Below are 495602 nucleotides of genomic sequence, written 5' to 3'. Positions count from 1 at the left end.
TCTGCAGGGCCCTTCCACTGCATTTGCCCAAACCTGCTGTGTCAGTCACAAGTCTGAAGCACCAGATGTACCAGCCAACAAAACAGCAGGGAGCCCCCAGGGGTCCAGGGCATCTCCCCAAGCCAGGGACTTGGCTCCTATCCTTGACCTCTCCAGGCTCAGGCTTCAGCTGCTACCAGTGGGGGCCAAACCGGGGCTCTCTTTGGCGTAGGCAAGGCCAAGTGTAAACACTCCTCCCCACACAGTGTGGATGGGCAGCTCCTCTATGACCTCTGGCCTTGAAGAGTCACCTGGGGACACATGCTGAGAGGCTACAGGTCTTGTTCGTGGCCACCAGGTGGTAAGTGTTGGAGGTGGGACTGGAAATATGGCCAGCGGCCAACAAGTACCGATAAAAGACTTACTATGTGTCAGGCTCTGTGCTAGGTGCTGAGGTTACAAAGGAAGGTGAATGCGCACTTCCTTCCCTCCAGGAGCTGACAATCGAATGGTGCAGATGATGCCAAAGCCGTACAACACGAGTAGAATGAAGGCGATGTGAGGCAGGAAGGTGCTAGGAGCTGGGGGGAGGGACTGAGAAAGACCTCCTGCGGGGGGGTGGGGAGGGGAAGCCAGGGGCTGGCCGTGGAGAGAACATCCCAGCCGTGTCTTGTGTGAAGAAGAGCAGGCGGCTCCCTCTGACTTGATCAGAGAGCTTGTGGAGGACAGCGAAGGGTAGGGAGGCGGGATAGGAAGGAAAGCTAGCCAGACAGAGGAGTTTCTGTTTGAGCCTGGAGGCGATAGGGAGCCACAGAAGGTTAGGGACTTTGTGTGTGAGGTCAGATCTTCCAAAGGAGGAGGATGGTCTCAGTGGCCTCTGAGACCCCTCCCAGCGGCTCTAACCTGCTTAATTTGGTATGTCCGCCTTACAAAGCTTAAAGTACTACAGTGGTTCCTGAGGGCATCTCAATAAATGACTCAGTGGATGGAGCACCAGCCCTGCAGTCAGCGGGTAGGGGGCGGGGGAACCTGAGTTCCAATTTGGCCTCAGACACTTGACACTTACTAGCTCTGTGACCCTGGGCAAGTCACTTAACTGAATACCTCACGAAAAAACAAACCAAAAAAAAATTATTCCTAACAGCTTTGAGCATTTAGAACACCAGAGCTGGAAGGGGTCTCAGAAGGGATCAAGCCCAACCCTTATTTTACAGAGGGGGAAATTGAGGTCCCCAAATGGGAAGGGACTGGCCAAAGCTTGGGTGACTTGGGTCCTCTGACTCCAAGCCCAGTGGTCTGCCCATCTTAGAAGTCTGTCCCTGGTATTGGAGTGTGAACTGCTTACATGACCACCTTGGCCCGATCAATGAACCGCCCCCACAAGGGCAGCTTCCTTCTCTATAAAATCAGAGTCAGACTACATGATCTCTCAGGTCTTCCCGGCTTGTCTGGTCTGCAATACTCATTAAAAGACTCTTAGGAGTGTGGATTGGGGGGAGGAGGGAAGAGGAGAGATTTCCCAGCCTTTCCCACTCAGCTGGAGGCAGTAGATTAATACTGACTCACGCCTGCCCAGGTTTGAGCCCTGTGCTGAGTGTCCAAAGACGGCCCCTAGTCCTCTCTTCCCTTCCTCCCACAAGGTTTCGCCCTGATGTCCACCTTCCTCCAAACCATCAGCCCCCTCTCTTGGCCAGTTGGATTGCTTCAGAATCAAGCCAGAGCTGAGAGGGACATTTGTGGTTATCCAGGGCAGCCCCCCTTCATTTTATAGGTGAGGAAACTGAGTATAGGGGCTATCAAGCGCCTTAGGATCATAGAATTAAATCTGGAAGGGGCCTTTGGGTTATTTATTTAGCTCCTCCCATTTTACAGGTGGAGAAACTGAGGCATGGGACCCTCTTGTTAGCATCTCATGAGCTAAATGAGATGAATGACCTGGCATCATGGAACTTACCAGGATCCCAGCTACTGATGAGCAGCAAGAACAACAAACAGCAAAGCTCATTTCAAAAGAGTGAACTGGGTTTCCGTCCCACAGAAGACAAGCACATTCCAGGTACCTTTTGCTGGATAACCAAAGCTCAGAGTACAAAGGGACCTGCCTCCAAGTCCTCAGAGGCCCCTTCAGGAGTCCATCCCATACCTGAACAGGCATCCCCTTTATGCCATCCCCAAGAAGTCCTCCAATGATGAAGAGCTCACTACCTTAGGTAGCAATATGGGTAGAGTGGAAAAGGCTGTAGATTCGGAGTCAGAGGAGCTGGGTTCAAATCCTGTCTTCTGCCCCTGTTACTAGCTGTGTGACCCTGGGAATCCCGTAACTTCTCTACCTATCTTCTCACTCTCTTTATCTATAAGCCGGCCTCCATGACCTCTTCCTGCACTCAGTCAGCTTTCGCCTTTAATACAGCTCTCGCTCTCATTGTTAGGTAGGGTCTCCTGGACAGGATCTGCCCAGTCCTGCCCTCTGGGGCAAAGCAGAAGGAGGCTAAGCCCCCCTCCCCATGCTGGCCCTAGCTGTACTGAGCTGAATCCTTCTCTGCTGACAGGGGCCCCTTCTGAAAGCCTCTTGGGGTGTTCAGGTCAGGAATATCTTCCGGGCAATAATCTGAGAAGTCCAGGGAGCCACTAGTGCTTCCTGGCAGTGACGCTCAATGAGTAGCCAGGAGAGGCCGAGCTCTGAGCTCTCTAGAAGCACAACCCACTTCTGGGGCAGCTCACAAGTGTCTGTTGCCAGTCCTGGGTCTAGCCCAGAGATTTTTTACCCAGAGTTTTTTCACCAAGGGAGATCTCTTGGTCTGCTACTTAGAATGGGCAGACCTACCTCGTCTCCTGGGGACTGGACATAACATCAGTGCTGGGTGACCAGGGGTGATGGGCTGGGCTGGCAGAGGACTGAGCTCCCTGATGAGGCACGGTCTTGTCTTGGGCCTGTCCCTTTATAGACCCGAGAATCGCCAGTCGTCCTGATGTCTATCTTGACACTAGACTGAGATGGCTCCAGAAGACAGAGCGAGGCTGGTGACTGCACAGCCCGCCCTCCCGCCCCCTCTTAAATCCAATTGGCTCTTTGGGAACAAAGGACAAACAACAACAACATAAACATGAGACAAGGCCCCCCACCCCCCTTCAGGAATGGTATCTACTGGGGCACCCGGCCCTGCCACCCCTTTTATCTCCTAGGGCCAGGAGAAACAGGCCTAACCCCCTGGATGTAACCTGAGTCATGTGTGGGCCTGAGGGTGTGGTGAAGCAAGTGCATCCTTCCCAGGCTACAAGCAGGAGAGAGATGCTTATGCAACTGGGAAGTCTCATGGGCTCCAGGAAAGCCCCAAATACAGCCTGGCCTCTTATTTCCCGTGTGACCCTGGGCAAGTGACCCCCTCTCAGAACCCCCTTTGCTCCTGCATAAAAGGAGGGGATGTGGCTACTGTCACTATTAAAGCCTGTGGTGTGCCCTAACTTCTGGAAACATAAATGGAGGGGTCAGACAGTTCCTGATCTTGAGCTCCCATTCTAATTAGGAGAGATACCAGGTACAGGAGGTAGCAGCTTCAGGACAGATGGAAAGTCCCGAAGGGAAAGTGGTGACTTCCATCAGCTCCTGGGGAAAATCACTTAACACAATTTTAAAAACTGAGTCAAGTTGAACTGAATTGAACTGAACTAAACTGACTTGAACTGAATTGAGTTGAATTGATCTGAACGGAATTGAACTGAACTGAACTAAATGGAATTGAATTGATCTGAACTGAACTGAATTAAACTGAATGGAATTGAACTGAACTGAATAGAATAGAATGGAATCCCAGTAATCTTTCATTGAGACCTTGACTCAGGAACCTCTAGCCTGCAGGGACTCCTACCCCAAAGCTTATTCCCATGGTCCCAAGCCCCACATCCCCCTCCCATAGCTACCCCCAGGAATAGAAGGTGAGGCCCCAGACAGCCAGGACTTCCACAGGTAGAGAGATACAAGTGGCCTCCCCTGGAGACGACTCACCTAGGTGAGGGAAACATGAGTCAGGGGAAGAAGTCTCATTATGATGAAGGTTTTCTTTCGGTGTCTTTCCTGGTGTGTGGGGGAGGGGGGGGTTGCATGGGTCAGACTCTGACCCACAGGAGATGATCACCCTCGTTCAAAGACAAAATGACCTGGGTTCGAATCTTAGCTCTTCTACTTCTTACTTGGGTGACCTTGGTCAAGTCACTTGAAGCCCTACAAGCCCAGTTTACTCATAGGTACAACTGGGAATGGCCTTGATGCCCTCTAAGCTTCCTCCAGATATAACCTCTGCCCCGATGTCCTCAGGGGGTGTCACGAGAAAGTAGGGAAATGATATGGGTCTGGGGTAACTCTCCTTGAGAAGCTAAAGGACAGACACCCCTAAGAAGTAAGGGAGATAAGGCCAGGGCACAGAGATAACTCCAGAAGTCAGGACCACCACCCCTCACTCAAGCTTTCCCCACCCTCAAAGGGAACTTTCCATAATAAGGTGGTTACCCCATCTGCTCCCCCCCACCATCTGTCCTCTATTAAGGCTTGGGCCTCCCTGCTGGTCGAGGAGAAATGTGTTGTCTCTAAGCCATTTTCTCCCCTTGAGGAGGTGCCAGAAATATGTCACAGGGAAAGAGGCGGTAGGAGTCCTTAGGTATTCCTCTTTCAAGAATTACACCCTCCAAAAATTTTTTTAATTAATTAATTTTAAAAATAATTGCATCCTCTCAGGTAGCTGGGTGGCACAGTGGATAAATCACCCACTCTGGATTCAGGAGGACCTGAGTTCAAATCGGGCCTCACACACTTGACCCTTACTAGCTGTGTGACCCTGGGCAAGTCACTTAACCCTCATTGCCCCCCCAAAAGGAATCACACCCTCTCCCACACAATCCAATTAGAATAAACTAGTCTTTTATTGGGGCACTTAGAGAAAGTGACCAAGAGAGAAGTGAAAGACTCCCCTTGAGGGGAAGAGATGGCTTGGGGACAAAATGGTTCTCTGAAGCACATTTCTCCCCTGCCAGAAGGGAGGCCCAAGCCTTTAGAGAGGACGGATAGTGGGGGGATGGATGGGGTGACCACCTGACCATGGGAAGTTCCCTTTTGGGGTGGAGAAAGGCTTGAATGAGGGGTGCCGGTCCTAACTTCCAGAATTCTCTGTCTCCTGGTGTTGACCAAGCAGCAGCCGCCCCCAATGTCCTTATCTTCCCCTACTTCTCAGGGGTGTCTGTTCTTTAGTTGAGCTTCTCAAGGAGAGTGACCCCAGACCCATATCGAGGGTGGCATGAGAAGGTCCTTTTCCAGGTTAAATCTATGACCAGAGGATCTTTGGGCCTCAGTTTCCTCATCTGTAGAGTGAGGGGGCTGGGTGAGACGACCTCTAAATCAATGACTCTATGGGTCAGGCATGTCTTGGGTCTGACATTTCTAGGTGCTCGGTGTCCTTGGACAAGTCACTTAACTAACTGCTCTGAGCTTCAGTTTCTTTACCTGCATGGCTGATGCCTAGGAGGGAGGAAGCCAGGACTTCAACTCTCCAGGGCTGCATCCCAGCTCCTCTCCTCCTGCAGGGAAGGGATTGCTTTTGCCTTTCTTTGTATATGCCCAGAGCTTAGCACCATGCCTGGCATACAGCAGGCGTTTACTAAATACTTGTTGCCTAGCTGTGTGACTTTGGGCAAGTCACTCACCTTTTCTGGGCCTCAATATTCCCATCTGCAAAAGAAGCGGGTTGAGTGAGGTGATGTCCCAGTGGCAGGACTGGCCATGGCTGCCCCCCATCCCTGAAGAGTACGGCGGTTCTCCCCTTAGACTGTGAGCAAAAGGCTGGCTGGCACCTTTCTGTGTATCCTAGCATAGCCTGAGCACGTAGTAGGTGCTTAATAATTGCTTGTCATTTAAATCGATCGATGACAGTGTTGAAATGGAATCCGGATGCCTGGTCTTTGAGGAGGAAGATGTCCTGCGGCTCTTGGGAAGAGGGATGAACTTGCAGTGAGAACAGACCTGTTTCTAACCCTCCTCCACTGTTCTCTGGCTTGAGCTCTCTGAGAGCCTCTATTTTCTTATCTGCAAAAGGGGCTAATGCTGCCCAGGGTGCCTACTTCCCAGGCTGGCCACGAGGGTCAGAGGGAATGAGCTGTGGGCCCAGCCTGGTGAACTATGGAGCGCTGGGTGGATGTCAAAATGCTTGGGATTTGGGGGCAGCTAGGTGGCACAGTAGATAAAGCACCTGTCCTGGATTCAGGAGGACCTGAGTTCAAATCCAGTCTCAGACACTTGACACTTACTAGCTGTGTGACCCTGGGCAAGTCACTTAACCCTCATTGCCCTGCCCCTCTCCCAAATGCTTAGTATTTTCCTTGGATGAGTCAGGAGAAAAGAAGCTTTCCAGTGCACCAACTGTGCTCAGCAGGGACCCCCCTGCCCTTTCCCACCTCCCGGCCTCTGCTCACAATCCCCTACACTCGGAATGCCTTCCTGGCACCCTACTTTTGCCTTCCTCTGAGACTACTTCAAACAGATGCCACCAGCCAGAAATGATCTCTCCTCTCTCTAACCTTACAGGTTTTCAGGCTCCTTCGGAAACAGGAATGGATTGTTGGGGTTGGGAATCCAGGATTGGAGTCCTGGGCAGTTGGGGGGAACAGCAGGTAATAGTGTTCGATATGGAGTCAGAAAAACCTGAGTTCAAGTCCTGACTCAAACACTTACAAGCAGAGTGACTCTGGGCAAGTCACTTAACCTTTTGGGACTCAGTTTCCTCATTTGTAAAATGGGGAAGATAATAATAAAGTACCTACCTCCCAAGGTTGTTGTGAGGATCAGATGAGATGATATCTGTAAAGTGCTTCACAAATACATGTCGGGGGTGGGGGTTGCAAGACAATCAGGGTTAAGTGACTTGCCCAGGGTCACACAACTAATAAATGTTTGAAACTGGATTTGAACTTGGATCCTCCTGACTCCAGGGCCAGCGCTCTATCTACTGCCCTACCTAGCTGCACCCACTTTGCAAATCTTACAGAGTTAGAGAAATACTATTGTTGTGATGATGTCAACCACTCACCTGGCAGATTCACCTGCATCCTCCAGCGTAGTGCGCTCCTGGACCCTGGGAGGCAGTGCATGAAGGGCTAGCCCACTCTTTCAGGTGAGGACACTAAGGCTCAGAAAGGTAAGTTAATTTGCCCAGAGCCACACAGCAGGCAAGTGGAGTGAGGATTCTTTGTCTGGCATCATAACTCTGGGCTGTCTTGGAGGAACTTGAAGGTCTCTCCAGTGCCCAAGGGATGTCTCTGCAGAGAGAATTGCCCTAGAGTTAGCCTAGTGGTGACTTCCCGTTGTGGTCACCATGCCCCTGATCTGATATTCCAACAGGGAATATTCAAAGTGTTTCAAAGCCCAGAAAGGGCTTTTTCCAGGATCAGGGAGATGCTGTGAGAAAAGAGGAAGACTACCTTCTGTTTAAAAAAAAACAACCAACAACCTGGGGCCGCTAGGTGGCGCAGTGGATAAAGCACAGGCCCTGGATTCAGGAGGACCTGAGTTCAAATACGGCCTCAGACACTTGGTGCTGGCTGTGAGACCCTGGGAAAGTCACTTAACTCTCATTGCCCCACCCCAATTTTTTTTCTTGATGCTCTTTGCTTTTTTTTTTTTAGCACCTCATTTCCAGATATTTCTTCTCATTTCCCTCTGCCTCCAGCCCTAGCGAGCCATCCCATGGCTAGTAAGGAAAGATGAGTCACTTTGGTGTCTGACAGAGCATTCACTATTACATACTCATAGTCCCCTGCCTCTCAGGTGAGAGGTGAGAGCTTGACTTTTTAGCCTCCCTTTTGCCTCAAGGTAACTAGGATTTGCTACAGTTCTTCTGGGAACCAGTGCCCGTTTTGCTCTGGAAATCTGGAAATACAGAAAACACAGAAATCATCCTTTTGACCAGAGCCAGCGAGTTCTGATGCTATCAGCCCAGGGTCCTCAGCCAAATCCCACACCAAAGGCCGGGTCAAAAAAAAGCATCACTCAGAAGAGCTGAGATATTGGACCCAAGACTCCACCACCTTGGTGGCCTGGTGCTTTGGTGAAAGACCATTTGGATTTGGGCCATCCTGTCAATACCTGCTAAGCCCCCAAACCTGCTTCAACACATCTAGTATCGGAAGGTTGGCCAAACATTTCACAGGAAACATGGCCTGAGAGTGGGAATATGGCATTATTATCCCACTTTTCAGTTGAGGAACCTGAGACCCACAGACCTAGCCAGGGTACGTTGGGTTTAGAATCAGGGGACCTGGGTTCGAATCCCATTGGGAGCACTTTGGGTCTCCAGCTCTCTAGGCCTCAACTTACTGATCTGTCAATTGAGGTAGACTCAATGACCTCTGAGCTTCTTTCCTGCTCTAGATGTAGGGTGCTTTGACACTGCTTCAATCCTGGCTCGTCCCTATAAAAGCAGAGGCTTGGATTGGTCCCTTCTGTCTCTAAAGCCTATGCTTCCTTCATTTCTAAACTCTCCTTGGAAAGTTTACAGGCCCATAAATTCAGGTCTGGAAGGGAGCCCCAAGGTCATCTGCTCCAGTCTCCTCATTTAACACGGGAAGAAACTGAGACGGACAAAGGTTATTTAACTTCCCTTAAGTCACAGCCAGGATTCGAATCCAGCTCCTCTGACTTCCAGACCTGCATTTTTTTGCACTGACCCACCCTGCCTTTCTCTTGAAAGTGCCTTGATTTCCATTTGCTTGGGGTGTACAAGACATCACCCCACACGCTTACGCACTCCTTTAGGCATTGGGAAGGAGTTGCTTGGTGTCCTCCCGGAGGGCCTCCTGTCCTCTCTGAAGGTAACACTGCTGGTTCCGGTGCCGCTGCATAGGCATTCGGTGATTGTTACATTGAAGACGGAAGGCCGAAAGTAAACAACCGAGTCCAGGGGAGAATCAAGCTGGGTGGCAGGCAGCCAGGGGTGGGGAGAACCAGGCTGAAGGTCAAGGAGGTTTCAGGCAGAGATTTCATACTTCTCAGAGGAAGGCACTGGGCTGTGGACACAGATACCCTGGCCTTGCCTCACCTGGGGAGTACGGAGCCACCTCTCTCTGCGGGACACTGAGGCCCCCTCCAGCAGGTAAGGAGTGAGGTTTTTTTTCTTTCCATAATGAAATGAGAGGCAGCAGGGCTGTAAATAGGCCGCCACTAGGCAAGGCCCTGGGAATCTTGGCAGGATGGGTCCAAGGAAGGACAGACAGGTGACTGTTCTGGATACAGTTGAAGGTGAAAGTACCGTGTGGGAAGCTGGAGATCTGGGTCCCAGTCCTGCCTTTGTAACGTGGTTCAATCACGTCATGGCTGGTGAGAGCCCTGCCTGTGAAGTCCGAGGGTCTGCATTTGAATCCTGACTCTGTTAGCCATGTGTCCTTTATGTCATCTTGGGCACATCCCTTGGCATCTCTGGGCCTTCATTCCTTCATCTAGAAAAGGAAGTATTTGAATAAGGTGGCCATTTGGGGCCCTTCCAGCCCCCAAACCTTCCTTCCACTCATTCGTGTCATCACTCATATCAACTATGAAATGATAGGGTTGGATTCAGCTACGGTCTAAGATCCCATCTAGATGGGGTCACTCATCTGTACTCAGTTTACTTCTCCCAGGAGACTGTAACCCCTCTGAGGGCTCCTGCCCCTGCTATTTCCTTTTTTGTCTTTGCCTCCCCAGTGTCTAGTTTGCACACAGGAGGTACTCAATAAATGCTTATTGAAGGATGCTCACTGGACATATATACAATTTGGTTTAAGTCACCTCACCTCTTGGGCTTCAGTTTCCTCCTCTGTAAATAGGGGATAATGTATATAAAGGACTTTGTAAACCTTAGAGAGAGAAATAAATATCAATTTTTAGTTTTATGGATTTGAATCCCATCTCTTTTATTGCATGACCCTTGGCAAGTCACTTCCCTTCCTGGTCCTTGGTTTCCCCAGGTGTAAAAAGAGGGGACTGGACTGAGTGTCCTCTGAGATTCCTTCCATTTCTCAGCTTGTGTCCCTAGAACCAGAGTCCAAAGTGCCGTCTAGAAGCAGCTTCCAGGAAAGGCCCCACACCCTTTCTTACCTGAGTCAGCACGGCCACAAGGGAGTGGGTAGAATGTGTCCGGAGCCCTACAGTTGCCATGGATGTGAGAGTGTTTGGACAAAATCCCTCTGGCCTGACAGCCTTGATCCAGACTGGGCCAGGCTGTGAACTCACACACAGACACCCTGGCACAGTCCCAGGGAGTGACACTGTGGGTTGGCTGCCCACACTTTGGCTAAATGAGGTGAGGGCTTGCAGGCAGCCACACCAACTAGGGGGGAAGGCAGCACTGGCAGTGTCTGCTCCAATTTTCTTGGGCTCGTCTTCAGATTTCAAAGCCAAGCTCTTTGTAAACTTCTCTTCAAAGACAGGGACCCTTATTTTGCAGACAAAGGAAGTGATTCAACCCTAGGCTGGGAAGGGATTTGGCCTAGGTCCTGTAGGTAGGAAGTATCAAAGGAGAGATTTGAACCCAGGTTAAAATCCCTCCTTCTCTTTCTGGAAGCCCCCAGGCAAGGAGGGGATTGTGGTCTTCAGTGTGGTCTGTGATCATGCCTGGCTCCAAAACAATGTATTGCTTGGAATCTAAAGACTAATTTGTGATCCCCTTGTAGCATGCGAATTTATTGTCTGCTAGCTTATGAAAGGTAATGAATTTCTTGTGTATAATTTTGACCAAGAGGCCACATCTTTCTGGGTAGCTGGTAGGTATAAACCCGGCATGATGTGTTGCCCAGTAACTAGCATTTCCTTTTGTCACATGTCTGAAGTCCTTCAGAATCACCTTTCTGTAATTTCTGGTGGCCATAACTCAGCCCTAAATTACTGTCATCAACCTCTCCTTTTTCGCAAACCAATCTGGGTGACTCAGTCATTTGTGACTCTTCTTTGTCAGCATATTGTGACGGGAATTCATTTCACTGTTGCCCATGGAGAGCCTTTTGATTCTGACACCGTAGCTATTTCATAGGCTCCACCTTGAGCTCAGCCCCTTTTGGTGCCATTGGACAACCAATGGTATGTGCCAGCTCTCTGCCTGGCAATCACTTGTGATGCGATAGACAGTTGTTCCAAAAGTATTTCTAGAGGTTTTCCACCTTTTTTCAGTGCTCAGAAAATATCTATCCAGACTCTTCTTCCTCCTGGACGAGGAGTCTCTTTTTAGAGCTTCTTCAGTGGCATGAGTCCCATATCTTGCTAATATTCTGGAAGATTTTATTAGGACACTTTCCAGACCATTTCTGGTCCATTTTATAGTTCCAAAAGTATACATCGAGACTTCTATGATTAGGTGGGTGTTAATTGCTTTTAACATGTTCGGTCCCAGAATATTAGGAAGTCTCTTAATGTATTCAGGCATGGCTGCATTCTTATTATTCTGACTAAAATTATTATTAGGGGATAGGGGCTGGACTTCAATTTCATTGGGATGGGCAAGTGCCAAGGGAAGATACTCCTGCCACAGTGTAGGTCAGTGTCTTCTTGGCAACTGCAGTTTTAGGGTGTTACCTAGAGCCCCCTGAGATCAAGTGGCTTTTTCCCAGGGTCATATGGGCAGGCTGTATCAGAGGTGGGATCGGAACCCAGGTTTATGCACTACCACACACTGCTTCTCACTCGTTGTTATTAAGGTAAGTTGTGAGAGGAAAGGTTGGAATGGAAGTCTGAGCCCCACTGGAAGGACTTTGAGTTCCACACCAAGGAGTCTGGATTTCCTTAGGCAGACCATGCTCCCGGGCAGGGTAATGGGGTTTCAGGGAGATTAGTTAATCTGGCTGCTGAGTGCATAGCCAGGGGAGGGGATAATGACCAAAGGCAATGAGCCCCTCTAGAGGTGAATCCAGCTTGATGTAAAGAAAAGGTAAAAGGATCTGGGTTTGAATCCCAGCTCTGCTACTTACTGGCTGCGTGACTTCAAGAAAATCATTCCCCCTTCTCTGGGTGTCCTTGTAAAATCAAAGGAATCGGCTAAATGATCTTTGGGACAGCTAGGTGGTACAGTGGATAGAGGGCTAGGCCTGGAGTCAGGAAGACCTGAGTTCAAATCCAGCATCAGACACTTACTAGCTATGCTACCCTGGGCAAGTCACTTAACCCTGTTTGCCTCAGTTTCTTCATCTGTAAAATCATGATAATAAGAGCACCTACCTCCCAGGATTGTTGTAAGGATCAAATGTGATAATAATTATAAAGTGCTTAGCTCAGTGCCTGGCACCATTAAAAATATTAGTTTTGGTTATTATCATCAGTAATTATTATTGTGTCAAGGCTGAGGAGGAATTTTTAAAAAATAATTAACACTTTTAAGTTTTGAGTTCCAATTCTATCCCTCCTTCCTTCCCTCTCCTCCCCACTCCCTGAGGCTGTAAGCAATCAGATGTAGGTTATACATGTGCTACTATGTAAAACATTACCATATTAATCATTTTGTACAAGAAAACTTGAATAAAAGAAAAAAAATTTAAAATAGCATGTATTAAAAAATAGCATGTATTCAATCAATCTGTGTTCAGTCAATATCAGTTCTTTCTTTGGAGGTGGATAGTATGCTTTATCATTAGTCCTTTGGGATTGATTGTCTTGGATCATTGTATTGCTGAGAATAGTTGTCATTCACAATTCTTCATCAAACAATATTGCCATCACTGTACACTCTCTTGGTTCTGCTCACTTCACTAGACATCAGTTCATACAAGTCTTTCCAGGCCTTTCTGAAATTATCCTACTTGTCATTTATTAGAGCACAATAATATTCCATCACCATCATATACCACAGCTTGTTCAGCCATTCTCCAATGGATGGACGTTCCTTTGATTTCCAATTCTTAGCCACCACAGAAAGAGCTGCTAGAAATATTTTTGTACAAATAGGTCTTTTTCTCTTTTGGGGGATGTCTTTGGGATATAAACCTAGCACTGATATTTCTGGATTAAAGAATATGTGCAGTTCCATAGCCCTTTGGGCATAGTTCCAAATTGCTCTCCAGAATGGTTGGCTCAGTTCACAACTCCACCAGCAGTGGATTAGTGTTCCAGCTTTCCAACATGCCTTCCAACATCCAATATTTCCCTTTATTTTTATATTTGCCACTCTGATAGGTATGAGATGATACCTCACAGTTGTTTTAATTTGCATTTCTCAGATCAATAGTGATTTAGAGCATTTTTCACGTGGCTATAGATAGCTTTGATGGTTAAGTTAGTTTCTGAGCTCTTTTGGCCTCCTTCACAATGAATATGGCAACAGGTTTGTGTAAATTCCATTTCTTTAAGAAACCGTAATAAAGTCAGAGAGTTCTAAGCTCTTTCTGTGTTTGTTTATTAATTTAAAAATAAATTGGTGGGGGGCAGCTAGGTGGCACAGTGGATAAAGCACTGGCCCTGGATTCAGGAGGATCTGAGTTCAAATCTGGCCTCAGACACTTGATACTTAACTAGCTGTGTGACCCTGGGCAAGTTACTTAACGCTCACTGCCCCACAAAAAAATAATAATACTGGGGGCAGCTAGGTGGTGCAGTGGATAAAGCACCAGCCCTGGATTCAGGAGAACCTGAGTTCAAATTTGACCTCAGACACTTGACACTTACTAGCTGTGTGACCCTGGGCAAGTCACTTAACCCCCATTGCCCCACAAAAACAAAACAAAACAAAATAATAATAATAATTTGGTGACTTTTAGTAAAGAGGGTGACATGAGAGGCTCCTTCACATGCTCTTCAGAAAAACAAAACAAAGTACACATACAGTCAACAAACACATATACAAGTTTATTAAAATTTGTCAAAACAGAAAATGAACAAAGCAAAGAGGAGTACTAATATATCCAAAGAAACACACACACACACACACACACACATACACACAACTGAAGAACAACTGAGCCACCTAAAATACCAGAAACAAAACATATGGGAAAAGCAACAAAACAAGACCTCTCAAGAGATGTCCTCATGTGGAGGGGCAACATGATTCAAGAATCAGATAATTAAGGGGCAGCTAGGTGGCACAATGGATAAAGCACTAGCCCTGGATTCGGAAGGACCTGAGTTCAAAACCGGCCTTAGATACTTGATACTTACTAGCTGTGTGACCCTGAGCAAGTCACTTAACCTGTAGGAAGAAAATGGAAGAACTAGGAAACATTAAAATTTTTGTGAGAGGGAGGATATAAGGGCAGATTACAGCAAACACCCTGTCCTGTGTTGGTTGTTTTTTATTTAACTGTTTATCATCAGAGAGAGTTCAATTCTGGGGCAGCACTTGATAATGAGGGGGATGGTCAGTTTACACAGAAATGGCCATGAGGTAAAAAATAAAGAGGTGTTAATAAAAGTATTTTTAAAAACCATGAGAGCAAAAAAATCTAAAAACTATGAGAGCAACTGACAGGACAATGAAAAGAAGCTTAAAAATATTAAAGGGTAGGAAAAAATGAGCAATATGGATAATAGAAAAGAAAACCTAAAAAGATCAAAAGAAGAAACCAATAATAGCTTTGTGGCATCTGCAAACAAACTTCAGACAATGCAGATGAAGTAGGGAAAGAAGCTTGGGAAACAATTCAACCGTTCAGAGACTTAAATACAAGAAAGATACATGAGACAGAATTGGAGGTGTGTTCAAAAGCCAGTGACTGAATGATTCCTAATGATTCCTGGCATCTATATATTTTGGAAAAGTGAACTTACTACCCAATATATTGCATGAGATTGTTCCATAAAGCTATCCAGAGCTATCGAAACAAGTGATAATTTAATAACAACAATATTTATATAACACTTAAAGTTTCCAGTGCTTTATAGATATGTATGAGTATGTGCATGCATGCATGTATATATGTATACATACACTTGTACATGTGTGTTTATACATGTGCATGCATACATGCATGCATTATTTGATCCTCACAAGCACCCTGTGAGGGAAGTGATATTATTAATTCTAATTTTTACATATGAAGAAACAGGGTGAAGTGGCTTACTAAAGGTCACAAATGGTAAGTGTTTGAGGCAGGACTTGAACCTAGATCTTCTTCTTTTTTTTTTTTTTTGGTTGGGGCAATGAGGGTTAAGTGACTTGTCCAGGGTCACACAGCTAGTAAGTGTCAAGTGTCTGAGGCTGGATTTGCACTCAGGTCCTCCTGAATCCAGGGGTGGTGCTTTATTCACTGTGTCACCTAGCTGCCCTGAACCTAGATCTTCTTAACACCAAATCCAATGAGCTCATATGCTGTACTAATAAAAAAAATCCACAGGAGCCCAACAGAGGAAAACCTAAAATTTAACTCTGTTTGACATATTGCTGTTAAACTATGACAAGGAAATGGTCCAATAAACTGCAAGAAGAAAGACAGCTATATGGCATGCCAAGGGAGTCAGTTGAGGGTTACAGCATATTTCAGCAAGAACAGAGAAATTAAAATTTGATACATATATAATAAGAGCATGGGCCACAAACCCAGAAATCATCTCTCCAGCAAAGCTAAATATGTTATTTGAAGGCAAGCAATGCATATCTATAAATTATATACACTTTGAAGAATTCATATAAAGATATTATTTATGTAAAAGTGACTTTTGAGAAACAGCCAAAAAGATGAATACTTAGAGCAATTCACTCTTTTAAACAAAAATTAAGCCAGCTACTAAGTAAGAACAAAAACTTTCAAAGTTCTTTTTGTTGTTATTGTTAAATCACTAAATTTTTAAGAGTATCTCAAAGAAATTTCAAAAATAGGAGGCTACCTTGGAAAAGAGGGGCGATCCAAAGGGAAATTTTTGTTTTAGCTTGTATTTTATAAAAGAAGTTAAAGAAACTTGGATTTCTTACAACATAAGCTTTCAGAATTTTGTTTAGAGTAGACTTTATGAAGTTCGAGTTAATAACAAATATGCGGAGGAGGCACCTAGGTGGCACGGTGGATAGAGCACCAGCTCTAGAACCAGGAAGATCTGAGTTCAAAGTCGGCTTCAGACACTTACTAGCTGTGTGACCCTGGGCAAGTCACTTAACCCTGATTGCCTAAACAAATTAATATAGGAAAGATTGTAGCCCCTTAACAAAAAAAAGAAGAAGAATTAAAGAAAAAACAATTTTTTAACATTGTAATGCTAAACATAAATGCTAAACATAAATGGAATTGTTAGGGATTATGGATACAATTTCTTCTCAAAAAGAGGTTACATTCAAATGCGAGGGGGCAGCTAGGTGGCGCAGTGGATAGAGCACTGGCCCTGGAGTCAGGAGTACCTGGATTCAAATCCGGCCTCAGACACTTAACACTTACTAGCTGTGTGACCCTGGGCAAGTCACTTAACCCCAATTGCCTCACTAAAAAAAACACAAAAAAACAAAAACAAAAAACATTCAAATGCGAGAGTCAGTAAGTGTGTGTATGCGTGTGTGTGTGTGCATGTGTGTACATACACAGACATTTATATTAAATGTATACATATGGCATAAATGTAAAGTTAATACATAAAAATGTATCCAGGGCAGCTCAATACAATGTAATTTGGGAGAGAGGACCTTAGGACTTCGAGGAATAAGATGAAGTTTGTTCAGGAAGGAGAACCTTCTATGCATTGGGAGGGGATGGTCAGTGCAAAGCTGTGAAGATGGGAGATGAAGCATCTGGGGAAGGAAGGGAGCAGAGACACCCATTTTGGCTGGATTGCTGCATGTAAGGGGTGGGAGGGGGTAGGGGAGGAATGAGGGGCAGTGAAGAAGGGCTTTAAGCTAAACACAGAAGCTTTTGTTTTATCCCATGGGCAATCAGGAGCCACTGGAGTTGGGTGCACAGGGGACTCATATGGCCAGAGCTACGTTTAAGGAGAGATTTCAGCAATGTGTAGGATGGAGAAGTGCAGTGGAGAAGATGAGGCAGGGCAGTCAATGAGGTGACTCTTGCAATAACTTTGGTGAGAAGCTAGCAGAGAAGGCTGAATTAAGGTGGTGACATTGTGAATGTGGAATGGCAGATCCTATGGGATCAGTTCTCTGAGGCCACAATTCATTGATCGTTGCATTGGTTATAGTTCCAAAGTCTATCAATGTTGTTTTCCTTTCCATTAATTGTGGTCAACCAAACTGTTCCATTGGTTCTGCCAACCTCATTCCACATCTCCACTGTTTTTGTGTGTGATGGCTTTATTAGATACTAAGCAAAGAATTGGAAATTGAGGGAATGCCCATCAGTCGGGGAATGGCTAAACAAGTTGTAGTATATGAATGTAATGAAATACTATTGTGCTTCAAGAAATGAAAAGCAGATGGATTTCAGAAAAACCTGGAAAGACTTACATGAATTGATGCTGTGTGAAATGAGCAGAACCAAGAGAACATTGTACTCAGTATCAGCAACATTGTGTGATGATCAATTGTGATAGACTTAAGTCTTCTCAGCAATACAATGATACAAGACAATGCCAAAAGACTCAAGGTGGAAAATGCTTTCCACATTCAGAAAAAGAACTATGGAGTCTAAATGAAGATTGAAACATACTATTTTCACTTTTGTTGTTACCTTTTTTTGTTGTCGTTATTGTTGTTTATTTTATTTATTTTTTTTTTGTGAGGCAATTGGAGATAAGTGACTTGCCTAGGGTCACACAGCAAGTAAGTGTTAAGTGTCCCAGGCCAGATTTGAACTCAGGTCCTCCTGACTCCAGGGCCAGTGCTCCATCCACTGCACCACCTAGCTGCCCGTTGTTGTTGTTTATTCTTTCTTGCATTTTTTCCCCTTTGTTCTGATTCTTCTCTTACAATATGACTAATGTGGAAATATGTTTAACCTGATTGTAATGTATAACATATATCAGATTGCTTGATGGCTTTGGGAGGGGGGAAGGAAGGGAAGGAGGGAGAAAAATTTGGAACTCAAAAAAATATCTTAGGATATAATTGGAAAAAAAAGTTTCTTTAAAAAGATACTGGGGCAGAGCCAAGATGGCAGAGAGGAAGCAGCAAACTGCCTGAGCTCTCCTTCTGTTCCCTCAAAAAGAACATTAAATCAAGCCTCTGGACGGATTCTGAAACTACAGAACCTGCAAAGGGACAGAGAGACACAGTCCTCCAACCAGAGATAATTTAGAAGACTTCAGGAAAAGGTCGGTCTGACTCGGGCAAAAGGGAGGCCCAGCGCAGGGCAGCAACCCAGCGCCAAGGGGGTCAGGGCAAGTCAGCAGGAGCTGCGGGCCACAGCCGAACAACTGAGGCCCCTGGAACCTGGTTCAAAAATCTGGTGGCCAAGAAGGGCAGTGGAAAAACCTACCTGAACCAGCCGGGAGGGCGACGAACGGGTCAGGCCGGAATGGAAGACAGGAGCGGGCGCCTGGCTGGCCGAGTGCACCTAGACAGGAAGTGCAGGGTGGGGGATCTCCACACACCATAAAGGCCTCAGAGTAAAAACCCGGTCACACAGCACCTATACCCCTGCACAAGAAGCCCCAAACAGGGACTCTGGTGCCCCAAGAGCAGACCTCAACTTAAAAAATAAATAAATAAGCTGCAATAATGAGTAAGAAGCAAAAAAGAGCCCTCTCCATTGAGAGCTTCTGTATCAATAGGGAAGAAGCCAATGCAAACTCAGATGAGGACAATACTCTCAAATTGCCTACATGTGAAGCCTCACGAGGGAAGGTGAATTGGTCTCAGGAACAAAAAGCCTTCCTGGAAGAGCTCAAAAAGGATTTTAAAAATCAATTGAGAGAGGTAGAAGAAAAAATGGGGAGAGAAATGAAAGCAAAACAAGAAAACTATGAAAAAAGAATCAGCAGCTTGGAAAAGGAAGCACAAAGATTGACTAGCCAAATGGAAAAAAAAAGTGCATAATTTCACTGAAGAAAACAATGCCTTAAAAAATTCAGTTGGCCAAATGGAAAAAAAGGTGCATAATCTCATTGAAGAAAACAATGCCTTAAAAAATTCATCTGGCCAAATGGAAAAAAAGGTGCATAATCTCATTGAAGAAAACAGTGCCTTAAAAAATTCACTTGGCCAAATGGAAAAAAAGGTGCATAATCTTACTGAAGAAAACAATGCTTTAAAAATTAAAATTGGACAGTTGGAAGATAAGGAATCCATGAGACACCAGGAATCAGTCAAGCAGAATCAAAAGAATGAAAAAATAGAAGAAAATGTGAAATACCTCATTGGAAAGACAACTGATCTGGAAAACAGGTCCAGGAGAGACAATGTGAGAATCATTGGACTGCCTGAAAGCCATGATCAGAAAAAGAGTCTAGACACCATTTTCCAGGAAATTATTAAGGAGAACTGCCCTGATATCATAGAATCAGAGGATAAAATCATCATTGAAAGAATCCACTGATCACCTCCTGAAAGAGACCCCAAAAGGAAAACTCCAAGGAATATTGTAGCCAAATTCCAGAATTATCAGGTGAAGGAGAAAATACTCCAAGCAGCCAGAAAGAAGCAATTTAAATATCATGGAGCCACAGTCAGGATTGCTTAGGACCTGGCAGCTTCAACATTAAAGGACCGCAAGGCTTGGAATATGATATTCTGGAAGGCAAAGGAGCTTGGCTTACAGCCAAGAATCTATTACCCAGCAAAAATGTGCATTTTCTTTCAGGGGAAAAGATGGATATTTAATGACATTGGGGACTTTCAATCTTTCCTGGTGAAAAGACCAGAACTGAATAGAAAATTTGATCTCAACATACAAGACTCAAGAGAAGTTTAAAAAGGTAAACAGAGGGGGAGAAAAAAAAAAGGTTACCCTATTAGGTTAAACTGTTTATATCCCTACATGGGAAGATAATACTCATAACTCTTAAGAACTGTAAATGTATTTGGGCAGAGAGAAGGACTTTACACAGAGGGTATAAATATAAATTGTCTTTGATGTGATGATACAAAAAAAAAATTTTAAGGGGTTAAAAAGAGAGTCTCTGGGGAGGAGAGGAAAGGGGAGGTGGAAGGGGATGAATTATATCATATGAAGAGGTGAAAAAACAAACCTATTACAATAGAGGGAAAGAAAGGAGGGGTTAACATTGTTTCAACCCTATTCTCATTAGATTTGATTCAAAGAGGGAATAACATATACGTTCATTGGGATAAAGAAACTTAACTCATTCTTTAGGGAAGCAAAAGGGGAAGGGAAAGGGGGGCTGATAGAAGGGAGGACAAAAGCAAGGGAGAAAAGGGTAAAGAAAAGAGAGGGGGGTGATAAAAAGGGAGGGCAGATTGGGGGAGGCAGGGGTAAGAAGTAAAACATCGGTGAGGAGGAATAGGGTGAGAGAAGGGGGGGAAAGTACAAAGGGGGTAAATAGAATGGAGGGGAATAGACAGTCAGTAATAATAACTGTGAATGTGAATGGGATGAACTCTGCTATAAAATGGAAGCGAATTGCAGAGTGGATTAAAAAACAGAATCCTACAATATGCTGTTTACAAGAAACACATTTGAAGCAGAGAGATACACACAGAGTAAAGGTAAAAGGCTGGAGTAGAATATATTATGCTTCAGCTAAAGTAAAAAAAGCAGGGGTAGCAATCCTTATCTCAGACAAAGTGCAGGCAAAAATAGATCTCATTAAAAGAGATAAGGAAGGAAATTACATCTTGCTTAAAGGTACTATAGATAATGAAGTCATATCAATATTGAATATGTATGCGCCAGGTGGTATAGCATCCAAGTTCTTAAAGGAGAAGTTAAATGAGTTACAAGAGGAATTAGACAGTAATACTATACTAGTGGGGGATCTGAATCTCCCCCTCTCAGAATTAGATAAATCTAGCCAAAAAATAAATAAGAAAGAAGTGAAAGAGGTGAATAGATTACTAGAAAAGTTAGACATGATAGATGTCTGGAGAAAGTTGAATGGGGATATAAAGGAATATACCTTTTTCTCAGCAGTACATGGCACATTTTCAAAAATTGACCATGTATTAGGGCACAAAAACATCATAGTTAAATGTAGAAAGGCAGAAATAGTAAATGCATCCTTTTCAGATCATGATGCAATAAAAATTACATGTAAGAAAGAGCCAGGGAAAAGTAGAATGAAAATCAATTGGAAACTAAATAATTTCATTCTAAAGAATGAATGGGCCAAACAAGAAATCATAGAAACAATCAATAACTATATCCAAGAAAATGACAATAATGAGACAACATACCAAAATCTATGGGATGCAGCCAAAGCAGTGCTTAGGGGAAAATTTATAGCTCTAAATGCTTACATGAATAAAAAAGAGAAAGAGGAGATTAATGAATTGGGTATGCAACTTAAAAAGCTAGAAAAAGAACAAATTAGAAATCCCCAATTAGATACTAAATTAGAGATCCTGAAAATCAAAGGAGAAATTAATGAGATTGAAAGCAAAAAAACTATAGAATTAATCAATAAAACTAAGATCTGATTTTATGAAAAAACCAATAAAATAGATAAAATATTGGTTAATTTGAGTAAAAAAAAGAAAGAAGAAAACCAATTTACCAGTATCAAAAACGAAAAAGGGGATGTTACCACCAATGAAGTGGAAATTAAATCAATAATTAGGAATTATTTTGCCCAACTGTATGCCATTAAATTTGACAATCTAAATGAAATGGATGAATATTTACAAAAATACAAACTGCCCAGGTTAACTGAAGAAGAAATAAAATCCTTAAATAAACCCATATTAGAAAAAGAAATTGAACAAGCCATTAATGAACTCCCTAAGAAAAAATCCCCAGGGCCAGATGGGTTTACGGGTGAATTTTACCAAACATTTAAAGAACAATTAATTCCAATATTATACAAATTATTTGGAAAAATAGGTAAAGAAGGAGTTCTACCAAATTCATTTTATGACACAAATATGGTGGTGATACCAAAACCAGGCAAAGCAAAAACAGAGAAAGAAAATTATAGACCAATTTCCCTAATGAATATTGATGCTAAAATCTTAAATAAGATATTAGCAAGGAGATTACAGCAAGTGATCACCAGGATAATACACTATGACCAGGTGGGATTTATACCAGGAATGCAGGGCTGGTTCAACATTAGGAAAACTATTAACATAATCAACCACATCAATAAGAAAACCAACCAAAATCATATGATTATCTCAATAGATGCAGAGAAAGCTTTTGACAAAATACAATACCCATTCCTAATAAAAACACTGGAGAGTTTAGGAATAGGGGGAGCTTTCCTTAAAATAATAAACAGTATCTACCTAAAGCCATCAGCAAGTATTATATGCAATGGAGATAAATTAGAGGCCTTCCCAATAAGATCAGGGGTGAAACAGGGATGTCCATTATCACCCCTATTAATTTAATATTGTACTAGAAATGTTAGCTTTAGCAATCAGAGAAGAGAAAGGAATTAAAGGAATTAGAATAGGCAAGGAGGAAACAAAACTATCACTCTTTGCAGATGATATGATGGTATACTTAAGGAATCCTCGAGAATCAACTCAAAAATTACTTGAAACAATTGACAACTTTAGCAAAGTAGCAGGATATAAAATAAATCCACATAAATCATCAGCATTTCTATAAATGACCAACAAAGTCCAGCAGCAAGAGATAGAAAGTGTTCCGTCAAGGAAACATTTTGTTTCTTGAGGAACAACAGGGGGGACTGTAACGATTGGAATAACGCCACCTGCTGGATACTTACTGTAGAAGAGTTCTGCCCATGAAGCGAAGGTCTTTGAGGGCAAGACCAGGAGTCAGGAAGTGACGCGGGCTAGTGGGAGGAGGAAGGAAGAGACTGGCGCTCAGTCTCATGCTCTTTCCTCTGGACTCTGGTGGAGAGCGGAGCTAGAAATGTGCTCTCCCTTTAATAGATAGGAATCTAGGCCTTTCTCTCTCTCTTTACCAAATTCTTATTTTCCTTAATAAATGCTTAAAAGTCTAACTCTTGCTAAAGCTTATAATTTATTGGCGACCACTCATTAGATATTTTAGACAGACTAGCTAGAATTTTAGCCCTTAACAAAAGAGAAATTCCATTTAAAGTAACGGTAGATAATATAAAATACTTGGGAGTCTACTTGCCAAGACAAACCCAGGAACTCTATGAACATAACTACCAAACACTCTTCACACAAATCAAATCAGATCTAAAAAATTGGAAAGATATCAATTGCTCATGGATAGGCAGAGCTAATATAGTAAAAATGACAATACTGCCTAAATTAATTTACTTATTCAGTGCCATACCAATCAGACTACCTAAAAATTATTTTATAGAGCTAGAAAGAATAATAACAAAATTCATCTGGAAAAACAAAAAATCAAGAATATCCAGGGAAATAATGAAAAAAAATTCACAGGAAGGTGGGTTAGCGGTACCAAACCTGGAGCTCTACTATAAAGCGGCAGTCATCAAAACTATCTGGCACTGGCTAAAAAATAGAGTGGTAGATCAATGGAATAGGCTAGGCTCAGGAAATGCAGTAGTAAATGACACTAGTAATGTAGTGTTTGATAAACCCAAAGACTCCAGCTTCTGGGATAGGAACTCAGTATTTGACAAAAACTGCTGGGAAAACTGGAAGATAGTATGGCAGAAATTAGGCATAGACCAACATCTTACACCTTATACTAAAATAAGGTCAAAATGGATACACAATTTAGACATAAGAGGTGATACCATAGGTAAATTAGGAGAGAAAGGAATAGTCTACCTATCAGATCTTTGGAAAGGAAAACAGTTTTTGACCAAACGAGAGATAGAGTATATTATAAAATGCAAAATGGATGATTTTGATTACATTAAAAAAATTTTGTACAAACAGAAGCAATGCATCCAAAATTAGAAGGGAGGCAGAAAGCTGGGAAACAATTTTTGAGGCCAGTACTTCTGATAAAGGCCTCATCTCTAAAATATATAGGGAACTAAATCAAATTTATAAGAACCCAAGTCATTCTCCAATTGAGAAATGGTCAAAGGATATGAACAGGCAGTTTTCTGATGAAGAAACCAAAGCTATCTATTCCTATATGAAAAAATGCTCTAAATCTCTAATGATTAGAGAGATGCAAATAAAAACAACTCTGAGGTACCACCTGACACCTATCAGATTGGCTAAAATGACAAAAAAGGAAAATAATAAATGTTGGAGAAGCTGTGGGAAAATTGGAACACTAATCCATTGTTGGTGGAGCTGTGAACTGATCCAACCATTCTGGAGAGCAATTTGGAATTATGCCCAAAGGGCGATAAAGCTGTGCATACCCTTTGACCCAGCAATACCACTTTTGGGTCTTTTTCCCAAAGAGATCATGGAAGGGGGAAAGGGACCCACATGTACAAAAATATTTATAGCTGCTCTTTATGTGGTGGCAAAGAATTGGAAGTTGAGGGGGTGCCCATCAATTGGGGAATGGCTGGACAAGTTGTGGTATATGAATACAATGGAATACTATTGTGCTGTAAGAAATGATGAGCAGGAAGAGTTCAGAGAAACCTGGAGGGTCTTACGTGAGCTGATGATGAGTGAGATGAGCAGAACCAGAAGAACATTGTACACAGTATCATCAACATTGAGTGTTGACCTACTGTGATGGACTATATTCTTCTCACCAATGCAATGGTACAGAAGAGTTCCAGGGAACTCGTGATAGAAGAGGATCTCCAAATCCAAGAAAAAAAAAGAAAGAAAGAACTGTGGAGTATAGATGCTGATTGAACCATACTATTTCTTTTGTTTTTGATGCTGTTGTTTTTTTTCTATTTTGAGGTTTTCCATCATTGCTCTGATTTTTTTTCTCTTATAACATGACTAATGCAGAAATAGGATTAATGTTATTATGTGTGTGTGTGTGTGTGTGTGTATATATATATATATAACCTATATCAGATTACCTGCTGTCTAGGGGAGGGGGGAGGGAGGGGAGGGGAGGGAGGGAGAAAACTCTGAAATTGTAAAGCTTGTATAAACAAAGGTTGAGAACTATCTTTACATGTAATGGGAAAAAAATAAAATACTTTATTAATTAAAAAAAAAAGATACTAAGCTCTTGTGGGGAAGATGACTCCTGCTCAATAATTGTCTGGAACTCAGCAGTGATGTGACAAAGGCTCATTTATTGTCATTCTTGCAAGAATGGGCTACCCAGTGTGCAGTTGGTGGATGCCAAGAATGGGGGCTCACAGACCCCATTTTAAACCCTAGTCCCTAACATGAATGGACCCTCCCCTTTTTTATCACTGGTCCAATTACTCAAGGGTTACATTCTACACACAAAAACTAGCTAATCAGAACGCAGTATTCCTGACCCTAATTTTCATTTATTGAATATCTCCTCTGCCTCTTAGTCTAAATCTGTGTTTGAGTGTTTGCCTCTACTTTCCCAAATGGAGTAACCTTTGTGAAGGAAGTCTCTATTAGACTCTGAATTAACCCTCATAGAGAAGGAGACAGTTACCTATTTCCTCACTGCTCTTGTCTTCATTAGGCTTTATTTCTCTCCTTTGCCTAACAGATCTATTTCTCTGTTTTGGGATTTATGTACTAGAATATGTTTTGAAATCTGTCTGGGCAAGTCATTTGCCACCAGTTTCTTTTTTCTTGTTCCTCTTGTCATTCTTGCTGGTCCCTTTTTTACATATGAACTTCATTAAGACTTTAATTTTCTGAGGTTGCCTTTAGGTATTTTCATTGATAGTGCTTTGAGGTGGGGTGGGTGGTAGAGTAGATAGAGAGGCAGCAGCTGAGAGGAAGGAGAGAGAGAGACAGACAGACAGACAGACAGACAGAGAAGAGAGACAGAGAGACATATGTATACACACATAAGTATATATATATTACATACATGTATACACACATAGATACACCTACATATTCATACACACATATATCTATCTCTCTTTATCTATCTATATCTACATGCCTACCCCTCTCTCTCTCTCTCTCTCTCTCTCTCTCTCTCTCTCTCACATCTATCTATCTATATATCTATCCTAACTATGTGACCCTGGGCAAATTACTTGACATCTCAGTATTCTGGGCAACTCTTTATAAATTGCAGAGAATGTGTTAATCTGCTTTGGCAAAGGGAGTTTCTTCATGTGGGAGTTCTTTTGAATACTGAAATCTCAAGTCCAGTACTTATCATCACGGGTCACGTTTAGGTAACTAAGTAGTGCATAAAATAGTCTCAAGCTGCAACCTTAAACAAAAACTCATCGATTTTAAGACCAATATTCTGGTATCAGCTAGGTGGCACAGTGAATAGAGCATTGGCCCTGGATTCAGGAGGACCTGAGTTCAAATATGGCCTCAGACACTTGACACTTACTAGCTGTGTGACCCTGGGCAAGTCACCTCATTGCCCCACCACAAACAAACAAACAAGACCAATCTTCTTTTACTGGGGGCAGCTAGATGGTACAGTGGATGGAGAACCAGGCCTGGAGTTCAAATCCAGTCTCAGACACTTCCTAGCTGTGTGACCCTGAACAAGTCTTAATCTTGTTAGCCTCAGTTTTCTCATCTGTGGAATGAGCTGGAGAAGACAATGGCAAACCACTCCAGTATCTCTGACCAGAAAACCCCAGATGAGGTCACAGAGAGTCAGACATGACTGAAGTGACTGATGAACCAACCACAAAACTCTTCCATTGGAGAGGTAGCAGATGGGGTAGCTAGAATGCAGGTCTTGGAGTCAGAAGACCAGGGTCCAAATTCTGCCTCGATGATTCCTAGCTCTAGGACCTCAGGGAACTCACCTAATCTCCATGGGTTTCTTTATCTCTAAAATGAGGAGGTTGAGATGACTTCTAGGGTCCCTTCCAGCCAATGAGCTATGATTTTATCATCTGTAATTTAACCCCTCAGTGCCCAGGAGCAATCTCCAACTCTAGGTTACAGACCATCTGCCAATCTGCATTAGTGAAAGGAGTTTCCATATCAGGAATACCCCATATTAATGACATCGTAGCTATCTCCCATTTCTCCTCCCATGACCATTCTTCTAGTCATGCTCTGTGACCTCAAATCTTGGAAAAGGATGTTCTCTGGAGAATCAATAGTATGTGGAATGATCAGCCATAAGAGCAGCATTGTTGTTCAGTCATGTAAGACTCTGCTACCTTTTTGGGGTTTTCTTGGCAAAGATACTGTGGTGTTTATCATTTCCTCCTCCAGTTCATTCTACAGATGAAGAAACTGAGGCCAACAAGATTAAGTGACTTGCCAGGGTCACACAGCTAGTAAGTGTCTGAGGCGAGATTTAAGCTCAAGTCTTCCTGACTCCAAGCCCGCGCTCTATCTAGTATACCACCCAGCTGCATCATGTCCAGAGGAGAGTGGTGAGGATGATGGATGGTGAGGGGACTCAAAGCCCCGCCACACAAGGATGTGTGCATGCCCTTTGACCCAGGGATAGCAAGTGAAAACCATGAGGGGAGTCCCAAATTCAGGCAAAAGTCAAGTTCCAAGAAAGCTGAGGGTTTTTTCTTTGTTTTTAAGAGGGGAGAGGATCATAGAGCTGGAAAGATCCTTAGAGGCCATTGACTCCAACCTCCTTGTTTTACAGAAAAGAGAACTGAGGTCCAGGGGGATTGGGTGACTCACTTGCCTAAAGGCACAAAGGCAAATGGCAGAGTCAGCATTTGAATTTAAATCATCTGATTCCTGTCTTTTCCCTCCTCACATGTTCATAGCACACTCTCCTCAATATAGCCCTGTGAGAGAGGTAGTGATGCTCCCACCCACTCTCTCCTATGCCCCTATGAATAGAGCAGCCAGTTCTCACCACCTTTCTGATGGCATTGAGAAATACTCATTTAGTTCTTGTTCCTTGAGCCAGCAAGTTGCCCACACTGGCAAGGTCGTCATCCTGGGAGGCAGCTGAATGCAGTGAAGCATTGTTTGGGGGTCAGGGGACAGACATGCTGGGTGGAGAGGGCTGACTCATTTGCCCCCTGATGTTCACACAGTCAGGATGGGTCAGAGGTAGGATCTGAACCCAGGTCTTGCTGACTCTGAGTCCATTGATATAGCCTCTAACCCATGGGGCTCTTTCCTGTGCCCAAGATCCATAGGCTAAGAAAGCATAAAATTCTGCACAGAGCCATCATGCCTTAAATTTCTCCCAACAAAGGAAGTAAAACAAAATTTTAATCTAATCATGTACTGCATATAGTACAGGTTTAATAAGTGTTTGTGCAATAGGTTGGAAAGTCTGAACACATATTTTTTTCAGGTTCAAGGGGTATGGAGCTGTGTTTATTTATTTATTTATTTATTTTGGTGAGGCAATTGGGGTTAAGTGACTTGCCCAGGGTCACACAGCTATAATGTTAAGTGTCTGAGGCCGGATTTGAACTCAGGTACTCCTGACTCCAGGGCCGGTGTTCTACCCACTGCACCACCTAGCTGCCCCTGCATTGATTTTCTTGATGCTGTATTAGGGGGAGACTTGGCCAGTCTCAAAGCTAGGAGTCTTACCTCAGACCCATACTGGCTGTATGACCCTGGACAAGTCCCTTGATCTCTCAGTGCCCCAGGCAGCTCTCTAAGACTAGAAGGTGCCAACCTGTATTGGTGGAGGGAGTCTCCAAAGGTGAAAGTAAACCAGTCCCTGGCCTCAGGGAACTTGTACTCAATAGGAGGAAACAAACATATATGCTGTAAAACCGGAAATTGGCTTTAATTCTATTGTTAAGACTGAATCAGGTTGGCATGGGTTTAATACTCTGGATCCAAACTCGTTACCCATGTAACTTCACCCTTCACCTACATTCTGGGCAGACTTGCCTAAGGTCAAGTGTTTGTCTTGTAATTACCTTCACCCTTTCCTGAAGCAGCCTCCTGGGTCTTTAGACTCTCAATTCTATTATTTTCATTTATATCACCAACCCTGGTATTGTCCACCTTGGCAACCTCACCCACCACCCACTCATCTCAATCAGAAGGAAGACACATCTGGGTTTGAAAGGATTGTCAATCCTTACTCAGGGTCTTCAGTTATTGAAAGGCCATAGACCCAATTTATTGCTTTGTTGTTCAGGCGTGACCCTATTTGGGGTCTTCTTGGCAAGGATACTTGAATGGTTTGCCATTTTCTCCTCCAGCTCATTTTACAAATGAGGAAACTGAGGTAACCAGGGTTAAATGACTTACCCAGGGTCCCACAGCTAGGAAGTGTCTGAGGCCAGGCCAAGCTCTATCCACCTAGCTGCCCAAATGTTAGCTTAACTAATCAATTGCTATTGCTCAGACCACTGTAATTTTGGGGTACAGGGTGAACATGGTCATGAGGAAACCATAAGCCATGTATCTGAAGCTCAGCTAAAGGAAGGGATAGAGGCTGTTTCCCCTAGACTTAGGGGAATGGAAGCACTCCCCTGCGTAGCATTGAATGTCTGTTGGCAAAGGGCCTGTTCTTCTGTATTTCCTTGTAGGAAGTTTCACATTGTCCTTTAAAACCCTTACTATGGGGCAGCTAGGTGGTGCAGTGGATAGAGCACTGGCCCTCGATTCAGAAGGACCTGAGTTCAAATCCGGCCTCAGACACTTGATACTTACTAGCTGTGTGACCCTGGGCAAGTCACTTAACCCCAATTGCCTCACCCCCCCCCCAAAAAAATTTTAAAACCCTTACTGAGTTAAACGTTCCTATGGAAAGAATGTGAGGCTAGCTCGGCACTGACGTCAGGACAGTGCCATGGGCCCAGTCTCGGTCTTGCCTGACCATCCTTCTTTGGGCGCCATTTGGCATCCACGCCATAGCCTGGACCCCAGCCATGTGGGAGGGAAGTCAGGGGTGACAGATTGAGACTTTTATAGTTGGGGTTCAGAGTGAAGTCATCTCACTTCTTTAATCAGAGACAAGCTAACTCCACAAACCATGTTTAGAACATCAGTAGAGCAGATTTCTATATTTATCCCCAAAAGAATGGCCCAGCTGAGTGGAGGTGGCATTGATTCCAGACATCCTGAGCCCACCCTCAGAGAATAGGCCTAGAAGCCATCAGTGTAGCCAGGCCAGGGAGAAGGGGCCAACCTCTCCTAGACTTTGAAGCAGTCACCCTCGCAGCTCTTGTCCCCACCCTTACCGGCAGTTATGGAAAGAAGACAGAACCAGAGAGTAATCAAATGCAGAGAGCAGCCAGCCGTGTGCCTTCATGTGCTTTAACTCACACAAGAGGAAGCATATGTCAGTAGATGGATGGGTAGAAAGTTTATCAAGCCCCTGTGATGTGCCAGACATTGAGCTAAATTCCAGGGACACAAGCAAGCTGCCCAGTTTATGATAGTGAGGGGCTGAAGTTCTAATGGGAAGATGGTATAGGAAGGGATACTAGAAATGGAGGGCATGGGTTCCAGTTCAGGCACAATGCCACTGAAGAAGAGAAGAGAGTTAAGGGGAGAGTGAAGCATGGCTCAGGTCCTCCCCAAAATGCAGGATCCATGGGCAAAGTCACCAATAGGGAGAAGAGACCCCCGCGTCAGAGGTTTCTGAGAGTGGCCGTGTGGCAGGAGAGGAGAGGGAGGTGGAATTGGGAGAGATCTGAGGTGAAAGAGAGGTTGAGTGCCTTACAAGACATCCAGGTGCTTACCATGACTTGGGTGAGCCTGGCTTCTAGCTACAGTAAGTAGGAGGAGGAAGTGGGGGTCAGCAATGCCTGTATGGGATATCTGGGTGTTCAAGGAGGACTAACACCTCTGATGTGAGGGTTTGACGAGCCCTTTTCAGGCTGCTCATCCACCTTTGGCGTCCACCTTCACTCAACTCTCACCTGTGGCTCCAAGAAGCTGTAGCTTGTGTAGTAACCACACCTTGGTAAAAACCATCTTGATTGACAGACTAAACCAGATTGAGGGTAGTCAGTGAACTTGGGGCAGTGTCTACCCCAAGCATGGGATGACTTCCCCTGGGAAGAATGGATGGATGAAATGGCCATGAAGGCAAATGAAGCAGGCACTGTGGAGCGCTAACAGATAGATCAGGCATTGAAGACACCAAGGCCCTCCGCTGCACGCCAGGCCATCACCAATCATCCTGACTTTTGTCTTGCCACTGGACTTGGATGACTCTGGAAGAGAGATTAAGACTGAGGACTTTGTGCAACTTTGCCTCATTTAAATTCAGTTCACACAGGAGTTAAGACATTACCCAATGACGTCATCAATCTTCTTTGAAATGATGGACAAACAACAGAGATCCCACTCAACTTGGAAGACTTTCTATGGCTCTTTTCTAGCTCCTCCGAGTGAGGGGGACATTTGGACCCCGCCATCACCCTTCTGCCTCCTTGAAGCCATCAAAAACCAATTTTGCTACTTTCTACCCATGTGACCTTAGGCAAGTCACTTAAGGTCTGTGGATATCATCTGGCTCATTGCTCATCAGTCCTTCCCAGTAGATAGAGCTGTGCTGGCTGACTTGTGAGGTCCTTCCCTTTTCTACTTCTCTGATTGTGCATCACTTCAGACAAGAACCCCAATCTTCCTAAGTCATCTTCCTCACTTGTAAAATGAAGGGTTTGGACTAGACAGTCACTAAGACCCTTTCTAGTTCTAAATCTGATTCCATGATTTCAGTAAAGCCATGGGCTTTATAGAAAGGGGGCCTGCTTTGCTCTTGCCATCAGGGGATTTTTTTCTCTAATGTCACATGCAGGGAGATACAAGACATTGGCTAACATGGAATACAAGCACAGGACATAGAAGTTTCCAGAAAACTCACTCTCCTCCAGTCTCTCCCCTTTCCAACCTATCCTCCACACAGCTGCCAAACTGATGCACCTAAAGCACAAGTCTGACCATTATTCTTCTTCTTGAGGAGCTTCGGTGACTCTCATAGCTTCTGTGATAAAATACTAACATCTGTTTGGCATTTAAAGTCCTTAATCCTGGTTCCACACTTATTATACACTACTTCTCCATTTGGTGGAAACTGGATGGCCGTTTACTGGGGATGTTGTCAAGAGTAGTCACCTATCAGGTTGACTGTGAGATGAGGGGCCTCTCAGGTGGCTTCAAACTCAATTTCTGTGATTGGAGAATCTGTGTGATTCTACAATTCTCCTGATCGATCCTGAGCATCCTCCTAAAATCATCCTGATTTCTCTCATGAAAGCAAAGACCAAAATGAGCCTAGAGCTAGGAAAAAATAAAAATGAGAAAAAATCGTGGTGTTCAACTAGAAAATTCCCACAAAAACCTATCCAAGCAAGTCACTGATGCTGATAAATGGGGCAGGGACACTGGTGACAATAACATCATACAGGAGTGTGACTGATGTAAATTGCTTGACAGAAGGAAGAGATCATAATGTGGAGCCCGAAACTCAACCTTGTAAGCAAACATTTCCTGCTCGCCAAGGAAAGACTGATAAGGCCAAGGTCAGCACAAGTTTCAAAGGTAAACTTGTCTATAAAATCTTATAGAGGAAGATGAATAACTAGGAACAGAGAGAAGCAGCAGAGGATAAATCTGGTGCTTTGCACCTAGTAGGTGCTTAATAAGTACTGTTGGAATTTAATTTAAAGTGGTTGGGACTAGTAGAAAGAACACTGGAGTCTGAGGGCCTGGATTCAAATTCTACCTGTAGGAGAGAGTTGTAATATAATGTAGTCTATACATGGCTGGACTTGGAGTCAGGAAGACCTGAGTTCAAATCCCACTTCAGACACTTACTATGTGACTCTGGGAAAGTCATTTACCCTCTCTGTACCTCAGTTTCCTCAACTGTAAAATGGGGGAGCAGACTCAATGGTCTCTGAGGTCCCTTTAGACTCTGAGATTCTATTAGAGAGTTAATGAGAAATGTTGGCATTCCCTCAGCTGTCTTCCCTCCCGGCCCCGCTCCATGAAGACTGAGCAGAGAGGCCTCTGAGGGGAATGACCTTGGGGATCCTGTCAAACCAGTTTCTTCTCCTTTGGGATTGTTGAAACCTGAAATTGATCACAGAATGGAATTCTCCTTCCCACGGGAGAGCTTGAGAGGCAGCCATGAGCAGACCTTCGCACCTGTCTGTACTGGACAAGCTGTGGGTCTGGCCCACCTGTGGCACATTGGGTGATTTGAGAGGAACAGCCTCAGGAGTCAGAAAGACCTGGGTTCTGGCTCAGACCAGCTGTATTTATCTGGCAAGCCAGTTAAGCACTCTCAGCTCTCTCAGACGTGGATTCTTAACCTGGGGGCCATGAATTCAGATGGGGGGGAAATCCATCTTTATTTCCTAAAACTTAAATGCAGCGTTCCCTTCGATTATTTAAACAACAACAACAACAAAAACCCCCGCCATCTGGAGACTTCAGCAGACTGGATCCATGACAGAAATTAGGTCACAAATCCCAGATCTAACATTAAAAATGACAACAGGTGCCAACCTGCATCGTAAAGGGAGTTTCTTCCTGTGAGAGATCCCTATGCCAAAGAAGTAACCGTCTAGACCAAAAATAAACCAAAACCAAAGGCATGGCAAGGTGACTTGGTGCTGTCTCCCTCTCCCCTTCCCCTCAGGTAGGGGCTAGTTTGGGGAAGTATTTCCTTACACGCAGTACAAAGAACTCCACAGAGAGACAGTGCAAATGCCAGAGTGTGTTGTTATTTTTTGCTTTGGTTTCCCTCTCATAAACATCCATGTTTGTCTAGGGGAAAGATATTCCTGAGCTGTACATGAAATGCCAATCTCCTGCTGTCTACAGGGCAGTTGGGCAGAGATACTGGCCACCTTCCCTGTGGATACTTTCTATGTGACCAAAGACAGACTTTGGACTGTCCAGAGGGAGACTTGGACAGAGTGGAGGCCCTTCCCAGAGGTGGCACCCCTCCCAGCCAGGGAGGGGCCAAGGCCCGGCAAGAAACTTCTTCCAATGGCTCAGACCCTGTAGACAAAAAGAGGATAAAGGCAAAGAAAGGGCTTATGTCTCCTTGGGAAAAGGATTAGAACTTTGGGCAGGAAGCCTCCTCACCTTCGTCCTCCCATAGCACATCCTGTGGAGGGCTCCCTAAGGCACGCCCATCAAGGCTCACGGCTCAGTTCTACAATATGCTTCTTGGCTGCATCTGACTGAGGATGGCCAGGAGACAAGGCCTAGATTCTGCTGGGCTGGATGGGGCAGAACTCATTTCAAGCGGCCTGGATTTGATTTCCTTTAGTAGACCGGTTCATAATCTTTATTGAAATCATCTTGGAGAATATGATAGTGCCAATCAATCAACTAATCAATAAGTATTCATTAAGCAAGTTTTAGGCACCATGCTAGGTCCTGGAGACATATGTACAGTCCCAAACTTGCAAAGAGCTTACATTCTTTTCTAAAAATGTATTTTTATGTACTTGGTTAAATATTTCCCAATTACATGTAAAACATTCTTAACATTCATTTTTTAAAATTCTCCCCAAATTCTCTCCCTCCTGCTACCCCCCCATCCCTTTAGGAGGCAAGAAATATATCGATTATACATGTGAAGTCATGTAAAACATATTTCCACGTTAGCCATGTTGCAAAAGAAAACGCACAAAAAAACCAAGAAAAATAAAGTTGTTTAAAGAGCGTGCTTAAATTTACTCAGAGTTTATCAGTTCTCTCTCTGGGGTGGAGAGCGTTTTCATCACAGACCCTTTGGAACTGTCTTGCATCATTGTACTGATCAGAGTAGCTATGTCATTCACAACTGATCATTGTTACAATGTTGCTGTCACTGTGTACAATGTTCTCCTGGTTCTGCTCCCTTCACTTTGCATCAGTTCAGATGAGTCTTCCCCGGTTTTTCTGAAGCCCCCCCCCCCGAATCATTTCTTATAATACAAAAGTATTCCATTTCAATCATATACCACAATTTATTTGGCCATAACCCAATTGATGGGCTTCTCCTCAATGTCCAATTCTTTGCTGCCACAAAAAGAGCTGTGATAAATATTTTTGTACAAATAGGTTCCTTTCCCTTTTCAAGCATCTTACATTCTGATGGGAGCAGAGGGGACAGTACAGACAGAAACAGAATAAATTCAAATAAATGGATGTTTAGTGTCTATTATGTGTGCATGCAAAAGGTAGGGAAGCACAATATCCAGGGTAGTGCAGTATGCTTTACTACCTGTTGAATCAAGGCATTATGATATAGCAGAAAAAACATACCTGTTCTGGAGTTAGAGGACCTGAGTTCAAATCCGACATCCCTGCCTGCTTACTAACTGTGTGACCTTGAATAGTCTCTGGACTTAAGCTTGTTCCTCTGTAAAACAAGAGGGCTGGACCAGGTCTCTCACTAGTGTGTTTCCCATTAATAATCAACCTGGAGACCTAAGTCACCTTTAGTAAAACCATTTACTAAGATGTTGATAACAAAAAGAGTTGACCCGAAAGGCCATCCACCGTCCCTCAAAGCTGTGGCTATTCTTCTTTTTTTTGTTTTGTTTTGTTTTTGGTTTTTTTTTAATTTTTGCGGGGCAATGGGGGTTAAGTGACTTGCCCAGGGTCACACAGCTAGTTAAGTGTCAAGTGTCTGAGGCTGGATTTGAACTCAGGTCCTCCTGAATCCAAGGCCAGTGCTTTATCCACTGCGCCACCTAGCTGCCCCCTGTGGCTATTCTTCTATAATTACATACGGTATCTATGGGAAGAGTGGGCTCAAACTTGGACAAGTACAATGAGGCACTTGGTATGTGTAGAATGCATATATAACAAAAGGTAACTCACAAGCCTATAGATGCTCCCTCTTCATAGTTCCCTGGGGGGAGTATTTCCCAGACGGTCTGCCATGAGGAGTCAGAGGCACCTCTCAGGACATCTGTCTCTATCAAAACATGCAAAATTACCCTCACTCCTGGACGTGCCCACCATGAGATACTTGTTTGCCTAAGATCAGAAAAGAACAAATGCAGACAAGGAAGTCATGTACTCTTAGCCACATGGAGGCTGAGTGGGAGACAGGGCAAGTGCCACCTTCCCTACCCAGCCATCAGGACCAGTGCTGAATGACTCATATCAGGAGGACCTGAGTTCAAATCTGACCTCAAACACTTAACACTTACTAGCTGTGTGATCCTGGGCAAGTCACTTAACCCCAATTGCCTCACTAAAAAAAAAAAAAAGAAAGAAAGAAATCCAGCTGTAGCTTTGCCTTTGGGGAGGCAGGGATCCCTCATAACCTTGGCCCCCCCTCCTGATTTCCCCTTCCCTGTCTACCTGAGATACACCCATAACCAAAGCTCTGGTGCTTTAGGTCTTTTTGACTGGTTTGTTTCTTCTGCAGAGATAGTTGTCCCCACCCACCAAGCAGCTGCAGTGTGCTGAGGGAGGTATTCTAGGGATAAACAGTCTTCCCCCCAAGACAGTTCCCATTGGGCCCTCCACGGCGGGGGCTCATTTTGTCGTCTGGGAGTTGGGACAATATCCTTTCATTGCGGCTAATCTGAGTTTTCTTTAAGTGATTTTGGAGAGCTCATGGGGAGAGGCAGGCTCACAGGCAGCTGGGCCATCTCAGTGTGTTTGCATTAGTGCCTTGTAGCTCACAGGAGAAGGTATCACATCCAGGCAGCCATGGCTGATGTCTCATTGACGTCCTCGAATTCTTTTTTGCCTTTGCTTCTTTATTGAATGGATTGGGTCAAATGAGATCATATTTGTAAAGCGCTTAACACAGTGCCTGCATGCAGCAGGCATTTCATCAGTGCTTACTCTCCTCCCCTTCCCCATTGGATGTCAAAGCTGGAAAAGCCCTTAGAATCTAACCCCCTTATTTAACAGAGAAGGAAACCAAAGCCCAGAGTAGTTAAGTAAATTCTCCCAAGGTCACACAGGTAGTCAGTGACTGAGTCAGGATTAAAATCCAGACCTCCTAATTCCCAGACCCGTGTATTTATACATCACATGACTGGGCTGCTTCCAACCCTCTGTTTTAGGGATGAGAAACTGAAGTGCAGAACAGTGACATTTGCCTAGGGTCATATAGTAACTAAGTAGGGACTGGGGACTCACAGAGAAATCACTGAGGATCATGGGATTTTAGAAAAAGAGTCTTAGAGACCATCGGCTCCTGCCTTTTGCTTTACTAGCAGTAAAACTGAGGCCCAGAGAAGTCAAACTATGTGTTCAACATCACAAAGTAGCCATTGGCAGGGTCAAAATTCGAACCCAGGTCTTCTGACTCTAAATCCCCTCCATTCTGGCGGACTTTTTCTTTAAATAGTTTACATGCTATAACCTATATCAGATTGCTTGCTGGCCTCAGGAGTGGGAAGGGAAGGGAAAGTGGGGAAAAAATTTGGAACTCAAAAAAAAATGTACATGTAATTTGGAAAAAAATTTACATTAAATTAAAATTTTAAAATATAAATAAGAAAAACAGTCATAAATCAATCAATAAATAGATGGCTTATGTGCTGAACAGGTTAGTGTGAGGTACTAACCTGGGAAGAACCAATTATTTCCTCAAGGAAACCCAAAGAGCCACTGATGGAGGAGGGGTTTGGGCTCCAGAGGAGACTGAGGAGTGGAAATTCTTTGTGGATGATGGGAAATTCCTCAAGATTGAATCACAGCATTGGGGAGGGGACAATGACCTGTCCATGATTATTGATGGAACTTTGGAAGCAAGTGCGAGTCTTCCCTGGGGACCTGAAAGCAGGGAGTTTTCTGGAATCACTTGTAGTTTCTCAAACCTGATTAATCGAGGGATCATCCCTCCAAAGAATCAGAGTTTGCCAAGACTTTTCATTCAAATAAAGAGGAATCATGGGGACTCTAAGACCAGAGGATTCAGAGCTGACATGAGCTCAGAAATCACCTCATTCAACCTTCCCATTTTACAGATGGGGAAAATGAAATACAGAGGAAGGGAAAGGACTTGTCCAAGGACACATAGGTAGTAACAGAGCAAAAGCTAGGTCTAAAATGGAGAAGAGAGGGAGAGGATAATGGAGAAATAAAGGCAGCCTAGCATTAGGGCTGGAGAGCATGGTGATGGAGGGCCCAGGTTCCATTTTCACCCCTAGAAATTACTACTCAGGTGACCCTGGGTAGGCCATTGAATTTCCATGAACCTCAGTTTCCTAATCTGTAAAATGAAGGGGCTGGATAATATCACCTCTGAGACACCTTCCAGATGCAGACCCTATCATTACATCATAGACAAGATGCTGATTCTTATTGATATAAGGGGCTTGCACTCGGGGAATTCCCTAACTAGAGGCTCAGGCCAACTCTCTCTCTCTCTCTCTCTCTCTCTCTCTCTCTCTCTCTCTCTCTCTCTCTCTCTCTTTTTCTCTCTCTCTCATTCTTTCATTCTCACTCTCTCATTCTCTCTTATTCTCACTCTCATTCTCTCTTTCCTTTTTTCTCTCTCTCCTCTTCCCCTCCCTCTCTCATTCTGTCTCTCTCAGTGTCCCTCATTCTCTCTGTTTCTCTCTCCCTCCATATATAGATATTGATACATGTATATTTGCACACATTCATACAGATGAGAGACCAAGGCAGTGCAGGAATGGATAGAGAGGTGGCTTTGAAGGATTGAAGTCTTTCATCTGATATAAACCAGTCGTGTGTCTCTGGTCAAGTTGCTAAACTTTTCTGCCATCCTAGGCTGCTCCCTAAGACAGAGAGGATGCCAACCTGCATTGGTAGAGGGAGTTTCCTCACATGGGAGTCCCTATGTCCAATGGTGCCTGTCTCTCTAATGTGAGGAAGAGAAGCTTTATGAAAGGCAGAGAGCAGGAGGGAGAATCTTCCTGGTGCCAAAAACGCAAAGTGGCAGCAGGAGGCGGCGGGAAGTCAAGTCCAGACAACAGCTTGCAGCTGTCCTAAAATATTTGAAATATCTGTAGGGCTGTCAAGAAGAATCGGGGTTAGACTGGCTCTGCTTGGCCCCAGAAGGCAAACTGAGGAACAGCAAGTCAAAGTCATGGAGAAGCAGGCTGCTGCCTGACTGAAGGAAAACAAATCTGTCCTGTAGTAGAATGGGCTGCCTGAACAGGTAGTGAGCTGCCTGTCACTTGGGGTAGCCAAGTAGAGGCTGCATGACCACTTGCTGAGAAGGTAGTGTAGAGGGGATCCAGGTCAGGGACAAGTAAGATGAGGTGGCCTTTTAGGGACCACCCAGTTCTGACATTCTGTGCCTGGGCGTGGGGAACAGCCAGGATTAGGAAAACCAGGACAGTGAGAAATCGACCCACCTGGGCAAGTTCTTCTCAGTGGAGTGCCAGGAACATTCTCTTCTCCCTCTGAAAGGGTCAGAGCTGTCAGGACCCAGGGTTACTGGGCTCTTCTTCAGGGGCCACACGCAGCTGACACTGAGCTAATTTGGTCCGGGATCCCCAGGGGATGTCTCCTCTAAAGCAGAAATGCAGGGATGGCCTGGATCTTCCTAGATCCCCATTAAAAATGAATTGGGGGGGGGCCGCTAGATGGCACAGTGGTAAAGCACCGGACCTGGATTCAGGAGGACCTGAGTTCAAATCCAGCCTCAGACACTTGACACTTACTAGCTGTGTGACCCTGGGCAAGTCACTTAACCCTCATTGCCACACACACACACACACACACACACACCAAGAACAACAACTAAACTTGATTGTGTAGCAGGAGAAAGTGACAGATTGATTAGAGTAGTTTGAATGGGGGCAGCTAGGGGGCACAGTGGATAAAGCACCAGCCCTGGAGTCAGAAGGACCTGAGTTCAAATCCAGTCTCAGACACTTAACACTTACTAGCTGTGTGACCCTGGGCAAGTCACTTAACCCCAATGGCCTCACCAAGAAAACTAAAAAAAAAAAAAAAAAAAAGAATAGTTTTAATGGCCGAGCTGGAGGAGAGATAGGAAAATTCCCCTTCCTCCCTTCAAGGCAGAGGTGGGGGACCATGGGTATGGATCACTGCATATTCTGCCAGGCTCAGTTGATGGGGATAACTCCCTCCCCCCACCTCCACCTCTCTCAGCTTGGGCAGGAGGGGGGCAGGAACTTTTGGAAATGAAGGTGACTTAAAAACAATGGACTAGATTAGAGGGAAGAGGTGTGTTGTGGGGAAGGCTTTTAATGGATTATTGAAATGCTCCAAGCCAGGGGGTAATGAGGCTCCTGGTACATCTTGGTATGAGCAGAGTGGGTGGGCTGAGGCTCGCTGGAGTACTTGAGCAGTCTGGAACCATGTTGGGTTCTGGAACAGAGCCAATGAGACCCCTGATGATTCCCTCTTGGACTATCAGGGGCTTTTCCCCTCTTTACCAAAGGAAGCTCAGGATATGAGACCCCTGGATGCCCCAGGTGGAGGCCAGAATGAGGGAAAGAGCTTGTTTTTGTTTTTGTTTATCTCAACATCACTTTGAGTGAATCAGAGTCACTTTTCTGTTGGCTCCGGAGTCTGAGGTCCTAGGTTCAAATCCTACCTTGGACCGGTACTATCTGGCTGACCTCTGACAGTCACCTTAACCTCCCTGGGCCTCACTTTCCTTGTCTGTTAAATGAGGGGGAGGGACTAGATTGCCCCCCCTCACAACACCCCACCACCAGCCCGGGATTCCTTGATCTTTAAGGCCTGAGCCCTCCCTAAACCTGCTCACATTAGTGCCTGTGGCTTTAAGCAAGCTGCCGGGGTTAGGGGGGGGGCTGTCTCTTCCCTGGCAGTTCTCTGACCGTTGGGGCTGCCTCTTTTCCCGCCTTCCTGGCCTCTCTTCTGTCCTCAATGAGGCCATTTGATTCCATGCATGAATAAGTGTTTTTCCTACTGGCCATGCCCAACCATCCCTCCTGACGGGGCTGGGGCTCTCCACCCTGCTGCCAAAAACTCAGTTAAACGTGGTCAGCCCAAATTCTCCAGGCAGTGAGTCAGGGACTGGGCTCGCCCAAGGACTCAGAGGGTGGCTGCTGGTTGGGGCAAGGCAGGGTGGGATGAGGCGTTGAGTGTCAAAATCAGGTGGTTTCTGCATGGGTCATGCCAGGGAAACAATGCTGACAGCTCCAGGCAGACCAGCCTCAGACCCTTCCTGTTTGTGGAAGCCCTGGAAAAACATCTGTGTCAGCTGGGTGAGCCTCAGTTTCTTCATCTGTAAAATGGGAATAATCTTATCTGTATTGCTTCCCTCTGAGGGTGGCTTAATTATCCTGTAAGTAGCTGTGAGTATTATTATTTATCACAGCTTTCTTTCCCACTCAGTGTGTGGCCTAAACTGGTCTTTGTGCCAGAAAAGACCTCAGAGACCATCCCTCCAACCTCCCCATTTCACAGATGTAAAAAACAAGGCCTGGGAGGCTGCCCAAGGATACCCCTAATAGTAAGAACCAGATAGAGGATTTCTCCCATCATCTCCTCTCTCCCAACTTTTGTACACGCTGTCCTCCATGCTCTCCTTCCTCATCTCTGCTTCTAAAAAGGGCTTTTAAAAAATATGATCTCATTTGTTCCTCACAATATAAGTGCTATTATTATCCTCCTCTTTTTTTGGTTGTTGAGTTGTTTCAGTCATGTCTGACTCTCTGTGACCCCGTTTGGGTTTTCTTGGCAAAGACACCGGAGTGGTTGGCCATTTCTTTCTCCAACCCATCTTACAGATAAGGAAACTGAGGTAAACAGATTATCTGATCTGCCCTGGAATGCACAGTCAGCACATGTCAGAAGTGGGACCCGGACCAGTTCTTTCTTCCTGGAAGAGGCATCTGCTTGCACGGGTCGATAATCCCCACTCTCAACATGTCTCCCCAGTAAGACCTTTCATTTCTGGCCCTTGCTGAAACAGATTAGATTCTCGTTCAGGGCAGTTTGGAACACTTTCACGTTGGCTCAGACTTTCCTTAAGGAGCCATTGCAAATAGTATTTATCTCCACTTGACAGCTAAGGAAATTGAGGGTCAGGGGAATCCAGCCACTTTCCCCAGGTCACAAGCTAGTTGGTAGAGAAGGAAGAATTTGAACCCAGGTCTCTCGACTTGGAGTGCAGGGCTCTTTCTGCTAGGCCACAGGGCCTCCCTAATCAGAGGCTCATTAGGGGCAACAACTGCATTCTTTGTTCTCTAAATAATATGTGGCATTTATAGAACCCCTAACAATCTACTAAGAATACATTCATTCATTCATTCAACAAACCTTGCTGGGTGTTGAGCATACAAAAGTGGATAAACCATAGGCCCTGCTCTCAAGGAGCTCCTTCTGGATCTGTCACTTGCCACTGGTGTGACCTTGAGTGAGTCCCTTCCCCTCCCTGGACCTAAGGTCCCTCCTCTGTAAAATGAGGGGGCTGGGTCAGATGGCCTCTGACGTCCCTCCCAGATGGAGATCTGTGACCTCTGATAACTATAATATTGAGCAAAGGAAGCGAAGTCCTAACGAGGATACCCAGGATGGATGCTCTGCATTCTCTGGGGAGGGAGAGGTTATACCTCACCCCTCTGATAGAGAGATCACCAATATGAGGGGGGAAGGGCCAAGACGACAGAGGAGATGGAGCAGTTGGCATAGAAAAGAAAAGATGCCAGGAGGTGGGAGGGGAACTCACAAGGAAGGAGAAGAGAGGCTGGCTTGGCCCCTTGGAAAGTTTGTCTTGAGCCATTGGACCATCTTCCTTCTGAAGATGGGACAGGAGACACAAGGAGGTTATTGGAATTTCATTGGCCGTGAGCCAGTGATGAAGCTGAACCCAGATCCCCAGACGCTTACCTGGTTCAGTTCTCTTTTATCAACACCACACCCACAAAGGGCCATTGGGAGCCACTAGAAGCCCATGACCTAGATCTACAGAGCCATCACTCCAAATGGAGAGCCATATTGGTAGAGTGGTGACCCACTCTGACCACATCACTGCCCTGCTCAATAAACTCCAGTGGCTCCCTATTTTTTTTTTTTACTCTTCGCGACCCCATTTAGGATTTTCTTGGCGAAGATGCTGGAGTGGTTTGCCATTTCCTTCTCCAGCTCATTTTACAGATGAGGAAACTGAGGCAAGCAAGGTTAGGTGACTTACCCAGGGTCACACAGCTACTAAGTATTTGAGGTCCCTATTGCCTCCAGAGTCAAATGCAAACTCTTGTTCGCCATGTAAAGGACTTCACAGCCTGGCTCCAGTTCAGCTGCCCAGACCTTCTTGCGTTCTGCAGTCCAGCCATACTAGCCCAACATGCCATCCTCCTTCTCCAACAGTTCTCTGTGCCTGGAATAAACTCCCTCCTCATCACCAGGGCTCAAAATCTCCAACTTCCCTCAATGCTTAGCTCGAGCACCACATGTAATGCCTTTCCTGATCCCAGAAGCAACCAGGAGCTCCTCCCCCATCCCACTGATGGTGCCTCTATGGTGTCTGTGCTCATACCTGCGGTCTTTCCTTGGTTTGAGTGTAAGGTCCCTGAGGGTGGGACTTTCATTTTTGTCTTTGTCTTAGCCCAGTGGCTGGCACATTGCAGACCCTTAATAAATCACAGAATCATAGAACTGGAGAGTCAGAAGGCCCCTCAGCAGCCATCTTATCCAACCCAATGAAGAAATGATTATTTCTCTCTCATATGAAGAGCCTATAGCCCAATGAACTTGACCTCAGCACCACCTCAAGTACCATTTTGAGCTGCCTCCAGCACACCCCTGCCTACATATCACATAGCTCCTCTAGGGTTATGGTTTGTTCTATGGAGACAAAATCTCTGAAATAGGTCTTAGGAGCATATGATTCTCATTAGGGGTTAAGCAAAAGTTACAAGAATATTTCTGAACACTAAGTCAGATAATTGTCTGGAACCATGGACTTTAATTCAACAGCAGACATGAGCAGTCAAAAGAATAGACTTAATCTTACCCTGGGGGCACTTGGGCTGTTTTAAAAGAATGAAGCCATCAGGAGAGATTAATGATCTCTGGTTCTGAGGGGGAGCTGAGCCAGAGTGCCACAAGCTACGAGTCATTTTTCTGGTAGCCAACATGGGAGGCAGGCCCTAAAATTCTTTGTCCATCTTTGGTCTCTGAGTCACCCTTGGTATTTTAGCCATCACTGTTCTACTTTAGAGCTCGGAAAATATTTTGTATTCAAAAGTTACTTGTGGTGGCAGCTAGGTGGCACAAGGGGACAGCTAAGTGGCACAGTGGATAAAGGGTTCAGGAGGACCTGAGTTCAAATCTGGCCTCAGACACTTGACACTTACTAGCCATGTGACCCTGGGCAAGTCACTTAACCCCAATTGCCTCACCAAAGAAAAAAAAGAAAAGAAAAGAAAGTGACTTGTACTCAACACCTTATGCCTTCTGGAACAGTCGTCAAGGCTATAGCACATAAACCTGACTTATCAAATGATATCTGAAGCCACCCAGCTCTCTGGGATTAGACTGATATTTTTCTCAACCTGGAATGATTGCCAGGATATACAATCATTCTACATTTTGCCCGGTAAGGATGTGGGTGACAGCAAATGGAATGTCGATGCTTATATAAATCTTGTTCTCTCTCCTGTTCTCAGGCAGCTGATCTGTTGGAGTGGAGTTCGAGGTGACAACCTTTAGTTGCTCTGCTGCTGGTCTCTACTACCATGGAGACTAAGAAGACAGAAGAGTTAGGGAAATCCCAGGGGAAGACCACCGCTAGTGGGCTGTGGAAGGCCAGCAATGAGGGGGCCCATCCTTCTGGTGAGGAGAAGGAGGCAGACCATGCTGACCCCCCACCCAGAGGAAGGGAACCCCCACAAGGCAATAGCCTTCTTCAGCGGAATTCCAAGGCACACTTCGATGAAAGAAAAGTCAAGAATCACCCAGAAAAGAGCAATGACCAGGCTCCAGGTCAGTACCAAGGCCAGTGGTCACCTTTGGGTAATGCTTGCTGTGATTTGGGGTCATTTGGAAGTGATGAGAAACTGAGAAAGGGTAGCATGGATGGCCTTGAAGTTGAGGAGGCAGTGTGGGATGGTGGAGGGAGCCAGAGGCCCTGGGTTTTAATCTTGGCCCTGCTATTTACTTGGGCAAATCACTTCCTTAGGCCTCAGTTTCATTATCTGTAAAATGAGGCCTTCCTGGGCCTCATTTTCTCCTCTATAAAACAAGGGGGTTGAACTAGAGGGTCTCTGGGGTTCCTTCTAGCTTTAAATCTATAATTGTATGTCTAGCGAAAGGGAAGGCTGATGCAGCCAAACGAGCAATACGGGTGCCCCCCAAGGTGTCCGAGTGAGCGTAGGAGAAAGCATTTGTCGCCTTAGATAGGGTGTCACCCTCATGTTGGAGGATCTCCTGAGCCAAAGGACACCAGCTCTCTGACTCCCAGATCACAGCACAGCCCCAGGTGCTCAGGCAAGGCGAGGGCCAGTCTCATCTCTGCCCCTTCTCCTTCCTGAAGGACCTTCTCGCCCCCTTGGCCGCTCTTTCTCTTCTCTCCCACCCCTGATCCCTCCTAGTGCCCCCCTTGTCTGCTAACACAACTGATTTTCCTCCATTATTCAAAGAGGGTTGAGGGAGGAAGGTGATGCCCCCCCAGCACCCACTGTTTTTATTTTTTAAGTTAGTGTTTTTGGTTGTGAACTTAATCACCAACAAACACAGATGTTTCCATATCCAAAGAACGAGAAAGGCAGATATGAGAAATCAGGAATTTCTCTTGCTTCATTTGTTTTTAAAGAAGCATAATGTGTATGGATAAGTACGCGGCTCTGGAAGCTCAAAGAGTTTAAAAGTGTACTAAGACTTTTAGAACACCCTGTCTATGTATATATCATCATAAGAACTAACATTTACATTGTGCCTGCTATGTGACAGCCACTTTGCTAAAGGCTTTACAATTATTATCCTGTTTGATCCTCATAACAACCCTGGGATGTGGGGAGAGGGTCTTATTATCCCCATTTTATAGAAAGGAAACTGAGGTAAATAAAGGGTAGGGTAAGGTAGGTATTGAGTGTCTGAGGCTGAATTTGAACTCAAGTCTTCTTGCTTCCACACCTGGCACTCTCTGCATCTTCCCCAATATATTATGTATATAAATAGACAAAATTGTCACAAAACCTTCGTATTTGTGTCCTTGGTTGTACTTCTTGGGTTTCTTCTGTGTGTTTTGGGGAAAAAAAAAGCTTCACCAATGCTCTTTTATTTTTGCATATCAACGACCCACCCACCCAATATAAGCCTCCTTGGACAATTAGACCACGTTCTGTTTTCTTGTTAACCCGCTGAGGGAGTGGGCCTGAGGGGTTTTTGTCATGAGAAAGGAAGCCGAGGTGTGGCGCTTGCCCCTTTGAAGGTATAGACCAGGATCGGTGACTTTACTGCAGGAGTGCCAAGACCCCAGACCATTTTCCTTGTAGGGTCCATGTGGGAAGGAAGGGGTGCCAATTATGTATACACTGAGGCTGGAAGCCTTGTGGGTATGGGTAGAAAGAGCTCTTGGCTCCAGAATCTGGGGCCTGGGTTCGAATCTTGTCCTGCTTATTGCCTGTGTGACCTTGGGTAAATCACTCCCTCTCTCTGGGCCTCAGTTTCCTGCTTTAGAACAAGGGGATTGGACTGGATGAGTTCCAAGGTCCCTTCTAGATCCTGATGCTATAAACTATCGGATATGTCATTAAAGGGTAGGGGCCAGTTGGATCTCAGGGCTGCCGGGTCCCTTCTAGTTCTTGGCTTCTCTGACTGTTCCTGGACGACCTCTGAGTTTCCTTCTAGGTCCCTGAACCCAATCAGCTTGAAAGCCACTAACATTTGGCTGCAGGGGTGGAGAGGCTGCCAGCCCCTGCATTAGACCCTGAATACTGGATGCAGATTCTCCGCCAAAAAAGCAGGGTCTGCCGAGCAAATCTGTCGCCTGCCAAATGCAGCTACAAAGGGATCTGCTCGGGCACGCTGGGCCTGATGGTCTCCCCTCAGGTCCCCAAATCCAAGCCTAAGGTTCTATGAAATTCGATCTGTTCAAAATGTCATCTCCACTTGGCCCCAAAGATAAACATGTTGTCCCTCATACACAAACGGAGTCTGTTGGGTGAAGCTGCCCTACTTACAAAATGCTCTCTCCTTTCATTTCTGGGAAATCGCTCCTTAAGCCTGGGCCCTTTCTCTGCTGGGCATGCTCTGGCCCAGCTTCAGAGACAAGGAGGCCTCCTCTGACACCGTTGGCAAGAGTGGAGATCAAAACCGGCTTTTGGGGGAGCAACCTACAGTGGGAGTGATTGAACCATTCACCGAATGAGGAGCTGGAAGGGGTCAGAGAAACGATTTAGTCCAACGACCTCATTTCATGTCCTTTTAAACAGTCGATTGCTGCTTTTTGTTTTTACAACATGGTCATTTCTAAAGCTATCCCTTGCCCCTTCCCCCACTTCTCCATGGCCAGTGAGCCTCCTTTCCTCCTAATAAAGGGAAAAACAGGACAGCAAAACTGGTGGAAACATGAACCTCTGACTCAGTTTTCTTGTCTCTAAAATGGGGTAATAATAGCACCTATTTCCCAGGGATATTGTGAGAACAAAATTATATAACATTTATAAAGCACTTTATAAACATAAAGTACTCTATAAATAACTCAGAGTCCCCCACTTCTCCAGAAAAAGGAAGGAGGTTCTTTTCCTCATTCTCTACTGCCATTGAAATGATAGAGCGATCCACTATATTTTGTTGTTCTTTTCGCTTGTATCACTGTAGTTACTGGCCTCGGCATCAGTTCATATGAGTCTTCCCATATTTCTCTTTATTCCCCTTAGCTGTTGTTTCTGATGGTACAAATCAGATTACATGAAATGACCACAGTTTGGTTGGTCATTCCCCAGTTGAGGGGCACCCTCTAGGTCTGCATTTCTTTGCTATTACAAAAAGTGCTGCCGTGAATCTTTTGTTACCCATGAAGATCTTGCCTTTGATCCACTTTGGATACATACCCAGCACTCACACTGATGAGTCAAAGAGAGCAGCAACATTTTAGTGACTTTTCTCAGAAAATTCCTAATTCTCTTCCCAAAGAGTCAGACTAAATTGACAGGCTCCATGATTGGTGTATTCATAATAATAATAATAGTAGCAGCTCACATCCATATAACATGTTTAAGGTTTGCAAAGGGTTTCACACTTATTATCTGATTCTCACAATAACCCTGGAAGGGGGGCGTTATTTTGAGCCCCATTTTACAAATGAGGAAACTGAGACTGAGAGAGTGGTTAAGTGACTTGCCAGGTCACCCAGCTAGTTGTCTGAGGCAGGATCAAACGGAGGTCCTCCTGGCTCCAAGTCTGATACAGTATCACCCAGCTGCCTTTGTCTTCCAATGACCCTGCCAACATTAACCATTTCTGCCTTTTATCATCTTTCTTAACTTGCTACCCTTCCCCCACCACCCAACACATACACACATGCGCACTAACACACCAGTGCATCTTTTACAAACGAGGGCACTGAAGCCCTGACAGGTGAATTGTATTAAGACAATGGATGTAGAACTGGAGGGGACTTCAGGGTTCTAGCCCCCTTATTTCCTCAGCTGTGAGGACACTGAGGCTGAGAGAGATGAAGTGCTTTGTGCAAACTCACATAGTTCATCACTGTCAGAGGCAGGATTGGAATGCAGGTCTAGGGCACTTTCCATTGTAACACACTGCCTCATTTCTACTACTACCCCCCATCATAATGTAAATATTCTGGATTTTATGGTTTTAAGAAAAGGGGTGTGTGTGTGTGTGTGTGTGTGTGTGTGTGTGTGTGTGTGTGTGTGTGTTGGGTAGCATTACTATAAGTCAAGTTGGGATGACATGAATTTGGCCTTGATTGCTGTGTGACCATGGACGAGTCCTGTCACCCCTGAACAGTAGGCAATTTGCCACAAAAAGGTGGAGGGTCTCTGAGATCTGCCATGGAAGAAGAAAGAAACCAACAAAAATCATACATCATTCACCTATGGAGGAGAGTGGTATTTCAATATGCTTTTAATTTCTAATTCTTAGAAGTATTATTAAAAAGTGAAAGCATTATTATTATTATTATTATTATTATTATTATATGTGGCATAACCTGTCAGTCACTTGAAGTGGCAGGGGTGGTCCCCAGAGGATGGCTACTTCTCATGGTTCTGGGGAGCAATGAGGGGCTAATGGTGTTTTTTTCTAGTACAAATAATTCACAAGCCCTCATCAGTGTTTCCCCTGTTGAAAATCAATTGCTATCAATTAGCCAGTCAGATTTAATTACCTTCTAGAGACTGGTAGTAAGGTGGTAGAGTAAATACAGCTGGTACAAAACATAACTCCTCCCTCCCCCAACCAAGCGTATACTCTTCCACAAGTACACACACAGTCCTGGGGAAAGTAGGCTCAAGGTTAGAGCATGAGGCACATTTCTGCTGGCATCTCTGTAGGGTCGTGAAGCTGCCTTCCCCAGTGTGTCTAATTTGTCCTTGGCTCCCTGGTAAGGACACTGACGTTGGCTGTTTCCAAAATCTGTCAGACTTTTGGATGTTTGTACGGTCTTATCGGGGTAATGATAGAGTGAGAAAGAGGAGACAGGCTCTTATTCTCCCATCCCTTCCCCTAAGCAATTCCCTCCAGATCTTGGCTGGGACTGCTCCTTTCTCTAGGGTGCCCAACACTCAAATGCCCAGTTCTAATCTAGCTTCTCATTTTAATACAAACCCCACAGGAAGTAACTGATTCCTTTCAGCCAAACCCAATACATGCCCAGTGACACTCTACCTCACATTCAATGACCTCCACTTTCCCAACCTATCAATAACCTTTCACACCTAGTCCATGGCCTTTGATTGATAGATTGAATAGAGGTGTCCTTAGATGACAAAGATATCACCATCTTGTTAGTTATTTATAGCAAGATAGAGTGACTGATTGAATCAATTGAGAATTCCTGGCCCTCTATAATTATTGAGTAAAAGAATGGAATACCCCTCTTACATAGATAATTAAAAGTATTCTTTAAAAAGAAAAAAGAACCAGAAAGCAACACTCTCTTTATTAGATTTCTAGTTTTTCTCTTACAAAAAAGAAACGGTGCATTACCTCTCTGACATGAGCCTTTGTTAAATGTTTTAGGTTCGTTGGAAAATAGAGCTACGATGGAGCCTGGAACACCAGCCTGGACAGCCCCTGTGGATCATGGGAAAAAGAGGCAGGTGAAGAAGTGAATTGTGTGTATTGCCTGAATAGAGTGCTGAGGGGAGGAGAGGGGAGATTTCTGACTGCTTCTTCGCCAGCGTGTAATTTCTGACTAGGGACTCAGAGCTGAAAAAGAGAGTTTTTCCTTCACTTTTGACAATTTCCATGGGCAGAGAGAACTCATGCTCTATCGTCTCTCTCTGAGCAAATGAATTAGCAAGAGTGACTGGACAACTGACCTTCACCAGAGCGGGTGGCCAGAGACAGACCGTATGCTCAGCCCACAAAGTGGGGGGGGGAGTGACTTACACCCCTGTCTGCTCAGTCCTTGCTACACACACTGTCTCCCCTAGTAGAGATGACTTCCTGAAGGACTGGACATGTTTCATATACCTGGGCTCAAGCTCCGCCTTTGCCACATCCTGGCCATGTGACTCTGAGCATATTCCTGGATCTCTCATTGGTCCAGGAAGCTTCCTAGACCATAAGTGGCTGGAAAGGGACTGACTGACCTGCATTGGTAGAGTTTCCTATACCAGTGAAATCTGTTATAGCCCCTGTTCCCTCTCCCTCACTCCCAGCTCCGTGCAGCTGCTTAGTAAATGCTTGCTGATTGAGTATTGAGTTCAAATCCTGTCTCTGATGCTTATTGCGGTAGGTGAGACTCTAGGTACTTTATTGACAGTTTCCTCACCTGTTAAAGGGGATGACACTAACAGTGGCCCCAACCTCACAGGGTTGCTCAGAGGATACAATGTGATGTAAACTGTTTTGTTATTGCTCTCGTTATTTTGCAGAGTGGCCCAAGTTCAGCACACTCGCACAGTGACACTTAAAATCAAGGGAAGCAGTCTTAGATTAAGTAGCAAAGACTTAGCCAAGGAAGCGTAAAGAGAAATCCAATTGGTGGATTTGCTTATTGTTTTTTCTTTTGGACATTAGTTAAGAATGTTAGCCAGGGGCAGCTAGGTGGTGCAGTGGATAAAGCACCAGTCCTGGAGTCAGGAGTACCTGAGTTCAAATCCGGCCTCAGACACTTAACACTTACTAGCTGTGTGACCCTGGGCAAGTCACTTAACCCCAATTGCCTCACTAAAAAAAAAAAAAAGATCGCCTGCCACCCCCACATCCATTACCTTGGGCAGAGGCCATAAGATACCCCAATTAAGATACCCTGTAGACATTGGAAGGGGTGGTGGGGCTTGTGGCTCCTCTCATGCCTCTAGCGTCTCTGGATGCACATCCCTCCAAGGGCACATCCAACTCCCAACTTCCTTCTTTTCCTCTGATGTGTGTAATTGGCACCATCAGCCCCGGGCATTCCAACATCTCCAGCCAGGCAGCTTTGCCAGCTACAAATTAAGATCTTAACTTGGGAACAAGGGACAATTGTGGACTCTGTGTGGGCCAGGGTGCATCACCATGCTGGGACTGAAGTCTTCCTTGTGGAGTTTTCCTCGATGCCATTGCCTTGATAACTGTCGAATCCCCCGATGTTAGGACAACATCAGAGGATCTCAGTTTGGGGAAGGAATCTCAGGAACCTCATCATCTCCTCTCTAGCAGAAGGAGAATGAATGCCTCCTCCAGCATCCCCAGCAAGTGGCCACCCAGCCAAAGACCTCCAAAGGGAGGAGCCCCTGGCCTCCCAAAGCTGCTTTTGGAGGTGGCCCTCTTTGCTAGGAAGTTTTTTTCTCGATCAAGCCTTAATCTGCCTCTTTGCCATTTCTACTGATTGTCCCAGTTCTGATTTCTGGGGCCAGGTAGAAAAAGTCGGATCCCTTTTCTGTGTGATGGTCCTTTGCCTCCTTCCCACACCCCAAATGATTTTGTCTTTATTTTACATGCCTTTCAAATATACTTCCATGTATATGTCATCTTTTCCCATAGAATGTAGGTTCTTCCAGGGCAGGAACTGTTTCATTTACATCTTTGTGTCTCCAGTGTCTAGCACATAGTAGGTGCTTAAGAAGTGGCTATCAAGGGGGCAGCTAGGTGACGCAGTGGAAAAAGCACTGGCCCTGGATTCAGGAGTACCTGAGTTCAAATCCAGCCTCAGACACTTGACATTTACTAGCTGTGTGATCCTGGGCAAGTCACAACCCCTATTGTCCCACAAAAAAAAAAAAAGAAGTGACTGTCAATTCACTGATTGGTTGAAGTTCTCAAGGACAGCCCTTGGGTCTTTCCTCTGTCTTTTCATCCCCAGACAAAATTTCTCCAAATCCTCCCATGACATGAAATTGAGTCCCTCCACCATGCTGGTTGCCTTTCTCTGGACATTCTCCTACTTATCAGTGTTCTTTCTTGATCAAACAGTAAGTCAACAAACATTCTTTAAGCATCTTCGATGAGCCAGGAACTGAACTGGGCACTGGAGACACAAAGGCAGAGTAGACAACAGGCATAAAGGCCTCTACAGATGGAGAAATCATCTTCTTTTGCCTCCCTTCAATATCACTTTTTCTTTGAGTTTTAGGGTTATCTTGTCCAGGACTGGACAGATCCCATCTGCTGCTGTGTGGCCTTGGGCAAGTCGCTTAACATCTCTGGGTCTCATTTCATCATCTTTATGAGAGGGTTGGCCTTGATGACCTTGAAGGTTCCTTCCAGTTCTAGCTCTGTGGTCCTATTACCTAGATACAATTTCATTTCGGAGAGAGAGCTACTAGCAGCCCTGTGGTTGGGAGAAAGATTTCCTGCACAAAGCGAAATTGGATCTGAGCTTGGAAGGGATTTTGTGATTCTGTGAGACAGAAGGAAGGATGGAGGGCATTCTCTGTGTTACTATTTTTTAAAGTTTCTGACAACACAGTTTTTCCTTAGAAGATATTGATTTAAAAAAAAAGAAGATATTGCTTTCTAGGGGCAGCTAGGTGGCGCAGTGGATAGAGCACCGGCCCTGGATTCAGGAGGACCTGAGTTCAAATCTGGCCTCAGGCACTTGATACTTACTAGCTGTGTGACCCTGGGCAAGTCACTTAACCCCCATTGCCCTGCAAAAAAATTTTTTTAAAAAGAAAATATTGCTTTCACAACCAGGGTCTTCTTGCCTTATCATCTCTTGGAAAGTGTGCCTAATATCTTCTGCAAAGCTTAGGAAATATAGAGCCTACAACTTGGACTAGCTCCATCGACATTGATGGGTTTTTTTTCAGCTGAAGGATGATCATAACCAGTGAAGAACATAATCTTCTGCACAGAGTAAGTGCTTAATAAATATTTGGTAAATCCAATGGAAACTAGACATTTCCAAGGGCAATGCCTATCGGATATGACTTCTTGCATTTAAATTTAATAATGAATCTAGTGATAATGGAAAACAAATTGTCCTTCTGCTTTGAAGATTTGATTTTAGAAGACAATGGAAGAGGGGGCAGCCAGGGGGAACAGTGGATAGAGCACCGGCCCTGGATTCAGGAATTCCTGAGTTCAAATCCGGCTTCAGACACATGACACTTACTAGCTGTGTGACTCTGGGCAAGTCACTTAACCCCCATTGCCCCGCAAAAAAAAAAAAAAGAAGAAGACAATGGAAGGACATACTCTTAGAGGTCATAGAAGTACAGTCTAGAGCTGGAAGATATGAAAAAATAACTATTAATAATGGATTTCTTAGGGGACCCAGATATTATTTTTTCAGTGCTTTCTTCCCTTCCCTCCCCCACTCCAGAAAGTCCAGTTTTCCTTGAGAAATTTCATCAAAACTCCTGTGGAACAAACCACAGCTTTTCCTTGATGTCATCCCTAGAGTTCACTTTAATGTAGACCACTTTCAAGTCATGTGAACCAATAAAATTGAAGGATGCTAACCAATTAGCTTTGATCAATGTATAATGACCCGCCTCTATCAAAAAAGGATAAAAAAACCCTTGGAAGATGCCACTAAAGGTCTTCTGGGACACCTTCTGAGCTTCTCTCTCGGTTCTCTGAGGCCACATGGTCTCTGTCTCTCTCGCTGTCTCTCTTGGGTCTCCTTGAGAGCACATGCTGTCTCTCTGGTAGACAGCATGGGTCTTTTGGGGCTTTGCTCTTGTTTGTGCTAACTTGCATGCTGAAGCTCTCTCCCTGCTTTCTCTACCACGTGGCCTGAAACCATGAGAAGCTAGGGAGCCACGTGGTCAATCTTTTATCACTTTGATATTGATAAATTAATAATATGCTTACCCCAAACTTATAGCAATAGCAATTATTTTACAAAGCACAAAGGAAATTTGAAGGCCATCTAATACAATGACTTCATTTTATAGATGAAGAAACTGAAGTCCAGGAAGGCTCAAGGCATTCAGATCCTAGGACCCTAGAACTGCAAAAGATCTCAGAGGCCACCTAGACCAACCCTCCCCTCATTTCTCAGAAGAGGAAACTGAGTCCAAGTGCCAAAGAGGTTAAGTGCCGTGCTTGACCAATGTCACATAGACAGTAGCATCCAGGTAGCATAGTGAGTGGAGAGAAAGTCAGGAAGACCTCAGTTCAGATTCTGCTTCAGATCCTAGCTAGTTTGACTAGTTTGACTAGTTTGACTTGAGGTCTAGATGCCTCAGTTTCCTCCTCTTTAAAACTGGGAAATAATAACAACCAAGTCACAGAGTTCTTGTGAGAATCAAATGAAGAAACATGTAAAATCTATATAAATGTTAACTTTCAATAGTAGGCATCAGAGGTGAGATTTGAACTTAGCTCTTTGGACTCTTGAACCACCACTTTCCACTGACAATGCATCACATAGGCTTCTGACAATGTAATTTATGCTGCTCTAGGAGAAAAGAGCTCCCTTAGGAGAGGATAGTTTGAGGCAGTAAGTGGACCAAGGGCCCTGACATTCTCAGGGGCACAGCATGTGTCTTCACATCATGAGTTCCCAGAGAGAAGAGTTTGTTGTTTTGTCTTACTCTCTTGTATTGTTCTGAGTTTCCCCCTCACAAGCTTCCTTCTCCTTACTGATTCTTAGAGAAAGCACTTGCTGAAAACACCTTTGCCTTCTCTGCCCACAGTGGTGGCTTCTTTATAGGAAGAGAGATGCTAATCTTACGCGGAAGTATCTATTTCTAGAAAGCCGGAGCTCCGCCTGTGGGGGCTTTAGCCAAAGCCCATCTGCTCTGCTGGAATGGGAAGGGAGCCCAATCCTGGACAAGCTCTTTACCTGAGTCCAGAGGAGGAGGGGGTACTATTCCAGGAGTCTCCAGGGATTTCTGGAGATTTCATTTGCTGTGTGTGTGACACTCAGAAAGCTGTTGCCAGTTTTCACAATAGCTTCAAACTGGGGGAAAAAATGGATTCTGCCCTGAGATCTGAAAAGTGCCCTGAACTGGGGAGTTGGAGCATTGTGCTGAGCTGCTGACTCTGATGCCTTCCAGCTGGTTATACTGGGCAAGTCACTGAAGCCCCTCTCTGTCTCCTCCCCTGAAACACGAGGTTGGGCGAGGTGGCCCCAGACGTGCCTTCTAGCTCTAAGGGCTCCTAAATCTTTTGGGAGAGGAGAATAATAACAAGAAGTGTGCAAAGGGCTTGAGATACATGGATTCTTTTGACCCTTGACAGGGACCCTAGGATACAGGACCGCTGACTGAGGACTCAAAAGGATCTAAGAGGTCAGCTAGCCCAACTCCTTTATTTTACAGATGAGTAAACTGAGGCCCAGAGAGATGAGCGACTTCCCCTTGGTCATTCATGTAGTCCCTGGGAGAGCAAAGGACACAACGAAAAAGTCCAAACAGTCCCTGTCCTCAAGGAGCTCATATTTTGGTGGGGGGTGTAACACACATACAAGTATGAAAAGGCGTGGTACACACTTGGGTCTTACTTGGTCCTTGGAACAGCTCTCTAAGAGGTCGTGCCACAGTTATTATGATGCCCGTTCTCCAGATGAGGAAAATGAGGCTGACACTTACCCAGGGTCACGCAGCTAAGGAGGATGTGAGGTGGAATCTGAGTCTAGGCTCTTCTGTCTCTATGATTCAATAGAGAGTTCTCTGCCTGCCTTTTACAGCACTTACCCCCTGGTGCCAACCTGCCTTTTCACGTGATCTTCACAAACACGTGAATGTGCATACCATAAATACACAATAACCAAAGGATGGAGTTTATTAACTGGAGGCATCGGGGTAGACCTCTTGGAGGAGGTAACACTTCAGCTGAGTCTGAAAGGAAGTGTGGATTTTACGAGTCAGAGGTGACAGAGACAAAGAGAGATATAAAGAGACACAAAAAGGTAAAGGGAGGCAAAGAGTAACTGACAGAGTGAGAGGCAGAAAAAAAAAAGAGGGAGGGAGATGGCGAGAGTCAAAGAGAGGCAGAGAGAGCTCGAGAATGAGGAGATGAAAAAGAGACAAACTCAAGATCGAGCAGGAAAAGGGGAAGTCCCATATGATGAACAGCTGAGCAAACAAGTTTGTCTGCTGGGGTAGGTGAAGAGGAGGAGCAGAGATAAGGAGGGAAATGTTGCCTGAGGGTAGGCTGCAGGAAACTGTACTTTTTGGTAGAAGGTGGGAAAACACTGAAAGCAACAACATAACTAAGGTTGGGCAACTGGGACTTTGTGCCAGGGCAGAGAAATTCAATAGTTTCCAATAGCATGATGTTAGGGTGCACACTAACCTCTGAAGTACCCTCAGGCCCTGGAGCCCTTTCTCTGACTAGAATTTGGAGGGCTCCTCTCAGAATCTCCATTTAAGGAAAACAGTCATCTCTTCATTTTTCTCTGGGCTGTACTCCTCTGGACTTCTCCATCAGTCCCCCTCCTCACCAGGTATCCTCTCCCCTACTCCATTCAATCTTTCAGATCCTTTTATATGTTGACACCACCACTGACAGAAAAAGACCTCGTGAGGATTCATAGGAAGATCCGTTGCTCTGGAACAGGAAGGGACCTTAGAAATCATTAGGTCCGGGGGCAGGTAGGTGGAACAGTGATTAAAGCACTGGCCCTGAATTCAGGAGGTCCTGAGTTCAAATCTGATCTCAGACACTTGACACTAGCTGTGTGACCCTGGGCAAGTCACTTAACCTTCATTGCCCCACAAAAAACAATCAATCAATCAATCTTATTTTAAAAAATCATTAGGTCAGGGCAGCTAGGTGGCACAGTGGATAGAGCACTGGCCCTGGATTCAGTAGGACCTGAGTTCAAATCCAGCCTCAGACACTTGACACTTACTAGCTGTGTGACCCTAGGCAAGTCACTTAACCCCAATTGCCTCACAAAAAACAAACAAACAAACAAAAATCATTAGGTCCAAGCCCTCATTATTTGTAGATGGGAAAAACAAAAACCAGAAACATTAAATGACTTACCCAGGGTCACAAAGGGGGCAAGGGGCTGGGCAGGGATTTGAGCCCAGGTCCTTGAACTCCAGAGCCCACACTCTCCCCACAGCTCCATTTTTTGGGTAGTTTTATCATTCCCCACTTTACACAACTGTTATAGGAAGAAGAAAACATGGAACCATCAATTTATGGCTAGAAGGGATCCTAGAAATAATCTCATCCAACCCCCTCATTTTACAAATATTTGTCAGCTGTTGCCTTAGGGCGACCTCTTTGACAAATATTCTTTCTTATCTTATCTCCCATCCAGATCCTTGGTCGGGTCCTATCTTCAAAGAAGTCAGTCAGTCAACAAACATTCAGTAAACATGTCTTAATATAGGGCAGAAAAGGATCTCAGAGAATTCGCCTCTTCTTTTACAACTGAGTAAACCGAGGCTCAGAGAGGTGAAGTGATTTGCCAAACAAGGGCTTTCCTTTCTTCACTCGGGTTCTGTGAGGGAGGGACTTCGAGCATCCTTGTGCCTGTTTGGAAGATGAAGAAAGTAAGACTCAGAGACAACAGCCTCCAGGCTCTCATATAGCCCATCGGTGTCAAGGCAGATGCAAAGTTCAAGGGGGGGGGGGGAGCAGCAATGCCTTTGGTGAAGCCTGATGCACAGAGAAGGGGTTCTCAGCATCCCTGGGATCATTGGCATCCCCGTTGCCTTGCCTTCCTGCCAAGGAAATCCAAGCAGCCAGAGGGACAGAGCAGTTTGGTGGATAGAGGGAGTCAGGGGGACCTGGGTTCTAATCCAGCCTCTGACTAGCTACGTGTGGCCAGGGGCAAGTCCTCCCCATCGGTAAAAGGAGAGGGCTGGAATTAAATACCTGAATTAAAGCTAGCAGGCAGGGGCAGGGCGGAAGGTAGATAAGGGGGTGAGATGAGGAGAGAAACAGAAGAGGAACCCTTTACTGCCAAGGGAGCTGCGTGATTCAGGAGAAAGACCAAAGCAGATTTGGAGTCAGGGGGATCTGAGTTCAAATCCCATCTGACACCTACTAGCCGTGTGACCCTCCCTGGGCAAGTCACTTACCTTCTGTTTGCCTGAGTTTCCTCATATGTAGACTACGAGGGAGGAGGAATTATCTACAGAATTTCAGAGAAATAAGGGACCTCAGCTGCAGTCCAAGGCTTACCTGAGAAAGAATCCCCACAACCACACACCTGGACAATGGTTGGAAGAAGACTGGGAAGGGGCAGGGAAATTTGTTGGCCGTGCAGTGGGTTTTCAAAAGGAAGTGGTGGAGGGGGTTGGATGCCAGCTAGGAGAGTCTGCAGAAGCCTTGGGGTGTTCAGAATGAGGGGAGGCTTGGGGAGCATAGGCTTCTCTTAGCCAGTAATGGGACTGGGTAACTGGGGGGCAAGGAAGCAGTCCAACAGGGAATAGGTTTATGTGGCCCCTTCCTTCCAGAATTAAGTGAGAAGTCAGCCAGTTAATGCACCCACAGTTTGAGAGAGAATCTGGAGGTCCCTCCAACACTTCCCATGGGACTCCCTGACAGAGGCCCATGACACAGAGGGATTCAGCTTCCAAGCTAGGAGAGGGGTGCAGGAGTCTGGGAGGCCAATGCCAGCATGCTCGGCCCAGGCTCTGGGCAGGCCTTGGCCATGCAGCTCCTAATGACCCACTGTTAAGCCCCCTCCCCCCTCATCTTCATGGTTGGCTCCTGGGACAGTGAAGATAAAGGGGAAGGAGGGTCACAGGAGAAGCTGAGGGTGTGGAGTTGGCCCATAGGACCCCCAGAGCTTTAGAACTGCAAGGAACTTCAGAGGCCCTCCAGGCCAACGATTCATTTCACAGAAAAGTAAACCAAGGCCCAGTGAGGGCAAGGGACCCAAGGTCACACAGCAAGTGAGTATCAGAGTCAGGATTTGAACCCAGGATTTCTAACTCCAAATCTAACACTAGGCTTCTCCCATACTATTTATTGTACTGGTGGTGAGCTCAGTCCTCCTCGGATTTCCATTTCAGAAAGATGTTAAGGGGCAGCTAGGTGGCACAGTGGATAAAGCACTGGCCTTGGATTCAGGAGGACCTGAGTTCAAATCCAGCCTCAGACACTTGACACTTAACTAGCTGTGTGACCCTGGGCAAGTCACTTAACCCCACAAAACAGAAAGATGCTAAAACCAGACACCACATCTGAGAAACTCTCACTTCTTTACTAGACTATAAACTCCATGAGGACAGGATCTATGCACTATGGAGACTTTGCCTCCTGCAGTGCCCGACCCACAGTAGAGGCTTACCAAATGTTTGCTGTATTGTGAGGTGTTACTGTGATGTCCCAGATCTGGAGTTGAGGACCTGAGTTCAAACCACACCTCAAATAGTGACCACCTGTGTGACAACATTGGGCCAGTTACAAGCTCCCTAAACCTTCATTTTTTCATTTATAAAAGGAAAAGGTTGGATGAGGGGACCTTGGAGGCCCCTCTCAATGCTAAGTCTAGGACCCAAGAATCTCTCTTGGCCTCAATCTTCTCTGTAAAATGAGGGGGGTTAGAATAGATGTTCCTCTGTCCTGGGACTGCGTGATCAGTCCAGAGGCACATCTGTTCCTTGGACCAGCTGTCCACTTCCTTCCGGGATGCTCCCCAGGGATCACAAACCACTTCCCTTCCCCTCTTCAACATCCCCCCACCCCCACCCCCTCTCTCCTCTGATTCCTCCTCTGGAATATCATACCATTGTCTTTGCCAAATTTTATCAACCATTTTCTCTCTCTCCCACTTCTTCCCTTCCTGATCACTAGATAACAGAAGACTTCTGGAGAAACCAGTAAGTGCCCCCCCGCCTCTTCTCCATAGCTCCTTCATACATTCACTGCCCTCCCCATTCTTAGGGGGCCTGAAGGATGGTCACCCCCCAAGGGAGGCGCTGCTGGGGAACCCCTCTTTTTCTTCGTCCTGAGGGTGGTGGGGACTGAGGATCCTGGCCCCGCTTCTCCATCATTCGATGCCTTTTTTAGTAGAGTGTAGCTGAAAGCCCAGGGCCCAGCTGTGCTGCCAGATGAGAACTGGTCAGGATGGTAAGAGGCGCATCAGTCCTTGGGGGAGTGTGGTGTAGCAGAGCTGACTGACTTGAGGAGTCAGGAGACCTGACACATATTTGTTGTGTGCCTATGGGCATGGATTTAGCCTTCCCAGGCCTCAATGTCCTCTTCGTGTCAAAACGAGGACTTTGGATCAGAGGGTCTGTCGGAGTCCCTTCTCTCTCTCAATCCTGGGATTGGATTTGGGTCTCCCTTGGCAGTTTAGCCGAGTGTCCTGTGTGAGAGCCCCCCTGGGCCTGTGGATTTAGAACTGAAAGGAGCCCCAGCACTCATCAAGTCTAACGGAGAGAGGACTGAGGCTACAGGAGCGACCCCCCCCCGCCCCCTCCCCCCCAAGGATTGCAGGAGCTGGAAGCAGAGGCAGGATGGATGTTTCTAGATTGATTTACACACTATGCATATTCCTCAGCCAAGGTCACGGAAGCCAGCATTCATTCCTTCCAGGAGGGAAGGATAAAATAACTCCCTCCTCTTAGAGGCCAGGGCTGGTGGGGAGGGGGAGTTCCCCAAGGTTCTTGGGCTAGTGAGATGACTCTGGTTAAATCGCCTTCCCCTTTCTCCATGGCAAAAGTGGGGAACGTTCCCATTTCTTCCTAGGGAAGGTGAGGGACCTGAAGAAAACTCTTCTTTCCTCGTTGGGATTTGCTCCCCAGTGTCATCACAGGGGCACTTTTAAGCAGCCAGCCCCAGCCCCCTGACTGCCTGGCTGCCTCCTGTAGAAGGAGGTGATGTGGACATTTCTCTGAAGGAGTTCCCATATTCCAATTCTGTGGCCCCGGGGAAAGAGTCAGAGAACCTGGCTCCAGGTTCTGACTCTGAGACCACCTAGCTGGGGGCGGGTCCCTGCCCCCCTCCCGAGGCCAGTTTTTTCTTCTAAGGGGAGGGGCTCGACTGGATGACCCCTGAGGGCTTCTCCCGGCTCCAAAGCTCACAAGTAACAAGCATTTGTGGGCACCTACAATGGGCCAAGCCTGGTGCAAAGTCCAGGGGATCCCAAGGAAAGGTACCTGGTAGAAGGCAATAGTCTAGGAGGATGCCAAGGATGCTGAGAGGTGGAGCCCGGGCAGGGGAGTGACCCTGGCCTTGGAGGAAGAAGTGCCTAGAGGAGATCCTGGTGCTAATGTTGAGGAACTGGGTGACTCTGGGGAAGTCACTTCTTTCTCTCTGACCTTCAGTTCCCTACTTTGTAAAATGAAGGCGTTGGACTAGAAGCCCTTGAGTCCTTCATCCGTAACAGTATCTAGTGACAAGTCTCCTGGCCTCCAAGACAGAAGAAACCTCGAGTAGGATCTCAGTGATGACTCAGGAGCTGGGTGACCTTGGCTAAGCTGCTCTCCTTCTCTGTGAGATGGGGTGGGCAGTACCTTGACAGCCTCCTTCCGAGGAGCCAAATAAAATCAGAGCCAAAAAGGAGCTTGGAGGCCAGGGAGACCAACCTTCTTATTTTACAGATAATTGAGGCTCAGGGAAGTTAAATGACCTGTCCAAAGTTACACAAGCCTGGAGTGGCAAAGCCATCGAGATTTAGGGCTGAAAGGGCCCTTAGAGCTCGCCTAGCTCATCTACACTTGAAGAACCTGACGCATAGGATAGGAAGAGACTTGCCCAAGGTCACACAGCTAAGTGGGAATCAAGTCTTCTCCCAAGCCAGCCCAGGATTTGTGCAGGCGCATCAGTGTTCCCCACCAGGCCTTCCAGCTCGGGAGTCGGCTCCTGCCAGGGCTTCCCTACCCTGCCCAGTCTAGCCCTGTCCTGCCCTGCGCTGCCCTGCTCTGTCTGTCCAACCTCGCGCTGCTCAGCCCTGCTCTGCGCTGCCCAGCCCTGCCCTGCGCTGCGCTGCGTTACCCAGCCTAGCCCGCCCAGCCCAACCCAGCCCAGCCCAGCCCAGCCCAGCCCAGCCCAGCCCTGCGCTACGCGGCGCTGCCTCCTCTCGGGGCGCTCCTGCTGCTGCTGTGGGCGCCGCGTCGCAGCCGCTGTGACCGCCGCCTCCCGCCTCCCGCCTCTCCTGTTACCGTGGCAACCCCCAGGAGCCTTCCAGGCAGCGGCAGCAGCAGCTTCGCGGAGCAGGGGCAGCAGCGGCGGCGGCAGCTCGGGTCCAGCCCGCGCCCCGCACAGCCCTCCTGGAGCCAGCCGGCGCTGCGCCCGCCCTACCTCCCTCCCTAGCTCCCCAGCTCCCTCCAGCCCGCGCCCGTACGCCGGCCCGGGACCCTCATGGAGCTGCTGGCTGCCGCCTTCAGTGCTGCCTGCGCCGTGGACCATGAGGGCTCCTCCTCAGAGAGCGACCCCCGGGACTCGGCGGCGGGGCACCTGGCCAGCAGGTGAGGGACCTGGCCCCTGGGTCACACTGCCCTCTCTTCCCCTGCCCACCTGTCCCGTCGGGGCGCTGCTGCCCACGCCCGCCGCCCCCTCGGGCTGCGGGCACTAGCCGCCCCCGGGAGCTCAGGCTGCTCCCCGCTGCTTTGGGGGCTCCCTCTCCTTACGCCTCCCCGTCGCAGCCCGGCCTGTCCTCTCTTCCCTCGCTCCAGCCTTGGCTCCCTCTCCCCTCCCTGCGCTTTCTGCCCTTCTCTTCTCTCAGCCTTGCGCCCCCGCGCCCCTCTCCTCTCCGGCCGCCTCCTCCCAATCTCCCCCTCCCTAGTTTCTTTCCCCTCTCTCGTCCCGGCTGCCCCCCCTTTCTCTGTGCTCCTCCTACCCCCCGTTGCCCCGAGCCTGAGGAGAGGCTGCGTTCCTGCACTTCAGCCCGGATCGGGCTCCTGCCTCCCTTCCCACCTTCCCACCTCCCACTTTCCAGGTAGTGCCCCCGGCCCAGAGAGCTAACTGCGCACAGTCGGAGGCCCCCTGCCCCTCTGCGGCTCTGGGCCCCGGGAGCTAAGCCGAGCAGCTGCGACTCTGGTCCCCCTCCCCACCTGCGCCCCCCCCCGCCCCCGCCCCGGGAGACTCACTACCTCCGCCCTGTTCCCGGGGAGAGGTGACTTTCTTTCTGGCTCTCTCGACCGTGGGAAGTGGAGGCGGAGGGCAGGAGCGGACAGGAGCAGGTCCTTGTTCGCCCGCCTCGCTGCCAATCCAACCTGAATGCATTCTCCTCCCCAACCTTTCACCTCGAAAGCAACGACAGCAGCGCTTCTGCCCTCCTCTCCCAAGCAGACCCTCCACCGCAGCCTTCTTCCTTCCCTGACTCAACCAACCATCTCTCTTGCTCTGTCTTTCCTGCCCCACTTCGTTGTCACAGAACGGGATTCTGCCAGGCTGGAGGGCTTGGGGGTGGGGGGACAGCAGGTGAATGGGACTCTCCTTCCATTTGCCCCCACACAGGCGCTGCCTCGGTGGGGAGGGTGGCTCAGGTCCAGAGTGCAAAATGCCGTCTCTGAGGGGCCCCCAAGAAGGGAGGGGCCAAGTTTCCTAAGCTTGTTTGCAAGCAATGAAAACATGAAGGTTTGGGCTTCGGCCATGTGGGGATGGATGGATGAATCACCGTATAGAGCCCTAGTAAATAGTCCTTTCCTGGCACAATATTCTGACCTCATGGATGAAGAAGGCAGGAGAGGGGAGGGGGCCAGGCAGAAAAGGCAGTGCCACTCTGTGTTGCCTGGTGATCAGGGGCCCAACAGCAGGCGCCAAGGAGTGATGCCCGTGTGTGCTACGGTGCCCATCTCCCCCCTATTTAAGGAAAGTCTCTGGCTGGGGAAAAGTGACTCTCTCTCTCTCTCTCTCTCTCTCTCTCTCTCTCTCTCTCTCTCTCTCTCTCTCTCTCTCTCTCTCTCTCTCTCTCTCTCTTACACTCACTCTCACAGCGAATCTTCATCTACCCCTGGAACCGTGGCCACCCCAGAGGAATACCCAGCCCTGGCCACGGACAGCCCAACCACTCTCACAGAGGCCCTGAAAATGATCCACCCCATTCCTGCGGATTCATGGAAGATTTTCATCGAACAAATAGGTAATGGGGCATGGAGGTTCTCTGGGGCTTTGCCACAGGCCAGGCATTTGTGGCGCTGGGAGAAGCAGGCCGGACTGGAGAATTTGGGAGAGATAAGCTTGGCCTGAGGCTGCTGGGGTGCTGATTGGGGTGTGCTGTCACCTTGCTGCGTTGCTTGAGTGAGGCAGAGGACTGCGGATGAGAAGTTTGCTGGATTTTCAAGATGCTTAGTGCTGAAGGAGGTGCTTGGGGAGGTGCTGATCTCGCCTGCACTGGAGGCCACTTCTGGAGCGTGTCAAAGTGGGAATGTCTGTCTGCAGAATGGTCTTTGATGTCCTCCCTAACTCCCAAAGTCTGCAGGTCTGGGATAGTTCCACACTTCGGTATTATCTAAGCCTCTGGCATGTGTGTGTTTGAGTGTGTGTGTGTGTGTGTGTGTGTGTGTGTGTGTGTGTGTGTGCTCGCGTGTGCTTTCATCTTGAAGTATATCATTCCTCCTTGGCATGCTGTGTCTGCCACAGTCTGGCTCAAAGTTCCTACCTACCTAGCAACTGTAACTAAGTGTGCAAAGACTTTCCTGGCTGCCCAGCTCAGAGCCCATTTTGGTACTGGACAGGTCAGCCCCTGGACGTGCCAGGAGGTTGGGATGTGGGCCCGAGAAGGGCCTGGTGTGGCTGGGCAGGGCCTGGGTCAACACCAAGGAAACCTACCACTAGGGAGGGATGATGGGGAGGGAGCAGAAGCTGGAAGAAAGGAAGGCTGCTGGGGATGGAAAGTTAGAGCTGGAGGAGGGGGGGGGTGTCATTGAGAGGAAGGGAAGGCCGGCTGTTGACTGGGTCAGAGGCAGAAGAGTCTAAAAGGAACAGAGGCCTCCTTAGCAGATGACCAGCCAGATCAGAGGCCCTGAAGTGGCCGTGTGTTTGACCACAGAAGCAGCACCCACCACTTGCACGAGTGTGACATGAAGGAGGAGGTAGCGGCTACGGTCGAAAGAATCTTGGCACTGGAGTCAGAGGACCTGGGTTCAAATCCTGCCTCAGACACAATCTGTGGGATTTTGGGGGGACTCATCTCACCCCCTGGGCCTCAGTTTCCTTATCTGTAAAAGGAAAGGGATGACCTTCCTTCTGGCCCTGGGTCTGGGAGCCTTCAGAAGTTGTCTGATGAGGCCAGCAAAAAAGATGGGCAAGGACGGCTGGTGATTGCCAAAAGAAATGCTCCCCACCCCCCCAGTCCCAGGCAGAAGTGCAGAAAGTCCCCATCCTCATGCCTGACGTTTAACGTCGATCAGTCAGCTAGCCTTGAGTAAAGACCTACTATGTGTGGGACACTGAGCTGGGTGCTCTGCTGGAGCTCTGGAGTTCTTGGGATCTGTGAACTATTCAGGTGAATGAATGAATCACAGATCTGCAGCACCCTGCATCCCCAGGCCCAAGGCTTCTCTTCAAGGCATTCCTTACAACTTCCAGCACAAGCACAGCAGGACTTGCAAGGTCCAATGAGCAGCCAAATGAGTGGGTCAGAGCAGAGTCCAGGGAAGAGAGCACAGGATCTAAAGTCAGAAGAACTTCGTTTGAATCCAAGCTCTGGTGTTTACTCCCTGTGTGACCTTAAACAAGTCACTTTCCTTCTGGGGCCTCAGTTTCTTCATCTGTAAAATGAGGGGATTGAATGAGATGGCCCCTGAGTTTTTTCTTAGGTTCAGATCCTCACAAGATAACAGCACCCCAAATTGGAACACTGGGGAGGGGGGAACATTTTAGTACCACAGATATTGCCAAAGTTCTTATTTTATTTCAGTGAAGTCAGAGAATGGCTATATTCTCAAGTCCCTAATGTCCCAAACAGCCGCACTGTGTCTTCAGTAATCAAAGCCAGCAAGTTGTTGTTAACTGTTTTTACGAGAGAGAGCTTTGACAGACACAGGTTCTGGCTCCCAGTGACCCTGAGTCAGTTTTCCCTTGGGGCTTGCCCAAGGACCTTCCAGATGTGAGCTGACCTGGAGTCTCCAGTGCTTACCCATTTTGTAGATGAGAATGCTAATTGGCTGACTCCTCTGAGCTACAGCTGCCCGTTGCAACCCCCTTTACCTCACCAAGGATTGGTCTTGTCCTGAGCCTTGGCAGGGGTGAATACCCTTGGCCCTGGGGAGAAAAGGCAAGAGAGCATGGGAAGCAGCAATGATTGTCAGTCTTCTACTCCTTGTCCAATTCGATGAGGAGGTGGGCGGGAGGCTGGAGCAGGTTTCTGAAGGAAGTGAGGAGGCATTGGAAGGTCCCAAACTCAGAGGGATCTTTACAAAAGCTGATTTTAGCTGAAACAGGACTAGGAGTCCAGGGCTTCTAGTCCTGGCTTTGCTATTGAAGCTGAGTGGCCTCAGTTTCCATATCTGTACAATGAGCGATTTGGACCAGAAAACTTCCAATGCAATAATAATAACTGGTATTTAGATAATGGGAAGCTAGGTGGCACCGTGGATAGAGCTAGGAAGACGCAGACTAGCTGTGCGACCCTGGGCAAGTCACTTTACCTTTTTTGCCTCAGTTTCTCATCTTTGAAAAGATCCTTGAAAAGGAAATGGCAAAATACTCCAGTATAGTTGCCTAGAAAACTTTGTGACCCAAATGGGGTCACAAAGAGTCAGCCACCACTGAATAAAACAACTGGACGGCAACACTAAGAACAAATGTATTTAACAATTGAAGATTTGCAAAACATCTTCTCTATGAACTCATTTGATCATCCCTGGAGGTAGCTACTATAATAATCCCCATCTTGTAGGTGAGCAAACTGAGGCAGAAAGGGATTAGGTGATTTGCCTAGGGTCACACACAGTAAGTGTCTAAGGTCGGATTTGAACTCACAACTCTTGTTTGGAGGATCAAATGACATAATTGTACAGTGCTTACCCAGTAGGCGCCATAGAAACGTTAGCGATGATGACGGTGAGGATGAAGATATGGATGCTTTTTATCTTCTTAGCTGTGTGACTTTGGGGAAGTAGCACTGCCTCTCTGGGCCTCCGTTTCTCCCTCTGCAAAATGAGAAGGCTTGGACAAGAGCCTTTGAAGTCCCTTCTGGACCTAGAGCGATGCATGACCTTAAGAGCTAGATAGCAGGTAGATGGAGCCCTGGCCTCAGAGTCTGGAGGATGTGGGTTCAAGTCCAGATCTGCCACTTACTGGCTGTGTGACCCTAAATGAGTCTTTTAACTCCAAGTGACCTGGACAGTTCTTTCAAACTATAAATTGCAAAGCATGTGCTCATCTTTATTGGCAGAGTTTCTTCATTGGAGGTTCATTTCTTACATAAAATAGCAGGTGTAGACCACACTGATCAATGTGAAGCCCCAGAGCCTCCTTCCTATAATATATATATATATATATATATATATATATATATATATATATATATATATATATATTTAAAGCCCATAACAGGACGATGCTTTGCCCATGTTGGTCTGTGTTTGGGTTGGGCGTGGGCAGGAGGGAGGAATAGCCAATGCATGGCTCTCCTGCTCCCCTGGCATCCTTGAGATGGAGCTAGACATCGAGGAAGGGCCTAGAAACCCAGCAGATTGGAGGGAATCCCCCCCTTCCCCTGCACTCCCACCCTGTGAACTCCCAGGATGGCGGAGATAGAGGTGCCTCAATGCATGCGCAGGCACAGCTGCAGCTCAGCTGGGACTCCCCAAATGAGATTTCAGAGGGGTTGGAGCCTCCATTGGAGTGATCCCCGGCTGCCCCCAGAGAGGGAGCTAATCCCTCAAGGTTGGGCAGCCTGGAACACTGCCTCGGCCTTGGGTGCAGCTGACCCCACTCTGCTTCAGGGGCCATCAAGGTCTCTGATGCTGACAGAGGCCAGAGGTGCCTGTGGATATGCTCTAGGTGTGGGCCCTCAGCATGGAAGGCAGCCTGACTGCTGCATTCCTCACTTTCTGACGCATGCACACATGCAGACACATACTCATACACACACACACACACACACACACACACACACACTCACACTCACACAGAGACACATTCTATAGACACCGTTTCCCAGGTCTTCTGGGAAATCTCCCCAGAGGCATCCACATCTGGGTTTGGAATCAGAGACTCTGGGTTCAAATCTCCCCTTGGCCCCCGACTATCTGTGTGACAGTGACAAGTCACTTCACTTGTCTGGGCCTCCGTGACTTCATCTGTACAATGGAGCAGTCTGTTTCTAGATCTCTGACCTGCCAGAAAGAGCGCTGAACTTGCAGGACCCGAATTCAAATTCCACCTCTAATGTTTAATACCTTTGTTGAGACCTCAGGGAAGTCAGTTAATCCTCTTCATGTAGGATGATTACATGGCTGCTGACCCCACATCCAGAGTCCTTTTCTCCTAAGCTTCCTCCCTTGTCTGGGCCCCCTGGGGGCCTGTGGGATCCCTTCCCCCTCTGCCTGGGGCCTCCTGTGATCCCCAGGAGCCTGAGGTCCCCTGGAGGCTAAGGGGCAAGGGTGAGGTTAGGAAGCAGGGCCCCCATCCCACAGAGTTCCCAGAGCCTTGCTACCCAAGGCTGGACCAGGTAATCTCCAAGCACCTTTCCGGAACCTTATCATCATCTGATCAATACTAACAGACCTCAGGGGGACACACGAGGGAAGGCTCTTTGGAGACTGTTTTGCTTCTGAAATGAACCGTATTGTTGGCCAGGAAACCAGAAATGTTGGTTTTTCTAAAGAAAACGATGAAGTCTTTGGAAATCAATGGATATTCTAGAAAGGCAATTCAGGGGGTGCCCTCTGAAATTAGAGGACCCCCTCCTGGTCCATGTGACTGGAGGCAAGTTGGCAGCACCTTCCTAGCCTCAGGCTCACCCTCTGTAAAATGAGAAGGTGGGATAGATGGCCCCTGAGGTCCAGATCAGGGAACCCCTGACCCCCCACAACCACCTTCGGCAAATGGCCGCCTCCCCCTTCATAGGCTGTAATCAACTGCAAGACACATTCTCCTCCTAGTAGCTGTTCGAATTTCAAGAACACCAGGGAGATAAATATAGACCATTCTTTTTAAGGGTGGGGCTTCAGAGGGATGGGGAGGGGGAGAGGGAGAGGGAGAGAGAGAGAGAGGGAGAGAGAGGGGGAGAGAGAGAGAGAGAGAGAGAGAGAGAGAGAGAGAGAGAGAGAGAGAGAGAGAGAGAGAGAGAGAGAGAGAGAGAGAAAGGGAGCGGGAGCGGGAGCGGGAGCGAAAGAAAAGGAGAGAGAGAGGGAGAGAGGTGGAGGAGAGGAGAGAAAGGAGAGAGGGGGAAGGGAGAAGAGGGAAGAAAGAAAGAGAGGAGAGAGGGAGGAGAGAACTTGCAGAAAGCTCCTAAATGGTTTTAGAGAAAATGTTTTATTAATGGTCCTTTTTTTTTTTGTCTTCAACACCCCCAATAACACCAGTGAGAACACTGGTTCCCCTCTCCACCTCACATCCCTAATAAAGTTCCCCCTTGTAACATACAGTTAACAGTTAACACACTGGCCAGGTCTGAGAACATAAGCTTCATTCCTTACTTCTCACCCCCTCTGCCAAGGCACCATTAACAGCTGGGTGGGGCAGTGAATAGCTCACTGGACCTCCATTTAGGAAGATCTGAGTTCAGATCCCACCTCAAACACTTATTGTGTGTGACCCTGGGCAAGTCATTTAACCTCAGATTTCTTATCTGTAAAAGGGGATAATAATAGCACCTCCCTCTGGGAGCTATTGTGAGGATCAAATATCTATAAAGCTATTAAAGTGCTATAGAAATAAGAACTATTATAATTATTATTGTTGCTAATGTGGTGACATTGACAGAACCACAAGGTCAATGGTGCAAATATTATTCCCATTTGACAGATGTGGCAACTGAGTTTCCAAGCCTAGTCACACAAGACCTGAACAAGACCTGAGCCTCCAGGCGAGGTCCCTGCTCCTCCTGCTTGTCCTCCTTGCAGATGAATTATTTTGTTTTCTCAGTAGTCTGGAGAGTGGGGGTGGGACTGTCTTTTCTAAGAGACGTGGGGATCAAGTCTTGTGAACTCTGTGTTCCAGGCTGTCCAAAGAGAATCTTGCTTTGCATGTTTTACGAGTTTCCTGTTTATAGGTAGCATTAAATGTCTCCATATTAAGTCTGGTGTTTGTATTCTGGTCCAGAGAAAGACTGCTGGCCGGGCATCTGCTCTCATAAAAACAAGGGACAGGGTTCGAGCTGTGCTGGGAGACTTGCAGGCCATGCGGCTGTGACACAGAAGCCCTGGGTTCAAATTCCACCTCTGCAGTCCCTTGGCCAAGTCCCTTCCCTGCTCTTGGAAGGAGGGTTTGGACCAGTGCCCCTTGGAGCTCTGGGTCTGGGATCTCTCTCTGGACCTGAGTGCCCTCACCTTTAAAAGGGTTGGGGTCTTCCTGGGGCCACAGATGTCTTGTCTGCAGACACTCTGCTCTCGAAGGTCCCTTAAAGCTCCAACATTTTATGGACACAAATGCCTAGAGAGTGGTAGAAATCAAACCCGGCTGCATCTTCGAGTGTTCCCACCCGAGGTTTGCTGCTTTTACATGAGCATTTAATGGGGAAGAATATTCTTTTCCCAGCAGGAGAGTTCCCGTTCTTTACCTGAATCTGAATTTTGAGACAACTCTAAGACAATTTCAGTGAATCCACAGGGTGTTTTTATTACTGTTATAGACGGACACAGCTGCTGGAATGATGAGTGACCCTGCGTTTATGAATCAGGCCTGTGCTGGGGTTAGGGAGCCCAGTGCAATGGTTCCTGCCCTCAAACGGCTTACAGTCTACTGGGGGAAACAGCACGTGTGCACATAAATAAACAGCAGTGTGCCCACATAGACAGCAGGTCGTTTCTGGAGGTGGGGAGGGCCTAGCCTTTGGGAAGGATCCAGGAGGGCTTCATGGGGGAGCTGAGTCCTTAAGGAAGGTCCGCGACCCAAGAGGCAAAGGGGAGGACCTGAATGAAGTATTTGGGGCATGGAGGGGGAGGTCGCCTTTTCAAGGGTGTGGAGGCTGGACATGGAATGTGGTACAGGCCGGTTTGGAGGGTTTGTGGAGGAAAGGCTGGCTGGAGGCAGATGTCCAGAGAGCCTTGAATGCTAAACAGGGGAGTGAGTATTGGATCCTAGAAGCTGGGAGCCACTCAGCATACTTGAGCAGTGGTGTGCCCACGGTCAGACAATTCCTTTGGCAGCCTGTCGAGGCCACTTAAGAAGGGGCAGAGACAAGAGGCTGGGAACCCTATTAGGAAGCTGCCTTGATAATCCAGGAGGGGCAAGAGCAAGGCCTGAACTAGAAGGGTGTCTGTGTGAAGAGAAGAAAGGGGAAGGACCTGACAGATATTGGAGGGAGAAACAAATGGCAACTGAGTGGCTCTGCGGAACGAGGGCTAGTGGGCTGTCATGGAGTAAAAAATGTCAGACGAGTCAGGGACCTGGGTTCAAATCCTGCCTTGGACATTTATGAGCAGGTGACCTTCAGCAAACCACTTAAAGCTGCAGGACCTCAGTTTCCTCATCTGTAAGAGGAGAAGAATAATGATAAGACCCACACCACTTCCCCTTTACAAGCCTCGGAGCTCTGGAGAACCACCCAGAGGCATTCTGCTTGTGAGGTGCCTTTGAGTTCCGCTATTTTATGGCCAGATATGACTGTAGAGAGAAACCTAAAGAAGGAGAATAAAATGTAACCCAGCTTGGATTGCTGAGTATTCACAGAAGAGTTTTACTCCAAGGCAATCTGCTTCTATATGCGAATTTAAGGGGGGAAATATGATTTTCCTAGTAGGAGAGTTACCGATTTCCACCTTAATCTGAATTTTAAGACAACTTCAGAAAGACCATCACTGGGGATTGGGGGCGGGGAATACCTATGCAGCAGCTAAATGGTCCAGTGGATAGAGTGCTGGGTCTGTAGTCGAGAAGACCCGAATGCAAATCCAGCCTCAGACACTGAGTAGCTGTGTGACCTTGGGCAAGTCACTTAATCTGTTTGCCTCAGTTTTCTCAACGGTCAAATGGGGATAATAATAGCACTTGCCTCCCAGGGTCATGAGGATTCCATGAGACGTTTGGAAAGCACTTCTCCTAGTGCCTGGTGTGCAGTAGGCATTACAGAAATGCTAGCTATCAGTATACTATATGATTATATTCATTATTGTAGTATTAGAATTGTGACAATTAGTATTATACATTTCGGGTTTCTTCTCCTGGCATATTTGTTTCACAGACATAACGCCCCCAGGACAATGGGGCTTGAACTGTATGGTTTAAATTTGGGGGAAACAATGCCTGATGTACAAAACCGGACACACCAAATGTCCCCTAGTGGCTTCGTCCAATCTTTCTCCCAACACCCACCTTCCCCAACATTTATGAGCCTGATTCAGTCAGCCCATTGCAGTTCAGGGGGCCCTAACGAGGGAACACTCGTGCTTTGGCTGCAGGGTCACAGAGTCGGGCCTACGAGGACCTCAGAGGTCTCCAGCCCCCCCCCATTTTAGAGAAGAGGAGACAGAAGCTGACACTTAAGCAGCTTGCTTCAGGTCACATGAGTAGTAAGTAGCAGAGGCAAGATTTGAACCCAGGTCCCCTAACTCCAAGTTCATTGTTTTTTCCTGCCCTACTTTACCATCTCCCAAGAAAGACCTTGGCAATAAATTAACCCGGGTCCCCTTTTGAACTTGAAAACCTATTTTTTGTTGTTGTTGTTCAGTCATTTCAATTGTGTCCAACTCTTTGTGACTCCATTTGGGGTTTTCTTGGCAGAGGAGACAGGTAGGTGGCACAGTGGATGGAATGCTGGCCCTGGAGTCAAGGGGACCTGAGTTCAGATCTCACCTCAGACACTTACTAGCTGTGTGACCCTAGGCAAGTCACTTAACCCCAATTGCTTTAAAAACATCCAGAGCCATCTCCAGTCATCCTGATGTATATCTTGCCACTGGACCCAGATGACTCTGGAGAAGAGAGTGAGGTTGGTGACCTTGTATAGCCCTCCCTCATTTAAATCCACTTCAGTGTAAGTCATGACATCACCCCAGTGTCATGGTCCCCTTCGAGAAGGAAGGAGAAACAACAACATTCTTGGCAGAGATACTAGAGTGGTTTGCCATTTTCTTCTCCAACTTATTGAACAGATAAAGAAACTGAGATAAACAGGATTAAGTGACTTGCTACTAAGTGTCGGAGGCTGGGTCCGAACTCAGATCCTCCGGACTCCAGGCCTGGCCTCTATGCGCTATGGGGGCCACCTAACTGCCTGAAACACAGTGATGGAACCTATAAATGCTGGGGAGAGGGAGGAAAGAGAGGGAAGGGAAAGGGACCAGAGAATAAAGCAGGCTTGTTTTAAGAAGATTCTTTTCATCCCAACTGCTCTCCTTCTTGAGGTCTCCCTGTCAGTCAGTCACGTGTTCATCTAGACCCCAGCTTCTCCAGCTTTTTGGATTAAGAACCTTGACACTCAAATGTCTTGTTGGATTTGATGCATTCTCGGTCCAAAGAAGCGATTCCCAGACTTTTTGGTCCCAGGACCCTGTACATTCATGCAATCACTGAGGACCCCTCCCCCAAAGAGCTTTTATGTGTGTTAGAGCTATCACAATATACTCAGTCAAGTTTTAGTATTGTTATGAGAATTGTTTTGGCCTCACAGACCCCCTGAAATGTCATGGGGAGCCCCAGAAGTCCCCAGACCACACTTTGGAAACCACTGCTTTAGCCAATACCTGTGTGGTTTTTTAATACCCATCTCTCTGGCCCTCAGTTTCCTCATTTGTAAAATGAGAGGGGTGGGATGGGGTGGGGGAGGGGGATACACAGCCACTAGGTCCCTTCTAGCTCTAAACCCACCCAGGATAAAGATCTCCTTTAAAAGAGATACTCACAAAATAGGCAGACAGATCCCCAATTGTGCAGGGCACATTATTCTGGAGATGAGTCATTTGAAAGCGAATGAACTCTGGGGTCAACTCATAAATTGGATTGTTTTCTAGGTTAGCAGACAGGACAAGGGGCTGATGGGAGAGTGACCAGGAGACCCGCCCTTGTTTCTCTCTCACTGGGACATGGACGGGGAGTGAGTGTCCTTGTCACCGGGCCAGCGCTGGCTGATTCAGGCAATTGATAGGACCTTTATGGGCCTCTGCTGTATGACAGTGATGGAAGGTCTCTGGTTCTTGGGCTAACAGGCAGTCAGTCCTGAGGATGCCAGACACAATTTCACCTCAGAGTGAGCCTGAAGAGCTTAATCCATCAGGACCTAGTAGAGAAAGGGCATGGGTTCAAATTCTGCCTCTGACCTATACTGGCCATTTGACCCTGGACAAGTCATTTCCTCAGGGGGCCCCATTGTCAAGATGCAATGGTGGATGGTGCCTTCCCCCCTTCCCAATACTGGAGATGTTTCCAAAGAGGCTTACAGTGAGTCTGCCCAAGGTAAGCCAGGTCCCAGTCTTTCTAATTAAGTTAACAAAAGGCAGTTATTTTACCAACCGGTGTAACAACTCTGGGCCATTGTGTGCTGCCTGTCTGAGGCTGGGGGGTGGGGGAGCGGGAGACAGGACCAAGAAGCCTCTAAGGTGCTTTCCAGCTCTAAATTGACACAAAGTTAAATGAATGAACTTGGATTGGGATTTCATTCACAAACATTGTTTTGTTGACATCAATCACAGATCTTGAGCCGGTGGAGACCTCTCTCCCTTTCAGGGATTCTTAACTCAGGGCCTCTGAATAGTCTTCGGGGGTATGAGAATTTGTCTTTTATTTTATTTCATTTTTTTAAAATACCTTAAATATTTTTTTCCAATTATGTGTTAAGGAAACTTTTAACATTTGGAGGGGGAGCAATGAGGGTTAAGTGACTTGCCCAGGGTCACAGAGCTAGTAAGTGTCAAGTATCTGAGGCCGCATTTGAACTCAGGTCTTCCTGATTCCAGGGCCAGTGTTTTATCCACTTCGCCACCTAGCTGCCCCAATTGTCATAAGTCTTGCAGCATTTGAGTAAAGCCGTGTAACCCTGTGTAAGTCACCCAACCTCTCCAGATGGGTTAGGAGAGTAAATTGCAGATTAGGTACCTGTCTACATTGACAGAGGGAAGTTCCTTCATGGCCCCATTGAAATCAAAGGCTCAGCTCCTGTCTCTTTCCCCAGATAGATGGCCAGCCCCTGGAGGGCAGGAACCATTTCCTTGACTGTCTTGGCATCTCTATCGAGCACTGTGCCAGGCACACAGTAGGCACTTAATGAGTGCTTATGACCTATTGAAAGATTGATGAGGGTGTTTTCAAGGAGGGCCTCAGGGAGGAGGAGGAATCTGAAACGGGCTTTGGAGAGAGGAAAGGGCCAAAGCATCCCCAGATGGGGACGCTGGAGGAGAAGAGGAAAGCCATTCTCGGCCTGCCTGGGGGCCAGCCAGAGCAAAGATATGGCGGCTCTGTTTTTAAACACACAGAATATTACAATGAAAGCATGAGCTTGAAGTCATCACTGTGCTTCTGGTCAGTCCTCTGACTGGGGGGCTGGGGAGTATCTTCACTTAGAGCCCCTCTAACTCCTCTCCCTCCCAGCGAAAACATCAACCTAACCAGGGCTAGCAGTTATATTGTATATAAGTTAATAATCAATTTTCCCAACTGGTATTTGGAGGCACAGAATATCCTTTAGTCAGCCAATTAACAAGCATTTATTAGTGCTTATTATGTGGTAGATGGGGCAGTGGATAGAGTGCTGGTGTCAGGAAGACTTATCTTCCTGAGTTCGAGTCTGGTCTCAGACACCTACCAGCTGTGTGACCCTGGGCAAGTCACTTCACCCTGTTTGCCTCAGTTTCCTCATCTGTAAAATGAACTGTAGAAGGAAATGGCAAAACCACTCTAGTATCTTTGTGGAGAAAATCCCAAATGGGATCACAAGGAGTCAGACACAACTGAAAAGTGACTGAAAATGTGGTAGGCACTGGGGTTACCACTCAGGACATAAAGAGAGAAATGTCATAGGCCCTGCTTCAATGGACCTTACCGTCTACCACATAGACAGATAAATAAACACCAAAGATCTACAAAGCTGGGGCATGGGGGAAATGGGGGAACCAGGAAAGGACTTGTGTAGGTGGCATTTGAAGTGAGATCTGAAGAGATGGAGCAATTCTTTGAGGTTTAGGTCATTCCAGAAGGGAGAACATTCTGGGCATTGGGGACAGCCTGGACAAAGGTGTGGAGGGAGGAGATGGAGTGTTGTGTGTGAGGAACCCAATTTGGCTGGACCAGAGTATGTGAAGACTAACCCTAAGCACACTATATAAGCCTCCTTTTCTTCCTCTGTGGTATGAAGGGACGGGTGAGCCTATCCTACAGTCCCTTCTAGCTGTAGGTCCTAGGCTCTGATTTCAGATTTCATCTGTATGTAATTATTATGCATTTGGAGAAGATAATTTGACCCTTGGCGTCACAGAATAAATGGACGCACTGTGCTTCCAACACCAAGGCAGAAAGCTGGTCTTTTCACAAAGTTCAGCGTTCCCCCCTGGTGCAGATCTTGTTTACTCTGTTCTTTCCTCAGTCCATCCCTCTTTTCCACTGATGGTGAAAAAATTGGCCAGACTGGCCCCTGCCTAAGTCATCGCACAAAATCTGAATTGTGACACTGGGATGAATAAGCCTCTATTCTGCCTGGGGTCGGTCGGTTTTCTCTGCACTTAAAAGCCAGCCGCACTTTCTCCCTCCTTGAATTTTACTAATCCCAATTTCTTAATCAAATGGTTGGGGGGGGAATGTTGGGGAGAGGGAGACTTGTTCCTAGCTCCTATTTTTCAACCGCTGGAACAGTTACAATAGCTTCATGAAGTAGATAATGCAAGTATTATTATGCCCATTTTAGACATCAGCAAACTGAGGCTCAGAGGGGGACAGCGGACTATTTCTCTTTTTGCCTCTTATTCCTGTCCACTAATCATCAGGTTCTATCCCTTTCACTATGTCCTGATGTGTAAAGTAATCTTACTGATTTCCTAAACTTCCTTCAATAAGGCATTTATTCATCGCCCTATTGTATGCAAATCACTGCTTACATCAGGTCCTAGAACACTGCAGAGAATTCCAGAGGTGCTAAGTCCAAATCACCTAAGAGTTTGACCATAAAAACCAAGGGGATGAAAAATGTCTATTGCTCAGATTATGACATATGGTTAGATAAACACCTCTGGAACAAACTACACCAATGGACAAGGGAGTCCCAGAATTAAACAAGAGGAAGAGATTGGGTTACACTGCCTCTAGGAAATTACAAAGCTCCTTTAATGGTTCCAAACTTTTTTCTGGAAACAAGGCCCCTCTTTTTCTGGTTACATAGGATGCAGCTGTCTCTGAGGAATGAAAAAATTAGGCTCTCAAAGAGGGCAAGGGAGAAGCAAAGGGTGGGCATGATTAATATGCCACCTGTACCCAAGAAGGGACTTTGAAGAACATGCATAAAGAAGTAAAGATAGAAGAAATGTGGAAATAAGCAATGGGTGTGTTGGTCTATGTTTAACAACCAGGTCTCTGGGTGAGGGAGGGAAACATGTACACACAACCCACTTTTATATATTTTTTCAATCTTAATAGTATTTTTCCAGTAACATGTAAAGATAGTTTTCAACATTCATTTCCTAAGATTTTGAGTTCCAAATTTTTCTCCCTCCCTCCTTCCCTCTCCCCTCCTCAAGGACAACCCACTTTTTTTTTTTTTTAGTGAGGCAATTGGGGTTAAGTGACTTGCCCAGGGTCACACAGCTAGTTAAATATTAAGTGTCTGAGGCCGGATTTGAACTCAGGTACTCCTGACTCCAGGGCCAGTGCTCTATCCACTGTGCCATCTAGCTGCCCCCAACAACCCACTTTTAAAAAAAGTAATAGACATTTTTATTTATAGTTTTGGGTTCCAATTTTTATCCCTCCTTCCCTCCTCCCCTCCCCCCTCCCTGAAATGGTTAGCAATCAGATATAGGTTATACATGTATGATTATGTAAAACATTACCATATCAGTTATTTTGTATATGAAAACTTGAATAAAAGAAAAATGAAAGTTCCATCGATATCATTTCTTTTTCTTTTTTGCAGGGCAATGAGGGTTAAGTGACTTGCCCAAGGTCACATAGCTAGTGTCAAGTGTCTGAGGCTGGATTTGAACTCAGGTCCTCCTGAATCCATAGCTGGTGCTATACCCACTGAGCCACCTAGCTGCCCCCTTTTTATACTCAAAAAAAATATATCAGTTCTTTCTTTGGAGGTGGATAGTATGCTTCATCAATAGTCCTTTGGGATTGTCTTGGATCACTGTATTATTGAGAATAGTTAAGTCACTCACAGTTCTTCATCCAACAATATTACTGTCTCCGTGCACAATACTCTCTTGGTTCTGCTAACTTCACTATACGTCAGTTCATCCAAGTCTTTCCAGGCCTTTCTGAAATCATCCTGCTTGTCATTTCTTATAACATATTAATATTCCATCACCATCATAGACCACAGCTTGTTTAGACATTCCCCAATTGATGGGCATTGCTTTGATTTCTAATTCTTAGCCACCACAAAAAGAGCTGCTAGAAATATTTTTGTACAAATAAGTCTTTTTGCCTTTTGGGTGGGGGATGTTTTTGGTATATAAACCTAGCAGTGATATCGCTGGATCAAAGGGTATGCACAGTTCTATAGCCCTTTGAACAACCCACTTTTAAGTTTAATCTGCATTGTCTCCATCATTTTTTTAAGTCTGGACAATTAACAAAATCATAAAGCAAGCCCCTACTTGTAGCCTTTGCTCATTTTCAAGGTGTAAATGCTTATACTGAAAGTATAAATATAATTTCACAACCGGGTCTCTGGAGCAGTCTAGTGGTCCAGTGTACTCCTGAATGAACAAGGACGTGGGCTGGGCTCCTTTGGGGAGTGAGTGAGCAAGTGGACATCATGAAGGGCCCATCAATAACAAGAAACTGAGAACCTTAAAACCTTGGACAGATCCCTTGTGCCTCACTTAATGGGAAGTCATGGACTCGGATAGTACAGGTTAGGCAGGCATGGAAGGGTTACAATCTGAATTACTGGAGGAAATAACCATACCAGTAGAGATTGTAGATCCTTTGGAGTCTCTGCTAGGAATTGGGAATACAAAAACAAAAATGAAAACAATACCTACTCTCAAGGAGATTCCATTCTATTGGTAGAAACAACATTTGTCTTCTTCAATAGTTTCAGTCATGTCTAAGTCTTTGAGACCCCATGTGAAGGGGCAGCTAGGTGGCATAGTGGATAAAGTACTGGCCCCGGATTCAGGAGGACCTGAGTTCAAATCTGACCTCAGACACTTGATACTTACTAACTGTGTGACCCTGGGCAAGTCACTTAACCTTCATTGCCCTGCCCCACCCCAAAACCCCAACAAAACAAAAAAAACCCACTTTCCATTATATTCCTATAAATGGCAAGAAAACTGTGGTAAGTTCAGAGACCCCATGCGGGGTTTTCTTGGCAGAAGTACTGGAGGGGTTTGCCATTTCCTTCTCCAGCTCATTTTACAGATGAAAAACTGAGGCCAATGGGGTTAAGTGACTTGCTCAGGGTCACACAGTTAGGAAGTATCTGAGGCTGGATTTGAACTTAGAAAGAAGTGTCTTTCAGACTCCAGGCCTGGCACTCTCTCCACTGTGCCACCTAGTTTCCCTAACATATGTCTACATATAATTCAGTACAGTACAATTTCGGGCTGGGGTGTGTGGGGGAAGCAGAAATCAGGTTGTGGGTGTGGATTTTAGAGAACCACGTGCAGGAGATGGCACAAGCTGGGGGTTCCAAGAGGCAAAGGTGAGGAGTGAGTGACTTCCTGGCAGGGGGCACAGCCCACATAGAGGCATGGAAACTGGAAATGTAGTGTCGCCTATGAGAAACAAGCAGGAGACCAGTTTGGCTAGACGGTAGAGTGGGTGAGGGAGAACACTGATCCTTCCAGCACTTTCACAAATCGCATTGGAACAGGGGTCTCCTCTTCCTCACCCACTCATTCAGCAAACACAGGAATGTCTGTCAGCCATTGGCAAGAGGGTGATTAGCCAATGGCTTGAATGTCTTGCATGAGGGCTGGGAGTAGGAAGGCAGCTCTTTCTGACAGTGAAAAGGACTCTCTCTGTAGGAACTGAAAAGACACGACCACTCACAAGCCTGTGACCTCGAGCAAATTAATTTCCCTCTCTGGGCATCAGTTTCCTTGTTTGTAAAATGGGGCAGGGCTGGACTAAATTTTCTTTCGCGTTCCTTCTCGCTCTAAATCCTGTGTGTGCCTTGAGGTTTCCAGGAATAATAATGCAGCAAAAATGTCAATCACGGGGATTTCCGGGTAACTAAAAATGGAAGCTAGCGAGTTGGCATCTCGGGAAAAGACTGGTTCTGCAGGCAGCACAGCCCATATGGGTGAATTTCCATCCTTTTTCGTGGCTTCTTGGGTAAGCCATTGGCGACCCATCCCACTGTGGCCAAACAATGGTTGTTGTCAGGCAGATCTGAGGTGCTCCAGATGTTCTGGGTTATCCAGGAAAGGGTGTGGAGGGTTTCTGTTTTATGAGTCCATGAGGGAAGGAGGAGGTGGGGGTGGGGGGATCTTCAAGTTCCAGGTCGATTCTTGTGGGCATCTGATTCCCCATGGGACTATCCCCCATTGCTTAGCTGGGCAGATCCCAGAGCCTCCCACCATGGTATCTGATGGGAGCCTGGCAGGGCTCATATGCCTCAAGGCTCATAATGAGCAGTTTCAAATATCCAGGCTGAAATTCAGAACACAAGGACAGTTTGTGCTGGAGTGATTGTATGTGTGTGTGTATGTGAGTGTGTGTGTGTGTTTGCACATGCATGCGCACACACTTGGTATTCACTTCAACCAATTTTTATCAAATACCTATCACATGCCAGGCACCAATGAGGCTGAGCCAGGAGCAAGAGAGGCTTCATGCTTCATATTCCTTTTAGTAATGACTGTGAGATGACAGATTTTTCAACTCCCCCATTTTACAGACGAGGAACCTAAGCTCCAGTGAAGGCAAATGACTTGTCCAACATCATATGGGTAGGAAGTAGCAAAGCCACCCTGACTGAGGCTGCACACATTGTCTCTGGAGAATCTTGCCGGTGGCCAAGATGGCTGGATGGCCTTGGGGGCTAGCCCCCTAACCAAGGATTGGGGACTTTGTTGTGTGTTTCCCAGACTCTTTGGTGGAAGTGCAGAGCCTTCTCAGGGTCATGTCTTCAAATATATTTTTAAAAAATACAGAACAGTGCAAAGGAGACCAATTATCTTGAAATACAATGATCTCTCTCTTCTCTTCTCTCTCCCTTCCCTTCCCTTCCCTTCCCTTCCCTTCCCTTCCTTCTCTCTCTCTCTCTCTCTCTCATGCTTTCAAAGCATGTGTTTGGTTGGGGTGGATGGAGAAGATTTGTTCAAGGTTTAAGAAACCCTTGTTAGTTTATCTTGCTCCAGTGCAGTATAAGCTCTAGGAAGGCAGAGAGGGTCCCATCTTTGTCCATCATTTATATCCTCAACACTGAGCCCCGGATTGACAATGCCCCTTAGTCAGTCAAATATTTATTAAGCACCTACTATGTGTCAGGCACCATCCTAAGTGTTGACAGTACAAATGGGGGCAGGGTTGGGTAAGGGAATGAGGGAAGACATCCCCTGCCCTCAAAGAGGGCCGGGTGCATAAGCAGTGTTTCAAACAGACTTGTTGAATGCTATTGAAGCCTAATTCAGACATTTGTGATTCTTCCACTGAGTCCACTGGGTGTGACTGGAATAAGGCCACCTGTATAGAATTAGATTTCCTCTCCAATCCATTGCCTTGGAAATTATTTCCACCACTGAGACTCCCCTCAGCCCAGTCTTCACTGGGACATGGACACGGCAGATGTGAATTCACCAAGGCTATGTCTTTAAGTGCAAAGCTGTCTCTAGAAGGTCCTCTAAAGCTAGAAATAGAAAAACTTCCAATAGACTGTAAGCTCCCTTAGGACAGGGTGCCTGTCTTTTACTTTTTTAATCTTTGTAAGCACAACACTGAGCCTTGCACAGAGTGGGTGCTTAACAAATGTTTGCTGAAACCCAGCCCTGCTCCTTACTGTCTAGGCAAGTCACTTAGCCTCCTGGACCTCAGTTTTCTCATATGGAAAATGGGGGCAAAAATACTGGTGCAGTCTCACAGGCTTGTTGTGGGGAAAGTGCTTTGCAAACCTTTAAGTGTCATATAAGTATGAGATGGAGGCTATGGGGATAGAGACAAAAATATACCAGTGCTGGCTCTGAAGGAGTTTATGTTGGAGAGATAGATGACAGAAAGGGAAAGGAATGAGCATTTATATAGCACCTACCATGTCCACTGTGCTAAGCATTTTTTACAAATAACTCATGTGATCCTTACAGCAATCCTGTGAAGTGAGTCCTATTATTATCCTCATTTTATAGTTGAGGAAACTGAGGCAAACAGAAGTTGTGACTTGCCTAGTCAGCTATCTGGTGGTTCAGTGGATAAAGCACTGGGCCTGGAGTCAGGAAGATCTGAGTTCAAATCCAGCTTCAGATAATTTCTAACTGTGTGACCCTGGGCAAGGACTTAACCTCTGGTTACCTGGCAAAATGAATTCAGTGTATCTGTCAGAGAAGGAAGTGGCAAACCATTCTGGTGTCTTTGCCAAGAAAACCCCAAATGGGGTCATGGAGAGTCAGACACGACTGAACCGACTCAACAACAGCAACAATCATTCACTTCACTTAGCCATACTTCACCTAGCTGGAGTAGGCAGGAAATGGAATGTCAAGTCCAGGAAATGACCAGGTTACAGAATTTGTGACAGAAAGTGATGGGAAATGAGGCCAGATGGAGAGGGGGTGTCAGACTGCAGAGGGCCTAAGATGCCAGACTAAGGACTTGGCGGGTTAGCCCATAGGCACTGGGCAGCCACCACGATGTTCGAGCACGGCTCCGTCAAGGACGATGGCTGAGCGGGTTTGTCAGGGGAGCACATAAAGAGTGGTCTTCCCATGGAGAGGATGCCAAAGCGCTGACTCAGTCACTTGAAAACATCCATCTCCAAGAAGCGCCAGACTTCCCTTTCTTCTCTTCTCTCTCCTTTCTTCCTTTTCATCCGTGACCATTTTCTTTCTAGGACTCTTGTATCAGGAATACCGTGACAAGTCCACGCTCCGTGAGATCGAGACCAGGAGGCTGCAGGATGCTGAGGTCCAAGTGGACCCGGACGAGTCCCCCACCAGCGAGGAGACCCCCCCTGAGGAGGAGGAGGAGGAGGAACCTGCCCGCTCCACCCAGAAGAAGGCTCTCCCCCAGATCTGTCTGCTCAACAACACCAACTCCAGGTTCAACCTATGGCAGGACCTGCCGGAGATCAGGAGCAGCGGAGTCCTTGACATCCTCCAGCCTGATGAGATCAGGCTCCAGGAGGTAAGGGGGGGCGCAGAAAACCCCAACAAGAGCACAGCATCCTCACAGTTGTGGCCTCGAGCCTTCCCTAAGTGGTGCAGAGGCAGAGGCTGATTGAGCAGAAAGAGACAACCTAGTGAAGTTCCAATGTTACAGGGGTGGGGGGAACAAAGAAACAGAAAGGGGAAGTGACTTGCCCAAGGTCGCCCAGGTAGGAAATGGCAGAGTCAGCATCTAAACCCAGGTTGGAAGGGGAGCTTAGAGGTCATGTAGCTCAACCTCCTTGTTTTATTATCATTATCATTATTATTATTATTATTATTATTATTATTATTATTATTATTATTATTATTATTTGGAGGCAATTTGGATTAAGTGACTTGCCCAGGGTCACACAACTAGTATCTGAGGTCAAATTTGAACTCAGGTCCTCCTGACTTCAGGGCCAGTGCTCTTATTCACTGTGCTACCTCGCTGCCCCTCTCCTTGTTTTATAGGTGAGGGAAACTAAAGCCTAGAGAGGGCAAAGGGAAGTAAGCAGCATTTCAACCCAGATCCTTAGCCTTCAGGTCCGGTGTTCTTTCCACTGCACCACCTTCTTCTGCCAAAGCTTTCGGTTGTTGGCCTTTACCTATTTGCTAAAAGATCAATTTTGATTCTGAAATTCACAACCCTCTACTTTCAACGTCTGATGCTGGCATTCAAGGCCCCCCACGATATGTCTCCAACATTTATCTCACACTCCTCCCCTTCACTTGTTCTACATTATAGGCAGACTGCATGGCTCCTCCCCACCCCACCCCGTGTTGGGCTCTTGTTCCTCCTAACCCTCCCCCCTCCCCCCCAGGAGGCTGGGCCTACATCTGGGGCTGTTAAAGTCTCTTCTTTCAGGTCAATTTAGCAAACTCATATAAAATACCTACTATGTGCCTGGCCCTGTGCTAGTTGCTGGGGATATAAAGACAAATTTCATGCCCTCAGGGAGATTACATTCTCTGGGGAAAGATAGTCTGTACATAAATCAATCAACAAGCACCTCCCTCCTCCCTGAATCTAAGCATCCAGGTAATTCGCACCTGGTGCTTTCTCTAAACCCTCATCAGCCTGCCAGCTTCCTTGCCTGGGCCGTTAGGTGCCTCCCTAGGTTGTGCCTCCCTTTCCTTCATCAGGGGAGGCCTGGACCCACAGAATGTAAGCCCCTAAGGGGAGGTCTGTTTCCCTTTTGTCCCATGCCCCTCGTGCCTAGCACAGTGCCGGGCGTGTGGAGAACACCAGGAAGAAACTGGGCTGCCTGGCATATGGCCTGTTGTGACCTACTTCTGAAACGTCTCTAAAAAGCCGTTTATAAATATATCATCTCAACATCTCTGTATAATTAGAAACTGTCCTTATGACATCGCTGTGCTTAGCTTAAACACAGCTTCCATGAGGTTTGGCTGTGTGGGTTTCTTTTCACCAGGAAGCATTTTTGCTCCTTTGGGGACCTGGGAGTGGCTGTGAGCAGGGGCCTCTTCTAGGGCCCTAGAATTTCAGCCAATCCTTGGTGTCCAGTCTGCAGGAGAACCAGGCTCTAGAACAATGGGGAGGACGGCCAAGCAAATGGCCAAAGTGCCAGGATTGGAGAGGTCACCACTGGAGAGCAAGCGAGTCCTCGGGCTCATCTGGTCCAGCCTCTTCTTCGGTGACTGCCTCCCCTCCACCACCATCCCTCTCCATGGCTCTCTGGCCTCTTCTTGCACCCTTTCCAATGGTGGAAGCTCTGCCTGCCTCATGCTCCCATGGATCTGGGATCTCATTGATATGGGCAGTCCCTTCAGTGGGAGAGACCACAACCCATCTATGCCTGGCATCTTGTGCCACTATCTTCTGTGTTGTCTCATGAATTCCCAAAAGGCTTGGGGGCCTTCCACGGACACCAGTGGAACCCGTGGGCCATGCAGGAGTCATGCCTCCCACCTGCTGTTGAACCCATAGAAGGCTCTTAAGAAACACCTATCCACCTCTTATTTGTTGGCAGAGCCTATATAGATGGCAGAGCCTGCTCCTGTCCAACCTGCGTCTCTGGTGCCCTCAGGGGTGATCCTCATTTTTCATTCTCATCCACCATTTCTATATCATCTACACTCTGGTCTTCTTTCTCCACCAGCACAACTTTGGGCAATGCCCTGGGTCCCCTGGCTCTGATCAGTGAGCCATCTCCTTATCTTGCCCTTCCTGACCATCACCATTACATGCTGCTATGCTATGTGGTCATCACGCATCCCCCTTTCTAGCTCCCCTTTAGGGACTGTCTTCCCCCATTAGACTGTCCTCAAGGACAAGAACTGTTTGCTTGCTTAGACTTGTATCCCCAGTGTTTAGCACCAGGTATGGTACACAGTAGGTACTAAATAAATGCTTAGCCTAACTCCTTGGAGCCTTCTGTATTCCATGGCTCACAGCCATGCAACACCTCCAGTAGAATCTTGGTATTTTAAAGGTCAGTGGCTAAAGGAACTATGTCCCCCTCACTCTTTGTTAATCCTGGGTCCAGTTCCTGCACTCTGCAGAGAGGGTCTCATATCTCTATGCACACACATCTATACACACGTGCCCATGAGATCTTGGGGCCAGCCTGTCTGTGTGATGGACGAGGGCTAGCGATCTTCCATCCAACTGCGAGTCATAATCTGTCACTGGAGAAACGGGCAATTGAGAAAGGAGCTGGGATGGTGACATAGAGGAAAGGAGGGAAAGGGAACAGGGCTGGGGGTGGGCAGCCTGTGTGTTCTGACGTCATCCTTCTGTGTCAGGAGAAAGTGGGGAAAGTGCATGGGAGGGATGGAAGCCCCTCCCCCACCTCCCGTCACAAAATTATGGAATTAGACTCCTGGGATCTTATATCAGACAGCCCCCACCCCTTAAGGCCCAGAGAGAGACCAAGGAATTTGCCTGAGGTCACACAGGTGGCAGAGTTGAGATTCAAACAAGAGTCGCATGACTTCAAGATCAAGGCTCCCAGTTCAGTATTCCTTCTTTGAATGTGGGAGGGGGGATGAGGAAAAGTCACCCGAGTTGGGCAAACAAGAAGGGGCGGCAATCTGCCTCAGTGAAGGGAACATGCACATGATGAAATCATGGGAGTATTACCTATGCACCCCTTAGTTCCCTTCTCTAGCATTATTCCTGCCCCCCCCCCTTTGCTGTAACTTCTAATCCTTGGCCCTTGTTTTGCACCTGGAGAGGCATAAAATAAGCCTCATTTTCTTTTCCCCTTGCTCACAGATCCTGTTGAGTTTGTAATGAGCTAAACCCTGCTAATTCTTTTCCACAAGAGCTGCTGCCTAAGCAAACCTCCCCCGGCCTCAGTTCCTTTTTTCTGAGCATGAATGCACAGCTTTACATCTTGCCTTGCTGGAGCTGGCCCAGTCTGACCTTTGGGGATCTTGTTTCTATGACTGGGCACGTTAGCGGTCTCTTCCAGCTTCCTGTCATCTGCGGATTCGGCTCCAGCCAAATCAGAGACAGAAATGTCGAGCCTGAACAGGTCAGGGTGGGAGGCTACCGAAGACTGCCTTCTCCCCTCACCATTAATCAGTTAGGCCGTTCAAGTCCAGTTGGCCAATCGGTACAGTTCAATGTACTTGTAACTCTTGAGCTCACATCTCTTCGTCTTGTCCAGTAAGATGTTATTGGAGATTTGGTCAAATACCTAACTGAACTTCATGGCTTCTAGGTCCTCAAACGTTTTGATCTCAGGGCCCCTTTATACCCATGAGCATTACTGGAGACTCCCCAAAGAGCATTTGCTTTTGTGGCTTGTGTCTATCAGAATTTACCATTTAGAAATGAAAAGAGCCAAGTTCCATTGTGAAAATAGTTTAGACCTACCTCATGGATCCCCTGAAAGAGTCTCCAGAATCCATGGGCTCTCCCAACCACACATTGAGAACCGTTGGTCTATAGTTTTCCTCTAACCTATGGTTCTAGTAACCTGGTCCAAGAAGGAAATGAGTTTGGTGTAGCATGGCTTCAGTCAATAAGAATTTATTAAGTTCCCACTATGCACCAGGCACTGTACCGTTAGGGATACAAAAACAGAATCCAACAGTCCCTGTGCTAAAATCATTTACATCCTAATCAGTTCTAGAACTTGGACCCAAATGGATGTCAAGTTCACTAGTCTATAATTTATGGATCTTAGACAGGAGCCTAGATCTGGAGCCAGAAGGCATCTTGGGGGTCATCTTATCCAGTTGGCTCATTTTACAGAGGAGGAAACTGAGGCATGAAGAGATTAAAGTGCCATGCCCAAGATCACACAGGAGAGAAGTGACAAGTGAGGAGTTGAACCCAAGTTCTCTGACTCCCTCCTCTTTCCACTGTATCCCTCTGCTTTTCCTCTTCCCTCTTGAAGTCAGCATTTTCCCATCCCCTCTCTTCTGTCATCTCCTCAGTTCTCGAGGACTCCCCAGAGATGGACAACGACTTATCTCAACGACTGGTGTGAAATTCACCTCACTCAGGGAAGCCGAACTCCTGTAGAGGACCCATTGAGTTCTTATTATCTATCGCCTTAATTATCCTCAGCTTAGCCTCCCTCTTAAGCACGGTGGCAGAGAAAATGGGAGAGAGAAAAGAATCTACCTTCTCTTTTCTAGTCTTGCCTGAACACTCTTCCGTGGGCTTCTCCCATAAGGCTGGTGCCTTTCTTTTCATACAGAAACACTCCACCTCTGCCCCTATCCTCTTGCTTGCTTTTGAACCAAGACTCAGTGGCTGGCTTCCAGTTACATGTCCCATCCTACTCAAATTCAGGGATTCCTATGAAATGAAACCAACCTCGTTATGTTAAAATCTCGAATTCGCTTTATTTCATATGGTTTAAATGACTTTTTAAAATAGTTTCCAATCCTTTTTCCAACTAGTTATTTCTTCCTATCTCGGTCATACTTGGGATCTTTTGTGGTATTGGGGTTTGTAATCCTGTCTGGACATTCTCCGCCTCCCCCCCAACCCTCCATTTTCAGTATGAAGCTATTTTGATCAGATTGGCAAAGCTTCTTCCAAATATGTCTTTGTTCTTGTAAGATCCACTTCATCCCTGGGGCAAGAGCCCATTTTTTTGATATCTCGAGTTGTGGTCCAGAAAGCCAGGTCCTATTCTGGGCAGCGAGGTGATGCCATGGTGCACAGAGAGCCCTGCCTGGAGACTCATCTTCCTGAGTTCAAATCCTGAATTCAAATCCACTTACTAGCTATATGACCCTGGGCAAGTCACTTCATTCTGTTTGCCTCAGTTTCCTCATCTGTAAAATGATCTGGAGAAGAAAATGGCAAACCACCCCAGTATCTTTGTCAGGAAAACCCCAAGTTTGTGCAAAAAGAGTCAGACACAACTGCAGATGACTGAATGAGAACAATATTCTTCAACACCATCTTTGTAGCCAGTTGCTCACTTCTCCTAGCCTATTTCTCTTCCAAGGTTCTAACCTTCAAGGGAAGGGAGGGATGAAAGGCCACCTGTGCCCCCACATCCTTCATTTGTCCACCCAGAACTCCAGAACCCCAGGAGAACCTGTCTATCTTTCTAGTGCCATTGGTTCCCAAGGTAATCACAACACGCGGGCAGAGGTTATTGGGTCTTCCCGGTCTTGGCCAACTTTCTCTCCTGGTTTGAATGCACATTTCCCAGTTGGCCATGGCTGATCTGCCTCTGGCTCCCATCATACCATGCTGCATTTACCACCACCACACATGTCTTCTTTCCAGGGCCAGTTGTGCCTTTGCAGAATCTTTTGTTTCCATCTGATTTGGGAGCTCATCATCCTTTCTAATAAGCTGGACCACAAGCCTTCTCTCCTCCTGAAGGTGGAAGACTAACTTGCATTTAATACACACCTAGCTGGTGTTTGCCTCAGGCAGGAAGATAAATAGCAGAATCATGGCCCATCACCAAGACAGAAAATCAACCAGGCAACAAACATTTATTAAATGCCTATTATATGCCAGGCACTGTGCTAAAGCCCTAGGGATGAAAAAAAGGCAAAAAACAGGTGGAAGATGATAATTCTCATTGCCCCTGAGGGAATCCAGCTCTGCTTTAGCAGAGAGTTATTACCTATAGGGGCTTTATAAGCATTCATTTGGTTTGAAATGAATTAAATTACCTTTTAGGTTCCTGGGATGCTCCTATCCCACACTTACTAATCAACCTGGATTTTTCCAGAGCTGGGGTTCTAAGCCTTGACTGTGGACCCCTTGGGCAAGGAGTTTGGGGAAACCTAGAGAGCCCTTCTTAGAAACAGGCTTTTAAGTACACAAAATAAAAAAACCATAGGATTACAAAGGAAATCAATAATATTGATTTGCCATTAGCAATATTGACTACTTATCTGTGCAGGGCCAGATCTGAGGGCCAGAGTGTGTGGGTGAAAACTCCCACCACTTAGCGCTGTCCCTATTGGTGTCAAGGGCATACAACTTGGCTTCCTGACCCTGTATTACCCAAAGGGAATGGCACATTGCCTCTGATGAAAGCATGTTGCCATGCACTGAGATCAAGGCAGCAAATTCTATGTGCATGTCTCCATCCCAGGTGCTGGGGAGATACAAAGATAGAGAAGATAGTCCCTGCTCCCATAGAGCTTGTGGTCTAGTAGAGGAGATGAGGCATGTTCACCAATAACCATGACACAAGGTAAGATGTGTTAGGGGTCTGCAAGGTCCAAAGTTATAAGTTAGAGGAAGAAGATATTTCTTGTGTCTGGGGAATCTGGAAACCCTTGATAAGGGAGCTGGAATTGGAGCAGAATTTCAGGGCATCACTATCCTTCCATTCATGCTCCATATTGTCCTCTACTCTTCACTCTCTCTCATCATCCACCTCCATTTTGCTGCAAAGTCTTATCATTTCAACCCTGACAGCATGTGTAGTATCCATCCCCTTCTCTCAATTTACATGGCCTCCACTCTAGTTCAGTATCTTACCATATCCTCATGGACTATGGCAGTAGCCTAGTAGTTGACCTTCCTGCCTCAAATCTCTCCCCACTCCAGTCCTTCCTTTGTACTCCTGCCAAAGTGAGTTCCTAAATTACATGTCTGACCATATCTCCCCTCTACTCAATAAACTCCAGTAGCTCCCTTATTTGTAATAGATCCCTCCAAGACCAAATGTAGCCTCCTCTATTTGGCATTTTTCAAAACCCTTACAACCTCTCCCCAACCTCCCAACTTACCCTTCCAGCTTTTCTACACATTATTATCTCTCTCTTTTTTTAAAGGAAATCAGGGTTAAGTGATGTGCCCAGGGTCACACAGCTAGTGTCTAAGGTCAGATTTAAACTCAGATCCTCCTGACTTCAAGGTTGGTGCCTTATCTACTGCAGTGCCACCTAACTGCCCCCACCCCCAATTATCTTTTAAGCAGTCTACAATACAGCAAAGCTGATCTTACTATTCTTCCCCCATAACACATGTTGTATCTCCTTGTCTTTGTACCACCTGTATTCTACACCTTACACCCTTACTTCTGCCTCTTGGAATCCACTGGCTCCCTTCTAAATTCAATTCAAGCACCATCTTACACATGAGGCTTTTCCTGATCAGCTGGCACCCCCAGATGCTACTGCTTTTCCTCTGATGTGACCCAGTCTCCATGCTGTATCTGTGTATTTATGTACGTCCTATCTCCTCCAGAAGGAAGTAAAGTTCTGAAGGGAGAGTAGGACCTATTTATTCCCAGCACCTAAAACAAAGTAGGTACTTAATAAATGCTTGTTGATGCATTGATTGAATACTGTGTTGGGCCCCGTGGAGAATATTGTAAGTTAAATATGAAGAGGATTATGTGCATGTCTTTGGCCAGTGGGTGTAGAGAGGAAGAAAATATGACTCTGCTTCTGACACGATGATGAGAAATCACCGTCCCAAGAGGCGATGCCAATGGATAGTTTTTAATTATCCCGACATCTGTTAAGCATTAAACATATAATTTTAATAATGACTCATCACCAATGGTCTTGAATGATCAGGTTGGCTTCTTAGTGACTTAATAAAAACAGCAGAAGAAGCTAAAGATATTATTCAGTCTTGTTCTTCATTAACTAAACTATGCCTGTGAAAAGGGGAGAGATAACTCAGGGTAGCTCAGAGAATCACTGAGAGCTGGCGACAAGGGTTTCATTCTAAAAGCAGCTGAAGATTATGTGTTGGTAATAATGCCCATGAAAAGAAGAGATTGGTGGGTCAGTCAATCAATCAGTAAGCACTTATTAAGTACCTACCATTCACCATCTCCATGATTTTGCTCATGCTCTCCTCAAGTCTTCGGTTCCCATGCTTCCCTCATAGAATCCCTCTTTTCCTTCAAGACATAGTTGAAAAATGACCTTCAACATGAAGCCTTTCCTGATCTCCCTGAGTGCTAGTGCCCTCCTCCTGCCAATGATGTAATTTCTGTATATACTTACAGATGGGAGGGAGCGTTTGGTTCTTCATCTTTGAATCCCTCATGCCTAGCACAGTATCTGGCTCATAGAAGGTAAAAATGAAATATTTGTTGATTTTGGTTTACTTATTATTACTATGTGCTAGGCAACACTTGGGACATCAAGGACACAGAAATAAAAGAGAAACTCAGTTTACATTCAATTAAATTGGGCTATTTGATCACAATGAGCCCTCCAAGGAATTAGAGGTAGTTGGGTGTCACAGCAGATAATCAAATGATGGGAAGATGCCTTCAAATCTTGTCTCAGAGATTTCCCAACCATGTGACCCTTGCCTCTCTATGCCTGTTTCCTCCTCTTTAAATTGAAGGGGTTGGACTCTGTTGAAATCTACGATCCTAAGAAGCTTCCCTTTTCTCCTTTAATCCCCTGGATCCAAGAAGTTCTTTCTTGGAACCGTCCCCTTCCCTCTATTCTTCATCTTCCTTTGTCCACTTCCCTTTCACTCTCTCAGAAGAAATTCTGAAGGAATTTTTCAGAATTGTTTTACTTGGACAGAGTTAACCTAGGATTGGAGCCAGATTTCAGAAACACCCTAACCTTGAAGCATACGCTTTATAATGGAATTATAAATAGCCCTGGTTGTACTTACGCACACAAGCTGCCACCTCTCCAAGTCTTAAGACTCTGGGGATTGAAGGATTCTTTTTAGAGAGGGTGTTCTCATCTTCCAAAAGGAAGGCTTGACTTGCAGATTGCCTCTGGAGAGCTCACTCAGTAAGCATTTATTGACTGCTTACTGTGTGCAGGCCACTGTGCTAGGTGCCAAGGGGGGATACAGAGATAGCTAAGACTGGCTCACAGAATCCCAGAGCTGAAGAGACCCAGCAGTCACTTCTTCTCCCCCACACCTGAAGAGGAGCCCCATATGTAATGTACTTGACAAAGGGATGCAGCCCCTGCTTGAGAAACCTCTCTGGCAATAGTCAGTCACTGGCTCCATCTCTGAAGCCTTTGTGACTTGGGAGGAGGTGTCCAAGTTTGATCCCCACTGGGCACAGCCCTCAGGGACCAGGGTCCTCTCCTTGCCACCAGGAGGCTTCAGAGGTAGACCTTAACAGAGGCAATAGAAGGCAGGTCCTACAGATGCTAAGTGAGAACCACAAAGAGCCTCTTGAATGGCTAGGGGAGTGAACACTAATTCATAAAATGTGGGTCAGCCTAAATGAGTATGTTTCCAGGATAAGAATTTAGCTCATGCATAAATAATTGGAAATGGGCTGAAACAGACCCACTGAATAGAGAGGCACATACTGGAAAATAAAGGCAGGGCTGGCATCAGTTAATCAGTGCTGTGGCAAAAGCAGTCATGGAGAGCTGTTTTTGAGGCAATGAACTTTTGTGGAGAGGGAGTCTGGAAGGAGGGAACGTCAGGGGCCCCCTGATCAGGTGTTGGGGGATTGGATCCCTTGCTATAAGAAGGCTTTTGATCATTGGGAAAGAGCTAGGGACATGACAAACTACTGCATGTACACAACGAGAAGTGCCCAGAAAAACCAAGATTTCAGATGACTAATGATCTATAAATAGGTGACAGACAGGAAGAAGGATTTGTTGAGCAGTGCCAGGGCCAGAGCATCCATCCATCCATCAATCCTTCCAGTTAATGAGCACTTCCAGTTGGATGCCTGCTATCTCTCAGAGGTTCTCCTCCCCCTCTCAAAAAAATTTTCGAAAATCTCTGGCAGCTCTTGGATCCAGCTCTAGCTCTGCTCTAATTTTTTTCAAAAGCATTTTACTGGGGCAGCTAGGTGGCACAGTGGATAGAGAACCGGCCCTGAAGTCAGGAGTACCTGAGTTCAAATCCAGCCTCAGACACTTAACACTTACTAGCTGTGTGACCCTGGGCAAGTCACTTAACCCCAATTGCCTCACTAAAAAAAAAAAAAAGCATTTTACTGATGTTCTTCTCTTTATATCATTGTCACTTCCCAGTGAACCCTCCTCATAACAATAAGTGTAGTTAAGGTGACTATGTCTGCAAACACACGCCTCATTCTGCACCAAAAGTCCACCACCTCTATCCCAGAAAACCAGATGCACACTTCACCAAGTCTTCTGGAGTCACACATGGTCACTCCAGTGGAATGATCAGTGGGTCTGGAGTCTGAGGACCCAGGTTCAAATCCCACCTCAGCCACTCATACCCTGGGCGAGTCACTTAACCTCTCTGTGCCTTGTTTTTCCCATCTGTAAAATGAAGGGGTTAGACTCAGTGGTTGTGAACATCCTTCCAGACTCTAAATCTATGACTCGATGATCCTTTCTAAAAACTAGCCCAGGTCTAGCCCTCAGGGAACTGTCACTGCTCTGGAAGGATACGGTGCCTTACTGTACACTGTCTACTTGTGCTGAGAAGTACAAGACTGGGTGTAATGGACTCAAAGGAGAACTCCAGACAAAGTGCTCTGGCATGAGCAGGGAAAGAACAGATTTAACTGCAGGGGCCAGAAATTTCATGTAAAGAAATTTAAGGAAGAGAAAGTGTTTGGTTGAATTTTTTTTCTCCATAAGAGAAATCAGGCAATAAGTATTTATTATGTCCCTACTGTATGCCAAGCACTTTGCTGGGTGCTCTGAGTATAGAATGAGACAATCTCTGTCTCCAGGAGTTGATATCCTATTGATGCAGCAGGGACAACATGTATGTAACCAATCAACAAACATTTATTAAGTGCCTACTATGTACTAAGTGCTAGGAGTACAGAGACAAAAACGAAATCATCTCTGCCCTCGGAGAGCTTGGATTCCCTCAGGCAGACAAACCTACATATAGAAGTGTATACAAAATAAGGCAGTTTTGGGGAGGGGGAGGGAGGGAGGGAAGAAAGAGGGAGAGAAGGAGGGGAGAGGGAGGGAACAAGGAGGGAGGGAAGGAGAAGAGAGGGAGGGAAGAGGGAGGCAGGGAACCACGCATTGGAGGGTGATGGGCTGGAATCAGGGGAGGCTTCGTGCAGGAGAGGCTTCATGGGGAGAAGTCAGAGAATAGTGACTATTTGACGATGGCCAATACCAGTAGAGTGTAAGATCCCGGAGGGCAGGCACTTATTCCCTTTTGTCTTTTTTCCCCTTGAATCATCTCCAGCACAGTGAGTTTGGGGATTGTATAGGCTTTAGTTAGAGTTAGGGGTATTATCCATTTTTCTCTTTTCCCTATTCCCTTGTCTTTGACTTTGTTAATTTCACCTTTGCTGTATATTTTATTCCTATTAATAAAACCTGATTCATTTGTGGAAAAGAGGATGTTAAACTCCTTTCATATTAGACTGGGAGAAATATCTAAAAAGGCAGTTCGGAGGGGAGGAAGTGTTGGACCTAGAGGTCCCTCATTATTTTCTGAACCCCAATATTATGGCGAGCCACACAATTAACTCTCTACATATTAAATTTGGCCCTCACACTCTGATGCAATAAATCCCTCCCCTGAGCCACTCTAGGTTGTTAGGCTCAGGTTCACAATCTTCCCAGAAGAGTTCTAACTAAATTCTCCTTGATATGTTACCCCTCCCATCCACATACGCTTTCATGCAATCCATGATCCAAAATAGGGTGGAGATTTTAGGCATGGGAGAAGTCAATATTCATAAGTCTATTAAAGAAGCACAGTAGTGACTAGGTTTGAACTTTTACCTACTTTTACTAGAGTATTGGCAAGAGTCATCTCAAACTGATTTTTATCAGTTCTTCCTCTAACCCTGAAAAACTTACTTTTCTTAAACTCTTGAGTTGACCTAGTTTTACTAGATAATATTGCCTTGATGTTCCTTATATGGGCATGCTTTCCCCTGAGAAGAGTCCACTACTTTAACTGTATCTCACAGTATCTTTGCCAAGAAAACCCCAAATGGGGTCATGAAGAGTCAAAGTGAAACATGACTGAAATGTCTGAACTACAACAAATTATTATTGATTTAAAGCATTTTTTCTTATAGTTATTGATAATATTGATTTTTTATTCTGAAAATTGCCTATTCAAATCTTTTAACCAATTATCAATTGGGGGTGGCTCTTATTCTTGTAAATTTGACTTAATTTCTTATATATTTTAGAAATGAGACTTCAGAGAAACTTGCTGCAAAGCCATTTTCCCACTCTCCCACTTTTTTTCTACATTGATTTTGTTTGTGTAAAAACTTTTTTTTTATTTTATACAATCTCAATGAGCTATTTTACCTCCTGTAAACTTTTGTACCTTTTGTTTGGTCATGAACTCTTCTCTTATTCATAGATGACAGATAATTTCTACTCTGGTCCACTAATTTGATCATGATGTCACCCTTTATATTTAGATCATGAACCCATTTTGAGCTTACCTTGGTATATGGTGTGAGATGTTGATCTGTGCCTTGTTTCTACCAGACCACTTTCTAGTCTTCCTATCAGTTTCTGTCAAAGTTCTTGCCCCAATAGCTGGCATCTGTAAGAAAATTGGGGTTTATCAAACACTAGGTTATTGTGCTCATTTGCTTCTGTATATTGTGTACCTAATCTGTTCCATTTATCATCAGCAAATATATTTCTTCCCCAGTTCCAAATTGTTTTGATGATTATAGCTTTGTAATATAATGTAAGATCTGATCATGCTAGGCCCTTTTCCTTCCCATTTTCTTTCATTAATTCCCTTTATATTCTTGACATTTTGTCTCTTCAGATGAATTTTGTTACTTTTTCTAGTTCTATAAAGTAATTCTTTGGTAGTTTGATTGGTATGACACTAATTGTTGTTCAGTCATTTGTAGTTGTGTCTGACTCTTTGTGATTCCACTTGGGATTTTCTTGAAAAAGATACTGGAGTGGTTTGCCATTTCCTTCTCTAGCTCATTTTACAGATGAGGAAAGTAAGGCAAACAAGGTTAAGCTAGGCCCCTTTCCTTCCCAGTATTTGGTGCTGTCTGTAGTTATTTTTAATGGAATTTCTTTTTCTAGCTCTTCTTGCTGGGTTTTTGGTAATATACAGAAATGCTGATATTTGTGTAAGGTTTTGGGGCAGCTAGGTGGTGCAGTGGATAGAGCACCGGCCCTGGAGTCAGGAGTACCTGAATTCAAATCCGACCTCAGACACTTAACACTTACTAGCTGTGTGACCCTGGGCAAGTCACTTAACCCCAATTGCCTCACTTAAAAAAAATGTGTAAGGTTTTTAGTTGATTTTCTAAGGTTCTTTGGGTAAACCATCATATAATTTGCAAAAATTGATTAGTTTTGTTTCTGTATTGCCTATGCTGATTTATTCTATGGGATGGGATGTGGGTCTTATTGCTATAGCTAGCATTTCTATTGAATTTAATTTTTCTTTAAATGTTTGGTAGATTTGCTTGTAAATCTGTTTGGTCTTAGGAGTTTTTTTCTTAGTGAACTCATTTATGGCTTGTTCAATTTCTTTTTCTAAGATAGTTACTTAAGTATTCTATATCCTGTTTAATTAATGTAAACAATTTATATTTTCATAAATATGTATACATTTCATTTAGACTGTCACTTTAATTAATATAATCATTGAACAAAATAGTTCCTATAATTGTTTTTGTTTCTTCATTGGCTATGAGTTTACCTTTTTTCATTTTTGATACTAGTAATTTGGTTTTCTTCTTTCTTTTAAAAATCAAATGAACCAATAGCTTATCTTCCCCATACCCCTCCACTCCCAAGAAAAGCTCCTTGTTTTATTTATTAGGTCAATTTTGGGGGGTGATTTTTTTTTACTTCCAATTTTGTTAATCTGTCCTTTGATTTTCAGGATTTCTCTTTTGGTATTTAATTGAAGATTTTTAATTTGTTGTTTTTCTAGTTTTTCCCCAATTGTTTTATCTGCTCTTTCTTTCTTTTTATTTTTTTGGAGGGAATCAGGATTAAGTGACTTGCCCAGGGTTACATAACTAGTAAGTGTCTGAGTCAGGATTTGAACTTAGGTCCTCCTGATTCCATTGCTAGTGTTTTATCCACTGCACCACCTAGCTGTCCCTTTTCTCTCATTTTATTGATGTAAGTACTTAGAGATACACATTTTATTGATGTAAATATTTAGAGATATACATTTTCCCCTGAGTACTATTTTAACTGCATCTCACAAATTTTTGTGTGTCATTATCTTTAATTAGATTATTGTTTCAAAGATTTGTTCTTTGACCTACCCTTTTTTGTGGAGCAATGAGGGTTAAGTGGCTTATCCAGGGTCACACAGCTAATAAATGTCAAGTGTCTGAGGCTGGATTTGAACTCAGGTCCTCCTGAATCCAGGGCCAGTGCTTTATCCACTGTGCCACCTAGCTGCCCCTGACCCACACATTTTAAAGGATTATTTAGTTTCCTATTAATTTTTAATGAATGCTTCAAAAAAGCATAATTTACTGACATAATTTTTATTACATTATGATAAAAATTTTCTTTTAATATTTCTGATTTTCTACATTTATTTTTGATGTTTTTATGCCTCAGTACATGGTCAATTTTGTGAAGATTCCATACATAGCTTTCTATTCCATTCAGTATTCTCCAGAAGTCTATCATATCTAACGTTTTAAAAATTCTATGCATCTCCTTAATTTCTTTTTGTTTATTTTATGATTAGATCTGAGAAGAGTAAATTGAGGTCCCCCACTAATAAGTTTTACTGATGATTTCCTCTTATAATTCATTTAACTTTTCCTTTAAAAAGCTTCCCAAAAGTTGATGCCCTCCCTCCTAACTCTCTTGTATGTAAGAACTCTTTATAGACAGTTATCCTTTCCTCATCATGACTTTCTCCATCATGGTTTGCTATATCTTGGGTTGGCATAAAAAATTAAATGGGAATTTGGGGGGAGTTTTTCAGAAACTGCAGATGACACGTGAAGGCCAGCAGATGACAGAAAAAGTTTAGAAATTTAAAAATGCATAAAATATATGTATAGTATATTATCAACTTATTATCAACATATCAACCTATCTTTTAATAATAATTCAGACTTCTCTGGCATGAAGGAAGGGCCAAAAACTTTTATGCAGATTTTCCAGATCATGGGGGCACCATGACCCCAACCCCTGTGATGCTAAAGGGAAAACTATTTTTACTTCTTGTTCCTACCACTTCCCCTCCCCCCCCCATTAGAATCCCTTGTGAGTAGAGATCGTGTCATTCTTCGAACTTTTATCCCCAGTCCTAGCACATTTGCTGACAAGTAATGCCTGTTGGCTGACTAACTATTAAATGCCTACTATATGCCAGGCTCTGGGAATACAAAGAAAGGTGTGGGAAACTAAGCCCCTACCCTCAAGTAGATTAAATTCTAATGGTAGGGGGCAGCTAGGTGGCGCAGTGGATAGAGCACCAGCCCTGGAGTCAGGAGGACCTGAGTTCAAATCCAGCCTCAGACACTTAACACTTATTAGCTGTGTGACCCTGGGCAAGTCACTTAACCCCAATTGCCTCACTAAAAAAAAAAGAAGTGTGGGAGGGTGGAGGCCACCAGGCTGATCCATCCATCTCCTCTACCCTTTTCCCATCCCATGTCCTACCACGGGAGGCCTGGCCTTAGACTGACCCTCCGTAGCCACTGTAGGGAGATGAGAACCCAGGACCAGCACCCACCTCCCACCAAGGATGTGTGTAGGGTAGAGGGAATGGAGGAAGGAAGTCCCAAGGGGGCTTCAGCAGCAGAACCACAGATCCTAGATCTGCACCTATTGGGAGCAATTGCCAGCCAAGAAGGGATGAGCTTCATGAGTGGAGAAAGGGAGAGAGATTCAGGAGATAGAGACCATGGAGGTGGAAACTGTAACACTTGGTCACTGATGGGGTGGGGAGGGGGAAGGTAATTGAGATCAAGGAGCCCAGGGCGGCCCCAAGGTTAGGAATGTGGACAACAGGGAGGGTGGGATTCAGCTAGACGGGAAAAGGGAAGGCCACAAGAGGGGTGGGTTGGGGGTAGAGGAGGGAATGAAATCTAGGTGAATTGTGACTGATGTTATTGAAGAAATTCTTCCTACAATCAGAGCCATCCATGCACAGGTGGGCTGCTGCCTGGGACCCTGCATCCCTTTTGTTGGGGGTCTTTGGGCAGAGGCTGGATGGCCACTTGTCCAGCAGCTCGTGGGAGGAAGTTTTGGTGCACGGACTGGCCCCTGAGGCTGTCCCTGCTGGGATTTCAGAGGGTTTAGATTTAGTTTTGTTTCTATAGCAGTATCCCAGCAACTCAGATCTGGCAGGGGTCTGGGGGCATCCATGAGGCTGCTCTGTGTCCCACCAGCCAAGTAAGTGATCAGTCAGCCTGTGATCAAGGGGGAAGCCACTGCCTCCCCAGGCAGCTCAGATCTAATTGCTGAGAAGTCTTCCCTGGCATCGGGCCTTTATCTGCCCCTTTGCCCCTTCTACCCATTGCTCCTGGTTCTAGCCTCTGGGGGCCAAGCTGAACGAGGTTGGGGCACAGGTGATGGGGCAGGTGATGGGCAGGTGGGCCCTGTGATGGAGTGGAGGGCAAGCGGCTCTCTCTGAACCCCCAGCCTCATCCTTGTTCTTTGTGTCTCCCCCAAACCAGGCCATGTTCGAACTGGTCACTTCGGAAGCCTCCTACTACAAGAGCTTAAGCCTGCTGGTGTCACACTTTATGGACAATGAGCGACTGAAGAAGATTCTACATCCGTCAGAGTCCCACATCCTCTTCTCCAACGTCCTGGACGTCATGGCTGTTAGTGAGCGGTAAGAGACGTGCCTCCAGGCCCACTGTCTTATGAAGACCTCAGCAGAATTATACCCTTTGTCAGTCATTCAGTCATTCAACAAGCATTGATTAAGCACCTGCTGTATGCCAGGTAGAGACAGTTGGCCTTGGAGTCAGGAAGACTGGGGCAAGTCTTACTATCTCTACAATAGGGGTTCTTAATCTAGGGCCTGCAGACTCCTGAGCAGAAAGGGACCGAAGAGTCCTGTAGCTCAATCCCTTCCTTTTACAGGTAAAGGAACTGAGGCCCAGAAAGCGAAAGTGACTTTCCCAGGGTCAGTCAGCAAACAGAAAACGAGCATTTATTAAGCATTTACTGGGCACCAGGCAGGTCATAGATTGTGGCAGAGACAAGATTTGAACCCACATCCCCTGTTTCCAAATACAGTTCTCTCCACTCTTCCACTGCTGCCTCTCCAATGTTTACAAAGTGTTTTCCTCCCAACCACCTTTGGAGCTAGGTGATAAAGCGATTATCACACTCATTTCACAGATAAGGAAACCAAGGTTCAGAAAGTGGCTTATCCACTAGTGGGCATCAGAGCTTGAATTCAAGGATGGTTGTCTTTTGCCTTCAGTAGTCCAAACAGTGTTGCCTCGAGACTGATAAATCAGCACCAAACTGAAAAGCATCATGATGGCATGAATGGAGATGAGATCAGATCAAATCAGTAAAGCAATATGGCGCTCCCAAGCGTCTTCAGAGCAAAGTGCCACATTTTATTCTTATAACACAACCGAGCTTAAAGATCTTAATGACCTTTGTTCATTTCTCCTTTGCCCAATTTCCCAAAGAGGAAGGGAAATGGGTCTTGGGTCTGTGGGACCAGCCCTGGAAAAGTTAAGGCTGGAGAACGTGGCTGAGATTCCTTCAGAGGGTGGTATTCACATCTCAGTAAGGGCAGCTGCGCAGAAAACAGGACTCCTGTGCTTGCGTGTCAGAGGACAGGGAGGAGCTGAATCCAGGGCAAGCCACCCAAAGGCAGGATGGGTGAGCACTTCAGGGGGCATTTGTTGGACATTTTTGCCCAAATGGGCTCGGCACCCCAAAGTTTAAACCAAAGACATCCTTCTGCCCATTTCTACAAATAGATTTGTATTATTCCACAACTCGCATCACATGATGTATACCTTGATACTACGGGGTCACCCGTGGGATCCAGATTTGCAGAGAGGAGGCATAGACATGTGACTTCCCAAAGAGAAAGGCCCCTTTACCAACGCAGATGGGCCCTGAGTCACACAAGAGTAGGCAGCTGAAGTAGTATTCGAACCCGGCTCTTCCTGAATCGGAAGCTGGCCCTCTGGCCATGATGTCTCACTGCATCTGATAGTATCCAGAATACCACTGGAATGATGGGATATTTCAGTAGGGCAGCTTCCTACCCAGGAATGCCTTAGAAAGCGGAGTCAGAGCAGGGAGGAAGCCAATTCACTAGAAATTAGCACACACGCTCTTCACCTCTGACACACATCCAGGCACAGTAATGCCCTTCCCGCAGCGTTGTAAGGTTTTGAAAGCAGTTTCCTCCCAACAATCCTGTGTCTCCGAGGGAGATCTTATTATTATATCCATGTTACAAATGAGGAAACAGAGGTAAAGTAAGTCACCCAGTGTCTGAAGTGGGCTATAGTACACATTTATACAGCTCTTCAAGATTTATTATTAATTTATGTGAAACTAGGTTTTGAGCGGCTATTGCTTGCTTTCACAATGAGTTGGGGAGGGACTGGAGGGAGGGAGAGAACTTGAACTCAAAATTTTTTAAGTGAATTTTAAAAAAAAAGAAAAAGAATTACAATTTTTCAATCTTGGCAAAAAAAAAATGAAAAATGTATTTTTCTTCATTTTTATCATTGGGAAGCCCTTGGGGAGTAAGGGATAGAGAGCTAGCCTATGAATGGGGAAGACCTGAGTTCAAGTCCCAACTCTGAAGCTGCTGCTTGGGTGATCCTGGGCCAGTCCCACTTCTCAGTGCACTAGGCAACAATCTTAAAAATTCCTCATCTTCAGGGGCAGCTAGATGGCCCAGTGGATAAAACACCAGCCCTGGAGTCAGGAGGACCTGAGTTCAAATCTGGATTCAGACACTTGATACTTACGAGCTGTGTGGCCCTGGGCAAGTCACTTAACTGCCCTGCAAAAAAAACGACAAACCCCTACCCAAAACAAAAAGAAAACAACAAAAAAGAAATGCTCATCTTCAATCCCAAAGGACTACTGATGAAACATACTGTCTACCTCCAAAGAAAGAACTGATATTGATGGAACAGACTGAAGCAGGCGATTTTTCACTTTCTTTCATTTTTTTCTTTTAATCAAGTTTTCTTGAGCAAAATGACAAATATGGTAATGTTTTACATAATCATAACCCACATCTAATTGCTTGTCACAATCAGGGGAAGGAGAGGGAGGGGAGGGAGGGAAGGAGGGATAAAAATTGGAACCCAAAACTATAAATAAAAAGGTTTATTACATTTTTTAAAAAAAGAAATAAAGAAAAAGAAATGCTCATCTTCATTAGTGAAGGACATTTCCTCACTGGAAGTTAAGTTCCCTGTACCAATGAAATCACAGGGTCTGGTCCTGAAAAACTCTGCAAAGTGTTTCCTCTCCATAAATGGCAAAGCAGCTAGTGGTAAGAATCATCATCTTCATTTTACACTTGAAGAAACTGAGGCCCAGGGAGTTTAGGTGAGTTGCCCAAGGCCACCCCGGTAGTGAATGGCAGAGCTGGGGAATTCACTGAATCGTGGAATTTCGGAGTTGGGAGCAAGTCCAGAGACCATGGACTTTATCCAACCCACATGCCCAGCTAGTAGATCCCTAGGAAGTGGGCATCTGGGTAATGGCTGTCAGCCGCCAGTGGGGGCCCCTCTGTGGCTTTTCTCTTCCACAATCTGTCCTTCAGAAGGCAGCCACTGCCCGAGCCCTGAGGAGCTCAGAGGCAGGCTGGATTCGTTTTCATGATTTATATTTCTCATCCAAAGCCCTCTACAAGATGTGTGACTGTGATGCATACACACACACACACACACACACACACACACACACACACACACGATACTACTGCCACCACCTTTTATATACTGTCAAGAATTGGAAGGAGCCATTGTCAGATTCATTAGATTCGTGTACACACAGATTTCGAGATGGAAGGGACCTAGGGGGTCATTTTTACAGATGGGGAAACTGAGGCCCAGAGTAGCAAAGTGGTATAGATCCTAGGATCATAGATTTAGAATAGCAAGGGATCTTATAGGTCATCTAGTCCAATTCCTTTGTTTTTACAGATGGAGAAACTGAGACCCTAAGAAGTCCTCGTATCATAGACTTAGAATTGAAAGGGACCTTACAAGTCATCTAATCCAACCCCTCATTTTTACAGATGGGGAAATGGAGGCCCAGAAGGGGAAGTGACTTGCCCAAGGTCACACAGGTTGCAAATACCAGAGCCCAGATTCAAAACTGTTCTGATTCCAAATCCTACAGCCCCTCCCCTGCATCCCACTGCCTGTCCAACTCGGGTCTAATTATAATTCACACACATGCGCATTAAGGGAGTGCATATTTTTGTCCATTGTCTTCCATATTAAATAGTATTTTCCTCTCAGCACAATCCTCTCTAATGCTCCTTCTGGCTTATCTTCATGCTGCGGATTGTTTTAACTTTGTATTTTCCATTTTGCTGCATCTCAAGGGCTGGGGGGAGGGGGGGGTTGACGGAGGAAAGAACAAAAAAATCTATGATTAGCAACTTCATGGGGAGGAAAAAATTACCTGTAATCCCACAATGATTAATCACCGGGATAATAGAATCTTCTCTTCCCCGTGGCCTTCTCCCCAGCCTCCGTGATGTTTGTGTTCACCACTCTATCCTTGATGGGATCTGTCAGCTGGAGGGGCTCAGGCTGAACAGCACTGGAGTTCTCTGGGCTCCATTAGCAAAAATAGCAGCTGACACTCACCGTTGACAGTGGCTTTTACATATATTCTCTCATTTGATCGTCACAACAACCCTGGCAGGTAGATGCTATTATTATCTCCATTTTGCAGATGAGGAAAATAAGGATCAGAGAGATGTGATTTGTCCAGGGTAACAGGGTGGCACATCCAATCCAAGGGGAGACAGAAAGCCAAGCTGCTCCCCACTCCTAAACTAGTTCTTCTCCCACGGCACCACATCATCCTCAAAGGATCTGAGCCTTTAAGTTGCCTAGAGTCCCCAGCCCTCTCTGGGTAGGCTCTCCAGTCCAAGGACTTGAGTTCAAATCCTGCCTCTGGCACCTATTAGCTGTGTGACTGGAGGCAAGTCACTTTCCCTCTATGTGTCTCAGTTTCTTCAGCTAAAAAACGAAGGGGTTGAACCAGAAGAGATTGTAAAACAAAATCTGTTGTCGTTGAGAGCCTTCGTTTATACATCTGATTCTTTTTTTGTTTTGTTTTGGGGGGGCAATGGGGGTTAAGTGACTTGCCCAGGGTCACACAGTATCAAGTATCTGAGGTCGATTTGAACTCAGGTCCTCCTGAATCCAGGGCCAGTGCTTTAACAGGTGGTTTTTAATAAATGTTTGTTCCCTTCTCCCTCCCCCCTCCACCACCTTGCCTGTGTGATCCTGGGCAAGTCATTTAACTTCTCTGGGCCTCGATTTTCTCATCTGTAAAATGAGGTAGTTTGACTAGATAGCTCTGTGATTCCCCTCCAGATCTCTCTATATGGTGACCCTGGGCAATGTCTGGGGCTCAGTTTCCTCCTCCGTGAAATGAGGGGGGTGGGTGAGATGGGCTCTGGGGTTCCTCTCAGCACTAGGTCTATGACCCCATCATGATCACCGTCATGGTTGGTCCTAACTGGATTCTTGGATTGGTGGTTTCAGGTTCCTCTTAGAGCTGGAGCAACGAATGGAAGAGAACATTGTGATCTCCGATGTGTGTGACATCGTCTACCAGCATGCAGCCAACCACTTTTCCGTCTATATCACCTACGTCTCCAACCAGACTTACCAGGAGAGAGCTTATAAGCAGCTTCTGTGAGTTCTGGGCTGTGGTGCAAGATGTTTTGCTTTTAGAGAAACATTGTGTGTGTTTTTGTATGTGAGAGAGATGGAGACAGTGAGATAGAGAGACAGAGATGGAGAGACAGAGATGGAGAGATAGAGATGGAGAGACGGAGATGGAGAGATGGAGAGACAGAGATGGAGAGATAGAGATGGAGAGACGGAGATGGAGAGATGGAGAGACAGAGAGACAGAGATGGAGAGACGGAGAGACAGAGATGGAGACAGTGAGATAGAGACAGAGATGGAGAGACAGAGATGGAGAGACGGAGACGGAGAGACGGAGAGACAGAGACGGAGAGACGGAGAGACAGAGATGGAGAGACGGAGAGACAGAGACGGAGAGACAGAGACGGAGAGACAGAGATGGAGAGACAGAGATGGAGAGACAGAGATAGAGAGACAGAGATGGAGAGACAGAGATGGAGAGAAACACAGAGACAAACAGGGGGGAGAGAGAGAAGAAAGAAGAGAGGCCAGCAGACAAGGGATGGGTGGACCACTGGTCCTGGAGTGCTGTGCAAAGTGGGGGAACTTGTTTGTGGTTTTAAAAAATCCTGTCCCGATGAGGGTGACCGGAATAGAGAGTGGAGTTGAACCCTGGCCAGAGGAGTATTTTGTTGACAGAACTAAGCATGCTCAGTTCTGGGCAGGGAAGGCTCACAGGGGCATGAGAGCTACCCTCCCCTATTCCTGTCGCCACCTGCATCAAATCCAAAATGCTGCTTGACATTCAAAGCCCTTCAGAACCAGCCCCCTCCTACCTTCCCAGTCTTCTCACACCTTCCTCTTGCCTAAGCTTTTTCAGTCGGGTGACCCTGGACCCCGGCTGTTCCTCAAACAAAGCCCTTCTCTGAGCTCTGGCCATTTTCTCTAGCTGCCCCCCAGGCTTGGAAGGCGCCCTCTCCTCCCCTCTAACAACAGACCTCCCGGCTTCCTCCGAGCCTCAATTCAAATCCCACCTTCTACTTGAAGCCTTTCCTGGCTGCTCCTCATTCCAGCGCCTTCCCCGTGTCAATGATGTCCTATGTATCCTGTGGAGAGCTCGTTTTGTCGCCATCTGTTTGCCTGTTGTGTCCCTGTTAGATTGTGAGCTCCTTGAGGGCAGGCACTCCTTGCCTCTCTGTGTCCCCAGCACTTAGTCAGCCCTGTGCCTGGCACTGTGTAGGGGCTTAATGTTTGCTGATTGACTGACGGATTAAAGGGTTGTCATGTGGAACAAGGATGAGCTCTGTTCTGCTCAGCCCCAGAGGGTAGAGATTATGGAGAAGCCAATTTTGGCTCCGTAAAAGCTAAACCTTTTGCCCCACCCAGAGGTGTCTCAAAGCTGCCTTTGTCCCTTGCCTCCTGTGTGACCTCAGGCAGGTCAAGCACCCTCTCTGTGCTCTCTTTTCCTTGGCTGTAAAATGTGGGAGTTGGCATCCGTGGCTTCTGAGGCCCCAGCTCTTGGTCTGTGATTCTGTGGTCACCGGAGTGTTTTGTGGCCTGGGTCACCATTTGCTTAGAATGCAGTAGAGTGGATTCAGGCTGAGGCATTGGGATTGGACCTCCCAGGGACCAGCCCGGGCGTCAGAGTCGTGGTTGTCCAGTCGTTTCAGTCGTGTCTGACTCTCTGTGACCCCATTTGGGTTGGTTTTGGTTTTGGCAAAGCCTCTAGAGCAGTTTACATTTCCTTCTCCAGCTCATTATTTTTTATTAATAACAGATATGTTTATTATTACATATCCATCAGTGGGGCTTTCAATACCACTTGAAACATGCATGTTGTCCTAGAAACGAATCCATTTTCTAGTGCTTCTTATTTGATACACATAACTGCCAGCTCATTTTACAGATGAGGAAAGTGAGGCAAACAGAGTGAAGTGACTTGCCCAGGGTCTCACTGTTAGTAAATGTCTGACTTCAGATTTCAACTCAGGAAGATGAGTTCAAAGATAGAGTTCTGTGCACTATGGTGCCCCCTAAGGGCCCCTAGAGTCAGAGATGAGGCTTCAGATTTCACCTCTGCCACTTTATGACTGTGGGCAAGTCATTTCCTTTCTCTTTCCTCATCTATGAAATGAGGGGGTTGGACACAAAGGCACCAGAGATTCCTTCCTGCTCTAGAACTATAAACACACCATGAGTTTGCAAAGAAACACTGAGATAGACCATGACATATAGAGTAAGAAATGGACAGGACCTTATGGATCCAACCCCCTCATTTACAGATAAGGAAACCGAGGCCCGATGAAGTTGAGTGATGGACTAGGGTCATGCAGATAGTGTCTGAGGCAGGATTTGAATTCAGATCTTCCTGATTCCAAGCCCAACACTCTATTTGTAATTGATGATATGGCACTCGAGAACCCTAAGGGCAGATATATAGATTTGGGTCCTCTGACATGAGGCAACAATTCAATCCTTAGTAGCCCCTGCAAAAGTGAAGACAGACAGATGGAAGGGGAGGGGAGAAGGGGGAGAAAGACAGACAGACAGAGACAGAGAGGAAGGATGGGAGAGGAGAGAAAGAATGGGAAAGAGACAAAGAGAAGGAAAAAGAGAGGAGAGGACAGGAGAGGAGAGACAGATAGAGAGAGGCCGTGGGGTTAGCCATGTTAAGGGGGCTGCTGAGTGAGGCAGCCCACCAAAGGAGACTGAGGAAGATCAGCCATGGAGGTAGGTGGAGAAGCAGCACAGGCCCAGGGAAGAGAGAGAGGCTGGTCCAAGTGTCCAAAGCCTTGGAAAGCTCCAAGATGATATGTGAAAGCGATAGGGGCTGGACCCTCAGGTTCCCATGCTTCCCTGGGGCTGTGAGGACCCTCCCAAAGGTTCAGCTCTGGTGCCTAGCCACTCTGAGGATCCTCTCCCTGAAGCCGAGGGCTCCTTGGCCAGAATTCTTGGCTGGAATGTGACCCCTGAGGCCTTTGAAGTTTAAGATAGGGAGCGTCTGAGGTCAGGATTGCTGTAGACTCTTGGATCACACCCAGAGAGCCGAAGAGGCACCTTAGGGAGAAACAGAGGCAAGACAAGAATGCAGCCGGTTTGGGGATGACAGGGGCAGCAATAGAGCTGAATGGGCCTCTGTTCCTTTCCCAGACACTCCTGGTGGCCGCCTTGAGGGCGTCCCCGCTGGCCACTGGGCTGGGTCTGGGGCTTCTGCTGATCAGGTCACTTGGGGTGAAACGGTCTCTTTTGGGAAGGCCCATTGAAGGGAATCTCCTGAAGCCCCACTGTGGGCACCCCACCCCGAGCTTGGGGCCTTCTCTCCACACCCTGAGCCCTTGTTTAGACAAGAAGCTGCTTCCTGGAGTTTTCCACAGAGGCTTTGAGTACATTTGCTGTGAGCTGGCTCCGGACTCTGAGTGTTAGAATGCATGGGGCCTTCGCACAGGGTGGCACCAGGAATCCCCACTGGTGGCTCAATAACACTGGGAACGCTATCAATGATGCTGGAAAATGAGAGCAATGGCAGCGTGGGGGATAAAAGCAGGATCAGTGCCTGGCTTTGGCTTCACATCAGCCCTGGGGGAGGTCACTCCCAGAGCTGGGCAGGCTGCCCCCTTTCCTCTTCCTCATAGTCTGAGAGAGCACCTGGGATGAAACCTGCCAAGGGTCGCCCACCCCAGAGGGGCCTCCTGGCTCCACTGCCAACTCTGAAGCCTTGGCACTGTCCTGAAATAGAAATGTGGGGGGAGGGGAGAAATGCCATAGCCGAGGAGGTCTGGCCCCCATTGTAATTCAGGGGCATGGCATCATGGGCCTGGAGCTGGACAGAGCCTTAGGCATCATCAGATCCTACCCACCTTGTTTTAAAGTTGAAGAATATCCGGCTCAGAGAGAAGAGACTTGCCCAGGGTCACACAGCTCAGAGAGGCTATTGTAGTAATCAGCCTGTGGGACAAGAAGGACCTGCACCAGAGTGGGGCAGAGCCTGAGGAGAGAAGGGGAGATCAACAGGCATTGATGGCATTCTGGATATAAGGAATGAGAAATAGTGAGGTAATGTGAAAGTCAGACATAGTATGTCAGAAATTAGACTTGGACCCCAGTCTCCCTGACTGCAATTACATCATGATAGCCATCCCATCGTGTTGCCGAGCTTTTGCTTGAATACCTTCAAAGATGGTGAGCTCACTACCTCGCAAGGCAGCCCTTGCCTCCTTGGGACAGCGCTAATTGTTAAGGTGTCCTCACTTAATCTTCCTCTGTAACTTCCCCACACCACTCCTGGTTCCACCCAATCCCTGTTCCACACGATGACCCCTCAGATGCTTGAAATCAGCCATCATATCCCTCTTAGGCCTTCTCTTCTGCCATTCATTTGACTGGTCCACATATGGCATTGAGGCCCTTCCGCATCCTGGCTGCCCTCCTTTGGACATGCTCCTGCTTGTCCACTGCCTTCCCATGATGTCGTACCCAGAAATGAACACAGTTCACCAGAGGGGGTTTGGCCAGGGCCAGGTGGAGCAGGATGAACGTCTGCTCCTTCCTGGATGCTCAGCATCTCTTGATATTGCCTAAGATGACATCTCATTTCCTTGCTACTGTACCATGCTCATATTGGACTTGCAGGCACCTAGGACCCCCAGCTCTTTTTCATGGACAAAATATACAACTGATATAAAGACTTCACCACACATTGAGAGACAGTGACTTGAAATAAATAGCCTGGAGGTCGTGATACTTTTTTAAAAAAATGTATAACTTGTTAATAATCTTTTAAAATTACATGCCGAAATTTCTATGTAAACTGAAGAAATGCTGGCCTTGGAATTAGAGTACTTGGGCTCAGTTCCTGGGTCTACTCCTTCCTATCTGTGTGACCTTGTACAAGTCACTTACCTGCTCTAGACCTCAGTTTCCTCACCTGTAAAATGAGGGAGGTATTTATAACTTTATAAAGCTCCTACTGTGTGACGGGCACTATGACCCTCCAAGGCAGGGGTCCTTCACCTTGTTTGGTTGGGTCCTGGGCCCCCTTGGCAGTCAGTTGCTGAAGTCTAAAGAGCCCTTCTCAGAATCATGGTTTTTAACTGCATAAAATAAAAAAATACAAGATTACCAAAGTCACCTATTATATTGAAAGAGCATCAAAATATTTATGGAAAGAGTCAAGGACCCCAAGTTAAGAACCCCTGATCCGAGGTCCCAGGTCTCAGTCTGTGATGCTGTGAAATGTAGTTAGGAAAGTAAATCTTTTGGAGGGGGAGAAGAAAGAGAAGTTGGTTTGGATCTCCTTGGGTAGGTGGGTCCTTTCCGCTCTCAGCACAGCCTGAATGCATTTTGGACTAAGCCAACACTTCCCACCTCCTGCTCCTTTATGTTCATTCATTGGTTCACTGTTGGCTCCTTAGTCATCCCAGGAAGAGCCCCACCCCTGAGCCCTGGGCCACCACAGGCCTTGCCAAGTACCTCGGATGTCCACGCACTGGCTTCCATGGCTGCCCCCTCCCAGGAGCAGATTGCCCCACCTCCCCCTGGCAGAAGCAGCTTGGGCTCTTAGTCATTCCGACCTTCATCACTGCCCTGCTCCTAGGACTGCAGGCCTCACCTCGCTGCCGTGATTCTGCCCTGTCATCTGTGTAATTAAGCCTCTGACTCATGGCCTTGGACCCACACCCGAACTCAACCACCCACTCGCGCAGCACAATGCAGCTGAAAGCTATGCCGATTCACATGTGAACGTACTTTGGCGAGCAGGCTTGTACACTGAAAGCTGTTTTCCCTTCCTCTCTCTAAAAACGGATCTCCATTTCAGTGGTAACACCCCCCCCCCCCTTTCCAAGAGGACCAGACAGATGCTCTGGCGTGGGGAGGGAGAGGGAAGCCGGGATTTCATGGAAGGCAGTGAGCTCTCGAGGTCTATTGCACCTGTCTGTGTCCATTGCAGCCACACCCACACGCCCTCTCTCTGTCCATCCCCAGGCAGGAGAAGGCTGCTTTCCGGGAAGTGATCTCCCAGCTGGAGCTGGACCCCAAGTGCAAAGGCCTGCCCTTCTCCTCCTTCCTGATTCTGCCATTTCAAAGGATCACTCGATTGAAGTTACTAGTGCAGGTAACTAACTGACCCACCCTCCTCCCCTCTGACTCGGTTTCCCCTTGCTGGGGAGTCACTCTCTGTAGTATACTTCAGGCAGCTTTTAGCTTTCCTAGGACAAAGCTCTAGAGGGACCTCAGCTGGGCCACCTGGTCCAGCCCCTCGTTTTTCAGGCCCAGTCAAGTAAAGGGGCTTTCCTCAGGTCATACAGGTGGTAAGCCTCAAAGATGGGATTTGAACCTTCTGACTTCAGAGCTCTATTACCTTGGTCTCTTTCTTAGCTTACATAGGGTCATCCATTTAGATTCTGGGAAGGGACCAGACAGTCCATCCAATCATTACTCCTTGATTTCACAGGTAGGAAGTTCAAGTTATTAAGCTGTGGTCATAATGAATCAACTTAAAAGTTGAGGCAGAGACTGTGAGGTGCACTGCTTTTGAATGAAGGAATGAAGCATTTATTAAGCACTTACTATGTGCTAAGCACAGGGAACACAAATAGAAAAGGAAGATACTCCCCCGATCTCAAAGAGCTCCCCTAATTCTTTTGAAGTCTCAGGATCTGGATTCAAGTCCCAGAACAGCTACTTACAGCCTTTGTGACCCCAGGAAAGTCACTTCCCCTCTTTGGGCCTCAGTTTCCTTATCTGTAAAATGGGGGAATTGGACTAAACTAAAGCAATCCCTTCCAGGCCTATACCTCTCAAGGATACCATGAATGAATGAGATTGGGTTTAGGAATCCAGCAGGTGGTCCTGGTGAGATGGGCACGTAGGAGTAGGTAATTAAAGGGGCAGAATTGGGAGTCAAAATGAAGGAGCAGAGAGGAAGGAAGGAGCGGTGCTGGGCCAAGAATGGGGGTGGGGAAGGGCCTCCGGAAACGGAGCGCATCCATTAGCAAAACCGTGATTAACGGGTTTGGCTCCTTTTCTTAGAAAAGTGTGCCGGCAAATGAGACAATTCCACAGTAGAAAACACTCTCGCTCTCTGTACCCAAAATAAACAATTAGCTCCTCTCAGGAGAATGGCTTGGTGCTGAAAATTCTCAAAAAGAGAGTGTTCTTCCTCTTCTCTCCCTCCTTCGTCTGCCCCCCTCCTTCTCCCCCTTCTCCCTTTCCCCACATCCCCCTCCCTCCTCCCCCATTCCCCTCCCCCCTCTCTGTCTCCTCCATCCTTTCCTTCCTCCTGTTTCTCTCCTTTCTCTCTCCCTTCTGCTGCTCCCCCACATCTTCTTCCTCTTTTTCTCTCTCCTCTCCCCTCCTTCATTCCTTCTCTCCCTCCCTCTCTCCTTTCTCTTTCCAACCCCCTTTCTCTTCCCTCCATTTCTCCTACTCTCTTCTCTCCCCCTCCCCTCTTTATCTATCATCTTTATCACTTGTCTATAGATCATCATCCAGCTATTCTAGCTTCTTATCTTCCCTATCTAGCTATCTAGCTATGTTACACCCTTTCCCTTACATACACCTCATCATCTTGATTTTGCTTTTTAAATGTTTTTGCATCCCAGTTATTTTAGACATCTCTCCCCCTCCCTTTCCCCCTCCCCCTCCCTCCCCCCTCTCCCTTCTCTTCCCTCCCTTTCCCCCTCCCCTTTCCCCCTCCCTTCTCCCCCCCCTCCCTTTCCTTTCCCCCTATCCCCAGGCACAGACACTGGCTCCAGTGCCCTTACCTGGGCACAACCATTATCTCCTCTCTTTTGGTCTCTGTGCTGACTTTGTTAGAGGAGAGCCCTCACTTCAGGATAAAATGAAAGGGGGCCCTTGGGAGTCCTTGTAGGGCAGTAGCTATTGGGGGAGGTGGGGGAGGGGCTCCTCCTTCCTGTTCTGCTCATCCCTAACTCCACTTGCATCTTTTCTTCCATCCAGAATATTCTGAAGAGGGTGGAAGAGAGCTCTGAGCGGGAATGCACAGCCCTGGACGCCCACAAGGAGCTCGAAATGGTAGATCTGCCCATTGGCTGTTCTGAGGCTCACCTGAGAGCCCTTCTCCATTCTCTGCAGCACCTGCCCTCGATTGGGCCCTCAATGGGTCCTCAATTGGGGGAAACCCTAACCTTAAGGCCAACCCCAGGCTCCTCTCCTGGGAAAGGGCTCTAGACCATGAGGTGGAGTCGTCACAGAAACAGCCTCACGCATGGTACTGAGGGGACCCCAAGCTGTTCCTGCCTGGCCCTGGCCAGGAGGGGCCCCTCACACCATTGCCCTGAGGCCTCCTTCTTTGGGGGAGCACACAGCAGCACTGAAGGAGGGTGTGGGCACTCGGGCAGGCTCTCCACTTGTAAAGGTGGAAAGTTCTCATGGCTACAATAGAGAAAGAGTTTTTTAACGCTAACAGATTCCTGAGCTGATCAAATTAAAATTCCCGAGTTTGGAGGTGATTTATTCTCTGGGGAAAATCTTTGTTTAATTACCTGCAACTGAGAACCTCTGAGAGCCGGGCAGTTTCATTTCATCCAAGATGGCTTGAGTGGGTTGGGCTCCCTCCCCGCAGAATAATTTTGTTAACGAGCTGCTCCCTCCAAGCTGTGCTCCCAGGAGGCCCCCCACAGGCCCCGTGAATAATGTCATTTCTGTCCAAGATGTGTCTCCAAATCTCCTCCTTGAAGCTGGGGAAAGAAAGGGGCCCTTGCCTGAGACACTTTCGGTTAGTGGGCCACTGAGGTCACCCACCTCTCTCTGGATGGAGTGACATTCCAGCTCCAAAGGGGCAGTGACGATAATGGCCCCACTGGTGTGCCCTCAGCACCCTCACCCTCTCTCCAGCCTCAGAGAAACAAGAGGTTGGGCCCATCCCCTCTGCTCCCTAAGTCATAGAGGAGAATTGCCCAGTATCCTCCGCCACAGGTAGCCAGGCTGCACCTCAGCATTGAGCTATCTAGAAAAGGGAGAAGGGGATGAAAAACATCCTTGGCTAACCTAGGATTGACAACTTAGGCAGCCAATGATATTGGTGGGAAGAAAGGGCGTGGCCTCCTCTCCACTGTAAATTCTGCTCTTAGCACTGCCCCTCCACCAGCTTTTTTCTGACAACTAGTTACAAAATTCCTGAATGTAGCCCTGGAGGGAGGGAGGGTGTGTGTGTGTGTGTGTGTGTGTGTGTGTGTGTGTGTGTGTGTACAATGTATATCTATACCTATATATCTACACAATACATATATACATTGTATATGTATAAGTATACACATGTATATATGGTAGGTGCATATATGTATCCATGCGTATACATAGATTGGTTCCTGTGCAGCTTAAACAGAGATGTCATGCTTCGTGAAGTATAGGTACAGTTCAAGAAAATGTTCGTGGAAATGCATTGTGGGAAGCTCTGCCTTTATTAGATCTTGAAACATTTTTCTGACTTATACGAGGCATCGTGCATATATACATGATGTACATCAAGTGGTATGAGTTTATATGCATCTGTGGACTATGTATACAAGTTGTGTATATGTGGTTTGTACACATGTGTTATATATGAATTAATGAAGTGCTCGTCATGTACTGAGCACCAGGGATCTGAAGGAAAAACTGGGTAGTGGCTCTCAAAGAACTCACACCTTAATTGGTGGAAACCACAAAGAAAAGGGAGTTTGGCTGCAGGGAGCAAAATCTATAGGGACGCAGCAGTGGGGTTACTGGCAAGGATACATAATGAGGGCAGATGTCAGGTCTGGGAGATTATAGGATATGGAAGCAAAGCAGATGTCAAGGCTTAATGGTCTCATCTGAAGGAAAAGTCATTGATTTCCCTCTCATCCAAGCAGTAAGAACAGTCAGCCAAAAGACAATGGATATGGGGCTCACACTAGGCAGTTGACACTGGAATGAAAACATCTCAGTAGCAAAGTGTCTCCCTACTTCTTGCCAACCTGGGATGATTTGGGCATAGGGACAGGGGAAGGGGTAAGGAAGACGAGGGATGTATTTGTGTGTATATGTGAATGGTGTATGCATGTGGTTTGTGTGTATATTTGTGTACATGTAGACTAAGTGTGTGTGTGTGTGTGTTATGTATAAGTGTGTATTTCCAGGTAGAATGTATAGAGTGTCAGGTGTGAGGTCTTTGAATATGTCTGTAGGTATGTATGTATGTCTATGTGTATAAACATGCATCTATGAGATTCCAGCATTCTAATAATAATTATTATTATAATTTATCTAACAATTGATGATTTGCAAAGTACTTTACATATGTTATCTCTTTGACCCTGACAACAACCCTGTAGGAAAACTAAGGCAGACAGAGGTTAAGTGACTTTCCCACAGTCACACAACTAGTCAGCGGCTCAGGTGTACTACCTAGCCACCCACCATGCCAAACTACGTATATGTTTTTATTCATATGTGTATCATATGTACTCTTGGCATCTAGAAATAACTGAGGAGGAGGCTTGTTTAATGACTAGGTTTGGAAATGCCCGTTTGGCAAAGGCTTTTGAGAATCCCTTGATCTGATGGAAGAGTAGTTGGTTCGTCACCTCAGTCCTGGGAACTCTGGGAAAACCTCTGTGGAAACACGACCCCAATTCCCACTCATCCGTCACAGTGGCTATGGCTGTCTATGTGGCTTTGGACCCCACTGAACCCCAGACAACCCAACCCATGCAGGAGTCTTCCATTGTCCAAATGAGGTTTGTTCACTGCTATTAATGCTTAGCTCTTCTGTCTTCCTAGGGAAAATGAAAAGCATTCTGTCTCTTTAAAAGCCTAGGATGTATGAGAATGGAAGTGAAGTTTGCATATAGAGTATTTTATTCCTTGGTGTACTATCCTCTCATTCATCCATTTACCCACTCACTCACTCATCCATTGAGGTATATGCTCATCCATCCATTCATCTATCCACCCATTCACCCACTCATTGGCCCATTCACCCAACAAACTTTGAGTTACTAGCGCAGTGCCTGCTTATGTGCATGGTAGAAGGCCACATGGTATATTGGTTAGAGAGAGCTGACCTTGGGATCAGGAAGGCCTGGGTTCTGTCTTGCTTCTGACACATAGTGTAGATGATCCTGGAGATTACTCAACCTCTCAGGGGTGATCTTAATGACCTTACTAGGTCAAAATCCTGTAATCTTTTAGTTGTAAAAGTGCTATGCCTGGAGTCAGGAAGACCTGAGTTCAAATTCTGCCTGTGTGACCCTGGGCAATTCACTAACCCCTCTACCATCCCCAATTTCCTTATCTGTAAAATAAAGATAATAATAATGCCTGACTCACAGTGAGGATCAAAGGATATAACATATGTAAAGTACTTTGTAGGCCTTAAAGCACCATAGAAATGCCAGATATTATGCCCCTGGCAGCTTTCTAAAGACCAAATTACAGAGGAGGTGCTAACTGTATCGGTGGAGAGGATTTCTACTCCAGGAGAATACCTCACTGACACAATCAGTTCTGAAGAAGAAGAAGAAATAGGCATATCATTGTACCAAGTGCTGAAGTAGATACAAACATCTCTCCACCCCCATCAACCAGGGACTTGATAGTCTGGTCAAAGTGATAAGACATAAGATCATACATTGAGATGCTTGAGGCAAGCAGACCCCCTGCCCAGGAGTTATTGCAATAGTCAAGGGGTCAGGGGATGAGGGTCTGCATCAAGTTGGGGGTAGTGTCAGCAGAGAGTGTATTCCAGGGATGTTGCAGAGGTGAAATCAAGATGAGAGCTGTAGAAGTGAAATTGACATGAGATGTTGCAGAGGTGAAATGGATCAGAAATGTTGTAGAGGTTAATAGGTTAGAGATATTGCAGGGGTGAAATCAATGTGAGAACTGTAGAGGTGAAATTGACATGAGATGTTGCAGAAGAGAAATCTACAAAAGATGTTGCAGAGGTGAAATGAATCAGAAATGTTGCAGAAGTGAAATTGAGAGGCCTTAGCTGTTTTGGATATACTGAGTTTAAAATGTCTGCTGGGGGCAGCTAGGTGGCGCAGTGAATAAAGCACCGGCCTTGGATTCAGGAATGCCTGAGTTTCTAATCCAGCCTCAGACACTTGACACTTATTTGCTGTGTGACCCTGGGCAAGTCACTTAACCCTCATTGCCCTGCAAAAAAAAAAATGTCTGCTGGACACCTAGTTTGAGATGTTTGAAAGACAGTTGGAGATGGGAGATTGGAGGCTAGCAGAGAGACTGGAGCAGGAAAGGTAGATCTGAGAATCATGAGCACAGAGACAGTAATTAAACCCATGGGCGGCCAGTGAGATTAGTGAGTGAGATATAAAAGAAGAGAAGAGGGCGCAGGACAAACCTCTGTGGGACATCTATAGTTAGAGATCTGAGCTAGAGAAGAATCCAGCAATTAGACTGAGAAGGAGCAGTCAGAGAGGTGGGGGAACCAGGAGGGGCGGTATCCCCCAAACTACTGATCATTTCACATCTCTAGGTCTTACTCCATCTGTGAATTAAGGGCATTAGCCTCTCTAATGCTATCAACATCACAGCCCCAACAGGATTCAGGCCATAGTTTTGTGAAACTCATATTGCCCTCAATGGTGCTAGAGCACATTTTCAACTCAACAGCTATCTATTAAGCACTTGCTGTATACAAAGCACTATGCTAGGCACCAAGAATGCAAAGCTGAAAATAAGATATTTGCTTCCCCCCAAAAGCTTACATTTGGGAGACAGGGAGAGGAAAACATGATGTATATATGTAAATAAGAATTAAAATGAGATAGGGTGGGGCAGCTAGGTGGCGCAGTGGATAAAGCACCACTCTTGGATTCAGGAGGACCTGAGTTCAAATCCAGCTTCAGACACTTGACACTTACTAGCTGTGTGACCCTGGGCAAGTCACTTAACCCCCATTGCCCCCACAAAAACAAACAAACAAAGCAAAAAAAATGAGATAGGGAACAGTGAGAGTCAGGGAAGGGGTCGAGGATGTTCGGGAATGAAATGGAATTTCCTTGCTCTCGCACTGGGATTTGAGGCGTGAGGCCCAAGGCTTCCACCTTGTTTTCATCATCCTTGCTTGTCCTTCCAGTGAGACGTTATCAAAAATGTATTTTTCTCCCAGGAAGGACAAATACTGACGTTCCTAGCAGTAACTCATAGGACTTTGTTTAATTATCTTTTTTGTTATGAACTTGACAATTATCAACAAAGGATAAAAGAGAGGATTGTTTTATGAAGATGCGGACTGCTGTTATGCACGACTGGTTTTTTTTTAATGTCTACTAAGTTTAAAACATGGCGACAAAATTACCATTTAATTCATAGGTTTTTCAGTCCGTGTCCTGGATCAGTTGTGGAACTGACTTCCAGTTTGACATCTGAGCCAATGTCTCCTTCTGACTGGTCACATGGCTGTCACATGTTCTTGACCGTCACGAAATGGAGGGATTGAGACTGGAACCCATTGGCTGGAGGTCGCTGTGACTCACGACCCCATCTGGGTGTTCTTTCCTCCAGGTTGGTAAAGGCGTGCAATGAAGGTGTCAGGAAGATGAGTCGGACCAGAACAGATGATTAGCATTCAAAGAAAATGGAATTTAAGATCAAAGGTACGGTTGCTCCCAACCGCCCTTTGCCCAAATGCTGCATCGATGATATAATTTGCTCTTGTATATATTTGCCCGCATACTGTCTCCCCTATTCAATTGTAAGTTCCTTGAGGGCAGGAACCGGCTTTTGGTCATTTTTTGCCCAGCACTTATAGCCATTCTGTGAAAGCTGTTGATGGGCATGATCCCATTTCATCTTCACAACCACCCTGTAAGCAAGAGGCAGTATAGGCAGCATCGTCCCCATCGTACAGATCAGGAAACTGAGACCCAGGAAGCCCCAGGTGGAATTCAAACCCGTCTCCTGGCCTCAACCTAAGTGTTCTCTCTTGATGTTTTACTGTTTCTTAGGGAGTCCTTCTCCTTTGCCTTTCAATATATGGAAGCATCGGGGCAGCTAGGTGGCGCAGTGGATAAAGCACCGGCCCTGGAGTCAGGAGGACCTGAGTTCAAATCTGGCCTCAGACCCTTAACACTTACTAGCTGTGTGACCCTGGGCAAGTCACTTAACCCCAATTGCCTCACTAAAAAAAAAAAAAAGAAAGAAAGAAAACAAACAAACAAAATATATGGAAGTGTATGCCCCTTTACATGGGTAGTATGATGAAATGGAGAAGAGAGTGAACATGGAGTCACAGGACCCGAGTTTGAATCTTGGTTCTGTCATTTATTACCTTGAGACCTTGATCAATTCACTTCATCTCCCTAGACCTCAGTTTTCTCATCTGTAAAATGGCGCCTAAGGTCCTTTCCAGTCCTAAATCCACAGTCCCTAGAGGTGGAGTCACTTTCGTGACCCAGTCCAAGCCGACCTTTACCATAACGATGTCGTCGTCTGGTCTCTCTGCATCCATGCCACGACGTAAGGGGACCCTCTGACAGCACTTCTAACTTTGTCCTTGGTCTCTCACTCAGTCTGTGCCCATCATCTCTCCACTCCCGCTGGCCTGCTGAAGCAGGGGGAACTCCAACAGATGTCTGGCCCCAAGACGTCCCGGACCCTTCGGACCAAAAAGCTCTTCCGAGAAATCTATCTCTTCTTTTCAATGATCTGCTTGTGATCTGCAGGCAAATTCCTGGGTGAGTGCAAAGGAGGAAATGAGGGAGGAGGTAGATCCTGAAACTCCAGACCAGTGAGTTACGATCAACATTCGTCCCCCAGAAAAACTATGCAAAAGATGCTTAAACTAGTGGCTTGTGAGCACTTAGAAGAGGAAGGGCCGATCATTTAGAGCCTCTCTGGGTTCACTGACAAGAAATCACATCACACCAAAATGCATTTCCTTTTTAACAGTCATTCAATGAGTATTTATTAACCAGCTACTGGGTGCCAGGCCTTGTGCTCAGACCTGGATTCAAAGTAAAAAAACCAAACCTACCTATCCTCAAGGAATTAAGGGCATACCATGTGCATATAGAAGTATATAAATATATCATATATAAACTATCCATCATTTGATTGATTTCACTAGCTTAGATGACTTTATTTAATATTGTTAGTATTTAATAAGTATTAAAATTACTATTGTAATAATTTAATGTCCAAGCACATAGTAGGTTGCTTAGTAAGTTTTTTATTGATTGATGTATGCACACACACAAAGTAAATCTATAAATACAAGGGAATGGACAGTCACTCTCAGCTGGGGCGAGGGGGGGGGGGTCAGGAAAGACTTCACATAGAGAGTGATGCTTGAGCTGAGCAAGGAGTGACCTCCCGGCAGAGGGGCACAGGGATGGGAACTGGATCGTCTGGTAGAAGGAACAGCAGGAAGACCAGTTTGGGAGGAGAGTTTTGTGTAGTAAGGCTGCAGGGGTTGGCCGGAGCCAGGTTCTGAAGGACTCTGGATGCCAAAATGAGGAGCTGGTGTTTGGCTCCAGAGGGAACCGACAGCCACTGATGCCAAGGATGCCACCCATTGGCAGTTGTGTGGAGGACCCAGGACACTGGGAAATAAATGTTGGGATGTGAAAACTTTTTTTTTTAATTTTTTTTTTTTTGGTGAGGCAATTGGGGTTAAGTGACTTGCCCAGGGTCACACAGCTAGTAAGTGTCAAGTGTCTGAGGCCAGATTTGAACTCAGGTACTCCTGACTCCAGGGCCAGTGCTCTATCCACTGAGCCACCTAGCTGCCCCAGGATGTGAAAACTTTTAAAAGAAGATTTCAATAAAATTAATTTGTAAAGTTTTTTTTTTTTTAATCATAGCATGTCAGGCCCAAGAGGAGAAAGATCATTCCCAACTGAGGGTAGCCAAGAAAGCCTTCAAGGAAGCAGGGATTGAGGCAGCTAGGTCCAGTGGCAAGACTGCTGGTTTGAGTCAGAGGGCCTGAGTTCAAATTCTGCCTCTGTGACCATGGGCGCCAACCTTTCTACATCTCAGTTTCTTTGTCTGTAAAATGAATGAGCTGAGACCAGCTCAGGTTTGAGGTCCTTTCCAGAATCCTAGGATTCTGTTTTTCCATTAAGCAAAGGACTAGAATGGTGGGGAGGGTGGAAAGCCTGGGCTGGGATGGAGCTTGAACGGGTGAGGAAGAGAGGCATCATCTTACAGAAGGCCTTGAGTGCCAGGCTAAGGAGTTTGGATTTTATTTAGGAGGTAGTAGGAAAGAGTGTGGGGGTATCCAGGAAGACCAGCAGCTCTGGCATGAGGGCTGCTCATCCCACCTTGGTGTCCACTGGTCACCCAACTCTTGCCTGTGGCTCCAAGAGCACGGGCAGTGGCCACACCCTATCTAAGCCAGGTTGGGGGTAACCAACAGGCCTCAAACCGGTTGGTGAATTAGGGGGTGTCTACCCCAAACACGTGAAGATTTCCCGTGGGCAGAACGAGTGGATGAGAATAATGTGTTCCAACAACCGTGACGGCGGCTGAAGCAGGTGCCATGCAGCCCTCGAAGCCGGGTCAGACCTGGCAGACGCCAAGATCCTCTGCAGCCTCCGAGACCGTCACCAGTCGTCCTGACGTTTGCCCTGCCGCTGGACTCGAGAGAGTGAGACTGACTCTGCCTCACGTGAATGCGATGCACACCTGAGTCACCACGGCCCCTGCAGCCTCTCAGAAGACGAAGGCCAAACACCAGCAGGAGGGGAGGGCTTTGAGCAAAGGGGTGAGTGACGAGGTATGACCAGAGCAAGACAACAGGCAGGCTGGGCCTCTCCCGGCAAAGCTGTCAGGAGGTCAACTACGTTCCAGATTCCGTAGCAGCTGGATCCAGGGGAGGCCAGCTAACACTCCATCAGTCGGTCAATACGCACTTATTAAGCACCCGCCCCTCTGTGCCAGTCACGGGGGTAGGTCCTGGGGATAGAAAGACAAAAAGAACAATCACTGCCTCGAAGAATCTTGCACTCCAACAGAGGAGATCCGTGCATGTGAACGTGCACACAAGAGAACAGGGCTAGGGAGGGAGTGAGCCCAGTGGGCAGTGGAGGCCATCAGCAAAGGCCTCACATGGAAGGTGACCCTGGAGCTGGTCCTGAAGGAAGCCACGGCTTCCACGGTGAGGAGGAAGGGCCTGCCAGGCAGGGGGCCTGGCTGGTGCAGAGGCACGGCCACAGTGAATAACTGCTGTTATTTCCTGTCCCCTTGTCCCCAGGGACAAGTACCAGGTGTTTGACTCAGCTCCCCGGGGCCTCCTCCGAGTGGAGGAGCTGGAGGACCAAGGGCAGACGCTGGCCAACGTCTTCATCCTGAGGCTGCTTGAGAATGCTGATGACCGAGAGGCCACGTACATGCTGAAGGCCTCATCCCAGTGAGTACCGAGGCCTGTCCACCCGACAGGCCCCAGCAAATGGGGCTAGCTCCCATTTCAGGAGAGGTTTCTCCTCTCCTCTCCCCCTTTGGCTGTACCCTCCTCTCTTCCCATTCCCCCTAAAACCAGCAGAGTAGCTTGAGAAAGTAGTTCTATAATTATGGGATGGTAAGGGGATAAGGGTCCCCATTCCAGTGTCTTTCTCCCCTCACTCCAGCCCTACCTGTAGGTTATTCACCCCAGCACATGGATTTTTCAGAACCAGTTTCCTGTCCCCTCACACACTCTACATTCCAGTCAAACTATCCCATTTGCTGTCCCCCCAAGTGTTACTCTATTTCCAACCTCCTTGCCTTTGCACTGGCTATATCTCCCATGCCAGAGTGTGATCTCCCTTCAGCTCCGTGGTTTAAAATCCCTAGCGTACGTCCAAGCTCAGCCTGATCCCCCCAGTAGCTAGTGCCCTATTCTCCCGCCCCCAACCCTGGAAATTATTTTGTAATTATTTATCTCTGCAGGTATTGTTTCTTCCAGGAGAACAAAGGCTTCTTGCATAAGAGGGACTATTTTGTTCTTGTAGGAAATGAGGTAACATAGGGAAGAGAGAGCTGGGCCTGGAGTTAGAAAGACCTGAATTCAAATCCTACCTCAGGATTTGAAGCCAGTTAGTCTAAATAGCTTGTGTGGCACCATACAAGTCACTTAACCTCTTGTCACTTAGTGACTTAAGTCACAGCCTCAGTTTCCTCATCTGTAAAATGGGGGCAATAATAGCACCTACCTCCCAGGGTTTTTGAGAAGATCAAAAGAACACTAGTTACTATTGTTATTATTATCCCCAGTGCCTAGAACAATGCCTGGCAAACAAGGGGTGTTTAATAAATGCTCATTGGACTGAATCGAATTGAATTTAATTGAACCTACATGAGAGTATGCCTGCTTCAAATTAACTAAGCCGCCCATACAGTTTTCTTCTCTGATACAATTGCGGGTACAGTAGAAAAGGGCCTCAAATTGGATTCAAGTCCCAGCTTTGCCATTTCCCACCTGGGTGACTTTGGGCAAGTCTGGGCCTCAGTTTACTCCTCTGTAAAATGGATAGGTTGGGCTAGACACTGCTAAGGTTCCTTTTAGCTCTCATCTCTCCAGACCTCACCAGTCCTCACCTGTTCTCATCACCAGCAGCCAGGCATGCACACAGGGGCAAGGGGTCTCTGAACCAGGCTGAACCCTGCCTTCCAAGCCTTTGCCATCTTGAAGCGTCTGTAATTTTGGTAAAGCCGGATGTCCGGTTCTCTCTTTCCTTATGTAAAGACAGCAGAAAAATACCAGCCCCGCTGCTGGGGCACCCACAGCCACACTGGCAAGCCCAGGCATGTTTTTTAGCCCTCCTTCGCTATTCTACCTTCCCATAAGTATGATGAGTGTGAGCCATGAATGACAACAGCACCAATCTTAGGGAATAGCAGAGAGCCTTTTTTTTTTTTTTTTGCAGGGCAATGAGGGTTAAGTGACTTGCCCAGGGTCACACAGCTAATAAGTGTCATATGTCTGAGGCCACATTTGAACTCAGGTCCTCCTGACTCCAGGGCCAGTGCTTTATCCACTGTGCCACCTAGCTGCCACACAGAGCCTTTTTTAAATGAGGCCTGAGAACACAATGACCAACCTTAGAGGAATCTTAGAACGGGGAATGTCAGAAATGGAAGAGGTCTTAGAACTGATGATGCTCTAGCCAGGAGGAACCTTAAAAGGTAGCATAGACAAGATCACAGCTGGCAGGAAGCTTAGAACACAAAATGTACAAGCTGGGAGGAACCTAGAACAGAGACGTCAAAGCTGGGAGGGAACTTAGACCGCAGAACATGGAATGTGGGAGCTGAAAGGGGCCTCAAAGGCCATCTAGTCTGATCTCTTCATTTTACACAGAAGGAGACTGAGGCCCATTGAGATGAAGTGACTTGCCCAAAGTCCCACAGGGAGTAAGTAGCAGAATAAGGATTTGAACCCAGATCCTTCCCCCCACCTCCATTCCCCTCTCTCTCCACTACTCCCGAGGCTGTTTTTTGGGCCGAGCCATTAGCTTTGGCTCCACCGAGGTTCTGAGGCTGAGAGATTGCTTCAGGCAGAAACTGAAGTGAGCATTGTGTGGGGGCAGAATCTGTGACTCGAGCACCCACGCCAGTCTCCAATTATTTTTCCATCCCATTAAATAGTGAAGGAGGTAGGTCCTGCTGCAGCGTGAGAGGTGTAGGTATCTCCACAGCCCCAGAAGGAGAAAGCAAATTTGGGCTTGGCCCCAGAGAGAAGGCCAAGATGCAGGGGTTGGCGAGACCTATCCATCCACCACCACAACGTCTCCCCAGAGCCAGAGTGGCCCGTGTAAGGACACTGGCTATGTGTGTCTCTATGCCCTCGCAGGAGTGAGATGAAGCGCTGGATGACCTCCCTGCCCGAATCGGAGAACAAAGTTTGTTTCCTTACATCGAGACTGCTGGGTGAGCATTCCCAGAAGTACCTCTGCTTCTGCTCCTCACACTTCCCTTTCAGTCTTTTGACCCCCAGCTGACTGGAATCCTCTATGGGAAGCTTGGCTTCTGGGAGCCATGTTGGGATTGAGCATCTATGGAGGGTCCTCCGCCCTTCTGCTCCACAGGTGGTTATGTCCTGATAGTGCCGAACCACTTGGTTTGGGATAGAGAGAGGCTTTCATATGTTTATCACCTCAAATTGAAGTTACATTGTTGCTGCTTATTTTTACACCATGGAAGTCTTTGGAGACAGCCCACCACCCTCTTCCTACCAAGTATCTTCCCTTGTATCAGAGATGTCTCCACAAAGCAACAGTGTCTAACAGCAGGATGTGGCTTCCACGCCCAGGGTCTCCTACTTCTCCGTGGAAGAGGGGCAGTTACCGAGATCAGGGATCACCTTTTTGTGTGGCGTGGATGCCTTTGGCAGCCTGGCCAAGTCTACAGAACTCTTCCCTCAATTGTTTGTTCAGGTTTATCAACCAAAATACATTATGTTGAAATCCGTTTGTCAAATGACTAAAACCCCAAGTTGCTGGCTGTCAGGTTAAGCATCCTGACCTAGAAGAAGGCGCTCTAAGTCTTCTCTCCTCCTGATATTCAGACAATATCTCAGGGGCCTCTCTAGGATCGGGCTGTCTGGCCACTAAATTCCTGTATTGGCAGAACTGGCCTTAGGGGCAGAAGACCCGAGTTTGAGTTTTCCCACTAGCCTGAGCCCTTAGTGCCCAAGGCTGCTGGCTAAGAAGTATGGGGGGGGGCGGCAGCCACACTGGGTAAGGGACTTTCTTCATCAGGATGTGCCCACACCATTTGGCCTGGCCCATAAAAGATCTCTAAAGTCCTTTTTAAGGCTTTGAACTAGAAGCGCTTTGTGTAGATGTTCAGGCAAAAGGAGAAATAAAGACTAAGCAAGCAGACACCTGGGGTCTGAAGGGATAAGTTGTGGTCCATGAAATACGGTGGGAAGGGGCTGAGGTGAGACCTCAGGGGCCTCACCCTTGCCAGGCCAGGCAGGCACCAGAGGCCAGTCTCCCCCTTGGACCGTCTGCGGGAAGGGTCAAAACTCATGAAATGCATGAGATCCAAAGGGAGTTTTTCCCAGTCCTTGCAAGCCCTGGGGCGCTTGACTAATCCCCCCTTCTTTTGCTCAAGAGCTGGGGTCCTCTGTATGGCTTCTGAGGCCTCCCGGGGAGACTCATTGCTCACTGTCCCAGTCCTTAAGGGGATGGCAGGCTTTCCAGTGAGTTTTGGGGGAGGAGGGGGAGAAGGCAGTGTGTACCAGTGAAAGGCTGCTGCATGGGCCATCCCAGGGGCTGAGTTCGAATCCTAGCTCTACTCCTTCCTATCTGTGTGACCTTGGGCAAGACACTGAACCTTCATGGGCCTCTCAGTTTCCTCATCTGTAAAATGAGGGAATGATAGAGTGATGCCTAAGGTGCCTTCCAGCTTTGATTTGATCCTGGGACTCTGGGAGCTTCATGAGCCTCCATTTCCTTATTTATACAGTGAGGCTTGGACAAGGTGGTGTGGCTCAAGGGTATTCTAGAAATCTCGGCACATTTTGAAGCTGTTAGACCTCTTGTCTATAGAAACATAAGGCAGCCAGGTGGCTCCATGGGGCACAGAGCACTGGGTCTAGAGTCAAGAAGACCTAAGTTCAAATCCAGCATCAGACACTCACTAACTGTGTGACCCTGGGTAAGTCACTTCCCCTCTGTTTGCCTTCATACACTCGAGAAGGAAATGGCCTACCACTTTAGGATCTTTAGCAAGAAAACCCCTAGACAAGGACGGTCCACGGTGGTCATGAAGAGTCAGACACAACTGCGCACCACAGCAAACATGGAAACACAGCTTTAAAATGAGAAGGCACCCAGCGGTTATACCAAGGAGCCCACTTTACAGATGAGGAAACTGAGGTCTAGAAAGTAGTTTGTGTTGCCTAAGTGCACAGAGGTGGTAAGTAACAGAGACAGGATTTGAACCCAGAGCCTCTGACCCCAGAACAAGGGCTCTTTCCATGGGGCCACACTACCTCCTTGTTAGATAATGAAGCACCTGTGTTCAAATGCAGGCTCTGTGGCCTTGGGGGAGGCCCTTCAGCAGGAAGAAAGCACTTGACTCAGCTTTTCTGAGGCCCTTTGCCCACAATCAAAGAGTTTTCCCTCTTTCTACCAGAGACTTGGCATTTTACTGGTCTAGAAACTGTCCTTGACCCTCCTCCACCTCCCTGTCCCCACCCCCCACTCAGCAGACTGCTCTGTCCTGGGCTCAGACATCCTCCCAAGGCTGGGGCTCCAGACAAAGTCTAGAGCATCCTGGGTAAGAGCCTCTTTTCTTCTCCCGGCCCTTCCTCCAACAGACTGTCCGCAGGTGCAGTGTGTGCATCCCTATGTTGCTCAGCAGCCGGATGAGCTGTCCCTGGAGCTGGCTGACATTCTGAACATCCTCGAAAAGACAGAAGATGGTGAGTATTGTGCCCCCATCCATGTCTATAGCACCTATCCCCTTACCTTCTGAAAGTGTTCTCCTGGCTGTTACCTCAGTCACCGTCACCACACTGTCTAGTAGGTGGGGGTGGGGGGGGAATGACCACACCACTCCCTGATTGACAGAGCAGTAAACTGAGGCCAGGGGCTTGGCCAGTTACCTAACATCATGATCCTGACATTTTACAGCCATTCTTTCATTTGAGCCTCACACCAATCCTGGGAGGTTGCTGATCGCTGTTTTACCTAGGGAGGAAACTCAGACCCAGAGAGGTTAAAGGGGCTTGCCGTGGGGGTCACACTAGTGAATATCTGAGGTAGGATTTGAACCCAGGTCTTCCCACCTCTAAGGCCAGTGTTCTGTCCACTCAGCTATACTGCTTCCTGGCATCACATGTCTCCTCTGGGACAGAGCAGTGTCTCCTAATGTGCCAGCCTTGTGTTCATAGATCTCCCTGATCTGGGCCCTTGCTCTCATTGGTGTAGGGAACTCCTAGTGTGGGAATTCCTTCCATCAGTGCAGATTGGCACCTGCTCTCGGAGAGTCACCTAGGGCACTGAAGGATTCAGTGCATTTCCCAAGCTCAGAGAGCCAGTGTGTGTCAGTAGCAGGATTGGAACCCAGGTCCTCCTGCCAGTGAAGTCGGCTCTCACATATCCACTATGCTGTGGATTCTAGGGGCAGGATTCGTCTTAGTTCAGGCCTTCTTTTCCACTTCTTTCCTTCACTGTGTTAGGTCCATGCTTGGGTTGGGGAGACAAACATTTTAAATGGACTGTCTTTATGGTCAAGGGATTTACATTCTACTGGGAGAAATGTGGAAGTGAAACAGACACAGATGAGTGGAATAAGAGGGATGACATGAGAAGAGACCAGAAGCCGCCTGTGGGCAGGGAGGGCTTCATGCTTGCCGGCATCTTCCCAGCGTTTAGGAAGTACAGCGCTCGGTGTAGAGTGAAAATAAACCCTAAATCATCATCATTATGTAATAAGTACAACATCTTATACAACACAATGATGTCATGTCATATATAAGATTGCACGGTGATTCTATACTATAGCATATGTAATTATAAATTAGGGTTACTGTTGTTATTGATTCTTGTTGATTAATGGATAGGAAAGTGCTCTAGGAGAATTGAAGAAGAGTGAGGAGGGGGACTCCAGGGAGTCACAAGTTCAGTCCGTAAGCATTTAATGCCTACTAGGTGCCCAGCATGGTGCTGGGCACTGAGGATACAATCCAGAGAGTGCCTGCCCTTGGAGAGCTTCCATTCTCTCAGGGGAGAGAACCTGCACATATATAAATATATACAAGATATGTGAGAATAGCCCCTCCTTTGGAGAGTCCAAGACCCCAAGTAATCCTGGAGGGGAATGCACCAGGCAAGGCCCCCTATGGAAGGTGGGAGATAATAGAATGTTGTGTACGGGGAGGGCAAGGAGACCCATTTGGTGGGAACTTTGGGTGTGTGAAGGGCTCGATGGGTGACGAGGCTAGAAAAGGAGACTGGAGACTAGAGTCCGAGGCTGTGTCTTTGTATGCCATCAGTCCAGGTAACATTGGCCCACCACTCTGTATGCTCCAATTGTCCCTTCTCATTCCCCACTGGCAGTGGGGGGAGGTGACTGAGAGGGAGTAACACCCAGGTGTGATGTCAATTCAGTCGTGTGGGGAAAGTGAGGAAGCTGCCTCTGGGCAAGTGTGTATGTGTGCACGTGTGTGTGTGCGTGTGTGAGCATGTGTGTGCGTGTGCGTGTGTGTGTGTGTGTGTGCGTGCGCGCGTGTACTTCCTTGCCCTAGATACCTTGGCTGGTCTCATTTGGCATGGACTCAAGGCCCATTATTGTTTCTGCTTGCACTTCTGTGGACACTCTCCAAGCTTATCAATGTCCTCTCTGAAATGCAGCCCCAGAACCGACCCCTACTCCAGGCTTGGTCTGCCTGGGGCAGAGTGCCGGGGGAGCATCACCACCATGCCCAGAACCTTGGCCTCTCTTAGGGCAGACCCAGACCCACTAACTTTTGGGGGCCACCCTATCATAGAACTGACAGACTGAGATTGACGCTTCTCGTAAGGCAGTGAGGTGGTTTTGTCACTAATTCCAATATCAATAATATTTCTGCTTTGACACCCTGTGCTTATCAAAGAACCTGTTCTATTACTCACTACCCACATATCCCTGGGCGATCCGCTCTCCCTTCCTGGGGCTCAGTTTCTCTAAAAAATAAGGGTCAAACTGGACACCTCTGAACTCCTCTCCAGTTCTAGATCTCTGAGTCTATGAATAAACATTTGTCGAATTAAATTACTCCTCCATTTTCCAACAGGTAACACTGCCTAGTTTTATTCTTCCCACCTCTCTCCTGTTTTCTTCCTCCTTCTTTCCTGTTCTTCATCTTCCTTCTTCCCATTTTCCTGCCTTGTCACGAGCATGGGGTGAATTTGGGGAAGGTTTTGTTGTAAGCTAAGAGAACCATGAAGTACTTTGGGACCTTGGGTAAGTCACTTTCCTCTCTGGGCCTCAGTTTCCTCATCTGTAAAGTGGGGAGAGGGGAGGCCGTTAGGACAGACGTTCTCTAACATCCTCTCCAGACCTGATATTCTCAGGAGATAGCGGTCTTGCCCTCCCAGACATCTTCACTCGAAGTCTGGATGACCATTTGTCACAGAGATTGTAGAAGGGATTTTTGGCCAGGTGTGGGATAACAACGTGAAACAGAACCACCCCCAAATGGAATGGGCCTCCCTGGCAGGTAGGCAGTGAGCTCCCCGTCACTGGAGGTCTCCAAGCAGAAACCTGATAATCTGGTTGGTCTGATGGCCTTCCAGTCTGAGCCTCCCTGTGGCTAGTATTTCTTGGTCACTCGCTCCCTCTGCTGGCTGTGTCATGCAATGGCATAAAACCTTTGCTACTGAGATGTTTTCATTCCCGTGTCAACCGCCTAGTGTGAGACCCGTATGCCCTGAATCGCTTTTTTTACTCTTTCTTTGGCTTTTATTTCCTTAACTTCTTTGATTTCTTTTTAATTGTTCATTAAGAGTTACTTTGGGCCTCATAGAGATCTGCCTGTCCTGCTTTTATAAATTCGGAAATTGGGGTTAGAAAGCCCCAGTGCCCAGGCTGGATGGGAGCTCAGAGACCCTCCAGCCAAATCTCATTTTACAGATGAGAAAACTGAGGCTCGGGAAATTCAGGAAGATTAAGTAAACTTGCCCAGGCCACACAGGTAGTAAGTTTCAGGGGCCAGATTCAAACCTTTGAGGCTCCTTTTGCTTAAAACACATTACCTCCTCCTAGGGCATTCCCTGCCCACACTGGGAGTATTATCCACATTTTTTAAATGAGGAAACTGAGTTTCAAAGCTAGCAAGCAGGGCCTAGAGTCAAACCCCAGATCTCTGATTCCAAAGCTAATTCTCCTTCTACTTCTTCCCATAGCCGTGCTACAAAATAGCCTATTTGGCTTTCTTTGGTCCTAAATCCTCTAGGTTTTCATTTAAAACTCACTGCTTGGGGGGTAGCTAGGTGGTGCAGTGGATAAAGCCCCGGCCCTGGATGCAGAAGGACCTGAGTTCAAATCCGACCTTGCATACTTGACACTTACTAGCTGTGTGACCCTGGGCAACTCACTTAACTCCCCATTGCCTGCAAAAAACCAAACAAACAAAAAACTCGTTGCTTTTTTTCCCTTTTTTTTTCCCTTTCTTTTTGATGTCTTCCAACCCCTTAGGTTGGATTTTTGGGGAGCGCCTTCATGACCAGGAAAGAGGCTGGTTCCCAAGCTCCATGGTGGAGGAGATTATGAACCCCAAGATACGATCCCAGAATCTCAAGGAGTGTTTCCGGGTCCACAAGATGGATGATACCCAACGCAGCCAAAACAAAGACCGGAGGAAGCTGGGCAGCCGCAATCGGCAATGACATCTCTCTGACTCAAGCCCCGCCCCCTGAGCCTAGGGCCACTAGGACAGTGAGCAGGACCTAGGATGCCTGGAGAGGGAGAGAGATTTCAGAGCCTAAGTAAGGTCTGGGAAGAAGAGGGGGGGAGAAGAGCTTCGAGGGGTAGCAGGCAGGGTGGGGTCTGATCTTTCGATGTGTGGACGGCGTCCACCCCAACCAAAGGGATGCTGCTCTATTTACTGTGTACAGAAGTACCCCCCTCCGCCCTCCCCCCTCTCTCCATGTTAGCCAGTCCTGGTCCTTCCGGTGGCAGATGCAATGGGGGAGGGGGGGAGCAGAGAAATTCCCTTCTTTTAAGTTCATGATTTATAAACAGCAAGCCACGTGGATTTTCCACCACCACCACACTGCATTACCGCCTTTCTCCCTGCCCCTGCCCCATCCTTAAGTGTGAGAAACCTTTCACTGCATGGGCATGAGGGGACCCAGACACCCCAAGCATTCTCCCCGACCCATACCACCTCCCAAGGGCTCCGGAGAGGCAGCCAGCCTTCAGCCACCGAGGAGGGTACCCACCAGGTGCCAAGTTCGAGAACCAGCTGCTTTCTGCTGTCGACACTTTCTTACAATAGAGAAGAAACGTGGCCTGGTGGGGCTTGGCACCTTTAAGATAAAACAGATGCCATTACCCCCTCGACCCCAGGAGGACACCCTAGGAATAGGCCCTGGTGCTCGGATATTCACCTTGGGGTGGAAGTGTGGGCAGTGCCCAGGGCCCCATCACTAGGTCATATTTGTGCAGGCCCCCTCCCCAGCATGCCATTGCCCCTTACCTAGGGGGCTCTACCTGCCCGCTTTGTTACTTGTGGAGATGCAGAAGTCACCAAGCCTGTGCCCTCCTTTCCCCCGCCCCCAGACCGCAGGCATCTTCCAGGGAGAACAGGCGGCACCAGGGTTTCCCCAGGCCCAAATGAGGCCTTTTGGTGATGCCCTGGTGGCTCCAGAAGTAACCCAGGAGGAGGGTCTGAGCCAGCTCCTTTCTCAGGGCTTCGTGGCTTGTGGGACCCCAAGAGGATGGGCTGGTGATGAAGCCACGTGCTTCCTTCCACTACCAAAGCCAATGGCTTGGACGTACATCCTAACGAAGCCACAGAACTGGAGAAGCCAGCAGTTCTCCCCAGTGCAAAGGACCAGTCCCTTCTCAGACGTGGGGATCACGTGTCTAAGGGTCTGTGGAGGTGACGCAGGCAGGATCGCATGACCACCCACGCATGCTCTGACCTTCCCGGGGAGGGGACAGCCCTAGCTTGGGTTCCTCAGAGCCAGCTTTGGAGGGGAGAAGGCTATGGCTTAGGGTTAGAACACAGCCTGTTGGGAGGATGCCAGGACAAGCCAGTCCACACACACACACACATGTGTCTGTTGGTTCCTGCCTCTCCTTGCCACCCATGTATATTTTAAATGCCTTTTTGTTTCATAAAATACATTACACATGGTGAGAGTCGTGTGAAGCTGGCAAAACCGGGATGGGGTATTGGGGTCCCTTCAGTGGGCTCAGAGGGGTGGGATCAGGAAGGTTTCATGAGAGCATGGCATCGAGCTGGGTTTTGACACATGGGTGAAGCCTGGGGTGGGGGGAGGATGGATTTCCAATAATGGGAACATCATGAGGACAGATCCTGAAAGAGACAGAGAGAAGGGTGAGGACCCTGGAAAGGGGATGATGAACCCTAATGTCCCTGCATCTGGAAGGGTCTTCCAACACCTCCTGGTCCCACCTGGACCTGAACAAGACCCCCCAAAAGGGTCATCTGGCCTCCACTGGAAGATTTCCAGCTGGGAGACGCAACTACCAGCCGAGCGCGCCCAATGGGCTTTCCGCCCCTGCCATGGTTAATTAGGAAGGCATCTTCCTTTTTACACTGGGCCTAGATGCACCACAGCTTCCCTCCCTGGTTCCCGTTCCAAGCCAAATAAGATGCCTTTCACCTGTGAGCAAAGCCCCGAAGGCTTGCAGAGCACTTCACACTTACAGGGTGCCCCGGAGTCTTTGGTGCCCCGCTAATCTGAGTTATTGAGCCGCCTGCCTCATGCCACTTGGTCACCATTGTCATCCACCGTGTTAGCGAGTCTAGCTTTCCGTCATCCACGACGGTGACATGTGATCCATGACGTCATCCAGGTTTGGCTATTTGTGGTGGGCCTTGAATGCCAGACCAAGGAGTACAGAATAATGGTCATGTTTGACACCATTGTTATACTGGGGTTTGGCTTTTGTTTTTGACTTAAAAGCACTTTTCAGTAGGTCCATAAGTCCCCGCAGGGGAGTGCAGGAGCACTCAGGTGTGTCCCCAGCTGGGGCTGGGGGCGGGGTGGTACCTGTGTGTACCACTCGTGGTTTGTAGGAAAGGGGGCTGGGGGGCAGCGGGGAGTGAAGCGGGAGCGCCCAAGGACCACCTGCCTCCTAGAACACTGTGACACACCCTGTTTGCCTGCGTTTGCGAGGCAAGCCCCATGGTGGGAGGAGGGGTTCTTCAGGGAATGAAAAAATGGTAAAGTGGCCTTGAAGAGGCCACTTTTTTTTTCTCAGCAGAGAAAAATGACTCTCAGCCTTTGGGTATTTCTGCTGCTCTTTTAATACCGGTTTTAGAAAGACCTATCCCAGCTTCTTAAGTCAATTAGACAAACCGTTTGAAAGACGTTTATTAAAATCCTACTACATGCAACAGGTGCTTTGTTAAGCGGGGGGGGGGTACACAGACAGGAATCAGGGCCTGCTCTCGCGGAGCTTCCACTCTAGTGGTGGGGAGAGGTGCCGAGCGAGCATCCAGATAGACCCAAAACGACGTTAAGGTAGGAGGGCGACAGAAGGGAAGTTTTAGGAAGGGTGTGAGGCCTTCCCTGGGGGCATTAGAGGCTTCCTGGAGGAGGGCGCCCCCCCCCAGCTGGGGAAGGGGCACGGACAGTGACACAAGGTGAAACAAGGTGAAAAAAGGCAGGAAGGGTAGGTGGGAGCTGAATCCTGGAGGGGTGTGGACTTCATCCAGAGGGAGTCTCGGGGGTTTCTGTGAGTGTTTTTCCAGGTTGTGGAAGAACCAGTACAAGGGGTCGGCTTGGCCCCTTCCTTCCATGGCCTCGGACTCTAGGGCCTTCCCACATCTGCCCTCTTAGTTGCTCCAGCAGGGACCAGCCCACCCTGGATCAATGCTTTGGGATCGGCCTTCTGCTTCCCGGGTGAAAACCAGCTCAAACCAAAGGACACATCCACCACACTCGGCGGGGGGCCTGTGGTGCATCGGGAGTTCCTCATTCTCAATAAACACACTTTTTCCCCCTGGTTTTTTCAGCCCTGGAGGGTGGAAATCGAAGTTTGGGGTTTCACTGGTTTCCCTTCTCTTCCCACCTTGGGCTTCGATTCCTTTGCGTCAGGATTTGCACCAGAGGCTTGCCTTTATAATCAAGTAAAAGGTGACTTCAGAGATGCTGGCATCCCTAGCCACAGATCTCCATGGCTCCCAGAAGCTCCATTTAGATAGTCTTTTCTTTGGGTAGTCAAGACCCTGGTTTCTTTAGAAACCCCTGTGAAAACACACCTGGAGAGAGAGCCTTGATCTCCACTCTACTACATCATGGGGTATGGGGGCCACTGCATGAGACCAGACCTGGGGGCTTGGGGGGGGGGTGGAGAGAGACTTGGTAGATGGAGTGAGGGAGAGTCTGGTCCCATCACACCTTGTTGGAGCTGGGCCTTGGACATGAAACTTTCTAGGGACGGTCTGAGACGTAATGGAAACAGCCCTGGTTTTGGCATCTGAGGACCGGCTACAAATCCTGGTTGTGCCACTTAGCACCCGTGTGACCTTGGGCAAGTGATCTCCCCCTCTGGGCCTCAGTTTCCTTATCTGTAAAATGGAGGCGTGGGGCTACAGGACCACCTCTCTGTTATTCTAGAGGATCGGGATTCAGAGTTGAGAGAGACTTCCAAGGTCACCCTGTCCAATCGCCTCATTTTACAGCTGAAGAAACAGAGGCCAAGGGGGTTGAAGCGACTTTCCCAAGATCACAGAGGTAGCATGTGACAGATCGAGGATTTGAACTCAGCCCTTCTGGCTCCAAACCCACTGTACCATGCTATTTGCTGCTAAACTCAATGGAGGGGTTCCCAGGTCTTTTAAAAAATCAGGCTACCCGAGGAAGAAAACAGAACCACATTTTGCAAAGCAAAAGCAAAACTCCCCTTTTTGTTGTCATTAAACCTGGGTCGAAGATGTAGGTGTCACCCAGACACTCGTGCCTCAGTTTATTTGCTCCCCTCTCAAGGGCCTTCCTCTTACCCAAAGACTTGGGGTTAGAATTTTCAAACACAGCCCTGGGACAAGGACCAGCAACTTCAGAGACCTGAGGAAACTGCTGAGGAGGGAATGGGATTTTCCTCCCAGAGGTTAAGGCGTCCTGGGATTTGTATTCTTCCCATTGGGAGACAGAGGGGTGTGGAAGAAGCTAAGAGTAAGGGAACCAGCCATTACCTTTTGGGGACACTGCTTCTTCTTTTCCAGAGTTAACAAGGGGATAAGATGACCTCCAAAGACCCTCCTAGCTCTCACATTCTTTTTGATGGTAGCCACTGCCCAGAATCATGGACTCTCAGAGTGGGTAGGGCCACCCAGCCCAACCCATACCTGAAAAAGAGCCTCTTTCCAACCTACTCAACAAACCATCACCCACTCTTGGTTTAAAGATCACCCACCTCCTCCAAGACAGCCCACTCTACTTTGGGACAGGATTTTTATTTTTCCCTGACAGCAAGTCAAAATCAGAATTGTTCCCTGGGAAGTAGGGGTCTGGCTGAAGGCAGACAGGTAACTAGAGTGTAGCAAGCAGGGTTCACCTCCAGGTGTTAAAACGTAGAGGGCGCAAACAATACTTAAGCTGGTGAAGGAATGTGGGACAATTGAGCTTAGAACCTAGCTGGCAAGAACCGAGAACCATCAGTTAAAATAGAAAGCTACTGGATTCAATTTGGACATGGGTCTATTCTAGGAAACCTGTCCTAGCAGTCAAGATCACTAGTTATAGCTCTGCTCGTAGGAACTGGGGTAGAAGATGAGCAGGGGGTCTTACCTTGGAGTCTGTGACATTTTAAAAAATATTGCTATAACTGTATTTCCATAGAATTGGTCTCCTCTCTGCATTTTAAAATACTGTCCTGAGAAGGCTGTCCATTGACTGACTCCCCAAAGGATGCAGGACACCAAAAGGGTGAAAAGCTAACCCTTGGTTTAGACCCTGGCTTGTCTCCAGTCATGAGAAAAAGCAGATTTCCCTCTGTAGTCATCCCAAGGTTCAAGTCTCGCAGTGGCGGTGTGGCTAGCAAAATATGACTTCCGTTTTGAGAGGCCGGTCTAACAACTGTCTGTTATCCCACATCAATGAGCACAAGGTTTGGGTCTGGTGGGAGGCAGGAAGAGGATTATTAAGAATTGTCATATGTTCTACTTCACCTTTCTATTCCCTTTTTGTTTTGCAAGGCAATGGGGTTAAGTGACTTGCCCAGGGTCACACAGCTAGTAAGTGTCAAGTGTCTGAGGCTGGATTTGAACTTAGGTCCTCCTGAATCCAGGGTTGGTGCTCTATCCAATGAGCCACCTTGCTTCCCCTCTATTCCCTTTTTAAAGGGACTTTTGGGGGGAAATCTGAGGTTGTATCCTCCCAGCTGAGTGAAAGAGGAACCAGGATGGGCTGGGGCAGAGCAGATGGCCTTTTGACAGCTGGAAAGAGTAACTGCAAGACTTCTGCCTCCCCCTCCACCCCCATAACTAAAAGCCATCCTTCTGGCCCAGGAGTTCTTAGGACACCTAAGTCGAAGGAAGCCCATGGGCCCCTTCTCAGAATAAGGTTTTTAGATCATTGAAGGAAATGCTAACTTTCAGGTCGAGGTTGGTCCAAGTCAAGATTTCATTTTCTTTCCCATCTGAGTTTCATGGATGCCCCCCCCCCCCTTAAATCTCCAGGTTAAGAACTCTTGTTCTAGGCCAGACACAGGAAGAACTACGTGTAAGAAACATAACCCAGCTACCAAAGGGTTAAGCGCTCTAAGCTCACCCTTTACGCCAGGCTTCTCCATGGGCCTGCCTCTGACCCAAATAGCCCAGGCCAGCAGGGAACAACTAAGAATCTTGGTAAAGAGTCTTTGGGTCTTTCTCTATCTCAGGTTACAGGGGGCAGCAGAGGAAGAGGAGGGAAGGATGCCAAGGAGACAGTCATACACAGAAGACTGGGTTGTCCCAAGTGAGCTTAGCCAAATCCAGATGTTAGGAAAAACAAGACCCTTTTTATTTCATTCAGGAAGCGGAGAATTTTCGCAGCGTGATGACGATCAATGCCAGGACCACGGAGGTGCCCAGCAGGGCGGCAATCACAATGGCAGCAATGGCTCCGGGGCCCAAGGACCCTAGGGAAGGCAGAGGGAGATGTCAGAAGCAGAGAATCTGCGCCTGCTGGCAGATTTCAGAAGGGGCACTTCCATGGCCCAAAGGCCTGCTGTTTGGAGGGCGTCAGCACCATGAACCACAGAACCTTAGGGCTGGGGGGGACCTCAGAGGTCATCGGGGCCCATCCCTTCCCAAATCAGGATGACCGTCCATCACATCTCCACCAAGGGATCACCCAGAGCAAAATGAATGGGGGAAATACTGACTGGGCCATAAAACTATTACCTTTGGTGTTTTTGTCATTAATCCATCCATCCAACGATCATGTGCATAAGTCTACACTAGATGCTGTCTTCCTTGCTCTATATCCTTCTAAGACATTGGGTTAAACAGTTCCTGTCACTTTGGCCAGGCAACCACCACTGTCCATCTATGGCTGGACAAAAGTCATTCCTTTCCCACAGTTCTGAGAGAGACAGGCCTACCTGGTTCATGGGAGCACAGGATTAGAGATGCAGAGCTAAAAGGGGCCTCGGGTTATATAGTCCAACTCTCAAATTTTACATATGTGGAAACCGAGGCCCAGAGAATTGCAGTGACTTGTCTAAGGTCCCACAGGCAGTAAGCCTCAAAGGTAGAATTTACACTCAGATCCTCTGACTCAAGAGCTAAGTGTTTTCCCACTGTACTGTATGGCTAGACTGGAAACTCCACGAGGACAGCACTGTGTCTGTGGCAGCTGTGTTTTATCTCCCTAAGTGCCTAGCACAGTGCTTTGGATGCCACCTAGAAAGTGTTTGTTGAACTAAGGAGGAGGCAGTTGGTCGTACTAGGAAAGTCTGGATTCAAAGGAGGTGAGTTTGAATCTTTGCCCTCCCGTGGGACCTTGGACAAGTTACTTCCATTTGGACCTCAGTTCCCTTATCTGTAGATTGGACTAAATGATTTCTGAGGTCAGACCTTGACTCTGCAGCTTGCTGCCTGTAGGACCTGAAGTCTGGCTCTAAAAATGGGATGTTAAGGAGTAAAGGGGATCATGAGAAACTCCGGGGAGAGCCTCAAACTTCCTCCCACAGACATTTCTTTCCCACCAGCTACTGACTGGGGCCCAGTGTGATCAGAAGAAATTAAATTGGGGAAGGAGAGACTCAGGGAGTCACTTTGCGAATCTGGATTTCTCTTATCTTTCCGAAGATGTGGCATGGGGTTTGAGACAGCCAGGCCCTTCTGGGATTCACTACTAAGATTCATGCACACCCAAGTGTATACACATACGTGCACGTCCACATGCACACATGAAGCTCACAGGCAGCTAGGTGTCACAGTAGTTAGAGCGCTGGGCCTGGAATCAGGATGACTTTCATACGAATCCAGCCTCAGACACTAACTAGCTATGTAGCAAGTCACTTAATCAGTTTGCCTCAGTTTACTCAACTGTAAAGTGGGCATAATAACAGCACCTACATCACAGGGTTGTTGTGAAGATCAAATGAAATAATAGTGCTTGGCACATAGTAGGCACTGTATAAATGCTTATTCCTTTCACTTCCTCCTTCAATGGCTCAAGGTCACATAAGTGGAAGAGTCAGAATTTGAACCCAGATCCTCCTGTTCTACCAGTCAGCCTTTTCCCATGACCCTGTATTCTACCTGAAGCTGGGGGATGGATGTTCTGATCCCAGGGGCCCCACCCAGTACAGAAAACTAGAATGGATGTAAAGTAGTACATTTTTCACACCATTCCTCCGTTATCTTCCTAGCAGCCCCTTTTACAGATGAGTAGACTGAGGTATTGAGGACTTGCTGGAGGCCCTACACCTTCCCACTCAGTCTGTTAGTGGAATTTGTTTCTCTTTGCCAGTAGGTCAGGGAAAGGGCTGAAGGAGAGCATTGCTTAGGGGGTCCTGGGGGTGATTATTATGGGGAAGGAGAAGCCTCTCCTCAGCTCCTTGCACCCCCCAACTCCTATCCAACGACTCCCAAAAGAGTCCCATCTTCCCATACCGGTCTCATCATCCAGCCGGTGCAGTTGGGTAGTTTCGTCTGGCACGTCATACTCTGAGGTGTAGAGCGGGGCTTCTGTGGTGTCCGAGGTATGGCTGTGGGTGGTGCTTTCGAAGGGGCCCACTCCCGACGGCAGCTCCCCCGGGTCGTTCCAAAGCGTAGGAACAGGATCTTGGGGAAACTCTGCTGGAAAACAAGACAAAGAGAGATGCCGGGAGACAGGCAGGAGCAACATCTATACTAAAGTCAAGCACTGACCACCAGCAATGACCCCCTGCTGAAGGAGATGATGGAGTCACCTTCATCAGGAAGTCCCTCCTTATGATCAACACAGATTTGGTGAAGGAAAGACAGATGGTATGGAACCCATCGCTGCAAGCTACTAAGAACTGAGAATCTACTGAATCTCTACAAAGACCCAATCATCTGCTCAGAACTACAGACCAGAATGCTTGTTATCCTTCAAAAAACTGCAAGTGAAAAATCCTCCTACCACAAGTACAAGGCAAGCCAATGAGCATTTATTAAGCACCGACTGGGTGTCAGACAGTCCTAAGTGCTCAGCACACAAGGAATAGCAGCAAACAGTCCCTCAAGGAGCCCATGGGTTTTAATGGTGGAAACAACATGCAAACTACTACATACAAATGAGATAGAGAGAGGGAGACCTGGGGATCATCTCAGAGGGAAGCTACTGAGATGAAGAACGGGCACAGGCATCGTTAAGTAGACAGGACCGTGGCAAAGACTTGAAGGAAGCCAAAGACAGACCCCAGAATGTCCTTGAGAATTCAACAAATGAACCATCCTGGATTTGGACCATTTCACAGACAAAACTGGCGTTGACAACTGCCTCGACTCGTTATTGATCCAGAAAAACTGAAGAGAAGTATTATTACAGGTGTCGCTATATCAAATGCTCATAACCGCCAAGCTCTGCCTAATGAAAAGCTATCAAAAAGCAGAGATCTGGTGTCAAAAACTGAAACCATCTGGGAGCAGGATGAGGTCTGTGTCACCCCCATCATTCCATCTGCTACTGGATATGTCATCCCAAGGATGCTTCTAGCAAGCCTACAGAAAATGGGCTTACATCCCGATACGGTTATTCATTAACAAACAGCAGTTATTTTGTCTACCCCTGGTATAATCTAACGCACATTACAATAAAGAATTGTAGCACTGAAACCTATCCTGGTAGGGGAAGAATGAGATAATGATAACTTGCATTTTTATGGCATTTTAAAGACTACAAGGTGTTATCCTCTCAAATGGCCTTTGAGGTAGATTTACAGATGAAGACACCAAGAGGGGAAGAGACTTGTTGTTTAGGGCTAAAATTCTAGCTAAACTGTCTAAAATATCTAATGAGTGGTCGCCAATAAATTATAAGCTTTAGCAAGAGTTAGACTTTTAAGCATTTATTAAGGAGAATAAGAATTTGGTAAAGAGAGAGAGAAAGGCCTAGATTCCTATCTATTAAAGCGAGAGCACATTTCTAGCTCCGCTCTCCACCAGAGTCCAAAGGAAAGAGAGTCAGATGAGCGCCAGTCTCTTCCTTCCTCCTCCCACTCGCCCGCGTCACTTCCTGACGCCAAAGAAGAGACTCCTAGTCTTGCCCTCAAAGACCTTCGCTTCATGGGTGGAACTCTTCTACAGTAAATCTCCAGCAGGTGGCCTCGTTCCAATCGTTACATTGTCCAAGGTCACACAGCGACAGAGGTAGATTTGAAGCCAGTTAAGCCCTTCCACTGAACTGCAGTGCCTTGGTTGCCTCAGTCCAGTAACTTCCTTGGGAAGTCATGGGCTACTCCCTATGAGAACCCTTAGTCCTCAGGGTTCTCTTTGCTTCCTTTGTTTTCAGTCTAGAAAACTTCCTAGTTGATGGGTCGTTCCCACTCCCACCCCCAGAACATGAGCTCCAGGAAGAAAAAGGGCCGTTTTTCTTTTTGTCTTTATCTCCGTCCCCTAATACAGCCCTCCCCCCCCCCCCATAACCTCATCTCCCATTTAAACAGGCCCTTGGCAGCCAGTTGGCTAAACTCCCACCTGGATAGGAATTCTCTCTACTACGTCAGCCTCAGTTTCCTCCTCTGCGAAATGAGGGGATGGGGATTGGGGCAGCCAGGTGGCACAGTGGATAAAGCACCAGCCCTGGATTCAGGAGGGCCTCAGTTCAAATCCGGCCTCAGACACTTGACACTAGCTATGTGACCTTGGGCAAGTCACTTAACCCTCATTGCCCCCCCCAAAAAAAACAAACAAAATGAGGGGATGGGCCCTTGGAATCTATGGCCCTGTAGCAGCCTTTACTTGCAGACCTCTCTGGGCAGCCTCTTCTGCTTTTGGACCTCTCTGATCGTTGGGAAGCTTTTCATTCAGTCCAACCTAAATCTGCCTCTCCGTGCTACATCTCCCCGCCTCCCCGCCCCACCCAGCTCCTCTTCGGAGGCCAAACCAAACTAGGCTGATGGCCCTTCAACTACTGGAAGACTGATGTCATGTGGGCCTCAAGCCTTCTCTTTGCAGGCTAAGCACCCTCATTTCATTGCAGTCTGGCGGCCACTCTCTAGACCAGGGTTCATGGCTCTAAGGGATCCTTGGATGGATTTCAAGGGCTGTGTGACCTTGAGCAGTTAACCCCTTTATTTCCATAGAATTCGTTTCCTTTGTACCTTTTTTTCCTTTCTAAGCGAGGAGCCCACGGGATTCACCAGGCTGCTGCTTGAGGAGTCCGTGACACAAATACAGTTAAGAACCTCTGGACCCTAAGATATCCCTTGATTGCCGTATCACTGGACTGGTTCCTATTGAGCATACAGTTCTCTAAAATCCCTGGATCTTTTTCAAACTGTTTCTCCCATCCTATATTTGGGAAGTTGATTTTTTTGGACCCCAAGTGTAAGCTTTTACATTTGTCCCAATTAAATTTCATCTTACTGGGATCCAGAAAGATCTTGACAGACTGGGATGATGGGCCAACATGTGATATTTCTTTGCATGGCTGTACTATGATGCCTTTATTGAAGTAATTGATAAAAGCAGCAGAGAGTCAAGGAGAGATTCCTTGGAGCCGTCTGTTGACTAGCAATGTCCTTCCCTGCCGGCATCCATCTTCATGAACGACTAATCTCTGGGTCCAGCCATCTAACCACTTCCAAAACTACCCAGCAGAGTCTCAGTCCAGAGCTTTCAACGTTAGGGTCTACGGAGAGAGGGAGGGGGCCCCACCCTCAAGCAGTTTACATCCTACTTGGGGAGGTATCATGTCAGTCAACAAGCACTTTTTAAGCTCCAACTATGTGCCAGGCACTGATAATGGGCAGGAATAAGGAGAGGCTTCTGGTAGGAGGTGGCATTAGGGCTGAGCCCAGGAGCCAGTGAAGAGGGAGACAGAAAAAGGCTCTCTGTGCAATAGCAGAGACACGGAGACCACTGGCCTGGAGGCCTCTGAGGAGTCGATCCTAAGATCAAAAGTCTCTCCCAGGTATCGGACCCCTCCCAGGGCCCTGCTCAGAGCCCGGCTGGTTGGGGCTGTTTGCCCAGGGAGGAGCCGCCTGTCGGGGTCTATCAATGCTTCTGTTGTGTGACTGGGACAAGTCAGAGGCCCAGGCGAGCTCAGGAGACATTCCACACATCCCCACTGAAACCACTGGGAATGTCACCCGAGGATGGAAAATCCTTGTGTGTTCGAGGCCAGAGACCCCAGGGCCCAAGCACCCGGCTGCCTAGCTGGGTGCAGGGCCTGATAAGGGGTGGGGGGATGTCACCCTGGACCCTCGGGGCACCCCCAGCCCCAGTTCCCTCCCCACCCCCTCCTGTTCCTAGAGCTCAGACTCAAAACCAGACAAACTTCCAGCCCCCCCCCCCCGAGATTTTATGATTCTTCCTATTGGGGGGTGGGGGCTGGCAAGGCTGGAAAAAGGCTGTGCTATCCTGAGCCATCTATCCCCAGGCTGGCTGTGAGGACTGGCCCATGAGGAAAAGCTTTCTGTTCAAATGAACTGGAGAAGAACCAGAAACAATCAGCGTCTGCCCGCTGTCTGGGATAGGGACACAATGAAGATCACAGCCGACTTCAGCGACCACCTCATTTTACAGATAGGGAAACCAAGGCCCAAAGAGGAGTAACTCGAACAAGGTCACAGAGGAAGTAAGTGGCAGAGGCAGGATTAGAACCCAGGGCGCCTGCCTCCAAGCTCTTCCCATTGGGTGACTAGAGCTTTTCTGAGCCTCAGTTTCTCCCTTTTGCTGTTGGATATATTTGTCATCTCTCTGATGGGCATCATGTACTTATCTCAGCCCCTCTAATGACACACTGACAGTGGGAAGACATGACTTGAGTATGAGGTTGGAGGTGTCCTGGAGGGGTGGGTGGGTGAACAGAGGAAGGCAGGAGCAGCAGAGAGACCAAAAATAGGGCACAAACATTTGGTCAATCAACAGCCAAAGCGAGGGAAAGGTGCGCCAGTCATCTTTCCAGCTATTCCCACCTTGGACCAATATTTACCCCCTCCCACAACCACTTGGCCTAGACAGTGGTCCCTGGCTTGGCCCCTGGCACACGCTCCTCTGGAAGGACTCCAGATCTACCCCCCCGCCCCAAAACAACCTCCCAGGCAGCAAGAAGCCAAGCTCAGGCAGCCCTTCCACTCAGGAAAGTCTGCTGAGTGAGTGATGTTCTAGGGCCTTCAGGGGGCCTGAGGCCTAGAGAAAAGGGTGGGACTGGCCCATGGTGTCTTATCTTCAACTAAACACACTCGATGGGACAGTTTCCTTTTTTGTAAACTTAGAGGACCAGGTTGGGCTCAGCCGAGGCCAGATAACCCAGGTACAAACAATTCCCCAACGACAAGGGTTACGTAGCCTTTGCAGGAACGTTTCCAGAGGGGAAGCCCACTCCCCTTTGGAACAGGTAGGAGGGATGGGAAGATTTTTCTCACACCAAGTCTCCACCTGCTTCCTTTCAGAGATAGTACAGTAAAATGTGTTCAGAGGACCTGGGTTCAAATCCTGCCCATCACTTGTGCGACTGCCAATATCGCTTAACCTTTTAGGGCATGTAACATGACAAGTTGCATTAGAGGGGCCTATACTTTGGCACTGGTCATCCCAAAGGCCCACCATGCACCGCCTCTGTACCTCTGCCCTCGCCTTTCAGGATGCGACTCAAGTGCCCCCTTCAACACAAAGCCTTTCCTGCTGCCCCCAATCCCAGGGCCCTCCCACGATACTTCCCTTGTATTTATCATTTCTTTGATCCCGCAGGTGCCTTGTTATCGTTTTTTCACCTCAAGCCAGAATTACTAGATTGGTCTAGTCCTGGTTCACAATAATAGGAGACTAGACATATAGGTCGGTGGCTATCGACGTTCTTTCTCTAATGAGTCTTTGGGTTATAGTGAGGTCTCAGGCCTTTTCTCTACACCTTTGATATCTTCTACTCCGTACCTTGCACAATAGCTGGTATAGAGTAGGCGCTCAATATGTGCTTGAGAAGATGGATGTTGTAAAATCATAAAGAACAAAGTTGGCCCCAAAGAAGCGATAAGAGAAGGCACTTTTCCCAATTCCTTCGTTCCTTTGTGTGTGGGGTCCCAACAGGTGTGGAGTATCACAGCTTATGTCTGAATCTGGGGGATAATTAATAGGTTTAATGCAATTCTCCCTTTTTCTTTTTTCCTTAACAATTTTTCTTTAAGAGAAGGTCCTTGGGAGGAAGCAGGAGGAGGAACACAAAAACAGAAGACATTCATAAAATCTTTTTAAAAAGAAACATTTGATGGATTCTGGCTCTAAATCTATGACCCAATCAGCTTCCCCCATTGTTGTAGTCTAGCTGACCTCCTAAATGGGATGATCACGGGATCCATGATGCTTCCTGCTCCGATTTTCAGGCAGATATCAGATCAGGGGACACAGACCTCTGGGGGATGAGTCAGAGAGGTGGCTATGTTGGGTCACCAGGAAGAATTACCCCCATGTTCTCCAGGCAGCCACAAGCCCTGATTAAAGCTTGTGGAGATGCGATGGTTCAACAAAGGTGGTAAAAACCTCTGGACTATCATAAAAACTAAAAGAGGAAAACAACCCTCCAGCCTATTTATTTGGGCTCGCCCTGTGGGGAGGTATGACTGCCTTGTGTGTGCACTGGCCGGCAGCACTGGGGGCCTGGGAGGGAGCGGTTCCCACTCTGGTCCACGGAGGTCAGGCTGAACCCACCTTAGTGGACAGGGAGGACTCTGGCCCCACCTCCCCTGCCCCTGGACAAGCTGGCCTTCAGGGATGGGCTTCGGGAAGCGTCCAACGGTTTAATTTTATCTCACTGAGAAACAGCTTTTGCTCCTCTGAGGAGACAAGGCCCGAGTGTGCTCTACAGGAATGCTTGACCAGAACTCCCTGGTGTTTGGGGGCTAACAGACCTCCGGGCACTGAAAACAAACAAACAGCCCCATCCTCGGGCTTAGTCCAGAAGGCCCCAGACAGAGGGACAGATTCACCGAGAGAGGACGGGGCTAAGCCGCCAGGCTGGGCGCGTCTTCGTCTCCCATCAGCACCACTGGCCAGTCTGAGGACACGGCTGCGGCTAGCCTTGCGCCATTCCAGCTGGGGCGTCTTCAGCAGGCTCAGTGAGGCATGTGGGGGAGCGGGCAGCTGCTCTGGCAGTGGTGCAGCAGGGCGTTGGGAGTTTTTGCTGCTCTACAGCTGGGCCCATCATGGCCATGTGAGTGAGGGGCCGTCATCTGGTGACTGCTTCACTGCAGGAAACTGGAGGTGACAGCCAGGTTAAGCCTGAGCAGAGGTCAAGTTCAACACTCCCATTTTACATGACAGTAAACTGAGGCCCAGATCTTGGATTTAAAGTTGGAAGGGGGCTTAGAGGTTACTGAGCCCAATCCCCTCATTTTATAGCTGAGGGAACTCAGGCCCACAGAGGCCAAGTGCCTTGCCCAAAGCCACACCAACAGTTAAGTGGCAGAGGGAGGATTTGAATCCCCACCTGGCATGTTACACTCTTCCTTTCTATTTGTATCACACTAATGATCAACCAGTCTCCCCCTATTCCCTTTGCTCCAGCCAGACCAGGGCTATTCCTCTCTTGCTTGATGTGGCAGCAGGTAGAACACTGAACTTGGGAGTCAAGGAGGATTCTTAGGAGCCCAGGGAGTCACTTCACCCCTCTCTGCCTCAGTTTCCTCCTGTAAAAAAGGATGGAGCTGGCCTAGGGCATTCCTAGGTCTCAGGTTCTGGGGCCGGAAGGAACAGCAAGGTAGGAACTAGAGTGTCAGGGAGTTAGGAAGACCTGGGTTCTAACCCTGCCTGACCTGACTGGCTGGGTGACTGTGGGCAAGCTGCTTCATGACCCTGGGCCTCAGCTCATTCATCTGTAAAATGGCCAACATCTGTCCTACCAACCTCACCAGTTGTTGAGAGGCTCCAAATGAGAGTCTATCAAATGCCCAGAAAACTTTAAAGTATTAGGTCCTGCCCATCAGATCTCTGTGACCCTTCTTGGCTGCATCTTTACTTTAGCAAACACCATCTGTCCCTGCCTCTCTAGTGAGGCCGTAAGCTCCCTGAGGGCAGGGCCTCACACATTTCTGCATCTTAGAAACAGATCCAAAGCAGGAAGGGACCTCGGGGGCCATCTTGACCAACTCTTTCATTCTACAGAACAACAGAGGGAAGTGATTTGCCCAGGATCACATGAAGGTGGGATTAGAACCCAGCTCTTCCTGCCTCCCTAGTCCCAGAACGACTTTGCCACAGACTCTGAGGACATATGGGCTGGAGGGATAGCCTCCTTGGGAGGACACGCCTCCCCTGCCCATCCCCCCAGGGATGGAGGCCACCATTGCCTTTGGGAGGGAAGGCTGGGCTCCTCTCCTGGGCATCGCCTCAGAACCGTATGAATCTCAGGTCTCTGCAGGAGGCTGCAAGGAGAGGTCAGGGTTGGCAGCGGATGCCCGTTACCATCCTTCTAAGGAGGCAGAGAAAGTCTCTGGCTCCAGTTTCTTCCTTCCAGCTTGGCCGGCCTCTCAGTAAGGCCACTGATAAGCTGGAAGGTATCCAGAAGGGAGGGAAAGCAGGAGGCTAGAGGAAGCGCCTGGAGGCCTCAGTATTCAATGACAGGAACTGTGGAGGAGAGAAAACTAGGGGAGGGCAGACCCCACGGCTTCTCTGAGTTTGTGAAGGGCTGCGTCCCGTGGGAGAGGCAGGGGGTGGGGGCCACAGGAAAGATGGGGCTGGACACTCCGCAGCCTGGGTGCAGAGGGGCCAGGCAGCCCTTTCATCACCTCTCCGACCTCCATTTGACACTTCTCTGATTCTATTTTGTTTAGGATGGTGTGGAAAATAACAGGTACAGTCCTTGTGCATGAGAGAGGAGGGAGAGGCTATAAAATGACTGGCATGTGGGATTCAGACTTTGCTCCCAATCAACCACAGAGCGGATAATCCACAGACGATGAATTAATCAGGGACTCATTAGTCCATTATGACTCCATCCAGGAACCAAAAAACGAACAAAAAACCCAGAGAGCTGAATGTCGTCCTGGAGGAATACTGGGAAAATGTCTATTTGTGGAGCAGAAACTAAGTGCAAAGCAGGGAACAGAATAAACCTAATAGGAAGATATGTAAACCTTTATTCCTATATTTAAAAGACCAGCTACTACATAAGGACAAGATGGGGGAGACATGGCTAGATCGTCTGAAAAAATGATCTGGGGATCTGAGTGGACCACAAGCTTAACGTGAGTCTGACTGTTCTCATCCTCTCAGCCTGCAGTCGTTTGCAGGGTCAGTCTGCAAGCAGAGCACCAGGCTCAGTTCTGGGAGTCAGGTTTTAGGAAGGCCACAGATAAGCGTCTGTTGGAGGTTTCCAGGATGATGGAGGCTCTGCTTTGAGGTGTCAGCTTTATGAGGGTGGGCTGAAAAAATGGTACATCTTGCTAGAAGACTTTCTGGGTGTGGGGAGGGGAAGACAGGGGTGCAGTCTTCAAGCACTAAAAGTCGTCTCACACAGGAGAGGAGTTAGCTTTGTTCTGACTCGACCCAGAGGAGAAGGTGTCAAGGGCCAAATTCGGGCTGGATGTCGGGTAAAGCTTCCTACCAATAAGGCTGCCCAGGAGGGGGCCTGGTGGTCAGGGAGGTCCTGAGCTCTTCTGGCAGTTTTCAAGCAGGGGCTGGCCGACCCTTGAACTGAGCTGCTGCGGGGCGATCCTCCTTCAGGTGTAGGTTGCAGCAGCTGGCTGCCAAGGGCCCTCCTGCACCGTGGCTCTGGGAAGCAGGAGGGACCACCCAGGTTCATTCCCCAAAATGGACTCAGGCTGGCTTTCTCACTCCTGTGGCCCCAAGTCCTCCTCCCTCGTGGGCCCATCATTTCTGGGGAGCAGGGACCAAGGGAACCCGGGAGGCCAGGAGCAGGCTGTCTGGCCTCAGGTGGCGGGCGGCCAGGGCAGGGATGAAAGCGCCCTTCATGGCTGGCACAAAGGACCCTCTGTGAGGTCCAAGTGTGAAGGGGCATGGAGCACTGTGGTCAGGCAGAACGTTAAACAAACTTGTTTACCGAAAGAAAAGGGGCTGGGTATGCGCGTGTGCGCTCCCCCTCACAGCCAGAGGAATGCCACCGGCTCCCCACTTGCTCTGGCCTGCTTGGATCCGAGTGTGAGGTAAGACACAAAGTTTCCTTCTTTGGTCAGTGAAGCCCAGATCCCACTGCAGCCCAGGGCACCATCACCCTTGTCCTCACCTGCCCTGGGCTCTCTCCTCCCCCACCTCCTTGTCACCCTCCGCCTCAGAGAGGAGAGAGTGGCCACAGGGGCCCTCCCATCCACCCTCCTCTGTGGGTTGTCTCCTCCATCAGACTGAGCACCCCGAGAACAAGGACTGCAGGGACCTTCTCTACGTGCCCCCAGGACCGAGCTTGGTAAAACTGAATCTTGGCTTGTTCCATCATTCATAAGCCAGAGGCGGACCCCTTCTCAGAAGAATGTTGTTAAAGGCATAAAGGAAAATACACAGAACTACAAGGGAAGCCAATTATGGTCAAATAACCACCCAACTGTAAAAAGAGCCCAAGTTCAGAACTCCTCAGCTAGTCCAGCCCTATCACTTTACAGAAGACACTCAGAACAGCAAACTGACCCCCCGCCCAAGTCTCCACATTTGCTGACTGTCCCCTGTGCCAGCCCTGGAAGGGTCCAGAAGAGAGGGCAGAAAACCGGCAGCAGGGCAAGGAGGACATCAAAGAGGCATCATCAACACCCGCTCACCCCAGGGCCTCTGGGAGCCTCTCGCGCTGGAGGAAGGGGAGACAAGTCCCAGGTGGAAAAACACGAATGCTGTCGTCTGCCTCAGAAGCACAGTGACAAGGAGCCCTACTCAGCGTCCTTGCCAAGGCAGTCGTGGGCCCAGAATTCAGTCCAGATTCTCTGTGACTCCAGCGGTCATCAACCCTGGATACACGAGTGGGAGAACAGGGTCCAGACAGGCCCAAATGGATTCTAAAAAACAATCCCTTTGCTTGGCTTTGCCCAGAGCCTCAGGCGCACACCAAGGCAGTGCCATAGGCTCGGCCTATCAGCAAGGCTGGGGCCTGGCTGGCTGACTTCAGCAAGAATTCACCAGGGACCAAGGGGGAGGATGAGAAGCTGAGGAACACAGGGGCAAGGGAGCCAGATGTGGAGAAGGAAGGCCTGCCAGCTAGGACAGCCTGTACAAGGTGCTTCCTCTGGGGGAGAGGCATCCAGTCCCTTATCTGGCCAGATGTACCTGGGGCTGGCTCGGCCATTGGGGATGCTGGGGGCAGCTATTTAGACCCATGGACCGGCTCCTTCTCTCTCTCTAGACATTCCACTGACAGACACCCTCCACCCCAACCAACTGTCTGCCACATGTGGGTCGCTGGTCAGGTCAAATCTATTCCTGCCCCTAGAAAGATAACCCAAAGCATATACCATAACAGATCGATAGGCCATCGTAAAAAGGAAGGAGCCTGTGGAAAGAAGCCTGCCTTTGCCTCTATTAACAAACATCCCATACTTCTGTATGTGACACAAGTGAGGGGGGAGAGGGTGGTACCACGGGGTAACCCCTTAGGGTCAAGTATCCCCCCAACACTAAACTGACTGGGTGAGAGGCCATGCCCTCGAAAACTCCCTATGGCTATACCTGTATAGAAAGTGCCAGTTTTCTTCACCTGGAGGGCTTGTGTACTCATGAAAGGGCATGACTAGTCCCTATCCCAAAACATGTGAACAGGCAGTGTAACCTAGTGGGTGAAGGGCCAGTCCCTCCAGATTCAAATCAGAAAGACTGGCCACATGACCGACTTGGAGTTAGGAAGATCTGAGTTCGGATCCTGTCTTAGACACTTTACTATGTGTGTGACCCTCAGCCTCGCTGTAAGATGGTTGTTGGCAGAACTGAATGGGATAAGTTATGGAAAAGCCTCTGCAAACTGTAGTGATTTATAAATGAGTCGTCATTGCGATTAGTGATCAAAAGCACTTCCCATCTGACCCGGTGGGGCTTCCCTAGCAGAAATCCCCCAAATAAGTGAAATCACAGGCCCAGAAACACCAGAAGAGCTAAAATGCAGGCACCATTTAGACAGCGATCCCTGTAACAACAGCCAGAGAAGACGCTCACTTACTGCTCTACAATCTGCAAAGCAGGACCTGCAAGAAGATATAAGATGGCAGCTCCCCTCTGCGGCCCTCCCACCCAACCCCACCCTGCTGCTTCTCAGAGGGAGAGTGTCAAAGTTCACCAATATGGGGGTTTGCTTTGGGACCCTTTCTCCCGTCTTTTCATTCTGGATTATAAGAGTTTGCTCTCTGGTGCGGGGGGAGACGTGGGGCACACTGAGAAATGTGATATGAAAACAAAGGATGTCAATAACATTTATTTGTTTAAATTAGCAAAATGCTTCCTAGAAGTCATCTCATTTGTGCCTCACAAGAACTCTGGGAGGCGGATGCTATAGGTTTTATTATTCCCATTTAACAGGCTGAGGAAAAGTGACTTGATGCTGGTGACACCTGGGCACCACCATTCTCAGCCACAAATATTTCCAGCTGCTTGCATTTAAGGGGCTTGGCTGGGGGTGCTCTTGTCCCCTCTCTGGTCCTGACCCCGACTAAAGAAAAGAATGGCTGGTCCCTGAACACCAATGGGAACCACTCAAATCTGGACCAGAGGAAGCAAACTTGCACTTAACTGACATTAGCCATAGTGCCAGCAGCTATTTGCCGGGAAACCCTGGGCTCTGGGCATCTCTTAAATGCTGAGGTTCAGCCCCGAGGAGGCCTCTAGCAGGGTGCAAGACCCGGGCAAAACACTCGTCCTTTCCGGTCCCTCTACCATGAGGGGCTGGGCTAGGTTGTCTCTTGGCTCCCTTCCAGCTCTGGCATTTGGGGACCCTTTTACTTACTTACTTCGGGTTTCCCCAAAGGAAGATCTTCCCAGTAAAAAGCTAAGACTGCCACACCACGGCCGTGGGGCCACCCTCGGCAGTGACTTCATCAACACTGACAGGCTGTGGTGCTTCACACAAGCCGCCCCAAACTGAGCCCTGCCAGGAATTGATTACCACAGACCCATCACTGAGAGAGGAGAGAGGAGATGGGAAGGGCCTGGCTCCCTGTGGGATACTGCTGACAGGGACAGGATGAAACAGGTAAGAACCGCAGGCACGTGAAGCGACTGATAGGAATCACCGTCTTTGACCAGTACCTCTGCTCTCCTCTACAAAGTAAAAGCACATTTTTCACCACCTAATGAATGGTCTTGGGACACAGGGTCAGATCACATACTCAGCATGAACAGAAATGTCAGGATGAGTGCAACTTTGTCATCCGTTCTGCCTAGCACGCTCTCCTTGTCCGAGAGCTTCAGTGACTGATCCAGCATCTGAGATTAGAACCAGGTGTCTGTGAACTGTTCGCCCCCTCTCATGTCAGCACAGCTACTCCTCCTTCAAGACTCCCCCACACTTTCAGCAAGTCGAGAGCGACAGAACAAGGCCAGAGTCACCCATGGGCCATTCACCTCTGTGCAGCTGCTATTCCTTCCCTGAAATAATTTATCATCACCATCATAGCAGCGAGCATTTAGATACCAAAGTGCTTTACGTATCTGATCTCTCTGCCTATGGCAATGCCACTACCCATGACTGGATTCCCAGGGCATGGTAAAGAGGGAACAGAGTCAGCAAGCACATAAGGAGACACCTTCAGCTCCTGAAGACAGTCGTGCCCCGACTTTTCTCGGAGAGCCTCCCTCAGCTGAGACGCTCTGGCCCACTTCTATACTTCCTAACATCACCTCCACCATACAAGACATTGCCCAGTCAATTTTTAACTCGAGGGCCATGGGGAAAACAGCATCTGGAGAACCAGTTGTCCCCTTGGAAGGTGGGGAAGGGTTGGGGAAAAAAAAAGAAGTTCCTTCTTACCTGTGAGGACAGCAGGGACAAAGGCTCCTGACAGCATGAAGAGGACCACGCAGGCGATCCTGGAACAAGCCATCCTTCCACTCCTTGGGCAGGGGACGGGTCTGGCTTAGACGTCAGGGCAGGAGGAAGAAAGTGTCAGGAAGCTTGAAGAGTTTGCTTCAATGCAAACCCTGTCCAATTGGCTCACCAATGCCTTCCTCAGAGAACACGCATGCGCATGCATAAACACACACACACACACACACACACACACACACACACACACAGCACAGACACCACTGACTGACCAAGAAAACCAGCTTTCTTAGAGCCAGGGAGCAGCTCCACCCTTGGGATAGTAAAAGGAGGGGAAGGAAAAAAAATCTCAATTTCTCTGTCTCTCTCTCTCTCACACACACACACACACACACACACACACACACACACACACACACACACACACACACTCACACACCCACCCCCCATATCCTGTAGTCTTTATGCCAGCTTATTTATCATGAAGAAAAACTCTCATAAAGAGATCAGGCAGCTTGGGGAAAGTCCTGAGCACTGAGGAATGGGGGGGAGGGGAGGGGGGGGTGTACTACATCTGCTCCCCTGCCTCTGAGCAGGACCCTTCCTGATCCAATCGAATAGAAGAGAGCCTCTGCCTTCCTCCATCTTTGTGGTCACACCTTAGAAGTGGCCCGAGGAGGCAGTGAGATGCAGAGGACCAAGCACTGAATGGCGAAAAATCCTAGCTCTGGCAACTCACAGCTGTGTGACCTTGGCATCACTTAAGCTCATCCTGTTTCCTCTGGAGCAGTCTCTTCAATGTATCTCCCTCCAACAAGGAAGGACTTATTCCGGCTCTGCTATCCATTGGTCCTAGATGTTAAGGTGGAAGGTGCCTCAGAGATCACTTGTCCCAACGCCCTCCTTTTACAGATGGAAGCCCAGAAAAGGGAAAGGACTTGACCACAGTCATACAATCTGCAGGAGTCCTTTTCTAACCCAGATGCTCTGCCTCCGTGGTGCCACACGGACACTGACATTTTTATGCCAGTCGAGTAAGACATCAGGGAACCAGGAAAATAATGGGAATAAGCTGAGGGAGGGCAGCTGTGGGTGATGGGCACTGCCTTGCTTCAACTCTCTCCAAGTCTGCCCTCTATCAGTGTTCAGGCTGAAAAGCCGGGAAGGGCGTGGGAAGGGCAGGAGCTCTGGGGAGAAAGCAAAGCTATGGGGAGGGAAGGACAAGCAGGGCAAGGAGCTGATGGGAAAGACAAGCTTCCTGGCCATCCCAAGCACAAGCTGATCCTGGAGAGGGGGACCAGGAGGACACTCCTGCCCTCCCCACTCTCTGGATCCTCCTTAGGACAGGGCGCTTCTCTAGAAGAGCCGAGTGTGGGGCCTACACCCCCAAGCCTCCTCGGCTGGACCGCTTCCTGCTGACACTGACCGCCAGCTAGAGGGGCGCAAGGCTACCCAAGCCTCCGTATTTCTTAACCAGATGATGTCTGTACCCCACCCCCCTGAAGAGGCAGAAGCTCTGAGAAGGGGACAGTGAGCTGGAAATCCTTACTGCCTCATGAATGGAAAACAGAAATAGGCCTTCCATCTTGTCGGGACAGAACTCCCTAATTCCAGGAACTCTGCCAGAGAACAGCTGTCTCCCCCAGCCAGATCCAAAGCTGGATCTGCTTCTGGAATTGCTTTCTTGGTGACAATCGTTACATCAATGACGAACACGCGGTTCTAGTATCAACCTGAAACGATTTTCCTTTATTCCCTTCCATCTATTTTCCTTTCCAATCCAACGCCGTTACTCCCCCTAGCGTCCCCTTGCTGCCTCCTCCCCCTGTATAGGGGACCCCTCGTGTCTGAGCTACCTCCTTCCCTGCCATTCTGCCCCTCACAGCCGGCGTCAGGACCCAAGCTTTGGCTGGAAAAGTCAGTGACCTTCTAGGAGGCCTTTCCAAATCTCTGCTACTGTGGCCTCTCCTTGTGGAAGTTACTTTTTCCATGTTTTGAAAGAATTTACTTCTGTATGAAGACAACGGAGCTTTCTGGAGAGAGGGCCTGGAGTCGGGATGACCCAAGGTCACAGTCCTCCCTGACCTGTCCTGGGAAAGCCCCTCCGTCACACAAAAGGTGCTGACCAGCACCAAGTAGGAGGGCTTGCTTCATCCAGGAGCTCCCTACACCAGTAAAATCACAGGTCCGTACTGCCTTCCCAGCACTTACAAGAGTTATTGCCCCAGAGGTCCTGGATGAAATAACTGAACTGAATCAGAGGCACCAACAGACCTAGGGCTTCCACTCAACCGAATCAGTCTCATCTTAATGTCAGAAAGCAAACTCTCAACAACTCCCCGCAAACACCTTTTCCTAACAGTGCAACATTCCTTAGCTCTTCCAAGCCTGTGGTTCCTTAGGCAACCGGGCAAGAGCAGAAGCATAATGCCGAACGCCCCGGATCTCACGCTGCTTTGACTGCCACAGACGACCTCCTTCATCCCTAAAACAAGGACTACAAGGTGGAGATAAGGGGAGGGAATAAGTATTTATACGGCGCCTGCTATTTGCTAGGCACTGTGCTAAGTGCTTTACAATATTATGTCATTTGATCTTTACAACAGTATTCCCATTTTAGAGCTGAAGAAACTGAGGCAGAGGTTAAATGACATGCAAAGTCACACAGCCGTTAAGTGTTGGAGGTCAGATTTGAACTCAGGTCTTCCTGACTCCAGGCCCGGTGCTCTCCCACAGCCGCTGGACAGTATTCCCGAGGAAGTACAAGCTGTTGCTGCTATTGGAAGCTGGGAGAAGACCCTTGACAGTGGGCCCACAGCACCCTCACTACCAAAGAGAGCAAGGTGTGATACCCCGACAGCATGGCTTGGCAGCCCGGGCCAGTCACAGGGCAGATAAGAACACAGTCCTGGCTTAAAGTGCCTATTATGGGGTCCACAGGAAAATGCCCCTTCTGGCTCTGGAGTTTTCCAATAGCAGTGACTCAGCTGAGATACTCTTAACCCTTGGTGCATTCAGAGGAGGGAACGAGGAGAGCTAGCCAAGGACTGGCCTCTTTGGTCAGCGGGCCAGGGCTGTCCTTCTACCTCTGGCCTACACCGTGGTTTCCACCAATGGCTTCTGTAGCACACAGAAACTCTTCTCAAGCCCGGAGATGATCAACGTGAGGTACCAAACTTAGGAAATAGACCATGACCCCAGGCCTAAGTGATGAAAACATCTGAAAGCTGTCCCCAACCCTGAATCCCCACCTACATCGCTTTTGTTACGACTTACTGTGCCTGCTCGTCCCTCTCAGACCCTGGCAACACGTCCTGGGGAGAGCACAGCTCTGGGGACCCGCTGAGGCATGAGGGGAGCAGAGCTGGTCTTGCTACAGATTCCACACACAGTGGGTTTTGTACTTTTATTAACTCAACAGCAGAGAGGCGCTTTGTACAAAAATAAATATGTTCATTTCTCATCAGGTTAGAATACATTGCAAGGTAGGTCAGACTTGATGCATAAATTCACAATGATTTCCCTGAAACATCCCTAACTGTATTGAAGCAGAAAACTCATTTCGCTTACAGTGAGTGAAGTTCCTTGACTGGACTGCGAGCAGAGTCAACTCATTTCCTCCTGTCTTCTGATCTTCTGTTTACCTGACAGAGGCAACGTGGTGTGGAGTAAGCAGAGAGCTGGGTCGGGAGGCTGAGGGATCCAGGCCCAAATCCCAGGGCCTCCTGTTAGGCCCAAATGTGGCACGGAGCCGGTCCCGGGACCTCTCTGATCCTGCTTCTTCAACTGCACAGGGCTGGACTCAATGGTCCCCCTGAGGTCCCTTCTAGCCCAGATCTTAGGATTTCTGAGAGCTGCACGGGAAGTTTTTCCATTAAAAACACCCTGGGACAAACAGCGAGGAAGACGACAGTGTATAAAACAGAAACGAAGAGTATGTTTGAGCTCACCAAGTGAGCGTGCCCCAGGATAGCATAATTCTATCAGCTGTAAGCTGGAGGGAGGGTGGGTTGTTCCAGACAAAACAGAAAGACAGACATGAGTAGATGAGAGGCCAAATAGTCCAAGGTCAGAGTGGTCTTTCTCCAATGTCTGCCAGAAGGCTGTTCAGGTACAAGTGAGTTCGTTTGTTTTCAAGAGTGGAATAAAGTGTCTGATGAGCTGAGTGACTCATTACTGAAGAACCACCTTTGTTTTCTCATTTTTCATCTGTTACAAAAAGGGGAGATGGGGGAGTCAAGTTTCAGACTTTCTCGGGTGAATACACGCCTGGAATAAGAGAGGCCAGGGAGGAGGAGAGGCTAGAGGTAGGGGTACACTCACCGGAGTGCAGATGTCTTGTCAAACATTTCCAATCTAACTTACCGGTGTTTATTCTGAGCTCGTGATCTGCAAGCAGCAACCCCCCGCCATTCCCCAGAACGGCGGTGAGCGGTGATGGCCTCCAGGTGCTGTGTGCCGCTTGTGGTTTCTCCATGGAGCTGAGAGGAAAAAGGGCCTTTTGGATCGACTTCACTCTTAGAAGTGATTGACCGCAAAAGTCAGCCTCAACGAAAGCAAGCACAAAATGCCCTCTTAGATATGATACAACGGTTTTTATTTATTTCTCTTATTTTTCCTCCACACTGGCAAAAGTTCCGAGGGAGCTTAAAGTTTTGTAAACATTTTAACTCTCCCTCTTTTTCCCCCTTTACGAATTTACAAAGCAACGGAGAGCAGGAGCCCCACGGTGGATGGTGCCCTGTCTCCCCATGCCACTGGATCCAAAAACTATATACACGTTTGCAGCAGTCTCTGTAGAATTAACTGTACATGTTCAGGAGGGGGCAAGGACAAGAGGGGTGGTGTTCTCAAAGAATAAAAATAAAATAAACCAAATAAAATCATTCAAAGCTAAACTGCTCTCAGAGCAGCTCCAGCCTCTTCTTCAGGCAATGATGACGGGGAGAAGAGAGGAGAGGAGAAGGTGCCACCTTCCCACAAAGCCACCCCAGTAGCTGTAGCACTTTCTCCCACAGGCACACTCCGACCATTCCCAAAACGTGGAAGGAGAAAGGAGAGGTCAGAAACTAAGTGCAATGGGCAACTTCAAGGGGCAGGGTTTGTTCTGGGGGGAGAAGGGTCGTTGAACTCTTGGCGGGCGGAAGCAAAGCGAGTCCAAGGGTTCCTTTACCAAGTGATGCCGATTACATCTGGCTCTGAGGTGAAGGAGCACAAGGGAACCGCAACCAGCCAAACTCTCCTTTGCCCGACCCTCCCCGGTGTCCTGGAACAGAAGTCTGCAGGCGGTCAAGTTAGGATAAAATGGCAGTCCAGAATCTTTTCAGGGCAGGGTTGCAAGCAGACAGACGCGCACACTGTCATGAAGAACCAGCTACAGTTCCGGGCTCGTGTACTCAGGAGTCAAGGTTCATCCCCACCCAAAATGAAATTAGACAAATACATACATAGGGTAAAGATCCTAGATGCCTCTTAAACGAGACAAATTCTCAGCAGAAGGGCCCAAAACAAACTGGTCCTATTCCTCTGAAGTAAAAATATTTATGGGAAAAATCAGTTTTTAATACGAAAGAAAAATTAAAGAAAAAAGTCCCTCTCCCAGATCAGAGGTTCCTTTGTCCAAGAAGGAAGGAGTGTGCCAGAGGGAGAATTTGGCATGCTTTGATGTCACTGCCTGATGAAGAATGCTCAAAAAAGGCAGGCCAGGGGTGTGCAACTTCAAACCAATCCAAGCCAACCCCCCCCATCCAAGCCCTTGCTGACTTTATCCAAAAGTTAAGCTTTCCCGATGCCGCTCGTGGACTGGGAGGGCACCATGTGGCTCTGCCCTGAAGGAATACGGAAGTCACAATCCATGGGGTGTGTTGTTATTGACCGACATCTGTTAACCATAAACTCTCTCCATGATTGCACAAGTGAGATTTCCCCCCTTGCCCCAGAGAAGAAAAAAGGGATGGGGACAGGAAGCTGCTGTTGGCAGATCCCAACGGGCTTTCCAGGAGACAGCAGATGGAATCACAGCCCAGTGAACATCTGCCGTCTACAGTTATCCTTGTTGGGGAGGAATCCCAACTACCACCCACCCAATAGACAGAGTTCAGTCCACGTGTCTATTGTCCGAGAGGCTTGCCAACAAGGACCGCTCAGAGTCCTGGACAGGAAGGGCTAGAAGGTAAAGCCTGAGATGACAGGTTCTGTGATGGTTGTAAGGTGACAAAGAGTAAATGGTAAAGGGTGATGTCCAAAGGTGGAGAATCCATGGTTAACAGACATGGGAAACGGCCAGATGGTGTGCAGGAGCTCAGTAGTCATCCAAAGTCTCTATTTCTCCCATATTGAGTCGCTCTGATGATGCATTTACGGAAAAACCTGCAGGGAGAAATAGTCAGTGATGAGTGAACCTTTCCAGTTTATATCGTGCAAGTATGCATTTAAGGAAAGATCAAGTGATGTTATTCCCTAGGGAATCCCTGAGAAGGGGCTGTCCCAAATGGGTCTGTATGTGTTGGTGTAAAATGGGTCATGGCCATCTCTTGGAAAACATGATGTAGGGATTGGGACCCCTAGAAGAACTGGTGTGGGCATGAAAGAGGCCAGCTCCTATCAGTCAGTTAATTAACTTTTATTAAAAGCCACTGTGCTTGGGGGCAGCTAGGTGGCGCAGTGGATAAGCGCCGGCCCTGGATTCAGGAGTACCTGAGTTCAAATCTGGCCTCAGACACTTGACAATTACTAGCTGTGTGACCCTGGGCAAGTCACTTAACTCCCATTGCCCCGTCAAAAACAAACAAATAAAAAAAGCCACTGTGCTAGGGGACAGTTAGGTGGCACAGTGGATAAAGCACCAGCCCTGGATTCAGGAGTACCTGAGTTCAAATCCGGCCTCAGACACTTGCCACTTACTAGCTGTATGACCTTGGGCAAGTCACTGAACCCTCACTGCCCCGCTAAAATAAAAGCCACTGTGCTAAGCTGGCTAGTTAAAAGAGAGAAAGTTGTTTTCTGCAGTTTACTATTAAGGGACTGTGTCCGTGGTGCTAGGGCGACTCCCTCTAATTCTGTAAGGGCCCCACCCCCTTCTGTACTATTTAGTTCTTTAAAACTATAGGAACACTGAGGAGTGACCCTGGGAAACAGAAGAAAGAACTGATGCTGACTGTCCCAGGCCTCAGCTTACCAGCAAACCTTTTCCTCTGAATTCTTACACAAGGTGTCTACAAGTCTTGGCCAGGACTCCTTACTGTCTGTAAGCTAAAAAGACCGAGCGAGGTTTCCAGACAATCCTATGAGCCATTATCACACCGTCTTTTCTACTCCATAACACACAAACGACCAAAAAGCATTTGCTAACTACATCCTAGCCATCACCTCTCTTCAGCCCTCACTATGAATAAGGGCCAGCCTTAGGACCAACATCCAGGAGCATTTTTAAGAAAGTTTAATGGCATCTAAAGGAAACCCCAAGCCAAGGAAACCTTCTCTAGAAGGAGAGGCACAAGCTCTGGAGTTAAAGCAGCCCAGAATCTGTGCCTAGGGGCTGGGGGTGTTATACACCCACCTCCTGTGACCCCAGGCAACTGGTCTGGGGGACCAACATCCTCACAAAGATACCAGCAAGCTCTGAAGTCTGCGAACCTCTACATTTAGTTCATGTTTAAAATTACCACTCATACATATTTTCAAATGAATACAGATGATCAGCATATAGCTGCAAACATAAATGTGGCATATGCAAACAGTTTGATTATGCCCACTCAATTAAAAAATGCAATGGTTTACAAAATACCCACGTCTGCTTACTCATAGAAATTGTGGCGCGCATCTCTATTCCACACAGTGGAGAGATTTAGGAACAAGACTCCAGGATTCCAAATTCTCCATTTTGTGAGAGAATATATTCAGTTGCCTCTGACAGTAGAGATCTTTTCTTTTTCAATGAGATGACTAAAAGGTTATAGTACATAAGCAGGATTTCCCTCCCCTTAAATCATAACTTAGCTAGCAGAAAAGGAGACTAACTAGATGACGAAAAACAAATCATCTTACTTTGTCCTGGGAAAAAATACATATTTTCATATGTACTCTAATAGGAAAGGAACACATTTGAATAAATTAATGCCTCATGAAATTCTAAACAGATTTTAAAGCATACTCAAACTACTTAACTAAATTGTAATTTTGGAAAATCGCATAGTCCATGACATCACATATACACAGGTTCCATCCAAATGGTTTGTTCTTATGCTATCAACCAGGAGATGTAACAGGTAAAACAAAGTGGGGTCAGTCACATCTAGGGAGAAGAGATGGCAGCTGGGGAGCCAGATACTCAAATAATCTGAAAAGACCCCAAAGAAGCCTCCAGCACATTCCCCAGGAAAGAGTTAGCTTCCCAGGACAAGAAGGTAAGAGAGACCTACTCTGTGTCCCACTGGGGAGAGGACTTCCATCAATGATGTCATGGTTCGGTTTAAGTCTAAGAATAAAAATCTCAAAGCTAGACTTGGGCTGCTATGCCTCCCTCAAGCATGGAGGTGGTTCATGGTGACATCATGCTGTGATGGTGATGTGAGGCCCAGTCACCTGTGTTTCCAATGGTTCATCACCAAAAGGCTGATCACCAAGTAATTTTTTTTCCTGGTCTCTGCGACTGACAAAACTATTTCTTTTTTTGGGGGGGGTGAGGCAATGGGGGTTAAGTGACTTGCCCAGAGTCACACAGCTATTAAGTGTCAAGGGTCTGAGGCCGGATTTGAACTCAGGTCCTCCTGACTCCAGGGCCGGTGCTTTATCCACCGCGCCATCTAGCTGCTCCCAAAGCTATTTTTTTAAAGCAGACTGGAGAAGGAGTGAGGGGAATGATTGGTAGGACTAACTACATCAATGAAATCACCTCTTTTGAATGACAAACACAAGATACACATCATAAGGAAAATGGACTTTAAAGCTCCAACAAATGTACCAAACTACTTTTACGGACATGTCAACTTGTACCCACAGTGAAAGAACCAAGTACATCAGAGTGTACTGCCTTCCAGAGAGAATGGGCCCAAACACAAACACAAACACACACACACACACACACACACACACGCCCTGCCCATTATGTACGCTGTATGTAGACAAGCAAACACACTGGCCAATAGCAGAAATCTGGTAAGAGAAATTATAGAAACTGGAAGAATGGATTATATTGGAAATTAGACCAAATTTTCATTTCTAAAACTGCAAGGGCTCCCCCTAGTGATTATTTTTATATATATTTTTTAAATCCACAGTCCACTCAGCCAGTGCTTTTCAGAAACTAATTCATTGCAGAGGGGCCTACATCCTTTTTGGAGTGAAAGTTTTCTGTCTTTTTCTTGCTACTCATCACAAAACTCAGCCAAGGAGGTAATTTATTTTTTTGTTTTGTAGGGCAATGAGGGTTAAATGACTTGCCCAGTGGCACCCAGCTAGTGTCAAGTGTCTGAGGCTGGACTTGAACTCAGGTCCTCCTGAATCCAGGGCTAGTGTTTTATCCACTGCGCCACCTAGCTGCCCCTTCAAAGCTTTTTAAAAAATAAATTACATGGGGAGCTAGGTGGCACAGTGATGACCTTCTATAATTTAGAGATGGCAAGGAGCTAAGTAGGATGCTAAAGGTCCCAGTCACACAGCTAATATGGGTCAAAAGCAGGCTGGAACTGAGGCATTCCTGACTCTGAGGCCAGCTAGAAATTAGTAACTTATAAGGATAAACAAACTGGTTTAAAAGAAAAGTCGTTGCTTAATTTTTGAGTCATGTCCAACTTTGTGATTCCATTTGGGTTTTCTTGGCAGAGATACTGGAGTGATTTGCCATTTCCTTCCCCAGCTCATGTGACAGATGAGGAAACTGAGGCAAACAGGGTCACACAGCTAGGAAGTGTCTGAGCTGGATCTGCATTCAGGAAGATGAATCCTCCCAGCTCCAGGCTCAGTGCTCTATGCATTGTTGCACCACCCAGCTGTGCCCTAAAAGAAAACTAACACATGCAAAAGCTGTTTTTCCATTTACACAATGAATCTTCTCAGCAACATTCCTCCAATATTTCCCCTTCTCTGACTCTCATGAGACACGGGAGACAGAGACACATGCCCAGCCAGTGTGGTGCCGGTATCAAAGAAGGTAGGAATTGCAGCAGCTCCAAAGAATCGTGAGATGTGCCTGACCTGCCATAGCATCTCTAAACTCGTGCTGGTCTGGTCAACCACAGCTTGACACACTGAATGCCGACCCCAGCATCTTGATGTCATCTGGATCCTCTTCAAGTACAAAGGACAACAACCAAACTCTCCAATAACCTTCCAATGACCCCCTCCCCCCAATGAATGAACAAAGTATGTCTCAGAGCTTTACTGTGCAAGGCCAATACATAGACCTGCACAGAATTCTCAGTCCTTATGTGTCTTTATTGTCTAGAATTATTATCAGATTGTGATAGTTGGCCTCAATGAGCCAGCCTGATTTTCCTGGGGGGGGTGGAACAGGGTAGGAAGAAACATGACACTCACTCTGAAAATGTAAAGCAACCTACAAAAATATGCATTTACTTTTATATATTCCCCAAAGCCATGGTCTATAAAGACTACCTACCTGTAGGTAGTAAAATATCAATTGCACATAGTAAATTTTTATCTTCTTGAAAAATAGGATGCGCCCCCACCCACCCATCTCTGGTCTGCCTCTAGCACAATATTCACCTAATAAACTGGGGTCCGCTCGGACCATCTTCTGCTTCTTCTTCTTCTTTCCACTCTGCACAGCCTCAAAGTTTGTTTGCTGGTTGTTGCTCTGGTTGGTCTGAAACACCGAGTGAAGTGTGCTATGGTTCACGGCCCATACAGAGTCCTGCAAAAGGAGAACACATGCCCAGGGGGTCATAGTGCAGCATAAGCCCACACTCCATGGGGCAGGCTCAGCGGACAGCTTGTGGAGAAGGGAGAATGTGGGGCAGGCAGGCCTGGGCAGGGAGAGGAACAGAGCCCTCAACCACCTGCCTCCTTGTCTGTGATTCTGCTCAGTGGCACACGTACCCACAGAAGGATTTTCTGGGCTGGTGGAAGGCCCCAAGCAAAGCTTGGCTTCCTGTACCACCCCGACAACTCTCCAACTGCTGTAAATCTTGTTCTTGTTTAACTCTGAGCTAATGTCTTCGTGTTCCTTTGCATGTCATGAGTTGCAATTGGTAGCTGATGTTTATATATTACTATGTGCCAGGTACTGGGCTGAGTGCTTTTTAATTATCTCATCTGATCCTCAAACAATACTGGGAAGGCGGTACTATGATTATCCCCATTTTCCACAAAAGGAAACTGAGGCAAACAGAGGCAAAGTGAGCTGCCCAGCATTACATAGCTACTGTTGGCGGCAGGATCTGAACTCTTGTCTTCCTTACTCTAACCCTGATGCTCTATCCACTGGGACACTTAGTTGCCCTTGCAAAGCAAATAGTCAATATCTCCTTGGCCAATCCAATATAAACCTAATATAGGGGTGAATAGGAGAGAAGATCAACTGATTTTCCCCCCAAAGACTGAGGAAAGCCTGGACTGCTCCTACCTGCCACATGTTCATCACTTTGTCTCCCACCTGGAAGGATTCAGTTCTCAAGATCTCCCTACTTTGGAGGGGGAACAAGTATCGTCAATAAAATCTGCTCCTTTCAATCCCTCCCTTCCACCTTTCTAACAGACTGGCCACATTACACCTCTGTGAAAAAAGCAAACGGGATCCCTACTGATTCAATCCAACAAACCCTAAGTGACTTCCTGAGCACTTCAAGAGGGAGACAATGCTACCAATGAAGAAGACCAGGGGCTAGACACTGGAATCAGGAGAGGCCTTCTGGGAGGGGAGGGGGAGCCAGACTGAAGAAGACTCTGAATGCCACTCTCCAGAAGGCTCAAGTAGAGGCCCCTGAAGGAATGGTAACTGGACAGCTAGCTGGGTGGATAACAGGAGCGAGAACAAGTCAGCAGCTTTTCTCTGTCGAGTGAGTACTCATGAAAGTGTTAACTGATGTGGGGGCTGGGAGGGTACAGGAGAGTGACAAGTCACCATGGATGACCAGAAAGACCAGGATTCTCTGAAGAGTGAAGTTCAAACTCTTCTGGCAGGCCCTCCGGCTCTGCCACAAGTGGGCACCAGCCTATCTGGCCATCCTTAGTCCACAGAATTTCACTCCCTCCAGCCTTTTAGCTCCAACTGAAAGGCCGTGCTCAGCCCCTGAGCCCTCTGCCTTTCCTGGCTCTTCATCAGCACTACTTCCCTGGCTAAAATGCCTGCCCTTTTCCCTCTCTCCCTGCAGAACGACTGCCCATCCCTTCAAATACAAGAACCAGCACACATCGAAAGAGGACGGGTAGCTTTACCCCCTTCCTCTCAGACAGGTCATGTGATCCAACCTGGACATGACCACAGAACAGCCACACCCAGCAAGTCCTCAGGTCCCATACCGGCTGCTGCTGTTGCCGCTGCTGGTTTGCTTTCTGTTTGGCACGGCGCTCAAGAAACTGCTTGGCAAACTCCTTGGCCTCGGAGGTGTCTCCTAAGTAGGCCCTGATGTAATCGTGCACCTCATAAGGAGATTCCACTTCCTTCAGGAAAGAAACAAATGTGGGAACTGCAACACAAAGAGAAAAAACAACTGCTAAGGAGACATGTGGCCATGCGGGGGGCCCCCACAGGTGCAAATAGGGATGTGCTGCCGAGAAGAAGCCCGGGTCCTTGGCCAGCACTGGTTAGAGCAGATGAAGCTCCTCTCAGGGCTCTCCGTAGACTTTCCTAGCATCTCTGTTGCTAACGCTCACACCACCAAGCCCGCCTGGGGTGTCCCGGCCCCAGGCCCGACGCTCCCTCCCTCCCTGTCCCCAGCACCTCTGCTGCTGCTCCTTACTGTCTAGGTTGTTGGCCGTGTTCAGTGCATGGAGCATCTGCTCACACCACTGCGTGAATCCGTCCTGGGCCTTATTCACTCCCTGGAAGAGCTTCAGAAGCTTCTCTTCTTCCTCCACCTTCTTGTTCTGCCTGCTAGAAACGCCTACAGACTTACTGGAGCAGAGAAAGCAGAGACAAGCTGGAGGTGACGTCACCAGAAAGAGGTGTGGCTAAGCCCGCCACAGAGCTCACACACACACAAAGCTGGCTGGCTTGGATGGAGGGCCTTGGGATGGGAGGCTGGGTACTGGGGCGGGGGCCTCCTCCCAAACAGCAGGCCACTCTTTATGTCCCTTTAAGGCCTAGTTAGCAGATTCAGATTCCTTAAGGAGAAAGACTTCTGTTCTCAATACAACAGGATTCAAATCAGTCCTTCACCCAGACACCATTTAAACTGGTTCAAAACAGGTGACAAAAACTGGCAAATGTGTTTACTTAATTTACATTCAAGTTAGAGAGAGGCTGTGGAATTCATAGACCTGCTAAGGAAAGAAAAAGGAAGAAGGAGCATGACACTGATGATAAGCCATTACAAAGAATGGTGTTGGGCAAAAGTGAGCACAGACGTGTTCATCACAGATAAAATATCCCTTGACATTTAGGGAACTTGTTACTTCCAAAGGTGAAAGACAGACAGATAGAGAGCAAGGGATGTATCTATAGACCTATATGGATATACATAGAAAGACACACACACACACACACACACACACACACACACACACACGCAGCAAAAATTTCAGCAAATTCCTTAATAAAGGGTTCACAGGTAGGTGATGCAATGGATAGAGCGCTAGGTCTGGAGTCAGGAAGATCTGAATGTAAATGTGGCCTCAGACACTTACTGGTTGTGTGACCCTGGGCAAGTCACTTAACCCCTATTTATCTCAGTTTCTCATCTGTAAAACAGGGACACACTGGAGAAGGAAACAGTAAACCACTCCCATCTCTTTGCCAAGAAAATCTCATGGACAAGTCCATGGAGTCAAGTGTAGTTGGACACGATTGAACAGCTGAACAACAAACTTCATAAAAAGAGAAATCAGTGCAGCAAATACCTGTAATGTTCATTGTCTCACAGTGGGTAGCACCTTGAGGATACCCTTTGACCCAAGACAAGGCAGAGTGATGTTTTTAGCCACATGATTTAAGAAGTCTGAAAACTTTATAGTTGTAAGGATAACAAAACACTCAGTGTAAGTGTCTGAAATCCAGGATAAGCCAAGGGAGCCTGTGATTGTTTCTTCAAACAATGTTCAATGAATTCAAATCCCACCTTGATAAGTCATGTGGTGACCGTGGATTTCTAATTCACTTGAAAAATAGAGAGGAAAGTGATGCTCTGAGGCAGCACACTGTAATAAAGAGCTGTATAGTGGGGGCAGCTAGGTGGTGCAGTGGATAGAGCACCAGCCCTGGAGTCAGGAGGACCTGAGTTCAAATCCGGCCTCAGACATTTAACACTTACTAGCTGTGTGACCCTAGGCAAGTCACTTAACCCCAATTGCCTCACCAAAATAAATAAATAAATAAAATAAAAAAGAGCTATATAACCACAGCAAGCCACCAAAGAATTTCCCCTTAAATCTACCCACTAAGGTCCTTTTTTTTTTTTTTTTGGGGGGGGGGGTTGTGAGGGGGAAAGAAGGCTTAGGCAAACTCCTCTGCCATAAAGAAATATGAATCCAAGGTTGGAACCACCAAGAGACAACCTTTGGACAAGACAGCCAGGTGGCCAAATGCTTCCTTCTGAGGTCTGCAATGATGACAAGGCCAATGACATGTGAAGCACACAATGTGGCTTTCATGCCACCACCTACCTGAGGCTGGCGTTGCTCTTGTTCTTGCTGGAATTTCTTGGCCCCATTTCTTTCACAGCATCATCCCAGAATCCCATGTTGGAGTTTTTGGTGTCCGCATTGCTCCAGATACTACTAACAAGGTCTGACGCCCACTGGCTAGGGGGGCTAGTGTTTAGAGAGCCCCAGACAGAATTCCCGATGCTGGTGTGCAGGTTAGAGTGCTAGAGAGAAACAAAAACAAATATGTTTGGCAATATGGCAAGGGTAGAAAGAGGCCCAGAAGAAGAGACAATGGAAAGAAACCTGACTGGCATCGTGTGGGATGGGTGCTGAAGAAAGGGGACTCACTGGGTTATTTCGGACTCTGTTGGGCTGCTGGTGCTGCTGCTGCTGCTGCTGTTGCTGCTGCTTCTGCATTTGTCGGGCCTCCTCCTGTTGGATTTCTAACAGGGACTTCGCCGTGCCGGCAGGTTTGCTGATATTGCCCCAACCAGACAGTTTCTGCTGCTGCTGCTGCTGTTGTTGCTGCTGCAGGGCTTTCATTAATTCCCGCTGCTGTCGCCTTTGCTGTTAAAAACAGAAAGAGGATTCCTTGGGAAATCTCCTTTCAAAGACATCATTACCAAATCCCCTCCCCATTCAAAGCACACATCCTCACCTCACATCACTCTTTTATGTGTCTTAAAAGGGAACAAAACTTTATTTATTAGGAAAAACATTCTCTGGACAGAAGTGGCCAAAGAGGACAAAGATGGAAGTTTGAGCTTGCTTGCTTTAACTGCTCGCTAAAGTTCCAACTTCACCAACTCCATTTTACAAGTTTTCATTTTTGTCACCATTTGTGCACATCTGTTACAAATGTTAAACATTGGGAAACTAAGGTATATGGGGCAGGAAGCAACAATGAAGACATTAGGCTGCCTGGGTTTCACAGGGCCTCCAACACAGTTCCAGGCAGATTCCAGAAAACAACTTCAGGTTTCCAGGACAAACCAGAAAGACAAAATCTCCCTGAAGACGGATGTCCATTTCACCTCCACTCTGCAGGGGGCGTGCTTCTTCCAATGCTCTTTATTATTGTCAGATAATATTCAGTTTGCACTTTACTAAGACTCGATTTGTTCTAACCCGAAATCACAGAACCAAAGACTTTTCATCTAAGCCACACAAGAATCTCCATTAGAATGTCCCCAACGAGGGGCCACATACCCTCAGCTTGAAGGACAACCTGTCCCACTGTGGGATGACTCTTACTGGTAGGAAGGAGACGTGACATGGTATCTCAACTTGCCCCTTTGCAACATCTACCCATTAATCCCGGTTGAACCCTTAGGGGTCAGGCAAAGCAGGTTTAATCCCCATTCCACAAGACAGCTTTCAAATACTTGCAAGCAGCTACCATGACCCTCAAAATCCTCTCTTTTCCAGGCTAAATCACCTGGGTTCCTTCAAGTGATATCTATGTCATAATGAGGCAAGGCCTTCTCCCAGCTCTGAGGGCTCACTGTGGGATGTTCTGAAGCTTATCCAAGTCCTTCCTAAAGTACAGCTCCAGCTGTGGTCTGACTGGGGCAGATCAAGGAGGGAGAATCATTCCTCATGGCAGCCCTAGATCAAACCAGCTTTTGGGGGCCCCACAGCTGATTTCCACTGAGTTTCAAATCTAACCCCGCCCCTAATCTTTCCCAAGCTGCTGTCTGACCATGCTCTCTTCACCCTCTGTGAAGCTGATTCTTTGAGTCCAAGTATAAAACTTTTATCCTTACTGAATTCATCTTACGCTATCAATAACCATATCAATAGCCCAAATCCTCCAGTCACCAAACATTATTTTAAAAAAAAAATGGTTCCACCTCATTTCATCAGATTGGCAAAGCTAAGAAAATTGTTGGAGGGGCTGTGGTAGGCTGGGTACTGATCCAAGACTGGTGGGCCTGTGAATTAGGGCAATTCACTGGATTGGGCATGTCCTGAAGAGCCAGTGATTAATACTCTCCAGAAGAGACAGAGGGAAAGGCCTCATGTAAAGAAATCTTTTACAGTAGCACCTTTTGTTGTAGCAAAGAACTAGAAAGAAGGTGAATTCCCGTGAACTGGGGAATAGCTGAATAATGGCTAAAGATGGCCATCTTCAAGCAATGTCGCCTATATTCTAGCCTCCACTTCTATGACTCAATGAGTGCAACCATTCAGTTGGTGTTGATGCTGGAGGGACAAAGAAAGGCAAAAAGCAAACAGTCCCTCTTCTCAGAGAGCTCCCCTTCTAATGAGGCAGCCAACATGTACAGATCAGATACCAACAGAATAAATTAAGAAGCCCTCTCAGAAGAAAGGTGCTAAGATTAAGGAGGACCCGGAAAGGCTTTTTGTAAGAGACCTGCAGGAAGGCAGGAATGAGGAAGGAGAGTGTTCTAGGTATGAGAGTTGAGAGGTGAGAATCATGTGCAAGAAGTAGCAAGGACTCCAGCATCGCGGGATGGTGGAGGTCATGAAAGAGAATAAGGTCTAAGAAGGCGAGAAAAGTAGAAGGGGCCAAGTCAGGAAAGGCTCTGAAGGTTAAACAGGATTTTATCTGATCCTGGAGCTGGGAGGGAAGTACTGCAATTGGCTGAATTGGAGGTGGTAGGGAGACAGGATGGACATGGTCAGAGCAGGTAGAGATTGGAGCAAAGGAGAGCAACCTGCAGGCCAGGATAAGAAGTCGGGTGTGAAGGGATGAGCACCTGCACCAGGTAGAATCCATGTGAAGCACTGATCTCCTAATTTAGTAACCTTGTCAAAAACAGATCCAGGTTGGTCTGGCAGTTTGTTCACCTCAGACAGGCTAGAATGGCAGCAACCACGTGCAGGTCTGAGACCACGAATGATCAGCAGACCACAGAAGTTCTCAGCTACCCCACTTCCAAACCGTATCAGTTTACTTCTCCAAAAACAGCCCAGATCCCCCACATAAAGCCCCAATAAAGCTCTAATGCCTCAAAAAGGATAACAATGAAGAAAACCCCAAACAAATAACTAGAAAGTCACTATTCAGTCTAGAACTGCACAGAAATATTGCCAGAATCCCATGAAAGATCAGAGTTGAAACAAGTTAGGGTAGATGAACAACAAAGAGCTCAAGGAGACAAGTCCCACAGCAGGGGAGGAGGCCAGAATAGTGCCAACAACCAAACAAGACAGAGCCCAACTCAAGGTTCCTAAGGAAACAGGGCCAGGATGGTACACAGAAATGCACTAGCCTATAACCTACCTCTTATCCAGGGAGGCCATTCCCAACCCAGAGTCCAAGTAGCCTGACCTAAATGACAATGGGCTACAAGGTCAGACCAGTGACTGCTTGGCCCTTGCCCAAGCCATAGCAGGAGAAAGGGCCAGGCAGCACCTGGCATCTTGCAAGAGGCCCACAAGGACAACAAACAACATTTTACTGGGGCCTGTCAAGGACTCTGAAAGGGACAAAGTCAACTTTAGGTTCAGGACTTGGTGAGGACACAAAGAAAGCACCAAAGGCCAACTCAAGGTTAAAACCACTGGGAAACTCAATCATAATCCAGGAATTCCTACAGAAGTGGGGGCCTAATCTTGGACTCTGCATCTAGGTCCAAGAAGGGCCTGATGATACCATTCAGGAGGAGAGAAAGGAACAGAGCTTGACCCAAACACAAAACCCCAATTCAGAAACTGAGGGTGGAAATATGAGTAACATAAGACAATGCCCAATACAATGAAGAAATACCTTGGACTGAGAGAAGTCCAAGAAGTAAACTCAGAAGAAAAGACTAACTCCACAAGTCCAAAGAGATGTTCACAGAAAAGAAGATCCTGTCCACAAGGACTACTAGAGTACCTGGAAGAAATGAAACAAGAAATACAAAATGTAACATTAAAGAAGACAACAGCCAAGAAGGAAAGAATGACAAGGAGAACTGACAGCTTAGAAGGGATGGTGGTCAATCTTAACCACGAACTGAATTCCCTGAAAATGAGAATGAGCCAAACAGAAAGCAATACATCCAAAAAAGAGAACAAGAAATACTAAAAGCACACTAAAAAAACCTGAAGAAAATATAAAGTATCTTCTATCAAAAACAACATGCCTAGAAAACAAGTCAAAGAGAAATAATCTAAGAATTAAAAGACTACTAGAAAATTTTGATTTTTAAAAACATGAAATGTTGAGGAAAACCAGAGTTTTGAGGTTAAAGAAAAAATATGACAAGTAGCCCAGAATCACAAAGAACATGGCAGCTGCTGCTATAAAGGAGAGCTGGGAATATGGTATTCCAAAAATTAAAAGATAAAAGGTTTAGAGAAAGCCAAGAGGTGCTGAGGCAACTTAGCTGGTATAATGGTTGGAGTGCAAGACCTGGAGTTAAGACGACCTGAGTTTAAACCTGGCTTCAGGCACTACCTGGCTGGGCAAACTCTGTGTGTGTGTGTGTGTAACTCAGTCTCCTCATCTATATGAGGATAACAACATCACAACAAACGAGGACTGTTGTGAGAATAAAACGAGGTCATATTGGTAAAGCACTCGATTGGCTATTATTACTTCTTCATCAACGTCATCATTACTATGATCACCCTCACCATCATCAAGAACAACCCGTTTGACACAGCTCAGTATAATCAAACAGAGAAAATGGACTTGGTGAAAGAGAGGACTTCCAAGCACTCCTGATGAAAAAGCTGAAGCCGAGTAGGAATGTTGAAATGCAAACACAAGAGCCAAAAGAAACAAAAAACACTAAAGGCATTTGGTTAAGGGACTATATGGTGATGAATTGTTTACATTCTAATATTAAGGTACAGAAGAAGCAAGCGTCTTCTCAGAACCCTTGAGATAAAGGTCAGCAAGAAAGTTATGACAGTCTGGGGGGCCTACAGATAGTTTTACTCTATTTTTACGGTGGTCTCAGGAAAAGAAGGAAATGAAAGGGAAAGAGAAATTTTACTGGGAAGTAAAGTTGCTATTTCAACCAGAAGGGCTACATGATATAAAGAATACCTGACTATTTTTCAGTTACATGTAGATAGTTTAAAAAAAAAGAATACATGAGTATCAAGAAATGAGAAAGGGGAAATGAGCATTCCAATGAACCTCACTCCCATATGAATCAGATAAAGGAAGACAGAACATAGAGAATATGGTATAAGAAGACATTTCTCCATAGAGAAATAGGCAGAGAAAAAGAAAGTAAAAAACAACAAAAACAACTCCAAAGTCAAGGGTAGAGCATTATGGGAGAGTGGGGGTTGTGAGGTTTAAAAAGAAACAAAGAGAAGGCAATGGAGAGAGGAAGGAAAAGAGAAAGACAACTTCAATTATAGATCATTAGAGTTAATACTTTTTTCTTTCACCATGGGGGAGCAAAAAGAGGAAAAAGTATAAGAGGACAGGATAGAGGGAAACACAATTAATATTCATCATGAGTGTGAACAGGATGAATTCACCCATAAGATAGAAAAGAATAGCAGAATGGATTAGAAAACAAAACGCAAAAATATTGTTTACAAAAAACACACTTCAAAGATTCAAGTGGCAGGAGCAAAATCTAATATACTTCAACTCAAATGAAAGAGAAACCATTCATGATTTCATAAAAGGACACAATAAAAAACATATGATTAAAGGAGATAACTGGGGAAGCTATAGCAAGCTTCAAGGCACTGTAGATGATAAGCCCATTTACCTTTCCAGTCTTCTTACAACTTATTATACTTCATGCAGGCTGTGATCCAGTGACAATGTCCCTTGCACAGGACACTCCATCTCTTCCCTCTGAGCGGTTTTTTGTCCCCTTTCCTGCAACTCTCTCTTCCCTGGATCTCCAGCCTAGATTCCCTGGCTTCAGGGGCAGCTAGGTGGTGCAGTGGATAAAGCACCAGCCCTGGATTCAGGAGGACCTGAGTTCAAATCCAGCCTATGACATGACACTTACTAGCTGTGTGACCCTGGGCAAGTCACTTAACCCTCACTGCCCTGAAAACCGCACCCCCCCCAAAAAAAGAAAAAGAAAATCCTAACACACCTACCCCCTTTCAAACCTAAACATAAAACCAAAATATAGGTGAGAAATTATGGAACTGAATAGAACTTTAGAAAAGTTAGATATGATAGACCTTTAGAGATTACTAAATAGGAAGAAAAAAGTTTACATATAAATCAGATAGGCATGATGCCTTTAATAACTGACAATGCTTTCGGGCATAAAAGCAGAAATATTAAATATATACTTTACTGATATCAATGAAATAAAAATTATGTTCAATGAGGAGCCTTTAAAGAAAGGATTAAAACTGAAGACTAAATGTAATCCTAAAGGACCAGTAGGTCAAAGAACAAATCATAGAAACAAAAGAAAATTTCAAAGAAAATAATGAGATAAGATATTAAAATGTTGGGGATCTAGCTAAAGAAGGCATGTGGGAAAATATAATTATCTAAGCCCATTTATCAATAAGATCAATGAACTGCAAATGTAACCAAACCCCCCCCAATAAATCCAAAACACCCAAATAGACACTAACCCCTCCCCAAGTAAAAATCCTGAAAAATCAAAGAAGAGATGAAAACCAAATTACATAACAAGACTGATAACCTAGGTGAAATTAATATTTGCAAAAATATATAAAATATCCAGATTATTAGAACAAGTAACAGATTATGAAAACAACACAGTATTTATCATAAACTCTAGGAGGGAGTGATTACTTCTCCTCTGACTCACAAAAAGATCCCATCATCTCTAACTAAGCGATCAGTTATTCCTCCTTTGCTGGTTCTTCCATCTTTTGAAATATGACATTATTTAAAAACAAGTCAAAAAACCAATAGCCTTTGTGGCTCTAGAACACACCTGGGTAATTCAAGTCCCCCTTCACTAATGCATCATGTCTCTCTGCCAAGCTTGGGATCCATTTCCCAAACTCAGCTCTATCACCTCCTCCTGCCAAGGTGGTCTGTAACACATGTTGATGACAAAATCACTTCCATTTCTCCTCCCCTGATCTTCACCAACATACTCTCCACCATGTTTGCCGACTTTCATTCCTCAATTTCTTTAGGAGAATACATTCTTAATCTGAAATGCAACCCCAGCCCCATTTTTACCTGTCCAGTTTCTTTTGAGTAAGGTGTACTCATCTAGAGTTGTATTGTATTCCAGTCATGGATTTCATCCCAAGTTTCAGCAATATCTATGAGGTCAAATACGCCTCCCTATGCTTTTGCCGTCTAGCCTCTCTTGTTCACTGCTAAATCTTTGGACATTTGAGATCACAGGCTTAACTACAGGTTCCTTTCGTAGTTGTCTCCTCTGAACCTCTGAACATTTTAACCACGATTCTTTCTTTGTAATTACTCTCTATGGTCTCTAGCTTGGTTGGTTGTTGTCCTTTGTTCTCAAAGAGGACCAAAATGACATCACTGTGTAGGGGTCAGGTTATAGTGTGTCTGATTTGCTGATCAGAACCAATATGGGCTCAGAAGGCTCTATGGCAGATTGGGCACAAATAGTACATTTAGAGTGAAGATGTCTAAATTTGCACGTCACATTTCTTTTGAGCTACTGCAATTCTGCTTTGTTTAAAACCTGTGATGTGAGCATGCCATGCTGGGCAGTCCTTTGCCAGTGTCCCCCATGTTATGCAATCAATTCCAAAGTTCTTCAGAGAGATCTCGAGAGTGTCCCTATATTGCTTCTTCTGACCACCAAGTGAGCACATGCCTTGTGTCAAGTTCTCCGTAAAATAAGTCTTTTAGGTAAATATATGTTCAGCATTTGAACATCATGGCCAGCCCACAGGAGTTGTGCTTTCTTGCAGTAGAGTCGGAATGCTTGGCAGTTCAGCTGGAGGGAGGGCTTCAGTGTCCATTCTGTCTGGTGATCTTCAGGATCTTCCTAAGATGATTCAAATGGAAGTGATTCAGTTTCAAGGAATAGTGCTGCTAGACTGTCCAGGTTTCACAGGCATACAACAATGAGGTCAGCATAATGGCTCTGTAGACCTTCAATTTGGCAGGCAGTCTAATAACTCTTCTCTTTACATTTTCCTTTGGAGCTTTCCAAACCTTGAGCTAGCTCTGGCAATGTGTGCATTAACCTCATCATCTACGTGGACATTGTTGGAAAGTAGATTGCCAAGTTAATTGAACTTATTCACAGCATTCTTAATTTTTCCAATTGCTGTAACCACGTATGGTGCCACATATGGATGGGGTGGTGCTGGCTGGGGAAGTACCTGTGTTTTCTTGGTGTTAACTGTCAGGCCAAAATTAGCACAAATGGCAGAGAATGTATCCATAATCTGTTGTATATCGGCCTCAGAGGCCACACTGAGTGCACAACCATCTGTGAACAAAAAGTTATGTGTCACTTTAGTCGCGGCTTGTAGCCTTTCATGCTAAATCATTTACCACCAGTGTGGTAGTTGACCTTGATGTTCCTTTCATCCTCTTTGAAGGAGTTTGACAACAATTGCTGAAAATATCGTGTTAAAAAGCTTGGGAAAAAGCATAGAATCTTGCAGTCACTAGTGACTGGAAAAGTGTGAGAACATCATCCATTACCCAGAGCCCAGGCGAGTATGCCATCATGAAATTGATGTACAACACTAATGAACTTCAGGCAACCAAACTGTGACATGATTTTCCACAAGTCCTCAAGACTGACATTACCAAAGGCTTTGGTCAGATACAAGAACATTGTGCACAGACCTCTGTTTTGCTCCTGGCATTTCTCCTGGGGTTGTCAGATAGCAAACACCATACTGGCCATTCCTTAGCCCTTTCTGAAGCCACAGTGGCCCTCAGGTAGATCAAAGCTTCTAAAACTGTGGGTTGTGACTCCATGTTGTAATGATTAGAGTGATGCCACCTGCTGGAGAGTTACTGTAGGAAAGTTCTGCCATGAGGAGAAGGTGTCTGAGGGTAAGCCATGCGGCTTTCCTTGGTGTCAGGAAGTGACGTTTGCTCGTGGGTACCGTCGATCAAGGATACCAGCCAATTAGCTTGGAGATGTGTGTGCATGTGGTTGGGATGTTCCCAGTTTCTTAGGCAGCTTGTGGGATGAAGGAGGTGTGGTTCTCTCTCTTTCACCAGGACTCTCGTGGAGAGCAGATAGAGATGCAGGCTCCCTGAGATAGATAGCTGAATCTAGGCCTCTTTCTCTCTCTTCACCAAATTCTTATTCTCCTTAATAAATGCTTAAAAGTCTAAACTCTTGCTAAAGCTTATAATTTATTGGTGACCACTCATTAGATATTTTAGACAGACTAGCTAGAATTTTAGCCCCTTACAGATGGCTGACCATGAAGAAGAAAGCTGAAACTCAATCTTCTAATCTTCTGGATGGGTAAGAAATTTCCCCTACCCTGTCCCTTTAAACTCCTAAGTACTGCTAAGTACCAGCTGTTTTCTATTTAAATTTTCAAATGGGTTTTTTCAACTCCCTAAGTACTCTGTTTCTGATTTTAGTCTGTTTAACCAGACAAATGGGGGATAAGATCATGTTAGAGCATTGTTTTTGTGGATTTTCTATTTTTATTTTTGCTAGATGAGTGAGGAAGGTGCTCACACAAGGGAATATAAATATCCCCCCCTACCCCAACCATGCCTTTTCAGAGAAAACTCTGACTCCTGCATTTTTTTTCCCCCAAATTCTAACACTAGGAGTTTCTCTTCTTTTGCATGCCTGGAGGCAATGCCCCAACCACATCTAGAAGCAGTGGGGGAAGGGGAAACCAAGCCTGATTCAAATTGCCCTAGTCCTTCCCCTCCTCTGGGGCCACCTCCTACTCCTCCCATGGCCAAGCCCCTTGATCCTCCTGCCAGGGGAGTCCAGAGATCTCATCCACCCGCCTCAGGTCCTGAGCTTGAGCATGCACAGCTTTCTCCACCTGCATTTGCAGCTTCTACTCAGTTGCTGGAGCAGTCAGCCTCAGCCCTTCCCCAGCTAAGCTGTGATTCTGACTTGACCTGCTGTGGTTCTCCCAAACCAACCTTGGAAAACCCAGATATGCTCGTTTTGTTCATAATTTTGTTAATCTGCTTTTGTCTTTAATTAGTAACCTTATAAAGCATTTATATGAAAGGACAGACAGAGAAAATAGAGGGGGAAATTTGGCAACATATTTATATACCCAGGGTGGTGTAAAAATTTCTCAGGTGAAAAGGGGTCTCAAGTAGAAATAGTTTAAGAAGCCCTGAGGTAGATGACTATCTTCCAGGTGAAGGATCGGTTTATTAAGAAGGACTCTGGCAAGGATCTTGCCAGCAATGACTAAGAGACAGCCACCCTCTCCTCCCCATTGTCACAGGACAATCTATTTCCTTTACCTTTATAGAAATGGACAAAAGAGGAATCCATAAACTCCTCAAGAATAACTGCCTCTTGCCACATAACCCAGAAAATTTCAATCCGCTTTTTTATGAGCAATGGACTCCCTTGCCTTGCAAATCTCAGCTGAAATAGAATTAGCACTGGGCCCTCTGCTACAGGAGAGGAGCCAAAGGCATCCAAAACCTGTTTCAGTTAGAAATCTGGCTAGAAAGGGAATGATTTCAACCTGAGGTATGTGGTCAGTGGCTTCAGCATTGATTGATGACAGCCTGTTGAGAACATAAGTATTTAGCCCATCTCTGCAGGACCATGTCCTTATCACTGATCAGTGTGGCTTCATCAGCACTGAGTAGATGAGGTACAGCATAGGTCTTTGATCCATAAATAGCCTTCAGGGAATCATAAAAGCACTCTGGATAGTTACTGTCAGTGTAAAACTGAATTTCATCTACCTTCTTACTAAGCCAAGAAATGTGCATCTATCTTAGCTTTGCTTACACTTTTGAAAGAATCAAATGCTATCTTCTTAGAGATGGATGAACTATCCCGCTGATGAACCCTGTGGAGTTCTCATTTTTCATTTAGCAGCTTCTGAATTTTCCCATTGTTCATATAAAACCAATATTGATGTTTGCAAGTTTTCTTACCTGGATGAGTAAATGCAGTTCTGAAAACCAAATCTCCAAAAACTACCAATACCTTTTCTGATCCACTGTTGCCAACTGTGTGTTGGCTCAGCTTTTCCTCCAAGTTACCAACAAAATGTTCCCCCTCAGAGAAGTGCTCTAATCTCTTGACATCAAGTCTTCTGGTAGTCATCCTGACTTGGGGCCATTGCTTTTGTTGAATGTGAATATTTAGCTCTAAGAGAATAACTCTATGATCAGTTCAGCACTCTGCACCACACACTGCCTTCCTCACTCTCCCATCTTGTCTCTTCTCCTTATAATCACATAGTCTATTAAATGCCGATGTTTGCTGCAAGGGTAGAAGCAATGAAGTTTTACTGCATTTAGGTAAACAGAAGGCAGTGTAGATGATGAGGTCACAAGTCTAACCATTGCTGTTTCCAACTCCCTTCCAAGGCGTCCTTGCCACATCTGATAGTTTGTATCTACTACTCTTCCAGTGAAGTCACCTGGAATTATAAGCTTGTCCTCTTCTGGCACATTGTTGATGGGGATCTTCAGTTCTTCATAATTTTTTTTAAAAATTTCATCAGCATTCCTCATGGTGGGTGCATAGGCACTAATGATGATGTCATAGCACTTTTCTGCAAGTGACAATCACATTGTTGTGAGGCCGTCATTCACTCCTGTTGGGAGGCATACAAGCTTGACTGAATTAGTTTTGATTACAAAACCTAGGCCAGCCTCACAGGTGCTTCCCTTCACTGCAGCCACTCCAAAAAACATGTATCCAGCTCCGACTTCAGTAAGCTAGCCTTCATTTGCCAGCCTTGATTCACCCAGGACTGCTATCTGGATACAGTTCCTGCTGAGTTCTCTTGCAACAGGAGCTGTTCAACTTTCGAGTCTCCTGAATTTCATGTTGTCTGTAAGTGTGCACATATTCCAGGTTCCAAGGGGGCAACTAGGTGGTGCTGTGGATAAAGCACCATCCCTGGATTCAGGAGGACCTGAGTTCAAATACAGCCTCAAACACTTGACATTTACTAGCTGAGTGACCCTAGGCAAGTCACTTAAACCTCATTGCCCTACCCCACCCCACCCCACAAAATTTCATGTTCCAGTGTTGAGTGGAATCATCTTTGCAGACATTTTTGTACATTTTTTGTGTATTTTGACCACAGGGTGGGATCTCTGCCTGCCACAGTAAGCAGGCCAGGGTTAGGTGAAGCAGACAATTATTAGGGCACCATTTTTTAGCCCTTCCTCCCCCTCAAAAGGCTGCTCAGACACCCGTGGGACTACTGCAGTCCAGTAAAAAGACTACTCTATGGCCTGGGACACTTGTATGGAGGGTTGTGAATACAGCTCCCAGTGTATCACAAATGTTGCTTCATCACTTGTCTGTCACCACAGGACCATGAGACAGGTAAAATGGTATGGGGGATGTCTTTTGATTCACACATAGATTGGATTTAAGTGAGACAGAATCATGCAAAGTTAACGGCTTCACTTTTTCTTCCAGAGTCATCCCAGTCCTGTGACGAGACAAAATCAAGATGACTAGTGATGGCTCGGGATGTAGTGGAAGATCTTCATGTCATCTGAGCTCTAAGCGCTCCACAGTGCCTGCTTCAGCCACTTTGCTGACCACTGGAACAAACTGTTCTCAACCACCCATTCTCACTGAAGGGTCTTAGACACCTTAGTTACCTTCAACCTGGTTTAGCCCATCTGCCAAAATGCTTTACCAAAGTGTGGCCATGGTGTATGTTACAGCTTGTTAGAGCCACAGGTGGATACCAAAGGTCATGGATGAACAGCCCTCACATCAGAGGGGCTAGTCTTCCCTGAACATACCCTACACTCTGATCTCTAGTTTAGGGGATAGATATAGGCAGCCTCATTAGAAGAGAGGGGCAGTTAGGTGGGAGAGAGGACAGAGTGCTGGGCATGGGGCCAGGAAGACTCATTTTCTTGAGTTCCTGTCCGGCCTCAGACACACACTGGTTGTATGAACCTTAAGCCACTTAACGCTGTTTGCCCCAGTTTCCTCATCTGTAAAATGACCTGGAGAAGGAGATGGCAAATCACTCCAGGATCTTTGTCAAAAAAACAAACAAACCCCATATGGGGTCATGAACAGTTAGACATGACTGAAACAACTGAACAAATCATAAATAACTTGGCCCAATGCCTTGCACATAATAGGTGCTATGTATAGGCATAGTTTCCTCTGGTATGAGGGGGAATGTGCTGGCTCTGGAGTCAGAGAACCAGGGATCAAACTCAGGTGCTTTGTTGTCTCCCGTCAATGTACAGGAACTATAAAGTATCAGGTGCACCAATATCTTTCTATTGCAAAGAATTTTAGAAATAATATGGGACGGTAAAGGTTTGGTATTTATTTACTAGCAACAAACCTTAAAAAATATTATCATTGTTTTAAAAATATAAATTTAAGGTGTAAAAGAAAAAAGTTCCTAAAAGACTTTTCCCTGAACACATGACTTTTTTGCTTCTAATCACAAATTCCATAGCAAAATAGACATTTTTGTCAACTACAATATTTGTCCCTCTATAACGCAACCTTTACTCCTCCAAGACTACAGTCAAAAGAGGACTGGGTTTGGAGGAGCTGATTCAAATGCCAGCTCAGCCACACACGACTGCCATGATCCTAGGTAAGTCACGTGGCCTTCACGAGGGTCTCAATTTCTTCATCTGTGAAACAAGGAGTTTAGGCCAGATGACCTCTACAGTCCCTTCCAGCTATCAATCTTTGATGCTAGGATCCTGTTCTGAAAAGTGGACCTCTTTTTTGTGAATGGGGGTAAATGCAGCTTGTAAGAGCAAAGACAGACATGTGTGTCTATCTTCCTTAAAAGAGGAGCGGCAGGTCACGAGCTTTCTTTCAACTTGGATTCTCAGTCCCTTCAAGTTTCTTCTGGTCTGATGGGGACTAAAAAATTATAGCACTAAATAAAATTCACACCTACAGAAGTCCAAAAACGTAATCCTGATGAGACAAGTTATGGGCTCCCCAAGGAACTGGCTCTGGAGACAAAAGGTCTGGCCGCCATCCCATCCCAAACACTCACAGCCCTCCCCTTCCTCCTCTGTGAAATAAGGAAGGGGCCGAGATGGCCTCTGAGGTCTCCAGCCCTAGGCTCGAAGACTATGAAATGCTCTAAAGAAGTGGGATTTCAGAGAAGCGCCATCATTTCAATGAGAAAAACAATGTCCGTCTCCAAGGACGTGTGAGATTATGCTCCGAGCTCAGCATGGTGGAGCTTGGTGACAAGAGAAGGTCACAATGTGCTTTTAGGAAGCGAGCGCCAGAGCTGGCACACAGGAAACGCTTCTGCATTGACAGGAGATTGGCCTCGGAGTCAGAAGACCCTGAATAAAGTCGTCTGACCTCTCGGGGAATCGCCACCATTTTCTAAACCGTCTTAGAGATGGGCCAACGGGAGTCTCCATAGGGAAAGGTCCCATCTCCTGCCCCTCATAAATAATGTCCATGTTCAACAGGCATAAACACATTCTCAACTGTGAGGACTGCCCCTGGGAGCCCAAGAAAAGATTTGGTCTGAAGCGATTATTCCACCTCCACCTATATCTCCAGGACAGCCCATGGTACACCATTAGCCAGCCCATCCCCTTCTGGAGGGGAAGAGTTATAGCTTCCCTTTGTACAAGTTATACTAAGGATCCCAAGTTAGATCTCTGTATAAATTTTCTCCTGGAAGTAATATAAATTATGCTAGGTTCTACAATGCCAGAATTAAAGACTATGGTTCTACCACCTTTGAAGTTAAACGGACTTACGCGGGTTAGCCAGAGACCCCAATAACAATGGTTTTACAGGAAAGTGTGTCTTGAGGTCCAAACAGCCAAACCCCAAATGCACTAGAGGAACATAAGCAGCCTAGAAGAGCCCTCTGGTATCCAGGTTGTAGATTAATAGTGCATAAGACATCTCAGGGGGACTATCTGCACGCCACGTTGTACCTAAAAGTATCTAAGTGATACTAAACTACAACCAAACAAGGAGACATTTTGAAATGATGCAATCCTTTGGGCCGCCCAGATTCTGTGCTGGGACATACTATGATAATCCTATTCTTCCAAGCTCTGCCAGCACAGGGCACAGGCACCTGGCTGACTGGTACACACTTACCTCTTCTCGAACCTGGCGCTCTCTTTCTTCTTCTAGCTTTTGGATTTCTGCTAACGATAGTGTTGTTTGAGACTGACAAGCCGCAGAATTTGACTGTTGGCCCCATGTGGAAGAAGATGGAAGCTGAGCAAAAATGAAATGAGAGCATTTAAGACAGGATAACAAGAAATCAAGGCATAGAACATTCAACAAAAGATTCCTGCCATATCTACTTTAAAGCCCCTGCTGATTCCAAAGAGCATTAGAATTGGTAGTCCAGCCTCTCATGTCACAACAGAATCTTTAAGTCATTTATTCTGACCAGTTGTCCCCTTGCCTTTCCTTCCACCTCTAAATGACGAAGCACTCAATGTTTATCAAAGAAACCCACTTCATTTTTTGAGGCACTCTAATTAACAGAAACTTGTCTCATTCTTAGTTAAGATTTCGATGTAATTCAGCTTCTTTTCCCTGGTCCTAACCCTGTGCTCTGCAGCCTCTTGGCCAGGACAAATCCCATCATTCAAACACAACATTCTCACTTCCCCTCTTGGTCACCAGTTCCTAAAACTCTTCTTCATATGTGATTTCTAGTTTCTCTCACCATCATGCCTGCCTTCCCATAAAACAGAGCCCAACTGATCCCAGTCTTCCAGGGTACTGAACACCAGGGAGTCAATGATTCCCCTTGTCAGAACATCTCATTTCTTATTAAAGATCAAAATAGAGATTGGGGGTTTTTGCCATCATTTTCAATCTGCAATCAGAGCCGTTAGCCTTCTAAGAGATGAAATGCTATCATGGCAAGTCTCCTCCATGCTGGAGTGATAGGAGTTATTATTTTTTTTGATTAAGTACAGGACTCTGCTTTTTTCACTAACAAAAGACAATTTGTAAAACACACACACACACACACACACACACACACACACACACACAGACAATTTGGGGTTTTGGGCTCTTGATATTGTTCCATATCATTTCTATCCTGGCTTTGTGTCATCTTCAGATTTCACAAGCAGCATGCCTCTATGTAAATCACTGAAAAATGCTTAAAAAGACAGAGCATAGAACTAAATAAAGAGCCCCAAATGGCAGGTCACTGGGGTTACAGAATATTAGAAATGAAAGGGACCTAAGTAATCATCTAATCCTGAGCTTCTCAAACTGTGGGTCCCAACCCCATATGGGGTCGCATAACTGAACGTGGGGGTCGTGAAAAATCTTCCTCTTAATAAAGACATGTCAACTGATTGCTAGATTTTCAAAGAGTTGGGTTGAAATTTTGAATAAGAAGCAATGAGTTCTGTTGATAGTCACAAATTGATTTCAATGGTTTCTTCTACCTACACTTTTTACCCACTATTTCTATCCTAAAATGATGCACATAGGGGGCAGCTGGGTGGCGCAGTGGATAAAGCACTGGCCTTAGATTCAGGAGGACCTGAGTTCAAATCCAGCCTCAGACATGTGACACTAGCTGTGTGACCCTGGGCAAGTCACTCAACCCTCATTGGCCTGCCAAAAAAAAAAAAAGATGCACATATCCATGTGAGCACTTATTCTTTGATCTATTACTACCCTCAACAATCTAACTATTTACATTTAATCCCCTTTCCTGGACAAGAACAAAGAAAATTCTACTGAGAAGTCAATGCTGACTCTGATAAACATGTAGAATTATAATGCCTTAATGTTTAAAAAGGGATCTTCTGAGAAAATCCTGTAAGGTAGCTGTGAGCACATTATTTATATTTTATAGATAAGGAAACTGAGGCTCACACAATAATAGTAATAGTAGCACACATGACATGGTGCCTTTCTGTTTGCAAAATACTTCCAAAATAACTCAATTTAGCAGCTAAAGTATTATTATATGCATTTTAAAGGTGAGAAAATGGAGGGTCAAATAAGTTAAGTCATTTCCTATGGCACACAACTGGGAAGTCAGAATCGGGGACTGGAAGCTGGGCTTGGGTACTCCCAGGAAAGACATGCACTATGCCTCATTTTCTTTTCAAAAGCTACACTGTGTGGTGAGGGAGGCAGAAAGGGAAAATGTGTGGGTATACCTGGCCGTCACCAATAAAGCAAAACTATACTCCATTTTCATCACCTCAACTGTCACAAAAATACATACGAGGCACTTCTCATTAGAAAAAAGGACTATGGGAGTCATCTTGAGGGCCTGGCAACAATCCTTGTCTTCACTCTTCAAATGTTTCAACATCCCTCTCTGGCCACCCTCCGCAGCACCTCCCCCAGGACAGTCTGTAAATGTGTAACTGATCTCACATTCTTTTCTAAAGAAGTCCCTTTGTTTGAAGCTTTCAAATTTTCTCCTTCTTTACATCATTCAATTCCTTCCTCTCCCACTTTATGATGGATAAAAAGATTAAAAAAAAAATGGGTTTAATGTGATTGTACACATATAGTCTATATCATATTGCATTCTGTCTTGGGGAAAGGGGATGATAGGAGAAAAATGTGGAACTCATGTTATAAAAGCAAATGTTGAAAACTATCTTTACATGTAACTAGAAAAAATACTATTCAGATTGGAGAAAAAAAGATATATGGCTTCTCTGGAAGAAAGAATCATTTCCTCCCAAGGGGCCCCAATTCTCCCTCCTTCCCCTCATTTTAATCCCCACCGCTGTAGAGATGAAGCTCAAATTCGACATCTGTAACCCTGAATTTTCTCCTGAACTACAATCCCTAATCTCCAGATGTCTCCCAGACATCAATCCAGAAAACCCTTATACCAGTCTCAGCAGCTTTCCAGTCAATGCTATGATCATTATACTTGCCAATCCGGGGTGGAGAAAAGCCTTTAATCCTTGACCTCTCCCTTCGCCCCTACACATCCAAGTGGATTGTCCTCTGCTACAATCCATTCCTTTTCATTCTCACTGCCACAGCCCCACATCAGGTGATCACCACAAGCTTAGTGGGAATCTAACTATTCTCCCGTGGCACATCTTACCCTTTTCCAAACCATCACGGGAACGTGTCATATGAAAGAAGCTGCAAAGTCTTTCCCACACCTCATCACTCCAATGTCTTCAATAGGTTCCTAATGTCATGCCCATGTTCCTTATCTGGTACCCAAGGCCATGATTTGGCCCATATCTACTTCTGTAGCTCTTCTACAACTCTTTAAAAACCTCCCTCCAACCCATTTGGTCTATGCACAATTCCCCGAAATCCTCATGACTTAGACTATTTTCCTGCTGAGAGTATTGTCCCTCTCCTTCCCGCGCAGCTCCAAGGACCCAGCATTGTTGCTTTTCTGTCATACTCCTTTGTAAGAAAAGCCTTCCTCCTATCTGCTCTCCTAACTTGGAAGCTGGTTGGCAGCAAAGATGTAGCCTTGAACCTGTGTCCTTGAGGGAAGGACAGCTCACCTTCATCTGGGCAAGTTGCTGCTGCTGCTGCTGCTGCTGTAGGCGCCGCAGGGCTTCCTGCTGCTGCTGCCTCTGTCTCATCAGCTCCTTCTGCCGCTGGAGCTCCATCTCCTTGCGTTTCCGCTCCTCTTCCTCATGACGCAGCCTGGCTGCCTCCTCTTCCATTCGTAATCGGTTCTCCTCAAGCCTACGTTGAGCTTCCTCTTCTTCCCTGGCCCATTTGGCAGCCTCCTCTTCCTTCCCAGAAAGAAAGATAAAGGCATAAGAACATTGAAAACATCTGGGTAACTTTTAAGAGGTACATGTTGTCAAAAACATGTTCCATCGGGGCAGCTAGATCGCGCAGTGGTAAAGCACCGGCCCTGGATTCAGGAGGACCTGAGTTCAAATCCAGCCTCAGACACTTGACACTTATTAGCTGTGTGACCCTGGGCAAGTCACTTAACTCTCATTGCCCTGCAAAAAAAAACAAAAACAAAAACAAACATGTTCCATCTAAACCTAACTCCTAGCTACTACTATAAAGTGTTCCAGGATCATTCAAAGCAAGAAACAACTCATCACCAGGTAAACTTAGGCATACAAGAAGCTCAAGTCAGAAGGTATTTACTCCTAAAAGAAATTCTACTTCAAAAGACTGTGTCTAGTTTTGGCACCAGTTTGTCTCTTCACCTGGTAAGTCACTGACCTGTTGAACCAGCTTCAATCTTGGACTCACTCCAAGCACTTCCTCTTTCATTCTGTCTTCATACTTTGCAATCCATATATCTGACTGCATGCTTATAGAGAAATGACTTCATACAGAATCATAGCCTTGGAAGGGCTTTTAAAAGCCATGCAACCCCAAGCAGTACTTTTTCCAAATAATTTAAAGTAATACAAACAACATCAGACAGTCAAGTCAGTCATTGGAAGGACTAGACTAGAGCCTCTTATTTCAGAGATGAAGGCATATAATGCCTTACAGTTCAAATTTATCCAAACCTAAATGCTGTTGACTGCACTAAAGAAGTGATTTTGTGATCTTTAAAAGTTAATTTTACCTAAACTAATTTATATATTCAATGCCTTCCCAACTAAGTTACCAAAAAATTTATTATATTGAATTAGTAAAAGTGATAAAATTAATTTGGAAGAACAAAAAGTCAAGAATATCAAAGGCTCTAATTTTTAAAAAATGTAAAGGAAGAAGGCCTAGCAGCGTTACATCTTAAACTATATTATAAAATAGTAATTATAAAAACTATCTGGGGGCAGCTAGATGGCGCAGTGGTAAAGCACCGGCCCTGGATTCAGGAGTACTAGAGTTCAAATCCGGCCTCGGACACTTGACACTTACTAGCTGTGTGACCCTGGGCAAGTCACTTAACCCTCATTGCCCTGCAAAAAAAACCCAACCTATCTGATACTGGCTAAGAATAGAAAGACAGATCAATGGAACAGAGTAGACATACAATTTGTAACAGCAAATAAATACAGTAACTTTGTATTTAACAAGTGTAAAGACATGTTTTGGGAATAAGGATTTATTATTTGGTAAAAAATTGTTGGAAAAAACAGAAAGCAGTATGGCAGAAATTGGGCACAGAACAGTATCTTACACCATTATCCATGATAATGTCAAAATGGACACATGACCTACATGTAAAGAAAAATATTACAAGGAAATTAGAAGAACATGGAATATTATTTATCAGACTCATAGATTGGTGAACAATTTATAAATAAACAAGAGACAGAGAGCCGAGTGAAATGTAAGATGGATAATTTTGATTACTTCAATTAAAAAGGTTTTGTATAATTAAAACAAATGTAGCTAAGATTAGAAGGAGAACAGAAAATTGGGGGGAGGGGAAGAAAATTTATAGATATTTTATCAAATAACGGTCTCATATCTAAAATACATAAAGAACTTTGTCAAATCTATAAGAATATGCGTCATTTCCCAATTGATAAATGATAAAAGGATATGAACAAGAAGCTTTTTGAGAAATAGATCAAAACAACTTATAGTCATATAAAAATGCTCTAAATCACTACTGATTAGAGAAATGAAACTTAATATAACCATGATATAATTTTATACCTATCAAATTGGCTAAAATGATTGAAGGGGAAAGTGACAAATATTGGGGGGGGGGGGGGAGATGGAAAAATTAGGACATATTCATTGTTGCTGGCATTGTGAATGGATCCAACCATTTTGGAGAGCAATCTAGAATTATGCCCAAAGAATCATTAAACTGTCTATACCCTCTGACCCAGCAATACCACTACCAGGTCTATTTCCAAAGATGATTAGGGAAAAAGGAAAAGAACCTCTATGTTACAAAATATTTATAGCAGCAATCTTTGTGGTGGCAAAGAACTAGAGATTGCTGAGATGCCCATCAACTGGGGAATGGCTGAACAAGTAGTGGTTTACGGTTGTGATGGAATACTACTGTACCATAAGAAATGATGAGCTCAATGATCTTAGAAAAAACACAGATAGACTTGCATGAAAAAACGAAGAGTGAAAGGAGCAGAACCAAGAGAACACTGTATACAGTAACAACAATATTGTATTAAAGAACTGTGAATGACTAAGTCATTTTGACTATTATAAACACCCAAATTAACTATAAAGGACATATGAAGGAAGACACTAACTGCATCCACAGAAAGAACTGATAAACACAAGTATGCATAGAACAGTAGCTGTCTCTAGAGTGAAGCTGGGGGAAAGGGAAAAAAAAGACACGATAACAATTATATGTTTAAAAGGAATAGCAAATTGTACATAACAGCCTTGCAGTTTCATGTGCAGTTTTTTATCATACTATGTTATGGAAATACTTATTTTATTCCATAAATTAAAAATAATATAAACAAAACATTTAAAAAAGTTAATTACATTGAAAAATTCCAATCACAATATGTCCTAGAAATAATACTTAAGGAATAAGAAAAAAGGAATAAATGTGGAATATATTTTACTGGTCAAAAGAAATTTTGGATCCAGGAAAGGTAATTTAGCAGTGAGAAAAGGCATGGAATCAGTCTGTCAATAACTATTATGTGTCTACTATGAGCCAAGCATAGAGGCAGCTAGGTGATTCGGTGGCTAGAGAGCTGGGCCTGGAGTCAGAAAGAAGAGTTCAAATTTAGCCTCAGATACTTCCTAGCTGTGGGAACCTGGACAAATCACTTAATCTCTGATTAATCTCTGCCTTAATTCACTGCAGAAGGAAATGGCAAAACACTCCAGTATTTTTGCAAAAAAAATCCCATACAGGGTCACAAAAGAGTCGGACACGACTGAATGACAAATGTGCCAAGCACTGCGCTAAGTGTGGGGTGGGGCAAAGAGCCCTGAATTTGTAATCAGAGGACCTTAGTTCAATTCCTTAGCTCTGCCACTTATGACTTGTGTGATCTTGAACAAGTCAAGTCACCTCACTGGGCCTCAGTTTCCACAACTGTAAAACTGGGTCCTTCTAGCTCTCAATCTGCAGCTGTATGAATCTTAATTGCAATTAGCTGCCACTTCAGCTTCCTTGATTGAAAAGTTTCATAAGAATCCATTCTATCGAATCCTTTCTTTGAACAACCATTTGTTCCCTGATCTCCAATAAGAAATTAGGTGAAATCTACACACACACACCTGTTTCCGTAACAGCTCTTCCCGCTGCCGCCTTTCTTCCTCCTCTCTCCTCCTTTCCTCCAGTCTTCGAAGTGCTTCCTCTTGCTGCTGTCGTTGTTCCTCTTCCTCTCGCTGTCGTCTTAGAGCCATTTCTTGTTCCCTCTGGCGTCTGAGGGCTTCTTCCTGAAGGACAAAAGGACGTTCGAGGGAAGTCTATAATTTGTCAATTCAAAGTCCAAAGTGAAGCAGCCTTTGTATTGGCAATATATGAATATGCTGAAAGAATCTAGAAAATCCTTTAATGAACGATAATTCTCAATGGAGAATTCTTCCTCCAATAAATAAATACAGTGTGACCAAAGAAGGGCCACAAAATTTACCCAGGTAACAATTAGGGAAGCCTAGATCTGCCCCTGGAAGCCCTTGGCAGCCGGGATTTCCCTTTGTATTTTTAAGCTCTCATTTTTAACCTGAGCTCGGGGTGTTTACACAAAGTTGCAATGTCCATCTCCCAAAGCGATGGCGGCACCTGGCTGAGAACGCAGATCTCCTCACTGTTGCTCTTCCAGGGCACCAACCACACATCATTTCCAACACACTCTTTGCAGTGTGGCTTCTGACCTCATCACTCCACTCAAAGTGCTTGGCCCCGAAGTAGTCTTTCACTCGACAAAGTAGGCTGTCTTTCTCGACCCCTCTGGTATATCTGATGCTACTAGACAGCCTCTCTGTACTCTTAGATGCTCTCTCCTCTCTGGGTTTTGTCACAATGCTCTCGTTCAAGTTTCCTCTGCTGAGGGCTCCTACTCAGCTGAGTGCTGATTCGTCATCTGTATCCCATGCCCTAACTCTAGGTATTCCTCCAAAGCTCTGCCTTGGTCCTCTAATCTCATGGAGACCGTCAGCAACAAAGGGTTCCATTATCACCTCTCTATGTGACTGACGATACCTTGCCATAGTTTCTCTCCTGAGGTCCAGGCCCACGTCAACAACTGTCCACTGGACATTTCAACAAGAATTTTCCAGAAACATCTCATACTGACCATGTTCAAAGAAGTCCTTACCTTTCTCCCTCAAATATTCCCCTCTACCAAATATGCCTCTTTCTGTCTTAGACACCCCCATCCTTCTCATCTCCTAGGTTTATAATCTCAGCATTCTCTTCGATTTCTTCTTTGCTCTTATCCGTTGTCAAATGCTTCAGTTTCTACATCAAGAATCTCTCCCACATCCTGTCCCTATTCCCTATTCACACAGCCACCACCTGAATTCAGGTCCTCACCATTCTTGGCCTGCATTGTGGCCACAGACCTCTAACTGTTCTCACTGTCCAAAGCAGCCAGTCACTTTCCATCAGTCCAAGTCTGACCTGTTTTACTTGCCTCCTCAAGTATACTCTCTAGTAGCTGCTTAATACCTCTAGGGTCAGATGTAAACTGTTAGTTGGGTTTTAAAGCCCCCCAAAACCTGGCCCAGCATCTCTCCAGCCCCATCACACATAACTCCCCTCTGTATGCTCATACATAGCACTCCGTCTCCCATCTCACTACCTCTAATTTGTCTCTCCCTTCCCCTACTCACCCACCCATGCCCAGAATACATTCCCTTCTCCCCGCCACCTCAGAGAATTGCTAACTTCCTTCCAAATGCAGCTCACATGCTACTTTCTACAGGAGCCCAATTCCTCCAAGTGCTAATGCCCGGCTTCCCTATTCATTTGGAATTTGTTAATACATGTGTGTGCACACTCACAAACACCCACCAACACACATGCTCTCCCCTGACAATGTAGAGCAGGCACTGTTTCCTTTTGGAAGCACCGAACAGAGTGCCTGGCACATCAAAGGAGGTCATTCAATAAACGCTTGTTGACTGGTTCGTTTCTGTGAGACATGTAGAAGAGGATTCTGGACATCTAACTGAAAAAGACTTAATTGGGAGATGGCTCTCACAGACACAGAGTCAGTGACTGTGGAACTACGGAAGACACTACAACCAAGGTGGGCTCAAGTCAATATGGCAACATGGTGGAAGGGGGGGCAAGGAATAAATATAAGAATGGAATTGTAGGAGGAAGCGGGAACATTTAGCAAGTATTTACTGAACTCTTAAAACATGCATGATACAGTGCTAGGTGCAAGAGGCAAACACAAGAAGAGTCCCTGCCCTGCTTACTCTCTGGCTGGAAAAAAGGCACAGAAGAAATCATACAAAATGTGAGGTGTTACGAGTGACAGTAGATCCCAAAAGAACAGAATGAAGTACTGCAGAAAAGGGGAGGCCCAATGTGGGCTGGACCACCAGGGGGCAGCCTTGTAGAAGAAGCATAATGGGAACGGAGAGCATGGCCTGCAGGTTTTCATGGGCTGCAAGCATCTGTGTTAGATGCCAAAAAGAAAATGCCATTTGAGGCTCCAGCAAAGAGAGGCAAGAAAGGAGCATGCTACGCACCCCAACACGTCTGGAGGGAGCTCCCTTCTGAGACCACATTTAGAGGGCCCCCAACAAACTGAAATACACCCAGGACGGTGATCAAGACGGTTAAAAGGGCAGTGTGATAGGAGGAAGAGTTGAGGACAGGGGACAGTGAGGCCCGCAGAGGACTGGCTGCTTCCCCATATCCCAAGTGCTCAGAGGTAGAAGGGGAGCTACCCCCATGTGGCTCTAGAAATCCCAACTCAAACCAAAGAGCAGAAGCTTCAAGGACACAGATAAGGTCACAAATGTAATCGGTTGGCAACTTGTTAGTGAAGAGTTTGGGAGAAGATGGGTGACGTGTCTGTAGTGGGGATATTGGGTAGGGAGCTGTGATGGTTGTCTACCACCTTAAAAGTCTGTTCCAATGCTATGATCCTATCAGGAGCAAAAACCCAGTAGCTGAATTTGTGAGGACAAAGCATGTATAAGCGTGCGTGCACACACATGCGCACACCTCTGTGCTGGAAGGCTAAAAGGAAAGTCCCCTGGCACTGGCCAAGAGGTTCTCAGGATCATGCCCAGTCAGTGCTCATGTGCTCCCAGCATTCAGTGCCCTCTCCCGCAGCTGGCCATGATCTCAACAGTGTGCCCCAATTTGTACTCTACAAACAAGCCAAGCTAATGACTCACTGCCGTTCTAAAATGAGCCAAGTTCTCCCACCTTTCTGTCTTTACTCTTTCCATTTAGAATGTTCTCCTGACTCACTCTTCACCCACTAAAATCCCATGCATCCCTTGACCAAATTTGCCCAACCTAAATGCCACCTCCTCCAGGAAGCTTTCCTTGATGCCACAAGCACTTTGTTCTATTCCACTGATTATGGAATCCCATGTAGGAAGGACATTTATACAGGTCTATGTATTATCTCCTTCTTTTTTTTTTTTTTTGGTGAGGCAATTGGGGTTAAGTGACTTGCCCCGGGTCACACAGCTAGTAAGTGTTAAGTGTCTGAGGCCGGATTTGAACTCAGGACCTCCTGACTCCAGGGCCGGTGCTCTATCCACTGCGCCATCTAGCTGCCCCTATTATCCCCTTCTTGATCACGAGTTCTATGAAGGAAGGGACCATCTCTTCTCCAGACTTTGTCATCTTCCCAGCACCTAGCAGAATCCTCTGTACATAAATATTTAATAAGCATTTGGTGAATGGCTGATTTCAGAAATATCTTTTTTGTTGTATTTAGTTTCCTAATATAACAAATGAGATAATACTTATAAAACTCTCTCAACAGCCCTAATGTTACTAATATTACTCCTGGCTACTTAAAAGAAAACTAAACCAAACCAACAATAAAAATCAGTTATGTTTGTGTATGTCTGACTCTTCAGAACTTCAAAAGAAAAACAATCTTCCACTCAAGACAAAGCAAAAATTAGCTTTAAAAAAACATACAAGTACAAAGGATATAAGCTTATCTACATGATATACTTATAGTCTAGAAATTCTCACTTAATTTAAACAGCCACAGAATTTCTAATCAATGGTCCCTCAGTTGTGAGAGTATTGGACAGTTATCTACTTAATTCTGCCCTTTCAGTTTTCTAAAGAGTATTCTTTCTGGTGATCATCCCATTTATTCTCCTCCCCTATCCTGAGAAAAAGACTTAACAGTGGAATAATCAGTCAATCAATCAACATTTACTAACCACCTACTAGGTGGCAGGCACACTGAGCTGCTGATAAAGATAAGATAGTGTATAGTCCAACCTAATTCAAATAACTTTTTTCTGGCACAATTCCTCATTTTTGAAAACATATACAAAGCTACACCAACATAAGATGATAATTCAAAATAAACCTTTCTAATCTAAAAAGTGGATCAAATAAAATGGAAATGTGTCTCTCATCAGATTAATTGACTAAATCTCAATTTTCAGAGTGTTCTGGGAGTGAGGAGTGGACATGAGGAGTCTTCAGATAGTAGCTTTTGAGGCCCCCTCCTCACCTGCTTCCTGCGGGCCAGCTCCTCCTCTTCCCGTCGTTTCCTCTCCTCTTCCTGCTGTCTCCGGAGCTCCTCTTGCCTCTTCCTCTCTTCCTCTTCTCGCTTGGCCCTTAGCTCCACCTCTCTCCGCTCTTGCTCTAGCTGTACACAAACCACATGAAGAGACCATAAAGAACTAAGACAGGAATGTGCAGGTCCTGTCATCCATGGCAGAACTTCAAGGAGACACCCTTGGTCACAATTCTCATTAGCATTAGCTCCTTTGGAACCATAGATGGAAACCTAAAATAGCCTGAAGCTCTTCTACAATAATTAGCTAATCTTTGTTTCCAATTTTTACCTCCCCAAAATTTCTTCATCAATTGACCATTACCGAAACATTCATTTCCATTGCAAAACAGAGGCAAAAGAGCTTCTACATGGTGGTTTCTATATAGCACAAAGGAACTTCTGACCAGAGAGCACAAGACGTGTATCCTTGATATGAATCTAATTTGACAACTTCAATAGCAACGTGCTCCATGACCAGCTTCTAGTCATCTTCAGGCACCTAACAAGACAAAACCTGCCGACAGTGACGGCAATCTGAGAGTGGAATGAATGGGGCTATCCCAGGAGGACCCAGGTTCTCTCCGAGTAGAAGCCTTCCAATAGTGGATTAGTGACTGGCCACTTGTCAGGCATACTATGGAGGAGGGTCTGGGCCAGGCGTGGGTCAGACTAGGGGAGTGTAGAGGCACCTTCCAACTCTGAAGTTCTCTTCTGTGATTCTGACAGGAGGTAGACAATGATCATCACAGTTTGAGAATTTTGGAGGATGGGTCTAAGCTGAGTCTTGACAAAGACAGTAGAGCATTAATGGAGAAACGGAAACCAGGAAGAGTTTGATTTACAGAGGGACACCCAACTTCTGACAAATTACTACCGTAATGTCAACCCTTTAAACCCCACTCTTTTGAGCACACCCAAGATCCTATTATTAAGTAAAAACCACCATAATCTTTACATGACTGTTAGGGATAAACCACTAAAAACAGAGGTTCCTTAAACTCCAGAGTATAAGTAAGCCTTTTGTAGTCTTAATGTTCATGACAATGGCTTTTTCTGGCATGAACAATTTACTTATGATTGCAAAGTGAGAGAAACCAAGTTCCACTGAGAACTCGTCCCAAACTGATCATCTTTACTGATTCTACGAAGGGTCCTTCTGCTTCAGGTGGGTAGTGTTCTGGCCATGGTAGGCAAGTGATAGGTGGCTCTGTTTGTTTGTTTGGGGGGGAAGGGGGATGGGAAAAGGATGGGCGAACTGGAAGGAGGAGAGGACGCACAGTGCATGCAGTAAGTCACCACTGCAGTAAAGACAGTCTCTGACCTTGGCAGCTTTAGCCTTCTCCAGCTGCTGAAGCTGTTCAAGAGCTGGTCCCTGAGCCGCAGTGTCAAGAGGAAGATCCCAGACACTACTACCTTCCCAGACTGTAAAATTGGGGAAAAACGAGAGTGATTACAACACACACGAATCACCGAGTAAATAACACCCAGAGGAAATCTGAAAAGCCCGTCCATTGTATGGATCTGGTTCTGTACTTGGGAGGAAAGGAAACTGTCCCCTCCCCTAACAGTGGAGTCACACTTGAAATATTCTAGTAAGCCCCTGGTTTGGTTCTGGGAAGAGAAAACCTTCAAGTCCACAACGGACAAGGACACTGAAAAACCGGGACCAGTCTCAAACAAACAAACAAGAAAACAAACAGTGGCTTTTTGGCCTCAGAAGAAACTGGGCAGGGATCTTTCGGGGAACCAACAAGCACCGCGTTCCGCTTTCCCATCACTCTGTATTTCCCATTGCCTCACGTGTGTATCAAGGAATCTGTGGTGTCCCTCCAAGGGCACCGACTTGTTCGGAGTAAGCCTGCTTCCAATGCTTCATCAAGCCGCCATGAGGCCAGAGGCCTTCCCATGTGGCGCACAGCCATTCTATCCCTCAGGACTCTTGTACTGAAGTTTTGGTTTGGGTTTTGTTTGTTTGCTTGTTTGTTTGTTAAGTAATAAACGTTTTGATTTATAGTTTGGGGCTTCAGTTTTTATCCCTCCTTCCCTCCCTCCCTTCCCCCCTCTCTGAGGTGGCAGGGAATCAGATATAGGTTACATATGTACGATGTAAGACATTACCATATTAGCCATTTTGTATAAGAAAACTTGAATAAAAAACAAACAAACAAAAAGCTTCTTGTACCCTTCATGAGGCAGGACTACCACACCAATCCCATCTGGCTGTGTGTGAGGGTGACTGTTAGGACCCTTCCGTGCCAATCTTCATTGAAAGACATACGGTACAGGCGGCTCAGTGACTAACTAATTCTCTAGGATCCCCAATCAGTCAGTACCACTGAAAAAATCATGATGCTAACAAGACTGACGTTTCTTCAGGCAAAAGCTTAAGGTGTTTAAATTACTCTGCCTTCTTCCACTCAGGCCCAGGTCAGTGTGTACTCATCACAGTGTGTATCTGTCAGCAATCAAGAAATCATAAGCATGATTTAAATCATAAAATGCTGAAAGAGGGGTTACTACCTGAACCTCTATTTCTCCTAAGGAGATGGAGGGCAACCAAGATCCCTTTCCATACTGGCTGTCACCGTTGTTTCCAGAACTGCTAAGCATGTATCACAGAGGGAGACACCCAAGAGCAGGAATGCTATCAAACTGGACTGGTGCTCAGGCAAACAGAGAGCCTGAGTCTCATATTTTATTTCCCATCCATTCGACTTGGTCAGAACTAGCAAAAGGTGACTCCTTTTGATCATTTTTAACAACTGCATTACCCCACCATAATTCAGTAATGGTGGCAATGGAGGACAAAGACTAAAGTTTCACCTGCAGGTTGTGAAGTGGCTGACTGAAGCTCCCAAATAGAGCCGGTATCTGGAACTGAAACAGACCTAGTGACGGATGGAATCAGATTCTGTTCCGATATTCTGCAAAAGAGAAAAAACACAGTCCACCATTGCTGAAGACCAAATAAAGGTGTATTTCTAGTTTCACCAAGCTTTGTAAAAGCCAGCTCTGACTTTCTCTTGCTTGTGTACAGAAATCTTGCACTAGATTAAGCCCCTGGGAGAAGAGGCAAGCACATCTTTGAATCCCAGGACCATTTTAGCACCAACCCCATTCTAAAAGATAAATGACTGAGAGTTGTCACTGTGTAAAATATTCCCTTCAAACTGATTTTTTTCAACTATGAAGGGAATTAAGTGTGAATTCATTCAATCACAGGTTCTTGGCCCAACTTGGTTTAGCTCCAACCTAATGGTTGGCTGCCCCTTTGCTTCAGGACAGGGCTTTTGCTTGGGGAAACTCAAAAATAAGACCAATACATGCCACGATGGCCAGTTGCAGGTGGAGACTGATCTATAATCCCGTTCAAAGTTATCCATCCACGGGCTATCCTACCCCGAAAACACCTATTTTTCTGTTAGGGGAGATTCAGATTCATCCTTTGTGGAAATAAGTCACTGTTTCTGTCTATCTAACCCCCCCTTTTAAAATATAAAAGTGGAGACTTTTTGATAGAATACTGAAATGAACACTGACCTCATCTTCAGAGCTTGAAACTGCTGGAGAAGCAGTGCCAACTGCTGCTGCTGCTGAGACGAAAGGGCTGCTTTCTGCTGCTGAGCCAACACCTGTGCATACTGTTGTCTTCAAAAAGAAGGAAAAGGAGGTGTCTAGCTGCACAAAGGACAAAGCTGAACTGAGATTATTAACAACTAGAAGGGACATTAGGGGCAACCTGAAGCCCAGAAGTCAAATGTTTTCCCAAGGGCACGGAAGCAATCGAGGGAGCAGAGGTGAGAGTCCAATGCAAGACGTTTGGCTCTAGGTTCACTGCTTTCTCTGACACCACACTGCTTGAGGGTCTCAGGTTTAGGGACAGACTAGTTACCAACCTTTTCCCTATAAACCTCGAATCAAATTCTCGTCTTTAACCACTTCCTCATTAGTGACAAAGCCAAAACAGAAGCCACAGTTTCCCAATTCAAGCAGTAAAAACCTATACTGGTCACAACAAAGAACTAAACCCAAGCTTCAAAGACAGAAGATGCTCCCTCCCTATACCGGGAAACAACTGAAAACCACATTGGAATCAAGCATTAAAGGGAACCGAAGCCATGTGAGTACCTTTGCTAAAAGGGCTCATGTTCTGAAGGGATTCTTTGTGTTTCACAATTTCACAACCAAGTTTTCTGAGGTGAAAGCTTAACTAGAATACTTTTAAACAGGAAAACTATGTTCGTTACTATTTCTAAAGATAGGAATGAGGCAGCGAGGCAGCACAGTGGATAGAGCACCGGCCCTGGAGTCAGGAGAACCTGAGTTCAAATCCAGCCTCAGACACTTGACACTTAGCTGTGGGACCCCGGGCAAGTCACTTAACTCAAATTGCCTTAAACATCTGGGGCCATCTCCAGTAGTCTTGATGTGTATCTTGCCAGAGAAGAGAGTGAGGCTAGTGGCCCTGCACAGCCCTCCCTCACTTCAATCCAATTCACTGCAAGTCACACCATCACCTCAAAAACAAAGGACCGACAGGAACATGGTCACAGCCTCCTAGCTTCCTTCAGATCTCAGCAAAAGGCTCACTTTCTGTAAGAAACCTTTCCTAGTCATCCTTAATTTTAGTGCCTTCTTTCTGGGCACAGCCATCCACAGGTTTTCTCTATTAGACTATAAGCTCCTTGAGGGCAGGCACTACCTTTGGCCTTTCTTTAGATTCTTAGGAAACAGCAAAGTACCTGGTACATAGCAGGGACTTAATAAATGTTTTTTGACATGACCTGGTTTAGGTCCAAGCCTTTTCACCATTTGGTTATTATTTCCTGGAAACATGACAACTTCTGAATTTCTTCCCCAAAATATGGCAACCAAAATTAGACAAAAGGACAGAGTGCGAGCTGACCAGGGCCATTCACAGCAGAAAATACCTCTGACCACTTCCTGGAAACCAGAACTGAATCCATCCAAAAGCAGCCCCCCCCCCCACCTCCCCCCACCCCTGCCGGGGCAGCTAGGTGGCACAGTGGATAAAGCCCTGGCCTTAGATTCAGAGATTCAGGAGGACCTGAATTCAAATCCAACCTCAGACACAGGACACTTATTAGCTGCGTGACCCTGGGCAAGTCAGTTAACCCTCACTGCCCCCACCCCCTTTTGGCTTTTCCATGTAACCCCCTGATTTCTTTCTCTGTCAACTTTCTTCGGCTACGATACTTCTAATACTTTTGTTCTTGCCCCTCTGGTCTTTTCACTCTCCAGGATGCACAAAGATTTATTTGTGCTGAAAGCTGAAGAGGTTGGAAGTCCCTGATCTTGGAGCAAAAAGCCTTTTGCTATCTTATCTAAGGAGCAGTGGCAGAGAGGAAAGGTAATGTAACTTCTATTTTGATCAAGATCCAAGCCTAGGGGGCAGCAAGGTGGCACAGTGGATAAAGCACCAGCCCTGGATTCAAGAGGACCTGAGTTCAAATCTGGCCTAAGACATTCGACACTTACTAGCTGTATGACCCTGAGCAAGCCTAACCCTAGATCTCACTGTGGCAGCGGTATGGATAAGCTCTTCATTTCTATAGAAATATCTTACTGTATCAGGAACTGCTGGTATTGAAGATGCTGCATCTGGTATAAGGCATTGAGCTCCTGTTGCCTGGTCAGTCGTTCTTGGTCCAATTCTCCCTGTAGTAGAAAGACTGCTATCAAATAACTGAAAAGGCCGCCCCCCTTTTTAAAAAACAAAACGATTTTCCTAGACACAAGGAAAATGCTTGAACATAAAAATCATGGGTCAACTTAAAACCTGACAGCAACGTCATGTAATAGGAGAAGTTAATGATGTCTTCTCATGAGAAAAAAACCATGGTTACTACAGTTTAAGTTCTATCATCTATTGAAGTATCAGAAAATTCAGCTGTGATTTCAGTTAATTTTAAGATCTGAGAATTTCTGAAATGAAGTGCCTAATGCAAAAGATAACACAAAATTAAAGAATAACAATAAATATTTTAAAATAAGTATAAAGAAATAAGAAATAAAATGGAAACTATTTGGAAATAGATTCAGAATAGGAGATCAAAGGTACCGCATATAAACATGCTACCTTCCCTCCCTTGCAAAGCAATTCCCCACATTAGGTCAGCCTAATATTTCAGACAGAATGAAAGCATCCTGTGACTACCTATTCCTGCCCAGGGGGGAGGCAGAATTGGTTCTTAGACCATATTAATTGCTCATAAGAGGAACCTAATTAATTGGGTGGCAGACTTTAATGTGACTGATCAACACAATATAGTATGTAGCATTATAAGAGTGATACCAACTAGGAAAATATAATACTAACATAGTCCTTACTCTGAAAGAGTTTATACTGTATTTGTAAGAAAAATATTGGGACAAAACAATTTAAGTGAAGTCTCCCTTGAGATGTCCCTGCAGCAAGCCCTGAAAGATCTAAAAAAGAGATTAGGAAGAAGTGAATTAATGCACAGAAGCACAAGATACTATGGTAGGATCAGGGAACAGAGAAGCTCAGATTGGCTGGAACAGTTTGTGAAAGAACTTAATTGAAATAACACTTCAAAGATGTCCTTTGCCAGTCAAGGCTGGGGAAGGCCTTGGATTCCAGGGTACTAGAACCTGAAGGCCTATTTTATCCAATATCAGTAAGGAATCACTGGAGATTTTTGATCAGTAAATTATTTGCTTTTCAAGGATGGAGGGGAGAAGGAGGGGAAAATTTAAAACTCAACATTTTAAAACCTGAATGTTAAAAATCTGTTTACATGCAATTAGGAAATATTTAATGAAATATAAAGGGTTTTGATAGGGGTCAGTGGGGGTGGTGGTTGGGGAGGTGTCATGGTCAAAAGAATAAGTTTAGCAGCTTTGGGAAGAAAGGATGAAACATTATAGCACAATAACCACAAAACAGATGCACAAGTTGAATATAAACGGTCACAACATAAAAAATAAAACTATGATTTAACCCAAGGGATAAATTTGATCTTAAAAGATAAACCAGACAATTTTTATTACCAAAAAAAAAAAATCAGAAAGTGTCTATATGAATAATATCAATAAAGAAAGACTTTTATCTAACTAATTAAGACAGAGCATTCTATAATGCACTTCTATTGGGGTTCCACAAATGCACTTATAGTCCACAGAGTGCTACATGCATTTATTTCTAAGATACATGTGAGTTTTAAAAAATGGGAAAAAGATTTGCACTAAACATCATCAACAAAAGACACTGATACTCAACTGACAAAAATACACACAATAAACTATTGCCCAATAGATGAGGTCAAAGAATATGAAATTATCAAAATAATTATAAACTCTAAAAGACATAAAAACAATACTGAAAATCAATAAGTGTGTGTGTGTGTGTGTGTGTGTGTGTGTAAGTAAAAGGAAAATAACTCTGAAAATGAACAAAGAAGGTGACAGTCAAGGTGGGGAGGACTGTCAGAAGATGGGCACACTGGGTCAATGCTGGTGAAACTGAGAAGTCATCTAATCATTCTGGAATATAATTTGGAATTATTCAAGTGATTAAACCACGCATACCAGGGGCAGTTAGGTGGCACAGTGGATAGAGTACCAGCCCTGGATTCAGGAGTGCATGAGTTCAAATCCAGCCTCAGACACTTGACACTAACGAGCTGTGTGGCCCTGGGCAAGTCACTTAACCCCCATTGCCCCACAAAACAAAACAAAATAAAACAAAAACAACAAAACAACAACAACAACAACAAAAACATGCATAGCCTTTGACCCAGCAATCTCATGACTAGGCATGTAACCCAAGAAAGTCAAAGACAAAAATACAGGACCAACATATTGGCAAAATATTTATATAAATATTTTTTGTAGTAGCAAAGAACTGGAAACAAATTAGATACCAACCATGTAGGGAACAGCTAAAAAACTATAGCATTATTAAATAGAATAGATTACTCTATAGTAAGAAATGACAAAGAGAAATCATAGAAATGAAGGAAGATTTGTTAGAATATATGCAAAGCTTGTTGGTGGAGCTGTGAACTGATCCAACCATTCTGGAGAGCAATCTGAAACTATAGCCAAAGGGTTTATGGGACTGTTCATACCCTTTGACCCAGTGGTACCACTGCTAGGTCTATATCCCAAAGAGATCATAGAAGAGGGAAAAGGACCTACATGTACAAAAATATTTATAGCAGCTCTCTTTGTGGTGGCAAAGAATTGGAAATCGAGGAAATGCCCATCAATTGGGGAATGGCTAAACAAGTTGTGGTATATGAATGCAATGGAATACTATTGTGCTGTAAGAAACGATGAGCAGGAGGAGTTCAGAGAAAACTGGAAGGACTTAGATGAACTGATGCTAACTGAGAGGAGCAGAACCAGAAGAACACTGCACACAGTAACAGCAACATTGTGTGATCAAAAATGGGAATAGACTTGGCTCTTCTCAGTAGTGCAATGATCCAAAACAAGTTCAAAGAACCATGATAGAAAATATTCTCAACATCCAAAAAAGAAGAACTGTGGATTATGAATGCAGATTGAACCATACTGTTTCTACTTTTTGGCTGTTATTTTTTTCCTTCTTTTTTGAGGCTTTTCCCTTGTGCTCTGATTCTTCCTTCACAATATGAGTAATGCAGAAATATGTTTAATGTGATTGTACAAATATAACCTATATCAGATTGCTTTCCGTTGTGAGGAGAAGGTGGGAAGAGGGGGTGGGAGAAAAATTTGGAACTAAAAATCCTGTGAAAACAAATGTTGAAAACAATCCTTACATGTAAGTGGAAAATAAGAAAATATTTTTATTTAAAAAAAAAAGAACATATGCAAAGAAAACTAAGTAGAGACAAAAGAATAAACACAATGACTATGTGCCATGTAAATCTGAAGATCACTAGAGAGGTAACTGAAATAGTAACAAAGATCCCAAAGAAGAGTTAGTGAAAAAAAGTCCTTCCTCAGTGAGAACTCAGACCTATAAAGATTAAGTACTATGTGTGTGAGCATAGTACATTATACACGCGCGCACATACACATACACACAGGTGTAGTCGGATTTTTTTTTTGATTGTTTTTATCACAAGTGGGGCTAAATGAGAAAGTAGAGGCACCAGGAGTCAAAAAGAATGCATTTTTTTCTTATAGGATGAATTAAACAGGGAAAAGAGACTGAAAGTGAGGAAACCACAGTCTAGGTGAAAAAAGGATGAGGACCTGAACCATTGTGGGATCAGTGAGTGACAATGGTATAAAAACAGATTTGACAAGATCTGGCAACTGCCTGGCTATGAATGATAATAGCAAAGGAACAATCAAGATGCCTCTGAAGATTCAAGCACAGATGAACATGAGGACGGTGGATTAGAAAAGTTGGAACAAAGATAGGTGTGGGGGTTGGGTGACAGCAACAGAAGCACATTCAGTTTGGGGCATATCCAGTTTGAGGTTCTAGAGCTATGAAATGGTTGCCAAGAAAAAAACTAGTATAGACAAATTTGGGGATCATCTGCATAGAACCCACAGGAAACAGTGGGATTAGCATGGCCATCCAGGTTTAAAGTACATAAAGACAATGAACCAGCAAAGTTAACTAAGAAAGTAAGTCAGAAAAACAGGAGGAGCAACATCGTAAAAACTAACATCGAGAAAGAGTGCTGAGTAAGAGGGAATGACCAAGAAAGGGAAATGCTGCCAAAAGTTAAAGGGAGATGAGGATTGAGAAGACAAACTGAGCAAGGAAGAAGTCGTTGGGAACACTGAGACAAGAGATGGCAATGACAGCCAACCTGTAAAGAAGGAGGGAGGGAGGAAGAGTAGATGAGAAGAAAGAGGGCAAACAGCTGGGAAAAGGGGAAGCAGCAAGTGGAGATCCCCCCCCCCCCGCCCTTTTTAAAGGGATTTAACAGTAAAAGGGAGCAAGGTGAAGGATGATAGCTTGGAAAGAATTGAGCTGAATATGTCTGACAAACTGTATGTAAATACAGATGTATACTTTTATATAGAAATTAAAACAAACCAAACCCACATTAGGATGGCTACAGGGACCCCTCAAGAGAAACAACATTAACAGCAAGTTTTCCTCTGGCAACTAAAGAAGTTAATAACAGTAAACTATAGGTTTAAAAAAAGAACATACCTATTATGAAAGAGATTTGCTAAAAATGGACTCAAGATACTCTGGGCAAAAAAAAGACTAAATGAGACATGTTTCCTTTACATTGGAGTCTCTGTCCACCAGAGGGCAGCAATTCATCCAAACTCAACTGAATAAACATCAAGTATGACCATGACAGCATGGGGGCTGGATGCTAGAGAACCTCCCAGCTTCCACAAAGGCTATCGACCTGTCACTAGGTCACATGTGATAAGAGTAAAAGAGACTGTAAGACAACACAATCTGAGGAGGAAGCTAGCCCTTTCACCTGAGGAGGTTTCAATGAGGCTTCTAGGAGGCCTTGAAGGAAGACAGGGACTTGGACACTTAGAAATGCACTGTAGAGATGGTGGGGTATTTTGGCAGCTTTGTCAAGGATACCTTAGAGCTGAAAGAGACTATCGAATAACCTCAACGGAAGGCTACAACGATACTCCAGGTGAGAACTGAAAGCATTCAAGTTAGTTAACTTAGCTTCTGAAAGCTACAAAGGAATGATGAAGGCTCCTGAATCATCATCTTATACAAACCCAGTAAGTCTTCTAGTTTTTCTATTCATCTGATCTACTTTATATTCTAAGGGCTGAACTAAATGATGCTCAAGAAAAACTAGTTCTACACTATACACAGTAACAGCAATACTGTGTGATGATCAACAGTGACAGACTTAGCTCTTTTCAGCAATACAATGATCCAAGACAATTCTGAAGAATACATGATGGAAAATGCTCTCCACATCCTGAAAAAACGACCTATGGAATCTGAATGTAGATAGAACCATACTATTTCTACTTTTTTTCTTTTATGAAGTTTTTCCCTTGTTCTGGTTCTTTCACAACATGACTAATGCAGAAATATATTTAATGTGATTTTACATATATAACCTATATCAGATTTTTTTTTTCTTTCTTGGGGAGGGGGGGAAGGAAAGAGAAAAATCTGGAACTCAAAATCTTAGAAAAAGTAATGCTGAAAACTATCTTTGCATGACACTGGAAAATAATAAAATACTTTTAAGATTTAAAAAAAAGAAAAAAGGAAAAACTAGTTCTAAAGCTATTATGTTCCAGAGTCAGATCATTAAAGCTACCAGATGTTGCTTATTAACAAGTCAGTCACATGACAGTTACTTAAAACACTTCTTTCAAATCAGGGTAGAAATCAACTTGGTTCTCCATTCATAAAAATAGTTCTACAAAACTGAACATTCCTCCAATATTTTTGTTTTTGGTTTTTTTGAGGGGCAATGGGGGTTAAGTGACTTGCCCAGGGTCACACAGCTAGTATGTGTCAAGTGTCTGAGGCCGGATTTGAACTCAGGTACTCCTGAATCCAGGGCCGGTGCTTTATCCACTGCGCCACCTAGCCGCCCCTCATTCCTCCAATATTAAACACAGTCAATGCCTCTCTACACAACAGTAGAATACTGGTCTCTCAAAAAGGCCTAAATGATGGCAATAAAACGCAATGACAGTATTTGGAATTAAAATAATTGTGTACAGTTTAATGTGTACAGAAATGCAAGAGTACAAATCAGTGATATTTCCAGATTTTTCTTCATAAAATCCTATCAGTGCTACAAAAGAAAACTGTACATAGGATCTTAACATAGATTTTGGCTAAGAATGGGAAGGAATGTACAGTCATTTTGACCCAAATGCCTCATTTTAAAAACTTCATCTCGGTCTTACAAATCTTGGACTTTCTTTCAGGAAACTAACTTCCCAGGCTTCCATTTGTAACCTAGATTATGCTGACACCACGATCTTGGGCTATGAGAGTATTATGACCATTTTCAGGGACATGCATGAGGTCACTGTATATCTTTTCTCCTGGTTTTACAATACTCTATATCAGTCCATACAAGTCTGCATGTTTCTCCAAATTCCTTCTATTTGCTGTTTCTTATGGCACGATAATATTACATAATACTTACAAACAACAATTTGGTTCTCTGCTTCCCAATTAATGGGTACTTGCTTTGTGGGTACTTTAGATGAATGTGAGGTTACTTACCAAGTGTGGAGGAGGTGCTGGGCCGGGGGAAAAGGGAACCCTTCCCCACATTTTCATGATATCACCAAGGGGTTGGAAGGTCTCATCACACGCTCTCTTGACCAACAAGGACATAGTGAAATAGCCCGCCTGAAACCACTCTGCCATTTCTTGGTTGTTGAATGGACCTGTAGCACCACCCAAGCAAAACAAAGAATGTTAGGGACTCCAGGATCAGCCATACCCAGAGTCTGACCCCAGTCTACAATAAACACTTCTCCCTTTATAGGTCACCTGAACAGTTCAGTCTGGTGGCATACTCTCCTAGATGTAAGCACAAATGAGTATAACCCCAGGGATCTGTGCTTGCCTCTCTGTAGTCTAATTGTCAGGCCCTTATTGAACTGTCTAACTGGCAGCTCAAGAAATAGTCCCAAGGTTTAGAATCAGAAAGGGTCTTCAACAGCATCTGGTTCAGGGCCCTCATTTTACAGATGAGAAAAACAAAGCAGCAAAGTGGTAAAGTGAGTTGTTCAAGGTCACACACAGTAAAAGCATCAGTGATGATAACATGTCAATTAGTTCATCAATGGCCCTTCATATAATCAGTAACTTTTTGTTTAAGTGAGGCAACTGGGGTTAAGTGACTTGCCCAGGGTCACACAGCTAGTAATTAAGTGTTTGAGGCAGGATTTGAACTCAGGTACTCCTGACTCCAGGGCCGGTGCTCTATCCACTGCCCCACCTAGCTGCCCCCAAATAATCAGTAATTAAAGGTACAACTGGAAGAATGATAAAATCCAAATGCTATGAGTCCCTTCCAACTTTTTTATTTTCTTTCCCAAAAGCAGAGAGACTTAGGAAAAGAAAGTATGCAACCTGAGAAGAGATTAACTTCAACTATTTAACCATTTGTGAATACAACCAGTGGAACTAGGAGCTAACTGACCAAATAAATACATATAGGTGGCGATCCTTTTGGAACTGGGACACACTTCAGGTAAGATATAGAAAACATCCAAAGGATGAAAGGACAACCATTGTGCTCTGGCTTCAGTAGAGAATGGGACCGGTATCAGTTGCTGAGTTGAAACAAAAAGTTCCACTTCTGACAACGGTCCTCATCCTTCAGACAAGGAACAAGCATCCACTTGGGGAAACATCTGGAGAGCAAAGGCCCTGTCCAAGCACAGTGAGAGGTGCTGCTGGATGTCTGGGTCCTGACAGAGAACAGAATTCTACAGGGGCCGGCTATATTTCTGGTGCCCAGGGGATATATGTGTGGAAGGTGGCACTTCCCTGAGAGAAAGCACAAGGCCCCAGACATACCCTGAATTTCTCCCTGTGGGTCTTTGTAATACCATTTCTGCATGGCCTCATGCAGCAATGGAATGGAGACACCTTTGGCTCGGTGCTCCTGGAGTTTTGCAGTCAGTCTTTCATCATCCAGGGCACTGTCCTGTAGGTATGCCACCATCTTTTCTGCTTGCTGTAACAGAAGGGAAAAGGAATGCATAAGAAGAAAGTAGTCATAAAACCAAGCAATTAACTGATCAACAAGTATTTATTAAGCATGTGCTTACATTCCTTTGGGGGAGGCCACAGACACACACTCAACATACACAAAAAGCAAAGTCAAAATGAAGAATGATTGGAGAGCGAGGAGAAGCCCACCCAAGAAGAAGCAGAGAGTAGGGACTCACAAATGCTGCAGAGGTAAAAGAATGAGGACACAAGTTGTCTCCCTACAGACACAGGAAAAATACCTTTTAACAAAAGACCAATGAAAATGTATAGACCCGAAAAGAGGAGCAGCAATATAATTAGGGTCCAATGGTCAACTAACAAAAATACAACAAGCATCTTATAAAACATTGGAGGGAAAAATAAGTCATTCTGCAAAGAGATAACTCTTAGAGAAACTCTGTGTGTGTGTGTGTGTGTGTGTGTGTGTGTGTGTGTGTGTGTATGTAAAAGGTGAATTGTCTATTGTGAATATGATAAGTACATACACAATTGGGCAGCTGGGTGGTGCAGTGGACCAGGCCTGGAGTCAGTAAGACCAGATCAAATCCAGCCTCAGACACTTACTAGCTATATGACCCTGGACAAGTCACTTAGCCTTGTTTGCCTCAATTTCTTCATCTGTCAAATGAGCTGGAGAAGAAAATGGCAAACCACTCCAGTGTACCTTTGGCAAGAAAATCTCAAAGTACTGAAGAGCAATAACATATACACAATTAAACGGAAATCTTAGGGTCTCCTCAAAGATAATGACAGACCAGGATATTCCTATCCTGACCACTTAATGGTTAAGAGTTTGATTTACTATCCAGTTAAACTGAAAATCAAGACAATGGTACCCATTAACAACTGCTGAAAGGGAGCATATTTTTGCATTCTTCACATACCAGAAGAAAAAAACAGCCAAGGGCAAACTCAAAAGAGCAAAAATAACCTGACACGATGACCACTTCCCCCTTTTGGTGATTAAAACATCAAAGAGCATTCTGTTTGGGTTTATTTGGGCACCATTGCTAGTTCCCATGAAGCTTAGCGCTAAGAATGCCTAACATTACCTGTTGCAGGTGTTTGAGGCCGTCTTCATCATCTGGATCTGCAGAAACACTACTGATGCCAGGAGCACCCAGGGCTGGAGTCTGGGGGGGCCTGAGGGCAGGGTCTGGACTGGCAATGGGAGGGGGGAGAAGAAGACCAGAAGAGGATGGGTCTGAAGAGCTCTGTGATAAAGACTGTACAGCAGGGACCAGTTCTAGAGAAAGACATGGAAGACATGAACAGCCTTTGGCATACACAGTGAAGCCTCAGGAAAACATATATCTGCATTTAGGCTGCCCGATAGGAAGACTAACTAGAAGTTCTGCATCAAGTGAAGGCAAACTAATAAAAGAAAACTTGTGAAAACAGTAGCTATATCAATCAGTTACCAAAAAATACAATTTAAAGAAAGTATTTCTAAGCCATAGGAAAGGTCCAAATTATTTCAGATTGGGGGGGGGGGCGCAGCGCCAGGGGACGAAGGGGAAGGGAATGGGGCTGAAGCTGTGATTTCATTAGCAGTGAGAAGCCTTAAGGGAGGAAAATTTAAAATGCAGGTTACCACCTGGCTCCATACCAGGCAGCCCCAATTCTCTGCCTGGGGCATGGGAGAGATTAAGTGACTCCCTCAAAGGTTAAAGGGTCAACCACACCTGAACCCACATCTTCATTACCCTGAGATCATCTCACTATTCTGCCCCCCTCCATTTTGGAGGAAATTTAATGAAGTCAGAGCTCCTCATAAAAGACTGGGGACAATTCAAAACCTACTGCAACAATAGAATTTTATCACACTACATGATTATTAAATATTAAACTTCAAGTAACAGTCAGTAATTCAATACAATAAAATTCTCATTACAGAAGTATCTTCACAGTCTTTGAGTAAGAGTTGATAAGTACATACAAAATAAACTCAAACTCGCCAGACAATTTTACAAATCACTAAGTTATGGGGGCAGCTAGGTGGTGCAGTGGATAAAGCACCGGCCCTGGATTCAGAAGTACCTGAGTTCAAATGTGACCTCAGACACTTGACGCTAGCTGTGTGACCCTGGGCAAGACTTAACCCTCATTGCCCAGCAAAAAACAAAACAAAACAAACCAAAACAAAAAAACAACAAAACAAAAACAAATCACTAAGTTACTATTACAAATCTTTTGGGTCACAGACATTTAAGGAAGAAAAGAGGCATGGAGATTTGAAGCCACTGGCCTCACAGTGAGTATCATAATCCCGTGGCAGAGAAGGGAGACATCTAGGAGGGTCACTGATGTTATAAACATGTTGGGGCAGAACAAGTTCCCCCAGAAGGTTGATTCTTTCCCCAGCATTCCCACTTCCTGCCTCATTATCCACAGACAGTATACCACAATCAGTTGTTTCATGACCCAAACATTTCCAATAGACTGAATTTTTGCCTCAAAGAGGCCCAGAATACGTAGAAATAAATGTAAATGTTAAGTTAGGCAGGCTCTGCTTAAGTGTTAGGCATTTTCCTAACTGGGGGCCTGGGGGCAATTATGACTGAACTCATCTGAATTTTTATCTAACATTAACTCCCAGAAGCTAATGAGGGAGGAACATGATGGGGCAGAGGGGCAAGTCACACTGTCCCCTGGGCTTTACTTCTCTTTTAAAGGGTATTACAAAATGGGGAGTGACATAGTAACTTGGGGGGGGGGGGGGGGAGTGTTGCGAGGGGAGGCAACTGGGGTTAAGTGACTTGCCCGGGGTCACACAGCTAGTAAGTGTCAAGTATCTGAGGCTGGATTTGAACTCAGGTCAGTCCTCCTGACTCCAGAGCCGATGCTCTATCCACTGAGCCACCTATCTAGTTGTCCCCATAGTGACTCTCACTAAACTTACTAAGTTCAAACTGGATCCTAGCTGTGTGACCCTGGGCAAGTCACCGATTCTCTGTCTCAGTTTCTTAATTTATAAAATCAGCATCTACTTCACATGGCTTTTGTGGTGATCAAGTAAGAGAACAGATGTAAACTACAAAATGCCACAGAAAGGTAATTATGATGGTGATTAAGCAGTGTAATAATCAGATTCAAACAAGATCCCATTTCCCAATAAAGAATGGACCCTTGGGTCTTATCATCTCAACTTAAGTTGGCCGGCCAAGTACCTTCCCCTGTGCTGGGCCCCTGGGTGGGCGGGGAGCTCTGGGAGCGGCTCTCCTCTTCCGGCTGCTCCATTTGGCTCTCCTCTCTCCTCTCCAACAGGCCGGGCTGCAGGGCTTCCTGAGGCCGACGTTCTGAAGGGCTAGCTGGCTGCGCGCAGGGGGATGACGGCCTGACTGTTTCTTCTGACGTGTCTGTGACAGGGAGATCTCTTGAATTACTAATAAATGACTCATTAAAGTGAGGCCAGAGTTCCCAGAGTCCCCCTTACCTGCAGCTCCCCCATCTCTGCGGGCAACCTTGTCCGGTTCTTTGGCTTCTTCATTGTGACTCCCCTCCGAATCCGAGCGCTCCTCACCCTCCTCTACCGGCCTGAAGTCCATTTCCTGTTCTTCGGGAATGGACTCCTTCTGTACTTTCTGCACCAAGGAAACAGGCACGAGTCGATACCTCATTCCGTCACTCTTCTCTTCTCCCCTGCCCCAGACAGGAAACAAGCACTCACCTTTAGGGAGAGGAATGCCCCGGACGAATCAAATGTTCCCATTTCCTCTTCGGCATCCTCCAGGCACCATTCAGGGAGGCTGTCCCTGTCATCATCTATGCTACCACTGCCAGACCTCACTCTTCGGTAACCTCGATCATCATCCCGTTCTCTAAAGTCAAATTCAAACCTCCGTCGCCGTTCCATGTGCTCTCGCCAACCTGCAGACCGAGGACCATCTGGGATAGGGAAGAAAAACAAAATGAAGAGTCCAATCAGTCAATAAGCATTTATTAAGCACCTACTATGCACCAGTGTGCTATATAAGTGTTGGGGATATAAAGTGACAGGTCAGTTTGTATGGGGAAAGGGATGATGAGTTTGGTGCTCAGCATGTAGGGTGTAAGACATTAATCACACATCCAGTTTGAGACATCTGGAAAGCAATATGAGATGGGAGGTTGGAGGTTGGCAGAGGTCACTTTAAGAATCATCAGCATAATCTACAGCCATATAAAAAAATGTTCTCAATCACTACTGATTAGAAAAATGCAAATGAAAACTCTTCTGAGGCACCGCCTCACAGCGATCTAATTGACCAATATGACAAAAATGGAAAACGACAAATGTCGAAGATGATGTGGGAACTGTTAGTGGAGCTGTGATCTGATCCAACCATTCTGGAGAGCAATTTGGAACTGTGCATACCCTTTGACCCAGCAATATCACTACCAGGTCTATAATCCCAAAGAAATCACAAAAAAGGGAAAAGGACCCACATGTGCAAAAATATTTACAGCAGCTCTCTTTGTGCTGGCAAAGAATTGGAAACTGAGGGAGAGCCCATCAACTGGGGAATGGCTTGAGCAAGCTGTGGTGTATGACTGTAATGGAATACTGTTGTGCTGTGTGTAAGAAATGATGAGCAGGGAGCTTTCAGAAAAACCTGGCCTTACATGAATTGATGCCGAGTGATATGAGCAGAACCAAGAGAACATTGTACACAGTATCAACAACATTGTGTGATGATGAATTGTTATAGACTTAACTCTTCTCAGCAATACAACGATTCAAGACAATGCCAAAAGACTCGTGATGGAAAATGCTCTCCACATTCAGACAAAGAACTATGGAGTCTGAAGCACACTGTTTCACTTTTGTTGTGGCTTTTTTGATCGTTGATGTTTATATTCTTTCTTGAGTTTTCTTTTCCTTTTGTTCTTATTCTTCTCTAAAAACATGACTAATGTGGAAATATGTTTAACATGATTGTAATATACAACCTATATCAAATTGCTTGCTGGCTTCGGGAGGAGGGAGGGAAGGGAAGGTGGGAGGAAAATCTGGAACTCAAAAAATATTTTTACATGTAATTGGGGGGAAAAAATTTAACTTAAAAAAAAAAAAAGAATCATCAGCATAGAGATGACGTTAAAGCCACTGGAGCTGATGAGACCATCAAATGAAGCAGTACAGAGGAAGAAGAGAAGAGAACCCAGGACAGAACAGTCAGAAGTAGGAGGAGAATCAGGAGAAAGGAAGAGCGTATGAAGAAGAGGGCTGAACAGAGACATCAAGAACCATGAGGATAGAGAAAAAGACCACTAAATTGGGCAGTTAGATCACTGGTGACTCTGGAGGAATGATGAAGTCAGAAGCCATATCATAGGGGATTGAGAGGCAAGTGAGGGGCAGCTAGGTGGCGCAGTGGATAGAGTACCGGCCCTGGAGTCAGGAGTACCTGAGTTCAGATCGGGCCTCAGACACTTAACACTTACTAGCTGTGTGACCCTGGGCAAGTCACTTAACCCCAACTGCCTCACTAAAAAAAACAAACAAACAAAGAGGCAAGTGAGAGGAAAGGAAGTAAAGGCACCAATTGCAGATAGTCTTTTCAAGGAGTTTGGCCACAAAAGGCAGAAGAAATGTAGGACACTAAGAAGCAGGGAAAGAAGAATCAAATTGAAAGGCTTTTTGAGGATGGTCAAGTTTTTAATAGGTAGTAGGGAAGGAACAAGTAGTTAGGGAGAGACTGAGAATCAGTAAAATAGTGGGAATGACAGCAGGGACAATGTCAGAAGGGAATGGGATTGCTTGGCAAGGAATGGGGTCAGCTCTTTGTGTGAGACAGGGGTAAAGGAGGAGATAGATAGTGGCAGAAGGCATCTGAATGAAAGGAGAGGAGAAGAGAGAACTCCCACTGAATGTTCCTCAGTCAAGACAAGGAGGGAAAGGGAAGCAATGGGAGGTTTGAAAAGGTTTAGAAGAAGCACTGTGGAGAGTGGGATAGGAGGTTCATAATTAAATTTAGAGCGAAGGAAAGAAAGTATTGGGTTGTATAAGTCACAAGTATGGGAAGCCTATTTGTTACTTCTCATCTTACAATTAAGTGAATTACAACACATACCAGTTAAGAATGTGCTGTTATCAAGTGACTCAAAGGCATGCTAAGAATCATACGACCATTATTAATTATTTAGTCAAAACAAAGACTCTAAAATAACTAATAAAAATAAGTTAAAATGAGACTATCTTAAAAGGTACTAAATTAAAAATATACTTTTACCTAATTTTTAAAAATCATGTTATTATTCAATGTAAATATTCTGGCAACTGTCTACCTGACCTGAGGGATCCATTAAAGCCAAATTTAAAGGATCAGAAAAATACGCACATCTTCTCATGCTAAAATTTTTGAATTTTTTGAATTTGCTTTTTGAAAACACTTTTGAAAAATTAGAAATGAGCAGTTTTCAGAAATTCTTACCACGAAGAACAAAAATATGGCATTGGGCATTAGAAAGCCCCAAATAATTTCTATGACATGTGGTATTTCTCTTAAGTGGCAATTCAGTACACAAAAAACTGAGCATGTTAGTCACTTCCGCTATGGATAACATAAAGCTTAAGTTTATTGTGCACTAGGAAAAGCTTTCAAAAGAGAAAATGAAGGCTTACTGCTGCCTTTCCCCTGCCTGGGTGATAGAACACCACCTGGCAAAAGCCTCTCTTGTACTAACTGACCGGTCCCCAAATAAAGTTGGGGAGCAGTACTCATTTTGAAAATGAAAGACAATGTAAACTTGCTTTTTAAACAGTCTGGCACAAATTAGGGTTGGAACATCACCTGATATAGCAGGCTAGTCAAACCATCACCACCTTGACCACTATATCCCCTCAGACCCCAATGGGGACAGCACAAGATTCTGAGCCCGAGAGCCATGACTGTGCCCAGACCTGCTTCCAGCCCACTCACTGGGGGAGAAATCACTACAGAGGCGGCCTACCCTCCTCATCACCAGCAGCCTGTTGACCAGCTGCTACCAACAGGCCAATGGGCACAGGAGGCCTGGGAGTGGCAGCGCCAACCAGATATCCCTACACCAAATGACAACTGCCACACATAGGCAAGGTGGGTCAACCTAGATGAAGCACCAAGCAACTCTGGGAGGGAGACAAAAGATAGCATGTCTTGGATAGGTCGCACCAGCGCCACCACTATCTTTCCAGGTGGAGACAGCCCAGGACCCTGAGCCCTCAGCCATCACCCTGGGAAGCAGGCCTTAAGCAAACGTAGTCTGAGAATGGCTTCTGCAAGGGCTACAGCCACGAGTTCTTGCTAACGAAGTCCTGTCAAGTCGATCAACATGAGAAACTGATAGGATTTTATCAGCAGAAAAGACCTTAAAGAAGCAGTAGTAAAATCTGCTTTGACACCACATCTCAAGGCCCAGAAGGCTTTTCTATTAGACTAGCATCTGAAATCTTCCGTATGTGTTGCATCCCCCATTAGAATGTGGGCTCCTTAAAAGCAGGGATCATCTGACTTTTCCAAGCAAAGAGATGAGCATATGATAAATGCTTCCTAAAAGCTTTATTCATTCACTCATATTCCACGATACATTTAAAACGGACACATTAAAAAGTGAGAAGACAAGCAGATTCGACCTTTCACAGCTACAAGGAGGATATATTCCTAACTAAATGAGGAACGGGAATTTCAAAAGATAAAGTAGGAAATTTTGACTACATGAACCGGAAAAGCCAGAAGGGGGTGGGGGGAAGGTGGAATGTACTTAGAAGGGAAGCCATCAAATGGGGGAAGAATTTTTTTCTATCAGATTTCTCCTTCCTTCCTTACTTCCTCCCGCCCTCTCTCCCTCTCTCTCTCTCTCTTTCCAGGGCAATGAGGGTTAAGTGACTTGCCCAGGGTCACACAGCTAGTAAGTGTCAAGTGTCTGAGGCTGGATTAGAACTCGGGTCCTCCTGAATCCAGGACCCGTGCTTTATCCACTGCACCACCTAGCTGCCCCTTTCTATCAGATTTCTAATAAGGTATGAACCTATGTCCATATATACAGTGAGCATCACTTAAAGGGTGCTTCTATGTGATGTTTAGCTTATCATACACATTGAGTGCTAGGATATCCTATTATCTCATCTCCATATGCATGACTCAAGTGAAGCTATGCTGTAATAAATATTTAAATAGTAAATAGGCTAGAAGGTTATCACTCCGCTGTTGTGTTAGCATTTTATATTAGAAATAGCTCACCAATAATGATAATGCACTTCTGGTGCCAGGGACAGACATATTTTTTGGCTGACAAACTCCATTAGAAGCTCTCGACCAGATCTGGAGTTTGAATCTAAATTAGCATCGGTGTCTACAAACTCTACAAGGAACAAATTGAAATTCCTGGTGCAGTTTTCTATATTTTGTGGTGTAAACAGCCAAAACTTCATTTGTGTTCATTTAAAACTATATTCTAACATGCATAAAGAGACAGCTTATAATGAATATTATTCAAAAAATTTTCTAGGTTGTGGGATAAGAAAAAAATGGCTTCTGTGAAAGAAATCAATTTCCATTCATTTTCCTAATCCAGTGCTTCCCTCTTTCTTACATTTTTACTGCATGAAAATGACATAAACAAATAAAACTAAACAAAAATACCAGACGACTGGAGAGATGAACACATCAGCGTTCAATATACTAACAAATTACACTTAAACTAAGGTTTGTAAGATGAATAAAAGAAAAAATTATCTATTTAAAATGCAACCAGATTTGAGGGATAGTCAAAGACTTTGAAATTTTACTTTGTTTAACTCCCTTTAATAGAATCAACATTTCACAGGCTGAGAAATGCTGTTCCTCTTCCAAAACATTCACCTTGTTTGTTTTTGACCAGCTGGAATTTATCCTCTCTCTTAGCTCAGATCTTGTCCATTCTTTCATCAAATACTAACTCACTGGGAACACATTCTACAAGCCCTCCACAAAGCTGACAAATGTAGCACCAATATCATGATACCTCAAACCAGAACGATCCTGTTTGAATGCCCAGGGCATGATATTGGTGAGAATATGAATAGAAGAGAATCGAAGACCCCGGGTGTCCAGGAATCTAAGGAATAGCTCCAAGGACAGTGTTAATAACATCTACCCTGAAAGAGTTTCAATGATCAAAAAATTTTTAAAGTTTATTATGCTTCTAACAATGTCAACAAAATAGTTTAAATGCCAGCTAAACTGTTTGAGCTCTAGAAAGTCAGCTAGAAAGGACGTGGCTAGTGCAAATAATAATAATAAAAAAAATCTGTAAAATAAGTGACCTGAATATCAAAGGTCAAAGCATTTTAAAAAATTAGAAGAGAACGAGAAAATATACCTTTCATAAGTATGACTAGGGAGTGATAAATGCGGGAGAGACAATCACAAAGACAAAATACATGATTTCAAGTACAAGAAATTGAAAAGCTTTTGCATGAACAAAATCAATGCAAGTGGAATAAGAAAGTGGTGGGGGGGGGGGAGAGAAGAGAGATGTATCAAACCTTTCAGATAAGAGTCTTATATCCAAAACGTCAAGGAAATAACACCTATACAAGTACAAAAAATATACCCCAATAAACGAATGGTCAAAGGTTTGAACAAATCCCCAAAGAACCATAAACTCTTAAAAACTACATGAAAGAATGCTTCAAATCATTAATAAGAACAATGCAAATCAAAACAACCCTGAGGTTTCATCTCACACAAAGAAAATTGAAAGAGATGATTCAAGGATGGAGGAGCTGTAGGAAGATGGGCACATTAATGAACTGTAGAGTGTGAACTGGTTTAACCATTTTGAAAAGTGATTGGGAATTAGGCAAGAAAAGAATTCAAATGTCCATGCCCTTTGACGGAGATATTCCAACGCTAGTTCAATGTCCCAGTGAGGTCACTGATTAAAATTAAAATGCTTCATACACCAAATACACAGAAACTTTTCTAGAAGCACCTTCTGTTGTAGGAAAGAGCTAGAAGTGAGGCAGGTGCTCCCGGTCAAAGTTTAAAGAAACACCAATTCATTAATCTAATGGAATATAACTGTGCTGTAGGAACAATGGGATGAAAACAGAGATGTCCAAAGGCCCCAGATTGATCTGGACTGCTTAGATTGACTTAGCTGATTAACCCACTTAAAGCCACACCTGCCTGCCCCTCAAGAGGGTATTGCTCTCAGCTTATCTCAACAGGGAACTGCCCTCAAGTCCACTGAACCAATGGATTTGGGTAATGCTAGCCAATTAGCTTGAAGCAGTGTGTAAGGACTACCTCTTCTGGGGATGCAGAAAGAGCTTCCTCTCTAGAACAGCCCCCTGGTGGGGGACTTGAAGAAGAAGCAGGCCAGGCTGAACCTGTATCTCTCCTCTAGGCTAGATAGGTTTTTCTTGGCTTTCTGACCCAGGTGTTCTCTTGTCCACTAATATATGCTTAATGCCCAAAACTGGTGCTAAAGCTTCTAATTTATAAGTAAACCCTATGGAGCTTTCCCTACACTTGAGACAGGAATGAGATGACCACACACTAGATTTTAAACATCACGGATGTATGGTAAGCAAAGTGAATTTCTGCAAAGTACAGGAAGCAGAACTAGGAAATAGATACATACTGTCTACAACAAAGTAAATGGGAAGAGTAACAGCAATCCAGAGTGACTGCTGTGAAATTGCAATCGTCAAACCTGGCCCACAACTGTGTAAACCACGACCAGGATATGGAAAGGTTCCAAAAAGTCCTTATTTCTGTCAAAGGCACCTCCTCACTCCCATCTCTCCTTCCAGTGCTCCGCTTTATGACCCTGACAACCTCCTCAGCGTCTCTCCCTGTCCCCCACCCCTCATATCCAGTCAGTGGCCAGTTCTTCCCATTCCTACTTTCAGAACATCTTTCTCATATGACCCTTCCTATCCGCTCACACCGTTTCCCACCTTAGCTCAGGCCCTCGTCACCTCTCTTCTAGATTACTGTCAATAACTTCCTAATTGGTCTCCCTACCTCCAATCTCCTTACTCCACTGCCACCAAAGAAATTTTCCTTAAATACAGATCTGACCGTGTGACTGTGCTCGTCAATCAATGCCAGTGGGCTCCTATTGTGGCTTCCTATTGGCCTTGAGATCAAATAAAAACTCTTTTGTTTAGCTCTGAAGCCCCAAACAAAATGGCCCCAACCTATCTTTACAGCTAGTAATCTGGCCCAAGTGGCCCTCTCTCTTCCTCACCCACAGCACCCCGTCTCCGTACCCATCTCCATCTCCATCTCCCTGCCTACATGCCTGGAATCCTCTGCCTCAAAGAGCCCCTCGGATCCTTTAGGACACAGCATGAAGGCTTCCTGACTCCCCCCGCTGCCAGGGCCCTCCCCCATCCAAGAGGGAGGATCAGTTCACTTTTTGTTCTGGTATTCCCAGAAATGAAAGTAATATAAAAATAAAAACTATCAATAAAATTAAATTTTGAAAAAACCAAACATCCTAAGATGGGCATTGGCAGGGGGAGATAGTCATCATTGGCATTTTCCCATTCTAAGATATAAAGCTGAAAGAAAAAAATCAAGTGCTCCATATGGAATGTATGAATTAGTTGTCCATATCTCCTTAGTAAGCTTGAGCCCTCAATGCCCTCACGACCTACATAAACTACATTCACATCTGATTATCATGAGGTGTTGAATCAGCAGTTTCGTAGGGATTGAACTTTAACACAAACACCACTGTCTTCAATTACCAGCATATCTAATGTCAAGAGAAAGAACAGACTGAAGCATTCTCAGAGTAAAACAGAGGAAGTAAAAGAACCAAAAAAGTGCTGCTTCTCTCTCCCTGCTTCCAATGTGAAGATACAGAACAGGAACATGTGATAATACATTTGACCTGGGTTTGAAGTTTATTCTCAAAATAAACTACCATTTTGTCAGGGAAGAGAGGAGTGAAATAATATATCCTTTGAGACCCACAGTGGGCAGATGGGACACATTTTATCCTCTTTTCTAAGCAAAAACATGATGAAAAGTGCATTGAGATATTTAGGAGCAGAAGCATGGAAATTAAGGGCAGGATGGAAACTTTGGTGATGATTTTGTTAGATCCCTTCATTTTCTAGATGAGAAACCTAAGGTCTGTCCAGGAGTCAACAAGCAACATGTTCAGGGGCACACAGCCCACAGTCTCTTTGGACAGTATTTTGTAGTGAAAAAAGTGAAGCAAAACCCAAACCCTCTTCATTTTCCTCTCCCCCCCCTCCCCCCCTTCTGTCTCTCTGTCTCTGTCTGTCTCTCTGTCTGTGTCTGTGTCTGTGTCTGTCTCTCTCTCTCTCTGTCTCTCTCTCTTTCTCTCTCTCTCTCTCTCTCGTACTTCTTACCTGGACTGTGGGGACGCCATCTCTCTCCATCCCTTCGAGATCCTGCTAGGCGCCAGCCTCCATCTTCATCTTCCCCATTTTGTTCCTCTCTAAAGATGCGCCAGTTTTCACTCTCAGAACGTATAAATTCATGCTTTCTCCCTGCTGCTGTTGTCCCGCCTTCCTCAAAGTTTGGTCTCACTGAAAAGTAAACAAAATAATTCAGCACGGAACATTTCCAATAAAACCCTTGTCAAATGGATGTGACATCTAAATCCCAGCCTCTTCCAGCAAACCCCATTTCCACCTTAAGTGAGTCAAGAACAATAAATTAGATACTGGTAGATGAGTTTTCTTGAAATAAAATTTTCCTGGGGATGCAGTGATTTTCACACTAAACAACCAACGAAAAATTATCAAAAGACAATAAAATCCTTACAAAACCAACAAGAAATCTTTCTACCAAGATCCTGTGGTTTCTGCCTATTTTGTCCCATGTATTTGGAGTAGTAAACTGAGGTACTGCCTTGCTTGGTGAACACTGCTCCTAGACAAAGAATTATATATTATATCCTTTTAAAAAAATGTTTTATTGGGGCTCTTTTAAAATAAAATCAGCTACTTCCCAGTCACTCTCCCTCACTCTCTGCCCACCCCCCCCCCACCGCCCCCAACAAAACCCTCCTTTGGAATAAGAAAGTACAGTCAGACAAAACAAATCAATATATCGGCTCTTGTCTGAAAATGTATGTATGCCTCATTCAGCCTGCCACCTCTCTGCTAGGAGCCAGGGGTCACACATCTATACATGACTGCCATCCTGGGAAGTTGCAGAATCAGACGATCCGATGGCCCTTAGAAGCCTGCAAGAATCCCTTCCATGACATCAGCATCTGTTTCCTCCATGATCCTCTGCCAGTTTGCCCCAGGCACCATATTCTCCTTTAGAGACCAGTACTTGGCCCAAGTTGTTTATCATTTTTATCAAGGACATGGATAAAGGCATAAATGGTAGGTATGCTCATCAATTCTGCAGCTGACAAAGAGCTGAGAGGGACAACTAACACACAGGATGACCAAGTCAGGAACAAAAAGATCTTAAAATCCTAGACCACTGGGCTGAATCTGATAAAATGAAATTCAATATAGATAACCCAGTTTACATGTGGATCTAAAAAATCAACTTCATAAATTCAAGATGCAAGAGGCATAGTTTGAGAGCAGGTGCTTTGGAAAAAGCCTAGAGGTCTGAGTGAGCCCAAAGCGCCAAAGGAGGCAGCAGGGTGATACGGCAGCCTGAGAGAAAAGGCCAGAGCCCTAAAAAGAGAGAGACTCTAGCTAGTTGCCCAAATCTCCCAGCAGGGGGCCACCTGGTACACAAGGCTCTGAGAAGCCAAGGTCCCCTGGGACTTAAGCCCGAGCAGGGCTTGGAGCAGGGCATGTGTTTTATGGGAGTCTAGCTAAGCTGGGAGTTCATGCTGAGGCACCCAAGGTGACCACGTGACCCTGATGTTCAAACCCCAACTTAAGTTGTGTTTCTTGACCAGTTATGTATGGTTATGTATGTTCACACAGCACTGTTCTAGTGAGGAATGCACATTCTTGCCCAGAATAAGGTTAAGGCCTAGTGTCGCAATCTGATTGGTCATTACAGTTACCATAAATGGGAGGTTGGTAAAATATGCTGCGATTGGTTGTTTCTGTAATGCTGTATGGATTGTAATACTGTAATCTGATTGGTTAAGGGGGCCCATTGGCAGGTATAAATCAAGGTGCCTCCCTTCAGAAGAGCGCCCACCTTCAAAGATGAATAAAGACACCATGACGCACCCATGGCTGTCTGCTTGGATTCTTTGAGCTTCGAACTGCTAGCAACACTTGAGCTGTGCAACACTATTTGAGCTATTAGCTGCGTTTCTAACACAAACAAAAAAGCCAACAGGATCTCAAGTTGCAACAAAAACAATACAGCTTCCAGGAAGAGGGAGGCGACAGTCCCACTCTCCTCTGCCCTGGTCCTGGGTTCAGTCCTGGGCACCACTGTTTAAGAAGCATATCACCAAGCTAAAGGCTGGCACGAGGAGGGCTATCTAGAGAGGGGGTGGGCTCCCCCCTCCTTAGAGGGCTTCAAGCAGAAGCAGATGACTCCCTGTCAGTATGTTACTGTGGGGATGCCTTTTGGTTTCGGTTTTGGTTTTGAATGAGGCAATGAGGGTTATTCAGGGCTGCTTGCATGAGCGATCCACTGCCATCCCTTCTGACTCTCAAACCCTGGAATTTTATAAATTCAAACGGATGGGATAGAGCCCGTTGTAACACAACAGCTCCTTCTAATTTCTATGAAAATACCAGAAGGAAGAACTTCACTGAAATGATTGCCGTATGGCATCCCAAGTACTTGAGACACCCTTCCCTTGCTGGCCCCATACCCCAAGGACTAGTCACTGGCCCCAAAAGGCAGCTGTGCACAAAGAGAATGGCAAACACTGGCTTTTGTAAAAAGGCAAAATCCTTAAAGGACAGCCTAGAGTCAGGAAGACTCATCTTCCTGAATTCAAATCTGATCTCACATACTCCCTTGCTGTATTACCCTGGGCAAGTCATTTGACCATGTTTGTCTCATTTCCTTATCTTTAAAAAATGAGCTGGAGAAGTAAATGGCAAACCACTCCAGTATCTCTGCCAAGAAAACCCCAAATGGTGTCATGAAAAGTCAGACACGAATGAACAACTGAATCCTTTAATGTTTTCTCCCCAACTAGTATGCAAGTGCTTGGAAGGAAAATGCCTATGAAAGCATTCAGAAAAGTGAAATGCTGTACAAGCATATGGCATTACCATGTTATTATTTTTTAATTCTTTACATTAAGTGCTTAACAAATAATATCTGACTCAACTCGATCACTCTACTTGGCCTGGATAAGTTGATGTTGTTTTCAATTATCTGTGGAAAAAACCCTTAGATTTCCAAAGTAAACCTTTCCAGTGCATTTCAAAAACCCAATACTGCTGTGTGGGGAGTTGAAGGATACTACTAGGTGAAAACTCAATTTAAAATAATTATAAACCTGAACGACAAAATAATAAAAATTATGTGTGTACCCTGCCCCAACCCTGGCCTTACCTTAAAACACACCAGTTATCTATTATCTTTTCATCATCATCTTATTATCTAAGAAAGATGCTGACTAGCTTCAGGTTCTGGTTTCTGATATTGAAACAATTTGTAAAAATGCACTTTGCTCCCTTATCTGAGATAAATTAACATGAATCATGAAATTTACCACTTTCTGAAATTCTTAGTTAAACATTCTCCACCATTTAGAAAGATTCACCAGATAGGTTAAGAATGGTCAGTGTTGGGGGCAGCTAGGTGGCACAGTGGATAAAGCAGGAGGACCTAAGTTCAAATCCAGCCTCAGACACTTGACATTTAAAAGCTGTGTGACCCTGGGTAAGTCACATAGCCCTCATTGCTTCCGGCCTCCCCCCGCCCCCCCCCCAAAATAATGGTCAGTGTTAGTAGAGGTTGAGTCATCTTAACAACAAATAAGTTCAAGCAAAACCAAAGCCAAACAGCGAGGGTTTAAATAAATTTTAAGTACAACTAAGAGGCCAGAACAAAATTCAAATGGATATATGTGAAACCCACCTCCTCTTCAGGGGTATTATTTTATTAATGCCTCCTTACTTCTAGAGCAAAAGGAGAAATGTGCAGCACAGTTGGGAAAACCTGGGCTCAGATCCTGCCTTGATGTGAAATACACTCAATCTCTCCACACGTGAGGCAAGTGATCTGCACCAGCAGGGGCAGTGCTCTCCCCATCAGTGAACTCATGAGTCCAGATCATCAAAAAATTTAGAGATGGGGACACACCAACAGCCTTTGAGGAATTAAAACTAAAACAAGAGCAAGGCCAAGCAAACATTTGGCAGAGGATGATAACATGTCACTAGAGTAAGATTCTTGGTTCTTCACCAAGATTCTATGACCTTTTCAGCTAATATTCAGACTCTTACCCAGAGATGACTAGAGAAGCAACACTGAAGTGGTCTGATGTGGACGCTTCTTGACCAGAATTAAAAATTCTAATATCAGTTTTAATACGTTTTATAAAAAGAAAACCTATGTTGACAGACCATACGTTAAACTATATACAATTAATATCAAAGAAGTAGGTAAGTACTCTCTAAGGGTACAGTGGAAACCACAGTTCTGACTGTGGAAACAGGAGGTTTCAGAAGCTCACAACTGCACTAAGAACTTTGACATATCTACCTCATGATGTTTGTGTGTATGTATATAAATATAAAATGAGACATGTATCTATCATGATACCTGCTCTATCATTATAGACCCTACAAAGAACACATAAGCAGTACTGCAAAACTTTCATATGTGAAAGGAAACAAGATTTCTGTCTCCAGGCATACGGATGTGACTATTCTCACGCAAGAAAGGAGGAATTACTGCTTTCTTCAATTGTGGCCTGGCTCTGACTGACTAATCTGTCCTTATGATTCAGGCTCAAGGATCTGAGACTCCAGTGGATGCTGGGAGCAGACACATCCTCATAGTCCCCATACCGGGAAAGGTCGTTCCCTTCTTTTCTTGAGGATTTCCATGACATTTCTACAGGGCTTTCAAGTTTGGAAATGCTTTCCTCCCAACAAACCGATTAAGTGCTGGCTTTCTGAAAGGCAGAGCTGAAGGGACAGTGTGACAGCACTCAAACAGACCCCCATCTCCTGCCTCCTGCACTCGTGATGCTTGCAGGCTCTTTCCACTACTTCCCTTTGAACAACCAGATTGTGTCTGATCCACTTCCCTAAATACACTCACTTTGATCTCTCCTTAGACTCTTCTTTTTATCCCTGAAACCTTGGGGTCCCTAATAAAACAATACAATGAACATTTATTAAGCACAATAAGCTGCTACTGAACGAGTTTAAAGTTCAGTCTAGCAAGAAGACAACGAATATACAACACAATGTTATATTTAAAACATTTGAAAAGCCATGACACCAAACATGATGGACTACCAAAAACCTAGCTGGAAACATTACCTTCCACATCTAAGCAACCTCATCTCTCCAGAGAGTAATAACTAATTAAGGATATCCATGTATTTCCACTTTGCCCTCCTCACAAATAGTTTCCTTCCACTCTCTCATATACACTCACTGAACCGTCTTTGACGCTTCTCTAGTTCCACAACTTGACCGGCACAACACTCTGAGTCACAGCCTTCAATCATGGCCTCTTGGAAAGCTGTCCCATCTGTACAGTTCAGGTTCCTGTTCTGCTCTAACTCCTCCTCAGATAATCTAGCTGCCCAGGGCACCAGAGGCCCCCTCTGGTTTGATGTGTTACTCTCTGGAGGATGCCCGTTCAGCTTTATGGCCAACTGGCCAGCCCTCATTGAGTTCAATGTGTCCCAAAGGCCATTTCTCATAAACAAAGAAGGGATCATTGGGAAGGGAGCGCGTGCTACTCGCACCCACTGGGCAGTTTCTCTTTCCATTGGCTTTGGGGTCACCGTCATACAACCTCCCCAGAACTTTGGTGTTTCAGAGGCACGGCTGCCTTACATACTGTAGTTAACACTGGGCAGGGTTTTTCTACCATGAAAAATAAAATAAAATGTAGTGTTGGCCTTGGCCTGGTCTAATTGAGTGGACTTCCTAAGGAGAAAGAGCAGTGAAAGGGCACCTGTGTGCATGTTTGACCAACAGCCAACAGTGGTGTTTATGGAAAACTTCAGACAGAGCAAAAGAGGCCCTCGGCCAACACAATCTACAGCTGGGCAGCTTGGAGCCTATGAAAGCCCACTTTCAAAAAGCAAAAGGGGAATTATGGAACGGAGGTCTATCAACTTGTTTGCAGATGAGGTTTCTACATTAAATGCCAATGATTTCTTGAAGGTGTTTACATACACACATACACGTGCGTTATGTACACATATATATTATTTTTGATGTGTATGTCTTCCATTTATGTTCAATAACAACCCTTAATGTCAGAGAACACATTCCAGAGAGTGTGGCCATTTAGTGGTCTGACAGGCTTGTTTGGTTGTTTTTCTTTTTAAGGAGGAGGAGTGGGGAGGGATAGAAGCCTGTGATTTCATGGACCTACTAAAACCAGCCACTTTGCTGCTCCTTAAGCAGCTTAAGACAGTTGCCAGGGGGAGTAAGGTGAAGGGATTTGCCTACAGTCACACACTCAGTATACGTGAGAGATAAGACTGGAACCCAAGTCTTCTTAACTCCCAAGTCAGCTCTCCCTCTTTCTTGATCCACTGCAACACAACCCCAACAACTTCAACGAACAGAGAAACTCTGATCAGCTAGGAAGTAGCAGTGTGGTTAGAGGGGAAAAGCTACTGTTGGGACTGTTGTTAGCTTGGCTATTTTGGTGAAAGTGAAACACACTGAGACAGACTTGGGGCCCAGAATGGCATTTCAATAGTCTTCAGAATTCCCTGTATGTTGGCAAGGCAAAAGGCAAGCCCACATGAAGAATGGTATGAATGCACATGTTTAAAGGCTATTCAGGGAGAGATTCTAGCCAGGAAGGAAACACAGAATAAGCTAGGGCACAAAGATGTTTGGCTTCACTGCATAAATGCAAGTCACCTGGGCTCTTTGTGAGTAGGCTACTCTATATCATCCTGAAACGAAATCAATACAAAATGGCCATGGGGTGGGGGTGTCACACTGACAGGTGACAAACGAGAGGCCTTAGTCAAGGCGGACATGGAAAACAGATTTAAGAGTTATGCTGGGCCTTAACCAACAATGTCAATATCAGTCTGATATAGGGATGGATTTAAAATTAAATCCATCAGGGGCAGCTAGGTGGCACAGTGGATAAAGCACCGGCCCTGAATTCAGAAGGACCTGAGTTCAAATCCAGCCTCAGATACTTGACACTTACTAGCTGTGTGACCCTGGACAAGTCACTTAAGCCTCACTGCCCTGCGAAAAATAAATAAAAAAATAAAAAATAAAAATAAATTAAATTAAATCCATCCCTACACATCAAGTCTATGGTAGTGGGGAGCCTCCTGACCACCAGTAAAGAGTATCCCTTGTCGGGAACATACCCACATCTCTCAGGAAACTGACATACACAGTAGATTTGGCCATTACTTCGGTCTTTGTGACCTCTGGTCCTAAGTGCCTGTATCTCCATGCTGAGTTCTATGAATACCTTCTCTTTGTAGTTTTGATAAATCTGGGAAGTTTCCTTATAGTTTCCTGAAATAATGTAGTAATTCCATACTTTGGGGACACCTCCCCATTATATTCTCCCTAATCTGTCTTTCAAATCTTGTTGTTTTTATCTGCATTGTTTCCCTCATCTTTTTCCAACTGAATTATTTTTCTGAGTGTTTTTTCTACCCTTGAGTTCTATTACTTTGCCATCTTCTGTAGTAATTGTGCTCTTAACTGCTTCCAATGATATTTTAATTTTCTTTACAGCATTTCCATGCTTCTACATTGTGGCCTTATCTTGTCTGAGCTGTGTTCAGATTGACATGAATTCCCCAGCAGCTGAACATTTGGTTGTTCCTTGTGGTGTTCCTAATGCTGCCCTCGTTACACCATTTTAGATCACCATTCCTTTGGTGCTCTTATTACTGCCTTTCTTATGCCACAAATTTAAAAAACCATTCAGCACTTATCTCCCGGTGGCTTATTTTCTAGTTAAGGCCATTTCTGGAAATTGTTACTTCTCAGGATTTCTACTATGATTTACAAGAGAGATGGGGAAATTGGCATAAGGAAGGAGGTGCATTTTGTCACCTCCCACTTGCCTTCTTCCAGGAAATTCAGTTTCTGATCTAGAATTTGAAAGTCTTGAAAATATCATTCAGAGCTCAAAATTTTGTAAAATGAGAACGACTTTCATTTAATAAATGTCTTTGTACCTCAAGATCTCAATGTTCTAAAACCCTGATACCTCTTGAGGTTGCAACTATCCCCATTAAAATACTGTATAAATATCAATAATAAAAATCCAGTACAGTGTGATGACTCAGAGTTCATTTTTACTAAAAAATAATTCCCAATTTCATCTTACTACTATAAGTTGGAAGCCATTTGGTAGGTAGTTAGAATCACAAGCCACTGCCCTGCATACTACCTGCTTATGTCACAGATGCTATATAATACTCAATTTTTTTTAAAAATCAGCTTGCCAATAGCTAATTATCATTTATACTACCAAATGAAGGAAAGAGGAATGAGTGAAATACCCCAACAGCTCTTTTTCCTAGGGTCTTACCTTCCACAATTCAGAAGGTCACACAATATCTATCAGATTTTTAGATGCTGTGCCTGAACTTGTAATGAAATGTTTGGTATTAATTAAACAAAGAAAGAATTAATTTTTGTTTGTTTTATAAAAAGAGCCCAAGTCTCCAAGGGCCGATTTCACTCCCTAAGGAGCATTGCATGGGTCCACATTAATAATTTTCCCAGCAGGTCTCCAATAGCTCGACCTGCAAGACACAATGAGAGTCTTTGTTCTTCAGATCCTCTTATATAGGATGTTGGACCAAAGTTCGCACATCAGCAGCTAATGGGGAGGGGAAAAAAAAGTATTGCACTGCAGGGCATGACAAAGCTGTCCCCCACAGTTCACTTCAGTGTTGACACAAGCCGGAACATAGAAAATTTCCAGTTCAACACTACTATAACATTAAGCTGAACTGTCTATGCCATGTATACCTTGTTTTACTGAGGTTCACTATATTTGCCATCATAGCAAAAATACCTTAAATGCCCCTGAAGCTAGCTTTATAATTGAATTCTTCAGCTCTTCCACAAAGAAGTTATTGGAAAGGCTAGGTCCTTTCTACTGAACCATAAATGTATTGATGGGGTTTTCCCAATGATCTATTACTAGTGGTACAACACTAGATTATAATAGCCATTCTGAGTAGGAAGGGAGTATGAAAAAGAGATAGAGCAACATCTTGGACTATTTCTAACCCTAGATTCTAGTTCTGGCTTTATCACCAACAGGACTGTATGATTTTTTGAATATTTCCTCATCTGTAAAATAAGGAAACAACTCAAAAGTCTTTCAAATCTCTGGTTATTATTATCCTCCAAATAAACACTATCTAAAGTGATAGGAGAAAAGGTGGTTTTATTAGTAGTATTTATTATCTTTTACTTTAACCTACAAAAGATAAGACTAAATGGAAAGTTGTAAGGAATTTTATCCCTTTGGACTTCCAAATAAAACCTTAAGTAAGATTATGCAAACTTACTAAAGTCGGATTCTGATTAGAGAAAAAAATGCACCCCTTCTCCAAGTCCCTTTTGGAGGGTTTCTCTAGGACTGCTAAGGTTTGTGTTGGGTAAAGAAAGACCTCCTAACAAACCAGCATTCTTTTCCACATGATCAGAGCTAATTGGCCCCCCTGCAGACTAAGTGACCAATCACATCAGCTTCAGAAGAAACCAGCCCCCACTGTATTATAAACAGAGGAATGTGAACTGTAAAGCCAGTTCAACAAGAGAGCCCTACCAACTAGACTTGTAGACAGGGCTGTCTGCCTAAAGAAACATATCCTTCCAAGATTGCCTAAAGACCTACAGACTGTTGGTAAGTATTTATCTATTAAAAACGATTAATTTGGGGGGGGGGGTGGAGGGGGGGGTGGGGGGGTGGTGGTAGACAGAAAGGTTAGGGTCATGATTAGTTATGTCCAATATGGGTAATTCTGGAAAAACTTAACTGAATAGGAAGGCGGAAGTAAGGCTATTATTTCTTTTGAAATATTAGAAATAAGATAGCCCAGTTGAAAATATTACTGGAATTTCTCATCACCTTACGGAATACATGCCTGCCTGTATCTGATTATGATTCAGAAATTTTACTTGGAGAACAGAATGAGTCTCTGGAAGGAATTCAAAAGATTTTTTTAAAAAGATTATGCTTTGCTTTTTACTCCAGTAGGGGTAAATTATAAGTGTAAAAACTCCTAAAATGGACACTTGAGAATCTAATGGCAAAGAATTTAAGATTTGTCATAGTTGTTATTTTCGATAATGGAGACACACATACTCTATCTTAATTCTAATTCTAAATCACTATTTAAGTTGATGGTTAATATTGGAATAAAAATAATTATGCCTATTTTAAGAGATAAAAAGTAAAAAGGACATGAAGCTTATAAACTGGTCTGAATGGGCTATTATTTTATAATTTTTATCAATTATGTAAAAAAGAGATGGGTCTATAATTCTCAAAAAAGTCTTAATCATACTGAGCCAGTTTATAACAAATGTGAGTAACCGGCCAACTGAGATGACATTTATAGTTATGGCTTGTCTTTACCATGTAGTGTGAATCAATTATTTTAAACCATGGCAGAGCTTTAGAAGCCATAACTTCTGAACTTTAACACGTGTGTGTGTGTGTGTGTGTGTGTGTGTGTGTGTGTGTGTGTAAAATCTTGTTCTCATTCAGCTAAAACACTCTCTCAAACTTTCCTCTATTTCATTACAAGCATTTTAGTTGACAGAAATCATCTAAGTAGAAGTCATTAACAACATCTACATACTATTCATTCATCCTCACTTATTCCATCAAAATATAACTTACTGAATGACAGGATCCCCTAAAGGATGAAGTACTTTGCAGATAATACATAAGAAGTAGTAACAGAAACACTTAGGGACAATTCTTTTCCCTGAGGAACTTACTGGTTGGTGATTAAAATCTCTATATAATGACTGCTAGAGATCAATTACAAAAAAGCAAATGAAACATGCAAAATATAGCAAAGTAGCATATGGGCTTATGGGGACATGCATCTTATCACATGATTTAGGAGTAGAAAAAACACAGAGTTCATGGCACAGTAGAGAGAGTGCTCAACTCAGAGCCAGAAGACCTGAGTATGATGAGTCCTGCCTCAGACACTTTCTAATTTTGTGACCATAGGCAAATCTGCCCCAGTTTCCTTAAATGTAAAGTGGGGGTAATGATTACACCAACACCCTGGACATCTTATGAGGATGAATGGCTTTGACGACCTTCAACTGTCCTCTGTATGTTCACTATCATTATTGCTGTGATTAGCTGATCCAAGTCCTGCCCAATTCACCCTGAACAAACTGAGGCCCCAGAAGATGGAGTGACCTATGTAGATAGGGTCATACCTATAACAGGAACTGAGGCCAGAGCCCAGTATCTCTGATTCATCAGACAATAAAGGCCCCTGGGTCTTCAAAAATGAAAGTCACCCCAAAGTATGATGCCAGGCAAAGTCCTTAGCAAGAAAGTGCAACATTTAAACTGTTGGGGGAGGGGGGGTGTCCTATAACACACACAAAATTTGTAGGATGAAAATGATTCAGGAACTGTGCTGGAGGTGGAGATAATGCTATTAAATTTCAAATGGCAGAAACTCTTATTTCTTAAATCAATGAATTTAGTGATTAGGATATGTTTATAAAAAAAAGGCTTAAAAAATCAATGTCACACTAAGCAGGATGAAACTTTTGAGATATCATTGATGAAAAGGCCAGGGCTGCAATGGGTAACACTGGGCCCTGGGCGCTTTAATCCTGTAAAGTGTGAGGATGTACATACACTGTTAGCAGGTTCCTTAACTTGTACCTTTCATTTACAGATGATACTGTTTCAGCTAATCACGTCTCTCATCTGTCCACGTGTCAGTCAGCCTGGGGAGTTAAGTTCCAGAATCAGGGGGGCTGGGTATTTATTAAGTAAACTCTGGATCTGTACACAGGAAGTACTTAACTGACTTATGCTGCACATTTCTGAAGTAAGGAGATCTAAGTGTGAAAGTAAATTAAAGAGTTAACTGTGGTCCTTGTAGAGGAAAGTTCTGATTTAAGTAAAGCGGAACATAGTGTACAGACTTAAAAACAACATGCAAATCAGCAGTCTCTGCACTGACAATCACATGTAAACCTCTAAGAATGATGGAATATAGTGCATTATTTCATATTTCATTCTTCAGTGAAGAGAAAATGAAAGTAAACCCAAGCAGAGGGCCAGGACCAAAATCTAAGAAAATCATATACCGACACCAACTAAATTTGTAGCAACGTAAATCACTTCTGAAGAAGTCTTGAACTTCCATAAAAACAGTAACTGTGTCTCCTAAAACACTTGCCCAGTGCCTAGCAAAGTCAGTCATTAAATAATTACACGCAGGGAACAATACCACTAAAGGATATGACAGACATTTGTAATCACTTTTATGTTAAAGGTCTGATTCTCCACTAACACGTTATTTCATTTGTAATCATTATATTTCAAGGGCTATTGTTAGGGTGACATCAGTTCTTTTAACTGTGTTAATGGGCAATCTGGCATTAAAATGTATAAATGTGAAGTTTAAGTGATCACATAACGCCAAGAAACTCATGATGAAAACTGGAAAATAAGGATGCTCTTTTTTTCCCCCTTTTAAATGTTTCTGAAACATTTTAAATCGAGGGTTCAAATCCAACAGCCCAATAGGAGGGGGAAAGGTTTCAAACAGAGACTAAAACTTCAGAAAGAGAATTACAAAAAGACAAAAAATGAATCTTTCTGGCAGAAATAACTAATCATCTCATGACCAAGATGTGATCTGTCCAGAGAAGACATTTTTCAACTCTCCAAGCACCTGAAGAGGCAACAGGAGCAGAGTGTCCATGCTGAATGCTTCTGCTAGGATCCTTCTGAAGCATCCTCATTCTGAAAGTAAAGGATGTAGAAAGAATAAAAAGATTTCTATATGAAAATCCTAACTAATGCCCCCTGCTGTTAGGATCAATTCTTTTTAAAAGAAATATTCAATGGGGAAAAGTACTCATTTCATTTCATTTCCTGTTTATAGAAGCCCCCTTAGCACAGCAAAGAAGGACCTGGCCCCCATAAGGGTGAGCCCAGGTCATACATGCAATGATGCTTAACAAAGGAAAAGGAGATGGCCCCTCCCCTCAGTGAGAACCTGGCAATTAAAATGTTCAGACTCCCACTATATTATATGGTATCAAATCATCTTTATGAAATTGGCATTTCATTAGACTCCTTCAAAATGATTAATTTTGCTCAACTTTTGAAATGTGTTGCTTTTTAAAAAATACCTGATACTTGTATAGAAATACACATCTAAAAGTTTCTACATCAGCTCTTTTTATTTCACCTTCCATATACAGGGACCCTGTAGATTAGGAACAATCCAAGCCCAAACTCCATCCTTCAGTCATAATCAAACAAACATTTATTAAGGGTCTACACTGGCCAAGGTGCTGGACACCGGGGATAATCAGACAAAATGAAAAGAGCTGTTCCCCTCAAGAGGCTTACATGGGCCTCTTACAGAAAAAGCAAATGAAGGTTGGGTGTGACGGGAGAGGATGAAAGAACTGATCTCTACAAATAATACTCTTCTCTCCAAGCAAGTAACAGAAATAGATAATGACTAAGACATATACCTCTTTAGATCACTCCCTTAAGTGGCATTAACTACTATCTTCCTATATGAAAATTACTCAGACATAGTCAGTCAACAAGCATTTCTTCATTAAGTGCTTATTCCAGAGCAGGAAGTATGGGAAGTAAAAGACATACATAAAAAAGGCTCAAACTGAATAGTCTCTGCCCTCAGGGAGCTCAGAGCCTAACAGGAGAGACAACCCAGTAACAACTCTGTGTAAACAGAAGGAAGGCGCTAGCATCAAAGGGGACCCCAAAAGGCTTCTTGTAAAAGCCTAGCCATGAAGGCAATCAGGGATTCAAGGAGACAGAGGAGGGAGAGCATTCTAGGCATGAGGGGCAGCCAGTGAAACACTGGAGACAAAGCATCGTCTTGTTTATGGCTCAGCCAGGGAGGTGGCGGCACTGGATCACACCATGGCTGGGGTAGGTAAGCAGTGAAGTGTAAGAAGACTGAAAAGAGAGAAGGGAGCCAAGGTTGGGAAGGGCTTTATCTGGAGATCCTGGAATTCACTGAATGAAAGGGAAAAGGAGAGAGAGGCATGGTCTCATAAAATCAGAAAACCTTTAGGTCATTAGCCAGCTCTTTAGCCAGATTAGGTGGCTCAGACACAGCATGAGGAAGTGACTTGCCCAGGATCACATGTATTGGGGCTTAAGGAGAGGAAGAACAAGATTCCAGACCAAACAGCACCTGTTTAGTGTTGTTCCCACTACACAATGAATGAGCAGACAGATGAAGTGTTGTTCACTGTTACATATGGCCTTATATAATACCTCTCTGGCTCTAGAGTGACTATCTAAAAACATGGCAGAACCCTAAATATCCTAACTTCATTGTACAGTAAAGCTACTTAAAGAGAATTCTGAAGGTAGATGTGATATATAATATTTGATACTGTATTGGAGCTAGAAATTTAACTTCCAAATAATTCCAGTTTTTTTTCATCGAAATATTATAAAGTAAGGGGGCAGCTAGGTGGCACAGTGGATAGAGCACGAGCCCTGGATTTAGGAGGACCTGAGTTCAAATCCGGCCTCAGACACTTGACACTTACTAGCTGTTTGACCCTGGGCAAGTCACTTAACCCCATTGTCCCACAAAAAAACAAACAAAAATTATAAAGTAATAACAGTAGTAATTCATCAGTTATTTCTTTCTAGCCTTAGTCAAGTCACCTTTGCCAACTATAGAAAAAGTAATCAAATCAACAAGAATTTAATGAATACCTGTTATGCAAAAGACATAATGGAAAATGTAGGACAAGTTAACTGAATGGTATAGATAAATACTGTGAGAGTTTTTGAGGGGGAGGTATCACCTTTAGCTGGTGTGTTTCTCTAAGACTGTACGTTAGTGCCAGGCTATCAGAATCTTCCATGTTAATTAACCCTCAGCTGCCAATAGATCCTTCTGATTTCAGAGCATAACAGCCAAGGATGGATGGTGGCAAGTTCATGGCTCCACTCCTGACTCAGAGGCGCAAAAGGATGGTGACTAAAGCCGGCCACAGCACACTGCAGATAAAAAGTGCTCCAGGACTTCACCAGGCCCAGATTCCACGATTGTGAGAAGCCTGAAAACATGCGATGGCAATGGATGATGCTGACCTTTTCGGCATCTTTTGTGGCTCACTGGCTCATCTTTGGCAGTCCTCTGGTATGTCCTAGCTGAGATGAATGGCGATCTGACATAAACCATGATGACCCACCCCCAAACCATACTATCTGTGTAAAATATATCAACAGCTTCACATCTGCCTTCTCCTTCTCGCTGAGACACAGCTCACGATTGGCTACGGTACCATGTACCCCCAATGGTGAATGTCCAAGAGCCATTCTCTACTGGCCATTGAAATGCTCCTGGGACTCATGCTGGAAGCCTTTATCACAGGTAATTGTCTTTGTTATCTCAAAAAGGTGGCCAAGTGTTTTGAAATGGTCAGGAAATTCATGTAACACAGAGAAGAGTTAGCCTCTGACATTGATTCTCATTAAGATGGGAGTTTCCAGAAACAGGAGAAAAAGATTTCCCTCCCTATGCCCAAGTGAGAGAAATACTAATCATATGATGCTAAAAATGACCTCATCAGAAATTCTCACCTGAAGAAGCTGCCTTGCTAGTAAATCTTTACACTTGTCAAGCTCCACAGGGATCCCCCAACCTTCTCAAGAAAGCCAGATACATCTGTCTTTGTATGCACAAGAGAAAATGCTTTGTGTTATCTCCAACACTTGCCCCTGGCTTGAAGGAGTAAAGGTTCGAAAAGAGAGCAAGTGACATAGGAGCTGAGGATTTGCATCCCATAAGAGTACAGCCCTAGTTGGAAGACTTAGCTTCCAAACTGTGAATTATGACTTCTGCATCTTAATTTTTTCTTTTTCTTCCAATTAATCAGAATTTCCCTCTGATTTCATCATCTTAAGTAATACTTATTGACCCTCTACCAAGGACGTAGTACCAGATTCAGTATTACATGGAAGCACAAATTCTAGATAAAAAGCCACTAGAAACTAGCTTGCAAAATTGTGTCACAGACCTGTTTAAAAATCCTGGGAAAGTCTCTCGGCTAAGGTGGAAGCCCTTAATAGGACGAACACACATTTTTTTTTTTTAAACCTGCTTTTCAACAAACAAAAGCCCTTTCTTCTAAATGCCTTCCTCAGTCCCTCAGAAATACTGGGTGACTGCTATACAAAGTATCACCATAAGGTATATTCCATCTGACGTGGGGGTGGGGTGACCCTTCAGGGCAGAGAACTAACCCCAAGACATCCCTGACCCTACCTCCCTCCAAGATCACCTCTGGACTGTGGCACATAAGAGCCTGTGACTTTCAATTTTGAGTGAGCCAGAGTTAATCCCCAAGGACAAACCGTCTTCTCTTCCAAACATCCTGGCTACTATTATTACTATATTCTGTTTCTTCATTACTACCATCTAGCCCCTTTTTCTACTGACCCAGAGATCACTGTAGTTCAGGAACTCAGTACATCTTGCCCAGACTAATACAGTAGTCTCTTAATTGGTCTATCTGATGCAAGTCTTTCTCCTCTCTAATCCATCCTCCCATAGCTGACAAAATGATTTTCCTAAAGCACAGATGGGACCATGCCACTATCCTTCTCAAAACTCCAGAGGCCCCCTATTGATTCTAAGATAAAATGTCTACTTGGGGGTAAGTTTTATAATCTATATAATTACTGATGGAGTAGTACATGTATAATGTATAAGTAAATAAATATACATATTGGAGATGGGGGGTGGGGTGCTCAAAAAAGTTTTTACCAATCAGGGCATATTCTTTAAAAAAAAAAACCTTTTACTGATATGCACTTGTAATCAAAAAAGTTTGTAAAATAATGGTGTGGTGGAATCTTGCCAGATAGATAAGCCTAGTTGTGTGACCTTAGTCAAGTCACTTAACTTTGAAAAGGCCTCAGCAATTCACTAAGATTACAAATCATAGATCAGTAGAGCTGGAAAGTCACTACACTGATGAAATCAGAGGCAACCCCACTCCACCCCCTCCAAATCTAACCAGTAAGGAAAGGGAATTTTCCCATTCCCACTAAATGAAAGCAATTCTATTCATATCAAGATTTCCTTTAAGATCTATAGTAAGAACACATTTTCTTTCTTTGAAAAGTTTTGATGTAACATGTACTGGTTCTGGGACCAACATATGGCTTACATTCCCCCCAAAATTAAGCAAAAGCAATTCCAAGAGGTAGTATAAGATGCTTAGAATCTAGCTCCGAATCTACTCTAAGAAGTGATATCTAAAATATAAAGAATTTACCACCTAACCTAATGTAAGAAATGATAACTATTTAGTCAAAGTTACTTACTTCGTGTTAGCTACAAGTCTATAACAACATCAACTGTTTCTAATCTAGGTGCTTTTGTGGCAAAAATTGCCCGTCCAAAGAACGGAGCTTTATGGATCCGCTTTTACTGACTTGGCAGGTAGTAGCCCACAAAGATGGCAAACCGAGTCTCATCTTCCAAGTGGCCAACATTCGATCCATGCCATTCATCAGTGTCCGGGTCTCTGCTATTCTCTACCAAGAACTAGAAAATGACCAGTTTTACCAGACCAGTGTGGACTTCCACCTCGACAATCTCAGCTTCACAGAGTACCCGTTCTTTACCTTTCCACTGACCTACTATCACTCCATTACACCCTCCAGCCCCCTAGCTGCTTTCCTCCAGCATGAAAATCCTGGACACTTTGAGTTAGTTGTTTTCTTCTCGGCTACTCTGGAGGACACAGGAGAAACGTGCCAAAAGAGGACATCCTACCTACCATCGGAGATCATGCTGCATCACTGTTTTGCCTCTATGATAACTCGAAATTCCAAAGGTGAATATATTATCAAAATGGAGAATTTTGACAAAACTGTCCCTGAACGTCCAACTGCTATAGTCCCTAAGAGCCCAAATAGGACTGACATGGGATCCATATTAATGGACAACACATTGATGCCTTTCAGATTTCTGAGACAAGGGCTAGCAGAATAGATTTGCAACATGGCTACATTTTGAAATATATTAAACTACTCAACTGGACGTGCAGCTGCTTTCCCCATTCATCATTGCTATCCCATTATCTTTTTCTTCAATTACAGCATGGCATGCAAAGCATGATATATGACCACATAAACTGAGACTAGTGGATGAATTAACTGCAGACACTCTGGAAACAGAATCTGCACAGTAGAATTTCTACCAGCTAATTTCACTAAACTGATCAAAGCTACAATGACTGAAAGAAAAATTAGACAGACTTCATTTCTAATGACATTTAAATATGATTTGATATTTTTTGTAAAAGGCAATGATTTCAAGAATATGACCTCAAAAAAACCCCCCAAAGCTACCCAGAGTGATCCCATTTAAATCTATGAATTATGTAATACATATAATTCCAATTTGAAGTAATCCTTTTCATATGATGTAAATTCTCCTTGGAGACAATGATTACGTGATACAAATTATCACACTTTTCAGAAGCAATGAAGATCATAGATGAAGATCATTAAGTATGGCCTTAATTTTTAAGAGCTAATAATGAAATTCATAAAGACATGTGACTTTTATGGTTCAGAGAATTCTTATGAAGGAGATCTAATTCAAATAAGATTTAGTAAAAGACCAAAAAAAAAAAAAAAAAAGACAAGACCCTGTAGGGACTGTTTTTAAGCTAGTAGGCAAACTATTTATTTTGGATATAAGAAATAATAATACACATGCTTTATATCCTTTCTTAGAATAATTTTCTCTGACCATGATGTGTAATAATGAACCAGTTTTAGGACCACAAAAAAGAAAGAGTTGGGGTGATGCTTTTGATTTACTAAAAATAGAATAATGCCCATTACATTTATGTATATTATTTTAAAGACCTTAACTACAGTCTATATTTTAAACACTGGATGTATGTTTTTTATAGAAAAGAGGGTTTACTACTTGACATTTTTGTTTTTCCTACTGAGATTATAGAAGATGGAAGGCAAGTCAATATAACCTAAGCAAGTTTTTAAACAACAAAACATACAAGTAAAAGAAAGTTTTATTAGGTTTATGGTTTCACTGACTTAAAGCTGGAAAAGAAACTGTAGTCCAACCACCAATGTCTAGCCCAACCACTTCACTTGGCAAATGAGCAAAGACAGGCAGAGAAAAGTTAACCGATATGCTACAAGCCCAAAGGTAACCAGTAGTAAAGATTCAAGCACAGACCCTCTGGTTCCAAAACTGCACTCCTTTGAAGACTTTATAAGCAAAAGTCAGAATCAAACCATCAGACTGAAAATGACATCCTCATGGTTTTCATTTTAAGGAAACATACAAATGATTCCATACTGTAACAATAGGACACATTATAATCATGAAGACTCTTTTAAGAATTTAAGGGATTACAAACACACAAACAACAGTTAAACATAGCACTACTACAGAGACTGGCAAGAAGCAGTATTATCCAGTTTGGATATTTAGAACAAAATTTTCCTTTTCTAAATCCAAAGCACATAGATTCTTCTGAAAACACAAAAAGATCAGTGGGATTTTAGACTAGAAGACAGTTAGGGTTCCCTTGAACTCTTTTATTCTACGATAACTATATTTTAATCATCTTTGTAGAGGTATACCTTACTCTTAATTGTATCTGTCAGTTCTTTCCAATGGTGTATTAGCTTGGTCAACAGACAGGATCTCACAATTTGAGTACCCACTAACTAGTTAATATAGAGGGAATAAACTAGTTACAGGTACAATGTAGATCCATGAAAAGTATCAGAGAATCAGAAAATTGCCACCCAATGCAAACTATATCTGAAAAAGAATTCTCTAACACCTAATGGCAAATAGTCATCTAAGACTTTGCTTGAAGACCTCCTAGGAGAAGGGAAGCTCACCAAGTTTTGTCCATTCTGTTGTTGGTCAGTGCTAACTGTTAAGAAAGTTCTCCTACAATCATTCCTAAATAGGCTTCTTCCTAACTCCTGATTTCTACCCTTTCCAGGTGATGATCTTTCACATGCTTGAATAAAGCTATTCCACCCACCAAAAGGCACACTTTCTCCTCCCCCTCAACCTGGGGCTTCTGGTCTACAGTTAAAACCATCCTTTGAATTTAGCCCTCATGTGACACAATATCTCAGGACATTCACCAACCTATTAATGTCTGCTAAATATGGTACCCAGAACTGAATGTAATATTGTCGCATGGTCTGACCAGGATAAAGTGCAAGGGGGAGTGTTAGCTCCCTATCTTGGAAGATATAATCCTTGCTGCAACCCAAAACCATATTTTGTGGCAGCCATGTCACACTGAATTGTATTTCACCTGCCAGTCTTACTAATCCCATTCTGTCCTATCTTGTTCAGAGTCTTGTTCACTGTCTAATCGTGTCTTCCCATCTTATACTTGTGAAGTATAAGGTTGCCTTTTTCTCTATTACATTTCATCTTAGTTTAATTTGGTCCAATTGGTCCTGACCTGTCAAGACTTTTCAGGATTCTCATTACTCTGTATGTTACTTAGTCATACCAGCTTCTGTACCATTTGCCAGTTTGACAAAGACATCTCTACCATTATGCAAGTTACTGAGATAAACCCAGATCGTTGTGGCATCTCATTCGAGGCCTCCTTCCATGTTCCATGGTTTTATTTAAATTTAAGTACTCTGTGGGTCAAGCCACAGAACCAATTCTGAAACTAGCTGTATTGTCAACTAGCATATCTCTCCCATTTTTTTTCTGTAATCACAAGACCTTGATCAAGGAATCACAAGGAACTTTGCTAAAACCCAGGTAAACTTTATCTGTAGCATATCCCTGATCTACTGATCAGTAACCCTGTCAAAAAAAGATACATTAGGGGCAGCTAGGTGGCGCAGTGGATAAAGCACCGGCCCTGAATTGAGGAGTTCCTGAGTTCAAATCCGGCCTCAGACACTTGACACTTACTAGCTGTGTGACCCTGGGCAAGTCACTTAACCCCCATTGTCCCGCAAAAAAAAAAAAAAAAAAAAAAAAAAAACCAACAAAAACAAAAAACAAATTAAAAAAAAAATTGATACATCAATGTGGCATGTCTTCTTCCTAATAAAGCCATGCTGTCTTGATCATTACTTCCGTTCTAGTCTGACTCTCATGGAAGATTCTTCCATCACCCTAATGACCAAAAACTTTTTAGATTTTTCTTGGCAAACCCTTTAAAATGTCTTTTCAACACAAAACTACCCCCCATTTATAAAATGAGAATATGCAAATTCTCTCTTTCCAAACTCTCACAAGGAGTTATTATTTTTCCCTCCTTTAGAAGCCCCTACTACTTAGAAAAGAAGATGAAGAAGAGGAATACTGCATTAGTTATGACCAAGCAAGGACAGGGAACACATGCTTAGAACAGTACATGTCAAGTTAAGCAAGGAGCTATAAATGTAATGCTTGCTGAATTTTTCTTAATGGAGGCAGGATAAAAATAGCATAAAGAAGAGGCCTTGTTTAAAGAATATGGTGATAGCTATTTGCCACTTGAAAAGTTTTATATTTTGTTTTAAAGTTATAGTACCAAGAAGCTTCTGTCCTAACACAAGATCACTGAAACACAAGTAGTATGAGATGCACCGAGCTACTAGGGGCCCAGTGACTAGAGTGCTGGGCTTAGAGTGAGAAGACCCATCCTCAGTTCAAATCTGGCTTCAGACATTTACTAGCTGTGTGACCCTGGGCAAGACACTGAATCCTACTTGCTTCAGTTTCTTCATCTGTAAAATGAGCTGAAGAAAGAAGCAGTAAATCACTCCAGTATTTCCACTAAGAAAACCCCAAATGGAGTCACAAAGTCAGCCACAACTGAAAACAACTGAATGAAAACAACCAAATGCAGTTGCGTTATGAAAAATATAGTGACATCTTGAGACTTACAGCATCCTAACACTCATTTTTCTGATGTAAAATCTGCAAGGTACCCAGAACAGCACACAACAGGGAAGTAGGGCATTTGGAAGAAAGAACAAGGATAACAGATTCACACATTACTTCAATTTCAACATAGTCACTATACATCACATTGCTTACTTGTTTGTATTTGGGTCTTACTTCTTCATCACAGAACATTTACCACCACCACCACTTTGATTTAAAGTGCACTGCATGAACAGGTGGTGAGTGGCTGACCCTCTCTGGAGGTCTCTCAGTAAAAGCCAGATGACCAATAATGTGTCATACTTAGTGCACAGGGGAGTCTTGTTTAAAAATGGCTTGGACTCCACATGACCTCTCTCTCAGGTACCTTCTGATTCTGTGAAATTCTCTTCCAGAATTCGCTATGAATAAACTCCTAGGGGCAGCATAATATAGTGTAATGAGTGTGGCTGAAGGTCAAGATCCTCATGTTTGGCCAAATGAGCCAAAAAATGTGCCTTATTACACTAGAATATTTTCAGTTTCTCAGTACCTTATGTCAAAAAAGGGCTAATAAGAATCATATAGTCACATGACAAAATCCACTGGGTTAATTAATATCATCGGAGTCCTTGCTATTTGTATTATTTAGTATCAACCAGGAAACTTTGTATAGAATGTATCTTAGTGCTCACCCCACTGGCTCTTACTAGAATTTCTGTGGAAGACAACTTAAGTCTCCACTCCACCCAAGATATTTCTTCATGTCACAGAAAGATTCTCTTCAGTTTCCCCAATGACTGTGGAGTGTAAGTGTGCACTCCTGGTCTCCATGGTAATGAGTACAAGCTGAGTGGCAACTAACAGGCACCTGAAGGAGCCCCATTCTCTAATCCAGTGGGATCTAGAGAGTGGAAAGCAAGCAGGATTTAGCGTCAGAGAACCGGATGTTCCCATGTCCTATTCTGTGGCTCACTGGCTGTGGCTTGACCTACATCCAGGCATCAGAGCTCCCTGGGCCTTAGGGTTCCTCATTTGTTAACATGAGGGGGCTGGCCTCAATGACCTTGAAAAATCACTGCTGTGTCTAAATCTGAGATTAAACAGCAAAGTTCTTAAACAAGGAACAGGGAGATGAGCTTTTATTTTTCCTAAGTATGTTCACTATTAGCCCCTAATACACCTAGGGGGAAGTCCTCCTCAATGTTAATATCTCTATAAGTTCAACCATCAGTATTGGGATGAAGCTACCTAGACCTTAGTCCTCTTGCTGTGTCTAAAGGGAAACACGAAGAGAGGAAAGCCTTTCTTTTTACTGGACATACTCTTAATAGAGATACAAAACTACCCTCATGAGATTAGCATAAGTAGAATTATAACCCTTAGATATGGTTGTCCACAAGCTATCTAACTCACCAAAAAATTCTGGCTTAGACCCCTGACTTCATTAAACAGAGAAATATGAATACATTAAAAGAAATGATCACCTATTGGTGCTTAAAGGTGGTTGCTATAATTTCTTAACCACTTTAGTAACATCTGTAAATCATTTGGGATAATATGAATGGTATTCCCATTCCCTTAGTCATTAACAAGACTCTTAAATCTTGAAAGGTTTAGTAGAAAGGATAATGGGCTTTACAAGGCAGGGGAAACACCGAGGAAAAGCGAGGTTCAAATTCCCCAGGCATCTGGGTGACCATAAGCAAGGGAACTTTGGATTCACCTTTCTCACCCTGAATGAACCTCCTAAAAGCTGTAATACTTCCCTTACAGGAGATAATTAATGTCGAGTGCCTCAACTACCTCATGGGGCTACCTGAATGTCAGATGCTATTATGATTATTCATTTTAACAGCATAAAGCATGACTGAAGGCTCAGGGTTTGAGAATGCTTTAGGCATTTGCAGGGATATGGAGAATCCAAGGCAGTTCATGCTCCTTCCAACTGTATCTTTCATTTTCCCTCAAGTATTAATAGGCAATGGCTTCCATTGTGCTTCAAGCTTTACTGAGCACTAAGCCAAACTCCTTGTATGACTGATCACGTGACAAAAGCCCAGAGAACAGAGACCTTAGGTGAACACCCAAGATCAACCAGCCATGAGTGGAAGGCCAGCTCTTCTTTTCACTACACCACACCAGTCAGTCAATGAACAGACACTATGCTGCGCACTGGGGATAGAAAGAGGCACAATACAAACTCTGCTCTCAAAGAGTTCACAGTCCAATAAGGGGGATGGCACTATTGCTCAAAGTCAAAAAGCATAAGATTGGAGGCAGCTAGGTGGTGCAGTAAATAAAGCACCAGCCCTCAGTTGAGGAGGACCTGAGTTCAAATGCAGCCTCAGACACTTGACACTTGCTAGCTGTATGACCCTGGGCAAGTCACTTAACCCTCACTGTCCCACAAAAAACAAACAAAAAGTGTAAGACTGATAATTCTACAACATTGCTCCTGACGAGTTCACAAAAGCCTTAACAGCACAGGTCATTAGTGATAGGTTTCTTAACTATCTGGACCCGCAAACTAGAAAGTATCATTTTGATCCCTCTTGCCTTGAGTATATTAAAACTCAGGTAAGTTAGATGACAGGAAAAGAAGACTGAGATATAAATGACTAAGTAAGGAAATCTGTTCTTGAAAAACTTGAGTCTAGTTTTAACTGGGATTAGAATGGTGCCAAGGTAATTTTCACCTGTTTTTACTTTCTCCTAACAGCAATAATTAGTTGCTTTTCAGTCTCCTGACTTAGCAATGCTGTACTGACAACAGCTCTGCCCAAAAGGAGCTTACTGGAAAGTGAAATAGGTGCCAAGTCTACCAGAAACACTCTTCTGTGTCCCAACAAGCTATGTCTAAACATCTTATGGAAGGAAGTAGCAACATCCAGCCCATACCCCACGTCTAGTGGCATCAGACACAATGACAAGAAAACTTGGCAGGCCAACATTTGCCAGTTCTTGCTATAACTTCATCTTTGGTTTCTCATGCTCTGGAGAAAGAACGTTCACTTCTCCTTAAAAACTGAATTTAGAGTTGTTAAAAAGAGACATCCTACATTTAAAGGGACATCATTACTTTAAAAAAAAGGTCACTAGCAGATAAAAAATGACCCAACCTCATGACAGCAGAAAACTTTCATAACATTGTCCAGACTACAGACTTCTCAGACAAGATGGTCAATGAAATTCCTTCAAGTCTCAGTTAAAGTCCCACCTTCCTGTGCCAACTCCCACCCCCCACAACCCCTCAGCTCTAAGAGCTCCTCCCATGATTCTGTATGTGTCCAAGATAGACAAAATTGTTTGCATATTGTCTCCCCCACTGGAAGAAGAGCTCCTTGAAGACAGGGACTGGGTCTGCATTTTTTTTTGTTTCAATCAATCCAGAGCTTAGCAAAATAGTAATGATGCAGTAAACACGTCATAAATGCTTACCGACATGACTTCGTAGCAAACCCTTCTAGAACAGACTCAAGGAATACAAAGCACTTCATGTACATTATTTGGGTGTATACTTTGTATTTGCTTAGAAAATTCAGTCCAGAGTGTGTGGCACATTCTCTTCATTGCTGACTCTTTCATGGGTTTTTGTTTGGTTGGTTGGTTTTGGCGGGGCAATGAGGGTTAAGTGACTTGCCCAGGGTCACACAGCTAGTAAGTGTCAAGTGTCTGAGGCTGGACTTGAACTCAGGTCCTCCTGAATCCAGGGCTGGTGTTTATCCACTGTGCCACCTAGCTGCCCCCATATACATTATGATGTTAAGTGCTTCTCAGAACAACTCATGGAGATTTGTTGCTAAGTCATTTGTAATTGTGTCAGACCCCTGGTGAGCCCATTTAGGGTCTTCTTGGCAGAGACACTGAAGTGGCTGGCCATGTCCTTTTCCAGCTCATTTTACGAGGTCCGGAAACTGAGGCAAGCAGGATGAAGTGACTTGCCCAGGCGAGGGTCACACAGCTAGGAAGTGTCTGAGGCTGGATTTGAACTCAGCCTTTCTGCCTCTTGGCCTGGCACTCTATCCACTATCCACAACTATCTCGGCTGAGGGGGCTATAAGTATTACTGACTTCATTTTACAGTTGAGGAAAGAGAGGCCAAGTGACTTTCCCAAAGTTACACAGCTAGTAAGGCTCAGGGGTAAGATTTGAACTCAAGTCTACCTTCACTCTAAATCCAGCCTTCTGTGCCCTCAATCATGATGCCTTTCCTAGCATAGCAGTATCTGTAATAATTTCTAAGCCTCCATTTTGCCAGAAAGTTCTCACCAAGCTACCTGACCTGGAATTGAGGCCAAAATCCAGACCTGTGGTCAAGATTCCATAACTGTTATGCTTTTCTAAAGGAAACTGGAAATGTACTGTACATTTTCCAAGTAGTCTGAAAGCAAGGCTTTTCAAATGGAAAAAAATTAAACTTCCGAATGTTCTACGAATACTACGCATTAGTCTGCCTCCTGCCCCAACCACCCTTACCCCCCCAATCTATGCAAACTCTGTTTTACAAACCACCATGGGATTCAGGAAATAGTCAAATATCCATTATGAAAACATCCTTGCCATGCCTCTAATAAGGAACCTCTGACATGTCAAACACATAGGGAATATAAGGCCACTCTAGTTTAACTGCCTTTCCCTACAAAAATCCTATAACTCAAAACTGAAAACAAGCAATTAGAGAATGAAAGTCATAATTCAAACTTCCAAACACCTTACCTGAATCTTTTCGCCCTGGTTTTTCAAACCGTCTGTCTCCCCTAGAAAAACAGAAATAAACTTTTGAACAAGGACTATGAAGCCATACGATAATTTCAACTCCAGTTCTGGTACACACTTTCTTCTTAGCTTAGGACTAACAACCAAAAGGAGGGGTAAGACTCATTAGAAAGGCCAGTAAGTTTCATTAAACAATCTGAAAACACAAGCCTTTAGCTGTTCAAGCTCACCTTTAATCCAAGTAAACATTTTACCAGAGATTAGATTATCTATCCTGAGAGACATTGGATAACTGAAAACTGAAATTCTGCAGAGACTGTGGTACCTATTAGTCTCAGACAAATATGGGCCTTTATTTCAGGGAGAAATATGGGTTAATGAAAAACACCAGGTAACTTCTCAAAGGCAATATAGGCTGTTTCCCTTCTCCTACTCAGTGATGGACCCAATTCATTGCCTCTTCACAGTCCAAGACATGTAATACTGATGGACCAGTTCTACTATACGCTGTCCGTCCAAGTATATATGACAGTCCAGACAACAAGCTTTCTTTATTCATTTAGTTCATCACACGGGGACAGTTAGGGCCATACTCTTCTTAATTACTCTGGATCTGGAGAAGCATACAGTAGGCCTAAATAGGATATAATATAGAGAACTGCACAAAAGATGCAAGCACAACTTATAACATTTGAATTAAATGGAATATTATTGTGTCATAAGAAATTCTCAGAATTAAAGATTTAGAGAAATTTGCTAAGACTGGTATAAACTGTCACAGAGTGAAGTGAACAGAACCAGGAAAATAATTTTTACAATGATCACAATAATATAAAGGAAAACAACACTGGAAGACATCAAAACTCCAATCAATTGAATGAACAAGCATTACTTCAGAGGGCTGATGGTGAAGAATGCCTCTAGCCTTCTGGCAGATGGGCGGTGGACAATACAGACATTTTCAGACAAGGCCAATGTGTTCATCTGTTTTTCTTGAATATACTTGTTTTTTGTGTGTGTTTGTTTTTTTAAAGGAAGGCTGGGGGAGAGGGAAAGGAGAGAATCACTGGGAATTGCCCATAGTTTAAAAAAGACAAGAATATCAACAAATCATTTTTAAAAGCTATGTACATAGCAGAAAAAGGATTTCTGCCGGTCACTGAGCAAAAACCAGGGATGACCAATGGACAGCCCATAGGCTCCACTGGTATCCACATAATATCAAAATGAAATGAGGAAAGCCCCTAACCCATCGTCAGGACAACCTATGGAGGATTGACATTAGAACATCGACAACAGTTGCACAAATAAGAATACTTGGATTGGTTGCAATCTACACAGATGGAGGAGCAGCCACACTGACCAGAGATCCAACATGGCACTGACAAAGTAAGTACAGTCTTGCTGAGAACATGTTTGTTAAAGGCACAGGAAGATTGTTCTTCAGGGATATTCTCCTACTGAGTTTATTTCATCTCTCCTCTCATAACATGAGAAGGTTTTCAGTCCAGGTTGCTCCTCAGACTATCAAACCAATCCAATTTGTGGAGTGACCTCAACCCAGAAAGAGGGAAGTGAGATTAAGTGTTCCCAGGGCCCATGTTTGGACTTGCAGAGGCCAGTGAGGCAGGGGTTACCTTTCTTCCCAGCTCTGTGATCGGTGCATTTCTCGGCCACCACCACCTCGCCCAAAGCCACCCTCGACTTCATCAAAACTTCTTTGGTAAAAACCACCTTCACCTCTGCCTCGACCTACAAAGACAAAAAAAGAGAAACAAGTGGCCATTAAAGCAAGACATTCTCATCGCCATCAAAAAGGAGTTTTTATTCACTTTCAATAGCAATTAAGTCTTTTTTTACTTTCTAAAAAGACTTTCCTGAAATATATGAATTTTTTTGTTTTTGTTAATGAGCTCCTTACTAAAAGGTGTTGAGATACTAAAATTATGTTCCACAAAAACATTAGACATTCATAAAACATTACTGCAAATTGGGCCTGAAACTGGACTTTTCACACACACACAAAAGCTAAAGATACTAACTCTGATGTGAAATGTTTTTGAAAGGAAAAGTGAACACGAAAACTACCAAGGCTTACTTAACCATGATACACCGGTCTGAAATATAGTCAAAACCTCTGAATGAATTTTCTGCTTAGCAGATTTTCTACAACAGCCCAAGACTTCCTTCCACATCCCCACTGGTTTCCAAGCTGAAAGGACAGGTGGATTCAGGCCTAGGATCAAGGAACATAGAATTTGGAGGAACTCTTAGAGATAACTTAATAAAGGATCCTCACATGAACAAAAATCTCTTCTAAGCACAGGTGAGGTATGATCATGTCTCCTAAGAGCATATGAATAATTTTTCAAAGTTAAATACACAATTGAATGATTTTCAAAATTATCTGTAGGTATCCATCTATCTTTTTCCCCTACCCTGGAATAAATAATACAAGACTGACTACAAAGAGAATAGGTGTATCTTAAAAACAGCAGAGCCAAAAGCACAATACATCATATGTCTGAAATAACAGTAAATGTTGCTGCCACTTAAAAGAATCCACTTAACAAAAATATTTCCAGATGTTAAGCTCTTACGCATATTTCTTTCTTTTTTTTTCTTTTTGCAGGGCAAAACGAGGGTTAAGTGACTTGCCCAGGGTTACACAGCTAGTTAAGTATCAAGTGTCCTGAGCCGGATTTGAACTCAGGTCCTCCTGAATCCAGGCCAGTGCTTCATCCACTGTGCCATCTAGCTGTCCCCCACACATATTTCAATAAAATGACAGTACAAAGAAATTAAATGGACAGTCCTCCGGAATTTCACTGAAGATGGCTCATAAAAGAGAAAGTAAAACTTACATAAAACATATTATAAAGACCTAATACAATAAAACTTTTTATCTATTGTGGTGATACTCCACAAAGGAGGAAAATTTACCATTTGGAAGGGAGAAATCTTTTTCCTTCTTAAGGGCAAGAGTAATTAAATAAGTAAAGAGAGCCAATAATAAAGTAATTTTCTTAATGTTAACAAAACACTCTACCAGGTATTTCAAAGCAAATAAATTCTTTAAAATGGGCAATGATTATGGCTTATACTCTGGTGGAAACTCAAGAGTCTTATTAGTGAATTGTAACCTTAATAATCTTTAGTTACATGAAAAAAAGAAACATGCAGTACATTTCAGACATAATGATTCTAGAACAGGGACGTCAAATGATACAGCCCACAACATTCAAGTGTAACAGAACCAGATTAAAATGTAATTGGGGGCAGCTAGGTGGCGCAGTGGATAGAGCACTGGCCCTGGAGTCAGGAGGACCTGAGTTCAAATTAGACCTCAGACACTTAACACTTACTAGCTGTGTGACCCGGGGCAAGTCACTTAACCCCAGTTGCCTCACACCAAAGAAAATAAAATAAATAAAAAATAATCGGGAAACTATTTTTTTAAATGCAATAGAATAAATAATATGTGAATTTTTCTAAGTTCACATGCACCCATAGAGATTCTTCTGTATGGTCTAGTGCCTTCCTCACACCTTTCAATTTGAATTTGATACAAGTGGCCTAAACATGTTTTCACACAGATAATCACTGAACATACATGGTTAGATAATACACTGATGCATCTTAGGGTATAAACAGCTCTGGAACATTCCAGCATAAGCTGTATCACAACTAACTATTTAGATCAATTTATTAAGAGGAAATCATAGTGAACACAACGAAAGAAACTCACTATTTAAAAGAACTGTCAGAATTCTTTCATAATGCTGTTCATAAATACCAAGTAACAAATTTTGATTTATCAAAGTTATCGTAAAGTAAAAAATGTACTCTGAAGATCAACAAAGGTAATATAGGTGACAAAGATTCACAAATCACAAAAATCAAAATCTTAACAACAGTGGAAGAGATCCAGCCTCAAACACAATATAGAAATTCACGCACACCTCGCCCCATCCCAAGCAGACAGTTATTAAGCTTCTTTCTACTTCAATGTTTCAATGACTGCATGTACCTTCCTTATATTTATTAACCAAATGCATTAGGACTTTTTGTTCCTAAAAGTGAATTGTTGTTCTCCTATTTAACTCTAGATAGTAAACAGATCCCAAGCTATTGTAGTGGTATATCTCTGAATCTGCAGATTAATTTATATTGGTGTCACCCACCGTAAGCAATAAATCTCTCTCCAAAATTGATCTATTTCTCTTTCTTTAAAAAACATTTTGTAGGGGCAGCTAGGTGGCGCAGTGGATAGAGCACTGGCCCTGGATTCAGGAGTAACCTGAGTTCAAATACCGCCTCAGACATTAACACTAGCTGTGTGACCTGGCAAGTCACTTAACCCCAATTACCTCACTTTAAAAAACCAAAAAACCACATTTTGTAATTATTTTTTAGTGTTGAACATGTCTTAGGAGATGGACTGCCCAAATATTTTAAGTAGTTTTAATTTATTTTGGAGTGGAAATTTTGCCACCCATTTTCCCTTGGGTTTTATTATTAATTCATAGAAATGCTGATAAATTTATGTTCATTTATTTTGTATCTTATGACTTTACTGAAAAGATTTGTCAGGATTTTGGGTTATTTTTCTGATTCCCTGAGATTAGCTAAGTAAACTCTAATGTCACCTGCATCTACTTTCGCAATGTTTGTGTCTTTATTTTCTTTCTCTTGTCTTACTAACATCATTTGCATAGCTTAAAAATATAAAATATAGTGAGAAGGGACAATATATGCCAATTTTAAACTTATGTTTAATAGGAAAACTTCTAGAGTTTCTCCCATTTGCAAATAATCCCAGTTTTTATTTTAGAGACATTTCACATTAAAAACACCCATCTATGCTTCTGATTAAAAACAACAACAAATGACTACTGTATTTTGCAAAAGGCTTTTTTTGTTAACCATCTAATAATGTGGTTTGAGTCGTTTTTATTTTTATTATTTATGTTAGTCATTTGCCTATGGTTGAAACATCCTTGTATACTTGGTACAAATCAATCTGTTCAAAGTAAGTAAGTTTTTGAACATATTGCTGTTAGTTTTCAGCACTGGATCTACCACTGCATCTATAATAACATACTGCTTCACGTACAGATATTATATTTCTATTCCCAGCCACAAGTCCTCTCTAAGCTAAAGGCCTGATGTTCTTATAACAGGTGCCTCATGGGTTTCCAGATCCCTCACCAACCTAATTCTTATAGCCTGTCTCTGCATATAGCATAATTTGTCAAATCTCTCTTAAACTGGGGCACTCAGCACTGGAAACACAATAATCCAAAGGTGTTCAAAAGTGAAAATTACTTCACTAGCACTGAATAATGTCATCTTTTAATACAGATAAACTGTACTCACTGTTTAAACAGTTTTATCTGTCAACTCCTACTGAACTTATGTGTCAACAGAAACCTCAGAGTTTTAATCACATGATTGAGAGCTTCCCATTCTGTACATGCACAAAGAACCCAAGTAAGTATAAGGTATAAAATTTATACTTACTTTCGTCCCAAGAATTTGATCGAGTGCCCCAGGCTCCAGAAAAAATCTAAACCCCAGTTCTCCTATCTCATGAATTAGCCATCACTGCCAAATTTGCTGTCATCAGTAAGGATGCCAGGCAAAGAAGGTGACATCTTCATCCAAGCCATTGATAAAAACGCTCAACAGTCAGGGATGAGGAGAGAGTTACTAGGCCACTAGAGTCTTTACTCTGGAAGGACAATGATCTATTAAAAGTTTTCTCCAAGTATGACTGTTCAAATGGTTAGGACTTCAAATTGTAACTATGATCTAAAGTTCACTTCTACATCTACAAAGACAGCATAAGAGAGTTCATCATTTTAAAATCAAACTGTTACCTCGGCATTCCTTTGCTCTACAAATCCAATCATTTTGCCAAAAAAGTAAATTAATTTGGTTTGGCATGACTGGATGCCCACTTTATTTCCTGAGGCCTGTAGTAAGGGATCAGAAATTATACACTGTACAACCCGTTGCACGAATCTCATGAGAATGGATGTCAAGGGAGAAGCTAGGTGGCTCAGTGAATAAAAGCACCAGCCCTGATTCAGGAGGACCTGAGTTCAAATCTGACCTCAGATACTTGACACTCACGTAGATGTGTGACCCTGGACAAGTCACTTAACCCCCACTGCCCCCACCCAAAAAAAAAAAAAAAAAGAGAGAGAGAATAGATGTCAAGTTGCCCTCCCATCTTTTTAGCTTATAGTGCTCAACTTGTAGCTTTTTCATTTTCCATGACTCTTCAAAGACTACCAATGGTGGTAACCCATCTAAGTTGAGCTGATTCTCCCTTACTATTTGCTCACCTACTTGGCAAAAGAGGAAATGTTTGCCTTCACTCAAGTTGATGATCCTCAATTTTAAAAAGGGGTGAAGGGCACATAGTAAAAGTCAAATAATCGTTTTAAGAACCATCAGATCATTTTCCCACAAGCAAATGGACCCACTTCTTTCTTTTCTTGCTGATTCAGACTCTCTTTTTGTCTCTACCATAAAATATTAGCGAGTTCTAGGCTGACACTATTCTCAGAGGAATGTGGTTAGAACTGTACATCCTTGTCCTTCCCTCTATCCCCCAGGTTCTCATCTTTGTTATGTGTCCAGTTTCATTCTAGCCTCCTATGATCCCTGTTCAGCACTTTGGTTTTCCATCACCTCCTACATACAGATATTTTCTTCCTCAATCAGTATATTCTTGGTCTTTAGGGCAGAATTTCATTTCTGAGAGTCTTCTGGGCTCTTTTCAAAAAACCTTTCTCCTTTAGAATCTCTAACTTTTGAACTTCTCAAAGATGCTTTCCTAAAATCTGGGAAATGTGTTTAGGCACATCCAGTGTTCCCTTCCTTTATTATAATTGGTCACTTTCTCCCAAGGTTCTTATAATTTCAATCTACCAATCAGTTTTTCTCTTTTGATTATAACAAAGTTCAGAGTACAACTGCTTCTATTTTGCTTCCTCTGGCTTCTAAGAAAGTAAATTGACAGTAAGTCAAAAATCTATGAGAATTTAGAGAAATGCAATCACTGATATACCATTACTAAACCTTGCTTTCTGTTCCAGTTTTGTAACCTACATTAACACAGCACCTCTCACCTTCTTCTAAGCAGTTTATAGTTTTGTTCAGTTGTTTCAGTTATGGTCCAACTCTTTGTGACCCCATTTTAGGTTTTCTTTTTTTTTTTTTAATAAATAGTTTTATTTATAGTTTGGGGTTCCAATATCCCTTTCCCTCCTCCCCCTCCCCCCCCTCCTTGACGTGGCACACAATCAGATATGGGTTGAACATGCATGATTATGTACATGACCATATTTGTCATTTGTACAAGAAAACTTGAATAAAAGAAAAAAAAGGAAAGAAAGTGACAAATCGGCTGCTTCAGTCTGTTTTCCATCAGTATTAGTTCTTTCTTTTTGTGGTGGATAGTATGGCTCATCATTAATCCTTTGGGATTGTCTTGGATCGTTGCATTGTTGAGGATAGTCATCATTCAGTTCTTCAGCAAACAATACGGCTGTCTCTGTGCACAATGTTCTCTTGGTTCTGCTCGTTTCACTCTACATCAGTTCATACATGCCTTTCCAAGCCTTTCTGCAGTCATCCTGCCTGTCATTTCTTAGAGCACAATAATATTCCATCATCATCATACACCACAGTTTGTTTAGCCATTCCCCAATGAACGGCCATTCCTTTGATTTCTTAGTCACCACAAATAGGTCTGTTTGGGATGTCTTTGGGATATAAAACCTAGCAGTGGTATTGCTGGGATTTGGGTTTTCTTGGCAAAGATACTGGAGTGGATTCGCCATTTCTTTCTCCAGCTCATTTTAAAAATGAGGAACTGAAGGCAAACAGGGTTAGGTGTACTTGTCCAGGGTCATGCATCTGAGGCCAGATTTGAAATGAGCAGATGAGTTTTACCTGATACCAGGCCCAGGGCTCTATCCACTGCCCCATCCAGACATCCACTGAATATTTCCACAATTATACCACTATTTCTGTCTTCCTTTGTCCACACTCAACACCTTCTGCTGTGCTTACTTGTATACTGAAGTTTATAGATTTCTCCCCTGGTGTACACTTTAATGTGTAGTACACACCTTAACATAAAGAAAGGCAGTGCCTTAATGGAAAAAAACTGAAATTCAGTTCAGAAGACCCAAGTTTGAATACTGGACTCTACCACTCATTAGTTGTCCACTAGTGAGTCCTAGTTTTCTCATCATTAAAACTGGATAATAACCCTTGACTCTTTCCTCACACAACAATTCTGACCGCAACAGATATCGTCTATAAAATGACTTTATACTTCCATTCCATTACCCTTCCTCTCCAGTACTGACCCTTTGTTGTATTCAAATTACGATTCCCATTCTACCGTGTCTAAGCAATATCTTTAACATTATCCTATTCCCGATTATATCCAAATTTAGCTCTGCAATGGCCCTGTCACACACATATACACGCGCGGTGCGCGCACACACACACACACAAAATTTTCCTGGTTCTACTCACTTTACTCTGTATCAGTTCATGTAAATTTTCCCGTGTTTTTCTAAAGCTATCCCCTTTACTATTTCGATAGCACAATGATATTCCATCATTCCATTTTATACATACACACATATATACATGCATTATCTGACACCTTCAAAACGTTCACCAACCACACAGAATTTTGTTGCGGGCTTCTTTTCTTTCTACCCTCAAATTTCAGTTGAAAGCTTCTCTTAATCAGGTCTTTGGCTCCTTTACTTCACACAAGCTTCCTGATCTTCAAAGCAGAACCTCGTCCCTTTCCAGAAGCCTACAGCTCTAGAAATAAGTTAGAGTCAAACCCAAATCCTATGAATAGGCTGGTTTCAGAAAAAGAAATCAAAGCTACCAAAAGTCATATAAAAAAAAGGCTCCAATCACTAAGAACTGTTACTGTTTAGTCATTTCAGTTGTGTAATAACTCTTCCTGAAACCCATTTGGGGTTTTTCTGATAAAGATACTGGAATGGTTTTCCATTTCTTTCCAACTTATTTCACAGATGAGAAACTGAGGCAAATTGGGTTAAGTGACTTGACCTGGCTCACACAGCTAATAAGTGTCTGAAGCTGGATCTGTTTGAACTCAGGTCTTCCTCATTCCAGGCCAGAGCTCTATCCACTGTGCCACCTCGTTTATCTCAGTAATAATTAGAGAAATGCACATTAGATCAACTGAGGTACCATCTCACGTCTATTCAAATGGCTGACATAACAGAAAAGGAAAATGACAGATATTGGAGGGAATGTAGGGGAAAAAAGGTACACTAATTAAAGCTGGCAGAGCTGTGAACTGGCCCAACTATTTCAAAGAAGTTGGAACTATGCTATAAGACCTTTGGCCCATTAATACTAAGTCTGTATCCCACAGAGATGAAAGAAAAGAGGAAAAGGACAACGCATGTACAAAAATATTATAGCAGCTCGTTTTTTGTAGTGGCAAAGACCTGGAATTGAAGGGATGCCTATCAACTAGGGAATGGCTGAGCAAGCTGTGGTATGAAATTGGTGATGCATATTATTGTGCTATAAGAAATGATGAGCAGAATATTTTAGAAAAACCTGGGAAGATTTATATGAACTACTGCAAAGTGAATTAAACAGAACCAGGAGCCATGGTATACAATAACAGCAATATTGTAATGATAATCACCTATGAAAAGACTCACTAGACACTTGTGTAAAGGACTCATGATAAATGCTATCCACCTCACATCTCGACTTTGAGTGCAGACTGAGTATATTTTCCCCCACTTTGTCTACTTTTCTTGTTTTGTGGGGTTTTTGTTGGTTGGGTTTTTTTTGGCAACATGCTAAATGGAATGTTTGCATGACTTCAAATGTATAACAGGTATCATATTGCCTGCTTCTCAATGAGTAGAGGAGGGCAAAAGAATCTGATTCTAAAAATTTAAAAAATGAATGTTAAAAAACCAAAAATTTTTCATGTAAAAAAAAAAAAGAAAAAAGAAAAAACCAAATTTAATTCTTCACTGATAACTATTTATCCAGCTATTTACTTCGCCTTACTACATTTTTCCTCAATCATAACCTCCAAGTGAATTAGAAACACTACCTGGGGCACCCCTCTCCTTCAGTTTCCTACCCAGAATAAAAATGTCCGTTAGAGATACTTTCCAGATATCTTCTGATAAGACCAAGCATATCAAATAAAGAGAAAACATCAGGTTAGGTGATCCATGACAAGCCTCACCACCGTCCGTGTCTTAGATGTGGAACTCAGGAAGGTAATATAGTCCTGATTAACCAGAATAGGCCTATAGAATCCAACACTGGAGAGCTCCATGTGCTTTTCTTTTTCCTGAGTTGCATTCTTCCTTTTGCAAACTTTTAACCTGGTTCTCATTCCCAATCTACTACACCTCAGACTATTTTATTCTTGCCTTCAATCTCAGATAACTTCCAACCTGTTAAGGTACTTGCAATATACATACATGATGATCAGTTCAAGCACAAAGACATACCCTGCACACCATTCAAACTTAACACTGTATCTTGTTTCCCGAGATGAGTTACACACAGTCTTTGGTGGTTCCTTCCCACAGGAACTTGCCTTCGAATGATGTACAGACAGGCCATGTCGAGCCTGTTTGTGATGCTTCTGGGTCAGGTTGCTCCTCCAAAATGCTGCTTCTATACTTACTTAGCCCTGTCCTCCCCTATTGCTAATCTCCTTTGTGAGGAAGGGAAGGGGGAGTAGGGGAGGAGGGAGGAAGGGAGGGGAGGCAGGAAGGCAGCAGGAAAGAAGGAATTCTTGTCCATTCTATCTCTACCTTGACCTACTACCCACCAACAACATAAAGAGATCTAAAATACACTGCAAGCACTTTCTAATGACAAATTAATCTCTGAGAAGAAATAACTACAACCAGTCAATAATAACTGTCCTGATACTTTTTTAAATCCCCTCATTCATGCCATTTACATGGAATTTAATAAATGTTTATTGATATAAGAAAAACAACAATTCTAGAGGCCCAAGGAAAACAATAAATTAGAAAGAAAGTCTCTCACTATTGCATCATGCCATAGAAAACCCTTCATGGATCTTTGTCATCTGAAAGCAAAGGAGCAAGGCACGAGGAGGTTAACAGATACTAATAATATAAAAAAATCTAAGCGGGATACTTATGGTCATTCTATTTATGCACTTCAGGGAGCTAATCTTTCTTTCAAATCATTTAAAAAGTAAATTATAAGCTGTGGTTTGCTACTAAGTGAATGCTGTTCATTGTACAAATACTCAAGATGCCTTCATATAACAAAATGATAACAAATAAAAGACAGAGAATCAATCACACCATCAAACAGGAAAAAAAAGCAAAGGAACAAATGTCAGAAATTTGTCAGACTGCAAATGAAAGACCCACTTTCTGCAAATGAATGACCCACATCCATTTCCTGTTTCACTTTCCAAGATGTCCCCATGGGAAAATAGATTACATACCCTCTCCCACCATGGATCCTGTGTGCTGGAGGGAGTGAAAACCCTCAGGAGCTAACAATCTACTTAAGAGACCCTTCTTGCTAGAAGGGCTCAAGGAGCCTGAGCCTGGGCAGGAAGCTAAATCATTCAGAAAACACAAACTCCCCAGGATGCAAAGATCCGCCAGGATCCTTGTAAAAGACAGGAATCGTTGAAGAGTACTCAAGGGTCCCAAAAGGAGTTTAGAAAAGTAGAAGTAGATGTCAGAGTCTGCTCATGCTGTAATTCTGGAGCTGGAATCCAGTTCGATTTCTCAAATGAGGCTTTAGGAAGCCTGGGCTCTGGAAAAATGGCTTCTGATCAGAAATGTAAATTAGAGTACTGGAGCAAAATCTTTGTGCCCTGTTCACGTAGGCGATCAAAAGTTCCACCTCTTTTTATCCTGCATGTAATTTTCCCCTAGCATCCTTTTTCTCACACATTATCATTTTGTTAATATAAAAGCTCACCTCGACCTCTAGAGGAACTTCGACCTCGAGGAGCCCCTACAGCTGTTCCTCCTCCTCGTCCTGTCAATCGCAGGACAGCAGCACTATTTACAGACATGGAAAAGTTTCTCTGCCAAGGAAACAAAGTGCAATTTGGGTAAAAACAAAAATTATATGAAATTGCCCCCTATACACACACACATACACACACACACACACACACACACGCACCCACGAGCGCGCACACACACGCAATCTAATAGTAGAACAGCACAAAGGCTATTCGTAGATAATTTTGGCCAGGAGTCAATATATCAACAACCTTTACCAAAGTTCTATGCGCTGTGGTACGGTGCTCAGGGATGGTGGTAAGGCCCATGAGCCTCTAAAGCTTAGAACGACATCTCTGCCCTCAGGAAGCAATGTCTCCATGGAGCCCACCCAAGACAGCACACGGTGATGTGCTAGAATCCACCACCACCACCACCTCACACTCTAAGAGCAAAATGCCTCCTTCTAAAAAAAACTCATGGCAGTTTGTTATACTATCAACATAATTCCAGATGAGAAAAACGGAGGTTCATCAAAGTTAAGTGCCATATCTCTTCCCTGCAGAATCTGGTCCAGGAGGGTGGCAATATCCAGAAACCAGAGTGAAGGGTGGTGGAGGATAGGGAGACAGCAAGGGCCAAACTACGCTTGTGGCTCTCTTCCCAAAGAGAAGAACATGGGATGAGGGGGGTGTGGGGGTGGAGGGAAGAAATAGGAGAATACAAGCACAGGCACAGAGAATTAAAGACAAAAGACAAAAAGAGCACTCCACCAGGTGGGCCTATTAAAAAAATCTGCTCACCCATTGAAAAGATTTAAGTATCCTTCACATTTGATTACAAAGTCTTTGAACAAAAGTACTTGTAAGTGTCCTATTTCTTTACACAGATGCACTCTGTACACTTAGTGTCTTATAAATATTTAGACAAGCAAGGCAAAATATCTAAAAGACAACATTTAAAGGGAATATAAAGGAAGACTGGTTTTAAAATCTATACATATTTATATCATTTTAAAGATTTTTAAGTACATTTTTATTTTAAAAATAAGTGAAAAAATATTTTAACAATACTAAACTACCACAAGAACACAGGGAACCAAAGAGAAAGCTTTCCTCTTCTAAAAAAAAAAAACACAAAACAAGCCAAAAAGCCCAAAGTCAGAAATAATATTGACACAGTGGAGCACCCTCTGGTAATTTTAACTCAGTCTGAATATTCTGGCTTTGGAAATGACAATCAAAATCACAAACTGGAACCTCTTATTAAGATCACTGATATTTTAAAGACGGGATAAAAAGCTGAACCAGAAATCCTAAGACTTGCTTTCATCGTGGAACTGCTACAAACTAGCAAAAAGGGCTCCATCCTCTGAGTCTGTTTTCCCTCTCTTTTTTTTAAAGTATAATTTGATGCCCTAAAAATCACAGATGTATAGAAAATATTACATATCTAGTAAAATTGTACTACATATGCCAAGATTGGCAAAATTATCCAAACATAGATACAAGTATAAAAAGCAACAGGTTAGATAAGAACACTTCTTGCTTACCACTTAACTTCTTCAAAAACAATCACATGAAAGAAGGAATACAAAGGAACTAATGACAACTTATGAATCTTGACTCAAGGAAACAAAAGGCTCAATCAAACATAGTAGCATTGCTTTGATAAAAACTCAGGAAAGAGTAATCATTTTCAAAGAAATAATTCTACTCTAAGAAACCAAGGGAGGACCCCTTCTAAACTTCAAAACAGATGGAACACATCTCTTTCTGAAGTTATACCTGAACTGAATGCCTATCTTCCATATCTCTTTTTGCAAAACTCAATTTCAGCCTAAATGACCTTAAAATGGAAATGGAAAACTACTGACAGGGATGAACTACTCCTGAGAATAGCAGGAGAGCATCAGGACTGAGGCTAGCACTTCAACAATCATGGTTATGCCCAAATGACCATGAAAAATGATCTGACTACCCTGCCTACGTAATGGGGAGATGACATTATGAAGTCCTAGTTTTGTTTTTTAATCCTAAAGCAACAGAAAAGAGTATCTTTCATGAAGAAACCCCTGGGTGTGAACTGTTTTGTTCCATGTTAAAATTTGGAAAGGGGGAGAGAGAATAAGACTATGAACAACTTGGCTGTGTGTGTGTGTGTGTGTGTGTGTGTGTGTGTGTGTGTGTGTGTGTGTGCGTGCACACCCAGTGAAGCTATACCGATAGCCACACTTAGTAGCATCTAATTCTAGATGGGTTTCAGTTTCCCTTCTGCAAAATGGGAATAATACACTGAGTTACCTCCTTAGACTGTTGCAATGATCAAGTCTTGGAAACCTTACAAGTCTGAGAAAAACAAGAGATGTTGTTCTAATTGGGATCACTTGCACTTTAGTTCTGCTCGGATGCCTGACCTTGGCAGTGTCCAAGGGCTCTGCCAGGAAATATGGGAAAGCTCTCCATGCTGGCCGGGTACCAGACTCTGTGTGCTCTGCCCAAGGACCATCTGAGCCAGGTTCTGAATCATCCTCAAAGGCGAGCCACAAAAACTCATGGCAATAGAGCACCCACACCAATGAAATCACAAACACACTAGAGTAAAGCACCCATCCCAGCCAAATCATTCTAATTATGGAACAAGGGCCACTGGTAAGGCGATTCTGAGTTCCGAGTGTCAGAGAAGCACAGAGCTAGCACTGGATACGGTGCTGTTCTGTCCAGGAAGCAGCTTCTACCTCAAACCTCCCCTACTCTCCCATCGGGTAGCTAAAGGGACAAAAAGGCTAGACTTTGTGCAATTCCGACTGAGCCGAGATTCATACATTGTCATTTAGCTCCTCTGTATTACTTCTTTTAAGTCATTTCTTTTGAAGAAGAGTCCCCCCACACTGAGGCAGAAAGAGTAGGGAGAGCCCCAAGCCCAGGAGAGCCCTCGCTGGTACCGGCCTCCCTCCGGTGGAAGCTGTGAGAACTGCAAGCCGGCTGCCAGGGACAAACTTGCTAGGGACAAGCTGCCCCTTCTGCTGCCTAAGGGGCACAGAGAGAGCCCTGAACACCCAAGCCCATCACACAGGGCTCTGCTGCTTACCTTTGTCACACAGGCTACCATCATTAAAAGTGTTTAATAAGATACAATGTTAGCTGATTTATTATAGTTACTAGGAAAAGGTTCCCAATGCTCCTGTGAGACAAACAAGTTTATATATAATTAACTGAAATCTGCTAAGTGTCACGATTCTTGACATAAGATCCCTAGAGATTACTGAGGGTAAGTAACGGTTGCCAAGCATGTCCATGTGGCACTCCAAAAGCAGCTGCCCACCACTGGATACCAAAAAGATATCTGTGACCCTCAGGATGGTAACACTGTGTGTGGGCAGGTGAGTGGTGGGTTTGCCCTGGTAGCAGGCTGGCAGTTCTCACGGCTTTCACTAGGAGAATGGTACCACTAAGGGCTCTCCCCCTCCTCCAGCTTCAGTGGGAAACTTTTATGGTTTGGGGGGCAGTGGGGACGATCAAGTTCAAATAGCCTACTTATCATATGAGTGGTACACGGTAATAACAGGAGAGGAATCAATAAGGCCCACCACTGAAGAATGATGGCCCTTCCTCAGTTAATGTCCCAAGTGAACCATCCAAACACTCTGGCCAGACTGCTCTCTCTTCAGCAAGTCCCTTCTGTTTCCCTGACCAAACTGCCAACCCCTCAAGACTGGGCCCTGTGACCTTCATTTCCCTTTTGCTTTCTTGATCAGGACCTTAGCACATTCCAGGTAGAAAATGAAAATGGCTCTTTAGCCTAGAAAACAGTCATTAGGATCCGCCATGGGAAAATGGATGAAAACCTGGCTCAGATGCTGGGTCTAGGAGCAGTCATGAATGCTACAAACCCAGGCTATAATAAGAAGAGTGGAGACTGATCTAATACTGTTTATTTCCATTCTCCCATTTAATCCACATAAAAAGCCTAGAAAGCAGATGAGACTGTAGGACCTTCAATTTAGAGCAGAAAGGGATCATCAATAGTGCCAGACCCCCATTTCTCAGAAGAAAATGAGGCCTAGCAAGGGGAAATGATCAGCCCTCGGGATTCACACTTAAGTCTTCCAATTCTAAATCCAGCACTCTTCCTCTCTTGGGGTTACAGGTACAGGAAACCCAAGGCAGAGAAGTTAACTGGCTTGTCTGGATCACAGGTCTATTAAGTGACAGGTGATATCTGAACCCAGGTCTTCTGACCCCCAATCCAGGATCACTGTTATGTCAACATATCATTGCTGATAATCAAACACAGCAAGTCACTTCTGAAAAATGTTATTTTCCCATGAGAAGTCTGGAAGAATTTGACCTGCCACTAACCTGAAGAAAAAGGCCATCCCAAGAGAGAAGCACCTTTCTCTCAATTACCTGCACGTTCAATCCCTCTAAAACCTCTAAGCAAACCCAGCAAACCTGAAGGGAAGCAGCCACATATCAAAAGTCAAAGAACCCAATGAGAAAGCTAGTTGGGCACTTGGTAAGTGGCCAAGTTTTGGTACTGATAACATTTTATGTAGTGTTGGAAAAGGTCTGAGACACAAAAGAGGAATGTTCCCAGTGATCTCATTGCAGCAGAGCAGGAACCAAGAAAAGCTGAATCCAACAGCCAGCTCTGCCACTGAGCAACTGGCTGACTTTGGATCAATCACTTCCTTGCCTGTGACTCTCTACGACTGTTCTAAAGCTTTGTCTTCATTTTACACATGCGACAAGCCCTCGATGTGTTGGTTTTATTTGGCTGAACTGATCTTCTCTAAAACCAGCTTTACCAGGGAAGGTTCAATGGGTAGGGGAGAAGGGAGGCCTATGTTTAGAAATGAGTCTAGGGGCAGCTAGGTGGTGCAGTGGATAGAGCACCGCCCGGCAGTCAGGAGGACCTGAGTTCAAATCCCGCCTCAGACACTTAACACTTACTGACTGTGTGACCCTGGGCAAGTCACTTAACCCCAATTGCCTCACCAAAAAAAAGAAAAAGAAAAAAAGAAATGAGTCTAACTTAAAAACAAAAAGTAGCGATAAATTACATTTTGAATCGCACACTTCAAAGTGCTTGGGTCCACTGGTAGCCATCTTCAAGTAGCTGTTCCAAGTCCTGTCATCACTAACTCCAGAAAAGCAAATAACCCTAACCCACACAGGAATCAGCAGCAGAGCAAGAGGCCCAGAGAGGCTGACGGATTTGCATTTGACCCCTGGGCAGGGTCAAAACTGCAAGAGGAAGCTGCTTGCTCAGATCGAAGCCCGACACTGGACATGTGGTCTTTCCCAGTGCATCTTAAACTGTTTCCGTTTAGGTAAAATAGGGGCGTTCATTTCACTACCTATAAAAGAGCTGTTGGTTCAGTCATGTTTCAGTAGTGACCCCTCAAGGGGTTTCCTTGGCAAAGATACCAGAGTGCTTTGCCATTTCCTTCTGCAGCTCGTTTTACTGATGAGGAAACGGAGGCAAACAGGGTGGAGAGATTTGTGCGGGTCACTCAACTCTAAGTGTCTGAGGGCAGATCTGAAGTAAACGATATGCAGCACCCTGATGCCAGGCCCAGTGTTCTATTGCACTATGGTGCCACCTCGCTTCCCAAAAGAATTATCGTGAAGATGAAAAGAAGAAATCACATGAAGCATTTTAGCTACCAAACAGCACTAGAAATATGGGATCTCATGTTTATTCTCTAAATGTAAACCAAACTTATTCTCAGAGGACATGGAGAAACACCAACCTGCTCTTCTTCTGTAAAAGGTACTAGTGCCAGTGGTGGCAGGGGCTCCTCCTGGAGAATAGGCAAAAATTCTTTATCCATAAGGTCCGAGGGTATCTGTGGAAGCAAGGAGAGAGCATAAGAAATGACCACAAGCCAACAGTCCACCAAATGACAAATAACAGTTTCTCCAATGCCTGGAGATTTCTCCAAGAAAAAGGTTACCACTGGCTAAGACACATATGAGTCTGTCTCAGCTTTTGTAAATGACAGGGGAAAACCCTGCATTGACTTGCCTAATTTCCCACTCTGTCCCTTTAGTATCCTGACTCCTATTAAAAGTCTGTAACGACTGGAATGACGCCACCTGCTGGAGACTTACTGTAGAAGAGTTCTGCCCATGAAGCGAAGGTCTTTGAGGGCAAGACCAGGAGTCTTTTCTTTGGCGTCAGGAAGTGACGCGGGCGAGTGGGAGGAGGAAGAGACTGGCACTCAGTCTCACTCTCTTTTCCTGAGGACGCTGGTGGAGAGCGGAGCTAGAAATGTGCTCTCCCTTTAATAGATAGGAATCTAGGCCTTTCTCTCTCTCTTTACCAAATTCTTATTCTCCTTAATAAATGTTTAAAAGTCTAACTCTTGCTAAAGCTTATAATTTATTGGCAACCACTCATTAGATATTTTAGACAGTTTAGCTAGAATTTTAGCCTTAACAAGTCTCTGGGCTCTTTTTCTCTTCCTCTTAAAAGGAAAGCTCACTGGGGAGGGGAGAAGGAAGGACTATATTCAGAAACTAATCTAACTTAAAATGTAAGGTAGCAAAGTAAATGAAATTCTGAAACACAAATTTAAAAAGTTAGCAATCTTCAACAAAGTTCTGAAAGTCACATCAGGACCACAAAGAAATCAGTAGCTATGTGCAGCCAGCATTGGTACACCTCCCATCCCCCCAACTTTAAATGGAGCTGCTTGTATTGGAGCCAGGTGCCTAAGTGACCCTGGGAAAGTTACTTAGCCGATATGAGGCTCCAATGAAGTAATCTATGTACAGTGCTGCTGCATCTGAACAGAGCTTGGGAGCTGTGCCCTCAAGCTCAGGTTTGAGACTTTAGTGACAGTAAGTCAGTGGAGGGAGGCCTGAGAATGGGAGAGGCCCTCACCAGAACACAGGACTCCCATCTCCATGACCACAGAGTACACGATGCCCTGGAGGGAACTGGTCTTCTTGTCTTCAACTCAAGTCAGCCAAGAGTCAAAGAGATGAGGAGTGCATAGGGAAAATACCACCTGGGAAAGGTGGCCAACTAAGGGCTACCTACTCTCCCTTCCAGTGAACAGAGCTCGGTAGTGCTTCCCATGCCAGCATAGTATGGTAGCTGACAGAGGGAAAAGCAGCCTTGTAAAAAGCTATCGGGGTAGAGGGAATGTGTGTGTAAAGTCTGTTCTATGTCCTTCCTCACATTCCTCTCAAGTCCCAGATAATCAACAGAGAAGTCTCAGGCCTCTCCTTTGTTTTATAGCCTCTACTGTTACCTTGTTATCCTTTAGAAAAAGTGCTAACATTTCCTCTCGCCCATAGCGATAGTCTGCTAATTTATACTTCGGCAATGCTGGAGAAAGAGGAGGGACGTCACGCTGCCCCCACTGGATAGAGCTCGAAGCCTGGAGTAAAAAAGCAGAAGTGCAAAAGAGAAGGAAGACAGTTAGTTAGTCAATATGCACCATCGAATACCAGTACACACTGCATGTGGTCAGTGAACATCTCCTTTACAAGGCTGTCGGCGACCTTTGGCCAATGGCCTCTGCTCAATGCTCTGCCTTCCCTCAGGGTGACATCTGTCACTGTGGAGTACGCGCCTCTCGAGATTTCGATGACAATGTTCGCTGTCCCCTCTCTGGGGGCTCCTCCTACATGCCTTAGGACTCCTCAACATTCCTCTGTTTTACCCCCAGCCATAGCCTGCCCTTTAAGAGTGGGCATCACCCAAGGCTTTGTCCTAGAACCTTCTTCATATGTGACTTAATGAGCTCCTCTGGATTTAATCATCATCACAAATGACTCTCAAAACTATGTGGTGTAGCCTCAGTTTCTTTTAGGTACCACTCCTCCATCACCAAATACCTCCTAGACAGTTACAACTAGATGTATCACAGGCATGTCAAACTCGTTATCTTTCTCCAACACCACCCTCTTCCAAATGTTTGCCCATTCTTGTCAAGGGAACCCCAACCCTTCTAGTCACCAGAAACATCATCCCTGACTGCTCCCCCCTCTGCTGCACTCTCCACAACCCACCCACACTCCCACCCTCGTTTATCACCTGTCACCTGGACTGAGGCATCTCCAATGGACTCCCTGCTGTCCATCTCTCCCCTCTCCAAAGCTGACAATGTGCCCAAAGCACAGGTCTGTCGTCTACTCAATCAACTCCAGGGGATTTAGCTGGAAAGTACATAGGGGTACACAATAGCTACCCCTACATATACTAACTCCTCTTTTGGGTGTCTAAAAATTCTTCACAACCTGGCTCCAACCTCCCTTTCCAGACTTAGCTTCCATAACGCTCCTGACCCCTGCCCTCTTATCCAGTCCAATGGCTTCTTGGCTGTTCCTCGTAGGCAACAATGCAACATCTTTGCAGACTGCAGGCTCCCACGCCCGGAATGCAGCCTTCTTCATGTCCACCTCTTAAGTTTCCTTTAAAATACAGGTCAAACATCACCTCCCAAGAGGTCCTTCCTATCCTCTAACTGACAGTACCCCACACTTATTCAGTCTGTACTTTTAGATGTCAGTTTTGTCTCTCATTTCAGAAAATAATCCTTTTGAGGCCAGAGCATCTTTCCTTTCTGTCTCTGCCACCTTCACTATACACCTGAGACAATGACTGGCACCTCAGTGGTGCTTAATAAATGCTGCTTGAGGGACAGCCAGGTGGCACAGTGGATAAAGCACCGCCCCTGTATTCAAAAGGACCTGAGTTCAAATCCAACCTCAGACACTTGCCATTTATGTGACCCTGGGCAAGTCACTTAACCCTCACTGCCCCACCAAAAAAAAAAAAAAAAAAAGAGAGAGAGAGAGAGAAAGAAAAAATTCTGCTTGATTCAATTCTATTTCTTAAACAAAGCTGGAATACCATGGTTTTTGAAAAATCAAAATCCCAGGACACCTAAAAGACAACAAGAAAGACATAAATAGGTTGCAACATGCTAATAAAAGAGAGTGTAACTAGACATGGAGATGGGATGGACAAAATGAACAGCCTATGTGTTCTCTTTGTCCCAACATTTTAAGAGATTTGGAGCAGTAATCTCCAAAGTAGACTACATAAGATGATACAACACAGTGCAAAGAAAACACTAGAATGTACATTTTTTTTAAATTTTATTTTAGTGAGGCAATTGGGGTTAAATGACTTGCCCAGGGTCACACAGCTAGTAAGTGTTAAGTGTCTGAGGCCAGATTTGAACTCAGGTACTCCTGAATCCAGGGCCGGTACTTTATCCACTGCGCCACCTAGCCGCCCCTAGTACATTTATTTTTAATTTTTAAAAAATAGAAAATTAATGGAATATCCATGTCAGGTGGTCAAATATCACGTACGGTATACAAGGTATCCTGACAAACGCATGGAAGGTTCACAATGCAGTGGGGTTGACAGTGGCATCTTTTACTTCTTCATCCAAAGCTAGGTGGTGCAATGGATCAGAACACTGAACCTGGAGTCAAGAAGACCCACATTCAAACTGAGCCTCAGATACTTACTAGCCGTGTAACCCTAGGCATATCATTTTTTGCTTCTGAGCCTCAGTTTCCTCATCTGAAGATAATAACAGCACTTATCTCCAGGGCTGTTCTGAGGATAAAATAAGTTAATATTTATAAAGCACTTTTCAAACCTTAAAACCCTATAAAAATGTGAATTATTAGCTATTATCATCTTGTAGAATATTGTAACCTATTATTTTTGTTGTGGACCCAGGAAGGTGAATTTATAGATTACACTACCTAATTTTCAGTATACTAACCCTCACAAAAGAACTAGTTTGAAATGTTATCTGCAAAGAAATTGCAGATTAAAGTTAATATTAATAATGTCAGCAAAGGTATAGCGGAAGGGGCAGCTAGATGGCACAGTGGATAGAGCAACGGCCCTGGAGTCAGGAGTACCTGAGTTCAAATCCGGCCTCAGACACTTAACACTTACTAGCTATGTGACCCTGGGCAAGTCACTTAACCCTAATTGCCTCACCAAAAAAAAAAAAAAAAAGTATAGAGAAAAATGGCAGGGCTGAGACTTCTATTCCTCATACGTTTCAGTCTTCTTCACCCACATTTATCAAGGAAATAATGATGCTGATCTAATAGAGCTGATTAAAAGTCCAGCAAGGGGCAGCTAGGTGGCGCAGTGGACAGAGCAGCAGTCCTGGGTTCAGGAGGACCTGAGTTCAAATCTGGCCTCAGACACTTGACACTTACTAGCTGTGTGATCCTGGGCAAGTCACTTAACCTCATTGGAAAGAAGAAAAGGAGAGGAGAGGAGAGGAGAGGGGAGGGGAGAAAAAGAGAGAAAAATTGAATCCATTTGCTAAAAATGTCATCAACAACACCTTCCAAGTAGTTTCAAGAACTGATCCGCACCATAGAAGGTGAAAACTGATTAGCCAATCTCACCAAAAACTCTTTGGAATTGGTGGGACTGCAAAATGAGCAACATGACTTCATAAGTGCAGTGAATGATGCCTTTCTTCCTTCCACTTTCGTCTGTCTCTTTAAGAGCTGTGTATTTCAGCCATGACAGCAGTGGAATATTAGGCATCAAAATAAAGCTTAACTTAAAAATCAAGCTTTTGAATGACTGTACCACAAAGGGTAAGAACCCAAGATTTTTTAAAACAATGAAGTCTACTCAATCAGAATGTTTTCATTTAAAAAATTATTTATTTTAGTGGTAGTTTTATCTGTAAAATAAAAATTAGAGTATATTAAAATATTGTTTATTTTATCTTTATCTCAACCTTAAGTTCTATTTTTGTGTTTTCAAAAATAATGTGCATAACATATGAATATACTCATGCATATATATTACTTTTCATAAATAAATAGAAATATACTAGGGCTGCCTGCTCACTGTTTTAAGCTAAGAGATATACATGATCAAAACAATTTACAAATCACTGATCTCGAGAAAAGCAACTTTTATGCTTTGTGGTCACAAGGATTCATGGCAGGACAGAGACAAAAGGACACAAGATGAGAAAGTGTGGGTAAGTTATAATCTGGATCACCCACTTTAATGAGATTATTGAGGTATTATAGTATAAGCAACACAGCAGAGAAAAACTCTTGGCTGCTTTAAGTTCCGTAATTCAAATTATTTTAACGGAATAAAGCCCACTACAGTAGTGACATCTCTGACTGATCAATGACCAATGCAGCCAAGAACTTGATGCATGTAGATGACAAAACAGTGTACCTCATTTGAGGCAATACAAGAGCTCAATAGCTGATGACAGCTCTCAAATTGATCATCAAATATACATTTTCATTTTTGCAAGTCAACAAAACAGAAAAGAATACACAGAATCTCTCTTACTCCTCATTCTAAGTAATACAATTAGAGTTGGGTTTTCTTATACAACTGTCATCTGGAAAAGGCCTTGGAGTATAAAGGAGTTGGCAGCTGCCTTCTCTGTGAAGAGAAGTACTGAGGCAGTGATTTCAATAACAAGGTGCTTCTTTGCACCAGTCATCAAGCAAACAACTTCTTTCAAATTAATATCAGTAAATTTCCATATAAAAACCCCCAATCACCCATGCTACAAAAGTTGCCCAGCTGTTAATGATGCTAAATTAAATCATCCAGAATAGAAGAATCCATCTCATCAATCACCAGAACCCAATCCTGTCCGTGTCATCCACTCAAGGCATCCAGAACGTGGCCAGGATCGCCTGCTACTTGGAAAGAGACTCATTCTCAAAAAACAGGGGGACTGACTATGTAAAAAACAAACAAAAGTATTTCAAGATTTCCATTCCTAATCTGTAAATGGTACTTCCTCTTCTGGGTTTTAAAGAGAAGCTGCCTCACATGGGGTTTAAGAGCACAGAAAACATGTCAAACACAGTTCTGAATCGCCTATTCATAATAAAAGGGGTCCTGCAGCGCCAGTCTCACGCAGCTGTAGACTGAGTCAGAAAAGCTTCCAGGTTAACGATATGCTTCCTGCTGTGTCTCCCAGTCTACAAAAATCTCTCACTCAAATCTTCACCATATCAAGAACTTGAAGCATCTCCAAAAAAAAAGCATCTTCATGTCCTGGGTTATATACTGATGATCTCAACTTCAAAATCCAAAATAAATCCAAATGCAAGATATCAATCAATCACTCTAATCAACAAACTTTTATGTGGCACCTACTATGTGTCAGGACCTGTGCTGTGCTGGGTGAAAGGAGCCGACAGCCTTACATCAATCACACGATGGCAGCTCTTTGTGTTCTGGCAAAGAACTGGAAACGGAAGGGGGTGCTGGCCCATCACCTGGGGAATGGCTGAACAAATTACGCTGCCTGAGTGTAACGGAATACTATTGTGATGTAAGAAAGGATGAAAGGGATGGTTTCAGAGAAACCTGAGATCTCTCTGAGGTGATGCAGAGAGAAGGTAGCAGAACGAAGAGGACAATTTCTACAATAACAAACATCGGAAAGACGAAAAACTTTAGAACTCTGATCAATGAAATGACCAACCCCACATTTCCACAGGACCCATGATAGGCACATGCTACCCACCTCTTAACAGGGAGGAGACAGACGGAGAGTGCAGAATGAGATAGATATCTATTTTTTTGGATATGACCAAAGTCAGAATTGGTTTTGCATGAGTAGACTTATTTGTTGCAAGGGGTTTGTGTTTCTTTTTCAGTGGAGGAGGGGGAGGAGAAGAAAGGGTAGATTTCTATTATTTGGAAAAGAAATTTAAAAAAAAATTTTTTAATATAAAAGGGGAAATTTGAGATTTCCAGTCTGCATTTTTTCCCCCATAAGATATAAATAGAGTTTAAAATCATTTGTCTTCTTCCATAAAATCTACCAAGAAAGGGGGCAGCTAGGTTGCACAGTGGCCCTGGAGTCAGGAGAACCTGAGTTCAAATTCAGCCTCAGACATTTAACACTTACTGGCTGTGTGACCCTGGGCAAGTCACTTAACCCCAATTGCCTCACCCCCCCCCAAATCTACCAAGTCATAAAACTGATGTCCTAGAATTGAAGCCAGGAAAAAAGTGAGGAAATCCTAAGGTAACTGATTCCAACCAACAATGACAGGAAAGAAGGCTCAGTAACTGAGCATAATAGCTAAAATCTCCTCCATTGATATTCAGATTTTGTACTTTATCTCTTAGAATCATGATCTTCCTTGTGTTAAGTTCTCTGCAAATTTTAAAACCAAAAGAAATTTTACTATTGTGATTTTCCCCGTCTTTTAACGTTTTTTTCTTCCTTCATTTCCTCCACATTCAATCTGCTGCCAGGCCCCTTCAGTTCTACCCCAATGTCTCAGTCCCCTTCTCTCCACCTTCCTTCAGACTATATCTACTCCTTGCCTTGATTGCTGTCAAAGCCTCCTAACTGATATCCACAGCCAAATTTCCCCATTCTAATTTATTCTTTGCACAGATCCAAAGATACTCTCCCCAAAGCACAAATCTGACCTCATCACTCCACTGACTTCAAGCCCTAAACCTTCTTTAGCTCCCCCTACTATGAATATCAATTCAAGCTGACATCTGAGACCCCTGCATCAAACCCAATTTCCCAACCTTACTTCACATTACTACTCCCTTTCATGCATTCCATTTTACTTATCTTAACAAACATTTAATAATCTACCAAATCAACACTGGGCTAGGCACTTGAGCCACTCTGGGGCTTCTGTTCCAGCCAACTGGCTGTTTCCACAACCCTCTATGTTCCACAGCCAACCTACAGGAACTAACAGGCCTTTGTCTTCCTCACCTGGGCATCTTAAAAAGTGTGCAAATGCCCCTCCTTTTTGGCATCACTACTGTTAACCCTTTCCTCCACTTAAAGAGAAAAAGGAAGGGAGGAAGGGAGGCAAGTAACAAGTAGCAAACTAGTATAGTCAAGGAAAAGAAATCCATACGGTAGCATTGCCCTTCTATCTGGAGGTAGGTAGTATGTCTCAATCCAGATCCTCTGAAAACAAGGTTGAGCATGGCTTTGATCAGTTCTTAAGCCTTCCAAAGTTGTTTTCCTTTACAATATTATGTCTGTATAAACGGTTCTCTTGGTTCTCCCTCACTTCATACTATGCAGCATTCTCTTCATTTGTTTCTTTCATCATCTCTTACTGTAGACTGGAATTCCCTTATATTTATACCCCACAGTTTATTCAGCCATTCCCCAATTGTCTAAGACAATCTAAGGCTCACAGCACTCAGGTTCTTTTCCATTTCCCCCCCTCTTATGCTACTCTATCGAAATCAGGAAGATTGTTAGGTGTGTGACTGCTCCTCAGTCTTTTTCTCCTCTTTTACACTACCATCACAGCCCTCCCTGGCTATTTCCCTATTGAATCTGCTGTATTTCCCTGCATGTGTGTGTTTTCAACCCTCTTTTTTTTTTTCCCAGATAAGAATGAAGTCATCTGACATTTATTTCCCATCAACACTCTCTCCACATTTGCATAAAATTCTCCTGCACTCTCTTCACAAGGAAGAACAAGCACCACCACCCCCCTTTATTCCTTACAAGCGTTACTCTCCTTTCTCTTTCCTTTCCTCAAACCTTCAGAACAGAACCAATCTGCCCTCAGGTCCTTATTTTCAGACTTAACTCCCTTATATACTTTTATTGCAGATTATAGCACCTGACCTTCACCTTAAAGAGAAAGAGGTAAGGAGGGACAATGGGGTTAAGTGACTTGCCCAGTCGCACAGATAATAAGTGTCAAGTGTCTGAGGCTGAATTTGAACTCAGATCCTCCTGAATCTAGGGCCAGTGCTTTATCCACTGCACCACCTAGCTGCCCCCTGTAATATACTTTGATGTCCATTAATGTTCTGAAAAGACACATGCTGCTTCTCTCCCAATCAGAGTGTAAGTCCTTCTAAAAACTTCAAATAAATTTACCTTTCTCAGGCCTGTTTGGACTCTTGTGTTTGTATTTCAAACTTGCATTCAAGAAACATTTCCGTCCCTGTAGAATCATACATGCTCAGCTCTGCAAGTTGAGTTTCTTCTTACCTCTTAGCCCATCTCTGGAGCCTGTGAAGAGGGTCCTCCATATTTTTCCAGTGTTTACAAAGTAGCTGCCAGGTCTTATGTGAACTTGACTATATTCGTTGGACTTAAACTGCTTTTTTTCCAGCATGCTTGTAGGATTTTCTTTGATGTGGAAGTTCTGGATTTGGGCTATGATATTCCTGAGATTTTATCATTTGGATTCTTTCATTAAGTGATCAGTAGCTTTCCTTCTATCTTTATTTGTTCTAATAGATCTAGTCAATGTCCATTCAATAATTTCTTGAAAATAGGAGTATCAACAGAGCACTTTTTACTTTTTAGTTAGTTTTCTAGGAGTCTAATGAATATTAAATTATCTCTCCTTTGACCTGTTTTCCAAATCAGTTGTTTCTGATGGTTTTATCTTTTCTTCTATTTTTGCAATGTTTAGATTTTGTTTTAAATTTCTTGAGAATTCCTAATTTCAAGATGTCTATTACTTAAGCAAGGTTTACCCACTTTCTCCATCCTAAACTACTTATTCTCCTTCCAATTCTTTCCTCCAGCTCTTTTATTTCATTTTTTATAACCTTATTTTTCCTAGGTAATCATATAGTCCTTCTGAAAAATCAATGTCAGAATTGCAAGAATTCTTTGATACTGGATGGTGGTTTGTGGGTTTTTTTAACTTACTCACTTCTTTAGGCTTTATTGGGACTTTTTGCCTTTTTTTCCCTTTTGAGATTGGGGGGGGGGGGGGGGGAGGTCCTGCTTGGTTTCATACGCTGAGGTCCCTTGGTTTTGCTATTGATCTCCACTTCCCCAGGTTTGGCGATCCCCTGAATCTCCGAGGTTCAATGAGCTGCATCTTCAGAGCCCTCTGTGGAGTCCCAGGACTGGAGCACTGGTGACCAGAGACCCTGGGCTAGAGTCGTGTCAGCCTGAACACTGTGGCATCCTCACCGCCATTCCCTGAGGCATCTAAGATCCCCACCTGAGGATTCCTGGAGGGAAGCCCTCCAGACTTACTGCATCTGGACACAGAGGACTACAGGACACCAGTCATGTCTCTGGTCAGCTCTGATCTTACAAGGGAAGCTGACCTGTACTGTAAGCTAGATTTGCTGCACTCTTCCATAATAGCACAGATAATCCAATGTTGGTTATAAGATCCTTCTTTGAGTCTTATAAAAGTATATTAATTTTTTATTCAAGTCAAAAATCTACAACCCACATGCAGAAAATAGAAATACCTTGAATTTCAGAGATTTTCCAAGTGCCTTACAAATACCGAGCTGTTCATACACTTCTATATATTATATGCAAATATCACAGTATTAGTAGTAGTCCCTTGAGAGATAGAAGTTACGTTTCCCAAGATCACTTAAATGTTTAATACATTTAAAAAAGGGAGAAACTCACCATTCAGGCCCAAAGTTAAGTGTCTGAGTTTCTGCTGCCATTCTTTTCAAATATTTTTTACAGGAGATTTTTTTTAACGAGAAATACCTAGAAAAACAAGACCATCACCACAAAGTTAGACACAGAGTTGAGACGAACCTCAAGGGGTTTGCTTGTCTGTTTTTTATAGTAGAAAACTAAGAACCTACTAATATTTTCAAAAAAGATAGAAACCTCAGAGCAGGGGTTCAAAACCTTGGATCCGTGAACTTGTTTAATATTTCAGAACTGCATTTTAATGTAATCAGTTTCTTTTACAATTGTATGCGTTTTGTTTTATGCACTTATTCTGAGAAGGGGTTCATGGGTTTCGGATTGCCAAAAGGGGCCATAACACAAAAAAGGTGAAAAAGCTCAGGATTAGAGCAGGCAAGGGCTGCTGCCACGCACATTCTAACGATTATCACAATGACTGAGATTTTCAATCCCCATTTAGGACAAAATAGAAGACACCATTAAAATACAAGCACCCCTAACAGTTTATACCTAAATTACATTGGTTCTTTAGAACTCAAAATGTGTTTATTCCACCATAAAAATATTCCAATCAACGGCAAGTCGGGTTCCCATGACATAGCTACTGTACAGCTGTGATGTCAAGAAATCACGGAGTTGGATGGATTCTTAGAGACGGTGGTCAGTCAAATCCTTTCATTTCACACCAAGGAAACTGGTCTAAAACACTCAGTCGCATAACTGAACATGACAATTGTGAAAAATGTGCAGTAAATGTTTGATTTGGTATTCCTATTTGATATAACTATATACCTGAGGTCCATGGGTGGAGAAGTTGAAGAAGCCCTGCTCTAAACCCACTGCAGGGCATTAAGGGGCAAGAGAGCAATCTACTAGGAATCAGGAGTCACGCTCTCCCTCTGACATGAGCTGATTCTGTGGCCCCAGGCAAGTCACTTCACTTCTTAAGTTTCCAGACAGCTGGCTTAACTACAGGGAACTGATCAATAAACAAGTATTTAATTAAACACACGCTATGGACCAGGCAAGTACATCATTCAATATGAAATAGACAAACAGCTCTCAGACTTCTCTGAGGAACTACCTCTTCCATTTCTGCCCTGACAGTGTCAGAAAAGGGGACAGCGGGTATTATGAACCCTACAACACTTCTGATCACCCATAATGATTACCTTAGTTCTCGGTATTCTAGAATGTAAGTTCTCTGTAAAATGAACAAGGAGCAAACATACCACTGTGGGGCATGGACTGTGTCAGACTTGACATTAGTCCTACAAAGGAAACCAGAAAACAAAGTGGTCTGGTTCAATGGGCAGGTGACTCTCACGTTCTCCTGACTGGGAACTGGCAGCACTGCTTTTATCATGACATAAGGGCAACAAAAACATCTTTCCTAAGACAGTTGGTTATCTTAATGTCAATATTTATGATAAGTATCCCCCCCCAAAAAGACCTCTAGGAAAATAACTGCAACTTCTTATCAGTATTGGTAGCACAGGCTTGGGAAGTAAAGAAAAACTAGCAAAAGACTCAGTAAGACCTTATAAATGAAAATTTTAAAATATTTAGTACTCAGTAAATTCCAAGCAAAAGTAAGCGTACGGGAGGACAACATGAAACGCGGGAAGGTGGCTCAGAAAAAACAAGACAGGCAAATGGGAGAATACACATTAGTCTCACACCCATAAATTAGCAATAGTTTCTTCCAGAAGAGTCAGAAGGCAATGAACAAAGTGAGCACCAAAAAACAAAAACAAAAAAAACTGTAAAACAGCCAAACCCAACCAATTACATTTTAAATAAGCAGGAAATGACTCATTCCTGATAAAGGGAGCAATTTCCAAATCAATTAACTTTGTAAAGTCATATTATTGATTGTTATAGCAAAGATCAAAGTTATACAAAATGAGAATTTAAAAGTACAGTATTCTATTAAAAGTCCAACCAGAGCTACTTGGATGAATTGTTCATGCAGAGAGACAGAGAATGAGAATGGATGATCATCAATAATGATTAGAATCAGATATTTTTCTGCAATTAATCAGAAAACAATAAGCATTTTATTAAAAACCTATTATATGAGGGCAGCTAGGTGGCGCAGTGGACAGAGCACTGGCCCTGGGAGTCAGGAGGACCCGAGTTCAAGTCTGACCTCAGACCCTTGACACTTATTAGCTGTGTGACCTGGGCAAGTCACTTAACCCCAATTGCCTCACAAAAGACAAAACAAACAAAAACATTTATATGCCACACACTGGATTGGTCAGAAGACAGTAGCTGGGAGGTGGGGGCTGAAGGTAATAAGTTTGTTTTCTTGCTTCAGGCTCAGGAAATAGCTTTAGGTAGACTCACAATCAACTAATGAATATGCCACAGATTTAGACAGATCCAACAAAGACAGAAAAGTGGTGAGAAAAGTAGGAAAAGACCCAAGAAGATTTCACAACTCAGGTGAAAACCAAACCCCATGAGAGACCTTCTACGAAGAGACAATCCACAGAAAGCTCAAGAAGAAAGGCCGCTAGATCTTGCGACTCCAAGAGCACGGGGGCTTTGGGAGAGAGTACTTGCTACTGAATAATGAAACTAGTAAGAAAGAAATGAGAAAAGAATAAGGGGAAGGAATTAGAAGAAATGAGATTACTAGAGGGCTTTTAAGTATGGAGGAGACATGAGAAAGTTTGTAGCAGACAAGCAAGGAGCCTCGGGAGCTCAGAAAGAGATAGTGGAGACAACAGTAGCCAGAGAGAGGATGAAGGTGCCTGAAAAAGCTGGACTGAGCAATAACCAATCACGGGCCTCATCTCCAAAAACAACCATACCTAGCCTTATCCACCAACACTTCCCCAACCCAGCTCCCTCCTTTCATATGCAAGCTCCAAACCTCTCCCTCTCTGTGACCCAGTTATAACCTAACCATTAAGCCGGTCGCCCACAACAGCCACATGAGGTACACAGGGACAATTCTTCCCTCCATTCCAACATGCTCTACTCCCTAAATCTCTTCCATCACCTTATGGATGTGGCATGTGCCTCCACTCCCCAGGTTCAGGTTCTGTAACCCTAAGACAGTTACCCGTCTAAAAAAGCTCTCCCACAACCCTGCTTTGCTTCTGAATGGGACAGAAAGAAGCAAATGAATGAGTAAGCATGGGTGGGATTGTGCTCTGCACCACAAATCTCACAATATTATCTTTCTTTCAAAATCCATCTCTTCCAAACTTCCCTATATTAATGTCAAGGGCACCATCATCTTTCCAGTCATGCAGGTAGACAAAGCCAACAACCCCAGCTTTCACCCCATATGAGCAATCATTTGCCAAATGATGTCATTTCTACTTCCACAACATCACTGATACATGCTCCTTCTCTCTTCTCAGGCTGCCCCCACTCTGCTGAAGGCCCTTTCACCGAGACTCCTGCAATGGGCGGGCCGGTAGAATCTTTCTGCCTTGTTCAACTTTCTTGACCCTCAGACAGACCCCTCTTCCCACGAGGCTGCCAAGGGACCTTCCTGAAGTACAGGTGTGGAGATGTCACGGCTCTACTGAATAAACTCCAATGGCTTTCTACTGACTCTAGGATCGAATATCCCATCCTTTTGTTACTATTTTTGTATGACTTTTATGACTCATATAAAATAAACATAACCAACCATGATTCCGGAGAGATTCATGATTGAAACATCCAGACCCTGACAAAGAGGTGATGGATTCAGGATGCAGAGTGAGACATTTTTTGGACATGGCCAATCTGGCAATCTGTTCTGCTTGACTAGACATATTTGTTACAAGAATTAAGTTTTGCTTTTTTTCTCCCCCCCAATGGGTGAGGATCTCTAAAAAATGAAAATAATTAAATCAAAATAATAATGGGGGGTAACACGCTCAAACTTTTTTGCTGACAGAAATACACAAATCAAAAAACAATAGTCCTATAGGAACTCAATCCTAATCGCTGCAGTTGTTAATGCCCTAGCCCCACCTTCTACTCTACCCTTCACCCCCAGTGACTGCAATCTTTTCATTTTGGAACAGAGTTCGTCAATACTGGAAACCACCCTGTACCGAAGCAAATGAACAATGGTCTGTCTGCAAGAAATCCAGTGTTTCTACATGTCCCTCACTTCCCCACCACCCCTCTTGTAAGTACAGTATCCTTTTGATGTTTTCTAAGAGGTATTTGCAGTCACCAGAGGTTTTAAAAAATGACAATTCATTCCCCAATTGATAAACGGTCCAAAGGATAGGAACAGTTTTCAGACAAAAAAATCAAAGCTATATATAATCATATGAAAAAATTATCTAGATCACTATTGATCAGAGAAATGCAAATTAAAACTGAGGTCTCACCTCACACCTATCAGAGTGGCAAATTTAACAAAAAAAGAAAAATATTGGATGTTGGACGGGATGTGGGAAAATTGGGATGTTAATCCACTGTTGGTGGAGTTGCAAAATGATCAAATCATTCTGCAGGGTAATTTAGAGTTTCTATAGCCTAAAGGGCTATAGAACTGGCTATATATCTTTTGATCCAGCATACCACAGTGAGGTTTATACCCCCAGAGACATGCCAAATAAGAGAAAAAGACCTCTTTGTACAAAAATATTTATAGCAGTTCTTTTGTAGTGGCTAAGATTTTAAAAACAAAGGAATGCCCATCAATTGGGGAATGGGCACTAAATAAGCTATGGTAGATGATGGTGATGGAATATTATTGTGCTCTAAGGAATGACAAGCAGGATGGTTTCAGAAAAGGCCTGGAAAAGACTTGTATGAACTGATGTATAATGAAGAGAGCAGAACCAGAGAACGTTGTGCATAAAGACAGCAATATTGTTTGATGAATTGTGAAAGCCTTAACTATACAATGATCCAAGACAATCCCAAAGGACTATCGATGAAACATACTATCAACCTCCAAAGAAAAAACTGATATTGATGGAACAGATGGAAGCATGCTATTTTTCACTTTCTTTCATTTTTTTCTTTTATTCAAGTTTTCATATACAAAATGTTTTACATAACCATACATGTATAACCCATATCTGTTTGCTGCCTCAGGGAGGGGAATAGTGGATAAAAATTGGAAACCAGAACTATAAATAAAAAATGCCTTTCACCTAACAAATAAATAAACAAATCTCTTATATCGTCCCCCCCCCCAAAAAATTCAATGCAATTGACGAGGGCTATAAAGGACCGATGATGAAGGTGTGCTACACAAACATACATCCTGAGACAGAAGTGATGGGCTTCTAGTGCTGAATAAGAGACAGGCGTTGTCAGACATGACCAACATGTGCGTGATCTGCTTCATTATTCTTATTCATTACAAAAGGTACGTTTCTTCCCCAGTGAGGATAAGGAATGGGAAAAGTGAGTAGAACTAGAAATCCTGAGGGGGAAAAAAGGGGAAGGGGGGGCGGGGGGTGGAGGGGAATTGAACTATTTTTTTAAATGTACATAAAGAAGAGAAGTTCAGAATGAAAAGTACAAGCACGACAGCAGAAAGTCACAGGCTAATTATATATCTAAAAGTCAACTGTGTGGAATAAGTGTGACTTCATATTCAATACTCTTTTTTTGCTCTGTTTTATAAAAGGAAATGTTCATTTTTGATGTTTACAAATTCAGAGTTTTTAAAATTATAAATAAATGAATGAAAATGGATATTTACTATTATCTATTTCCAGGAATCTTTTTAAAAAAGCCTCCTGATCTGACTGTTAAAAAATCAAAACTGCCACCATCAACAATTCACTTTACCATCTTCTAACGCTGATCATTTAAAAACAATTTATGCAATTAGCACAAATATACAAGTTATCGGTAAGAAACTTAGGCAGATCACAATACTCAAAACCATGTCTGAAATCACAAAAATTCAATTTTCTTTTAAGCTTGACTATTAAAAACTTCAGGGGCAGCTAGGTGGCGCAATGGATAGAGCACCAGCCCTGATTCAGGAGGACCTGGGTTCAAATCCAGCCTCAGACACTTAACACTTACTAGCTGTGTGACCCTGGCCAAGTCACTTAACCCCAATTGCCTCACTAAAAAAAAAAAAAAAAAAAAAAAACCACCTTCAAATGAGTCACTGAGAAAAGAACCATGGGGAAGAAATACTTTTTGTCCATCCTTTTCAATTATCTATCAAATATTCCCTTGCAGTCGCTTAAAAGAATCTCCCACCCTCAGGTAAGAATATTAGTCTAAGGCCTTCAGCTCTATCCTTTACCCATTCCCTGTACTAAGGCTGTACCTTTACTCAGGATCTGTTGAAAAGCAGGAACAAGCCCAGATAACAGGGAGCTTGGCACCTGAGAAATAAAATTCAAAAATTAAAATTAAATACTGTACAATTTCTTTCAAAAAATGCCAGACTGCACCACAGCAAATAGCTATGGGTCAACTCAAATCATGGAAGCACCACCCCTCCCCTCCCCACACTTGGATCCAGGAGATCAAGATGGGATAGAAGTTGCCCACTGCTCTGCACTAAGACTTTAGGCATTCTTTCTTCACAACTGGTTCAGAGAAAAAGAAATGAAAATGTACAAAATCCCCTCCCATTATACTTTATATAATAGCTGACATTAATACAGCCACTTTACATATATAATCGCATTTTATCCTCAACCATAAGACAGATTCAATTAACATCTTCAGTTTATTATCTCAACTGCATCTGTAGAGTACCTGTGTTTAAAAAATGCTTTAGCATACATTAATACATGACAATGGATCATAAAAGCCTACAGGACAGTCCAAACAAGTCAAGAAATACCAGACACTTGACAGAAAGCTTAGGACTCATAAGATCAATGTAAGTAATAAAGCCAGGACGAGGACCTACAATTTTGTGGTGGGTTTTTTAATGTTATTCTCTTGTTTTCCCATCACCTTCATTTCCAAATCTCTCTCCTTCCCCTTCCAATGGAGCCACCCCTCGTATCAAAAATGAAAAGATGCCACTCAATGGCATCTAAGAGCACTTTTAATCTATACAACCTCCACAAAGAAGGACCGAAAGGGCATTTTCCAGTCTCTTCTCCAGGCCAAGTTTGGTCACTACACTTATACTGTAGAACTTGGGTTTTCTTAACCCCCAAATTCAGCAATACTTTTTCCTACAATCTTCTTGTTGCTCCCTACCCCCAGAAGTATTCTAGGTCTGTCACACATTCCCTTGCTAACTTGGGAATCAGAGCATACTCTTATTACCACAAAATCATTTTGAAATATATATATATATATATATATCAACTATAACCAAACTCTTCCTGTCACTAAGATGGCCCATGCCGTCCTTTAGCCAACTGTCCAATTAATATTCTAATGGAACTATTTTCAATGCCAGATGGTGTTCCAGAACTAGTGCAGGCCACTTAACAAAGAGGTTTGCTGAGTGTGAAATGTCTATCAGCCAACCAATTCAAAATGTCCAATCGACATATAGAGTTGTTGAAGCTGCAGAGAAAGACAAGGGCTAACTATATAAATGTAACAGACATCTAAAAGGATAATAATTAAATCCACGGGAGCTGCTGAGGTCACCAAATGAGACTGTAGAGAGAGATAAAGAGGCCTATGTAGCGTGTTGGGAGTATGAACACAATAAGCAATATGGATGATAATAGAACAAAGGAAACTAAAAAGGCATAATCAAATCAAAGTGGTAGAAACAAGAATGGAAAGGACTGAAAATGTCCAAAAAAAACCCCCCAAAATGAGAGGAATATCCAGGAGGTACAGGTCATCAATGTCAAATTACTGCAGTTTACACAAGTCAAGAAGTCTGATGATTGAGAAATGGTCAGTTGCTTGTAACTTTGAAGAGTGACAGTAACTTCGACGACCAGTTTAGAAGCCATACTGCAAAGTATTTAGAAGTGAGAAGTAGAGGCAAAGGATTCAAGACAGATTTTTCCTGAGTTTAGCCATGAATGGATATAGGAGCTTGATGGTTCAGGAACTAAGAACAAGGAATGCATAAAGAAGAGTAGGATGTTATTAAAGAAGTGTTGAAAAGTAGCTGCCAGGGCAGCTAGATGGCGCAATGGATAAAGCACCACCCTGGAGTCAGGAGTACCTGAGTTCAAATCCAGCCTCAGACACTTAACACTTGGCTGTGTGACCCTGGGCAAGTCCACTTAACCCCAATTGCCTCACAAAAAAAAGAAAAGAAAAGAAAAGTAGCTGCCCCCGGGTTTTAAATGTCAAGCTGACCTGGAATCTAGTAAAAACACTAATAACAATAGGTTCTTAGAGGTACTATGAAACTACAAGGAACCAGAAAGATTGGGGGCTCATTCTACAGTTTAAAATTTTTAAGAGAAACATTTAACAATAAAAGAAAAAAATGTTTTTTAGAAAATTTAACGTCAAAATAACAGAGACTAGCAAAACACTACCCAGGTGTTTTGATGCACTAATTACAATTCATTCTTTAGTCTTAAAAGAGGTACTATAAAATACACTATACTGACCAATAAACATTACTTTTCATATCTGTGAAAAACAACACACTTTGAACATGCATTATATCCTTTTTTATCAATCACTAATTTAGCACTGAATTTACCAATCTCCCACATATACTTTCATTCTTTATCATGAAACTATTAGACACTGAGTATACCATCTTCCCAACTCTAACGATTAAAACCCAAAAGTTTCCAGCGAGATTTAAAACAGATGAATTCTCAAGATATTGAAACACATTTATCTGCATTTCTTGGGTGTGACATGGTACAAGGTCATGTTATGTTATAGTATTCTACCTCCATTTGGGAATTTCTGTAATTTCAGAACAATACAACTTCTACTTCATCAGAATTCAAGAATTCCAGGTCAACTAGAAGTAAAATGTCCCCAAAACATTTCTGAGTAGATGTTTTAGAGTTTTACAATTTTTACAGTTGCCAGAATTCTTATGACATCATTTAGAATCCCTCTGACAACAGTTTTGGTATAGCTATGAAATAAAAATCACATTTTCCCAGCTCTGATGCTCCAGTTTGTATCTCACCCAAAATAAATGTTTTGTTCTTTTTTTAATAGTCTTGTAAACAAATTACCACATTACCCATATATTTTTTTAACAGAGAAAAAAAATGTGCTTCCTTCTACACTCTGAACCCATAAAGTTCTGTAATCTGAAAATGGAAAGGATTTTTAATCATGAATCCACTGAATCATGGTGGGTCACTATGTTTGATCAGAATTATTAAGTCTTTCGTGTTGCTTTTCTTTACAATGTTGTTGTTACTGTATGTATGTTCTAATTCTGCTCGTTTCATTTTGCATCAGTTCATGAGTCTTCCCTTGTGCCTTCATCATTCTTACACTTCATTTGTATTTCATCACAATCATATACCGCAACTTGACAGTCATTCCCCAATTGATGGCATATTGGTCCTTTTCCTTTCTTTACTCTTTGGGGTATAGACCTAATAATGGTATTCCTGTGTCAGTTCCAAACTGTTTCCAGAATGGTTGAACTAGTTCATAGCTCCAACAGTACATTAGTATGCCTGTTTTCCCACAACTCCTCCAGCACTGGTCATTCTCCTTTTTAATGTCATCTTAACTAAAATAATGAGTATATGGGGCAATTAGGTGGTACAGTGGATAAAGCACCAGCCCATGGATTCAGGAGGACCCGAGTTCAAATCTGGCCTCAGACACTTGACACTTACTAGCTGTGTGACTTTGAGCAAGTCACTTAACCCCCAATGCCCCACAAAAAAAATAAAATAAAATAATGAGTATGAGGTGGACTCAGAGTTGTTTTAATTTCTCTAATTATTAATGACTTGGAGCATTTTTAAATATGGCTATTGATAGCTTGGATTCCTTCCTCTAGAAACTTTATCAACTTGGGAATGGCTTTTATTCTCATAAACTTGACTAGTTCCCTAACTATATTAGAAATAAGATTTTAAGCGGATAAAATGGCTGCAAAGATTTATCTTCCAAGTTTTCTATTTGTGTTCTAATTTTAGTTGCATTGGCTTTATATCTGCAAAAACGTTTTAATTTTAGGTGATCGATATTACTCATTTTACTTCCTGTAAATCTCTTTTCGCTTGCTTCTTCATAGACTCTTCCCCTGTCCATTATCTAACAAGTAATTACTTCTATGCTCCACTAACTTACTTTATATCAAAATTATAATCAAAATCACCTTGAGCTTATTAGGACATACAGTATGAGTTACTAGGCTACATTTAGTTTTAGCAAGACTACTTCCCAGTTTTCCCAATCATTTTTGTCAAACTGGGTTCTTACTTTCATAGCTGGGATCTCTGGGTTTATCGAACACTGATTTACTGTGCTCATTTGCTTCAGTACATAGTGTACTTAATCTTTTCCACTCTACTTCTTTATCCAGTCCCAATTTAATTTTTTTTTTTTTAGTGAGCAATTGGGGTTAAGTGATTTGCCCAGGGTCACACAGCTAGTAAGTGTCAAGTGTCTAAAGTCAGATTTGAACTCCAGGTACTCCCTGAATCCAGGGCTGGTGCTTTATCCAACTGCGCCACCTAGCCGCCCCCCATGATTATAGTTTTATAGTAAAGTTTGAGGATAAGTACTGCTAGCTCCCCTTCTTTATATTTTTTCCATTGATTCCTTGGTATTCTTGACCTTTTGTACATCAAGTACGAATTTCATTATTACTTTTTTCTAGCTTTATAAAAAATAGTGTTTTTGGTAGTGTCATTAATAAGAAAATAAATTTAGGTAATAATATCATTTGCTGAGGCTGTTAATTGTATTATTTTTAGTTGAATCTCTAAAGTTTCTAAGTAAATCATATCATCTATAAAAAAGTGGTAGTGTGGTTTTTTGTACACTCATTATATAAAAAACGCAGAATTCGGAGAACTTGACTTTGTAGAAGACATAATACCTTATCCATATTCAGGATACTGGTATTAGATAACCTCTTTTTAGAGAAAGCTGCCTCAGATTTAAAATAAATCACTGAATAACAGATTAGAAAAGGATTACTACATAATTTTTAGAATTTTCTAGCAATCATCCTTGCCTTACATCTGATTTCACTGGAAAGTCTTCCAGCTCATATGCCCATTACAGAGAATTCTTGCTCTTGGTTTTAGATAGATACTTGGTGGTAGGTTCCCATGCCACAGACATCTTCAAGCAGAGCTTCGATAGCAATGGCTGATTCATCTGACCCTGGGAGGTAGGGGCTATTATTATCCACATTTTCTATGTGGGGCACAGGAACACTGGTCAAGGTTCTAGTGCAGAGAAGAAAGAGTGCTTGTGACCAATCACAGACCAGAGAATAGGCCAGGAGACTGATGACCATACTTCTCCTTGGTTCATGCCATCTTAAAAAAAAACTGTGGGCTTGCAGAGATACAAAACTAGCTCTGAAAAAAGGGACCCGGAAGGAATGAAAGTTTCTCATGGAGAAAGGTGGGGGGAAACGAGGCTAGAGATGTCTGTTCTGCCACCCTTGCAACCACATACAACAAACCCTCACCATATGTGGTTCCTCTTTCCACTTGGGGTGCTATATCCTTACATGTAGGTCCATAAGAATATAATTTTTGTTTCTCTATATAATGTAAAGACATTAGGGGATTTTGGGATGTAAGGGGCTAAAATTCTAGCTATGATGTCTAAAATCTACTCAAATCTAATGAGAGGTCGCCTTAAATTAGAAGCTTTAGCATGAGTTTAGACTTTTAAATAGTTATTAAAATATATTAGGGGTTAGTAAAGAGAAACACGTGGATAAAAAAATTAGATCTGCCTGCTCTCTCCCTAATCTTCTTCCCCTGGTCCCAAGCCGAAGTCTCCAACCCAAAAGAGAGACCCCTCCTCCTCAGGGGCTTCTTCCCGAAGCCTCCTGTAAAACAGGAAACAGGGTCATCCACACACACACAGCTCCAAGCTAATTGGCTAGTAACACTAATTAACACAACAGGCAGTTCTATAGATTTAAGTTCTGGACGCCAGGCAACTTCCAGATGCTAAAGTCACATGGTTTCTTTATCACATGCTTTCTCCTTAAGGCAGAGCTTCCCTGCAATATCTCTCCAGCAGGGGGTGTCATTCCAATTCTCACAGGGGCTAGGTTTTTTCTTAAAAGCTAAAGCAATTTACTTTTTGTCCTGTGCAATTTTCATTTATGATTTCTTGAAATATAGCTCTGGGGGGAAAAAAAGCTTTAAAAACAAATAATTTTTTAAAAAATCAATGGTTTTTAAAGGAGTCCAATGATTCTCTAGACCATCATTGTTTCAAATGGAGCTACTTGACTCCACCTTTAAACCCAAACCATTCTTGCTTTCTTAGAATGAGCAATAATAACTCCCAGCCCAAGCCTCTAAGGCTCATAGTTTAGGTTTCAATGGCTTAGAAAGTGTTAATAGCAACCATTTTCCGTTCTGGCCAGAGACTCCACAGATCTTTCCTTGCCAAACTGATATTTTTGTGATGGTAAATTAGGCCATTCTTTGTCTCAATTCTTACCTAGCCCTTAGTCATTGAATGGGCATTGCTTCAGACAAACTGAGGTCTAGAAAAGACCTAATTTAGAAAGGCCAAGGTCACATTTTGTCATACCACTGGACTTCAATAACTCTGGAAGAGAGAGTGAAGCTAATGACTTTGCACAGTTCTGTCTCACTTAAATCCAATTCACATGTAAGGGTGATGTCATTAGTCCTCTTCAAGAATGAAGAACCAATAACAGATAGATAAAATTCATCATTTTAGGGAAAGCAACATTTATTCCTGTGTTTTCTAGTGCTTTAAAGATAACCAAACAAAGAATGGGTACTACATACATCTCGTCTAAGGCTTTTTCTGCATCTGCTGAAATAATCATATTTTTGTTTACTTTTATACAGTCAAGTATGCTTATACTTTTCCTAACACAAAACTAGTTTTACATTTCTGATATAAATGCAGTCTGGTTATATTCTATGATCTTTCTGACATACTGCTGTCATCTATTTGCTAGTATTTTACTTAAAAACTGTGAACCAATGTTCATTAGGAAATCTGATCTATAGTTTTCTCTCTAGTTTCACTGTCCCTCGTTTGGGCATCAAGAAGATATCTGTGTCAGAAATCATCTGGTAGGACATCTTTTCAGCTATTTTTAATGTGAAATTGGTTATATAATTTATTTTCTAAGACATCTAATTTATTTGTTTTTAGAATTCTTTTCCTCTTAAATCTTGGGTTCCAAATTCTCTCCCTCCCTTTCATATCCACTGAGAAGGCAAGCAATATGATAGCAATTATACATGTGAAATCATGCAAACATTTCCATATTTGCCATATTTCCCAAAAAACAAGAAAAAATAAAGTGAGAAAAATCATATTTCAATTTGCTCTCATAGTTCATCCATTCTCTCTCTGGATGTGAAAAGCATTTTCTTTCAGAGTAGCCAAGTCTTTCACAGTTGATCATCATTACAATACTGCTGTTATTGTGCTCAATGATCTCCCAGTTCTCCCCACTTCACTTTGAATCCATTCATACAGACCTTGCCACGTTTTCTGAAACTACTTTTTTCCAATCCCTTTGTAATTTCTTATAGCACAAGAGTATTGTTTTTGTTCAGTCATTTTTTTCGGTTATGTTCACCTCTTCATGACTCCATTTGAGGTTTTCTTGGCAAAGATACTGGAGTGGTTCGCCATTTCCTTCTCCAACTCATTTTACAGATGAGGAAACTGAGGCAAACAGGGTTAAGTGACTTGCCCAAGGTTACACAGCTAGAAAGAGTATGAGGCCAAATTTTAACTCAAGAGTCTTCTTGACTCCAGGACCCACTACTATCCACTGTGCCACCTAGCTGCCCAGCCCAATAGTACTCTATCACAACTACATGCCACACTTTGTTCAGCCATTCTCCAATCAATGAGCATCCAGTTAATTTCCAATTCTTTACTACCACAAAAGAGCTCCAACAAATATTTTTGTACAAATAGGTCCTTTTCCCTTTTCTTTCCTCTTTGGGGGTACATAGTAGTGATATTACTGGGTCAAAGGGTATGCACAATTTTATAGCCCTTTGTGCATAGTTCCAAATTGTTGGATTTGTTCACTACTCTATCAGCAGTTCATTAGTGTACCTAGTTTTCCCTCGTTCCCTCCAGCATGTCATTTCTGATAGGTATGAGGTGGTACTTCAAGGTTGTTTTAATTTGCATTTCTCCAATCAATAGTGATTTAGAGTATTTTTATATGACTGTATGTAGTTTTGATTTCTTCTGAAAATTGCCTGTTTCTATTCTTTGACCATTTATCAATTAGGAAATGGCTCTTATTTTTATAAATTTGAGTCAGTTATTTGAGAAATGAGGTCTTTATCAGAGAAACTTCATGTGAAAATTTTTTATATTACTTCATTGTCTATACCTTTTAGCCTAACGCAGTTTCCCTGATAGTCACTTTTTAAGTAGGTTTCGTTTTCCTTTTGCTTTGTCAAAGATCATCATTGTTACCCCTGCCTTTTTTACTTCAGTTGAAGCATATTAAACATTACCTAAAAAACAGAATTGGTCAAACGGAAAAAAGGGTACAAAAATCTCACTGAAGAAAATGATTCTTTAAAAGTTAGCATCAAAGGGGCAGCTAAGTGGCACAGTGGATAGAGCACCGGCCCTGGATTCAGGAAGACCTGAGTTCAAATCCGGCCTCAGACACTTGGCATGTACTAGCTGTGTGACCCTGGGCAAGTCACTTAACCCTCACTGCCCCGCGCCAAAAAAAAAAAAATTATTGGGGGACACAAGAATAATCCATAAGAAACAACCCTAACCCTACCTCTGACCTTCTATGATCCTGCAAGAAAGGCATTAAAGACAAAGAATTCTAGAAACTCGAGTTAGAAAATTGGACTCCATGGCCTTGGGGCCCTCCAAGCCCTAAATAGGGGATCAGAGGAATGGAAGGGAATTCCTATTCTTCCAAAGATCAACTCAGGGGCAGCTAGGTGGTGCAGTTGATAAAGCACAAGGGCAGTCCTGGATTCAGAAGGACCTGAGTTCAAATCCAGCTTCTGATACTTGATACTTACTAGCTGTTTGACCCTGGGCAAGTCACTTAACCCTCATTGCCCCACCAAAAAAATAATAATAAATAAATTCTGCTACAGCCCTTTTAAAAACTGTGTCTTCCTGTTTCAAGAACATCTCTTGCAAATAACATTATTAGATTATGGTTTTTAATACATTTTGCTATCTGGTTCCAGTTTATGGGTGAGCTCATCTCATTCACAATCACAATTATGAGAACTGTGTATTACATTCCCCCCGCCAATCCCATTTTCTTCAGTTTCTTCCTCACCCTCTCTCTTTTTATCTTGTCCCTCCTCAAGTCTATTTTGCTTCTAATCACTGTGTCCCTTAATCATCCTTCCCTTTTATTTATCACCCCATCCCCCTTTCTCTTATTGCCATTTCCCTATAGATTAGGTTACATTTCTAAACACAACAGTGAGTATATATACATTCTTCCCTCTTTGAACCAATTCTGATGAGAATGAGGTTCATGCATTGCACACCACTCCCCTCATTTTCCCATCCACTATAAAATCTTTCTTGTATGTTCCTTTTATGTGAGATAATTTTCCCCATTCTCTCTCTCCCTTCTTCCCCCAGTGCATCCCTCTTTCTCACCCTTTCATTTTTGGGGGGAGATTATTCACAATCAATTCAAGCCCGTGTCCTATATGTAAACTCCTTTTAACTAAGAATGCAAACTGTTTAACTTTGTTGAGTCCCCTATGATAAACTCGTTCATGTTTACCTTTTTGTGTTTCTCTTGAGTCACGTGTTTGAATGTCAAATTTTGTATTCAGCTCTAGTCTTTTCATCAGGAATGTCTGGAAGTACTCTGTATCACTAAATATCCATTTTCCCTCTGAAGGATTATAATTCAGCTTTGCTGGGTAGGTTATTCTTGATTTTAATCCTAGCTCCTTTGCCTTCTGCAATATCATATTCCGGGGGCAGCTAGGTGGCACAGTGGATAAAGCACTGGCCCTGGATTCAGGAGGACCCGAGTTCAAATCCGGCCTCAGACGCTTGACACTAAATAGATATGTGACCTTGGGCAAGTCACTTAACCCTCATCATCCCACCAAAAACAACAACAATAACCACAAAACAAAAAAAGAAACAAAAAATTTTATTCCAAGTCCTTTATCTTTAACATGGAAGTCATTAAATCTTCTTTGATCCTGACTGTGGCTCTATCAATGTTTGAATACTTTCCCCCTGGCTGCTTTAAGTATTTTATTTTCTCTTTGACCTGAGAGCCCTAGAATTTGGCTATAATATTCCTGGGAGTTTTTACTTTGGGATCAAGAGGTGATTGGTGAATTCTTTGCATTTCTATTTTACCCTCTGTATTTAAGATAGCGGGGAAATTTTATTTTATATCTTGAGATATAATTGTTAATCTTTTCTTGACCTATGTTTTCCAGGTCAGTTGCTTTTTGAAAGAGATTATTTCATATACTCTTCTATTTTATTCCATTCCTTTGCCTTTTTTTGTTTCTTGATGTCTCATGAAGTCACTAGCTTCCAATTGTCTGATGTTAATTTTTAAGGAATCATTTTCTTCAGTGAGATTTTGCACCCTTTTTTTCCATTTGACCCAATTCTGGTTTTTTGGGAATGTTGTTCTTCAGTGAATTTTTGTATGTCTCTTTAGCGGGTTTTTGTCTCTTTTTACCATTTTGGTTTAATGCCTGTTTTTTAAAGCTGTTATTTTCTTCAGTATTTTGGGGGACCTTTCACCAAGCTGTTAATTCTCTTTTCATAATTTTCCTTGCATCACTCTCATTCCTTTTCCCAACTTTCCTCTACTACTCATCTCTTTCTTTAACTCTTCCAGAAATTCTTGTTGGCCTTGAATCCAATTAGCATTTTTTCTTTGATGCTTTTTTTGGTAGCTGTTTTCACATTGTTGTCTTCTCCTGAGTTTGTCTTGATCTTCTCTGCCACCATACCACCACAGCTTTTTATGGTTGAATTCTTTTTCTGGTCTTTGTTCATTTTCCCAGTGTATTTCTTTTTTTTTTTAGGTAAGGCAATTGGGGTTAAGTGACTTGCCCAGGGTCACACAGCTAGTAAGTGTTAAGTGTCTGAGGCCGGATTTTGAATTCAGGTACTCCTGAATCCAGGGCCGGTGCTCTATCCAGTGTGCCACCTAGCTGCCCCCCACCCAGTGTATTTCTTAAATTTGAACTATATGTTAAAGTTGCGCTCTCCTCACCTAGAAGTAGGGAGGCATTACTCCCAAGCTTCAGGCTTTTCATGCTGCTCTTTTCAGAGCTAGTTGTGAAGATAGCAAGTTTTTGGTACTTCTAAGGTGAGTGATTCTAGGAGAGGTATAGGCATTGTTCTCTTGGTCTACACTTGGTTCTGGATCATTTATCAAGGAGAAGCCCTGTAGTCGCAAGCACTAGTGTTCTTTTTTGCCTTGAAACAACAAACAGGGACAGCTAGGTGGCGCAGTGGATAAAGCACCCGCCCTGAATTCAGATCCAACCTCAGACACTTTACACTTACTAGCTGTGTGACCTTGGGCAAGTCACTTAACCCTCATTGCCCAACCAAAACCACAAACAAAAAACAAAAACAAGAAACAGCAACCTGGGCCCCTACTCCTTTGCAATCAACTACCAGTGCTCCTAACTGCCCTGGGACTGCAATACAGAACTGCTTATGGACGAGACAAGTTGCCAATCAACACCAGCTGTACCTAGGGCCCACAAAGGGTCATCTATAATCTCTTTCTAACCAGCTGTCCAATTCACTGACTCTTGACTGAAAGCTCCCAAAGCTGCTGCTATGGCCACCGTATGTAGAGATTCTGGACAGGCCTCCACCCCAATATCACAGACCTCTCCTACTAACTCAAGTTTTCTTAGGCCAGAAAAATGTCTCAACTTGACCTTTTATTGCTGTGCTGTTGCAAAATTTGATTTGAGATATTATTTTAAAGTTGCTTAGAGGTGAATGTTGGAAATTTCAGCTAGATGGCTTGCCCTTAATTAGTATCTTGACTCCACCCCCTTTACCTATTTTTTTAAAAACATTTTATGTAGTATTGGAATTAATTACTCTTTAAATGTTTTTTTTTTCCCTAGAATTCTTGGGGGTTTCCTTAGAAAGTACATTTATGGCTTGTTCAATTTCTTTTTCTAAGATAGAGTTCTTTATTCAATTTTCCTCTTCTAATATGGACAGTTTATATTTTTTAAATATTCATCTACTTCACTTAGATTATCAGTTTACTTGGAATACATGTGGACAAAATAGCTCCTAATTACTGTTTTTGTTTCTCCTCATAGGCTGTAAATTCAACTTTTTCGTTTTTGATACTGGTCATTTGATTTTCTTCTTAAAAAACTATAACTGGCCACTGGTTATCTATTTTTTTTCCTCAAAAAAAAAAATGAGCCCCTATTTTACTGGTTCAATTTGTTTAAACTTTCAGTTTTGTTCATTTCTCTTTTGGTTTCAGTATTTCTATTTCAGCATTTAATTCAGGGTTTTTCTCTTTGTTGGCTTCTAGGGATGATGTTGGTGGTGGTGGTGGTTGTTGTTGCTGTGGGTGTTGTTGGTGTTGGTGTTGAATGCCCAATTCATTGATGTATTTTTTTCTCTCTTATACTAATTTGTATTAGAGATATAAATTTCTCCCTTAATACTGCTTTGGCTACATCTCACAAATTTTGGTATAGTATCTTACTGTTGTCAGTATCTTTAATGAATTTATCAGTTATTTCTGTCATTTGTTCCTTGACTTACTCATTCTTAGGATTAAGTCATTTCCAATTAATTTTTTTATCTATGCTTTATAGGCACTTTACTGATTGCAATTTACATTATGATCATAAAAAGATGCATTAGTACTTTATTTTCTGTATTTGTGGGGTTTTCATATCACAATATAAATTATCAATTTTTGTGAATGTGCTCATACACACCTGAAAAATAGGCATACGTCTTTCTATTCTCATTCAATATTTTCCAGAGGTCCATCATATCTAACTTCTAAAATTCTAGTCAGCTCCTTAACTTCTTGTTCATTTCATCCTTTACATTTATCTAGGTCTAAGAGCATTAAATTAAGGTTCCTACATTACAGTTTTAGTTTCCATTCCTACTGGAACTCAAACTTTGCCTTTAAAAATTTACACGTTATGGCATTGGGTGCATACATGTTCAGCATTTACATTAATTCATTACACACTTAGCAAAATGTAGTTTTCCTGTTGATCACTTTTAATTAGGTCAATTTTTGCTTTGTTTTGTCTGAGATCATGATTGCTATCCACTGCTTTTTTTACTTCAGCTGAAGCATAAGATTCTCTTCCAGCCCCTTATTTTAACTCTAAGAATACCTTTCTGTTGAATGTATATTACTTATAAACATATTGTTGGATTCTGGTTTCTAAACCATTCTGCCATCTTCTTTCATTTTATGGGTCAGTGCATCCTGTTCACCTTCACCATTATGATTATAAACTATGTATTTCCTCCCTTCATCCTATATAGACGGTTCTTGCATTAAGTAATGGTTCTATTCCCCAGACTTCTACATAAAAACCATTTTCATATGATCTAAATTTGCCTACAGACCTGGGAAGGGGAGACAAGAAGAGTGCCCATGGAGCTGACACACAGTTCAAGGACCACATGGGCATCGAGACAGAGAAGCAAAAGCAGGAGAAACATGCAGGGGCCGGGGCCAGCACCATGAAAGCAGACACGAACACAGACAGGAGAGGAAGGCAACCCACAGGGGTCAGGGACAGACACATGGTACCAAGCAAGGACAGACAGAAGAGACATATAGGGGCCAGAAATGCAGGCAGATGGGCAGAGAGAAGCAAAGTTCTCCACTCCTGGTGCTGGAGATCTCAAACGAAGCCCCCAAGTACAGTAATTAATAGTGGCAGAGTGGAGAAAGGGCACAGTATTATACAGCAAAGTTAAACACAGGTGTTTATTATAATGCAGATTTCTTCACAATTCTTTATAGTCAAATTTGCACAATGCAAATTTATGTAAAGTAAGAACTGTCAGTATTCTCTTTTGATACTTTTTTTTTTAACTTGTACCCTCTTAAGATTGGCTGCGGACACTGCTTCTCTTCAATCTACTAGCATGTTTTCCCAACCAACCCTCTCAACTCCTTTTCTCTCTATGTTATAAACTATATGTTTATTCTTCCCTAACCCCAATTACCCTTTTTTGAACCAGTTCAGATGAGATTCAAGTACTGCCTGCTCTCCCAGTCTCACCGCCTCCTTCAATGTCTAACTCTTCCTTGGATGCTACGTTTATGATAATTTTGCCCATTCCCACCCCCCCCTCCCCTTCTCTTATGACACTCCTCTTCCCAGCAATCTTGCATTCTCTTCTTTTGAGAGCATCCTAGCATGACAGAATCACACCTAGGTCCTTAGCGTAACATAGACTCTCTCTACTATCTCTGATGAAGATTAAGTTCTCTGGGGTTACATGTATCCTCTCACCATATAAAAATGTAAACAGTCCAACTCTGTTTAGACCCTCATGATCTCTCAACTCATGTTTATCTATTTTTTGTATGTCTGAATATCAAATTTTTCTGTTTGTGGTTTTTTTTCATCAAGAATGCTAGAAAGTCCTTTATTTCACTGAACTCCATTTTTGGTTAGGGTTATGGGGGTTTTTGTAGTTTCTTTCTGGAGGTGACCAGTGGATTCTTTCAATTTCTAATATGCCCTCCAGTTCAAAACTATCTGGGTAGTTTTCCTTTATATTTTCTTGAAATGTTACCTAATGCTCTCTTTTTGTTCATGCTTTCAGGAACTCCAATGATTTTCAATTTTCTCTTTGATCTATTTTCCAAGTCAGTTATTCTTCCAGTGAGATTTCATATTTTCTTAGTTTTTTTTTCACTCTTTTAACTTTATTAGTACTTCTTGATGTCTCATGGAGTCATTAGCTTTCCATGTGGTCAATTATATGTTTAAGGAGTTATTTTCTGCAGTAAGATTTTGTACCTCATTTGTTGTTGTTCAGTCATGTCCAACACTGCATGACCCCGTGAATTTTGTCTATCAGGTTTTCTTGGCAAAGATACTGGAATGGTTTGCCATATCCTCCAGTGTGTCTCCATTTTACAGAGGGGAACTGAGGTGTCAAATGACTTGCTCAGGGTCACAAGTTAGTTAAGTGTCTGAGACTAAATTAGAACTCAGATCTTCCTGACTCTAGGCCTGGTACTGTATCCATTGTACACCACACTTAGATGTACTGGTTCCTCTTTCACAAAGCTATTAATTTACTTTTCACAGCTTCCTTGCATAGCTCTCGTTTCTTTTCCCATTTCCTCCCTATTACTCTTATGTTTTTTTTTCCTACAATCTTTTTTTTTTGTTTTTTTTTTAAAACCTTTTTAACTCTTCTAAGAATTCTTGCTGGGTTTTTATCCAATCTGCATTTTTTAAAAGGCTTTGCTTATAGATGTTTTCAAGTTACTATCTTCAGCATTTTGCTTGTGTTTACCTGTCACCAAAGCGGCTCTTTATGTCTGGGTTCTTTTTTGTTTGTATGCTCTTTTTTCCAGTCTCTTTCTTGATTTTGGATTTTATGTTAGTGTTAGGATATGCTCACCTCTAGCTTGAGCATATGTCCTTTGATTTCCTTTTGCTGTTTTCACAGCTCAGTCAGGGCAGAGCCACCTTACAAGTTTTCAGTGCTTCCAAAATAATGTGATCTGGAGAGAGGGCTCTTCATTGACCTCTGCAAGTCCCTGACCCAGGTTTGGACCCGCTGACTTGTGTGTGGTTGAGTTTCAGTAAACTGCTGATGAACTCAGACACTATTATCCCATTAAGAAGTTCTACAGGTCCAAAGAGACTAAAATTCTGGCTTCCCTTTGGTCTTTGATGCCTGTCCCACTATTGGTTTAAGTGCTGGGCTAAAGGCTAGAACTGAGTTGCCACTCTGCTCCTAGGCTCAGTCACATGTCTCTGTTTCTACAACTTGTTCCTTGGTCAGTAATAAGGCCCCACTCACTTGAGATCACTCCTTTCCATCCTCAAACTGTGATTCAAAACTGGATAATGGACAAAAGAGCTGGTAGGCAGCACTCATTTCTGCTCCCAGTTCTACTTCTGAGGTCCCTAGGATCTTTCTGCCCTGTTGCTGACTAATCCCCCTTTCCGTCCCTGAATGCTAGGATGCTTCCCACCTCTAACTCTACTGTACTACAGTCCTGAGCACCCCTTACCCCAGTGTCTACAGATTTCTCTATCTTCCTAAGCTGCCCTACAACTGAAAAATGACTGGCTTTTTCTTGACTTGCCCAATTCAGTCTAGCATGTTCTCTATGCTGTTTGGAGGAAGTATGCTAGGTGAATTAGACAGTGCTTCTTATCGCTCTGCCATTTTACCTCCTCCCCCCAAATGTTTTGTTCTTCATAGAAAGAGTTGGTAGTTCATTTTTTTCCATTTGTCTTCTAAATGTTTTTCCAAATTCAAGAAAGCTATGCAACATTGTACAGGTGTTAAGAACAACCTTACTAGCTGCCAGGTCCCTCTGAAGGTTTCTGATTGTTTTCAGGGGGCTGATAAAGGGTAGCTTGGTTAGTTTTTGTTGTGGTGGGTGGTGCGTGGTGGTGGTGGTGGTGGTGGTTGTTGTTTGTTGGGGGGGGGGGGTTTGTGTGTGTTTGCAGCAATAATTTGTCAGCTCCAGACACCGGCTTTCATGTATCACTGCAATTTTTGGGGGTGTTGCTTTTTGGTATTTTGGTGTGATTAAACCAGTTTCACTATGGGGTTGAATGATCCTTGAAATGTTTCACTTACGCCCACAGCAAGTTTCCTTAGAATTCTTAAAACTACAGAATTAAGAACACAACAAACAAGGGCATGATACAAATGTAAGTTCATTTTTCAAATAATCTATAATTCATAATGGCTCATTCCAAAGTACTCTGAATTAGTAAAGTATATTAAATATATATATCTACAAGTTATAAGGGTTTGAGGTTATTTTGTTTATTTTTGTACTGTTTTGGTTCTGTTTTTGAGTAAAAAATTGTTTCCTAAATCCCCAGCTATGACCAGCCAAATTGTGGGTGGCTTAAGTGTCACCCTAAGGATTTTTTATTTTTTTCCTTTAAAGCAATAAGGAGCCACTGAAGATTTTTGACCAAGAAATTGCCTTGTTCACATCTGTGCCTTAGTAAAAATTATTTTGGCATTTTTGTGAGAGATAGAAATTAGAAAGGGGGACAGTGTATAAACAGGAAAACAAATTTGGGAACCACTGCAAATCCAGGAATAGGTGCCCAAGGTCTGAATTAGGAGGGTGGTAGAATGTGTGATGAGTCTGGAACAGAATCAAAAGATACTATTGGGGCAGCTAGGTGGTGCAGTGGATAGAGCACTGACCCTGGAGTCAGGAGGACCTGAGTTCAAATCCAATCTCAGACACTTGACACTTACTAGCTGTGTGACCCTGGGCAAGTCACTTAACCCCAACTGCCTCATAAAAAAAAAAAAAAAGATACTGTAGCAGCAGAATGAAGAGAACTTAGGAAGGTGAGAGAAAGAATGAAAGAAAAGTGGCTCCAAATCTAGGTGACTGACAGTATGGTGATTTCTCAACAAAAAAGAGGGAATGAAGCAGCTAATTTAAAGGAAAGATAATCAGTTTGACTTTGGACATAACAACTTTAAGGTGTCGGTTGGGAGTTGACATTGCAGTATTGGAGATCAAGAAAGAGCTAGCATGGGAAATACGGATTTGGAAGTCATCTGCAAAGAGATGAGAACTGAATTCATAGAGACAATGGGCTCCCCAGGCCCAGGAGAACATGGGTAATATTCCAATGGAGACTGAGGAGTGGACTGAGAAATGAATGGTTGTTGGGGAAACAGAAGGAACAAATCTAAATAATTCTAGGAGTTTGGGAAGAGAGATATAGAACTTTGAAATGATCATCTTTACAAGATCATGTTATTTGCTTAAAGTTCAGGAGAAAATCAGTTAGTTATTAATGCTGTCATAGCTGGCCTCCCCTGACTCTCTCCAGTTACAATAGTCTCTCCCCCTCCTCTAATTGTTCTGACTTCTCATTCCCCTCACTTACTGCTTTGTAGTAGGACTCAACTGTGTGGATGGTGTGGCTTATAATAGACTATCACCTCCTTGTGAGTGAAGATAACTTAATTTTTGTGTTTGTGTTCCTAGTAATGTCAGCCTCACTCGTGAGCAACAAAAAGTTCAATATGTAGCAGTTGCATATTATAAAAGGGAAATTTAATGAATATTCTTTAAAAGAATAAGAAACTATATCCTTATTGGATTTAAAATAAGCAAAAATCACCTGACTGAAACCAATTTGAACTTGCATTCTGAACATAGACACTATAAAACAAGACTTTTTGGTTTGCCTCTCATTCCCCTCCCACCTGCCAAACTTGCTCTCTGCTTACATGACCTCCAGGGCATACAACATCATAGGCTTTGGAGCAGTCTTTCACTTCAGGCCCTCATTTGACAGTACTAAGCCTAAACTGGGAACTTGCCGGCCACCAGGTCACATTCTTTCCTTGTGATTTCATCTCCTCCCATGTATGCAAGTATCACTCTTCTAAAACATCACCCGTTTGTAAGACAGCACTAGTCCCTCAGGGATTTGATTTATTGGGAAAGAAAGGAAATTTCTGCTAAACCATATGCCTCAGGTTTACTGTGAACTATTTAGTCTGAGGCTGGATGGTCAATTAGGGTATAGTATTTGGTTATGAATGTGCTGACAGAAAACCAAATAACAGCCAGTCAGCAAAAGCATTTCATTAGAATAAAAAAGACTTTAAAAAAGAAAGAGAAAATATCTCCAAAGGACCACCCTCCTGGAGCTCCCTCAGTTCCTCTGCTTATCCTAGGAAGCGTTCTCCCACCACCCCCAAGCCAAGGTTCCTTCAGGGGAAACAGGGCAAAGTTTTGGCAGCCTTTGTCACTGCTTCCTAAGTACACAGGATCTAAGCCCTAGCTTCTTACACTTCGGGTCACAATCCCATATGGGGTCGCATAACTGATATGAAAGGTCACTGCAGCCTAGGTTCTGACACAAAACATGCCACTTCACACTGTGCTATGCCATCCCAGGGTCACATCAAAATTTCTCTGGCTAAAAGGGGAATGGAAAAAGTTTAAGGTGTGGCTGTAGGGCACCTGATGCTCTAACTGTTGCTCCGTAATCCCCCCCAGGAGCTCTATCTCCCCAGCCTTTAAGTGGACCAGAGGATCCTGTCCAGTTTCCACAGGTCAGAGGCTTCACTTCCTCCTTGCAGCTCAGTCAACATAACCCATTTGAAATGTGTGCCCTTGCTGCTCCCATGACTCTGCACCTACTGCCATCATTCTGCACATGGCTCAGTTTCCACTTCCTTTTTCCCTTATCTCCTCATTAGGAAAGCAATATTATAGGAAATTCAAAAGCATACCAGCAATGAGAGCTTCATAGGAAAGAGTGCCAAGCTTCATGAACTTGAGCTTGATGTACGCACACTGGAAGACACCTGCCCCTTTCCTGACTCCTGTAAGATCAGTGCTGGCCTATATTATCAGAACAAGTCTTGTCCCAGGGATATACCAAAGTCGTGGTCCTAGTTTTGACTGTTCTCAGTAATATACCTTTGAGAGCAAGTACGTTTTCTTGGATCCTGTATGCAAGAGCCAGAGAGGCAGAGAACCTACAATTCCTTCCTAAATCCTGTGCCTGACCAACAAACGATATACACTATTATCAAAGCACTGTGCTCAACTGCAAAGCAACAAGCATTTAAATTTCAAGGTCAGAAGACAAGTCCCTGTTCAGCAGATGCACTTTACATCCCAAGAAAGACTATATGGCTTCAGAGAATAAAGGATGAGGCAGCCAGTGGCACAGTGGATAAAGCAGCAGCCCTGGATTCAGGAGGACCTGAGTCAAATCAGACCTCAGGACACTTGACACTTACTAGCTGTGTGACCCTGGCAAGTCACTTAACCCTGACTGCAAAGGAAGGAAGGAGACGGGAGGGAGGGAAGGGGGGGAAAAAACCCGAGAATAAGGATGCTCTAAATATGTAATCCCCTTCAGTTACAAGTCTGTCTTTTCAATGTTCATAGGTCACTTTCAACACCTGAGATCACGTGAAAATCAGGCTTTTAACATTTTAGTACATATTGGTTTCACCCAGTAGAAGGTGAAGTTCTTGAAAATGAAGACTGTTTCTTTTGGTTGTTTTTGTATCCTGTGCTCTTAGCACACTGCTTGGCACAAAGGAAAATATTAATAAAATGCTTGGGAAACTGAACTGAACCAAACAGAACCGAACCGAACAGAACCGAACCGAACCCTGGCCTCACCCAACACTTGCTGCTCTTGCTCCCAACTAAAGAGCACCACTCAGTGTAAACTCCTTAAGAAGAAAGGACTGTTTCTGCTTTCTCTGTATCCCTGGCACACAGTAAATGCAAAACTAATTGCTGAATGATAGAACACTGACATGGTCTTGATCCGCTTTACAACTGCTTTATTTTCCCTTTCTAGATTCCCAATCCCATCATCCCTCCAAACACTTTCCCCATTTCCCCACTGCCAATCACTCCTCTTTACTTGTGCAACTAAACTGCACTCCCTGGGGTTAGCAGTGAGGCTGTCCCTACTCAGTCTAGCTCTCTTATCCTTGACCTCCAAACCACTTGCCCTCATTACTTCAAAAGTTCTTTCTTCACTAGTTTCCTCTCCTCTCTCTACTATTATTTGCTAGGAATAAGGGCTTCCTCCTTTTCGGGCTAACCCTTTTCACCTGGGTTGTTTATCTCATGTAATCCCCAGTTCTCAGGAATCTGTATTCTCCAACCAAAGAAAAACTACTTACTACATCCCTGAACAAAACCTTCCTTCAATTTCCCATACTTTTGTACAGGGTAGAAGCTGAACTGGATCCCTACCACTGCTCAACAATCCCTATCTTGTATGTATGCTTATCTTGTATTTCATTTCTGTCACTGGCTATTCCAAAATTTTCCTCTCCTCAACCCACCTATCTGGAAGTTCACTTCATCATGCTGTCCCCAACACATCCCACACTGTAGAGCAAATGACAGACCTACTTCACCAGGAAGCTCCAAAGGATCTAAAATGAATTTCTCTAAACACAAAGGTCAACATTACTACTCTTCTTTTCTCTGGTCAAAGAGATCTCCTACTCACTTCCTCCCCAGGCTAAGGCCTCACTTTAATGCACTCTCTTCAGCCTATGCCTGCCCCAACTCAATCCCTCAAGCAATCCCTTGCCTGTGCCCTCTGGTCCCATTCCTCTGTCTCCATCCTTTCTCCACTGGATCTTCCCCATTCCCTATGATACAAACAAGCTCAGACCTTGATCTTACCCAATCTGAAAAAGTCTTTGCCCTTACTTGGACTTTCTATTTCATCCAACACCACTCCATTTTCCCCTTCCTCTTCACTGCCAGACTCTTCTTGAATAAGTCATCCACAAGCACTCCCCTCATTACCCCTTCTTTTAATCCTTTGCAATGTGTCATTGTAGCCCACTCTAAATGAAATTGCTGCCCTGGGCTGTCATCATTGGCCTATTAATAAACCCAATAGCGTTTTATTCATATCAGTTTTCATTCTGACCCTATTGGCTAACAAATCAATGCTGACAACGCCCTCCCTACCAGCTACAATCTACTTGGGGGTTTTAACCTAAGGTCTATAAATCTGGTGTTTTAGTACCTTCATCTGCAACTATTTCTAGCATATTAGTTTCCGTTAGGATACTATCTGGATGAAAAACCTGGAAAGACTGTATGAACTGATATATAGTAAAGTCAGCAGAAACCAGGAGAACACGGTGCAGGAGTGACAGCATTATGTGTTCTAAGAGCAATTGTGAATGACTTAACTACTCTCAGCAATACATGATTCAATTCAATCCCAAAAGACTTAGATAAAGTATACTATCTACCCACCTCCGAGAGAGAACCTGATACTGAATGAACACAGACTAAAGCAGGCTTCTTTTTTAAACTTGTCTTTTTATATAAAATGGACTAATATGGGCCATGTCTTACATAACTGCACATGTATAACCTAGATATCTGATTGCTCACCACCTCAGGGAGGGGGGAGGGAGGGGAGGGATGAGAGGATAGAATGTTAGAACTCAAAACTACAAACAAACAAAGCAAATAAATAAAATAAATGAGCAGGCAATAAATAAAGAAATAATGGATAAATGAATGAATGATAGAATAGAATACTATCTGGAATACTTTAGAATGCTATTCCTGTAGAATTTGTATTTCACTTAATGCACTTAAGAGTATTCTGAGAAGGCATTCAGAGGCTTCACTAGGCTGCCAAAGGGGAGCATGACACCAAAAATGCTAAGTGTTCCTACTCTACTCCTTTGTTTGAATTGCTCCGATGCTCTTCTGACTCTCCCCTCTACCTTCCTAACTACTGTCACCTTCAGGTAGCTACCATCCTCTTCCCAACACACTCCAAAGGTCCCCTCTGGGCTCTTGACTTCTCTAGACTCTACTTTGGCAATATGACTGATTCATTCCTATGACTTCAACTGGCACTTCAATATATTTGATCTGAGATTCATCCATCTTCTGAGCTGCAGAGGAACATGACATCTCTATCTGTAAATCAATAAACATGTATTAAGCACCTACTATGTGCCAGACACTGTGCTTAAATACTAGGGAAACAAAGAAAGGCAAATGACAGTCCTTGCCCACCAGGAGCTCAAAGTCTAACCTGGAAGACAACATGTAAAAACTATGTACAAGATACATACAGAATAAATTGTAAATAATCAAAGAGGAAAAGACCCTAAATAGATTAAGATGGACAGAAAAGGCTTCTTTTAGAAGGTAAGATTTACCTGGTGGGATTTTGGCTGAGTCTTTAAGGAAGCTAGAAGACAGAAGAGGAGACAGAAGAGAAGAAGAAGAGAATATCAGACAGGAGAACAACCAGGAAAAAAATGAGATGAGACTATCTTATTTAGAAAAAGCAAAGGAGACCAATATCACTAGATCAAAGAGTACAAGCAAAGAGGGTAAGCTATAAGAAGCCATAGAAAAGTAAGAAGGGGTCAAGTTGTGAAAAGTTTTTGAATGGGAAACAGATGATCTCATATTTAATCTTGGGAGGTAATGGGGAAGCCACTAGAGTTTGCTGAGTAGAGGACAAGCTTATAAAAACACCCAAGTTTTAGGAAGATTACTTGACAGCTGAATGGGGAGAGACTTGTAGCAGATAGTAGTATCATGTGAAATCAGCAAGAGGGTTTGGGAAGAAAAATTGATTTGACATTCTGTCTTACCTAGCCACTGTATCTCCCTAAAACACCTACCAGTTCTCTTCCCAAAAAGGTAGTGTGATATAGCAGAAAGAACAGGAAGTTTGGAGGCAGAAGACCCAGGTCCAAATGGTTGCTCTGCTACTTACTCCTTGTTTGACCTCAGGCAAGTCACTCTTCTCTCTGGACCTTAGTTTCCTCAACTGTAAAATAAGAGACTTGTAATATGTGATCTTTAAGGTTCCAGGTCTAAAACCATGATCCTATAACGCTAAAATGTTTGTCAACCCCAATTTCCAGGCTCCAGACTTTTGTCTTAATGTTCCCTGAGTAGAAAAACTACTCAAAACAAGCCTAGAAAATGCTCCAGGCAGGGGCAGCTAGTATGGCGCAGTGGATAAAGCACCGGACCTGGATTCAGGAGGCTGGAGTTCAAAGCCGGCCTCGGGACACTTGACACTTACTAGCTGTGTGACCCTGGGCAAGTCACTTAACCCTCATTGCCTAGCAAAAAAAAAAAGAAAGAAAGAAATAAAAAGAAAAAAGAAAAAGAAAATGCTCCAGGCCAAATCCTGATTTGGAGAAATCCAAGAAAAAAAACCACCAGTCTTGGACCTTCCAAAGCCAAGATTAGCATAGGGAGGACAAACAGAGAGGTCTGTGGACAAAGGGACAGGGTCTGGCCAGTATTATGGGTACTCAGGTCAATCCAGAGCCCAGGGAGAGACTACACTAGACCAAGCAGAGGTCCTAGACCCATATCAAAGTACCACAACTTCATTCAGGGTACAGAAACAGGTGCCAAATGGAAGTTGTTTGCCTACTCCCCAGTTCCAGGTCACAGATCCGAGTATACTAATGAAAGGTAGGGTCACAGACCCTCAGCAGGGTCCAGGAAAGCCAAAAAAGTTCAGAACTAACCAGCATCTTACTAGCTGTGTGATCCTGGGCAAGTCACTTAACCTGCACTGGCCACAAACACACACACACACACACTGGGTAGTACCTACCTCATAACATGTCTTAGGGGCAGCTAGGAGGGGCAGTGGATAGAGCACTGCCCTGGAGTCCAGAAGGACCCCGAGTTCAAAATCCAGCCTCAGACACTTGACACTAGCTGTGTGACCCTGGGCAAGTCACTTAACCCCAACTGCCTTACCAAAAAAAAAACAAACCCACAACCAGCATCAGTGTATTGCAGATCCTGGAGTTGAATAGGGTTTCAGTTCCAGCTTCTAAACCAGTTTATAGCCTGCAGATGAATTAAACCAAAGCAGCTAATCCCAAACCAAAGAGAAGCCTGTTGTTCTGCCACTTTGAACCAGTACAGCTTACTAGCTGGCTGATAAAGGATGAGTTTGAGCAGCATCTACTGTTGCTCTAGACCCCAAACACCAGGTAGGAACTTCCAGAGTTCGACCAGGGAGGTAACAGTCAGACTTTGTCTGTCAGCACTGAAAGCTTGCAGGTCCCCGGCCCTGAACTGTCCTTGTATCTGGGATAACATAATCCTAAAGAAATAGAAAGAGGAGTACAGACCTTCCTCCACAAGTGCTCAAAGTCAAGCCCTAACATCAAGTCAGAAGTCAGGAAGTCAGGACAGGACAAACACACACAAAAAAGATTCCCATCATTAAAAAGGAACACTCAAGACACAAGCCAGAAGAGAATGACTCCAAAATATCAATAAGCAAAGCCTAAAAATAACAGCGTGGGCACCAACTCAACTAGGATTCCTGAAAGAGATAAAGCAAAAAATAATTTTTTTTTAATGAAAAAGTTTAAAAAATGTTTTTAAAATCAATGAAATTTGAGTGCTGGAAGGGAAAAATTGAAAAGAAATGAGAACTATTAAAAAAAGAATTGGAAAGAAATTACAGCTTGGCATGAGAAGTACAAAACCCCTGCCAAAGCAACAAACTCCCTAAAATTAGACTGGACAAAACAGAAGCCAATGCCTCCATGAGTACCAGAAATATTAAAAACAAAATCAAAAGACTGAAAAAAAATACAATATAAGGTATCCAAAAGTAAAAACAAATGACCTGAAATAGAGTGAATGAAGTAAAAAGAAAATTTTACAAGTCACTAGAACTACTAAATATCATAACTAAAAAAAGAGCCTAACATCATTTTTCAAGAAATCCTAAAAGACCCTTTCCATCTCCGGGAGTCGCCACGAGAGCAGCCCCCGCCACCCGAGGTCGCCCCCGCCGCCGCCATGTTGGCCCATCTGCAGTGGATGATCCTCCGAACTGCTCCAGCTTCCCATCAAGTGCAACAAGCAGACGTACAGCACCGAGCCCAACAACCTCAAGGCCCGAAACTCCTTCCGCTACAATGGGCTGATCCACCAAAAGACGGTGGGCATCAAGCCGGCCGCCAATGGCAAGGGGCATCGTGGGTGGTGCTGAAGCGCCGTGCAGGGTCAGAGGGAAGCCTGCACTTCCTATGTGAGGACCACCATCAACAAAAATGCCCGGGCCACGCTCAACAGTGTCCGGCACATCATCCGCAAGAAACAAATACCGGAAAGATCTCCGCATGGCCACTCTGCGCCGGGCCAGTGCCATCCTGCGGAGCCAGAAAGCCAGTGGTAGTGAAGAAGAAGCGAACCCGCCCACCCAAGAGCACTTAGGGGGCCAGACCTGCCTTTGGCTAATAAGTCAAATTGCTCGAAAAAACAAAAAACAAAAAAAACAAACAAAGAAATCCTAAAAGAAAACTGTAAGGATCTCTTAGAAACAGAAGACAAAGTGAAAATAAAAGATCCCTGCCAGTCAGTCACCTCCTGTAAGGGGGAAAACTCAAAAATAAAACTCCAGGAACACTGAAGCCCAAAATCCAGACGTTCCAAGTTAAAGAAAAAATACTGAAAGCAGTCAGAAATAAATTTCTTAGTGGAGAAACCATAGTCAGGATCACACATGGACTTAGCAACCACCACTATAAAGAACTGGAGAAGCTTGGACTGGACCATACAGAAGGCAAAGGACATAAATTTATAGATGAAGATTACTCAGCAAAATTTAGTATAATCCTACAAGGAGAAAATAGACCTTTAATGAAATAGAAGACTTCTAAACATTTCTGATGAAAAAGACCAGAGCTAAACTTTGAAGTTCAAACACAAGAATTTTAAAAAGCAAAAAGATAGCAGAAAAAAACAATCCTAAGGGACTAAATAATAAGCTGCTTATATAATTCAAATATGGGAAGATGATACACAAGTCTCCTATGAGGGGTCATAGAGGGAGTCTAATTAGACATGGTCTATGAATGATCATGGTTATGCCAAGATGTCATGATATGCTATTATGTCATGATGATATTAAGAAAGAAGGAAAGAGGAAAACAGTAATGAGAGGAGATGGGGGAAGTAGGGAAAGGAAGATATGGGGAAATTAACTCACATTATTAGGATGTACAAGTAGACACCTATACAAACAAGGAAGAAAGGTTGGGAGGGAACAGCTGACCCCTAAACTCTCATCTGAAATGAACACAGGAAGGAGGAATATGTGTGCACAAGCTTATGCACAGGCATGTGTGCACAGACAGAAACACACACAGAATACGGAAATACATTTTACTTAACAGGGCAATGGGAAATAAAAGGGAGGAGGAATTGGAAGCAGGGTAGACTAAGGGAAGGATTAGTTCTAAGTTACACAAAAATATCTCTAGTCCTTTCCGAGATGGTGAAGAGTAGAAATCTAAGGAGACGCCCTTGGAGAACAGCTGAATGAGCTATGATGTATAATTTGTAAAGGCTAAAATTCTAGCTAGTCTGTCTAAAATATCTAATGAGTGGTCACCAATAAATTATAAGCTTTAGCAAGAGTTAGGCTTTTAAGCATTCATTAAGGAAAATAAGAATTTGGTAAAGAGAGAAAGACCTACATTCATCTATTAAAGGGACAGCACATTTCTCACTCCCTTCTCCAGAGTCCTCAGGAAAGAGAGCAAGTCAGAGAGCCAGCCTCCCCCTTCTTCTTCCCACAAGCAAACATCACTTCCTGACGCCAAAGAAAAAACGCATGGTCTTGCCCTCAGAGACCTTCACCTCATGGCAGAGCTTTTCTACAGTAAGTCTCCAGCAGGTGGCTTCATTCCAATCGTTACAAATTGTGATATTATTAAGCTATAAGAACTGATGATGGGGTTGATTTCAGAAAAAAACAGGTAAAACCTATATGAAGTGATTACAGTGTGAAGTCAAACAGAACCAGGAGAACAATTTATACAACAAAATGGTAAAGCCAAACAACTGTAAAAGAATTAGGAATTCTGATCAACATAATAAGCAAGTATGATTCCAAAGGATTAATATTTCATTAAACATGCTACTTACTTCCTGATAGAAAAGAAGAGTTCAAAATGAGATTTATAATTTTGGGACATGGTCAATATGGAAATTTGTTCTACTTGACTATTAATGTGGGAGGATGGGGGGGTGGGATTCTACCCATATTCAAAGCACAATTCAAATGTCCTCCCCTCCAATGAAAGGTATTCTTAGTCACCCCAAACAGAATTGATTTTTCACTTGCTGAAATTCCTTTGGTATTTTTTAATCACTAATGACAGCCATAATATGTAATTGGTAGAGATTTCAGATAATTATCTTAAGCAACCTAAAGCCCAGATTATGATATGCCCCAAATCACCCAGCAAACTGGTGGCAGAGCCTAGATTAGAACTGAATTACTTTACTCTAGTGTAAAGAACAATGTTCTTTCCACAACAGAACACTGCCTTATCATATACAAGAATATCCTGCATAATAACGTTCCTCAAAAGAATCTTATTTGCCAATAATGACATTATATAATCATACTCTCCGACAATATCCTAAGCCCCACTACCAAGGCCTCAGTTTTCACTGGCAGATTCTTCAACAATCACACCACAGGGGCAGCTAGGTGGCACAGTGGATAGAGCACCAGCCCTGGATTCAGGAGGACCTGAGTTCAAATCCAGCCTCAGACACTTGACACTTACCAGCTGTGTGGACCCTGCGGCAAGTCACTTAACCCATTACCTCACAAAAAAAAAAAAAAGAAACTAACAAACAATCACACCACAAAGAAGCATCAGAACAGGAATTGTAGGCAGAGGTACATTTTAATCATGTTCACCTGACCCTTTAAGGGCACAGTAGTGAGGCATTAATTTGAACACATACAAACAAATGGACCCTTGCCATGATTTCCTAGAACTGATTTGATCTAGAAAGAGGAAATTAAGTCCTGCTGACTCAGAGTCTTTGAAAAAGTAAATTGACTGGCAGCTAGCTGGTGCAATGGATAAAGCACAGCCCTGGAGTCAGGAGGACCTGAGGTTTCAAATCCAGCCTCAGACACTTGACACTTACTAGCTGTGTGCCGTGGGCAAGTCACTTAACCCTCACTGCCCCAACAAAGAAACAAACGCATTATTAAGAGTACATGTGGGGGGCGGCTAGGTGGCGGGAGTGGATAAGCACCGACCCTGGATTCAGGAATACCTGAATTCAAATCCGGCCTCAGACACTTAACACATACTAGCTGTGTGACCCTGGGCAAGTCACTTAACCCCAATTGCCTCACTAAAAAAAAAAAAAAAAAATTTAAAAAAAAGAGAGTACATGTGGGGGGGCAGCTAGATGGCACAGTAGTTAAAGTGCTGGCCCTGGATTCGGGAGGACCTGAGTTCAAATCCGGTCTCAGACACTTGAAACTTACTAGCTGTGTGACCCTGGGCAAGTCACTTAACCCCCACTGCCCCTCCAAAGATAAAAAAACTAAAACTAAGAGTACATGTGGGGGGCAGCTAGATGGCGAAGTGGTTAAAGCACCGGCCCGGGATTTGGGAGTACCCAAGTTCAAATCCGGCCTCGGACACTTGACACTTACTAGCTGTGTGACCCTGGGCAAGTCACTTAACCCCCACTGCCTGCCCCCCCCCCCAAAAAAGAGTACATGTGGGGGCAGCGAGATGGCGCATTGGATAAATCACCAGCCCTGGATTCAGTAGGGACCTGAGTTCAAATCGGCCCTCAGACACTTAACATGTACTGGCTGGTGTGACCTTGGCAAGTCACTTAATCCCAATTGCCTCACACCCCCCCCCCCAAAAAAAGAGTACATAAAAGGCGGTAATGTAGAATAGGTATGAAAAAGTAGATTGGAAGCAGATTTAAATGCCAATCATTTATATTATGAGGTAATAGGAACTACTGGAGTTTACTGAATAGTCAGACAATGAACTAGGAATTCAACTGTGTAGCTGTATAGATGAAGGTACTGGAGTTAGGATGAGACTTGAGGCAAGAAGATCAATTAGAAGGCTACTGCAATAATCTAAACAAAGGGAGATAATGATCTGAACTAGGGTGGGGAAAATGGACTTGGCAAGTGATATGAGTGAAGAGTGAGGAATTGAAGATAACACCAAGGTTGTGAACCTGGGAGACCAGAAAAGATGGTGGTCACCTTGAGAGAAAGTGGTTCTACAGAGAGGTGGTTTGGGAAGGTTAACTTTGAGTTCTACTTTGAACATTTGGAATTTGAGATACCTACCAGCCAAACAGGAGGATGGCACTCAGGGGAGCAAATAAAGCTGTGTGTATGTATATATGTATGTATGTATGTAAAAATCTAAGTCAATTTACATAAAAATAACCTGAACCAATGGAGTCAACAAGATCACCAAGTAAGAAAGCATAGAAAAGAACAGGACAGAGACTTGGGATACAACCACAATATAAAATTCAACAGAATAAATATCTAATCTTGCATTGGGTTGAAAACAAAGGACATACAAATGGGTACATGATTTAGACATAAGAGATGATACCATAGGTAAATTAGGAGAGGAAGAAATAGTCTACTTTTCAGATCTTTGGAAAGGAGAACAGTTTATGACCAAACCAAGAGATAGAGAATATTATGAAATGCAAAATGGATGATTTTGATTACATTAAATTAAAAAGGTTTTGTACAAACAGAAGCAATGCATCCAAAATTAGAAGGGATGCAGAAAGCTAGGAAAGAATTTCTATGGCCAGTACTTCTTTTTTTTTTTTTTAAGTGAAGCAACTGGGGTTAAGTGACTTGCCCAGGGTCACACAGCTAGTAAGTGTTAAGTGTCTGAGGCCGGATTTGAACTCAGGTCCTCCTGAATCCAGGGCTGGTGCTCTATCCACTGCACCACCTAGCTACCCCTCTGGCCAGTACTTCTGATAAAGGCCTCATCTCTAAAATATATAGGGAACTGGGGCAGCTAGGTGGCACAGTGGATAGAGCACCAGCCCTGGAGTCAGGAGGACCTGAGTTGAAATCCGGCCTCAGACACTTAACACTTACTAGCTGTGTGACCCTGGGCAAGTCACTTAACCCCAATTGCCTCACTAAAAAAAAAAAAAATATATATATATATATATATATAGGGAACTAAATCAAATTTATAAGAATCCAAGTCATTCCCCAATTGAGAAATCATCAAAGGATATGAACAGGCAGTTTTCTGATGAAGAAACCAAAGCTATCTATTCCATATGAAAAAATGCTCTAAATCACTATTGATTAGAGAGATGCAAATTAAAACAACTCTGAGGTACCACCTGACACCTATCAGATTGGCTAAAATGACAAAAAAGGAAAATAATAAATGTTGGAGAAGCTGTGGGAAAATTGGAACACTAATGCATTGTTGGTGGAGCTGTGAACTGATCCAACCATTCTGGAGAGCAGTTTGGAATTATGCCCAAAGGGCTATAAAGCTGTGCATACCCTTTGACCCAGCAATACCACTTTTGGGGTCTTTTTCCGAAGGAGATCATAGAAAGGGGAAAAGGACCCACATATTCAAAAATGTGTGTGTGTGTGTGTGTGTGTGTGTGTGTGTGTGTGTGTAAACCTATATGGGATTGCCTGCTGTCTAGGGAAGGGAGGGAGGGAGAAAAATTGGAATCTTATATAAACAAATGCTGAAAACTATTTCTACATGTAACTGGAAAAATAAAATACTTTCATTTTTTAAAAAAAGAAAAGAAATGACGTAATTATAAGATGAGGACACATGTTTAGACAGCAGTCTGTCTGAAAGAGATGAGGATTTTAACATACTTCAAGGGAAAGGTCAGCAGTGTGACATAGGAGTCCAAACTGCTGTTACAACTTTGGGCTGGACAGAAAGGCACGGCTTTCTGAGAGAAGGTCAAACTGTCTGTCTCTACACTGCCTCAGGTCAGACCACATCATACTGTGCTGAACTTGGATGGCCTAGAAGAGTCCAGACTGCCACATGCAGGTCATAGGAGGATCTAGTTGAAGGAAAATGGGGATGTTGGAGCCTGGAGAAGAGAAAACTCAGGCAGACCCAAGAGCAGTATTCAAACATCTAAAGGGCTATCCTATGGAAGAAGATTTATTTGTGTTTATGTTTATTCTGTCTGGTCCCAGAAGGCAGGACCTGTAGTGAAGCAAGAAAGTTCTGAGCAATCAATTTCATACAAATAACTGACTGCATGTATTTTAACACACTGCCTACTTTGTATTCCTCATTGTTGAGCCCAGCAAACACTCATGAAGCAGCAGCACAAAAAGCCCTGGGAAATGACAATAGCCACGATAAAGGAAGAGCATCGATGCCACCCTAACCAGTGTGACCATCCTACCCAACAAAGCCTCCTGGACCATTTATCTCAGAATTTCCATCAAAGAATCAATCTAGCCAAACACACCAGCTGTACAAGAATCTCCTCTACAACTTCTCCAAGACATTGTCATCTAGTCTTCACCTGAAGACCTCTATTGGAGGAGGTTTCTCCTCCTGTTTCCAAAGCTACAATTCCTAATAGGTGATTATTATCTGATCAATTAGCAGATCCTAGTCCCTTTTGTGGTTTTGGGTGAACTTAAGGAAGGGGGCAGTGGGGGATAGGGGAGGACAAGTGAGCCCTTTTCTGCTTAAGAAACCAAAACGTTGGGGGAAGCTAGGTGCACAGCAGATAAAGCACCAGCCCTGAAGTCAGAAGGACCTGAGTTCAAATCCAGCCTCAGACACTTGACACTAGCTGTGTGACCCTGAGAAAGTCATTTAACCCTAACTGCCTCACCCCCCCCACCAAAAATAAAAGGAAAGCACAAAGCTGGGAAACAATTTTAACAGTCAGTGTTTCTGATAAAGGGCTCATTTCTAAAATATATAGAGAACTGAATCAAATATATAAGAATATAAGTCATTCCCCAATTGAGAAATGGTCAAAGGATGAACAGGCAGTTCTCAGGTGAAGAAATTAAAGCTATCTACAGCTTATATGAAAAATTGTTCTCAATCACCACTGATTAGGAAATGCAAATTAAAACTACTCTGAGGTACCACCTCACAACTATCCAATTAGCTAATATGACAAAAAAGGAAAATTATAAATATTGGAGAAGATGTGGGAAAATTGGAACACTAATGCACTGTTAGTGGAGCTGTGAATTGATCCAACCATTCTGGAAAGCAATTTGGAACTATGCCCAAAAGGCTATAAAACTGTTCAGACCCTTTGACCTAGCAATGGCACTACTAGGTCTATATCCCAAAGAGCTCATTAAAAAAGGGAAAAGGACCCACATGTACAAAAATATTTATAGCTGCTCTTTATGTGGTGCCAAAGAATTGGAAATAGAGGGGATGCCCATCAGTTGCGGAATGACTGAACAAGTTGTGGTATATGAATGTAATGGAATACTAAAAGTATGCTAAAAGTGCTAAAAGAAATGATACACAGGCAGATTTCAGAAAAACCTGGAAAGGCTTACATGAATTGATGTGAGTGAAATGAACAAAACCAAGAAAACATTGTACACAGTAACAACACTGTGTGATGATCAACTGTGATAAACCTAGCTCTTCTCAGCAATATAATGTTCCAAGACAATGCCAAAAGACTCATGATGGAAATTCTAACCATATCCAGAGAAAGAACACTACGGAGTCTGAATGCAGACCTGAAGCATACTATTTTCACTTTTGTTGTTGTTGTTTCTTCTTTCTTGTGGTTTTTTTCCTTTTGTTCTGATTCTTTTCTCACAACAGACTAATGTGGAAATATGTTTAACAAGACTGTAATGTATAACCTGTATCAGATTGCTTGCTGGCTTTTGGTGGGGGAGGGAAGGAGGAGGGAGAAAAATTTGTAACTCAAAATCTTACAAAAATGAATGTTGAAAACTATCTTTACATATAATTGGAAAAAAATAAAATAACAGGGTTTACTCTTGATGGTCTTCAGAAACTCTATGATCCCTCCAAGGAAAGGACCTGGTAGCTTCTTCAGAAATAAATGGCTAATATTAATGTCATAAAGGCAGACCCTCTTACAAGTCCTTGGAAGTCACCTGCAAACCTGAGACAAGGGTCTCTGAAATAAGACTGTAAATGAGTATGACAACAAGCAGCAACCAGGAAAATTAATATCTATCCCACAAACCATGTATTATAATCCATCAACATTTATTTGTGGCAGACACAGCATGAGAAGTATTGCTAATTGAAAGGATGAGTTGAAGAGAGCCAAGGAAATGTTCAAAAGGGATGAAAAGTTTTAGAACAGATACTGTGGTGAGATGGAGAATTGGTAGGGAGGTAGCAAAAGACAGCCTTGCTTCAATGAGGGACCAGTTGAGATTACATACAATAAATCTGTAAGGGATATAGTCAGGATGTCATTACTGTTGTTTTCTGGCTCTTTTGAGTAGTATATGAATAGGACCAAAAACAGCAGATAATGTTAATAATCCAAGTGTAGGGTTTTGCAATAAAGATCAAGAGAGCAGGGGACTCAAATGTACAGAATAGCAGGGAGCAGTTATTTCAAGAGTCACATGAGAAATGCTGAGGCCCTAAACTAGGGTGACTGTGGTTGTTGTTGGAGGAGATAAATAACAGAGGTGCTGAGAGAAAATGAACAAGACTTTATCCACATTTTAAGAAGGTGGTAAGGTAACCATGGATCATGCCATAGGAAGGAAATTTCACCTAAGAAGTCATAGCAGAGGAAAATGTCTTCAAGTATTTAAAAGGCTGCAAAGTAGAAATATGATTTAACTTTTTCTGCTTGGTGCCAAAGGACACAACTAGGAGCAAGAGAAGTTGCAGAGAAACAGATGATGGCTCAAGGTAAGGAGACAGTGCCTATCAATCAGAGCTATTTAAAAGCAGAATGGCTGCCATGGTAAGTGGTTAGGTCCCCCATCAATGGAGGTCTTCAAATAAAGGCTTGATAAGCAGCTGGCTTAAGATGTGTTAAAGAGGGTTCTTATTTTGTTACTAGTTGCACTTACTGACTCTTTCAATGATGAACTTCTTTATGAAACTGTGCTGCGTCAAAAGAATTATTCTACATTATTATTGTTGTTGTTATTGTTGTATTATTAATCATACCAGTCCCAGTTCTGAAATGTCCTTGTATAATTAATCAAGAATCATTGGCTAAGAAAACTGCCACTGATGCCATATTCAAGACCTACCTTTAGATTGATCATTCGTATTACATTGTGTATTAAACCCTAACCCTAACTTCAATTTACATCAGCTACTAACCACTCTTACATAAAAGAATCAAAGTTTAAAAAACAACCATAGGGGGCAGCTAGGCGGTGCAGTGGATAGAGCGCTGGCCTGGAGTCAGGAGGACCCAAGTTCAAATCCGGCCTCAGACACAATTACTAGCTGTGTGACCCTAGGCAAGTCACTTAACCCCAATTGCCTGCCCCCCCCCCTCTCTCTCTCTCACACACACACACACACACACTAAATCATGCAGTTTGTATTAAATCACCAATCTTGTCATCTTATTACTCCTCAGGACCCTGTCTGCATGGGCCCTTCCATCTTCCACCAACTATACCTTCTCAAGATCTGCCTGCCCCCCCCCTACACACACACACACACACACACACACACACACACTCACACACACAATTTCTCCTTCCCTCCTCAGTATCCCCGCCACCCCCTCCCCCAACTCTCCTCAAACTTGCCAGCCCTAGGCAGTTCTACCTGAGGATGCACTGTGGATAGAAAACCCACCCGAACTCCCACCCAGTCAGTCATTCTATCTCAGTGATGCCAAATGCTAGACTGCCCTTATTTGAATCCCTTTCTTCATTTTTCAATGACCTTTCCGTATTCCCTATCCTTTCAACCCAACCTTCCACTTAAAAGCTACCTAACTCTTCCACTATGTTCTATGCAATGTCTGCTCTATAGGTAACAAACTAGACTTCATCTTAGTCGTTTCCTTTCTCCCTTCCTCCTTCTTTTTTTTTTTTTTTTTTTAAGTGAGGCAATTGGGGTTAAGTGACTTGCCCAGGGTCACACAGCTAGTAAGTGTTAAGTGTCTGAGGCCGGATCTGAACTCAGGTCCTCCTGACTCCAGGGCCGGTGCTCTATCCACCACTGTGCCACCTAGCTGCCCCTCCCTTCCTCCTTCTTGTACTCACTATGACTGACCTGGAAACACAACCTCCCCCCACCACCATCCCCAGCTACCCTTTCCAAGAATGGCTGTACTTCTTTTCACTCACCCAAAGTCACACATCCTGGTGCGGGAATTAGGTTACTACTTGTTTCCCACTGCCACTTCTAGTCCTTTAAATATGCCACCATCATTCAGGAACCTCTCCCTCCTCTGAAGTTTCACTCAATCCCTATCTACTACCCAACCAAAATTTTGAGAATTGTTGTCTATTAACCTTCAGCATCACTCTCCTTTTCTCAATGAGTTCAGTGCCTTGGCTCACAGCCTCTCTCTCCTCCCCAACTCCTGTCCTTGTACTAGGGACTTCAAAATACATATTGATTATTTCCTCAAATACCCTAACCCTCCCAATTTCATCAATTTACTCATTTTCCATGACCTTTCCTCCGCCCCACCTCACCTACACACACACAGACGGTCATACCTTTGATCCTGCCATCCTTCCATAAATGTAACACTTCCAAGTTCACGAAGAAAATCCCTTTATCTAAACATAATGTTGTCATTATTCCACCTCTCCTTCTGCCATGCAAACCCCTGCTCTTCATCCCACCATGACCATCAATTCCATCAATCCCACCTTCATTCACAGGCCATTTCCCCTGCACTGCTACACTCTCCTCCCCTTCTCACCTTGGCCCTCTGGTGAACCAGTTCAGTTCTACACTGTCCTCTTGAGTCCTGTGTCCCTTCATCCTATAACCCAGCCTTGGAATAATCCCACTATCCTTGTTTCAATCCTATTTACGTACTGCTGGATAAACTGAGAAAATCACAAATTACTTGCTGACTGAGTCCATTACAAGTTTATGTTATATTATCTCAAATGGGTTCTCCCTGTGGCAAGGTAAGCCCTTTATTGTTAGATCTCCCTAATCCATTCACTGTTCCACTCACCACAGTGGCTTTTCCAAACCTTTTCATCCTCCTCAAGCTTCCAACGGCTACCCCATCCACACTATAAGCTTAACTGAGAACCTTGCCTCATACTTTACTGAAAAAACAAAGCAAAAAAGTGGCTCTTTGGGGCAGCTAGGTGGCGCAGTGGATAGAGCACCGGCCCTGGAGTCAGGAGGACCTGAGTTCAAATCCAGCCTCAGACATTTAACACTTACTAGCTGTGTGACCCTGGGCAAGGTCACTTAAACCCCAATTGCCTCACTAAAAAAAAAAAAAAAAAGAGGCTCTTTGCCAAGAGCTCCCTCTTTTGCCCTTCTCATCTCAGATGCCTTCTGCCACCATCTCTTCCTTCACCCTTGTCTCACATGAGGTGGTCTTTCTCCTTGCCAAGGCCAGTCCCTCCATATGCACGAGTGATCCCATTCCATCCCGTGTTCTCCTGCAGATTGTCCCCTCTATCATCTGTACTCTTATCTTCAATCACTGTCTGTCTACTGGCTGCTTCCCTACTGCCTACAAATATACCAATGTCTCCTCCATCCTCAAAATACCCTCCTCTATCTCCACTATCATCTGACATCTTTTTCCTTTTACGGCTAAATTCCATGAGAAAGCCATATATCTCCATTTCCCTTCTTCTCACTCTCTTCTTAACTCTTGGCAGCAGTCTGATGTCCAACCACATCACTCAACTGGGACTACTCTCTCCTGTTACTAATGATCTCTTCCTTGCTAAATTTAATAGCCTTTTTTCAATCTTCATCTTTCTCGACCTTTCTGCAGCCTATGACATGACCTATCATCCTCTTCTCTGGGACACTCTTCTTCCTTCTATGTTTTCATGAAATTGCTCTGTCCTGGTTCTCCTCCCACCTACCCACTCCATCCGCATTCACAACATACCTACTAAAAGTGAAGGTTCAACAAAAAAACAAACAAAATAAGTGAGGCTTCATCATGGCTCTGTCTGGAGCCCTCTTCTCCTTCTATACTATTTTTTGCGATTTCTATCAGATCCTATGGTTTTCAATTATCGATTCTACAGACAATTCTCAGAACTACTTGTCCACCTTAACCCTTCCTCTCAACTCTCCTACTGACTTTTATCTGGAACTAGATGTCCCATTGCCATCTTAAAACACATCCAAAACAGAACTCATTAACTTTCCTGCTGAGCTCACCGTCGTCTTTACTTTCCTCTAACTGTCATAAGGTAACATCACCCTCCCAGTCACCCCAGGCTCAAAGCTAGATGTCATCCTAGACTCCTTATTGCCATAGTCAGTCAGTGGTGGAGTCGTGCTGTCATTTCCCTCTGTAGCATATCTCCTCCGTGTCCCCTCCTCGCTTGATAACTGTCACCACCCTGTGCAGGCTCTCATCCCCTCACATCTGCTGGCTGGTATCCCTGCCAAAAACTTTCTCCGTACTCCCCCCCATCCTCTCCTCAGCTGTCAAACTGATCTACCTAAGTCTGAACATCACCCACCCACCCAATAAACTTCGCTGGCTCCCTATTACCACCAGCACAGAAACCCCTCTGTTTGTCCCCTTCCTGCCTTCAGCTTCTTACATCTTACTTCCCTACCCCCACCCACTCCTCCAGTATAGGGTGATCCAGTGACACTGGCCTCCTTGCTGCTCATCACACAAACTTTCCATCTCTGAATCCAGGCATTTTATTATTTGCCTGCCCTCCACCCCACCTCCATCTCTGCCTCCTGGTGTCTTTTGTTTTCCCTTCAAGTCTCAGAGTTAAGTCCCACCTTCTGCAAGAAGCCTGTCCCCAGTCCTCTTAAACCTTGGTGCCTTGCCTCTGAAGGTATGTGAGGTGTACCGGGTATTCGGGGAAAACTAGCACCTCTGGTAAGAGGGCTGCTCATCCACCTTTGGCTGTCCATCTTTTCACCCAACTCTCAGCCTGAGGCTTCAAGAAGCTGTAGCCCGGGCAGTGGCCATACCTAGGTAAAACCACCTCAGCAGAGGCTGAACCAGGCTGAGGGCCTCAAACCCATTTTGGGGGGGGGGGGAGAATCTACCCCAAGAAGCACTGTGAAGAACTTTCCCTGGAAGAATGGGCGGACAGAAACAATTTTGTTCCAAGGGGCAGCTGACTGCTTAGAGCTTGGTCAGACAAGACGCCAAGGTCACCCACTGTATCACAAGCTATTGGTCATCCTGACTTTTGCCACTGGACTCTGAGATGACTCAAGAAGAAAGAGTCAGGCTGTCAATTTTATGCAACTTGGCCTCACTTCAATCCACTTAGTTCGAGTCAAGACATCCCCTGTGATGGCATCAGTCCTCTTCAAAACAAAGGACAAACCACACCCCACCTTCCCTCTGAGATTACCCCCCCAATTTACCTGGTCTAGATCTGGTCTGTGCATAGCTGTGTGCATGCTGGCATTCCCATTAGGCTGTAAGCTGCCCTAGGAGTTGAGCAGGGATTGTTTCTTGCTTTCTTTGTATCGTGAACACTCAGCAGTGCTGGCACACAGTAAGCGTCCAGAGCAGGTATCAGAAAGCAGGCCTCTCCATCCTTTGTATCCCCAGCACTTGACAGTGCTGGCACACAGTAGGTAGAACCTCTCATTCTTCAAGAAGTTAGTTATTAAATGACCTAAAGCTTCATCGACTTAATCATTCCTCTATTATAAATACAAAAATTATTATTGCTGTAAAATCCAAGCTCAACCTCAACTGCCCAGTACACAAAGCCTAGAAGTAGATAGCCAGAAACGTAAAGGAATGTTTATGTCCTTAGTAGCCAAAGTACAGTTTATCATCATTAGTAGCAATAAGCGAAAGGTCTGAAAGCTGATGAAGCTAACCAGAATGAAGTATACTTGAATGCTAAAAGAAGTCATTTTGAAAACTACAAATATCGAAGGACAAAAAGTGAAGAAAATGTTACTAAGACCAACAGAAGCAACTTAGGCCTTCTGGCTGCTTTCAACCTCTGATTTAATCATTCTCCAGAAAGTTAGACGCCTAGGAGATCATGTAATGCTTCATTTTTATGAGGAAAAAAAGCAAAAAGAAAGCAAGTTAATATAAGAGACTAATTCAGGAAAACATACGCATATCCGGTAATCAGATTCGACAGAAGGTTGGATAGAGGCAGCTAGGTAGGTGGTGCTATGGATAAAGTGCTGTACCCACAGTCAGGAAGACCTGAATTTCAAATTCTCCCTCAGACAGTCATCAGCTATGTGACCCTGGGCAATAAGAACGGCTATAATAGCTGACATTTATTTATATAGAGAGGGCTGACTATGTGCCAGATACTATACTAAGCACTTTACAATCCATTATTGCATCTGATCCACACTACAACCCTCGGAGGTAGGCCCTATCATTATCCCCATTTTACAGTGAGGAAATTAAGGCAGACACAGGTTACGTGACTTGCCCAGGGTCATACAGCTAGTATGAGACTGGATTTTGGACTCAAGTCTACTTGACTTCAGGCCCAGCACTCTATCTACTGCACTACCCAAGGTCACTTAACCTCTGTCTGCCTTAGTTTGTTCACCTGTAAAATGAAAATATTAATAGCTTCTATCTCCGAGGATTGCTGTAAAGTTGAAATGACTGATTAGGTTTTTATAAACCTTAAAGTGCTAAAGAAATGCTAGCTGTTATGTCTATTGTTATTATCACAAAGATCTAGAACAGCAGTTCTCCAAGTCCAGGGATTCAGGGGTCCCTGAGACCTTTTCAAGATTCCACAAGGTGAAAACTACTCTCACAGTAATACAAAGAACGTTTTCATTTCCAATATGGCAGATATCAATAGATATCACCACACAAACAATAGTTCTATGTGTCCCAAATCATTTTTAAGTGGTAAGTAGTGTTGACACTACTGACCTACTGATCTACAGCAAAGCTCACACTGAAAAAGATCATAAGGAATCTTGAGCCATGCGGTTAAACTGCGTTGTGCGTACTCTATTTCCTAAGGAATGAAACACAAAAAAGGGCCACAAAAAATTTTCACCTCTGACATAGGCAGCCTCGAGATATCCAAAAACCAACATGTTAATGCCTCTTTTCACAGCTGATGGCAGATAATAACTCATTCATATGATGCTTTAAGACTTACAGAATTCTTTCTTTGCCACAATCCTTTGAGGTCAGCAACCTAAGTGTTCTCATCCCCATTCTATGAATGAGGAAAACCAAGGAATAGTAAGGTAAACTCACTTGCCAATAGACCCATCACTAATAAATGTCAGAACTGTGATCAAAAATCCAGGTTTCGGGGGCAGCTAGGTGTCCCAGTGGATAGAGCACCGGCCTTGGAGTCAGGAGTACCCGAGTTCAAATCCGGCCTCAGACACTTAACACTTACTAGCTGTGTGACCCTGGGCAAGTCACTTAACCCCAATTGCCTCACCAAAAAAAAAATTTTTTTAATTAAAAATAAAAAAATCCAGGTTTCCTGCTACCAGTCATCCTATGCTCCCTCTGCTATCCCATCTAGCCTCCTCCTGAAAAACCCAATTTCTCAATCACTTGACAATGGCAAGAGGACAAAGAAGTTAACATAAAAAAACAAACAAAAACAAAACAAAACAAAACAAAAAACAAACAAAAAAAAACCCTATAGAGTCTGATTCTGACATGTAAACTACCAATTAGATGAAAAACTGTTTAACATTTAGAGAACAGTTCATTCTTCTAAACAATATTTACTGAGTGAAATCCTTGTGATCTATATACAAACCTAGCCAAAATAATAAGAGCATGTTCTAGTGAAAGACTCAGGTCTAATCTCCACCTTACATACAACTATATAATTGGAACAATTCATTTACTCAGTTTTCCCATCTGCTTTTCTGAAAATTATTGACTCCAACCTCATGAAAAGGATCTTGTAAAAGGATAGCTACCCATGGAAAAGCACTTTGAACTCTGGAAAAAATGTGTTTCTACTAATCAGATCTCAAAAAGAAAAATTCATCATTTCGGTTCAGGTTTTGTTCACAGAATATGTGGTGATGTCTTCAATGCTTTTAGAAAATAACAACATTTTGTTGTTGGTCAGTCGTGTCAGTCAGGACCCCCATTTGGGGTTTTCTTGGCACAGATAGATACTCGAGTGGATAGCCATTTCCTTCGTCAGCTCATTTTACAGGTGAGGAAACTAAGGCAAACAGGGTGAAGTGACTTGCCCAAGATCACACAGCTAGCAAGTGTCTGGGGCAGGATTTGAACTCAAGATTAGTCTTCCTGCTTTCAGGCCTGGCACTCTATCCAATCTATCCACTGTGCCACCTAATTGCCCTTGTCTAACAATTAAATTTGTTTTGACACAACTGTTACTTCACTGGTAAAGGCAGCCAGGAGGAATTCCAATAACAAATTTATCTTAGAGAGTTAGATTGCCCAAAGCAGTGACAGACAAAATGACTTTCCCAGCTAGACACACACACCCAGTAACCATGTGTCCTGGGCCCAACTTGAAGCTTGGTCTTCCTGAGTAGAGGCCAGTTTGGAGGTTACAATTAATACAACTATATAAATAAAGAAAACTTTGTTATTATTGTCATTCATCGTTTTCAGTAGTATCCGACTCTTCGTGACCCCATTTGGGGCTTTCTTGGCAAAGATACTGGAGTGGCCCCAAGGTCCACACAGCCAGTAAGTGTCTGAGGCTAGATTTGAACACAAGAAGATGAGCCTTCCTGACTCCAGGAAGCCACTATGCCACCTAGCTGGGCAACAAAACTATTAAATTCTGGACAATGTTTGGTACCAACTGAAAAAGCTCATATCCAATTATTTCTTTTAACAGATGGAAAAATGTAAAGTTTAATATTATTTAAAATTGTTGTTATGTAGTTTATTATTCTCAGGAGATGACAGGGCAGATACTTGGCTGAATTCAAATCCAGCCTCACACACCATACCCAGAACAAATCACTTAACCCTGTTTGCCTTAGGTTCCTAATCTGTAAAATGAGCTAGAGAAGGAAATGGCAAGCCACTCCAATATCTGACAAGAAAGCCCCAAATGGTATCACAAAGAAGCAAACAACAACCACCACCAGGAGATATGCTTTCTTGAATTCAATTGTGAAATAGGACGCAAGAAGCAGCACTGGTTAATGTAAGTACAACTAAAGAAAACTTCAGGCTCCCTAAATACATCTTGAACATTTTCACTAGGCTGACCTAACAGCAATCCCTATCCCTAGGACCCCACAAAGAAAGACATTACCTCTAAGGAGAAATATCTACTTTGCTGAGGTACTTTCTATAACTCACAGAGCACCCCTAAGCTATTTATTTGGCTCTGCCTGTAAATAAAAAAAGGAGTTCTTCATCAGCAACTTTGATTTAAAGCCTGAACAACAGATTGTGTGTCTCTAGAACCAAAGTATTCATGAGAAATGCCTGAATACCAATACCCAAGAATGTTAAACCAATCCAGATTGCTGAAGGAGAAAAACCAATCCAGAATGTGAAGGAGGAAAAACTGGGCACTTTACACTTCCAAAAGATCAGGATTAACATCGACATTATTTCTCTTCTGTAGTTTCAGTCTAACAGTAATATTTCTATTACAATTCATATAGAAATAAAAAGGAAAGCAAGAAGTATCTAATCGCCAAGCCAGATACTTAAAAACAATGATAAACATGGAAATGACACTGATCTTTTCAGTCAAACTCACATAGCTAAATTACTGTCAACAGATATTTTTCAAAGACAATGTACAAAAACAGTTTACAATTATTTAGGAATGTAGAAAAATGGTTTATCAAATAAGCATAATGAGGAAAAAATCAGTATACATTGCAATGACAACAATGTTATGCTTCTACATTTTTAAAATGCAATTTAAAAGAGGGACCTTTCTAAATCACTAATGCTCCTTTACAGCTATCTTTCAAATAAGGAGCTCTTCTACCTGCATGGTGCACAAATATTCCCATCTTTACAAGCTTCTGTAGCAAGTCAATTATTTTGACTTATGCAATGGAAATGAAATGACAGAAGAAAAATGAATGAACTCTAATTTGTCAATAACAAAGTATTTATACTACAAATCAAGGATGCAAAAATCTATCATGAGAAGGAGAATATTGTATTTAACACCAATCAATATCAGAAAGATACACACAAATTGGAAATCAAGATGTTATTTTAAAAAAAATAATACATCTGCATTAAAGTAAAAATAACTGGTTGAACTTAAGAAATAACTCCAAATGACAAAACTCTAGGAGCAAAATAAACTCAATACAAAGGAAGATTTCTCTGACAAAATCCTACATTCACCATAAAGGCAGTCAAGTCAGCTGAAAGAGACCCTAAAACCTTTCAAAGGAGACTTCATAAAAACATGGTAAAGAGCAATTTTTTTACCAACTCAAGAAAGGCTGTATGAGCTAAAATGCAGCCAACTAGAATGAACAACATAAACACATTCTGGCTATATTCATTAAGTAATCTAATTTTGCAAGACAAAGATACCCACTAAATGCCTCCCACATGTTCAGTGTAGTCTATATTTTGAACTGTAGAATTACTAGCAAGTCTTCTCCCCAGTACACCCCCTCAAAAGATTCCTTCAGTAGGTGGCTATTCCTGAAAAACACCAGTAACAGTATAGCATCAGTCTCATTAAAAGTACTTTTTATTAGAGACCAAGTAGCTTCAAAGAGTCTGACAAACCAGTCCACACCAATTTCGTTGATGTCCTACCTCAATTTAATAAGCATTTTGAGTTTTTTCCCAATAAAAAATTTTGATAGTCAAACAAATCCACATATCTAGAATTTGACTGCCCTATAAAAGGGTACTGGGGAAAGAGGGAAGGGGCAGGGGGGTTAATAGAGAGAAAACAAACCCCACCCAAACAAAAGAAGCTAAGTTATAGGGGGAGGACCTAAGTTTCATATTGAAAAGGAAAGGGGTAGACCAGATCAACTCCTTAAGGCTCTCCAGCCTCCCATTCTTCCTAGATAGCTTACACAACAGTCAATACGAATTTGGCACCTACTCTACTACACAATACATGAACAACTTTCCAAACTTATACAAATCTATCCATTGGCTCTCCCAAGCCCAACTCATGAGTAATTATTTCAAAATTTGAAAAGAAATTCTCAAGTGCCAAAATTACATGAACTCTCATTTCCAGTAAAATCGGTGCCGTTTACTAACACAATTCTCAGAATTAAATGTCAGTGGAATCAGGTCAATTTTCCAGGGACATCCCACTGAAATTGTTTCCTGGTGTCAGGTCTGATGAGAAACTCTTGATGCAACAGCCAAGTCTATATACCAGTTTGTCCACTCTGCAAGCTGCTACGGTAACTGCTAAAAACACATAAAAATGTCAGTAAGAGAAATCACTTGTTATTTACCTGCAGAAAGCGATGATGCCCAGAAAGAATTCTAGAAACAAACCAAAGTTTAAAAAAGGAGGGGTTTTTTTGGTAAAAGCAAATACATATTTTAAAAGGACTACTCTACAACAGTGAATAAGTTAAATAAATATAACTTGCTCTTCTCCAGTAATTAAAACAAAATTGGACATCAATACTACCTGCCATCTGACACAGACTGGAGAGTAACATATTCCAGTCTTACCTTTTTGAAGGCAAAATCAGATTATTTACCTTGGGGAGAGAGGAACCTCCCACCACCACCAAAAAGAAGAGTTTTAGGCGTTCTGACTTTCACTACCACAAAATGCTGAACAATATGGAGGACTATTATTACTACAGAAGCTGAATTCTTTCGAAGGCAAGAGTTCTTTTCCAGTGCACTCCTTCACGAATGCCATTTGAGGCCTTGTCTCCCAGCACACTGGATAAATTTCAGAGCCAATGAGGAAGGACGGTATTTTCTTATTTTTCTTCTTATAATTTTATTATTCTCAGGAGATGACAGGACATCAGGACTGCCCCAGAGTCTTCACCCTGGCTCTGGGACCCCTCAGGCAAGTAGAGTAATTCCTATGACCCCTTCTCAGAAGGTTTTTAAATGCACATAACAACATTTATAGGATTACAGGGGAAACTAGCTAACTAGCTGCAATACTAAAATACAGCTATTAAGTTATTTCCAAAACAAAACAAGAAAAGTTCACGGACCCCAGCTTAAAAAAAACCCTGTTCCAGGAGAAAGGATCCTATCCTGGGCACCAGAGAAGCAGGGATGAAATCAGGCAAGGGAGAACACCTGAGTTCAAATCCCACCTCTGCCCCACTGCCACGTGACCATAGGCAAGCGCCTTCCCCTCCCGGGGGACCTCAAGCCCCTTGGGTTCCACACCGGAGGTGGTTTTCTAGGTGTCATCTCCCGCAGGTCCCCGGCCGTCAGACTGGACGAGCTTCCCGAGGTCCCCTCCAGCTCTCAATCCACCTGACACCTCAGCAGGGTCGGGCGAGTCCCCCTGACCCCGGGGGCGGGGGTGGTCTCCTACTTCTGACCCTCGGAGCAAGCACAGACCCCCAGGGGAAATCGGACTGCAGGCGCGGTATGGGGTCCTGGGTGCGAATCCCGGCGTGTTACCTGTGAGGGCCCAGAGGTGAGTTCCCGCTTAGTGGCCTTGGGCAAGTCATCAAACCTCCCTAGGACTCAGGGTCCTCCTAGGCTCCTCCTCTACCTGGGTGACCTTGGACTAGAGGCAGCTGGCGGTCCAGTGGACAGAGTCGGGGAGACCTGAGTTCAAGTCCGGCTCAGACACTCACGAGCTGGGTGACCCTGGGCGAGTCACTCGATGCCTCTGCCTGCCTCAGTGTCCCCATCTGTAAAATGGGGGTGGTCAGTCGGAAGGCTGGGAGGACCGAGCGGGACAACAGCTGGACAGCGCTCTGCGAATGCCGGCCGGCGGGCGGGAGCCCCGGGCCCCCGGCCTGACCGTGGGGAAAGCACCTTGGGCGCGCGCCAACGAAACCCGGGCCTCAGTTTCCCCCTCGGTGAGGAGGAGGGGGCGGCCTCGCGCAGCCCCCGCCCGCCGGCTGGGTGACCTTGGGCCGGCGCCGGCCCCCCCGCCCGCCCGCCTCAGTTTCCCCGCCCACCCCCAGCGGCCGCAGCGCCGGGCGGGGCTCGCTCCCAGGCCCGGCCCGGCCGCAGCCGCGGGCCCCCCGCCCCCGCCGCCCCCTCCCCGACGGACCGGACGGGCGGGCGCGGGCAGCGCTCGGGCAGAGGCCGCCGCGGCGGCCCCGGGCGCCTGACGTGTCCCTCGGCCGCCAGCCCGAGGCGAGCCCGGGGCTGCCGGGGCGGCCTGAGAGCGGGCCCGCCGGCGACGGGGGCGGCGGCGGCGGGTGGGCGCGGGCCCGGGCCCCGGGCTCCGGGCGGCAGCGGCGGGTTGCGCCCGGCAGGGCCCCGGGCAGCGAGGAGGGCGGGCGCCGGTTACCTGCGGTCCCGGACGGAGAGTCTCTCGGAGTCCCAGTCAGCCCTCAGCCCCGACAACACAAGATGGCCGCCACGTCGCTGCGCGCCGGCACGTGACGTGACGCGGCGCAACTCGACGCAATGCAAGGCGACGGGATAAGACCGGACGCGCCGCCCCCTCCCTGCTTTCCTTCGGGGCCGAAGCCCGGATGCCCCGAAGCGAGGCGGGGGTGGGGGGGGACGCAGGCGCACTGACCGCTCTCGACGCCAAGGCGGCCATCTTGTCAGCTCCGTGCCCGACCTCGAGACGAGTGACTCACGCTCCGGGAAGCCAATCCGGATTCGGCTCTCTCCATTCCCGGAGCCGGGCTTTATTCTGGGGCTGGAACTGCAAGGAGCAAACGGAGGCATGAAAACAAAGGCCTTCCAGTCCAGCCCCCTTCCTTTGACGGAGGAGGAAACTGAGGCACAGAGAAGCCCGGTGTTGCCCAAGGTGCTCCAGAGACAAGTGTTAAATCCGGGTTCCCAGACTCCCGGTTCTCCTGCCCGCCCCACCCCCTCCGTCGATCCCGTTGTTAGCCAATTTATTCATTTTAAAAATGTTTCATTTTAAAAGCCGCCCTTTAAAGTAGAGTGGAAGTTAGCCGAACTCAACTTTTATAAATGGAGAAACTGAGGCTCAGCGTCACATGACAGGTGGCATCATGCATCCCGGCAGAATGGACCAGGAGGCCAGATCTCTCCCAACTCAACGGTCCAGTGCGCTTTCCACTTCCCTGTCCCTAGAGGAGCCTGGCATCTGGGTGGCACTGGGCCCGGCGTCAGACGCGCACCAGCTACGTGACCCTGGGCAGGTCACTTGACTCTCTGCCTCAGTTTCCTCATCTCTCAAATGAGTTGGAGAAGCAAATGGCCAACACTCCAGCGTCTGTGCCGAGAAAACCCTGAGTGGGGTCACAGAGCGTCCGAGGTGACCAAACAACGGCAACAGGAGAAGGATAACTCCCTGCCCTGTGGCGCCCCTATAGATCCCGTTCAGGTAACCCGCCAGTCAAGAATTTATTAAGCACCTACTGTAGGCAAGGTAATTAACAAGCTTCTCTTTAACCCCCTCTCTTGTGCCAGGCACCGTGCTGGGGGCTAGGAGTATGAATGCAAAGAATAGCAATCCTCTGGGGCAGCTAGGTGGCGCAGTGGATAGAGCACCGGCCCTGGAGTCAAGAGGACCTGAGTTCAAATATGACCTCAGACACTTAACACTAGCTGTGTGACCCTGGGTAAGTCACTTAACCCCCATTGCCTCACCAAAAAACAAAAACAAAAAGAATAGCAGTCTTCCCTAAAAGAAGGGCCTGTTCTCTTTGGGAGGCCACGAGGCCACCCATACCAAGCAAACACAAGGTAATTTTTGTGGCAAAGCATTAGCAGCTGGGAGAATCACAAAAGGCTTCCTGCAGGAGGCAGCACCTGAGCTGAGTAAGACTGACCACGATTTTTGACTGGGAGTTTAAATTCACATTATGCAGGGGCAAACTGGATAGTCTGTGAACTTCCCTGCCTCCCTTTTGGTATTTATGTTGTCCCTTTTCCCTTTAAAAAAAGATGAATGCCTTTTGTTTTTACATCACATACTTTGGGGATATTGCCCTCACTTCCCCCAACATGAGCCTTACTTTTTTTTCTTTTTTTTTTTTTTTAGTGAGGCAATTGGGGTTAAGTGACTTGCCCAGGGTCACACAGCTAGTAAGTGATAAGTGTCTGAGGTCGGATTTGAACTCAGGTCCTCCTGAATCCAGGGCTGGTGCTCTATTCACTGCACCACCTAGCTGCCCCATTACTTTATTTTTAAATTTATGGAATAAAGCAAGCATTTCAATAACATAGTACATTTAAAAAAATGATTGTATATGAAACCGCAAACCTACTCTGCACAACTTGCTCTTCCTTTCAAATATACAACAAAATTATTGGGGAAATTTTTTTTCTTCCCTCCAGATGTCTACTGTTAGACACAAATAGGTGCGTATGTATGTATATGTAAAATTATCCTCTGCATACTTCTATTTATCAGCTCTCTCCCTGGATGTAGGCAGAGTCTTTATGTGTCCTTTATAGTTACTTTGGGGATTGATAATAGTCCAAATGATTTATTTGTTCAAAGTCGTTCTTAAAACAATATTGCTAGGGGGCAGCTAAGTGGTGTACCAGCCCTGGAGTCAGGAGGACCTCAGTTCAAATCCGGCCTCAGACACTTATCACTTACTAGCTGTGTGACCCTGGGCAAGTCACTTAACCCCAATTGCCTCACCAAAAAGAAAAAGAAAAAAAAATATTGCTATTACTGTATAAAATGTTCTCTTGGTTCTGCTCATTTTGCTCTTCATTATTTCATGCAAGTCTTCCCATGTTTTTCTAAAATCATTGAGATGGTCATTTAATATAATTTTATTTTTTTTAAATTAGTTCTGCAAAGATTGTGTCTGACTGTATATGCACCATTCTGCATCTGCAGTCCCCCTCCCCTCCAAAGAAAGATGGTGATCTGATTCTGTCCTTCCTTCTTGGTGCTAAGTGATCTTTTTGACATCATTGTTATCGTTGAGTATCTCAGATTCCCGGTTGGTTCTGCTTACTTCACTCTCTGCATACAAGTCTTCCCCGGGTTTCCCCAAGTTCCTCACATTTCTAGTTTCTCCTTTCTTACAGTGTCTAGGTTCGAACCCTGCTTCTCACCATGAACATTGACTTAGCCTCTGAGTCCTCCAGAACCAAGGGCTAAATTTAGGAAATGAGGCCAGTGTTTTCCCCCTACCTAATAAACAACAACACAAATGCAGCAGCAACATAGCTCCTATTTCTCTAGTCTGTTCAGATTTACACAGCACTTTTCTGAATGCAATAGGGAAGAGGCAAAGCAGAAAGGCCCATCTGGTCAACACCCTGTTGTTAATAATTTTATTAAAACATTGTTTCCATTCCTGGTGTCTTCTCCCTAAAAAAAAAAAAGCCCCAAACCTTCAATGACTCCCTTTTGCCTGTCAAATTAAATTCTCACAATTCACATTATAGTAGCATTTAGAACTTTAAAGTATCTTACAGGTCATTTAGTATAACCCTCTCATGTTGCAGGTAAAATGGGGCCTGGAAAAGTTAAATGTTTGGTTTAATCTCACATATGCAGTAAATCAGGATTTGAACCCAGGACCATGGACCCCAGGTCTTGCCCTGTGTCCACCACGGCCTTTCATTTCAGATGTGTAAAACTTAATGCCCAACAAAAATCAATAATTCAATAAATATTCAAAATAAAAACAGTGGTTTTATTATATAAAACCCAAGTTTTGTTTTGTTTTTGACAAGATTGAACCAGATGAATTAACAAAAAAGCTTCCTTGGAAATTCAGTGCCCAGCCCAAGTATAGGCAATTTGTCCCTCCTGAACATAAACTCCTTGAGGGTTATGACTGTTTTTCTTTGTATCCCTGGCTATTGGCACAGTTCCTCAAACATAATAAGAGTTTGATTAAATGCTTGTTAACTGACTGCCTGACTGACTCCAGAGTCTTCCCCAATTTCCTTTTGTTTTTGTTTTTGTTTTTTTTTGTCTGGTTGGTTGGTTGTTTGTTTGTTTTAGTGAGGCAGTTGGGGTTAAGTGACTTGCCCAGGGTCACACAGCTAGTAAGTGTTAAGTGTCTGAGGCCGAATTTGAACTCAGGTCCTCCTAACTCCAGGGCCGGTGCTCTATCCACTGCGCCGCCGGGCTGCCCCTGCCCCAGTTTCCTTTTAAAGACAATTCCACATTGTGAGCACAGTGAAATATTACTAGGTCAGACAAAATGGTGAATCTAAGAGAATTCGATGAAACATGGGGAGACTTATATGTAATGATACAAAGGGAAGGGAGGGAAGGAGGGAGGGAATGAGTGAGGAAGGGAAGAAGGAAGAAGGAAGGAAGGGAAGGAGGGAGGAAGGAGAGAGAAGGGGGGGTTGGAAAAGCATTTTTAATGCTTTGACTTTAACAAATACAAGCACTAGTGATACAAACTGAAAAGCAAAGATTGTGCCTGTCCTTAAGGAGATTACTTCTTAGTGGGAAGAGACAAAATACAGAGGGGAGTGGAGGCCCAGAAAGAGCATTTTGGTTTCAGAAGATACTGGGCTGGTGAGCAGAGAGCTAAGGGAGTAGAATATAGACATACCTTATCTAGGAGCGATAGCAGGATTAATAATAGTAATAATAGCAGTAATAACAATAACAGCATGTGTGTAGTGCCTTCAGGTTTGCAAAGTGCTTTATAAATCTCATCTCATTTTATCCTCACAACATCCCTGGGAGGTAGGTGCTATTAGTGTACTCATTTTGTAGATGAGGAAACTGAGGCAAACATCAGTTAAGTGACTTGCCTAGAGTCAAACAGCTAGGAAGCATCTGAAGTCAAATTTGAACTCAGGTCTTCCTGGTTCCCAAGAATAAAACAGTCCTGAACAGCACCACAAGCCTAATGCCTGAACCGAGCCCCAGAAAAGAGTAGAGAAAGTGTGCTGAACTTGCTGAAGCCCAGTTTTCAGAGGTGGGGGGCTTAGGGTTCTGAATAGTGTGTGTTTTTCCTCTCTGGATATTGGTTGGTTTAGCCCAATTGCTTCGTTTTTCCTTTCTTTTTTGTCTTTGCCACAAGGAATGACTTGGCTAGATGGCTAAGGAAGAGATCAAGAATCTCTTCAGAAATAAACGTGTTTGAACAACAAAAAGGCATGAATTAAAATTTACAAATTAAACCTGAGTACATCTTTTTCAAAGGAAAAGAAAACTGGAGACACAGCCTAAGGTCACTGGTGATTCTGCGGTGGTGGATCCTTTCCTCAAGGCCCTATCTGGCCGCTCTCTCCTGTCTTCTGCATCTTTTGAGGGATGGGGCAGGAGGGGAGGGGAAGGTTTGCCAAGTGAACCATCCAGCTAAAGGAGGCTCAGTCCACTTCTTTCTACTATATAAATAAGTGATGAAGTCAATATTGACATAAAAGAACTCCAGTTCTTTTATTCCAGCTTGCTTGGTGCCATTTTTTTCTTTCTCTTTTTTCTTCTCCAGCAATGATTTCATTGGTGTGAGGAACTCCTGGGGGGAGGGCAGGAGCCCCGGGAGGTCTAGTGATTTGCCAAGGATGACACAACCAGGAAGTGGCCAAGGTTGGACGTGAATCTGACCACTCCTGACTTAGGACGGCAGAGTCCCTGCCTCTTTACTCCATGTAATTTCACAGTGCTCCAAGCTTAGTAGGGCTTCCATTTCGGAAAAAAAAAAAGCCCGAAAAAAGATTCCGAGTCACCAGATCACAGACCAACATTTCTCCTACAACACAAGCTATGAAACTTGGTCTGTTGTCTTTGGGAATAACATTAGCCCAAGTCTGTAAGAACCTCAGAGGCCGAATTGTATCTAAACAACGATCCATGCCCTCTGACGTGTTGCCAACATCTAATCCTCATGATCCCCATAGACTTCCTTCTCTAATCAATTAACCCCAGTGGCTCCCTCTCCCCTCCAGGATCAATGATCAAATCCTCTGTTTGACATTCAGAGCTCTTCAGAGCTTGGCCCCCTCCTACTTTCCCAGTCTTCTTACATCTTACTCCCCCCACATACTAAGCCAGCCAGGGACACCAGCCTCCTTGTTGTTCCTCAACGTGGCACCCCATTTCCTGACTGGCCATTTTGACCCCCATGCCTAGAATTCTTCCCCTCCTCCTCACTTCCTCCTGGCAGAGTCCCAGGTAAAATCCCACCTTCAGGGGCATATGGGGTATGCAGGGAGGACTAGCGCCTCTGGTGTGAGGACTGCTCGGCCACCTTTGGTGTCCACCTTCGCCCAACTCTCACCTGTGGCTCCAAGAAGCAGTAGCGTGGGCAGCAGCCACAGCCCCGTGAAACTGTAGCGGAGGGGCCTCAGACCTGTCTGTGAGTTAGGAGGGTATCTGCCTCAAGCATGGGAAGACTTCCCTGCTGGCATGGGCAGATGGGAACAATCTGTTCGACCAGCCAGGAAAGCAGCTGAACCAGGCACTGGGGAACCTTGTAGCTTAGTCAGATCCACGGCATCAGAAACATTCTCCAATGGATTCTGGAGGAGAGAGTGAGGCTGACCACTGTGCAGCTCTGCCTTACTTAAATCCAATTCACTCCAGTCAAGACAAGTGAAGGACAAACAACGAAATCTCCACCTCCTGCAGGAAATCCATACCAGTCCTTAATGCCTGGATCCTCCCCGAGATTATCTCCAGCGCATCCCATTTTGTACATAGTTGTTTCCCCAATAAACTATGAACTCCTTGAGAGCGGGTGGGGGGAGGGGGTTGTCTGGGGCCTTTCTTGGTCTTCCCAAGCCTGGAGCAGTGGCTGCCCCTGAGGAGCTCCTAACATTGCCATCTCCCCTTCATGGGAGGATCTCAAACAGTCCGATTTCATGCCTCCCTCAACAAACCTCTCCAACCACTGATACTTGGCTTGATCTTGCTGAGCTATGACTAGCATACTTCCATCCCCTTATACTCCCCCCATCCTAGTGATTCTGATCCCCAGCTATTCACTGGGAACTCTGCTGCCCATACTCAATGTGTCAATGCCACTCAGTCTCATCTATCTACCTCAGCCAGACCCTGTTCAGGTCTCACTCTAGATAGCCTCACCTCTTCCACTGCCCTCAGGAATGCCTACTGCGTAATCAGCCAGCTTCATTTCATTTTTGGCCTCTTCCTTGCCCAAGCCTGAGATCCTTTAGCCCTCATTGAGTCTCTCTCTCAGATATTACTTCCCTTAACACCCTTTCCAGTGGTGGCTGTACTCTCTCATACCCACCCACCACTTGTGGTTGGGAGTCAGAATATCCTTTGTTTCCCATTTCCACCTCCAATAAGCACCCTCTCCTCCTTTAAGGTTCACTCACTCTGGTGGTTTCTGTTTGTAGACTCCTGGTCTCCTTCCTTTTTCAGTAAGATCAGTGCCTGCCTCAGTTTTTCTCTCCTGCTCAGCTCTTATCCTGTTACAAGGGAACATCACCACTGATACCCCTTCAAAAATGCTGAGTCTACTTGGTTCCTATGCCCTATTCTTCCTCCCCACCTAAAGTACACACCATGGTCATACCCCAGCGTTGCTATCACACCTGTGTTCCATCCCCATGTTTATAAACTTCCAAATTCCTTTAATTGATCATAATCATGTTATCATTTCATCTTTCCTCCATGTTTTATCATCTTCCATGTGGCCCCATTTTCTCCATGCCTTACTTCTTTTCCAGGCCATTAGCCCTGTCCTGGCTATGCTTCTTCTCTATCTCAACCGCTCGCTAAACTAACTCAATTCAACACTCCACCTTCAATTCCCTTTGCCACTTGTGCCATTGCAGATCACACCTTGCCGAGTCTCCAACCTGTTTCATTCTCAGCATTGGCCCCCTTTGCTCTATTCATGTATTAAAATGTGTCAACTGGCTCATTACAAATTTTTCTTTGAAGTGATCTGCCCTGGGCCCTGACTGAAGCAAAGCAAATATTCTATTCCTCCCTAAATCATTCACTGTTCCACTTTTCACAATGGATATTACAAACCGTCTCTTCTCAAGCCTCATCTGCCATACCTTTACTCTCTTCATTATGAATCTCACCTCATGCTTCAATGAAAAAAATAATGAGGCCCTTCCAAGAACTCCCTCTTCTCTCTTCCTCCTCATCTCACCTCACCTCATTTAGACATCTTCCTCCAGTGTATCCTGCTTCACTCTGTTCTCAGATGAAGAGGCTGCCTTTCTCCTTGCCAAGGAAAACACTTCTATATTCACCCTTGATCCCATCACCTCCTGACTTATCTAGAAAATTGTCTCCAAAATTGACCCCACTCTTATCATTCACCTTCAGTTCTTTTGCATCCCTTGAGATCCCTTGTGTCTTGAACAAAGCTACAGATGACAAGTGGCAGATAGGAGAAAGGAGTATGGTTTCCAGATAGGGGATAGGCAATACAAACTTGTAAAGGTGGGATTTGGAATGTTTGATGACAGGGAGATCTGGTGAGGCCATTTGGACTACAAGAGAAAGTGTATGAAAGGGAGTAATAGGAAACACTTCTGAAAAAGTAGAGAAACTTTGGTCAAATGCTAATGCTAAACAGGGAGTATTCAATACATCCCTGCCTGCTTCCTGTGACCTTGTAAGTACTAGAAGTCCGGAGGGCCTGGTTCTGTTGGTCAGAGCCAGTTAGTGAAAGGGGGGCAGGCATTTCTGCCTCAGACATTACCACCCAGGAGAAAATGAGACTAAACCCTGTGCTGGCTGGCCAATGAGCAGAGCTGAAGTGAAAAATAATCATGTGTGTTCAGCACTCCCAGAAACTGCTTCATGTTCTGATGAGGTTTAAATCTCTACCTCCTGGATGGGTAAAAACAAAAAAAGGGAGCTGTAAGTTAAGCTATAGTCCTATTTCAAATCTTTCTATCAATGCGTTTTGTGAGTCTCCAGTGTTTAGTGTTTCTTGTGTGTGGGAAATAAATAGGTGTCCCCTGCCTGATTCATACTGTATATCTGAGCACCTTTCTACAATCCTTTTGGGAAAAGACAGAGTGTTGGGAAGACTCTACACATGAACCAAAGGCTCAATCTTAAGCATTTTCTCAAGGGCTTCCTCTGAGTTAAAGAGTGTGAGAGACTATTTCTCATCAGAGGACAAGCTTCTCCCAGGATTGACATCAGTGTGGGCATCCAGTGATAACATGCCCTCAGTGAAGAGGGAGAGAGCAGTTAGTCTGAGTGCAGTGTGTGTAAATTCTATTCACATCATTCCCTTGACCCATCGGTCGGGAAACCCTGTCAGACAAGGAAATGACGGAGTTGTTAATGAGGCCATGATGACTCTGGGATTGATGCTTGCTTTTCTAGCCATTCACTAACTTAAATGATACATGATTCAAGGCTCAAACCTCATTTGCGTAAGACTCTCAGAATTGGTGGAAAGGAATTACTTGATGATCCATGTAAGCACAGATGTGTGAGGCATGGAATTGGGGAGAGCTTGGCTTTGAGAGAAGAGACTTGTGGTTATAGATTCTCTTCAGGGAGAGGTCCCTGAAGTCTGGAAAGAAGCCAACCAGTGAAGTCAGCACTTCAATTGTGTCTTTATCCCCAGTTTAGTATGCTAGAGACTTTGGGGGATTCCCCCTTGGGTGAGACCTGAGATTCTCGTTCTCATTCATTCTCATTCTTTTCTCTCTCCTCTCTCCTCTCTCTGTCTCTGTGACTGTCTCTATCAGTCTCTGTCTGTCTTTGTCTCTGCCTGTCTCTCTGTCTGTTTCTCTGTCTCTTTGTCTCTGTCTCTCTGTCTCTGTCTGTCTCTATCTGTCTCTCTCCTCTCTCTCTGTCACTTTCTCTGTTTCTCTGTCTCTGTCTCTCTATGTTTCTCTCTGTCTGTCTCTGTCTCTGCCTATCTCTGTTTGTCTCTGTCTCTCTGTTGCTTTCTTTCCTGGGCTAAGATATCTTGTTTATGTTGTTTCCAATGGGAGAGCTCATTCACTCTGTGTATTTTCTGTTTTTGTTTTTTAATCACCAGTGCACATTCTCTGATTTTTGTTTGTTATCAGCTTGGATAAAATAATTTTATTTGCTATTCCCTATGTGTGAGTTTTGTGGAACTGGCATTTGGTAGGAAGGGAGTCAAGCTTTAAATATACAGCTTGGAAAATTCTTTCCCCATTAATGGATGAGTCAGGAGCTCAGCTTGAACCTACAAATTATTTTCCCCAGACCAACAATATTTAAGGGCTCAGGTAGATCTAATTCTGGCCTGGTGCACCTCTCTGAGGAGAGCACAGTGGCTATCTTCTGATCTCAATCTCCTGTTTCCCTTCCTGGCAGGAATCAAAGTCTCACTTAGAGAACTGGGGGCCAGAGGTGACTAGAGATAGGTCTGCTCATGGCTCCCCATGAGCCACATCTAGACAGACTCATGTATACACACATAACCTACATGGGCAACACACCCCACACAGATAAATTCTAGAATTTGGCCAAGACTCAAAATTAAGGTCACTGACCTGTAGTTTGCTACAGGTTTTTCATTAGGAAAATATTGCACTTCTCTAGTCTTATGGCATCTCTCCTGTTCTCCACAATCTTTTAAAGTTCACTCAGCTTGGGGCAGCTAGGTAGTGCAATGATAAAGCACTGACCCTGGATTCAGGAGGACCTGAGTTCAAATCTGGCCTCAGACACTTGACATTTACCAGCTGTGTGACCCTGAGCAAGTCACTTAGCCCTCATTGCCCTGCCAAAAAAAGAAGCTCACTCAGCTTGACAAATGGATTTCCCAAGTCTCTCAATAACTGAGAATTTGGTCCATCTGGGCCTGGTGACTAGAACTTGTCCAGGTCAGCTAGGTGCCCTCTTACATCCTCCTTACTTATTTTGGGTATAAGTGCCCTATAATCACCTATTTTTGCGTCCAATACAAAAATCATTCTCTTTGACAGACAAAAAGGAAGCAAAATAGGAAACAGCTCTACCTTTACTCCCCTCACCTGTCCATATGAGCAGAGTACAGCCATCCCTTCTCTCTCCTTCCACAAAACCCCCACCCTTTGTGTTGTCCTCCATCTTTTGAGCTTTAGCACTCCTGACATATTTCCCAGATCTTGTCATGCTTTTGTATTCACTTGCCCTTATTGGGCACTGCCTTTGATCTTCCATCCATAATTTTTAGCCATCCTAGTTAGTCTGTGAGCCTCCATTGCAGCCACATCCACCTCTTTAGAAAATTGCTCTTGGGGCAGCTAGGGGGCGCAGTGGATAGAGCACCGGCCCTGGAGTCAGGAGGACCTGAGTTCAAATCCGGCCTCAGACACTGAACACTTACTAGCTGTGTGACCCTGGGCAAGTCACTTAACCCCAACTGCCTCACTAAAAAAAAAAAAAAAAAGAAAGAAAGAAAATTGCTCTTTTTAGCTTCACTGGCTTGGCTTCCCTTCACGGCTTCAGAATCCCATTCTTGAGACTGTTTGGATTTTAGACGGTGATTACTACTTCAACATGCAGTCTCTCCTTTGTCATGGGGATAAGATCAAGAAGAGCATCTCCCTCCTTAGGTTCTCTGTATTTTGAAGGATAACGTTATTTACCATCCAGGTCATGAAGTGCTCACTTGTTCTGTTTTGGGCAGTGAGCTTTAGTAAATGTGTAACCACGATGTGCCTCAGTGCCAAGCATGTCTTCTGTTTCCCCTAATATTAATGTCCTCCTCCTGAGTCACTAAGCATTTATCCAATACCTACTACACTCCAGGTACTGTGCCAAGTTCTGGAGATATGAGAAAAGGCAAAAATCATTCCCTGTCCTTGAGTTGCCATGTTCGTGAGTGCGACAATCTAGCAAGAAATAGGTACATACAGAAAATAGAGCTGATAATCTTAGAGGAGAGGTTTCAGCAGCTGGGAAAACATACTTGGATGACAATAGTTAGGGCCTGCATCTGTCGATCTTCATTTTTCACTAGACTTTCCTCTCCCTAAGTCCTGGAGGTGAGCATGTCTTTTGAGTCCATCAGTAACCATTTAATAAGTACCTGCTATGTACCAGGTCCTTTGCTAAGTGCTATGGACGCAAAGAAAGGCAAAAGAGCTCAAAAGGAGCTCACAGTAAACAATGGTACCAGCCATTCCCTAATGGACAAGTCAAGTGTCTAGTGGTCAAGGGAGATGATGAGTTTTCACAAGAAGAAATACAAATTTAAAACTACTATTAAAAATGTCACAAGTTGGGGGGGCGGCTAGGTGGCGCAGTGGATAAAGCACCGGCCCTGGATTCAGGAGTTCCTGAGTTCAAATCCGGCCTCAGACACTTGACACTTACTAGCTGTGTGACCTTGGGCAAGTCACTTAATCCCCATTGCCCCACCAAAAAAAAAAAGTCACAAGTTGGGGCAGCTACGTGGCGCAGTGGATAGAGCACCAACCCTGGATTCAGGAGGACCTGAGTTCAAATCCAGTCTCAGACAGTTGACACTTTCTAGCTATGTGACCCTGGGCAAGTCACTTAATCCTTACTGCCCCGCCAAAAAAAAAAAGTCACAAGTCACTAATAATCAGAGAGATGAAAATTAAAACAATCACATCCATCAAGATAGCAAAGATGATAAAAGTTGAGAAAATTCATTGCTGGAGGGGCTGTGACAAGACATGGCTGACTAACCACAGGTAGAACCATGATCCAATTTAACTGTTATCAAAAACAAAGAGAAATTATATATATGTGTATACACACACACACACACATATATATTTTGCAGGGCAATGAGGGTTAAGTGACTTGCCCAGGATCACACAGCTAGTGTAAAATATCCGAGGCTGGATTTGAACTCAGGTCCTCCTGAATCCAGAGCCAGTGCTTTATCTACTGCACCACCTAGCTTCCCCAAGGAATTTTATTTTTAAAGTCTGGAAACCATCCATTTGTCCCAGAGAACACACTCCTGGGATTAGATTCTGATTAATCAATCAATCAACATTTGTTCACCTACTATGTATGCTACCTAGCACATAAGTACTGGTCATACAAACACAAAGAATGAAAATTCCCTACTTTTATGGAGCATCCCAAGGAGGCTATTGATAACAAAAGACTCAAATGATCAAAAATAGTCAAAGCAACATTATATGTGATAACAAGAAACTGGAAACAAAGTCTGTGCCCAATGATTGGGGAAGAGCAGAATAAGTATGTGGCATATGGATATAAATGAATATTACTGGAATGTAAGGAACAAAAAATATGAAGTATTTAGAGAAAGACAAGAAGGCTTGTATGAAGTGATGTGGAGAAAAGAAAGCAGAGCCAAGGGAACAATATACCCAAGCACTGTAACAATGCAGTATAAAGCCAGCACAGAGAGGCAAGGCAACTCTCAAAATCAAAGGGCAGCCTTATAGGATCATATTATCAAGCAATCAGGTAGCTACTATATGCCAAGAATAGTACCCAGAGCTAGGGATACAAGAAGAGTAAAAAAGATAGTTCCTGTACTCAAGGAGCTTACAATTTAATAGGGAAACAACATACAAACAAATGTATACAAAGTAAACTATATGTGGGGAAAATATTTTAAGAGGGGTTGAGGGAGACTTCCAGTTAAAGATGAGCTTAATACAAATAAAGAATTAATTTAACAAAGAATGTTAAACACAAGGTAGCTGGGAGGGGGCAATAATAGGGAATTAGGAAAAACTTCATATAGAAGGTGGTGCTTGGATGGTGTATTTTTTTTATCACTTTTTTTTTTTTTAGTGAGGCAATTAGGGTTAAGGGTCACACAGCTAGTAAGTGTTATGTGTCTGAGGCCAGATTTGAACTCAGGTACTCCTGACTCCAGGGCCGGTGCTCTATCCACTGCGCCACCTAGCTGCCCCTGGATGGTGTATTTTTAAAATGCAGTTTCCTTTTTTAAAAATTTTTAATTACATTGATTTTTTCCCAATTAATTAAAATCTGTTTTCTCTTCCTTCCACCTTCCCCCACTCACCTCCATTGAAAAATAAAGAAAAACAGCCCTTGTAACAAATATGTATAGTCAAGCAAAACAAATTTCTGCATTGGCCATGTCCCAAAAGAAAAAAAATTCTGTATCAGTCTGCTCTAATTCCCATCACCTCTGTGACAGGAAGTGGGTAGCAAGTAGGTGTTTTCATGGGTCCTTGGGAATTGTGATCGGTCATTAAGTTGGCCAGCATTCTTAAGTCTTTCAGAGTTGTTTATCATTACAATATTGTTTCAATTGTATAATTTTTTCCTAATTCTGATTGGTTCACTCCAAATCAGTTCAGGTCTATCTGAAAATATGTCCTTCATTATTTCTTATAGCACAATAGTATTCTACATATTAATATACCATGGTTTGTTCAGTCATTCACCAATTAATGGGGATTGCCTTAGTTTCCAATTCTTTGCCACCACAAAAGAGCTGCTGTAAATATTTTTGTATATATGGGTTTTCTTCTACTTTCTTTGATCTCTTTGGGTGCAATAGACCTGGTATTTCTATTAAAGAGTATGCATAATTTAATGGGTATGGTTCCAAATTGCTTTCTAGAGTGACCGAACCAGTTCACAGCTCCACCAACAATATATTAATGTACCTGCTTTCTCACAGCATTTGTCATCTTTGCCATTACAACGGGTGTGAGGTGGTACCTCAGACTTGTTTGTTTGAGCTGCATCTTTATGGTAAAGAGGGATAATAGGAAGTGGAGGGGAGGAGGGAGGCTTAAGTAATGGCTAATGTAAAGGCATGGTGACCAGAGGTGTAGTGTTCTATAAGAGAAACATAGACTGTGTGACCCTGGGCAAATCACTTAACTCTCATTGCCCTGCAAAAAGAAAAAAAGAAAAAAACATAGAGAAGGGCAGTTTGGCTAGATAGTGGGGTGTGGGAAGGAGAGTAATGACCAGTGAGGCTAGGAAGATCTGTTGAGCCCAGGAAGTAAAGAATTTTAAAAGATAAACAAAGAAGTTCTGTAGGCTATAGAACTATATATTTTCTATACATTTTACTCTATAGGGAATAGGGACCCATTAGATTGGACTGAGTTTGGTGGAGGGGGGAAGTAAAATGGTCATATCTGCAGTTAAGGAAAATCCCCTTGGTAGCCCTCTGTAAGTTGGCTGGAGTGATGAGAGAGCCCAAGGAGATCCATAAGTGGGCTGTTGCAATAATCTAAGCAAGAGGCGATGAGGGTCTGAGCTCAGATGGTCGCTAAGAAGGGAGGCAACAGCTGTGAAGTTGGGGACAACAGTAAGACATGTGGGCTGAGGGAGAATGAAGAGCCCAGGATAACACAAAGGTTACAGACCTGAGACACTGAAAAGGTGATGATGCCTTTGACAAAGACAGCCAAGTTTGGAAGAAAAGTGGTTTTGGGGTGAGAGAGGAGTTCAGTTTTGACACGTTGAATTTCAGATTTCTGTGGGACATCCAGTTGGAAATGGGTCTGAAGCTCAAAGGACCTAGATATCTAGACCTGAGAGTCACCTGTACAGAGAAGATGACTAAACCCAAGGTAGCTGATAATGTTACCAACGGATTTTATTTGTTTGTTTTTGCTGAGGCAGTTGGGGTTAAGTGACTTGTCCAGGGTCACACAGCTAGTAAGTGTCAAGTGTCTGAGGCCGGATCTGACTGAACTTGGGTCCTCCTGAATCCAGGGCCGTGCTTTATCCACTGCGCCACCTCGCTGCCCCTACCAACAGATTGTAAAGAGAGAAGAGGACCAAGGACAGAGCCATAGGGGCATGATATAAATGATAAATCAACAAAGGAAACAGACATGAGAAAAGACGGAGCTCCCACAGAAGGGTCTCGGTTTTCTCAGTACAATAGTAAGTGAGATCACGAACTGAGAGGGAGAAGAAAGGTGTGAGAGGCTTGAGAAGGGAAAAGATATCTTCTGTGGGGAGTGAGACAGGGAATCAATCAGGGAGAAATCAAAGGTCTGCCTTGCTGCAGTGAGGACCTAGTTGAAGTTTGACAGCATCAATTCATAATGTTCTCATTCCGTGTAGGTGTGTAACTTTCCATAGTTCCATTCAGCAGCCTATATGTAGGAGTAGGGAAGGTGTCTGCTGGGAGTATTCCAGGGCTGAGATTTGGCAAGAGATTCACATCAACGGCATAAAAGGGCAAGGGATTTGAAGGCAGCAAACAGTGTGGAATGGAAATAGCTAATGACAGGGTTGAGATCAGAAAGAGAGAAAAGTGGAGTCACAACAGAACTAATGGTCTGAGAAAGTATGAAGAGCTTGAGAGATTAGACATCTCAGGCAAGCCCTAGCTTCAATTAGTCATTGGGTTAGTCGATTCAGTGAGTGTAAGAAGAATGATAGAAGGAAGGGAAATTTCTTCACTACGGAATGAAAATCCCAGAGGGCACAGTGGAAGAGGTGGGTGGTGTTTCAGTGGCATATTCATGGGTGGGGTAGGGTTGGGGATGAAGTTGAGAGAACAGGAAGTGCAGGTTGGGGATAGTTTTCTACTAATTGGCCAGGGTCAATAATTGATTCATTGAGAAACAGCATTTAAGTTTCATTAAATGGATACTTAGTAGTCAGGAATCAAAGCATCTTAAAGCTGAAAAGGACCTTAGACATCGCCTGTTAAATTTAAAGAAAAGCTGGAAGGGGGGAGGGGATTTTTGTATCAAGTTTATCTGATCAAGGTCTCATTGCTCAAATATAAAGGGAATTGAGTCAAACTTGCAAGAATGAGAGCCCTTCTCCAATTGATCAAAGAATATGAATAGTCAGTTTCCAGAGGAAGAAATCCAAGCTATCAATACCCATAGGGGGAAAATGCTGTCACTAATAATGAGAGAAATGCAAATGAAAATAACTCTAAGATATCGCAAGACAACCAAATATGAATGACTTAGTAATTGATCAACACCGTTCTAAAGGACTCATGATGAAACATGGTACTTGCCTCCAGATAGAGAACTGATGGGTTCAGGGTGCAAATGGGAGTATATCTTCTTACTGTTTCTTTTCTTTTTTTTATGGACATGGCTAATTCAGAAATTTGTTTTGCATGACTATGCATATTTGTAATGGGCTTTGTTTTTCTTGTCTTCTCAATTGGTAGGCAAGGGGAAGAGCGAATGAGAGAATTCTGAACTGAAAACCAAATAAAATTGAATTTAAAAAAAAGTCTTACCCAATGTAAGGCTCCTTTCTAGAATCTTCTTGATTCCCAAGAGGTACAATATCACAAGGGGGTCATCAAGTCTCTTCTCCAATAGTTCCAGTGATGGGGAGCTCACTCATTTAGGACTCCTTGATCCCAGTGTCTTGCATTTGCTTTTTTCATTTCTCTGCTATACCTCCACCCCTAGTGCTTGTCCATTCTTTGCTTGCCAGTTCTCTGACCCTACCGCTTTGCCTAGGTGTCCAGCCTCCCCATTTCCTACATAGCACCAGGTGTATGCTAATAAATGGTTAACAGCTGGCTCTGAAAAAAAATAGGCATGCATGACACCCTTTTAAATTTAATGCGTATTATAAACATTTTCTCTTTCACTTTCTTATCTACACAATCAATAAAGCAATAAATCAAGCCCTGACTTGTAGTGTTTGTTGATTTCCAAGGTGTAAATACTCACATGGAAAACTGAACAATCATTTCTCACGAGTCAATTTGAGTTGGTTACAGAGCAGTAGCGCCCAGTGGGAGTGATCATTGAGCTGTCCTCTGCTACCATCTGCTGGTATTCAGCTGTTCAGCCTCTCTGCTATCATCTGGGGTTCAACTGCTGGTGAGCCCTTTTATTACATGGGAGCCAACTAGGTGGTACAGTGAACCTGGAGTCAGGAAGAGCTGAGTTCAAATCCAGCCTCAGACACTTACTAGCTGTGTGACCCTCTGGGCAAGTCACTTAACCCTATTTGCCTCAGTTACTTATCTGTAAAATAAGCTGGAGAAGGAGATGGCAAGCCACTCCATTATCTCTGCCAAGTATCAGACCATATAGGTATGATGTAAATAACATCCCTTATGCATATGAAGTGGAAATGATGGATAGAGTTCAGGGATTAGATCTGGTAAATAGAGTATCTAAAGAACCATGGACAGACATTCACAATACTATTCAGAAGGCAGCAACAAAAAACATCCCAAATAAAAAGAAGAGCAAGAAAGCAAAATGGATCCTGATAAGGCTTAACAAATAGCTGAAGAAAGAGAAAAGCAAAGGAGAAGGGGGAAAGATATTCCCAACTGAATGCAAAATCCCAGAGAATAGCAACGAGAGATAAAAGGGTTTTCTTAGATGAACAATGCAAAGAAATAGAAGAAAATAATAGAATGGGAAAGAGAAGAGATTTCTTCAAGAAACTTAGAAATATTGAGAGAAAGTTTCATGCAAAAATGGGTTAGATAAAAGACAAAAGTTGTAGGAATTTAACAGAAGCAGAAGAAATTAAGAAGAGGTGGAAAGAGCACTGGTCTTGGATTCAGGAGGACCTGAGTTCAAATCCGGCCTCAGACACATAACACTTACTAGCTGTGTGACCCTGGGCAAGTCACTTAACCCCGATTGCCTCAATTAAAAAAAAAAAAGAGGTGGAAAGAATACACAAAAGAACCATGCAGGAAAGATCTTAATATCACTGATAACCAGGATGCTTTGGTTGCTGATCTCTATAGAGTCAGACATCCTGGAGAATGAAGTCAAGTGGGCCTTAGGAAGCATTGCTAACAATAAGGCTAGTGGAGATGATGGAATTCCAGCTGAGCTATTTAAAAACCAAAAGATGATAATGCCAGCAAATTCAGAAAACACAGCAGTAGCTACTGGATTGGAAAAGATCATTTCAGATCCCAATTCTATTTTGTTTTGGTTTTTTTGAGGTTTTTTTGGTGAGGCAATTGGGGTTAAGTGACTTGCCCAGGGTCACACAACTAGTAAGTGTTAAGTATCTGAGGCCAAATTTGAACTCGGGTCCTCCTGAATCCAGGGCCAGTGCTCTATCCACTGTGCCATCTAGCTGCCCCGTGGTGTATTTTGTTTTGTCTTTTTGGTTTCAGATCCCAATTCTAAAGAAGGGCAATGCCAAGGAATGGTCAAATTATTTTTAAAATTACACTCATTTCATACACCAGCAAGGTTATGTTTATGATTCTGCAAGCTAGGCTTCAGAAATATGTGAATTGAGAATTACCAGAAGAGCAGACTGGTTTTTGAAGAGGCAGAGGAACTAGAGACCAAATTGCTCATATTCACTGGATTATGGAGAAAGTAGGGGAGCTCCAGAAAAAAAAAAAAAACATCTACTTTTGCTTCGACTAAACTAAAGCCTTTGACTGTGTGGATCACAATAAAAGGTAGCAAGTCTTCAAAGAGATGGGAGTACCAATCATCTTACTTGTCTAAGAAGCAACAGGTAGAACTGAGCATGGAACAAATGATTGGTTTAAGATTGGAAAAGTAGCATGACAAGGCTATATATTGTCACCTTGTTTATTTCACTTGTATGCAGAGTACATCATGCCAGGCTAGATGGATCAGAAGCTGGAGTTAAGGTTGCCAGAAGAATATTAACAATCTCAGCTATGCAGATGGTACCACTTTGATGGCTGAAAAGTGAAAAGGAATCAAGAAGCCTCTTGATGAAGTGAAAGAGAGAGTATAAAAGCTGGTTTGAACGTTAACATAAAAAAACTAAGATCTTGCCAACTGGTCCCATCACTTCTTGGCAAATAGAGGGAGAAGAAATGGAAGAAGTGTCGGATTTTATATTCTTAGGCTCAAAGATCATTGCAGATGGTGACTGCAGCCATGAAATTAAAAGGTGCCTGCTCCTTGGCAGGAAAACTATGGCAAATCTGGACAGCGGACTAAAAAGCAGAGACATCACCTTGCTGACAAAGGTCCATATAGCCAAAGCTATGCTTTTTACACTAGCAATGTATGGCTGCCACAGAACCAACACTTTTTTTGTGTGTGTGAGGCAATTGGGGTTAAGTGACTTGTAAGTGTTAAGTGTCTGAGGCCGGACTTGAACTCAGGTACTCCTGAATCGAGGGCTGGTGCTTTATCCACTGCACCATCTAGCTGCCCCAGAACTGACACTTTTGAATTACGGTGCTGGAGAAGGCTTTTGAGAGTCCCTTGGAAACCAAATCATTCGATACTTAAAGAAATTAACTTAGACTATTTAGGGTTTCTGTTGGGTGTCTGCTTGGAGCATGACAGCAACCCAAACAGACACCCACCAGAAACATGTTTGTTCTTCTGACCTTCCCTCTGGTCCTCCTAGCACCAGCCAACTATATGACTTGGGGTTAGAAAATTCCTTTTAAGCTCTGTCAAGTCTCTAATTGTAGTGTGAGTCCCTTCGACATACCCCTGAATTTAAGCAATAGAAATGCAAGATAGCTATTTAGATTCAGCCCCATAGAATGTTCTTGGCTCATGTGCATATTAACATCAGAGCAATAACAAAAAAAACAGGTGAAGCCAAAGGATCTAATTGATCCGCCCCCTTGATTGAGCCTTTGGTTTAAATTACTTACTTTATTAGGCATAGCTGCCAACAACAAAATCTCTGGTCCTTGTTTAGCATCCGGCCAAGGACAAATCTTGTTGGACTCTTTAGTCATAACCTCACCAGGCTCCTCCCTTGCTCTATCTTTGCCCTCAAATAACCTTCGAGAGTTTTGGGGCATCTCCCCAAAATATAACAGCAGCACTCCCTGTGCCTGTTCTCTTTAAATATGCTGGCTCACTTCAGCCTAAGCAGGATTCGGAGGCAGATAGGCTGCCCTCTACCCCAGCTGTCTTCTATAACCTTAAAGTGACAGAGACATCTTGGGGGAAAACTCAAGTATACCCACGGGCAATCCCACCTTTGCTCTCTTTCCCCCCTGGACCATACTGGCCTCCCTTCTTACACCCAGTCCATAAGCCTGACCTAAGTTTGGCTGATTCTTAGGTACTTCTCAAGTCTGATCCATTCTGGGATCACAACAGGCTTCTCTCTGGAATTGTCAGCCTGACCTTAGCTAAGGGAAGCTGCCTGACCTCTCACAGTTCTTCCTTCCTTGCCTCTGAGGTCTACAGGTGCCCAAGACCTTCACTTGACAACCAGGTTGCCACCATCGTCGACTTTCATCTGCTTCTCCCATTCTGCTGTGACATATTGCTGCTGTGATTCACTACCACCTGTCATGGGCTTACTGTGGAGTTTGGAACTAAGGGAGTCAGCCAGGGGCTGAGAGAACATGGCTGAGAATCTGAGGAGCTGAGCTCAGATACTGTCTAGCTAAGTGTCTGCAGCAAGGTGAAAGAGAAGCTTTAGAGCCCGTTACAAGAAGCCTTTCTCTTTCCCCCTTAATTCCCTCTGTTGATTCACCCCAATTTGTCCCATCTTGGTCTTGTTATTATGGAGTTCTTTGCATGTTCTCTCCCCCATTGGTCTTTGAGCTCCTTGGGGGCAGGGGCTACTTTTGTTTTTCTTTGAGCCTCAAGCATTTAGCACAGGTTCGGGCTCATAGTAGGTGCTTCATAAATGCTAGTTGGCCTGTTAGGTCAGTAGAAATGGCCCCATCCTCTCCTTGAATCTCTTAGGCCCTTCAATCTGATCTCTCTCCTCTGGTCTTGATAATTTCCTAACTTCTGGGACAGTTACTGTGTCCATTCTCATCTCTCCTTCAGCTCCACTGTCAGCTCAAGGAAGGCAGAGAGTGAGGCCCGGAAAAGTATGTCGTCCATTCACCTGCTCCTTCTGTGACCCGGAGTCACCCTTCTCTGCTTGGCCAGGCCCCTCCCTCCCACTATCCCTTCTCCCTTAGTCCAGCTTAGATCCCAGCCCCAACCACTTCTTCCCTTAATTCAGTTTATAAAACAAACCTACACATGCCTCAAATGTTAGCACTGGAAGGGGCCTGAGGGGTCTTACAGAAGAAGAAACTGAGGCCCAGAGAGGGAAATCTGCTCAGAGTAAGAAGAAGGAGAGCTGAGATTTGAGCTCAAGCCCTCCAGCTATCATTCCCATTCACCACCCCAGGCTGGGCCTTGGTCAGTAACTGTAGGCCTCAATCTCCTTTCTATAGACAGATATTGTTGATTTCATTCCCATCCCTGTCCCTAGAACTCCAGCTGCCTTCATCATTACCTCTCTCATTCAGCTGATTCCATGAACCCTCCTCAGCTCCGAGGCTGAGCCAGGCCCTCGTGATAAACAGGACAGGAAAGCTTGTAATCCAGTGCAACAGGTGCCTCGAATGGCCCCTACACTGGTGTCACGAGGTGGGCATTGGGGCAGATGAGAATGTGCACCAATGAGTCTAAAATCAATTGGATCCAACCCCAGCATCACACACACACACAAACACACACACACACACACACACACACACACACATTCTCTCTCTCTCTCTCTCTCTCTCTCTCTCTCTCTCTCTCTCTCTCCCCCTCTCTCCAAGTCTCCAAGTCACTCTCTCCTGTCCTATCCAGGCTGGGGACGGAGAATCTGCCACTCTCCACTGCCCTCCCCACAGGCAGCCCCTTTGGGATGGCTGTTCCCTGACACACATCAACCTTACATCTGTGTTTCTGCACCCCCTCCCCATGGTTGGGCCTGGATTCGGTTCTCTGGAGCCAGCACAAGAAGCCTAGAGCTCCTCCCGCTTGGCAGCCTTGCAGTACATGAGGGCAGCATCTCCCCTCCTGACCCCAGATAAATACCTTCACCCCTCAATGCCTCAGAAAGCTCTGTAGGGTTATATATCGCTGGGAGGGGAGGACTTTCCTTGGCAGATCAGTGATATCACAGGTCCAATTTCTGGCCCAGTCACTTTCTTTCCAATGCATTGATTAACTTTCTACTTTGTGCCAGGCCTCATTCTATCCCTTTCAACAGGCATGTGATGAGTACCTACTACGTGCCAGGCACCCACTGGGATGGGCAATACAAAGACAGAAGGGAAACAGTCTGGGTATAAAGAGGTAGAAGATGGTCTTTATTTTCTAGTAGCTTATGTTCTAGGCCATATGTACACAGATCCACAAACTCACTGAATGAGGATGTTTTATTAAGAACTGGATAATCATTTTAAAACAGGGCCCAATGGGAACCTGCCATTTTCTTTGCTTCCCTGAATTGCTGATGCTACAGAGGCTGTCTGGCAGACATCCATGAGTAGCATGGTGACAGTGCTCCAAGACAGCAGAAGGAAGAAGCTGGGTGTAGTCGATAGAGAACCAGCCTTCAAGTCAAGAAGACCTGGGCTGGAGCCTTGCCTCTGACACTTATTGGTTGTTTGTTCTTTGTTCCCAAAGAGGATCATGATGTCAGGGTGATGTCATGACTTGCACTGACTTGGATTTAAGTGAGTCAGGGCTGTGCAAGGTCAACAGCCTCACTCTCTCCTCCAGAACCATCTGAGTCCAGTGGCAAAATATAGATCAGAACAACCAGAGATGGCCCCAGATGTTTGAAGCCTTGCCCAGGGTCATACAGCTAGTGAGTGTCAGAGGTGAAACTTGAACTCAGGCCCTCCTGACTCCAGGGCCAGTGCTCTATCCACTGTGCCACCTAGCTGCCTCACCAAAGGTTACAAGTTGCAAATGAATTCTTGATCTACATTGATAGAAGTTTTCTCACTGGGAGTTCCCCATATCTGTAAAATCACAGGTCTGGCTAAAAAGGAAAAAAAAACAAACCCAGCTCCTCCCTCATAGGGTTGGTGTGAGAAGCTTAGATGAGATAACATACGTAAAGTGCTTTGCCAAACTTAGAAGCTATGATGTATGAGCTATGAAACTTGTCAGCTGGGTGATCCCAAGTAAGTCACTTCTCTGTGCCTCAGTTTCCTCATATGTAAATGAGAGGCTTGGACTTTGCAGCTCTAAATCCATGGGCCTATGAACTTCATTTGGAAAATACAGATAATAACAGCACTTAGAGCATGGGGTGTCTGAGGATCAAATGAGACAATACCCAGAAAGTATTTAATGGCCCTGTACAAATGTCAGACATTCACAGAATAGTTCACATGGAAGGCTCTCAATACCTCATATTGCAAGGATGGGCAATTAAGTAAGCTAATCAATCAGTGAATCACATATATACTTAGCTCTTATACTTTTTGTCAGGTGAGAATACATCCCAATTGAATCAATCAGATTGTGAAGGACATCTTGAATCAATCAATCAAAGGCATTTCAATTTGATTTAACAGAAAATCTGGTTAAATCATTGAAAGACTTGGTCATGCCCTGGGGAAGGAGAGGTTATAGAAACCCAGCAAGCCAGTTTGGAATTGAAAATTTGAGTCTGGCAGCTTAGTGATGGAAACCTTTTGTCAATCCTCTGAGAAGGAATTAAGTGTGTCAGAGGTAAGACTTGAGGCCGGATCTTCCTTCCTCTGAGGCCGGATCTTCCTTCCTCTGAGGCTGACTCCCTATCCACTCTGCCAACTCTCCGCTTCCTGCCATCTTGTAGTACTGCCACCATGGTCCTCATGGATGACTGTCTTCCTGATATTCTCAAAAGCATCAGCAATTCATAAAAGAGGAAAATGCCAGGTGCTCTAAAGTAATTATTCGGTTCTTAATGAAACTCTGTGTATGTATATTTCATTGTATTGTTACCTTTGTGTGTGTATGTGACTAGTCCCCCCATGAACATAAATTACTACAAAATAAAAACCATCTTGGGTCTCTTGATAGGCAGGCTGTTTCCTTTCTGCCTTTGTATTACCCATCCTTAGTAGATAGAGTGCCTGGCGAATAGTAGGTACTTATTAATACTTGTTGAACTGAATGAATTGAATATGTTTATTCTCCCTTAGTAAAGACCCCTTTCTAAAAGGTAATTAGTTAGGCACTGATGCCTAATTGATACGAGTGGATAAACATTGGAGGAAGCCCACTAATGGGGGCTTCCATCCCTCAGGGCTACTGGTATCCTCCTGAAGGGGAATGAAAGAGCTGCCCTCTGGGGACCCCCCTGCCTGGGGGCTGAGAGAATGGCTCTAGAGCATGTGCTGAGAGTGGGATCATGTAGGTCATGGAACTCAACTGCTTCGTTTTCTAAATGAGTAAGTGGAGGCTCAGTGAGGGACAGTCACTTGCCCAGGGTCACAGAGTAAAAGAAGTATGATTTGAACCCAGGTCTTCTGCTCTTTCAAACACTACATCAACCAAATGATCTGCTTTAACTTTTTTTTTTTTTTTTTAGTGAGGCAATTGGGGTTAAGTGACTCGCCCAGGGTCACACAGCTAGTAAGTGTTAAGTGTCTGAGGCCGGATTTGAACTCAGGTCCTCCTGACTCCAGGGCCGGTGCTCTATCCACTGCGCCACCTAGCTGCCCCCTGCTTTAACTTTTAACTTTTTTTTATTTTTATTTTTTGGCCGTGAAACAAAATAGGGTCTTAATTTTTTTAAAAGCCAGCCACAGACTAACATACTATTAGGCCTTATTGGATCTTTCCTCTGTACAGGACTCAATGACAGGAACTGCTTTAAACAGAGTGGGTTTTGTCTTTGCCAGGGGACAGGAAGGGTTAAATGGAAAGATTCCTTGGCTGCCTGCCACCGATGGGGATGGGGAAGGGATTGCTTGTCAACCAGCCTTTATCAGGATCCTCTCCTTCCTTATCTATTTCTTGCTCATTACCCTAGTTCTGCTACAGAGGCTTGTACTTATTTCACCTTATTTGGGTCCTGGACCTCTTTGGCAGTCAGCCTAGAGAAGTGGAGGTACCCCTTCTCAGATTCACATTGTTTAATACATAGAATAAAAGACAGGGGAATGCAAAGGAAACCTATTACATTGAAATGTACTGGTCAAAATATTTAAAGAGCCAACCAACCCTCCAAGTCCAGGTTAAGAGTCTGTGGTTCAGGGGCAGCTAGATGGCACAGTGGTTAAAGTACTGGCCCTGGATTCAGGAGTACCTGAGTTCAAATCCAGCCTCAGACACTTAACACTTACTAGCTGTGTGACCCTGGGCAAGTCACTTAACCCCCATTGCCCCGCGCAAAAAAAAAAAAAAGAGTCTGTGGTTCAGGGGCAGCTAGATGGCGCAGTGGATAGAGCACTGGCCTTGGAGTCAGGAGTACCTGAGTTCAAATCCGGCCTCAGACACTTAACACTTACTAGCTGTGTGACCCTGGGCGAGTCACTTAACCCCAATTGCCTCACTAAAAAAAAAAAAAAAGAGTCTGTGGTTCAGGGGCAGCTAGATGGCGCAGTGGATAGAGCACTGGCCTTGGAGTCAGGAGTACCTGAGTTCAAATCCGGCCTCAGACACTTAACACTTACTAGCTGTGTGACCCTGGGCGAGTCACTTAACCCCAATTGCCTCACTAAAAAAAAAAAAAAAAGAGTCTGTGGTTCAGGGGCAGCTAGATGGCGCAGTGGATAGAGCACTGGCCTTGGAGTCAGGAGTACCTGAGTTCAAATCCGGCCTCAGACACTTAACACTTACTAGCTGTGTGACCCTGGGCGAGTCACTTAACCCCAATTGCCTCACTAAAAAAAAAAAAAAAGAGTCTGTGGTTCAGGGGCAGCTAGATGGCGCAGTGGATAGAGCACTGGCCTTGGAGTCAGGAGTACCTGAGTTCAAATCCGGCCTCAGACACTTAACACTTACTAGCTGTGTGACCCTGGGCGAGTCACTTAACCCCAATTGCCTCACTAAAAAAAAAAAAAAAAAAGAGTCTGGTTCAGTGCTCGCTTCGGCAGCACGTATACTAAAATTGGAACGAAACAGAGAAGATTAGCATGGCCCCTGCGCAAGGATGACACGCAAATTTGTGAAGCATTCCATATTTAAAAAAAAAAAAAAGAGTCTGTGGTTCAGAGGCACAAAACTGTTTTCCCCTGGAATACTTTACATCTTATGCCTGTAGTCTGGAGGAGGCAAATGGCTCCATCACTGCTGCCTCATCTTTCCACTGGGGAGAAGGAGCTTTTTAACAAGTCTCTGATATTAAGAGAAAAAACAGATTCTAAATCCAAGCCTCACTTATGCTAAAGTGGGAAAGGCTAGATCTGGAGTCAGAGAATTCAGCCCACTTAACACCTGTGGGGCCTCAGCCAATCAGTCTCTCAAAAAACATTTTTTTGGGGGCAGCTAGGTGGCGCAGTGGATAGAGCACCAGCCCTGGAGTCAGGAGTACCTTAGTTCAAATCCGGCCTCAGACACTTGACACTTACTAGTTGTGTGACCCTGGGCAAGTCACTTAACCCCAATTGCCTCACCAAAAAAAAAAAAATTTTTTTCAGTGGTTATCTGTGCCAGGCATTGTCAGGAATTGTACAAAACTACAGACAAAAATGAAGCAGCCCCTGTCTTCAAAATTATATGTAATTGAGTGAATCTCTCTCCTTCTCTGGCCCTCCCTTACTTCATTTGTAAGTTCAAGGAGTCTCCCTCAAAGGTGTCCTCAAAGAGCCCTTTCAGGTCAATATTCATGATTTCTTTTTGTTCTTTTTCTCTTTTGTGGAGGGAGGGGCAGTTGGGGTTAAGTGACTTACCTAGGGTCACACCACTAGTAAGTGGCTGAGGCAGGATTTGAACTGAGGCCCTTCTGACTCCAGGGCTGGTTGCCCTACTCTGATTCCAAAGGCTTCACCACATGGAGAAAAGATTCAACTTGCTTCATGTATCTCAGAGGGGCAGATTTTGTCTTAGTAAAGAGTTTTTTGATTGTTAGCATTGTTCAAAATTGGAATAGGCCATTTTGTTAGATGGTGAGTTCTTGGTCATTGGAAGTATTCAAGCCGACCCTGGGGAGTCAGTTATTTGAAGTATTGTGCGTGTACAGGATTCGCTCATTGGTGCAGTTGGACAAGATGACCTTTAAAACCTCTTCCAACCATACATCTCGGCTTCTGTGTGATTTCCTCCCCTAGGGATGAAGTCTCCCACAGGAATGTGCCGCCATTAATAGAGGCACTCAAGTTCTTCACCTGGGGTCCTGGCTCTTGGTTTTTTTTAATGTTCTGATAACTGCATTTCAGCAGAATTGTATAATTCAGCCTAATTAAATACAAACCAGTCTAATAATTCAGTATAATTCCTTCGTAGCCCTCTGTATTTTATTTTATGCATTTGAAAACATTATTCTGCGAACCAGTCCACACCAAAGGGTCCATGACACCAAAAAGGTTAAGGATCTTAAAAGGCCGCCAGGTGGCGCCATAGTGCACAGAGCACTGAACCTGGAGGCAGGAAAACAAGGTCAAATTTGATCTCAGACACTTACTGGTTGTGTGACCCTAGGCAAGTCACTTGGCCTCTGTCTGCCTTCATTTCCTCATCTGTAGAATGAGGATAACAATAGTGCCTACTCCTCAGGGTTGCGAGGATCAGATGAGCTAATATTTGGAAAGTGCTTCGCCAACCCTAAAGCAGTCGAGAAATGCTGGCTATAAACCAAAAAACTGCAACTGAGACCTGCCCCCGTGTTAATGGCTTCAGACCTCATTGATCTCTGAGGTTAGAGATTTCAAACCGGAACGAACCTCCGAGGCGATGCCCTCCATCCCCCACTTTAGAGATGAGAAAAGAGGCCCAGAGAGATTGCAGGATTGGTCCAAAGTCACACAAGGAGGAAAGAGCAGAGCTGGAATATAAACCCGCGTAGATCCTCTCGCTCCAAATACAGTGCTTTTCCCACCGTGCCACGCAGCCTCCTAATCAATGCATATAAACTAGCTTTATCTTCCCCCATTTCAGATTTTCGATGACATTAACAAAACATGAGCCATCTTTGGATGAAATAGCTGAAATAGGAGTGTTGGTGCTTTCCAAGCTAAAAATATGGGGTTTATTTTTATCTGTGAAAAGTCCTATTTTTGTCTCCCAGAATCCAGGATGGGAAGGGATCCTGAGAAGACCAACAGCTATTTGTAGCCAATAACTCAAAACTGGGAGTTTGGAAACATTACCTTCCTGGCATGAGATTTCATAACAATTTGCAATATAAAGGAGCTGACTATAGACAGCCTTTCAAAATTTGGGGGGAGAGGCTGTCTGGTCCACAGAGGAGCCTTGGCTCTATAAAAATAGTAAAAGCAATTTTAACACATGATTTAAAATGCCAAAATAGCAAGTGTAACAAGAAGTGCTGGGGGTGGAGGTCTGGGGGGGTAGTGTATGAGCAAAGTGCTTCGAGATATGCTTGGGGCCCTGGAGGCTCCCCTCCTCTCCTCCCCCTAATGGAGGTTGACACTTGAACCTTGGTGACTAATGGAAAGTTAATGACCTTATCTTGGGTCATTCCTCCGACCTCCCTTCTCCCACAATTGTTCCTCCTTCCCATTCATTCCCCCACCTCCAGGTATAAACTTTAAAGTGAGTTATTTTCCACTAACCCTAACCCTAATTTTTAAGGCCTTGCCCTTTACAGGGTTAAAGCCGCAGGGCTGGAAGGTATCTTAGGGGCCATGTAGTTCAAGCCTCTTTATTTATGAGGAGGAGACTGAGACCCAGAGAGGTGCCCAAGGTTCTCTGGGTTCAAAGCCCATGCTTTTCCCACAGTGTAAAATTAAACAAGGACTTTCCATGTGCCAGTCCCTGCATCCTTGGTAGACACTGGAGATGCCAGAAGCATTTATGTAGCACCTACGATGTACTTGGCATGGTACCAAGTGCTTTACGAATATTTTATAAATTTATTTTATTCTGAATTTAATAAATAAAACGAGCATTTCCATAACAAAGTGGGATAGAAAAAGGATTGCCCCAAGATTGCAAATCTCCGCCACCCCCCCCCACTTCAAGATGGCAATCATTAGACATAAATATGTAATTAATTGTGTGTGGGTATGTCAGTTTTTTCTGTATTCAGTTTCTTCCTTCAAAGGATCTTTGTGGTAAAGTTGGGTAAAATAGAATATTCTCTTGGTTCTGCTCATTTCACTCCATTATTCTGTGGAGGTCTTCATTTCTTATAGCAGAGTGATATTTCATCATGAACAAATACTGTAATTTATTCAGCCATTCCTGGATTGATGCACATCCTTGTGATTTCCAGTTCTTCACCACTTCAAAAAGAACTGCTATATTTTAGACCGTGTATGTTCTTTTCCTTTTTCCCTAATCATTTTGGGAAACAATCCTAAGAGTGGTATTGCTGGGTCAAAGGGTATAGGCAATTTAATCACTCCTTGGGCATAATTCCACATTTCTCTCCAAAATGGTTGGATCAGCTCACAGATCCACCAACAATGAATTAAAATCCCAATTTTTCAACATCCTCGCCAACATTTGTCACTTCTCTCTTCTATCATTTTAGCCAATCTGATAAGGTTGTATTAGTTTCTCTAATCAGTAATCATTTAGAGCATTTTTTCATATGAATATATGTTTTGGGTTTTTTTTTTTGCAGGGCAATGAGGGTTAAGTGACTTGCCCAGGGTCACACAGCTACATATGAATATAAATTGCTTTGATGGGCTTTACAATATTCTCTCATTTGACCTTCTCAGGTTAGAGAAAGAGAAGAAAGGGGTTAAGTGACTTGTCCAGGATCATAGAGATAGTAAATGTCTGGGACTAGACTTTTAACACGTCTTCCTGACTCCAGGCCCAGCACTGTGCACTGTGCAGCTCTGTAGCTGACTATGTGACCACTACCTGCCAGGCACTAGCAATACAAGGACTAAAACATGACAGATTCTGTGTTCAAGGAGCTTATATTCTATTTTAGGGATACGACAATGTATTTACTTCCTTCAAGTGCATATAAAGTCTACAGCAAACATGAGGGACTTGGCTGATAAGCCAGAGCACCAGAAAAAGTCTTGGGTGGGAAGTAGCAGCCGAGTTGTGCTTTGAAAGAAGCCACGGGTTCAGAGTTTATCAGATCCTAGAGACAGCAAAGATTCTTCCCTCGAGTCCTTGGTGAGTTTCCGGACAAACAGAAGAACAGCCTCCTTTTGTGTGACTCCTAACCCCGCCCCCCTTCCCAGCCATCACTGGCCTCCTATGCACCAAGCAAGCCCAGCCGCCGGGTGGGTCTGAAAGCCCACTGGGAGGCTTCCCTTTGCACCTTTCAGAGATTATTCGATTATCAGGGATTTTACAGAGTTGCTGATGCAACATGTCATTTTACAGATGAGATGGCACTGGACCCACATCACAGCCAAGAACACAAACGGCTTTCTGATGTTTTTATCTTGACAATTGTTTTATTGATGCCTTGTGTTTTTACATCAGACTTTTCCAAATACACCTCCAACTCTCCATTCAGTGAATCTTTCCATGACACAGTAAGCATCTTTGACAGTGTATATAACATTCTACACACACAGGTTCCCACCTACCCAAGTCAAGAAACAAGCACAGTGCTAAGAGCTGGGGATACAAAAACACTGGCCCTGCCCTCAAAGAGCTTACAGTCTAATTGGGGGAGGAAGCAAGCCAAGAACCACCTACAAACAAGGCATATAGAAAATAAGCTGGAGATAATCCTAGATAGGAGGCATTAGAAATAAGAGGGACGTGGAAGCCAGGAACAGAGGTTGGGTGGATTTTCATTTCTTTTCGCTTTGTCTTGTATTCAGGACAAAAACCCTGGTCAATACTGTAGATGGTGGAAATGCTTTGGCTACTCTGATGAGCCCTTCCTAAGCCCAGTGTACACCCAGCCAGAACTGCCCTGATCACCGATGGGAAGCCAATGATGACCCGAAATTAGAGGAGCGACTTTAGTACAATGGAGAGAACACTGGCTCTGGGTTCAAATCCTGCTCTGGACATGTCACTTGTGTGACTATGGGCAAATCACTTAACTTCCTTGAGCCTCAGTTTCCTCAGCTTTAAAATGAAGTGATTTGACCAGATGGTCCCTGATGCCCCGCCAGCAGTAGGACAGACTGCTGGGCCTGGAGTCAGGAAGATACAGGTTCAAATCTGTACCCAAGCATTTCCCCTCCATCAAACACAAGGCCCTGGAGGGTTTTTATCTCTGAATTCTAGGACCTGGCTAAAGTAGGTGCCTAATAAATGCTTAATGAACGAATGAATGTTGGGCCCACACTAAAGCTGGGGGTGAAAATGGCTAGTATACTGGCTGTGTCATCAGTAAGATCTGAGCTCAGATCCAGCCTATGTCACAACCTCTGTCTGCCTCAGTTTCATCACCTGTAAAATGGGGCTAATGACTACACCTACCCACCATGGTGGTTGTGAGGATAAAAGAGGCTTTTTTTTTGCAGGGCATTGGGGGTTAAGTGACTTGCCCAGGGTCACACAGCTAGTGAGTGTCAAGTGTCTGAGGTCACATTTGAACTCAGGTACTCCTGAATCCAGGGCTGGTGCTTTATCCACTGCGCCACCTAGCTGCCCCCAAAAGAGGCATTTTTAAAGCATCTTCCAAAGCATCAAGTGCTACGCAAATGCTAGCAGTTATTATTGTTGTTACTATCTGCATGACTTTGGACAAGTCCCTTCCCCTCCTCAGGGCTTTTGTTCATCTGTAAAAAATGGGGGAGTTATTCCTTCTGGCTTTAAATCTATTAGTGCTCTTACATATAGGAGATGGGAAGAAGCTAACTAGTGCTCCCCAGCCAGTCTTGGTTCTGGGTGCACGTGGGCAGTTTACCAGGCAGTTGGTATCCAAGTGAGTAAACCCAAGCAACCCTCAGACCCATACTTCTGATCTTCAGTTTTCCCAGCCATTCAACGAGAAGAAGCAAGCCAGTGAGAGATAACACGTTTTATTTGCATAGTTCATTCAGCAAAGAAAACTAAGAAGGCTGAAAAACACCAATTTCTTGGGAAAAGAACAGCTACAAAAGAGATATAACCCCCCCATACCTTAATAAATATCAAGTTGATATATTTTGTATTGATAAAAAGAGCTTCAAGTACTCTTGTCCTTCAGTCTATTAAAAATGACTTTCTTTTCATTATTCTTCCATGCCCAGTTTTAACAGCATGATCGTTTGGTTTTGTTCTTTTAAAGGTCAAAAGGAAAAAAAAAACTATATTGAGGGTGAAAAAGGGTTGCTCCCCCATGGAAAGTTAGAAAGGAGAAGAAAATAAGAAGCAATAGTGAAGTCTCACACATTCACAGAAGCCTTGGGGCAGAGGTCTTGGAATGGGCACCTGCCATGGAGGGTGGGCCCGTGTCTGTACATTAGGCATTCCAGAACCATGATCAGGTGTTCTGGCTAGATTCAGGCACCCTGCATGAATCCTCCAATCCAAATTGGCGATCTGACAACATATTACCATGCAGAGGCAAAGGGGAGTCCCTACAATGGAGCTTCTTTCCATAAAATCACCTGTATGAGTGGAGTGGCAGAATATGAGAGGGGCTTTTAGAAGGGCCGCTCCCAATACCATGAGCTTTTGGGGGGCCACTCCATGCCTCTTGGAGCCCTCCCTCTGCTCAAAGGCTGGGCGAGGGAGGATGGCTGAACAACCTTGCGCCTTTGGGAGTTGATGGGAAGGAGGGAAGAATCTAAGACAAAGCCAACAGCGTTTACCTCTGGTGAGAAGGCAATCGGCTTGAACATGGGAACAGGGTAAGTAAAGAGTTGTACCTTTCTTTGGCCAAATGACCAGACATTATTTCCTCTTTGAAAGGCTTGGCTAAAAGGAAGGGAACAGAGGGAAAGTAAAAGGCACCAAGAAAATGGCAAAGTCCTGGAAACTTTCAATGGCTGGAGGAAAGGGACGATTTCCCCTCTTTTTGCAAAATGAATCTTCTATCCAACTTTTACCTTCCCTAAGCATCTCCCTGGGTCTTAGGGTTACCAGTTACCCCTTGGGCCCAAAGCACAGGAAATTTAAGAAGAAAGGTCATCATCACCGAACATTCAAAGAAATGGGTCCTCCTTGGGGGACAAGGCGCTGGGCGCATTCCTCCCAGGCCAACTTATAAGGCACAGTGGGTGGACGTCAAGGCAAGTCTCTGGCCGCTCTTGGGCACACTTGGCCCGGCAGGGGTTACTGAGAGAAGGCTGCTTGGCGCTCTCTGAAGAGAGCCCTGCGGTGTTTCCTGTCCTCCTCCTCCTGTTTTCTGGCCATCTGCTCTGCTCTGATCTCAGCTTCAAATTTGCTGGTCACGGACAGGGCATGTACCTGAAAAGACAAGACCAACAGAGCCCATGAGAAAGCAGGAAGGAGCAGCCACTCCAGCTTAGCTCAGCATGCCGCACCTATCACCATGACCGAGGATCCCTACCAGGGCAGGAAAGGGACGTTTGGGTGCATTGTGCCTGCCTGGAATTCTCTATGCCCAGTTCTTTGCTATCTGGGCCCACAGGAGACAGGAAGATAGGGATGATTATTAAAGAAAGCCATCTCAGCCCCTTCCCTCCCCCAAGTCATTGGGACACTTGATTTAACTCACAGGATCATGGCCCTGGGGATAGAGAAATGGAAGGATCTCTGCCTTCAAGGAGCTTACATTCAATGGGGAAACTCGGAGGCAGGACTGGTTCATAGACTCGTAGGGTCAGATTTAAAGCTGGAATGGATCTTAGAGGCCATGGGGGACAAGTCTGCATTTTACAGGTGAAGAAACTGAGGCACAGACAGGATCACAAGGGTAGGAAGTCATAGAGCCAAGACCTCTGACTAATTCTATTCACCAGGTGACACTCACTAGGTGAGCTGAGCCTTGATGGCCAGGCCTAATTACACCATCGGAGGCCCCAGTGCTTGGCTCATGCTTTTGCCAAGATCTGGGACCATCTCCCTTCCTGGGATGCCTTCCTGTCCCTGAGCTTCCCCTCGCCTCTCCCCTAGGACTCTATTTGAGAACAGTGCACAGAGCTGGAACTAGGGTCAGCAGGCTGGGGCTTGGGGCCGGGGCACCAGTATCCAGAGGGCAAAGCTGCAGGCCCTGTTCCTCAGGACTCTCTGGAGAACCTGCAGGAGCTTGGACATCTTGGGACCTCTAGTCAGGGGCCTGGGAGTCACGAGGGTCCTCCTTTCACTCTTTTGCTCTATCCCTGTCTCTTGCCACCTCCCGGCTCTAACCTTACACTTCTAGGAATGATATTTAGCTTTTTTAAGGTTTCCAAAGCCCTTTACAAGCATGACCTCGTTTGTCCTCACAACAACCCTAGGGGCAGGTGCTCTTATTATCCTCATAGAACAGAGGAGGAAAATGAGGCTAGGAGTTTAAGTGACATGTCCAGGATCACACTGCTAGCATGTGAGGTAGCATTGGAACTCAAGTCACTGAAGACAGCAAATCTAACTTTCTGTCTCTTGCGCCACCTAGTGGCCGCGAGGTGTTGCAAAAAGGCAGATTTGGCAAGAACATCAGGGAAAATTTTCCTAATAATTAGCCATCCCCAAGCAATGTGGGCTTCATAGGGAGGAAGTGCGCGACCCCTTCACTGGAGGTCTCGCAGGCTGATGACTACTTGAAGTGTTTAGGGAGGGGTGGATTGGACTTTGTGACTGTATCCAAGTGACTTGGGCAAACTTTTGAATCTGTTCCCCATCCCCTCTGCTTTTAAGCCTTTCTCTCCCCTCCCCCACCCCCAGGACCAGGGCAGGCCTTCCTCAGCACTCCCATCTTCCTGCTGGGGGGTGGGGTGGGCTAGTCCTAACCGTGCAGGAGGTGGTCTGGTTTTCAGTGCACTACATATCTCAGCTTCAGAATGGATTGGCCTCTTCTCTCTCCTCACCTCCCACAATGGAGGTAGCTGCAGATCCCAGAATTCCTACTTTGGGCCTGGAAGACCTAAATCAGGCAATATTCACCATCAGTGTTTGCACTGTATCCTGCTGGGCGGTAGCCAGGAATGGTCCTATCTTTTCCTGACTTGTTATCTCCAAGTATCTACCAGAGGGCTGCATACAGTGGGCAGCACTTAGTTTGTTGAATAAATGAACAACTTTTAGAGACCAGGAAACCAGGGCTCACAGGGGAGGAGACTGGCCCAAAGTCAGACAGTTAAGAAGTAGCAGGGCTAAGAATTGACCTGGGGGGTGGGGGGGCAGCTGATTTCTTTCCTGATCCTTTCCTAGTAGTTAACCTCCAGAGTCACACTAGTCCCCAGAACCAACCACCTCCTCTGCCTTCCAGGCTTCGGCCTTCAAAGGATTTAAATATGAATAGAAACTGAGACTGGAGCCAGGGGCTTGGGACTTCTAGTCAGAGGCAAATTCCAGGCATAAGGAAAAATAACAACTGTCATTCACATTATAGTTGGGGGTTGGCCAAGGGCTTTCCTCCAGCCAAATTTACAAGGCCAAGCAGCTGTAGGACTGTAATTAACCACAGATTGGGAAACTGAGGCTCGGAAAGATTGCTTTCTCCTGGTCACAGAGCCAGAGGTAGAAGCAGACTTGGAGAAGGTATAGAGTTGACCCACCCCCAGCAGAAAGGGACTTCAGAGAAGGAGGGTCTGGTCTAATCCCCTCATTGTACGGTGCTGCAGCAGTTGGATTGGAGCACATCTGGGCTTCACCCCCCACCCCAGAAAAGGGGGAAGGGACTAAGCAATTAACAGAACCCGCCATGTGCCAGGCACTGGGCTAAGAGCTTTTTACAAATCTCATTTAGAACTCACAACAACCCTCCAGGGGCTATTATCACCCCTATTTTACCACTTGAGGAAACTGAGGAAAATAGAGGTCAAGTGAGGGAGAGAAGGCTTGTCGGATGTTTTGATGGAATGTTTGAGAATTAGACCTACAGCATTCCCCTGATCTCTCAGTTTAGTAACCCTGTCAAAGAAGAAATGACCAACTGTAGCTGGACATGTTACTGATGAAGCTGTGCTGACTCTTCCTGGACAAAGGTGTGGAGGCAGGAGATGGAATCTTATGGAGCAAGGCCATCCAGCAGCCCATTTTGTCCAGAGCAGAGACAGCATATGGGGAGTATAAAGGTAGAGAAATGTCATCTAGTGCTTTGCCAACATCTTTGCAAATAAATTGTTTCTATAAAACTATTTATTCTCTCTGGTAAATTGTATCCATTCCTTGACTGCTTCCTTTTCTGGCAGTTGACAAACCCTTATGTGATACATTTGAAAACTGTGACAGATGATTTATTGGCAAAACAGACATGTCTAACTCTGATGCTTTTCTCAGTTATTGACTATCTGCCATACTGTGCTTAGCACATAGTGGGGCCCCTTAATCCATGTCTATTATTCCATCTATCCCCAGTAGAATGTGAGCCCCCTGAGGGCAGGACCTCCATTTGTCTTTGGCTCTCTGGTGGTTCATGCAGGGCTTGGAATTTAATAAATGCTTTTGACTGATTAGTCCCAGATGGAAACTGAGAAAATGCCACCTTCTGTCCCTCTTTAAAGAGGTGAAGTAGGGCAGTGGAACCTCAGACATGTGTTGATCAGTTTGGCTGGACTACCTTTTTCCTCTCTATTTTTTAATTCTATAACAGCTCTCAGAGTAGGGAAGGGTAGAAATGAAGGTGATGAACAAATAAAAAATACCCATAAAAATAAGAATAAGGAATGAATTACATGCAGGTCAACTAACTAGCTGGACAGCTGCCATGGCCTTGGTCACTGTAGGATGCAAGGTGAACAGCAGCTGGCTTCTTCTTCCTGGACTAGCAAAGAGGTTCGGGGACACAGGCTGGGAAGTCCCTTAGAGCGGGCGAGGTGTGAGGGTGGGTCAACAAGGGTCCCCACATACCTTAGCTTCGAAGAAATTCTTGGCCCCTTTCACTCCTTCGATGGCCACATCGATCTCTGAGAGCTTGGCCAGGGACATCAAGCCACTGTCCTCCTCCAGCTCCCCCGAGGCCGCCTTGCGGAAGATCAGCAAAAACTGGGGGACAACAAACAAATAGGCCTGAAAAAGCTTCCTCTCCACCAGCTCCCTTTTCTACGCAGTCTCCTCCCTTTAGATGGTAAGCTCCTTGAGGGTAGGGACTCTGGCTTTCATTTGTACCCCCAGCACTTAGCACAGTGTCTGGCACCTAGGAAAAGCTTACTAAATGGGAGATCCAGACTAGACCATCCCTAACTCTAATCCAGCCCTGCAAAAGACAGTTCTGGTGGCTGAGGTAAGGACAGACAAGCAGGAGAGAATGCCAGGGAAGATGAGCGGGAGAGTGAAGAGCCTGAAGGACCTTGGGACATCCAGCCTGGATGAGGGCGGCCATGGGAGCCGGCTTCCAAGATGGAAAGGACCATCAAGTGCCTGGTCTAGTTTTGTTCTGCTTGGCCCCACCCAGAGGGTAGAGTGAGGAACAGTGAAAGGCTGCAGGAATCCCCTCCTAAGGGGCTGGACCTGAGGTCATCCAGCCATTATGGAAGACTTTCTTCCTTTCCTTCCCCAGCCACAGCTGCCCAAGTCCATTTCTCTTTGGTTCACTTCTCTAATGGTTAGCATTTGTTTCCTGACTCTGGACAACATCCATCCACTGCTCCTAGTTCAGTTGGTTTAATGCATCTCCCATGTAACAACTCTTCTGTACTTGAAGGCAGGTACTGTGCCCTTCCTAAATCTCTTCTCCAGGTTAAAGACCAACCCCACCCCCCCAGCTCTTTCAACCAATCCCTGTCTAACCTATACAGGTTTCCCTCCTCTGGACAATCAATCAGCACTGATTAATAAATTAAAGCAAAAGACAGTCCCTGGCCTCAAGGAGCTTATCATCTAATGGGGAAGACAACTTGCCAACAAATATATATAAGGGAAACTATATACAGGAGAAATAGGAGATTAACAGAGAAAAAGTACTAGAATTAAGAGGGGTTGGGAAAGAGACAGCCTTTACCTCATCATCTTCACTCATACAGCATGGACTCAAGGACCTTCAACATGCTGGTCACCCTCCCCTGCAGGCTTACCACTCTGTCCAAATCCTTCATAAACTTCTGTGCCCAGAACCGAACACAGCAGGACCAGCCGGTCCCCTTTTCTTCCCAGAAACTACAGTTCTCTGAATGCCATTTAAAATCCCACTGGCTTTTCTCACTGAGTCAATGGACTCAGCAGGTGCTAGGTAGGAGGAGGAACATCTTGAGATAAGGCTAGAAGGTAGGTAGGACTATGGAAGGCCTTGGATGCCAGGCAAGGAATATGGGCTTGAGGCCTTCAAACTAAAAGAGGATGATGGAGTGGGAAAATGGCAATCAGTCAAGAAGCAAGTAGTCCATGCCTGCTAGGTGCCAGGCATGGTGCTAAACACTGGGATGCTACACCCCAATCCCAAATCCCTAAGCAATTGAAACAGTCAGGAATTCACAGGAGACAAAAGGCACACTTATATGAGGAAATTCGGGAAAGTATTTGAGGGTAAGCAGATGGAGGGGAAAACAGAAAAGAGATTTTAATCACTGAACCATTGCTTCTTAAACTTTTCCAGTCACAACCCCTTTTCATCCAAGAAATTTTTATGAGACCCCCGGTATATAGATATAAATATGTATACATAAACCTTTTACTGTTGCCAAATTTTCTGCAACCCCCACATTCAGTTACATGACCCCCACACTTTAAGAAGCTTTGCTCTAGACCACCTGGGCTGAAGGAAGAAATAGATGATGAGGAGTTTAGGAAACTGGTCACAAGCCTAGCTCAGAGACATTTATAGTAATGATATCAAGGGAAGTCAAATACAGGAGATAAAATATGATGGCACTTGTCTGAAGAAACCAATGTGGATGCACAGGGAGCTCACCAACCGACAGATTTTTAAAAGAAATGTATAGAAGATGGAAGTAAAGCCAAGTAACCAACAGGAGATCATAAATGCCATGATCCTTTAAAAACCTGGGCAGGAGGGCTAAAGCTAAGGATGAGCTGAGCCTGGCAAGGAAGGCCAATGACAACAGAATGGGTTTTGGGTTTTTTTTTTTTTGTTGTTGTTCTAACTATAATGGGAGAAAAAGGAGAATCAGAGAAGGGACAGGGTTTTTGCTTGGGGTGGATGGGACAATGATAATTGACAAATTAGAATAAAAATAAAAAAACCCCTTCCATTCCAATCCTTTGTGTTTTTTCTGCCCAGGAGAATGACTGGGAGTGAGTTGATACTGGAGATAACCCCCTGGCCCAGATAAACAACCACAGGCTCTGAGAGAGCTGGAGGTTATGCCACCTAGGCCACAGTGATCATTAAAAGACCATGGAGAAAAGAAGAATTATCAAGGCTAGAGAAGGCCAAATGATGTCCTGATTTTCCCCCAAAAGGGAAGAAAGTCAGAGTTTGACTTTGATTCTTGGCCAAGTTCTAGAATGTATCCTTTAAGGGAAGGAAGCAGTCATTCATGACAAGGGATCAAGGAATAGAGACTACATAGGATATTTTTCTAGATACAATTTGCAATAATTGCCTAAGAATTAGGATTGAACAAATAGATACAATTTGCAAAGATGTTGGCAAAGCCCTAGAAGACATTTCACTACTGTTTTCAGACCTCTAGCACATTATTCCCCATATGCAGTCTCTATTCTGGCCAAAATAGGCTGCTGGATGGCCTTCCTCCATAAGATTCCATCTCCCACCTCCACACCTTTGTCCAGGAAGCAGTGATGACCAGAGTCAGCACAACTTCATCAGTAAAATGTTCACCTATACTCATTTTTTTTGACAGGGTTACTGGACTGAGAGATCAGGGGAATAATGTAGGTCAAACCATATGACAAGCTTTCTCAGACTTCTATCATGTTATCCCCATCCTAGGGGACAGTGCAATCAGATGACTGTGGGACTGGCCAGATGATCAGCCTTAGACTGTGGTCAGTCTTTAGAGCTTATCTTTAGAAGGAGGTCTCTAGTGGTGTGTCCCAGGGATCTATCTGTGCTTTGAACCTGTGCCAGGACTTGGATGAAGGCACAGGCAGCCTGCTTAACAAAATTTCCCAGTGACACAAAGCTAGAAGAGAAACAGTTCAGGTGTGGAGTAATGAAGGTCCCCACTAGCCCCTACCCACACATTTGAGGGCTGGAAGGGAATAAAGAGGGCCCCCCCCCCCCCGCCCAACTTGGAGCTAAGCTGGAGCCCAGCTGATAACACCCACACAAATGCCAGTGTTTTCCCTTGTTGGAGGCTGGGATGGGACCAGCATTGTCTTGACTCTGCATTCCCAAGTTTCCTGACTTCCTCCTCCCACGAGGCCCTAGCTTCCTGGGGTAGGACCACAAAAAGTCCCAGCAAATGTAGTTGGTGCCTCTCAGACTCTGTTGGTTGCCTATGACACCCTGAGCAGACTCATTTCCATGGAGCCAAGAGGGACCCCATCCAGAGAAGCAAAGCGTCACTGTAACTTGGCTTGGGATATTGCTGGATTTGAACAAAGCCAACTTCCTTTGTTCAATACCTCAGGCAGGCCTCATTTTATCCCTATATCAAGTCTGAACTAAGAGAAATGCTGGGATTAGAGCCACACCTACAACAGGAGCCTCTTTCAGTGATTGGGAGCTCACCTTGCCTTCCATTTTGGGACAACTCTTATGGTCAAGACATTTTTTCTCATGGCATCAGAAAGACCTGGGTTCAAATCCAGCCTCTTACAAAAGGCTGTGTGATTCTAGACAAATCACTTTATCTCCCAGGTCTTCTCTAAGACTAAAAATTACTAAGGGATGGTTGATCTGCCTTGGAGGAGAGATATCCACACCAGAATGAGTCTGGACAATAAAGTACAAAGACCCCCCAAGATGAAGCCTGGCTCACTGCAGCTTCTGCCCCAGAGAAATTCTGGTTCTAGTGACGAGTTCTCTAACGGGGTGAGGAAAGAGTGTTGGGGGGTGATCCACTGGGTCCCCTGAGTCTTTTTTTTTTTTTTAAGTGAGGCAATTGGGGTTAAGTGACTTGCCCAGGGTCCCACAGCTAGTGTTAAGTGTCTGAGGCCGGATTTGAACTCTGGTACTCCTGACTACAGGGCCAGTGCTTTATCTACTGCGCCACCTAGCTGCCCGCCCCCCCAAGTCTTTTCATTGAGCTAAGCACCCTCACTCAGCTTCTCTGAGATCCTTAGCCGCTGACCTGACTGGTCTCCCTCTTCTGTCAGAGTATCCACATTCTTCCTAACAAGGAAGCCCAGTTCCTAAAACTGGACTGCGCCTGCCCCTCCCACCATTTGTCTGAAACTGGGATTAAGTGAAAATGATCTCGATGTGGTTTACAAGCCTCAGCTTCTGTAAAGGGCAGAGTCTCGTGTCCCCGGAGAAAAGTGCAAGCCAAGAAAGTGATGCTTCAGCTCTAAGGAAAGGGGCCAAGAAGGGGAAAGGACTGGCCCGGGGTCCCACAGCTAGTAAGTGTTTCAGGCAGGATTTGAACTCAGGTTTTCCTGTCTCCAGGCCCAGTGATCCATCCACTCTGCCCCACTACTGAAGTTCCACTCTGAAGGCTCATTTGACTGAACCACAGAGTAAGAGAATGGGAGTAATGTGGAATAGGGTGGGAAAGGTAGGTTGGGGCTGGATTGCGAAAGCTCTAAATGGTCAACAGAGGAGTCTGAATTTACTCTTAGAGGTAAATAGGGAGTGTGCGTGTGTGTGTGTGTGTGTGTGTGTGTGTGTTTAAAAATTCAATTCAGGAATCTAGAAATTAACTCTGAATTTTGCCCAACTCTCCCATTCATGGAAGATGATTTAAAGCTTGAGAAGTGACTGATCAAACATTTATGAAGCCCCCACTGTATGTCAGGCACTGTACCAAGAGCTGGGGATACAGAATAAAAGCAAGAAAGACCCAAGTTCAAATATGAACCAGACACTTATTAGCTCTTTGACCCTGGGCAAGTCACTTCATTTCTCTTGCCTCAGTTTCCTCATCTGGAAAAAGAGAGTTGGACTTGGAGAATGAACTTGGAGGCCCCCTTTGTAGCTCTCAATCTGTGATCCCAGGGACACAAACGTGAGTACAATAATGACAATGATGAAGCTAACTAGTATTTATGTAGCGTTTTAATGTTTGCAAAACACTTTATACATGATTTCATTTGATCTTCAGAACACCCTGAGGCTGGTGCTGTTACTATCATCCCCCCCATTTTACACGTGGTCTTCCTGACTCCAAGTCTAAAGTTCTATCCAATGTGTCACCTGGATGCCTGTGAAATTCAATATTGACAAGAGGAGGGGCAGCTAGGTGGTGCAGTGGGTAAGGCACTGGCTCTGGATTCAGGAGGACTGGAGTTCAAATCTGGCCTCAGACACTTAACACTTACTAGCTGTGTGACACTGGGCAAGTCACTTAACCCTCATTGCCCTGCCAGAAAAAAAAAAGAAAAAAAGAAAAAGAAAGAAAGAAAAAGAAAAACCATTTTAAGGGGCAGCTAGGTGGCACAGTGGATAAAGCATTGGCCCTAGATTCAGGAGGACCTGAGTTCAAATCTGGCCTCAGATGCTTGACACTTCCTAGCTGTGTGATTCTGGCAGTCACTTAACCCTCATTGCCCCGAAAAAAAAAAATCTTTAAATTGGGGCGGGGCGGGGGGGGGGTGGCAGCTACGAGGCATAGTGGATAAAGCACCAGCCCTGAAGTCAGGAGGACCCGAGTTCAAATGCAGCTTCAGATACTTGATACTTACTAGGTGTGTGACCTTGAGAAGTCACTTAACCCCCAACTGACGCACCAAAAAAAAAAAATTTACACACACACACACACACACACACACACACACACACACGGAACCTTAAGAGTATGAGGTAAAAGGGAAATGAGAAGTGGAAAGAACCAGCATAAATTTAGGGTTTCTTTCCTCATAGAAGAAAGGAGAATGATCCTAATTATTCACATTTTCGTCCATCATGGGGAATGACAAGACTTTAAGAAAGGTTCCCACCCATTCTTCAGAGTTTAAATTAGAAACACAAGGAGAAGGAATTCCTAATTTTAGGTTTTTGGAAGGAAAGCCAGGTCTTTTTTTTACTTTTTTTTTTTTTGGTGGGGCAATGAGGGTTAAGTGACTTGCCCAGGGTCACACAGCTAGTAAGTGTCAAGTGTCTGAGGCTGGATTTGAATTCAGGTCCTCCTGAATCCAGGGCCAGTGCTTTATCCACTGTGCCACCTAGCTGCCCCCCAGGTCTTTTTTGGTAACTAAACCCAATTAGAGCCAACCCAAAGGAGGCAGACCCATCCACCCATCCACCCATCCACCCATCCACCCATCCACCCATCCACCCATCCACCCATCCACCCATCCACCCATCCACCCTCCCTTGGCCCCACTGATCTCCTAGGCTGAAGCTGCCCAACAGTTCTTTTCTTCCTTTAAATCAGCCTTCACAATCCCCTGAAGAGACCCTTTAGGGCTGTCCCAGTTGCAGTCAAGGGCCAGAGGCAGCCAGCTCAATGTTTGTGTGGCTATGATGGGAGTCTTGGCCATCTATGGGACTAGGCAGAATTCTGCTCTCAGTTGAGGGGTGGCCCCACCCTGCAGGCCAATTAAAGTCACAGGCTCAGCTTGAAGATGTTTGTGTTTCCATAAAATCTCATCAAAGCTGCTGTTTAATATGCGTGGGGGTGAGTATGTGTCTGTGTTTGGGGGGGAGGGGGTCCTCCCTTTTAAATATTCATCAGAACACCCATTTCCAAGCTTGCCAACCATCTCTCCTTGTTTGTCTTCCTATTTATAGCCCTCAAAGGCTGGTATGCAGGGGGAAGAATTGGCCAAGGTCCCAGCTAGGACTGTCAAGAGGTGGAGGGAGGAAAAGGGGACAGAAGCTGGGGAAAGGACAGCAAAGCTTCCCGAGTTTCTTTAAACAAGCTGGAAAATGTTTTTGTGAATTCCTTTAATGGAAATGCTCCCTGACCCTCCCCCCACCTCCCCTTTTTTCTCATTAAGTCAGCCTTGTGAATAATAGGACAAAACCATCATTGTATGGGCCTGGTGGGTCATCCCCATCCCAGCCCCCACACCTCTTCCCATCCAGGGGTGGGATAGGGGGTCTTTGCAACCAGGAGACAGGAGAGAAGTCTGGCAGAAGTGACAACCTGTTTTTTTTTTTTTCCCAAGGCAATGGGGGTTAAGTAACTTGCCCAGGGTCACCAGCTAGTGTCAAGTGTCCAAGGGCAGATTTGAACTCAGGTCCTCCTGAATCCAGGGCTGGTGCTCTGTCCACTGCACCACCTAGCTGTCCCTCATTTCTTTTTAAATACATGTCCGGTATCAGAAAAAAAACCCAGAACACACTGTTATCCTAGTCTCATAGGAAATCTCCACAAGGACTGAGTTGGGAGGCATTGTACACTGCCCTATTTAGCTCTCCTACCTCCTAGCTCTCAGCAGCCAGGTGAAATACTGCTCAAGAAAGGAATTCCCCTCACACCATCTCCCGGACAAAGATTACAAAGGAAGAAAATGACAAATGTGGGAGGGGCTTTGGGGAAACAAGCACATTGATTTAGCACTGGTGGAGCTGTGAATTGGTCCAGCTATTTTCGAAAGCAATTTGGAACCATGCCCAGAAAAGTCATGAAACTGTGCATCCTCTCTGACCCACAGGCCCTCATATACACTGCAGCAGCACCCCCCTCCCCCACCATGAGACTTTAGGAGACAGGAAAAGGACCCATAGGGACAAAACCATTTATGACGGTGGCTCTTTTTACAGTGACAAAGAATTAGAAATGAAGGGGGTGTCCAACATTGGGGGAAAGCCCAATCAATTATGGTATGTGACTGTAATAGACACTATTGTGCCCTAATAGATGAGATGGATGTTTCAAAGGAAGACTTCTGCCTGAGGCAGAGTACAGGTAGAAGAGCCAGGAAGACAATTATAGAAACATTGTAAAGACAAACAACTTTGAAAGACTTTTGTCAATATCCTGACAAAACTTTGATTCCAGAGGACCCAAGAGGTGACCTTGGAATACAGAATGAGACACATCTTTGGACAAGGTCAACATGGGAACTTGTTTAGTTTGATTCTTCATATTTGTATTTGTATTATATAAAAATATGTCCAATTGGGAGAGGAGAGGGAGGAAGAGAAAAATACTTGTAAAAAAGAGTCCTGGCTATGGATTCAGAGGACGTGGTTTCAAATTCCATCTCTGATACATGCTACCGGGGAATGGCCTTGGGACATTTTCTGGGCCTGAGTATCTGTAGAATGAGCAGGTTGTACCAGATGGATGGCATGCCAAGTCAGATGGCTAAGAGAATGTTGATGTTTAAAAGATGGGCTTCTGGAGTTCTATGTTCCAAGGTGCTTCCCAGCTCTAGCATTCTGTCCCTTGCAGCATGGATAGTTGACATTTGAAAGTCCCTCCCTTCTGACATCTCTACTAGCTATTGTCCTATACCTCTTCACTCTTTATCTGAGAGCTCAGCTCTTTAAAAAGCTATCCATATAAATAAAGGGTCTCTACTTCCTCCCCTCACAATCTTTTTTAAACCCTCTATACAAATGCCCAAGTTTCCCCATCCTAAAAACAAAACTAAAATAAACTGGACCTTGCTCAGACCAGGCCCCAAGCCCTCTTGGTTAATTCAAACTTAGTGCCCCCACTTCCTCCCCTCAATCTCTTCCAAACCCTGCCTCTTCTGCCCTCATCATTTTACCAAAACTGGCCTCTTCGGTGCCTAATCCTAAAGTTTCTCAGTCCTCATCCTTCTGGCCCTCTCTGCAGCTATAGACATCCTCATTTCTTCCTGGATCTTCTCTCCCCTTGGGTTTTTCTGACACCTCTCTCTCCCGGTGTCTTCTTACCTGTCCAATTGTTCCTTTGATGGATCTTTGTTCATATCACCCACTAGCTTTGGATGTTCCCCAAGGGCCTGTCCTGGGCCATTTCCTTTTCTTCTATTCTCTCTTCCTTGGGGATTTCATCCACTCCCACAGGTTCAATGGTCACCTTTGTGCTGCTGTCCTCGATCCACACATTCATAGCGCCCTAGTCTCTCCTCAGAGCTTTGGTCCTGCATCACCCGTGCAAAGCTAAACTCATCATTATTCCTCTAAAACCCAGCCCTCTTCTGAACTTCCCTGCCATGGCTAAAGGCACCACCATCCTCCCAGTCACTGACACTGGCCAATTGGGTGACAAATTTCATCATTTCTCCCTTTATACATCTCTCTTTCTCCACTCACATGGACATGACTCAGTTCAGGGGATGATGAGACCCTGAACTGAAGTAAAAGCCTTCTAACTGGCCTCCAGCCTCCATCTCTCCCCGTCTAATCCCACCTCAGCTGCCAGCCTGATTTTCCAAAAGTCCAAGTCTGACCAACCTATAACCTCCAGAGTATCACCCCTGTCCCTTCTCTACCTTTCTAGTCTTCTTATGCTTCACCCCTCTCCACGAACTCTATAATCCACCTCTGTCGGTTTATGCGTTGGTCAATGTTCTCTCTCCCACCACCATGTCTTTGCACTAACTGTTCACTGTTGTCTGGAATGTTCTTCCCTCCTCCCCTTCACCTCAGTTACCCAGACTTCTTCTAATACTATTCAGAAGGCAATTCCCCATCCCCACCCTGCAACGCCTTCATCTGATCTGTACAGATCCTGTACATGCCTGCTATATACACGATAGCAGAACATCACTCCCCGAGCACAGGGACGTTTCTGCTTCTCTCTCTGTCCTCAGAGCACATGCCAGGCCCCATTGCCGAGTGCTTAAGAAATTATCGTTGACTGACTGGAGCTAGGTTCCCTCACCTCTGACCCTAACCCCTTTCAAGCTCCGACACTATGGTCTCCTCCAACTTGAATGTCCAATGGGTTCAATCCAGTAGGATTCAATAACACAGTGAACCAAATACCAGCTCCAAACCAAATTTCAAACCAGTCAAGGCCACGGTCTCGGAACTGCCAGGATACTAGGGAAAACAAGTTCTTTGCAAGAAGTCCAGGAAAAACTCACCCCCAGAAGAGGGTGAACGTTGATCCCAACAACTGCTGCTCATTTCAGCTGGACCCAGATGCCAGCTGGGTACTCAGTGGCTCCTCTGAGGCCATGCCTACCACAAGGCACCTGCTTTCATTTGAGCAGCTGTCCCTTGTGGGTTGGGGGCTCACATTTCTCAGTGCTCATCCCCAAAGTGACAAGTCTCTGCCCTGTGTGAAGGCAGCCAAGGTTCTTAAGAATCCAGACCCAGATCAGGTGCCCAGATCCAAGAATGCTCAGTGAAAGATGGCTTAGCACGGCTGGGGACATACCCACTGACCACAGAGTGGGAAAACATCTACTCGGCCCAAGTCATCAACACAGCGCCTGGTGCTTACTACTCTGTGCCAAGCATTGTGATAGGCTCTGGGGCTACTGAGACAGAAGAGAATAAATAGCCCTTGACCTCCAGATGCTTACATCTATGGATCTATTCATTAAACATTTATTAAGTGCTGACTACGTGTCAAGGATATGGAACAGATTGGGGAGGGAGGGGTAAAGGCTATCTCTGCTCTAGCCAGACCCCCTCCCCATGCTCAGTACAGCCCTCTCTCCTGCACTTCCACATTTTATGGACTGCTCTTCCCCCTCTAACCCACTGCCCCCTCCCTATCTGATGTCCTCTCTGCCTTGACACTTCCAGCTCCCAAGCTACTCAAGGTATCACCCTGCCTGCAGGGGGCTAAAATGGGCCAAATAAAACACAGTAGAACTGCCTGAAGCTCATCTAATTCTGTTGCAAAGTCCATGTAAGTACCAGAAATAGACCACAATAATCCATCACAGCTATAGTGAAGAGCGCTGGATTCGTACTATGACTTAGGTCTGAATCTCTGCAACACACACGTCCTCCAAGTGACCAAATCCCTCCTCCTCTCTGTTCTTCAGTTTCCTCATTCATTTAGTGGTTGGGGATGGGCAGAGGGTTAGTCTAGATGACTTCTAAGATTCCTTCCAGCTTGAAATCTTATATTCCTAAATCTACTTGGGATGGGGGGAATTTTTCATTAGTGAGGGAAGCTTCTAATGTACATAGATTACTTTGTAAATTTGTTTGCTTCTTGTCTCCCCCATTAGATTGTAAGCTCCTTGAGGGCAGGGACTATCTTTTGCCCCTTTTTGTACCCTCAGTGCTTAGCACAGTGTCTGGCACGGAGTAGACATTAACAAACATTAATAGTTATTGATTGTAATCTTGAGAGAGTTGCTCCAGACACCTTTACAATTCATAGGCTATAAATGTCATGCTAGAAAGTACCTCAGAAGCCTTCTCATCCAGCTGCCTCATTTTTCACTTGAGAAAACCGAGGCTCAGGGGAGGTCAAGTGACTTGCCCAAGGTCAGAGAGACTGTGTTGAGAGCGGAACTTGAATTCGGGTCTTCCTCACACTGAGGCTGGCCCACTTGGTCAAGACTCAGGGCTTCTGAACTGGGAGTTATCCTCATCATTTGAGAAGCAGATTTAAAATAGAGCTTAAGTTAAAAGGTCAGTCAGTCCAAAAATGTTTATTAAATGTTTACTATCAGCATTTAAGAGCCAGGCCCTGTGTTAAAAACCGGGGACAAACGCAGAGTAGGTGGAAGGTAATCTCAGGGTGGAGGTGAGGTGGGTGTAACCTGCCAAGGCCTGTTTATTTCAACTCTGCCAGCATGTCCAGTCCATTTCACCTCTCTACCATTTCTAATCCATTTCATTTCTGCAACATCTTTAGTCAGTTTCACCTCTGCACCATCTCTGGCCAATTTCATTCTGCCAACATCTGTCAAATATACCTCCCTCTTTCTGGACACTGTCACCCCTCTAAGGGAGGCTAAACATCCCCTCGCACTTGGACTACAGTAATAACCTGCCTCGAGGCTCTCCCTACTCCAGTCCCAATGTTGTGTGACTGGCCTGGTGGTGTCCTAGACAGTAATCAAAACTCAAATGGGGGAGGAGGGGGATGCTTTAGGAAGGGGCAGGGAGAAGATAACAAGGTCAGCTTTGGACATATTGAATTTGAGAATTCCATGGGGCACCCAGTTGGAGAAGACCAATGGGCACTTGATGAGATGGTACTACGGCTAGGTACCACAAGGTAGAGATTAGGACTAATCTGGGAATCAAGGGCATATCGATGATAACTAAAGCCATTGGAGCCAATAAGGTCATCAAGTAAGACAATACAGAGGGAGAAGAGGAGGACTCAGGACAGAGCCCTGGAAGATACCCACAGCTGGTGGGTATGATACAGTTAAGATCTGAACCAAAGTGTCAAAGGAGGAGAGAACAGCCAGGGCAGGAACGATGGCCTGGGAAAGAATTGAGGGCCAGGGGGGTTGGAGGTCATGGAGAGGAGGAGGAGCAGGGTTTGGGGCCATAAAGATGCAAAGTAAGAGATTGTGGCCACATGGCTCATCATCATCAGGAAGCCACCTTTTATTAAGCAGTCATTGATGCTAATGAGAATCCACTTTCAGAGCATACCTTGTGACACCCCCTAGAGAGAGCATGCAGTGTAGCGAATTGAGCACTAGATTTAGAGCTGGAAAGACCTGGGTTCAAATCCCATCTTGGCCACTTACTAGCTGTGTGACCCTGGCAAGTCACCTAACCTCTGCAGTTTCCTCATCTGTAAAAATGAAGGTCCCTTGTAGTGCTAAATCTCTGATCTTTTGCCCCTGGGAAATTGCCTCCCCTCTTGGAGCCTCAGTTTCCTCGTCTGAAAAGTGGAGATAATGCTCACAGTATAAATGACCGGCCTCCCAGCATTTTGATTTTTCTTCCTCTGCCACCCACTCCAAGACTTATACTTCTCTGATGTTTACTGAGAAATGCTCTAAACCGGGCATCTAACCAACAGACTATGGATTCAGGAAGGAGAGAAGTTGTTCACCCTCCCACCCTGGGAGCCCGAATATAGCAACTGAGCAAGACTGGGAAAATTCTGGGCAGGTGGTAGGAGAATGCTGGACTGGGCTAACTGGCCTCCCTTGGGCAGGGGCCAGCTCGCTCACACCACACCCTCTCTATTTCTGCTCCCTGAAGTCACAGCTCCACCTTCTTGTCCCCACAAAGGCTCCTTTGACAACCCACCCCCCACCCACTCTCAGTTTGATCAGGTTCATTGTAGTGAAAGACTTGGGGCTACAGAGGTCCCTTTACTTTATAGAAGAGGAAAGTGAAGTCTAGAAAACTTGTGATGTGTTTAAGATCATCAGAGGTGGGATTTGAACCCAGGTCCTTGGAACACGATATAGATTCATCCAACTCCTTTATATTATAGAGGAAGAAACCTAGGCCTCTTCCTCTAATATATTCCTAACTCGTGTCATACAGACAGTAGGGAGCAGAGCCAATACTGGAATCCAGGTCCTGTGACCTGGAAAGGTCACAGATCACAGAACTAGAAAGCACCGTGGGCATCTAGTCTAACCCGTTCATTTTTATCAAGAAGGAAACTGAAGCTCTCAGGGAGGTGACTTGTCCAAGGTCACACGGGGAGTTCCAACCTTTCTAGCCTCTATAACCTAGGGATGCCACCAAAGCTTCATGAATGCCTGTCACAAAGAACAATAGGGAGGAATCTTGGGAGGGAAGGAAGGACATGGTCCCTCGGTGTTCTGGGACTGAGAGCTTGAGGTCTTTGGGCAGGCACTGCCAGAGGCACAAAGAACAACCAGATCAAGCAAGCAGTGCAGAATGGGGACCCGAATGGGGAAAGGGGAGGTCCTGGGGGGAGGGGCCCTGGGCAAACAATGAGGCAGGTGGGGCCAAGGCAGGAGCAGCAGTTTTCAGGGGAGAAGAAAAGCCTCTGTAGAGCTCCAGCATCTCCAGGGAACCACCTATTAACATGAGAAAGCACAAGGCCTATCAGACTCCCCAACACAGGCAAGATCTCATCCATCGCCCTGAATGCCCGCTATTGAGGCAGGCTCCAATCTCCCTTCCCAGCCTCCTTCTCCCTTTCAGGCCTCAGGCTCCAGCCAGCCTGGCTCACTAGCTTTCTGCCTGAGCAGGACACACCGGCTCCCACCTCGTCTCCTACCTCTGGGCAGGCACACAGGCCACGCACCCAGCCCTCTGCCCCAGAGAAGCTTCCTGGCTCAGCTCAGGGCCCCCTCATCCTGGCAGTCTCAGCTGAAAGCCGCCTCCCTCCGCCAGTATTCCTAGGGGGGGTCTCTGCCTCTTAGTCTGGCCCAGGCAGACACTTAATGGATGGGGATCGATTGATGCTTAAGGTGACCTTTGGCCTGCCTGGGAGACTGGGACAGGGCGGGGATCAACAAATACCTCTCGGAAGCTCAGCTTGCTGTCCAGATCCTCGTCCACCTCCTTGATCATGTTCTTAAGGCCCAGGTGGGTCTGGGGGGCGCCCAGCTTCTCCATCATCAGCTTCAGCTCCATCAAGTCGATGTAGCCATCCTTGCCGGAGTCATACCTGCAGGGCCCAAAGAAAGGGCTGAGCTTAGCAGGAAGCGGGGGTCCTTCCAGAAACATTCACTGAGCCTCTGGCACACAACCCCAGGTGGTCTTTAGGTGGTCCCCGGGACAGTTCCTGCCGGCCACAGGTGCCCCTGGGTACCAGGACCACTGGCATGGACAGCCCTCCCTCACTGCCTCGGGAGGGCCTCTACACATCTACCCCCAAATCTGATCAGGTGTTTATTATGGGGGTGGGAGTGGGGGCGGTGAAGGTCAAGCTGGTGAGGGAGAAGACAGACACAAGCACGGAGGCAGAGTAGCCTAGTGGGGAGAACTCTGGAATCAATTCCTGCCTTTGATATTGCCTGTGTGATTCTGAGTCTCAGTTTCCTTATCTGTAAAATGTGGAGGTGGGAGTTAGACTAGATGCCCTCAGACCCCTTTCATGTCTCTATATAATCTCTGCTTTAAGGCTTGTCTGGTGGGGAGGGAAGAGCTGGTACTTGCTTTCTCCAGATTTTTGTGTTTCAGAAGAAAAAGGGCACCGGCTTTGTAGTCAGAGGACTTGGGTTCGAATCCCACCTCAGACACTTATCACTCGCACACCTTGGCTAAGATTCATCCTTGTTGGACTCAGTTTCTTCACCTGTAAAATGGAGAGGGGAAGGCTGCCTGGAGGAAGCGGTCTAGGACTTCCCAATGACCTCTGAGTTCTAGACCAACAACTATATGACCTAAAGGTCGAAGGAGGGTCTCACTGTTTGTACTTCTACAGACGCCAGGAGAGGGGTGGGCTAAGGGGAACTCCCAGCTCCTGTCTAGCTCTTAGGCCTTGGATTCCAGGATCTGTGCCATGCACAAGGGAGAACCTCAGGGAGTGTTTGATCGACTAGGGAGGAGATGAGACTAATCCATAAGAAGTAAATGCTGATACAAGGTGTGGCCAATGATAGTGGCTAGGCTGAGTGAGGGCCAGAGAAGGGCCTCAGCTCACATCTGCTACAAACCTCTAGTCCCCATAAACAGAGGCCCAGAGAGGTGAGGGGTGACAAGGTCATGGCAGCAGTCAGAATTGGTGGTGGGATTTAAACAAGACTTCACTGCACCATACTGCCTTTCTCCTAAATAAAATACTGGATAGTTTTACAGCACTTTCAAGGTTTGCAAAATACTTAACACACATTTACATTTTCATTTGATCGACACAACCAACCAGAAAAGGGAGGAACTATCATTTTCTCCATCTTGCAGATAAGGCCCAGGGAGGTTAATCTATTTGCCTGAGGTCACACAGCTAGCTAGTCAGTGTCCAAAATGGGATCTGAATTCAGCCCTCAGTTCATCAGAGTTTGAGGCTGCCATCTTTACACTGATCTAGCTGAGAGAGCTCAAAGGGCTTAGAAGATGGTGCTTCAATCAATCCCAGCATGCATCCCTTCAAGCATTTTTGGAAGCCCAGAACTTAAAACTGTCTAGGAGCCTAAAGAATTCCCTTTTGAGCATACAAAAAGAGGCAAAAGACAGTCCTGCCCTCAAGGGGCTTACAGTCTAACAGACATAGGAACTGGGCCTAGGATATCAAACAGGCCTCAATACTCTCCTAGAACCAGATTAAAATGTAATTGGGGGGCAGCTAGGTGGCGCAGTGGATAGAGCACCAGCCCTGGATTCAGGAGGACCTGAGTTCAAATCCGGCTCAGACACTTCACACTAGCTGTCTGACCCTGGGCAAGTCACTTAATCCCAATTGCCTCACCAACCCCCCCCCCAAAAAAAAACAAAAACAAAAAAAATGTAATCGGGAGGGGGCAGCTAGGTGGTGCAGTGGATAAAGCACAGGTCCTGGATTCAAATCTAGCCTCAGACACTAGACACTTATTAGCTGTGTGACCCTGGGCAAGTCACTTAACCCCCATTGCCCCGCCCCCCCAAAATGTAATTGGGAAATACTTAAAATACACAAAAATACAATAGAACCTAGATAATGTTAATAGGTAGTTTTCTAAGTCAATAAGCAGCCCTTCATGGATAAAGTTTAGGGGCCCAGTTTCTACTTGAGTTTGACACTCCTAGTATAGGTAACTCCCACAGAGGAAAGTCCAGGAGCTCACCTACAGCCTTCAGTAGTTAGGAGACTTGGCCAAGGTCACACAGACCATGTGGCACAGACAGGACACCACAGGATATAGACAGAATAAACACAAGCTGGTGGTAGTGAGAGGGGATGGAATCAAAACTGATGCCGCCTTCTCTCTGCTAGCAGCCCAGTCCCCTCTCAGCCCTCTCAGTGCCGGATGCTGCCTGGCTCTCTGCCCAGCAGCAGATCCAGCCTCAAAGGTCAAAGACTGGCCACCTTAGGGGGTGTTTAAGAGGAGGTGGCCCAGGGTCTGGCGACAATTCCCTAAGAGGATTCCAGAGAGGCCTGGATGGCAGGTCACTCCTGCCTCCAGAGTGACCACATTGAAAGGGCCAACCTTTCAAAAGGGCCAGGGCTAGCCTCCAGGCGGGTGTGGGCCTAGGGGGCTCTGGACTTGGAGTCTTCCTTGACCAGGAAAGTCAATTCACTCCCTTGGGCCTCAGTTTCCTCACCTGCCATTTGCATTCTTGGTCTGTCCCTACTTCCACCCTCTGGGGCCCGATGAGAACAAGAGTGACCCTTTCCCATGATAACCCTTCCTTTAGTCCTGCCACCTCTGACCTCTCGGCCTCATCCTTTCCAGTCCGGAAGGTCAGGGTCTGCCCTCAGTCCTCTCCTCTTCCTTCTCTATTATCTCTTCCTGGATCCTCTCAGTCCCTCCCATGGCCTCAACTGTCTCCTCCACACAGAGAGACCATCTTGGTAAATCGAAGAGGTCAGAGACCAGCGAGCCCCGCCCTCTCATTTTACAGGTAAGGAAACCGAGGCCAGAAAAACCAAGGTCACCAAGGCCCAGATCATCCATGCTGTAAGCATCAGAGGCATAACTCTAACCCGGCTCTTCCGTTTCCAAGGCCACTGGTTTTTCTCATCTGCCTCTGCCTGCCCGCCCTGCCCCCTCCCCAGCCCCAGCCCCACTAACTGAATGCCTCATTGGCACCTCAAACGTAACACATTCACAACCAAAGACCCAAGTTCAAATCTTGGCTCTTCTACATATTGCCTGTGTGACCAAATCACTCTGTAAAATGAGGGGGCTGAATTAGATTGTATTTGAAGGTCCTCCTCCCTCTGACCTTCTATGATTCTGTAAGAAAGACATTAAGGACAAAGAATTATAGAAACTGGAGATAGAAAGTTGGACTCCATGGCCTTGGGGCCTTCCAAGCCCTAAATGGGGGAATCAGAGGAATGGAAGGGGGATGGGAATTCCTATTTATTCTTCCAAAGACCAACTCAGGGGCAGCTAGGTGGCACAATAGATAAAGCACCCACCCTGGATTCAGGAGGACCTGAGTTCAAATCCAGCCTCAGACACTAGACACTTACTAGCTGTGTGACCCTGGGCAAGTCACTTAACCCAAAAAAGAAAAAAAAAAAAAGCAACAAAGACCAAATCAAAAGCCACCTAACCCTCTCCAGGCCTCAGTCAAGAGGGATTCTCAGAATTCCCCAAACCCTTTATTTTGCATCTGGGCAAACAGTCCTGGTCCCCAAGAAGCTTCTACTCTACCTCCACTTCTCCAAAAAGTTGGAATGGAAATGGAAATAAAAAATGGAATTTGACGCCTAGGGGAAAGGAGAGGTTGGAAAAAGCCCAGAAGACAGTAAACAAGGGTGAGTGGGAGGGAAACCCAAACTAGACCACTCCAAGGCCTTCCAGCCAAACCCAACAGGTTAGGGGTGGGGCCCATGGACTGAGGTACCTCCCAGGTCTAAATCTGCGATCCTAGGAGGGGGAGGGCAGGGGAGGGGGAGGAGGGAAGAAGCATTTATAACTTTGGTGGGTTTTGGTCTTTGTTAGTCGTGTTTCTTCCTGTGATTCTTCCTGACCCCACTGGGGGTTTTCTCGGCAGAGATAGAGTTTGTCATTTCCTTCTCTAGCTTATTTTACAGATGAGGAAACTGAGGCAAACAGGGTGAAGGGACTTGCCCAGGGTCCCACAGCTAGTTAAGTGTCTGAGGCCAGATTTCACTGATTCCTGGCTATGTATAAATTTCATACATATATCCAACAGGCAGCTGGTAAGCAGTCTGAGGACAGGGGCTTTCATTTTTCTCCATCACCCGTGGGCTTACAATGGTGAGGGTTTAACAAACGCTTTTTGAATTAAATTGTTGTTCTTGATTGGGATTTTGAGATGGAAGAGATTTATCTCGTCCTGTCCCATCCCTTTTACAGATGATGAAACTGAGGCAGAGGCAACACTGGGGGATTTGACAGCAAGCCTGGGGCCCAGGGCCTTTTTCCTGCTACCCCACAATTCCACAAGCTTTCCCAGGTTTCTTTGCCTTCTTTGTATTGCTTATCTCTCTCTCAGCACAATGACATTCCACTATGTTCATTGGAAATATGGGCTGGCTCCAATTTTTTAAGCTCCTACAGATAAACTGGCTATGAATAGATTCAGAGATTTTGTAGCAGTATCCCAGGGTCAAAGGGTGCAAGCAGCTTGATAACCCATTGTGCAATGGCACATTCACAGGAGCCAGTGGTGGCGTGCCTTCTACCCACAGCCCCATCACCAGTGAATTTTATTGTATCCTTTCAGTGGTTGTAAGGTAGAGCCTTGGTACTGTTTTAATTACACTTCTCTGATTATTACAGTGTAGGAATAATTTTTCAGTGGCTATGGAAAATCATTCCATTTCCCTTGGGAAATTCTGATACTTTTCTACTAGACTATTTATTTCAAGGATTTCCTCCTCCAATCCAATTTTTTGGTTTTAATTTTGGATAAGCAGCAGCATGACCTAGCAAATAAAGAGCCCCGGATTCAAATCCTGCCGTCTTGGTGGTGTAACCTCTCTAGGTAATTCTTGACAATGGTGAAGGTGCTGACTTGCACTAGTAGAAGGAGTTTCCTTACTGGGAGTACCCTTATATCAATGAAGCCACAGGAACAGTGTGACTTCTCCATCCCTAATTTTGGCTATACATTTTTTCCATGTAAAACACTTTTATATAATCAAATCCACCTTGTTTCCTATAACTTCTACATTCAACAGGAATGTATTTTCCATAATCATGATAAACATTTTGTTCCCTTTTCTTCTATTTCCAGTCTTTTTATGATTCATTTGGACCTTACTATATTGTTTGGTTCCCAATCACAACAAGAGCTAGAAAGCTTCTTATTAGAGGTTATCCAGTCCAACTCCTTTTTTTTTTATATACGAAGAAATTGTGGCCGAGTGACTTGCTGAAATCACAGGGGGTAGAGTACTAAGAATTTCTCACCATCATGTTGTTCAATTTTCCCAAGTTTTTATCCGATAAAGATTCCCTTCACCCATGTATGTTAGAAATAAAAAAAAGATTAACCTTGAGTAAGTCTAACCTGATCTAATTGTTGATGCCAAAAAGTGGAAAACGGATAAAAGAACAGATAAGACCAACACCATTTCCTAAGGAAGTCTGACAAGTATAAATACACTGCCAAAATAAAGGAGAATAAAAGATCCTAGAAATCAATGTGTGGGCAAAAACGCTCGATCGTCTTGCCAGGGGAGAGGTACGGCATCCAAGAGCAAGGGTAATTTAGAATGGAAACTCGTTTGCCTAAGTTATAAAGGAATGCAGAAGAGCATCTATGAGCAGTATTATTTTGTAAAACAGAAACAGGATTTTGCAAGAGAGCACAGAATGTAAGCTCATGAGGGCAGGGGGCTGCTTTTATTATTATTTTAATACCACCAGTACCTGGCACAATGCCCTAAGCACAGCAGGCGCTTATAAATTATTATAGCTGGTCTTTATGTGGTGCCTACTAGGCGCCAGGCACTGTGCTAAGCACTTACAAATATTTCATTTGATCCTCATTAGCATGTTGGCAGATAGGTGCCATTATTATCCCCATTTTACGAAAGAAGAAACTATGGTTAAGTGCGAGTGACTCACTCATGTTTCTACCATGGAGAAATAGCCAGCCTGAGATTTTGTTTTTTTTAAAACTAAGGAGCTAAGAACAAGAAAGGGATGTGGGTGCCCCTGGGAGCACACATGGCTGAACAAAGGACAGGAGGATGTCAGGGAATGTGATTACCTTCTAAGAGGTGATGTGAGGGTCTTGCTAGAGGTTGGGAATACAGAGACAAAGCATAAAACAATCTTCTGAATGAGGGAGAAGGCCTTGCCCTTCAAATCTCATTTCCTGGTTGTGTGACCTTGGGCAAGTCACGGCCCCTCTCCAATTTCCTCCTGGGTAAGATGAAGAGGTTGGACAGGTGAACCTCAGATCTCCTTCAGCTGTGGCTCACTCCCCACCCTCGCTCTATGGAGGGAGAAAGAGGCCCAGAGAGATTAGGTGCCAAGCACTGAGGCTAGAGACAGAAAAGGAAGGTGCACAGTGGGGATATATGCAGGAGGCCCCACCTTGAGCAGTCACCCCATTCCATCCCGCTCCTTCCACCTCACTTCTCCCCCACGCAAGGCAGTCCTGGGCTGAGCTAAGTATGGCAGAGAGCCATGGGGTGGTTGTGCCACGGGCCCAGGGAGGAAAGAATAGGTTTGAGGCTGGAAGTCTTTGCCCACGGCACAGATACCAACACAAACAGGGAACCAGGCGGTAGTTTCCAGCCTTTCCACACATCTTGGCTTTCCATCCCTGCCAACTACCTGGGCCCCTTCAGGTTCTCAAAACCAGAGACCAATGGCCAGCTTTGCCCTTGGAGAGAGGAAAGACGGGCTCTGGCCAGGAGGAGCTGGTCCCTCCTGCACCTCTCAGGGGAGAAGCAGGAGAGAAGGGGCCAGGAGGCTGTCATCAGCTCACCGGGGGCAAGGAAGAGAGGAAGCAAAAAATGACCACCCCCTTCCCCAAAAAACAATGACAATTTTGAAAGAATGAACCTGGTTCAAAGGTTAGGCTCGACAAGATAGAGGTTTATAAAATGCTTTGCAGATGTCATTTAATTTGATCCTCACAACCACCTTGGGAGTTAAGGCATAATTATTCTCTCCATTATAGAGTGCAAAATTGAGGTTGTCATCAGGGCTCTAGAGTTGAGAGGGAAACCAGAGGCCAGAGTTCAATTCCCTCATTTACAAAGGGAGAAACTGGGGCCCAGAGAGGGGAAGCGCCTTGGCCAAGGTCAGTGTGGCTCAGTACTGGGTTTGGAATGAGTTCAAATCTTGCCATTATCACTTAATTGCTGCATGACCTTGGGCCAGCCACTACATCTCAGTGGGTCTCAGTATCATCTGTAAAATGAGAGGATATGAGCCCTCTCTTTTTTTTCTTTACAGGGCAATGAGGGTTAAGTGACTTGCCCAGGGTCACACAGCTAGCACGTCAAGTATCTGAGGCTGGATTTGAATTTAGGTCCTCCTGAATCCAGGGCCGATGCTTTATTTACTGTGCCACCTAGCTGCCCCCATGAGCCCTCTCTAAGTCACCTCTCTAAGGACCTGTCTGGCAACCAAACCTGTTGCTATAAACCTGGGTAGTCGGGGTCTAGAGGTGGGGTTTGATCTCAGGCCCCAGGGCTCTTTCCACTGCACCACACTGTCCCTGGACAGGAAGGCCTAAGCAGGCATGGGGGGCTCCAGAGTCAGCCTGAAGGAGGGGCTCCCCAGAGGAGCCAGGGGGAGTCACAGGGTGGGACCCATTTCCCCTTCCCCAAACTTCAGCCTCTTTAGAAAAACAGAGGACAGAGCAAGGCTCAGAACAGTAGCGACCCTAAGCATCCCATAGGACCAAAGTCAAACCAAGCTTGGGGCAACCCAGGAAATGAAAAATGGAGGAGGGGAACATAGCTGAGAGATGGGAGACACAGGACGAGACTGGGGGGGAAGGGGGAGGTGTCAGGAGCCTCCCCAGCTCCTCCTGGAGTCTGCAAGTCAGGTCACGACCTCAGCCATCCTCCATCCATTTCCTGGGCCAAAAGTCGGGGTGGAGATGCTCAGAAGCATCCCCCACTTCCCGGAGGGCCCATCACTCACACTCCACATCCTCTGCCCCCCACCCCAGCAGCTCCAGGCCCTCCAAAGGGTTCCTCCCCTCTCCACTGTTTACATCTCTCACATATTTGTAGGTTTATCATGTCTGCGGGTCACTCCTGCTTCAAGCTCTCCTTCCCAAGGGCCTTTCATCTTTCTCTATGCCTTTTATCCGAGACATATTTGGCTTCCTCCTTGACCCCTCATCTCTGCTCTCTCCACAAAGGATGCCAAGGTGTCTGGATGTGGAATGTGGAATACTGTCCGAGAGAAAGAAGGCCCTCCACCCCTCTCTGGGGCCCTGTCCCCTCCCTGGTGTCCGTTTCCCCTCAACTCAGTCCCAAATAGTCTACTTTACCCACTTTGGGCAACCCGATCTGAGCACACTGGCCTAGACCGCTGGGTCATGATAAATAAATAACAGCATTTACTGAGTGTCTCTGATGACCCGCAGAGGGACGGCCAAACACGAACTAACTTCTTCAGGATGCTATATTTGGGACTAGAAGGGACTTCAAGGGCCTCGGATCCCCTCATCTTCTAGATGAGGAAACTGAGGCCCAGAAAAGAGGTGGGTCCAGAGTCACAGGGGTGCCAAATGGCAAAGGTGGGACCTGCTACCTCAGGATCAGGCTGTGAACACCAGGGACAGCCACGTGCCCCAACACAACGATGCCTCAGGGCCTACTGAGACCCCAGGAGCTACAGGAGGGAGCCAGGCTGGGGTAAGGCCAGCCCCCTCATTTTGTAAAAAACTGGGGCCCAGGGAAATTCAATGGGTAGCGATTTCATCCACCTTGGGACTCCACCCTCTGCCCTCTGACTGATGGGCAGAGCCATGAAGCCACGAATCCCAAACCTCCACTTAGGGGGAAGCTCAGCTGGGACATCTGATTTCTCAACTTGGTACTTCACCATGCTCTGTGTAGGTACCACCTTCCCCCTCCCTTTTCTGCTGTCTTTTGTGTGTAGATTTCCCCCATTAGACTGTAACTCCTAGAGGGGCAGGGGGCTCTTTCTTTCAGTATCTGTATCCCCAGTGCTTAACACAGAAACTGACACACAGTAGTTCTAGATAAATGTTGACGGGGGAGGGATTGTGCTCAAAGCATCAGCGGTAGGATTTGAACCCAGATCCACCAATCCAACCCTGTAGGTCTCATGTCTGCTTTTTATAGTTTCCCTGTCCTTTACATTGCTGGCTGCCATCCTGCTCAATGGAAGGGCCTGGCTGTCAGCTGCTTCTAAACTGTTAGAAGTAAAGAAACCAGAACTCAGCTTATTGGCTCTGTGACAGTCATCTGGGTCCCAAATGAGGACCCATTTGTGCAGAAAGTATGTAGAGACCCCTCCACAGAACACAAAGTCCTTCCCACCTACTCTTCCCCCCTGCCGCCCCGCCCCCACGCATTGTAACTCCCCCAGGAGAGAGGAGCTGACCCCAGGAAGGAGCCTGGGCATGTGACCCCTGGAGGAAAGGGATCCTGGGCTGGGGGCTGCCTGCCCCCCAGGCAGAGAGATCACCAAGTAAGAGATCTATAGTCATTCAGCTGGTAAGATCCAAGGGTGGAACGAATGGGCCCCCAACATCACACTCACTCCCTCTGAATGCATGCGAGTCCATCCATGTGATTTAAACCATTTCCCCCAGCAACGACTAACCAGTGCCTCTTTTGGGGGGCTGCTTCCTGAGTTTGGTCTACACTTTACATTGGGGAGGTAACAATTTAATTTAATTTTAATTTTTTTGGTCCAGACCTGGGTGTCCCAAGTTCAGAGTACTCCCAGTAAAGAGACTCCCATTCCCCAAGCAGGCAAGGTCCTGCTCTGCAACTTGGAAAGTGGCCTAAGGACACTAAGTGGTTGAATGATCCGCATGGCCAGGACGGGTCGCCTTCTGTTGGACACAGTGCAAATCCCCCAGCCTAGACTTTATGGGTTCTGTCAACATATTTGAAGTCAAAACAGTTCTGTGGCCACATTAATTTAGGGAAGCATTACTCTGTCAGTCTCGGAGCTCTAGAGGCAAGGGGATAGAAGAAAATGGTGGATGAGAAGCAAAGCCGTCCCTACCCCTTCTTGCCTGGAGTCTCCACAAGAAAACCAGAAAGTTCATTTTTGTGTAATAGGAGACAGGGCTCTGGAACAGTGTGGCCCAGTGGGGTGCACGATTCCAGGTCAGTAAGCCTTCACCACTTCACTACTGGTGTGACCTCAGGCAAAGAAGGGGCCAAGTCTCTTGGTTCAGTTTCCTTCCCTGCAAAGTGAGGGAGTTGACCTAGAACGGGACTTCTTAAACTGTTCCCTCTAGACCTCTTTTTGCTCAAGAAAATTTTATACGATCCCAGGTATATAGGTATATTAAATAAGTATACATAATCTTTTGCTGTTGCCAAATTTTTTGCACCCCCCTCCATTCAGTTAATCAACCCCATACTGGGTTTCCACCCATAGTTTAAGAAGCTTTGCCCCAGAAAACTGCTCAGGTCCCTTCCAGCTCCTGTCCTCCCTCCATGTACCATAAGGGTGTGGGCAGCATCTGCTCCAATCTCCATTGCTGGTCAAACCGAGTCAAAACCAAGCCAATCTCTGCCCCCCAGGGGCTTATAATGGGGGTGGTGGTGGTGGAGGAGATCAGGCTCCCAGGTAAGTCAAGAGGATATGTACACAACCTATCACCAAGCATTACTTGGCCCTTAGTGTGTCTACCCAGAACTGAGCATTTCGAATGCAAAAGTAAGCAGAAACAGTGCTAGTTCTCAAGGCCCATTGCTCAGTCACGGTTACACCAAGTGGGTATAAAATGGCTGGGAAAGGCCAATTCATTTGCACCTGGGAGAATCAGGGATAGTCTTCCCCAGGGAAGGAGCATTTGAGCTGAGCCCTCATGGGAATGAGTGGGGACCAAGGTCTGGAATGTCTGAGGAGTGCATGGCAGTCATGGGAGTAGAGCCTGTGCAAAGGCATGGAGGTGAGAGATGTCATGCCATGGAAAAGGAGCCTCTAGGAAGAAATAGGGGTAACTCCTTCAGACAGCCTAGGCCAGAACCTATTTCCTTCTTCAGTAGGAGCTCCAGAGAGAGGAGCCGCCCGACCTGCCGGAGTGCTCCAACACCAGATGCTGGCTTAGTGGGCCTCACCTTCAGTCATACGCTTGGTGCTCACGCTCTTCTCCCTGCCAGGCCTTCCACACCCCCTCCACCTCTGCACAGGAGCCTCAGATCCCCTTTACAAGCTCCTCAAGGGGAAGACCCTTGTAATCTTGTCTTTGTCTTCCCAGGACTTGGCAAAGCACCTCGAAGGCATACAGTTGGTGCTTCACAAATGCTGGTCCATTGCTTGAATCCCTAGCCTACTGCCCAGAGATGGAAGCCCAATCCCAGAGGCAGCAGCAGAGGTTGTGTCCTAGTCAACTTTAAGCAGCCTCTCCTAAGGGAGACTGATCACAAGAGCCATGCAGTGTTCTGGAGAGCGGCCCACCCACTCTTTCTTATCCTTCAACTGAAGGTTCTATCTCCTGGCTCCATCCATCTGCTCGGTCAAGCTCTGCCCCATGCTAGGAACCCATTCCCTTCTTCATCACTGCTCCTCCTTCAGGGCTCAGCTCAGATGTCACCTCCTCCAGGAAGCCTTCCCTGACCCTCCCACCCCCAGATAATGCTCACCCCACCTCCAATTACCCTGTATTTACAGGCTGAATTCCCCAAAGCAGGATAAAAACTATGAAAGCAGGAACTGCTTTGTGGGGGTCTATGAATTTTCTTGATTGCTCTTGGGTTGGAAGATCCAATGAGAAATATTGAACAGACTGTCATGTTCTAGGCACAGTACTAGGCACTGGGAATCCAAAGGCTGAGACCATCCCTCCTTTCAAAGAGCTTAGGTTCTGATGGGGAGCCAAGGGATTATAAATCTTTGGAGGAGGCCATAGACAGGATGGGCAGGCCCGGAGGGAACAGCTGCATGGACGAGATCACTGATCCCTTCAAGTCAGCCCCTATGTGTGCCAAGCGCACAGTAGGCACTTCATTAAAATGTGTTAAGTGAAGCAGAATCTCCGCCAAATCCCTGCCCTCTCAGGGCACCTTTCCCTAGAGAAGGAATTAGGGAACCAGCTGCAGTGGGGAGGCCGGGAGTGGAGAAGGGAAGGAGTTTGTGGCCCAGGCGTCTGTTTGGCTCATCACTCTGTCATTTTGGCAGCAGACTCCGTGACCTCATCATTCCAGACTCTTAAATAAAAGACCCACTGACTGCAGAGGATGAGGCTGATAATCTTCCCACCCTCTCTCGGGGGAGTTCAGAAGCCAGCTTTTTTTCTTTTTTGCAAGCGTATGACTGGTTAGGTTCCAGGCTCCAGGGACCCTGCTGACATCTCCCTCATCCTCTTCCAAGGGATCCGCTTGAGTAGTGAAGGTGGCCAGCCTGGGCACCTCCACCCCACTACGTGTACTCTGCAGCCCCCAGGCCTTTGGATTCTCCTATCAAATTCAGCAGCTGCTCTGGTGGTCCCTTCCCGGACCCAGGATGAGCTGGGACCCATGAAAGGTGCGGATGAAGGTTTTGTGTGCAGTGGGAAGAAGAGTGGAGTTCTAATTCTGGGGCAGTCTGGTACAGTGGGAAGGGCCCTGACTCCAGGGTCAGAAGAACCTGGATTCAAATCTCGCTTCTCTTGCTTCCTCAAAAATCCTGTAACTCCCATGGGCCTCAGCTTTTGTCATTTGTAAAATGAGGGGGTTGGACCAGGTCACCTAACATCCTTTTCAACCACAATGAACTCCTCAGTGACAAGGCACCTCAGTTCCCTCATCTGTATTATGAAAAGGCCGTCGTCTCCCAGATCCCTTACAGCTCTGAGCTAGGATCCCTTTAGGATAAGTTACAGCCCAGTTGACAAGGGAGGGTAGTTTCCAAAGGTGGAGTCAGGAGTTTGGACAACAAAGCGTGACCCTAGGCTAGAGGAGGTGGGGAATTCCCAGACAACCTTATCTAAACCACAGGCCAGGCCTCACGTGGGCCCATAGACCTCTGGGAGGCCCCTCATTGTACAGATGGGGAAATGAGGTCTACAGGGGCTTGCATGGAGTCCCACAGCCGGAGGTGGGATTTGAACTTTCCAACTCCATTGCTCTGCCCGCTAGGCCTTCCATCTTCTCCTTAGGGGAGGGGAAGAGGAGAGATACTGATCAATGTGATCCAGACTAAGTGGGGCACCATGAGGAAGGGACCGAGGGAGCGCTTCCCTGGTCTCCCTCGTGAATTCTCTTATGTTTAGTGAGGGCTGAGTCCAGCATGGAAGCCGGGCCTCCTTCCTTGCATTCTGGGGCTTCTTTCCAGGTTGGGCTGTTGTGTGTGAATGACCCAGAGGGTTCTCCTACCTCCTAACAGGCCCAAAGCCTTAGAGAGCTCCCGAGGGCTCGTCAGGGCTCTACAGGCGCGAGGTGGCTGCCGCTAGCACCTGGCCTTTACAGGTCTGGGGACCCTCCACTAGAAAGGAAGCTTCTGAGGCCAGGAAATGGCCCAGTGTGGGCCCATATCAGTCCTGACTGATATCTGTGCACTTACTGCTTCCCAACAGAATAATGATACTTATACATCGTATATGCATATATATAGGTATGAAAGTGGGTGCTATTATCCCCATTTTACAGATGAAGAAACTGAGGATGGGAGAGGTAAGATGACTTGCCTTGAGGGTTGAACAAGTTAATGTCTTGGGCAGAATTTGAACTCAGGTCTTCTTGACACCACCCCCCCCCTCCACCCAAGTCCAGTCCTCTATGTTCTCTTGGTAAAGAATACCCTGGGAGTGATGGGCAAAGTAGAAGGGCCTAGGGACTATCAGATCCAACCCCTTTGACGCAGCTGAAAACTTAAGACTTGCTTCCCCCCAACCAGGTCCTAAGTGCCTGAGGCAGGATTTGAACCCTAGTCTTCCTTCCCGGAAACCCGCCCTGCCCCCCTCACTAAACCCTGAGGCCTCTGAGCATTAGGGATCATTTGTCCTGGGGAGTGAAAAGTCAGTTTTTCTGGGCGAGATCCCATCATAATACCCCATTGTGCTCCAGAAAGGTCAAATCAGGATAGAACAAAGGCCTAGGGTGGCCCCACTCCCTCCAGCTGCAGCTCCCTGAGCTGGCCTCAGAACAGAAGGCGCTCCCAGGGCTCATTTCAGGGGCTCTGAGGGTGACAGGGTCGTCTCACAACCACCCCAGGGTTCAAGGGTTTTCATCCCCAGTGAGTGTCTCATTGGTCCAAAGGCTGGCCGGGGCAGGGGGTAGAATCCTCCACAGGAGGTCGGGGCATTTGTCCTTGGCCTCGCCAGAGGGGGCTGGGGGAGAGGGCTTCTTGGAAGTAGAATCTGGTCTGCAGGAACCACTGAGGCTTCCACTCCCCTTCCTTCCCATGTCAAGCCTGGTGGATTTTATCTCAGTAAAAATAATAGCTAATGGGGCAGCTAGGTAGCACAGTGGATAAAGCACCAACCTTGGATTCAGGAGGACCCAAGTTCAAATCTGGCCTCAGATACTTGACACCTACTAGCTGTATGACCCTGGGCAAGTCACTTAACCTTCATTGCCCCGCCCCCCCCAATAATAGCTAATATTGGCAAGTTTGCGAAGTACATTCCAAATATTATCTCCTTCAATCCTCAGGATCCTGAGAGGGAGGAGATGCCATTGTTATCCATACTTTACAACTGAGGAAACTGAGGCAGGCAGCGGGGAAGTCATTTGCCCAGGGACACACAGTTGGCAAATTAATTATGTAATTCAGGATTTGAACTCGGGTCTTCCTGGCTCTAGGCCTCGCAATCTAGCCACTCCTCTATCACAGCCACCTACCCCTCAGATTCTGGGATTATTGCAATGGCCTCTCAGTTGGTCTCCCAGTTTCGAATCACTCCCCAGACGAAATCACCCCCCTCATGGTAGTCCAATAGATAGTACTAAACCAAGGCCTGACCTCGCTGGTCCCCCACTCAAACTGCAGTGGCTCCTTACTGAACCCCAGAGCTGGAAGAGACCTCCAAGGTCATTCAGTCCTGCTGTACAGGAATCCCCCCTACCAAGGCAAGGGGATGAAGAAGGCCTCTAGTGAAAGATACATTCTCTGCTTGCCTCTTTCTTTCTTTTTTTTTTTAGTGAGGCAATTGGGGTTAAGTGACTTGCCCAGAGTCCCACAGCTAGTAAGTGTTAAGTGTCTGAGGCCGGATTTGAACTCAGGTCCTCCTGACTCCAGGGCCAGTGCTCTATCCACTGTGCCACCTAGCTGCCCCTCTGCTTGGCTCTTAAAGCTCTGCCCCACGGGACTCCAAATGGCCTTTGTAGGCTTGTAACTCATTATTCCCCATCATGAATTCTAGACTCAAGCCAAATTGGCGTTCTTGCTGCAGCTCAAACTGGCCTTCCTAGAAAAGTCACTGGCTTTGGGGTCAGACGACCCGAGTTCAAATGCCACGTCTGACACATCCTACCTTCGTGACCCTTGGGCAAGTCACCACTTCTGCAACCAGAGACCACATTTTCCCTGCCTTGGCTCCATCCTCCCAACCTGACCCCTAGACACTGTGACTGCACCAGGCCCAAGCCCTGCAGAGGATCACAGAGGAAGAGCTGGGAAGGAGAGTGGCAGCCAGCGAGTCCAACCCCCTCATTTGACACATGATCACCAAGCAGACAAGTAAGGCTGGGGCAGGATTTGAACTAGGGTCTACGGAAGCCATGGGGCAGTTGGGTGTTACAGTAGATAGAGCGCTGGGCCTGGAATCAGGAAGATCTGAATTTCAATCTGGCTTCGGTCACTTACTAGTGCTGTGGCCCTGGACAACCCTGTTTGCCTCAGTTTCCTCATCTGTCAAATGAGCTGGAGAAGGAAATGGCAAAAAACCACTTTGCCAAGAAAACCCCAAACAGGGTCATAAAAAGTTGGACCAAACTGAACAACTTTCTGAAGTCTACTTGGTCCAACATTCCATTCCTCTTCCTCCTACTTATCACAAGGGATACCCCAACCCGCCCCACTCCTCTCGCCATCAATCGCGGCTCCTGGCTCCACTATCTGACTTCCCAGACTGTAAGCCCTTCTCCTGGTCTCCTCTCCCTCGTTTTCATATTTGTGTGCCCAGAGCGGGGCACATTTTCTGGGCACAGCCTGTTCGTTCATTCATTCATTCGTTCGTTCATTCGTTCGTTCATTCATTCATTCATTCATTCATTCATTCATTCATTCATTCATTCATTCATTCATTCTCTGGACTTCAGGCTTCTCTTCCCCAGACTAAATCATTCCATTGCCTTCAGCTCCCATTGGCCAAAGTCCCTGCCTCTGAGGGCTCAGTAAAACATGGGGGTTGGAGCCTGGGAGCCTGGAGCTTGTGATTTATGGTGCTGTGATGCTCGTCTCCCTATGACACACTTTTAAGGGCCCTCCCAGCCCCCTTTGATCCCCAAGAGCAGGATGCACAACAGCCCAGATGTGGTGGGCCCAGGGCCCAGCCTGGGCCTGGCTCCTCCTTCCTGGGCATTGGCCTAAGATGATTTGATAGTTGTTTTGGTGGCTCCTCCATCCTGATTCTGACTCATTGTCCTCCTCGGACCCCCGGGGCCTTTTCACTGCAGTCCAACCCTGCCCCAGCCCCCATCACAATCCTCTGCTGCTCCAGCAGATCTCATCTCATGATATCTAACCCTTTCCTTCTGGCCTGGAGACCCCTGGATGCCAAGCACCGGTCCTGGATCTTCTTCCAAAACAGCAACAGGTAACAAGCAGTAACAAGGCTGACTGGCCCTGGACCCCACTGCCCCTCCCCTAGAGACCCTTGCTCTGGTTGGAGGGACTTCAGTGATCATGCTTTTTGTCTAGTCATTCTGCCAGCTCTGACTCAACCCATCAAAGTAGGATCTCCCCATCCTGTCCACAAGGATGAAGCCCGAGACTTGGTCACTGGCCTCACCAAAACCCAGGCATCCCCGCCAACACCCCCCCCATTCAACAGCCTAGCAAAATCTGTGGAAGGAACCCAAAGTTTGCCATTATGGGCTGTTCTTACTCTCAGCCCTTGGGGGTTCTAGATTCCTTCTCCAAAATGCTCACCACCCATCCTCTCACATTCAAACACTCCAATGGAGCTCCAATTTCCTCAGTAAAGAGTGCCCTCCCACAATGCAGATCGCAATCCCTCCATACCCCCATACCCGTTGACCATCCTGGGTGACTCATCTCTTGTTCCTCCCCAAATCTTGCTGGGGTCGGTGGGTGGGGGCCTTGCACCCCAAATGCCCAAGGCCTTGCTCACTTTCTCTCAACATCACCAGGGCACCAACAGTGCCCAGGATGCCCTCCCCTCTCCCCATATGACCACCTCATCTTTTGCCATCACACAAGTCCAAGGAATCCTGGGCATACATGCTAAGTTATGGATAAACAACGGTGAAGTGAAGCCTGGGGCCTTTTCTGCCTGTCACCATCATGATAAAAACAGCAGCAGCAGCAGCAAGAAGAGACCAGCAATACTCCCTAGGAGTTAGAAACCCTCTAAAGGGACCCGACACCCCTGAGACAGGAGGGACTGTAAGACAATGGATCTGGAGGTCTGAGAAAACCACCGTGACCTAGCAGGTAGGACCTGAACCCAGTGCAGCGCTCTGTCTACTCCACTTTCTCCTGCTGTGTGAGCATGGCCAAGTTACTTAATCTTTGCTTGCCTCAGTTTCCTCATCCTTAAAATGGGATTAAAAACAGCAGGGTGCCTGTCAGGATCCAGTGGGATCAAGTTTGAAAAATGCTTGGCAATCTTGGGCTGGACATGTGTCCCCAAAGCTCTCAACACTCCTGAAACCCACCCTGTGTGTGCCCACGCGTGCACATGTGCCGAGCTTAAATATATACCCTGTATGTATATGTACATACGCAAAGTTTACACACCCCATACACAGGGTGTATGTACATGTGTATGTGTATGTGGCATGACCCTGACCCAGAGTCAAAAGACCTGAATTCAAATCCAGCTCAGACACTTTCTTGCTCTGTGTCCCTAAGCAGATTACCCAACCTGGCTTCGGGCTCATCTGTTTCCTTCTGTTTACAGTTTTCTCATCTGTAAAATGGGGCCAACGAGAGCACCTACCTCCCAGGGTTGCTGGGAGGATAGAATGAGTTAATATTTACAGCTCTTTTGCAAACCTTAAAGTCCTGTGTCCATGTAAGCTATTGTTAGAATACTTAAACGTGGCAGAGTAGTTAGTGATCTAGGAGACAATCCTCAGAGCCAAGAAGCTCTGGGTTCAGATCCTGCCCAATCCTTCTCAGGGCTCCTAGCCCTAACTGCAGAGCAGCCACAACCTGCATTCTTCTGATTTTTCTCATCTGGAAGTTCTCAATTAGCAGCAATGCCAGAAATGGGGATTATGGACAGTATCTAGTGGGGGTGTCACAGCCCCCACCTCTGGCAGGGTGGGGAAGCCTATGGAGGGAGGGAACCCTTGGAATAATGCCTTTGTTTTCTCAAAAGTCATAACTGAAGGGAAGATGGTGAAATAAGTCATTTTTCCCCATTCAAATTCACAGGCCTCCTGAAATCTCTCCAGAGACTCCAGCCTAAAACCGACCCCTGATCTGTCTGTGCTCTCATTGTACACCCTTCTGTCGCTTTCTCCAAGGTTTCCACAGCCTTGGGTTGTCCCTCGTCCAGCGGCCATCCCTTAGGGATCATCTAAATCCAGTACCCTCCTTTTACAGATGAGGAAACTGAGGTACAAAGAGATGAAGAGGTTTACCCTGAATCACACAAGTAGAATATTTAGGGCTAGGAGGGACCTTAGAGGTCATTGAATCCAGCTCAAGATGGATTTAAAGATGAGGAACTAACTGGTCGAGAGGTTAACTGGCTCGCCCAGAGTCACATGGCTAGTGGATGTTTTAGGCAAAACTCAAGTTTAGGTCTTGTTCCCTAGTCCAGCTCTCACCCAAACCCCAGTGTTTGTGGTCAGAGAACCAGAGATAGGGAGAGATTTAGCCCCGTATCTTCCTTTTTACACTGCATAGCCCTTATTGGAGGCTGGGACCCAGTCCAATCCAGGCAAGAAGCTCTCAACAGGCCTTTGTTGAATGAGGTGAATGTGCCAGGGACAAAAGCTGCCCCAAAGACAAGCAATGGGCAGGTTGTGCCCAAGGGGATGTGACTCTTCAGGACGCTCGTCCCTTGGGCTTGGTTCATCAACACTGAAAAGCTGGCCAGCTGAGCTCCACATGACAGTAATGGGGACGAATCTTTGCGAGGACCAAAGGTTTATTTCAAGTGGGGATGAAAAGAAATGAGAAAGCAGAGCCAGAAGCCAAACTGGGACAGCAGAAGGCTAGTCACATCAGCGGACGTCCATACCAACCCCCTCCCTATGGTGCCTGGCTTTTTCTTGCATTAACCTGGACTCAAGACCTCCCCAAAGCAGGGCTGACAAGTGCCCCAAATGCTCAAGAAACAGCCAAATACAATGCAAAGAGTGTCTCATTTGGACCTGGGTTCAAATTTTGGATTGGCTACTTCCTAGTGGTATGACCTTGAGCAAACCAAGTCCCTTAAATGCCACAGACCTGACTTTGCTAATCTAGAAAAAGGAGAAAGTAGATCAGATGCCTGTCTAGTTTTAGATCTGAGATGACCTGAGTTCAAATCCCAGCTCCCCTACTTATCACCCCTGTGACCCCCCCCCCACTTCCCTCCCCAGCCAGTTTCCTTATCTGTACAATGAGGTGGCTTCCCTTCCAGTGCTAAATCTTTGAGCCTATGACTTGTTTTCAAACCCTAGTCTGCCTCTTCCACTTTCCTAATATGTTAAATGGACAGGTGGGATGAGATGACATGGAAGGTCTCCTTCCAGCTTTCAATGTGATGTTATGGTCTGAATCAAATCCCAGCTCTGCTACTTACTACCTACCTGTCTGTGTGGCCCTAGGTTAGTCACTGAATATCTCTGGACCTCAGTCTTATCTGTAAAATGAGCCCATCAGACCAGATGACTGACCTCCTGGTTCCCTTGCAGCCTCAGCTGCCTGCTCCTGTGCCAACCTAGCTGTCTAGCTAAAGGCTCAAGGGAAATCAGGCACTAGAGCAGACACTGTCCCACCCCAGGGAGACCCTGGTAGAAGGTCACAGAGTTCAGAGAATAGGAAAGAGAAACAACCCTTCCCAATCTCCCGGGCTCGACTGTGTGGTGAAAAAACATCCAGGGTCTGGAGTCAAAGAACATGGGTTCAGACGCCAGCTCTGACATTTACTATAAATTATTCATTTGTTCCTGTCACTTATTAAGTAACACCTGGAATTCACTAGTGATTCACTTAAAGACTCATAGCATTAAAATGATATTAAAATCTTACAGATCACAAAAAAAAAAAATCCCTTTTGGGGGCAGCTAGGTGGCGCAGCGGATAAAGCACTGGCCCTAGATTCAGGAGGACCCGAGTTCAAATCCGGCCTCAGACACTTGACACTTACTAGCTGTGTGACCCTGGGCAAGTCACTTAACCCTCATTGTCCCGAAAAAAGAAATCTTACAGATGAGGAAACTGAGGCAGAGAGAGGAAGACACCATCTAGTCCAAACTGTTTCTCTAATCAATGGTCCCCCTCAATATCATCCCCGACAAGTGGTTATCTACCTTCTGCTTGAAGGCCCTTAGTGATGGGGAGCTCACCCCATCTCGAGGGGGACCATTCAACTGATGTATGATGGCTCCAATTCTTTTTGTTTGTTTTTTTGTTTTTTGTTTTTTAGTGAGGCAATTGGGGTTAAGTGACTTGCCCAGGGTCACACAGCTAGTAAGTATTAAGTGGATGGCTCCAATTCTTAAGAAGAGTGTCTTCATTATAAGGAGCCCATTTTGGCCTCTTGGCAACTTCAACTCACAGGTCCTGGTTCTGTCCCCTGAGGCCAAGCAGAAAAGGTCCAGTCCCTCTTTAACACAAGGGCCCTTCAATACTTGAAGCTAGTTATTGTATCTCCAACCTCCAGGTTGGAGGTGACAAGTTCCTTCAACTGATTCGCATCAGGCTCAGTCTCTGGGACCTTCACCATCCTGGTCTTCTGGACACCTTCCAGTTTGTTGGCATGACCCAGGCCTGTCTCCAGTGCCTTTTCTATACTATCCCAGAGTCATCTGGGACCTGAGCTTGATTGGATGTAATCCAGTCATGAAGCCCCACAGTTCTGTTTGTACTTCCCTTACTCTACTTACCACAGAGTACTGTGTACTTTAGAATCAAAGGAGCCTAGGCGACCTCAGAGGCCATCTAGTCTAACTCCTCATTTGACAGAGGAAGAAACTGAGGCCAGAGAGAGGAAGAGACTTGTCCAAAGTCACACAGGTTGGAAGGACAGAGCTGTGATCTGAACCCGGGTACTCCAATCCCAAATCCAGCATTCTTTCAAGAGTTAATTGTGTAACTATCTTATCAACCCTGCTGGAGGAAGTCTTGATTGGGTTGAATTCGACTGAACCCTGCCTGAGTGACAAGGTCCTGGGTGGAAGCTCTCTCCTTGGGACAATGTGCCAACCTCCTGCCCCTTTAGCTCAGTCTGACATTGGACACAGTAGATGCCATCTTGTCTCCTTATCTGCTAAGAGACTGGCTCTGGGCAGAGAGGGTTATCAGAGCCTTGGCGGGGACACCATATTCAGTTTAATTCTCTTAACACCTTGTTTAAAGTGAAAACAACAGGTGTCCATGGAAACCCAGTAGGTCAGACCATCTCCAATTCACTCATTTAACCCAACTGAATTCCCAATGAACTGGCAGGACAATGGGCCGGGCAGTCTTGAGCGGGGGCCTATGGGAGGACTGCAGGCCCATAACCTCCCCCTTTTGAAATCCTTTGCCACCCACACTGACAGATCCCTTCAAGGAAGCAGATAAATCACCAACTTCTGAAGCTCAAAGGGACCTCTTCAAGGTCATGGACTCCAGCTCCCTCGACCAGATGAAAAAATGGTCTGGTCAGCCTGCTACTGACCAGTGAGCTTGAGTGACCTCTGGAAAGTCCTTGCCCCACTCTGAACCTCTGGGTCCTTGTCTGTCAAGTGAAGTACTTAGATGAATGGGGCTCTAAGGGTCTTTCCGGCTCTAAACTTCATGGCCATTACTATCACAATGGTGATGGCGATAAGGGTGATGTTATTATAAGATGGTAAGGATGTAAGAGACTTTGATTTCCTCTTAGGGCTGCTTTGTTTTTTTGATTTTGCATCCCCAGCACCGAGCAGATTAATCAAGTATAATCGTTAGATGTGAGGTCTAAGAGGGCAAAGACTTTCACAGGATCAAGCTAAAAGAACCTCGGGGCCCACAGAGTTCAACACTAATTTACAGATGAGAAAACTGAGGACCAAGGAGATAAGTGACTTGCCCAGGGCCCCAGAGGTAGGATTAGAACCCAGGTCTTCTACCTCCAAAGCTCATTCTCTTTTGTGCTGGGCTGCACTGCTGCAGTGCTTTGCCAGCAAAAACTTGTTTCTTCTTATTAAAAACAATTCCATTTCCTTCTCTGGCCTCCAAGGCTGTCCCAGATGTCACCTGTCTCTCCTACGCTTCCTCCATTCTCCTCCACAATGGCCCCTTTCCATCAGACAAAGATCATGTCTTGGGTGTCATCTCTGATGATCCTAGAAAAGCCTTCCCTTGGCTTTTCGCCCCCATCTTGCTCCCTACCCTTTGCCTCTGCTTCCCCTCCACCCATCATCTCCTCCTCTCCTTGGAATCTGGCACCTGCCCTCCCTGCCAAGGGCATTCAACGCCAGTAGCCTTTCTTTACCTGGCCATCTTCCTTGCCCTCTGCTCCCTGGGTGCTCCTGGCTCTCCACCCACCTCCCTGTAATTCCTCTTCCTCTCTTGGGTCCCCTGGGGTCCCTCACCCACACCTTCCTGTGGGGACTCCCAGAGGGTCCTCTTCTCCCTCAGCAGCCTCAACCCACTGCTTGGCTTCAACTACTAAGGAAACCCAAGCACTCTTCAGATGCCTGCATGGCTGGCCTTGATTTCTCTTGAGTTACAGCCTTAGGGTAGAAAGACCATGCATGTATTAGGGTTCAAAGACACTTAACCTCCCTGGGCCTCAGTTTCTCCATTTATAAAACAAAGATTGGACTCACTGGCTCTCCAACAATTTATATGACAAGTGCTCCCACCAGGCTGACCATCGCCACCCCCAAGTCAACACATCCGACCTGAGTTTATAACCTTTCTCTCCAAGCCTATTTCTCCCTGAGATTTCTATCCATGACAGCACCATTGAGCCAGACTCAGGCACCCCCTTCCCTAGGTCTGGTGGGGGTGGGGTGGGGAAGGGGACCAGGAAAGTCTTCTTGCAGAAAGGGGTGTTTGAGTAGAGTTTGGAGGAGGAAACCATGAGCACTAAGGAGCAGGTGAGGGATGGCATTCTAGGCATGAGGGACAGCCAGTACAAAAGTGTGGCAGCAAGAGACAGAGATCATCGAGCAGCCCAGTTTGGTTGCACTGAAGATGGTATGTCATAAAACTGGAGTCGGTTATAAAAAGCTTTAAAAGGCAAAGAGTTTATGTTTGATCTTGGAGGTAATAGGGAGTCTCTGAAGCTTACTGAGCAGGGGCTTGTCAGGGTTGGTTGTTTTAGACCTCGGTGAGGCTGGCCTTTATGGTTCACAAAGGACTTTTCTCACCTCTGCCTCACCTGTTCCAGAGCGCACCACCCACCTGAACTTGTTGTCCTGTCAGTTTCCTCCCAGTGAATTTGCATAATTGGTCAAAAGATTCCCAAGTGGGAAATAAAAGGATACAGTGGCTCTTGGGAGCCTGCAGGTACCAGGTTCTATCTTTATTAACAAGGCTCAGGAGGGTTCTTGAGGACAGAAGCCAGCTCAGTGCTCACTCCTTTGCCTTCCCAGAAAACCCTCTGCCCTGTTCCTGAGTGCCCAAGAGACCACATATTACTGATCCAAGAAGCTGGGTGGGGCTCACGCAGAGCTCAGCATTTCTTTACATGTTCAGAGGACAAACATTTCCCCAACTTTGAAAAATGTGCCTGTCCTGGGAATGAGGCTGTCTAGCAGCCTGGTTAAAGGCCCAAGTCTGATGTCTCCTCCAATGCCACAGAGCAAGGCAGAGTGGGCTGCTGGGGTCTCCAAAGCTGCACCGGTGAAACCCAAGCTGGATGTCATGAACCCAACAAGGCTGTGCCTCTCCTCTGGGCACACCAGCCTAGCCAAGGTGGGAGAGGTTCACCGCCAAAATGTGGTGGCCAGAAGGTATTTGGTGTGACAGCAACTCCTGGGGACCAATCACTAACTTTCCTGGCTCCCCTAGTCCCCTTTACACACACTTTGTTCCAGCCAAACTGGATAATTGGAGACACGGCATTTACAATCCTGTGCAGCTGTTTCCCATGCCTGGAATGCACTCACTTCACTTTGGGCTCCTTGGGGGGCTGTTGGGTTTTTGGGAGGAGGGGGCTTTGTATCTCCAGAACAGCAAATACATAGTAATGCTTGTTGATTGACACCCATAGAGATGAAATCACATATAATCAGAGCTAGCAAGTCCACAAGTCGACAGGCATTTATTAACCACATGCCAGGCACTGGGCTAAATACTGGGGATACAAAGAAAGGCAACAGCTCCCTCAGGGAGCTCCCAGTCTAATGGGGGAGACAACACGCAAACAACTATGATGAACTGGGGGTAATTTTGGAAGGAACGCGCTGAGATGACAGAATGTGGAAAGGAGGGAGTGAGGTCCAGTTGAAAGAGACCCCATGTTGGAATTTGTCGCTTTCTGGCTGGGTAACCTTGGACAAATCACAGCCTTCAATTTCCTCCTGGGTAGAGTCTGGACCTCTTGACCTCTGAGGGCCCTTCTAGCTCTAAATCAATAAGACTAGAGGTCATCTAATCCAGCTTTTTAAACTCTCCACTGGCAACCCCTTTTGCCAGAGAAATTTTGACATGATCCTGGGTATATAAAATAGGTATATGTAACTTTTTACTGTTGCCAGCTTTTTGCAACCCCCACATTTAGTTACACCCCTGATATAGGGTTGAGACCCACAGTGTAAGAAGCTAGGATCTAGTCCATACTGCTCCCCCTCACTCTACAGAGGAGGAAACTGAGACCCAGAGAGATTAAGTGTCTTACTATGTGTCAGACACTGGTTATACAAAGCCAAAACACACACACACACACACACACACACAATCCAAAGTGCTGAAACCTGCTAATGGATAGAAGGATCAGTCCCTTGGGAGCTCAGCCACCTTCGGTCACCCCATTTCATCACCAATGACACCCCTCCCCTTCCAGTAAGGTAGGCCTGGGATAGGTTCACTGGGACAGGGAGAAATGACAGCACCCCAGAGAGGAAAGGCCTGGGAGCCTTTGGCCAAGACACAAACATACACAACGACCCACGGAGAACAGGGCAGGAGTCTCCAGGAATGTCTGGCATCCAGCATCTGCATTTCTAGAAGGCTTTTCCTCACACCTAGTTTTCCATCCATTCCCCACCTACCTTAGGCCCTTCAGGTTTTCAAAACCAGAGGCCAACAGTCAGCCTTCCCCTCGCTAAACTGGGGAGAAGGGGCTCTCTGCCACACCTCAAGGTGGAAGTGAAAGACATGGGGAGGACGGAGGAGAGGAGGAGAGGGACCTGGGAAGGTTATTCTGGCTACTTACAGGAGGAAATAGAGGGAGGCCCTTCCGAGCCCAGCCCAAAGGCTATCTAACGGACGGCCCACGCTAATCCACTAGTGTCCGGGAGAGGAACTTGGGCTTCTGGCTCCCCGTCCATCCCTCAGCCCTCCTTGACTAGTCAGGGGGCGGGGCGCCCAGCAGGGACCTTCACACTGCCGGGGCTCCAGTCCCGCGGTCGAGGCTGTGTGCATGGTTAAGCTCAGGGCGGTGCTGGGCTCAGGAATCCAAATGGCTGCGGGGGCTATCACCCCCTTCTCCCCTCCCTGGCGCGAGGGCAAGGCCCCACTGGGACACACACTCAGAGGCCGCTCAGTCTGGGAAAACGCACTCCCCTTCCCGCCCCCGCCCCTCCCATCTCCCAGAGCGGAGCAGGAGGACTCCCTCCCCTATCCCGGGGCAGAAGGCGAAGAGCCGGCAGGGAAGGGTCAGGGTGGGGGGGCTGCACAGAGATACAAGAGAAAGAGGGGAGTGGTCTGCAGGTGGCGATGGGGGAGTTAGCCAGAGCTGGGCAGGAGGCTGGATGTAAGGGGGCAGCAAAGGCAGCGGGGTGGGAAGGAGGGGGGAAGAGGGGAGGAGCAGCAGGCCAGGGGACAGCGTCTCACGCCAAAAGCCAGGGGGTACCCGGACAATGTCCCCAGGCTAGAGCGCGGGAAGGAATCGGGGGACCGCGTTCCGTGCTAGGGGCCGGGGTGGGAAACAGGGCTGGAGGGCAGAAGGCCCCGGAGGTCGGTGTGGGGATCTGCCAGTGCAGAGATCGGTTGGTTCAGACCCGCAGGGGGTGGAGCAGTGGGGGGGAGAAGGGACTGCGGGGCTGGGGGAGGGGGGTGCTGCGGGTTGGGGGGCACCGGGGGCGCCGCGGGCCGGGGGCCTAAGAGGGTGGCGAGGAGGTACTGCAGGTCTTTAAGGGCGCAGGGTGGGTCGGCGTGGACACGGCGCAAGGCACCTACCGTCGGAAGAGGCTCTCCATGTCCTTGATCTGGCGGCGGCTGAACTCTGGGAACTCGGTGTAGGGTTTGAAGACCTTGGTGGGCCGGGGCCGCGCCGTACCCTCGTGGATGCTCTGGCGCCGGCTCAGCTGGGCCTTCAGCTCCGAGTCGGCGTTGGCCGTGAGTTCCTTGGCCGGCGGCTCCTCCCCCGAAGCGGGGGGACCCGGGCTCCGGCCCCGCGCGGACTCCGTCGGCGGCCCGCAGCCCTCCCCGTCGAGGCCGTTCTGCTGCGGCCCCTGGCCGGCCTCTGCCTCCTGCTCCAGCCTCAGCCGCCGCTGCAGCTTCAGGGCGAGCTCCTGAGTAGCCATGACGTCGGTGCGCGGCGGCCCGGGCTCGGAGGGGTGCGCGCCGCAGCTCCGACGGACACACAAACAGACCCGCGCTGCTCGGGCTCCGCGTCCTCCGGCTCGCGGCTCCAAACTCTTCTCCGAGTCCGGGCTAAGGAGCCGGGGTAAAAAGGAGAGAGGGCGGGCGGGGGCGGAGCAGAGGGCGGGTCGGAGGGCGGAGCCCCGAGGTCCCAAAATGAGGTCCGAGAGTAGCTGGGAAGCCGCCCCCTGTAAATAGCGCAGGCCCTAGGTTCGAATCCGCCCTCGGCCACCGGGCTACCTGTGCGCCCACGAGCGATCCCCTTCTCTTGGCCTCGCTGGGTCCTTCTCGGCAAACCTAGGGGGTTGGTTTAAGTGACATCTAAAGTCCTAACCCCGTTTGCCTCAGTTCCTCGTCTGTACTCGTCTGTAAAATGAGCTGGAGAAGGAAATGGCAAACCGCTCCAGTGTCTCTGCCAAGAAAGCTCCAAATGGGGTCACGGAGAGTCAGACACGACGGAAAGGTCTCAACAACAAAGTCCTAAGCCTCCCCCTCCCTCCCAGGCGCCTAGGCGAATGCTCCCAGAGGAGGAGGCAGGTGATGCTCTGCATTCGTTCTCCCTCTCCCAGCGTGCGGAGAGAGCCCAGGGGGCCTGCGGGTCGAGCTCCCTTTGGAATCGCCTAAAGCTGCCAGGGCCCTTCCAGGCAGCCCATGTAGTCGAATCCTCCTTTTACAGATGAGGAAACCGAGGCCCAGAGAGGTCCACTGATGCGCCACGGGTCTTCTCCGGGCTCCTCTTCAGCCTGTGAGCATCCGCAGCCTTTCATTATCGGCCGGGGGATTCTCTATTCTCGAGTAGCTTCTTCCCCTTACTCCCCCTCACATTCTGCGTTCCAGCCAAACAGACCTTCTTGCTACTCTCTAAGACATTCTATCTCCAGCCCGCTTAACTCCGAGTTCCGGCCGAAGTCCCAGTTTCTGCTAGAAGCGATTCCCGTCCCTTCCTCCACCCAGCCCGCAATGCTAGGCGCCTTCTCTCGGCTCATTATCTCCACTTGCTCCTGTCTCTCGTGTGGTACGTGCTTCTTTCCTGGTGTCTCCCCGTTAGCCCGGGAGCTCCTGGAAGCTTGGTTTTGCCTTTCTTAGTAGGAGCCTCTTGGAGGACATGATCCCATGGAAGGGCGCAGTGCCTGGCATCTGGTTGGCACCTAAGTCTGGAATCGAACGGAAAGCCACTCTGGTTGCAAGTGTCTGGTAGCGTCAGGTGTCTGAGGTCGGATTTGAACTCGGCTCTTTCTTACTCCTTCTGACTCCAGGGCGGATGCTCTATCCACCGCGCCATCTAGCTGCCACTGTTTTCCTTTCAAAGACACTAGTAGAATTGGAAAAGGACACTGTGCTGGACTGGGAGGAGTGTTAGACGGCGGAGCCCCAAAGACCTGAGTTCAGCTCTGCCTCAGATACTTACTGGTTATGTGACTCCGGGCAAGTCATTTCCACATCCCAGAACCTCAGTTTCCTCATTTGTAAAATATCTAATAAGAGCATCTGTGAAGGTTAAAGGAAATAATATATGTAAAGTACTTTGCTATCCTTAGAAATCCCAAGTAAAGGTTAGCTTTATTATTCTTTCCATCTCATTCTCATCTTTTCCCACAGGGTCTAGATAAAAATGATCCCAGAATAAGTCACTACCCTTTATTATTTATTTTTTTCTTCTTCATATTATTTTAGAATGCCTGCTCCCTTTCCCCAGAGAGGCTGCTGTAGTGTGGCTTCCGGAAATCTGGGTAGGGTGGGAGGGACTGCTTGTATTATTTTGTTTGTTTGTTTCATTTTTTAGATAGAGCAAGGCTCTGTATTCATGTTTTGTTTTATCATTTTATTTTAATTTTTGCTTAGAATTATCCTTAGTTTTTTTTGGTTTTGTTTTGTTTTTTGTTTTGGCAATGAGGGTTAAGTGACTTGCCCACGGTCAAGTGTCTGAGGCCGGATTTGAACTCAGGTACTCCTGAGTCCAAGGCCAGTGCTTTATTCACTGTGACACCTAGCTGCCCCCTTAGTTTTTTAATATTAATATTTTATTTTTATATCACCTAAATTTCCCTCTGTCTCCTGCTTCCACCAACCAGACCTTATAACAAATAATTTTTTAAAGGTAGAAAAATCAGCTAAACCGATTAAAGCGTTGAAAAAATCTGCTGCTATCTGCAGTGTTTCAGGTCAGTGGAATCTTGCCTCTTCAAAAGAAAGGAAGAAGAGGAGGTGGGTTCTCATTTCTCTTCTTTGGGAGCAAGCTTGTAATTTCACATTATTTTTCTTTTGGTGTGTGGCCATTTCTTCTGTTTAAGTTGTAGTTATTGCCTTCGTTGTTTTCCTGGTTATACTTTACTCTGCATCAATTTATGTAACTCTATGCTTTTCTATAGGCATCAAATTATCCCTTCTTACAGCATAGTAATATTTTATTAAGGCTGCATATTCTACATAGAAATGTTATTGGCTAATGAATGTAACATGAATATAATGGAAGAGGTACAAATTAGTAGGTCTTGCCAATGTTGCCATTTGACAGTTTAATGGTTTGTATATTGAGCAGGTAGGCTGCAGTTCAGAACACATCAACATATTTAAAAAGAGATTAGCTTTGATGTCTTAAACGTAAGTATAGGTACAATTCAACATTCTCCCCCTTACCCTACCTCCCAGCAGTGAGTTTTTATATACTAATAGTCCTAGTGATACCGGGATGGCCTTGGAATCAATAAAACCTGGGTTCAAGTCTCCCTCTGAAGTGGGTCAAGACATCTCAGCATTCCCAGGGAACTCTTAGACCATCCATCCATCAGTCAAGTTGATGTGCTACAGTTTCCTCAGCTGAAACACCTCACACTAATGAAATTGCTGGTCCAGACAAAACCAATCCAATCGAATCCAACCCAATCAATTAAGCACTTATTATGTGCCAAGCACTGTTCTAATTTCTGGGGTCAAATAAATGAGTCCAGGACCTTGAGCAGATCCCCACAGGGGACTTTTGGGAGGACCTAGACCGGTCTAGTAGAGGATGGGCAAGCAGGAGTGGGGTGCTATCTGCAAACTGGAGGGAATACTAACATCCATGAAATTACACATTTTCCAGACATTAAAGAAGGCTGAAGCCATCAGTTGAATCAACAATTAGAAGTGTAAGCTGCTGGTCATAAATGGAATTTCACCATGATAATTACACTGTACAATAAAGGTGTTTTTTTTAATCTCTTCAAGAGTTTAAAGTATTTCCCATGCCATTATCCCATGATCTCATTTATTCCAACAACATTCTTTGGAGACTAAGGGAGACAGGTTTTCTCACCATCCCCTACCCTGGGAAAAAGGAAACTAAGTGTCTCACCTGAAGATCACAGTCAAGCTGCAGCAGAACAAGGTTTCTCTTCTGTCATCACGAGACTGAAGGAGCATGGGACCAAATGATCTTGCAAATGTGGTTTTGACTACATCAATACCTCCTGAGTATCTTGCTTGGGGGAGAGGCGATGTGGTATACGGAATGTCTTGCTGGATTGGGAGCCAGGAAGACCTGGCTTTGAATCCTGCCTCAGAGAGTTACTAACTGCTTGGCTCTGGACCAACCATATTCACCTCTCAGAACCTCATTGTCCTCATCTGTAAAGTGGGGACGGTGATGGCAGCAACCTAACCTTTCAGGGTTGTTTTGAGTGTGTGTAATTCAATTGATTAACATTTATTAAGTGCCTACTATGTGCTGAGCATTGTGCTGATGCTTGCAAGCCTTAAAGGGCAGTATAAATGTTGGCTGTGATTGTTTGCTAAGCACCAGGAGGCATATTCGATGTGTAAGACAAGGTCTCTGCCCCAGGAAGCTCAACATTTGGTAGGAAAATGAGGCAGTGGCTTGAATGAATGTGAAAAATTGTGAGCCGCTGGGTCTCAGTTTCTCCTTTGTAAAATGAAGTAGTTGAATGAGGTGGTCTCTGAGACAGCCTCTTCCCGGGCAGTGAGAGTTGTCCAAGCAGGCAGGAGTTAGAAAAGAAGTACAGGTTTCCAGCTGGAAGAGACCACAGAGGCCACCTAGTCCAAAGCAAAGGGGGTCAAGTGACTCGCTCAGAGTCACACAGCTAGCTAGAAAGTGTCCCAGGCTAGATGTGAACCCACGGAGATAAGCCTGATTCCAAGCCCAGTGCTCTAGCCACTGCTCCACCCAGCTGCCCTGAAATTTACAAGCAACGTGCCACGGGAACTGCTACTTTCTCATGTTTAAAATATGTGGATTCATTGAAAAGTGTTGCTGCTTTGTGCCTCCCTCCATGTTGAATCAGTCAGTGTTTTTATGGGGTGCTTATTATTAGAGGGTTATATAGGCAACTGCCTCACTTGTCCCCCTTTTCTCTTCTGTCGGGAGCAAATATAATTTGCTTCGAATATGGGGAAGATGCAAGTCACTTCAACAAGCATTAAGATCTACTATGTGGGGACAGCTAGGTGGCGCAGTGGATAAAGCACCAGTCCTGGATTCAGGAAAACCCGAGTTCAAATGTGGCCTCAGACACTTGACACTTACTAGCTGTGTGACCCTGGGCAAGTCACTTAACCCTCATTGCCTGGCCAAAAACAAACAAAAAACAAAACAAAACAAAAAAGAAATTTAAAAAGATCTACTGTGTGCCAAGCACTGGAGTTAAAAAGATAAAACCAAATCCACCTCTGCCCTCAGAGAGCTTCTGCTCCACTGGGAGGAAACAACTGGTAAACAGATAAATTAATACAAAATAGATACAAAGTGCCCAGAAAATCACTTGGGGGAAGGGAGGGGAGAATATCAATGACTGGGCAATCAGAGAGGGTTACTATAGGAGGTGGCACTTGGGCAAAGTTTGGAAGGGAGTTGGGGGGTCCAAGAGCTGGTGGTAAGGAGGGACAGCCTGGGAGCAAAGGCTGAGAGGACCCAGTAAATAGGTCATTTGACTGGAACACAGATGGTGCGTGGACAGGTAACGTGAAACCAATTTGGACAGATGAGCTGGAGCTGGATTGTGAAAGGCTTTAAATGTCCAGGTGGAGAAGTCTGTATTTGATCCTAGAGGTGATAGGGAACAATGGAAGGTTCTTGAGCTGGGGAGCAATGCAGTCAAACCTGGGTCTAAGACTATCAGTTTAGTAGCCTCAGACACTTCCTATCTGGGTGACCCTGGGCAAGTCTCTTCACCCTGTTTGTCTCAGTTTCCTCATCTATGAAATAAACTGGAGAAGGAAATGGCAAATCACTCCAGTACCTCTGTCAAGAAAATCCCATGTGGGGTCATGACTGAAAAATGGCTAAAACTCAGCAAATATGCCAGGCACTGTGTCAGGTGCTAGGGGTACAAATGCTATGGAAGGGATTGCATTCATTCTGTTGGGGGGTGGGGTGAGCAATATGTACACAATGAATCAACAAACATTTATTAAACTCCTACTGTGTACAAGACCCCTCAGAGATCCCTGGGAGCTGGGGAAACAGACAAAAATGAACTGGACCCTGCCCTCCGGGAGCTTACATTCTGTTATGGGACATGCTTCGGTCAAGAAGCATTTTTGTCTGTGTGCTAGATTTATTTTGGGCATTTGGAGACAAAATTGCCCCAGGGAGCTACTGTTCTGGTTGTGTTCTACAGAGTTCCTTTACTCATTGGCCCAAGGTAAAGACTGTGAAGCAGAGGACCTGGGAGCCGGGAACCGGGGGAGGGAGAAGCCCTTTCATCTTTAATGCTCTGACTAATGGCAAAGGGACGAGAGAGAGAGAGAGAGAGAGAGAGAGAGAGAGAGAGAGAGAGAGAGAGAGAGAGAGAGAGAGAGAGAGAGAGAGAGAGAGAAAGGCTTCCTGGGCTGTCCCATATTGTTCACTGTCCCAGCGCTGCCTGTCTCCCGCTGGGGCCTTTGATGCTTTTCTCTTTAGAGGGAGAAACAGATGATGACTGTGGAAGCCCAGGCTCCGGGAGGAAGGCAGCAGGGAGGGCGGAGTCTCCCTGAGTGACGCCATCATGAGATGGTCACGCCTGCCCGCAGACGGGCTAAAGCTCCCGTGTCCCAAACAGATTTTGTCATCTTCTCTCCCACACTCACTGTGGTTCAGAGCTTCTCTTGTCACCCTTAGATTGATCCAATCAGGTGCCAAGTCTTGTTAACGCGTGCCTGCTCAGGACCTCTCTCACTCCCCCCCAGACCTCACCCTGGGCCAGGCTCCCATTGTCTCCTGATGGCTCTTCCCACCTCCAATCTTTCCTCATTCCAACCCATCCTCCTGATTCTAAAGCTACCTTTTTAGCACAGAGAATGGTCAGGCAGAAGTTTGTAGTTGATTTGGAAACGATCCCTTCTGGAAAGAAAGGTGGCAGAGTGGGAGTTCTCAAAGACATCGGCTTTGCTTAAGAATCTCTCAAAAGCAGAAGCTGGGTCCTCTGGTATCCCTTTATGTTCATCTGTTGACAAGATGAAGTCCTTGCTGTTTGTTTGACCAGGTCTGTCACCCAAGTTAATACAGCACTGGGGGAACTGTTTAAGGGCCTAATATGTGCCAAATATTATTTAAGTGTCACACACACATGTCAAAGTATACTTTTCATTGAATTTTAGAATTGGAGGGAACAGTAGAGGTTGCTAACCACTTGGATTTTCATTTTCAGAAAAATCTATTTGCTTTGGGGTCTTGGTCTTAAAATTCTTCAAGGCTAGAAATCTTTGTTTCCTGCCCATCTCGGGGCTTGGGGGATGTCTCACTGTGCTAGTGCTCAAAGACTTGGTGTCTAAGGGTCTCTCTCTTTTCCATTTCCACTTTTTTTTTTTTTTTAGTGAGGCAATTGGGGTTAAGTGACTTGCCCAGGGTCACACAGCTAGTAAGTGTTAAGTGTCTGAGGCCAGATTTGAACTCAGGTCCTCCTGACTCCAGGGTCGGCGCTCTATCCACTGCGCCACCTAGCTGCCCCCTCCACCCTTTTGTTGATGAGTCAGACTCAGTGGCAGCTGAAATCCCAACCCCTAAATCCTGTTATTCTGTGACCTCCACACTGCAGCTACCAAACCACTGAAGTCTGAAAGCACAGGACTGACTTCTTTATTCCCTGGCTGGAGAAGCTTCAATGGTTCCCTATTATCTTTGAGAGGGCAGCTAGGTGGCAAAGTGGATAGAGTGCAGGGCCTGAAGTCGGGAAGACTCATCTTTCTGAATTAAAATCAGGCCTCAGGCACTTATGAGCTGTGTGACCTTGGGCAAGTCACTTCACCCTGTTTGCCTCAGTTTCCTCCTATGTAAAATGAGCTGGAGAAGGAAATGGAAAACTACTCCAGTATCTTTGCCAAGAAAACCCCAAATGGTGCTATACAGAGTTGGACATGACTGAACAACATCAATAAATTATCTTTAAGATTAAAACTTCAACTCCTCAATTGTACAATTAAAACCCTTCCCACTCTGGCTTTCCTTTCCAGACCGATTATACATTATTCCCCTTCACACAGGCTGCAATCAAGCCTATAGACTTGCTGTTCCCAACACATGACATTCCTTATGCCTTCACATAGGCTAGGCCTTCTCTTCTCTTCTGCCAAAGGTTAGCTTCCTCCCACGCTCTCAGCTCCCTTTTATGGGAGCCCTTTCCTGATTCCCTTCACCCCCAGTTAGTGCCTCCCTGTCCCCCAAATTACTTTGCGTTTACTTTGCATATACGTTCTATTTACTTCTCTGTTGTTCTCATGTTGTTTCCTCCCAGAAGAATGGAAACTTTTTGAGGACAGGGACTATTTTTGTCTTTGTGTTCCCATCACCAGTGTTGGGAATATAGACATATAATACACATTTATTGACTTAAAGTAATGCAGATAAACACAAGTCTGGAGGAGAGGGGAAGAAGAGAGCTTAGTATTATTGGTTTTAGGGGGCAGTGAGGTGGTACAGTGGATAGAGCACTGGGCATAGAATCAGGAAGACATGAATTCAAATCCAGCATCAAACACTTCCTAGCTGTGTGACCCTGGGCAAGTCATTTCACCTCTGTTTGCCTCAGTTTCCTCATCTATAAAATGGTGATAAAAATAGCATTTACCTCTTTGTGAAGATAAAATGAAGTGATATTTGTAAAGCTTTTAGCACAGTGCCTAGCACATAAAGAGTTATTATGTTAGTTATTATCATCCCCAAAAATATTTAAGAAAAAAAGTCAGATCCCCATATTTCAAGAAAATGTAGGAGGGAACTTCCTAGAAATATCTAAAGCAAGCCATAGATTGCTAACAAAATAAATTCATAGATCCCTAACAAGGAGAAACTCAAAATGAAACTCACTTAGTCACAGCATTGTCAAATTTCAGAAGTATAGCTACAAAGGGGAAAAACAAAGACAAAAACCTTTAAGCCTTCAAATTGAAAGGAGAGGGAACTATTTAAAAATTAGTTTCTCATAAGACTTTTTTGAAAACCCCAGAAAGCAGAAACAACAGAAACAACTGGGGATGCCATATACACAATTAAAATGCACGAGCCTTGATCTCAGAATAAGTTTCTCAGCATATTTAGATTTTCTTTTTTGAAAACAAAGTATGGTTATTTAAGAACCGAGAAAATGTTAAAGAATCTATGGAGGAAAACAAACCGGTAGAATCTATGGAATGGACTTAGAAAAACAGTAAGAGAAATTAAGAGGTCCTGAGGGATTCTTAGAGAAAAGGCAAGCTTAAAAAGAAAAAAAGAAAAAAGTATTTGGATATATAAAAACACCCTGAAGAGTTAAAAAACTTAGAAAAATAGATACTTTTCAACTAGGGTTAGCCAATTGTTATCTGAATATAATCACTAAATACTTGAATTGGTTTATTACTGAGTGATACAGTTTGGTTAGGAAAAAATACATATAGGAATTATACAATTATAATTAAAAATACTCTTTACAGAGATAAAGGAAGACACATAATTGGAAAAACATTAAATCTTCATGTAAATATAATTAAATGACAATAATAACTATGTTAATTACAGATTTGATGCCATAATAAAAATATTTTAAAATTATTTTATAAAAGTAGACAAGATAATAATAAAATTCATCTGGAAGAGTAAAGGTCCAGGAATCTCAAAAGAACTAATAATAGGGGGCAGCTAGGTGGCTCAGTGGATAAAGCACCGGTCCTGGATTCAGGAGGAACTGAGTTCAAATCCAGTCCCAGGCACTTGACACTTACTAGCTGTGTGACCCTGGGCAAGTCTCTTCTTCTTTTTTTTTTTTTTTAGTGAGGCAATTGGGGTTAAGTGACTTGCCCAGGGTCACACAGCTAGTTAAGTGTTAAGTGTCTGAGGCCGGATTTGAACTCAGGTACTCCTGATTCCAGGGCCGGTGCTCTATCCACTGCGCCATCTAGCTGCCCCCTGGGCAAGTCTCTTAACCCTCATTGCCCCACAAGAAAAAAAAGAAAGAAAAAGAACTAATGATAAAAGATAAAAATGAAGGGGAACCAGTGGTACCAGATCTCAAAGTATACTACAAAATAGTGATCATCAAAACTGCTTTCTACTGGTTAAAAGAGTTGATTAATGAAACAGATTAGGTAAACAAAACCAAGGACTAAGAGAACATAATAGCATCATATTAAAAAAAATTCAAGGAAACCAACTATTTGGGTAAGGATTCACTTTCTGACTTCTGGGAAACCAGGAAAACAGTCTGGCAGAAATCAGGTTTAAATCAACATCTTATACTACAATAAACTTTAAGTGGATATATGACCTAATTATAAAAGCTCATTTCATTAAAAAAAAAATTAGAGGACAAAGGAAATGCCTGTCTTTCACGTTTATTATGCCATCTGCTCACCTCTCCTTTGCCCTCTATAGGACGTTAATTTAATTTAATTTAATTTTACTTAATTTTATTTTATTTTTTGCCAGGCAATGAGGGTTAAGTGACTTGCCCAGGGTCACACAGCTAGTAAGTGTCAAGTATCTGAGACCAGATTTGAACTCAGGTCCTCCTGAATCTAGGGCCGTGCTTTATCCAACTGTGCCACCTAGCTGCCCCCCGGGACGTTTATTTTTAATTCCTTGGAAGCTGTCATATCCATGACTCAGCAACCATACATAAGGCTATGTCTGGACTCAGAGTTGGGAAGGCCTTAGTTAAAATCCTGTCTCAGATACTTAGCATCAGTGTCCCTCACTTTAATCTTTCTGTGCTTCAGTTTCCTTATCTGTAAAATAAGGGGGCTGGACTCAATGACCTCTAAGGACCCTTCCAATTCTCATTTTCAAACAACAACACCAACAGATTATTGGTTTTAAAAAGATGAGTTTGCTTGAGGCATCATGGAGGAGAAATTTGCAATTACCCAAAGGTAATCCTTTCAATCCACTCTTCTTCTGTTTAATTCTGGGCCAAACTCATTGTCCATTTGTGGTGTCTGTCCAAAATTTCTATACTGAAAGATGAGCGTTCTAGTCTGTCTATTTAATTTCATGTCATCAATCACCCCGGAACACATGGATACTACATTTTATAAAAGAAAATCTCACAGGCTTACATGAAATAAGAAAATTAATAATAGCTGGAACTGGGGGCAGCTAGGTGGTACAGTGGATTGAGCACCAGCCCTGGAGTCAGGAGTACCCGAGTTCAAATCTGACCTCAGACACTTAACACTTACTAGCTGTGTAACCCTGGGCAAGTCACTTAACCCCAATTGCTTCACCAAAAAAAAAAAGTATCGTGTTACTGAGAAGTCATGGGTTGGCAAGCATGAAATGGGATATTATTAAGATATTGATGAAGCTGTATGTAGCAATGATTTGGAACTCATATACCAACTCTTACTTATCCCAATAAGTTGGGTCCCTTTGGGGTTCTAGGGGTAAACCTAAGAGGCTTTGGGAGTGTCATTTTGAATGATACAGCACATAAACTCCCACCAGTGTGTTTCCAAAGTCATGAATATTAGTTGATATCAGTTAGTAAGCCAGAACATTTTTTTTAGAAAGAAGTATTTACTAAGGTAGTATATAGTTGCAATGAGTGGCATAAAATAACTCCCCAAAAGTCTGTGGCACTCTCTCCCACCAATATATACAGAGTACAGAAGAGCACACAGCAAAAGGGTAATACAACTCTGGGTTGCTTGAAGTTTCTTCCTTTATGGGGTGTTCAAGAAATTCTCATTAGGCATGAGGAGTAGCTAGGTTGTGTAGTAGATAGAGCACTGGCCCTAAAGTTGGGAGGACCTGAATTCAAATCTCAGCTCAGATACTTACTAGCTATGTGATCCCAGGCAAATCACTTAGCCCCACTTGCCTTAAATATCCGGGGCCATATCTCACCACTGGACCCAGATGGCTCTGGAGGAGAGAGGCTGGTGACTTTGTACAGCCCTGCCTCACTTAAATTCAATTCACTGCAAGTCATGACATCACCCCATGTCAGGGTCCTCTTCAAGACGGAAGGACAAACAACAACTAAGGGGGACGCAACATGCAAATAACTGTTTGTTGACCTAGGTCAACAAACAGCTAGGTTTTTTGGTTTGGTTTTTTTAGTGAGGCAATTGGGGTTAAGTGACTTGCCCAAGGTCACACAGCTAGTAAGTGTTAAGTGTCTGAGGCCAGATTTGAACTCAGGTCCTCCTGAATCCAGGGCCCATGCTCTATCTACTGCGCCACCTAGCTGCCCCGATCAAGGACTTTTTAAAAAAAAATTTAGTCTAAAATCTTTGAGTGCCTTTACATTATTTGCACTTTAAATAGAGGTTCATTGATTGGATTGATTTATCTACCTTTATAGAGAATACAAAGAACACAGAGAAACTTGGGAAGATTTGTATAAACTGATACAGCTTTTCCTGGAAAACAAAAACCAGTTCATTGAACAAGTCCTGGGTTAGAGGAGAAACAAATCAATCAGCACTCATTTATTAGGCACCTACTGTGTGCTGGTCCCTTTGCTAGGTGCTGGGGATTCAAATGCCAATGAAGCAAACCTGCCTCCTTAGCAATGAAAAGCAACAATAACAGGCTACCTTCGTTCATCTCACTTCCCACCCCTGAGAACTACAGCCAAGATTTCCCAGAGATCTGGCTGAGGCTGGGGCAAAGGTGACCAGGCCCTTTAGGATCCCATCCCCACTTCTTCCTTAAGCTCTGGGCCTGGAGCCCTTGACAAACATCTGTATCTTGACTTCTGGCCTTGTTTTATAGACCTGGATTCTGGGTTATCTCTTTGGCTCTGTAGGTAGGTCTGGCTAAAGTTTCTTCATATCTGGTTTATCTGCTGAGCATCTCCACATGACCCTTGGGGACTCTCTTTGACCAAGGTTTGGAGTGACTTTCCACATGGCGTCAAAGAGAATGACGATGTAAACAAAACATGACCAGATTTATAGGTGGTAGTTAGTGCCAGATTTATAGCTGAAGGGCCATCTATACAAGAGAGAAAAAGAGAGAACTCACTGTGTGGAATCTATGAAGAAATTAGAAAATAAACAAAGTAACAGGCCAAAGGAAAGCAGGAAAGGAGATATTATCAAGATCTGAGCAGAAGTTGCTCAAAATGAAAGGAACAGTTTAACTGACAAATTTGCAAATTTAACTTTTAAAAAAAGGAGAGAGAAAATCCCAGGCTCATAGATTTGAACCTTTCATTTTACCCAGGAAGAAACTAGTACTCAGAGAGATTGACTTGCCCTGGGTCACATAGCTAGTAGGTAGATGCTTGTTGTTGTGTTCAGTGGTATCTGACTCTCCATGAGCCCATTTGAGGTTTTCTTGGCAGAGACACTGGAGTAGTTTGCTGTTTCCTTCTCTAGCTCATTTTACAGAAGAGGAAACTGAGGCAAAGAGGGTTAAGTGACCTGTCCAGGGTCACACATGTAGCAAGTGTCTGAGGCCAGGTTTGAACTCAGGAAGATGAGTCTGACACTCTTTCCACAGTGCCACCAAATATATAAGGTGGGATTCAAACCCAGGTCTTTCTGACTCCAAGTACATTGCTTTATGTACTGTACCACTCAAATGACCAAAATTTTACATGAGAAAGGGGAGATTACATGGAATATAGTGATGATATTAAGAAACCTATCAGTTACTATAGACATTTTTACTTGATATTTGAGGGTTGCAGTGGCGTAGTTGAAATTGTTAGATTCATAGGTGAGAAGATCTGGGTTTGAATCTTGCCTCTGTTATTTACTAGCTGGGTGACCCTGGGCAGGTCATTTCCTTACTAGGGAGTTAACCAGTTGCCTCCCCACCAGGGAGGTTCTAGATGCCATTCAGCCCCCAAGATTTACCAGGTTAACTGGCTTCCTTGACCTTCCCAGGACTCAGAGACTCATCCCCATGACCCCCAAGAGGGTTAATCCAATCAAGATCTGAACTAGACTTTGGGCCAGGGAGGCCTGTTCCACAACCAATGAGCACCTCCAGAAGTCATTTGACTACTTCTTTTTAAAAAAATTTTTTTAAATTAAAAAAAATTTTTTTTAGTGAGGCAATTGGGGTTAAGTGACTTGCCCAGGATCACACAGCTAGTAAGTGTTAAGTGTCTGAGGCCGGATTTGAACTCAGGTACTCCTGACTCCACGGCCGGTGCTCTATCCACTGCACCATCTAGCCGCCCCCCATCTGACTACTTCTTACTACTGGGATATGCATGAGCCTAGAGTTTGAGGTCCATAAGACTTCTGTGTCCTCATCTTTTGCCAAAAGTGAACTTGATATCTGATGAGGAGCCTAGGTAAAGGCTAACCTGGCTCTTGGAATGGGCATGATGGTCTGAGAGGCAGTATGGTGAAGTGAATAGAGCATCAGAGTTGGAGTCAGGAAAACCCGACCCGGATCTTGGTGGCATTTACCTTACAGGACCTCTCCTCCCTCTTTTTCTCTAGGAGTTCAGTACCTGGTCTTCCTTTCCACCCCAACTCCTGCCAGGATATTTGGGAACTCGAACAATTATATTGTTGTGTGCTGAAATTTCCTGGCTTCACAATCTATCACCTCTCATGACTTTCCCCTTTACTTCAGATCATGAATACACATAATATACAAGCCCTCTCTTTTTCTAATATCCTCTTCTGTTTCTTTGAATACACTAGCTCCTTCCTTGCTGCCTATAAACATGCCCAGATCTTCCCCATTCTGAAAAACCTTTCTTTGATCAGTTAAACATTTCTTGGAAGTGCATTGGAACTATAGGAAAAAAAGTCACCAAACTGTGTATACCCTTTGACCCACTGATACCACTACTAGGCTTATACCCCCAAAAGGGCAAAGGAAGCAGGAAAAGATCCATAGGTACAACAGTATTTATAGCTGCTCTCTTTGTGGTGTCAAAGAACTGGAACCATAGAGAGTGCCCAAACTAAAGGGGAATGGCTGAACAAATCATGCTCTATTAATGCAAAAGAATAGAATAAGAAGTGATGAAAGGGACAGAGAAACTTGGGAAAACTTGTATGAACTGATGCAGAGTGAAGAGAGCGGGGAGTCAAGTCAAGATGCAGAGTGAAATCAGCATTTTTCTGAGCTCTCCCAACACTGCCCTTCCTCCCAAACAACCCCCCAAATAGAACAAACCACATTTTGGGCTGGAAAGTCTGTTACAAGTCACAGTGAGTCATTTTTTCCAGCTCAGGAAAGCTTAGGAAGACAAAAAGATCTGAGGATACTGTTGATGGCTGGCCTGTAGTGCCATGCATAGCAGTGTCTCAGCTTTGGGCTGTGGGGGCTGCAGCTCAGGGAGCAGCCCAACACATAGCTATGGTAAGGGGACTGAACATGTGGTCAGAAAGAGATCTCAGGGGACCCCTACATTAGCACTGGGCACAGGATTGGGTGCCATCTGGCAGTTCTTACCCAATTCTGAGTTAACACTTCAGGGCAGAGAGAGGAGTAGATGATGTATGGTTGAGAGGAATCAGGGGTATTACTTGGTAAGGACCAAAGCATACCAAGAGGACAGTGAACAGACCACTCTCTAGATCACAACACCCAGGAAGTACCAAAAACTGACAAATCCCCAGACTGAGCAGAGAAAGCAGCAGAAGGGAATAAAAGAAAGAAGCTTAGGTTAGACATCTCCTCTCCTCCTCAGAGGTGCAAAGCCCAACTCTAACATAAAAGTCCAAAGTCAAGAAATAGTCTGGAAAAAAAAAGAACCTGACCATAAAAAGCTACTATGGTCACAGGGAATCTCAAGACACAAACTCAGAAGACAACAAGGTGAAAATACCTATAAGCAAAGCCTCAAAGAAAAATATAGATTGGAAATAAGCCTAACAAGTATTTCTGGAAAAGCTAAAGAAAGAGGGGCAGCTAGGTGGCGCAGTGGATAAAGTACCGCCCCTGGATTCAAGAGGACCTGAGTTCAAATTTGGCCTCAGATATTTGACACTTACTAGCTGTGTGACCCTGGGTAAGTAACTTAATGCCAATTGCCTCACCCCCCCAAAAAAAGCTAAAGAAAGAGATGAAAATAAAGCAAAAACATTTTGAAAATCAAATAAGAACAGAAGAGGGAAAATTGGGAAAAGAAATGAGAGCAAAGCAAGACAATTGTGAAAAGATAATTAGCAGCTTGGTTAAAAAAAGGTATCAAAAAACTGAAGAAAATTACTCCTTAAAAATTAGAATTGGTCAAGTAGAAGTTAATGACTCCATATGAAACATCAAGAAACAATAAAACAAAGTCAAAAGACTGGGAATAAACAGAAGAAATGTGAAATATTTCATCAGAAAAGCAACTGACCTGGAAAATAGATTGAGGAAAGATAATTTAAGAATCACTGGACTGCCTGAAAGCCAAGAACAACAACAACAAAAAAGCCCAGACATCATATTTCAAGGAATTATCAAGGAAAACTTCCCTGATATCTTAGAACCAGAGGGCAAACTATAAATCGAAAGAATCCACCAATCACCTCCTTACAGAGCGATGTGAGCAGAACCAGGAGAATACTTTTATATTATGTCCAAAACAGAACTCATGATTCTCCCCATCCCCACCCCCAATACCCAACTCTTGCTAACTTCCCTATCTGTTCTCCCAGTCATCCAATTTAGCAACTGTGAAGTCAGCCTCAACGGAGGGGACTAATAGCCAGGGAGGAGGTCTGGTAGTGGGCAGTCACAGGAAGAGTGGTACCATGAGAAAATTTATTGATATACCCTTTCCAGAAGCATTGGGAGTGTTTACTGTTTCCACATGTATTTTGTATTTATCTGAATATATGTTGTTTCTTCCAGTGAAATATAAGGTCCCTGAGTGTAGACATTTTAAAATTTTCATCTTTGTGTCCCCAGTACCTAGCAGAGTGTCTGACCCACTGAAGTGAATAGTGCACTGAACTTGGAGTTAGGAAGGCTTGAGTTCAAATCTTCCCTCAGACATTTACTGGTAGTGTGATTCTGGACAAGTCACTTACACACTCTGTGCTTCAGTTCCCTCATCTGTAAAACTGGAATGATGATAGCTCACAGAGTTGGGGTGAGGGTCAAATAAGACGAAAGATTACCTGTTGATAAATGCTTTTTCAAATAAAATAAAATTCGGGGGTAGCTAGGTGGTGCAGTGGATATAGGACCAGCCCTGGAATCTGGAGTACCTGAGTTCAAATCCTGCCTTATACGCTTAACACTTACTAGCTGTGTGACCCTGGGCAAGTCACTTAACCCTCATTGCCCCACAAAAAACCAAAACAAAACAATATGAAAATTCAACCTCTTTGGGCCTCAGTTTCCCTCTCTGTAACAAAGGGATAATAATACTTGTACTCTCTATGGATCTGATAAATATTGTCAGGATTCCTTTGTGTGAGGAAAACAACTCCTGCTCAATAATTCTCTGGAGCTCAACAGTGGCGGTGATATGTCAAAGGCTTATTTATTGTCATTCTCAAGAGAATGGGCAACCCAGTGTGCAGCTGGTGGGTGCCAAGAATGGGGGCTCGCAGGCCCCGTTTTAACACCTAGTCCTTAACGTGAATGGACTCTCCCCTTTTTCATCACTGGTCCAATCACTCAAGGGTTACAATCTACATGCAAAAACTAGCTAACCAGAACGAAGTATTCCTAACCCTAATTTCCATAATCATTCTTTGGGTTCTTAGCCAATGGGGGAGGTAACACAGGGGCATTTCTTCAATCTTCCCTTATATGGACACAGTCCAGGACAGGACCTGATTGAGACCATCTCAGGGCTCCTTGAACCATGTGATCTTGTTTGCTGGAGGGGAAGGAGGGTGATTGAGACTTTTTTCCTCAAACAGGTCCGGAGGAGTGTAATTTGAATGGTGACTGTTATATTCTTATTGAGAGGAGACCATTCCCCATTTCCTCACACTTTGCTAGGTCTGTGGTTTCAGAGCTGAGGGTCCTTCACCCACCAAGGTCAGCCACCCCACCACCATCTCTTTATCATCTTAATGATTCTTTTCCTTATCTTGCCATGAAATCCTTCACTAAGTGCCCACTCAACGCAGAGCTCTTCCTGTTGTTTGCTTCCTGTCTTGAGGATTCCATCTTGTCTTCTAACTGATTACTTTACTTCCTTCTTTTCCCCTCCCCCCTTGCCCTCCCTTCCAAAGAATTTAGTGCCGGAAGAATAATGTGGTTAGAGATGATCTAGTCCAATCCACTGTAAGGAGAAACAGAGAGATTAGGTGACTTGGGTCACTTAGGTGTTCATTATCTGAAAATAACAATAGCTAGCATTTATATAATAATTTAAGACTTGTTACAAATATTAATTCATTAGATCCTCACAACAACCCTGAGAGGTAGGTGCTGTTATTATCCCCATTTTACAAATCAGGAAACTGAGGTAAAGTGAGTTGTGAAACTGAGGTAGAGTTGCCACCTAGCTGTCCCCCCACCAATAAATTTTAAAAACACATTGCTGGAGGCAGCTAGGTGGCGCAGTGGATAGAGCACCGGCCCTGGAGTCAGGAGAACCTGAGTTCAAACTCGGCCTCAGACACTTGACACTCACTAGCTGTGTGACCCTGGGCAAGTCACTTAACCCACATTGCCCTGCAAAAAAACCAAACCAAAACAAAACAACAACACACACATTACTGAACTGTAAATTAAAAATGTAAACATAAATGTTTATGACTTCACATTGATTTTATTCCTTTGATCATTTGATTGCTATCAAGTTTTTAATAAAATTATTTCTAGTGATAGCAACGGACATCTGGCATTTTAAAGGGTCACAAAGTGCTTCCCATGTAGGTCCCAATAACCAAGTGAAATTGGCTTGGTGCCAGTTCTCTCTTCTTGGCTGGCTCCCATTTGGGGGTTTGATCCATCTTCTTTGCCTCTGGAATGGGATCCTTAGAGCTGGCAGGGGCCTCAGAGAGCATCTCAGCCTCATTTTACAGAGAAGGAAACTGAGGCTCAGAAAGGTCATAGAACTCCAGATTTAGAGCTGGAAGGAATGCTAAAGGGCATCTAGCCCAACCCCCTCATTGGGCAGATAAACCACTTTTGGTTTTGAGAAGTTGGCTGACTCACCTGAGGTTAATGAACTTGCTAACAAGTGAGGCAAACAAGACTCGAGCCCTTCGAGGTCCAGTAATTCTCTCACTACACCACACTGCCTCTTTCAGAGGAATTAAAAGAAAAATAAAAACAATCACAAACCAGTTGGGCTAAGTCTACAGATTTCTCAGCCAAGTACTGCTGAGTATGCTCAGTGAAAGTGTCCCAGGAGATGTGAGAGCTCCCTGGCCCCGCTGACTTCACTTGGACCCAAAGCCAAAGGGGAGGAGGGTGGGTCCCTGTAAGCAGCTGCTTAATCATCCATGACCATTCCAATGGGCTCTCATCACCAAGAGTCTGTGGGCTGGCCAGATGACATTCATAGGCTTGCTGTTCATAGGTCCAGTACTGGAAGGACCCTTAGAGGCCACTAGTCCAACCTCTTCATTTTACAGATGAAGAAACTGAGGGCGGGGAAGGGAAGTGATTTGCCCCAAGATCAAACAATTAAGAAATGGTTCATCCAGTATTCCAAGTCCAAGTGCAAGTCTTTTGACTGCAAATCTAGCCCTACAATCCTATCACTTTTAGCTTGAACTGGGAGTAGTAGTGTTGCAATAGTAAACATAGCTAACACGTTAGCTTGGTTGTAGAAAATGCAGCTTGAGTCACCAGTTACCCTCAATTGGTCACCTGTGAACAATTTAGTCCGCCATTTTGAAACAAAATAGCAGTCCTGAAATAAAAACCTTCTGTTTACACAGTGTCTTGCACTGTTGTTGTTAGTTTGTTTATCTACTTTTTCTGCCACTTAATTATAAAAATTTGAGTAAGTCTCCCCCCCCCCCATTTAATTTTCTCATCTGTAAGATGAGGGGGTTGAACCAGAATGACTTCTGAAGTCACAGCTTTTAAAACATGACCTTACTGCTAGCATTTGCCAATTGAATTAAAGGCTTTGTTTTATTGGTGTTCCCATAGGATACTTATTTGAATACTACAAGCATAGCTGTAACAGAATGTATGGGATGAATGTTGAGTATATTGCAAACTTTTAAAAAATAATATTTTATTTTTCTAATTGAATGTAAAATCAATTTTTAATATTTGTTTAAGAAATATTTAAGTTCCAGATTTTTTCTCCTTTCTTTCCCCCTTCCTGAGATGGTAAGTAATCTTATATAGGTCATACATGTGCGATCATGTAAAACATATTTCCATATTACTCATATTGTAAAAGAAAACACAGACCAAAAAACCCCCAAACAAACCACAAGAAAATAAAGAAAGTGAAAAATAGTATCCTTCAATCTGCATTCAGACTCCATCAGTTCTTTCTCTGGAGGTGGAGAGCATTTTTCATCATGAGTCTTTTGGAATTGTCTTGGATCATTGTACTGTTGAGAAATTGTATTGTTGAGAATAGCTAAGTAATTGTTAGTGTGTTACTGTGCTGTTACTATGTACAATGTTGTTTGGATTCTGCTCACTTCATTTTTCATCAGTTCATGTAAGTCTTTCTGGGTTTTTCTGAAATCATCCTGCTTGTCATTTCTTATAGCACAATAGTATTTCATCACAATCATATGCCACACTTAGTTCAACCATTCTCTGATTAATGAGCATTCTCTTGTTTTCCAATTCTCGGCCACCACAAAAAGAGCTGCTATAGGGGCAGCCAGGTGGTGAAGTGGATAAAGCACCGGCCCTGGATTCAGGAGGACCTGAATTCAAATCTGGGCTCAGACACTTGACACTTACTAGCTGTGTGACCCTGGGCAAGTCACTTAACCCTCATTGCCCCACAAAAAACCCCCACAAAAAAACAAACAAAAAAAGAGCTGCTATAAATATTTTTGTACAAATAGATCTCTCCCCCTCACTCCGTTTCTATCTCTTTTTGGATGCAGATTTAGTAGTGGTATTTATTGCAACCTTTTCACATTTGTCTACCTTACACAAAGTATCCCTCATTTCTCTCTCTCTCTCTCTCTTTTATTTTTTTAAAACGGGGCAATGAGAGTTAAGTGACTTGCCCAAGGTCACACAGCAATAAGTGTAAAGTGTCTGAGGTCGGATTTGAACTCATTTCTCACAGATATTCAACATTGTACCTGATCAAGAATATTACTGGGATACTACAGTATAAGTGCAGCAATCTACAATGGGGCATGTGATAAATTACACTCATATAAGCAATAATTCTGTCCATCATTCTCATGAAGTAAAGATGAAATACTGAGCACTAGGAGGCTACAATTTGAGGCACTGGAAAATAAAGGAAGGAGCTTTAAGAAGGATGGTACAAGGGGCAGCTAGGTGGTGCAGTGGATAGAGCACCGGCCCTGGAGTCAGGAGTACCTGAGTTCAAATCCGGCCTCAGACACTTAACACTTACTAGCTGTGTGACCCTGGGCAAGTCACTTAACCCCAATTGTCTCACTTAAAAAAACAAAACAAAACAAAACAAAAAAAGAAGGATGGTACAGAAGAAGCAGGAGAGGGAGCTGAGCCCAGGAGTAGTTGTAGGAAGCCAAGGACATAAGACATGAAAGAAGTCTGTAAGAGAAATTCTCCCAGCTGAAACATAGGATTCTTCAGCTACTTTGCTGGGGTCCCATTTTGAGGGAAGAGAAGAATCATTGCTTCGCTGTTTGACCAGAGAAAGGGTGGGTTTCTGCAGAGCCGGGAGAGCTCTTTGGTTGCTGTACAGTTTAGAGCAGAGCTAAATCCTGCTGCTGCGTAAAAAGCTAAGATGAGTGCTCCCAGGGCTACCTATAGCCCAAGAGAAAGGAAGACTTTTAAAGGTCACTGCTATAACTTTCTATGCTGTGAGCCAGGGAAGGCTTTGTATCTGTGTTGCTTTGAGCTGATGTTATTGGAGAAGAGGCTTTGCTTTGCTGGAAGTCCATTGGAGAAAGCAGAATCCTGTTGAGTTAAGAGCTTCTGCATTGCTCAGAGTGATCTGAACTGCTTGTTGCTGAACAAGTGCAATGTTGGTATATTTCTGTTAAAAGAGTGTAACGGGGGGCAGCTAGGTGGCACAGTGGATAGAGCACTGGCCTTGGAGTCAGGAGTACCTGAGTTCAAATCCGGCCTCAGACACTTAACACTTACTAGCTCTGTGACCCTGGGCAAGTCACTTGACCCCAATTGCCTCACTAAAAAAAAAAAAAAAAAAAAAGAGTGTAACGGGGTGCTGGCCCTGGATTCAGGAGGACCTGAGTTCAAGTCTGGCCTCAGACACTTGACACTTACTAGCTGTGTGACCCTGGGCAAGTCTCTTAACCCCCATTGCCCTACCAAAAAAAATAAAATAAAAAATAAAGGAGTGTAACATTCTCAATGCTCTGTTAAGGGTGGTTGTGAGCTAAAAGAGCTCACCACTGCTTGGCTCAAGGGTAGGATAATAATCGTAAAGTACTTAGCAACATGTGTGGCACATAATAAGTGCTGTGCAAATGTTAGTTATAATGATAACCATTATTATTATTATTTATTAGAGGATTGGCTTTGCTCAGCAGAAAAGTGGTAGGGGCAGCTAGGTGGCACAGTGGATAAAAGCACTGGCCCTGGATTCAGGAGGACTTGAGTTCAAATCCGGCCTCAGACACTTGACACTTACTAGTTGTGTGACCCTGGGCAAGTCACTTAACCCCCATTGTCCAGCAAAAAAAAACCCCTCAAAAAACAAACAAACAAACAAAAAGAAAAGTGGTAAATATTGGAAAGGGATCAGCTAGTAGAGAAGTGAATTTTATGTGATGTAGATTGTCCCTGAAAGGAACATCTTTCTGTCAGATATGAACATGAGAATCCTTATATCATTTCCTCATATTCCCCAAACTGTTATATGATTCACATTTTCTCAGTTATAAATGTCAAAACTCTCCAAACAGTCATATGCAACTAAAGTAATGGGTCACAATACTCTCCAGCCATCACTACCTCAGTCATGGCTCTGACTTCAAAAAAGGCCCTCTTAAGACATTCATCTGAGGGTGGTTCTCTATGTGGTATATATCTGGCATCTGCATCTCTATCTAGAACAATCTGCACTTCTCAATATTTTATTAGAGAGATGGTTTCTTTTCCAGAAGATTTTATCAGTTTTCCTTGCAAAAATGTTGTTGTTGATCTCCCCCATTCTTTCAGTGATCAAACTGGGCATTAACCACTGGGGGAGGGGAATAGGAAAACCTCTGTGTGTGTGTGTGTGTGTGTGTGTGTTGGCACTTGAATTGAACTGTGAAGGAAAGTGAATACTCCAAGAGGCAGAGGTACAGAAAATTACAGGTGGAGGATAGAATGTCATGTACAAAGAGTGGCAGGCAGACTGTCTTGCCTGAGATAGAGAGTATGTAAGGGAAAGTAACTTATGGACATCTTGGAAAGGAAGGCTGGAGGGAAACTGTGAAGGGTTTTAATTTCCAAAAAGAGGAATGTGAATTTGGCCTAGAGACAACAGGAAGGACTGAAGCTGACTGAACTGGGGAATGATGTGGCAGATGGATTGGAGAGTCAAGAAATTAGAAGCAGAGAGACTAGTTAGGCGGTCACTACAGTAGGAAGGGTGTGGATTAGAAAGATGTGAAGGTAACTGATTGGATATGGGGGCCGGGTAAGGGAGAGGAAAGAGTGAAGGATCAACCTGAGCACGTTTCTGAATTGTCCGTGGTATTTCCATCTTTACAGCTAAAGATAATTTCTCCATCACTTATTATTATTATTTTTTTAAGCAGGGCAATGAGGGTTAAGTGACTTGCTCAGGGTCACACAGTTAGTAAGTGTCAAGTGTCTGAGGCCAGATTTGAACTCAGGTCCTCCTGAACCCAGGGGCGGTGCTTTATCCACTGTGCCACCTGGCTGCCCTCTCTATCACTTATTAAGCACTTACAGTTTGCAAGGCCTTGTGGGCATGCTGGAGCCAGCTCTAATCAGCTTAACAAGTTGTTAAATTTTCACTGTGAGCATTTACATCTCAGATATAGGCAAATACTACAAATCAGGGCTTGGTTTATAGGTTTATTGATTTCTGGACTTAAGAAAGTGATAAGAAAAATGTCAATAATGTATATTAAACCTAAAAGTGTGATTGTCTACATTTTTCAGGAGAGCTTGCTTATTTAACATTTTCCAGGACCCTTTGAATCCACCTATCTCTCATTAACCAACCAATAAACATTTATTAAGTGCCTACTGTGTGTCAAGCACTCTGCTAAACCTGGGGATTCAAAGGTAGAGAATTAAACAATCCTAACTTGCACACAGGGAGCTGACACCCTAATGGGGAAGGTGACAAGTACATGAATAAATATAGGCAGATTAAATTGAAAAGCTGGGGTTCAGATCCACTGTTCTCCTACATCAGCTGCTAGGGTATAGTTACAAGAGAACATACATCTTGCATTTGGAGTCAGAGGTCTTGGCATCTGAATCTTGGCTTTGCAACCATTTACTGCCTGAGGGAAGTCTCTTGATGGCTGAGTCTTATGTGTCACTCCTTAAGTGTGGATGTTAGACTAAGGACCCTTTTTTTTTTTTTTTAGTGAGGCAATTGGGGTTAAGTGACCTGCCCAGGGTCACACAGCTAGTAAGAGTTAAGTGTCTGAGGCCAGATTTGAACTCAGGTCCTCCTGACTCCAGGGCCGGTGCTCTATCCACTGCACCACCTAGCTGCCCACTAAGGACCCTTCTAACACAGCCTTGGAAGTTTGAGGATGTGCAGGCAAACCCCACTTCTGGAATGTAATAACTGTGTTGCTTACCCTCCTTGGGTTGGTCTTAAGTTGACCAATCTGTCAAATGACAGATTTCTAAGGTCCTTTTCAGCTTTAAATCGATAATCCTATGGTCAAACCTCAGAGAAGAGAACAGAACTGAGGCAATGTCAGGAAAGGTTTGTGGGGCAAGAAAAGCTCACTTCAAAAACTGGGTAGGGAGAGCAGCAGAATCAACAATGCCCCTAATGTGTTCCCTCCGAGTCAGCTTCCCTTCATTGTTAGACTTGGCATTCAAACGTTCTTCGCGGGGCTTGGAAATCCCTGGGATCATTAACCCCGGGGGGGGGGGGGGGGGGGGGGGGGGGGGGGGGGGGGCTGAATTCAGCTGCGTGAGATTGCAGCCACAAGCTGCTTTGTGTTCTGGGGCAGGCATGGAGACAGGATCAGGTACTTTTCCACAGGTTCCCCCCATTTTGTTTCCTGGCTTGGAGCAGAAGCTTTCCTTGACCGTTCATAGATCCAGCCACCGGCCTTGGGGCGGAGAAAGCCAAAGGAGTTCTGGCCTTGGGTTGGATCTAGTTGGAGTTGTCAAGCACTAGTAAGTGAGATCGCTGAAGGATGAGCTCATAATACCCACCCTCCCCTTCAGCTCTTCTCGATTTCAGGGACAATCAAGGCTTGAGGCTGACTGGGGAAGGCTGGGAACCCCTGGACTTGAGAGAGAGCCCAGAGAAACACTATCACTGAAGCCACTTCTTCAGCTCACACTCATACTGGCACATTGAGTCCTCAGAGAGTAGACGATTATTCCCCCCCCCCCCCCCCCCCCCCCGTTTCCAGGGTAAACCTGAGAGCTTGGGATTTTTTGTACTATTGCTTGAGAGTCCCTATCTGAGGTGCTCCCCATTATCAATAAGCCAGTAGAACTCTATTAGCTTTTAGAAAAGAGATTTACTGAAAAGGTATATATAGCAAGAGTAATCATTACAAAGCCTCCTCCCCCTCCCCCCACCCCACTCCCCAACGACACACATGCCTAGGACACACTTTCCAACAAATACTTACAGAGTCCACTGGAGGGAAAGTGAGCTTAATGGTGGGGAGGCATCCATTTAAAGAAAACATTTGGCCAAAGGTTACCTCCTGACTCCTGGCCCTGAATCCTCTTCCTCCTTGGCAGAGCCCTTGTGAAGTTCTCCTTGGTGTAGTTCTCTGGGCTCTGAGGATCTGGCCTCTACTGAGTCTAGAGCCAGCATTTCTCTTATCATGAGAGATCATGATCCCCAAAGCTGCCACTGTCTTCGAGGAACCATCTTTCCACCTCCATCTATGGATGTTTTCTGTAAGCAGTCACCACCACTTTGGAAGACTGCTACTGACTTGGGCTGGGGGTGGGGCTTCCAATGGATTTCTGGCCACTTGGGTATTCCCTTCTTGGAGGACTCACTGATGAGTTCATGAACATGTGGCAACCACATGGGAGAAGAGCAGCAGCCTCAAGTCCCATGCAGCAGCTCAAGGCAGCTCTTCCAGGAAGGAAAGGCAACAAAAAGGAGCCGATCAAGGGGATTCTTGCTCCCTTTGTATGCATGCTCAGTTCTGGCTAATGGACAGCTAACAACAGTCCTTCTGGCTCCTTAACCACCCAGAAGATTCTTTCTCACCCCACAGTACTAACCCCACAGTCATTCATGGCTAGAAGTGGGCTTACCATGCCTCTACATGTTGGATTGAAACCAAGCAGGGAATGTCTGCAAATACTCCCAATGACCCATTAGGAAGGATATAACTATGCATGGCCAAAGGCCTGGGCCATCATTGACTAATCTTCCATTCTGTGGTCTCTCTGATTTGCATTGTGGCATAACTTTCTTCATATTTACTTCCATCTCCTGCCCAGATGCTTTGGGTAAATGGGAGACATTCCATAAATATTTGTTGAATGAATGAATGAAAGAAAAGAAGGTAACATGGTAGAGAGGAAAAAACACTGGACTGAGAAAGACAGTGGGGTCCAGGGTAAGTCCCTTCCCTTCTCTAGGTCTCAGTTTCTCCATGAGGAGGTTGGACCAAATGGTTGTGAATGTCCTTTTCAGCCCTGACTATCTTGATTGAGCTCATCTCCACAAAGGGTAGGATGAAGAAAATGAAAGAAATAGAGAAAGGAAAGGAAGAGAAAGAAAATGAGGAAGGAGGGAGAGAGGGGAAGGTGGGGGGAGGGAAGGAAGAAGAGAAGAGGAGAAAAGAGGAAGAGGGGAAAAAAGAAAGCAGATTGGACCTCACAGATTGAGATACCTCAGTCTGACCCCACATTCCTGTCCTCTCCTATCTCTACCAATGATCTGAACTTAGCCCCTTGGTTTTGTTTTTTTTTTAATTTTTTTTGCAGGGCAATGAGGGTTAAGTGACTTGCCCAGGGTCACACAACTAGTACGTGTCAAGTGTCTAAGGCCGGATTTGAACTCAGGTACTCCTGAATCCAGGACCGGCGCTCTATCCATTGTGCCACCTAGCTGCCCCCTTAGCCCCTTGTTGGAAGTACTTCTGAATGTCTCCCACATACTCCCCTGCCCCAATGAACCCAGTTCTGTGTCCCATATTCTCTAGTCTGGGTAAAGGCTCACAGCCCTCAAGCCAGGGCTGGTCACATTTTGCATAAATCCTGGAGTTGAAGGAGGGGATTTCCATCTCTTTTCCAGTCAGTTCTGCCAGTTATGCAGAACCATTTTCACCTGATAACTGGCCTCAGGTGGGAAAACAAAAATCAAACCTTCAACCCTGTCCTAAAATCACTGTGGATGGAAAGCCCGAGCATCCTGGCCAGGGAACACTGGGCTGCAGATGAAGTCCCAAGAGTGTAAGGGAAAAGATGTCTGGGACCAGCCTCCCTCTGCTCCTAGGCTGCCTTGTTTAGGCTTGGAAGCTCTTTTCAAGATTTACTATTTTAGCTTGGGGGTAGGGGACGATGCCAAGGCTTCCTGGGGCCCCTTCCTCTTAACCTACTTCAAATCCCTGGTCCTGGCTGGTGTAGGTAGGTCCCTTGCTTGAGGCAGCTGGCTGAGTTTTTCTACCCCGGAGGGGTTTGCTGTTCCCTGGCTGCAACTGAGTTCTAGATATGCAGATAATTAATGCCAAGAAAGATTTAATTTAAGGGTTCAGAGAAGTCCATGGGTGCCAATCAGACTTCAAGAATGCATATCATTATCTACTCATTTTGTGAAAAAAAAGCCTTGTAAGCTAGTTTCTCAATTATTATGTCCCACATAATCCCCCTGCCTGGAGTTCTGCTTTTTAAAACTCAATTTCCTTTTTTATGATAGTATCATAGGATTTGGGGTTCTAGATTCCGAACAGAAAGGAACCTCAGAAATCTTCTAGTCTGACTCCTTTTACAGAGGAAGAAGTGAACCCTTGGGAGACTCAGAGACTCACCAAGCTACTAGTTCACAGTGATGGTTTCATTCATTGTACTTGTCTCCCAAGTGCTTAATAAATCTTTGTTGATCGATTGCTCAGGGTCAGAGGCAGGATTTGAACCCAGGTCAACTGACAGCAGAGTCAGTGCTCTCTCCACTGTAGTTGATATAAAAGAAAAGAATTAGAGGATATTGGATCATTGATCTGAAGCTAGAAAGGACTTTCAAGATGCTCTCGTCCATGATCTTCATTTTGTAGATGTGAAAAGTGAGAGCCATGAGAGGGGAGGCAGCTTGTCCAACAGAGCTGGGATTTGAGCCCAGTCCCTCACTACTCCTCCCAGACCTCCTTTAAACAGGTAACTCACATACCTGGCATTATTTGAGGCTTCCAGAAGGCTCCAACTCTTCCTCAAATGGCACACAAAGACTTCTCCCAGCAGAATGGACTTCAAATTCACCAGTGATGTAGGTGGGTGTCTACCCAACCGTGGGAAGACTTCCCCTCCTGGAACAGGCAAATGAGAACAATTTGTTACAATGGCATGAAAGTGGCCGAAGCAGGCTGGGTGGTGCCTTAGAGCTTCATTAGCCATTGAGGATGCCAACATCATTCATCGCATCCCTCGTTGGTGACTTTTGTCTGGCTCCAATGACTCAGGAAGAGAGAGTGAGACTGATGACTGAAACTCTGCCTCATCTAAATCTAATTCATGAACAAGCCAAGATACTGCCCATCACATTGTGATGCCATTGGTCCTCTTCGAAAATTAAGGATGGGGGGCAGCTAGGTGGTGCAGTGGATAAAGTACTGGCCCTGGATTAGGAGGACCTGAGTTCAAATCTGGCTTCAGACATGACACTTGGTAGCTGTGTGACCCTAGGCAAGTCACTTAACTGCCATTGCCCCGCCAAAAAAAAAAAAAGGATGAACAGCAACATTTCTCTCTGGTCACTGGTTGATTAAAACAGAGCCAAAGAGAAAAACTCTGGTGGTGTTCCAGTAGAGAATTTTCCCTTAATATGGGTGGTTTTTTTTTTTTTTTTTTTTTTGGTGAGGCAATTGGGGTTGAGTGACTTGCCTAGGGTCACACAGCTAGTAAGTGTTAAGTGCCTGAGGCTGAATTTGAACTCAGGTCCTCCTGACTCCAGGGCTGGTGCTCTATCCACTGCACCACCTAGCTGCCCTTTTCCCATAATATGTTAATAAGCAGCCACTGGAGCAGGAGGTAGGCATGATGCTTGCCTTTGGTGAGACTTTGTTCCCTGGTTCTCCTGAAGATGAGCAGAACCTGAGCCCGAAGGACCTTTCCCTCAGTAGGTCTGAGAGTTCTGGGAAGCTCTCCTGAGCCCATCACTTGCTAGTCGGCTGGCTCTTCTTTGGACTTGGGATGGGGAAGGGTGTGTGTGTATGGATTTCTCTCCTCTTCCTTTCTCCCAGGGAGTAATGGGGGCTACAAGTACATGGCAGTGGAAACCTAGGCTTGCTTTGGGGAGTCTGAGACTGGGGAAGGGGGAGGGAACAGGCATTTATTAAGTGTCTACTATGTCCCAGGCACTGTGCTAAGCACTTTAGACATATTATCTCCTTTGATCCTCACAACCCTGTGAAGAGGTGGTGTTATTATTCCTATTTCACAGTCTAGGAAACCCACACAGATAAAGGTCAAGTGACTTGCTTAGGTACTTATGGCTAGTAGGTACCTAAGGCTGAATTTGAACTTAAGTCTTCCTGATTCCTGCCCCAGAGCTCTATCCACTGGGACACCTAACTGAGGGAGAAACCTGGTTCATTTAGTCGAATCCATTTTAAAGATGAGGTACCATGACCCCAGACTCTGGAGTCAGAGGACAGTGGCCCTTGTCACTTTTTACTTGTGTGACCTTAACCTCCCCTTGCCAGTCTCCTCATATGTGAAATGAAGGGGTGGATGAGGCGAATTGAAGCTTTAAACTTCAGGAACCTGTTCTCCTGAGGACGTTGAACTACAGTGATATGCTGAGTGGAGAGTGTAATTTGTAATATGGCCACCAGATGGCACTGACAACCTAGTCTAAATCTTTTGTCTGGAATTGTGAGATGGGAAAGGTCTCAGTTCTCTGACCTTTACACCTTGAAACAGCTTGGCCAACAGAGTTTGGTCAACAAGCAGAGGGGGAGTCAATGTTAAGCAGATGCTTGGAAGGGAGTTTGCTGTTTGCTGTAGTGAATAGTGTTGGAATTGATGTCAGGAAAACCAGAGTTCAAACCCCATTTATTATTGTATTATTGTATGACCCTGGCCCAGTCACTTAACAAGCATCAGTTGCTATGTCTGTAAATGACAGCACCTCCCTCACAGGGTTGTTGTATGAATCAAGTGAGAAAATACCTGCATAATGCTCTTCAAACCTTAAAGCTCCATATTATACTTGTTAATGTTATTTCGGTCATCATCCTAGGCATTGTCAAAGGATATGTGCTGAAAATCCCCACTAGGACAATCAGCCAAGTACAGCAACATGAGAATTGGAGGTTGAGTCTGAGGACCCGGGTTTGAACATATACCAGATGAACTACATTCTCTGGTACTGCTTAATGACCATCTGCAAAAGGAAAGGTAGGATTACAAAAACCCCAGCGTGATGGCTTCATATTAAGCCATCATCTTATGATATCTTTTTTTTTTTTTTGCAGGGCAATGAGGGTTAAGTGACTTGCCCAGGGTCACACAGCTAGTAAGTGTCAAATGTCTGAGGCTGGATTTGAACTCAGATCCTCCTGAATCCAGGGCCGGTGCTTTATCCACTGCACCACCTAGCTGCACCCCCCCCTCATCTTATGGTCTTAATAGTGTAGATTTGGAGTTGAAAGGGACCTCAGAGTACATAAAATAATCTAATACCCTTATTTTACAAATGAGGAAAATGAGGCACACAGGTATAAGTGTACCAGAATTTGAAAGCAGGTCTCCTGAGTCCTATCAGCTGTGCCATGCTGCCTCTCCAGGTCATGGTAGACTAACCTCATTTCCTTCTTTGCCAGAATTATTCAAATTGGAGATCAAAGAAATGGTGTGGTTAGAATTTACTTAGATTTGAGAAAAAGACATTGGAAAAGGTATCTCCTTCAATTTTTGTGGCAAAGGGGAATTGTAGATTAACACAACAAATGGATTCAGCACTGCTTAAATGTCATGACCTCAAGAGTCATCAATAATAGTTTAAGCTAGTTTAGAAGGAAGTCCCCAGTGTCCCAGGGATCTGGCCTTTGTCCTGAGCTGAGTTCAAACCATATGGAGGCAGACTCTAGGTTCACTTTCCCAGCCCTGCTCCCCAACATGGCTGGCTACCTTTCCCCCTCATAGCTCTAGGGGTTCTCCTGAAGGGCATTGGGGTTTCTCTCAAATGTTATCAGCTCGAGCCTCAGAATACTTGTGCAATTCCCCCCAGCAATCAATCATCAGTGATTAGCATTGTAATGTCATCTAATCAATTTACGTCCATTAGCTTTTACAAAGGGATAGAAAAAGTATAGCAAGAACTAAAGTATAAAAGTATTCCTTCAAACCAGGGCACCTCAGTTCCGGGGGAGAGTGAGCTCAAACTAAAATTGTTTGTGGCAAAGAATACATTCTAAGAGCAGTGAGTGTCAGGGGCAAATGGTCCCTGCTCTCAGGGAGCTCCTAGTTTAATGGGGGAGACAACACTCCAAGCGTATATGAACAAGATGCACACAGGATAAGTTGGAGATCATCTCAGAGCAGGGCACTAAGATTAAGGAGGATGGGGAACATCTCTTACAGAAGGTGGGATGTTTGTGGAGATCTGAACAATGCCAGGGAGGCCAGGAGGCAGAGATGAGAAGGGAGAATGTTCCAGGCATGGGGCACAGACAGTGAGAACCCTCAGAGTCTGGAGATGGTGACTCTTATTAGAGGAATAACAATGAGGCTGCCTCACTCACAGGATACTGTGGAGGGTGAAAGTGTGAAGAGTTTGGAGAGGGAGCAAAGTGTCAGGGTCTAAAGGGCTTTGAAAGCCAAGCAGAAGATTTTATATGTGATTCCAGAGGTAACTGGGAGCCCCTGGAGTTGACTGGATGATATATGTGCTTGTGTGTATATTGGTGCATGCCTGTTTGTGTGAGATGTGGTCCAACTTGTGCTTTAGGGAGATCACTTTGGTGGTTGAGTGAAGGATAGACTGAAGTGGGGAGAGACTTGGGGCAGGCAGACCTACCAACAGCCTATCTCAATAGCCCAGATGGGAGGCAATGACAACTTGCACGAGGGTGGTAAGTGTCCAAGGAGAGAAGGGCATGTGTATGAGAGATGTCTTGAAGGTGAAAATGTCAGAACTTGACCACTGATTGGAAACAGGCTGTGAGAGAGTGAAGCGTCAAGGATGACACCTGGGGGATGGAGAAGGTGATGGTGCTCTTGACAGTAATAGGGAAATCGAGAAGGGGGTGGGGCTTTGGGGGAGAGAAAACTAATTATGTCTTAGACATGTTGAGTCTGAGATACCTACACAGGACAAATGGCTCAAGTTGTCTAAAGGGCAGTTGGAGATTGGAGACTGGTGCTTCAGAGAGATTGGGGCTGGACAAGCACATGTGAGAGTCATCTGCACTGAGAAGATAATTGAAAGCATGGGAGTTGATGAGTGCAGTGGGAGAAGAGCAGAGGGCCCAGTGCAGGGTGAGCGGGCATAGCCTGGACAAAGATCCAGCCAACAAGACTGAAATGGAGTGGTCAGGCAGGCAGGAGGAGATGCATGAGAGAGCCATGCCGTGCCTGGAGCCTGGAGAACAGAGTGTCTAGGAGTCGAAGGCAGACAGCAGAGAAGTCAGAAGTGATAAGGAGTGAGAAAAGGTGGTTGGGTTTGGTGACTGAGAGACCATCATCCACTCTGGGGAGAGCGATGAGGTCAGAAGCCATACTGTAGAGGGAGGGAGGTCAGAAGAGAGTGAGAGGAAAGGCAGGGAAGTGCCGCATGTATGTGGCCACCTAATATTCTGTCTGTCCCTCAGTTTCCCTGTCTGTTCTGCTCTGTACCCATCTGCCACTGTGTCTGGGAGCCCACCTTCGGCTCTCTGAGCCTCTGCCTTCATTTGCCTTTCTGTCAGTCTCTGGGGCTAGACTCTGGCTTTCATTTCCCGATCGTGTGGCAGTTCTGGGTGCTAGAGGTATGGCTCACTGCCAGCTCTGTGGGAGTGCCTCTCACCTGCTCTGAAATCTTTTCCTGTAAATGATGGTGCTGCTCTACTAGAAGCCTACGCCCGGGGTTGTTTATTCATCCTCTCTAGTAAAGGGCAAAGAGAGAAAGCAAAAGACACATTGTCTTCAAAGAGAGGAGGAGAGGGAGCTCTTTGCTAGCAAGCTGGAAGGGAACCCACAAGTCATCTAATTCAACCCCTTCGTTTCCTACAGGAGAAAACTTTGGTCCGCAGAGAGGGTCACACAGGTAGGAATTAAGCTGGAATTTGAATGGGCTCCTGAGTCCAGATGTGTCTTCCTCCCACTCAATCAACAAGCATCGATTTATTACCTACTATGTGCCAGACACTGTGCTAAGCACTGAGAGTACGAGAGACAAAAGACAGTCCCTTCCCTCAAAGATCTAATGGGATGCTCCCATTCCTACAGAAATCTCTTCCCCTCCTCATTGATGCCTGGAGACCCTTTGCCAAGCATCATCCCATTGTACAATGGTCCTCATTGACCAGTCACGTTTAGCTGCTCAGAGACTTGGCTTCATGTTTCGGGGCTGTCTTTTCTGGTAAATGCGCCCCATTAGCTCAAGTCCCCACTCTAGCATGATGCTGGGGAGCCCTGGAAATTCAGTTCTTATTACTCAGTCATTACTGTGAGGGCTTCGTGCTGATTGGCCCATGGGCATCTTTCTGAAGTCTTAGTTGCTTGTACCTTGGCAGCCTTGACCTGGGTGATATCATACTTTCACACAGGTATGGAGATGCCTCTGAGTTTCCTTCCAGTTCTGTCTATTATCCTCTATATTTGGGGACTTTATTTTGGCACATCCTGCTCAATGCAAGGGTTAACAGCCACCTAAGCAAGCAACAGCATAGAAACAACAAAAGCATTTCACTGGAATGGAAAAGGCAGAAAAAATGTGATGTCATCTGAACATTCGAAATTCATTGAAAGTTTCATTCTAAACATCTAGAATTATTTTTTCTTTTCTTTTCTTTTTTATTTTGTGTGTGAGGCAGTTGGGGTTAAGTGACTTGCCTAGGGTCACACAGCTAGCAATTGTTAAGTGTCTGAGGCCGGATTTGAACTCTGGTCCTCCTGAATCCAGGGCCGGTGCTCTATCCACTGCGCCATCTAGCTGTCTCTCTAGAATTATTTATTAATTATTTTTTTTTGCAGGGCAATGAGGGTTAAGTGACCTGCCCAGGGTCACACACCTAGTAAGTGTCAGGTGTCTGAGGCTGGCTTTGAACTCAGGTCCTCCTGAATCCAGGGCCAGTGCTTTATCCACTGTGCCACCTAGCTGCCCCTAGAATTATTTTTAATTAAGCATTGTAAACAATTAGAAACACTGACCCTCTGAGTGCACTTCCATTCTCTGCTTCTCCATCCCCCCCACCCACATCTTCATCCCTGACTCCCTCCCTGCTCCCATCCCACCCCTTCTCCATACAGGGTCCTGCCTACCCACTAGCTATGGCTGTCTACATGGCACTAGAGGACCCAAGAGGGTCACACTGCTCTGATGTTGCCACATCTCCCTGTACTCACAATATCCTCTATGCTTATGTTCCAGCTTCCTAGGACATGAGTCCTGCTTGGATAGGCTGGCATCTGCCACACAGCATCCTCACCATTGCCTAGCCATTCACCATCATCACTTTATGGACTTGGTATATTAGGTGGAATTTACACAATTGCAGTTTTAGCTCAATGGAAGGAGGCTTCCTAGTAATCAGAGTTGTCCCAAGGTGGACTGGACTTTTCAAGGAGAAAGTGTGTTCTCCGTCATTGAGGGGAAGCCCAAGAGCCTCAGGATCTGCATTGCCTCTCAGACCACTAGCCTTGCCTCAGTCATCTTCCCCATCAATAATCCCAGGGGAGATGGGGCTAGCCATCCCCACTAACTGCTGGCCAACTGCCACCCACTAGGCACACTAACTAGAGCAGTAAATCACCCCGAGGCAGAGACAGGAGGCAACATACTCCAGACAAGTCAAACCACCAGTGCTATCTCAACTACCAGCTCCTGCTCAGTAGCAGATGGAGACAGGCCATGACCCTGAATCCAGGAGGCAGGAGTCCAAGGACAGCCAAGAGTCCAAGGACAGCCAAGAGTCTGAGGACAGCCAAGAGTCCAAGGACAGCCAAGACCAGAGCTGTGACGCTGTGTCTAGCTCAGTCCTCGCAGCCAACATTCAGGGAATCGGCCCCGGTGTACTTGTCACCTGCTTAACTTCGTCTATGGGCATTGAACTCCCATTCCCCCCCCCCCCCATTTGCTCAGCCGCCATAATAATCAGAAGTGACTGTCACTTATAGCCAGAAAAGACAACCACAGAAAACCCAGATGAGACTATCTTGGCACTGGTCCAACACCAGACATGGGTAAGTTTATCAATCAAAAGGCACCAAAGCAGACATCTTGTCGGCTTTGCTGCTGCACCCTGATGACTATGGACGGGGTCCTTCCAGGTGACTTACAGCTGAGACTGTCCCTAAGGGTTGTCTCCCTTTGGGGAGGCCATCCTTCTCTCAGGGTGAGACAACAAGGACATATATAAGCACATGCAGAATAAATATGAAGAGAATAATCACAAATAATTATCAGATAGAGGATGATGAAGGAAGACATCATGGAAAAGGCCATAGTTGAATTGTGTCTTGAAGGAAGAGACTTTTTTTTTTTGTGAGGCAATCGGGGTTAAGTGACTTGCCCAGGGTCACACAGCTGGTAAGTGTTAAGTGTCTGAGGTCGGATTTGAACTCAGGTACTCCTGACTCCAGGGCCGGTGCTCTATCCACTGCGCCACCTAGCTGCCCCTATGGAAAAGACTTTTTGAGGAGGCAATCAGGGTTAAGTGATTTGTCCAGGGTCACACAGCAAGTAACTAACTGTCTGAGGGTGGATTCTAACTCAGGTCTTCTCCAGGGCTGGTGCACTAGCCACTGTGCCACCTAGCTGGCCTAGAAGGAAGACTTTCTGTGAGGTTCAGGTAAGGGGAAGTATACTCCAGGCATGGGGTTAGGGCAGGGCAGCAAGCTGTGGGAGGGGCAGATAGAAGGCCAGTTTGGCAGGAGAGGGGAGGGATATCCAATGAATCTGGAAAGATAGGCGCCCCCAGATTGTGAAAGGCTTTCAAACTAAGCAGAGGAATTTGTATTTGATCCTAGAGGCCATTGGGAGCCGTGTGTTTATTTATTAAAATGGATGTAACGACAGAGCCATAACTAGGAATTTTCAAAATTAGAACACAAACCATGACTGGAATAAGTGACGTGAAATGAGGTTTTGAATCAATTTCCTATCCAGGACACTCAGGGCAGGGGTGGGGGGTGGGAACAGAGGATGCCAGTGAGAGTGCTCACCTGAGATGTAAATAGAAGGGAAGGAAATGGTAGCTTCTCATTTTAATGTGTTTTTGGAAACAAGATCCTTTTGGTGCCTTCAGAAGTCAGTGCCCTAGGACAACGCCCCAGCTGTCCTGCCCTGGTTATGGCCCAGCAGAAGGACACATATACCAAGTTCAGAAGGTTCAACATCAGGAATGGACATCATTTTATTAATAGAAATGACACTAAAGAATGTGTTTTGGGGCAGCTAAGTGGTGCAGTGAATAAAGCACCCGCCCTGAATTCACAAGGACCTGAGTTCAAATCCAGTCTCAGACACTTAACACTTACTAGCTGTGTGACCCTTACTAGCTGTGTGACCCTGGGCAAGTCACTTAACCCTCATTACCCCCCCCCCAATGTATTTCATTATCCAAATGAGAGAATCTGCTTTTTGAACCTTGATGTGTGGTATCAACACCAGCAGTTATTAATTATTGCCACAAGGGTCCTGCTGAAGCTGCTAGGGGCTGAGAGGGCCAGAGATGGCTAACCAACCCTGCGTTTCCTCAGCCAGCTTTGCTCTTGGTGCTGTGCATCAGAGGCTGCACTTTATCATCGGGACCTTTGACCTCATCTGGCTCTATCTGGGCTTCTTGCAGTAGTGTCTCAGTCCTACTCAAAGCCCTGAGCTGACTTGAAGCAGAAAAGAGGTAGTGCCGTGGCTCACCTAATGTATGTATTCTGAGGCAGCCATGAGCAGGATTTCCTTATCTTTCAGAGAAATCAACCCCAATGTGGTGGATGTTTACCTAGTGCAAAGAGACCTGAAGGGGCTTGCAAGTCCCCAGCCCTTATTTAGCTTTCTCTTGGTAAAGTGGATCAGGTTGAGCTCTTGATGGACTAACCTTGTGATTACATTGAGATGGAGAACTCTCAATGATGAAACTTCCTTCACCAATACAGATTGCGGCTGCCTCTACAAACTTGGAGTTTCAGACTTGTGTGTGTAGAGCAGGTGGTGGAGGTGGGGTAGGGAGGCGTAGGGTCATGCAACCATGTCTGAGGCAAATCTTCCTGTTTCTGAGTCTACATGCCATCCAGTGAATCATACTACCCTTGGAAATGCCACATGAAAAAGTCAGCTCTCCAGGCTTACAAAGTACGTCAGAGACACGATTTTGTGTGAACCTCACAACACTTTGGTGATGTCAGTGCCACTCACTGGCCGGTCTTCTTGTCTCCAGAATCCCAGAAAGGTTAAGTGGTCCATGCTCAACAGTCACACAGTGATCGTCAGAGTCAGGATTTGAACCCAGGTCTGCTCTTCATGCTGGGCCTTTTTCTTCCTTCCTTCCTTCCTTCCTTCCTTCCTTCCTTCCTTCCTTCCTTCCTTCCTTCCTTCCTTCCTTCCTTCCTTCCTTCCTTCCTTCCTTCCTTCCTCCCTCCCTCCCTCCCTCCCTCCCTCCCTCCCTCCCTCCCTTCCTTCCTCCCTTCCTTCCTTCCTTCCTTCCTTCCTTCCTTCCTTCCTTCCTTCTTCTTGTTGCTTCCTAGAACTTGCCCTTGGAATAAAGTATACTGAAGCAAAAAAGCATATTGGCTATTTGGGACAATGCATGCCTCATTCTGCACCCATGGTCCCCACCTCCTTTCCAAAAAGAGGGAGGTTTGCTTAACTCTCCATCCTCTGGAGTCATAGGGTTCCAGAGTTAGATCCGGAAGGTTCTTAAAAGTCATCTAATCCAATGACTCCATTTTACAATCGTCAGTCAATGTCAATAAACATTTATTAAGCACCTACTATATGCCAGACACTGAGCTGAGGGCTGAGGATACAAATCAGACAGTCCCTGCCCTGGAAGAGGGAAGACAACACACAAAACCAGGTTTGAAGGTTGGGGGAGAGGGTGGGGGAGGAGGGCACCTGGTTCAGGGTACGCTGTTTTTCCACAGAGAGGTAGGAACTACAGACGTGGAATGCAGCGGGTGTGGCCGCTGCCTGGATCGGCTTTGCCTCTGTAAGGGGTGGGGGGAATCTGGCTCATTTGATTTGATATAATCCAGAAAGCAAAAAAAATGGCAGAGAACAGGGGTAATGAGGTACCGATCTACTCACGATCCATCGGGTAAGCTAACTGTAAAAATCTGGCTTGAATAAGTCCCCCCCCCCCCCCCGATCCAATCAGAAGGGGAGTGTACGATTGGCCCCCTGGAAACTGGCCACGCCCTAGAGTGAGTCCACTGGGGCCCAGAGGGTTCGAGGGGTCCAAGCTCGGCGGCGTGTAGGGGAGCGGGCTCCTATACCCGTCAGCCCCAACCCCAGAGCTCCCCACCTTGGCCCTCACCCAGTCCAGAAGTCAGAAAACGCGGGGCTCCTTGGAATAAAGAGACACAGGCTCTTTTAAAAACACCGGCACAGAGCAGCAGACCTTGGGACCCGGCAGCTAAGGAGAACAATGGCTAGAACCCACGCCTGTGAAATGCAGGAGTTGGCCTCTGAGGTCGCTTCCCAGCGTCCTCTCAACCTCCTTGTCAGCACTTTGGGTGGGAAGGGAGATGGGGCAGGAGCCCAGAGAAGGTGACAGACACACTCCCATCCAGCGATGGCCATTGCATTGGAGAGCTAGCCTGGCAGCAGGCGGGGCTCCCCCAAATGACCCTTAGGAACGGGGGCCCGAGCAGCTCTGGTCTCCAGGCTCCCAGGGGCCCCGAGGGTGCTAGTACGTGCCGGTAGGCTGTGGTTTGGCCCTTCCTTCCGGATTAGCTCAAGACTGGCTGCCTATAAAACATGACCTATACGCCTAGGGATGGACTTTGGCCGGCTGAAAAGTCACCTGCTTTTATTTTTGCTTTTAATTTCCCGTTCTCAGTCCTCCTTGTTTCTTCCATCAAGATCGGTTTTCTCCCTCTTCTGAATTCATTTCTTCGCCTTAGCTCCTCTGGGCTCCCTCTCGATGTCTGGGTGACCTTTGAGGAGAGAAATGTTTCATGGGAGGAATTATTCAGGCCTATTTCGTCCTCAGTGCCAGCACCTGGGTATTTGGGTGGCCAGGGCATCCAAAGTGTGAAGGCTGCTGCCGTGATGACGTGAGGCCTACCTGACCCTCTAAGGTGACAGGGCCCCCGGAGCATCCTGGAGCTGGTCTGCACGAGCTGGATTTCAGCCTTAAGCTCTATCGCAGGTAAAGGGGAGTCGGTTGGCGCTGGTCTGGACAAAATGGCAGGATAATCCCTGCCTTTGAGGGGGAGGGGAAGAAGCTCCTGGGGGTCCCCTGGAGGACTAGGGGCAGCGATGGAGGGGTGGACTGGCTTTCTGCATTAGCCAGCTCTCCATAAGAGCATAGATTTAGAGCTGAAAGGGGTCTTTTTATCATAAAAATATTTTATTATTTTCCAGTTACATGTAGAGATAGTAGTTTTCAACATTTGCTTTTATAAGATTTTTAGTTGCAAATTTTTTCTCCCTCCCTTCCCTCCCCCCTCTCCAGGATGGAAAGTAATCTGATATAAGTTATATATGTACAATCACATTAAACATATTTCAGAATTAGTCATGTTGTGAAAGAAGAATCAGAACAAAAGGGAAAACCCTCAAAAAACAAAAACAAAAAGTAGAAACAGTATGGTCCAACCTGCATCTAGATTCCATAGTTCTTTTTCTGGATGTGGAGAGCATTTTCCATCAGGAGTCCTTTGGAATTATCTTGGACCATTGTATTTCTGAGAAGAATCAAGTCTATCATCACAGTTGATCATCACACAGTGTTGTTGATACTGTGTACTATGTTCTGGTTCTGCTCATCTCACTCAGCATCAGTTCATATAAGTCCTTCGAGGTTTCTCTGAAATCCACCTGCTCATTGTTTCTTACAACACAATAGTATTCCATAACATTCATATACCACAGCTTGTTTAGCCATCCCCCAATTGAGGGGCATCCCCTCAATTTCCAATTCTTTGCCACCACAAAAGAGCAGCAATAAATATTTTTGTACATGTGATCTCTTTGGGATATAGACCTAGTAGTGGTATTGCTGGGTCAAAGGGTATGCACAGCTTACTTTTTTGGAACTATTGGGCATAGTTCCAAATTGCTCTCCAGAATGGTTGGATCAGTTCACAGCTCCACCAACAATGCATTAGTGTTCCAATTTTCCCACAACTTCTCCAACATTTATAATTTTCCTTTTTTTTTTGTCATATTAGCCAATTGGATAGGTATGAAGTGGTACCTCAGAGTTGTTTTAATTTGCATTTCTCTAATCAATAGTGATTTAGAGCATTTTTTCATACAGCAATAGGTAGCTTTGATTTCTTCATCTGAAAAACTGCCTGTTCGTCTCCTTTGACCATTTCTCAATTGGGGAGTGACTTGGATTCTTATAAATTTGATTTCTGCTTTCCTTCTAATTTTTGACTGCATTCTTTCTGTTTGTAGAAAAGCTTTTTAATTTAATGTAATCAACATCATCCATATTATGATATTCTCTATCTCGTGTTTGGTCATAAATTGTTCTCCTCTCCATAGATCTGAGAGGTAAACTATTCCTTCCTCTCCTAATTTACCTATGGTATCACCCTTTATATGTAAGTCACGTGCCCATTTTGACCTTATTTTAGTATTTGGTGTAAGATGTTAGTCTATAACTAGTTTCTGCCATACTATCTTCCAGTTTTTCCAGCAGTTTTTGTCAAATACTGAGTTCCTATCCCAGAAGCTGGAGTCTTTGGGTTTATTAAACAGTAGATAACCAAAGTAATTTACTACTGTGTCTCCTGTTCCTAACCTATTCCATTGATCCACCACTCTATTTCTTAGCCAGTACCAAACAGTTTTTTGACTGCTGCTTTATTGTATAGCTTCAGATTTGGTACAGCTACCTTCCTGAGCATTGTTTGAAAAGGGTCTTAACAGTCCCAGCTATAATCATGGTTTTATAGCTGGAAGGCACCTCAGAAGTTTTTTACTTCAATCTCATTTTTACAGATAGGGAAACTGAGACCCAAGAAAGATGAAGTCAATCAATCCATAAGCATTTATTAAGCACTTACTATGTACTGGACATTGTGCCATGTATTGGTAGGTGGATGGGCAGATGAATGGGTAGGTGGGTGGATGGGTGGATTAATGGATGGATGGGTGGATGAATGGATAGGTGGGTGGGTGAATAAATGGGTGGAGGGGGTAGGGGTGGGGGTGAGTGGATAGATGGACAGATAGATGGGCAAGGGGAGGGGCTTCTCCAGTCCTGGCAGAGTCCAAGGAGCAAAGCTGGAATGTGAACACTGCTCAGAATCATCACGGTCCTCTCGGGCCCTGGTAGTCAAGGCTCAGGCAGGAAGGGAGGCCGGGCCCCGGGGCTCTCTGACACTTACCAGGGCCTTCTGAGGTGACTATTAAAGATGAGAAATCCAAGCCCTGCTTTCTTCTTGAGCTTGGTTGGAAGGTTAGTTCCTAGATTGAATCAAATAATCTAGAACGTGACCTGTGGTTTGGAGTGTGACCCTCCCCTTTGTCTGTCTCTGGCTCCCAGAGATGAGAGAGATCTGATACTATTTTATAGGAAACCATGTAAATCATTTCATCTCTGTACTTACATAAGCACCCTCCCCATCCTCCCCCATACCAGGAGGAGGAAGAACTGATGCAGAATAGGAAGAGAAGCTAGTTCACTGGAGCTTGCAGCAGGTTTGTGCCTCTCGATGGAGGAGGGTGGCTTAACATTAACATGATAGCAGGAGTGTGCTTATGTGTGTGTGTGTGTGTGTGTGTGTGAGAGAGAGAGAGAGTGTCTGTGAGTGTAAGTGTGAATGTGTGTGTGTGGGTGATTAAGAAAGTGTGTTAGCATATCCATGAGTCTGTGAGTGTGAATGTCTAGGTCGGTGCTAGGGGGTGTGAAAGTGTGTGACTACCTGTGAGTCTGTGTAAGTGTATGTATCTGAATATGCGAATGTGTGTGTGTGTGTGTGTGTGTGTGTGTGTGTGTGTGTGTGTGTAATAAAGACCAGCTGGGCAGTGAAAAGTCACCAAGCAGCTTTGTTTCTCATGGAAAGAACATTTGGCAGTCACCCAAGACCTGGGTTCAAATCTGGCCTCAAACACTAGCTGTAGGATCATGAGGGAGTCACTTAACCAACCTGAAATTCTGTTTCTTTATCTGAAAAATGGGGAGAATGGTAGCATTTGTACCTCCCTCCAATGGAAGAATGGAAAGTACAGTGGAAAGTCTGGAGTGCCATGTCAGGGTGTCATCGTCTTGGAGGTGACAACATGACGAGAGGGATGGTGCTGTGGTGGAGGTGAGAGAGTCAGGCAGACTTGTACTGACGTGGACTGGCCAAACCATTTGCACTCTGGGCAACTTTGGAAGAGAAGGTGTCAGTGTGCATTAGGGGAGAGAGCTCTTCCCCAGTAGCTCGCTCCATCCATGGAATACCAGATCCACTCTCTTTCTCTAGCTCCAATTGTTATTATTTGCAAGGGTGGCACTGTAGAGTGTTTTCTTCTTTCGGAAGACAAACACGATTTCACCACCTTCAGACATGAGAAGGGCAGTCAAGGGGAAGGAGGAGAATTGATTTGATCTTTTAATTGCCCAATCCGATGGTCTTTTCTCCTTTCCAGTGCTTCTCCACCTGTCTACCAAATTTCACAAACGTGGGGATGTGTGAACCATTCCTTTCTCCTCTCTGGGTTATTCATGATGCCCCTGCTCTGTCTTGGCTCACCCTCTACCTGCCTGCCTGCTCCACGTCATGCCCCCTCTGGGTATTCTCCAGAATCCTCTTCTGGTTCCACTTCTCCCCCTACGCAGCCTCTCTCCTGGTAACCTCATTGGCTTCCAGGAGCACAAGTGTCATCTCTACACAAATCACTCTCAGCTCAGTGTATACAGTTGGAGTCTCTCCCCAGGCTTCCGTCTGACATCAATTGCCTATTGGGCAGTCCCAAGTGGATGTCCTAGAGCCATCCAGCTCCAGCTCAACAGACCCCAAACTGAATCCATGCCCCCCCCATCACTGTCCCCTTTCCCTGTTTCCATGGCAGGGACCACCATCCGTGCTTCCAGCTTCCCAGGGTCATAACCTTCCCATCATCCTCATCTCCTCCCTCTCCCTCACCTGCCATATACAGCCAGCTACCAAATGTTGTAAAACCAAACAAACCAGGGGTGGGGTGGAGACTGGGGTGGAGTTTGGATTGGATGACATCTGTGGTCTCTGTCCCTCCGTATACTGAAGTCAGCAAGAATGAGGGCAGAGGGTGAGCGTAGGGGTGAAGTCTGCGAGCCAGGTACTGAAAGGCGAGAAAAGAGAGAGAACGGCCTGGGGCCAACTAGGTGCTTGCAGTAGGGAGCTAGAGGAGATTACAGACAGAAGGAGCGAACCTCAGGGCGATAGGCTGGCGACAGAGGGAGAGATTTGCAAGCAGAAGTCAGAGCTCCTAGTACTTGGAGTGGAGCGGGAGGGTGTGTGTACTGAACACTGGAGGGGATGGTCAGGGGGGCAGGGTCTTTTGTGGGACAGCTAGCGTTAAACAGGTGTAAGAAGATAGAAGGATGATGAGAAGAGGATGAATATGTTGGGAAATGTGTTCATGTGGCAGCCGGGGCTTCCAGAGGGCACAGTGGAAGGGCGGGGCAGTGGAGGAAGCGCCGGCCCTTGAAGGATAACTGCGCCTTGCAGTCCCCATCTCTCCAGGGCTTGTTGACTCTCCTTCCCACCTATTAATCATCCCCCTCGCACCTCCCTCCGCCAGGTAGGGGACCGACCGAGTCTCTGGGAGGAATCCGTTGCTGGAATTGGGGAGGGAGTTATCCCCAGCGATACTTTAGATGGTGTTGAATTGGAGGGAGGGAGACTTGAAAACTCCCAGCTCTTCCTTGGCAGGGCTGAATTTTCTGAGAGCAGAAAGCAGTTGAAGGATTAAGCGCTGTTTGTGTCCAGGGAGGTTTCCCACCCTGTTGCTCACTGTCCCCGCTCCCTCCCCCAAAGGAGTGTCTCGGGAGGGTAAAAGATCACGGGAGCTAGAGATTATCCAGTCCAAATCGTCCGTTTTACAGAGAAGAAAACAGGCCCAGAGAGAGGGCTAGGGCTCTACCCAAGATCACACGGCTAGCCTGTGCTGGAGCCAGGCTGCAGGACTCCAACCCTCGGTCAGACCCTTTCCCCTTTCCCAGGATGAAAAGGAAGCATCTAGGCTGAGACAGCAGGAATCCCCAGAGCATGTGATACCCATAACCTTTGCCAGTGGGGCCGTTCCTTCAGTGTGACCACAGTCTGAACCTTCTTTGTGAAAGGGGAAGAAGGGCTGTCCAGGGTGAAAGAGAAACATGGGGGAGGCCACCCCGGGAGAAACTGAGAAGGGTCCTAACCCCGCTGCGGTGCAGAGCTCCCGGGAAGCTCCGCCCAGCCCAGGGAGCGGGGGCTGAGCTCGGGAGGAAGGACCGCCTAGCTGAGAGACTGAGATATAAGAATACGGAGGGAAGCACCCAGCCGAGGGCACAGACCAGCTGTGCGAGAAGAAGAAGAGACTGAGGGAACCCTCCGCCCTCCTTGCGGATTCACCGGCAGTGATCGTATTCGTGAGTATCCCAGCTGGCCCTTGGGGACCCTAGGGGGAAACCAATCACCTGGACTGGGGAGGGGGGAGGAAGGGGAGAACTCCCCAAGGAGCGAGTGCAAAAGTGCATGCAAGGTGAGCCTGTTATTGGGCTAGGAGAGCGAAAATTCTTCGGTTGAGGGCTGGGGGAGTGTGCAAATCTGACGATGACTTAAATTCTGGGAAAGGGGCTCCGAAACAGACACGAGGAGCCCTGCTGCGACTTCTCCAAGGGAAAAAAAAGAGCATTCTTTGAGCTTGTCAGTGGAGGCAGAAACGTGACTAGGGCTCAGCAACTTGGAGTCAGGAAGACCAGAGTTCAAATTCTGCCTCAGAATAGGCTATGTGACTGAACAAATCACTTAACTCCTCCTCCTCCTCCTCCTTCTTGGCAGAGTGTTAAGTGACCTGCCCAGGGCCACACAGCTAGTAAGTGTCAAGTGTCTGAGGCTGGATTAGAACTCAGGTCCTCCTGAATTCAGGGCCGGTGCTTTATCCACTGCGCCACCTAGCGGCCTCCCTCCGTTTCTTCTTGTGTAAAAAAATCATCTAGGTGAAATGCTACTTACAAGGTTGGATGATTAGGGATACCATATAATCTCAGTTAATGGGAAAGCACCGAGAATGAGTTGAAATGAAATTTCTGAGGAGCTGAGGTTCCACTCACCAGCCTTGGTGAAAATCTTCCCAGTTGTAGGGGAGATGTTTTCTTTCCTTAATCTCTGGGACAATCAGGCAGGTGGTATCAGAGTCTGAGATCCTTCCTCTGTGAAATGAAGGGGGTGGGGAGGAAATGAGCTCCCTCCGAATCTCCCTCCCAACCTTACATCTGGGATCCCTTGCCTAGACTGTCAATCTAGACTCTGGTGCTCTTAGGGTGGCAGTGGGCACAGTACAGTGGAAGGAACACTTCATGGGGGGGGGTCACAGGATCTGGGTTCGAATCCTGCCCATGATTCTTATCACAGGATCCGTCACTTTCCTTGCATTTCCTCATCTATAAAATGGGGGTGTTAGACCAGTTAGCTTAGGTGGTCCCTTTCATGTCTAGATGGAGTCCTCAGTCTCCATCACTAATGGGGTGCAGATGGAGAAGGGAGATGAAGATATGCCTGTCACTGTAATTGCCTCAGAGAAGGAGCCCTATTTATGGCATAAGCACAGCTCATCCTGTTCCATCTCCCCAAGAGCCCTACAGCTGAGGCAGCCTTGGGGTAATAAAGGGTGCTGGTCAGTGAAGGCTTGAGTTCCAATCCCAACTTTGACATTATGAGCTGTATAGGTTTTTTACAAGCCCATTGTAAGCCTCAGTTTCCTCATCTGTACTAGACAAGATAATGCTACTTGGCCATCTGGTTAGTCCCTATTTGTTCAGTTTAGGTGCAAGGGTATATGTGTGCCTGGGAGAGTGGGTTGTTAAATTCTCAGTGTGAGCATTTACTTCTCAGAAATTTACAAATAGAGCTTGATTTATTGCTTTTATAATGTCTAGACTAAAGAGAGTGATGGAGAAAATTTGGAAGTATGTCTAGGGATACCGTTAAGTTGTCTTTCTTTTCTTCCAAATAGCCAGTTGTTAACACATTCACAGTACAACCCAATTTAGAAGTCAATCAAGCATTTATGAAGGGTTCTACTTTGTGCTTGGCACTTTTGGAGGCACTGGGGAGACAATCACTGAAGTGAGACACACTCCTGATCTCAAGTTGCCTCACATATGACAAAGTGTTTTTTTTTCTCATGGCTGTGCGATCTCTGGGCAAGTCACTTAACCCCACTTGCCTCAGTTTCCTCAACTGTACAATGAGTGGAACAGAAACATTCCACTATCTTTGATAAGGAAAAGGCCAAAGGGATCATGAAGACGTCAGACATGGACTGAGGAAAAATGACCCCTGAACCACAACAAGCCTGATGAATTAAGCAGGACAGGCATTTTTATTCCCATTTTAGGGCAGGGGAAACTGAGTCTCACAACAAACTAGGTGGCCTGTGCCTGAGCCACACTTGATAACAGGCTCCCACATCCAACATGCTTTCAATTTGGGTTGAGTAGGAGTAGACCCCAGGAGCTGCGATAGAGAGCCAGCTTCCAAATCTGAAGAGCCAAGCTTCAAGTGTCTCCTCTTGGGACTGACTCCAGCCCCATGAGATCTCTTGTTGTCCTCCAGGCAACCCTGTGAGCTGAGCTGGATGATCTGCATGGGGAGAGGGGGGGTGGCTGATCCTCAGGCCCCTGTGTCAACGAAAGCCCAGATGAGGTGGGGAGGGGCGGGAGACTCCAGGACTCAGCATTGTGAGGTCGGTTGTGTTTGTTTTCTTTTAAAAAAATGTTTTACGGGTGCAATTCTTTATATCATTGTCACTTTCCAATAACAACCCCTCCCCCATGCCACAGAGAAATGCTGCTAAGTAAATTGAGTCAGCACAGTGGCCAGGGTGGACAGTGGATATATGTCCCATTGTGCACCCATAGCCCCCCACCTCTAGTCCCCCATCTCTGCTGAGAGGCAGGAGGTTCATGCATCCTTCCCCACCCCCACCCCACCTCACCCCACCCCACAAAAGGATCTCTTCCTCTTCGGCTTTCCTGCATGTCTGATAAGGAATCTCTTCTTGAATCTCTCTTCCCCTGCTGTGATGGCAAACCAGCTTGCAGGCACAGCTACACAGAGGCAGTCCCTTCTCTCCCCTGGGCCCTCAGCCTTCCCTTTCCTGTCAGCTAAGGGGATTTGCAGGACTGACCTCTAAGACCCCATTCCAGCTTTAACATTTGAAACTTTCTAGGATAGGATTTAATTATGGCACCTATTGTATGGTTTTTGTTTTTTGCAGGGCAATGAGGGTTAAGTGACTTGCCCAGGGTCACACAGCTAGTTAAGTGTCAAGTGTCTGAGGCCGGATTGAAACTCAGGTCCCTCCTGAATCCAGGGCCGGTGCTTTATCCACTACCACCTAGCTGCCCCCACATCCTATTGTATGCTTGTCACATCCCCCCACCTATCTACCCTTGACTGCTGTGTGACCTTAGCTTGACCTCATAGGGCTCAGTTTACACATCTGCATAATGGGGCACGTGCACTAGGTGGTCTCAGCGATGAGCTGAGGAAGCCTCTGATATTCCAGAGAGCTTGGGGTCCAGCGGGTCAAGGGACAGGTGACAAATGAGGCAGCTGGGTATCAAAGAGCACAGAGCCCCGGGCCTAGAACCAGGGAAACCTGAGTGCAAAGACTGCCTCAGATCATTACTAGCTCTGAGACTCTGGTCAAGTCACTTCACTCTGTTTGCTTCAGTTTCCTCATCTGTAAAAATGGGGCTAATAATCAAACCCACTTCCCAGGCTTGTCGTGAGGATCAGATGAGACGGTATTCGTAAATCACTTTGCCAGCCTCAAATGGGCCGGTAAATGCTGGCGATTGCTATTATAAGCCTCAAGAGAAGGATGGCGGACACTTCTAGTGGGTCCTCCCGAAGGCTCCCAGGAGCTCAGAGGAAGACTGGAGGCTGTGAGCTGGTAAAGCCGGGTGAGCCTGAACCTGGCCCGTGAGGAAGGGGCAGCAGTTAGCCAAGCACTAGGGAGAGAGAGCAGAAGGGAGGAGGTAGGGGAGGGCGGCTCGGGACCTCCTGTGGCCCGCATCCTGCCCGGCCGAGAACGTCGGGGCTAGAAAGGATAGAATCCCATCTCAACTCTCACCTCTCCAAGTGGCTCCTTATGCTGGGTTCTTTAGAACTCAATTCTTCAGAGCCTTCTGCCCTTCAGGAAGGCTACTGACCAACTGGAGATCAGCCAGAGGGGGAGACCAAGCCATATAAGGACTAGCTGAAGGACACGGGGCTGTTTAGTCTGGAGAAGGGAAGGCTTAGCGGATACGTGAGCTCTGTATTGCTGGGGAAGAGGCAGAGAGCAGAACTAGAAGCAATGAGGGGTAGCTGGAGAGAGGCAGACTGGGGCTCCAACCTCCTGACGGAGCTGCCCCCGAGGGGAGTGGGCTGTCTGGGGAGGTAGTGGGCTCCCCATCCTTAGAGTCTTTGAGCAGAGGATGAATGCCTGCCAGGAGGGAGGTCATCAAGAGTATTCTTGTTCAGCTCCCGTTGAACTTGAGGCCTGTGAGGCCCCTTCCCAAGGAACTTTTTAAGCCATCTAGTCTGATCCCTTATTTTATAGTGTAGGAAACTGAAGCTGAGTGACTTGTTAGCTGGGCAGGAAGCATCAGAGGCAAGATTTGAACCCAGTGCTCTTTTCGCTCTCCAACGTCACCTCCAAACCCACATCTCAGCACAGAAAGCTCTGGAACCCTGGCTGGACACTGGAAGCTGCCCACCCCTGCCTGCTTGTGTGGGTGACCTTTGCATGGTAACTGGTCCTTCCCTCTCCAGCCTTTTCCCTGTCTCCTCTGTCCAGTCTCTTCCACCTCTGCCCAGGCACCTATCTTCTAGAAAGCATTATGAAGGCTTGATTTCATCACATATCTCATTAGAATAGAAGTTCTCTGAGGGCAGGGGCTGTTTCTGCTTTTTCTTTTTATTCCTGAGATTTAGTGCTTAATAAATGTTTGCCGACTGACTTATTGATTGTAGGGATTGAGATACACCGTGGTAGATAGTTAGGAAGTCTCTTGGCATTAGAAAGACCTGGGTGGAGTCCTGCCTCTGACACTTAGCTTCTCGATGCCCCAGGAAACTGAGGGATACCTCAGATCTGCATGTTTGGTGGGACTTTCCTCCCTGGGAATTCACTAGGCTAGCAAAATCACAGGTCTGGTTTGAAACAAAATGTGCTCGCCCCTGGGGACACAAAGATGAAAACCCAGTGGTCCCCAGACTCAAGAAGCTGCCCTTCTCTTAGTGGTGGGGGGTGGGCATGAAGTGGGCTCAGCAGTTTATAAGAGGTAGGTGGCAATGGCGACCATGGAGAGATCTGGATGGATCAGGTGATGTCTCAACTAAGCCTTGAGGAAAGTGGATGCAGACCCTTGCTTGGTTTGGAGGCTGGCCTTGCTTTTATGCTTTTGCCTCTCTGCCCATGTCTTTGTTCTTTTTCTCTGCTCTGCCTCAGGCCTGGGGAGGAAAGATAAAGGTGGTGGAGGGGAAGCCCTCAAGCTGACCCAGGATCTTCCATTCAAGGCATAAATCTCTAATTCACATTAAAGGATGAGGGTCTGAACATGTTACTCCCCTTACCCTAAGATCGCATTTAAAAAGAGCACTATCTTTACCCCAAGGGAATAAATGGCCATTAGAGTAATGGATAGGAAGTGGACTGGATACAGGGGACCCGGGTTCAAATCCTGCCCCTGCCATGTGCTCTATGTCCTTGGGCACCATCCAATGACTTAACTTGACTTAACTTCCCAGTGTCCAGGTCACTTTCTAAGATTCTAAGATGCTTAGCAATCCCTTGGAGGGAATTTCTTCCCTGGAGGAACTCCCTCTACAGCTTAAATCAAAGCATTCCCCCCAAAGCCCAAAGAAATGAAGCTGGTGGATGAGAGGAATGTCCTAGACATGGTTTATCCCTGTTTTGGCAAAACATTTGATAAAATATTGGATACTATTCTTGTGGAAAAGATGGAGAAAAGTAGGCTAGACAAGGTACCGTTAGATGAATTTGGAATTGGTCAAATGAATGTCTGGACTCAACCTGCTGTCATAATGATCTAATGTTATCTGGGGAGGAGTCCTCTGCTAGAATGGTCCAGAATCCAGCCCCATGGCCCTAGTCCATTTGATATTTGTATTAATGCCTTAGATAGAGGTGTGTCTATGTCTGACACCCATCTGGGAGGGACAACTACCACACTGGACCACAGAATCAGGATCCACAAAGGTCCCTGGGGGCTGCTTAGAGCATTGGGCTGAATCTAAGAAGATGAAAACGAATAGAGATAAATCTAAAGTTAGACCTTTCATTGTGGAAAAAACCCATTTCACAAATACATCGTAGGAGGTGTGTCTAGGTAATAGTTTGTCTGAGAAAGATGTGGGGATTTTAAGGGACCGTTAGTTTAATATGAGTCAGCAGTGTGATGTGGCAGCCAGGAACTTCTGGTGATCCTACGTTGTAGTAAAGGAGGCTGAATTTCCTGGAAGGAGGAAGGGAGAGTTCCCCTGGCCTCTGCCTGGGCTGAACCATCCCTGCAGTGTTGAGTTCAATTATAGGCACCACAGAAAGCAAGGATGTCAAGAAGCCAGAAAGCATCCAGGGGACAGTCTCCAGGACAGTCAAGGGCCTCGAATCTGTGCCATGGGGGGATTGGTTGGATTTTAAAAGATGGGATGAATAGCCCAGAGAGCAGGAAACCAGGGACAGGGAAGAAAGAAAGCTGTCTTCCAGAGCAGAAAAGGGATTAAGCTTGTTCTACCGGGTCCCAGAGAACAGGACCAAGGGCACTGGGGACAAATGGCAGAGGCTAAATTTAGGTTCAACAGCTTAACCTTTGGAGCTGTCCAGCAGGGGAAATGCTGCTTCCCAATGGAGGTCTCTAAGCAGAGGCTGGACAGCCCTCATTGGGTGTGTGATAGTCAGGGATTCCTGTCCTATGTGGATTGGACCAGATGGCACCAAGTTCCCTTCTGCCTCTCAAATTGTATGATTTGAGGATCCCATTCCCTCTGATTTTGAGATTCCATAATCTTCAGCCTCTATGCTGACCTCCAATCTTGCGTCTCCAAAAGTCTTTTTTTTTTTTTTTTTTTTTTTTTTTTTTTTAGGCAATGGGGGTTAAGTGACTTGCCCAGAGTCACACAGCTAGTAAGTGTCAAGTGTCTGAGGCCGGATTTGAACTCAGGTACTTCTGAATCCAGGGCCGGTGCTTTAACCACTGCGCCATCTAGCTGCCCCTCCAAAAGTCTTTAAGACATCTTGAAATAAATGTCCAGCAGACATCTTAAACTCAATATGGCCAAAATGGAACTCATTATCTTTTTACTAAAGTCTCCCCTACTCCTACATTCCCTTTTACTGTGGAGGGCAACACCATCCTCCCAGTCCCTCAGACTCATGACCTAGGAGTCATCCTAGATTTCTCACCCTCTCTCACCTCCTAAATCCAATATGGTACCAAGGCCTGTCGGTTTCACCTCTGCAACATCCCTCCAATGTGCGTCCTTCTCTCCCCTGACACTGCTACCACCAGGGTTCAGGTCCTCCCACATGAACCAAGGCAGTAACCTGTGGTGGGTCTGCCTGCCTCAAGTCTCTCCTCACTCCATTCAGCCTCCAAAATGATTTTCCTAAAACACAGGTCAAGTCATGTCACCCCCTATTCCTGTGGCCTCCAGGAGAAAATATAACATGCTTCTTTTGGCATTCGGAGCCCTTCATAACCCAGTCCCCTCCTACCTTCCCAGTCTTCTTATAGGGTGTCTATTTATTCCCCAGCACATATTCTTTGGTTCAGCAACTCTGGGTTTTTGGCTGTTCCATGAACAAGACTCTCTCTTGGCTCCAGGCATTGTCTCTGGTGTCCCCTAAGCCTGGAATACTCTCCCTCCTCATCTCTGGACTACTGACCTCCCTGCCGTCCTTTGAGTCACAAATAAAATCCCACCTCCTACAGGAAGCCTTCCCCAACCCTTCTTAATTCCAGTGCCTTCCCTCTGCTAATCATTTCCTTTTTATCCTGTATAGATCTTGCTTTGTAGATACTGTTTGGTGTTTCCCCCAATAGATTGTAAAGTCTTTGAGTACAGGGATTGTCTTTTGTCTCTTTTTGTATTCCTAGAGCTTTGTGACCCCAATTCTAATAAATGTTTATTGTTGATTGATTGGGGCAGCTAGGTGGCATAGTGGATAGAGCACTGGCTCTGAAGTTGGAAGGACCTGAGTTCACATCTCACATCAGACACTTATTAGATGTGTGACCCTGAGCAAGTCACTTAACTCAATTGCCTTAAACATCCCAGGCCATCTCCAGTCATCCTGATGTATATCTTGCCACTAGACCCAGATGACTCTGGAGGAGAGAGTGAGGTTGGTGACCTTGCACAGCCCTCCCTCACTTCAATCCAATTCACTGCAAGTCATGACATCACCCAGATGTCACGGTCCTCTTTGAGAATGAAGGATAAACAACAACAAGCAAGGGAAAGAATATAGAAAGGCAATAGAAAAGGGCTGAGACTGAACTTTGGGGGATTTCCACCTTTCAGGGATTGGAGAGAGACTATGAAGTGTGAAGAAGACTGAGAAAGAAACCATTGGTCAAAGAGCAGGATGCTCAGGAAGGAGCAGTCATCCTTCAATTCAACTAAGCACCTACTATGTGCCTGGCAATGTGCTAGGCACTAGGGAGACTGAGACCTCTGTGTCATGTGCTTGGCAACTTCCACGTCCAGGCATGATTTAGGAGGTAGAAGTCTCTGTTCTGTGTGTGTGTGTGTGTGTGTGTGTGTGTGTGTGTGTGTGTGACAGACTTAGGAAGGGGGAGGCTGAGGAAAGCAAAAGGGCTCATGGGGGCGGGGGAACTGGGACACTCCTAAAAGTCAGACAGTTCCACCTTCTGCGTCACAGGAGACTTTCTTTCTAACCAACCCCACATGACAGAGTTCTGGTTTGGGGCACAGCCGAGAGAAGTTCCCAAATTCTCTCATTCTTCTTTCTTTCTTAAATTATCTTTTGTTTTTATGTCATTTCCCTAATGAATTCTTCCTTCTCTGCCCCCTTCCAGAGTGCAATCCCTTATAGCAAAAAGGGAAAAAGAACAGTCTAGTAAAATTAGATCTTTTCTCAAAAAAGGCTGATGTTATATGCAAGCTTCCATACCCATAGTCCCCCACCTCTGCAAAGAAGCAGAGAAAGGTCCCTTCCCATATATCTGTCTTGGGGCCAAGTTTGGCCATAATTTTGAGCACTGAATTCCATTTGTTTTGTGGTTGTCTTTTTCAGTTATGGTGTTGTAGGATGGAAGGAGACATGGATCTATTTAGGTGCCTATTTCATGTCAGGCACTTTTTATAAATATTATCTTATTTGATCCTTGCAACAATCTGGGGAGGCAGGTGCTATGATTATCCTCATTTTACAGTTGAAGACACTGAGGCAGACAGAGGTGAAGTGACTTGCCCAGGATCACAGAGTTTGTAAGCATCTAAGTTTGGCTTTGAACTCAGGTTGTCCTGACTCCAGACCCAGGACTCTCTCCGCTGCACCACTTTCTATTGTGGTCATTATGTATATTGTTTTCCTGGCTCTGCTTTCTTCACTTTGGCTCAGTTGATACAGGTCTTCCCATTATTCTCTGTATTCTGCCTATTCATTGTTTCTTATAGAACAGTGGCATTCCATTTAATTTCTTTGCCACAGCTTGTTTAACCATTTTTCCAATCAATGGGCATTGACTTTCTCATTTGCTACTAAAAAGGGGCTGCTTTCACAATTTTGACATTTAGGTTTGGAAAGTCAAGTGTCCTATGTTCTTACATAGTCTGCTCCCATGTCACACAAAGGGGGAATCTCAGATCATCAGCCTGAAGATTCTTACAAGCAGGAGATCCCATTCCCAGGGCCCAGGACATGAAAGAATAATGGTCCTTTGGGGAGAGGGACAGGAATGCTCAGGGAAGCAGAGCATTAAGAGAGACATGGTCTCCAGGAATAAAAGAAAATGGCAGCCCTGTTGTACTCTGCCTTGGTCTGACCACACATGGGGTAACCATGTTCAGATCTGGGTGTCATGGTTTAAGGAGTCACCACTAGGCTAAAGAGCATCAAGAAGACAATGAAAGGCCATGAGTCCAGGTCATGGGAGGGAAGGAATACAAAAGTATCCATTAAGCACCTACTTGTGCCAAGCATTGTGTTAAAGGCTGTGTGGATGCCAAGAGAAAAGCAGAGTCAGATCTGGCTCTCAAAGAGCTTATGTTCTTTTTTTATTTAATTTTTATCAATTACATGTAAAGATATTTTTTCTTTTTTTCTTTTTCTTTTTTTTTTTTTAGTGAGGCAATTAGGGTTAAGTGACTTGCCCAGGGTCACACAGCTAGTAAGTGTCAAGTTTCTGAGGTAAGTAATCCAATCCTTGCCTGGAATCTAGTAGGGAAAGAGAAGGCTGATGCATAAACATATCTTCCTTAATATAATTTCAATTAATTAAGGCATATCCATTTCTGAAATAAAAAAATTTCATAGTGCCAAGGACTCTGGTGTCAAAACCCATCTTTCCTGGGTCTTCAGAAGCATGTGCAGAAACAATTGCCTGGTCAAGGGCAGCTAGGTGGTGCAATGGATAGAGTATTAGGCCTGAATTCAGGGAGACCTGTGTTCGAATGTGGCCTCAGACACTTACTGTGTGTGACCCTGAGCAAGTCACTTAACCCTGGTTGCCTCAGTTTCCTCATCTGTCAAATGAGCTGGAGAAGGAAATGGCAAACCACTTCAGTATCTTTGCCAAGAAAACCCCAAAACAGGGTCATGAAGAGTCAGTGACAACTGAAACAACTGAACAACAACAACATCTTGTTGAGGGTTGCTGCCTGGATGATGGGTGGAGATAAGGCTTCTGGTTAGAGTGTGGGGGGGGGAGTCCTGCTCCTCATGGGGCTCTTGGGCAAGGGGTTCTGGGTGGCCACCTCACACAGGATGTGAAAGGAGGTGGAGATATGATGGTGCTGGTATTTCTAGCCTTGTTCATGCTGTCTCCTGTGTCTCCCATGGGGTAGCACACCTGCAGGCAGGTGGGTAGCCCAACATCACATCAGTTGGTGTGGTCAGTGATGTTGATGGTGGGGCTGTGTCTCCATAAAATATGTACGTGAGGAGCAGTTGAGGCAACTAGGAGTGGAGTGTTTAGCCTGTTGAGAGGAGCCTCGAGAGGCAGATGAGAACTGTCTTCAAGTATTTGGAGGAGGAATTGGCTTTGTTCACCTTGGCCCCAGAGGGCAGACCCAGCAGCAGTGGGAGATGAGGCATTCCCGTGACAGTATCTGGCCTTTGACTTCTTGGAAATCCTCCTTGAAAGACCCTAATCCAAACCACCAAGTCTGTGGGCATCCATCCTGTTGTCCCCACTCTCTTCCATGTCCCTTCCACTTTTGTGTCCCATAATACATTTTATAGGTGATCCCTTCTCCTCCACTCCTTGAGCACAAGTCACAATTGGGCAATATTCTGCATGGATTTGTTTGTTTGTTTTTGCGGGGCAATGAGGGTTAAGTGACTTGCCCAGGGTCACATAGCTCGTAAGTGTCAAGTGTCTGAGGCCAGATTTGAACTCAGGTCCTCCTGACTCCAGGGCCAGCGCTCTATCCATTGCAGCATCACCTAGCTGCCCCTGATTCTGCATGGATTTGTACCCAAAAAAGCAGAAAACAAAAACAATCTGGACTGTGCAACTTAGCTAAGGTCCAAGACACAACTTGTTCTGGTACCTTCTGCTTGGAGACCCCTCTGACGCTCTGAGTTTCCCCCTCTTAGCAGAAAGCCCTCTGGCTCAGGCCACCTTTGACAGTAACTATAAAACAAAAATGAGGAAATTCCCACAGAATAAAACAGAAGTGCAGGCTGAGCTGACAGCGTCTTACTGAATTGAACTGCAGTAAGGGTGCAGCTTAGGGAAGGTGGGTCTTCTAGGAAAAGGAAAATTTCCCTGCTTTTTTTGTCTAGTGGGTAGGAATCAGCAGGGCCACCTCCTCCCTTGACTTAGTTCTTCATAAGATGGGGTTAACCAAACAATATTCCTTTCCTGTATTCAGTTCTAAACCCAACTCATTATCTGTTTGCAGAGCTGAGCTAAGAGAGACGCCTTGTGTATGGATTGAACTAGACAGCCACCAAAGTCAATCAATCAACAAGCATTTATTAAGCACCTACTAGTGCCAGACACTGCTAGGCACTGGGGATATCAAACTGAAACTTTGAAAGGGTCTCGTATTCTAATGTGAGTGACAATCAGGATGTCTCTATCTCCAGCAACATCTCTATCTATAATGCTATGTCTATTTCTATACCATCTATACCTGTTACATGTATCTGGAGAGATAGATCTATTTCTATCTAGAGATAGAGATCTATATTAAACCTATTTCTAGCTTTAGATATAAAGATGTGTATCTCTATATTTGTTATGTTATGCTGACCTATGCATTATTTATAATAATTATAAAAAGAATAAATACAATAGATGCAAAGGTGTCAATATAAAGTTGCTTTATAGAGAGAGAACTCTAATTTTTTTGGGGAAAGTCTTCATTTAGAAAGAGAAGCTTGAGTTTCATTTTCTTGCTGTTATTTAGTCATGTCTAACTCTCAGTGACCCTATTTGGGGTTTTCTTGGCAAAGATGCTGGAGTGGTTTTGCCATTTCCTTCTCCAGCTAATTTTACAGATAGGGAAACTGAGGCAAACAGGGTGAAGTGAAGTGTTCAGGGTCACACAGCTTGTAAGTGTCTAAGGCCAGATTTGAACTCAGGAAGAGGAGTTTTCATGACTCTAGGCCTGGCACTCTATTCACTGCACCATCTAGCTGCCCCAGTTTAAAGAAAGAGAAAGACTCTCTGAAGTGGAGATAAGGAGGCATCATGGGCAGCAGGAACAGAAACTGGAAGGGCAAAGAGGTGGAAAATAAAAAGTCTTGTGTGAGGAACAGAGGAAAAGCCAGTTAGCCTAGAACAAAAAAATGAGGCTGCAACAATCAAGCAAGGCCAGGTTGTGAAGGGTTTTGAGACCTAAATGGGAAGGACAAAAACTGTTGGGAAAACTGGGCAGCGGTCTGGCAGAAATTAGGTTTTGACCAATACTTTATAATTATGATAAGGTCTAAATGAATTTATGACCTAGATGTAAAAGGTCACATCCTAAACAAATGAGAAAAGCCAGGAAGAAATTTCATTTTACATCCGTGGATGGGGAAGAGTTCATGACTAAACAAACAACAGAGAATCCCACAAGATAAAATGGACAATTAAAATGAAAAAGGTTTGCACAAAGAAACCTAATTTAATTTAAATTTAGAAAGGAAATGGATAAATGGAGACAAAAACCCTATGTAGCATTTCTTTAATAAAGGTTATTTAAGATAATAAGGAACTGATTCAAATATATTAAAGAGCCATTTGCTGATAGAGGGTAAATGACATAAGGGACAGTTTTCAAAGGAAGAGGCCCAAGTTATCAACAACCGTGTGCAAAATGCTCCAAATCACTACTGATGAGAGAAACATGAATTAAAGGAGCTCCGAGGCTCCTCCTCGCCCCCAGTGACAAAAATGGAAGAGAACGTGTTGGAGGGACTGTGTGAAATCAGGCACATTGGCGAGCCATCGGGAAACTGGGAATCAGCCCAGCCTTTCTGGAAAGCAATGCGGACCCAGGTCCAGGAGGTCGCCCGGCTGTATACAGCTGACTATCCTCTTCCTAGTCCTATATCAGAGAGCAAGGAAAGATGGGAAGGACCTACATGTAGAGGCAGTTAGGTGGTACAATGGATAAAGCACTGACCCTGGATTCAGGAAGACCTGAGTCCATATTCAGCCTTAATAACTTACTAGCTGTGTAACCCTGGGCAAGTTGATGTCTCAGTTTCTTTGTAAAACGACGATAATAATAGCGCCTACCTCTCAGGGTTGTTGTGAGAGTCAAATGAGATAATATTTATAAAGTACTTAGCACAGTGTTTGGTGCATAGTAGGTGTTATATAAGGCAACCAGGTCATGCAGTGGATAGAATGCCAGGCCTGGAGTCAGGAAGATTCCTTTTCTTGAGTTCAAATCCAGTCTCAGACACTTAGTAGCTGTGTGACCGTGGGGAAGTCATTTAACCCTGTTTGCCTCAGCTTTCTCATATGTAAAATGAGCTGGAGAAGGAAATGGCAAACCACTCCAGTACCTTTGCCAAGAAAACCCCAAATGGGGTCACAGAGTGTCAGAGACAGCTAGAATAACTGAATGATGTGTAATGTAAATGTTAACTATTTATTTATTTATTTTTTTAGGCAATGGGGGTTAAGTGACTTGCCCAGGGTCACACAGCTAGTAAGTGTCAAGGGTCTGAAGCTGTATTTGAACTCAGGGTCTTCTGAATCTAGGGCCGGTGCTCTATCCACTGCTCCACCTAGCTGCCCCAACTATTTATTATTGATATTCTGCATAAAATATTTGTAGCAGCTCTTTTCATATTAGCCAAAATTGGAAGCTAAGAGCCTAAGCCTATTAGGGATTGGTTAAACAAATTAGTGATTAGTATAGCAACTGGCACATAGCATGTAATAAATGCTCGTTGATTTGACTACATGAATATCATGGGATATTATTTTGCCATAAGAAATTATGAAATAGGCCATTTCAAAGGTAACTGAAAAGCTCTCTATTAACAGAGTGAAATGAGCAGGACTGGAGAAAACAGCATGCATGTGTAATGATCACAAATAGTGAGAGAAACAACTTCCAGACTTTCTAACTTTCATCAATACAACGATAAACCCCAAGTCCAGAAGACTGAAGATGAAAGACATCATTGAACCAACTCTTGCCAGGGAGGTAATGGGCTTAGAATCCAGAGAGAGAGAGAGAGAGAGAAATACATTTTCAAGCATGGTTGACATTGGAATTTATTTTGTTGGTCTATGTATGTTTTCTTTTCTTTTCATTCCTTTTTTCTGTTAAGTAGTTTGTGTGTGGGGGGGTAATAGTGGAAGGGACAGATTATAAATGTATGTAAGGATAAATTTATTTATTTATTTATTTTGGTGAGGCAATTGGGGTTAAGTGACTTGCCCAGGGTCACACAGCTAGTAAGTGTTAAGTGCCTGAGATTGAATTTAAACTCAGGATCCTATTGATTCCAGGGCCAGTACTCTATCCACTGCGCCACCTAGCTGCCCCAATAAATTTATTTATTTTTTTTATTTTTTAAAGTGAGGCAATTGGGGTTAAGTGACTTGCCCAGGGTCACACAGCTAGTAAGTGTTAAGTGTCTGAGGCCAGATTTGAACTCAGGTACTCCTGACTCCAGGGCCAGTGCTCTACCTACTGTATTACCTAGCTGCCCCAATAAATTTATTTTTAAAAAATGAACAAATTTAGAGTGCATATAAAAAAATCTAAGCAGAGAAACTTATATTTGATTTTTGAGGGCATAGGAAGCCACTAGTGTTTATTAAGTAGGGGAAGTCCCCTCCAACTCTCAAATTCTGTCATCTCTTCACTGCCCTTTGGGGTACCTGACCCATTTTTCCTTTGGGGAAGATGGAGGGGGTGATTCACAGTCACAGAACACTTGAGAAAAGGATGGATTTGGGCATCTGTTAGCAGCTTAGCATCCATGTGCTGTTAAATTTTGTCTGTTTGTTTTAAATGTTCTTTTTTATTATTAGCTTAAACCTCAACAAACATAGACACTTCAGTAATGAGAGGTAGTATGGTCTCATGGTTAGGGAACTGGGTTTGGAGTCAGGAAGACCTGGATTCAAAACTCACTTCTGCAACTATTGGTGGTGTGAGCTTCCTTGTAATAATCCTACACAAGTAACCGAACTCCTCTGTGACTCAGCTTCCTTGACCGTGAATTGAGGGGCTCAGACTCCTTGGCCTTTAAAATATCTTCTATGAATGTGGTCCTGAGTGAACTCGGAGGCCACACTCTAAAGAGAGAATCTAGCCTTCTCTATTCCTCCTGCTCTGTGCTCTGTGTAGTTTGTTACTTAAATCGGATGCTTATCCAGGACAAAAATTTTCATGAACTGTTAGTGGGCTGCTTGTCTAACCACGTATCCTAGTCTGCCAGCGGGCAGGCTTCATCTCAGAAGGGACAAAGGATGGGTGTGCATGCATGTATGCATGTTTGTGTGTACACACATGCATGCAGATGTAGATGTGTATATATAGCTGTGTGTGTGTATATATGTGTGTGTATATAGATGTGTGTATGTGCATATATATGTGTGTATACACATATATATCTCAAAAGCTTTAAAGAGCCTTGAAAAAATTCCAGGTGTTTTCTTTTTTTAAGCACCTAACAAAGTGATCAGCATATAGTAGATACCTGATAAATGCTTGTGGTTTGATTAGCTGAATCATCCATTTAGTTTTTCCTATATGGATTGTTAGCCTGGTTCTTTTGAGTTGTCAGGGATTTAATGGAGGAAGCCCTGTAGCCTTTTGAGACTTAACAAAGTCAAGCAAAATATCCAAAAAAAGGAGTTTCAGGAGGAAGAACTGCACTGTCTCTGGGGGCATCCCTCTTCCACTTGGACACTGAGTAGGAAATCCTCCATGACAGTGGTGAGTACCTTGTGAATGACCAGCGCATTTCCCTCTTTTAATGCCTCCCTTGAGATCCAATAATCTAGGGAGGCTATTAAACTTAGCTCTATGGTTGCTTCTAGATTCAGTCAGAGGATCTGGGTGCAAATTCTGGCTTTGCCACTTAAGCAATCTTTGTGACCCTGAAAAAGTCACTGAATTATTTAAACTCTCAATTTCTTCCTTTGTAAAATGAGCAGAGTGGCCTAGATGCTCTCTGTTGTCCTTTTAGCTTTTCAAGGACCCTTTTATGAACTTATAGGCTCATGGGAGACCAATTTGTCAGAAGAAAACATTTTAAATGGGGATTTTGCGCTACTCAGTTAATTCTCTCACCTCCCCCTCTTTCCCCTTAAGAATAACCAACAAAGCAAAGTAAGCACTGTGGAACCTTGAAATTCTGTGCCCTACACAATCAATTGTGTGACTGAGAAGATGTGTTCAACTATAGAAAATTCATTTCTGAATGTCATGCCTATTCCCTTTTCATTTTTCCATCAATGATACCCCCAATGTATGTGTGGACATGTAGCATTCCTTCTGGGCTTCCTCCTCTAACTCCTACATGTTCTGCTGGATCCAGTCCCCAGAGGGGTAACTGCTCCCTTGGGTTCCTGTGGATGACTATCTTCCCAACACAGTGGCTCATGAGCTTCCACAGGGGTGCCTCCCCCTAACATTCAGTCAGTAGCTTCATTAGCTTTTTTTTTTTTTTTTGGCCTGGCAATGAAGGTTAAGTGACTTGCCCAGGGTCACACAGCTAGTAAGTGTCAAGTGTCTGAAGCCAGATTTGAACTCCTGAATCCAGGGCTAGTGCTTTATCCACTGCAGCACCTAGCTTCCCCTTCATTAGCTTTTAAAAGAGGTATTTACTCAGGGCAGCTGGGTGGCACAGTGGATAGAGCACCGGCCCTGGAGTCAGGAGGACCTGAGTTCAAATCCAGCCTCAGACACTTAACACTTACTAGCTGTGTGACCCTGGGCAAGTCGCTTAACCCCAATTGCCTCACCAAAAAAAAAAAAAAAAGGTATTTACTCAAAGAGCACAGCAAAAATAGGGGTTACAAAGTATTCTGTGACTTGTGAATTCTCCCACAACTATGCATAGAGTCCTTGCTTGGGAAAAGTGAGGGTGAACTTAGAAGACAATGGAAGTGAGGCACACATGTAAGAAACATGTGATCATACAGCCCTGGAAGAGCAGGGGCCTAGTGACTTTTCTTTCTCCAGAGAGTCCTTGCAAGGTTCAATGGGGGGCGAGGCACTGCTTTTGGTGAGTGACAAGTTGCCCTAGTACTGGATAGGCTGGTTCTGGGAAGGACACAGTGTTGGTGTCTCCTGACTGGGCAGCATAGTTGGGCTTGCTCCACGGAAGGTGTGCCATCTTGGTTGGATGAATCCCTGTCTGGTAAATTGTTTGGCTGCCAGGCTTCTCACAGGACATGGCACTTGTGTTTGAGGGCTCCATCGGCCCACCTTTCCAGTTGATCCTCCAGTTCTTCACAATGCCCAGCTTCTGTTTAGCTGGATACCGCAGTGCTCTGCTCAACTGTGTGGTTAATGTGCTTTTCAAGGGCAGCAGCTGGGTTGTCATTGAATCATTTGGACTCTCTGTGACCCCATTTGGGGTTTTCTGGATAAAGAGACCAGAGTGGTTTATTATTTCGTTTTCCAACTCATTTTACACTTTTCAACATTTGTTTTTATAAGATTTTGAGTTCCAAATTTTTTCCCTCTCTCCCTTTTTTCCCCCTTCCCCAAGACAGAAAACAATCTGATATAGGTTATATATGTACAATCACATTAAACATATTTCTAACTAATTTTACAGTTGAGGAAACTTAACTCAGTCTTATGACTTGCCCAGCATCACAGAGCTACTAAGTGTCTGAGACTAGATTAGAATTGAAGACCTCCTAACTCCAAGTCTAGTGCTCTATCCATTGTACCACCTCTCAGAGCTATTCAGCTCAGGTCAGATCTTTTTAAAGGTGTGGACTGTTTCCTTTATCCATTTCAACCTCTCTGTCTTTTGTCTCTTCCAATCTTTCGTTTTAATGGGGCCCAGATAGGCGCCTCCTTACAGATTTTATCTAACACAATTTTTAGAGGTGAGAAATGAGGCACAATGTCCATTACTGATATCTGGTTACTGCTGTTAGAGTGCATGGAGTGATGTGGCCCCTCATTGAAAAGAAGGCTGAGAGAAAACCCAGTCCTCAGCTGTAATGAGGTCCTGGGATTATGGGAGAGGGAGGGTATACGGTTCAAGGGAAGTCCAGGAACTTTTGAGTTCTATGGAGAGGAGCACAGAGTGTGATTGCACATAAGAAAACTGATTGTAAACAAAAGGTACTACTACCTTGACCTGAATCCAATCATGAGCTTTTGGAGTCACTGCCCCACTTAAGAAGTGATCTGCCGGGACAGAATCTTCCTGTTTCTCTAACTCTGCTTGCACTCCTGGGCCCTGGCAAATTGATCCACTGTCTTTCTCTCCTGCTTCATAGTTGCCCTAGTGAAATGACTCTGCTCTCTTTTGGAGGTTCCTGCTCTCTTTCTTTCTTTCTTTTTTTGGTGGGGCAATGAGGGTTAAGTGACTTGCCCAGGGTCATACAGCCAGTAAGTGTCAAGTGTCTGAGGCTGGATTTGAACTCAGGTCCTCCTGAATCCAGGGCTGGTGCTTTATCCACTGTGCCACCTAGCTGCCTCTCCTGCTCTCTTTCAATCTTTGTCTCTATCTCTGTCCTCTCTCCTCTCTGTCTCTCTTTGTCTCTCTGTCTCTGTCTCTGTCTGTATGTCTGTCTGTCTCTCATCTGTGTTTTAATTCTGGATCTTATTTCTAGAGAAAAATAACTGGCTTTTTATTGCAACTTGAACACATTTGCTGCAGAACAGCGGACCGCAAAGGGGAGGGGGAGGAAAAAATGGAGCCATGAGAACACGGGGTATGAACTTAGCCATGGGCTTCTGCAGAAGCTCTCTTTGGAGCTGACCAGAAGCACAAAAAGCTTCCGTGGTCCTGTTTCATCTTGAAAAGGTGTTGATCTTTTGTTTTTCCATCGCCTTTGTGTGCAACTGTGTCCCTTTCTCATCCCCTCCCAGAGAGGCAAAGAATAAAAAAGGCAGTAACAAAGAAACACAGCATCCGAGCAGGATGGTGATAGCAAACACTCCCCCATCACTCCCGGGATCTCTCCCGCAGGCTCAGCCCAGCTCCTCAGAATGGCCATTTTAAGGTTTGGGGAGTGCTTTTGGGGTGGTTGTTCTGTGCATCTACATTTGTTGTAACCCTTGTGCATATCTAGTTCTCTGGGCTGGGATCCAGTTTCCCAGACTGTTCTGCATGCATCACGTGTAGCATTTCTTTCAGCATAGACTTCTCATCCATGGGCATCTACTTGGTTCCCAGTGCTTTGTACCACAAAAGGGCCGCCACAAATATGTGGCTGTCTACAGGGAACCTCTTTTTGTGCCCGGAGCTCCTTAGAGATCTATACCTAGCAGTGGGGTCTCTGTGTCAAAGGGGATGGATGTTTTCATCTCTGTCTTAGCATTATTCCAAATTGTTTTGCAGGAGTGGACTAACAGCTCCCCCAGCAGTGCATGAAGGTGACTATCTTTCCATAACCCCCTACCACGGAATATTCTCATCTTTGGCAATCTTTGCCAGTTTGCTAGGTGTGAGGAAAAACCTCAGAGTTGTTTTATTTGTTGTTCAGTTATGCTGGAGTTTTCTTGGCAAAGATACTGGAGTGATTTGCCATTTCCTTCTCCAGTTCACTTTACAGATGAGGAAACTGAGGCAAACAAGGTTAAGTGACTTGCCCAGGGTCATATAACTAGTAAGTGTCTGAGGTTGGATTTGAACTCAGGTCTTCCTGACTCCAGACTAAGCACTCTGTCTACTGTGCCACTTGGCTGCCCTAAACTAAAGTTATTTGTTCAGTTGTGTCTAACTCATGAGATACATAGGCTGTAGTGGGAAGTATGTGACCAGGGTCCAGTATGGGGCCTCACATTTAGACACACTAATGGTTTTACTTTTGAAAATATTCTTGTATTAAAATGCTGGTTATTAAACAAACTAACCCTCCAGCATGACAGCTCTCAGATTAGATCAGAGCCAAAATAGAATAGGCTGTCTGGCATGACAGACCCAACACTGGACTTGGAGCCCGAGGGTCTGCGTTCAAATCCCCTTCTCTTGCTTGCCAGCCCTGGGTGTCTCTCTGGGTCCCAGTTTCCTCAGGGGCAGATGGCAGCATGATCTCTCAGGTCCTTTCCTAGTCTGCGTCTGTGCTTTTACGATCCTGACCCGGCCCAGTTCTGCGGAGTCATACTTCCTCTGCTACTTATCAATCTTCCAATCTCTTCTTTTGACCCTCTGCCCCCACTACTTTGGTCATTTTCCTTTTCTGTAGTATTTAACAATCTGATAAGGGTGAGGAAGAACCACAGCCAGAATAAGCTTTATCTTATCTTAGAAGCTAAAGAGGGTGGGGTCTGGTTAGTTCTTGAGTGAGAAAAAAATCACTTAGTGACTTGTCATACAAGATCCCCAGGCTGCTAAGTGCTCTCAGAGCCACTCTCCAGTGCCTCTAAGTCTAAATTCCATCATTTTCCAACTGTCACCCACAATCAGATCCCTGCATTTTTTTTTTACTTAATAGTATTTTATTTTCCCTCCAATTACACATAAAGATAGTTTTCAACATTCACTTTTTGGTAAGATTTTGAATTCCAAATTTTTCTCTCTCCCCCTTCCTAAAGCCAGCAAGCAATCTGATAGAAGTTATACAGTACAATCATATTGAACATATTTCCACATTAGTCATGTTGTGAGAGAAGAATCAGAGCAAAAGGAAAAACACCACAAGAAAGAAAAAACGACAAAAAAGTGAAAATGGTCTGTTTTGATGCATTCAGATTCCATAGTTCTTTTCCTGGATATGGAGGTGTGTTTTGGGTGTTCTCGTCATAAGGTGAATCTGGGGACAAATTTGGTCTTTTCTGTGCATGTCTCTTTCTGGTTCCCAAGGCTAGTTTCAAAACATATTCATTTTTCATTTATTTCTGGTCTAAGCTTCTATAGTCTTGTCAATTCCTTTATTGTTAGAGTTTTCAGGTCTCCTTGACCTAGCTCCCTTTGTTCTTGTTATGGGTACTGATTTATGTGGGTACGAGAACCTAGCATCCTGACTTATAAGTTATCCATTAACTGGGGTCTGACTCCCTTTTAGAGCTAATATCTGAATTAAAACTTGGGTCTTAGGTTTTTGTGTTAACCCTTTTTTCACCTCCTACATCACAATATTCTCTTGGTTCTGCTCATTTCACTCAGCATCAGTTCATGTAAGTCTTTCCAGGTTTTTCTGAAATCTGAAATGTTATCCCTCCTTCCCTCCTCTCCCCCCTCCTGAGGCAGTAAGCAATTAGATATGCTCATCATTTCTTACAACACAATAGAATTCCATCCCATTCATATACCATAACTTGTTCAGCCATTCCCCAATGGATGGGCATCCCCTCAATTTCCCAATTCTTTGCCACCACAAAGAAAGCAGCTACAAATATTTTTGTACATGTGGATCCTTTTCCCTTTTTTGTGATCTCTTTGGGATATAGAGCTAGTAGTGCTATTATTGGGTCAAAGGGTATGAACAGCTTTATAGTCCTTTGTGACTCCCACATTTTACAGATGATGATACTGGGGCCCAGTGAGGTGAGTGACTTATCCAAGGCTATGCCCCTGGGCACAGCAGAGCTAGAGATCAGCCTCAGGTGCTCTGACCCCAGACTGAATGTTGTCCCCTTCCTGGCTCCTTCTGTTCTGGCTTTCATCTTTGGATATTTCGGAGCATTCCCAGAAGCCCAGACTTCCGTGCAAAGCAGCCTGCAAACAGAGAATTTCTAAATGCAGAAAATCACCCGGAAAATGAATTAGCTTCTCATCGCTCTCAGTGCAGAATGGGGGCCCTCCACAAAGACACCCGGGACAAAGACTTGTGAGGCTTTCTGGGCTCCCGAGGGGGTGAGACTGACCTTTCTAGCTCAGCTTCTGTGGAACAACAGGTTCAGTCTAAATTTGGGGATTGTCTCTCTAGCCTCAGAGAGCAGCCCCAGCTGCTGGCCTTCTGTCACCCCCCTGCCCTCCACCAGCTATGACAGTAATGGGCCTTTATGCGGTGCCTGATGATTTCCAGAGTGATGCGGGAAGGAATTTGGGTCAAATTAATAGTGAGTCATCCCAAAAGAATTACAAGACTCAGTGACTCAGTTTCCCAAGTTTTATTGCAATACTGTGGGTGACCACAGGGAGAGAACCAGAATAGTGGAAAGGTATCTCTCAAATAAGGAAAGGAAAGACAGTTATATTTATAGTATGGATAAATTGATTATCAGTCTCATTATAATAATCTCCGCCTTGGGGAGGTACAAGGGAGGGCTTGTCCTCATTATAATATTCTCCACCTAGGGGTGTTATAGGGGAGGGGTTATCCTAATTTGGAATTCCTGGGGTCCCAAGCCAACCCCGGAGGCTGGGACCTTTTTCAGTGGAGGTGTGTTTTGGGGGTTTACACGTCATAAGGTGAATCAGGGGACAAATTTAGCCTTTTCTGTGCATGTCTCTTTCTGTTTCCCATGGCTAGTTTCAAAACATAATCATTTTTCTTTTATTTCTGGTCTAAATTTCTATAGGTTGTCATTTAGTCTAAAGTCATCATGGCCTCTCTTCCTCTGTTCCCGTTATGGGCACTGATTTCTGCGGGTGAGAGAACCTAGCATAAGTTATCCATTAACTGGGGTCTGACTCCCTTTTGGAGCTAATATCTGAATTAAAGCTTGGGTCTTAGGTTTTTCTATTAACCCCTTTTTGCCTCCTACATCAAGAGCACCTAGCACCACAGGAGCCCAGACTGAGAGCTGAGAGGGTCCAACCCCTTCACTTTACAGAGGGGCAAACTAAGGCTGAGAGAGCTCATGGGAGCACAGCACCTTAGATCTAGATGTGGGAGGAGCCTCAGAAGCCAAGTTCTATTCCTTTGCTTTGGCTCAAGGCCAACTTTCTCCAAAAAGAAACAAGGGATAGTGACAGAAGGCTGACTCTGCAGTCAGAAAGACCTGGGTTCCAGTCTTACCTCAGAGACTTACCAGCTGTGTGACCCTGGCCAAATGGCTTAATCTCTGTTCTTGAGTTTCTTCAGATGACTTTATGGCCTCTCAGCTCCCTTTCAGCTCTAAAGCTAAGTCTTTGTTTATATATAATTTAAGGGGAGGGGAAGGGAGGGATAGGAAGTGGAGAGAGAGCATTCCAGGCGGGGCAAAGGTGTGGAGGCCGGAGACAGATTGGGGTGTGTGTGTGTGTGTGTGTGTGTGTGTGTGTGTGTGTGTGTGTGTGTGTGTGTGTGTGTGTGTGTGTGTGTAATAGCGAGTGGCTGGTTTGGCTGTGTTGTAGTGTGGTCATATGTCTGATGGGGCTGGAAAGACGGGCTAGAGCTGGGTGACAAAGGACTCCAAGTGTCAAATAGAGGAGCCTGTGTTTGAACCTGTGGGCAGTAGGGAGCAACTCTAGGGTATTGAGCTGGGGAGTGACAAGGTCAGACCTGTACTTTAGGATCTTCCTTGGGCAGCTGTGTCAGGACAGGCTTGAGGGCAATTAGGAGACCGTTGTAATAGGGAAGGCAAGAGGTGTTGGACTCCTGAACTTGGCTTTTGTCTCTATAGGGTAGAGAAGGGGATGAGCAAGCTGGTTACCCTCTGTGAGCCTCAGTTTCCTTGTCTGTAAAGTGAGGAGGTAGGACTCTTAAGGTCCTTTCCAGATCTAAATACGGTCCTATGATTCACCAGTGCTGTTGGGTGGGCCCTGCCCACTCCTGACCCCACCCCCAACTCCCTATCATCTTCTACTATCCCCACCAGACAGACTTTGTGGTCAGACCTTTAAGAGGTTGTGTAGAGGGAAGGAGGAAGAGACTTGGGGCTGACCAGCTGGGCAGCTGCATGGCTAATGAAAGCGATTCATTTTTCAGGGCTAAATTGCTTGGCTGGAATGGTGAACATCATCAGGGGATGGGGGGAGGGCATCTGCAGAAGAGGAGGCTGCTGAAATCTGCAGACTGTGGTTGCGGAGAGCTGTCCCTTCTGGGAACTTAACCCAGCCTCACGACCACAAGATTATCTCAGATCAGAAGTCAGTGTTTCATCCCCTGTAAGGAAGTACAAGAAGGAGCTATGGAAAGTGGAAGAGGAAGTGGGAAGAAAGTCCTCCAGCTCCCCCCAGCACTGGCCCCCTCCCCAGAGGTACTGAGGAATGCAGGAGCCTGGAATGCCAGTGCTTCCTGGGCTCAAGCTTTAACTCTGAGTGTTCCAAAGGCCTCTTTCAGACCCCAGAGAGCCCATAAATGCAGGGGAAGATAGGAGTCATGTTAAGGGCAGGCTGCTTCTCTCTCTGCCCTGCCTCCAAACACATGCCTGGGTCCAGTTGGGTAGGTCCTAATGCTCATTAAAATGCCATTAGGCGGGGCAGCTAGGTGGCGCAGTGGATAGAGCACTGGCCCTGGATTCCGGAGGACCTGAGTTCAAATCCAGCCTCAGACACTTGACACTTACTAGCTGTGTGACCCTGGGCAAGTCACTTAACCCTCACTGCCCCCCCCCCAAAACAACATAACACAACAAAACAAAATGCCATTAGGCAAATCCAACGTTTGTTGTCGTTTTAACTCTTTGGCCCTTAGCCTCTTCATCAGTAAAAGAGAGGCTGGCCTTTGAGGTGGTGTCTATCAGGAGCAGGGATTTAGGACTAGAAGGGACATCTGGGGTCATTGAGGCCGATTGCGTACTCCCAGATCAGGAAACAGGGTGGTTAAATAACTTGCCCAGCATGAATTTACGAGTAGTAAAAGTCTGGGGTGAGATTTGCACTCAGGTCTTCCTTGCTCTCTGCTTAATGCCCTACCCGCTATGCATGCTGCCTGGCTTTTTTGAGCCAAACAACCTTCACAAAAATGTGACAGGAATATATAGCAAAAGAATACTCCTATCAAACTTCTAAAAATAAAACCAATTTTTGCAGCAGAGGTGGTGGGGAGGAGAACAGGGAATACCCGTCCTTGGACCCATTGAGATCTCTACCCACAGTACTGAGATGGACAGAGAGTGCTTTAATTATTATGGGTTACTAAGTGATATATTCAATTGTTTCTTTGCTGTCTAAATTTTGGCACCTTGGGACAAAGCCCTGATTGCCTTGGCCTAGTTACAGCTCATTCTAAGGACTCTTTCAGCTCTTAATCTTACGATCTATGAATTTCCAGTTAAGAGTTATAGTTCATTGCCTGAAATACAGCCAATTCAAACTTGAAGAGAAGCTCACAAGTATCAAAGAAAAAAAAAACATTTCATACTGAATCCTCTGGACAAGTCTGCCTGAAATAATTCTTTAATTTCTGAATCATTATGCCAAATCCAAACACTGTTCTGCTTCAGACAGAAATGTCCAAACTGGCCATCTCCTCATTTCTCTCAGACATGTCTCTCTAACACAAGACCGTTTTGAAATAACATTTATAGGCATCTTGAATGAAGAAAATTTCATGTCACAATGAAACAATAACACAGCCCAGAGTTACATTTTGCTTCGTGAAGTAGTCTCTTAATCTTTGGGGCCCAGCTGTGTGACCCTGGCCAAGTGGCCAGGTTGGGAGACTGGAAGAGGCCACATCTTAGCTTCCTCCAAATGATTCTGAAGAATCATTTTCCTAAAACCACTCAATCCCTCTAGGACCAAGGGTCTCCTCTCCCTTCCTTGCCCAAGAGGACTTTTCCTTTTCTTAGGTGGATCATAGTTCTGCTCCCTTCAGGATATGAGGAAGGAGGTTACTACTCTTACTTGCCCTTGAAAGGCTACCACCCCAGTTATATCAAGGGAGGAATCCTTCCTGGAATGATTTAGGAGAGGGGAGTGAGACATTGTTTTAGAATTGATAGAAAAAAAAATCTGGCAAGGTTCCCCTGAAGGGAGAAGTAGGAGAAGTGGGCAGAAGTTGTGGTGAGGCAGCTGTAGGCTGGATGCCAGGAGAATCTTCTTGACAATGGGAACTGTCCTCAAATGCAGTAGATGCCCTCCACCTAACATGATGCCCAGCACCACAGAATGGAGCCTAGCCTCTCCCACAGTCTATGGGAAATCTGTCTATCCAGCACATCCATCTATTGGCCTGTGGGTTGCACATAATTGTGGGAAGAGTCCTAGGAATAAAAGCTTAGCTTCCAGCCTTCTAACAAATGCTTTGGGAAGTTTTTCTCCACCACTACCATTCTTTGGGCCTGGGTCCAAGCTGGGGGCCATGGGCATTGCTTAGGACATGCTTCTGCTAAAGAGGGCTTGACAGCTCCTTTTGTGGTAGCAAAGAATTGGAAACTGGGGTGGGGGATGCCCATTCATGGGGTAATGGCTGAACAAGTTGTGGCATATGATTAGGATGGAACACTGTTGTGCTATAGGAAATGATGAGGGGCATGGTTTCAGAAAAACCTGGGAAGACTTGTATGAACTGATGTAAAGTGAAGTGGGTAGAACCAGGAAAATATACACAGTAACAGCAAAATGATAATGGTAATAACCTCCAGATGTGAAAGTATTAGCTACTCTGATCAAAGCAATGATTCACCAAAATTCCAAAGGAACCATGATAAATAAATGCTCTCCACCTCTAGGGAGAGAACTGATAGACTAAGGATGCAGATTGATGCATTTTTTTCCTTTATTCCCCCCCCCCCAATGGGGTTAATGTGGAAATGTTTTGCATGACTTCATCTGTATAATGCGTATGGTATTTCTTGCTTTCTCTATGAGTAGAGGAGGGGTAGAGTGAGGGAGAAAATTTGGAACTGGAAAGAAAACTTCTAAATGAAAAAAAGAGGGCTTAGGATGCCATCTTCTTCTCCCCTTTGCAATTGTCTCCTTGCACAGGGCCTACCACACAGTAAGAATTTACTAAGTATTTATGGTTGATGAAAAATACAATAATTTTGGCAAGATAATCAGATAGCAACAAGGGAGTCTGTCTCCTGGCTTGGTTGGGAGACTGGAAGAGGTCACATCTTAGCTTCCTCCAAATGAAAAGATTCCCCCAAAGCATCTGTTTGATGAGTGAATGAGTGTCAGTTGTCAGGAGTGGGTAGGACTCAGGAGTCTGTGTTGTCAGTTTTCTAGTTGTTCTGTGTGGCCTGCTCAAGATTCCAGGCTGGTTACCCAGAACACTGGGCTGCTTACTAAGGATGTCCTGAAATCCTCACAGAAGGTTCTAGGATGGCTCCTAACTCTCAGACCCAGGGAAGTGAATTGAAATGCAGGTTGTGGAAGATGCCAGGGGTCAAAGGAGAAAGCCAGTCTTTACTCCAATCCAGGCAAAAAGCAACTAATGTACATGGAGATCATAGTGGACCCAGAACTTGGAATGTCAACAACAGAGACCTGACAGGAAAGGGGGATTCAGAGGGATTTAGGATTTCCATCACAGACCGGAATTTAATTTCTCATTTTCCTAATGGTTTTACATTCAGAATGTTCCCAAAGGGAAGCACTGCATCTGGGGTTATGGAATGAAAGAGCTCAGAGTCTCGCCACTAATGGAACTTAATTGGTCCCATCTAGATAGAAAATGAGTTCCCTCATTTTTTATTGTTCCTTTAGATTTTTTTTTTGCCTTTAGCTTTAATGGAGCAGCAGTAACATCATCATATGAGTTAAAAAGGAAAAAAAAACAGCACATCTTCCTTCCCTCCTTGTCTATATCTTTCCATGCCCACCTGGAAAGGGAAGAGAGTTGCCCTAAAGCAAAGCTGCTTCGGGGGGTCCATGGACTTGGTCAGCCACCTAGAAAGTGTCTGGGCTGATGCTGAGTGAAGTGAGCAGAACCAGGAGAACATTGTACACAGTAACAGCAACATTGTGTGACAATCATCTGTGATAGACTTAGCTCTTCTGGGCAATATAATAATCCAAGACAATGCCAAAGGATTCATGGTGGAAAATGCTCTCCACATTCAGAAAAAAAAAGAACTGTGGATTCTGAATGCAAATTGAACCATATTATTTCTACTTTTTTTTCTTTTTTGAGGTTTTTCCTTTTTGTTCTGATTCTTCTTTCACAACATGACTAATGCAGAAATAGATTGAATGTGATTGTACATATACAACTTATCAGATTGCTTTCTGTCTTGGGGAAAGGGAAGGGAAGGGAGGGAGGGAGAAACATTTGGAGCTCAAAATGTTATAAAAACAAATGTTGAAAACTATCTTTATATGTAAGTGGAAAAAATAAAATACTATTAATATTGTAAAAAGGAAAGAAAAGTGTCCAGGTAGGCTCTGCTAGGAAAGAAATGAGTTACGATAGGTTTGGGGTTTGAGAAGAGGGTACGCATAGTCCTGATCCTTTTCACCCAATGCCAGCACCCACCCACTCCGTTGGACTTAGGGAAGGTTTAATCTTATTGAGTCCAAACAAGAGGAGGATTCCAGCTGCTTCTAGTTTGCCTTGTTGATCCCTCTGAGCCTCTAGCAGCCTTCTGAACATCCCTGGGCATCCATCCAGTATTAGTGGCATGAACATGGGGCAAGTAGGAATCTGGCCAAGATCCCTTTCCAAGTCAGCCCTGGCACCAAACTTCCAATTCAGGGTTCCTAACCTAGGACAGTTGAAGTTTTTCCCAATGCTTTTTTCTTATTAGAACCCATCCAGAGAAAGTGGAGCCCCAGGGCCCTTCAGAGAAGACTTGGTCTGGACTTGGGGTACCCATCCCTGTCTGATCATTTTTTCCTTGAGCCCACTTTGTTGGACTTTAATCATATCATGGCCACTAGTTTTGAACTTGACTAGGTGGCATGGGTGGTAAACCACCGGGCTAGGATTTGAACCTGCATCCCCTTACTCCAAATAGAACAATCTGCTTAATCAATGCTTGTTCACTGACTGACAACCACACAACCCTGAAAAGCTCACTATCTTCCCTATCTGGTATCTCTGGACAGCCAAGGACATCTGGCCTGAGAATTTTCAGTCAATTAATCAACATACATTTTTTTTAATGTATGAGGTATTTTATTTTTTCCATTACATGTAAAGATAGTTCTCAACTTTTGTTTATACATGCTTTACAATTTCAGATTTTTCTCCCTCCCACCCCTCCCTCCCCCCTCCCCTAGACAGCAGGTAATCTGATATAGGTTATATCTATATATCTCTATACATATACATATAGATATAGATATATATACACACACACACATATATATATACACATAATAACATTAATCCTATTTCTGCATTAATCCTGTTACAAGAGAAAGAATCAGAGCAGTGATGCAAAACCTCAAAATAGAAAGAAAAAAAAAACAACAGCACCCAAAACAAAAGAAATAATATGGTTCAATCAGCATCTATACTCCACAGTTCTTTCTTTCTTTTTTTTTCTTGGATTTGGAGATCCTCTTCTATCATGAGTTCCCTGGAACTCTTCTGTACCATTGCATTGGTGAGAAGAATATAGTCCATCACAGTAGGTCAACACTCAATGTAATCAACATACATTTATTGAGCATTTACTATGTACCAGATACTGTGTGACATACTGGGAATATGGAGACAAAAGTGGGACAGTTCCTGCCCTCAGGGAGTTTATATTCTAATGGGAAGACAACATCCCCATAAATCTCTTCCTGGGACCTACCAAACTGGGATGTGGGGGGTGGGGAAGAGCAAGGGACCAGTTAGCTCAGTGTAGGGTACTTTCTGGAAGATTTGGTGACTCATTGGATCTGTGGGATAAGGGAGTTAAGAGGGAAGGATGATGCAGATGGTGAATCTTTGTAATAGGAGGATGGTGGTACCCTGGACAGCAGTGACTGGGGATTTAGGAAGAGGGCTCGGGTTTCAGGGGAAAGGTCATGGATTCTGCTTTGGACTTGTTGCCTTTTAAGTGTTTTCTGGAGGTTCAGTTAAGAATAGCTAATAAGAACTCAATAGGAAATTGATGACAAAAGCTGGAGAAATGAAATGAGTCAAATTGAGCAAGTCAGGAAAGCTGAACGTGTTTGAGCGGGAGGTGCCCCCAGGGAAAGGGAGTGGTGGCTAGTGGGGGGTGGAGCAGGGGCAGGAGCAGAGGGAAGGCGGGCCAGGGAGAAGGCAGAGAGCACACAACAGAAACAGCTGTGAGTGCTGGAAGGCGTCCAGTCTGAAACTGAAGGAGAAGCTGAGACTAAGAGGCTGATCCACGCAGCCAGACTGGGAGAAACATCAGGGGACCGGTCACAGGTGAGATCCTCCTGACCCGAACTCCTTCTCCTTGAGCCAGAGCTCAGGGGCCAGTCCAGCTGGCACTACCCACACAGACCCGCAGGTAACCAGGCCACCAGCCCAGTGGCCTCCCTTGCTCTCACCAGAGAAGGGCTCAGCTTTCTCTCAAGATGGGGCTTGTACTTCAGGAAGGAATGAATCTGGAGAGGAAAGGCCCTAAGTTTCTTTGGAAGAGTTTCAAAGACCAGAGAGGAATTATAGGGGATCAGATTAGAGGAAGTGGTGCTGAGTTCAGGGCTCAGGGAAAGAAGGTCTCAATGGATATTTTTAATGGCCTGAACCTGTGTGGTTTCTGTGTCATAGGGACTCCCTGTGGGGAATCCCCCCCTGCCAATGGACAAGTCTTTTCTGAGTACTAGTCTTAGAACTGGGAAGTTATGTGACTTGCCAGGGTCACACAATCATTATGGTTAGAGGCACCAATCTTCCTCTTACTACTATATTATTCTTTAAAGGTGCCAAGTCACAATAACAAATATGGAATGAGGGTAGATAGGACTAGTTTTCAGGCAACCTGGGTTTAAATCCTTGCTCTGACACTTAATGACTGTGTGACCCTAGACAAGTCACTAAGTCTAAGCCTCAGCTTCTTCCTCTGTAAAAGGAGGAGTTTGGCTTAGGTTACCCTAAGATCCCTTCCAGCATAAAAGCTATAACTGAAGATGGGAACCTCAAAGAAATTCACATCCCAGGAGATGCTGGAGGGATCTCCTGGGTTCTGGAATCCTTAGATTAGGAGGGGGAGGTGGGGAAGCAACCTGTGCTGTGCCCAGAGCCCTGAGAAGTCCTCATAAACATGGGGTTCACACTCACATACCGCCTCTATTTGGAGGGTCTTTTGTCCTCTCTGGGGACCCCAAACTGCCCTGATCTTGCTTCCCACCAGGGAAAGTAGCAGGTACTTACTTGAGGATAAGGAAGGACCCTGTTGAGGAGAGGGGAGGGCTGTCTGCCCTTCCCCCCTTCTCTGGCATAAGCTTCGATGGTGATGGTGAGGGGGCCATCTTGGTGGACCATATTTTCTGGAAACTGACCCAGTGATGTGTTCTGAGCTAGAATTGAAAGCCAAAGCTGAAGTATTCAAGGTCAAACCCTAGCCCTGCTCATGTGATTTTGCACAGGGCACTTCACTGGGACTTAATGTCCTCATATGTAAAAACAATAGTTATATAATAAACATTGTTAATATAATATAGTATAGACTGGAAATGAATAATCAAGGGACTGAAGCTAGTTGAATGACTGGACTCCAAGAGAAGTCATCAGTGGTTCAATATCAATTTGGCAGGCAGGAGGTCTATGGTGTAGTGCCTCAGGGCTCTTTGTTTGGACCAGAAGGTCTTAGAGGTCCCTCTCAGCTCAAGATCCATGCCTCTAGAATCCTTGTCCCACTTGGCAATATGGTAGATTGGAAAGGGTCCCAAGCAGCTATCAGTAGACCCAACTTCTCTTCCTGGCACCTACCAAACTGGGATGCTGAGGGGGAGAAGGGGACCAGTTAGGTCAGTGTAGGGTACCTTCTGGAAGAGAACCCAGTGGGTGCTTTGGAAGAGGACTTTGACTCTGGAGGCAGAGCACTCTTGCTCTGAGCTCCCTGCAAGGCAGCTGTCATCCTTCTCCACCTCTCAGGCAACAATCAAACAACAAAAGAAAACCTCTGCCTCCAGGCATGTTGGTGGATAGACGGCTGTACCTGAAGTCAGAAAGAGCTGAGTTTGAGACCCGAGTCAGATGTGTACTATCTGCATGACCTTGGTGAAGTCTCCTTACTCCCCTTACTTTCTTCATTTGTAATATGGGCATCATAACATCTACTTCATAGGACTGTTGTGAGGATCAAAAGCAATGTTATCTGTCAAGTGTTTTGTGGCTCCATAAATGCTCCAGAGAGGGAGAGGGACTGGCTCTGTGATTTGGTACAGGGAACTCCCAGAAGAGGAAACTCTCTCCACCAATGCAGGTTGGTACCTTCTCTGGAACTAATAGTTTTAGAAATGAAGTGACTTCTCCAGGGTCACACAGCCAGGATGTATCAGAAGTGAGATTTGAACCCAAGTCCTCCTAGCTCTGAGGCCATAAATCCTACCAGGGAAAGTATTGGGTACTTACTTGGGTATCAGGTATTTTAACATCCTGAGACCCACGGGAAGCAAGCATGAAAGCCAGGATTCACACTCAGGTTTCTTGCTAACACATCTAGGGCTCCTTTTTGATGCTTCCTATCAAAAGGAAAACTGTGCTTGGAAACTGGAAAGGACAATGAAAAGGAAGGGACTGCTAATCATTCAAAATAGTAACTGATTCCGTTGGTGCATCTTGTCCTCCTCACTAATATGGGACGCTCCTTGAGAACAAGGTTCCCATCACCTTCTTTGTCTCCCAGTGATAACCAAAGAAGGACAGGCGAAGAGTAAGTCTTCAGAATTTGTCAGCTACTCCCAGCCCAGCCCTGCTGGACACAACTGGAGGAAGCCCTCCAACCAGGCTGACTGCTGCCCCTCTAGACTTCTCATAGCCAATCTCCCTTTGTTTAAAATAAAATTTTATTGATATTTATTTTTTTTTGGTGGGGCAATGAGGGTTAAGCGACTTGTCCAAGGTCACATAGCTAGTTAAGTGTCAAGTGTCTGAGGCTGGATTTGAACTCAGATCCTCCTGAATCCAGGGCTGGTGCTTTATCCAGTGTGCCACTTAGCTGCCCCCGATATCTATTTTTATATCACCAAAATTCCTCCAATATCCTTTTCTTTTTCCCTTCACTGAAATCTGTTCCTGAGACCAAATAATTTTTTAAAAAGAGAGAAAGAAAAAAAGAGGAGAAAAAGGTCACTTAGCAATAGATTAATACATTTTAAAAATCTGATAAAACGTGTAGTGTTTCATCCCTGAGCTCCACCCCCATCTCTGCCAGGGGTGGGTGAGGTGTCTTGTCATATCTTTTTGGGGGGGTTGGTAGGGGAATGACAGTTGTAAACGTCCAACATTCATTTTTCATTGTTTTGTGGTTGTTCTTTCTGTTTCCATTGTTGTAGTCATTGCATCGATTGTTTTCTTGGCTCTACTCAAATCACTTGGCTTCAGTTCCTAAAGATCTTTGCACACGTCTCTGTATTTATCATACTTGACATTTCTTTGTTGTTACTGAACCTTTTTTTCAATCATGTCCGACTCTCCATGATCCCTTTTGGGGTTTTCCTGGCAAAGTTACTGGAGTAGTCTGTCATTTCCTTCCTAGCTCATTTTACAGATGAGGAAACTGAGACAGCAAAAGGGATTAAGTGACTTGCCCAGGGTCACACAGCTAGTAAGTGTCTGAGGCTGTATTTGAACTCGGGTTTTCCTGACTCTGGGCACAGTTCTCTATATACTGCACCACCTAGCTGCCTAAAGCACAGTAATATTCCATTACATTCAATTTGCTTAACTATTCTCCAAGTGATGGGCAGCTCCTTTGTTTCCAGTTCTTTGCTACCACAATGAATAATGTATATGGAATCTTTCTTTTTGTCAATGACCTCACTGATGTGTGGACATATACACATATGTGTATCTACATAATATCTATATGTATCTATACATATGTGTGTACATGTATATGCACACATGCTTTGTAATGGGTGGACTCTCTGGGTCAAAGGGCTTTGACCACTTCATTTGCATAATTCCAAATTCCTGTCCTATTGGCCCATTTGCTGGGTAGGGGTTGAGGTCTCAGGGTTGCTTTGATTTCCATTTCTCTTTTGTTTGTTTGTTTTGTTTTTGTTTTTGTGGGGTAATGGGGGTTAAGTGACTTGCCCTGGGTCACACAGCTAGTAAGTGTCAAGTGTCTGAGGTCAGATTTGAACTCAGATCCTCCTGAATCCAGGGCCTGTGCTTTATCCACTGCCCAACCCAGCTGCTCCCATTTCCATTTCTCTTACTGGCGATTTGGAGAATTCTTTTGTATGGTTGGGCATGATTTACTACTCTTGGGAGCTTTGTTCATATCCTTAAACCATCAATATTCTTCATTTTTTAAATTCTAAAATTAACAAACTAAGTAAAATAAGCATTTTTATATACAAAGTAGAACAGAAAAGGAAGGGATTGTATATAGATGGGAAAAACTCTCTAATTTCTGCCTCCTTTTCCTTTTAAGTCTGTAAGAAACTCAGTCTCCAATATTCAAACTCAAAATCAACATATAACTAGCCTGCTTGTCTAGGATTCTTTCTGGCTTAAAAAAAATCCTCCATGACCCTCTTTTCCTTGGGGGTGGGATGGGGGATGCTACTCCCCCCCCACCTCCCTCTCCAAAAGAGAACCTTTGTAACAAATATCATGAAGCAAGACAAATTCCCACATTTGCCATATCCCCAAAACTCTCCCTCAGCACCTTGAGCTTCTTACCTCTCGGTCTGGAGAAAAGGACTGTGTAGATGGGCTTCAATTTGTCCTGCTTGGCCCCAGGAGTGGGGACAAGGGGGAGGGAATTACAAAGAAGCTAGTTTAGGCTCAATCCCAGTAAAAATTCTCTTTTGAGTTAGAGCCATTGGGAAGGGGAAGGGGCTTCCTGGGAAGGTGGTGGGCCCCCTCACATCAGGGGTATTAGAGTTGGGATTCCTTTGGTCAGTGGGTTGGATGAGATGGCAGCCAAGGTCCCTTCCAACTCAAAATTCTGTAATTTTGTAGCTCCATGCTCTGTGTCAATATGCCAATATGCCAATATGCCAATATTCTCCATTCTGTCTTCCTTTTCCTCTTTTTTGGGAAGATGCTCATGACTCTCCTCACAAGACTCTCCTCAAAACTCCAGCTAAATGGGTCCTGTTGAGAATGCTCAAACCTAATATCCCATCTCCAAGTCTTTACCCAAACTCCCCCCCCCCAATGCTTTCCTTCCTCATGTCTTCCTCTTGCTTTCCCTCTGAGATTAGCTCCAATTTGCTCCCAGCATCAGTAAAGTGCTTGGCACACAGTAGCCCCTTAACAATTGGTCACTTGATTGGAAGTCAATTCAGTGGGAGTGAAGCAAATCCTGTAGGTATGGCCTTCTCCATGGCCAATGACCCAGATGAAGGAAGGGTGTGAAGAGGGGCTGGGCTGGGGGTGACAAAGCCTCAGGAACAAACGAGTTTGGGCAATAAAGGGCATAACCCTTTCTTCACAGAGTGTTGACTGAATTACTTTTCCCCACAGACACATCCTGGGATGAACGGCACCTGGAACGATACCTCAGAGAATGACGGTCAGCCCCAGGAGACGGCCATGACCGTGTACATCTGCACTTTGCTGGTCCTGGGCATTGTGTTCAATTCCCTGGCTCTATGGGTGTTCTGTTGCCGCATGAGAAAGAAGTGGACAGAGACGGTCATCTACATGACCAACCTGGCCATGGCCGACCTCTGCCTGCTCTGTGCCCTGCCTATCATGCTCTACTCACAAAGAGACAGCAAAGAAGACACTGTGCTGTGCAAGGTGTCCCAGAGCATATACCTGGTGAACAGGTACATGAGCATCAGCATCATCACCATGATTGCCGTGGACCGCTATGTGGCCCTCCAGTTCCCGATGCAGGCTAGGAGGCTGCGGTCCCCCACCTGCTCCGCCATCATCTGTGCTGTGCTCTGGGCTTTGGTCATCATCTCCATGGTCACCCGCCTGGCCTGGCAGACCCAAGATGGTGACTTCTGCTTTTCCAGCAAGAATTTCAAGTTTGTGAAGATGTCCATCTTCTCCCTGCTTGCCTTCTTCATCCCCCTCATCATCCTGACCTTCTGTTCAGTTCAGGTGATTGTGAGCCTGGTAAGGAAGAAGAAGACAGATGCCCACGAGAAGAAGGCCATTCATAAGGCCATCTGCATGATCAGTGCTAACCTGCTCGTCTTCCTGGCCTGCTTCCTGCCCATGCATGTGGCCTTGACTGTGCGGCTCTTCCTGAACAACAAGGATGCCAACACACACATCTGGCAGGATATCATCTCGATCACTTCGCGCTTGTCCAATGCCAACTGCTGCCTTGATGCCATCTGCTACTATTTTGTGGCCAAGGAATTCCAGGAGGCATCGGTCCAAACCATTTCCATTTTGTCCAGGTCGTACAAGCTCCAAGACTCAACACAGGCATCTATTGCTTAACCAGCATAGACATCAGAGCTGCTGCAGCTGCTTCTTGAACCTAGATCCCTGAGGTGGGCTGGGGAGAGGGGAGTGTCTGGTCTTAGAGGACTACATGTTCTGCCGTTACTACCTGCTTTACTGTCCAGCGTGTACCACCCCCCCCCCCGCCCCCACCAAAGTCCTGGGGCTGGGTTTCAGCATTCCCAGGTTCTAGTGCAAGGTCTTGCCATTCTATTTCCTCATCTAGAAAATGGGCAGAAGGCCTCACAGGACTGTTCTGGGAATGCAAGGAAATGATGGGTACAGAAAGATGCTTTGGAAAGGTAGCCTCGTGTGACTGTGGAAGGTCTCTCTTAGCCGTATAAGAGTCAAGCTGGACTATAACATTCCTCAAAGTAAGACGCTTCCCCTGCTCCTTGTTGCCTCCTGGGTAAAGTAAACCCTTTGCCTAACTTTCATATACAATGCATTCCAACCAGACTGGCCTTGCTGGTCCCAAGCCTGTCAGTCATCTCCCACCTCCATGCCTTTGCATTGGCTGTGTCTGCTGGAATCCCTGGCTCAGCAACAGGCATTTCCTGATGCCCTCATTGTGCGTGGACCCCTCCTCCAGTCACTTTGTATGTATTTGGTGTCTCACTTGTCCTTACTAGACTATGAATGTGGGATATGCCCCAAAAGAACCAGGAGAACCATCTGGTTTGGGTCTTGAATCCCCAGTGCCTAGCACAGTGCTCGGCATATAGTAGGTGGTTTTTTCTTTTCCTTTTCTTAGTGAGGCAATTGGGGTTAAGTGACTTGCCCAGGGTCACACAGCTAGTAAGTGTTAAGTGTCTGAGGCCGGATTTGAACTCAGGTACTCCTGACTCCAGGGCCAATGCTCTATCCACTGCGCCATCTAGCTGCCCCTCTTTTCCTTTTTTGGGGGTAAATTTTAAATTTTATTTTAGATTTAAATATGAAATGAGAAAAAATGTTGCCATGTACACAGCAGAAAATAGGAGAGGATTCAATATAAAACATTAAATTTCCATTTCAAACCTATGTAATAAATGCTATACACTGTGGTTTTCAAAGCTGCCCAGCTTGTTTTTTTTTCCTCTTCTGTTGGTTTTCTTTTGTTCTCTGCTGGATACTTTTAACTTTATTATTTTCTCCCCTCCTTCCCTTCTCACCCTAAAGAAGGCTACAAATAATTGTGGATGTGTGTGTGTGTATGTGTAGAGAGAGAGACATATAAATAAATATAGAGAGACATAACCATCTATACACATACACGTGTATAGACATACACTCATACACACATATGTAAGACCAGACTATGCTTCTTTCCACTCCCCATCTGTTTCTCTGAAGGGGAATAGCCTCCTCCTTCGTAAGTTCAAGTCTTTCCATGCCTTTCCAAGTCAACCAGCTCGTCATCAATTTTCCAACCCAATCCCATCCCATCTAAGACATTGTCCATGAAAGGTTTCCCCCCAATTTTCTGAATTCCTTCTATTCTTGGCTACATAGGTTTTATTTACATAAGAATTGAGTTTAAAATAATCAATATTCTCCATGTGGACACTTCAACACTGCTCTCACCTTATCATTTAGTTTGAGATTTGATACTACTGAAACTTTCCTTTGCATCTTTTGTTCCTGGTTTCTTTGAAGTTCCTGACCTTTGGTCCATCCACATGAACTTTGCTATTATTTTTTTCTAAGTCATTAAAATAAATTTTAGTAATTTAATTGGGTCCATAGATTAGTTAGGTACACAGTAGGTGATTAATAAATACTATATGGATTTTTTTGGGGTTTTGGGTTTTTTTTTTGGGGGGGGCCATGGGGGTTAAGGATTTTTTTGTTTGTTTGTTTTTGTGAGGCAATTGGGGTTAAGTGACTTGCCCAGGGTCACACAGCTAGTAAGTGTCAAGCGCCTAAGGCCTGATTTGAACTCAGGTCCTTCTGACTCCAGGGCTGGTGCTTTATCCACTGTGCCATCTAGCTGCCCCTTGGATTTTTGTACATGTTATCTCCCCACCATCCTCACCCAAAGTATAAATGCTTTGATGGCAATGGTGGTACAAGATGTTGCTTCTGTTTAAGTATTCCCAGTGCTGAGAACATCCTTTATTTAATAAATGCTAACTGGACTGAATTGAACTAGAAGGAACCTCGATACCTTTGTGACTTTTCTTCTCTTCTTCCTTCAACACACACTTAAACATACATATATACACATGCATACACATAAACACACATACACATAGCATACATCATATATACCACATGCATAGATATACATATAAACAAACCTATACACAATACATACACAGTACACATGTCTACACATACACAGTATGCACACATATACCCTACCCATAAGCACACATGAACCCCAACATACGGACACATGCATACAATACATGCATACAAGTCTGCTCAACCATGAACACAGACACACAACACACACGTAGTGCACACACCTCAATGCACACACATATTTACAACACACACAGACCTCCCATATACATATCCACCCAGACACATACAGACACAGGCACACCCTTTTTTCCCTTTCTCTGCACCTCTCACTTCCCTCTCCTGCAGCTCTTTGGATGGCCGTGGGGCTCCAAGAGCTGCTCAGGGCATGACTAGAGGTCCCGGACAAGGACATTCCTGAGGGATGGAGCTGGAGAGAACAGGGCTTAGGGGAGCATGCCCAGGTGTGTCACTGGATCTCTGCCATGGGAAAGAGGGATGGGTTACAAAGAAGCCCGGATGTGTCTGATGTCCAGAGACCAGATGTAAAATCTCCCCTTGGGTGGGGAAGGAAGGATTAGGGACGAACCGGCAGCTTGGTATAGTGGAGGGAATGCTGAACCTGGAGCCAAGAAATCCTGGGTTCAAATGCTACCTCAGCAAGTTGACCTCTTAGTCAATAAACATGTGTGAAGGGCCTACTATGTGCCAGGCACTGTGCTGAGCGTGGAGCAAAGGGGAGCGAGAAGCTCCTGAAAACCCATAAGAGCTTGGGGCTTCTGTGCACGTGCTCCCTGGTTGTTCACTCTGAAAGCTGCATCCAGAGCTCAGGAGGACCCGCTGGGCTGAGCTGGGCCGGCAGAGCAGGAGACTTCACCCCCACCCCCCATTTCCTGTCCTGCTCCCTCCCTCCTCTAGCGTTTGGGGGGAGAAGGGCCAAGATGCTGTCTGGAGTCCTGAGGCTAGCTCAGCAGGGGCAGTGTGGTGCAGTGGGCAGGGCTCCTGGGATCGCCAGCTCAAGGCTGCAGGGGACCTCTGAGGCCATCATTTGGCAGCTCCTGCCAGAGCGGGAAGCCTTGAAGGTGGAATGCAAACCTAGGGTCAGCTTGTAACTAAGTCAGTTTGCCTTTCTAGGTTGGTCACCCGTGGCTCTCCTCTTTTACCTGCCTGACCTTCCAGCCAAAGGGGCCTTCTGCAGGATAAATGCCACCTCTGATTACATGCTATGTCATCTCCAGCCTCCCTGCCTTTGCACCGGCTGTCCCTCATGCCTGGAATGCCCACCCCCACCCCCACCCCAACATCCACTCTTGGAATCTCCAGCTCTCTTCAAGGTTCCACTAGTACCACTCCCTCCTTTTCCAAGTACTTAGTATTTACCTCGATGGCTAGGAGGCACACTAGACTTGGAGCCAGGAAAGCCCAGGTTCAAATTCTGCCTCAGACATTAGCCACCTGTATGACCCTGGGTAAATTACTTAACTTTTCCCAGCCTCGGTTTCCTTGTCTATAAAATAGAAATAGCACCTATCTTACAGAGTTGTTGTGAGGGTCAAATGAGATGACATGTAAAATACTTGGCAAAACCTTAAAATGCTAGCTAGTTGTAGAAGTAGTGCTATAGAGGTATATGTGAAGATGCATGCACACATGAATACATATGTAATACATACCTTGTATCTACAGAGAGGCAATGTAATATGGATAGAGAGGTGTCCTCAAAGTGAGGAAGACCTGGGTTCTAGTCCAGCCTTTGATATCCTGGTTGGGTGACTCTGAGCAAGTTACAACCTCTCTGTGCCCCCGGGGCAACTCTGTAAGACTGTAAATTCCATAGATGGTATCATTCTGCATTGGTAGAGGGGCTCTCTTACCCAGAAGTCAAAGGACTACTTCAAAAAAGTTCATATGTATTTATTATTTTGTATTTATATGTATATGTGTTATTTCTGCAACAGGCTGTGAACCCATTTTTGTCTCTGTGTCCCTGGTGTCCAGCAGTGCCTAGCACCTAGGAGGGTCTTAGTAAAGGCTTGCTGACTAGTTGATCTAGTCTGAGACCTTCATTTTATGGATGAAGAAACCTGGTCAGAGGGAGAAAAGACTTTCCCCAAATCACTGGTCGATGTCAGAGCCCAGGTCCCCTGACTGGAAGTTTGTCACCTTTTCCACTCATCTAACACCTAAGGTGTTAGGCTCATCTCTTGGCTTTACTCCTTCCTGTTTATGTGACTTTAGTCAAGTCCCTTCCTGCCTCTGGGGCTTAGGTCCTTCCTCTGTCAAAGGAAGGATTTCAGGTCTCTTCCAGTTTGAGATTGAATTCTCATAAAAGGATTCGGTAAACTATGTTTGTATGTGAGGATTAGATCCTAATTGGTCTCCGCTCCTCCTGAGGAGGGCATTGATTATTTGAATTAAATTGGAATTAATTTAAATTAAGGGGTCTTTAGATTTGGAGTTCTAAATTACTTAACAACCATAATAAAATAATAAAGTAAACACTTGAGTACAATTTTGAGAAAACTTTAAGATCAAATCAATATATATGTCATTTGGAAGGGTTTAAGGGTTCTGCTTTATGTGGGGTTTTTTGATTTTTGGTGGGGCAATGAGGGTTAAGTGACTTGCCCAAGGTCACACAGCTAGTGTTAGGTGTCGGAGGCTGGATTTGAACTCAGGTCCTCCTGAATCCAGGGCCAGTGCTTTATCCACTGCACCACTGCCCTTTATGTGGTATTTTGAAATATTTAGCTTATATGTCTTACATGTATCAAGGCCCTTTGGTTTGTTGTTAGCAATGTTTATGTTAGGTACAGAGTTTAGATAAAGCTGTAAATAGCATGGGGCATTCATGACCTAAATTCTCTAAAGGTTCAGGTAAACTACGAGCCCTAAAATTTTGATGTCTCCCTTATTATTATTGTTACTAATTACTATTACTATTGTTACTAAGGCCAGAACTATAAAGCTTGAGTTGGGGTTTTTTTTTTTTTGTTGTTTTTTGTTTTTGTTTGTTTTTTTAGTGAGGCAATTGGGGTTAAGTGACTTGCCCAGGGTCACACAGCTAGTAAATGTGTGTTAAGTGCCTGAGGCCGGATTTGAACTCAGGTACTCCTGACTCCAGGGCTGGTGCTTTATCCGCGTGCCACCTAGCTGCCCCTTGAGTTGGTTTTG

General features: G+C 44.8%; 6 protein-coding genes, 1 non-coding gene and 1 pseudogene across 9 annotated transcripts; 5 read left to right on the top strand and 3 right to left on the bottom strand.

Annotated features, from left to right (window-relative positions):
- Positions 1–62364: 62364 nt before the first annotated feature.
- Positions 62365–133734, top strand: NGEF (neuronal guanine nucleotide exchange factor). Its single transcript, XM_044005182.1, is given in 14 exon segments — positions 62365–62707; positions 64178–64323; positions 83497–83789; positions 100774–100934; positions 105835–105987; positions 111925–112054; positions 113902–113984; positions 119458–119549; positions 120432–120587; positions 120590–120629; positions 123149–123304; positions 125726–125802; positions 128201–128305; positions 132064–133734. Coding segments are annotated over 14 exon segments (1890 nt in total). The 5' UTR covers positions 62365–62600; the 3' UTR covers positions 132255–133734.
- A 4646-nt stretch (positions 133735–138380) lies between these two features.
- On the bottom strand, positions 138381–158570 carry SNORC (secondary ossification center associated regulator of chondrocyte maturation). 3 transcript variants are annotated; one of them, XM_043999300.1, is made up of 4 exons: positions 157716–158570; positions 154131–154231; positions 140669–140854; positions 138381–138684 (listed from the first exon to the last, which is right to left on the bottom strand). In XM_043999300.1, the coding sequence occupies exons 2-4, from the start codon at positions 154201–154203 to the stop codon at positions 138575–138577; spliced, it is 369 nt and encodes a 122-aa protein (XP_043855235.1). In that variant the 5' UTR covers positions 154204–154231; positions 157716–158570; the 3' UTR covers positions 138381–138574. The 3 variants fall into 3 exon arrangements, with proteins under 3 accessions (XP_043855235.1, XP_043855237.1, XP_043855236.1); XM_043999302.1 differs by having other exon boundaries at positions 140669–140851; XM_043999301.1 differs by having other exon boundaries at positions 158511–158570.
- A 155-nt stretch (positions 158571–158725) lies between these two features.
- GIGYF2 (GRB10 interacting GYF protein 2) lies at positions 158726–329964 on the bottom strand. Its single transcript, XM_043999298.1, is given in 30 exon segments — positions 158726–160514; positions 164871–165018; positions 166626–166792; positions 167066–167220; positions 168927–169129; positions 169257–169475; positions 184064–184186; positions 187450–187686; positions 191096–191257; positions 195499–195636; positions 196868–196968; positions 198370–198470; positions 199087–199194; positions 201134–201225; positions 207734–207900; positions 209042–209201; positions 210292–210485; positions 212410–212598; positions 212676–212823; positions 212910–213127; positions 221583–221762; positions 248183–248223; positions 249820–249934; positions 260219–260327; positions 266006–266101; positions 267515–267609; positions 267612–267643; positions 276656–276742; positions 282939–282996; positions 329881–329964. Coding segments are annotated over 28 exon segments (3807 nt in total). The 5' UTR covers positions 276697–276742; positions 282939–282996; positions 329881–329964; the 3' UTR covers positions 158726–160446.
- KCNJ13 (potassium inwardly rectifying channel subfamily J member 13) lies at positions 231073–240476 on the top strand. The gene is given in 7 exon segments (XM_043999299.1): positions 231073–231186; positions 236469–236733; positions 236736–236816; positions 236819–236938; positions 238945–239000; positions 239003–239501; positions 239504–240476. Coding segments are annotated over 6 exon segments (981 nt in total). The 5' UTR covers positions 231073–231186; positions 236469–236720; the 3' UTR covers positions 239716–240476.
- Positions 308295–308711, top strand: LOC122752495 (annotated as a pseudogene).
- A 26151-nt stretch (positions 329965–356115) lies between the features above and the next one.
- LOC122726881 lies at positions 356116–356222 on the top strand. The gene has a single exon (XR_006352874.1). It is a non-coding gene; the product is annotated as a U6 spliceosomal RNA (small nuclear RNA).
- A 4362-nt stretch (positions 356223–360584) lies between these two features.
- On the bottom strand, positions 360585–408794 carry EFHD1 (EF-hand domain family member D1). Its single transcript, XM_043999416.1, has 4 exons — positions 408348–408794; positions 381478–381625; positions 367035–367169; positions 360585–363488 (listed from the first exon to the last, which is right to left on the bottom strand). Exons 1-4 carry the CDS (start codon positions 408692–408694, stop codon positions 363354–363356), a joined length of 765 nt encoding a protein of 254 aa, XP_043855351.1. The 5' UTR covers positions 408695–408794; the 3' UTR covers positions 360585–363353.
- Positions 408795–453359: 44565 nt separating this feature from the next.
- On the top strand, positions 453360–490974 carry LOC122756077 (G-protein coupled receptor 35-like). The gene is made up of 2 exons (XM_044005176.1): positions 453360–453455; positions 489258–490974. Exon 2 carries the CDS (start codon positions 489270–489272, stop codon positions 490194–490196), a length of 927 nt encoding a protein of 308 aa, XP_043861111.1. The 5' UTR covers positions 453360–453455; positions 489258–489269; the 3' UTR covers positions 490197–490974.
- Positions 490975–495602: the final 4628 nt, after the last annotated feature.

The sequence above is a fragment of the Dromiciops gliroides genome, chromosome 4 (assembly GCF_019393635.1).
Source record: "Dromiciops gliroides isolate mDroGli1 chromosome 4, mDroGli1.pri, whole genome shotgun sequence".
NCBI lineage: Eukaryota > Metazoa > Chordata > Mammalia > Microbiotheria > Microbiotheriidae > Dromiciops > Dromiciops gliroides.
Note: the sequence above shows the minus strand (reverse complement) of the source record. Positions and strands in the feature narration are given on the sequence as shown.

Excerpts from the sequence above, each read along its gene's own strand:
- SNORC (XM_043999300.1), bottom strand. The coding sequence starts at position 154,203 with ATGGCTTGTTCCAGGATCGCCTGCGTGGTCCTCTTCATGCTGTCAGGA. Across the intron at positions 140,855-154,130 it reads TGTCCCTGCTGTCCTCACAG|CAGAGTTTCCCCAAGATCCT; the intron begins GTAAGAAGGAAC and ends CTTGTTTTCCAG. Across the intron at positions 138,685-140,668 it reads CCGGCTGGATGATGAGACCG|GGTCCTTGGGCCCCGGAGCC; the intron begins GTATGGGAAGAT and ends TGCCTTCCCTAG.
- EFHD1 (XM_043999416.1), bottom strand. The coding sequence starts at position 408,694 with ATGGCTACTCAGGAGCTCGCCCTGAAGCTGCAGCGGCGGCTGAGGCTG. Across the intron at positions 381,626-408,347 it reads ATGGAGAGCCTCTTCCGACG|GTATGACTCCGGCAAGGATG; the intron begins GTAGGTGCCTTG and ends TGGGCCCTGCAG. Across the intron at positions 367,170-381,477 it reads GCAAGCTGAGCTTCCGAGAG|TTTTTGCTGATCTTCCGCAA; the intron begins GTATTTGTTGAT and ends GTTGTCCCCCAG.
- LOC122756077 (XM_044005176.1), top strand. The coding sequence starts at position 489,270 with ATGAACGGCACCTGGAACGATACCTCAGAGAATGACGGTCAGCCCCAG.